Source organism: Rhinolophus sinicus, linkage group LG10 (genome assembly GCF_036562045.2).
Source record: "Rhinolophus sinicus isolate RSC01 linkage group LG10, ASM3656204v1, whole genome shotgun sequence".
Lineage (NCBI taxonomy): Eukaryota > Metazoa > Chordata > Mammalia > Chiroptera > Rhinolophidae > Rhinolophus > Rhinolophus sinicus.
The window spans coordinates 34,048,021-34,624,736 of NC_133759.1; the positions used below are offsets into that span (position 1 = coordinate 34,048,021).

The 576,716-nt window shown below is 44.9% G+C and overlaps 1 protein-coding gene and 1 long non-coding RNA gene across 5 annotated transcripts; one reads left to right on the forward strand and one right to left on the reverse strand.

The window, feature by feature from the left end:
* Positions 1 to 16,364: 16,364 nt before the first annotated feature.
* LOC141567212 (uncharacterized) lies at positions 16,365 to 24,639 on the reverse strand. Its single transcript, XR_012489669.1, has 2 exons — positions 24,504 to 24,639; positions 16,365 to 16,589 (listed from the first exon to the last, which is right to left on the reverse strand). It is a non-coding gene; the product is annotated as an uncharacterized LOC141567212 (long non-coding RNA).
* On the forward strand, positions 24,069 to 444,172 carry EPHB1 (EPH receptor B1). 4 transcript variants are annotated; one of them, XM_019748047.2, is made up of 16 exons: positions 24,069 to 24,494; positions 158,108 to 158,172; positions 180,713 to 181,394; positions 305,474 to 305,629; positions 329,506 to 329,841; positions 352,213 to 352,337; positions 359,849 to 360,011; positions 362,452 to 362,560; positions 363,419 to 363,483; positions 375,878 to 376,000; positions 387,796 to 388,043; positions 395,710 to 395,925; positions 430,495 to 430,644; positions 436,872 to 437,065; positions 438,939 to 439,094; positions 442,716 to 444,172. In XM_019748047.2, exons 1-16 carry the CDS (start codon positions 24,437 to 24,439, stop codon positions 442,822 to 442,824), a joined length of 2,955 nt encoding a protein of 984 aa, XP_019603606.1. In that variant the 5' UTR covers positions 24,069 to 24,436; the 3' UTR covers positions 442,825 to 444,172. The 4 variants fall into 4 exon arrangements, with proteins under 4 accessions (XP_019603606.1, XP_074168978.1, XP_019603617.1 ...); XM_074312877.1 differs by lacking the exon at positions 180,713 to 181,394 and having other exon boundaries at positions 442,716 to 442,936; XM_019748058.2 differs by lacking the exon at positions 375,878 to 376,000 and having other exon boundaries at positions 24,296 to 24,494; positions 442,716 to 442,936.
* Positions 444,173 to 576,716: the final 132,544 nt, after the last annotated feature.

Consider the following 576,716-nt stretch of genomic DNA (forward strand, 5'->3'; position numbering starts at 1 on the left):
TGGCCCAAAGGTAGCTTCAAGAATACATGGGGGCAGATGCTGACAAGGGGAGCCAACATCCTGGCTTTCATTCCTGGGCACTGACACTCTCAGTAGAGTAAGGTTCTCAAGGAAGGGCAACCCAGCCTCCTGCTTCCACTCCATTCATTAACTCTGCCGGCTTCCTGAATCCAGCCAAGAGAATCTTCGCTATCCTTTTCCAGGCTGAGTAGAGGCATACAGACTGAAAGTCTAGCAAAGAGCAATCCATGCCCATCTCCACCCTCAGAACATAGCAGATCCAGGATACTTCATTTCTTCTAGTTGCTGTCCTCTGACCCTGGAGGAATCCAGAATCTTCTTAAAGGATATTCTTAAAGCTACATGCAGTCTGGATCCCTGACTTAGACACTGCAGGAATGAGGGCCTATTTGCAAACGTGCTGGTGAGATCAAGTTGCAGACTTCTTCATGTGGGAAAGTGGATCCAGCCAGCCAGGGTGGGAGGGGTGGAAGCGAGACAGGTATGCTGAGCAAAGGAATCCTCGCCAGGCCCATCTGAACCGTCAGCCTTGGCTGCCCTGTTGCCTTCTCCCCTGGAGGCACTGTGGGCATTGTTCTCTTTCGGTGCCAGGAGACGAAGTGGATGGGAGAAACCTGACCCTTTAATGCCAGACACCTGGTACAGCTGATGCATGGCTGGGTCCTCTTGCCAGACTTGGCTGGCCTCCCTCTCTGTTCGAGGAAGCATTAAGAAGATTGATTTCTGTTAGTCGGCCATAATGGGAGACTGTAATGACTGAGGGAGACACTTGGCTTGTGGACACCTTGTACTTGTGCCAGTTGCTTCAGGGGCGAGCACTTGACAAAGGGCCAGGCAAGGTTTCTCTTAAGCTTCTTTTCTGTTTTCTCTTTTCTCCCCATCTCTCCCCTCCCCTTTCTCTTTTATCCTCCATTTTCTTCTCCCTTTCTATTCCCAATTATCGCCCTTGTGGTGAGGAAATGCTCCGTATGGAAAGGACACAGAGACACTCGACTTCAGATGCAGGGTGTTCTCTCACCCAGACTCTCCTCATGAGTTCCTGCTGAGGGTGCACACAGGGGCTGGGCCTCTGCAGCACCCCCTGGAAGGCTCCCACTGCTTCCCCAGGACCTTCCAAGACGGTCTTCAGTGTCATCAGCAGAGTGCAAATGTTTCCTTGTGGAGTTTGACTGCTCCCAAGGAGGAGCAGAGAGCTTGGTCATATCAGGAGCTGAAGGGTGCTTCCCAGTTCAGCTTGGTGGTGACTCAGTTTGTGCTTCTTGTAGCATTTTGGGATGAGGAGCAGGAAATTTGGCTTCCCGTAGGTGGAGACAACTATCCAGGCTGTTGCTCCCAAAGCCTGTGATCAGAGAACCTTTCTTGGGAAGGGGACATCCAGGTTCCAAAGCATGGGCAGCAGCTGTGGTCTCTTCTTTCACATACTCCAGAGGTGCCCAGAGCCCCTTGGAAGGTGCTTGCAGCCCCAGGCTCCCACCAGTGCTGCCCATGTGCTAATTGAGATAGCAGGGCACAGGGGCTCACAGGCTGGCCAGCTGGAGAACAACTGCAGCGACTTCCTTGCTCTCCTCCTCCATTCTAGGCTGCAAGTTCCTGCTTCTGTTTGCAGGCGTGGAGCCAAAGCCTCAGAAAAGACGAGAGACCCAGTCATGACTTACAGGTGGGCAATCAAGTGGGCTCCTTTCCTGCAGAGCTAGTCTCTCTCAGAGCCCACTCTACATGGCATGGCTGGGAGGGCCTTTTGGAGGCCACTCAAGTCACTCCCTTAGCCCAGACCAAAAGGCACCCACACAGGCCAAGTCTATTTTGATAATTAAGTCTCAGGCACTGCTGTTGTTAGTGGTGGGGGTGGGGGAAACGGCAACTACACCCTACCATGTTACCCCCGGTCCCCACTGCAGCTCTTAGCAAACCGTCTCTATGAACACCGTACTTGAAATTGTAACTCAGAACAAAGTGGCCTCCACATCAATAAGCCCTCTCTGTCTTTCCAAACTCACGTGCTACATTTTCAGCTGTTTACTCCTCACTTATGAGGCTACAGACCTACCATTCCCCCTCTGCCACCTTTTTTTGACATTTCTGTTTACTTCCCCTGATTAAATTTTATGTCCTCACAGGTGCCCTCCCAAACGGCCCGGTGTGAGGTTGGATACCTCATCTCATCAATAGCCACACTCACCGCGCAGTGTTTTACTTTCTATGTGGTTCTTAGTTGGCATCATCGGAGATGCTTACTTATTGTATTTGCTTAGTTTTGGGGGGAGGATGTGCCTCTTCTTTAACACCTGCGAGAACAGAGATTTTCTGTCCTCATCATTATTTCCCCATTGCCCAGACTGGTGCCCAGCGTGCAACAGGTGCTCAGAGAAATCATGCTGAGTAAATAATTGACTAACAGCAGGAACAGAGAGCCTTGCCTTGCCACTGCAGAGGCTCCCTGGGGGGTTGTAAGCACTGTCCTCTGGGTGCCACAGGGAAGGAAACAGTTCCCACTAGCATCCCCTGGGCATCATTTCCTAATTGACACCTCACCCCCCACCCCCATGTGGCCATGTTGGCTCACAAACTGGCCCCTGTACGTGAAGGGCAATAAGAGATCAAACAAAGAGGCAGACCACTCCAGCTTGGTAGGTGGCAGTTTTAACAAGCAAGGGAACTTACCTGCAATGCTTGTCTTGGGCAGCTGCAAAATAAGATCTTAGCACCTGCCCACCAGAATCTTAAAAGTTCATATAGAGGCCTGAACAGAGTTCAGTCACATATACTGTCCAGAAGGTGTCAACCACATATGGCTCACTCAAGACTCTGTCCTAGAAAAGGCACCCACTATGGGAACAGTAGGCAGAATGCACATTCCAAGGACAGAGCAGACCTGAAGAGCCTCTGATTGCCCGGGGCCAGCTCGATGGTCAACCAGTGGTCACGTCCTCTTGATGACCTCTCCCAACAGGCTGATGTCCACCTCCTCACATTTACTTCTTAGTCTCTTCCACAGGATCTCTGGGCGATGCTGGTATCTGCATTCCTACTCCCTCCCTTGTGCTAAGTCACTCAGCCAAGAAATGACACAACGAACAATTTACTCTCCAATTTAGCACACAAACTTAAAACTTAATTCTTAACTGAAAGCAATATAATGGCATGCCACGGTACTAATGTAATAGAGAGGAAAATTGCTTTATTAATCCATAAATACCTTCTAAGGAGAGTGAGTCTTGTAAAATGAAAGACCCTTTTGTTCCACTGATGGACTCTTGTCCACAAGGGTAGCCTAGAGCTGAGGCAGCCAGCAAGGGCTCCTGGGGTGGCTGGAGGACTTGGAAGAAGAGGAATGCATGATGGTATCTCTGAGGCTGTTTGTATGTCTGCAAAGTAACTACCTCCTTCATCGCTGATGAATGCTCAGTGAAGTCTGCCACACACACAAATGCTGTGTGCGCGTGGTGCGTGTGTGTGTGTGAGAATGGAGAGAGGGGGCCACATGTCTTTGGGTCAGTTTGGTGTCATGGAGGTCCATGCATTGAACTCATGAAACAGAAACAAACGTTTGGGGGGAGAATTGAAAACTCTTATGGCTGCCCTGCCTCAGCTCTAGCACTTCAGTCCCAGTGGCCTGACTTCCAACTGCCAGCTTTGGGCCCGAGGACTTTCTCTGAGACCTTGGAGGGCTGTCCATCTTCATGCATCTGGAAATGCTGTGGAGGTGATGCTCCCTATCCCCGCAGCCTGAACCAACGTCTGGTGAGAACTGGTGTATGAATATCCCAGCTTCCTTGCCCCTGGGGTGGGTGACTCGTAGGTGTGTGTTCTACACTGGCTTCCAGAGTTTATTATCCACAGGATTAATCTCCAGTTACCCATAGTGGTACCTGGCTTGATAATACACCGTTAGTGGCTGCTTCTCCTTTGTGGTTTCGCTTCTCACTCATCTGTCCATGTTTCCTTCCCCTCCTGCCTGAGTGAGGTCCCTAGAAGCAGAGCCGGAGACAGGGTCTTGTTCAAGTGACTTATTTGTGATGGTGGTGGGTGCTGTCAGGGAGGAGGAGAAAGGGCGATAGGATGGGCCGGGGCAAGGAACTGAGCAAAGCTGTGGTCTTGGCTGGAGAATGGCTTCAGCCTGATCTCTGGGGGCTCACAGGAGCATAAATAATACCACAGAGCTGGTTCTTCCCTGGAGTCAAGGGGGCTGACCTTTGGAATCTCTATTCCAGTTAGATGTTTTCTGAGGGTTACTCTGAAGGGTAGGGGTGGGCTGGCATATCCTTTTAACTGAGGCAGTGCCCATTCGTTCAAAGGCAATGCTCCAGAAAAGCGCTTCCTGTGAGCTGTAGGCAGCCAGCATTTGAAACTGGAGGATGTGCGCCTGGGCCAGTAAAGGGAGTCCCTGAGGAACCCAGAGTACCCAGTGGACCTCCATGCAGATGGAAACTCTAATCTTTGTCTCAGGGTCTGATTCTGGGGCATGGAATGGGAGACAGATTTACCTAGATCTCTAGGAGATGAAAGACCTTAACTCTCTTGATGGTATATTCAGGTTTCCACTTGTCCCTTTGGTTCTGGAGGTTATTTTGAATAATTGGTGGAGTTATTCAGACAGTGACCCCTTCTCTCTTTATCATTCTTTATGTAAGGGATGGGACCTCTCCTTCTAGAGTGACCAGGCCTCTCTCTTTTGGCCTTCTCATTCTTGCTATCATTCAGGTACCTTTCTGCCCACCCCAATTCCTTTCTTTTCTGCATCAGGTCTGGGCAGTGAACACTAACAGCTGACATGGCACACATGCCAGCTATTACCACCATGGCCAGCTGCTTTCTCAACAAACCCCCTCTGCACTCTGCCTGTGGACAGAGACAGCTGTGGTGCTGTAGAGCTGGGGTTCTGACTCACCGTCTCAGCACGGTAGCCCCTCTGGGCTACCCTGCACCACAGCCCACCTCTGTGGGGCCTTGATGCCCACCTAGTCCTTGTCAACCTCTGGTCCCAGGGAAACAGATTCTGTTTCCCATAGTTCCAGTCAGTAGTTGGTTGGGGCAGAAATATAATGCAAGCTATATGTTTTCTGGTACCCATTATAAAGGTAAAAGAAACAGGGGAGATTCGTTTTAATGTAATTTAACTCAATATATTAAATTATCCCTTCAACATGTAATCAATATAAACATTATCAATGATTTATTTTACATTCTTTTATACTAAATCCTTGACGTCTGGTACACATTTCAGTATATTTTATTCTGAGGTCCATTCCCGGTTGGACTAGCCGCATATCAAGTGCTCAGTCGGCACGTGTGGCTAATGGCTACCATAATGGAGCTCAGTTCTAGAGTCTCTGGTAGCAATCTTGGCTTTGTTGAACTGGCCTGACCATGGGGTCTAGGCTAGACCAGGAGGCAAGTGAAGCCAGGAGTACCTGATGTTCCTGATGATGTGGGGAAACTGACTTGGGGTTGAGGACTGAGGTTCACCATGGAGCTATGGGGGGCCAGGGGAGAGGGATGCTGGATGCCTGGGACATCCCAGTCCAAGAGGGGGATTTCCAGAGTTGGAGATCATGGAAGTGAGGCGGGGTCTGATGCTGGTAGCAGTCAAGAGGGGGTAGAAATAGGGACAACTTGCCTAAGATGCTGTAGGGACTTTCAGATCAATGTTTTTAAGGCCTTGGAAACCATTCAGGATACTAATTGGAAGAGGGGCAGATGGACAAGCCATGACAATGACGCTGAGTGCTGTTTGGGGAATCAGGACCACGTCACCCAGAAGAGGTGCGAGCATCTGAGGTTCATCTACAAATCATTAGAAAAGCCAACTATTCTTAACTCTAATTTTTCAAAAGGAAGATTTCAAAAAGCGAAAGGTGACAGGCACAAATTTAACCAACATGCTTTCTCTGGCATTACAGAGTTCTTGGCGTAGGTGTTTAAAAAGGGACACATTTTGCATTGACCTCCTGGAAAAGGACTCGTGGGTTTTATCATTAATAAGTCCCCTTCGGTTCTCACGTTCCAATTAGTTGTGTGATCATCTAACATATTTTGATCTGGACTGGATTTCTTGTTATAATGATTAGCATTTCATACCTCATACTCTTTATGAAGAGCAAGAGAAATTGCCCTTATATCTTCCCCTTGATTAACCACACATAGCACTTCATAAAGAGAATGGCCAGATTTCACACTTGCAAGGGACTGACTGACTTTTGAGCGGGCTATACGTATGCTCATCTCATTTTTCAAATGGGTAAACGGAGGCTTGGACCAATTACTGTACTTGTCCAATTGACTCACTTAAAAAAATGTAAAACCCAGAGAGTTTGCTTGATGAAAATACATGGAGGTGGTTAGTACTGTGGTTTCTAAGTTTCACTTCTGGTGGAACTTAATCCTTCAAATGATTAGAATTTGTAAAGAAGGAGTTTTTTTTTCTTTTTTTTCTTTTTTTGTAATTCACTGCTATATCCCAGATTCTGACACACTGTGTACACTCAATACATACTTTTGAATGAATGGATGAGTTGCAGCATCTCTTCTTTTAGTTTTATTTAGATGGTCAAGTCTCTTTTATTGGTTTAAAAACATTTTTAAACTAAATATTTTAAAACTATAGTTCCTCACATAGGCTTTTTAAAACAGCAAATTCCTTTTGGAGACAATTCGGAAAAATAACACACACACACACACACACACACACACACACACACGCACAAACCTACCTCTGGGAACTATAATACTGTTTTCTCTCTTGTTCTGCAACTTGCCTTTTCACAGAACACTAGGTCTTGAGGATCAACTCACCTTAAGCACGAATAGTTTCATGTCACTCTTTTTACTCTTGTATAACATTTAGTAGAATGGCTGGATCATAGTTTAGTTGGTCATTTCCTTAATTAATGGCATTTAGGTTATTCTCATTTTTTGCTACTTTAAAGTTTGCTGCACTGAACATCTCTATACATTGTCTCCTATGGGCCTCCATGGTTGCTTCTCTAGGTTAGGGCCGAGCAGTGAAACTGTAGTTCATAGAAATTCCCAATTTAAGGGGTTTTAGCCAATATGCCCTACAGAATTAAATATTGCAATTTATACTTTTACTGTCCATCTGCCCACATCCTTGCCCACATTTAATATTAACAAACATTTGTTTTTACCAGCCTGTTGGCTGAAAAATTATATGTAGTTCATTTTGAGGAGGTAACTTAGTTTTTATAAGTATATGCAAAATAATAAGCAGAACGTACATATATGTGTATATGTATGCATATAACCTACAAGTTAAATATTAATACCTACCACTCAGATGAATATTAGTATAGCCTTAGCAGCATCTTTCCAATTGTGCAGCCACAATTTGTTCATTTTTGCTCTTGTATATAAATATGCCACAAGATTTATTTTTCTGTTCAACAAGGTTGGACATTTGGCCTGTTTCCTGTTTTTATCCTCTTATGAATTGTGTGCCTAAGAGTTTTCTTGTGTGTATCTCCTGGTGCACATATGCAGGAACTATGAAATTGCTGAGTCCTAGAGTGTAGTGGAGATTGCTGGTTGTCCACTCAAATCCATTCTCCCCATCTTCACACATGATGTCTAGCTGGACGTCTTTCCCAGATTCTCTTATAGTTTGATGTGGTTGTGTGACTACGTTCTCAGCAATGGAATCAAAGCAGCTTTCCACTCCTCCCTTTGGGATCAGAGCTTTAAGGCGGTGGATATACCTCCTCCATGCTCTCTTCTCTCTTTCCATGAGCCAGCACCCAAGTGTGGTGGTAACCTAACTTCAACTTTGCAGAAAATGACAGTCCCAGATGATGGCAGGGCAATGATTTGGGAGGAAGAGAGTACTTGAATGACTAGGAAGATCAAAGTTGTCCTATTGATCAGGATAATAAACTTTGAGACTGATGTGAGACAGAAAACAACTTCTTTACATTTAATCCATATCTGTCTTATGGTAGCCTGTATTTAATTAATACATAACGGAGCACATGTTAAGTTTCCTCCTGGAATTGATTATATTTGGTGTGAAAGATAAATCTAATTTTATTTTTTCAAATTGTCTCAGCAACATTTATTGGTTTATCCTTTTCCCAGGACATTGTAATTCTTCCCTTGATATGGATTTTCTCTCTATACATGTTGGTCCTAAATCCCTACACCAGTTCCATATTGTTTTAATTATGGCAACTTTATAATAAGTGTGGATGGCTGGTAAGGCAAGATGCCCCATTCTGCTTGTCTTCAAAATTGTCTTGGTTGTTTTGCCTTTGTGTCCTTGAATTTTGCTCAAATTGTCAAATTCTTCAAAAATATTGTGGATACTTTTCTTGTATTTTTACTAAATTTATAGTTAAAATTGGGGAGAATTGTCATTAGTTTTTCTCACCCATGAATATGGTACCTCTCCCCAGTTATTTAAATATTCTTTAATGAAGTCTCATAATTTTTTCCATATCGGCCTTTTAAAGCATTCTTTGGATTTGTTCCAAGGTACTTTACAGTTTTTGTTGCTATTAAAATGCCATATTCTTAAAAATTACTTATTGCTTTTGTTAATGTTTAGAAATGTAATATATTTTTGTACGTTAAGTTTGTAACCAGCAAACTTGCTCATCTCTCATGTTTGGTCTAATGGTTTGTCTGTATAGTCTCTTGGATTTCTATATAGGTAATCTTACTATTTGTGACTTAATATGATTTTCTTTCTTCTTTCCTCTCTGTATAGCTTGCATTACTTTTTTATCTTTCAGAGAGCTAGCTAGCTAGGACCTTAAGTGAAATGCTGAGTAGAAACAAGGAGAGTAGGCATCCTTTTCTTTTCCTCACTTTAAAGACAATGCTTCTGATGTTTCACCATTAAATGTGCTGCTTGTTCTGGGGTTTTGATAGATACCACGTTTCAAGGTAAATTTCCTTTCTCTTCCTCTTATTAAATACTTTTTAAATTGTGAACAAGTTCTGAATTTTTATCAAATGTCTTATCTGTGTCTGTTGAGATGATTATATACATTTTGTCCTTTAATCAGTAAATGAAGTGATAGATTTCTCTAAAATTAGACCATTCCTTCAATCCTGAAATGAGCCTAAATTAGAGGGGGGTGGTAGATGAGGGTAAAAGGGACCCAGTGTGTGGTGATGGACAGAGAACTGACTCTGGGTAGTGAACACACAATGTGATATACAGATGATGTATTACAGAATTGTACACCTGAAACCTATGTAACTTTACTAACAATTGTCACCCCAATAAACTTTAATAAAAAATTATTTTACATTAATTTTATGTGTATAGCGTAGTGGTTAGACATTTATATAATTTAAGAAGTGATCCCCCTGACTAGTCTAGTACCCACCTGGCACTGCACATAGTTATTACCATATTATTGACTATATTCCCTATGCTTTACTTTACATCCCCATGATTATTTTGTAATTACCAATTTGTACTACTTAACCCCTTCACTTTTTTCACCCTGTCCCCTAAACCCCTCTCATCTATCACTCCAATAAATCTAGTACCCATCTGACACCATACATAGCTATTACAATATTACTGACTATAATCCTTATGCTATACCCTATATCCCCATGACTACTTTGGAACAACCAATTTGTACTTCTTAATCCCTCCCCCTTTTTCATCCACCACCCCAATCCCCCTCCTCTCTGCAACCATCAAAATGTTCTCTGTATCTATGAGTCTATTTCTGTTTTGGTTTTTATTTTGTTCTTTAGATTCCACATATGAGCAAAATCATATTGTGTCTGTCTTTCACTGTTTGACATACTCCACTCAGCACAATACTCTCCAGGCCCATCCATGCCACCGCAGATGGCAAGAACCCATTCCCTTCCTTGACCAAGCAATATTCCACTGTAAATATGTACCACCTCCTCTTTATCCATTCATCTATCGACAGGCACCCAGGCTGCCTCCACACCTTGGCTATTATAAACAATGCTGCAATGAACATATGGATGAACATATTCCCTCAAAGTAGAGTGTTTTGGGTTTCTTCAGATATATACCAGGAAGTGGGATTACTGGGTCCTTCTTTGTCTCTTGTTATAGCCTTTGTTTTAAAATCTATTTTGCCTGGTATAAGTATTACTACTTATTATTTCTTTGTTTCCATTTTCTTTTTTTTTTTGCCCCCCAACGCCCTGGTTTTTAAGCCATTGTTTCTCACTCTAGTTGTAATGTGCAGCTCCCTGGCCCATGCTGGTATTATCAGCCTTGCGCTCCCCCTGGCTGAGGCAGTCGGTCACCGGTCAGCCACTCACAGCAGCTCACGGCAGCTCTCATCGAGTGCCAGCCACTTATAATGGCTGCTGGCCACTCACGGCAGCCCACAGCAGCCCACGGCCACCCACGGCAGCTCTCAGCAGCCCAGCTCCAGGGAGAGCCATTGTTCACAGTCTTAGCTGAAGAGGGCGCAGCTCACTGGCCCACGTGGGAATCGAACCAGCGACCTTCGGCATTAGGTGCATGGCACTCCAAACGTCTGACCCACCGGGCCACCCTTGTTTCCATTTTCATGAAATAACTTTTTCCATCCCTTTAACTTTCAGTCTGTGTGTGTCTTTCAATCTAATCTGAAGTGAGTCTCTTGTAGGCAGCATATGTAAGGATTTTGTTTTTTTAATCCATTTAGCCACCCTGTGTTTTTAATTGGAGCATTTACTCCACTTGCATCGTAAGCAATATATATATATTTGAATAATAAAATGACAATAACTGCTTATCTATCAACAATTGCTTTTCATCATGTTGACTATTTTGTATTAATCCTATCTGGCCTGCAAAGTTTCTGCTGAGAAATCAGCTGACAATTTTATGGGAGCTCCCTTATGATACTAGTTGTCTTTCTCTTGCTGCTTTTAGGATTCTCTCTTTGTCTTTAACTTTGCCATTCTAATTATAATGTGTCTTGGTGTGGGCCTGTTTGGGTTCATCTTTTTTTGGGACTCTCTGCACTTCCTGGGCTTGTATGCCTATTTCCTTTGCCAGGTTAGGAAAGTTTTCAGGCATTATTTTTTCAAAGAGACTCTCAGGCCCTTGCTTTCTCTTTTCTTCTAGTATTCCTATGATGCAAATGTTGTTATACTTGATAACGTTACACTTGATAATGTCCCAGAGGTCTCTTAAACTGTCCTCATTTTTTTTCTTTTTTTGATTCTTTTTTCATTTTGCTGCTCTGATTGGCTGTTTTCTGGTACTTTGTCTTCCAAATTGCTAATTAGGTCCTCTGCTTCATCTAGTCTGCTGGTGTTTCCTTCTAGTGCATTCTTCATTTCAGTTGTGTTTTTCACATCTGACTGGTTCTTTTTTTTATGTTTTCTGTGCCCTTTTTTATGCTTGCTATCTCTTTGTCGAAATTCTCGTTAAGTTCTTTGAGCATCCTTATAACCATTGTTTGGAACTCTGTATCTGGTGGGTTGCTTGCCTCTATTTTGTTTAGTTCTTTTTCTGGAGTTTTCTCCTGTTCTTTCATTTGGGACGTCTTTCTTTGTTTCCTCATTTTGGCTGCCTCTCTGTTTGCTTCTATGCATTAGATAGATCTGCTATGTTTCCCGTCTTGGCCGGGTGGCCTTATGTAGTAGGCACAGTCTCCCTGGTCACCTGTGCTGGGTGTTCCAGGAGTGTTCCTTGTGTAAGTTGTGTGTGCCCTCCTGTTAATGTTGAGCCTCAATTGATGTTGGCATGTTAGTAGGTGGTATTGACCCTCAGGCTGATTGGCTGTGGGGTTTGGCCACGTCCACAGCTCATAGGCTGCTATGCTGTGGGCTTACCCCACGAAGCAGGATTCACCCCAGTGGGCTCTGGTGCCTGTTGCCACCGCCCTTTTTGTATGCCTCTTGTGGGGCTAATTGAGTGGGGCTCTGCTGTGGTCTGAAGCCAACTTCCAAGTATGTTGGCTCTGGAGCCTCTTGGGAGGCGCTCTGGTGCAAGCCTAGGTCAGCCACTAGCTGTGACTGGCCCAGTAATACCTATTATGAGTTACAAAGCGATCCACAGTTGGTCACTGCCTGTGCTGTACCTGGAAGTGCACATGAGAGACCACACTGAGAACTGAGGACGGCTGCCACCAGTACCGGGTTTGGGGTAGCTCTGCAAAAATCCAGAACACTCTAAGGCCTACTCCCACCTGCTGGCTCCCATAAGGTTCAGCCACTGATAAAGCCTGCAGCAAAAATCAAGTTGGGTGAGGCAGGTTCTCAGTGAGTCAGCAGGGTGGAGCAGCAGAGCCCACCAGGTCAATTAGATTCAGATTTGGCCTGTGGGGGCGGGCTCTACTCAGGGAAGATGACTCCCACCTGCCGGCTGTATGGCAGAAGAGCCCCACACAGGGAAAATGAGGACTGTTCCTCCAGTCCTTTCCCTGAAGTTACACAACTCAATCTCTCCTCATGTCTCTGACGACTCCAGAGTCACCATCCCTCTGTCGGAGCTCAAGGTAAGTGCCTGCACGGGCCTTTTAAGAGGATGTTTGGGTTTCCCACAGACTTCCATCCCACCCAGAGGGTCGGGATCCCAACTGTTGTTTACAGTTAGGTGTTGTGGGGGCTCCTCTTCCCGGCACCAGTACTCCAGGCTGGGGAGGCTGGTGTGGGGCTGGGGTCAAGATATACCTGGGGAACCTCTGTGGCCAAGATATACCTCCCAATTATACCTTCCACATGGAGGTTTGGGACTGGCCCATTTTCACGTCTCTGCCCCTCCTACCAATCTCGACATGGCTTCTTCGTTATCTTAGTTATAAAACCTCTGTTCAGCTAAATGTCATTCAGATGGTTCTCCAGGCTGATTGTCCTATAATTTAGTTGTAATTTTGATGTGTTCATGGGATAGGGCAAGCACAGCATTTATGTGCCATGTTGGATCTCCTCTCTTGATGATATTTTATATTTGTGCATTTATTTGGTCCTTTATTTTCCTTTCTTGTACTGTTCCTCTCAGGTTTCAGCATCAAGGTTATATGAGATTCCTAAGATGATTTGGGGAATATGTCCTTGAATGTTTGGAGTAGAACTCAATGGCAAAACCATCTGGACTAAATATTGTTTCTTTTGGGGTGGGTACAGTTTTAATTACTGATTCAAATTATTTCATGGTAATGGTTCTATACAAATATTCTAATTTTTTGTGAAGTAGATATGCTATGCTATATTTCTTTTAAAGAAAAGTTTCTATTTTATTCAAGAGGTTCACAGTATTCTCTAATATTAAACTTTTATTCAATATGTATGTCCCTCTTTCCATCCCTTATGCTTTGTCTCGTTATACACCCCTCGCACACCAGCTCAATTTTGTCAGAAACTTTAAAAATTTTATTAGTTCTTTTTTTTTTTTCAGACAGAGAGCTTTGAGATGTGGAGTTTTATGGATAATTTCTTTATTTTTCCCTTCCTGTATTTGTATTGTATTTTTTCCCCTTGAGTCAGTCTCAGTTTTATTGCCTTTTAAAAAGCTCTTTGAATTAGCTGTTTAACTTAGCAAATTTCTTCTATTCTGGTATACATGCTGATATTCCAATATAAAATACAAATTTTCCTTTAAATGCCTGCATGTGAAAGTTTTGAGAGGTCAAGTTTTAATTATCATTAAATTTGAATTTTTTTCATTTCTCATTATGGTTTCTTATTTAAAGTTTATTAGAGTATATTTAAAATTTCTTTTGTTATTGATTTATAACTGAATTGCTATGAGGTCAGGTAATGTGATTTGTATGATGAATTACTTGGTCTTTGTTGTGACTTAATTTGTGGCCTGGTAAGTAGTTAATTTTTGCAATTGTACCTGTATTTGATTAAAAGGTACAATCACTAGTAATTGGATAGGGCTTTCTATATATCTACTAAATTAAGTTGGGAAGTTGTGTTGTTCCAATCTTCCATTTACTTACCAATTTTAAGCTGCTTGATCTATAAATAACCAAATGGCATATGTTAAAATCTCTCTATATAATGATAGATCTATCAGTTTCTGCTTGAAATTCTGCCTTTTTTTTCTTTACATAATTTGAGGTCACGCCTTAGATACAGAGAAATTCAGAATTCACATATCTTCTTTAAAATTATTCCTTTTAATATTATGTAGTGCTTCTTTCATTACTAACAATGTTTTTTTCCTTAAACTCTTTTTGGTGTTACTCTAGCTATAACAGATTTTTAAAATTAATATTTTCCTGGTACATTTTTTCTTATCCATTTACTTTGCACAGATGTGAGTCCTTACATTTTGAATGTGTTTCTTCTAACAGTATATAACTGGATTTCCCACTTAACCAATCTGATGTTTGTCTTTTTAAGTGATGAGATTATTTCATTTCTATTTACTGTGATTGCTCATACTATATTTGGATTCATTTCCATCATCTTATTTTGTACTTATGCTATGCTTTTCTTTCCTTTTTTTCTCCTTTCCTACTTTCCATTGTATTGATTAAGTTTCTTTATTCCCATTTCCCCACCTTCTTATCTGAAAGTAGCTACCCTCAACATTTTAAATCATGGTTGACTTGACAACATTGAAAATTATTCAAAATCTCTGCCTGCCCCCAGAATGGTTTTAGAAATGTTTTATCTTTTTAACACCCATCTTAGATGCTATTCTTATTCAATATTTTAGTGTTTTCTTTCTTTTATAAACCCCAAAGATCTACCCACATGTTTACCAGTTCCTTTACTCATTATTGCTTCTTTCTTCTTTGCTCTTCCGGGTTTAATTCTCTTATTCCTGAACTATTCCCTTTAGATCTCAGAGTCAGTATCTTGGTGATAAATTCCCTCAGCCTTGTTTGCAAGTGTCTTTATTTTGCTCTCAGTCTTTTTTTTTTTTTTTTTTAAGATTTTATTGGGGAAGGGGAACAGGACTTTATTGGGGAACAGTGTGTACTTCCAGGACTTTTTTTTTCCAAGTCAAGTTGTTGTCTTTTCAATCTTAGTTGTGGAGGGTGCCGTTCAGCCTCAAGTTGTCCTTTCAGTCTTAGTTCTGGAGGGTGAAGCTCAGCTCCAGGTTCAGTTGCCGTTGCTAGTTGCAGGGGGCACAGCCCACCATTCCTTGCAGGAGTCAAACCGGCAACCTTGTGGTTGAGAGGACGCACTCCAACCAACTGAACCATCCAGGAGCTCATTGGCAGCTCAGCTCAAGGTGCTGTGTTCAATCTTAGTTGCAGGGGGCGGAGCCCACCATCCCTTGTGGGACTCAAGGAATTGAACTGGCAGCCTTGTGGTTGAGAGCCTACTGGCCCATGTGTGAATCGAACCGGCAGCCTTTGGAGTTAGGAGCACGGAGCTCCAACCGCCTGAGCCACCGGGCTGGCCCCTGCTCTCAGTCTTTAATAAAAATTTAGCTGGATATAGTGTTTTAGGTTATATAAAATTTTAATTTGATAGTTATTTCCTTTCTGTACTTATTTTGCTACTGAGAAGATGAATTGTCATTTCTTACAAGTAACTTGTCATTTCTCTCTGATTGCTTTTAGGACTTTTTTTTTATTTCTGTTTTTGGTGTCCTGAAGTTTCATTACAATTTTGTTTAGTCATAAATTTTTTTGTTTATTCTCTTCAGGTCACCCTAAATCTGTTCTTCCTGAATTTGAATAATTCATTTCTTTCACCAGTTCTGGAAATTTACCTGCCATTTTCTCTTAATACTGTTTATCTTCCCCATTCCTTCTATTGTTTCTTCTTCAGTATTTAAAAAAATGATAGCCTTCTTATTGCTTCAACCCATATTTCTCAATTTCTTTTAATGTTTTACATCTCTTAACTATAATGCAACACAGAAAAGTAAATTTTCTCAGATTTAACAGGGAGATCAGTAAACCTCTCCAAGTGTATTTAATCTCTTAAGCCTATCTGTTTATTTTTTTAATTTCAATGTCTATTTAAAATTTTTCCTATTCTGTGTGGTTCTCTCTCAAATCCATCAATTTTTTAAAATTTGTCTTGTTATTTTAAATATTGATATTTAAAACTCTTTCTCTGGTAGTTCTACAACAATAGGGATCCAATCCTGTTTGTTTTGTCTGCTGAATTTCACTCATGGCAAATTGATTTGTGTGTTCTGAGATTTTGGATGGTGAGTTCATATTTGGCAGGGTTTATCTGTGGGAATCTTGTGGATGGTGTATCCTTCTCGCATTCCCTTTACCTATTCATTTACAACTAATTTTCTTCAATTGAGTTCTTGGCTTGGGAGATCTGAGATCAAGTAGTATAAATTTGAACTCTAAACCATCACCTGAGGCTCATGCGGATGTCCAAGAGAAGACCCAACCTGGAGCAGTGGTGACCAGGTTCTTGTCTCCACTCAAGAAAATAATTCAAGGGCGAGACAGATGCACAAAACCACAAAGTTTATTAAAGAAGTGTAGGTGAATTTGGAGGTCAAGTCACCCCGAGGAAATCTGGATCACAGGTTTTTATTCCTCCTGGGGGCAGGAGGTGGGGACATCCTATTGTTTTCTCCTCCCATTGGGTGGGACCGTCTGTTTCCAGCTTTCTCTTCCTTATTTGGTTCCTTCAGATCCATCATGGCGTCAGATGCATGCTGGGAGTCACAGTAACTGAAATTCAAATGACATAATGACATTATAATCACCTGGTCACGGATGCTGCCTCTGCCCAGCAAAACTGGTTCCTGTTTTTTTCTAGCTACAGGAGCCGGATACGGTTCCTTGCGAAACTGAAACAAATTAGGGAGGTGCTTCACTTTGTATCCTGGAGGGGGTTGGTTCCCTAGGTTACCTATCCTGCCTCAAAACCTATATAAGTAAAGGCTTAGAATTTTCAGGGAGGGTTATTTTCTCTTATATCCTGAGTCCAGGTAGAGAGGTAAGTGTCCTTGTTCTTCTCTATGACTGTGGGTAAACTTTTTCTTAGTCCATTCTTTCAATGAAGGTGTTGCACTTTGAAGCCTCTGCTTATGCAGTGGTCTCAATTCCACGTTGCTGTCTTGCATTCATTCAAAGCCTAGTTTCCAATTGATGTACATTAAAATTCAAGCCATTACATTTCCCACCCAGTGACTAATTCCTGCCCACACTGAAGTGTAAGCTCCCACATTTACCATTCAGGATTTTATTAGGTTGGTGCAAAGTAATTGCAGTTTTTAACCTTTTAACCCACAATTACTTTTGCACCAACCTAATAGCACTTCTTTTTTTCTAGACTGTTGGGATACTTCTTATAGGCTCTGCAATATATTGAAAAGAAGCCATTTTACATATTATTGAGTTTTTTCTAGGTGCATTGCACAAGAATGTTGTAGGTCGCCCTATAATATTGCCACAAATAAAAGTTATTCTTTTATTATTTAATTATTTTCCCCTTTTAGGTACAATACGTAATGATATTATTTTTCAGCCAAGAATCTTTTAAATCCAGATTCAATTCATTCATATTTGTTATTGGAAATGACTTTTGTCGTTTCTTATAAATTCTTATTGTTTAAACAATAACTTCCTTTCATATTTTTTTTCCATTTTTTTTAAAACATAGGGGTTATATTTTGTTTTTATCTTTTCCAGTATTTTCAAAAGCATATGCACTTCTTTAAAGTATATTTGTGGAAAACTTTAACTATTTAAATTGGTTTTCAAGCCAACTTTAGCTATTTTAAACCAATTTCAGAATTTGTAAGATTCAAACATAAAAAGAAAAACTTCTGAATCTCTCCTATGTGGGCTAGGAATTTAACATAGCTTTGCTCTCCTTCCTTACATTCCTCTTCTCTTTGGTCTTAATATAATTTCAGCGATTAGACTTAGGTTTTTGTAATTAGAATTTTCGCATGTATATTCTTTACCGAGACTACTTTTGACATTTTAATTTAACTTAAAAGCAGTCTGCAAACATTTAGACTTCTATTTTAATTGATTTTTATTGCTTGCCACCAAACCACATCTCTTTGCCAATTGGAATATATTTTCAAATAATATTTTTCTAATCTGTTGCAACTTTTCTGAGATCTGAACATGTAACTGAAAATATCTGCTGCTTTCATCCTGCTGGAAATATATTTTTTGTATCACAAATTTTCCCTCATAAAACTCTATAGCTCTGGTTCCATTTTCTTTTGGAATTTAGTGTTATGAAGTTAATGGTATTTATTCTACTGTAGGTATTTTTCTATGTGTCTGTTCATGTGTGTCCTTGGATAGATATTAAGATTTCTTTAAAATATCTATATGGTTCAAAAACATTACCATGATGTGACTATCAGATCTTTATTCAGCTAAAAAAAGTTTTACTCTTTTATAGTTTTGCCCTTACTTTCATGGCATTTGTGCTGGTATATCTTTTAGGAACGCTAAACTTTTCTAGGAGTGCTTTTGGGGACTCTTTCAGGTCTCCAGCCCCTTGCAAGCAACCAACACAATTTTATATACGTTGGTTCATCTGTCTTCTACATATTTTGTATTCTCTCTCAACGTTTTTCCTTTTCTGCCCATTTTGTATGTATTCTTGGAAATATTCTCCAGTTTGTCTTCCACGTAGTCCATTCGATGTTCAGCAGCAACAAATGTGCTTTTTCTTGCCACACCAATGTGGAGTTTAATTCTGACACTACATTTTTGCTTCCTTAAACCCTTCTCTTTGTCTCTTCCCTTCCCTCATTCTGTTGCCTTTTCTGCTTAACCTGTTTTCTCATAAGTACGTTTCTATTTCATGGAGTTTGTCTTCATGCACACCAAGAAGCTTCCTGAAAATATCTCTCGACTGTGTAGAGCATCATTTTCAAAGGGATGCTCCCCCACTGGATCATGGAGGTGCTGTTCCTGCTCTTTATTCTGCAGGCTTCTAATTGGCCCCTGATCTGTCTTGACACCTCTTTACTCCTCCTTGAGAAGAGAGGGACTCATCAGTTCTTGCTGTTTTTTGCTCGGCAGGATTAGTGAGTTGGCCTTGGACCTCCATGTCTCTGCTCGCTTGATGGTTTAATCACCTTTTTAGACCTACACTGGAGGGCTAGCCAATGTTCAATTGCCAGTTGCCGACAGGCTTCATCTAGCTTATATCTGCTCTACTGAGGTGGCGTCTTTCTGCAACCACCAACCCCTCTCTCTGGTGCTCTGATCTGATGTGTCACGGAAAAACTAGAAACAGCAGGCTGCACAACTCCCACAGTTATTATGGGGCTGCTCCAGCCTCTTGACCATTCATCACCTCCAGAATGCACTGTGTCACAGCAGCCCATCCATCTGTCCAGTTGTCTTTCTCATTTTCCGGCTCTTCCTGGGTATAAGAAGACCTTGGAGAAGAGGGGAGGATGACCAGGGGAAACTGTTCTGTGTTTGGATTAAAGCTAAGCAGGAATGGAGGCGGATATTTACTCCATTCTCTGGTTAGTAGAGATCCTGGCTGTCTGAATTAGGTATCGACAGAGAGGAAACTACAACATATCTTTCCTACCAATTTCTTTAAAACAGGTTCTCTTTATGGAAGAGAACTTGGCATATGTCATACATATGCCTGCTAGGTTTTTCTCCATCCAGCTTCATCTGTCTTATAAGTATTGTCAGTTCCTTCCACATCCTGACAATTAGGTTGTCTGTCAGTGTTCATTCACCTTGTTAGTATGAGTCTTCATATTTGTCTGTATTCTCTGAGGTATTTTCCTGAGAAATAAGGAGAGGCTTGTTGGAAGCTTCTAGCCAGAGGCCATTTTGTACAGAGTGTCCCACAATGCATTGCAATATCTATCTTCCTAGGGAGACCATGAGATCCTTAAAGAGTTGCAGACATCGCTGGGTCCCCAGCACCTTGCAGGCAAATGGCACAGAATTGCTGTCCAATTAGTGATGAAAGAACACAAGAGGGAAAGGAAGCTTTTTGTTATTTGTCTATCATGCGTTGTTAAACTGTTTTTAATGACTCATAAATGGTCCGACTGCCTCTCCAGAAAGAATTGATGAAAATGTGTCTTGCAGCTTATGAATCAAAGTACAGATAGCTTGGGTCATGGAGTATATAACTAAACCTTTCATTTATGGGGTTAAGTAATATTTAAAAATAAAAAGATGGGATAAGGGAGCAACTGAAGATCTTCTCATATACAAGACACCCGTATAATCGTCTTCAGGATGGTTGCTATTTGTCTATGCTCTGTACTACTAAGTAGAATCAAGAGAATAGGCTGCAAAGACAACAAAAAGGATGTAGGTTAGAGGAGAGCAGGAATTCTCAAATAGGATAGCTTCATAATGCACAGAATTAATAAGGGAAGTTGTGCAATTGCTTTCACTAGACAAGCTTTTCAACCTTTTAGACACAAAACCATTTAGAGATGGGGGTAAACAGGTTGGCTGCCCCAAAACCTTCCTGCCAGAAGGGCCTTGGAGCCCTAGCAAAGGGGTCAAGTCTCCCTTGAGTTGCCTGAGAGCCCTCAGTGGCTGGATCGGAGGCAAGCATCTGCAGCTTTGAAAGAATGATTTAGTGACATCAAATAGCTGGGTGATTAATCAAGAAAACAAGTGAGCATTTGACATCAGAGAGAAAAAAAAATAGCCAAGGGGATGCTTTGGGGAAATTGGGCACCCAGGCTTAGAATCCTAAACCAATGGTGCTTTTAGGGATATTTACAAATCATAACCCATTGCAAGAGAAAAATCAATCTGCATAGCTAAATTAATAGTTAACTTGCTCAAGAAAACCCAATCCGCTAGGTTATTAGGGAAATTAACCAGAGCCCTAAACTGATGCTATCCTTACCTGAGCCATCAGCATGTAGAAGCCATCAGTGCTGTCTTCCTCACACCCTTCCCATCCCCACCCCAATCCAACCTTCTCCTCTAATCCCTCTTACTTTCCCCCTACCTTCTCTTCTTGCCACAGAACCTTTCCTTCAAACAAAACCTGATATAGATATCCAGCACAACAAAAAGCTGCCAAACAGAGGGGAGGTCTGCAGCCCTGCCCCCTCACCACGCCCATACTTCTCCAGCTGGGTGTCCCCGGAGAAGGCCTCAGAGCACAGTTTTAAACTCGTAGGCCCAGAACAGTGACCCCCAAATCTCATTGTCCAGCAGAACCAATCACATTTGCAGGCAGGCCCACCTCATCCCTGCTGACTTAAATTCCCCAGGGGTGAGGCTAGGGATCAGAAAGTATTATTAAGCTGGCTATTCTTGTATAATTTGCCTGCACAGGTTAAGAGACCCTGGCCAGGTGTCCTTGGGACCCCTGTACTTTGGTCTCCCAGGAGTGATGTTTTGAAGCTGGATAATGTCAGTTTTGTCTTCAGCCAGGTCTGGAAGAGCCACTCAGTACCCACGCAAAGAGATGTAGCATGAGACTGTGAGAGGGACCCGATGACAGAGACGAAGGCTTCCTGGGGGAGGTGGCGTTTCGGTAGAAGTCAAGGATGGGAAATTCAATTTATTTCATTTCAGATTTGCATGTAAATGTCCAATGCAGTACATGCATGCAGAAGGTGCTTAATAAACAGAAGTCATTCCCCTCATGTCTAACTGCCTACAATCGCCCTTTAGCTGTTTCCTTGCTTTCTTCTCTAGTCCTTCTCACCACCTGACATATTATTGTGCCTTCACTGTCATCCTTGCCCGCTACACTGGAAGTTCCCTCGGAGCAGGCCTGTATCTAGAGTCCCCATGGCCTAGAGTAGCGCCTGCCTGGATCATAGTAGGCACTAAGCAAATATTTGCTGAGTAAGTGGGTGAGTGCATGACTAGCTGGATGCAAGGAAGAGAGGCTGGGTGTGGGTGTGGGGATGGCGAGGGAATCAAGCTGGCTTAGCAGCCCAGGCCCAGAGGGAGGCTGCACAGTCAGGGCTAAGAAGGCAGGTTCCAGGGAGCTTGTGGAGGAATCAGAATGCCACACCAGAGTGGTTGGTCTTTCTTCAGCAGACAGTGAGGAGCCACTAGCTTTCTGTGCTGGGAGGAGATAAGATCCAGCTTGGCTTGAGAAAGATTAGTTTGGCAGGAGTGCAGAAGGATTAGAAAGGGGAGGGGATGGAAGCTGGGTGACCATTCTGAGACTCCCCAGTTGTCCAGGGGAAGGTAGTGTAGGCTGAAACTGGGACAGGATCAAAGGATTGGGACAAGGGCATTTGGAGGAGGATGTAGCAGAGGGGGACTTTGCCCAGCATGCCTCTCAAAGACTGTGCTGTTGTGAAGGAGAGAAGAGTGGGACTCATCTAGCCAGCCATCATCTGCCTGTGAGCGGGTGCTGGAGGCAGAAGAGCAGGTGGAGCTACCAAGGAATTGTCCACGGACCGGGGAGCAGAGGTTTCAAGGATAGAGCTGATGGGAAACCTCTTTTCCGGTTCATGAGGGAACAGAGGGAACAGGAAGAAGTGGAAAAAACAGGGAGGAGAAGAACCAGGACCATGGAAACTGAGGCAAGAGCCCAGAAGACCTGCTGGTCACTTATGTTAGAAGGTGTTGAGGGTCCAGGAGGATAATGAGTAACTGGGAGTAAAGTGGGTCATTTCCAGGGTGATGGCTCCACAGGTGTTGGGACACAGTTGCTGGTGCATGGTGGGGCAGAGGACAGCTGGCAGGGCACTAAGGATGATGATGAGGGAGTGAGGCCAGTGGGATCTTCCCTTCAGGTGCTGAGGGCGGGATGGAGGGAGGGAGAGGGGAGGCAGCCTGAGTCCCAGTGGGGGAAGAAAAGCACTGCCAGGATGGGGGGAGTCTGGCTGTGACTGAGGGAGGGGGGTGGTCCCAGGAAAGGAGAAACTAAACACTCGGGGTGGGAAACTGATTTAGCAAAGCCCAAAATGCAGGATGGGAGCAGGGGACGGGTCATTACATCTGCCCACTGTTAGCTCATTAACAACTCTGGGAAGGGCTTGGTGGGGAAGAGGCAGCTGCCTTTGAAGTTGGTGGTAAGGTCATCTAACGGGTCCTCCCTGACCCTGCAGGACCAGACCATCATCAGGTCTGGAGTTGGGGTGATGGGGTGAAAACAGGTCTCCAGCATAACATTACAGCCTCAAGGCAGGTCCTTGCTCTAGAACACCCTGGCTATCTCCAGAGACAGGAAAAGAAGGTGGAGCTGACCCTGGGAGAATCCCTCCTACACTGAGATGCCCTGTCCCCCTGTTGCTGCCTGTGTAAGTCCTTCCACCCCATGCTCAAGGCCTCACTCGCAGTGTGGTGTGGTCTTCTGTGTGTCTCACCTCTGCTGCTGCCCCTATTGCATTCTTAGCTTTTCTCAGCCGACTGTGTGACCACTGGTCTCTCCCACCACACTGGTCTTCTGGGGTCAGGGCCTTCTGTGGATGCTCACAGAATGCATTCAAAAGTGAAAACGAAACCTCAAGACAGCCAGGGCCTTCTGGAGGATGATTGCAGCATTTGGATCAGAAGCATTTCCAGTGCCCAGCACACACTGGAGCAGCAGTGTCTGAACCCAAAGACTCTCTGAACCTTATTCATTCATTCAACAAATGTATGTATATATATATATATATATATATATATATATATATATATATATATAATCATTTTCTCTATAGGCACTGGGGATTCTGTAGTGAACAAAACACACACGAATTCCAAGAATGGAGACCCCGTTCTAGTAATGGGAGACCCACAACGAACAAAATTGATTAGTAACAACCACACCATTAGAAGTTGGAGTGCTATGGATAGGAGGGACAGGGTATGTCACGGGATTGCACTAAATAGGGTAGTCAAGGTGAGTCTCTCTGAGAAGATGAAAGAAGACAAATTTGATTATTTAAAGCTCACCCAGCCTGGGTGGGCTATAAGGGTAAGGGCCTCAACCTGCTCCTTGCCTAGGCCCCCGACGTCCGGGGCGTGGGGAACGGGGGCAGGCCAGTGCGGTTCTCCTAGAGCACCGCGAGGGGGAGCCCGGACCCCTCCTAGCGCCTTCCGAGCCCTCCCGCACAGCCTAGCAAGCAAAAGTTTTTCTTAAACTAACAATGCCTGTGTGAGGAGGTGCTTGTGCCTGATTGGACGGGAGATTTTTGCAGGTTTGATTCCTTGATTGGACAGGAGGTGTTAGGGGTGGGGAGAGAGCTGATGGTGGGGGATCCCGCTCCCTCCCTCATCAGTCTGGCCGGCTCTGTCCTCTCGTAGGCTTCGCTGTAGCTCGCAATGTGACAGCAGGACGCACACGCACTCGCGCGCTCTCCTCAGCTAGCACTCCTTCGTCTTCTCTCTCACACGCACGCACACACCCACCTCTCCCATAAACACACACACACACATGCACACCCACATCCACGCGCGCCCGCACCGCCCCACGCGCACACACTACCGCCCACGCCCACGCTGCGCTCGGGGGAGTCCGGTCCCAGCTAGAGCGCGAAAGGATACGGAGAAGCCACCGGCGGGGAGCGCAGCGGCGCCCCGGGACGCGGCGCCCTCCCCGCGCTCCTGCCTTGGCTCCGGCTCGGCCTGGGGGCCGCCGGCCGGCAATGGCCCTGGATTGCCTGCTGCTGCTCCTCCTGGCATCCGCAGTGGCCGCGATGGAAGGTAACGTACCCTCCGCCGAGCAACTTGGTTGCTGACGCTTGTATCCGCGGGGCTTTTCCGGCTGCTTCGCATCGCCTGCATCCCGCGACCTGAGGGCAATGTTCCGGAGCCTCGGCAGGGGCCGAGCACTGTACTGGGGCGGCACCCATCAGCGCGCCCCCGGCTTGCTCGCGGAGTTCCTTGGCTCCTGCGCCCGGCGCTCCCTGGCAGCCCTGGTCTCCCGCAACCTCGGCTGGGAGAGCGCGGAGCCCGCTCGCTGCATTGCGGTGCAGGCTTCGTAGTTCCCGGCACAGCTGGGCGTTGGGAAAGGGGACGCCTCGGGCCATTTGGCCTCTGGAGTGCCGGTGCCTGTCCACTCCCTTCCAACCCCGGGCACGGTTGCGCTTAGGTGGCCGCGTGCCACTTCTCCTTTTCCTCAGCTTGGCGTCCACAGGCTCCAGGACTCTGGGCTGGGTAGGCTGGCACTATGCGCGGGGGGCCGGGGAAGCTCTGCCCCGGTACCCCGAAAGTGGCCGCTGAAGGAAAGGGGCTGAGTTCACTGGCCGTACCCTCTGGGACAGCCGGGTGGTCCAGGACCCTGCAGGGCTTCATCCTTCCCGGGTCAGTCATGATGAAGCGGACACCTTTGTCACCTCTTGAGCCAGGAAACAGGGGTGGGGTAGGGGTGGGTCCTGCCAAAATGAGTCCAGCGTCTCCCCACCCTGAGAAGGGTGATTCGGAGGCCGAGAGCTGATGCGCAGCGATACCCCCCAGCCACATCAGCCTCGGCTGTGCCTCGGGCTGTGGAGAAAAGCGCGCTCCGTGGGCACCGCGCCGGGAGCGGCCGGACCACTCGCCCTTGGTGACGGGCTGCGAATCCCTGTGGGAAATCCCTGCTCCGCTCCGCGCCCCCGCCCTTTCCCCCTCCCGTTCTCGCAGTGGAGCTGCCGCAGCAGCCCTCTCCTGGGAACGCGCCTTCGCCTTAGCGCCGAGTTGAGTTGCCGGCATGGAAGCAACTCTTGGAGGTGAGGCACCACCCCAGCCCCACATACGTCCCCACTTTCCGGTGCCCTACACTGGGTGGAACTCCGCGGGGGCTCACACCACCTTCCAAGCTGGGAGCTCGCTCCACTGGGATATCCCGTTCCTCGTCAAACTGTTACCGGTTGCCCAGTAGGAAAAAAAAGCCAACTGTGGTGCGGCGCCCAGAACCCCTCCGGAAAGCGCTGCCCTTCTCGATGCGAAGCCGGGCATGGGGACCCTGAGGTGGGGCTGAGATCCCCTCGCGTTGTAGTGAAGACCACCGTACCCTGCGTTCCTTCTGGTGGCCGCTCCGGGGGCGGGAGGGGGAGGGGCGGCGATTAATGCCTAGAAAGCCTCTCGCCTGCTTTTCCAAAGGCGGCTTTTTGTCTGCCCTCTGCCTCCCGCTGCCCTTCCGCCTGCTGGTCTGTGCGGAGGGGGTGCCTTTTGGAACGTGCAGGGACTAGAGTGATGTGGGGCGGGGATGCTTGGGTTTGACTTCTTGGGAGCAAGTGTGGGAGCAGTTGAAATATAACAAGCAAGGCGAGGTACACTTCCAAAGCCGGCAGGGCAGCCTGGGTGAGCGAGTATTTGCAGCGGGCGAGGCCACACCGTACTTACTATGAACGTGGGGGCTGCGAGTCCTGCCCACCGCTCTCCCCGCCTCTCAGAGGGTCAGGGGCTGGGCCTCCAAGAGCAGATCGGGGCCCACTTTGAGATCTTGGTCTTGGCATTGAGTCTCCATCGATGAAGGCGGGCACATGCCTGCCAACGAAATTGTTTGGAGAGCAAAGGTGTGGGAACACACCACGCGCCTGGCGGAGCGCAGTTTCCTCCGGAGACTCCGCCAGAGCTCCCTGTCAGCTCGGCTGGCTGGTGCTATGCGAGGCAGGGTGCCCTTGTGCCATGCCCAGCCCTGTACACAGGCCCTGTCACCCAGCTGTCTGAAGCAGCCCACATTGTGTGTGTGTGTGTGTGTGTGTGTGTGTGTGTGTAGGGGTGTATGGGGGGGAGGGGCTGTGGCCCTTTTCTTGGAGCAGCCTCAGAAACTTTGTCAGTAGCCTGGTAGGAAAGAGCCTATCTGGGCTGAAAATCTCTCTAGCAAGGGTTAAAAGAAACACCACATTCAGCAGAATATTAAAGCAGCCCCATGGTCCCTGCTCACTGCACAGGGATAGTACACACCATTCACTCCTTCCTTTCCTCGAATGAACACAGGCAGGTTCATTTTCTACTCTCCTCACACAGAGACGCCTTCCCGCCTGCCTGGCTGGGCTGGGACCAGTGTCATTCTGTTTGTGATGAATGAAGAATAATTATCAGAAAAGTGGATCAATGAGCTGCCTACACAGACAGCAGATCTTTCCCAAACTCTGCTGTGGCCAGTGGGTATCTCTCCTTGCTGGTTCGGCCACTTATATGTCTGTCTGTCTGTTTTCTTTCCTCTAGTAGTCTCTGGTGGAATCTCAGTGTGTTCTTGTCACTCAGGGCAAGCAGCTCTAAGACCAGCCAGGCCCTCAGCCCAGGCCAGGACAGCAACAAAGAGACAGCAGCAGCCATGGGCCAGGTGGAGATAAGTGGCCAGTGGCAGGCAGGACCCTATGAGACCCCACCTCACCACACCTGGGTGGAGGAAGGAGGGCAGGGGCTGGTTGACCTGGGGTGTGGGAAACTCAGAGTGAAGGAGACAGTCCTGTCCTTCCTCTTCTGGCCCCTTCCCCGTTTCCAGCTGGTGGGGTGGCTCTGTCCTGTGGGGAGCGAGGTGGCACTGCAGGAAAAGGCTCTCTGAGGGCTTTGTAACTGTTTTCAGAGGGAGTAGGGCAGGCTGTGGAGGCAGGGATGCTGACATACTCTGGCCACAGAAGCAGGCTTCGGACAAATAACAGCCTCTGAAGCCCTTGTCTTTTCACACTGTGTTCGAAAGCTTGTTGAGAATGGCCTGCCTCTCCCTGGGGAAGGAAGACAACTGCCTGCATTCTCTGACCTGCCCTTTGAGGCAGGGTTGGGAGACCTGGGCTTCTCCCCAGGTGCTTCTGCAGCAGCAGGGATGTATTGGGCTGGCAGCAGACACTCCTCCGTCAGGGGGGGCCTCCCTGGATGAAGCATGTTGGCCCTTCCAGCAGGCAGCAATCCAGCATCACTGACAGGTAATAGCATCCTCCCAGCCCTACCTTCTATGTCTACAAATGATCATATACCTGCAGGTGGCCTCAGTGACTGGACACTGGCTGACCCGAAACTCCGAGGAGATCTGCTCTTTGGTGTGGTCTAGGTGAAGTCCTGGGCTTGGCAGCCTTGAATGTGCACATGTGTTTCATTTGGTGGTAAATTTCCTAGGGCTTGGCAAATAGTAGGTTCTCAGTAGGCATTGAGGACCCAAGAACACACACCTGAGTTCCTGTACCACTTTGTGGCATAGCCCACGTCGAAATGCGAAGACACTCAACCCCATTGTACACCGTTGTCTTCATCACATCATGGTGAAAAACCCTCCACCTTCGCCCACGTGTCTATAATAGGCTACCAGGCTGTTTCTGCATTTTTCTGTTAATATTTGTTTGCTGTGTGTGCATCTGTGTTGGGTGTCCATGAGTGTGCCTGAGCCTGCAAGCAGTAGCAGGCGCCAAAGATTTACAAAACTGTCTGGGAGAGAAAAGGAAATTTGAGAACCTCCTCTCCATTATCTGATTTTATTTTCTGTGCATTGTGAAAAAGTTGCTATTACTCAGTGTTTGTAGAGGGACTCCCTCCAACGAGTGAGAGAATGCTGGTGAGGTAGGGCAATGCAGCTCAAGGCAGTGGCTTGAGACAATCTTGGTGATGTAAATAGCTGCAGAGGTTTGGACCAAGCCCCAGCCTGAAACCTTCTGGATTGGCAGAGCAGAGCTGCCAGAAGCTCCAGATGCCCAGGAGCGCGGGGGAGGACTTGCTGGGCCACACAGGATCCTGCCCCAGTTCCCGTTGCCTTTTTGTTGACCTGTGCAGGCCCAGACAGACCCGGATCTCAGAGGCCTGACCGTAGCCCATCCCAAGGATGGGTCCTAGTTACCAAGATATGCTTTGGGAAAAGCCAATAAGGCAGAGGCATTCTATGGCACCTTTTTATATTCTACCCATTAAGAAGTAAGCTTTCATAAAGCAAATTGGACTAAAGGGGAAGGGTGCTAGGGGATGCACGATAGGATCTAGTGTGTGACCCTCCCCCCATGTACTGGAAACTACTGATTCTGCAGTTGGTTGACTGAATTTCATGAACTCGGGCAGTGAAAGAGTTGCAGCGTCAGGACTGGTGTCTAGCTGTGCGGATGGGGTTGAAATCAACTAGTCTGGAGACAGATCATTGGACCATGAAGCCAGAGTTCTCTACCTGGCTTTTCGTCTCCCACGTCTCTCACTTGCGAAAATCACCAGTGCACCTGGGCCGTGTCTTTCTTTGTGCAGTGGCTCATGATGCTCACCTTTTCCAACCTTAGAAGTTGGACGAGAAACATACATTATGAGGATATACCTGTACTAGTTTAAAAATAAAGATGCAATTGAAGTCAAAGATACATTCATATTATTACATGTAAAACATTTAAAAAATCACAGCTAATTTCTACAAGTTCTTAGTAACACTCAAGTTCAAGAGCATAGTGTTTTTCCAGCATGGACATAAAAAAAAACGGTGGAGGCAATTTTGAAAGGCAGAAGAGGGGTGACTACCATCTCAGAGAGTGGTTCTCAGGCTTCAGGAAACCTATATGTCACCTGGGTAATTTGCTCCCAAGTCCTGGACTCTAATTCCAAAGTTCAGCAGGTCTGAGTGGACCCTGAACATCTGCACCGTGGCCTCCCAGACAAAACTAATGTAGGTGCTTTCTGGAAATGCTGCCCTGGGGGAATAGTTCTAAACTGGGCTGCTGTTAGAAATCCTGGGCAGGTCTCGCCCCTCTTTGCACTTACTGAGTCAGAATGGCCTGGGTACTTGCATTTTAACAAAGGGCCCCAGCGATCCAGATGCAGAAGGCCTGGTACCAGTATAGTTGGGAATGACTAATACTAGCTAACACTTAACACTAGGTGCTGTTCTAGGTGCTTTACATAAATGAATTCCCTTTGTCCTTACCACCTTATCAGGTAGGTATTATTATTATCAACCCTCGTCTCCCAGTGTTCGATGAGGTGACAGAGATGTAATGCAGTTAAGTAGTTTGATAAGGTCACAAAGCTAGTAAGTAGCCTGCATTTGAACCCAGGCAGTCAGGTTCTAGAGTCTGTGTTCTTAACACCGCTACGGTACAGCACTTTTGAGGGCTTTGTACGAAGAAAAGTTCAGATCGGTCAAAATCCACAGACAGGAAGAATTCTGGTGCTGACGCAGCCCCTGGTCGTTGGTACTTCACTGATTACTGGAAACCCCAGCTGTCCATGGTCTTGGGAGAAGAGATGAGCAAAATGTTCAGCTAATTCCAACACTTCAGCTCACACACCAGTTTCCATGTAGCTGCCTTCCTGCCTCTTCCTGCCACCCCCACTCTATACACATGCAGACACACGGATGGAGACCTGCACCGGAGCATGGCTTCTGATAAGACGGACTGGGAATATCCTTGCTCCTCTCCTTGCTCTGGCCAGCTCTCCTAAGGAAGAAATGATCACAGACAAGTGTCCCAGAAAGAGATGGGCCTGAGTGCCCTGTGCATCCCGGAAGCTTTGGAGGGGGTACACAGCACCCTGCCTGTCTCCACTTACCTATCTAGAACACATCCTTGCATCTGGATTCCAGGAGTCAGCTTCCTTGGAAGACCTCCCTTTATGTCTCCTTCTTCTGCACTTGCCACTTAAGCAACCCGAATATTTCTATCCGATTTCTATGTCTCCAAAGGTGATGGAGACACAGAGCATTGATGCCTACCCTTCTGAAGAAATCACTGTAATAATAAACTAATGCCCTGAGAGAGAGTTCATATTTCAAAGCAAAAGTTTGCATAAGAAATTCCTCAGCTCCTTCTGAGACTCCATTTCAATAGTCAGGCCCTCTGGTCAGTGTTTAGTGTTTGGCTGTGCTTAGAGCAGAGCATTGAGTGGCCAGGTCAGGGTCACCTGCTCCATCAAAGAGCCCTGACGCTTGATGTCTGAGCCACCTTGCTGGTTTTGTTGGTCACTCCTCTGGGGGTTAGAGAGATGGGAACACACTTTCCAGGTAGGTCTGGCAGGTGGGGTTGGTTTTATTCAGCTAATGGAAAAGTATTTTTCTCTTCCTCCCTGTACCTCTGTGTTCTCATTGTTGAGTCAGACAGGGGGACGGGTCATTCTGGTGGAGAGGGCAGCAGGGGCTTAGGTGGGGGTACACCTCCAGGGTAGAAGCAGTGAGAGGTTGCCAGTTGTAGATAAAATGCCATCTGGGGCCTGGTGACCTGCTGGTTAGTTGTGGGGGGGGCTGGGGTCTTCATCGGCTGCCAGGGGTTCTGCAGGGCAGCTCAGGTCCTAATTTTCAGGCATCAGAGATGAGTCACAGTGAGCTTGACTGGCGTCAAGAAGGGCTTTAGCCTGGTGCCCTCTAGGAGGAGACCCTGCCCCACGGGCCTTTCCTTGGCCAGCAGCAGGCCCAGGCCATGTAGGGAGTGCAGGCTGCATTGGGGCCACAGTCCCCAGTGGAACCATGTAGAATCACCTGCCAGGTGCCTCTCAGTGCAATTGGCTTGTAAGTTTGCCTCTATCTTTGTGAAAGAAAAAAAAAAAAGCATCTTATTCACCTGCTCACTCATTCCCCAGCCAACATGGAGTATATAACTCAGCTTTGTGGGAAGAATGCCCAGAGCTGAAGATGGGGGGCCTTCACCTCCCTATAATGACCCTGCTGATGACTGGGGCTTCAGGATGATCCATTTGCTAAAGGGGGTACACAGGTGATGCAGAAGGTGGTCCCCTTGTCCCTCTGTCACCAGTAGAAATGTCCCCCCAGGTCAGGTGAAATCCCAGACAACACCATCAGCTACTTAAGGTGGCTACTCTGTTCCCTCATGCAAGGTTTCCCCAGAGTTCTCTGTAGCGGAACTGGGCCCAGGTGAAAAAGTGTAGGAGATTTCCTGAGAATTACGAGGACTCATTTCTGCCTGCAGATTGCACCTGAGGCTCTGCATCCCTCCTCCCTCCCCTCCCGCTTCCTGGCAGCAAGTGACAAAATGACTGATTTGAATTTAACCTCCTTGTCCTGCTTCTCCATCCCCTAGTGGAGGTGATAATGAGCAGAGAAATGGGCAGAGGCAGGTGGCCTGGAGGGGAGGGGGCAGGCAAGGGAGCAGGGGCCCCACGTTGTAGCCTAGCACTGAGGTCTCTGGGACTGATTCTGGGGCTGTTTGAGCTCCGGGGCGCAGACCAGGGGGTAGGTAGGGTTCATTCCCTTGGCTCTCAGATGACCCTCTGCTCCTTGGTCTGGAGCAGAACTGGAGACAAGTTTTAGGGCAGGGAAGAAACTTTCCAGAAATCCTATAGCCTGGCCTCTCTAGAGCCAGGGCTAGACTAAGCTCCCATCTGCCCACTGAGTATTTATCTTGTGTTGATCTCTTTATATGTATTTATCGATCCCCGTATCTTTGATATCCGAGCATTCATTCTCATTCTCCCATTTTACAGGTGAGGAAGCTGAGGCTTTGAGATGTTAAGTTGCTGACACAAGAGCTAAGATTCAAACTGAAGTTTTGACAAGTTAGACAACTCCCCAGGCCTCTCCCTCCCTGTTTAGTGCCTTTTCTATTTAACATTGCTTATCCATGAAACAAGTCAGGGAGCACCTATTAAGCACCAGTTGTTTGTGCACTGTCTTGCTAGGTGCTATCAAAGGTGCCAGACAGTCCTGCTCTGTTCTCCTTGCTGTGGTCCCAGTAGCCAGGCTCTCCCAGGCTCCCTGGAAGTGCCCCACCTGTGCCCAGCTGGAAGAAAACCGTTTTCTGTCTTGGTTTGTATTTTCCTGTATGCACGTGGCCTTTCCCATGTGTCCTGACCAGTCAGTCCCCTACTGTGGTCCTTATTGTTTTCTTTCTGTGCCTGTCCATCTGGCCTTTTGATGAGCTGTGTTTCTTAGATGGTTGCAATTTGGCATTTGTGCCAGGCTCTTAGTGGTGGTGGGGGAGTTTGGGGAACAGGGCTGCTGTGGGTCTCTTAGAGCTCCCTCCATAAGCCCACCTTCCAGAGGAAGGGCCAGCTGTGGGTATTTACCTTTGGGGACCTCCCTGACTTCTGCCCTGTGGACCCTGCCCTGCCTGGGGTCTTGTCGCTTCTTGCGTTCTGTCTGCTTCTGCCCATCTGGCCAGATTACAGACACTGTGAGATCAGAGAAAGACACTGGAGTTTAGCATCAGCTTTGAGCGTGGAAGGACGTGGGAGGAGGGCGAGGAGAAAGACCCCTTAGCATCCTAGTCTCACTGGACAGTGGCCGGTTGGTCCCCCTTGGGGCTGTGACAGTGGAAAGGGCTGAACAGGAGGACAGGGAATCATTGCAGACCGCTTCATCGACAGTGGCGGCAGAGAAAATACCTTATCTGTGAGAGACAGCTGGGTCCTGCAGTTAATTGTTCTGTTGTTTTCCTCTTGCTATTTTTCCAGCACATGAAGGTAGGACCTTTGCCCTTGGCTTTCTCATTGATGCTGAGGCTGGAGCTGGGTGGTAAGCTTGGAGGGGAGCAGAGATAGGGGAGGAGCCTTCCCAGGTAGCGATAGAGGGGTCGCCCATCCAGGGATCCTCTCTGCCACTTTGGCAATGCATCCAAATGATCTGAGTGGTGGGGCATAGGCTGCAAACTTTGGGGAAAGGAAGGAGCATCCAAGTATCATTAGAAAATCCACCAAGTTTTGGGCAGATGCCCAGGGGCCTGTGGCAGGCACGGATCAGACCATACTTTGGGTGTCAGACCACACCTTGGTTTTTGGGTTACCTGGTTACCACATGTGTGAGTCTCTTCCAGCACCTTCAAGACTAGTGCAAGACCTTTCCGAGTCTTGGGAAGGGGCCCTCCTTTCCTCCCCTACTCTTCTCAGGCACAGTTGCACACATACTACACACATACACACACCCTGGGTATCGCTTTCTTTGTCTGATTTTACTATTACCATGTGACTCTGGGTCTGTACCTGCTTGCTCCTCCTGTGTTGAATTTTTCACTGATCTTTTCTTGGTGAACCCTAATTTTTTCCTTAGAATTCGCCACAGTAGTCACCTCCTCCTGGAAGCCTTCCCCCCAATACCAGGCTAGATTAGGTGGCCCACTGGTCCCTGCTACAGCTGCCCCTGCTCCCCTCCATGGAGCATATTCCACACTGCTCTGTAGGTCTGTGTTGATTCTGCTGGGTACCCCACAGTGCTGTGAGTCCCTGAAGGGTGGGCTCTAGCCTAATTTTCATGGTATCCCCAGCATGTTGCACATAGGTGGTGCCAATCATTGTTCATTATTAATCATATAGGTGGTGTCAATCATGTATTCATGAACAAAAAGATCAACAAAATTCTTTAAAAACCTGAAGTCATGTCCCATGTGGTATTTTGAAACATGTCTGCAATTGTTTTGATACTCTTCTTATCAATACATGAAACCCAAGTCCTCTGCCCTTAAATATGGGTTGGTTTTCTACCTCACTCTAATTAATAGAATATTGTTAGACGTGATCCTGCGTAACTTTGGAGGTGAGATCATAGTGGATGCTCAGCTTCTGCTTGGCTCCCTGTCTCCTGGGATGCTTGCCCTTGTGACCCAGCCCCACGTTATGAGGAAGGCCAAGTGACGTGGAGAGGCCACGTGTAGATGTTCTGGCTGTAGCCCCAGCTCAAATCATAGCCCATAGCTAGCACCAAATGCCAGGCATCTGAGCAAGTGAGTCTTCAGTTGATTGTAGCCCCCATCCTTCCAACAATCCTTGCTTACTCTAAGTGGGAGGAGACAGGCTTTCTTCACTGCGCCCTATCCAAATCACAGATTCATGAACAAAATAAATGTTATCTTTGTTTAAAACTGGTCTGTTATGCAACAATTGATAACTGAAATATCCTAGAAGTAGTAGAAGAAAGGACTTCTTCTACTTAGGAGGACTTAGGGGAAGGCTGGAGAAGTGGAGAAGATATGGGATCTCACTCAGTCAACATTTAACAAATATTTGTTCATCTTTTTTGTAAATTAAAGTTTATTGGGGTGACAATTGTTAGTAAAGTTACATAGATGTGCAATTCTGTGTTACATCATCTATAAATCCCATTGTGTGTTCACCACCCAGAGTCAGTTCTTCTTTTATCACCATATATTTGTTCCCCTTTACCCTCATCTACCACCCCTCTGCCCCCTTACCCTCTGGTTGTTAATCTTCTACTATGTGCTAGGCCTTGTGAACAAAACAGGAAATGTTCCAGTGTTGGGGAGTGTCCTAGTGGGGGGCTAGGCCGTCATTAAGAAGACAAATAATGTAGAGTATAATGTCAGGAAAGTGCTATAAAGGAAGTAAACAGAGTGACATGACTGAGAGCGATGGGTGCAGGCTTGGGCAACTTAAAATGGGGAAAGAAGGTGAGGAAGGGACGGCCCCTCTCTGTGAATACTTGAAGGGTGGTCTTGCCAAGCAGCTTAGCTTTATTCTGCATGGGGGATAGACATGGCTTGGTTACTAAATTCTTTCCAGCCAAGATGAACCAAGCTAGAATAGGCTGGGAGGATGATACAACCCCATCTTGGGGTGTCCAAGTGAGGGCTGAGCCATTCCCAGACTTGAGAGACCAAATTATAGAAGAGGCAAATGGAAAGTGGGAGCAGAGAAATAGCATGGACAGCTTTGTTTAGGAGCCATCAGTTCACCAATTAACATACAGAACACATTTATTGAGCATCTACATGAGAAATATTGTCCTTGAAATGGAAAACAGGAAGGTAAAGAAGAAACAGCCTTTCCTTCAAGAAGCTCACCTGTTAACAGACTGGTGGGGGAGACAGAGCCATGCAAACTACAGCTGTAAGAGGACATATGATGGAGCCTGATCGATGTGGTGTAGCAGTTACACGTTAGCTACTGGGAGAAACCAAATGAGAGGGTCACATTCCAAAGGGAAGGATTTGAGGAAGGAGTGTGTGTGTGTGTGTGTGTGTGTGTGTGTGTGTGTGTGTGAGAGAGAGACAGAGACAGAGACAGAGACAGAGACACGCGGTGAAGCTCTATGGAGGATGGGTATGTTTGTCAAATGGAGATGGGAGTGGGTAGGAATGAGAAACGAAGACTGATAGTCATTCTACTTCCTACGTCGTAAAGGTGGACATCTAGAGCTCTCCTTAAGGCCTTGACCTATTCTATTAGCCATTTCTTTGGTTGTAGAGACAGATGTTCAACTCCAGCTGGATTATAGCAAAGGGTAGGGGTTGGTTACTGGCTCTTGTGATTATTGGACAGTTTGGGACCTAGGTTATGATTATATCAGGGGATACCAGTGCTGTCTCAGGACTCAGTCTCCCTTTTTTCATTCTTCAACTCTGTGTCTGTGATAGCCAAGGTGCTGGAGGAAAACAGACGGCACTCTCCAAGTGAGTTAGTTGAGGACAGGTTAATGAGAGACTTTCTACAGAGGTATGAACAGGGTTAAGGGAACTGATAAAAATGGAGATACACTCAGGGACTGGCAAGAGTTGGAGGCCATTACTCCCCACGGCCAGAAGGGGCAAGTGGAGGGGATGGTGCCATCAAGACCAGGAGAGAGCTGTAGCATGGGAGACGGCTCCCTGGCAGGAGCTGTAGACAGACATAGAGGAATGCAGCTGCTGCCCAAACCATGTGGGGGGGGGTCGGGGGGGCATTACATTCCTTGAACTCTTTGTCTTCCACTTTCTAATCTCCTGCCAGCGCCTCCACTGGGTGAACCCAACAAGAAGGCAGAGGGCATGGAAGGCTGGTTCACAGAAGAGGGCAAAGGTGGAGAGAGGGCCTGGAGGGACAATGGAGAATAATCAGCACAGGGTCATTTATGATGGTGTCACCCTCAGGCAGGCTCTCCCATGAGATGGTCATGGGGCCGCTGGCAGCTCCAACGCACATGCTCTTGAAACTACAGCAGAAAGATACATTCTCGCTCCTAGTGGCTCTAGCAAAAACCCTGGAAGTTTTGTCTCCTTGGCCTTTTTTGGGTTCTAAGCCTCCCGCTGAACCAGGATTTGCCACCAAGATGATGGAATGCATTCATTGGCCAGGTTTGGGGCATGTGACTACCCATCCTTGGAGCTGGGGGGAGAGGGTGAACCCAGACCCACCTGGGAAACCTGGCCTGAGATGGGGAAGGAGTGGCTCCCCACAGGAATGTCAGGGTGCTGTTCTCAGAAGATGCAGCAATGGGTGCTGAACAGGCAACTGTCTTCCACACCCATTCGACCTTCCTGCGTAACTGAATCATGGAAGCTAATGGAGAGCTAGTGTGTGCAGTAAAGGTAAGGGAATGTGCTCTCTGGGGAACAGAAGGAAGGGACTGTGGCTGTGATGCTCCCGGATGGAGATAAGGGAAAAGCCAGGGGAACTGAAGATGATAGAAAAGTGAAAACCCAGGAAGGGAGAGCTGGAGATGGCTGGGCAAGCAGCTTCTTTCTTGATAAGAATGTTCCCTATATTTCTGAGCATCACGATCCAACTCAAAACGAGGCAGACGGGGGCTGGCCAAAGGCAAAGTCATTTGAAAACTGGTGTATCTCTGGTCGCCACATGGGAGGGGCCTTGGGGGGTGCTGGGTGAAAAAGGTGAGGGAATTAAGAGTACAAATTGGCAGTTACACAGCAGTCACGGGGATGTAAAGCACAGCATAGGGAATATAGTCAAATATTGTAATAACTGTGTGTGGTGTCAGGTGGGTAATAGACTTATGGGGGGGATCACCTCGTAAGTTATATAAATGTTTAATCACTATGTTGTACATCTGAAACCAATAAAATATTGAATGTCAAATGTAATAGAAAAAACAAAAAAGATCAGTGTATCTCAACTAGACTGAAGCAAGCGGGTTTCTATTTAGGCCAAGGTGAGAAAACGTGAGTGAAGAGCCGTACTTCTCACTGTGATTCTCTGCGTTCCGACACAGATATAAGAACATCTTAACCTAAAGATTGCATTTACATTGGATGCCCAGTAGAGAGCAAGAATGAAAGAAATACAAACTCACAGATACAATGACATAACTCATTTCCCTTCATTTTTCACCATTATCAGTCATGGCTTAGTCTCGCCTGGAATTTCCATTTTGCGCCAGTAGAATATTTATTCACATTTTTCGTCTAGGTTTTGAGACTTGTATAAAGACAGAAGATCTTCAAAGTCCTTTGCAGATGTCTCCTTCACTCCTTAGATGTCTCTCTCACATTTGAGAGAGAAGCATTTAAAATCTGCTTCAAGTTCATCAGAGGAAGAGTCCATTTGTCCTTCCAAGTTTCCTGGCTCTAACTCCCAAGGCTGCAACAAGTTTCCTCTACTCCTAGCTGAGCAGAAAAGAGCAGGCTTCTTTCTTTTCTTTTCTTTTTTTTCTTTTTTTTTTTTTACACAGTAGCACAATGCTCCTGCTTTGCATGAAAACCCATGGTTTTCTTTTTCCAATCAGAAGAAAGTAATTTTCCTTTCACTCACCTGACTACCTTGTTCAGAGCCTCCCCTACCCACCCTTTTCTGATATCTTGCTGCTAAGTATTTGCCAATTCATTTGCATCTCAATGGTTCCTTAGCAACTGTCATGCCCTCGGGATTAGGTACAAAACTGCTCTTTGACACAGACTGCCAGGGCTACATCACCCTTTTTCACAGCACCTGAGTTGCCAAACCGAGCCCTGCTCAGGCACAAAGCACGTTCACTCACAGCACACAGGTTCTGTATTATAATGTAATTCCTTCGCACCTTATCTGAGCATGAAGCCTTCTAAATGACCCTTGCACTGAAATGCCCCCAAATAATCCAATGGTTTCTGAAAACTGGCCTCTGATATACAGGTATGTCTTCAGAAAGAGAATCACAGGTCTCAGCACTGGAGGAGTGTCCTGTCTGCAGGTAGGCAGTGAAATAGGTCCATTTTATGGATTTGGCAGCTGAGGCTCAGAGAGGTGAAATGACTTCCCCAAGGTGGGGTAGGCACCTGGAACATTCCGAGGAGAGACGAGAGCCCAGGGAACGTGCTGCTTTCTAGTGCTTGCTCACTCTTAACATGCGTTCTGAAAAGAGTGACTCCCATTTGCCAACTATTGTGAGCTTTCACAATACATTTCAAGCTTTATTTAAACATATATATGAGACTCTAGTTATTTGAGGTCCTGGGAAATTTCACTTCTCACCTAACCAGGAAGAGTAATTGCCCAAAGGAATATGCCAAATATGTATAGTACCTGGTTCCTCTAGTCTTGGTAGCTGATATTCTTTCCTTTCCTGGGCTTGTAGCGTGAATTGCCCGGGAAGAGCGAGGGAGAGCCCAGCATGTATGTGTCTGTGTGTGCGCTTGTGTGTGTATTTATGCAGCTGATGTAGACAGACAGTGGCACCGGACCATTTAGCAAATTAGAATATTCCTCCCTGAGTCGGTGGTGCTGCTTTGTCACAGCACCGGGCCTCCACCACCAGGGCTCACTGGCATGGAACAGCCAGGCAGAAGGAGGATGCTATTCAGAAAAGCACAATAAGAACAAGGCTCATTCTACAGTTAGGCTGACCTTTGCAACTCCCACTTCACGTTGTTATTAAATATCTGGAAAAAGCTGAAAGAACAATTAGAGTATTGTCATAATGCATAAGCGCACAAAGCAAGCCGCTCCCAGGGGGGCTCTGGCTCTGCTGAGCTTGACAAAGCAGGGACTCCATGACAGTGCTTAATTTCTTCTCACCTGGAAGTGGTCTTCATTTCTTAATAGCAGCAGAAAACCACACATGTGTTGTGTGCACTTCTGCCCCGATGGGGTCCAGGAAGCTAAGATGTCAGGGAGGAAAGGGGTGCAAGTCCTTGGATTTCCATTTGTCTGCCTGTGGACCTCAGTGTGAAGTCCCAGGTGGAGCCATGTTGATAGTCAGGGCTTTGCTGGGTGCTGGCCCTGGGGTCCTGGTGAGAATTTGCTGAGTTGAGTTGGTTTAAAGGCTTTCATAGGATTGAAAGTGAGTGACTGGCTTTCCCCTGAAGGGGTGTCTTATAAAGAAGGATCACAGGGGCTCATGTGGCCACTTCCTTTATGTCCTGAGACCCTCTGAAAGGCCACAAACCATTGTAACATCTAAATAAGATTTTTTACTCCCCCACGTCCCTGAGAATCATGTTGGCCTTGTTCAGAATATATGATCAAAATGAAATAAGTCTGGCAGCAAATAAGCCAGCCCTCAGCTGAGTTAGAGCACGGCTTCGCACCCCCTGTTTTTCCATGTAACTTACCCAGTGTGATGGAACATTGGAAAGGCTGTCTACCTTAGCTGGGCCAGGAGGTCCCTGCTTTAGTTGTTGGGTCCTGGGTGGTCCAGGGGCCCAGTGAAGGCCTAGAGCACGAGGTTAACCAGAAACCTTGGGTCTGGTGATTTACCAGGAGGTGTGGAAGTATTTCAGTGTTTTAACGACTATGATTTTGTCAGCCTGTACTTACTGAATGTCAGCCCTGGCCCTCACTTCAGCCCAGAATGTTGGCCCAGATTTGAAAATAGGTTCTTGAGTCTGGGTCAATTTTTTGAATAAACAAACTTTTTTGAGGTATAATGTATGTAGAAACACCAATTTTAAGTGAATAGTTCCGTGAGACTTGACAAATGAATGTAGTTGTGTATAGCCACCACACACACATGAGACAGAACATTTTATTTGCCCTCAGATCCCTCCCGTAGCACAACCTTCCCTCTACCCCTGGCCTCTGGCCACGACCGATGTGGTTTTTGGCTCAGTAGTTTTGCCTTTGAAGTTTAAGTAAATGGAATCACAGAGTATGTCGTCTACGTTTGTGTGGCTTCTTTCACTTAGCATAATGCATTTGAGATGCATCCCTGTTGTGGCAAGTATCAATGGTTTTTTTCTTTTTATTGCTGAGTAGTATTCCACAGCATAGATATATCACAATTGTGTTAGCCATCCAACGATGGATGGACTTTTTTTGTAGTTTCTGTTTTTTGGTTTTTATGAATAGCGCTACTGTGAACATTGGAGCACACGTCTCTATGTAGATACAAAATGAAAAATAAGTTTTCATTTCTCTTGGGTAACTACCTAAGAGTGCAATTGCTAGATAATATGGTAAGTGTAAGTTTAAATTTATAAGAGACTGCCAATTTGTTTTCCAAAGTGGCTGTCCTACTTTGGATTCCTGCCAGCAGTGTATGAAAGCCCTGGTATCACCAACAGTTGATGTTATCAGTCTTTTTAATTTTAGCCATTATCATGGGTACATAATAGCATTTCATTATGGTTTTCATTTGCATTTCTCTAATGACTAGTGATGTTCTTTTCATGTGCTTCTTAGTCATTCATATGTATTTGATGAAATGGGTGTTCCGATCTTTTGTTCATTTTTTGCTGTTGTTGGGTTGTCTATTTCAGATTCATTTTAAACTTGTATGGTTATTTGGAGGTAAGAGGGGGAGCTTCGCTCCCACTACGGCCTGCCTGAGTTGCTATGTTGTGTTGAGAAGACCATAGGTGGGTACCTGCTGCATCTCATTCCTGGAAGTGGGGTAGGATAGGCCAGCATCTTCTCGACAAGGATGGGTGTCAGGTATCAGGAAGGAAGTGCCTCCCCAGGCGGGCCAGGACCTTGGAAAGTGTTCCTTGCTATGGGCCTGTGTGAGCCTCTGCAGGAGATCTGGGATTGTGTTACCCTGTGCTTATTTCCTGTGTGTCATCCCTAAGTTCCAACCTTGTCTCCACCGTATCCTGGGTATGAAGGAAGGGCCTGTGCCCCCACCCTGCCCAGCATTGCAGGGGGAGCTATGCCTCCGTGGTGGTGGCAGCAGAAATCTCCAAATATCCAGCTTCTCTAGGATGTTCTTATTACAGGTGTCTTGAGGGTTCGAGTTGTATTTTATGGAGAAAGGTGTGATTCTTCTGTACAGGATGTCCTGTGATGGTAGCCTGAACCTGCACGAGGAAGCACACCCAGACTCGCCCGGCCTCTCAAGAGTGGTCTCGTTTGATAGGGTGCTGGGTGCCCCAGGCTGCTCCTCACCTTTCTTCTGGCTACTCCGACTTCCGAGAACTTTCCAGCCCCTGGTGTGTGCTGGCTTTCAAGCTGTGGAGAATGACTTTGGTCATTTCTGAACTTTAGATGACCGACTCAGGATTCCACAGGCTTTTCAGCGCCGGGGATGTTGTAGGTGCTTCTGACACGTTGGCTGTTATTCGCGTGATGATTATCAGTGATCACAGTAATCATGGGGGAGGTGACACATGACGAGGCTATGGAGGCCTTCCAGGGTATCATCAAAAGTCTGTGTGCTCAGCTGGGCCCTGCGTCACTTCTCACGAGTGCCTCTTATACCCACAAGCAAAGATGCAGCTGACACTGAGTCACATCTGGCACTGGGCAGGGCAGGCTGTCTGAGTCCTCAGAATCCAGCCCAGGGCTTGGCACAGAGTAGGTACTTGGTAAATGTGATGGATGGATGGTGGATGGCGTGGGCCTTATCACACTGCACAGGGTCACTCAGGGAGGAGCTACAGGAACATAGGAAACCCGGGTGATCTAGCTGAGGAGACGAGACTGATATGCTTGGTACTGGTTAGAGAGACCTGAAGATGGTTCAAACAAGGAACCGCCACTGAAAGGACCTATTTCTAGGGGAAGCTGACTGGTAAACTGTGACTTGAACAAGTGGAGATGGAGAGTGGCGGGGTGACCATCATGGGAGAAACAGCAGAAGCAGAGGCAAGGCGATGGGAAAGGAAAAGCGAGTACCTGGAATAGCAATGACAGTCAAGTGAGTGCTCAGTGGTCCAGCCAGGTGGCTGGTGCTGTAAGAGGTCAGAGGAGAGATTGGAGTGGGCTAGGGTAACCAGGATGGCTTCCTGAAGGAGGGGGCAGAGGCAAAGTATAGGATTCCCTTCCAGCCAGGCTGAAGGCCAAAATTACCTGGGATGGGGAACTTGCAGAGAAGCCTGTTTCTGTGACATGCGCCCCTCTGACTTGGACCTCCTGACTCCGGAAAGCCTAGGAGGTGTTCCTGTAGGGGAGGGCTCAGCATCATTGCTGTGTCCTGAGTCCCGTGGCTCAGCTAACATTGCCAACAGGGCTTCACTGAGAGGAAAGCAAGGTTCTTCTTGCAGTGGTCTGGACCAGCTTTTCACTTCTGTGATCTCACCACTCAGCCTGTGTTCTGTGAACCAGCACGTGGGCTTCACCTGGGAGCTTAGTGGAAATGCAGACTCTCAGGCCCTGCATCACAGCGACCGAGTCTGGATCTGCCTTGATCAAGAGTCCCAGGCTCTACACTTCTGAATTGGGGAAATGGCCTCTTTAGACAATTTAACACGTTGCGTACGGCGGGGTTTAAATCCCTCATACCCCTCTGTTCCGGCAGGTTTTTAAAAGAAACTACTTTAAAATGCACTCTTCTCTTTAAAGAGTAAATGCTTCTATGTCATTTATTATTTTTCTATGGAATTTTTTAGGATTTACTCACCTATGATGTTAGTAATCCCTCCTGGTGTGATACTGCAGAAAGCAGCTTCCTTTGTTATTAACGAAACACAAATAATTCAATAAAATGTGCAAAGTAAAAAGAGTCAACAGTAAAAAACGAGAATTCTCGTTATCCGTCCTTAACGTCCTTGTGATCCGTACGCAACGTGTTAACACACCTTTTTCTGAGCATTTTCTTAAAGGAACCATTCTGGATTTAAAAAGACTAAAGAGACGTGACAAGTAAATATAACGCCTGATCCTTTACTTGATTCTGTACTGGGAAAAAATTGTTCTAAAGGATTTCTTTGGAAAATTGACAATTGACATAGACTCCCCAAATTAATGTAGAGGTTCTCATTCGATGTTGCTATTATAAAAATGTTAAACTTCCCAAATTTGATAACGATATTGTAGTCAAAGAAGAGAATATTCTTGTTCTCTTGATGTGTGCGCCCTACTCTCAGAGAGTTCAGGGAGTAAAATTAACAAAAAATGTGTGTGTATATTCATAGTAAAGGTATATATAATATAAACTATATACGTACTCTGTTCTATTCTATTCTACTATAAAATATGTGTAGAGAGAATGATAAAGCAAATGTGGCAAAAAATGTTTAAAAAATTGATCAATCAGAATGGAAGGTATATAGGGTTCTCTGTTCAATTTATGCAACTTTCCTGGGCGATTGCTATTATTTTAAAAATAAAAAGTTTAAAAAGTATGTTTTGTTTAAAAGTTGGCTAGATGTTGCAAATTATACTCCCAATAGGCTGAACCAATTTGTATTCTCACCATGCTATGGGAGGGTTGGTGCAGCTGTTTGATGTAGCTATTTTTATTCAGCTATTTTGATGCCAGGGACTTTTTTGATGGGGTCATATATCAGTTTTGACCTGGGGACATTTTGTTTTTTCCCCAATTTATTATGAATATTTCTAAAAGTACAGAAAAGTCATAGTGCAATGAACATTCATAGCCCACCACCCAAATTTGACAGGTGTTAATATTTTACCATATTTATTTGTCAGTGTACATTTTTGGGGAAGGTTGGGAATTGAAACTCAGCAAAATTGAGTAAGTGCCAAAAGTAAGTTATGGAGCCAAACAGCATGTCCTCTGTACCTTGCCCTTCATCTCCCGTCTCCCAGCTTCCCCCAAACTGCTTCCTGAACAGATAGAATTGATATATATATATATATATATATATATATATATATATTTTTTTTTTTTTTCTGAAGCAGTTTAATAGTGTTGGAGTTGGACAGACCTGAATTCGAATTCCATCTCTAATCTTGCGCAAATGACTTAACCTCTCCTTTAACCTCTCCTTGCCTCTGTTTATCCATCTGATAAGTGGGGATGGTGCCACTCACCTCTTAAGATTGTTGCAAAAGAGAAAGGAGAGAAACTGCTTGAAGCGCGCGGTCACTATTATTATTCTCATTTCTTTTGTATCTCTCTTTTCATTTCAAATGGATCAAGAGGCCACCTCCTCCAGGAATATTGATCCCTAAGTCTGTACCCTGCCTGCCAGTACCGTCTCTGGTCCGTATATTGCCAGTGTGTGGCTCTGTCTTGTCTACTCCAGTAGATTTGGAGGGCCAGTGCCCCCCATTTCTGAACATTTGGTCCTGAGGCACGTTTGCTGGGGTGACGGTCAGTAGTCTGACATCACACATCATGACCAGGAACCCCAGGCCTCTGGCAGCCGGGCCTCCTGTGTCACCTCCCCCCAGGTGAGCAGGTCTGGATGACTTCCCAGAAGCTCTGGCATAGCTAGGAAAGGGGCTGTGGCCCACTGCTCCCTTCCACCCCCATCTTCAGGATTTCTCTCACTGGATCAGAATTTAAGTTTGTGGGGAAAGGGAAACAAAAGACTGGGACGAGGGTGAGAGGAGAGATGCACTCACCTTGGGTGTAAAATTTAGGGGCGTACCAAAAAGCTCAGTCACCAAGTAAATGTTTTAATGCACTATTTAAGAAAATCAGATCTTTAAACTCTGGCCTGTGGGCTGGTTGCCTGTTTTTGAAAACAGAACATAAAGTTTTAAAAGAAAGTTGGAAGGTCTCAGTCTGTCCCCCCACCCCATGGCTCCAGGAATAGGGCGCCACTGGAAAGTGTACTCCTGGCACTTGTCTTCAATATAGCAATATCAATAAAGCTGCAACTCTAGAGGATGCACAGTTCTTTCATTCTTTAAAGGGCTAGGCACACTGATGCTCCAAGCACCTCACTCCCCAGGCCAATGGCCAGCACGGCTTGGCCAAGGGAGAACTGAGGCCTCGAGGCGGGAATGTGTGGAAGGTTCAAATAGTGCTGGGTGAGGCTGGTTTCCCTGTCATGGTTGAGGGATGCACGCGGGCCCCACCCCATATCTTAGAACTGAAGATACGCCTCCATGGAGGAGACGTGGTACTGGGAGTCAGGGAACTGGCTCACGTTTACTGCTGGTGATCTTGGAAATTCACCTCATCTCGCTGAGGCTCAGCTTTATCCCCGGTCCAATGAGGGGGATGGAGTCGAAGCTCCTCCCCTCTGGGGACTTCAGTAAGAGGTTGTGGAGTAGGAATTGGAGCCAATGCATGTGAAATACTTTGCCCCAGAACTGGGATGTGCTCTGGAACTGCAAGCTGCTCCTATTGTAACAGTGGATGCAATTGATTCCTGTGGGCAGTGCCATCTTCTCAGACCAAGCCTGGCCGAATGGCCTTCATAGAGGGGGATCAAGTCAAGGCAAGGTGGGGGTGCAACGTGGAGACTGAGCTTCTCCAGATAGAACCCCACAGTACTGCCTTGAAGGAGAAGGGAAAGAAGAGGCACAACGAAGAAGGGAGGAAGCATTTACTGAGTGCCTACTGTATTCCCAGCACTGCACCAGGCACTGGCCTTATGCTACTGCCCTCACTCACTCACTCCCCTACAAGGGGGTGTTATTCATTCCCACTTCACAAAGGAGGAGATGCCTGTCCAAGGCCCACACCTCAAGAGTGGGCCGCCCCACACCCCAGCACAGAGTGGGAAGGTGCAGTGACAGGCAGAGGGTCCCCTCCACGTCTAGCGAGGTTCACAGCACCCCTTGAGGTCCGATGCCTGTGCTCCTACCAGCTACTCCTCAAACAGGTGGCTCCCCAATGCTCCCCTTTCTTGCCCCGCTCCTTGCTCACCTAAGTCTTTTGGGGCTGTCCGTTCCCCTGACTCTCCTAAAAGCCACATGGAAAGAGAAGGCATAACCAAGTACCGGGATATGCCCCCCGGGTGATTAGCTCACAGCCCTGGGTGATTACAGGGTCATGGCCCTAGCTTTCGCTTTCACCTTGCTTTGACCCTTCACCCACAGGAAGGGAAATTTGTGGCCGGCTCGGGAGTTGTGAGATTGGAAGTCCCTGAAGCCTTGTTTAAGAGCCTGACAGGCAGACCGCTGGGTCGGGGCTCCCTTGGTGCAATGCACAACTGACGGTGGTGTGTCCATGCTGCTAGGGACAGTAATATGGTCCCCTGAGAACCTTCCAGCGTCTGGCCGCTCCTCCCACAGGACTGTTTTAGGGTGAACAGGGGGCTGATCTGAGGCTGGGGAGCAGAAAGAAACAGGCAACATGGCTGGGAATGGGGTGGAGGTGGCAGGTGGGGGCAGTCTTAATCTTTAGAGTGCAGTGGGACACTCAGTGACCAGCTCATGAGTAGAGGGGACCGTATGAGCAGGATAGAGACAATCTTAGACATGGGGTGTCAGACAGGAGAGTGCTTTGGTAGGTGGGTTTTTTGCTGTATGCTGAGGTGGATTGCTGACTAAACACAGAGGAATGGGAGTTAGGTAGGTACCAACACCCCTCTGTCTTATTTCCATAATAAATTGAGGTTTTCTGTTTGGTGTGTGTCTCTCCTTCCTTTGCCTTGAAGGCTGGGAGCCACCTATTTTTGAATGGGTGCCTTGAACAGGTTGGCATGATGCACCCTGCTGGTGATTCCCCATTTCCCACAAGGGAGGTAAAATGGTGCTCCTTGGGTGGTCTCAGACACCAGGTGCCCGTCCTCACTTCGCCACTCTTGCGGTGTGGGCCTTGGACGGTCATCTCCTCTGTGAAGTGGGAATGAATTACACCCCCTTATAGGGCAGTGAGTGAGTGAGTGAGGGCAGTAGCATAAGGCCAGTCCCTGTGCAGTGCTGGGTATACAGTAGGCACTCAGTAAATGCTTCCTCCCTTCTTCGCTGTGCCTCTTCTTTCCCTTCTCCTTCAAGGCAGTAGTGTGGGGTTCTGTCTGGAGAGTCTCCACGTTGCACCCCCACCTTGCCTCTTGCAGGCTGCTGAGACACTGCCCTTGCAGTTTCTCCTTGTGGGCAAGGAGGCTGACCAGTAATGAGTGTTCCTGTAGTTCTGCATCTCTCATCTCTGCTCTGCTGGAGGGCTTCCCTGTGACAGACAACCAGGGACACTGCTGTCTCCTGCCCTCACTCGACCTTGGCTCCCCCATCTCCTGCTCTGCATCTTGCTGGGGTGGGCCCAGCTCAGGGGACAGATGCCAATTTCTGATTTGGCCAGTGTCAGCTAATTGCTATAACAACTGACTCCAAATCGGTTATCCAATAAGACAAAAATTTATTTCTTCTTCACATCACAGTCCAGTGAGCCCAGTGGCGGGGCTCTGTTCCAGCCCGCCATTCATGGACCCATGATGACGGAGGAGATGGCACACCCGCTCTTACCTACTTGAGCCAGGAGGTGACACATCACTTCCTCTCCTCTCATGGTCCCACCCAGACATGAGCTGAGAAATGGAGTGAGCTCTTGTCTGGAAAGAGGGCACCAGTTTACAGAGGAGGTGGCAGTGTCCCTGCTGCAACACCCTGCCTCAGCAGCCTAGGGACCGGGGCAAATGCCTCGCTGCCCCTGGGGAAGCTTGTCCACTCTGGAGGGCTCAGAAAATTTCTCCCTCCATCCCCCTTACCCCTGTCTTTTCCTTCCTTTCCTCCTTCTGTCCAGCATTTATGTCCCCTTGCAAACGGGCTGCCTTTCATGAAGAGGAAGAAGAGGTGCTTAGGGGTAATTTTTCAGATTGTGGAGGCTGGCTCTCTAATCACAAGCAAAACGTTATCCAGGCAAGCAGTTGGGATAATTGGGGCCCAAGCACTTCTTCAACAGCAAGTTCTTGGTCATTGTTTGTTATTTATTTATGCTTGTCCGGGCAGCCTGCAGTGCGTCCCCCACACTGTCTGCCTTCTCTATTCCTGGCACCCCCACGCTTCCTCCTGCCTTGGAACATTTGCTCCTGCTGTTCCTGCTGCTGGAAGAAAGGAACAAAAGTCAGGTATGCTTTAAAAGGTAGAACAGGTTTTAACAATTAAGAAGAAGTGTTAATATTCAGAATAGATGGAAATTAAAAAATGATAATAAAATGGTAAAAACCAGGGAACTAGCTCTTCAAAGAATTACTGGAAAGTGAAAAAGGTTCAAGGAAAGATAAAAGCTAGGGATTAAAAATAATGGTGGGAAAAAAAGGCATAAACCCAAATGGACAAGATAAAATGTGAAATCTAGAAACCTGAAATACTCGAGGCCTAAGCTGTAGAATACAAGAAGACAAAACTCAGAAGAAAACAAACATGCCCAAACTCTAAGGAATGAGGGCAGCGGCCTGGCTCTGTGATTATTCCAGGAGGACATCTGTCTCTTTCTCTGGGGATTCTTGGGTGTTAAAAGTTCCAGTACAAACAGAGGCACATTTCTCTTTCGGAGAAAGAGGCTCTGCGTGGAGATGGCAATGCGGGGGACGCTGGGGCACCTTGACTCTCTGTCATGCCCCAGGAGTCTCCCTTCTCTCCCTGTGTTTGGGACAACTGTGAGGGGCAAGGAGGTCAGAATTGGGGGCCACACACTAAGAACAGAGTGGCCTCTCCCAGACAGTGTGTCCAGGAAACACTGGTTAAATGAAGAGTGAAAGTGCTAAAACGGGGCGGGGGGAAGGACGGGTGTCATCAAAGGCTTGTGCTGTCTGGGAACTAGTTTAGGGACTAGGAGATCTCAAGGCTCCACTCTGGCCTTGGGGAATGTATCCTGGGTGTGAAGGAAGACTTCAGTTGGCAGAGATACTCCCATTCCCCTCTACAGCCCCTCCTATCGGGAACCCCGCCTCTAGGCTCTGCAGCTTCTGGTTCCCATGGGCCCCGTCTCCACTCTGGCTCCAGGGCTGTCCCCCAGACACGGGCTAACTGCACAGACTCCTCTATCCAAGGCAGCCTGGGCACTAGCATCTCTCAGCCCCTGATATTTGCCACCTTTCACTCAGACTTGGGCCACAGATGTTATAGGCTGATGGTACGCGTAGGTGGAGGGGGTACTAGTCAACATACGTGTACTCCTTTCTCATCCCCATTGCAAAAGCATATACTTCCTAAAGTCAAGCCCTTGCCCTGGCACTCAGGAATGCCCATGATACTTACGGAAAGTTGTAAGATACTGTTTCTTACCATTTGTGGGCAAGACCTTCTCCCTGCCCTGCTCTAATGAGCCATCCTCTACCAACGCACGATGCTTTTCTATTTTGCCTCATTTTGCAAAGGCAACAGATCTAAGTTACGCCAGGGACCCTTCTGTTTTTAAATAGGGTAGTTTTGCTATTAAATTTTTTTTCCCCAGTCACCTTAGAAGAGATTTGTGTCCTCAGAAGTGCTGAGTGCTGGGATGGTTCGTGGGAACTGGAGTAGCAGATTGTAGCTGTGGCTTGGCATAAACGAACCCAGCAATCAGACTCAGCAAATCTGCACCTTTGCCTCAGATGTGGCCACAAGGGAAGCAGAAGTGTCCCTGATGGTGTGAACTGGGCCACTTTTCACCCCCACCAGGACCATCCAACTTACTAGTTCCCTGTACCCTCTAAGCACCCAGCACTGGGTTGAAAGGCTCCACCAGCTTGCCTCAGGCCTGTGGCCTGTCAGATAATTGCTTTTTCTTAAAAGCCATTACGTCTCTCTGGAGAAGGTGTGAAGTGGTGAAGTGACTCACCTGCCTCCTTAATGGAGGAGGTAAATTCATAGAGAAGCTTCCAGAAAACTAGGGATGGCTGTATAGGCCAGGCTTTCTCTCAGAGGAGGGAAGTGTCTTCTGTGAGCAGTAGGCTTGATGAATGAGGCGGGACTGAGCTTGCACGAGGAAAAGGGAGAGGGTGGAAGGGATCATTCTGGGCTTGAGAATTGGAAAGAGCAATGTCCCCAGGGAAGACAAGGACATTCGTGTGCAGTCTCCTGGGTGGGACTTTGACTCTTCGCTGGAAGGAGGCCCATGTGCAAATCCTCAGACAGAGCTTCCCCATAGCATTCAGAGCTACTGAGGTCTTCTCAGATGGGGCTACCCAGACTGAAAGGTGAGTGACCCTGGGGTGGGTGTGGGGTGGGAAGGATACCTTTCTGGATTAATGGAGGGTCAGGCCTGGATGGTGGAGTGTGGGGAGAAAGGGAGGAAGGGAGGAGAAGTGAGGGAGGGAAGGAGAAAGGAAGAGGAAGAGGTGGGTTGGGGCTGAGTATAACTTTGTCCTGTTTCACTTGGCCCTTTCTGAGCAGAACCACCTGGCAGAACCCCAGAGAAGTGGAGAGTGTGAACATAGAAAGAAGGGAGAAAGAGGGAGGGGACAGTGAGGGGTAGTGGAGTTGATGCCATCACGATCCTTTCAGTAGCTCAGAATTTGCAGCTGTCATCTCCATCCCCTGATGTCTGCCAGGATTCCTGCTAAAGCACTGCACAAGCTCTTTGTCAGAGCTCTGGGGTCTGGAGGGGACGGAGTGTGGAGAAGACTTGTAAGGTTTGCCCCTTGGGTGTCTGTCTTGTCTCAGGCCCTGTAACATGGAGCTCTCACGTACCCCTCACAATAACTCCGGAGGATAGCATTTTCATTTCCATTTTACAGTTAGGGAAACTAAGACCCAGCTTGGCCAAAGTAATGCCAGGGTTCTTTCTACCATTTCCATGAGGCAATCAGTGATAGAACCCAATGGATACTCAGGAAGTGGGGAAGTTTCCTGTGGACCATCATACACTTGAAGATACATGCTGATGTCCTCAGGAAATTGTAAATACAAAGACTTTGTATTGCCTGAAGTCAGAAGTCAGTGATAGCATCAGCTTCCATGGCAACAGGCTATGATGTCACAGATAGATGCCTGCAGAGAGAGGAGCAAGCAGGGAAATGGGGAGCCAGGGCCGAGAGGATGTAGGACGTGATCTATTAGCACAGATGCTGAAGGCCTTTCATCCACGCTTCCCCCAGCATCTACTGCTGCTTCTTAGAAGGGGACAGACTGGCCTTTGGAACCAATACGTGGATTTTATGAACCATTGAATGCTTCAGCTTCCAAACTCACAGAATAACCAAAGATAAATATGATTTTTGTAAAAGTACTTTTTGAATATTTACACAAAGGACAATACATTTTTTTTTGCTTTTTGTAATCCTGAGCTCTTGCAATTGATTAAGTTGTGGTTGGTTCCTTGTGTGCCCAGCTTGGTGAGGTTATTCATTCCCGTTGACAGGGCATGCCAGGGTGGAGATGACGATGAGACAGGGCCAGTCGGGGGCCAAGCCCTGGGAGATAAATGAGTTTCAGGAAGGAGACCGGAAGCAGGAGACCAGAAGCTGAATGTGCTGGGGCAGACAGCCAGTCTGGGCTTAAAGAGTCTAGGTCTGGGCTTCCCAGAGGGTGACACATAGCAGTGCTGTATGCTCTTGCCAACTGGAATCCTCATTACAGTGCTCCATGTTAAAAGCTGTGGCCGACTGTATTGCTCCAAGATGGCTACCGTGATGTCTCCTATCCCACAGGCTCTTTGGCAATGGGACCTTGCCAGCATAGAGTCGAATTCCCCTCTCCTTGAATCTGGACTGGTCTTGGTAATGTGCTCGACCAAGACAATGTGGCAGAAGGGATGGGACTGTCAAAGTTGGTCGTATACAGACTCACAGTTTCCACTTGGCTCTCGGGGAATCTAGCTATTAGAATGCTCACTCTGGGACCCCAGTTGCCGTGTTGTAAGATGCCCAAGCCACATGGAGAAGCCACGTGTAGGGCTCCAGTTGATGGCAACCAGGTGAGCTCCCAACTGTTAGCCAGCATCAACTGCCAGCAATGTGAGTGGGCCATTTGGGCATCGAGCTTAGTAGAGGTTTCTGGTGACTGTAGCCCGTGCCAACATCCGACAGCAACCTCCTGAGCAACCCCAGGTGAGAACTACCCAACTGAGTCCAGCCAATATGAAAACTGTGAGACATAATAAAACATTATTGTCTCAAGCCACTAGTTTCCAGGGTGATTTGTTCCACGATGTAGGTAACAGGAACACAAGCAATCACTTGAAGCTTTCGCCTGAGACAAAAGCCAGACCGGCCCCAGGTCAGTGCCACAGTCATGACATGTGACTGTTCCTCTGGAGGACTCTAGGGTCCCAGGCCTTAGACCTTCAAAACCAGAAGGAGAAGGGCAGTGGCCTGAGTATTGGTGAATCCTGCTCTTAGGAGGGCACGCAGGAGGTTTGGGGATCATCTGTCAGTCAACTCCAGAAGCTTGGCGGTTGGTCTGCAGTTTGGCAACAGAAATGCCCATCAGGCCAGATCTCGTCTCACTCTGATGGGATGGTTTTAAACCTCAGTGTGCAGGACTGTTCATTTCACGTGGTTGGTTTTGGCTGAGCGTCGCAGCAATTGAGATCGGATGAATGTCCCTTGCAGGGTTTCATCCAAGCAGTTGATAAAAATGCCAAGGAGGAGAGAGCCTGTGAAATCTCACAGGACATGCCGCTTCCATTGGGGCCTCTTTGGGTTCAGTTATTCCGCCAGCTGTGAAGCCACCAATTGTACTTGTCTCGGCATGTATACAGTTCTCCCTCTGACCCACCATCTTATGAAGTGCTTTACTGAAATCTAGATACGCTGTGATCTCGTGGTCTAGGGAAACTTTCAAGAAGAAGGGCAGGTAGGTTTGGTGGTTCTTATCCCATGATGCTTCCAGAGGATCTGTGTTTCCTCTGCATATAAATATTCTCCAGTCTCCACCTTCTACCATGGTTTGGCTCATGACATACAGTGTTCACTGTCTTTTTCTCCTTTAAAGAAATGCTACATTTACCCTCTTTTTTCTCACCATTTCTTTCATCCTCTTTTTCCTTGAAGATGCCTTTCTTTAACCATATCTGCAGTGTCTTTCTATGTTGTATCACTATTTCCCCCCAAATAGTATTATACTATAAAAGGTGATGGAAAATATTTTTTAGTTGCTGAGATTAGAACCTATATACTTTTAGGGAGTTCTTCCTGTTATCATCTTAATGCCCAGTTAAATCAGTCCAGATGCACTGCCATCTCTTTCCTTTCCCCCTCATTGTGGAGGGGTTGACATAGACCTCTCCTTAGCCGCACTGCTTTACATATAATTGATCATTTTTGCTGTGTCCTTCATCTGCCTTCTCTGGTTCTGGATAAATAACCCCAGTTCCTTGTGCATTTCTTCCCCACCCCTGTTTTTCAGGGACCTAATCAGTTTTATTTCTTTCTTTACTATAAATGATTTTAAAGCCCATTGGAAATATAAATGTTGTCTAAGTAATAAATCATCATTTTTGGCAAATGATACTGAGCCATTTAAAGAGATAAAATTAATCACCCCCTTATAGCTATATAGCAGCTTTTCCACGGGGAGTACAAAGTAGTTTGTAGAGCTCATAGTTAATTCTCGACCCATTCCTAGAGAAAGAGGGGAGCAATCATTTATCTGTTTTATGGGGGGAAAGGCTTGTAGAGGTACAGGTGACTTTTGCGCACCCCCTAGCCAGCATAGTACATGGTGTGAAAGAGGCCTCAGCTCTCTACTCAGCACCCAGAACTGGCACCTGTGGAGTGTGTTGCCCCTTCCCACCCGGGTTGCATCAGGCAATGGGTTTCCTGGGCGGGCATGATTCCCTTGATCCAACCTGTAAGTGCCCAGGCTAATGAACATAAAATGCATCTTCCTTAGAGCGAATTCTCTGCCCAGAGTGCTGCAGGATCTCCCATGGCACTAAGTATAAAAACCATAGATTCTACCAATATTCAAGAAGCCTGCACTTTCACACACAGCAGCTCATGAATTATCATGCCCATTTGGTAGATGAGGAAACTGAGGCGTGTGGAACTTAAGTGGCTTATTCAAACTCACATAGCTCTCATGTGGTAGTGCTGAGATCTGAGGCCAGGTTTATCTAACACCCTAGTCTAGTACTTTCTCTTCTCTCTAACCAGAGTTTTATGCTGTATCTGTTATTTTGGTTTTGAGTGACAGTAAGCAAAACCAATACATGTGCACACATATGCACACCCCTTATTGGCCCATGTAATTGAAAGTACAGTGTGAGGTTGGTGTCAGGTATGGCTGGACTCAGGATGCTATCAGGACTCAGTTTTTCGGCCCCACTGCCTCTGGGTTAGTTTCATGCTCCCCCTTCATGGTCACCAGGTCCATTGTTCTGACTATAACAGAAACAGGGAGGTTCACTTCTTGGTAGTTCCTGCCAAGAGTCTGAGTTATCCCACTCTAGGTCCCTGAACCAGTCACCATTCCTAGGGGCTGGAATTGATTGGCCCAGATTACTCCTTCCCCTGGGGAACCAGGGGTGGGGTGTGGGGCACTCTAAAGGAGGGGTGGGTTGCAAACAAAGAATATGGGGCAGTTATGAGAAGTAGGACAAATGGTGCTGACTGACAGAAAACAACCCAGCCCTCCTGTGGGGTCAGAGACAGGAGAGCAATTTCCAGGCTCTCGGCCTCACGTGGAGAGGTGCTGGCTCGGGTAGTAGATGGCCATCAGCTGTGACTAGTTGGCCATCAGCTGTAACCAGTTAGCTATTGGTCACTAATATAACTGCGGTGGCTATGCTAGGGGGTTGGTTGGTTGGCAGAGAAGTGGACGGCAGATTGAGGCTCCTGCTTCCTGTGTTTCCAACCCTGGCGCCAGCGAGAATATAGTGGAATGACTCCCCTATCTATGGCTCTGTGGGTGTTCCTTTTTGGCCTCACCGTGTCCTGCGTTCTGGTGCGGGGAGCGGGAGCTGAGACCCCGCATGACATCTTCCTTGGTACCCAATCCTGACTGCTCTGGTTGGGCTGTTCCTCAGGTGGGCATTTTTCTGTCCTACCAGCAACTCTTGGCTGATGCTTTTTTCCCTGTCCCTGTTTTCCACCCTTCCCACCTGAATTCTCCTGCACCTTATGGCTTATTTCATGCTTTATTAGACTGAGGAAGGCTTCCTGACCACCTGGGCCCTGGAAGCTTCCTCCCTTGAGGTCCTGTGATTTGGATTTCCCTTTTCCCTTATTTGATACCCCATTCAGGAAAGACATTTGCTTGGCACCTTGGATAGTTTTCAAGAAAAGAGATTATGTTCAAGTTGGAATAAAGGTGCAAAATTCACATCTCAGTGGTGTTCGAGGCTTTTGGTGAATAGTTGGTGAAAATCACTGCAGCAAAGGATGAAGGCAAAACCAACGGTGTGTGAGTGGGAGCAAAAAAGATCATGACAAATACGACTCTGCATACAGTGCCATAATGAGGAGACTGGAACAGTCCTCCCAGCCCCCAGTGTGGGATTAAAACTAATGGGGCATTTGGGGCTGGGAGGTTGTCCTCCTGCTCTGTTCCTGGTCAGTGAGAACCTTCTTGGAGCCTAGTCCCCAGCTGGGCCACAATACCTGACAGTGTGTTAATTCTCAGCATGACTCAACGTAATCGTTTTACAGATCAGGAATCTGAGATCCTGAGAAGTGGAATTAATTCCCCAGGGTCATGCAATGGGTCAGAGGCACAGCTGCAAGTGGAAATCTTACCTGGTGCCCTCCCCAATCTCTGTAGTTGTGCAGGGCGGCCCAGCAGGGCATTTAAGGCTGGAGAGGGACTGTGTGAGGGAGGCTCGGGGGCTGCAGGCCATCCCCAGCCAGAAGGAGGCTGAGGGCCATGGACAGGGTGTAATGGTGCTTTCTGGAGACTGGTCAGGCCAGTCCTGGGCATGTGTGAACACGGATGCAGTGCCTGGGCACCTGGATTGTCTTGGTGACGCTTCTCAAGAACACAGGTTTCCAGTTAAGAAGATGCCGCTCCAGTATTTTCTATACTGCAGAAAAATTGGGCTGTCAGGGTGGTAGAATGCTGGGGTGGGCCGTGCAGGATGGCCACTGAATCCCATCTCTAGAGATGTTCAGGGAGGTGGTCTGAGAGGCTCAGACATGAGCTGTCTGAGGCTGGCAGGTGGGGCCCTCCATCGCCCAGCTCATGCTCTGGGGAGCACACACTGTCTCCTCGGGCCCCTTCCCCCTCCCAGTCAACAAAGTATCGCTGTAGAAATGTGCTGTTTCTCAGACATGATTTGAATAAAAGGAAAACTCTCATATGGAGTGTGCTATTTTTAAGAGATACTAGTTAAGGAATGAAATTCTGTGAAACATACAATTATTTAGCTGTCTTTGTTTAGCAACATTCTTCTAATTAACCACCACTAACATCTATTGAGATGCTGGGCAAGTATGCCCTGCCACACGCCTGTTTTGAAGGGAAGAAAATTTATGTCTGGATCCTGAGTAAGCCTCCTCTTCAAGGACCTAAGTCTATCACCTTGGGGGAAGGAGGCTCCCGTTGTCCTGAGGATGTGGGTACTTCGGGAAGTCGTCTCCCCAACGTACCTCTCAATAGCTGCCTCCTTAGTGCGCTTTTCGAACCCTGTAGCTCTGAAAGGGCCCACCCTCCCTTTCGTCCTTCTTAGATCTCCTTACCATTTATCTTCTTTAAAAAATAATAATTTTGAAATAATTTCAGACCTATGGAAAAGTTTTAATTAGAGTAGAAATAACTCCATTATACCTTTGTTATGGGTTGCATTGTGTCTCCCCAACAAAGATATGTTGAAGTCCTAACTCCCGGTACCTCAGAGTGTGACCTTATTTGAAAATGGGGAGTTGCCGATGTAATTAGTTAAATTAAGATGAAGTCATACTGGAGTGGGGTGGAACCCTAAGCCAATATGACTGATTTTCTTATTAAAAGGGGGAAGTAGAACAATGCACACACAGAGAGAACGCCTTGTGAACACCAAGGCAGAGATTGGGGTAATGCAAAAATAAGCCAAGGAACACCAAAGATTGGCAGCGAAACACCAGAAGCTAGGAGACAGGCATGGAACAGATCTTTCCCTCACAACCCACAGAAGGAACCAACCCTGCTGCCATCTTGATCTTGGACTTCTAGCCTCCAGGACTGTGAGACAGTACATTGCTGTCGTTACAGTCCCCCAGTTTGTGGCACCTTGTTACAGCAGCCCTAGCAAACTACTGCAACCCTTTACTCAGATTCCTCAGATGTGAACACCTTCCCACGTTGCTCTGTCATCCCTCCCCCTGCTCATATACGCCTCACGTGCACGCGTAGAATTGTGATTTTCTGACATGTTTGGAAGTAAGTTGGATATATAATGTCTGTTTATTCCTAAATATTTTAGTGTTTGTTTCCTAAAGGCAAGGAAATTCTCTCACATAACTATAGCACGATGATCACAATCAGGGAATAAATATCGATACAATACTATTACAGTACTGTATCAAATTTATAGACCTTCACATTTTTCCCATTTTAAAAAATTTATTTTTCAATTATAGTCGACATACAATATTATCTAATTTCAGGTGTTCAATGTAGTGATTAGATTTATATACTTTGGCAAGCGATCACCCCAGTAAATCTAGTACCCACCTGGCATCATACTTAGTTATTACAATATTATTGACTATATTCTCTGTGTTGTACTTTATATCCTCGTCACTGTTTTTATAACTGGCTATTTGTACTTCTTAATCCCTATACCTTTTTGGCCCTCACCCCCAAACCCTTTCCCATCTGACAGTCATTAGTTTGTTCTCTGTATCTAGGAGTCTGTTTCTGTTTTGTTTGTTCATTTATTTGTTTTTTAGATTTCACATCTAAGTGAGATCATATGGCATTTGCCTTTTTCTGTGTGATTCATTCACTTCTAGAGCTTCACATTTTGCAAATTTTCTACTAATGCCTTTCTTGCAAAAGAAAAATATATATTTTGACCTCTTTTATCTTTTAAAAGTATATTTAATTAAAATTTTAGTTTTTCATCAACATAAATGCACGTTTAAAACTAAGATAGCTCTGAAGGGCTTAAAATGAAAAGGAACATACCTGTGCTCTGTCTTTCCCCACTCTCAGTCCTATTTCTCACAAATGACCAGTTTTTATTATATTTGTTTTTCATTCTTCTGGTGATTGTGCTCATGTCTGTATGTAACACATGTACGTATATTAGTATTTCTTGACTTATCAAATGCAATAGACTATTGACTTTCCTGAATAATAGATTGGAGCTTTAACACACCGATCCCTCACCTTCTCCCCACCCCACTCCTCCAAATACCTAAACTTTTATTTCTTGTTTGGCCCACCAGACAGCATCTCCTGATTCTCCGTTTTTTAATATGGTGAGGACATTGGCCCTTCTCTCACTCTCCCTACAACTCATCCCAACTCTTGTCAGCCCACCTTCACTTTTACATGGTCAGGGTTGATATTCATATTCAGTTCTTCAATCAGAGCCGAAGTTGCCACAATTTGACTCTGGGTTGATTCTAAAAGTCAAAACCCTGTACATAGTATTGATGACATCGTAGTTTAAAAATGGCATTCACTGCAAGGCCAAACTCTATGCTGCGACCCCACTTTCTTTTCCAAATTTCTAGTGTCCTTAGTCTTGAGCCATTTATAATGAAAGATTTCTAGCATTCTTTTTTTATGTGCCACTCATTGCTCAAAATGATACCTTCATTTGGTCAGTTTCATATTTGGATGATGCCTTCTTTATCCTTTTTTCCCTCTAGAGTTTGGATTGCTTTTCTTTTTTCTTGTAATTTATGCCAAGCGTATCTTCAGGTTCTACCCCTCTCCCCAATAATGTTTTCCCCGAAGCGTTTCCAAACACTCCATCACAGCATGTATCCTAGCTTGCAGTCCTCACTTTTCCAAACAGGACTTCCCTCCTGAAGTTCTCTGTCCTCCTGCTCCTATCTGGGCTGGTTTTCTCTAGGTCTGTGCACCCGGGGTCCCCAGGACTTCTCATCCCTGATCCCTTGGATTGGATCCACTGTGTCTTTCTCTTTCAGTTTATTGGTTTTTCTTCTTGTTTGACTGCACTTCACTCACTAATAATTTCTAAGAAACGGTGCATAGAAAATAAACTTTACATTAGTTGCCTGTAAATGGGAGCTGAATGCCTGGAGTGATGCTCTACGACTCTTACCTCTTCTTATTTCCTGTTCTGTGTTGGGAGAGTTTCCTTGGTTTCATCCTACAACATTACATATATTTCAAAAATAATTTTCAAAGTTTTGTAAGATCACTTTCCTATTTGCTGTTTTATATTTATTTATTTTTAAAATACTATCCTGTTCTTGCTCTTTGGATGCAATATCTTGTTTCTATCTGAGAGTATTGTTTCGAGAATTTTTAAATGAGGAAGGAGGTGAGGAAAGGCTGAAATAAATGTATTCCCTGAATTGACCATTTATCTTTTGTGTTGCAGGATTCCTTAAAGATCTAGTGATTCACATTTAAGAATCTGACATAAAAACTGGGTCCTTTTCTAGATTGTTTCTTAGCTGCAACTCTCTTAGCTGCAAGTTCTTGCCTGTGGCTTTCCGTTTTGCTCTGAAAGGAGGCACTTGTCCAGCAGCGCTCTTCAAGGAATTGCATGAAGTCTTTACTTCATTCTCTCTGTGGCTCTGGGTTTCTGCCCTCCTTACCTAAAGCAGAGGAGAAGATGCTGTATGTTTAGCCTGCTGTTTTCTTAAGGCTGTGCTTGTAAGTATGGGGACTCACAGCTGTTATTAGTCCTGTTTCTCAGCGTGAACAGATCCCTTTTCAGGGTTAACGCAGAAGATGGGCTGGAAAACACCAGAGAACATGGTGGAGAAGGTGACATCCTCACAGGAGGCGCTTCCCCATCCTGAGGCCTCAGGAATGGAGGTTTGGGGGCTTCCCATTTGCTCCCATCTCATCCATGACGATCCATAAGTAACTCTAGGAATCATGGGTCCTTCCAAAGCTAAAACGATGTCCCTGCGTCTCACTCCCTTGCAAAGGAAATAGGTGTGAGGGGGACTGTTGTGAGGACATTTGGAGCTCCAGTCCTGAGCCAACCCCTGAAGAGTTTAACAGTGTTCACCAGCTTCTCTTTTAAAATCCACCCACCCTTGGGGTTCCTTCACCCATGCAGGGCAGGTGAGCTAACATTTGCACTTGGTTATGATTCTTGGTCAGATTAGGCATACTGAGCTCTGGGAAGGGAAATTGGGGTATCCTGAGGAAAGGGGGGAGTTTTGGAGCAAGAGCAGGCCAGGATTTTAAGGAATTTTGACCTGTTTGGAGTAGGTAGGAGTCCAGACAGAGGAGGGGGTGGAGGAGAGCACAGGTGGAAGAAAGGCTCAGCTCAGAGCTGCTTTTTTGGAAGTCACTAGAATAACGCATGGATTTTTCTGAGCAGAGACTGTTGTTTATGGTTCTTTCCCCTCTTCCTTTGGAAAGAAACATGTGAAGAGAGAGACCTGGAGTCTGTGACAGATTAGTGGGAATAACTGTGTTCAGGGAACCCCCTTTCTGGCCTCGGGCCCCTGACATAACCTGCTCTTTCAGCTGGATACTGTCTGGTGGATCCTAGGGTTCTGGCATGCCTCTGCCCTGGAAAGCATGGGGGTCACTGCTGAGTTCCTGGGTGCCTCCCTTTTCCTACCAAGGACAAGAGTCCTGGCTGGATAGGTGTTATAAACTGGGTGAAGAAAGGAGAGAATGAGGACAACTCCAATTAGAGAAGTCAGCAAGGGCTTCGGGAGGAGAGGGAGGCATTAGATGCCTCATAATTTCCATCAGCTTTGCATTCATTCCTGAAATGGACAATGATGTTTGTGCTCTCATGTAAACAACAATGACATCCCCCATCCAACTAGGGATTGCTCCTAAACCCTTCTAGTAAAGAAATTCTGGAGCAGTCTCTGGGGAAGAGATGGATCATAAGACAGCTTCTCATTGGCACAATAGAGTTCCGGTGTCCTATCCAGGCAAACTGCTTCCAAGAGCTCTGAAAACACTTGCAGGCATGGCTTTCAATCAGTCATGCATCTTGAGAGCGTGGCTGGGAGGCCAGGAGTGGGCCCACAGAGTTCTAGGTTCTCACAAGGGTAGCTATGTTCTAACAAGGGTAACTATGACCTGTTGAGTTGGGCTCTGACCCCACAATTCTAGACCCCACAAATCTGACCACATAGCTGGGCAGATTTAGGATCTGGCAGGTGCTCTGAGACCATGCCTTCCAACCCTTTTCTATCCTTACTTTTTCCAGCTTTCCTTCCCCAGGTTTACAAACTTGCTGAATTCCCTTCAAAACTAGCAATGAAACTTCGCTTCTGGTCTATCCTTTCCCTCTGATGTTTTCTCCATGCCTTCAAGCATCTCCACAAGCTGCCTCCACCTCCTTGAAGACATTTTACCTACGGTTGGATTGACTTTTCACCTCTCACTTTCCTAAACATTGTCTCTACACAATAGACAATGTGTTTTACCTTCTCGGACTTCAGGCCGAGATTGTGGCTTGGCCCAGTGCTTTTCCATTTTATAACGTTTGTTTATTCCCGCCTCCCCACCAATTACAAAGAAAATGAATGCTTCTGAGCTTTCCTAATTTTCCAAAGAGGAGATTATCTATTCTTCCTTGGTTCAACTACATTCAGGGAGAACCTGCCTCCTTGAATGTTTGTATGATACGCTTGAGAGCATTTGAGGGTGTTACTCTGAAAAAGAAGAATATCAACTGACGCTTTCTGAAATTGTTCGAATGTGCCAACATATTGTGAGAGCAGCATTGATCAGAGGCATGGCCGGGTAGGGCTGCTGGATAAAATGCAGGATGCTCAGTTAAATTTGGATTCCAGATAAGCAATGAATCATTTTTAGTATAAGTATGCACAAAATATTATGGGACATGCACTGACATATTGCATGCAACACTGGGGACATACTTATACTAAAAAATGTTGTTGTTTATCTGAAATTCACATTTAGCTGAGCAGCCCATTGTTTGTTGGTTTGCTGAAACTGGCAACCTGGCAGGGACACACAGGACAGAGCTAGGTAACCCAGGGCATCTGTGAGCCTAGCCAAAGGCCTCACAGAATGGAGCCAAGGTCGGGCTGGGAGCAAAGCATCGACAGAATGGAGCTGAAAAGAAATCTGTGACAGGTCGTGAGACAACTGAACTTCCAAACCTTTGAATGAAGTGTCTGATTTATCATACCAAGCCGAGAATTTGCCCTGTTCATCTGGGACCCCTTTCTGTCCCCCATACTCGGCCACTTGAGTGTCACTGCCACAATTCCCCCATTATCACCTTACCACCTGTGCTAGGATAATACCTAATATTTGTCCATAAATCAATTCACTTAAAACCTTGACTAAATGTATTTCAAAAAGGAAACTTGATTCCACCACTCTCAGTGGAAAAGCAGTGTCACTTTCCACAAATTGCAGATGACGGTAAACATAAGGACAATGAAATTGATGTTATTGAACTCGAACTTTTGACTCTGAGTCTGAAACCTGCTCTCCAATTCCTTAAAAAGTGAAATTAGTAAGTGGTAGAGAGGTGCTGATGGCACACGAGTCTTTGAAGCTTTCTTCTCGACATACTCCGAAGGACCAAAGGAGATCGGCAAAGGGTACAACCTTCCACCCCTGCAAGTCAGCGTATTTAATGCTGTGTCTGTGCGTTCATGGTTAATACGACTCTCACTTCTAGGAAGTGGTGGTATCGGGTATGGCTTAGCCATGGCCAGGAAGGCTGTATTTTCCTTTTTCTTGTTAAACTACTTTATACATGAATTTCTTTTCTCTGTGGAGAAGAGGTGTGAACGTTGTAGGTAGGAGTCTGAGTGTCTGCAGTGAATGTTCAAGGGGACCTGATCCCAAATCCTGCGTGCTCAACCTCCGAGATGATGAGCCATGAGCGGACATCTGGCAGAAAACACGTTGGGATCCTTTGGGATTCTCATTCCCCCGTGAGTGAGGCCATGGGGTAAAGCTAACTAGACTCTTGAGCTTTGATCTGCTGGAGGACCCACACTAACCCTGTGACCCCCACGCCCACCCCAAACCTAGACCCTCCGGTTTGATGAGCAGGACAGCACAGGATAGAATGTGCTGGATGGACTGACATTCTTATCATTGGGACTGTGAATGGGTTAGCCATGTTCCTGACAGGACAGGCAGAGCTTGGAACACAATTTTTCCATGGAAACAATGTAGTAAAGGGTGGTTAGGTTTTATAGTATGATTGGTTCAGGATAGTAAACTTTCATTGAGCACCTAATACGTTCCACACACAGTGCTAGGACTACAAAATGTGTAAAGCACTGTTTCAGGCTAAATGGCGTTCAGTCTCAGGGGAGAGATGGGCAGAGAGCAAATGAGTGGGCAGTGGCAACTCCACGAGGTGGATTGAAGAGGCTGAATGTGCAGTGGTGTACAGCAGAGGGGCCAGCTGAGCCCGAGGGCATCTGGAGGAGCTGCCCTGAGCAGAGTCTTGAAGGGCGAGGAGGTGTTTGATGGGTGAAGAGCAGGGCTACAGGGCATGCCAAGCAGAGTGAACTGCCAGCAGTGGAACAGGGGGTTGACCAGCACAGTGTATGCTGAAGTTCTGCTGTCACCCATGTTTCTGGAGTGAGTTAAGCCTGCAGGGATAAGCAGAGGGGGTAATGGAGGCCCCCTAGAACCTGATAAGAAGAATAGAACTGGATAAGAAGTATGAACTTTCAATCTTAGGCAGGGGATTTTGGTCCAGTTTACGTTTAAGGCAGTTGCACTGAGTTGTGTGGGTGATAGGCAGGAGGCTAAGACAGAAGGAAAAGACCATCTAGAGGCTTCTGTGTCATTCTAGGCAGGGAATGGGGAGGCCTGGACCAGAGCGATCGATCGCTAACCTCCTTAGAATGCAAACGCCTTGAGGACGGGGCTGTAATCTGTTTTGTTCAGATATATCCCAAATGCCTAGAATAGAGTCTGATAAACAGTAAATGATGAATATATATGTTGAGTGAGAGGTTCTGACTGACAGGAGATTTAGGGACTCCAGCTGTGTGGAGATGAAATGGGCATTTGGTATTCCAATATGGATTCCTAACTGTCCCTTATATTTGACTTCCAGAGACAAGAACTCTCTCTCTCTCTCTCTCTCTCTCTCTCTGCCACAAAAACCAAACTCCTGACTTATGGATGGTCTTTTGGGATATGAGTGCTGGATGTTTGGGCCTGTCTGTGGTGTGGTCATTCCTGGGGCGCACTGTCAGGAATTTTCTGCTAGACTCACGTTGGCCAGACCAAATCTCTCTTGCTTGGTGCTTTGCCATTTTTTAATGCCCAGAACACGTCACCTTCTAACTTCTTAGGGATGGTCCAACCCATTAAGCCTTTTTACTGTGTAAACATCAAGTGCTCTTTCCAAAGACTCCCCAACTGGAGAATGCCTTATAATCTGTGACTTTAGGACACCCAGAAGGTCTCCTGGCCATGGGGACAGTTTTGGATGTCATCCAGTGGAGGAACATGAGCAGCCATGCCATCAACATCTGTGATTAATAGACATAATCTCCACCAGATCATTAATTTGGGGCATCGTCAAAGCCTGCTGGATTACTTCAGTGTCAGACCTTGACACAGCAGTCAGCCTGGGATTAGCATTTTGATTTAAAGTTCAATGGGTGATATTTATCTTTATTTCTGTCACATTCGAGTGATTGACTGTCTGTCCTAGAAAATAAAAACAAATGCAACTTCCCCAGTCAAGTGCACGGGGTAATTTTGAGGCGCTCTCTCATGGTTGGCTGGACACGTGCGTAATGGGTTGGCAACTTCATTTTCTTGGCCTCCACAAGGTGTCTGGGATTCAGGTTCTGGGTTCTGTCAGAAGCCAGGTGACCGTGCGAGAAGCTTTACTAGCATCTGCATAGATGTGTTACTCCCTATTGTAACTCCTGAGCCAAGCTGTTGCCTGTGGTGAGAGATGCTGGCATGTGGCATTGGCGGTGGTGGGGACTCTGGAGACACCAGGTCCATCGCAGTGGGCCTGGGGTCAGAACACTGGAGACCCCTTCTCTTCCCCAGGCTGGATAGTATTTAATCGTGGTAGATTCCAGATGCCAGCCCCTCTGATTGCTGCTTCTAGCCCTGCAGAGGGTTGGTAATGAGAACACATCGATACATGTGTGAACATGACGTTTGTTGATGCTGACAGTGCGTCCAGGCATTGGTCTGGTGTCTTTACCTGCATTGTCTTGAATGTTGACCACACATCTTTATAGATAAGGCCCAGGAGGCCCAGAAAGGCAAGGTGACATTCTCAAGGTAAGTAGAAATGGCGGAAGCCAAGATTCCAGCCCAGAACAGTCTGGTTCCAAAGCCTCTGTTCTTTCTGTTCCAGCACCTGATTCATCCAGCCAGGTGGGGCAGAGTCTGGGGCTGGGGGTGAGAGGACAGGCTACTGAGCCCCAAGTGTGGCTCTGTGAAGTGAAGAGCTTGACTGGGAAGGAGGAAGGCCAGGGAGGTGGGCAGGAGAGGGGTGTCAGGGTTTCCTGGGCTCCCCAGGGCTCCATCCATTCTGGGCCCTACATCATCATCCTCTTCATAAGAACCTTGGGGCCTCTCTCCCTGTCCTGAAGGCTCCTTTAGTCACAGGTTGGAGGCTGCAATAGAGAGCTGTTTTGGTCCAGCAGTGAAATGACCCGCACTCTGCAAGATTCAGCAAGCTTTTTCCTAAATAAGGTTTTAGTGAAAGGATACGTCACAATCAGCAGTTTGTATCATCTGTGGACATTTCATTTGAAGGCAAAACTTGATGCAACGGGTGTTTGGAGACGGGAAGGAGATGGGTCCCCCGCTAAGGGAGAGCTGTCCACTAGGCACCTGCTTGGCATAGCATCCAGTCCCTTCTGGCGTCATTGGACAGGCTGAGCATCCCCAACTGCACAATTTGTTCTCAAGTTGATTTGACAGCAGTAGTCGATGCAAGGCATGATTGCAACACCTATTAAACTCAGTGTGTTCAATTAAAAAGTAAATCTTAATAATGGTTTTAGATCCTTGTTTTTCATAAATCAGATGTAGTTTTTAAAAAGGAGCATTTAAAGAATTATTTCATGTGTCTGTTTTTAATTTTGCATCTGAAAATGTAGTAATCTTTTCGGAATTTCACTTATTAATACAAATTGAAGCAGATATTTATAAATTAAGATGCAAACCATTTCCAATTTTATATATATATATATATATATATATATATATATATATATATATGGTGAATTAAAAACAAAAACTATATTAGGCAAATGAAGTATAACAAATAACAGGCATTCAAACTACTTTGTTTGGTTAAAACTGTATATTTATATACTATGAATTCAACTGAAGCACATTGTAACAAAAACATGTACAAGCATTGTTAGTATTTTAGTTATAGATATGAAACGTGGGTTTTAAAAAGTAAAAGTAAATATGAATCGGCCTCAGTCTAATCAAGATAAGAAACTTACTGTCTTTTATTATGCAGCCATTTCAACATTTACCTTCTCCTTCCTGTAAATTCATTGACCGGAAAAGAAATAGGAGCTCTCTCGCTTGTCCAATTCCCAAGGGACTAATCTTGAATAAATTTGTCTACAAAGAAAGAAGGCATTGTTTCTCCATTTACAGATAAGGCTATTGTTATTAAACACTTGGTTTATCGTTTTAATATTTTGATGAGTTTAAGTAAATGACTTTAACTAGTTGAAATTACTCATCTGCAAGTATCTATCTCTTAAAGCGCTCACCCTTAGCTTTGACTCATAAAGTTGATATTGGAAAAGATGAGAGCTACTGGTCCACGTGGCTGGGTGCTGTAGTGTCCCTGCAGTTAAAGAGTGACCCAACTTAACTATGGGAATGCTAGCAACCAGCGTGCCAGGAGCATATGGGACCTATTTGTAAAACATTTCTTTTAACTAAAAGATATATTCTCTCTTCCATGATTGTTTTTGAACTTGAGCATATCTTTTTAACTACAAGAAAGCAAATTAATGTTTTTAAAATTGAGGTTAATTTTTTAAAAATAGATGTTTTAAAGCCTGATTTACTCCTAAAGAATCTCTGATTGTTATCCTTCTTGGTTCACATGCAGATGTTGGATGCAGATGTTGTCCATATAAACTCAAGGGTGCCCACCACAGGGTTCTCATGGGCTCAGGTGGCGTTGCAGAAGGCGCCTCGCTGTCCTGGGAGATGGCAGGGCAAGGGGCAATCAATCCTGTCATGCAGACCTTGCTGGCACAGGGAAGGGGTAGGGTTGTTGGGGCAGGATACCCACAGGAGATCCCCCCAGTGGGGAGGAGAGAGGGATTTTTGTCCTGGGGCTTCTTTAGGCCTTGCTTGCTTATAACTATAAAAGCATGGTTTTGACAAAAGAACAAAGTGCCAAAGAAAGTTTTCTGGCCCCTGGAGATCGAGAATTAGCCAATCAATAGGAAGAACCTAGGTGTTTGGGGCTTATTTGGTGGACTTTTAAAGTTTCCATACAAGGAAAATTTTAAAAGAAAGTGGGGGACATGAATAGCCTCATTCATGCCATTTCTCTTGAGGATGCATTCTAGATAATATAAGCGGTCATATTCGCCCCACAGAACAAGCATGGACATTCACAGCCATGTAAAAAGAGGAAAAGGTACCTGGTTGGACCCCAAGCGCAGGCAAGCAGCAGTGGCTAGGAGGATGGATAACACAGAATAGGGGCGTTGTTGGAGCAGGGTTTTGCTTCAGGATTATTTGGGAGGCTTTAAGGACTCCTGGTCCTGACTGTGCTTCCACTTTATTCTTGCCTCCAACACCTTCATGCCCAATGGTCAGGTTTCTTGTAGCATGGGGGGTGCAACTGGCCTCCTGGGAATCTGGTCTGGGCTTTGCCATCAGGTCGGGGGAGTGGTTGTCACCATGGAGGACTGGGGCTAGGATCAGGGTGATGCCACACAAAAGGTGGAAGATTCATGTTGGCTGAGGTCATGGGAGCTGTAAGAGATCATTTACTGTAAGAGATCATTTTACAGATAAGGGAACTGAGGCCCAGAAAAGTTTGCTGATCTGGCCAGAGTGTTGAGGTGTGTTACAGTGTTTCCCCGAAAATAAGACCCAGCCGGATAATCAGCTCTAATGCATCTTTTGGAACAAAAATTAATATAAGACCCACTCTTCTTTTACTGTAATATAAGACCAAGTCTGATACGATATGATATGACATGGTATAATATAATATAATACCGGGTCTTATATTTTTGCCCCAAAAGATGCGTTAGAGCTGATTGTCCGGCTAAGTCTTATTTTCGGGGAAACACGGGTAGAAGCAGAGCCAAAAGGAAACCCTACTTCCTGCCCTAGGGTATTGTTCCCTCACAGCTTTCCTAGACTTATTTTGGCTTTTGGGGACATCTCCTGGATGTCTTCCCCCACAGATTCTCCTAGCAGTTTACGCTAAAATTTTATCATGCTTTTGGTATGATTGTTCTTCTAAGTATAGTAGTCCCCCCTAATCTGTGGGGGATACATTCCAAGACCCCCAGTGGATGCCGGAAACCACAGATAGTACCAAACCCTCTGTGCCTGTTTTATCCTATATATCCATACCTATGATAAAGTTTAATTTATAAATTAGGCACAGTAAGAGATTAACAGCAATAGCTAATACTAAAATAGAACAATTATAACAATACTGTAATAAAAGTTATGTGAATGTGGTCTCTCTCAGCCGACTAGCGTGAATTTCATTTTCCTTCTTCACAATTTCACAGACAGAAAATTCATTCTTACTGTAGATCTTAGCAACCTCAACATACATTTTTTTCTTTCCTTATTAAGTTGAGAATGTTCATCTTTTCACTCAAAGGAAGCACTTTATGGTTTCTGTTTGTCGTATCCAAATTGCCAGCATCAGTATTCTTGTGCTGTAGGGTCATTATTAAGTAAACTAAGGGCTACTTGAACACAAGCCCTGCAATACCGGAGACAGTTGATAACCAAGACAGCTACTAAGTGAATAATGGGCGGGTAGTGGATACTGTGTGGATACACTGGACAGAGGGTGATTCATATCCTGGGTGCGACAGAGTGGGACAGCATGAGATTTCATCACACTACTCAGAAGGGCATATAATTTAAAACTTATGAATTGTTAATTTTTGGAATTTTCCATCTTATATTTTCAGTTTGCAATTGACTGTGGATAACTGAAACCAGGGAAAGAGAAACCGCAGATAAGGGGAGACTACTGTACCTGTCATCTCTTTTGCCCCAAATTAAAACCTTATCCTTTCATGCTGTACTCAAAAGTCATGGGAGAATAATTGCTTAACACTCTCCTCTACAAAAATCCTTCACTTAATAGAACCCTATAATCAATCACATGTAGCCTCTCTTGTTCTTTGAAAATTAATATCTGGAAAATTCACGCTTGTAGCGAATGAAGACAAATCCTGTTGCCTTCCAGCTTGATGATGAGCCCAAAGCAGCCACTGCCACCTGGTGGCAGTGTACCCTAATTACAATAGAAGTGCGTAAAAAGAAGGCAGCTTTCTTGCATGCCGCTTTGAAGCTAGAATATATAGGTGAACATTCTATAGGGTGAATCCAGGGCAAATTCTAATAAAGACAACAAGAATGAGATACTTAGGAACAGTCTGGAACATGTTCAAGTAAATGAATCCTTTTTTACTATATATTCATCCATTAGTTACCAATGAATGTTCAGGTGAAAGAGAAGTAATATTTATGTAGTGCCTACTATATGCCAGGCACTGTATTAAGCACTTTACACATGTTACCTCGTTTGATTCGCAATACACAACCCACAAATATTATTCCTATTTTACAGATGCAGAGTGGTTAACAGGCAAAGCCACATAATCTGGAACTCAGGGTTAGGATGTGACTTGACGGGTCTGGTCCAAGGCCGTACTTGACTTTCCTTCCTCACTGCCTGATGGTTCTGCAGAGTCCTGTGTGCTCGTAGCACCAGCGCTCAACAGGCACAGCCCTGCTCTCACCGTGCTTGTCGCTCTTTCCATGGTATTGATAAAATTACCGATCTGAGTTTTATGAGGACTTCTAGAGTATGTTCCTTTGTTGTTGGTGGTTCTGGTTGAGTTACCCGCCTTTGCCTGCCATGAGTGAGTCCTGGGGAAGATAATGTGACAGGAGTTAATCTGGTATAAAGCAGAACATGTCTTGAAAATGCCTCAGCTGTTGGACACTGACAAGGCTCTGCTGTACAGGGCTTCAGGCGCAAGGTCCTGGGCCGCTGACTGGGTCATGTCCTCGAGCCAGGCTGCCTCTGAGTAAGATGACCAGGGCAGTGGGCAGTCCCTGAGAGAGAGGCTGTTGCTTAGGATAGGATCTGGCATAGGACGGGACAGTGGTGAGGAATGGTGGATAGAACTCAGATCCATTTGGTAAGTGTTTTTCCATGTCTCCACGACTAGACACCCCATCACAGAGGGAGCCCAGTTCCATAGATGGTGAGATCTATTTGTGTGTGGGGTGGAAAAGCTTTGAGGTGATGCTGCCATATGCCTTGGCCACCCTTTGTTGAATAAACGAGTGAAAGGTTGAGTGTGCTTCTGCTTTACTGAGGATTAGCTCAGGACCCGCTAGGACTGATAGCTCATTAGGGACCCTGGGGCATCCTGCCAGGAGGTCCTGGGGCAGGAGTAAGGAGTAGCATTTCTTGATGGGACCACATCGCTCCTCTGTCTCTCTGTAAGAAATCTCTTTATCTCCACATGGTGCCTCCATTTTGTCCTGAATCTCATTCCTCTTTGGACCAGTCCACTTTGTAAGGCAGTCTGTCTGTCTCCCCAGGCAGCATGAGTCACTAGGTCTTATTTAACTGTTTCACCTGGCACAGGGCTTTGCCTGTAGTAGACTATGCTGTTAGTGTTTGTTTGTAGTTCATTTAGAGCAGTGACCCCAAATCTGGATACCTGCTGGGGACTCACAGGTTTCATAACCAGTTGCAGTTGCCTGGTGGGGCCATGTGAACAGATGAGCCAGGCCTCAGCTAACTATATAGGCATTGCCTCATCTTGGATTTTCATGGGCATAGTCCCCAATTTTTAAATGTCGACAAAATACATTTTTTTTTCTTTGTACATTATGTGCAGGCTGAATAAAATCAATCTGGCTCTCAGATACATTAAAACCTCTAAATTAAAGCATCACAAAGAGCCTATATATGCCCTAATCCTTAAAAAATAGCTTTGCAGTGCTTATGCCTAATTAAATAGGCCTTGGCAATTGAACTTCTGTCTTCCAAATGAGTGAATGTGCAAGAGTGGCCACTTCGTATGAAGGAAATTTTTATGAAGTTGTTTGAGTCAGAACCATAACAATACCAATAAAATGTGTTTTATGAAGTTGGTGAGAAAGTTGTAATCTGGATGCTGTTTTACAATGTGCAGAACTGGTACACGTTGTAAATGCCACTTCCCTGACTGCCCCCTTGGCCTCTCCTGTGGTAGATGTGAGCTCCCCCCTCCCTTTAAGAGTCCCTGAGAAGTTTCCAGCGTAGGGGTGGGCCTTAGTGGCTGATGGCTCTACAGCTCACTTCCAGATTGGCTCATTATAGTGGTGACAGTCCCTGGGCCAGTGATCTCAGGTGTAATTAAGAAGGATGGGTTTTAAACTGTGATGTGCTGCCCCATCTCAGGACTCCTTCAGGGGATGGGCTCCCTTCCTGGTCTCCCACCCTCTCCGAGCCTCTTTCTCCTGCTGCACCCCTCCAGGAAAAGCTGTGTGCGCCAAGAAGGGGCAGAACTCACCGGTACTGCGGTGTGGCTGGCGCTCCTGCCCCTCGCGGGGCATTTTTATGGTTTCCAGGAAGAACTCTGATATGACAACAGGCAGTGGCCAGGACATCTCTGGAATGCCATTAGGTACTCTGCTTGTCTGGCCATGTCCAGACCCAGCTGGGGAGCCTTGAAAGAGTGGGGCTACCTGTCCCAGCAGCCTCATTCCACTTGCTACTGTGCTGCTGGTCACCTGGGGCTGCCTTACGGTAGTGGTTGTTTTTCCTGAAAAGGCATATGTCAGTCAGCATGGGGGTGAGTAGGAGGTACTGAAATAACTCACCACGGAGCATGTTGAGTGCAGGTGTTTTGCTTTCTGGGAACCTTGACGGGGATGGGGGCAATGGGATGAGAGATTCCTGAAAGACGGCAGAAGCAACTGTAGCTTAAAGGGTTCTCTACTTACTTCACCCATTTGCTTGACTGAAAAACTGTTTGGAGTGGGCACCTTCTAACCCAAAAGAGATGACTGAAACTGGGAGAAGAGCATGAGTATTCAATCAGGCATGCATGCGTCTGTATCCTGCTTTACCCCATACACACTGGTGTGACCAGTGTGTCCTCAGTCTCCTCCTCTATAAAATGGGTTTGATAAAAGCTCCCTTTCAGCCTTAACTGAGGGAATTTGAGGTGCTTCTCAGCGTGTCTTTCATGTGTGAATTGATTTACATTCTTTTATTCCCTTATTCATTTGGATTGTCTACTCCTTGGGGTCTCCCTCATTGCTTAATACCTTGCTGAGTTTATCTGCAGGGACTTTGAGGGCTGGGGAGAGAATAAACACGAGAGGATGTTAGACATATCACTGCATATCATTCTGGTGGGCTCCTAAGAGACCTCCCTAACGTGAGCCTTGCTCCTCCATGCCCACTCTGTCTAGAGCCCATGCCATCACAGTATTCAGTGCATCTAGGACCTGAGCCATTGCAGTGCTGTAGCCGGAAGACCCTTCCAAAGCCACTGATTAGAAAGGTCAGTTCCCCTAATTAAAACAAAATAAAACAAGGCTTCTAGCTGGGGAAAAAAATGGTCCATTTTTTGATTGGGGAAAAACCAGTCCCATTTCCTTAGCCTGGATTTCCACAAGCCTCTTTACTTACCTGTAGCTGATTCTTTCAACCTCGTGCTCTAGACCCTCCAATCAGACAACTTGCCCTTCCTCAAATACAGCTCTCTCATCTGTACACTTTTGGCTGTTCAGTTCTCTCTGCTTGGAGTACCTTTCCCATTTTCCCCATGTCTTAATATTCCACACATCCTTCATGGCCCAGTTGAACTGGTGCCCTGATCCTCTGCTTTATGCTGTTAATGTTATTAATTATATTTATAGGTATTATAAACTCAGCAATACAGTGTTACAATTATTACATTATGTAGTCTAATGCTTTTTAAAGACATTAAGAAAAGACATGAGGAAAAATATATTTTTAGAGTCTTTTATATTAACCCACATATTTACCATTTCAAGTACTTTTCGTTTTTTCCTATGTGTTCAAATTATCTTCTGGTGTCATTTCCTTCCATCTTGAATGATATCATTTACTATTTTTTTGTAAGGCAGGTTTGCTAGCAGTGAGTTCACTCTAGGAATGTCTTTATTTTGCCTGTTTTTTTTTTCAGGATACTTTTACTGGATATGGAATTCTTGGTTGATAATTTGATAATTTTGTTTTTAGCACTTTGAACATCATTCCACTGCCTTTGCGCCTCCATTGTTTCAGAAAGTAAGTCAGGTATTAATCACATTGATGTTCTTTTGTATGTTCATCATTTTTCTCTTGTTGCATTCAAAATGTTCTCTTTGTTAAAAGTGTGACTATTACGTATCAACATATGAGTCTCTTTGTACTTATCCTACTTTGGGTTCAGTGACCTTCTGAATGTGTGTAGAACAATGTTTTTCATCATATTTGAAAAGTTTTAAGCTATTATTTTTCAAATTTTTTCTGTCCCCTTTTCTCTTCATATCTCATCAAATGTTTAATTGGTGTGCTTAATGTTAGGTTTCTGAGGTTCTGTAGATTTTTACTTTAATCATTTTGTATTTTACAGATATGATAATTTCCATTGATTTATCTTTAAGTTCACTATTTTTTTCCATTTTGAACCATCTATTGAGCTCCTCTGGCTAGTTTTTCATTTCAGTTACTGTACTTTTCAACTTTGAAATTTCCATTTTTTTTCTTGGTTCTTTCTTTATAATTTCTATCTCCTTATGAAAATCTCTGTTGTTTCATTGTTATCACAGTTTCCCTAATTTCTTAAACACGGTTTCCTTTAGTTCTTGAACATATTTATAATAGCTACTTTGAAGACTTTTTCTGCTGAGTCCAACATCTGGGGACTCAGACACAGTTTCTATAGACTGCATTGTTTTCTTGAATACAGGTTACACTACTCTATTTATTTGAATGTGTCATAATTTTCATTGAAAACTGAAAATTTTAGATATATATTGTAGCAACTCTGGGTTCTTATTTTTACCCTTGAAGGCTGTTGTTGTTACTATTTTGTTTATTTAGTAACTGGCTTGGGCCAAATCTGTGAAATCTGACTCCCCTGACCACTGTGGCCACTGATGTGCTGGTTCAGTTTTAATTTTTAATTTTTTTTTACATTTAAGTTTTGCTTCTTTGTCTATGTAGCTTAGCTGTCTGCCACGGATTAGATAGCAGTTGTGCTCAAACAAACACTTCCAGCCAGCAAGTCTTCTATTCTCTCCTGATGGATTTGTGTGTGGGTAACGAAGCATATTCAGAGTTCAGGCCATTTTGAAATCTGCTCTGGCTTTGACTTTCCAGTGAGACATTTTGCTTCTCCTATGAGTAGGCACAGCCTTAGGGCTAGCCAGGAGTATGTGGATATCTCAGGTCCTCTCTGGTCTTCATTGGGTAAGTGTGCAGCCTTAGCCAGGAGTATGCTTGCCCCAGCCATGACTGACAATGTTGCAATATGTGGGCATCACCAACCACTCCAAATCAAGTGAGTCTCCTTTAACCCCACAGCTCTGCTGTTCTCATGTCATTTCCTTCCCTAGTAGAACTTCTATGTCAACAGAGCTTGGGGTGGGTGGAGAGGAGGGAGCAGCCCTAGGCCCGAATGCCACAGATTACCACGGTTTTTACCCAAAATTCAGCCTTTGAAACATACATACTTCTCAGATTGTCTTTTCAGAATTCTGAGGTAGTTGGTTTGTCATGGTTGCCAGCTTTATAGTTTTGTGTTGTTTTTTTTAAGATTTGCCAAATGCCTCCCTCTGCTCTAGCCATGAGTCTCTACCAGGTTGTGTATTATTTTTTGATGTGATTAGCTTTTTCTTGGTTGTGGAGTCACTGGAGAGCTTGGGTTTCATCCCCTACTTACCCAAGAGCACCTTCTGAACCCGCTTTGGATTTGCTTTTGAATCCTCAATGCGTGGCATCATGCCTGGTGCACTGCAGGTGCCCAGCAAATGTTTGTTGCACTTATGATCTGAAAAATGGCTGACAGATGGTGTGATCCATTTGAACACAGGATGTGGCCTCATACAGACCTGGCTTTGGGTGTCAAGTACAGTGTTTCACCTTATAGATCCTTAGTTTCTCAGCTGTGAAATGTCAAAAATATAATTCACTTCTTAGGGTAGTTGTATGAATTTAAAAAGGTATAGAAATCATCTAGAACAATACCCAGCATGTAGTAGTGCTTTGTAACTATTATTTCCTTTCTTCCCATAAAATGTGGGGTTGATGAAGATAATATACCTTGATTAGCCTGGCTTATCCATCCATCCATCTTTCTATAAATTCAGAGAGAAATGAGATAAGATGTGTGATCTTGAGAAACACATCTAGTGGAGAGACAGACATATAGATAATTTACAATCCTGTGGGCAAGAACTGTAGAAGGCATGAATGAAGATCTTCAGGTACAGAAGCCAGAGGCGTAACATTGCAGTGGGGGATCTGGTATATATGGCCCTTCTTTGTGGCTTCGAGAGTCTCTGCTCAGGGGCAGGGGGCCAAGGGTGGATAGAGACAAAAACACCTTCATCCCATAGACTCCCAAGGTCTGGTCCCATCTGGGGAGATAACGCAGCAGACCTCAGACAGTAGCAGCCATATTTGTGCTCACACTGCCTCTCTAAGAGGTTTAGTTTTATTTGTCCTTCCAAGACGTGGATCATTTCTATCCATTGTTTTACTGCAAAGCACTCACATGTTACAGTTTTTCAGTGGTGTCCAGGAGCTCTCATCTCCTAGGTGTCCACCTAGGAAGCTCTCATCTCACTTTTTTTTTTTTCACAGAAGAGTCACCCCTGCTCCTGTTAGGTGACTAGGGCTAGCTCCTCCTCACCCCAGGACAAATACACACACATACACACACACACACACACACACACACACACACACACACACACACACTTAGGTCGTGCAGGCTTTTGTGCCAGGTCAGAGAGAAGAGTACCTCTGGTTCTTTATCTTCACCTCTGCAGAAGGTCTTCTGCAGTGGGCTCATCCTTGGGGGAAGTGAGGTTGCCAACCTGTGCCGGGAGTTGCCTTTTTTTTCTCAGCTTCAGGTGTCGCCTCTTCTCAGGGTCCCAGCGGACAGGAGGGCAAGGAGCGGCACACAGATTTTCCCGGGATCTGTTCACCAGGCACCATGGCTCTTGCCGCAGGTTAAGCCAGCAAACATCTTTCTTTGCAAACACAGACCCGTTTTAGAAGCTGAGTGCTCAGTGTTGTGTCTGTACATAAGCTCATTATAAAGTGGTTCACTGATTGCACGTTTGGACCTGCGAGAGCACGGCTCCGGGCTGCAGTCAGGGGAACGTTAGTGCCGCCTAGTGTAGCCCAAGTTGCCCTAACGTTGCCTTCACGACACCTCGCAAGCCCCATATTGTTCCCTCCATACACATCATTGGGAGCATTGCCTGGGTGCTCCTCGGCCGGCCCTGGGCACTTTATAGCCCATATTTACTATTCATTATTGTTTCCAAAGCCGGTGCAGTGGTAAAATGGCTTTCCCCCCTCCTCTCCATGGAGTTACTTCAAAACCTGCTCCTGGCTGAGGGAGGGGGATGGTCCTCTTTATGAAGGCCTTTGTGGAGAGGATGGAAATGCACAGAAGCCTTGCTCACCTTTGTGGATAGTGTGTTGGGCAGGAAAGGCTGAGGGCAGACAGGACAAGCCGGCCGAGAGCTCTGGTGGGCCGCTCCCCCGTCCGTTTTGGAAGTCGAAACTGAAACCTCTGCGTATTTACACAGCCCAGTCACCTGGATGAGGAATGGGCCCGAGGGTCATGTGATGGGAGTCAAGGCGAACACAAAAGAATCCATTTATTATTCTGGCAGGAAATTTGTTCTTTTGGATTCTGTAGCTGCAGACATAATGATTTCATTTCCTTCAGTGGAGGGAGATTAATGGCCCTTCCCCCTGGGCCTGTGTGGATTGCCGTTTCCTCCATGGCCCTAAGTGTTGTCAACTCCGGTATGCCCTCCTTTCCGCGGGGTCAGAGGGTGTGCGCTGCTTCATGCTATTACCAGAACGTGCTCTTCCCTGTGGAAGGCTCCAGGACAGCCAGAGGTGACCCAGGTTACAACACACATCGTGGAAAAACCCATCCCAGCAGAGGCTGTCCACAGAAGCAGCACAAGCTTTCGTTCCCCTCCTCCCCTGGAGGTAGCCCCTCTTCCTGTGGCCGGAGAAGTGGGCTGGAGTGTTGAGTCCCCAGGAGACATCTGGGAGTAGGACAGCCACCAGTGCTCCCACCAGCCCCTTAGCTGTGTGACTTGGACAAAGGTACCTAACCTCACCAAGTCTCAGTTTCCTCATCTGTAAAGGTGGAGATGACACCTTCTTCACGAGGCCTTGGTGAGCCTTAAATGAGATCTGTGCCAAGTGCCATTAAACCAAAGTCCTACCCAGGAGCGGTGGCCTCTCATGGCCCTTCTGATTTCCTGGTGATGACAGGGAGAACAACTCCTGGTGCAGCATCAACCTTGTTTCACGGACGAGATCAGGTGGGTAGATTGAGTCTGTGGGACCGCCCTAAGATGAGAGGGTCAGGAAGATGCCAGGAGGAGGAAACCAGAAGGCCCTCGGCCAGCGCGCTCCCTCCCCGAGTGTCACCCGGTGATCCGAGCTGGAGCAGGCATCCCGTGTGGGGAGTCCGAGTTTGTGTCCAGAGAAGAATCAGTGTTTTGTTTTTCCTTTTGTTTCAAAAACCCCAAAACAGGCTTACTCGATTTTCCTACTCTGGCCCCACTCGAGACATTGCATTCCTGATGCCCTGCCCGGAGTTAAGCTCTAGACCAGAGGTGTCCAAACTGCGGCCCGCGGGCCAACTGTGGCCCATGATCCATTGTTAATTGGCCCGCAGCAAATTCCAAAAATATATTTAGTTTACTTAAATAAATCAGGTGAGGCAATACGTACTTCACCTCAAGTGAGTGGCCCGGCTGTTTGTGTATTTTACCGCATATGGCCCTTGGTGAAAACCGTTGAAAACAGTTTGGACACCCCTGCGAGTCTAGATGGTGAGGGGCTGTGGCTTCCTCCCACGGAGCCTTGTTGATAGTCAGTGCGTAATGGCTATTTGCTCATTAAGTACTTGTAATGAAAACCTTTGCATTCCAGAGAGATGCAACAGTAATTTATTTGGCGCAATGTTTGCATTTTCCTATGCCTTAGTTTCCCATCTGTGTCTCTACTCGACCCCAGCCACACATTCATACTGGAGAGTGAGGCGTTTCTCATGCTGTGCATAAAGAGATGTCAGATTGGATGAAATGAAATTAAACTGAGTTAAACTGACAGAATTGTTGAACACAGGAACGTGTGACCAGGACGAAGCGTTGTCTGTTTTCTGGGGTCTTGGGAACAGGATGAGGTCCTCAGCCAGAGAGGCTGGTTGCAGGAAAGTCTTCGCAGAGGCAGGGGTATGTTTCAAGAAAGCATTGCTAAAAATAAGTTAAATATGGATAACAGAGCAATTTTAATAAACATTTTTACTTTTAATATGTTTATAGTGTTGTTAATTATCTCTCTAAGTGGAGAAAATAGAAATTGTAGCACATTGAACAAAGACGGCTGATTAGGATAATAAAATGGAAATTTTAATCAAGATGATAACTTTAAGTCGAAAGAGGTTTTCTCCTAGGCTGCTGGCGCTTTCATCTTTATTAAACACCCCATTTATCATCACCACTCCATTCATCACCAGCATTAGATTAATATTGACAATTTAAAATAGAAATAACTTTTTCTTGCCATTATGGTGCGGATGTGATAATGGTGCCAGAGACGTGGAGGGAGCCATCACAAGCTGTCGTGCTTCCTTCCCCTGCCGCACTTGGCTGCCACTCTCAACCCAAAGCTCAAGGCCCCAGCCACTGAGGAGGGAGGGCGTCTCTTGCCAGGAAGCTCCTCCATGACATGCAGCCCACCGAATCTCGTGTGTTCTTCGTTGAGAAAGCAAAAGGTCGTTGGTGGGTTGAGGCTGTCTCTTCATGGTGGAAGCATGCCCAGAAGTCATAGGCCTCTGTTTCCCAATCCAATCCAAGAGCTAGTGTCTGCAGGGTATTATGGAGATCCCAAAAGAGGCAAAGCTAATCCCTGCCCTGCAGAGGTCAGGTCAATGCACAAGGCAGGCCTGAGTCTCAGATGAACAGTTGGGACAGACAGTGTAGAGCAATGGTTCTCAAAGTGTGGTGCCAGGCACACAGCATCAGCATTCACACCCGTGGTGTGCCCTTCACCGGCGGTGCTCGTGCTGTAGCGTCAGAGTCATGGGGAGGGCTGTTGTAACCGATTGCAGCTCCCACACCTGGAGTTTCTGATTAAAGAGTTCTCAGGCAGAATGCAAAAATTGCATTTCAAACAGGTTCCCTGATGATGCTGATGACCACACTTTGAGACCAGTGAGATCGACTAAGGAAAGGCTGCTAAGAACAAGGCCGGGAGGGCTTCATGGAGAAGGGGCCTTCTGCCCTTTGCAGGAGGAGTAGAACCCTACCAAGGAGAGACAAGGAGAAGTGCCCTGGAACGTAACAGGGCCAGAGTCGGAAATGGGAAGTTTGGAGGGCAGTGGGCCCCAGGGAGAAGGTGTTTGGCCTAAGAACCTTTGCTATTGACATGGATGTGGACATTGGAGTTGGAGTTGATCTTCATCTCCAGAGAGGGGCGAGTAGCACGGGCGCTGCTGCCGCCCATCAGATGCAGGAGGTCCCTGAGGGCAGAGTTAGGAGCAGGGGTCAGAAGCCATTCCTGACAGCTGGACAGCTGCCTCCTCAGATACAGCCCCGTTTGGACCCCATCAGGAGGACCTGTGATTCATGCCCCATCACCCCAAACGTACTGTTTGGATTAATTGCTTTTCCCTGTATTGCCACCTGTGCTGGGAGGGGGTGCGATCAGGGGAGGGATGGACCTCTTGGCGTTCTCCACCAACCCCCCTACTGTGGGGAAAGGACTATTCCATGCAAAGAGGACTGCCACCTACCTGTGTCGTCTTCTGGGCCCAGCTTTGGGGGTCACTCAGTAGCAGGCTGGCCTTGGCCTTCTGGGTGCCTCCCTGAGGAGTCCCTCGGTGGTGCTGGGAGGCTGATCCTGATGGGCTGTGATTTGGGGCGCTGGGGAGGGGGTAGCATCTCAGATCTAGCGTAGAGCTGACTCCTCTTCGGAGTCCCTTCATTCTTTCACCTTCCCCAATCCTCTAGGGCTTCTTAAATGTGCTGCTTGTAGTTTCTTAAAAGCCCTCTTTCTTTGCCTTGATCATAAAATTGCCAAGGAACAATGGCTGTCATTTAAAACAGCAGCATTAAAGCTCTTTCCCACCAGTTACTGCTGTTGTCATCGCTACTCTGCATCAAAGCAGTACAGAGCCCCCAGAGAGGAGAGAGGAAGCCTGTCCTCAGTGCTTCCCAGGGCTGTGGGGGAGCCAGCCTGCTGGCTGAGACCTTCTCCACCAAAGAAGGCGTCCTCCACATTGACCCCTTGGGAGACTGCTCCAGTCTGGGGCCAGGAGGCCTACAGGGGTGGGGGACACCTCAGTCTACTTGGGGGTGCTCGGGGCTCACTCACTGACTGCCCTCACCCCTGAGGGAAGTGTGGGGCAGGAAGAGGCCTGTGTCCTAGGCACAGAGGTGAGAGGGCCGTAGCCTGGGTCTGACTTGGGAGTCCTGGAGCCAGCAGCTCACACTGGCCCCAGAGGGCTTTGAGAATTGTGCCTGAGCAAAGAGGAGCAGCCTGCATTCTTGTGTCCACACTGGCTGGGATTCTTGACTCATCTAATGGAAATAGGGGTCATAATCCACCCCACTCCCCGTTCCCTAGGGAGCTCTCATGGCTGCCCTTGTGGATATGAGGGAGGTGCCTCCCTGTGGAGTGGGGTCAGCAGATCCTCTGGCTGGTTGGTACAGAGCCAGGGGGGTGGTTGTCCCCTGCCCCTTGGGGACAGCCCTGCAGAAGCAGCTGGAAGGGAAATTACATCACAATGGAAGGATGGGTCTTGGCCTTCTGGCCTGAATCAGGAACTGCTTTTCTTCCCTCTTTCTGTTTTGGACCATTGTCCTGTTTCCTCCTGGGCTGAAGGTCCAGGTGTGTTTGCGAGGAAAGGTGCTGGTTCTGTGTCCCTCCAGGGTCTGGCTGGGTCCAGCTAAGAGAAAAGGGGGGGAGGGCTGGGGCCCCCAGGGCTGGGCAGCCCTTGTCTGGAGGGAAGATCCAGGGTGAATGGAGACAACCAAGCAAGCGCACACACAGCTCCTTAATGCAATGCCATCTTCCCCCAACAGGTTTCTAGGGGTGGTGAAGGTCTCTGGAGAGACTCCTTTTGAGCGCCTCCTCTGGGGTCTCCACTGTGCAACTCTCACAGCCCCTTCCCTAAGGGAGTTCCTAGTATTCCGCCTTCAGGCTCTTCTCCTCCTGGTGCTAACCCCTACGCTCAGCTGTCTCTCCCCCCTGCCCCTTTCCTTCCCTGTGCTTCCTCTCTCCTCTGCACTGGTTATTTCCTCCTCTTCATCTCTTTTCCCTTCCCCTCTCTCATTCTCCCTCCTCACCCCCTCCACTTTCTCTGATCCCTCCCCTTCCTCCTTCTTCTATAAGTTCCCTTCCTTCTATAGTCCCCTCTTCCTGACCACAGGCCCCGCTCCCTAGTGGATGCACACCTTGAACTCTGTGTATTGGTTTGCATGACAAGGTTTCCTCGGGCCGTCTTGGCTACGGCAGTCTTGTTCCTTGGACTACTGCCAGTTCATCACGGGGGCAAAACCATGCTCATTGTTCTCAGTGCCCTGGCCCATGGGCACTGTGGCCACTCTTCACTGCCTGTCGGGATCTGAGGTTAGTTCACATGTTAAGTCTTATAAGAGAAGGTATAAATATTAAATCGCCTTGGTTACATGTTTAATGAATTATGTTGGCTGAAAAATCATAAAATGGTACAAAATCTTGGCAATCTGAAAAAAAAATTATAGTCTTTTTTCCTTTTTGTATCTACATGCAGGCTCAGAACCGAGCCATGTCTGGGGGCCTGATGTGCTTCTGTGGACCTTAAGATGAGTCTGGATCTCAATGCCTCCTTCTTTGCTCAAACTCTGCTTAAAGGTGGATTTTCAATAGCACAGCAGGGCTACATGGTCTGTCCAAGTTCAGATTATGTTCCCCGCCCCATCCCGTGCAGTTGGCTGTGCACTTAACCCACCTCGGGGGTGTTTACCTATCTGTTTTAAGTGGTCACAACACCACAGTGCCCTGCCATCTGGTGTCATCCGCCTGCCTCTACCTCCCACCACTGTCCTCAACGGTCCCTTTCTTTCAGCTGCCCCACCCCTCTGGCAGTCTGCCTTGACCCTAAATCTGTAGCCACAGCGCACCCCGCCACTCCCACCCTGGCGAGCAGCGTTTTCACAGATGGCTCTGTTAAATCTGGATGGGATCCGAAGGTGTGATTTGATTTCTGCAGCCCTCCTGTGCCAAGACCATATGGGGCTACAGGAGAGAAGGGCAGAGGGTCAGGCACTGACTCCCCCCTTCCTCCCCTCACCCTGTGTCTCCTTCAGGCACCTTCTTCACGGTATTTCAGTAAATCTTCTGTGTGATGAGATGATTTACTGTGATGAGTGATGAGATTTTGAAGAGTTTTGTAGGTGCATCTAATGGCAACAAAATGCATCAGCCTCCCCAGAAGGAGAACTGAAGTCTTGACAAGCCCCAAAAGTAACATTTGGAGCGGGTGAAATCACGCTCTTCTGAGACTTCAGGTGTCTATGTGTATGGTAAATGTGGAGAGAGAGAGAGAGAGAGAGAGAGAGAGAGAGAGAGAGAGAGAGAGAGAGATGCCCAAGGGACCTGATTATTGATTTGTGCTGTATGAAGAATGGCCAGCCTTGTCTTCAGCAGAGGGCCGCAGTCATGGGCTAAGGGTCAGAGACAAGGGAAATCAGTGAAATAGTGAGGTCTGAGTTGGGGGGAATTCTGGGCTGGGCTGGGGATATGCCCAGGGCTAACCCTGCTGCCAAGTGCTGTGGTAATGGAGGTGAGTGGCTTTACACTCTGAGCCTTACGTTCCTCATCTAGAAAGCCGGGAGGGCAAGTGAGGTCACTGTCCACTCTGAGTTTCTATGACTGTCGTATCTGAAGAAGAGGAAGAGAATACAGCTGAGGGCGGGGCAGAGAGAAAGAAGAGAAAAGACATAGATAAGGCCAAGGAGTAGAAGAGAAAGAAACAGACTAGAAGATTAAAACAGGTGAGAGAAGAAAAGGGAGGAGAAAGAACAAGGGAAATGCTTACTAGCAGATGGTGTTGTCAGAGGAAGAGAGGAGGGAAGCACATCGCAGGACTTGGAGAGGTGGTGTGTGTTTCTGCCTCTGTATGACTTCTGGCCCCCACCCTCTGTGGGTCAGCCTGAAGAAAGCCAGAGGAGACCGCGGGTGCCCCTGAGGACTCCCCCAATTCATGTGGTGGTTTTGGGTAACCTCTCACAATAGACCTGGAAATGGAAAGAAATGGCAGACTTGTTTTAGGGATAAAATCAACAGATTTTAGTGATGGGGTGAATCGGGAAGAGGGAGTCCTCAAAGATGGCGTCCAGGTTTCTGGCTTTTACAGTCAGTGGATGGTGGTGCCACTTGTTGAAATGGGAAATAGACAACTCCCATATTTGGGGGACTCAAATGTGCTGACTTGGAGATACCCATGAGACTTCAAGTGAATATTGAGAAGCAGATTGGGTGTGTGGATCTGGGGCTTGGAGGAGAGGTCTGTGGTTGGGTCGATGGAAAGTTGGTAGCCGTGGGTATACAGATGGTGGCTCCCCCATCAGAAGCACGACGGCCCAGCAGTATTCTTGGCCTCTTCTCAGTGAGGTGGAGACAGGAGAAGGTTTGGGGCGGGGGAGAAAAGGCTTTGCCCTACCCCTAGTCCCCCTACCCAGAGCTACAGTAGGAGTGGAAAATATGAGAAATGGGTTCCATAGAGGAGTGACATCACATCTCTGCAAAGCGCATTCTCCTCAACCAGGACCCAGAGTCCATCCATCACGGAGTCTTTCCGATGAGCCACACTCAGCCTCAGAATCCTTTGCTTCAGCCAGCTAATACCCGCTGTTAATCCTATTGGTCTGCAAGCAGGCACACATGTTCCTTTCCTGCCATGGGGATTAACCCTGGGCACCCATGCAGAAAAGTGATGTTTGTCTGGCTGCAAGCCCCAAGACGATGCTGGGTGAGGCTGGCTTGAGGCTCTGGGTGTTATGATGGATCTGGGATTATTGGGAGGAACTGTGTAACAGGAGTGCCCAGTAGGTACTCAGTGAATGTGTGTGGAATGAATAAACGTCCTGATGAGTCAGTGCCTGCAGCCTGTTGGGGGCAGAGGCATTCTGCCTGGTGACCTGGGACACGGAGCTGAGCTGAGCTTGGGAGGAGCCATGCTGAAGGAGGACATTCCCTGAAAGGTGGTCTGTGTCCTTGCTTGATCCTTTAACATCTCCCTCTGGATTAAGTCAGATCCACTCCTCGAAGAATTGCTTTTAGCACGCACTGCACTTTGGCGAGAGGTCGTCATCCTGCACTGAGGGGCTTTAGAAGAACAGCCCTGTGCAACTCCCAGTGGTGTTTATTGCGAGGTGTCGTTGGCAGCAGTCATTGCATGACATGGTGTCCTCTGTGGGGTCCCAGGGGCGGCATTTGCTTCAGTCTTCCATATCAACAACAGCCGGGCTTTTCTGAGCACTCATTGTGTTTATGTCCTATGGACCCCGTGACCCGTGTAACTGATCAGCTTTCCCTCATGCATCCACTGTTAGAAAATCCCACTCCAACTGTGTCGCTTGGCCATAAAAGAGTTGTTTTTGCCTCACTGTGAGCTCCAGTTTATGTCTTTACTCTTGCTTTGGCTTTTCCTTTCTCACCTGTTTTTCTTCAGAGATTTTTTTATTGCTTTTTTTTTTTTTTTTGTATTATAAAACAAATATAGGTGCTCTGCAAACGTTAAGAAAATATAAAAAAAAAAGTGTAAAGAAAACTAAGTCAACTCTAATGCCCACCCCCTCCTTGTGGCAATCTGTTACATTTTGTGATCCGCTTACCTGTCTGTTTCCTACACACGTGTGAGCGGCCAGCACTCAGGTGTGCACGGACATGGACACACCTGTGCACAGTCTTCACACTACATTCTCACCACATTACACACAGTGGACGGTAACTTTAACAATAGCACATATATTTTTTACTTTGTTCCTTCTATATCTTACAGTATTTTACATACTCCTGGTAAGCCATCTTACATCTTCTCAAATAGACTGGGTTGTAAATAAAATAAAGTGTCAGATTTAAGGCAGGGACTTCCAGGGAAGCTTTGGAAGCCAGGGTGAGGCAAGGCCGACAGCACAATCTAGAGAGGGGCCCACAGGGGCTCCCAGAAGCCAGAGGTCCTGGCCTGGGCTGAGAGAGAGTTGCCTCTGGGGTGTACTTGCCCTGGAAAGGTTGCCTCAGGTCCTTGAGGACATTTCGAACACATTGGAGGAAGTTCAGGGTGCCCATTGGATCCCACAGTCATACTGGAAGACGCTTACCTGTTGGAGACAGCACACTGGGACAACTCAGAGTATTTAGAAATGGGGGGAATGTGCACCCTCTGAGCGACCTACCACTCATCTGAGCAAAGAGGTCAGAAGTCACTTGAAAGCAACAAGACGACCCTTGGTTATAGATGGGCTGTCACCTGATTGAGTGTAATGGGGATGATAGTTTAGAAGTAGCTCCTAATACCTTTTTCTGTATCTGTGGGCTGCTTTATTTCCCTGTAGCCCTTCTACCAGTGATAGCGGGGGTGGTGGTGGATATACTGCAGAGCAGTAGTATATCCACTGGAATAGCTCATGCTATTGAGCTCTGACCTGGTACCAGTCTCTCTTCTGAGTGTTTCATGTGTGTTCATCATTCAATTCACAAAGCAACTCTGAGATGGTAGTATTAGGATTATACCCATTTTGCAGATGATGACATAGAGGAAGAGAGGAGTCAAGTGATGTATTCAAGGTCATGTAGCAACGAATGATTGGAGTCAAGATCCAAAGTCGAGTGGCCCGACTATAGACGGCGGCCTTACCCACCAAGACTCCAGGGCCCACTCAGGACTACAAAAAAGAACGCCCTTGGTTCCTAGAGGAAGGCAAAAAGCAAGAGAGGAAGGCAAGGGTGGAACCCACTTTGGTGTGGGGGTAGGTTGTGGGGTGCTATGGGCTTGGAGACCCCTAGACAGGTTTGGGGGAGTGGGTGTGTGGAGAGAACCAGCGGAGTGGCCCTGTCCCTGCACCCAGGGCCCCCACTGTTCCATTAGCACGATGAGTCAGGCAATTCAGCCTCCCCTCAGAGGGCAGGCCGAGTCCTCAGGGTGGGTGGGGACATGCGCAGACAACCACCTTTCATGGCACCACACCCCCATGAGGATAGCTCAGCTTCCCTGCACCCCACTCCCTCTCGGGCTTGGGGGAGGGAGGGTACCTGAGCCAGAGTATATCTGAAAAGAGCTTTTAAGTGGGAGAAACAGAGTTTTCTTTAACTTTGCAATTTATTTTTGTGTGCCATCAACAGCAGTGGGGGCTGATGAGCAAGACAAGACATCAAAGTTTAGACCTGTTTTATCCAGTACGGTAGCTACTAGCCACATGTGGCTACTGAGCAGTTGAAATGGGACTTAGTCCTACCTGAGAGGTGCTGTAAGTATGAAATATACCTTAGATTTTGAAGAATTAATCTGAAAAATCAATAATTGTCATGTTGGTTATATATTTAAATGGTAATATTTTGGACATGTTGAGGGAAGTAAAATCATTTATTAAAATTACTTTTACCCTTCTTCACTTTTAATAAGGTGACTGAAAAGTTTTAAATGACATATGTGACTTGCATTATCTTTCTGTTGGGCCGCACTATTTTAGACAATGAGGAAGGTTGAAAAGCAAAAAGGAGGCAGGTTGTGCTTTTTGCACGTCTCACTGAACCCTGTGAATTGCTGTTGCAAAAATGCATCTAAAGAAGGAATGCATCATTTAAAGAGGAGGTAGCGTTTAGTCAGGTTCTTTTAGTTGTGGGAATTGACACCCTCCCAAATGAAGGACGGGGCATTGTGGTAAGCTCCCGATGCCAAGAGACCAGGGGAAGCTGAATGAGCTAGCCCCGGAGAGGGGGGTGGGGGTGAGGGGGTGGTGCGCTCCACCAGGTGGACTCCTGGGAGAGCAGGGCTGCCCCCCCGCCAGCATATATCTCAGAGTTTCCTAGTGCCTGTCCCCATTCTGTCTGCTCCCGCTGGCATATGTGCTTCCTCTTCTCTCAGTATCTTTTCCCTCCCTCTGAGTTCCTGCTTCCTTCCAGCTTGTCCAGACCTGCCTCACATCTTTCTATACAGCCTCGGCTCCTCCTAGCTGCCTCCTCCTGGCAGGTCTGGCATGATTCTCCTTACAGAGGCATTCTGGTTGGCGAGGTTCACCTTTTCTCACCAGGCCATGTAATGGCCACTGACCAGCTGAGGATGGTGACCCCAGGGTCAAAACTGGTTTCTGAGTCACTCAGTCGCTACCTCTGTTTGCATGCTAGGTTGGCATGTGCCCCCAAGCAGAGGGCAAGGAAGCTGGGCCTGATGGGCATTATGACAATGGGGATGGTCGCAAAAACAAACAGAAAACAGAAACAAAGTCCGTCCCGGCGCTATGCACCTGTCCCACCCCAATCACTTGTCCAGCCGGGATACCTAATGCATCCCCAGGATGGAGATGAAAGCAGAGCCTGCTGGAATTTGATGCAACTGAGTATTAAAATTCTATCATCAATTCCCCTGTACCTGTTGGATAATGTGACTCTCCGTGCTGCCAGTCTATAGGGAAAGGAGCCCACACAGGTATTCTGGCTACTTGGATAGGTACTAATTTCATCCAAAAGCAATGCATCGGCATCCTGGTTTTACATCACTCTTTGTGAATGTGGTTAGCAGGACTCAGCCCTTCTGTTAACACAGTTGTGGGTTTGGCCTGATCTGAGGCGATTTCATGAAAGATAATACCTCTTCAGCAGGCTTTCTGGAAGCCATCCAGGGGCCTTAGCGCATGCCATCCCCCCACCTAACTTTTGCAGGACTGCTTCAGGATGGCAACTTTCTCTTGCTATTGACAGCAAGCAATGTGTTCCCATCAACATCATCACTATCACTGTCATCTCCAGGATGTCACTGTAGGTTGGAGTGCTATGTACTCCTTGCTTGGGTTCCCCAATAGCCTGTCCTCGTATCATCCCAAGTACTCATTTGATTTCCTAACTGGTCAGAATCAAGGGAGATGCCTTGAGTGTGTTTATGTGAGCACTCAGAGAGGCGTGTGGGAGGGCATCTGGGGCTACCATAGCCGACTAATTAAGCAGGCAGAACATATCTGATGTCCAGGTAATTACTGCTGAACATCTGCTAAATATGGAGTTTCATTGATGGCTGGCGTTGTTAGGCACGCAAGTGATGCTGTGTTTGCACTCCACATGGCAAGGGATGATTTAAAGTCTGTTCCCATCAGCAGTCCACGGAACAGTCCCAGCATGAATTAAGGAGCCTGGAGCTTATGTAACCTGACCCCCAAATCACTTCCAGAATGGGACATAGGAAAGCTGTGCTGTCTAAGTGCTGCTAGAAATAACAACATGAAATAATAGACTCTCGATTTAGAAGGAGAGCTTGTCTGACTGCTGAGGAAACTGAGGCAGCAAGGAGAGGAAGTGATCGCAGAGTCAGTGACACAGCTGTTGCCAGGACCAGCCAGCCAGAGTCTCCAGCCAGGACATCTCCCCCAAGGGTCCCCAAAGCCCAGCCTGCCCTCCCTGGCAGGTCCCTTGGAGCCACCTATTGACAACACTGGGCCCCTATAGGATGAGCAGGAATCCTTGGCTGTGTTCCAGCACATTCTGTTTCACAGCCACGTGTGGGCTTAGCTGCTTATACCATGTCTTCCCTATCTTCATGGCCTCAAGAACTGAGACCATCAAGGAAGTGGAGGAGGAATTCAGAGCGGTTTTGAGGGCTTTCTTTTCCCATGTGCTTCTGAGGGGCAGAAAAACAGCCTGCACCTCTCTCGGTTTCTTTCTCATGCCCCTCTTCTCAGCAGTGTCTTTTACTGAAGTGTTTTAGGTTCTGATCCAGGGACACATGGTGTAATAGCTTCTCTCCTCCCTCCCTCTCTAATTGTTCCTCCTTAGGTCTCACTGGGTTTTAATCAAACAATGGTTGGTTGCCAACCAGCAGAGAAAAATCTCAAGCACAGCCTCAGAGTGGTGGTAACCAGGAGGCATAAGAGACACTTGCCTTGGGCAACACTCTCTACCCCAAGCATTCTGCTAAAAGTTAACTTGGGGAGTGGTGGGAGGTTTCCAGCCTGTTCTGGGCCATTCTGATCACGATATGTGGCAGGTCTGCGCCTAATCTGGCTCCACGGGTCCCATACTTGAGATCTCTAGGGGGCCTGTCCCAGGGTGCCGCTCTGTAAAGCCTGATACCCCAACCCCCTGGCTGAGACCACATTGAGCCTTCTGCTGGAGCCTGCAGTGGCCAGTCACAGGTTTCATAGTATCTTCCCTCTGAGCCTTGGGACACTAACTTGTGTTCCCACGGAGCTGCCAGCTGCACCGTTAGGACTTTGAACTTCCCAGCCAGGAGCACCCATTCATTCCATTAACATGCATTATTTGCACACTTTCCCCTTTTTAAAATAATGATTTCTATTGCAAAACCACCAAGTTCCTTTTTTGATGATTCCTCTTCCAGTCTGTGTGCAGATGCATACACATTTACTAGCTTTGCATGATCTCTGTAACTTTAATTTTTTGATGGCTTTGCCATAGTTTATCAAGTAGCTGTATAATATTTAACCGTTCCCCCATTTTGTGAAACTGGGAATAAGTGTATTGTATATTTAGCTTTTTTTCTTCTTTTTCTTTCTTTTGGTAATCTCTGAAGAGTGGATTATTTCTGAACATTTTTTTATAGCTGTTGAAAATGGGCAGTGGGGCTCATGGGCAAAACCACCTGGGCGTCTAGTACTGGGGCTGGTGTCTGGGAGAAGCACCTAGCTCTCTGGGGAAGGAGTAGCTGGGGTAGGTTTGGAGGTGGGGGGCGCAGGGAGAGAGGTAGAAGAGTGTGAGTTGGTCCCAAAGATGTCAGAGGTGTGTAGGAGATAGACTAAGGACATCCATGGGGTACACACCTCTGACATCTTTGGACCAAGGAGTCCTAAAACAACTTACACCCCTCTTAATCTCAGTTCTTCCCCCAGGGATACTGGCTTGTTTGGTTATGGATTTATTTTTCTGGAGAAGCTATTGTTCTTTCTTTTGTTGGGATCTTGTGAGATCAAAAGAAAAAGATACCCAATTAGAATAAAACTTTAATTACATTGAAACACTCATCAAAACATATCATCAATTAAAATAAAGCACTAATTAAAGTGCTCCCAACAAGCATTAGCAAATAAGGCCTGGTGGCCGGGAAGCACCAGCCTTGGTGGCAGGGCGGCTGGGGAACCAGCTGGACATGCTGCTCTGGCTGTGTGGGGTTTGGAGATCAAGAAACCAAAGGCTGGCTTTGGGCCTTGGGAATAGGACATCCTTCTTGCTGAGGCCTTCACCCCCCTGGCACAGTTGGTGACCTTCTTGCTCCTCCTCCTGGATGCAAAGGGGCTCACAGCTGGTGCTCGCTGCAGGTGGAACAGGCAGAAGCTGTCCTGTGGGGCTCAGAGTAGGAAGGGCTGCAGGTCACTCAGGGGGCTTCGCATACACCCCACCTAAGAGTCTCCTTGACTCAAAATCACAGGGGCGTTTGTGAGTGCTGCTTTCCTTCCCATTTGTATGGGACGTGGGCCTGCCCTTGGTGCTGTGTGTGTGGCTTTGCTCCAGGGGTCTCTGCAAAGGCCCTCTGTTCAGACTCTCCAGTCTCCCAGCTAACTAGTAAATTACCGAAAGTAGTAAGATGCGTCTTTAAAGCTGTCCTGGGCCAGCTCCTCCCTTCGGCCCAGTTAGATGCGTCTTCTTGCTGCTCCTCTAACTCTGTCTGTTCGTCTGAATCGGCCTGTTTCACAGCATATTGCAATTACTTATGTCCAGAACCATCTCAGTACCTTCGTAGACATTAGGGCATAGGTTAATAAATAGTATCAAGTTATATTTTTCCTGTGTAGTAGGCGGTGTGTGTTTTAAGGTTAGTAATTGACCTTTACTTATCTCTTTATCATCCACTAATTTTTGTGCTTACTCATCAACTCTTAAACTGTAAGAATTTTGTATTTCACTCTTCTAAGGAAGAGCTCTGTTTTGACAGGAACAAAGTGTCCGTGTATGAAAGAGCCCCTGCAATCTCTGTCCAGCACGCCCTACCTGCAGGGGCTGGGGTCGCCAGGCCACAACCCAGGCCCCCGCCTACTAGATGTGAGCTCACTTCTGGAGCAGGCGAGTTCTTAGGAGAAAATCAATAACCTTATGTGTGCTCGTCTTTTCAACCCGATGCTCTTAAGTGGCAACAAGCTCTACCAGGAACAAAAGGAGGAAGAAATTAGGTAAAAGGAGAATCAATATTGGTGTTGGGTTTTTAAAGACTTAACAGTCTTTTACTAGACTTGCTTCTGGGGAGTAGTAGCGATTATTCCAGGGTTCCTGGAGCCAGCTTGGGAAAGAAACTCCACATTTCCAATTTGCTCTTTCACCTCAGAGCCTGGAAATAGAAGACCAGGTGTGGCCTCCCCTGCCAAGCATCGTTCCTTCTTTCTAATGCTGTTACCTTCTTACTCAGCTTCACATCAAAAGCAGAGACCAGGAAAGACAGGCCTGCCTGGTTGAAGTTCTGAGTGTCCAGCATTCTGCCCCAGACTGTGTCCCTGCGCCCCAGGCCCCTGCCCCCAGGGAGTGACAGCAGATAATAAAAGTGGGCTACATGGTTGCATGATCTCACAGCCACATTAGTTTCATTGAGGGGACGGGTGGTAGGGCAGCGGGACTTGGGGACAGTGTCGTGGTTAAGTCACAGTGTCTCAGCTGGTGTCAGGATGACGGCTGTCTCCCTGGCAAATGCTTTCAGGAGAGTGGTGCATTCTGTCCTCTGTTCTTCTCAAGAGCAGCAGAGATGGTGGCTGTACCCTGTGCTCCAGCACTGGGCCTTTTCATGCTTATTCATTCGCCTACCCCTGCCCTTCTTTTGGACCCCCTGAAGTTCGTTGCTTTGGTGTGAGGTTCAGTTCACCTCCTTTCTTTGAATCCCCTGTTCTGTGGATTCTGAGATGTGCTCAGCAACCCCAGTGTCAGGAGAGGCTTCCAGAGACCTGGGCCCCGGTTCCCAGCTGCTTGGAAAGATTCTTTACTTCAAAAGACTGTTCCTTTCCCTGAGCTCCCCCTGGCTCACCTTTCCTTTGTTTGTTTGGATACCTGTGCACACACAGGCTCCTGTCCTGGCATGTCCCTGCTGCCTTTCTTCCCTTGGCCTTTCCTAAACCTTGGCTCTGGATCAACTGATGGTCCCTCGCATTCTAGTTTGCCCTTTCTCCCTCCCTCCTCTTCCCCACCCCAATCTTTCTCTGTGGATTCTATTTCTCTAGGGAGATACAGGCTCAGAGTAAAAAAAGTAATCAGTGACTCCAAGGAGAGAAATAATTAGTTTATCTCTCTGAAAACTATTCCTGCTTGCTTTTCATAAGAACCAGGCAGCAGGTTGGGGACAGTCTCACAGTGGCTGGGAAAAAGAGGGAGCAGTAGAAGGCACGTGTAGGTAATATGTCAGGAGGAGACATGGTTGGTGCTCTTTCTTTGGCACAGCAGATGTTTATGGAATGCCCACTCCCTGCCAGCCAGGTGGGCCAGAGGGGGAGTGAAGACAACCCTTACACCTCCACTGGCTCACAGCCATTGACCTGGGCAGGCTGCCGACCTGGCGTCCCCGCGTGGGTCTCCGAGAGTCAGAGAGATGAGCTGCGATGTGTGTTGGTGACTCTTCGGGGAAATTTCTACAGTTCTTCTCAGATTCTTGACTAGATTCAAGATATAAGACTTGCTTTCAAAAATTTTTGAGCAAGACCTATAGTAAAAACTACATATCTTCACCTTGTCTCACACATCTGTGAGTGTGTGTTTATGTGTGTTTGGGGTATATCTATATCTATGTTTTTATCTATATATATTTACCTTTGTATATCTCTATCTCTGTATCTATCTGTGATACAAAAGTTCCGCCGACAATACTTACCCTTTCTACATGCAAATCAATGTGATATTTACTGTTTTTTCTTGATTCTATTATAAGCTATCCTATTCTATTCATTAAAAAAAATACTGATTGCAACCAACGAAACTGATTTCATGACCCAATAATGAGTCACAACCTGCACTTTGGAAAACACTGATCTAAAGGAAAATATTAAGAGTCACTGATCCAGAAACTCTCATGCATCACTCGTGGGAGTATAAATTAGCACATTCTTAATGAGGGCCTTTTGGCAATATCTGTCAAACTTACAAGTACATACACCCATTGACCCGACATTCCATTTCTAGGAACTTATCTCACAGATATAATTGTGCAAAATGATGTTCAAGATAATCCTTTGCTCTATTGTTTATACTAGTAAAAGATTGGAACCAACCCCAATATCCATCATTTGGAATTGGTTGCATATCCAGTGGAACATCTACACAATGGAAGGATACTCTGCAGCTGTTTAGAAAAAGGGCGGGAAGCTCTCAATAATCTGAATTGGAAAGATTGCCAAGATACATTAAGTCAAATAAGTAAGATGCAAAACAAAGTATTTAATATGTTACCTTTTGAATAAAGAAGGCAACATGGTGCAACATAATATATGCATAAAGGAAGGGTGAGGTAAGAAGTGAAGTTACGTGGAGAAGGGTGGGAAGTGACTTCTCACTAGGACCTGTTCAAAATAAGGACTCTCTGGGGTGGTTTATGGATCAGGAATGGGGTCATGCTGAGCTAAGGCAGAACCAAGAGCAGCCCCATGCCCTAGAGGAGGGTAAACAGAGGCCGCCTGCCTCTGTCCTCACCTGTGAGTCCCAGACAAGACTAGCCCCAGACAGTGAAAAGGGGCTGGGGCAGTGTGGACCAGCAACTGGAGAATGCCTCTGTCTCCCTCCTTTATCCTTTTATCTGTCTAGGTATGTGTGGATGGTGTCGTGAGAATGGGTTAGAAATGTAACTTTGCAGAGCTTTAAATTTTGAATGTAATTGCATGTGGCCAAAAAAAAAAAAAAGCATCACTCACTAGTGCTGGAGGCTGGACCAAGTGCAAGTGGGCCTTTTTACTTCGCAAGGCAGGGCTGCAGAAGGCCCAGGAAAGCTCCCCACAGGCAGGGACCACCTCTCGCACACCCAGGACTTGTTGTTGCCTGCTGCCCAGCTTGATGGTCAAGTTCTGTGAGGTTCTTAGAATCCTAGGCTCACCTGGGCAGGTGTCTTAATGGGTTGGCTACTGCTGGGGTGGGGGGAGTTGGAGCTAAGGATAGAGGTGTGACCTCGTTTGTTCACTCCAAAGCCCATGCTAATTTGATTTCAGGTTTCTAGTGCCAACCGGGATCCCAGCGCCGCTGGCAGGATATTCAGTTAGGGCGTCACAGGGCAACAGTTGTCTCGGCACTCCATCACCATGGGAGCTTGGAAATTTGTTTTCATCAGCACATGGAGGACAGATCCATCTCTCCAGGGTAGCGTTCTACACTCCAGGTTCCCAGACACACATTTATGGACTCGTCCCCATCTGTTCCTTACCCTGAGGACACAACTGCCAAGGGGAGCAGACCCAGGCTCTCTGGCCGGTATACCTTCTCCCTCGGGCAACTCCGTAAGGGTAGAAAACCAGCATCAGAAAGCCTTTGGCAGGTAGGAATCTGAGCTACACAGGGCATTCCGGGGCTATGGAACACCAGCCCTGATGTATCATTGGCTGCCTGGAGTCTGATCCCTTTCACTGAGAATGGGACACGTATATGTGTATGTATTGGGGTGGGGGTGGGCAATGCTGGGAGGGTCATGGCTTAATTGCCTCTGAGAAGTTTCCTTTTATTCTCTGGGTGTGGCCAGTCCCCCTGTGGGGCACAGTCCTTCATTAGCCTTATGAATACCTTTAATCCAGTTATAGTTGATCCTAGGTGGATGGAGATCTTTTGTCTCCCTCTGAAAACACCATGTGTTGATGTCTTTCCAAGTTGTGTATTTATTTACTTATTTATGTTGGCAGGGGAGGATTTTACTCTCCCTGTCATTTTTCTGCCTATGTTTTAACCAACACCCCACTGCTCCGATACCAGAATCAGTGGTAGACAGTGGTCCGTAAAGAGAATGGTGTGATCTCAGTCAGTGGGGCCCTGCGAAATTGATCAGGAAGTGCTGAGCAGATGGAATGGAATGAGCAGGAGCTGGGCAGGGGCCAGGTAGGAAGCTGCTGGCAGCACAACCCATGAGCAGCCCGAGGGCCTGGGCTGGGAGAAGCAGGCAGGTGAAAGGGAGTAAGAGGTACTAGTGACCTTTGTGAGGAGGAAACAACAGGATTCAGAAGCTGACTCAATATCAGAGGTAAGAAGACATAATGCCAGCTGGTGTTGGGAAGTCTTGGAGAAAAGATGCTCAATTAGTTCAGGATTGGATATTCAAATTAGACATGGTGATGGGGATGGAGAATCCCACTCTCCATGTCCTTTGGCCCCAATTCTCTTGCCCTGGTAGTTAATCTCAAACTTGGAACTCAGTTCAAGATTTTGTTCTAAAAATCGGAGAAGCAAAAGATGGTGGTGACTCACTCACATGAAGGAATGAATGAAATCGTTTAAGAGGGAGTATAGAAAAAGTAGGTGACCCAAGACCAAAGCTATCTTGGGGACTGCTCAATCGGGGAGTTTGGTACCACGTCACTTCCCATTGGATCCTATGCCGAGAGTGATGAGGTAAGGTTGAGTGGAGAGTAGGCTGGTCTGCTAGGGCTTCTGAGGGAAATGTTGTGGGCAGGGCATGTCGGTGTCCCCTTCCCATGGGCAGTGGCACCAACAGTCCCTCCAGCCCATAGTAGACAAGGAGTTGAGGGAATTGGAGGAGGATCGGAAGTAGCAGAGGGTGTAGCCAGAGGACTTCATCTCTAAATGTAAAGTTCAGGGAGATTGGAAGGAGGGTTCCGCTGCAGCCAGGGGAGAAGACTAGGGTTCAATGAGTCACGGACTGACGAGTTAAGGTTTAATGCAAAGATACCAAATTGTGCTTAAGTGCTGATCTTTCTTTGCCTCTTGATCTTAAATTATATATCAGATTTTTAAATGGGGACATGATTGATGGTGCTTAGGCTCTCTGGCTTGACTGTTTTAACAAAGTTATATTATAACTTAAAAAGCATGTCTAAGAGGAGACTTTTTACCGTCGTGCCTCCATTAATCACTCCTGTGTGAAGCTCAGCTGTTTGGACCCTAAGGCTATATGCAAAGGCGCCACTGCCCACTCATGACTGGCAGAGTGCTTTGGAGAAAATCAACTGCCTCCTGGGTGCTGCAGCTGTACTGTGTGGTGAAGGTTACAAGAAATACAGATGTTCTTATGTTTTACCAAGAAGGGAAATGGATGCAGAGAATGAGACGGGGGAGAGGAAGTGCCAGGTTGATGCCAGGGGAAAGGTAGTCTTAACCTCTGGACATCAGAGGGAGAATCCATAGAGAAGCTGGTCTTTGAAGGGAGAAGGTATCTTGGAAGGTTTGAGAAGTGAGATACGGAGTACGGGCCTGAATGGCACAGTTACGTTCAGTAGACATTTATTGAGCACCTACTATGGGTCAGCTTCTTGGGATACAAAACGTCATCAAACACATTCTTGCCTTCAAGTTGTTTGCAAAATAGTGGAAAAAATGGAGTGGGAAACAGTTAGATGTGATATACCTATGGCCTATTCAATAATAGATGTTTGTGTAAGGCACAATGTGGGACCTGGTGGGAAAATAATGAATCCATAGAGCAGGCCTGCTATCATGCTATACCCGCTGCTGTCATGTGCCACTGAGTAGCCACTTGGTACATTTGAGGCCATGGGCCTCCAGGCTTTGATGAGCTCTCACCAGGGGGATGATTAGGTGAGTTCAAATTCTACCTCTGCCTCTCACAAGTTGCATAGCCTTGAGCAAATCACTTAACATCGCCATGCCTCAGTTTCCTCACAGTGGTACTTATTTCACAGCACTCTTGGAAGGATTAGATGTGTTACATAGTATTAGCTTTGATGGTGGAAGAGAAAGAGAAATTGTCTAAAAAATTAGGGCTGGAAGAGAGTTCTTAGAGGAGAAAAAGCTAGGCAGATGATTGAAAACCCATCTTAACGTGGCTTAAGCAAACAGAAAATGTATTGGCTTTCCCAGTGGACCAGGAAGGTCAAACAGTGCTATGGATCTGGTTTCTCTCTCTCCCTCATTGGCCACTCCCTCTGGGTTGACGCCATTCTCACGGACTCTCTGTGATGAGAGCATGACCTCATCAACATGGCTGTGGGCAGTTCCTGGCACTGCAGCCTTTAAAGATGAATTCAGTGGGAGATAATAGCAAGTGTCTTTGTTCCTACACTCCTTGGATGGACCCTGGAAGGGCTGAGCGTGTGCCTGAGCCTGAACCACTCGCTGAGGTTGGCTGAGCACTTGGAGGCCACACCCTCTCGCCATCTGAAACGTATCCTCTACAAAGTCTACCTCTGCTTTCTTTTAATGAAGCACAAACTTTAAAATTCTAAAGTAGTTTGAGTGCAAAATCTGCTAGATTTTTAGTGATATTTTGTTTCTGATATTTTATCTTTGTCTTATCCTGTCAAAAAAGTGAGCAATTTTTTAGCAACTTGCATTTGTTGTGTCTTTTTAAAGCATTCAACTTAGTGTCATAGAAGCAACAGCTCTTTCACTTCACAGTCATGATTCGTTGGTTTATTACTATTTCATTAAATTAAGTATTTATAATAACAAATACAACTGGCAAACAGGTATAGGGACAAACACTGCAGACTCTGGTAAGCATTCTTTTTAACTCATGGGGCAAAAGTGCAAGGGTCTCCCTGAGCTGTCACAGCGTTGTGGGCATTGGGCCTATGCATTTGGCAGAGTGAATGTAAAAAGTAGGTATAGCAGGCAAACCAGATAAGGTCATCAAAGAGCATTTCCACTGCCTACACTTGCTCTCAGATGACCAGCACGTATGGGCAGTTACAGATCTTGAGAGAGTGAACTGGCTCTGTATGGGATGGGTAAGAGAGAAGGGGGGCTCCTGGAATGATGGGCAGAATCTGTGGGCATCTTAGCTGAGCCAGGAAGATACCCAGGCAGAGCTCATGTGTGCAGGGTGGGGATATCAAAAACGTGTAGCTTCCACCTGCCTATTCTCAATCCATGAGGCTGTGTGTGGGAAAGAGAAGAGGATGCCAGCCCCTGGCGCCAGGTGTCAGAGCAAAGCAGGGTTAGCCCTAGCTCACACACAGGAATATTCCCTTCGGGTCACCTGAGCAATGTGTTTAGAAGAGGCTGCCCACCCGGGAAAGCCAGAAGGGCATTGACCCCTTTGGCCAAGGACCCAGGCAGGAGCGGCGACTTTTGAATCCCACTGGATTCAACATCTTGGGCTGAGGCTGGCACCATTTAATGGCCCAGGGACTACTTGACATCAGCTGTGATGTACTAGGAGAGCCCAGCCTCAGAAAACCCCAGCCCTCTGCAGAGCAGATCTCAGGAGCCTCCTTAATCAAATGGGAACAAGGATACCTACCTCACAGACAGCTGTGAAGATGAAAGGAAGAGAATCACCAAGTTCCCAGTACAGAGTACGTACTCAGTAAGTACCAGCTCCTGCTTAGCCACATCTCCCTGGTTTTCAGCCATAGAAACTGATACTCACATACGTTAAGCAATTTATCTTGTTTATTTGGCCTAAGAGTGGCAGAACAGGGTCCTGGAGCTCCGTCTTTTCCTCCTACCCTGAGCTTGGTTCACACACAGGCCGGCTGCTGCCTCTCCACCAGCTCAGGCCCTTCCTGCCCCTGGCATGAGTGGCCTATGACCCTTCACCGTGGGTTACTGCATGGTGAGAAAGTCCTCAGCTTAATAATGAAGCAGAGATTAGAAAAGTGGAGGCCATGGGAATACCTACTTACTAAAACAATATCGGATAACGACATTTTAAACCAGCTGCAGCTCAGGCTATGAGCGGAGCTGCGTGATAACTACAGGTCGGGGCCCAACAAGGAAGCCATCACTTATTGATAACACTGCTGCTTTCTTGCTGTTATACACATGTGCCCCTAGGTCTAGGCAGATAGGGTACCTTGCACAATCTGAGCAACAAATGAGTTCATTTGGTGAATTTTCTGGGCTGGGGGATTGGCTGGGATGAGGGAGCGAGGAATTCAGTACCTGAGGTCCCCAGACACTGGCACTGGGGTGATGGGGGAGGGGCTAACCTCTGGAGTGCTAGAGTCCTTTGTTCAAAGTGGATTCAGTTGCCAGGGCAAATGTGTGGCTGTGGGCCCACCACCTCACCATATTCATTATTTATGTTCATCATTGGTATTGCCTTTATTTTCTGGAGTGTACTGCACTTCATATTCCAGGGCTCCCAGGAAATCTCAGCCAATCGTGGCACTTGAAATATCTGGGCATTGATGACCCCCAGACTTACTTCCAGCCCAGGAAGTAGAGTACTTCCTGCAAACACATAACTTCCGCTTTGTCCCTGGATCTTTCCACTGGGATGTCTGACAGGCTCCTCCTCAGCCATGGCTGCTCAAACGGAGCTGCTCCTTGCTAGTCTTTGCATCACAGTAAATGGCGTTTGATGTACCTGGCTCACCTTTAATCCCTCCCGTTCCCTCGTGACCCTCATCCAGTCTGCCCACAGTCCCTGCTGGCTCTTCTTCCAAAGCGCCTCCTGGATGTGTCTACTTCCCTCCACCTCACCTAGCCCCCCGTCATCTTTTGCCTCCTAATCAATAGACATCGCAGCTTCCGGGTTCCTCATCACCCATTCTAAGTCAGATAATTGCTGTTTCCAACTGGAAACCTCCCTCCCAGTGCCGTCTCATTACACTTAATATAAAACCCCCATGGCCCTCAGGTCCCCACGTGCTCTGAGCTTTGCTCCCCTCTGCAACCTTGCCTTCTCTTCCTCAATGCTCTTCAGGCTGCACCGACCTTCCGGGCCCTTTCACAGAACACACTTATTCCCACCTCAGGGCCTTAGCAGTTGCTGTTCCCTTTTCCTGGCATGGTTTTCCTCAGGGCTTCCCAGAACTGTTTCCTTCTCATCAGTCAGGTTTCACTAAATGTCAGCTTCGAAGAGAGGCCTTCCAGCCCACCTTAGTTAAACAACACCCCCTGCTGCTCCTTACCATATTGTCATGCTTTATCACATGTAGCACTTGTGATTATCTGAAATTCCCTTATTTGATTACATGCACTGGGTGTAGACTTGACCGGAGCAGGAACCATTTGTGTGTAGGTTCTGCTCTGATTGGCCATTCACAGTGTCTGGAACATAGTAGGCTCTCAGTGAATATTTACTGTGTAAATTCATGAACAAATGTTTTTCTGATTTCAATAATAACCTAGCAAAGTAGGTTTCATTTGCTCAATTTTATAGGAAGTTGAAGTTCAAAGGTATTACATATCTTGCCTAAGGTCATCTAAGCTTGTAAGTGGCAGAGATGAAGTTCAAACCCAATACTCTTTTCCAAAATCAGGCTACCTTTCCAAGACAAACCTACTTGCGTACTGCTCCCAAAAAAGAGAGTGTGGGGATCCCCTGGGAAAGTGTTCCTTAGCTCACTCGTGCTCACTCGTATAGAAAGATTACCGTGTCTGGACCCTCAGGTCTTTGCAATGATATTCAGCACCCCAGCCGCTGCAGGTGAGGGAGCAAGTGTGACTGTGTGTGGGAGCGTAGGGGGTGGGGCAAAGGCGGGGTGGGGGAGTGGAATGAGCAGTGGTTGCCCTAAAGCTCTGGGTTATCCTCACAGGGACTATATCAGTGTGGCCCAGGGATGGCCAGCAGCCAGCCTACCTAGGGAAGTTAATGCAGTCAACTGCCCCAAGCAACGAAGGGCCACGTCTGAGGGAAGGGAAGTGCAGAGGCACTAGAACAGACCCATGTGGGTAGTTATTTGATAGCAAGAACTGGGTGCTATGGTTCCATGTGGTCACAGGGGCTGCCAAATTGCCCTTCCATCCACCTGTGATACCTGTATCTTCTCTTGTTCCCCATGTAGAGGGGTCCCCTTATGCTCTAAAATCCTTGACTTTCCGGTTCTGTCCTACCCCTCCCTTTTTCCTTGGGTGCCATGTGTTTGTTCTGAGCCTCACCTGGCACCTGAGAATGAAGGATGACATCTCACAACATATCAACAAAGGATGGCTAGATTCAGGGTGTACTTTGCCTCCCTGGGACCAGTGACCTTACCCACTTAGAGGTCTCTGGGATACCTCATATATAGCCTTGACATGGTTTACCAGGTGCTTGTAAGCACATCTGAAAGATAATTCTCATTCAGGGAGAAGCCTTTTTCTAAGTGTCTTACTTCTCTCTCCCATTGCCTCTTCTATTCCTTATAATTTGGATCTAGTACTATTAATCTGGCTGTAAAGGAGACTGGAACATTAAGTAGAATTTGCTGTTTTCATGCAAAGCTGAAAGACATGGCTATTTCACATGTAGTGATTAGACATTTTTATGACCAACCTCTCACATTACACACCACAGATTTCCAATAAATAAAGCAAAGCTAGAATGGGGGCTGCCAGTTGTATAACAATCCAACTAACAATATTGTGGACAGAACAGTGCTTCCTTGACATCTAATTTACTCAATTACATGAGTGATCATGTCACTCCCTGCTTAAGCCCCTGCAATGTCTTCCCATAAATTAGAATGACAGGTGAATACCTTAGTGCTTCCCTCCATCACGGCACATATGACACTGTACTGAGAGAGAATATTCCCGTGTGTCTGCCTCATTCAACTGGGTGTCATGTGAGGCAGGGGCCACACTGATTTTGTTGGTATCCTTTGACTAGCACAGGGCCTGGAGTCCTGAGAAAACCCAGCAGAGGTTTGCTGAAGGGATGAATGACTGAACGGTCAACTCGAGATACTGTGGACGAGGGTGAGGATGGACTGGTGAACATCTTATGGACCTGACATGGCTCATGTTTGAGCCAAAATTCATGAAGCGACGTTTCTAGATATTTGATACATCACCTGGAATTTTCTCTCTCAGCATAAACCCTTAAACTTGAGCCATTGATATTCTAGCTCAGCATAGACCCTTAAACGTGAGCCATTAAATTGGCCTCTTAAATTAGAATTATGCCAACCTAACTAGCCCTTCTATGACAGAGATTGAGAGAATATGAACAAACTCATACACAAGGGAGAAAAAAGGAGAGAGGGAGAGCAGGATTGAGAGAGAGAGAGAGAGAGAGAGAGAGAGAGAGAGAATGAGCTGTGAGAGCATGCTCCAGAGTGAGTGGGGACAGGCAGAGCTTTCTCCTTTGTTCTGGGTTCCTTGTATTCTTTGTGGCCCAAACAGCTTGCAGCTCTGAATATGATAAAGGATTTGTAATTTACAATGCCCTTAAAACCTAATTTTCTCCATGCTTACCCCAAGTAAGAAAAGACTTTTCTGGAGTGTCCTTGCCATCTGAGCCACCCAGATGGTTTGGTGATTTATACTGAATTGATCTGTATTCTAATAGCCAACCACAATAATTATCTTTTTATCTGTCTGCATCCCAGCAGTAATAGTGTATACATTTATTGAGGAAATACGGCAGTGGGGACTCGTTACATGCTGTTGCTGATTCACAAGGTTCTGCTCGGAGCTGCCTGTCATGCAACCAGGAGATGGCCTCTCCCCTTAATTCAGTTGACTCCCCACTTCTGCCTGCTGCCCTTCTGGAGAAGCTGGACTGCCACAGTGTTTCCCATTACCGGTGGCCCAGTCACACATTCTGGGCCAGCAGGGGATCAGATTGTGTCCTGTGGTAGCTCTGAGAAGGGCTGGTTAGGGTGGGTTTAAGGGTCCTGGAGGGGCCTCCAGTGTGGGTTGAAGAACAAAAATAAACAAGAACAAGGAAGTGATGTCTCTCCACTCAACCTCAGATTCTAGCTCCTGCTAAGGAGTCGCTGGGCAGTGGTTTGTCACTCAGATTGGCCTGAGAAGTTACCAAAAAAGGCTGAGGAGAAGAAAGGGGAATATTCCTCTCTAGGAAAACTGTCATAGAAGCGGAAAGTCAGCTGCTTCCATGGGTTAGTTTTGGGATGGAAACACCTTGGCAGAGCCGGGCAGTGATGCCACCTGGAGCCCTGCTGCTGACCTCCGGTAGCAGTGCACACGGCCAGATCTTCAGATGTTCTTTCACGGAATCCAGAAATTTGGGTTTTTCTGTGGAATCTTCACATTTTAAATATTAGCAACAGATTTTTCAAACATGATACACTGCTCCTTCCACTCTCCCCCAAAAGTCTGTGGGCAGCATTGGAATTGTGGGTCCTTTGGCTCCTGGAGGCAGCAGGCTGGACTGGGTGACCTGGTGAGACTTTCGTGTTGAATACCATGCATACATTTGGACACTCGGTGGTTCTCCATTCCTCAGCCGAGAGCACAGAAATCACTCCTGATGTGGAGACGCCTTCCTCTTACTTCTTGCAGGAGAATTTTCTGCAGGAGCAACCTTCTGAATCATTGCATAGGCCGTGCTTGTTGTAGTAGTTACCTGACAGATTACTGTCATCGCTGAGCCCCTTCTCTGCTTGTTTCTCTAGCAGACTGAGCTTGCGTTGCTGTGCCCTCCTGAAGCTGAGGGTCCCCGATGCTATCTACTTCAGCTACTGTCTCTCTTACTTCGTAACAGAGACAGTCCACTTCCCTCCCATTCCTCCTGTTTTTCTGATTGGGCAGGCCAGCGGGGAAGGCGTTTGCATCCCTTCTGGGGTGCTGCTCAGATTTCGGCTCCTAGCACCCTTAGGAACTCATCTCCCAAAGGTTTGTCCTCCCACAGTGCTTGTTGACAGAGTCTTGGGGCTGGCAAGGCAGGGAAGGAGGGCAGTCGGCTCAGACTCTGGTATGTGGCTCTGCTGCCTCCTGGGGATAAACTCAGTGTTGTCCCGGACCCCTGCCCATTTGAATCAGCCAGGAACAGCTGACCTGCCCGCCTGGTATCTCACCAGGGCTTTGTGTTGGCTGGCAGAGGGGAGCAGAAGGCCAGTTGGGAGGGAGTGTTTGGGCAGATGGAGGCACTGCCGGCAATGGAGACGGACGCATGTGGTCAGTATGGAGAGGAGTCAGGCCCTGGGTTTCCTGCAGAAGGCAGGAGCATGCACGGAACCGCAGGGCCTGAGGGGCTGATGGCCTCCAGAGGACCCCAGTCAGCATGGCACTACAGATCTGTTCTCCGCATTGATACTGCCACTCACAGGAAGTTACTCAGCACCTCTGAGCTTTTGATTCCACATCTGTAACATGTGGATAATAACCACCTCTCAACGTGGTGATGAGCTAATGTTTGTGAACGGGCTTGAAACACCATAGATTGCTGTGGCTAAGTGAGATGATTATTATGTTTACCTATTTTTATTCCATTTCTCAAGTACTTATTTTTCTTCCAGGTCTTTAAAGTAAAAATTTTAAAGGCATCCCAAATGGAACAGGTCAGGAAAGTGGCCACAGGGCCTCTTTTGAGCCTTTGTCCTCTCCTGCTTGAACTGACAGTTGCCTCCGCCCCCTCCCAGCCTCCCAGCACCAGTCTGACCTCCTCTGTACGGTGCATCCCACACACAGCCTCCAGAGGGAGCTTTGGAAAACCGCGCCCCTGGTGTCCTCATCTTCCTGCTTCACAGTCTTCAGTATATAATTCAGCCTTCACGTAAGAGAGGTGCACAAAGCTCTGTGCTAGGCAGGGAGCTGGGAATGAGACGACAGATGAGGCACAGTCCTGTCCCCAGGCGTATTGGCTAGGGCTCCTCAGGCCCTGCAGGGTAAGAATCATGCACCCCCCCCCCCCCCCCCCCCGTCCTCTGGGGCCATCCCCTGCCCACCCCTCCAGCCCATCGTCCTCTACCCACTCCTCACCAACCTCCAGCATAAATTCCCAGCGCTGATGGGTCAGCGTGTTCTCAGACCCTACCTAAGCTGGTACTGGGCTCTCTGTCTTTGCTGGCACTCCTCCAAGATGCCCTTTCTTCTTCCTCCATCCCTTTTCATTTGCCACTTTTCTGCCCAGGCTTCATGACTCAGCCTTCGTAGCATAGCAAGTAATGGAAATCCAACTCAAAGGAACTTAAAGGAAAAGAGAATTTATGGACTCATAAAACTGAGGAGTTGCATGCTTTCTGGATCCAGGTGCTCAGGCAAAACCAGGACTTGGTCTCTTCGATCTCATGGCTCTGCTGTCTTCTCTGCAAGCTTCACCCTTAGGCAGGCCCCCAACGTGGTGGCATAGGTGGTCACCCACAGGTTCAGGCTTCAGATGCAGGTAGTGGCATCTCCACAACAGTGCCAGCAGGTACTCCATAGGCTGGTTTGAGTCACAGGACTGGCCAATCGTATGGCTGGGGGTGATTGGTAGGACAGGGCCGGTGTTTGGGGCAGGATGAGGAGGGTATGGGGAGGGTTGAATCTAGTGGACTGAAAGTGGGATGGAGTATTTTATTAGAACAGAATCTGGTGCTCTTACTAAATAAAGGGACCACAGCTTCTGGGCTGGCAAGCAGAGCAGATTCCAGCACACCTTCCCTGACTACTCCCACTTCTCCCAGGAGGTTATGTGCTTCCCATTTGCCTTGCTGCTCTTATCAGAGTAGAATGAATATTTCTACTACTGTTCTCATGCACCTGTTTCTCCCATTGCACTGTTAGCACCCTGAGGCAGGGGAGTGTGTCCCGTTCAGCTCTGACTCCTCGCCATCTGACCCCAGGCCTGCACCGCGTGGGGCTTGGTCCCTATGAGCCCACTGGATGAGGCCCAGCCTCATGCTTGTACACGAAGGGAGCCATCCTGAGAAGAGTCCAGAGCCAGATGGCAGACTTGGGCCGTAGTCCTGGCAGTAGCTGTGGACCCTGCTGGGCGCACTAGTCCAGATCCTGTGTGTCCAGATCCCATGGGACTAGTGGTCTGGTGAGATCCACCATTTGGGGCCACTCCTTTGTGGGCCAAGAACGTCACTTCATAGGCAGGATACCTGGAGGACCTTAGCTTTGGATGGGAGTGCTGCTCAGCGAGGATAGTGATGAGTGGCACAATGTCATAGGAGCTGGTCCTTTCCTTATTGGATCGTATATAAATCAACCCAGTGGCAATTGCCGTGGTCCTCAAGGAGCAGGGCGAGCCCTGAAGCTGTGTTCCTTCCTTTATGAGCATCTCTCCTTATCCTCTTCTGACCTCAGGCCTCCACATTGAACCAGTCCCCCTTGGCAGCTACCTGAGCACACTTGACATCCACCTTCCCAGAGACAGGGTCACCATCAGCTGAGAGCCAGACCACAAGGAAATCATCACTGATAACCGCGAACCCACGTTTGTGAATAATTTACTACTTTAACCGATTATAGAGGTTCAAGGTTCCCTATAACAACTTCCCCCTCCCATGTACTTTCCTGGGTGGGAGAGAAGAGGGTGTCTGTACTTTAGGGAGCCGAGGACTGTGTGTTACCTGCAGCCTCTCATACCCACAGTGCAGCCCCATTACCTGGGGACTGTGCTAGGCTGGCAGTGTCACCCAACAAGGTCGGGGGTCGGGCAAGTTCTGCTCTAGACCTTCCTCCTTCCCTTTAGCAATAGTCCTCCCTGCCGAGCCCCCAGTGCCACTAGGTGAAGTTGGGGTGAATCACACACAGTCCATGGGTAGGGGAGCTGAGGAAAGGCTGGCCCCTCCTCTGCCTCTGCGTGGAGGTCACCACCGGTCCTCTCGGCGACAGTGGGCACTGAGTAAGTCAGTTCTTCACACCCCAGTAGAGGATGGCCTTGGGTGCCGAGGCTGGGACTCCCCAGAGAAACTATGGATCTTTCTGAGGGATATTTGTATACTATGAATTAAGAATAAGTTTCAGGCTGTTCTTCCAACAAATTCCTTCAGAAATGGCTCAGGTGAAATGAGCTACTCCAAATAATTCATTTTCCTCTTCCAAGCTTAAATTTGCTTATTCCCTTAATGGAGAATCAGCCAGATGTGGGGCAGGAATAGTTGGCAGCTCTTACTAAAATTATTAAAGAACAAAGAGAAGCTGGGAACCCTATGTTTTAAAAACCACTGGGTTGATGGAGAGAGCGCACCTGAGGGGTTGGTGTCGTCAGCCACTAGAGAGGTGAGCTCGTCACCGAGTGCCAGGAGAGACTGAGGGTCCAGAGGGTTGAGCACCTGGGACAGGGCTCTCTCTGCTGTGACTTTCTCTGACTTCCAGAGAGCTGGTTGGCAGGGACAACTTGGCCCATCGTGACAATTGTGATTATAGGGATAGGCAGTATCCCCAGTCCGGAGTCCAGTGCTGAGGTTGGGAGGGGCCTCCAGTGTCACATACCCCACCATTGTCTGGACTGTCGTCCACATACCAATCACTTTGATGAATTTTTACCATATGAGTTTATTATCTGTACTGTTGTTGATTCACTTTTTAAAAATGTAAGTGCATTCATTTGTAAAAGTTTAAATCATTCTAGTATAGAAAATTGGACCTAGGCAATAAATAGAAGACAGCGGTCAAAATGAAAAAAAAATGATATTAAGCTTTAGCTATAATCTAAAGCCTGTTTTCTTCATTTTTAGCATTAAGTGTTCAAGAGGTGTTAAAGAAATACCACACCCACTTAAACTAAGACTTTCTCCCCCAAGGTAATCAGAAGGATTGCCAAGGGGTTGAAAGGCGTGTGCATTTCTCCATAAATCATTCAGTTTGCTTTTGTGTGGCATCTGCACCAAACAATGAACATAGCGCCAAAGGTGACAAGGACGTTGACATGTCCCCACTGCTGAAGCACTGAGTGCAAACCTGAGGGTGTGGTACTGAGATCTGGGCTGCTTTGCTCTGAGTTTTCTGTGCAAGCTTGTTCCTTCAAGATGCCTCGGTGACATTTTAGGATTGGGAACAGCTTCATGGGCCAAAAGGGGGGCTTTGGTGAGGCTGCCTTTACGGCTGGTTTTCCCCTCTGCAGAGGGCACAGTTGGGTGCTGCTCGTGGGAGGCTGGTTCTGTTCTTTCTCCTTTGTCCGTCTCTCTCATCACTGACCTGAAAGGTTCCCAGAGAAGCCCTGCTGGTGGTGGCTGCCTGTTGTCTACCCAACCAACAGTCTCTTCCTAAAGATGGCAGTAGTCCTCCACATGGCCAAGAGATGGTCCCCACCATTTTGGAAGGCATGGCATCAGCAGGGACCACAAGGCCACACAGTTAGGTCCATATCACTGCTCAGCCAAGCTTCATCTCCCTGGGCCACGCTTGGGCCACCCAGCCAGTGCTCAGGCAGGGCCAGGCTGCAGTGTATGAGCAGCTGGGCTGTAGAGTCGAGCTGGAGGGCAAAGGTCTGCAGCCCTACCAGGGGCACCACTCAACACTGCTGAGAATCCCAGGTGTGTCCTCACAGGAAAGTTGAGCAGTTTGGAATTGGGCTTCTGGGTCCTTCTTTTAAGAGGGAAGAGATGTTACTGCTTTATCTGTGAGATGAAAGTGTGATGTGAGAATTACAAGGCCAGGGGTTCCGGGGCTCGGGATGCAGTTAAGAGGAATAGAGTTGTTCCTCTTTGGAACAGTGCCATGTCCACGCACACCTTGGCAGATAAGGGTAGCAGAGAGCCCTGGTCAGAACAGTATGAGCACTCTGTTGTCGTGGGAGATTCTGGGTAGCTGAGCCTTTGCTGCTTGTGGGAGGACCATTGTTTGCAATGGCCCAGAGCTTTTGTACCATCATCCCTAAAGCAAGAAATAGCATCTCTCAGGGAGGCAGAGTCTCCATGGGAAGAGGTGTGTGTGTGTGTATGTGTGTGTTTCCCTTGTGGATGGTGTATCAGGTGTGTGCATGTACGCAGTAGCATATTGTACATAGATGTGTATGTGGTGGGATGGGGCATGTAAGTGTATGCAGACAGATGCGGGCAGGGAATTGTCAGAAAGGAGAACCCACCAAGAAGCAAAATGCAGACCCTATCCTGACTTGAAATAAAGATGCCTTGGTTAATGATGGATGAGACAAACCCCTATTCAAACCCCAGCTTCACCTGGGGCCCCACTTGCCTCAAACTGATGGGGGCCACTGGAGAGACCCGCTGGCAGAGGCTGAATCTAGCCATCTGTGGGGCCAGGTCAGAAGGGTTGCTATTCTGAAGAGACCTGTCTTTATAAACCAGCTAAGACCTATAGGGGAAAGAGGACTGACAAGGGACACTAATTGGTTCTTATGTCCATTAGCAGAGCTACCTCAACAGACATCCACACCAGAATGGTACGTAAATGAATAATTGAAAGGGGGGAAGAGCCTCTTAGACAAATCAGCCCCTCAACACAAGCAGAGATCTTATTTTTAATCCCTGGAATTCTGACTTTTTAAAAAGAGCTCGGCTTGGCAGGCAGTAGAAGAAAACGTGGGAGTGACTGCTGAAACGTCTGACCATAGCTCAGCGCAGCTTCCAATCAAAGATGACTGAGCAAATGAAAATAAGGGTTCACAGCGGGTTAATAAAGCTTTATTGCGAAAACCAAACAAAGACTTCACGGAATGAAATGATAATGGGGAGCTGTCCAACAATATTCTTTGGGATGCATCCAACACTGTAATCAGAGGCAAGCTAATTCAGTACTAATTTCAGGAAAAAAGATGGGAAAAAATGGATAATTAGGGAAAAAAATGGAAACACTAAAGGAATCATATAAACATAAATTAGGTCCCAAAATGCTAACGCAATTAATCACAACCAGGGGTGAATCAAGCGTTATCCTATCAAGAAGAACTGAATATTTCAGCAAGTATACAAAAGAGGGAGGAATGGAGAGGCACATAACCAGCCATAAGTAAAAAAAAACACTTGTCAGAAATTAACAACTGAAATGTATGGGAGAAATAACATCTTCATTAACCAGTGTGGATGAAAAATGGACTCAGAAAATACAACAAATGCTCATATTCCTCAAAGCCCAATCTCCTCCTATTGAAATTACAGCCATAACTTTCAAAAATCTTTTTATTTTTCCTCTCTCAGGAACAGAATGATTCATTGTATATAAAAAAGAAAAGAGAACAGAGGAAATAATTAAAGCTATAAAAAAAAAAATCCCAATTACGAAGCATCAGAGTCCAGATGGCTATAATACAGATTTGCTATGAAGAATCAATGTGTGTGTGTGTGTGTGTGTGTGTGTGTGTGTGTGTGTGTGTGTGTGTGTCTGTATGGGGGGTGTCTACTCTAAAATGGTAGAGTTGGAAATCTGGCGAAGGATGTGCTATAAGAACATTTCTTCTCTCCCACAATTAGGATTTCTTAGGCCTGGAAGGGATATACAATGTCCCCTAATTTGCTCATCCCAATATGTTGGCACTCCCCTCGAAGGAGGAGAAACAAGGTATCATCTGTTCTGAGGAGCAGAAATTGGAAACCTGACCTAAGAAGGACCGTTGAAGAAATGGATGCAGGCAGGAGAGGAAAAATTTAAGAGGCAGACAGACATGAAAGTTGCTGCAAAGAAGAGGGCTCTCTAATGTAGAGCTTACATGTCTGATTGGGGCCCTGGCTGTCTTCAATAGAAATGTCCTGCTATGGGAGTAGTGAGCACTCCATCCCAAGAAGAAGTTGTTCAACCTCCTGGCAGAAATGTTGAGGGGATTCAAGTACTGAATTTGAAAGGTCCTGTTTAATCCTTGCGTTTTATAACTCTGAGATTGCAAGCCAGACCAATTTTAAACCCTCCCAGAAAGATCAAGTGATGCATTTCATATTTCTGGAGGAGGAGCGGGTTCCTCAGCTAGCTTTTAACAACTGGCCGTGAACCCTGAATTAGCCACTAGAAAATGAAGGACATTGTTTCGCTCAGAAAGAGGAATTTGGATGGGGCCCGGACAAAGGGATCACTGCCTGTTGTGAGATTGGACCTGCTTGAGTAACCTCTGGTTACCATAGGGCCACGGTAGCTGTTTTTAGCAGGGTTGAGATGCTCAGAGGGCAGGTGTTGTCTTACCTTGGAGGTGGGGAGGGAGAACGTGGTTAGGGAGATAGCCCTTAGGTGCCTTCCTGGTGCTTGGCACTGTGCTAAATGCATTTCATACATCATCTCATGGCAGCTCTGAGTCAAAAACCATTGCCCTGGTTTAAGAGGTGCGGAAATGTAGCCACCATGAGTTTAAATGACGTGTACAAGGCAACACTACTGGTAGGTGGTGGGAGGCTGGGATTTGAACCCAGGTCCCTCCATTCTAGAGCTGGGTGCACTGCCCCATGCTGCCTTCCATTCTGTGCTCTATGCATCAGGCCTTGTGGCTGTGGCCGGACTGCTGGGGCAGTTATGTTCAAGTGCACGATCAGTGTTCCAGTGTGACTGACCAGTGGCTAAGTCCCATTAGCGGCTGTGGTCCCCCCTTGTGATAGACCAGAGAGCAGGGATAATGTGGAGAATTTGGGATCTGCATATTCTTTGTTGGGAAGTGTACAGCTGGAATAATTCTGAGTTCATGAGTGATCACAATTCTATTACTTCACGAAGCCTCAATATGCTTATTATAAATAAATGAGCGTAAGCTTTCTTTCAACTCTTTGAAAACATGTACTTGAAGCCAAAGTTGCTTAGAAGCCATTCCTTGGAATTCAGAAATTCATTTGATCAGAAGGTAGTCAGTCCTTGCTAGAGACTATAGTGGGTTCTAATTAGTTGGGATTCAAATACTGAGTGAGCATTAGGCATGGTTCTATTAGTTAAACAAATATCAAAAAATGAGCATAAATAAGCAATAGGATGTGAGTTAATAATACCATTTCCTTTCAAAAGACCTGAATGACCCAGACCACGTTTCCTTTGGCTAATTTGAATCTTTGCATTTTAAGAGGCCGAGGTACTGGGGTACTAGAATATTGGCAAGAAAGCCTCTCCGTTTCTTACACTATGTGGGTTGAGCTGTGCTGTACCCACACGTGACACATGTGGACACAAGGAAGGTGCTGGACCAATGAGCAGGAATTGAGCAATCCATCTATTTAGATCTGGTCTTAGGAACTGCAGTCAATCAATCAGGAAGCATTTATTGAACCCTTATATAAATAAAGGCAGCCCTTGGAGGAAACACAAAGAGTAGATGCAATGATTCCCATACTGCAGATCTGAAAGGCTGGCTTTGTTTTGAATTCCCTGAGTAATTGAAATAAAAAGTTTTCAACTATGTATAGTGTTGGGTGGGTAGTAGACTTGTTGCATGATCACTTTTTGAGTTACGTAAATTTCTGTGCACTATGTTGTTCTATATGCCTGAAACTAATAAATAAAAAGTTTTGGATGTTAATGGTGCAGAGAGTTACCTCTGCTTTTTGAGAAGGCAAAGGAATGCATGAGCATGATAAGGAGAGACATAGAAGATATTTTTAAAAAATGTCTAAATCAAACATCTAGAGATGAACATCTGAGATGCAAAATACACTAGATTGAACTGAAGGAAGATAAGGCATTACAGAAAAAGTTAGTGAACTTGAAGACATAGTAATACAAACACTCCAAAATGAAACAGGAAGATAAAAGACTGAAGAATAATAAACAGGGCATTAGTGAACTGCTGGCATTAAAAAACAACAACACAATAGTATGTGTATAAAGTTAGAAAATTCAGATAGCAGACAAAAGTGCAGAATGAAAAGTAACAGCTCCTTTTCCCAATCTGCACCCCATTTCTTTCTCAAGTAATAATCACGAGTAACAGTTTCTTGTGATGCCTTCCAGGAAAACAAATATGCCCATATCCACCTATTTGTGTTTATATATCTGAGAGGCAATCCCAGGCTTGAGGACAGTTAACCAGTGGACAAGAGTCTTCTGCAGTTCTGTATGTCTGGGACTCCCTAACCAAACTTCCTTACATGGCCTCCAAGGAATTTTGTGGAACATAACTAATATTATGAGCAAGAAGTGTTCCGTGGCTGAGAAAGTTTGAGAAACCTTGGAGACAACAAAGTCAAGTGAGTGGGCTTACTTATTGCTAAGTTGGCAGGACTTCCGACTCCTGGTGAAGGAGAGAGAGAGAGAGTAGTAGTTCCCAGTCTTTAGTTAAGGAACTCCTTCAAAGAAGTGTGTCCTTTCACTACTGGGGTGCTTCATTCAGGTGAGTCCTTTGGGAGACGCTGCCCTGCCAACAAATGGCAGATGGTGGCTTGACTGGAAACGGACAGGATCCATAGGGAAGTCATGTGTGAACCTGAAGATGTGTGGTGTGAGAGAGAGCACTTGTATTCAGGGCAGTTGAAGATGGGCTGAGAAAGAAGCAGATTGGGCAGAATTGGAGGCTATACTCATGCACAGAAGTGGTGCCATAGAGAGCTGAGTGTTGGTTGAAAAGTTAATGAATTAAAAAAAAAAAATTTCCTGGGAGAAGTGGATGATTCAGCAGTGAATTTACTTGGGCAGAAAAATAAAATTTGAAGTATGGAGAGGCCACCTCTCCCAGTCGAGTTCAGCAGAAGTAGGAGGTTTGGAGATGGGGGCATTTGCACAAGTGCAATTGTGGCAAGAGCAGAAAGCATGGAGTCAGATGGCTCTTCTGTTTATTACCTGTGTGGCCCTGTTCATATTATTCATGTTTTCTGAACCCCAGCACTGTCGTCTGACCCAGGGGGATTATAACCTGTTGCTTATATGTATTGAATGCTTACTGTGGCCAGCTATTTCCTTCCCTTCATGCTTGACAGGAAATAACTGATTTCCTTCTGACAACAACCCCAGAAGGTAAGTACACTTTTTATCCCTACATTTCACAGGTGACAAAACTGATACACAGAGATGTTAAGTCATTTACCCAAGGTCACAGAGCTTGTCAGTGGCAGAGATGAGAATCAAACTCAGGCACTATTTTTGCCATGCCTCCGTGGCATGTCATTGTAAAGATAAAAAGAAATAAGGATCCGTGGCACAGAGAAAGTGCTCTTTAAAATGTTAGGCCTTGCCTTCCTGCAAATAACAATTTGATGAAACATTCAATAAAGTATTTCTTGAATAAATATTTTACAGTCATAGTCAGAATAGCAGCTAATATTTCTTGAGCACTCTTTACGTGCCGGGAACTGTACAAATCTTTTGCATGTTTTGTCTGACACTCCCAACAATCCTGGGTTGGCTCTGTAATCATCCCTATTTTATAGGTGAGGAAATTGAGGCAGAGAGTGGCTTTAAGTTACTTATCCTGTCACATCGTGATTGGTGGCGTCTGAGAAGACAACATGACTTCTGTCAGAAGCTATTACAAAGTGATTAAAAATTAGTGATGCTCCTTTCCAAACAGTGAATTCACTTGAGAGGAAATTGGGAAATAAGAAAAAGAAAAACATTAGAGATACAGAATCAAGGGGCAGTAGACATAGGGCAACAATTATCCATTGCTACACAGCAAAGCACCCCAAAATGTAATGGATTAAAACACGAACAATTTATTATTTCTCATAATTCTGTAGATAGCCTGGGTTGTTTTCTTTTCTGGTTTCACCCGGGCTCACTTGTGCAGCTGCATTTAGCTGGAGGGTTGGGACCTCTAAAGTGGCCTCATATATCTGGCAGTTGGCACTGGCTGTTGGCTGGGGGCCTTGTTTTCCGTGTGACCTCTCATCTTCTAGTAGGCTCGACTGGGCTTCCTCATTGCATGGTGGGCTCAAGGTCAGAGGACAAGAGTGGAGACTGTCAAGCTGCCTGAGCTCCTGAATTCACTTCCACCCATACAATTAGTTAAAGCAAGCACAAGGACAGCCTGGCTTCAGCGGGGTGGGAAACAGACACCATCTGTTAAGGGAAGGAGTGGCAAAGTCACATTACAGGAGGCATAACCCAAGATGGCAAGATTCAGTGGGGTCTGTTATTATAACCATTTACCACACTGGGTTTGGGACACAGGGTAGTCAGAGAGTGACATTTGCGTGGGAAAGAATAAGAGGTATTTATTTCCATTTATGTCTTTTGATATTAGTGCAAAGGCTACCAGAACAACTCATTACAAATCTGAATAATGCAAAGTTGTTTGGAGAATCATGATAAAGGAAACTCAAGTTTTGTTATTTTAACTCTGCAGGATGATCCATGTTGCATGTTGGTAGAAAGTTGATTAATGAGACCATATCCAGGAAGTATTTAGAGCTCCTATAAGGAGAGAGAACTCTATCAATTTTAGAGGAATCATCAAACAGCTATCAAAATGCCACTTAACAGAAGACAGGTCATATTTTCCACCTGGAAGAATTCGCTTCTGATTTTCAGGGGCCTCCAGCCTGGATGTGTGTTGACTGTCTTCACCCATTCCTCTTGGCAAAGGGTAGAATGAGAACTTGTCCAAAGAAGGGATTTTGTGCCTGGGGGACTTGAGCTCCTCTTGCTAGGAAGCTCCAAGAGGGCGCAGAGTGGCAGGTTTCACCTTTGGTGCATCTCTATCCCTTCCTGAGGACAGCCACCAGGGACAGCTGAGACTTGTTCACAGAGAGAATCCTTTCTGCGGGTGAGGGAGAATATCCCCCTGCCAAGCAGCATCTGGTTTCACACTGGGAGAGCCCGCCGGAACACTGGGGCCTTCCCATGACCAGGCCAGACTGGGTCTGGTGCACAGTTCACTGAGAGAAACTAGGGCAATCTCACTCAGTTCCACTTCAACCTGGAAGGTCTCCTCAGTGAGCGCCATGTCATGAGGGAGGGGAGTTCTTTAGGGCATCTAAGGACCTGCAATGAAAGCATTCTGTGGACTGATGTGGCCTATATCCCTGGTCCTTTCTAGGAAGAGATACTCCTTCCTTTCTGGAAATAAAGTATATCTTCCTGGAGTGTCAGTCTCACCCCACATGTAATTTGCTTATTCATCAAATATTTTGAGTGGCACCGGGCACTGTGCTAGGAATGGAGGCACAGCGATGAATAAGACAGATAAAAATCTCTGCTCTCTTGGAGCTTCGAAGAATGTTCTAGAAAGGGAAGGCAGGTATCACCAAGTTCTGAGGGGGAGGAGTTCGGCAGATTCCAGTAGCAGAGAGAAGGTCAATTGGTGGGGACTGAGTACAGGGCCCAGGGCTCAGAGGTGGACCCAGGTAGACTCTTTAGGAACCATTCATAGGTCCTGGTGAGGAATTTAGATTTTCCGCTGAGTGCAACAGGATGCTGTTTTTAGCAGGAGGGTGAATGGATATGATCTACATGTTTCAAAGATACCTCTAGCTGCTGAATAGGGACACAAAAAAGGAAGCTGGGAGGAGGGGTACCCATGAGGGGGAAGGTGCAGGAGACTGGGCCTGAGGGGATGGTGGCCTGGGCTGGGGGGATTATACATAAGAACACATTTTTGAGTAGATTGCAAGTTCTGCATTCACTGCAATGATAAAACTTGAGTCTTCAAAGAAGTTTTGCCCCCATGGTGGACCACTTTGGGCTGTGGTCCCTTGCTCACCAACACCTTATCATGAGGGATACATGCATGAAAAACTGAGAATCACTACCATACAGAAACTACTGTGTTAGAATAAGTAGGGAGCCCTCTGGAAAAAGAAAGTCAGGGAAATTTCCAGACTTTCTATTTTGTTCCCCTAACTGGCCTCTTCTGATGCCAGTGTCACACTGTTTATACCAGCTATAGCATGATAATATGTTTTAATATCTGGTGGGACTAGTTGCCTCTTGTTGTTCTTTTTTTGAAAGTTTTCCGTGGCATTCTTGCTTATTTATCTTACACTAAATGTTTTAAGATGTTTCAGATGTATAATGACTATAGGGAATAATGCAGCATTTTAAAAAAAGCAGAAGTGTCTTACCTGATCTTACCTGATCTACCTACGACCCAGTTTCTAAAATATCTCCATTTCCTCTACAAATTCGGAGAAAGCTCCATCCATCTCACCTCATTCCCTGCCCATCCTCCCAAGGGGGCAGTCACTGAGTTTGGTGTCCTTTTATTTCCATGTGTTTTATTCACTTTTAATGCCTATGTATGTGGGCCTAAACAAAACAGTACTGTAGATGTTTCTTTTATTTTTCAAGATTATTCTTAAAAATATAGCTAACATACAATATTATATTAGCTTCTGGGGTGCACCATAGTTTATTCAACATTTACGTACCTAAGGAAGTGATCACCATGATAAGTCCAGCAACCATCTGACACTGTACCATGTTATCACAATATTAACTATATTCCCTATGCTGTACGCTACATACCCATGAAATATTTGTTTTATACCTGGAAATTTGGACCTCTTATTTCTCTTCATCTTTCCCCCACTTTAAAAAATTTCTAATTACAGTTGACATTCAATATTATTTTATATTAATTTCAGGTGTACAGCGTAGAGTACATATAATTTAAGATAATTTAAGAAGTGATCTGACTAATCTATTACTCACCTGGCACTATAGTTATTGCCATATTATTGACTATATTCCCTATGTTTTACTTTACATCCCATGACTATTTTGTAACTACCAATTTGTACTTCTTAATCCCTTCACCTTTTCCACCGTGTACCTCACCCCCTCCCATCTATCACCTCAACAAATCTAGACCAATCTGACACTATATACAGTTATTACAATATTACTGACTATATTCCTTATGCTATATTCTACTTTGTAACAACCAATTTGTAATTCTTAATCTCTTCCCCTTTTTTTCACCCACATCCCCAACCCCCCTCCCATTTGGCAACCATCAAAATGTTTTCTGTATCTATGAGTTTGTTTCTGTTTTGTTTGTCTGTTTTTTCTTTAGATTCCATATAGAAGTGAAATCACATTGCATCTATCTTTCTCTGTGTTACACTCCACTCAACATAGTAGCCTCCAACTCCATCCATGCTGCCACAGATGGCAAGAACCCATTCTCTTCCCTAGCCAAGCAATATTCCATTGTATATATGTACCACCTCCTCTTTATCCATTCTTCTGTTGACATAAACCCAGGCTGCCTCCACATCTTGGCCATTGTAAACAATGCTGCAATGAACATATGGATGCACATGTCCCCTCAAAGTAGTGTTTTGGGTTTCTTTAGTTAAATACCCTGAGGTGGGATTACTGGGTCCTTCTTTGTCTTTTGTTATAGCCTTTATTTTAAAGACTGTTTTGTCTGGTAAAAGTATTGTTACCAAAGCATTTTGTTATTGTTGTTTCCATTTTCATGGAATATCTTTTTCCATTCCTTTAGTTTCCATCTGTGTGTGTCTTTCAATCTGAAGTGAGTTACTTATAGGCAGCATATGTAAGGGTTTGGTTTTCTTATCCAGTCAGCCTTCCTATGTCTTTTGATTGGAACATTTCATCCATTTACATTGAAAGTAATTGTTGATAGATATGTAGCTATTGCCATTTTATTATTCATAATTTTGATCTTTTTTTTTTTTCCATCTTAAAGAAGTCCCTCTAACATTCCTTGTAATACTGCCTTGGTGGTGATGAACTCTTTCAGCTTTTTCTTGTCTGGGAAGCTCTTTATCTGTTCTTCAATTTTAAATGCTAGCCTTGCTGCTGGGTAGAGTAGTCTGGATTGTAGGTCCTGGCTTTTCAAAGGATGTTGAATATTTTGTGCGAATCCCTTCTGGCCTGCAAAGTTCTTATTGAGGAATCAACTGATGATCTTATGGGAGCTGGCTCATAAGTTACTCCCTGGCTTTCTTTTGCTGTTTTTAAGATTCTCTCTTTGTCTTTAACCTTTGCCATTCTAATTATAATGTGTCTAGGTGTGGGCCTGTTTTAGTTCCTCTTGTTTGGGACTCTGCACTTCTTGGACTTGTACGTTTATTTACTTTGCCAGATTAGGAAATTTTTCAGTCATTGTTTCTTCAAATAGGTTCTCAATCCCTTGCCTTCTCTCTTCTCCTTTCTGGTTCCCCTATGATGTGCATGTTCATATGCTTGAGGTTGTCCCAGAGGTCTCATAAACTATCCTCATTTTTTTTTTATTCTTTTTTTCTTTTTGCTCTTCTGATTGGCTATTTTCTGCTATGCTCGCTTTCAAATTGCTGATTCAAATTCTCTGCTTCATCTAGTCTGCTAGTGATTGTTTCTAGTGTGTTCTTCATTTCAGTTATTGTATTTTTTACTTCAGGCTGCTTCTTTTTTTATGGTGTCTGTGTCCTTTTTTATACTTGCTATCGCTTTGTTGAAGTTCTCATTAAGTTCCTTGAACATTCTTATAACCATTGTTTTGAACTCTGTATGGGTAGGTTGCTTGCCTCCATTTAGTTTAGTTCTTTTTCTGGAGTTTTCTCCTGTTCTTTCATTGGGATGTATTTCTTTGTTTCCTCCTTTTGGCTGCCTCTCTATGTTTGTTTCTATGTTTCCCCAGTCTTGGCTGGGTGTCCTTATGTAGTAGGTGCCCTGTGGGGCCCTGGCACAGTCTCCCTGATCACTTACGCTGGTGCTCCAGGAGTGTCTATGGTGTGGGTGGTGTGTGCCCTCCTACTGTAGTTGAGCCTTCATTGTTGCTGTTGGCATGTTTGTGGGTAGGCTTAACCCTGAGGCTGATTGGCTGTGGGGTTTGGCCATGTCCACAGCTTATAGGCTGCTGTGTGGGGGTTGGGGAGTGGGGGGTGGGATGGTGCTTACCCCACTGAGTGGGATTTGCCCCAGCAGCATCTGGTGTCTGTTGAGACCGCCCTTTGGTTGTGCTGCTTGTGGTACTCTGCTGTGGTCTGAAGCCAACCTCCAAGTATGTTGGTTCTAGGGCCTCTTGGGTGGGGCTCTGGTGTAGGCGCAGGTCACCTACTGCCTGTGAATGACCAGGGACTACCTGGTAGGAGCTACAAAATGATCTGAGGTTTTTTGCTGCCTGTGCTAAACTTGGAGGCATGTGGGAGAAGCCACACTGTGAACTGAGGATGTCTGCTACCAGTACCAGGTCTGGGGTAGCTCTGCAAAGAGCAGGGCACACCAAGGCCTGCTGCCACCTGCTGGCTCTCTTCAGGTTCAGCCATTGATAAAGCCTTGCGGTATGCAAGTTGCGTGAGTGGTCTCAGAGAGTCATTAGAGTGGGAAGAGCTGTGGTCACCAGGTTAATGTAGATTCTGGTGTGGTGCCAATGCTGAGCCTGGAGCTACCCAGAAAAAGCCTCAGAGTACACCAAAGCCAGTCATCACTCGCCTGGTGCCCATGGATTCTGATAGTTTCCCAAAAAAGAGTGCCATATGGGCAGGGCTGGCTGCTTGCAGAGAAAGTACCTCCTATGTTGAGGGAGTTGTGTGAGTTGAGGTCTCAGGGAGTCAGCTGGGTGCAGCAATGGAACTCATGGGCCAATCAGGTTCAGCTTTAGCCGTGTGGGGGGAGGGCTCAACACATGGCATCTACCTGCTGGCTGCGTGAGAGGAGGCCCCCTCACAGGGAAAACGGCAACCATCCTTCAGCCCTCACTTTGAAGCCACACACTTCAGTTTGCCAGCTGTATGCCTTTGACACCCCCCAAGTCACCTTCCCTGACCTGTAGCCCAGGGTGAGTGTCTGTGAGCGAGTGAGTCTGTGTGTAGGCCCCTTAAGTGGATGTCTGGGTTTCCCACAGCCTTCTATCCCACCCGGATGGTTGGAATCCCCACTGTTTTTAACAGCCAGATGTTGTGGGAGCTCTTCTTCCTGGCTAGTGCTCTGAGATGGGGAGCCTTGAGTGGGGCTGGCATTCCTCACTCCTCTGGTAGAAACCTCCATGGCTGAGATATTTCTCCTGGTTCTCAACCACCACATGGAGGTTTGGGGCCAGACTGTTTCACTTCTTCATCCCTCCTACCAGTCTCGATGTGGCTTCTTTATATCCTTAGTTATAAAACTTCTTTCAGCTAGACTTCAGTTTATTCTCCAAGTTAATTGTTCTGTAATTTAGCTGTAGCTTTAATGTGTTTACAGAAGGAAGCAGGCACTGTTTTTATCTACTCTGCCATCTTGGCTCTCTCCTAGATGTTTCTAAATTTTATGTAAATGGTATTATACTTATGTGTTCTTCTGAATCTTGACCTTTTTCTCCCAACTCAGTATTATGTTTGAAAGATTCATCCATGTTGAGACAATTTGTTCTAGTTCATATTGACACAGCTGTGTGGTGTTTTGTTGTATGAAAGTACCACAATTTATTCTTTTCCTGTTGATGGACATTTAGCTTGTTTGCATACAATTTTCCACCATTATAAGCAATACTTATGCTGACACTCATGTACATTTCTATGAATTTCCCTTGGATCTCTTGGATCTATACCTAGGAATGGAATTGCTTGTTCTCAGAATATACTGTGTTTCCCCAAAAATAAGACCTAGCCAGACAATCAGCTCTAATGCGTCTTTTGGAGCAAAAATTAATATAAGACCCGGTATTATATTATGTTACATTATATTTATTGTATTGTATTGTATTGTATTGTATTGTATTGTATTGTATTGTATTGTATATTATATAAGACCAGGTCTTTTGTATTATATATAATATGTTACATATTATATATTTTATTATATATTATATATAATATATTAGACCGGGTCTTATAGTAAAATAAGACAGGGTCTTATATTAATTTTTGCTCCAAAGGACCCATTAGAGCTGATTGGCCGGCTAGGTCTTATTTTCAGGGAAACACAGTACACTTAATCAGTTCTCCTAGATAAGGTCAAACTGCATTTTGAAGTGATTGTACCTGTTTTTCTGTTTTAAATTTAGAATTATCTTGACTATTTTCAAGTGAACATATAAATAAATAACAGCTTTATAGGATTAAATTTATAAATTAATTTAGAAATAATTAATGTCTTTTTGATGTTTAGAATTCATATCCAAGATTATGGAATTTATATTTTCTTATTGTAAGTATCTCTCCATATATTTTGTCTTTTTGTTGCTATTATAAATGAAGTTTTTCTCTTCCATTGTATCTTGTTGTTTGTAATTATAAAAACCATTGCTTTCTACATATTGCTTTGATAACTTGTCCCTTTACCATTTACAGCAGGTTGTCATTTGATTGTCTTGGGTTTGTCAGGTATACAATCATATTCTCTACCAGTTGGTCATGTTTCTCTCCTCCTTCTAATTTATGCATCTATTTTCCTAGATTAATTGTTTTGCCTATTGCCCCACAATGCTGCTAAACAATAGAGCTATATATGGAAATTTTGTCTTGTTCCTAATTTTTATGGGAAAAATTCTGGTGTTTTTTCATTAAGCATTTTGTGTTGAGGAAGATATATATCGTTATGTCAGAAAATATTCATCTATTTCTATTTTATTATGAGTTCTTTTTAAAAATAAAAACATTGCCTTTTCAATGTCCTTTGAGATGTTTAGATAATGCTTTGGATATATTAATATGGTAAATTATATTACAGATTCTCTAATATTGAACCATGCTCGCCTTATAATAAACCCTACATGCTACTTCGGTGTTTTGCTAGATTCTCTGCTAATAATTTATTTAGGGCTGTTGCATTGATGTTCTTGAACAAGATTGATTTCAAAGGCCTGTCTGGGTGTTTGGGAACTATGTGTGAAGCACCCTGGTTGAATCTGGTGTTAGAGTCCTCCTTTCAACTTCAACATTTACACTGAGAACCAGTCCTATGATTATTTGGATCTCCATATGTTTCATAGACCTTCAGCATTCTAGAGATGATCTTCTCCCTAACCGTGTCACAGAGTCGGATGGCATCTCAGATGGAAGGAGTCTGGTCAGACTCCTTGGGACTGACCATGGACTACGACCTCTTATTGTAGCTCAGGTTATTCTCTACTCAGTCAGCCTTTTTTCTTTATAAGTGGGTTTGGAAACTGTGGTGTAACTCTCCTTGTCTAAGCAGATCCCCCAATCCTGTTCCTGTTCAATAGAAGTACTTCCCAGTGTTCCAAGCAGTTCTTTGTTCAGAGTTGACTATAAAGGAGATATTTGGATTGAGGAGTGTAGTTTTCCAGAGAAAGAATGTTTTAACTGGCACTTGAACTATGTCCTCATCCCGGCCTTCTTGCCCATTTGGTGCTTAATGTCCCTCCTAGGGGTGTGTTATTGCATTCCAACCATGGCTGCTGACCGGTTGTCACATTCTTGGGACAGGAACCTGGGCTGAGTTCCATGCTGGGACTTTCCCCAAAAGCCCATCCTTTCTGATTTTGGCCCATTATCTCCAAAAGGGCAGTTGCTTCTGGAGGATTCTTAGTGTGGGTTGCCTAGTGCATCAGGGGTACCAGGAATAGGTTAACTCTATTTTTAAAAAGAGGTCCCCCTTTCTATTTGCATGAGAAAAGAGAACTCTGCATTTGCACAAGAGAAAGTATCTTCCTGTCAATCACTCCCTAGGTGACTCCTCTGGAGAACAAAGGGCAGTTGATTTTTTTAAGTCAAGGGTTTGTAAGTTATGGGTTACCAGCAAATAGGATTTCCCTTGCTAGGATACTTTTTCTTTTTCTTTCTGACGGACAAATTAGGCTCCATTTTTCTTTCTTTCTGACTCCAGGCATCTCTATAGGTCTCTATTCTCTGACTTTCCCTACCCCCTTCCTTTTTATTCTCACTTTTCCCAATTGGCCATGACTCTGCTCTCCCTTCCCTCCCTCCATCCTATCTTTTGGTGTGTAATTTGTTTGCAGTCAGGTTGTCTCTTTGATTTACTGGGCCTCTTCTCAGCAGAATTATAATAAATGGATTGCTTTGCCGAGCCCCAGCTACTTCAACACCACTTGCTCAGCTTGGGTCAAGCCCCTTGCAAACAGAATGCATACAGCCTGCACAGAGACACACGCTCACACACATGATATCAGCCCTCACTCTGCATCTTTTTCTAGCCCAAATATAATGAAAAATATCAAGGCATTCATCTGAGAATGAATTAAGTTACAAGAACTTAGGAAAAGATGTGCTAAGGATGGTCCAACTCCCCGTAGTGCAGTCCCGGGTGTTGATGGTGTCGGGGGCCTAGAGATTGTCCTGATTACAGACTTAATTAGTTATATAATTAGCAAGTGTAGGCCTATAAAACCTTTGTTGTTTGCATCCAGAATTCACATAAAGAGTGTAAATCTCAACTGTGTTAACTGAAATGAGGAATGAGCAAATTTGTTCATGGGCTGCTCTGCCTCAAACACTTTAGTTGTTTCCATTTGCACTGAGAATAAAGTAGAAAAACAAGCAAACAAACCATAAATCTCAACAAAGTACATCTTAGTGTGGCCTACAAGGCCCAGCCTGCCTGGTCTCCCTGTATTCTTTCTGGTGTAAGAGCACACTCCCACCCTACAGGCATACACACACACACGGACACACACACACACACACACACACACACACACACACACACACACCTTTCACTTACTCAGGAGTGCTGGGCTTTGGACCCACCATTGCCTCTGCCTGATGAGTGTTACCCAGTACCCGTCCCCCTCCTTCATCAGGCCCCGTCTACTCATCCCTCTTGTCTCAGCCTGAAAGCTACTTCTTCCAGGAAACATTCCACCGTCTACATTGAGCTAGGTCCCATTATCAACTCCATCACCCACTGTCATTCTTCTGTGACACTTAGTGCAGTGGTCATAACATGAGTATTTGGGCCACTCCTTGCATGACGTCTGTCTGTCCCTCCAGACCTGATACTTCCTGGGGATTGAGCTCCTGTCTGTTACATTCTGGAATTTATCCAAAGAACCAGTGCTCCCTAAGTACCCATGAGCAGAACTGTGTGAAGGAAGGAATGCAGAAGAGCAACAGGTCTTTCCTCACTCGGTTGTTGGGAGACACTTGCATTGAAATATGAAACTTCCCTTTTATTTATCTGCTTCCTCTGTTTTCTACCCTCACCCCACCTCCTTTATTGCTGTACACCATGGCTGTTCTTTCTGAGCCGAGCCCATTCTGGTTTCTCCCCACTAGAGTGAAGTCTTAGAGAATCAGGGCTCAGCTTCTTCTAGCTTCAGATTCCAACAGCCGGGTGCACACAGGCTTACTTCATATTCAATGACCTCGCTCAGAAGTGTCCCTGCCCTGGATCTCCCCTTGTTACCATGTCTGAGTTCAATGTGGCGTGGCTTGTGGAAGGAGGAGTGAAGTGGTGGCGAGACCCAGCTGTAGGTGGCTCAGCTCCCTGTGCTACCTTGAACTACCACTCCCCGTCTCAGTTAGCTTTCATGGGCCTCAGTTTCCTAATCTGAGACCTCTTTCTAAAAATACGATTTGAACTTTCTGAAATAGAAATGCAAAGAGTCAATCTTCCCAGCCTAGAAGCCTTCTTAGAGGTCATCTAAGCCATCCCTAACCTCCAGAAAAGGTAGCACCTGGTCCACTCATTTCTTCTCTGAAATGCTGTGTTCTCTGTATTGTCCTTCTCCCTGTTTAGCTGTGTTTATGAAGTTCAGGATTGTTGGTCCGGTTCTTTTTTTGGGTTCTGGCAACTGAAATAAGGTTCTGAAAGAAGGATGGGGACTTCTGTGCAGAGCAAGGGCTCTGATGTGGTAGACCAGCCAGCCTCTGTACCTAAACTCTCTGCGTGGGCTTTTCGAAGTTCACTCCTTAGTTCAGCGTTTCATGAATACACTAGTCATAGAAGGAATGTTTGCTCTGCCTCCTTCTGAGCCGCAGAGATATGTTGAAGAACCAAGCACTTTGTTTCGAGGAAACGTCCCCTTCTGATGGTTTTATTCTCCTAACTGGTGTTTTTCTCCCTAGTTTCTCATTTTCTCTTTGTCTCTGGGAATAAAGAAACATGGCTATTGTGCTAGGGCCTCTCCTTTTCTTGTTTGAGTTCAGTACATCTCCAGAATCTGCAAGGAGTGATGGACTCCAGTCTTGGACTTCTGCACAGAAACAGGCTTCCATTCCTTCATGCACAGCCAAATCTTCTGCTGTAATAATCATCCCCCTGTCTTCTAGAGATTTGCAGTTTAAGAGGTGTGACTTCAAAGAAATTAATGCAGAATAGGAGTCTGCATTGGGACAGCCCCAGTGCCCTATGTCTGCCTCGGCTCCGTCCTGTGGCATTGTGGGGCTGCCTTGCTTTTTCTAGCCAAGCTTGGTCCCCAGGAGTTGACACCCACAGAGGTCAAAATCACCTCTATCTTGTGTTCTCACCCTGCATTTGCTGTCTCACTGGATGCCCAGGGAATTAAACATGGTGCCCAGTGACAGAGAATCAGGAGGGTCCAGATGGACACAAGAGTGGTCTTGGTGCCCAGTACAGTAAGGGTGTGTTGAAGAGTCAGTGCCTGTTCTTCTGTCGTCATGCACAGGGAGAGGGTGAGCTGGGGAGAATAATCTGTTACCAATGCATTTTTTTTCCACAAAGAAACTAAGAAAGTCACAGCTTTGAAGTGGAAATTGTCTGGGCTTGGAAGAAGATGAAAAGTAAAATATGGTGCTAGGACCTTTTGTGTACAGGTACATAGTCTGGAAACATGCCTTCCCCCCATTAAACATGCTCAGATATCTTTGTAGTACTCATGTAAACAAAAGTGAATTCATTTATAAACTCTAAGAGGAAAAGCCACCTGAATGTGAAGAAGGGCGGCTTAAGTTTTTATTCAGGTTTACACTGCTAGAGAAGGCGGCTTGATTGATAGAAAAGCATGCCAGGATTTTCTTCTACATTTTGAACCCAGTGGTCAGGGCAGGGGAATTGGGTACAGTTCAAATGCAAAATGAAAGGCCCCTGCATCCCTCCCTAAGGCTGCTCTCCACCTTTCTCTTTTAGTCCCAGTTTCTCCAGCCTTTGCCAAGTACATCCAGAGCAGGCAGCCCAGGCTTGAGGATGAGGGAGGGGCTGGGGAGAAGCAAGGATCTGGAATCTTATCTTTCGTCTGTGTAGCATCTAGCAGAAGGTTGTGGCCTTCCTGGGATCACTGGGGAGATAAGGAAATAGAAGCATTTTAATGGCTCACCACGTTAGGTACGTGGCATGTAGATGCCAAGGGAAGGAGCTCTGAGATGTCGCACAGACCTCCGAGACCTCCAGGCTGCTCACAGGCCCACAAGCTCCTCCTCCGTGCCCTCCCTGCAGAAGCCATCTCAGAGATGCTGAGTCTGTGTTTCCTTTGCATCTGCTTGAGACTGAACTTCTTTTCCAACCTGTTTTCTTCAGCCTTGGCACCCTCCCTCCCATAACCTGGGTGTGAGTTACCTGTCAGTCAACTCATAGGGTCACTGAGGGCTAACAGACCATGCCTGGCACCTCCTAAACACCTGGGAATGTTGATGCTGTTGGGGTGGATATTCCTGTTATTATAATGACAATCATGATTTCCAGCCCACCGGCGTGTCCCTGCTCACCTTTCCTCTTGCCGAATGACGTGACGGTTTCCGCCTGTCAAAGGCCTGCTCCTGCGCAGGCTCCTCTCCAGGCAGAGCTTCGTGGAGTCATCCTCGTTCATCCCAGTCCTCACCCTGACGTATCCTGGGTGTCAGGCACAGAGGGCAGCCCTACTCGGGCAGATGTTCTAGAAAACACCCCAGGTTGGGTGTTGACAAAGGTGACAATCTGAATGCAGAGCTGGCAGCTGCAGGGGTCCTCCGGCTGTCCTGAGGCCCCACAAGAGCCCTCTGCTGGCTCAGCCTTATAATGGGGCAAGAAAGCTCGATTGGGAGCTTCCCATGGCAGACGTCACTCGCTTCCCATGCTATCTGTCTCTTCAGCAGCACAGCTGTGCAAGAGCGGGGGGACATAGGCCAACAGGGTGGGAGGAGGGAGGCTCCGGCCCTGGTGACATGACTGTGCCTCAGAGAGTTTCCCTGCAAAGGTGAGGGCAGAGGTACTCCCTGATTCTTTCTTACAACGAGGTTAAAGGCAGGAGACCCAGGGCATGCCCCAGTCCCCTCACCATGTTTATTCTTAAAGAATCGTTTTCTTCTTGGTCAGCTCATCGTCCTCAGGGGTCTGGAAGATTCCAATCTCTCTTTGGCCCCGGGGAGCTATGAGGAGTCACAGCATCATTAAGGGAGGGATGCCCCAATCCCAGCCACTCCCTAAACCCCTGCAGCTCCAACCAAAGGCGAAGAGGGAGGGCCAGAGAAGCAGCAGCCCTTCAAAGAGAGGGACCACAGCCAGGTGTGCAGACCAGGAAAGCAGGGTAGTGGGGTCACATGCTGGTCCCTGAAGGTGGTCCTCAATCACAGATGTGTCCAAACTTCAGCACCATTGTTTTCCTTTGCCTGGGGTGCCTTCCCCGCTGGTTTCTTCAGCGCCATACTCATCCAGACCTCAGAGGGCCGTTTTCTCTGTGCAGCCTCCCCTGACCACAGGCTCTGAAGTAGCCAGCCCTCATCCTTCCTTTGCACTATTGACGGATGCATGGAATGGATGATGGATGAATCATCACTCCTCACTTGGGGGCCATTATTGCTCACCACAGACCTTCTTTCATCTTGACTTGGAAACCCTGGGGTTGGCCCTGAAAGACTGGAGTGGGCTTGGGGCACCAGCCCAAGTGACCTTGCATCTGCACTCCCTCCATGAGGAGGGGGACATCTTTCTGCTCCGCAGCTGGATCTCTCAGTGCCCTGATGAAGGGGGTGGATTGAGGATCTCTTCTGCACGCAGCATCTCTTCTCCTCTCTTAGAGCCACACTGCACATGGACCATGGTCCAAGGCTGTGACAGTCCCTGCATTTCACCATTAAACATCCCCCTAAGGATTCAGGGCCTCGCTGATTAATCCTGAGAAGGCAAATCGATGTTATCTCCTGTGCCAGCTGGCATTGATCGGAGTGTCTGTGGGGTGGGCTGTGGTGAGGATGGTGACTTGGGGAATAAGTGTGCCTGGGTCTACTGGCAATGTCTGTCCTGATGAGGGGGAGAAGTGTGGCCGCACATGAGCCAAGCATTTTGTCATCCCAGCTGATCAACTTCGTGCCCAACCTCCTATACGTTGTACATTTGCCGTCATCATCTCACAACTCCAAGTCTCATCCCTGTAAAGGGGCTTCATTAACAGCCTGTTTTTAGATGGGAAAATGAGTTGAGCATGGTAGCATGAGGGCGGATGGCAGGACTGGGAGGAGAAGCTAGGTCTGGAAGATTTCCAGCCCCGTCTCCACTGGCTCGTCCTTCCAGCTGACCCCATCATCTAAAAATCAACCCCCACTTAGTGGCACTGATTCAGCTTCTTTCTGTAGTTGGTGGCAGGTCAGCCCTGACTTCTAGGAGACTCCAGGCACATGGCAGCAAAGTCTCCATGCTGGCAGGTGATACAGGCTTCAGCACAATCTGGAGTTTGGAAGCAATGTTGTGTTTTCTAGGCACCCATCTGTGGAGGGGAGCAGTGTCTGTGTGGGCTGTCTGCTTATTGAGGAAACAACTACTGCTCAGGAGTGGGTCTGTCTGCCCTCTTGCATGTGTCATTTTATTTCCATGCTAAGAAGTTTCAGGGCTTCTTAGGAGGTGGGTCTAGCCTTTGGGACCTCTGCCTCCAGGCCCTGGGGACGCCTTGATGTTTTCCTTCCTTGTTGGAAGGCAGTGTGCAGTGCCAACTGTGCCACATATCAGCTGGGTCTCAGGCCCAGCAGTACCCAGAATTCTAATTCTGGCCAGTCCGCTGAGGGATTGGGGGTAGAGGGCACTGTGTGGGGCAGCGTGGTCTGGAGGATGTCATGTGCCCGTTCCTGGTTATCTCCCATCAGATGAGGTAGATGCCCCTATTTAGTCCGATTTTCTTAATTTGCCAGTGTGCTGGTCAGTGGGGTAGAGGATGAGAGGAGGGCTATGGGCTCTTCAAACCATCCAAGGTGCTCACAGAGCACTTCCCAGGGGTTAGGAGTACAAAAAACACCTTGGACCCCTGCCACAGAAAGTTCATCATCATTGTCATCCTCAGCCATGGGGACACACTGGATGTTCTAGGCAAAGAATGAGGCTGCCCCTAACTGAGGCTGGCCTAGGATGTTCATTCCTTCTTGTCAGTGCCTCTGAGATCCTACACTGGGCAGCTTGCTGGCCCCCAAAGCACCCCCACTCTTGCATGCTTCAGTGCCTTTGTCCTTGCTGTATCCTCTGCCTAGAATGCCCTTCCATGCTTCTTTGACTAGCACACTCCTATTCATGAGCTAAGCCCCAGTTTAAGCACCCCTTCCATCAGGCAGAATAAATATCTTTCCAAGGATAGTGTTTATCACATTCTAAAGTTGATGTCTTTTCTGTTTTTAAGCACCCAAAATACATATTAAACTTTGAGCTTATTGAGGGAAGGAGCTTTCTAAGTAGAGGATCAGCAGGGGGGATGGCAGGGGGTCATGACTACACCTGGTGAGTTTGCCAGGTGATGGGGCGACTGATGGCCCCAGAGCTTCATTCTAGACTAGGAATGGCAGGACATAGGCTGAGTGGGTCGTGGAGGTTGTTGGTGTCTAAGCTGATAAAACCATGCTTGGACAATAGACTTTGGGGTTAGTGACACCTTGATTGGAATCAGGCTCTGGGTGCCCATGTTCTGAGGCTTCCTCTTCTTTGAGCCTCCATTTCTCATTCTCTGGGAATGTCATAGTAAAGCGTATCCCATAGCTGCTGTGGGAATCAAGTGGGTGATACAGGTGCCATAGGTCCTCAGACATGGTGGCTGCAATTGAGACCCTCCTGGCTGAGAAGCCAAGGTCTTTGGGAGCAGGGATCTTACCATTTACGTCTTTAGATCTGCCAGTGTGCCTAACACAGCGCATGTGCTTAACCGGCTGCTCATTTTTTGTGTGAATAGTTGAGTCGAGATCATACCCTAAGAAGAATTTTGAGCCAGGAAGATGCAGCATGAAAGAGGTAAAGGAAGAAGACTCTGGCAGTGGTATGTGCATAGGGTCGGTTGTAGGGAGTAGGGTCTGTGGAGGGGAGAAGAAGAACTGTGAGCCTGTGAAGCAGGACGATCCAAGCACACTCTGAAGTGGCCTGGACTGGGGGCCTCTGGATGTCTTGGAGCTTCTTTCTCCTCCTTGGGCTCATGAGGCACAGTGGGACATAGACTCGAGCAGAGAGGTGGGACAAGCATGTGGGCATGTGAGGGCAAGCATGTATGTGGGGCTGTGTTTGTGGGGCGTATAGGTGTTTCCGGGTGTGTGTAGGTGTTGGGGGGATATGTGTGCATATGTATGAGTGTGTGTGTGCACGCACGTGTGTCTGAAGGACCCAGTACTGACCGAAAGATGCACTTCCACTCTCACATAGCTCACAGTTACAAGGGGAAGAATGGTGTTAATGAAATCGTTACTTGAAAGCATGGTGACTTGTCTGGTGGGTAATTCCGGGGATTCATTGAGAGTTCATACAAGTACCTTATTCATACTTGGGAGCTTGGGGAAGGCAGCTTGTTTATAAAACAGCCTTTATCTTTTTATCTTATTTATCATAATTTTAATAGGCATAATTTTAAAAATTTACATAAATATGTCCATATTTTTATTCTTTAACTTAACCACAATACCATTATCACATCTAAAAAATTAACACTCATGTCTTAGTATTATCAGATATCTAGTTAATATTCAAATTTCCCTGTGTGTTTCATAAAAGTGGTTACAGTTGGTTTATTCAAATCAGTATCCAAACTAGATCCACGTTATATTTGGGTGACTTGTCTCTCAAGTTTCTTCTAATCCATAGGTTCCCCTGCCCGTCTTATTTTTTCAGGTAATTTATTTGTTGAATAAACCAGGTATGTGTCCTGTGGAGGGTCTCAGAGTCTGGGTTTTGTTGATCATATCCCCACGGTGTCCGTTAGAATGTCCCTCGGTCCCTGGGACATCCTGTAAACTGAGGGTTAGACCTAGAGGCCGGCAAAGACTGAGTGTGATTTGGTTTCTCCACAGGCTTTTCACAGGCAGCTATTGGTGCTGCAGCCTAGACATTTCATTCATTGCAGCGTGTAAGCTAAAGCCAGCTGGGTGAGAAGAGTCATCCAGGAGAAGGGAAGGGAAGGAGAGGGAAGGAAAGGGGACTGTGAATTAAGCTCGGGCGTGAGAGAGATCATGTCAGAACTGAGAACATTTCTGAGGATCTGGAAGGTCAGTGGCAAGGTTGACACCACGTGAAAGAGGGCTGCAGTGGGGAGCAGAGGCAGAGCAGAGCTGCGGGAACTTGGGACGGTCTCTTAACTTCCTTCGTTCTCAGCTGTAGAGTGGAAACATGCCTGTGATTACCTCTCAAAGGGATTGAGGAGATCAAAAGAGATAGTGGATGCAGAGCATTTAGATGCACCTGGCAAAGAAAGGGGTCAATAGATGTTACTGGTGGTGGTGATGATGATGAGGATGATGATGGTGATGGCATTGTGGTGGGGGAGGGGAAGAAAGCTTGGACTTTTCCTGAGATCCATTGGAAGCTATTGAAAGCTTTTGGGTCAGAGAGAAATGTGATCAGATTTGCATTGTAGGAAGCCTGACCCATCTGTTAGATGGAGAAGGAAGTGCAGGAAAGGGGGTGAGAGCAGTTAGGGGCTGATGCAGTTGTCCAGAGGGAGGGGGCTGGCTTGGGTGGATGATGGCCGTGGAGATGGAGGGAAGTGGACTTAGTGGGAGGTCTTCAGAGAGTAAACACAGAGGGGAGGAGATAGACAAAGTGGGTAAAAGGGGAGCCAGGAGTCCAGGGTTTTGGATTGAGTCTCTGCAGGAGGGGAGTGCCCCCCACTAAAATGGGGTGGGGTTAGGGGTCCCAGAGCCAGCAGGCACCCCAATACTTGTGCATGTATGTATTTAGTGAATGTTTGTGCTGCTGTTCTAATATAGTCTGTGCATTTTAATATATGCAATAAAATAAAATAATTAAAGAATCAGATAAAGATGAAGTCAACCATAGTTTTAAATATCTTTGTGTGATTAACATGGCTTCTTAATCTCATTAGTTGGTTCCGCAAGGCAAAGTGCACCCCTAGAGAGAGGTTCATCATTAACGATCGTAGATGTATATCCATATTTCAAATAGTCTTCTTGATTATTTGATGTTTTTGGCCAACTTCGTGTCAGATCTCATTAGGCTATCATGGCTCTTAGCTCTTCACCTGGCTGATAAATAGCGGTTACTAGGGTTGGGGCAGGTGTCAGCAATGTCAGGCCCATGGGCTTTGTTACACCTGCAGTATTGGGATGGTTCATCTTGTGTGTTCTTTGCAGGAATCTTTAAAAGCCACTCAGTCCATTTTTGTAAGGGTTAGTTTGGTCTAAACCAGATAACATGACCTCTAAATGCTCTTCACCTGGTATCTCTAAACTGCAGTATGTCACACTGGAAATGTGAACACAGAGTTAGGGCACTCTGGTCACCCTTCTGCATGCTGGCCCCCCCATGCTACCCTAGGACACCTCAGAAGCTGTACCGAACACGTGACGTCCAACCATAGCCCAAGTGAGGGCACAGGGGGCTATCTGTATATTTGGTGTAATTAAAGCTTAGCCTTTTCTTTTATCTTTTATATATTAAAAAGAAGCTGAAGTGCCAGCATTCCTCTTAGAGCTCTGAGTTGCCCTGTACCAAGCTGAGGGTGGCAATGTGCCGTGTGGAAGGCGGTTAAGGCTGGTGAGGCTCTGAGCAGCTGGCTCACGGCTTCAGTCTGAGCTCCTATTTTCCAGGTGCACTTGCAGCTCATGAGTCTGGCTGTTGAGGTGAGTCTTGTTTGTGCTGGAAAAGCAAGGGTGAGTGTGTGGAGAAGGGAAGGGGCAGGGAGAAGCTATGCACCCTCTCTGTGGGCATCATATCCACCCTCTCTGGCCTCTTTAGCAGTCTGGCCAGGAGTGATATCCCAGCTTGCCCCAAGGCCTGGGGTGTGTTGGCGTGCACAGTGAACGCTGGCATATTTAGCAGCATCCCTTGTGGTTAAAAATGAATTTGCATAGGATCATCGTTGCCCGTTATAAGAATCACCTTCTCAGAAGGTCCTGAGGGCTGGAGGGCTGGGGTCCTCTCGCTGCTCATGGACCCTCCCCTCCTATGCTGCCTGGGCTGTGTGCAACTATACCAGGTTTATTTCTAGGGAGGAGGGTGCTGAGACCTCTGCAAAGGGAGGTCGCCTGGGGACCCACAAGAGATGGGAATCAGATAATAGATTAACCAGGCAGAGTTGGCAGGAAAGAGATTTGTGGGGTTGTTTAAAATTGTTCGGTGTCCTAAGGCTGGTTATTAGTCTGTTGCTGCTAATCCTGGGCCCTGATGAATCCACAGGAGACTGACGGGCTTGCATATTACTCCTGTGCTAACCTATTCCTCTGCGACCCCATCGCAGCCAAATATGCCCATGAAGGAAGGAGACTGGAGGATTATGGGCCCTAATTGGTTGTTGCTGTAACATTTTTGCTTGAGTGTGCAGAGGCAGTCAAACGGCTGCTCCCGCTCCGGGAGCCAGCACAGTTCTCAGGAGAGGGGCAGTCACCTGGGGCGGTTTTAGGAGGGTGTGTCCACCTGTAATGGTCCCAACTGCAGCCCAAAGGAGCTGAAGAGACCTCTCAGCCCCTTTGGGGCTCCTAGCCTGGAAAGGGATGACTCTGGGTGAAATAAGAGCGAAAGCTAGCGCTCCTGACCAATTAGGAATCCATACTGCGTGGCGCTTTCCTCCCCTGAGTGATTATTTCCTTCTGCGGTTGGATTCTGCCCTCTGATTATCGCAATGCATCGCCTGTTTGGTTTTTTGTCTCCACTTAACTCCCACACTCATTTTGTGCATGAATGAGTACAATGTAACCAGTTTAATTTGCTGTTAATTCTCTGTTCAAAATATTCTCTTCTGTTTAAGGGACGTAGTCCCTTTCATCTTTCTGAGGAGGCAGTTTGTGAAAGGAGGCCGCTGCTGGGTGTGCAGGGGATGGTGAGGGTGGGGGCCCGGGGGCCATGAGCACAGTTCTTTAGGATATAGGTGAGCCCTGTGGGGTCCGGTGAGACATCCCTCAGAGCCTGCTGGGAGGAGGGGCCATGGCGTCAGGCCTTTACACTTGCAGAGCTAGGGATTGGTTTGGACTCTCTTCATGGGGACAAGTTCATGGTTGGTAGAAGTACCTCCCAACAGAGGGGCTGTGGCAGAGAGATTCAAGGCTGCAAACTGAAGAAGCTAGGCTTTGTGGATCCCAAGTGTGGGAGTGGGGAAGTGAATTCTACTCCTGATCACATTGGGAGGTAGTCAGGGAAGACAGTGGATTGTATTTATAAAGCACAAACTTTGAAAACTACTTTAAGGCATCTACATAAAGTGTTTGTATAATTTGCTCAAGCATAGCTGGTCTGAAAGTGATTTATTGTTGACACAAAGTTGTTTGTTTTGGTCAACCATGCCCAGCTCTTCCACCTCTCCACTTTAACCTGGGCCTTTGTGGGGAGAGGGCTTTGCACGTGGTGGCAGATGCCCAAACCTCAGTCACAGGGTTGCACTTTAAGAGAGAAATGATCTCCATAGGAGCAAAATCTGCCCAACAAAAGGAATGAGGCCAGGTCATCAAGGACAGTCCCTCAGGCCATGAGGAGATAGAGATTGCTGGGGGTGGGTGGGTACGTGGGTGAGACCCTTTCATCAGAATGGTCTGCCTCATCCTCCAAATCTGTAGAAAGATGCCGTCCCTCGGGGAAGGTCCTGTTTCGAATGCTCTTCTAAGTTACGGCAGGAGGAGGAGGTTGAGAAGCCAGTGGGGATGAGCTCCTTCAATTTTCCTCTTTGGAGCTCTCAACAGTGCTGGCTGAGAGACCCCCGGGAGCCTCCTGGGGAGCTAAGACATTTCCCTCTGTGAGTTACACAATCTGCTGGCTGACCAGACTGATCCTGTATTCTGCCCACGGCAGCCACTGCCACACCTCTCCTTCCACACAGCCCTCCCCCATCACCCTCCACGCTGTCAAGCATTCCTGCTGTCACCCTGGGAAGTCTTGACTCTCCAGCCATTGCCAGCCTAGGTAGGAGGGCAAAGCGCTGCTTTGGGAAACAGACGTACTTTATCCGTCCCTTCAGCACATCTGTAGAGACTGCCTGCTGAGTAAAGATGCTTATAGATGGCCTGTGGTGGGTCAGTCATATGGCCTTCAGGCATAGCACACTGTGGACCACCTGGGGAACTGCCCTGGCCAGGAGGGGGCAGAGAGGTCCAGAGGCCCAGGATGCTGGGAAGCAGGGATCTTTGGAGTAGATGCTGCTCTGAGGATGGGGGCTGAGCTGGGCTGGGCCCAGGGAGTGGTGAAGAGGCTACCCAGGCATGGGGCTGCTTCCCACCCACTCCACTTCCCACTGCCCCCACTCCACAGTTTGGGGAGCTGGGCAGGGATTCCCAGGAAGGAGTGAGCAGAGAATGAACTAAATCAGGATCGATGGGCTGTTTAGGACACAGGAGTTGTTCCAAAGTGGAGCGCTATCCTGAAGCTCACCTTAAAGGATATGAAATGAAGGTAAACACAGCCTGTGCCCTGTCATCTTGCCGCCTCTTTCCATTAGGAAATTTTCCTCCTCACCAGAGAAGATATAGCATAGCGGTGCTTGTGTTCATGTGGGAGGGTCCTTTGCCCCTCAGTGTCTCACTAGCTACGCATTCACCACAGACCTGGGCCCCTCTCACCTGGCTTCGTGCCCAGCTCCTGAGCCATATGGGTGGAAAGGCTGAGCATGGTGAAGACTGGCCCTGCGTCCTGCCAGCCAATACCAACCTGGCTCTGCTGTGGCCACACTGTCCACTGTCCATTTACTGTCCCTCTCCTTTGCAGCCAGAGTACTTCTCTAGTGACAGCTACTGGGGATTGTCTTTGTTCCTGGTTCCCCCCTTCACCCTCAGTCTGAAGAATCCTGCAGTAAGGAACCTGGTTTAACTAAAGTTCCTGAACTAATCTGACCACCCAACCTATTTTTCCCTTGAAACATGTATTCTCTCCCCAGTTCCACATACCACCCTCTGGGAAACATTGCTTCAAACCTTCCATCCTCTCATTTTTCTTCCTACCCACAATTCTTTGCATAATCTCAGCTCTGCCTGCAGTCTGCCTCTTGCAGGAAGTCTTCCCTGACCACTCCAGGCTCACCTGCTCCTCTCTCCTCCCCAGGATTCTGATAGTTTGTACCAGTTAGCTTCAAGGATTCTTTTGGAGATTGAGGGGATAAGGGGCATTTATCAGGACTGCCACAAACCCCGGGATCATGGCTTTCCAAGAACCCGGCCACTACTCCCAGCTTGCTCTCTGACCTCTGCTGTCACTTGGCACACTTCCTCACTCCACTGCTCTAGTGGCCCTGACCTTGGAACATCCCAAGCCAAGGCAAAGAACTCCACAGCCTTCAGGTTAGAGCCTTCACCAGCTGACCATCCTCCTTTTGTCCCACCCTCAGGCCCAGGGACCACCCATCAGCCAGCTGATGGCCTCAGGCAGCCCTGGCCATCTATGCACCAAGCAGCTGATGAGTATTTGTGTGCCTGGAGATGAGGACCTAGGTGTGGACAAGAGACCAGTTCCCTGGGACCAGGGAGGGGACATGCCATCCCTGTTGGATTAGCTTTCTGGGGCTGCTGTAAATAATCACCACAAGCTGGGGTCTTAAACAGTGAACATTTATTCTCTCGCCATTCTGGAGGCCAGAAGTCTGAAATCAAGGTGTTGGCAGAGTTGGTTCCTTCTGGAAGCTCTGAGGGACAATCCATTCAATGATTGTCTCTTAATTTCCTGTGGTTGCTGACAATCCCTGCTGTTCCTTGGTTGTAGCTGCATTAATTCAATCTCTGCCTCTGTCTTCACATGATCTTCCCCTCTGTGTATCTCTGTGTGTCAAATCTTTCTCTCTTTTCTCTTATAAGAACACCAGTCGTTGGATTTAGGAGTGACCCTGGATCCAGGAGAATCTTATCTTGAGATCCTTAAGCTCATCACGTCAGCAAAGACCCTATTTAAAAATAAAGTCACATTCACAGGTATTGGCGGCTAGGATTTGGATATATCGCTTGGGGGACACAATTCAACCCACTACACTGGTCCTTGCTCCTACTCATTGGAGTTATGATAGGGCCCCTGCTTCCTCACTCAGGAGTCCCAGCTATCACCCCATTATGACCTATGCTCTCAGCCATTCACCGTAATCTAATCCAGGCATGGCACAGACTCACCCTTGGGTCTTACCTTCTCTCTGGCTATTGTCTGATCTTTGTGGACCCACGCGTTCCCTCTTCACTGCGGGCGGAGCTTTGGAGCTAGCCATGGGAAACTGCTGGGCACAATGCTGGTTAGAGCTGTTCCTCATGCCTGAGGCGCTGAGGGGTGCCAGTGTTGATCCCAGCTCCCTCCTGCTTCTGAGGTCTGGACCAGCCTGGACTGACCTTCTGCTTACATTTCTCCTTGGTGGTGACAAGGGCCTTGCTGTGTCCATTTCTCCCCAACTGCCCTCTAGGCTGTGGAAGGCAGGCAGAGCCGTGCCATTTCCCCGAGATTCCTGGATAGGCCTTGGCCTGTTGTGGTTGAGCATCTTGCTATCGGCCTCCCTTCTGAAGCCCCTTTTGCCCCTCTGCTAGCTTCTCTCCTCTACCACCTGGTTTTGTTGTGCCATATTTTCTCGTTCATCATGCCTCTGATCATGGTTCCATCGGAGGGGACTCTTCCTTGAGCCCAGGGCCTACGGCCCTTGGAGTGCTCCCATGGTGACACATGTCCATTGATGGGCCAAGTCTACAGACCCCCAGATGACAAACTTACTAATTATACATGCTCCTCTCCAAGTTCATTAGTCATGGGTGAAACTTATGCTTCCCATGTTTCTCCTGTTTCCCTTTAGATCCTCTAGGAAGGACTCAAATTCCCTCCTGGACCTGGTAGGAATGAGCTAGCCTAAAAGGAAGACATCTCAGATCAGAATCTGGCCAGTTGTCTCACATAGGTACACTTTGCTTAGATTACTTGTGAATATAAACCTTACTGAATTTTGTTTCCGTTAGCTAAATATCCCCAGGGTCCCAGCTGGTGTCCTTCTGGTGTTCTGAAGGTCACCCAGGCTTCTGTGGAAGTTTGTAGGTATGCTGATAGCTGGAAGGGTATTTTATTACTGTATGCTAAAATAATGAGTTAGTTGATTAAAATTACAAGAAAAAATTTAAATATCACAGGACAAATTCTGTCAGCATATTTGTCCTGACCAGAGCCCTTCCCTATCTAGACTAGGGGTAGGTAAATGGTATGGTAGCCCACGGGCCCAATCTAGCCTATAGCCTGTTTCAATGCTGCAGTGACAATGGCAGATTTGAATAGCTGCAAAAGAGACTTTATGGCCCACAAAGCCTAGAATATTTACTCTCTGGCCCTGGACAGAAAGTTTGCCCATTTTCAGTGTAGACCATCATAGCACACATGATAGCAGCCCAGCACTTAAGAGCTAGTGGTAAACTAACCTGGGAAGGTGTGCTCCTGGACAGGCTGTAGGACTTCCTCTGGAGCTATTATGTTCTTTCCCCGCCACGATGCTATATCACCTGTAGAGGCCAAAGGAATGCAAGCCCAGTCCCATTCAAATTGATGGTATTGTGTCCAGTTTGTGTACTGAGATATCAAACAGAGAGCACATACCTATCTCTTAATGGTCTTCTGAGGATGTGATAACGTCTGTGAAAACATTTTATAAACTCTAAGGGATATTTATGAAAAGTATATGTTAGCATCCACCCTCCCCCCCAATGCAATACTTAGGTATAAATCTAACAAAATATATGCAAGATCTATCTGAAGAAAACTACAGAACTCTGATGAATGAAAGTAAAGAAGAACTAAATAAATGGAGAGATATTCTACATTCATGGATGGGAAGATTCAATATTGTCAAGATGTCAGTTCTTCCCAACTCGATTAATAGATTAAACACAATCCCAGTCAAAATCCTAACAGGTTGTTTTATGTAGATAGACAAACTGATTCTAAAGTTTATATAGAAAGCAAAAGACGCAGAATAGTCAACAGAATATTGAAGGAGAAGAACAAAGATGGAGGACGGATACTACTTGGCTACAAAACTTCCTATAAAGCTACAGTAATCATGAAGTGTGGTATTGGCGAAAGAATAGACAAGCAGATCAATGGAACAGAAGAGAGAGCCCAGAAATAAGCCCACATGAATATAGTCATCTGATCTTTGACAAAGGAACAAAGGCAACACAATGAAGCAAAGATAGTTTTTTCAACAAAGGCTGGAACAACTGGACATCAACATGCTGAAAAGTGAATCTGGACCCACACCTATACCTTTCATAAAAAGCATACATCTTAATATTTTGTCCCACTGTTTAGAAATAATAATAGGTAACCCGATGAGTAATTATTATAGGCCAGGTACAGTAATGAACACTATACAAATAGCACTTCCTATGATCTTGATGTTCCCTTGAGATACAAGTATATTGCACTCATGTTACTGGTGAGGAATCCGGGGCTCAGAGAGGTTTGTGGGTTGCCCAGGGCCACACTGCTGGGATTAGAACCCATGTCTTCTGACTTCAACTCCAGGGCTCTTTTAGCTGGACCATACACTAGTCCTAAAAGAGGCAGGTGTGTATCATTTGCACCTTTGTAAAGCTTTGCATCATTTTTCTAATGAAGGGCAGACAGGCCCAAGAGCCTTGGTGAAACAAAGAAAACAGCTCAGTAGTCTCTGGCCATTCCCAGGTTTAACACTGAGTTTTAGCTGTTGTAGAGTACAGCCCTATGTCATTTTGCTGAGACATGAACTTCCAGGAGGGGCACAGTTGCTTTGCTATTTGCCATTTATCATCATTACATTATGTTATATACATTAGAGTAACTTACGAAGTGGGGAAAATGTGACCCTCCTCCCTCCCAAGAAATCCAGCCGATAGTACTGGTGATGGAAATTAAGAGAAAGTGAAGATAGTAGACATCCTAAAGAAAGAGTGTCCACTTGGTTGTATTACTCAACATTAATAGACGTCTTGGAACACGTCCCCATTTAGATATCATCAGCTGGGTGTACTTGAGAAGCGAGGCATTACTGTACACTCGTATGCTTGCCTCATAAGCACTCTCCCCTCCTGCATGCCAGAACTTGGCCTTCCCCTCTCCACGCCTCCAACATGTTGCTGCCCTTACATTCAGAGTCTCGTGGTATAGAGTTGGGGACCAATCCATTCAGATAAGTTTCCTTCCCTGAGATGCTATAGGCCAAAGCTGGTGGCCACACTAGCGTCTCATTCCCTCAGTAATTCAGTCACTGACCTATTCACCCATCCTCACAGCGGACGTGTGTGGGCCTCTGCTATGTGTCTGACCCTCACCTGGGCATAGTTTCTACCCTTAGGGAGCCCAGAGTGGAGTCCACTGAGCAGGAGTCCAGTGAGCTGGACATCTTCCTCTTTGTAAGCCCTCATCTCTCAGATGCTAAACACAAGATGTGGGGCCTTCTGCATATGTATCTGTAGGCTTCAGTGTGTCCGGGGTGGACATGCTCAGATTCCCCATGAATGTGTGGAACGGGGGCCTTGCGGGCCTCTGGGCCCCTGCAGCTCTGTGAGCTCTGACTGCTCTTTCCATCAGCATTCTTGGGCCCAGGACCCAGGGCTCCACCCTCGCTGCACAGGGCCCCGTGCCCACACAATATCCCCTGTGGGCAGTGGGCAGGGAAGGGGATTTGTTCCCTGTGCCTGTCACTCTGCACTGTGTGAAGGGAAATGGGGCTTTTGTGAGTTCTCAAGTGAATCCGCTGGCCCATTGTCTGGGCCCAGCTCTCCGCAGAACTCCACCAGTGCCTTGAGGACAGGGGCGGGCTGGGAAAGGCCGGATGTATTCCCAGCCAGGGCTGAAAACACTATTCATCCCAGAAACACCCTATGAGGCAGTAACAAGAGCACAAAGAGGGAGGAGAGAGGACAGAGTGGGAACAAGGAGGGAGGAGGCGTGAAGGGTGAGGAGGGAGGGGAGAAGAGCAGCCACAGGGTATAAAAAGAGCTGCTTGCCGGAGTCCTTCAGGTCCTGGGGATGGATCCAGAGGCCTAAGGAGCCATGTTTCCCCTCGAGAGACCCAAGCATGCTCGGTGGGAATCATAAAGGGAATCGATAGGGAGATAGAGAGACAAGCAGGATGTTACACCAGGGAGAGGACAGCCCCCTTCCTTCCCCTCTGCTGCTCCGATCCTGTGGCGCATGTGGGCGCAGCAGTGGATGCTGTCCCGTGAGAAGACAGCGCAGACAAAGTGGTGAGGGCTGGAAGAAAAGCTGATGGAACCAGGAGAGTGGGTTCTGGGAAAGAGAAAACTCAGAAGGGCCTGCCCTCCTCATAATCCAAAGGGCTGCCATGGAGAAAGCAGAGCAGTTGGTTCTGTGGGTGCCCTTTCAGGGGTACAGCAAGGGCCAAAAAGGGGAAATCCCAAGAAGCCAGCCTTCTGACAGTTGGGACCTTCTGACAAGAAAATAGCCAGCTTGGGAAGGTAGGAAGTGCCATCTTCATGGTATGCCGCAGACACTGAATGACTAACTGGTGCGGGCGCGATAACAGAGGCCCGAGGTTGGGCTGGAGGAGTATACCAAACCTCTGGAGGCTTCCAAACCTTGAGAGGTTCTGAATTGAGCATGGTGCCTGGATTTGGGGCCCAATCCCCTGCTGCATTTGGATAGGAAGTGATGTGAGTGGGCAGATGAAATCTGGACCAGTCATCATGTCCAAGCTAGAAGACATGGAACACAGCGCCAGATTTTAAAGCACTGAACTTGATCTTTTCTCAGTTCCGAAAGGAAGAGACCTGTAGGTGCTGTTTTTGCTGCAGGTGTCATTTTTCGTGAAGCCTGTTCTTTTGGCCAGAAAACCAAGATAGAGAGCTGAGAGTCTCCAACCTCTCAAGGAAACCTTTGTCCCAACCCAGCAGGGAGAATGCAAGGCCAAGTTGATGAATGACTCTCCCCTTGAGCTACCAGCATTGGAGAGGAGGTGACTTCCGGGGATCCCTGTCTGCCCATTGTTAGGAGACCAGGAGCTACATTTTGGCTTCCACACAGGCAAAAGTTTTGGTCCAGAAGGGTCAAGAGTGATCAGTACAACCCCATCCATTGTCTGCCAGGGAGACTGGCCATAGAGAGGTCCAGGCTCACACCGCTTGCTGATGGCACAGCTCGGCCTATAGTCCAGGTCAGCTGGCTCGTGTCTATTCCCTCTGACAAACCAATGTGTAGAGGGCCTCTCTTCTCCACATCTCACTTTAGCTGTTTATTAGGTGGGAACAATTCCATAAAGTGACCCCTCTGTATCTAAGAGCGCTGTCCTTAGGCCTGGGGCATCCAGGTTGGGATGGAGAATTCCCTAAAGCTACAAAGCCAAAGCCCTGGTAACTGTGGGAGTGTGACAGCTCCTGCTCTGGGAGGTTTTCGGCGCCCATGCCCTTGTCGTGCTGCAGAGGGCAGATCAGGTGCCCACGGCCAGAGCAGGAGGGCAGTGGGATTCTGTGGCCCCCCGTCCTGCTTGTCTCCAGCTGTGGGAACCCAGAAGGACCCCTCTCAGGCCAGCAATGGAACTTTGCCTGGACCTTCAAATCCCTTTGGAGGTTATTTGTACACAAAGGCGTGCCCTGCAAGAGCTTTGCAAGGCTTGGGTGGGGGTTTGTGGCATCAAGACTATTTGAGATCTCAGGAAATGCTGGATGCCAGGAGGTAGTCAATGCTGTTGAGTGGGAAACAGAAATAGAAGTCTTCCCCAGCTCTCTCTATATGTCTTGGTGATGACAGAGAGGCCTTAGGAGGATGAGTGATAAGCAAGGCTTGACAGATGTTCCCTGACGAGGAAAGGAAAGTGTCAGAAGGTCCGTTCCTGAGGACAAGAGGTATCTATAGAGTTAGAGGAGCAGCACTGCAGGGGCCTTGGGCATCACTCCATCAATCCCCTGCAGCCACCCAGCGAGGGGAGGCCAGAGTATGACCACACAGCCGAGAGTGAGCCAGTCCCCTCGCAGGCTCCTATTATGGCATCTGCCTCTGGTGATCCATTGCTCCCATCTCTACCTGCCTTCCTTTGGCCCTCTGTACAGTTACCAGTGGTTGTGTGGTACAACAGGACAGGGTTAGGACCCGGGACAGACAGGCCATTGCAAGCAGTTCAAAAATCAACCCCACAGAGAAGGGGCAGAATGATAAAAAGCAGAGTGATTGAGGCCTGTACCTTGTCGTGACTCTGTACCAACATGAGGGCTTGAGGAATCAGGGAGGCCTCCTGGAGGAAGTCCCTGGGCCTCTGCCTTGCAGCCTGCAGGCTTTGAACTGCCAGACCTGATTCACACAGCAGGGCTGGGCCCATTGCCAGTTCCCCAGCAGTGGCTGTGGGTTACCACATACAAAGTGCCCTGGGCGGTGCCCGTGGAGGAGAGTGACATTCCTGCCACTGCTGTCACAGAGCCTACAGGATACTGACAGGAAACCAGAGAGGGTGACACAAAATGCAGGCCCTACGGAGCTAGGGTGCAGTGCGGATGGGTTACATCTTCAGGGACAGGATGAAAGCAAGGCTGGGTGGTCAGGCAGGCTTCCAGAAGGGGCGAGAGGGACTGCAGCCGGGCCTGAGAGAGCTGGAGGGTTGGGTGGGGGGAAGAGTCAGGGTGTGAGGAGGACAGAGTCTATCTGAGAGACCTGAGTGGTGAGTCTGGAGGGCTGCAGTGAGCTAGCCTGGCTCTCTGGAGAGGGAAGGACGGGTCTGTAAGTGGGAAGTGTGGTGGGCAGTGAGGCAGGGCACGGAGGTTACAGTCACGAAAGCAGTGCCATGGGGTGGTGGTAGCCGCTGTCTGCAGCACTGAGGAAAGAGGCACTTGGAAGAGGATGTCAGCTGAGAACGTTAGCACCTGGTGGGAGGCGCATAGTGGGGCAGCTCTGAGGGGTCCTGCAACTCTGCTGGCCCCTGTGGACTCAGCAGCCCCAGTTTGGGTCAGGATGTGTCCAGGTGAACACCAGAGCCTGACTGGCTAGCCCCCCTTCCTTCTTTTCCTGACTGGTTGTTGCCCCTCACCTGGCACATTCCCCACGTCCCTGCCACAGTTATCTCCCCAGAGGCCCCTGGCTCTCTGGCTGCTGCCAGTGCATGCAGAGGGCCCTAGGGATGCAGCCTGGTGCCAATGACATCTGAGAGCTACTGTGCCACCGATCAATCCAGGATGAGGGTGCAGAAGGGCCTGGAAGGGGAAGCAGACGGCAGCATGTTCCTCTGATTAACGAGTCCCGGCCACCATCCATCGCCAGCCTTCGTTAGGGCTGCAGACAGTCATTTTGCATGGACCCGCGGGCTCTCCTCCATGCTCTTCTCCAGAGTGATTAATGCCCCCTAGGTGCCCACATCTCAGAAAGCAAGAGGTCCTTTTTCCTCGTGCCCACGAGGAGCAGGAGCTTATTATGTATATTTCTTACCAGTGTGCCATTGGCGCCAACTCATGGGTCTGTCAGAGTGGCCAAGGCAAACAGATTTAATCTTCTTTAGAATTCGTGGTCCTGGAAGACTGGAAAATGCCAGGCTCCTCAATTGTAATATGTCTTTGACTCTTCCCACAAAAATGCAAATAGATGAAGTCCTGAGCAGCAGTGGGCTCCTGGCCAGGCTCGCACCATCTTTCCTGGGGTGAATCACTGCATCGTCGTGTGGTTCTCTCTTCACTCACTGCCCCTTGCCTCTCTCTCTCTTTGATGCTGGATTGGGCAGAAAGCTATGCCCATGCTGTTGAAGGAGGGCTCTGGGTCAGGAGGAGGTGAGGACCTGGGAAGGAGTTTGGCTGCAGGTCTCGTTAAAGACCCCCATGGCCTGGGGGTGGGTGGAGCTGCCAGCAGTTCCACCTGGCCCACAGGACAGCCTCAGAGATCTGCTTTGCCCGTGCCCACTAACATGACCTGGCCAGTTTGGCTTCTGCCTACGATATGTGGTGCCGCCGCAGGCTGGAGATCCCTAGCAAGGGGTGTTGAGACGTGATTTTCTTCTTGGTTCTCTGGCTGCGGCGTATTTTCAGACTTAGTGGGGGCATGTGGGTCTGAGAGGGTGTCTAGCCATATTGAAGGATGAGAGATGACAATGGAAAAGGGAACTGAGATAGAAGGAAAAGAAGGCAAAAGAAGGAATCTGGCATAAAAAAGACTGGCCGTTTGGAACTTTTTACCCCACATGGAAAGCTATCAGGCTCCCCTCTTCCTGTTCCTGTGTTTAGACTCTCTGGCTCAGGGTTTCTCCCTGTGGGAGAGCTGCGATCAGCTCTGGTGTCACTAGGCCCCTCCTCCACCCGTGACCCTTAAGGCGATGAGAAGTTGTGCTAAGAGTAGGGAGGCCCAGGTGCGGGAGCCTCAGGCCATCTCCAGTGGTGGGGATCACACAGACATAGTGCAGGCTGTGTGTGATGGGGTGCACGGAGGGCCCTGGGTGCCACCCTCCATGACAGCAGTCACTTGAGGGCAGGGCCAGCAGGAGCTTCCTCCTTCGGTTAAGCAGGAATACTGTTGAAATCCTTTCACTGTAAAGAATGAACCCATCAGGCCCGATACATCAGGAAGAGTAACAGCACGTCATCTGAGAGGGTAACAGGGCAGAGACTGTGGTCACCCTCTCTTTGTTCTGGAGCACTAGCCCTGACCTTGGCCCTTTGGGAAAACTCAAAAGGTAGTGGAGGTGCTTGCTGACCCCCTTCTTAAGGGCTGTGGATGCAAGGAGAGACTCTTGTCTGGAGTTCTTGGTGACCTCCCCAGAGGGAACACTCTCTGGTAGCACAGGAAACAGAGCAGAGCCTGGGACCAGAGCCTTTTCAGCGCCAGCATTGGGGGCTCTGCCTGACACCAGGGCACCGAGAGGAGCGTCAGACGCAGGAAAAGCCCAGCACAGCTTCCTGGGCCTCAGTGTGTGTCTGGGGGTGGGGGAGCCACTTGGCTATGTGGGCTCGTTCTCGTTGGCCTTCCCCATTGCTCCAGACCCAGATGGGGTCACACCGGGTCCGGCTTGTCTTCAGGAGCTGTCCACCCGACAGGCATTTAGTGCTTTTGCTGAGGTTGCAGCCCTGCCCTGAATCCTCCATTCAGCATATGTGGGGAGGAGGAAACTGCATTAAGCGCCCCTGCCTGTGGTTGGGCAGGGGTGGCTGAGAAGAGATTTGAGTGTGGCTGGAGGACGAGGGGGCCCTTCTCTGTCAAATGAGGCTGCCAAGCCCGGTGGAGCCAAAGCCCATCCTTCAAAGTGGGCTTTGGGTTGGAGACTCAGTGGCCAGCCCAGTCTCAGAGCATATAGCTAGGGACCGCAGGCCTATGAGAGCCTCTACCAGGCCCAAACATGGAATATCTCAATGACGACTATGTGAGGACGAGCTGCACCTTGTCAGATGACAGTAAGTGCTTGGTGAATAATATCTCTTTGGCTCTCCACAAATGCCTTGTGAAGTTAGCATTATTATCACCATTTAATGGGTGGCTGAACATGAGCTTTAGGGGTCGAAGTGACTTGCCCGAGGTCGGATAACTGGAGAGCGGTGGAGCTGGCACTCACACCCAGGTCTGTCTGATCCAGTCCAGTGCGATCAGGACGTGGCCACTCGGGCAGGTGGCTGCTGCCTTGTGTGCAGTGCTGCTGGACATGGGGGGACGGGGACGGCAGACAGTGCTGCCTGCTAACCCTGAGTGTCACGAGGCACCTGGCAGAAACACATGGCGCAGTCCAAAGAGGCGACTGAGGGCAGTGTAATGAAGGAACTGCTTACAAAGATTTGCATAAAGAACGGCAACACGGATGACGAAACGCATAGGGACTGGCCACAGTGGGGGGCTTTGACCACCCTTGGCCTTGGACAAGGGGTGGGGCCATGTTTCCAGAAGCACGAAGTAGGAAGGGGTCACCACTGTAGGAAGCTCAGCAGGGAGGAGCCCGGAAGTACCCCAGCCTCTCACTCCCCACACCCTCCAGGCTCCACAGTGAGGGGCCCAGTCAATGTTATCTATAAAGGTCTGCCTCCTGGGACAAAGCAGGGCAGAAAAGTGTGGTGATTGGATCTGGAGGAGCAAATGAGACTGTCCCTGTATGTCCCAAGCTCCCGGCACCGGGCCTGAGTATATGTTGGAGGAAACCCAACAGCCTTACCTCCTGGCACCCTATCCTCCTGTTATGGGTTGAATTGTGTTCCCCCCACCCCAAACGGTACATTGAAGTCCTAACCCCCAGTGCCTTATACCATGATCTTATTTGGAAATGAGGTTATTGTGGGTATAATTAGTTAAGGTGAAGTCATACTAAAGTGGGGTGGGCGTCTAATCCAGCATGACAGGTGTCTTCGTAAGATGGGCCCACGTGGAGACAGAGACACAGGGAAGATGCTCTGCCATGATGGAGGCAGAAATTGGAATGATGTAGATACAAACCAGAGATCGTCAAGGACGGCTGGCAAACCACCAGCAGCTGGAAGAGGCAAGGAAGGTTACAGAGGGAGCATGGCCCTGCCGACACCTTGAATTTAGACTTTTAGCCTCCAGAACTGTGAGATGATACATTTCTGTTGTTTTAAGCCACTTCAGTTATGGTCCTTTGTTATAGCAGCCCTAGGAAACTCATACAACTCCTCGCAATTTCCGTGTTTTATTAGTAAAAAGCATTTGCAGGGTACAAGTGTATAGACTGTGACGTCACTAGAGGAACAAGCCAGACTTCACGATTCAGGAGGTAGAAAGTCTGCCCTGCCAAAGTTTCCCTGGCATGTTTTCTAGAGACCACTGTAAGAACAGGGAGCCAGAGCGACTCCCATAAACCACGTACCAAGCCTGAGGCTGGCTGAGCAGAAAAGGCAGCCGTTCTGAGGCTGACCCCCTGCCCTTTCTAGCTCCCCAGCTGAGCAGACCATGTTCTGTCCCCATGCTCTGGTCAGCTTCCCAAGGAGCCTCACTTGGCAGAGCCCTGGGAGGGAGGGACATCAGAACCGTGCCCCTGGGCCTTCCCGCTTGTTCAGGGGCTGTGCCACAGGCCAGCCAAGACCAGATCTAGAGCCATCCCAACTCCCTAAGGCATATTTTTATGTTATCACCCACCTAAGCTGTGGCTTCTTTCTATTTGATAGTTAATTGCACCTTGGAAAATAAAAGAAACAGAAGGAGAAGGGTGTGGTGGGGAGGATTGCGTTGATCTGTGTGTTCTTTAAAAGAGCAAATTTCACAGTTTGTATTTATAATGTAAGTGCCTATTTCGACTCATTCAATCAGTCAGTCATTCAGCAGATGGGTTGGACTGGCTCATTCAGTGTACTCAGGCTTGTTTCTCTTCCTCACCGGCCACTATTACACATCAATCAATGGAGACATATAATAATAGCTTCTCTTTGCCTAGCATTTTACACTTGGCAAAGACAGTAAATAAATGTTAGTCCAATGAGTGTTTTTAAGAATATATAGAGCGTCTTTCTGGGCATGTTCTCACTGGCTCATGGATGCAACATGAGTACCTCTTCCTGTGAAGATCAGGCTTTGACACTCAGATATGACTTGATTTGTTCATCAGTCGTAGAGCTGGGACTTGAACCCAGGTCTCCAGAGTTGATTGAACATGTATGCTGTATGAGGCATCTGGTCAAGCTCTATGGGACAGAAGTCACAGCTCTGCCCTGTCAAGGTACTTACAATGTACTCGAGGAGGAAAGATTGAAAAACAAAATTTCAGGTAGTGAAGAGGAAGAAGACATTCCAGGCAGGAAGAACTGCTTGCACAGACAAGGGGAGGTGATGGGTTTCCTTTTGGGGGAACTGAAGATTAATTTGGAAAAGGTAGGCTTGGTCAGAAGGTACATGAACGCCATAAATTTGTGGTCTATCTTGGAGTTAGTGGAAAGACTGAGAATCACCACATAGGATGGATGTCTTCTATAACAGCGCAGTAGTAATCAGGGAGCTCATCTGTCACCAGCCCTCTCTCACCCTGCAGCTGATGTCCCTTGTCTTCTAGTCTTTGTGCTTACACTGCCATTTCACTCAGTGGAAGCACTGTTTCCAGAGTTGCATCTGTGGGGCACACACAGTGCCGTTTCCTGCTTTATGATTGATTGCTGGCCTTCTGAATGCTGTGACATTGACTTCACAACACTTCGGGAGCGTGGCCGTGAGTATGTTTGCCTACACTTCTTCTTTGCCCTATGGATAGACAGGCTCTAGTGTTCCCACATTCTAGCTAATGCTGTACTGAACATCTTCATGATGCAGAGCATTTTGTTTTCTTTTCCTCTGGAATTATTTCCTTTGGACAGATTCTTGGGGGTGAAATCCCTGGCTGGTCAGAGGACCTGAGATTCTATAAGGCTTTGCTTAGTGTGACCCTATTGCTTTTGAACCATTTCCATTGGCATCGGAAGATGAACTTCGAAATTATATGGAGAATGGTTCAGGTGGGGGCTTCTGGTGAGATACCAGGCAGGAGGGGGTTGCTGTGTCCTGGTCCCGGTGTGCGTGGGTGCAGCCCTGGACTTGGACAGGTGTTGAGAATGTAAAAGAATATTCATTTGAAGAAGATGCTGCAAAGAAAGAGTCACTGTGGCCTGGTGAATCATCTGATAAGAGACTAAAGGACAACAAGGAATTAAAGCTAAATGCCTCAGGTTCCACACTGAGCTCCAGGAAAGGGCAGTAGGAGAGTTTGGGGGGCAGTGTGACGAAGAGGAGATCTGATGTAGAGACAAGATTTAGGAGGGGTGGACATGTGGCATGGGACATGAAAGGCTCAGTTGGAACACTTTCTCACTTCAACCTTTTGTAGCCGTACTGGGCCCAGGCCCCAGTCATGCCAGAATATGGGCCCCTGAGGCTGGCTGGTGCCCTTAACACTTCATACTCAACCAACACGATCCCCAAACCCAGAGGTGATAAAACCTCTCTCCCCTGGTCCAGGGAGGCAACTGGAGACCAATGCAGAAGGGCAGGGATGCGATCACAGGAAGGCCAGCCCATACTGGCAGTGGGAGGTCTGGGTATGGTGTGAAGTTGGGGTTTAGAAGCCATTGGTTGTGGGACCCTGTCTCTGGGGCTGAGGATGGAGAGGGCGGCAAAACACCTGAGGAGCCATTGGGTATCATTCAGAAGTTCTGTGCTAACAAGGCTGGCTTGCCCAGTGAGCAGGGCATGTGGAGACTCGACATGGCCTTGAGGAAGGTCAGGGTCAAGAGCTCCACAAGGCCTCTGAGGTGAGGCTGGGTTGGAGTACTTGACCCACCACTGTGAGGGACAGAGAAGGGCCAGGGAGTGGGGGGCACTGCAGAAGCCTGATGGTGGCTGCAGGATGTCCGCTCCACGAGGTGCTCCGGGCTGAGTCCAGGTCTGGAGGGCAGCACAGGGATTCCCTGACATGGTGGAGAGCCTCGTGGTCGGGGGCGGCCAGCACAGTCTGGATGGGGGAGTGGGGAGACTGTTTTATACATGTTCTATTCCTGCCGGTGTAGACTCACTCTTGGGTGGTGGTGGTGGTGGTGGTGGTGGAGGTGTGTGAAGGGGGTGATCCTGTGCTTTCATCAGCCGGGGGCTGGGGAAGGAAGGAGGAAGTGCCAGCTGCATGCCAGGCTCCGGACACCTGTCATTTTATTCAGTGTTCACAGCTGTCCCTGGGATCCCACCTTCCTACCACTCACTGAGGCTGTAATTGCAGATGTATCTGCCTGGTTATGTGATTAATTTCTGTTTCCTCACTTGCCTGCAAGCTCCCTGAGGGCTGGGTGTCTGTGTGTTCTCTGCGCTGCCTCTGTGCCTGCATGGTGTCCACACTGTCTGTGGGAGCTGCTCAAACTTTATTGACTGGATACCAGAATCTCTTTATGCCACCATATGTCAGCCCTTTGCCAGCCATCCTGACCCCTTGTGGAGGCTGAGGGAGGGAGTCAGGGCTCCAGTGGGGCGATCCTCAGCTCCTTGCATTTACACAATAAGAGTGTGGTTCTTGAAACCACTCCATTGGTTTGGCGTCTAGGCTCCCTGAGTTCTGTGGCCAGGAGGGCAGCACAGGGCAATGACAATATGGCTGAGTGGTCCTTCCCTGCTTGGAAGGTCCAAGGATCCACCTTGTCACGTACACATGAGTGACTGCTCAGAGAGGCCTGGAAGCTCCTATTCCATCTGTATATGTTGTTGTATATTGTTACCACGATGAAAGGATGTTGTAAATATTTTCAGCTGAATGTCTCTCCAAAAAGAATGGCAGAGCTGTGAGGAGAGGGGTTATTTATCTCTCTGTCACCATGATGGAATTCATCCCAAATGTCAATATATCCCAAGGTGCCAATCCAGACAGAAAACAGAAAGTGCCTGCAGAGCCAGGTGGCAGCTGCCTCTTCCTCCTCTCAGGGGGCTCAGACCTGGCCCCACCTCCTAGACTCCCAGGCGGCGGCCCCCTGTGGTTGGAGAGGGCAACCTGAGGGTTTTTCTATCAAAGCCACTACTGGGAAATTGTTCCCTGGGAAAATGGGGTCTCTGTGCCAGGCTTCTTATGCACCCCACCCTTCTTCAGTTCTTGCCAGTCCAGCCAGCTCTTGCCAGAGGTCCCCTTCTGTCTCTCCTCGCTGCCTCTCTTCCCCTCTTGCTCACTGTCATCCTTACTCTCCCCTATGTTTGGGATGGTTCCCACTTCATTCTTGTTAACTGGTCTCTGTCCCTCCCCTGGTAGCCTCTGTCGTCTCTGTCTCCTCTGTCCCAAGAGCCGGGTGGAGCGCTCCATTCTTCCCTTCCCGCCACTGCCCACTCCTGTCCAGGAGACCACAGGAATCTCCATTTGCCTCTACACAGCATGAGTCCCCTGAGTGACCCTGTTGGTACGGGCCACTTATTCCCCAAGTGCAGAACCCTGTCCGTTCACTTGAGCTTCTCAGTCCCCTTCTCATGGGCTCAGCCAGGATAGGATGCCAAGTGTGACTTTGCTTCTTGTCCCCACGCCCTGGACTTGACTGTGAGTCCCTCTCGGGCGCCCACCACTCTGATTCACTGCTGTGTCCTCAATGTGTGTTACTCCTTGGTGTTTAAAATAAGGCAAGGAAGAAGGCAGAGGAGATATCATTAGATAGCTAACATCATTGATTCTTACAGATATTTTATAGGGATCTTAAAGATACCTATAGATTAGATTATTAGATTATTTTTCATCGTTAGATTATTTTTTTATAGCTAAGAAAACTGAAGCTTGGAGTCATTACGTTATAATGATAATAACATATTTTGGGGTGCTTTGTCTCACATAGTCCCCCCTTCCCCCAGTCCTGTGTCCGAGCTAGCTCTAGCCCCATTCTGCAGACGAGGAGGGAGGGAGGGAAAGGAGAAAGAGAAAGAGAGAGGGAGAGGGAGGGAGAGGGAGGGAGAGAGGAAGAGGGAGATTGTCATGAAGTGGCGGAAGTGGGATCTGGACCCATTCTGCCCCTTTCCACTCCATGTGTGCCCTTTGCAGGCTCTCCTCCTGTGGGCAGCGAGTACATGCTCCCAGAGGGCAGAGGCCAGGCACTGGGCATGGGTCCCAGAGTTATGTCCCCTGTAGGCATCAGATCTGACAGCAGCACATGCACCTCCAGCTGGTTTGGTCCCCATGCCACTGTTTGAGAGCAGAAGTGATGGTAAATATTTAATTGTGCTTTCACCATAACTTTCTGCCAGAACTCTCAATATGCTTTATAAATGCAAATGAGAGCTCTCTTCCTCTCTGGGGAGATGTAAGCCTCCTCAAATCACTTTTATGCAGCCCCCACCAGAGTGTAATGCCATAATCAGGGGCTCTCTGTGCCAGAAAAGAAACTGCCCTTAATCATATCGAGTGGATGGTTTATGGTTTTGTGGTCTCCGTTTCCATGACGGGCAGGATGCAAAATAATGGATTCCTTTTGCAGCAATTTTTGTCCACTAGGGTAGATGGGAAACATTATTTGGAAACAGATTCAATTACAGCCTTTCAGCAGGTGACTATGAATGTAATGAAGTCTTAGATTGTATTAATGGAGGTAACAGAACAAACCAGTTCTTGAAGGTTTAGGAGTGAAGGCTGATTCTTATTTTTGGTTCTGGACTTAAATTTCCCCTCTGCCCATATCCTCTACCTTTTCACTGTTACGTCAACATGATCCTGAGGCTGAGGGGGCTGCATTATTCTGGGGGCTTTAGTGACTTCTTGGTTTTATGAGCAAGGACCCCCCACATCCCCTACCCCAGGGTCACAGCAGAGCCCCTGGAAGCCCAGGTCTGCCTAGTGGGTGGCGCGCTGAGATTTGAGGCTAGAAGCTTCAGTTTGGGATGCTGTGTGACCCTGTAGAAAGTTCTGTACCTTTCTGTGCCCTGCTCCCTAATGCTGCCAAATGGGTTTAGTGGCTCCTGCCTCAGGGCCACCTGGCAGAGGCATTTTAATCATGGAGATGAATTTCTTCAGAGACTCATGGAGTGTCTTTTGAGAAGTGTGTTATGTAAATTTGGTGTGTCATTACGATCATTATTAGTGCTGTGAAGTGGAGATGAGGGGGAGAGGGAGGGTTGCTCTGTGCAGGGATCAGCCTCCCCAGCTGTCAAAAGAATCAGAAGAGAAAACAAACTCGAAAAGTCTGTTCCAGTGCTTGCGTTCCTTCAGATGTGCACAGTGTGTGACTCTCAATCCAAACTCAAACTCAAATGGGCCAGAAAATATAGCTTTCTTTCTTTACTTTACTCCCTCAGTTTGCAGTTTGATTCCCCATTCCACGGGGGTGCCAGAAACATTATCCAGGCCACAGGCAGGCTATATAGTGTCACACTGTGGAGGAGGCTGCCCCAGTGGCCCTGCTGGCTCCTATCCATGTGGATACCCTTTGCGATACCCCGACCCTGGTCTGATCCTTGTTTATAGTCCATGCAGGTCACACTAGGTGGTTCTGGGTCCCCTTCATTAGACCCTGGTCAAGTGCCAAGGCTCTCGCTGCTCCATCTGTCCCACGTCAGCCTTGTGGGGTCACTTGCAACCCCATCACCACACTAGGGTGTCCAAGGCTCTGTCACCTATACAGACTCCCACCATCTATCTCTTCTCTGGGATTGAGCACAAGAGCAAAGGGAACCGCTTTTCTCAACGCCGCCCCTCATTTATCACTTCTGCTTTGACTCCTTCAGTCCTGCCTGTGAGGTGTGTTTCTTCTCAAACCTTTGCTTTATGCCAGAAGTCCTTGCATTTCCTAAGTTTTATAACTCTGCATTCTGCATTCATATTTCTCATGTCCTGCCTGAAGCAGTGAGCACAGAATGGCTGGTCACATGAGATGGAGGGGTGTTTGGGAGAAAAAAGGAAAAAACAAACAAACAACATATCATGCATATTTTCTCCTTCCCTATTTGTTGAGCATTTGTGCAGCTAGGATGTGTTGTGCCTGTTCCTTTGATACATGCCTCGGGCAATCCAGGTGGATAAGGCACCTCCACCAGCCTATGCAACACCACTGTGTGAATTTTAAAAAGGTACCTCTTTCAAACAACTGGATATCCAGGTGAAAAACAAACAAACACTTGTACATTTTATCAATTCCTCCCCCTGTATGTAAAAATTAACTCAAAATAGAGCGTAAACCTAGGTAGGAGAAAAATCTTCGTGACCTTGGGATTTGGCAAAGATATGGCACCAAACCATAAAAGAAAAAAAAAATGAGACATTGTATTTCATCAAAATTTATAACTTCTGTTTGTTGAAATACACTGTTAGAAGAATGAAAAAACAAGCCACAGAGTAGGAGGAAATGTTTGCAAAGCATATATCTGATATAGGACTTGTGTCCAGAACACATAAAGAACTCTCCAAACTCAATAATAAAAACAAAACCAACCCACTTTAAAACGGGGAAAATACTGAACAGACACTTCACTAAAAAAGTATACAGATGGCAAATAAGCATGTGAAAAAATATTTAATATTATTTATCATTAAGAAAATGAAAATTAAATCCACAATGAGATTCTACAGCACACCTATTAAAATGGCCAAATTAAAAATGACTGACCATGCCAAATGCAGTGAGGGTGGGGAAGAAATGGAACTTTCATACACCATCACGTATTAGCCCTAAACTGGAAACACCCAGTAGGTAGACAATGGGTAGACAAACTTTAGTGTGGCCATACAATAGAATATTACTCAGCAATAAGAAGGAATGAACTATTGATATACACAAAACTTTGATGAATCTTAAAGCAATTATTCTGGATGAAGAAAGCCATGTAAAAAATATATATTTAGTATGTGACTCCATTGATATAAAATTCTAGAAAATGCCAATTAATGTATAGTGACAGAAAGCAGATCAGTCACTACCCTGTGACAGTGACAGCATGGGGCAGGGGCAGGAGAGAAGGAGGGATTACAAGGGGACAAGGAAACTTCTGGAAATGACAGATATGTTTATTATCTAGATTGTGGTGATGGTTTCATGGGTTATCAGATCGTATGCCTTAATTCTGTGCAGTTTATTGTATGCAATGTATACCTCAATAAAGTTGTTAAAAACGAAAAAGGCTTTTGGTTTGCTGATCAGGAGCTGATGAGCAACCTTTGGGGAGCTGTTTCTGTTGAGAAGGGGTGCTGATGATGGTCAATAATAGACTGAAGAGAAAAAAAAGAAAGCGGTGGTCTAGTCTCAGGACAGGTTACTGCTACCTGGCGGGAAATTGCTGTAATAAATAACAACTCTGTGATCACTGCATGGTACCTGGTGATCTTGGCGTGTGTCCTGTAGCCACGCTGAGGGCTCCCAGGAGCTCACAGCCGAGTCAAGGTGTCTGCTTTTCCCTTGCTGACCAGAGGGATTGGTCACCACAAAGCAGGGTGCTGGGGTCTGAGGTGTGCGTTTGTGTTCTGGGTGAGGCCTTTGCCAAAGCTTTGTGAGCCCCGAGAAGAATCTTGGGGAAGGGCTTGGGCATGTATCTGGGCCCAAGGGCAAAGGGACCTGCAGAGGGCCGAATCTTGGGAAAATGGTTGGGGCCAGAGGAATTGATGGGAAATCACCTGAGGGTGTTAACACAGATGCCTGAGAGGGAGGCAGAGGAGAGGAGGGTAGGATAGACAGGTGAGGTTGGAGGTGCAGCCCACTGGGAAGGAAGAGGGCAGAAAGAGGTGGCCCAGGAGGCCTGAGGAAGGAATGCGATTTGGCTGTTGGGTCAACGTGGCCGTGGAAGAGCGTCTTTGTAGGGTATTATGGGAAGAAGCCATGTCTTGGGGATAAAGTTATGGGTGGGCAGATGACTTCACCCCACACAGGCAGCTTGGGGTCATTTGGGGAGACAGCAGCAGCCTGAGCATCAGGAGAACTGAGGGCTGCCTCCAACTCTGCCACGAGCTGCGTCATTCTGGCAGACTTCTTCCCTTTCCAGTTTGCAGAGGGGCCCAAGGCCTCTAGCACTGACATTTATGGTCATAAGAAACTTCATGAATGTAAGGGCCACTGTCCAGCAACCCTCTGACTCACCAGATTTTCTCTTTTGTGATCTGCAGAAACTTTAATGGACACCAGGACAGCCACCGCAGAGCTGGGCTGGACAGCCAATCCTGCATCAGGGGTGAGTGTCAGACCCTCCATCCTTCAATCCTGCTGTGCAGTCCTGGGCCTGTAGGGTGGCTAGGGGAGGAGAGTCTTGTTATTTATTATAACAATATAATTTATTGTATACTAATGTAACTTATTATCTTAATAAGTTATCTTTTTTCACGATACACTTTATTATAACAATTGTTATTTATTATAACAATGTGTATTTCTTACAACAATTTTCTGCCAGGTAGCAGCCTAGAGCAGCAGCTTTGGGGCATGGAATGCAGGTGAGAATGGCGGCATCCAATGCCCATCCCCAGAGCGGCAGCACCAGGGCTCTCATGCCTGATGTGCTCCCTCGTGTGGTGATGCAGACCATCTCCTGACAGAGTCCTTCAGGAAGCTGGCCCCTAGGGGACTAGGGTCATGCCTGTGAGGGAACAGGGCAGTGATTGCCGATAGCTGGGCACTGAGGCCAGGGACGCTGGTACAGATCAGAGTTCTGTGATGCCCACGGGACTGCTGAGAGGGCAAAGGCATGAGGAGGGCCTGGGACTCAGAAGGGCCGAGGCTCCCTTCACCCGAGCTTGCCTGACAGAGATGTTCCTGATTCACTTGTTCAGCATCCTTGCACTTGGCCAGATGCTGTACCTTCAAAAATGGAACAGCCTTGAGGAGTTCATGGCCTCCTTTGGAGACCGCCAAGTTCACAAATAAGCTGAAGTACAGCTCTCCTTGGTGGCGGTGGAGAGTTCGACAGGCAGGGGTGGGCACAGAGCTGGGAGTGAGAACGTTTGGAGGAAAACAAGGAGACTACAAGCGGGGTTTGGGAGCGTGAGTGGGAGTCTGATAGCTGGTGAATGGGGAGTTGGCAGCGATATTCCAAGTAGGAGGAATAGTTGCTTCAAGGGATGAGGTCACGAAAAAACATGAGAGAGAAGAGTCTGTGTGTCTGGGACATGGCAGGGTGTGGACAGCGCTGAGACGGGGCTGGGTGTAGATTAGAAAATGGCATGGTGCAGAAGGACTATGACGGCCATTTGGATTTTGTCCTGTGGCTAATGGAGAGACCCCGGGCGGGAGAAGAAAACAGTCACACTTGTTGACAGGACTGTGGAGAACAGCTGAGAGAAAAGCATTGCAGAGGCTCTTTCAGCTGTCTTGGGTGGATCGGAAGAGTGGAATAAACACAGAATACTCAGAGAGCAGTTGGAGCGAAGCTAAGGAGCACACATCGGCTGCATTTGGCAAAGGACAGACTATCAGGGGAGAGGGAGGGGGTGGAGAGGGAGTCCGTGTGCCTGGCATGGGCCGCTAGCTAGCTGCAGGGCTTCACCCCAAGGGAGAGGGCAGGAGCGGTGAATGGACTTTGCATTCCAGGGAGGGGGTGAAGTTGGCTAGGGTGGGGGGTCCAGGCTCCTCATCTGCCCCACACCTCCCCTCTCCTTCCCTGCCTGGGGTAACCTCTGCCCAGGGCCCATGACCCTGCTGCACTTCCAGTCCCAACAGGTCCACTTCTGGCCCAATTCTAACTGGGCCATTCAGATCGTGGTGCAGTCCGATCTCACCTGTGCACGGTTGCTTTTACCCCTCCCAGTAGTTTCTGAAACACAGCCCCAGGAGCAGGCATCCTGCCTCAGGGTGGGAGGGCACATCCTGCTGGGAACACTGGGCAGCTCGGGAGCCCTTCCCACTTTTACTTGGGGACGTGATGCAAAGCTGATGAGATGGCAACTGTTCAGGTTGCCCGGATGCTAAGAAGTTGCCACTCATAAATTATGTTATTGTTTGAAGGCTTGTATGTTTTCACAAAGCATTGGCATGATTTATGGTTAATTTTTCCCTTGATCTCGGTGCACACCACCTGTCTTCTTTAAACCAGTCATCTTCTTTCCCAAGGAAGATTGTCCTTTAGGAAAACATTCAAAGTTAAGGGAAGCCCTTTAAAGACAGCAGCTGGCTGGGCCGCTCTCTGCTTGTTTTCCCGCTGGTTAGCAGCCACTGCTCAGCTGCCCTGCCCTGACATTCTTGCTCTTCTCTTGGGGATATGCAGACCGTTCTGTTGGTGTCCTGAGCAGATTCAGAGGCTTTCTGGTCTGTCGTGAGCAGCAGGAAGGTCAGGTTGGCCCTCCACCTGGGTCGAGCGGGAGGATCAAGGGCTGCTTCCATCCCAAGTCCGCTCTCCCCTTCTCCCTCTTTTCCCTTCCTGGACAGTTGCCTCCAATTCTCTGTACATGCCATTGGCTCCGAAGTTGGTGTCCCTATCCAAGGTTCACATATCCAACTGCCACATCTTTCATGGGACGCTCACAGGCATATTGGCTTCCACATGGCACCCTCCTCTCCTTCCCCGCCCACACACACGGGCTCCGTCTGAGCACGTTGTAAAGACCGGAACACAGAGCGACTCTTGACTTCTCCTTTATCATCTTCAGGCCTCATTTCGCTTGGCCCAGCCTGAGGGACTCCTTCACTGTATCCCAAACAACACTGGGTTCCCCATCACAGGTCCTCTCAGGGCCGGGGAGCTTCTCTCAGTAGCACTTTCACAGTTAGAAATTTACGTCTCTGTGTTAGTATTGGGTTCCTCTCTTTCCTGCCCTGCTTTGGCCATGTTGTAACCTCCAAGGAGGCTGGGACTCTGCCTGTTTGTTCACCATCAGAGCTGGCAGCTAGTTCATTACCGGGCTCAATGTACGCTGTGGGTTTCTGACTTAGGCAAGTGGGTGGCTGATGGTGTCATTCTTGGAGATGGGGACTCAGGAGGCGGGGCTTGCTTGGGTGGGAAGAGGCTGAGGGCTGAGGTCAGTATTAGACCTGTTGAGTTTAAAGTGCCTCTGGGGTACCCATAGGGAGGGGTGCGTCCAGCACTTGACACATGGGCAGTGGAATCAGAAGGTTGCCCTACATCAAAGGGAGGGGGGGCAGGTTGTGGCTTCAGTGTCCCAGCGAGAGTGTCTGGAGGGAGCAAGGTGATAGCTTTGGATGGATAACCTGCATTGCAGTGTCACATAGAGAAAGAAAAGGGGACCGAGAAGGGATGGGCTGGGAGGCAGGAGAAAACCCAGAGGTGGTCCTTTTACAGGAGCCAGAAGAAGAAAGTGTCAAGGAGGAAGAGGGGGCAAAATTGACAAATGCTGCTGGGCATTGAATGTTTTCACTGGTCATAGTTACAAGGACCCTATTGGGGACTAATGTGGAAGGTTTCAGAGGGGACAGAAGTAGGAAGCCAGAAAGCGGAGAGTTGATGTGTCAGTGGGAGGTGAGATGCCGACAGGAGTTTGTGAAGGGAGGGAAGGCAGGGTCACAGGGGAACTGTGAGCATGTTCACCTTTCAGGGCAAGGGACTCTTTTTGTTGAAATGTCAAGTCAGAGATACGGTGCCTACAGAGAGATGTGAGTACTCAGATGTGGTGGCAAAAGCCATATCCTCTCTGAAGTTGGAGACAAGGTTCAGAGAGGGAGGAGCAGGGAGTCTTGTGTAGCAGGTTTTAGGAGCATAGAAAAGGTTTGAAGTAACTGCTACGATTGGACAGGCAGAGAGAAGCTGATATGTTTCAAAGGAATATGGCTGGGAGTAAGGCCTACTGGTGGCTGCAGGCCCCCTTCAGCTGTCTGGCCAGACCTGGAGGAGGCGTGGTGGTGGAGTCATCCTTAGTTGTGTAAGAATGGTGGGCCTACAGCGGTGAGAGGCTGAGGACCCTGGCAAGAAGAGGTTGGCATCTTATATCATGGCATATATCCAACAAGAAGAAGAGTGAACCAGGAGGGACTGGCCATTGTGACAAAGTGCAGGCACCCAGATGGAGCTCTCAGTGAGACTAGAGGAGGACGGACGCTATGGCCTGAGTCTGGGCTTGGATTTAAGACACACAAAGTACTTCTGGGTGTTGAAAAGGTATGGAGAATGAGGCAAGGCCAGGGTCAGGTATTTACAAAGTAAGGGGCCTTAGTGGGTGCTCCACATTTTCCTGGGACCCAGTAGGGAGGAGACGCCCCACCCCCCACTCCAGAAAGGGGTCCAAGGTCTCAGATTGTCATCTGCAGACAGGATCCCATGCATGAATGCTTAAGATAGAGAAGGGTGGGTGGCATTGTTCTGGTAGCCCAGGGACTCCCAGGGCACTAGGGTTTGCTTCATCCAGAAGAGGTACCATAATTCTGCCAGGGAGCCCAGCTGGCATTGTAATGAACTCTACCCACAGGGCAGGGCCTGTGAGGTGGGCCTCCTCAGGGAGAGGCCAAGGGGCTCTTTCTTTTATGGGGTTCACTGGGAGTCTTTACTGCTGCACTTGAGAACTGCCAGATATGAGAAGGGGTTAGACTGCCCCCACACATATAGCCCACAAACTGTTTTCAGTTATATTGCTGGAAAGTGGATTATAATATTACACGTGAAAAACAAAGTATTTAGGCTCAAATGCAAAATGTTGCTTTCTCATCTAATGGCAGCTTTAATTTAAAGCCTTTAAGTGTAAACCTGAATCAGAGGCCACCTGGTAAGCAGAGAGAGAAAGTAACAAATACATTTATAAAACAACAAATGCTGGGGAGGGGCTGAGCTCCCACCAAAAGATGTCCCCGGGACCCTCACTGGTGACCATGGTGACTCCTCCCTCAGGATGGCTTCAGTTACCTCTCCCAAACTTTTGCTTCCAGCCCTGCTCCAAAAGTTCCCTGACCTTCACGTTTCAGGATCTCGGGGCAGTCGGGTAAACACACAGTGCCACGCACAGGCACAGGCAGCCCTCGGTGAGCGGGGCTCTGTATGTTGGCACACGGTGCCCTCTCAACAGTCTGCCCCAGTTTCTAGATGTTGCCTGGCCCTCTCCACTCTTCCTTTTCCCTGACACTCCCTCCTTGCATTGCTTTTTGTCCCTCAGGTGTCAGCTCTGTTCTCATCCCCCGGGTGCCCCTCCCCACTAGGTCTCTGGTAGGTACCTTCCTGCTACAGCCCAGAGGGCTTGCTGCCAACTTCTAACATACTGTCCATCTCTCTGTGAGCTAAACGTGTTGATGTGGGGTCTCCCACTGGCCAGAGAATGAAGCAGCTTCATCTCTGTGTCCCCAGTGCCCAGCATTGGCCCAGCCGGGGAGAAGCGTCAATAAATGTTTCTTGGCCAAATAAGTGAGGAAGGACCAGATCTTTCTTGGTAATTCTCTCCATCTCCAATTCAGTATTCTGAATTTAGGAGATGCTCAATTTAGGTTTATTGTAGCCCAATAAAATGTTTGTCGTAGGCCTCTCAATACCCAGTTAGTTATCAGCATTTTTTAAAGAGCTTAATTATGCAAAAAGAGTCACCTCTCCTGGGATAAGCATGATGAGAGAGACCAAGACACCCACCAGAAGGTCCCTATTACTTTCAGGCATCGGCTGGGATGGATTAGAAAGGCAAGCCTTGGTCCGTCTGATAGTGAGGCTTATTTAACTTGCTTGTTGGAAATTCAAGCCCAGAGTTCTTTCACTTTCTGAGTTTTGCCAGCGCTCACTTGCTTTTGCACCTGGGCTGCTGATGGTCTCTGTGGATGTCAGTTTCTGTGTCTGTGGGACGTGTGGCCTAAGTGTGAACATCTATCAGAGTTATCTTCAAAGGGAGATCCATGGGCTTCCAGACTCCAGAGCCATCTGTGTGCCCTTTGGAACCACCTTCACAGACTGTGACATACTCTGTTCACTAATTTAATACTGGCAGATCTTCTTCATGGGAAGGGGGATTTGACAGAGGAAAGATGGAAAAGGAATCCAGAGCCAAGCCTGATCAGGATGAGCGTGCGGGGCGTGTGCATGCCTCTGACCCCAGTGTGCATGTCTGTGTGTGTGTGGGGGTGTGTGTGTGTGTAGGTGTGTGTGTGTGAGCGTGTGTGAAGTTCAATGAGCTGATTTCACTTTACGGCTCTGTAGGCAGTTCCTGGAGTTCTGGAAATACCTTAAATGATGGGTGGATTATTGGACTCAATGGAGAGCTTCCATTGGAGGCCAATGTAAAGCCAACATGCCCATTTGAATATCTGTGTCTGGTCAGTTCACTCCTGACCATGAGGCATGCCCATGAGAGCAGGCACACTGGGGCCTGCACAGCTGCCACTTGTCCACGTGTGGACCCTCCTGGTCACTTGGCCATCATCCCTGACTGCCTCCTCTCTGCCTGTCTGTCAGATCCTTGAGGCACCCTTGCTGGCTGCCCACATCACGGGAAATAAGGAAAGCACCCTCAGAGAAATCTACTCTAACAACAGCCCATTTGTTTCAAGGCCAAGCAAAATCAATTGGAACTTATCTGGTCTGATGCGTGAGAAGTTTATGGAGGAGCAGTGAAGGCTCCAGGTCTTGTATCAAATAAACGAGCGCTCATTCCAGCCCTGCAGCTCTCTGGCTGTGTGATCTTGGGCCTGCCATGTAGACTCTTTCAGCCCATTTCCTCCTCTGCTCAGTGGGGAAAGGATGGTAACTGTCCCACATACTGTGTTTCCCAGAAAATAAGACCTACTCTGAAAATAAGCCCCTGTTAAGATTGTCAGCCAGACGGACACGTTTAGTATGTTATAATGATGTTCCAAAAGAAGGTGACATGACTGTAGTGGAATAAATGTAGATTGTTGTACATGAAAAAATAAGACATCGCCTGAAAGTACGCCCTAATGCATCTTTTGGAGCAAAAATTGATGTAAGACCCGGTCTTAATTTCGGGGAAACACGGTATGAAACAACGTGGGTAAAAAGTGTCCTAGGTACATAGTCAGGAAGCGTTAGCATTGTACTCACCCTCTGGAGAGCTGGACTTTCTCTTTTCTTTCTTGATGACTCAATCATGCTAATTAAGACAGAAAAGCCTAAGCTAAATTAGGCAAAACCAAGAGAAATTTAGGTCTGGGCAAAGTGATTTTGTGAATGGAGTTTCACAGTATTTGAATTGCAAGCTGGCTGTGCCAGGGGCAGGTGGGCAAAGGTGGCTGGGCTGGTCATTCTCTCTCAGACTGATACCACTGCTTGGGACTTAGTAGACGCCTGTGGCCTGATCACTATTTGCTGGAAGCTATGCTTTTCTATCAGTCAGGGCTTTCTGGTGGCCAGTGGCAGAAAAGCACAACTCAATCTAAAAGGAAGTATCTTCAGGTAACTGAATGGTCCAGGGGCTGATGGCATCCAGATTCTTAGCTCCATCTCTCTTTTCAACACCTCCCCCATCCTTCCATTCTTTTTTTCTGTCTCTGAATGGATCTGACTGCCTGGGATTGAACCCCATGCCTTCCCTGAACCAGTCCCTGCAGCAAGGAAAAATAAAGTACTGGTCAATAATCTCAGATCCTGTGCTGTGCAGAGCCTACCAGAATCCCTGGGGACTGAAGGGTGGGAGGGAGTAATTCCCCAGAAGGAATTGGGATACACGTGCCGGAACGATGAATAAACTCTAGGTAGGGAAAAATGAAATCTAATACTGTGTCACAGGCCCTAAGTACTTCACAGCCTTGTACACAGTAACTGTCACAAGAGCCCCATTTTACAGATGAGGAAACTAAAGCACAGAGTAGCTGTTAAATTATCTACGGCCACATGGGTAGACAGTGCCAGGGCTGATGGTTAACCTCCTGCAGTCTGCTCTCCTGCTGAAAACCATGCTGTACGCACTTCCCCAATGCAATGCTGCTCACCATGCATCTTCAGAGGGGGACTCCAGAAGCAGCTCCCAGGTTAAACTGCTATGGGTTCCTCGAATTCAGGCTCAGTACATAAAAGGTTTGTTCTCACAGTACAAGACGTGGGTGGTATCCTTTTCTTGAGCAGTTCCCCAGGAATTAGTAAGACTTTCTCAATGAGAGGCCCTGCATCCCATCGGGTGGGCTCTGACCTCTCTGTTCCATCTCTCCTCCCCTCCCTTCCCCTGTCCTCTTCAGGTAAAACCACTGAGATAAGTCAGAGCTCCCTAGCCCAGGACTCCCACCCACTCTTTATCTTTTTCTCTCACTACCAAAAGGCCTGTAATTAGGAAACATTAGCAGGCTCAAAACAGCTTTCATACCTGAAACATCCTGTGTAATTGCACTCAGCGGTGCTCTTCCCTGGCTATTAATGTCACTTTTATGAAGCAATGAGGAACAAAACACCCTGAGGCACTTAAAACATTTCTTTATGTAATATACGTCTTTTAGGAATGGAAGTTTAAAATCACTTGTCTAACAGACAGTTGATAGACAAAGGCATGGGGGTCTCAGGATGAGAGCCATGGAGGCGGGGCCCTGGGGACAGGGAAGGTGGTCCATGAGGTTTAGACGCTGCTCTCGAAGAGTGTGATGGCCATGTGGTGGGTTGGCTGAGGCTGGGTGCATCCCCAGAGAGGGTGAGATGAGCCAGGTGAGCAGCAAGGGAACCATGCTGTTTGGCTCCATTGTTTGTAGTGGCTGTCTCATGGAGCTTTTATGTGAGATATTTTTTTTCTTTTTCTTTGTGGGCATGGTTGTGCCTTTAATAGAGGTGAATACAAGGTTACAGATAACAGTGTCATTGAGTAGAACATTAATTATTGCATTGGTTGCAGAAATGTATATGTATATGTGTATGTTTTGGGGGAGGTGTGGGTGGAGGGGAGACAGACTGATGCAGGGAGAGACGCTTCTCTAGCTTGCTGTATTAAAGGAATTGAGGAATTGTGGTGGTTCACCAGAATCTTACCGTCTGACAGATTTATTTTTTTGCTTTTGGAAATGGCTCACAGACTCATTCATCAGTAGAGCAGGAGATATTTCTGTCCATGGAGTCTGTGAGAAAATCCCAGAGGTCACCCTGTCCCCCTTCCCCCTCCTGGTTGCAGGCTTAACCCAGGTTTGCCTGGATAGACAGGCTTCTTTCCTTTTCTCTAAAGCCTTCCCCAGGGAGGCCGTCCCTCTGCCAGGTCCCTTGTCCCGTTCCTGGAAACCTTTTTCCCACGGGTACGTGAGCTTGAGGACCAACTGCCTGATGATAGCTCTTCTTAAGTTGAAGGCAGGAGTGTCGCTCAGGGCCGGAGAAAGAAACAGGACTCTTGATTCAGGCACCAGGCAGAACTTAGGTGGGTCAGCAGGGACTCATTGCGTTGGCGGCCTGAGCTCACAGCTTCCTCACACCGGGTGCCTTGGTGAAGGAAAGAAATATATTCCTGGGCATAAGACAGCATTAGGAGGAAGGTGAGGCAGAGTTAAGAGGCCTAGAGAAGATGGACTGCAGGAAAACAGATGAAGAAGGGAGGGCCAAAGTGGGCAGAAAACACACGGTGCAAAAGACATACGGGGACTCTGAGCCTGGCTCTGGAAGGAGGAGCCTAGCCTCTGTGGGAACTGGGCTGATGCCTTTGGCCTTACCTCCAGTTATGGCCAAAAGTGTGAGAATAATTTGGCCTCGCCCCCACTGTCCTTTGGCAGTAGAAAGGAGCAAGCCCAAGGTTTCAAATCTAATGCCCTGGGTATATTTCCATTTCCCTCTAAGTTCCTTAACTTCTCTGAGCCTATTTTCAGCCTCTATCCCATGAGTAATGTAAGACTGTATTTCCAGAGTGGTTGGCAGGATTAAAGTGTGTTTACCTTCTTTGTAAACTCTAAAGCTCAGCCAACACTGCCTGCCCTGACTAGTAGTAGGGGTCACAGTGACTCTTGTTTGAGGAATTTAACTTGCATGGGACAAGGATGGGACCTGAATGAAATATACAGGGTCAGCATTCCAGCATTTCTGTTAGGTTGTGACTCTTCCGTGAATACCGTCAGAGGGTGCATCCTGCTACTAATAAGTGTTATTATCAATAGTAGTGATAACCACTGCTACTACTAGTTATCGTTAATTAAGTGCCAACTGTGAACCTCGCTTCTATCCCCTCACTGAATTCTCACTAGGATCCTTCCAGCCAGGTGGTGTTTCTCCCATTTTGCGGAGCACATACAGGCTCGGGGTGATTATTCAAAATCATGGAACTGCTCATGAGTTTCACTGAGATTGACCCAGGTCTGTCTATCCACAATGGTCACTCTCGTACCTCTGTCCTGGAGGGAGTGTGAGGAAGGGACTTCAGAGTCTTTTATTGTTCAGAAGCCAGAGACCAGGGGCGAGGAGAGGCAAGCTTTTCAGTTCCTACAAAGAGAAGCGTAGGTTTGAAGCCATGTGCCAGTGAGTAGCACATATGTGAAGCGCCCCATGCATCGTTTTCTAAGCCAGATGTATGGGGAGAGGTGGAGCAAGTGCTTTGTGATGTGTGGGGTTTGGGGGCAGAGAGTGGCAGGTCCAGGAGGAGCCTGGATGGGGAGGCTCCACTCCCAGAGCAGGTGAGACCTAGCCAGCGATTCAGAGGAGGACACAGAGGGTCCCTGGGATGGCGGGCTCCAAACCGTGATGGAGGAGCCTGCGGGTCAGCTCTGATCTCCAAGCCTTGACCAATGCTCAGGAAGTGAGGATTCCTGGGAAAGGAGAGACATGAAGTGGCCTCAGGGAACTGCTTTGTCCCATCCAATAGCCTCAATGTCAGTTCTACTGATCCACCTCATCCTCTATTTAAGGTGCTCCTCTGCTGACAGAAGGGGGTTCTAGGCATGGCACATCCTTATCTCCACGTGCCATGTCCTGTTACCACTCCTGGTGGGTGTCCAACACATTTCCCTACGTCACAAAGGACAGATGACATGAAAGACATTGGAGTCAAGATTCACACTTATCTTGCTGGTTGGGAGCCCTGCCTTCAGACTAGCACGGTCAGTGGTAAGGCTCTGTGTTTGCGTTTAGGTGCAGACACAGTTCATTGTGCAGCAACAAGCCAGAGGTGACTCCGGTGGGTGGTGACTCAGGTGGTGGGGACTTGCACGTGGCTGGTCACATATTCATGGGGACTGACCACAGGATGCAAGTGTAGGAAAGGCTAGACTGAGCTGGTGGTATTCGGAGCAATCCAAGTCGCAGGTGTTGGTGGCCTCATTGTGTGCTCTGCTGGCCGGAGCACATCTGCCACAATGGGCTTATTCTGGGAGCTGAAGTTTTAAAAGGGACATTGGAAAACCTGAAGTGTGCCTAGTGTGTGTGTAGGGGGTGATGACCAGTGATCCTGTCATTCAAAGAGTGTTTGTGGACCTGGGGACCTCAGCCCAGAGACAACCTGCAGCGAGGTCCGGGAGGCTAAGGAGTAAGATCAAGGCTTCCCCAGGCTTCCCAGGACCAAGCTCCCACAGCTGCATTCCAGGGAAAAGTCCCCGGAAGTGGGTCATACACAGTGGCCGCATTCCCACGATTTGGGCAGGAAGAGTAGACAGGATGGAAGTAGGTGTAGGTGTGTCCTCTTCACAGGCCAGATTTGATTGTCTCGCACCTTGAGAATGGGATTCTCCCCAACCCTGAGAATGGAATGAAGCCGAGAGCACCTCTACGAAGGCCAGCCTCTTCCTGCCCCCATGGCTAGCTCTCTTGGCTCCAGGACCTCTCCAGCTGCTCACAGTCAGCCTGGCCTATGCACAACCCAAACTCTGCACTCATGGAATGAGGAGCTCATTTCCCCATCCTGTAACCTGCGGTGGTGGCCCAGCTTCTGGCTGGCCTGGGCTCTGTGTTCTGAGCAGAGATCCTTCCAAGCTGAAGGGAAATGTCAGCAGACTCTCCCAGGGGTAACTCTGCTCCTGAGCAGTGGAGCTGAGGCTTGGGCAGCAGTATCACCAGGCTGCAGAGGCCTGGGGCCAACTCCCACCCCGGCCTTGTTCGACAAGGCCTTGTTGGGCAGCAGTGAGGACCACATTCAATAGACAGCTTAAGATAATCACATGTGTGAGGCACTGGGATAATGACAGCTGAATACCCTGCCACCGTTGCCATAGTGACCAGCCAAGCACTGATTCCCTCCTTTTTTTCTTGTGTTTCTGGGCCTCCTTGTTATAGGGCTGGCTGGTGGGGTGGGGGATGAATTTGGGAAGTGGGAAAGAGGCGGGAAGGGGGAGGGGCGACCCAATAGGGGCAGCCCATTATGCTTTCTTTAAATACCCCAGCTGGAGGTGTTTTAAGTCTCAACAGAGACTGGGGGAAACAGTGTCTTAATCCCCAGCTCCCTGTGAATTATTTAAAGGGATCTTGTCAGAACGATGAATTTGTCACTGTTGCAGTGTCAACAGCAGCAGCAGCTGTCATAAAGGCTGAAGACCCCACTCCAGGCAAACCCTGGTAGAAATGCTGTTGCCTGGTGGGGGTTACAGCGGCCTTGGGCTGTGGGCAAGGAGCTCCCTCCTGAGGCACAAGCCTGCAGTGTTTCTCCTGGCGTGTTGGCAGTGCCTTGGGTGTGAAATGTACCAGGATGCAGAGAGACATGTACCATCTGGACTCTGGGCCTGCCTGGCCTCACCTTCTATTAATGTGATTCACACGGCCCAAAGCCCAGGGATCTCTGAGCAGTGAGGGGTACTCAACCTGGCCAGGAGTGCGCAGAGCTGACCAGTGTTCACACGGAATTTCATGGGTGGACATACCCAAGGGAGGGTACACAGGCCCCACCTTGGCCACAGCCAGCACCCCCAACTACACACACACACACACACATGCGTGCATGCACACATACATGCACACAGGCACACACAGGCATATACACACATGCACACATATACACAATCCACATACCCACATATGCACACAGGCACACACAAGCATGTACACACATGCACGCATATGCACAATACACATACACACATATGCACACAGGCACACACTGGAGATGATGTACAGGTACCCACAGCCAGAGACAGAAGAGAGTCATAGATCATACGTATTGTGGAAGCAGAGCCAAGACTTTCAAGGAGACATAACTGACCTGAGCTCAGGGAGAGGCTAAGCATGTGTCTTTGGAGGGCCGAGAGCATAATAATTGACTCTCAGGGGTCTCTTCCTCAGCTTTATCACATGCAATCCTCACAGCCTCCTCGTGAGGTAGGTACTATTTGTGTCCCTGAGTTAGAAGGGGAAACTGAGGCTCAGAGAGGTTTAAAGACTTGCCCATAGTAATGCAGCTGGGTCTGGCTGACCCCAGAGTCTGTGAACTGGACTCCTGTGCTAAGCCAGGGGTCACTATGACCTCTAGGGTTCAGGGTTAGGCAGAGTAACAGCAGTGCTTCTTAATCCCAACCTTTTTATAACCTTCCCAGCAATCCAAATATATTCCACTTGGGGCCATTTCTGCCATGCCCACCTCCTTATAGTATTTCTTGCATTTTTCCACCATCTAAAGTTTCCAAAAGGATTTTGTGGAGACTCTTAGAGACTGTACTGAGAAACAATGGGTGTATGTTTTCCCTATTCTAATTATTTCCATATTCTAATTGCGTCCGTCACCCCATTCCGTGGAGTGAGTGAGTAGATACTAGTCAGGGAATCACCGAATCATTGCTTTGCGCACTGCAGTACGGTGGCCTTTCAAGGCTCTGGGCTTTCAGAAGCAGTGCCCTAATTCAAGTCAGCCTCGCAGCTCTTTGGCACATTATATGGGGCTGTGGTAATGAATGGGGGGCCATTCGTGTTCTTCCAGCCCAGCACATCTGGGAGGTAAATTAAGCATATTGGGAGGTGAGCTGGTGCTCGTGTCCCTCAGGGAGCCATTGAGTGAATGCTTCCTTGGTTGGTTGGTTGGTGTACTAAGTGGTAGATCCCTCCGGACTTGTAGGAATATATGCCCCACAGACCACATTTCACATTTTAATTAGCCCTCTAGCTTGTCATATATCCGAGTTCTTTCAGGCTTAGTCAATTGTCTACCTAGGAGCTGTGGTTTTGGGGTCCAGGCTGATCAGCGATGGTGGCTGCCAGGAGATTCTTGGGCCATTTGTGGGCTCTGTGAAGTTGTGTGCTGCCGGGGCCTTAGTGGGCTTCTTGTTCAGAGAGGCAGCCATCTCTAACTGGGAGCCTGAACGTGGGTCTTTGGGTTTCCTCTGATTGGGCAATGCCAGGGAGCTTCCATTATGGTTCCACAAGGCAGGGACTGTTTGAAAAATAACAGGTTCCTACAGACAGCAGTTTCTGCCTAAATATAGACTGCTGAGTGGGACTGAAACCTGTGAGCCATGTCCAATTTTGTCTCCCTGTGGTCTGAGCTGGTGGCTGACAGTGGCCGAAGGATGGCCTGCCTGGTTGAGAGAAGAGAACCCATACTGAAGCCCGCCCAGAGGAAGTGCTGGAGTTCCTGGCAGAGCTGGGAGGGGGCTGCGGGCTGGTCCTCTGGGTCTGTAAGGAAACAGAGTTTGGCTCTTTAGTCCCTGTGTTCTGCTGAGCAAAGGGCAGGATTATTTATCCAAGATGAAGGACATGATTTCCACACCCTGGTGAGTCAGCCAGGGGTGTACCCTGAGGTTCACATGACGGTGATGATGCTGAGGCTGATAGCAATAATAATTAGTACTTAGTGAACGGTGGTTACTTGCAGGCACAGCACTAGATGAGTTACTTACACGATCGTTCCGTCCTCACGACACCCAGAAAGGTAAATAGTATTTTGCAGATGAGGGAACGGAAGCTCAGAAAGTTGTTCCTGGTCACAGAACTGTAACTAGCAGAGGTGGGGTTCACCTGTCCCTGGCAAGCTCCCCACCTCCTCTCCACCCACGTTCCCCTTGCTCCGTGCAGTTTGGCAGCCATGCGGGCCTCCTGGCTTTCTTGGTGACGTGTCAGGTGTGCTTTCTCGGGAGAGTTTGTTCCGGTTCTCTGAGCCTGGAATATGCCTCCCTCATGTACCCTCCAGGCTGGTAGCTCCTGCCTGCCATTCAGATCTCTGCTCAGAAGGAGCCTTTCCATGATGGCCCCACTGCTGGTTGTCACTCACACGATCCCCTTACTTGCTCAACAGTGTTTAACACAATCAGACTTTATATTTTTCATTTGTTTGCTTGTTCATCCTCTGGGTCACCCTATTAGAATAGAAAGCCCACGGGGGCAGGGACTTTGAGTTAGTCACTGCTGTGTCACCATCACCTAGAACACTGTTTGGGGGTGCAAGTAGTTGCTTAATTCTTGGTTTAAACAATGGAATAAATAAGCTTCATTTGAAACAACTCAGAATAGCTGGATCTGGTTAAGCTAATGAAGGCCCAAACACCGATGTCAGTGATTTCTATCCTCATCCTAACTAGCAATGTCCAGAGGAAGTGACCCTTTCTGGCCAGGCCCTGTAGAAGTGGCTTACTTGTGGCTGTTTTATGATGTAGCGTCATGGTAGCCATTGGGCATTCTGTGAGGGGCAGAGTTGGCCTGGGTAGGTTGTAGCTGTCTAGGGAGGGGCCAACTATCACATATCTTTTCAGAACCCATGCCTGGAACTATCTTCAGAGGCAGAGAATGGAATCAGCTCACTTTATTTTTGTTTTTGTAGTCGTGAACTTCATTTGATAGTGGCTCTTCATTTTTGACCAAGAAATATTCTTTTGCTAGCTCATCCATCTAACTCATCAGATTTGGCTCCCAATGACCTTTGCCTGTTTCCGAAATCCAAATGTACCCCGGGAGGATAGAGAATGTATAAGAGTCTATGAAGTTTGTTCTAGAAGGCAGTGTAGATGGACCAGTGGCTGGAGTTTATGGCAGTGGTTTTGAAGGGGAACAGCATGTTTTACACACACACACACACACACACACACACACACACACAACCACAGCTACGCATGCTCAAAGACATGTGCGCACACAATCAGCCAGACTGCTAACAGTCAATGTGCACTGTCCAAATGTCAACAGGCACTCTGGGCCACTACTGAGCCTTGGGAGCCCTGATTTCCAACAAGCAAGTCTAACACATCTAGATCTAGAGGAACCTGCAGGTGTCTTTCTCATGTGTCAAAGTCTTGGTCTGAAAGCCTGAACAAGTACTTTCTAATAGGTGTCATTGTTTTCTTTATTATGCTTATCTCAAGGACACGTGGCCGTTTGCATCAGTAACAGTGCCCTTTCAAAGGCTCTTCATATTCTGCTGGTTGTGCAAGGCTGCTTTGTTTCTTCTTCTTCCAGGGACCAGTGAACCTGGTGACACCAGCAGTAACTCCCCGAGGAAAGGATCAGGGTCTGAGGAGGCAAAGAAATTGAGGAACAGACCAGGGCCTTGCTCATCCCCTCAATCTGCCAGTATTTGTAGAGGGCTAGGCATGGGAATATGGAGGGGTCTCCAGCATGGGGTTCTGCTCTCTAGTGTGTGTGTGTGTGTGTGTGTGTGTGTGTGTGTGTGTGTGTGTTTGGTGTGTGGGGTGGGAGAGATGGATTTGTGAGACTGCAGCAGGACAGCTGATAGCAAGGCAGTGAGGTCAGGTGTTTATTGGGAGGCGTCCAGCAGGCAGCTGGATGAATAAGTCTGGGGCATTGGGGAGAGGTCAGTGATGTACCCCATGGTGGTTGCAGCCTTGTATGTGGATGAGATCACTCAGGATATTAAGTGAGTAGAAGGGAGTGAGGATGGTGCCCTGAGAAGCCTGTGGACTTGACTGGCCCCAGACATAACTGAATAAAAATGTCCTTTGTGTAATACCAGGGTTGTAAAGCTAAATGCATGGAATTATTTCGCTTGTTAAAATGAACTAATAATTTAGTCAAAACATAATTCCCTGTCCTCAAGGAGCTCACAGCCTGGTAGCAGAATCTAAAGTCACACACATGAAGCAATTAATGAATAGTTCAAAACAGGGTATTATCGAATGCTAAATTGCATGGAATAAGTTCAGTCATGCTTTAAGCATTCAGAAAAATGGTTGCTGAATAATATAAGCTGGGAAAGCGTCAGGGAGGAAATGAGATTGAGCTCCTTCCGAGGAGGGAGCTGCAAAGAGAGCTTGGTTCTGCCACCCATCAACCGACTTCGGGCTAGTTATTGAATGGCTCTGGGTCTCAGTTGCCCATTTGTCAACAAAAGGTCTTCGTCAACATGATCTATAGTGGCTTCCAGCCAGATTTATTATTCTCTGGTTCTGTGTCTTGGAAGAGTTGAGCTGGGATGAGAGTGGGGTGGAAGAAAAGTATTAGGGCCAGTCACAACATCGCGGACAACATCAAGGGTCAGAAATGGACAATCTTGTTGTCCAGATGTGAGAGGATATGGCCCCGGTTTGAGCTTCTGCCATCTCCTGCCTGGTCTGTTGTCATTAATTGCTGACCAAATAGTGGGCCAGAGCATTAGTCCAGGAAGAAAGTAATGCCAGCCCTAGCACATGGCCGTGAGAATGCAAGAAAGAGGCCAGATAGGGGGAATATTGTTCTGGAAGAAATGGCAAATGATGGTGACAAATTGGGTGTGTTGGATGTATAGGGAGTTTCTGGCCTGATACCTGCCTGATTCCAGGTTGGAAAATCAAGTGGTGTTTTGAGTGGGGTCCTGGGCCCAAGATTCTGATCGCATTTTTGAACCACCCTCCTGATTCTACCCAGGCCCTTGGTGTCCATGATAGGGTTGCTTCCTTTGCCACCTGTGCCTGCTCTAGATGCCACGTTTGCCCCAATTTAAGTATCACTAGTTCATCCACAAACATGATTTAGCACATATTTGTCACTTGGGATACAAGGATAAAGGGATGAGACGGGCATCCCTGGCTCAGAGGGTAGGAGAGCAGGGACACGAAGCTGCCTGTGCAGCCAGACTTTCTGTGGATGATAGAGACCACGGCAGCATTGTTGGGATATTGAGGTGTAGGCTGAACCAGAGAACAGAAAGGTTTTTGTTAAAGCTATGTTGACATATTTGTTACATGTCATAAAATTTACTCATTTAAATGTGCAATTCAATGATTTTTAGTAAGTTCACAGAGTTGTGTAATTATCACTATAATCCCATTTCAGAACATTTCCCTCACTCCCCAGAAAGATTCTTCATGACCATTTGCAGTCACTCCCCTCTCCCACCTCCAGTGTCAGCGAAACACTAATACTTTCCTGTCTAGAGAGTTCCCTTTTCTGGGCATTTCATGTCTCTGGAATCATACATTATGTGGTCTGTTGAGTCTAGCTTCTTTCATTTAGCACAATGTTTTAGAGGTTTAGCTATGTTGTTGCATGTGACCACAGTTCATTCTTTTTCATTTCGGAATAGTATTCCATTGTGTAGCTACGTCCTATTTTGTTTATGCACTTACTAATCAATGGACATGAACAGAAGGTCATAGGAGTCATATTAAAGGCCAGTTGAGATTCCAAAAAGGGAGGACTACGGTCAGATTGGCACGCAGCGTTATCAATCTTACTCCACAGATAAAGATGTTTAAGACATGTCCTGGACCTTATTTTCTTTTAGTCAAATTATTTCAAACTCTGAGCCCCCTATCCCACTGAATGGTGAGAATTTTAATCTCAGTTCACGGTTCTTTCCACGATGACTGTGGAAGCTCCCAGAAACCCCACTCAGAGCACATGCTGCATTGTCCCTAGTCCCCGATCCAATGAGACCCAGCCACCTCCAAGTGCTCTGGGCATACCTAAAGCTCTGGAGACGGTGGCGACTGCAAGTAGCAACTTTGTGCTGCACACTTCTTACCAAGACTTGATATTTTATCTTTTTAATTTTTTGCCAATCTGATAAGCAAATCATGGTGCCTTGTTGTTGTTTTAATGGGAGGAGATAATTACAGGCAAGAAGACAGGAGGCGATATGTCAAATGCCTAGAAGTGGAGGCCGAAAAGCTGCTCCCGAATAGAGACCTTTTGGACACCGGCTTTGGGATGGGCAGTGAGAGCGCTGCAGGGCCTGGAGCCAGCACAGGCCTTGGGTGAAAGACACGGGGTCCGGAGTGAGAAATTGGGCATCTGTGGGGTAGTAGATTAAGAGTGGTAAAACTTCCCTTTGTTAAGGATCTGGGAAGTGGTGCCTGGGGACACAGGGAGCTCAAAGCCTGGTTGGGGAGGCAGGGCTGATGCATGAGAGAGTTAAGGGAACACGTGGCCCAGTGAGTCTGGGCAAACCAGCTTCTCTCTGTGCCCCTCGCTCCGCCCCCTCCCAACACACACGCACTTGGCTCAGTGAGAACCTAGAGAGTCTACCCCAAAATATCTTTCCAGTCTTCACCAGTCTGGTCTACCCACCATCATCTTTTGCCTGGACCACTACCACGACCGCCACTGGTCCTTTTCATGTACTCAAGCTGCCCTCCAGCCCAGCTTGTCCTCTGCATCAGAGAAATCTTTTAAAAACTGAACTCTAATCCCCTGTATTTTCCTCCCTAAAATTCATCCCTGACTTCCAGTTACCATCAAGATGAAATTCAGAGTTCCCAATTTGACCTCCCCTCCCCTTAGTCTTATTCCTGCCACCGGTGGCTTTTTATGCCTCTTTTGTCACACAGGCTTCATTCCTCAAGGGTGCCCGGTCACTTTTCCCTGCCATAGAGCCTTTGCACGTTCTGTTCCCAGGTCTAACTGCTCTGCCCCTCTCTGCTCCCAGAGGATACACACTTCTTCTGGCTAACTTCTATTCATCCATTCCCTCTCAGCTTGGAGGGTCTTCCCTGACATTCCTCTGTGTATCAGGTACACCCCCTCTCTTGGCACCCTGTAATTTTCCCTCACAGCAGTTAGCACAATTGTAATTATTTAGTTATTTTAATAACCATTTGTCTAATTTCTGTTTCTCTCACTAGATTATAAGCTTCATGTTGCTGCATTCCCGTGGCTAATGGAATGCCTGGCATAACATTGGCATTCAGTAAATATTTTTTCCATTGACCTATCAACAAGGTATAACTATAAAGCAATGAGGCTGATTCCAAGTATCATAAACAAATAGTAGTATTTGTCCCTCCCTGCTGGGAATGCCATTCTGCCCTCATCTTGATTTACCAAACTCGATCTCTTCTTTTCCTGATCCTAATTGCCACTTGCTTGGAAGCATTTATACCTCTTCTAGCCCACTCCGATCACTGATTTTTCCAACTCTTTGTAGCATCCACTGGCAGGAGAAGAACAAAATAGGGGGAAAAATGATTGGGAGACCCCGTGATGGCCTTTTTCCAAACAACAGGGAGTCATTTCCTTTCTCTCAATTTCTCTCTACTCTTTCCCTGTGAATATACAGCTATATTCCCCTTAATTTGCTTTGATCTCTCCCTTAGGAGCTGTCAGGGAATCAATTAGATTGGTAGAATTTTATGACTTGAGGTCACCCAGTATGATTCCTCATTTTACAGATGAGAAAACTGAGGCCCAGAAAGGTTAATGTTTGAAACAATTACCTCTGTTGGGTCTTATAATACCAATCAGTGTCATTTTCTAAGATAAATGTTCTCAATATCCCAGCTCCACAAGAGTGAAAATCCTCATTCAGTCTATTTAATGACCTACTGGTGGTGACAGTCTCAACGCTAAGGTGAGCCCTGAAAGGTGGACTTCCTGTCTGGCTCCCACGCAGCAGACAGAGCTGCATTAGTCTTGGATGGGTCAAGGACTCAGGCTGGAATCAGGCCCACAGCCTAAATGGGGGCCACAGGCTTCACCTGTGCATTAACAAAGGGGCCCCACATTTCTGCTGAGACCTTATACAGCACAACTGAAATCATGGATCGTGAGACCTGCTGTGTTTAAACAATTACAGAACAGCAAAATAAACCTGTCCTTCTCTTGAAAGTCATGCAGGGCCAACTGGGAAAACATTATTTCAAAATCGCCATGGAAAGGGAGCGAGGTCTGCAAATTTGAATGGAAACAACTGCCAGCTACTTCTCCCTAACATATTGGCTTTCTGATTCCAAAAAACCAGGCGAGCTGAACATAAGTATAACAAACGCATTTAAGTAGAGTATAATACAATCTTAAAGAAGGAATAAAAATTGGTCCTCGACATCTGGAGAGTCAATAAGAAGTTAGGTAAAGTCCAGGTGAAGTTTGGCAGTGTGCAAGGATCCCAGATGGAGCGCACCAAGGACTCTGGGATGGGGAGGGAACTGGCCCCCTGGGAGTGGTGGGAGGGGCTGGGGAAGAAGGGCCCTGGATAGACTGAAGCTCAGGTGCCTGAGTGGCAGTGGCCCAGGCAGCTGGAGTGGGTAAGCTCACTTTACAGGCCTCGCTCGGTATGCAGGGCCAGCTCTCCATGTGCCCGTTTGTTCCTCCGCACCATGCCAGGTCTTCAGATAATGGTGCATGTTTGAAAGTCAGCCTTGCTTCTGCCTTCCTGCTCCTACAGAGGGTTAATTCCGTGTGAGAAACTACTGTGGTGTATTTCCCTTGCACACATAATAGGCTGTTAGCTCTTTTAATGAAGAATCCTAGATTATATATTTCAACTCCACACTGTGAATAAGAAGCAATGAGCACAATATTTAAAGAAATAGGTAGTGTTTGGTTTCTTTTATCAGTGCTGCTAAATTGTCAAGGATCTTAATCCATTTTCTCTTCACTTTAGGAAGCTGAATTTCTTCTCTCCTTTGTTTACTTCTTAAGCCAACACACTGAAAGTTTCTGGGAATACTCCCAGTTCTTGAGATTAGGGTCCTGAGCCCCTGCCCACCCCCTCACCCCCACCAGTGTGGGCAGCTGCTTCCTCTCCCAGCACAGGAAGAAAGAATGACCCAGCAACTCTTCTTTGGCCCCTCGCCCAAAGTGGATCCGTTAGGGAAGCCATGCCTTCATGGGCCCCACTCCTTTTATTGCCTGTTACTGAAATAGTTATTCAGAGAATTCCTTTGGCCATTCAAAGCACTTCTTTCTATCTCCTCTTCTCCCCATCTTCTCTTATGGTCATGTGACCATGGATGAATTGCATGATATCTTTTTTGTCTGTAAATTGGGGATAATAGTATCTATTTCTATTGGGAAGTGTTGAGAAGATTGAGAGGCATTACTTAAGAAATGCATTGTTCCTCCTGTTCTTCCAATTGAAAGGGCTGATAAAAACGAGAGGACTTTTTTTCAACTTGAAGCCTGATCATCTCTCCCTTATTAAGAAGCTTTCCTTTCTCCCTAAGTAATACCTTCCAACATTCTCTTCCATCACTTCTTTGCTTGAAATTTGTACCAAATGAAGCTTAATTTTCTCCATTAAGGATCTCTTTTAGCAGCTACTCTTACCAGTTTTAGAGTCTAGCTCTTTCAAAGAGTTGATGTTATAAAACAAAAGTTTATGAGAACCTGAGCTGTTGAGAAATTCTGAGAAGCTTCATATTCACATGCTTTTCAGAGATATGAAGGCATTTCACCACAATTAAGAAATTAGGTTGAGTAATTAGTATTCAAGGTGGGGTGTCATGCAGTCGGATTCCTAATCCATGGAGTGGCTGTTGCGAGTAGAGGCTGTGTCATTGAGGAAGAAAGGTCCTGTCATCACGTGGGGCTAAAAGCTGCAGGTTGTCCCCATGGATGGAATGAGCCATAGTCACAGCATGTGAATAGTGGGTTAGATGAAGAAAGGCTTTCTAGAGTGAAGTCTGTGATATTTTAGGATGGGCTGCAGAGAAATATTCTGAAGTCTGTTTATAAGAAAGCTTTAAAAGCAGGTTAGATGTGTTCATTTCTCAGCTAGATTGGTGAGCTCTTAAGGCCCCCTCCAGTGCCAGGCTTCTCCTCTGCTCTGCCTCTCTTTGTCTGCTCACTGTCTATTTTGTGTTTTTGCATGTGTGTGCCTGTGGCCTACTTGGTACAGTGGGAAGAAGTCAGTGGCTATGATGAAAACCTGAATACCATCCGCACCTACCAGGTGTGCAACGTCTTCGAGCCCAACCAGAACAATTGGCTGCTCACCACCTTCATCAACAGGCGGGGGGCCCATCGCATCTACACGGAGATGCGTTTCACTGTGAGAGACTGCAGCAGCCTCCCCAACGTCCCAGGCTCCTGCAAGGAGACCTTCAACTTGTACTACTATGAGACTGACTCCGTCATTGCCACCAAGAAGTCAGCCTTCTGGTCTGAGGCCCCCTACCTCAAAGTAGACACCATTGCTGCAGACGAGAGCTTCTCCCAGGTGGACTTCGGGGGAAGGTTGATGAAGGTCAACACAGAAGTCAGGAGCTTTGGGCCTCTTACTCGGAATGGTTTTTACCTTGCTTTCCAGGATTATGGAGCCTGTATGTCTCTCCTTTCTGTCCGTGTCTTCTTCAAAAAGTGTCCCAGCATTGTGCAAAATTTTGCAGTGTTCCCAGAGACCATGACAGGGGCGGAGAGCACATCTCTGGTGATTGCTCGGGGCACGTGCATCCCCAACGCAGAGGAAGTGGACGTACCCATCAAACTCTACTGCAACGGGGATGGGGAATGGATGGTGCCCATTGGGCGCTGCACCTGCAAGCCTGGCTATGAGGCCGAGGACAGCGTGGCCTGCAAGGGTAAGCTCTGGGGCCTCTTGAGGCCTCTGCTGGGGCAGGGCCAAGTCTGCAAGGTTTCCCCACCTCCAGCCCTGGATCACACAGGAACAGAGCAGCCCAATGGCTCTTATAATATAAAGCTCCGGGGAAGTTCCCTAATACTAGGCCTGATGATTTTCCAATTGTGTCCAATCAGAATGTCTGTATTCATGGCAGGGGGAAGAGACAGGGAGAATTCCAAATGCTGGATAATAACTTAACCCACTCAGTTATATTTAATTTGGGGGCATTTTCACATTCTCTCTCTCTCTCTCTCTCTCTCTCTCTCTCTCTCTCTCTCTCTCTCTCTGTCACACACACACACACACACACACACACACACACACAGCCCTGCATCCTGTCTAGCTCCATACTCTGAGGCATGGAGAATTTGGGTTGTCATGGACAATTCACTCAAGGGTAATTGAGAAGTGACTGAATTTGGAAAATATTTTAGTTGATTTCAGTCCAGCTCCCACAGCACTCAACTTGGTACTGAACCCATGTAGCTCATTAACTCAAAGCCCTCTGGCTTGGCTGTCTTCCTCCAGGGGCTCAATGCCAGGCCCTGGGGCAGGGAGAGAGCTAGCTTTGGTGTATCCTGGAAGGAGATGGAGCTTTTGGAATGGGGGTGGGATGGTGTCATGAATTCTATTACCTTTGCTTCCAAATGATGCAAACTTTGCGGTTTTGGGGGATTAGGGTACTGTGCGCTCACCTCAGCTCTCCTAAGCCCAAAGCAGCACATGTCCTATATGTGGCAATCAATGTGCTGACCTGGCTCGAGCATCAGTCCTCTCTGGGAGTGAATAGAAAGGTCTGGAGGGTGCATACCTCATCTGTTGCCTAAATGCATGGAAGAGGAACATGGGGGAATCCAGAGTTGGGGAAGAGAAGATGCTTTCCTTTATTCAATTTCGTTTGTGGCCTTCAAAGTTTCAGATTCTTTCAAGAATGGGACTTCCCACATGGACCTTGGAAATGACCTCCTTGACCCTAACCCACCACTTGGGTGGCCCCAGTCCTTTGGGACAACTTGGAGGTGGGAGGCTGTATTAGTTCCTCCTTCTTCATTGTGAGCCTCCTGCCTCTCTTGTCACCCCCACCCCGCCTGAGCACCAGACCATCCCTTGCCTGTCTCCTTCTCCCCTCACCTTGCTCCCCAAAACCCTGAAGGCAAAGCACCAGGCTCAGATGGGATTACTAATGCCCATCAGCTCTGTGATCCTTTGAACTCATCTAATTGCCTGGGTAGGGGCACTCACACAGCCTTTCTGCGGCCTGCTGAGAGTGAGAGCTGTGCCATTGTGTCTTTATTGGATTTCTTGGTTATGGTACCCATGATGGATGGTGTGGAAACAGAGGGGAGAGAGTGCCAGATCAAGTGATGAATCAACACAGACAGTTTTAAAACCAGCCCGGACTGGTCCCAGAGCGCTCTTCTTTGTCCCGTTGGTTGGAGGAGGGGCAGGAGGCGCCCTCTTTGGCATTTGTCAGGGTCCAAGTGGGGATCCAGGCTCCAGGCTGAGTTCTTAAAGGGGCAGGTGCAGCAGCTGCCAGGCACACTTGCAACAGTGTGGGTGATTTCTCCAGACTTCAAAGGGCTGCCATACCACACTTGCTGGCTGGAGCCCTCTCGTTTTTCTCATTATTTCCTGAGTGAAACGGCAGGAACCTGGGCAAGCATTGATTGGTCCTGATTTAATTGGGACTCTGGGAACAGGCTCATTTCTTTGGGCTAATTGGAACTTTTCTCTTTTGGGGGGTTCTGCTGTCCATGCTACTTGTCCATCACCTCCGGTGGTTGTCTTGGGAGGGCCTTTGGGGACAAATATTTAAATCTAAGTGGTTTCTTTCCATTCTCCCTCTCTAGCCCCAGGCCCCTCTGGACTTTTGGGGGACATTCCTAATCTAAAGTTATTGTGAACCTGGCTTGATTTTACAAACTGCTTCTTGTAAACTTATTCGAGTGTGGAGGAAATGGGGAACGTAGGACACCATCCCTTTGCCATTGTAGAGGCATAGGCAAGCACATTTTGGTGGCATTTCTGAAAGTGGAGAGTGGCCATGAGGCAGCATCATGGGTCCTGCTGCCCAGCAGCCTGGCTGAGCTCAGTGCCCTAGAATGGCAGAGAATCCCCCATTTCCCCTGTCTCAAGAACTTTAATTTGCGTCTTCCAAATTTTTTTTGCCCTTTTCTTTGCTGGTAACCTGGTCTTGATGGCTGAGTCAGACCTCCCTTCCCAGAGCGCATAGCCAGCTTCCCCCAGGAGGTGAGGGGCCCTTGGGCATAGACCGTGATTCTGATAGAGTTGTACATCCTTTGGTTTGGGGTGGGCCATGCGTGTGGAAAGGTCTGTGATGGGTCCCATGGTCTATCTTCAAAAGAAGTACCCACCTATTTTGGGTGCTTAAGCTGTGCTGTCAGGCGGGCACCATGGCTGTTCACAGCAGTTCTGGGGTGGTATAGCCAAGCCTCATTAGGCCAGGAGCACCGAGCCTGGTGGATGCCAGGCAATTACAAATGAGAAATAGTGAACCTCCATCAGCTGCCCTGGAGAAGGAAGGAGAGGCAAGTTACTGTCTCCCAAGCCTTGAGAACCGATGCGCTGGAGCCAGGCTTGGAAGGCTGGGTGATTTTGTGATTCACACAGGTATGTCGATTTGATAGATTTTCTTTTCTGGACATTTGAATCTGGGCCTTTGCATGGGTTGAATTTACAGGATAGTGGAAAGACTATCCTTTATATTATTTTTGTGGCATGCCAGACTTTTGTGATGGGCAGGAACCTTATTTGCCTGACTTGCACTGTTCATCTGTTAAACCCTCTCCTGTCAAAGTCATGGTGACCAGTTGCTTGGTTGTGCAGAGCACCTGGAGACCAATTAGGCAACCCAGCCAGCAAAGAGTGGTCCTGGCCTACAGCTGTTCCTGTTGTGATGAGGGAGGATGGGAAGACAAGCAGAAGAAGCTGTGGGGAGAGCTTGCCCATTAGAATGTGCAGCAAGCGGTTTACACATTTTCTTGAGGGCCCCGTGGAACAGCGTCTGTTCCTGACTCATCCTTTCTATAAGCGCAGGTTGGACCAATCAGGCAAGAGCACAGCAGCCTGCTGACCCCACCAGTGACTCTGACCCCATCATGTGTTTGTCTCTATGAAATTGTTAATTACTAGGAAAATGGCCCATCTGCCCCCACTTCAAGTTTCATGCTCATGGTACAGTGGATTAATGAGAAATCATGGCTTTATCTTTACCTACCCTCATACCTTCCCTGTTTAGGTTGATGACTAAGGCAAGCCCCTGTGTGGGTCCCATAGCCTAACTGTCCCCGGACCAGGGACGCCAAGAGTTGGTGCTCAGCAAGCTTTTTCTGTGCAGTGGAGTGTAAAATACTGCATTAGCTAAAGTTGGTTTCAGGGGGAGATGGGGACGCTAAGACTGAGTTGTTAGGGGGAACCTGGCATGGGTAGGCCCCTTACCTGTCTGTTAGAGCTTGGGGGCTGCAGTATCGCCTATGGGTGTTCAAGGAGGGGTCCCGTGTGCTGGGATAGCCTCTGGCAGCGAGGTCCTAGCTGGAGCAGTGTACCCATGGGGCTTACACCTGTGTCTGCCCCTATGGCTTTCCCTCCCAGGCACAGTCCCTGGAACTCCAGAAAGAGCTTCCTCATTAGCCTTCCTCTCTAGCCACTGTTAGGACTCAGGAAATGACAATACAATGCTACACATACCCCTTCCTGCCATCCTCCCTTGCTCCTGCCCCTGAGGTATCCAGGCCAGCCTTGGCTCACCACTGCAGAGGGCACACACTGAGCTACGGTGCCTAGGCCCTCATTCTTGGTGCTGTCACTTGCAAAAGGGGAACGGAGTGTGTCCAGGTGGAAGAGGCCTAACCTAGAGACAGGAGTTGGTTTGAGTCCTGGCTCTGCTGTGAACTTCTGGATGGTTTTTAGGCAAGTCCTTTTCCAGTGACAGTCCTATCGTGTATGCCTACTTCTCAGGGTTTGTGAAAATCAAGAGTGACAATGGATATGAGAATGCTCTGGAAGCCATGCAATGCCATCTATTGCTAGGGGTCATTGCCCTCAAGTCCTAAAGCATGCCATCTGACTCTGGTTACGAAGGGAACAAGATTCTGGAATGAAGGTGGCATGTGGTGCTCCCACCCAGAGACACAGGTCAGCAGGAGTCCTGAACGTTCAGTCGTTTACCTACCGGCACCTACCCGGGTCCAGATCCATGACTTTCCACAGTGGCCAGTGAAATCAGCACATGGGTGTGACCCACTGCCACTCAACACGTCAATGGGTCAGTTAACACACGTTTGAAAGGTGTGGCTCATGTGGCCTGCCTTGAGGCTGGGGGTCTGGGCAGGTGGTCTTTGTGAGCTGGATGTCTAAGTAGGGTAAGAAGACTCCCCAAGCCGGATAAAGAATGACGGTCTTACGAAGCAGTAATTGTTGATCCCAGGGTGGGCATGAAAGCTTTTATAAAATGGCATCCCAGGTGCCTCCTTCTGAGACTATATTTAGTAGGTCTGGTTGGGGCCCAGGCCTAGAACCCTGGGTGTAAGCTTCAGACCAGGACCATCTATATAGCTGGAGTCTAGAAGAAACGGGCCCCAGGGGATGTCACCGAAGGTGTCCTTGGGCCTGTGGGATTTGTAGAAGGGGTAGACCTGAGAACTTGAGGGGACATAGAAGGAGTCTGGGATCAGGGACTGCAGGAGCAGGCTGGAGGCTGGGTGGACTGAGCACGCGGCCTGCAGGCTGATAGGGAGGAGACGAGCGTCAGTGCACCTGGAGTAGGTGGTGGGGGCTATGGGACCGCTGTGCAGGGTCCTAATGATGCCAGATGGTGTAGACTGGCACCTCAGCTGCGAGGAAGCCCAAGAAGGGCTCTGGGCAGAGAAGACAGAGACAGGACGCTGAGGGTGGACTGTCTAGGGGTTCCAGCAAAGACCAGCCTTCCCCGTAGCTGTCCGGCACCAGCGGTTCGCTCAGGACTGTCCTCTGAACAGCAGGGGTGCCGCCATTGTGCTCAAGGGTGCATCAAACCCGCAGGATTCCCATGCCCTGCCCTGGGCCTGCCAGTCAGGGCTGGGCTGAGGAGCCAGGTTCTGTAACCAGGGGTCTATGCGACTTTTGGAGGAGGCTCTCGGGTCAGCTAAGACCCATCCAACTCTGGATGTTGGCGGGGCTTTGACAACTGAAGAACAGAACAGTTCTTCGTTCATCTGTCTCCCTGTTCTGTGTCTTTCCCGCTCCCCACATATCTGTCGGAGCCCTGAGTTGGGGCCTAAAACCTCCCGGAGGTCACTGCCTTGTGCAGCTCTCCCACGACACTCGTCAGACCAGATACTTCCCTGCGTTCTCCTCAGAGGGTTCTTCTCTTTCGGAGGCTTCGTCTTCACTCCTCTCCTTTCTCCATCTGGGGACTTTTTTTCCGGGGTAATTTTCCACCTACATGTAAATTCTTTCATGTCTGGAAACCCAAGGGATATTTTGAACCTTTTAACCATTTCGGTGCCTTTGTCAACCTGAGCAGCTGAGATGAGCCAACGTATAAGCCTGGGGGAGTTGAGATGAAAAATCTGCAGGATACGAAAGTGGAGAAAAATGTGTCTAATTTAGTTCCTCTTGGGAAAAGAAGTTTCTGGAGCCTATTTCAATCTCCCTAAGGGTTGCTGGTCTCTGCTCTGGGTCTCCACCTGCCTCCTCATCCTGGATGCTGAAAGAGAAAGTGGCGGCCTGAGGGAGAGCTGTCGTGTGTGTGTGTGTGTGTGTGTGTGTGTGTGTGTGTGTGTGTGTGTGTGTAGGGTGCACTGCAGTGGCAGCTGTGTTCACAGGCACTGAGGAAACCTTTCTGATCTCTCTTGCCCATCAGCATTTGGCTGGTGAGTGAGAGGAAGGCCACAGTTCAGACAGCCTCCTCTCAAGCCCCCGGGAGACCAGCTCTGCGCAGGCCCTGGGAGGCCAAGATCATTAACACCGCAGCCCTGTAAGATGAGCTTCATAATAGGATTTCCCGACAGGCTTCTTCATTTAGAAACCTCTCGGGCCTCCTCTGATCCCCATGATGGCTCTGGCCACTGTTCCCCAAAGAGGAATCTGATGTAATTGACTGCATGTAATGGGCTATGACACCAGCATGAGCAACAGCAAACAGAGCTCGAAGGATGCCCCTCTGCCAGACTGACTCCAGCATACCAGGCATGGCAACTCGGTCCCAGGCTCCGCTGGTGGCAGAGGATGGCAAGGAGGCAGATAGGAGGGGCTGCTCTGGGTTCCAAGTCCCCTTGTGCTCGGCACTGCACCTTCTGCCTTTGAAAGACAGGGATTGATGTACCCCAATCCCAGTGGTGTTGACCAAATAATCATGATGGTCCCAGGTCAGTGTTAGAGTTACTGAGAATGACGGGTAGTGTTTTGTGCAGGAGCCCTGCTCTGGGTGGAAGTTCATGACCTAATAAACATGTGTTACCAAAGATGATAACAAAGACAGCATAGGGTCGTTATGGAGGTAGTGAAAACGTCACTGGGCTAGCAGTGCAGCTGGGCCCCTGGTGCCACTTATTACACCATCATTGGCCATGAAGAACTATAGAGTCTGAAACTGCCCAAGCTGGGGTGGGAGTGCGTGGGATGCTGAGAGACCATCTATTCTGATCGCCTCCTTATCCACAGAGAGAGAGCAGCCAGGGAGCACTTCTGGGCACCAACCTAGGGAGCCCCAGCTAGTTAACGTCACAGCTGGGATCAGAACCCAGGTCTGGAGAGGCCACCATCTGCCTCTGCTTCTGAGTTAGATGTTAAAATTAACCGTCCTTAAAAGCACAAGAGTATTTCCAGGAATATCAAACTTCTGTCAGCTGCTCTCTCATGAATTCTCTCTCGTATCTGTGCTGTCCCTTGTTTTCTTGGGTTCTGGGCACTCCCTGGAGCCATGCAGCACCAAGCACGGACCTCCGTGTTGACTAGATACCACCGTCTTCATGTTAACCTCTCTGGGAGAAGTACTTTCTCTGCAGATGCTCAGACAGGTTGCCCTGCCTGTGAGCCATCCAGAGCGTGCACAGCATTGTGTAGGCCAACCTCAAGCTCCCTGGGAAGGGTGAGGTCTAAGGCTTTGTGCTTACAGAAAAGGACAGAGGGAAGGTAGCAGGGCTGCAGGCTGGGGGCCTGGCTGTGGCTCTTTAATTTACATATCTGCATCAAGGGCAAGTGTGGGCCCCTGGGGCTGAAACCCAGCTCAGACTGTGGTCAGATTTACCCCCTTCGCTTTCAGTCCCCATCTCTCTCTGGAGCTGGACAGTCCCTTTCTGTAGAACTTACTCGCCTGGAGGGAGAACTATCCCTTTTGAGTTTGAAGGATGTAGAGGAAGAATTGTATTGAATCTGAGCCTGCCTGGAGGGAGAGCCTTCAGTTCTGGGCCCTGGAGAGCTCTGAGGGTCTGAGTTCCGTTTCCAGTGCTTGTGGCCATTGACGAGCTGTGTCACCTGTGTCCAGTGCCCCTGGACTTTAGTTCTCTCTCAAGGCAATGGGGTGAAGAAGAGTCTGCCCAGGACTTTTGCAGACGGAGAAGGAATGCATCCCAAACTCGGGCACACTGTCAGGAGCAAGCTTTATTTTGCCAAGAAGGCTTGGACAGGGACATTGAGAGAGGGGCGGTCGTGGTCTTTCCCCATAGGAGGGGTCTCTGCCTGCAGAAGTCCTATCTACACTCTCTTTGCTGGCTCAGTTAAGAGCTTGAGTACCAGTTACCTGAGATGGCAGCTGAGTCCTCCACTTTCATTTCAAAGGCCAGCCAACAAGCAGGACAGGCTAATCCTGGGAGATGTGGCTTAGTACAGAGGAGTGCGTCTGGGTCTGCTCTGGGCCTCAGCATCCATCTGATATGACAGAGACCATCTTATCTCCACCCAGCCTACTGTAAGACAAGTTTGCACCTGCAGGTGTGCTGGACGCATCTCCCAGTGTGCGCGTGTGTGCACGCATGCAGGCTGGAGTTACCTGGTCTCTGGGTATGACCCTGGGGGCCTGCACTGGCCATCTCCTTGCAGGCCTCAGGGTTCTGGCTTCTAATTCCCCAGTCAAGTTGGATTCCACTCGTGAGTTCATGTAGAGTGAGTGGGCCCTGTGCTCATTCTTTCTTTAGGTACTTAACGGGCACCTAGACGAGCCACACCCTTTATACTTATGTACTCAGATTGAACACTTTTACGTCTAAGAATTTGCTACATTCTTAGCATGCTCTTCGAAAATGCTTGCAATGTCAAGAGGACAAGAGGGCCACAAGTAGCTCTGTTGTCCTGGAGAACTCAATGGAAGATGGCTTTTCCCAGCTAGACAAGACTTCTAGTAACCGTGAGTTCAGCCCGCCCGATGACGTTTAACTTTGCTTTCCCACAGTGGTCCCCAGCCGGCTTTTAGACACCCTCAGTGATGGGACACTTACACACCCTGAGGCAGCCTGGTTCACCTCTGAGCCCTGCTTCCTAGTACTGAAATGAGTCAGGGGCCCACTGCTCCAGTCCCTATGGTAGAACTCTTATGCAAATCTCCCTTCTCCCAAGTTACCTTTTGTTGTTATTATTTTTAAAAATGTTTTTAACAGGTAATGCATGGAAAATGTACGTTTCCCTCCCACTCTGGTCCTCACCAGGGTTCCTCATTGTTAGTTTCTGATAATCTCTTGCAGAGAGGGTCCATGTATTTGCATACCCAGATATAGACATTCTTTCTCCCACCTGCAAAGGGCCATACTGCACAGGGTGTTCACCTGGTTCCCCTTACCCCCTTTCTTACTTAACAATGAAGGTTAACAGTAATTTGGTTATGTTACATAGAAATCTGGCTCTTCTTTCCAATGATTGTGTAGTATTCCATTGGATGGATGTACCTTTATTTAATTGGTCCTTCATTTATATACATTTAGGTTGCTTCCTGTTTTTTGTTATTTCTAAACCATGTTTCAACAAATATCCTTGTGTATTCATGTTTGCACTTCCGTGTGAGCATATCTGTGAGACAGACTGAATTAATTTATTCAATGAATATTTATTGAGAACTTTCTATGTGCTAAGCACTTTTCTAAGAGCTAAGAATGGAAAAATTCTTAGAAGTAAACTTGCTGAATCAAGAGTATATAAGTATTTAATTTTGATAGATATTCCCAAATCGTCCTCCAAAAAAAGGCATATTCTACCAGTTTTGCTCCCACCAACAATGTAAGAGAGTTCCTGTTCCCTATACCTTTACAAAGATAGTAAAATATCAATCATTTTTAACTTTGCCAATCTGATAGATGAAAATCAGCATCCCACTCTGGTTTCAGTTTGCATATGTCTTGCTGTGAGAGCCACTGAATGTGGCAAAGTGCCCTGAGTTGTTCTGCTCAGGAGTTGAGACGCAAGCTTTCCTATCTAATGTGTCACCAAATCAAGTGAGTTTGCATGTTGCGGACAGTTTGGAGTTTGCTCACTCCATGGTGTGGTCCACCCTTCGCTTGCCTCTGTTCCATTTCCTCCTGCCTGCATCCCATCCTTGATGTGTTCTTTGCCCATCTGTAGCATCAGGGCATTTTGGTACATGCCATGCACCTATTTCAGCGTTTTCCAGATGATGTTAGGTGAAAGGTCTGCAGATGGGGCAGGACAAGGGCAAGTGCTGCTGTGGAAGGGCCAGGCCATTCTCAGGTCCTCTCAGGAAAGACAGCCCAGCCTGGTTTGTTGGGAAACACACCTCGCTTTTCCATCTTCCTTCCCTGCCTGGGGCCTTTTCTGGCATCCCTGCTGATCCATTGCAGCCCTGTTCTGCAATGAGGTGAATCTCTCACCTCTCGGCGCAGTCCCTTCACCCCCCATCCCGTCCTTTACCAGCTTGCCTCCGGAGCCTTGGGCCTCGGCTCACCCTGATGATTCCGCATCAGCTGCCTCTTCTTGTCACCAGCCTCTAGCCTTCTCTTCATTTCTTCTGTACCAACCCAGCTTCACCAGACTTGCCGCCCCTTCCCCAGAATCCGTAAACCAGTGTCAGCCCCATCTCTGACCAGCTGTCTATGTCGCAGGCCGGAGCACACACCTTCCCACAGCCCTGCTGAAGCCCAGGCCCTGCTTCTACCAGTGAGCGTTGGCTTAGCCCTGGGTCACTGCCCACGGCCTCCACCTCCTTCTGGTTTTTCCAACTCTGCAGCAATTCTTTTTCTCTACCTCTCTTACTTGCCTCATTCCCCCTCTCTTCTCCTCTCCCCTCCCCTCCTTTTCCTTCTTGCCTCCCTCCCTCCCTTCCTTTGTCACTACTTTTCCATTAAAATAAATACTTTCAGGTTAAAATATGAGACAACTTAAAGAAAATAATAAATTAAAAACCTGGCTTGTAGTTATGGCAAAAAAAAAAAAATAAAACAATAAAAAAAAACAATAAAGGTAATATGCAAATAACATGTTTGAAAAGAATGCTGACTTGCCCTGTTTACCTGGGCTGATAAAGTAGCTTATACACTCTTCAAGGAATTCCCATGTTTTGTTGTCAGCTCATGTGATAATTATAATTGCATGGAAACACTACTACAGTGTGGCTGTCATTTATAGAGCACCCATTACATGCCAGATGCGCTGCCAAATTCTTTCCCTGCACTCTCTCAAATCCTCACCATAGCCCGATGAGGGGCACACGATTAACATGCTCATTTTTCAGTTGAAGATACTCAGGCACAGAGAAGCTAAGTAACATTGCCAAGGTCATATAATGTAGGACTCAGGCCCAGCTAATAACTGCCGTTCTCTACCCCTCCCCCAGATGAAGAAGAGCAAGATTCGTTTAGGGGCAGATTTGTGATTTGTGGTGGCAGCTGGGGTTTCAGTGTCCCATTTGGGCTGAGATATAAACTTCACTAGGGTACCCCAAAGAAAAGTCATCAGGGTTTGATCTTCATTTCCCGTTGGCTAGGGATGAACTCACCCTGGAGTTCATGGTGTGACCATTCCCACTGGCAAGAATGAAGGTGCAGTTGAACCCCCCACACCCGCACTTCCATCGTCGGCCCAGCTCTCCCTTTTACTCTTCTCCTTTCTGAGCTCCTCGTTGGCAGGGTCATGCCTGATGCTTCTCTGCATCTCAAATGCCTACTTTGTGCCATCTGTTAAATGAGAACAAAACAAAATGCATTGAAAACAAATTTTGTGGAAGCAGGATGTGAACAGAGGAGGAAGGGAGGCTTTGCATTAGGATGTGTAAGAAAACATCCCAGCAGCACTGAGTCGCATAAGCTCCGAAGAAACGAGTCAGGAAGCAGGCACGAGTCTGCTGACAATGCATGCACTTGCAGAGGTGATGAGAGCAGGGCCAGATGGAGGAAGTCACCAGTGATGGCAGAGGCCTTGTCTGTCTGTTGTCCAATAGAGTGATACGTTGTGCACACACACAGAGAACTAAATCAACAGAATGGTCACAACCTCATACGTCATGAAACACTTTCACCAAAAGTTGGTGATAACGTCTCAGTTTGACAGAGGACATAAGGTCAGTGCAATGTGTGTATTTCAAGTGGAAAATGACAGTCAGCTCTTTGTACAAAATGGATAGAGCTTCTCATTGAAATTGTATGGAATATGCAAGAACTCCACCAAATCATGAACTTGGCAAAATTTTGCCTGTTCTGGGAATTAGGCAATTTGAGGATTTCTGTTTGGTTTCTGAGTCTGTCACACACCTGGCTACAGTCATTCGAATGTGGTGACCCTTGTCACTTGAAGGTTTTCTTTTCTCGCTGGGTCTGTTTGTCTTCCGCTCTGCATCTTTGGCCAAATTTATCTCCCCTGTTTTCTTTTCCTCCACTTATTCTGTTCCCTTGTCTTCTCTCTTGATTTGCTTCGAAAATAGAAAAAAAAAGGGAAAACACATTTCATTGGTAGGATTTTAATGCATGGATGGCTGTTTCTATTCATTGTTTTTATTTTTTTCCCTAGGAAACTGTTTAGATGCAAATTGCAATAAAAAATGAATTCTTCCCTGTAGTAAAATACAGGAAATCAATGTTCATCATTGACATCAATTGCAAATATTACAAGAGTCATTTTTGTCATCAAATTAATATATAATCCCACATGTCGATAATAAGATCATTCATTGAAAAGAACAATAGCTTTTGTCTGTATGTGTGTAGAATGCCCTTCTCCCCTGTGCTCATTCCTTTACTGTTTCTGGAGCATACTCTGCTTATTTCAGCTTCTTCAACCCCATTCTTGATTATTCTTGGCTTCTGAGAATTCTCTCTAGCTTCCCTTTTTTTCTAACATCTTTCAAATCTTGCAATCCAGCTACTAGTTAAGGACCAGTAACCAAAGCTGTTAATTATTGAATTGAACATTTCCAAACAGGGTGACTGATTCAGTCTTTCAGGTCGATAACCCTTTTCCCTCTTGTGGGGATCTTTGCCCATCTACCCTGCCCACTCTCCTGATAACTTCCTGTAATGAAAACTCAATTATTTGGAAGAGTGTTTCCTCTTTGGGGATTGGCCTTTTCATTTGTCTTTTCTCTGAACCCCATGAAAGTGTGCTTACTGCCTGCTCCTGACCCACCTGGAGAGCGAAAAAGTGAACTAACTGTGCCAAAGGAGCAGCAGACGCCCTCACCTCTGAGGACAGTGGATATTTACTACCCAGAGAGCTGATAGCATCAGTACACAGCCAATTGGTCATCCACACACCCACTTCTTCCTGACCCAGGAGGAGGAGGCAGAGGTGGCTGCCCCTGCACATCCCCAGGGGTGGTAGCTTTGCTCCTCTCCCTACCCTGGCTTCCCACAGTGGCCAGGCCTCTTCAGACCGTCTCCCACAGTCTCCTTTCCTGCTTGTAGCTGAATGCTAGCCCTTCCTTCTGGACCACAAAGGGCTCTGTAGACAGACATTGTGTGTTGTTTGCCAACACGGGGGCCCGGGTACACAGAGGGGGTGAGGAAGAAGCCATCTGCTCTCTCCTTTCACGCAGACCTTTGCTTCCTCCCTTTTTCACTCTCTCCGCCCCTCACTCTCTGTCTTTGAACGTGCATACAAAAATTAAAAAAAAGAAAAAAGCAGTTGCTAATTAGAGCAAGAGAATGAGAGTAAGCCTGGAAGAGGGATACAACAGAGAGGCCAGCTCCTGTGCAAATCAGCCAGCTTTTATGAGCCACTGAGGGAAGAACAAGGGGGGCCCTGAAGGGGCTTGGGAGGGATATTTTGACAAAATAAGCAACAAAGCTTCTTCTTCAGAATGGCAAAGAGGGGCTTTGTCCTAACCTCCCGTCATAGAAGAGGAGGAAACAAGAAATGACAGTTTCTTATAAACTCCCATCGCTAGTGTCCACCTGCCCTAGCTCTTCTTATCTTTTTCACACTCTCTCAATAGCTCAGTAAACAACGGTGTCAATTTTGGGGACATTTAAGTGTATCCTTTTCTTGGTAATTTTTGTTCTGGCTGATAGAGAGTGGGACATCATGGGCTTCTGGTCCCAGGCTGGGAGCTTCCCCGTACAGGAGCCGCTGAGTCATCAGGAAGCCCCAGCTTGGAAAATATCCTCTAACAAATCAAAACTTCCTGTCAGGGCTTTTTTTCACTCTGTCCTAGTCTTGGTTCACCAGGGTATTTCTTTTCCCAGCCCTGTGTCATTAAGTTTTCCACGAGTCGTCCTGATGCATGGCGCTGAAGTGTTGGCTGCCTGGGGACACAGCAGCCCATGTTCAGACAGGACCCTGCTCTGACGCTGAGCTCTTCGAACTCACTTCATGCTCACAGAAGGTTCTGGATACCACAGCAGCCAAGGCACCTGCCTGGCGGTTCTGCCATGGCTTAGAGTGGAGCTGCCCTTGCTTCATTCAGCCAGGCTCGCTCTGAAGGCCCAGAGATGCTGTCAGTTATAGGGAGGGAGGGTTTACCTGTTGACTCGGTCTCTCTAGAGATGCAGTTTCTTCAGGCATAAGATGAGTTGACTCATGTTGTAGATGTAAAGATTTTGATCTGTGTATTCAAAAAAATGAGGTATTTTTCTGATTTCTTGTGAATGTAAGCCAATTAAGATGAGCACAGTAGAAGTCTCCTTACGGTGCACGTTGGTACTGACTTGTCAGGGAGAAAGAAAGGAAAAGGAAATAGAACCTGGAAAGAAAGGATTATTGGTTCATTCTCTTCCACGGGTGGCTTGAAGGTGATGGCTACACATGAGAAGAGAGAATGACCCCATTGGAATCTCTTGGGAAAAATCCCTTGATTCTGGACTAAGGTCTCAAAATGAACTTTTCAGGAGTCCATACGCAGTGGACCAGTTTCTAGCACACAGATGTCAGCTCTTGGTATTGTCAGTAGTTTTTATTTTAGCTATTCTAATTGGTGTGTGCTAGTATCTCATGGTGGTTTTAATTTGCATTTCTCTAGTGAATAATGATGTTGAATATCTTTCATGTGCTTATTGGCCATCTGTTTATACTCTTTGGTGAAGTGTTTATTTAACATTTTTGTCCACATTTTTGTTAAGTTGTTTTGTTTCTTACTATTGAGTGTGGAGATTTCTTTATATATTTGGATACAAATGCTGTTTATGAGTATATGATTTGCAAATATTTTCTTCCAGTCTGTAACTTGTCCCTGCTTTCTCTTAACAATGTCTTTTACAAAACAATCTTTAATTTTGATGAAATCCAACTTATCTATTAATTTTTTTTTCTTTTTAAAGACTGTATTTTGTCAGAGCAGTTTTAGGTTCATAGCAAAATTGAGAGGAAGGGACAGAGATTTCCCATATACCCACTGCCCCCACACATGCATAGACTCCCCCGTGAACAGTGTCCCCTAACAGAGTGGGACATTTATTGCAATTGATGCACCTACATTGATATACCATTGTCACCCAAAGTCCATAGTTTACATTAGGGTTTGCTCTTGATGCACATTCTGTGGGTTTGGACAAATGCACAATGACACATATCCATCGTTATGGTATCATACAGAGTATTTTCACTGCCCTAAAAATCCTCGGTGCTCTGCCTAGTCATTCATCCCTACCCAACCCCCACCTCCTGGCAACCACTGATCTTTTTACTGTCTCCATAATTTCACCATTTCCAGAATGTCAAACAGTTGCAATCATGCCGTATGTAGCCTTTTTATACTGGCTTCTTTCACTCAGTAATACGCATTTCAGGTTTTTCCATGACTTTTCATGGCTTGACAGTTTATTTTTAGAGCTGAATAATTTCCATTGTTTGGATAATTTATCCATTTTTTTTTCCAATTTTCCTGGTTATGGATTATACTTTTGATGTCATGTCCAATGATTCTTTTTCCCAATCGCAGGTCACAAAGGTTTTTTCCTAATGTTTTCTTCTCAAAGTTTTATATTTTACTACATTTAGGTCTGTGATCCATTTTGAGTTAGCTTTTATTGAAGGCATGAAGTTCAGGTTGAGGTTCATTTTATTATGACGTTGCCTATGATACCCAGTTGTTCTAGCACCAGAGAGCTATGTGGATGCCTCCACCTCCTCCATGCCTTTACTTGAATATTACCTTCTCGGTGACCCCTACCCTGACCACCCTCCTCTCAGGGTCGACAACCCTCAACAGCCCTTCCTCTTTATTTGCAGCCCTCTATTTTTCTCCATAGCAGTTGCCATCCCTTCCATAGTGCACAAGTTGCTTACCGATTACATGCATTATTTGTCTCTCCTCACTAGAATGCAGGCTCGTGAGGGCAGGAATATTTGAGTACACACTTGTTCACTGATGTTGTCCCGAGTGAATGATAAGCACTGAATGTGCGAAGAGGCTGGGGTCCGCTTGGGCACATGGCTACAGAGGCAGAAGGTGGAGGGGTGGCTGATGGAAGCTCCTAGGCAGGCTGAGCAGATCAGATCAGAAGTGAGCCGTCCTGAGCTGGTAGCACCCCTGCCTCACATTTGCATCAGGCCAAACAGGTTTGCCCAAGTTAACACTGTACCCCAAAGCTGCTCTCTCAATGACCCGCCCACCATATTGTTTGAGGCTCTAAGGACTTAAGTAATTAAACCATTTTCCCTCACAGTCTTAAAGTATTTGTTCCTTGAAACTTAAGCTTTATCCCCTTTTCACCCTTTTGCTCCTTGAAAGACAGAAAATGCTCTAATGTCTTGGGAAAATTATCTTAAATTCTAATCAGGCCTCAATCGTGGGTGTTAGCAGTAACTCAGAGTTGAGGTGGTTGGGAAGGCAGGGGGACATTCTGGGAAAGCTGTTTAGGAGGCAAAGTTCGCTAGAATGGAAGCTTTCAACTGGCTAATAGTGCTTCAGTTCCAGCGATGAGGCTTAACTCATCAAGTGGGAGGCCCTGGGAATCGGAGAAGCAAACAGTGCAAAGATATGGCGAGACCAGAAGAAAAGAGGGCGGATTAAATAAAGTGGGGTGGGGGGATTAGTGGATTCTATCCCCTGCTAGGGAGCCCCTCTTTATTCTGTCCCTACCCCAAGTTCCAACATCACTCTGCTCTAGGCCTCTCGAGTAGCCGGTGCAGTGAGTGTAGGACGCTGTGTCTCCCTGGGGTCTTCTCTGGAATTTCTGCATAGGAGGGGCTTGGGCAACAGTGTGGTTGGTTGGGTGGGGAGAGGCCTGGCTGGACGCTTGAAGGCTGCATTTGCATAGCAAGCACACTGTTCTTAAAATGAATGTTCATTTGGAGTTTGGGGCACTGATGAAAACAGGATGGGAGGGCTGCTGCTGTGTCTGCCAGAACCTGGCTGGTGTGGGCTGGTGGCAGGTCCTTTCCCTTCCTCGTTGCCCAGGCACCAGTCCTCTAGATACCACCCCACCTCCCGTCCCAAGAGGTACCCTGCAGGTCCAGGGGGTCCTGGTGTCCTGCTGTCGGTTCAGCTAGCCCTGCTCTTTGATGATCTTTGAACAGCTAAGGCTCCTGGCCTGTTTGAAATCCGGTCACATACTATGTTTGTTCCCAGAAAAGCAAACCCATGTTGTCTCCTATTTCTGTCTCGTTTCTACCACTGGATGGACCAAGTCGGCTAATTTTCTTTCCCCTTTGATAAATTTGCTTCCGTTCAGTGGGGAGGAGATGCTGATTTTGAGTCCTCGGAACTGTGAGGGGGGAATCCCACTTGCAATATTTTTTAAATTATATTTCAAGGAAGATACCTATTAACACTTGTAATAATTCACAGAAAAGAAGCCCAAGCAGAGCTGGTTGAAATGTCTTCCTTTGTCTCTTTCTTCTTTTTTCTTTTCCCTTTTAATGTTACCAGCTTAAATGGGGGTCTTACTTACAGATGAGAAACAGAAACGAGCAGTGTCTGAGAATCGCTTCTTGCCTTCTGTGTCTTTGGCCACACCTGCCACCCATGGTTTCTCTGGGGAGACCTGCCCCAGGACAGGCCGCCTCTCCTCCCTGGGCCCCTTCCCTTACTCCCCCTTTAGACCATCCTGGCTATAAGCCAATGCTACGTTCAGGGCTGTGTGTACAGGATAATGTTAAAACAGAGTTACAGAAATTGTGGTATGATTTAAATGTTTGCATCAACAAATAAGTGCCTCTAACACAAAATTGCAATACTCCATGTTATGCTATAAAAAGATACTTATAGGATTTATAAAATGTATTCATGTGCAGCTCCCTAGAGGCAGGCTGGTTGGATATAGGGACACAGTTTTAAGTTGTGAAGGACTTCTCACTTCAGTTCTGAGTAGATCTCACTAAGTGTGAATCTGAGGACTTTCCTGAATGCGAGGGGGACTAGATGGCCCTCCTACCCTGCCTGTGACAGCCCTACTCAGCCCAGAGTCCGGGAGGGTGGGCAGCTGGGACCGAGGTGGGTCCTAGTACACATCCCAGGTCGGCCTCAGACACATCCCTTGTCTCTGGGGACCCGGAGTGCTCTTCTGTTTCCTCTAACACCCAGTAGGTACCTGCTCCATGGACAGGGTCATTTGGATTCTGATTCATTGGACAGATAAAGCTGATGACTGACTGAGCACAATCACTTCCCTCCGTGGGTGTGGGGAATGTGTCATCTTGCAGGACCCCAACCTGTGGCTCCCCCTGTGGTCTCAGATGCATGTGGATGTCTGTGTGCCCTCCTACCCAGCTCTGCAGTCCGTTCTCTGGGCAGTCACATACCAAGGGACTGCTTTTTCTGGCTGTCCTGACTGGCTCCCTTGCCTTCCCAAGGGAGCAGGGTAGGGGTATCTGATGGTCAAGAGAAGTGTTGACCAAGATTCAAAGCTCCAGACAAGGCCCCAGCTCAGCCTGATGGAAATGCTCTCTGCTTTTTTATGATGGGGGAGCCAATGGCAGGTCTGGCAACAAGAGCAGACCTGAGCAAAAGTTCTCTTTGTATTCTGGTATTTCAGAAGGAATCCTCTGAGCAGAACTGAAATGCCCAGGAGTGACAAGGGGGAGTTGGGTGCTGATGGTCAAGGAATCTGGGGAGAAAACATTGCTGGAATACTCCTAGAGGAAAATGCTGCAGCTCCAGGCTCTCAGGCCTGAGCAAGACAGTATGCCTTACCTCTTTAGGGAGACTCCGAGAAGTGCTGTCTGATCTGGAAAAAACACAGACAGACACGTCTGCGGGAGGGATGACCCAAAGGCCGGCGGTGAGTTGGTGATTTGGCTGTAGGAATAGTCTTCAGAATATGCTGTGTAGTGATTTCAAGCTGTACCTGAGATGGAGGGCGTGTCCTGTCTCTCTGCCTTTATCTTCCTACTTGGAGACTCTGCCAACTGCAATGGCCTCTAACCAAACTCCGCTCCAGTACTCTGGGTTCAGCCCGTCTCCAGATTCATCTTCCTAAATCCCAGACTGGGTCCGTTGTCGCTATGCTCACCACCTCTCCTGGCGCCTCATTGCTGTAAGAGCACATACTCAGGTAAGCATTCAGGAGTTTACACATGTGCACAAACACCACAGGCCCCAAACCCACCTGGATTCACAGTGTAGATTCTGGGTCCAGACCACCTGGATTTGAACTCTGCTGCACCACCTACTAGCTGGGTGACTTTGGGTAAGTTACTGTACCTCTCTGTGCCTCCATTTCCTCCACTGTAAAATGGGCATATTCATAACCCACTTCTGAGCGTGGTTGTGAGAATTGGATGCATTCATGCTTGCAAAATGCTTAGGATGTTGTTGGCTCTCAGACAGCATTCGTTATGTATGAGCCGTTGTTTTTATTCTCCACCTCACACGGAGCATGCTGGCGCCCCTGCCCCCTCAACTCCAACAGTTCACATTTTAAATCTCATTAGCTCTTCAAGGCCTACGTAAATGTCTGCCTCTTCTACATCGAGGTTTTGATTTCTTGCTCTAATTGGCAACTGGCAATAATAATTGACTTTTCTGCGGGCACCTGTCGCTCATTGCCTATTTGTCCCCCTGTCCTCTCTGCCTCTCTGCCCCCCAAGTGCCTGAGGCTGACTGTAGCCCCCTGAAGGGTCAGCAGTCCCATTCTTCTTCATTGCTCTCTTTCTTGCAGGGGGAGAGGCGTTCAGTACTTCCCTGTTAGTGGGGCTGCTTCTGAGCTTTGCGTCTCACTGCTGCTCTTCCTTCTCCCCTTTCCTGTGCTCTTCTCCCGGCCACCCCCACTCTCCCTCTGTTTCTCTTTTTGTCTCCCCCTCTTTCCATCTCTTCCTTTTTGGTTCTCCTTATTTCTCGAACCTCCCCCACTTCTCTCTTAATGAGAACTTTCACACATCATATTGATTTGGAGTTTTAAAAAGCCAGCATCGATTTTTCTGGGGCACTTTTCATGATCTTATTTTTAAATGTAGGAAGAAAGCTGTTTCCAAAGCTGTTTACTTTGTTCTATTGAGTTTGGAGTCGATGTTAGAAACTTTTTTCCAGAGACCCAGAGAGCTCGGGGACCTCTGATGCCACATCTCAGGAGCTGAGGGTCAGGGCTGCCGTCTCTTTAGAAGGCCCAAGTCTGGTGGCAGAGAGCCTTGAGCAAAGGCAGAGGCCTTGCATAGGGCCTGGATTTATGGACAGGGCTGAAGAGCATGTAGAGAGAGTGAGCAAAGACAAAACAGACATATTGTGGGCTCTATGGGGTGAGGGGCAGGTTGGGGGAGAAGAACAGTGGTAGGAATTCGCTGGGGAGGCCATGGTTCCTGCTGCTCTGGAATCAGGGACAGAGTCTTGGGCCTGTCTTACCTCTTCCCACCTACAGCCCATATGGATCCAACACTTGCAAGGGCTTTGCCTGCGTCATCTCATCAATCCTCCCAGTGACGTCAGGATGCAGGTCGTATGATTGCCATCTTGCTTTATAGGTAAGATGACGTTATAGGACTAGATTAAGGTTAGCGAAGGGCTATGGGTTACAAAAGTTCTAACGATAGCATAATAGAAAGATCTCAGGGGGCAGAATTGAAGGGGGAGACAGGCAAAATTTTGCTGACTGGAGGATGTGTGTTCCCTCATGTAGGCTGCATTAAATCTTTTTGGGAATGATGATGGATATATATATATATATATAAATAAACCAACAGAATCAAATGAATTGATGAGGATATTACGTGAGGGGAAAGTGAAAGCAGGAAATAAGATGATCTGTAGCTGAAGGTCCTGACGCCCAACGTCAGAGGTGGGCCCTCTGGATGGACTGGTTGGGTGTCACCAGGCCTAACCTGCCCCATTTTGGGTTCTGAAGCCATGAATTATGACCACCTCTCCGCTACATGAGTTCAAAGCTCTCTGGAAGCAGCCAGGAGAGCAGCAACCTAGCCTGATCTTACCTACCCCGGGCTCCTGGGCAGCGGCAGGGAGGAGGGGCCCAGGGCATGGCTGGGTCCATGCAACAGCTCCTCTGGGCATTGAAGCCTGCGAGCTCCTCACCTGGTTCAATGAAGGCCACTTTGGGTAAGGCCAGTTCACAGGAAAATTGAAAGGTGATCAAACTATCCTGAGAAAACATGGAACCTTTGGCTTGCTTGCCAGCTTTCTAATAGTGTTTAGATTTTGTTCAGAACAATTTTGCCCTCCTTTTTACCTGGCTAACTTCTTTTTTTGGATTTCAGCTCAAAGGTTGCTTTCCCAGAAGTCCCCAGTCTTCTCCTCTGTGTACCTATAACACTTGCATTAGCCCAGGCATTCCTTCTCTCATGCCAAATGTACTTCCCTAAACAACCTCTTCTGCATAATTGTACTCCACAGCAGGGCTTCTGGGGAAAGGAAGGTTAGGGTTTGTAAATGAACACCTGTGGAACTTTGTAGCCAAAGCCCTAAGAAAAGTAGCAGTCCTAACAAAAGCCGCCGCCCAGATAAGTTTCTTCCAGCCTTTGCACCCAGCCTCTCAGTAGGTGGATGCCCTGTAGCCTTGAATCCTGAGGCCACTGTCTTCTTCTTGGAAATGTAGGTCCTGGAGGGCATTGACTTCTAGTTGAGACCCAGTGTATCTAAATGAAAAGTTTGGAACTTCCATGTGAATGTCTTAACACTGGCAGAAATGTCTTTGGTGCTTCTGCATCTGCATTCCCCCTTCATAGCTTAACAGAGTGGATGTGGGGAGGTGCTTGAAGCTGCTATGAACAGCCACAGCTTACAGAAAGCACTGTGTAGACTTTCAGTTTGTGCTTTCCATGTCACAAGGCACTGTCGCAGTTAGTGACCTAGGATGTGGAGGAGAATGCCTCAGAAAATCCCCAGCTCTGGGCCTGTTTTCTTTCAGCAAAGCTGTGCCCTGGGGAGGGGTGAGATAGGCCAATGGGAAAGTCATCCTGGGCGGAATGGACTCCTGCATCCTGTGTTCCCTTAATAGAACCTCCAGAGCCCACGTTACAGTGACTTCCTCAAAATACCTGTTCCCTCATGTTCAAGCTTTCTTTTCTGGAAAGATAGCAAGGTTCCAAATGTTTCTGGCAGACTCTCCTTCAGTGACTGGGTCACCTTCTTGTCCCTTTCCTTCCCAGGTCTCCCACCCCAGATTCTCACCATAATTCTGACTACATTCAGGTTACAGTGTACCTTGGGGCCCCCAGTTTTCTCCTGGGGTAAAATTCCCAGTTTTGTCTTGTCTGTGGGGGGTACTCCCCACTGGTTTATTTACTGTGACTCTCCCTGGTCGCCCTCCCCTCTGCCTTCTCGTGGCTTCTCCTTCCTACTTCATATGGATAGGGTGAATTTTCTGTTCTCTCCAGATGCATCTGGCATCCATTGGGCTGTCCATAAAAGGTATAAAGGTAGAGGCCCGACCCCAGTGAATGCGGGAAACCACCAGGGCTGGGAACAGAGCTCTCGCCTCCTCAGCTCTGCCTGGTGGGCTGGCTCCACCTATGGAAAAAGGAGACTTATCCAGTGTCTTCCTCCCTGTCCTCCATTTTTCTTCCCACAGTGCCAGGCCTGTATGGAGGGTCCTCAGACAGTGTGATCCATACCCACACATCAGCCTGTGGCTGCATTAGCCCCTCTGAGGAGGCAGAGGACTGCTTGTGGAGGTTCAAAAATTGGAGGTCCAAGCTTTGCCCTCCTTTCCCCACAAGAACCTCTCCTCTCCCCAAGTCATTGAGCTACCAAGTTCTGTTCATTCTACCAGTGAAGATCCCTGGAACCTTCTCTTTCTCTCCACTGCCCTACCCTGTATGGCTGGGTCCTATCTGGTCTCCCTGGTTCCTGTCCCCTCAGTGCATCTTCCATATGGCTGCCCCAGGGGTTTTCCCAGAAAGTAAAGCTGGTCCTGGCCACATATGCAAGATGCTTTAGGTCTCTCCATTACTTCCAGGATAAAGTCTGATGCACTCCCTGCCCCCCTTAGCATCAGGGCATTTAGTAACCTGCCCCCCGGACTGCATCTCCAGACCCATTTCCTGTGGCCCCACTTCAAACTTCTAGCCAAACAGTGTTCAGGGGTTCCCAGAATTGAGTCTGGTTCTCAATGTTACTGACACACTCTTTTTTCTTCCTGGATTTCCCTTCTCTCTGTTGCGTTGGTAGAACTCCAGTCTGCTCCAGTGTTTCCTCCTTCCTAAGCCTTTCCCATCTTCCTCCGCAAAAACATGTTGGCGGCTCTTGCCTCTGTGTCCCCAGTGCTTTGTGAGCCTTGATTCCTGTAGCGTTTATCACACTGTACAGGCAGAATGTTCTCGCTCCTGGTCTTCCCATTAGACTGTGAGCTCCCTGAGGGCAGGATGGTTTCCAGGTCACTTCGGTGGCTCCACACCTGGCCCAGTGCAGGTATTACGAGAACTCATTGCACACATGTTGAATGAATGAATGAATGAGAGAGGGGTATGGGCACTACACAGTAACGTGAGAGGTGGTGGACACTGCTGCCATCTGGCTTCAGATGAGAAACACAGAACCAGCTTCCTGGGTTTCCTCCCCCAACATGCTGTCCCCATGGAGGGTGGGGCCAGGCTCCCTGGTCTTGGCATCTGGAAACTACACAAACACTCAGGATTTCTGGCCCCATGCAGCTTGTCAAAGCCCCCAAAGAAACAAAATCAAGATGTTGGAGGGTTTTTCTTTAGAGAAAGAAATATTCTCATCTTATATTTAGAGTGGTACAGTATCTTCTACCTTATGATTTGACTGACAGGAGACATGTATTTAAGTTATTTTTAATCGTAGGAAGACATCTAATGATTAGATCTTTGGAAGCTATTTTATAATTTTAAAACTTTGGTAACAGAGCATGTTGAAAGAAAGAAAAAAAACCAGATTGACGTGTTTCAGTTTTCTCTGTAACTTTAGACTTTTGTTCCAAAGGAATCCATTGTCTTCAGCAAGGGGCAACCAGGGATTGTGTGCGTGTAACTCACTCCATTCTCCTTAAATGGCTTAAGATTATGTTTTTGCCTCAAAAAAACATTTTAGAAAGGACCTCTTTCACTATTGACAGAAACAACGAGCATTTATACAGGGCTTGGCAGGCTGCACTTTCTCATTTATTTTTTTAATTGACCTTGTGAGGACGTGATTGCTGTGATCACTATTACTCCCGTTTTGTAGAATAAAAAAAAAAAAGGAAATAAGAATGGTCGAGTGACCAGCCTAAGACCATCCTATTAGTGTGGTTATAGATGGTGTTTGAGCCCAGATCATCTCTTCCTAAATCATATGGTTTTTGTTTTTGTGTTTTTTGCTGTTACTTTGATACCTGAATGCGAATACTATTTAGCTTATCCCCACATTGTACTGCTGGGATCTTAACTGGTAAACTTGTGTTTTGGTTACCTATTGCTGCTTAACAAATCACCATTTTATTCCTCCATTGTGATCTGTTTTACTCCTCTGAATGAATTTATTCATCCAACAGCAACCATTTTTCTTATGCTCACAGATTCTCTGGATCAGGAATTTGGACAGGGCACTACAGGGGTGGATTGCTTCTGCTCCATTATAGCAGGGACCTCAGTGGGGAGGTTTGAATGCCTGGGGGACAGAATTGTCTGGAGCCTTCTTCATTCACATGTTTGGCACCTGGGATGGGATAACTAGAAGGAGAAGGCAGAACTCAGCTAAGAATTCTGGAGTCCTTAGAGGTGCACTCTACATGTGTCTTGAGTTTCTTCGTTGAATAGTGGCCTCGGAGCAGTTAGACTTTTTACATGGTGGTTCAAGTTTCCAAGAGAGAATGTTTGAGTGAACAAGGCATAAGGTACATGACTTAGTCTCAGGAATCACACACTGTCACTTCTGCCACTGGTCAAAAAAGTCACGATCCCACCCTGATACAGGAGGAGGAGACATAGACCCCCCCGCCCCCTGCCCCAATGGGAAGGGTGTCAAGAATTTGCAGCCGTGTTTTTAAAACCACAACAGATTATTTCTCTTCTGACTAGATTGATCTAGGTTCCATGCTATCTGGAAGAAAGGAATGAACAAGATAACTTCTAGAGAAACTTGTTAGCAATGGACTCTGGTAATACCCTGTCTATGAGAAGACAGGCTTTCCAAATTGTCCCATTAGTTTTCCCTGGCCATACCAGGTCAGAGAAGAGGTGGACTTTGCCATCCTCTGCTGGGGATACATACTCAGTGCATGTTTATCGGACACCATGAGCTTTTCATGATTTGAGAATCTCATGAGCCATAACACTGCATCACTTTGGAGGGAAGATATTTTATCTGGCAAAATCCTTGGGAGTAAAGGGATTGAGAACCTCTCTGAGAAGGGAGGCTGAAGAGACAGCGTCCTGGGAATTCAAAGCATTTTATCCATGTACTCCAGAGGTTCTCCCCCTACAAGGCTGGGTCAGGTGGATGAGCACAGGACATGGGGTGTTAGACCTTGTGGAGTCACCCTTGCTGTACTAAGCCATCACGGTCACATTAGGATCTCCTGGGACACATGTTGACCAACTTCTTTATTCTTGGTAGTCAAAGGTGGCCCCAAATGAACTTTCTTACCTCATTCCCCACATGGTGGTCCTTTTACCAGCACTCCAGGCACACCAAATTTTTGTCATGAAATTGTGCCTATACCCGTCTGCATAAGCTCGGTTATGTTGCAGTGTAACAAGCTCCCCCAACCTTAGAGGCTTATAACAATGCAGGTTTATTTTTCCCCCAAAGTGCATGTTCAGCATCATCATGGGTTGGCAGGGATTCTGTTCCATGACATTAAAAGTCATCTGTCAGAGGGAATGGGAACTGGTAGGTCTTGCATTGACAATTAAATGCCCTGGTTTGGAAGTGGCATACATCATTTCTATTTACAACTCATTGGCCAGAACTAGACTCATGGCCTCACCCCCACCTCAAAAGGTCCAGAAAGTATAATCCTACCATGTCCCTGAAACACAGACAGCTGGAAAAAAAATTGCACTGAGTGCTACATGGCTACTACAATGCCCCTTAAATCAGTATCTTTGCCCTGTCTTAGGATGCTCTTTTCTTCTTCACATTTTCATTCATGCATGCATGCCTGCATGCAACCGTCCACCTACCAATCTACCTATCCAATGTTTAGTGAGCACCTGTCAGGTATGGCTCTCGATGCTAAGCATATGAGACAAAAAGGTTCCCTGGAGAAGTCCATAATCTTACTGGAGTTGTTCAAAATCTATCCAACTTCCTCAGACTGTAGTTAGACTCTCCATGAAGATATCCAGTATTACGGGATCCTTCCTCAACAATATGTCATTGATGATTAAGCATGATAATGACTATTATTTTGTTATTATTGAGCACTTACAATAATCCAGACACTTTGCTAAGAGTTCTATTTAACCTTCACTATAGTTTTGAGTAGTTGGCTATGTTATGCCCATTTACAAATGAGTAAATTTAGTCCCACAGGGATTAAGTCACTTGTCCAAGGTCATACAGCTACTAAGCGGCAGAGGTAAGGTTTAAATTTGAGCAAGTCCTTAGTCTTCAGTGGCTGCATTACGTATCTTTAATGCTTACGCAATTTTTACTCTGAATCAGAGACCCGGCAACAACAAAGATTATTCTTTGCCGTTGTACTATGAGAACTGAGAAGGCAGGGATCATTTCCAGTGAGTTCTGGTCATTTGATTCCTTTTTGATGAATGAATGAATGAAGTAGGGAGAGAGGGAAAGAAGAAAGGAAGGGAAGAAAGAAGGAGGGAAGAAAGGAACAAAGGAGGAGAGGACGGAGAGGCCTAGATTCTTTTCACATACAATGAGAGATTGACAGCGAGATGGCAGCTGTGTGCGAAGGCAGGCGAGTGAGATCCTGCAGAGAGGGGTTTGGTGAATCAGCCGTGCTGCTCTCACACCCTGATCTTCAGCCCTCTCCCTCCGTCTATCAGTCCTGTGCCTCAGCGCGTCTCATTACCGCTGAAGAGGTCCTTCAGTCTACCACGTCTGCACCAACGACAATTAAATACACAGATGTATTCCTCTTCACTCGGCTGCTGAAGAGGAAATATTTTTTGAAAAATATGACAACTCAGTATCACAGCTCAGAGAAACTGGAGGAAGGAAGAAAGGGCTACAAAGGAGGCCTTAAACAGAATTTTTAAAGGTCACTCCCCGATTTTGTGTTACTTTCCAAAGCAATATTTTGAGATAAAAAAACAAACAAACTGCTAAAATGACAATTATAGCTATGCTGTTAAATAATGGTTTAACAGTGGTGTGTGCGGTCTGAAGGCATCGGCCTTTCTGCAGCCCAGCCCTGTGTACCAGGTCCAATTTGTTTTCCCTGATTACTCAGGCTTTATCAAAAGAACTATCTGCAGCCACGTGCTGTTCTTATCTGGTGCTGGAGCCTTCAGCTGTGTCCTATATATTGATATAAGGCTTGAGTTAACCTAGATTCTTTTAATGCATCTTCTTGACGTTTTAATAAAAAGCCACCCCCCTCCCCCTTAGTGTCTTTCAGCCTCTAAATTGGAGGGTCAAATTGCTTTATTCAGTGTTCACTCCTCCCTCAGGGAGTATGTGTGTGCCCCTATGTATATATGTCTCTATACGTGTGTGCCCCTGCATGTAATATGTATATGTGTCCCTGTGTGTGTGTGTGTGTGTGTGCGTGTGCGTGTGCGTGCGCGTGTGCATGACCATGCATGTACTAGTGGCTACTGTGTTGGCAACTTTTGTCCTAGAGATAATGTATAAGGGCCTAATTGCCTTTGCTATTTAGCAATTAACCACTTGCAGATGCAACTAGTTGTGAGCAGAGTTCTGGATGTGTGACTAATTGCAGGTGTAAAATATTCACCTCTTCAGTTCCTTTCATGGCTCAGTGGGGCTCAATGCTAATTCTCCCTCACCTTCTGGGTTCCGACTCATCCTCTGGCCAGAGCATCTCCTTGGGAGAGGGGCCCATGGGGGAGGTGGGAAGTGTTTCAGAGCAAGAAGGGACATGGAGGTGAATGGGAGCAGGGCAGAGTTTGGGGGAGGCTGCACAGAGTCGGAAGCTTAGCCAGCGAGCGTCTTCCTCACCATGCTACTCATGCAAAGCAGAGCGTTCACTGGGTCCTTGGTCTACAGAACCTCCACATCGCAGGCCTGGCGTCTCCTCGGGTGAAATCCTCTGTAAAGGGCTTTGTTTTCCGGAAGGGCCTGCCGTGTGTGGCTTCCTCTCCTACCACCCTTTGCCCAAGCAGTGACCAAAACTCTCATAGACAGATGTGGTTGATGAAAGTCTGGACAAGTAACCGGGAAGCTTGCATAGCTACCACACTATATGACGGTGGTACCCTTGGCCTCAGCCATTCATCCACAAAGTGAGAGTGACATTCTCCCCCACCTTCCTGGTAGGCCCTCAGCATGTCCTTCTGTTCAGGTGAGAGTGACTTCAGTTGTGGAACTTGGTTGATAAAGAATAAATGCTGTGCCTTGCAAGGGAGTGGGCGACTCTTGGATGGTTATAGGGAATTTCTTACATGCAATATGTTTATGGTAAAAAATCTCCAAAGGGTCAAAGGGATGAAGAAGCAGGAGCGAGGACAAAATTATTGGCCCTGAGCTTTGCTGGTTGTGGCCGAGCCTCTCTCGCATTGCCAGTTGAAAGTGAAGGCCTGGGAACAGCTTGAGATAGCTCTTCAGGGCAAGAACCCACCCTCCCTACAGCCCCCAGCTGTGAGCTCCCCTGCGGCCAGAGTTCTCTTTCCCTCCGCACTGAGGCACACCAACCTTGTGGATAGACAGAGACCCTGATAGCAGCCTTCAGAGAACCCCTCTCCATAGCTCAAGGCCTAGAGGAGATGGGGCTTCAGGAAGGGGAGAAATGGGAGAAGGCAGGGTCCAAAGGAAGAATGAAGGTCAACATCAGATGGTAAGCAGGCAACAGAATGGAATATTAGCTCTCCAAGCTGCCTCTCTGGAGGGTTTAGGGGGACCAACCACTTCCAGGCCCCAGAGAAGGAAGGGTCCATGCCCAGAGTTCCAGAGAGTTTGGATCTCCCAGTCTAAGGGCCTACACTGAGCCACTCTTGCCACATTAGATGTCTCACTACATCTAGTCATGTGTTTCCTGGTGAGCAAGGGAGTTGTGGGGAGAAGACTCAGAAAGCCATAGCTTTGTGTACTGTGGAGTGGGGTGTGCTACAAGAGGCCAAAAGGAGTGTATGTGTGTTGGGTGGGGGGCGGGGGAACATTGAGGCCAAGGGAGAGGTGAGGTAGCAGAGGGAATAGTGGAACATTGAGGCCAAGGGAGAGGTGAGGTAGCAGAGGGAAGACAACCACGTCACGCTCCACCTTGTGGCCATGGTAAGGGAACTTGGTAGCCTTAAGGCACAGCCTTGGAAGGGCGTGGGGCCTGGTGGGACCTCATGGAGTTTGTGATTCCCAGAGTTTACTCCAAGAGGAAACTGGATCAGTGGGGACTACCACTCTGCTGTCACATTTTCATCTGAGTCTTTTTTATTGCACGACTACCCAACGTAGCCTTCCAGTCCTGACCTTGCGTTCTTACTCTGGGCCGCTTTCAGTAGAACACCTACATGACTTAGCTTGACCCCTAGGACCTCGGACTGCCCGAGGTGGGGTTCAAGAAGATGAAAGATAGCTTTCTGTTGGGATTGCCAACAGGCCCTTTATGCCTTATTGCTCCAGAGATTGGAAAGCTCCTTGAAAACAGTAACAAGGATTTTTCTGTATCTACTTCACCACGTGCTACTTGTGCCTCAGATTTTTCCTCTATAAAATGGGATAATAATAGAACCTATTTAATAGGGTTGTAGGGAGAATTAAATGAGATGAGTAAAATGCTCACCATGATAGTGGAACATAGCAAACCCTCACTAAACATTAGCATTCAAGTTCCTGGTGTTATTGTTCTGTTATTTTTACTGAGATTCCTTTCTTCCAAGAACATCCGACCTTACTGAAGATGGCTTAGGATCTGTGTTACCTATTGGCTTTGGATGCCAGGACCCCATAATTCCGAGGTCAGTGTGGTTCGAGCCTGAATCATTGGCTTATTCATGATGCAAATGGCCCTAGGAGTCACATCCAATTGCAGCCAAGCAGAAAACATGTTTGCCCCAGAATATGGCCATTACACACAGATTTGCAAAAACTCGGGAATGAGATACGAATAACAAAGTCTGCATTTCTCCTATTGCTTTAGATGATAAATTCAGGCTTAACACATGAGGTCAGGATTTGATGATTCAAATGCCAACCCCTCAACTTCATCCCATGATCACGAAGAGTGACTGTTTTCTAGATAATTAAAGAATGTGAGTGCCAGGAGAATCCCTCATGATTATTCCGTGAAACTATCTTTTTCATTTGGGGAAAGTGGTGACAGAGTGTTCAGCAAATTTAGCCGGAGTTCAGCCAATTCGGGGTGCTTTATCTCTTAGATACTTCCTTTTAAGTCATTTCTGTCAAATGCAATGCAGCGTAAACGAGGCTTTCTTAATTGCCAGTCCCCACAAATAAGCATATGCATTGATATGTGTCTCTGCATATGGCATTGAACGTCCCAGCCAACATGCAGCTGATTCCAGACTCCAGCCAGAGCACTTGGAAACACCCAAGTGGGGTCATGATCCAACTTACCCATCTGGAAAATGGAAGCCTGGGGCAGAGAACTCTGAATTTTCAGTGTATGTTGGACCACAGTCCAGCCCATGAACTCTAGACTCTTGGACAAAAATAATCTCCAAAATATCGGGTTACTAATATAAGCTTTCCATTAAGAATATCAAACACACACACACACACACACACACACACACACACACCCCAAATAAAAACAAGCGAGCTTTTTTCCATCATCAGGGCAATATTTTTTAAAGGAAGGTCAGTTTAACACCAAAAAACAGACAAAGGGAGGAATTCCTTTGTCTTTAACTTAATGTGTGTTACCATAGTCCTAGAACAGCCTAACCATATATTTTCAAAAATACAAGGTAAAAGGATATAATCTCAGAATTTAAACCTTTAAGAATTTAATCTTGATGAAAATCGTGAAAATCTCATTATACTACATTTATGCCTCTTGTGTTCATATGGCTTTCTTAATTCTGGCAGATCCAATTATGGGAATAGCTGGTCTAACCTGATCTTAAGATGAAGGACATTCCCTTTCTTACCTCATACAACCCTCAAAACCTATTTAACCATGAAATATTGGGAACTCACTATTCTTCCAACATTAGCCTATTATGACTCAGTATTTTGATCACAACAATATCAACAATAATTATGGCTAACATTTATTAAGCATGTAGCATGTCTTGGCACTGTCCTACCTAGGTACATTACATGTATTTGCTAATTTAGTCATTACAGCAACTGTTAGGGACTGAATGTTTCCCCATGTTGAAGCTCCAACCTCCAATGTGACTGTATTTGGAGATAGGGCCTTTAAGAAGGTGATTAAAGTTAAATGACGTCAAAAGGGTGGACCTCTCATCTAATAGGATCACTGTCCTTATAAGAAGAGGACGTGGCACCAGGGCTCTCTCTCCATCACGCACAGAGAAAAGGCTAGCCATGTGAGGACATAGTGAGAAGGCCATCTGCAAGCTGAGAAGAGAGGTCTCACTAGAAACCAGCCCTACTGGCACCTTGCTCTTAGACTTCCAGCCTGTCCCAGTCTGGGATTCCGTTATGGCAGCCCAAGCAGACTAATACAACAGCACTTGGCATTTGTACTTCCGTTAGCTCCATTTTGCCGAGGAGGACTGTGGATCCTGGCATTGTGACTGGCTTGTACAAGGTCGAACAGAACTTGTGGAGCCTGGCTGGGTTCCAGGACTTGAGCTGCTATCCATTAAGGAGACTTCTTTACGCTGAGGTTGGAGGGGGGCCCAAGTCCTTACTCTTCAGTCTGAGCCAGTAGCTCTGTCCCTCTGAGCCACATGATACAAGGCTCTGTGTTGTAAAATGCCTGCCAGCCCAGCGGGCTGTTTGGTAGAAAGAGAATGAATCCATAGTCCTGGGCTCCAAGCTGGGCACAGAGTAGGAAAGAGCTGGAGAAATGCTAACGGGACTTGATTTATCTCTTGGTTGATCGAATTTCATTATGAGGTAATTTCCCCCCTAGAAGCACTCTCCATTACCTGAGCTTCTACATCCATGAGAACATCTGCTTGGGAATGTCACTATAGACGAGGCTGTGGCTACTTTATGCTTCCGTTTAGAAGTGACTTGCTGGCTGAATACTTTGTTTTTGAAATTTAACAACTTTCCAAGGCTATGCCTTTGACTTTGCTGATTATTATTCCTTCCTTTTAAGAATTGTTTTTTTCTATTAGCGCCCTGAATATCTTTTTGGGGGGTGGGGTGGTGGGGTGGGAGGCTGTGGCCTCTAAATGGTATCCTCTTGTCTTCAGCTTAATGCGTGCAAACATAGTTTTAGAACAGCCTAACTATATTTTTTGCAAAGAAGAGCAGTTAGTCTAATTAAATGAGTAAACATAAGCAGAACAAATCACTGTCAGGTTCTATAAATTGTATCTTGAAGTGCTAACTGCCCTAATAAAAGCAACCACAGTAAACGAATGGCCCATTAGACTGAAAACAGGACTATCAATACAAGAAGATGCCCGCCCCCTCGTCCCTCTGACTATTGCTAATAGATACTAGTTGGGGTGGCCATAACAGATACGCAGTACAGTTATTCAGGTATCCATATCCATGTGGTTTTTACTTGGATTACGTACAGGAATTTATGTGTACAGTAATCCCTCCCCAAACACTGATTCTCTTTTTATGAAATTCTGGTATCCTTGGATTTATTTCTGTAACTTGGAGAATTTCTGTTTCAGAATACTCAGGGTTTGAGTCACTGCTGTTGGGGATAATTTAGAAGTAGAGGAACGGGTGGGTGGTGGGAGAAAAGAGGGAGTGGGTAGAAAGCAGAGCAGTAGGAAATGCTTCACTATGTGGTGTGATGGAAGTGTGAAGAATGCAGTGGGAAGGAAAGAAGGAAGGAAAGAAGGAAGGGAAGAAGGAAAGGAGGCAGGGAGGGAGAAAGGGGGGAGGGAGACCTGGGATGCCTTCCTGTGTCCGAGTCTGTTCTGGGAAGGCGACTGAGATGTGTCTGACCTGGGATCAGAGTTCTAGGCCAGGGGCTGAGCAGCTCTGGCTGTCTATTCCACCATGCTTATATGGAGGCTGAGAAGTTAGACACCTACAAAGCTCTTCTACATAAATTAAATAAAGATTTCTGAAAACGTTTCAAACTTCCTGATTACTGTGTGTTTTTGGCACCCCAGTGGAAGCAATGAGACAGGGTCCAAGTAGAGGATGACATAAATCAAAAGGGGGTCTGGATATTTGATTGGAGGGCAACGAGAGGAGAAATGAAAAACTGAATTAGTGTGTGCATTGGCTGCACCAGAGCAGGAAAATTACAAAAGTCCTTTCAAAACTACAGAGGGAGATTCTGAAAATGTTTTAGCAAATCACGGCTAATAAATGGGAATTACTAACATGAAAAATCATAATTATTACTTTAACTTATACAACATGTTATTGATGTTTTTGTGTGTGTGACATTTTTATTTTTAGAAAAGTGACTTTTTGTTTTTAGTGAAATTACACATTTCTATTAGCATTTCAGAGAAAAACAAAAAAAGGTATAATAAGGAAAGTAAAAAATAACTGAAAAAATCCAGAAACTATGATGGTTAAATTTTGGTAAACATCACTTTAGCTATGTCTATAATCTATCTTCACTATAGTTAGAAAGATAGATGGCGAGTCAGAACTAATTTTAGAATAATGTGGTCATGGAAATCTTTAAAACATTAATTTAATTTTATTTAAATATAACCGAAGAAAAAGAGACTGCTATAAAATAGAGGAAATCGCTACATTTGATAAATGTTTCTTCACCACAAAATATATTATTTCCTGAAAGATGTTCTTAAGATTAAGAAAGAATATTATAAAAACAATGCAATTTGAGTCATTATTCTGCACTTCATATTTCAATTTTAAATAGTATCCACTAACCCCTTGCTATGAACGATGAAGAAAATTGTATACTTCTGTTTCTTCTATTCCTTTTCCTTTCCCCATTTCCTAATTTTTGTTAGTTTTTTTAAAAATTATTTTTTCATTTTAAGGTTTACAACAATTTCAGAATGTTTTAGTTTTATTTCTAGGTTTAAAAGACTGCAAAGACTCCCAGTTGCTTCATCACAATTTCTCTAAACTGGTCATTATTTTGATTTATCTCTTGGTTGATCGAATTTCATTATGAAGTAATTTTCCCCCCTAGAAGCACTCTCCATTACCTGAGCTTCTACGTTCATGAGAACATCTGCTTGGGAATGTCACTATAGACAAGGCTGTGGCTAGTTTATGCTTCCCTTTAGAAGTGACTTGCTGGCTAAATACTTTATTTTTGAAATTTAACAACTTTACCAAGCTATGCCTTTGACTTTGCTGATTATTATTCCTTCCTTTTAAGAATTGTTTTTTTCTGTTGGCGCTCTGAATATCTTTTTTTTGGGGGGGTGAGGGGATGCAGGGCTGTGGTCTCTAATTTACGGATACCAGTGGTCCTCTATAGATTATTTTGGGTGTGTTCTTTGCTAATCACTGATTTTTTAAAGTATTTACTCTACGTTAGTGGTTTGATCTTAAATTCTATCAATTCTCTAGCCATTTTTCTTTTTTTAAAATTAGTTTTATAGTGTTGTTATTTTGATCCATAACTTGTTTCTTTAACTCTGCAATCTCTCTTCTAATTTTATTCTATTGTTTCATCATCTGGGTTTGAGCTTTCGTATTATTGAATTTTTCTGAAAAAGAATACTTCTGGATACTTTTCTTCTGTTTCTGGGACTATAATTTCTTCCATACTGACTTCTATTTCTGTTTTTTCTTTTCCTTTCTTTTTTTTTTTTATGCCATTGGTAATGGAATTGCGTGTTTGCCCTGCTGTTCATTTCTTAGTGTTCACACTGAACAACGGCCGCTCTGTGCAGGCATTTGTTTCTCCGATATGGAACGGGGGACTTCTCCTTGACACGGCCCACTTTGGCTGAGGACGACTTGTCTTTGCAGCTGAGCCACAGTTTAAGTGCTGGGTTATTCCTTCTCACCCCCTTTCTGTACCTGGGCGGGGGTGTGTGGAAAGCTCAGCTGGATTTGTGCACATCTTTGATGGATCTGTCTTGGATTTTGTTAATGTTTCAGACTAGGGCTGATCCCCCTCGAGACTGGGGTGGTGGTAGGTAGAAAACTTTGGCCTTTGAATTGTTTCCCTGCTTCTGAGTGGAGACTTGTAGCTTCTCTGTCTGTAAGGGTGTCAGCCCTGAAAAGAAAAAGATTTCAAAAAGTACCCTTTCAGCTTGCTCCTTTCCAACCTTAGGGGTCTAGAAGGAATTTTGAGGACACTGACTCATGAGTTGGGCTGGACTGGCCCCACAGACTTGCGTCTCACCCCTAACCCCAGTGCAAAGCACCTTGCCCCTTGCTGGCCACCCCTGCTGCAGGCCTGCTTTTGGTTCCTTGCTTATTCCACATTCTCTTCCAACTTGAGACCTTTCTAATATTGATGCCTCTGCCTAGATCCCTCCTTTCTTTCTCTCTACCTGATCTCAGCTCAAATGTCGCATCCTCAAGGAGACCTCACAGACCCCTCACACAAGGCCAAGCCTCTATCATTCGCACACACAGCTTTCTGGTCCTGTGGTGAGAATTTCCTCTTCTCCAAATCATGGTGTGCAGTTGAACTTTTTCAGAACTTTCCATTAATGGGTAAGTCTAAAAGCAGACCTGTTTCCAGAGCTGTTTATTGCTTTTATCCCTTTCTTCCCGTGACTCTCTCAGCCTGTGTTTTTTCTAGCTGCCTTTTGGAATCTTTAATCCCAGGTCACCTGTGAGGAAAAACTGCTTTTCCTTTTCAATTTTTGGAAAGGTCACACTGTCAAGGAGCTCAGTGTCGGGACCTAAGATGAGATACTGCAGCTAGAGAAGCTAGGGAGACATGGTGCCAAGACACTAGCCCAGCACCTGAGGGGTGGTTTGGGCAGCCAGTGGGCTGCCCTGGGGAATAGATGAAGGCCTGGAATCTGCTCTCGGGGCCTGGCTCTATAGGAGACTCTCATTTCCAGCTGGAAGCTTGTGGGACGGGGAGATCCCTTTGAGAGAGGCAGCCCCATGTTGCTCTCTGTGAACAAATGGTACCTGCTCCAAACTTCCCTCTGGATGACATTACCCAAACTTCTGGTCAGTGTGGTGAAAGCAAGCTTGTTTGTGTTCTTATTTCCTGAGACAAAGAGGTTCAACCAAGACAAACATCCCACAAGTATTGACTGAGCATCTACTACTGTGATTCCCCAAAAATAAGACCGGGTCTTATATTAATTTTTGCTCCAAAAGACGCATTAGGGCGTATTTTCAGGAGATGTCTTATATTTTCAAGTACAACAATCTACATTTATTCAAATACAGTCATATCATCTTCTTCTGGAGCATCGTCATAACATACTAAATGCGTCCGTCTGGCTGACGATCTTCACTGGTGCTTATTTTTGGGGTAGGTCTTATTTTCGGGGAACCACGGTAGGTATCAGGCGCTGTTGTAATCATTTGAACACCAACACAAGTCATCCTGCCATAGTGGAAGGATCTTTCTAGTGCTTGGACTGCCAAGGTAAACGCCCTTAAATCCCTTGGGCCCATAGCCCTAGCAGAGTTCGAGTCAGATTGGGGCAGGGTGGAGCCTTGTGGCCTTGTCATACCTCCCCACCCCCATGCCGTGAGCTCCCTGAGGGCAAGACCTGTCTCCTTCATCTCTCAGTGAGACAAGCAATGGATGGTAATCTCACAGACCCTCTTCTTCCCTCTATGTCCTGAACACTGGAATCCTTTCCCCCCTGACCTATCCCATTGGCCCTGCTGTTGTGGCCTCTACCTAGTACTGCTTCCAGCTCTGTCTGTGGATTTCCACCCTTTGCTTCTCACCAGGATGTGGGGCTGACCGGTGCTCTCCCCACTGTCCTCTGGCCCTGTCCTCCAGGTCACAGACCTCCGGCCCTTTTCTGAAAGCCTCTCCCCAGATCGCACTTGTTCCCAACAGGCATCTCAAAGCCCAGGATGATACCTGCCTGGCCAGAAGGGGTCCGGTCCCTGTCCCCTGCTGCCAGCTTGCCTGTCTGCCGTTCTTACTCTGTCAGTTTCGAAGCCACAGCAGCACAGGCTGCCGGCTGCTCTTGCTGCCAAAGCACAGCCTGGGAATCCATCCAGTCTCATCCTGATGCCAGGCAAGCCAGACCTGGGGAAACAGATAGATCTAATCCTGGCCTCGGAGGGGACAGCTAAATTGTCAAGCAGCACACTAATGGGGGCTGCTGACTGCACAGGTATCTCTGGGTTATAAATGCCCAGCTCCACAGAGCCTCCTAAGTCACACAGAGGACAACTTTATGATGCAGAAAGTAAAGAACTGGAACAAGATCAGCTTGTGACAGGGAGCAATTGATCGGGGATGGGAGAGAGTTTGAACCAGGAGCTCAGAACTCCATAAACCATCGGAGCTCAGCGCTTCCTGAGAGGGGGGATGTGTGCTGACCGTAGTATTGGGAGCCCAGGAAGCTGTGGGAGAGCTTTGAAAGGAGGTGGTGTTGACCTGGAGCATGGATGGGGGCTGAGGCTGGGGTCCCCTGCACCACCACAGCTTGTTTCCCTGCCTACTCTCAGAGTCATCATCCGATGGTCCAATTCTGATCATTAGCCTCCCCTGTGGAAAAGACTTCAATGGCTCCTCCATGCCCCTAAGAGTCAGTCCAGGTTCCTTAGCGTTGCATTCAGGGTGCTGTGGAACCCTGGGTTGGATGAGCTTTTCAGCCTCGCTCAAGTCTTATCAGGTTTCCAACTCAATGCTCTAGCCACATTTAACATCTTGGCTTTCCCCAGCTGTGACACACATCCTTATCTCGGGCCTTTGTACAAGCCATCAGTTCCTTTTACCTTGAAAGCCATCCTTACCCCCCTTCTGCTCATTTAGATTTCTTTCATTGATGCTTCTGGTTTTAGCCCAGATGCCACCTCTTTTAAGAAGCCCACTAGGGTTGGGAGCCCCTTTCATATTCAGCCTGTGCACACCCAGTCATAACACTTTTCACACAATTATGTGTTTGCATTTTTCTGTTTACTTGTCTGTCTCCCCATCAAGACTGGGGTGAGGCGGGAAACACTGGCCTTTTATTTATCATTTTATCCCTCGGTCATGGTGCAGTGTCTGGCATATAGAGGATATTTGTTGAACAAGTGAGTGAATGAATACATAAGTGAATGACATGGTAAATAAATAAAACAATATGACGTAGTGGGGATAGAATTGGCCCTCCCAGGATATCCCCTCTCCCTGTCTGCTCTGCTTCTAGCCCCTCCCCAGCAGGCTTCTGAGGCCGCAGAGATGCAGTCATCACAGGATCTCAGGCTGCATTCCCATCTCCATGGTTTGTACCATACCTGGGGATGCTCTTGCCTTTCATAACACCTCCAGACTTATCAGTGATAACCTCCTCCGGGAAGACCTCCCTGAATCCCCTGTGGGGCAAAATGCCCACTTATGCCTCCCCAACCTCCAGCGTTGACATTGCTCTACATAATTATGTCTTTGCATGTATCTTCTTGCGTTTTCATTATCTATTTTATATCCCATTTTTTAATGTTTTATTTTGAGATAATTATAATTATCTATAATTATCTCAAAATAAATACAGTTGTAAGACATAATATAGAAAGACCCATATGTCTTTCATCCAGTTCTCCCCAATAGTAACATCTTGCAGAATTATAGTGCAATAGCATGTGAAGAAATTAACATTGATACTGTTTATTGGCCTTATTCCAAGTTCACCAGTTTTACCTGCACCCACTTATGCATGTATATTTAGATCTATTAAATTTTGAAACGTGTAGCATCCTATGACCACCATCACAGTCAAGGTACATAGCAGCTCCATCACAATCATCCCTAGTGATGCTCTTCTATAGCCATAACTGACTTCCTTTCTCCTTCGCTTCCCTCATCCCCAACAACCAATCTGTTCTCCATCGTTATAATTTTGTCTTTTCAAGAATGCTGCACAAATGGAATCACACAGTATGTAACTTTTAGGGGTTGGCTTTGTTCACTCAGCATTAATCCATTGAGATTCATTCAAGTTCTTGTGTGTATCAATAGTATATTCCTTTTTATTTGCTGAGTGTTATTCCATGATATGGATGTACTGTAGTTTGTTTAACCATTTACCTGTTGAGAGACATTTGGGTTGTTTCCAGTTTTTGGCAATTATATATGAATAAAGCTGCTATGCACATTCATGTACAAGGTTTTGTGTGAACATATTTTTTCATTTTTCTACAGTTGGCCAAACAAGCACATGAAAAGATGTTCAACATCATCAGACATTAGGCACACACCAGTTAAAACCACAATGAGATGCCACTACATACCTATCAGAATGGCTAAAGTAAAAAAATGGTGATAACACTAAATGCTGGCAAGGATGTGGAGAAACTGACTAAATACATTGACAGAGGGAATGTAAAATGGTATAGCCACTCTAGAAAAGAGTATCACAGTTTCTTAGAAAAATTAACATGTGTTTATCATATGATCCAGCAATTGCACTCTTGGACCTTTTAATTGTATTTTTAAATATTTTTTAAAAATCGTACATAATACACATTCATAGTAAAAAAAGTAGAAATACAATAAACATATAGGAAAAAAATCTCAGGTAATCTTGGTATATAGATAAAACTACTGTGTGTGTGTGTGTGTGTGTGTGTGTGTGTGTGTATTTCTTTATCAAAAATGGTGCTCTCTATTTTTATGACTTTTTTTTTTTACGATATATTGTTTCTCCCCTCCATTTCAATGGGTGTCCATTTTATCATATTAATCTTGCTTTATATTAAATGTAATGGCTTATTTCACTAAACTTAGACATTTAGGCCATTTCAATTTTTTATCTTGCTATTGTAAATAATATCTAATTAAGTTTCTTGTTCACATATATTTAATAACTTAATGGATGACATTCTCAAGATAAATTCCAGTAAGTACAATTTTTTAATTAAAGTGTCCCCCATTATTAAAGTTTTTGATAAAAATTCCTGATTCCATTCAGAAATGCTGTATTGATGTCCCCTTCATATCCCAGATGCCCATGACAGTGACCATTTGCCCCTACTATTTCCAACAATGGTCATTATAATTCTTTTGATTCTTTGTTAGTCTGATAGCTGGAAAGTGCTAACCCTTAGTTATCTTAATTTAGATTTTTAAATTTTATTACCAGTTGCACAAAACACTTATTTGGATTTCTTCTATTGTGAATTGCCTATTTCTATTCTTTACCTATTTTTCTATTGGTTTGCAGGATACTAATTGTGTCATATATATTTTATTTTTTTCTACTTTTTAAATTTGATTCAGAACTGCATTTTTGCAGCAAACTTTAACATTTTTATGTAGTTTAGGTTATCTGTTTTATTCTTATGTCCTTTTCCCTTTGATTCCTTCTTTGCAAATTCGTCCTTATGCTAAAGTTATATAAATATTCATCTGTGTTTTACCATATTACTTTTATGGCTCAATTTTTTATTTAAATATTTAATCCAGCAGGGATTCATTTTGGGGATTTAGTGTAAAGTAGGGATTTAACTTATTTTCCAGTAGCTAACTGTGTCCCTGCCTTGTTCCCTGAGTAATTCTCAGGTCTGGTCTGTGTCACAGAGATGTCTGAAGCCACCTTATTCAACCTGAGAGCAGCCTGCTTTCTCTTTCCCACATTATCTTTATTATTTTTCATGATGTGTCTAGGGTCTCTTTTCGCTGACTTTGCCTGGTGAGCCCATCTGTCTGTACACCAGGCCTTTATCTTCAGCTCAGTAACATTTTATTACATTATATCTTTCATTTCTCTTCTGCTTCATTTGTTGTGGATCCTATTTTAGGAATCCTCATTATCTACATGTGGTTCTTCATTTCTCTATTTTCCAAATCTTTCTCCTTCTGCCATACTGTTTTAATTTCTTTCACATTTTTTTCTATGTTACTGACTTGATAGTCTGCAAGTGGCTTTGTTTCTGCTGTTGCATTTTTAGTTTCCTTGCCATCCTTCCATTTTGAATGCATCTCCCTTTTCATCTTATCCTGCTGATTTTCCCTTCTTGTGACTTTCTGCTCCTCTGCTTCCTAAGCCACGCTTTCTTGTACGTACCTGGAAAAGTGAATACATTCCTGACTTTTTCTTCTGAATTCTGCAGTATCTCATTTGTAGAGGTGTGCTCCTCTAGAGAACGATGTTCCCATTCTTGTACCATGTGACGTTTTCCCTTTCACCTTAAAGCACAAGGGACTTTGGTAAGACTTGGTGAGGTTCCACGGGCAGGGTGAGTGGCTCATCCTGACATTTTATTTCTGCACACTGGCTTGATTTCATTCCCTTCTTGCTTGTGCACCAGCTGTGGAGATTGATGTGTGTAAGTCCCAGTCCAATTTCTCATATCTAAAAGATTTTCCCGTGATGTAGCTGTGCTTTGTTCAGGTTGAACTGTTCCTTTGACCTGCAGCAGCTGGTTCTGTGGTTCTTCTGGTCTGATGCCATGTGTGAAAAGTACAATTCCCTCAATGCACCACTTTTGGGCATTATTGTTCTTACCCCTTCCCACAAGTGCTGAGACCAACAGTTCTCAAAATGCGTGACACCACTTCCAGCCTTGAATAGTTATGTTCTACCTAGTTGTTTTCTGGGAAGGGCAGAGAGTATAAAGGGTGAACTGGAAAAAACCTTGACTCACAACATAACCCAGTTCTGTACTGGTTATAGCCATAGGTCTCTAAGGCAGGGATAGAAGGTAGCTTTGATCACCACCCTCATTCCCCTCAGCCCCTTTTTACCCCAAGCAGTCCCTGTTTTAAGCAGTAGAGTCAGGAGGAGCATGTCTTAAGCTGGGTGGATTTTCTCAATCGGCCTCTGATGCAGGTGCTCCCCCTCTCCATTCTGACACTGCCAGTATTTGAAGAAAGGTCGTTATAAATGTTCAACATCATAATACTTGTACTGAAAAATTGTAAGCACCTTGGGGCTGCCGTCCCCATTTTGAGCCAGAAAGTCTCCTTCATATCGTGTGTTAAGTCATTTATTTATCGGTTCCCCCTCTCCACGTGTCTGTCAGCTTTTTGAAAGAATTATAATTGCCACGACATCAGCAGTGCCTCACACAGTGTCTTGTGCATAATATTTAGTAGATTTTTTTAAAATTTAAACTGGGATATGATTGCCAAGGAAGAGAATGGAGAAAGAGAAAAACATAAAAGGAGAGAGGACAGAACACCGGGCTTTGAGGGACATGGCAGCAGCAGGAGGAAGAAGTACCAACAAGGGAGACAAAAAAGTCACAGCCTGAGCGGCAGGGAGCGAGCAGAGCAGGGGTGGTGGGAGGAGGCTGGATGAGAAAGACTGGCCAGTGATGGCAGTGTGGGCCACGGGGCTGAGAAGCATGAGGAATGAAGCAGATGCGATGCCTGGCCAGTCACTGGTGACCTTTAGTTACAGAAGCATGAGGAAGACAGTCCCTTCCCCAGTTGAAAAGTTGAGTGGATTGAGGAGGTGGAAGCAGCAGTTCAATACAGAGTTTTAAAGGAAAAGTACAGAAACAAGAGGGCTTGAGGGGAAATCAGCATGCCGGAAGGTTTTTTGTTTTGGTTATTGTTGTTGCTGTTGTTGGAATGGGGAAGACTTGATCAGCTTTATATCCTAAGGGAAGGAGACTGTGACTAGAAAAAGAAATTTGCAAGACAGAGAAGGAATAGTTGAAAAAGCCAACCTGAGTCTGATCTGAAGTGGATAAAATCAGATAGGTGGAGAGCAGGGGTTGGTCTGAGAGCTGCTTGAGGGCGAGAGCTGCCTCTCACGGGACCAGTAAGGTTCCTGGGCAAGGAAGTGCTGGGGATTTGTTGGATGGGAAATGGAAGACCAAGGGCTGTGAAGAGATGCCTTAAGGTGGCCAGGAGAGATGCTGAGGGAGCTCTTCTCTGGCCTGCTTCTAAAGGAGGAGGGGTTGTCTGCAGGGGAGGGGGAGGGGGCAAAGCACAGCTATACAGCCAGGCTTTGTGTGGAAAAAGGTAGAGCTTTAAAGGGTTGGCTGGCAGCGTTCAGGCCCAGCCTAGGGTAGAAGATGCCTGTAGACCTGATGTTGGGTGGAACCACAAAAGAAGTCATCCTGTGAAGGTGGCTGTTGGCCTATTCTAGAAGGTTTGAGGAAGACTTTTAGGAAGTGGCTTTGATTAAGCTGGGGTGGGAAGGTCTTTTCCTCACCTGTCAGATGTCATGGGGTATTGGTTCATACTTGTCTTCAGAGATGCGAAGTACCTCAGCTGTGAACATACAGTAAACCTCTGTGGAGATGGTCTTTGTCCTAAGTCCTGTGATCCCCAGACACCAGGCAATGGCTCTCCTCACTTCCCTCTGCGCCCCTGCTCACCCCCTCTCTGGTAATTTACCTCTTCAGGGACTAACTTGAACCATCAACTAGACTCGTTTAGCACTGTCAGCTGGACAAGAAAGCTGGATGTGAAATACCCAGCCCTGAACTTCAGCTTGTGATAGCCTTCTTGGGTTGAAAAACAAGGTCTCACTTAATTAATTATTTAATCAACTACTCAATCAAATACCTTTGAGACCCTTCTGTATGTCAGGTACTGACACCATAGAGGTGATAGGCCAGCATCTCTGCCTATGAGAGTGCATATATAGCTCACTGAGGGGAAACTCACATAAATAAAAGCTTTAAACTAAGGGCAAAAACTCATTTCAGGGGTAGACAGTCCATTTAAATGAAAGGCAGAGGGATGGATGAAGTGACATCTGGAGTCCTGTCCCAACCAAGTAGTTTCATTATTAAGGCAGGACCTGCTAGCTCGCTTTTCCTTTCAGTATTCTTCATCGCCCTTTCAAACAGATAATTAACCATGCAAAAATAATGCACCATATTCTAGAACTCAATGCCTAACACTACTCTCCAGGGTACTTGAACCATGCCCTGGGGTTGGCATTGTTACAAGAAACTCTTGATGAGAATAATGCCTGATATTGTGCAATTGTGTGCATTTGGCCTTCCTTGCATGGTTCTGTGTATGCACATCAATTACACGCATTTGGTATAATTTGTCTTTTTAAAATCACACCTTCTATTTCACCCCAAGAAGATAAATGGATCCTGCCTCAGTCCCAGTTCCATTGATTTTTTTGTGGTCCTATGGTGAAGCTATTATCAACACTAATCTCAAACCCTGCCAGGAGCTGGGAAGCCCTTAGAATACAGAGCACCAATTTCTGCAACTTCCACCTTATTTTGCTTTTCACAGGCTTTTGTTCTGACTCCCTTCCTCATCTCATTTTCCAATGTGATTTGATTATCATCCCATGAGGTCTGTTCAGCTGGCTCTGAGCAGACACCTTTTCTACATATCTGGTCTGGAGGAGGACGACAGACGCCTCTCCCGATGGAGCGTGACCCTCCTCGGGCAGCGTATCCCTGCAACTTTCAAGTCTCCCTCCATGACTTCCCTGTCCAGGAGATTGAAACGTGAGCAGCCAGGCAGGGTGAGCCCACAGCCTTCATCTTGTAGCTCTCTAAATTACTTTTCTAGGAGAAGGAGAAGAGAAGGAGAAAATAGGGGCATTGGCATGGAGAGGCTTTTGATAGTGAGCTCAGTGTTCGAAGACAGGGGCAGCAGTGGGGATGTTTGTAGGGCTTGAAGGGATAGATGTCAGACTTTTTTGTTTGTTTTGTTTTGCTGTTTTGCTTTGCTTCCATTTCCCAGGGAAGCTTTGCAGCCTCCCTGCTGTCACACATCCCCACCTTCTACTGGGCCCATGACCAAACTCCGGATCTTAAGTGATCACATGCCAATTAAACAACATATTGATTACTTTTCAGAAGGCAACACATTCAGTTCATTAAAATATTTCCAACAGTACAAAGGGCATATAGTGAAGAGTAAGTCTTCTCTCTCTGCTGACCCTGGGCCCAGGGGCCTACCAGCACGGCTCTCACTGGCTCTCATGGAGCCTTCCAGAGACAGTCTGCATCAGGCATGCATTCAGTTCTTCCTGCCTCCTCAGTCGTCTGTGCCGCCGCTGCTGCTGCTGCTGCTGCTGCTGCTGCTGCTGCTGCTGCTGCTGCTGCTGCTTCTCCTCTTCCTTTTCCTCCTCCTCCTCCTCCTCTTTCTTCTTCTTTTTTTTACATAATAATATATCTTATTGGTAATTCCATACCAAGACTCATAAACCTGCCTCACTCCACAGGATTGCATAGTATTCTAATGTGTGGATGTACAATAACTTATTTAAATAATTCCCTATTAATAGTTATTTTGGTTGTTTCTAATCTTTTTGCCATTAAAAAGAATACTACACAAAAGAAAGCAGGGACTCAAACAGATATTCGTGCAAAAATATTTATAGCAGCTTTATTCACAATAGCCAAAAGGCAGAAACAACCCAAATGTTCATAGGAAATGAATAGACAAACAAAATATGGTATGTACATACAGTGGACTATTACTCAGCCATAAAAAGGAATGAAATATTGATGCATGCTACAACATGGATGAATCTTGAAAACATTGCTAATTAAAAGAAGCCTCACGTAGAAGGACAAATATTTATGATTCCACTTATATGAGGTACTGAGAATAGGCAGATTCATAGAGTCAAAAATAGAACAGAGGATACTAAAGGCAAGGGGTACAGAAGAATGAGGAGTTGTTTAATGGCTACAGAGTTTTATGTTGGGAATGATGAAAATATTTTGGGTATAGATAGTGGTGATGGTTAGGCAATATCGTGAATGCATTTAATGTCATTGAATTATATACTTGCAAATATTTAAAATGATAATTATCATGTTATATATATTTTACCACAATGAAAAGAAGTGACAATAGACAGATAACAATATTCTGCTGAAGACTTAAGGAAAAAAGAGAAGAATGCTACAGTGAACATCCTTAAACAATAGGGCAGTCTGTCTGTAAGAATCCAAGTATGTCTGTATGATATATTCCCAGAAATGGGGTTTCAGAGTAGGAGAGTATATGTATTTTGAATTTTTATACATGATGCTAAATTTTCTTTCAAAGGATTGTGCTAGGTAATGCTCCGACCCATGGGACTTAAGCTTGGTTTGACACCAATCCCAGTCTGACCTCAAACATTTTAATGTTTGCTACCTGACAGCTGAAATGTGGTGTCGCTTGCAGATTGAATTTGCATTCGTCTTAGGGGCTTATGCCATGTGTTCGGTGTCAGAAACTCCACAGATCAGAAGTCACCTTGGTCCTAGGTCATGCCAGAAATAGGAGCTGCCTGGAAGCACAAGGGAGGGCTGGCTGGCTGGGGAGTGAAAGACAGATTTCGGATTCAGTTTACCCCTTATGCAGCCTCCCTCTATTTGTTGCCTCAACCTTATCATGTGATTCATAGAACCGTGGAATGGCACCTTGGAAGAACACCTAAGGGGTCCAGCTGCCTCACACAGTAAGAGTCCTTGCTATGCTCCCTTCCCAGTGGTGAGAGCCTCTGTACACAGCTAGTGGCAGGACGCTCACTCCTTCCTGATTGTCAGGAAGATTCTGCTCTGTCAAATGCCCCTCCTGGTTTTCTAACCCCTAATTTTAGACCTTCTGAAGACCCAGAACCAGTGCATACAGTTCTTCCAGTAGCTCCTGCAAAGATAAAGTCTGAAAGAAATGAATGGTGAATGGATTCATGAATAAATGAATTATCTGCAACCCCTAGTCAGTAATGTTTTTATTATTCGATGGCTTCCACAACAGTGCAGGATTCTTTGGAAGGGACTCCTGAATTCAGAGGACAATGGGGCAGCCCTTTCGGGGATGCAGCCCTGCCCTGGATCTGTGCAGGGAGCATGTCGTCACCTGGCACAGCTAGGTTTTCTTCACATAGTGGGCTGCACGGCCCAGGTGCCTTGATTTATAATGTACACTTGTCCCATCTAAAGATCATCTTCTCTTGGCTTCAGTCCAGATTTCCAAACCCCCTTGATCAATCTGAGTGAATCTTAATGCACTACCCAGCATTTTCGCCATTTCTTCCAGCTTTCTGCCACTTCCTGATTTGATATACATTCCGTTAAATATTTTTTCCTCACTTTATGGATTAAAATGTTGATTAGGTCAGGACCAAGGGCAGTGTCAGGTGATGACATCCCATTTCTCAAGGATGACGGGATACAGTTATCTAGCAGAATTATTACTGATGAGATGGCTGAGGTCTTAGGCAACCATCACAACGGTGGCAAAATCATAAGAGGCTCAGACACTCTGCTGAGGTCAGGATGACAGGTCCAGCAGCAGAAGTTTTGTATCAAGGGAGAGCTTTGCCGCCACCTGACACCTTGGTCTTCAGTTGCTTCATTTGTGAAAAGATGAGGCTGATCTAAAAGACAACTTCAGTGTGTTATTTTCTTAAGCAAAAGTTCAGTGTGTCTTGAGATGGGGGAACATAAATGACCTATCTAGGTATCAGCAGGATAAGTGCAGTCAGTGTCCGCAGACCCTTCACGGGACAGGTATGGTCAATGGGGCACGGACCTGCCTGTCTATCACACGCTGGGGCAAAGTGACAGGGTCCTGGGTGGCCTGGGGAAAAGGGGAGCTGCATAAGCCTGCATTCTTCACTAGATCCAGGAGCAGATGTGAGCGCAGTGGTTCTCAGCCCTGGCTGTAGTTAGAGCCTCTTGGGAAGGCTGGAAGTCCGCCAATGCTCCGGCCCACCTCCCCAGCCCACCTGGAGTCTGACTGGGTCCTCACACTTTGGTGGGCATCAGGGTCACCTGGAGAGCCGCTAAAGCACACACGGTCCCCAGGAGCCTCGAAAGACAGACCTTGGCTGGTACATTTTTACCAACTTTCCCTAGGATGATTCTGGTAACTATCAAAATTTGAGAACCAATGCTTTGGGAGGTGCCTCGCAGAGTCATTTCTTCAAGCTCTGGGTGTTTTATTGTGCAGGTAACGTAACAGAATCAGCGCGTTCCCCTGAATCTAGCTATTCAGAGGCAGAAAGCTGCAGAGGACAGAGAAGCAAAGGGGGGACTAGGTGAGGCCAGTCTGGGTGTCAACACTGAGTAGGCGCCACAGCCTAAGCTGCGGGCACCAGCTTGGGAGCCGAGCCCTGGACAGATCCAGAGTTTGCAAATTGTTGGAGAAGCTTCTGAAAAGAAAGCATTGCAAGGATTTTCTAACATCCCTGTAACGGCAAAACAGTGGTTAGTGGATCTAGAGCAATTAAGTATTTAGCTAGCTTGTCTCCCAATCTGACTTCTTTTAACCTCATTTTAATTATTTTTTTCCTTAAGATTTATAAAATCTAAGCACTAATTAGGCGTCGTTTAAATCTGTTACTTAAAACAAAGACCTTTCTGATTATGCTTTTAAAGAACTATTTTGTGAAAATGATACAAGCGTGTTATTTGTTTTTTGTTTTTTTTTAAACAAGTAATTTACACAAGTACCAAGAAAATTTTTAAAAAAATACTCCAAATTCCAACATGGAGAAAAAATTATTGACATTTGGTGAACATCATCACAAGTCTCGCGCTCCGATTGAAAGCTAGCTAATTAGGTAAATTGAAACACTTTTACAAAAATAGAATCTTACTGTACATATCTTCAAATTAAAAGCAATATGTTTAGTTTGATTTGAATTTAGAAAAAAATTAAAATGAAGTTGCAAAAATTACTGAAGTTCAGAAATATTTTTCTTCATTACAAGTTATATTAATTTCTGAAAGAATTTTCTATCAAGTTATTTATTTATTTGGGGAAGATGAGGTTCATTCTCAGTTTTAGAGTTTCACAGTGGCTATTGATGTCCTGCCTCCTTGCCTACTCCCTTCAGCTCTGGATTTCTTGGGCTATTATTTTTACACTGATAAAGTTTGTAGCATTTGCATTCCATCCCTTGCTGTCATGGCCTTACTTCTAGCCACTCACCTGCCATTCACCTGTCCTTCCGCCAGGGCTTTTTTATTCCAGGGCAATGATTCTCGACCTTAAAGTGCATAGGAATCGCTTGGGAATTTGGTCAAAATGCAGATTCGGGTCTGAGGTCCGAGGTGGGGCCGGAGGGTCAGGATTTCTATAATAACAAGCTCTTGGTGCAAGTCAATGGTGCCGCTGGGAGAACCACACTTTGATGGAGAGGTTCTAAGATACTATGTTTACTTCTTGGTTGACCAGAGTATATCCTTGCCCTCAACACCCGCCCCACCAGCCACCCCCATGCTCATGGGTGCTACGTTCCCTGAATTGTGGAATGCTTGAGAATGCTGGGATCTTCTTGCCAATTTGTGTACATGGGGTAGGGAGCGCCTGCCTGGGTTTAAAATAGGCCACGTACATTCCTTTGCTCAGAATCGTAGACATTCTTCTGGCACTGAATATTGTTGCTGTGGTCAGTTGAGGGTGAGCCTGATTTTTACCTTTATAAGGTGATTTGCTTTTCTCCACCTGGATGTCCAGAGGATTCCTTCCTTGTTCTTGAGGCTTAGTGATTCACCAGGATGTTTCTTTATTTGATCTTGCGATGTATTTCGACTTTGTCAAGTGGCAGTTTCAGCCTTCCATTCAGGAAACCTTTCTGCCGTGTGCCTTGGAATGGTTTGTGCTTTACTTCTGGGGTCACCCCCACAGAGCATTAGCAAAGCGTGTGATGGTGGATATGCCTTTGGTGACAAGGGATGTGGGCTGTGAACCACCAAGCTGTTTCCCTGCCTCCTCTGCACGCTCCTGGAAGTTTCTCTCAGCCAGGAGCCCTTATCCTGGGGCCGCTGGAGATGGGGGTGGGAGGAGGCAGAGACAGATGGAGGAAAGAACACCCTCTGAGCTAGTCCCCAGGTTCCCACACCTTCCCCTGCATGCGTGGCTCTCCTATCGCTGGAGGGGCTTTCAGGATGCAACATTCGCTTTTAGAGAAATCCAAATCTTGTCCAAAGTCTGAGGAGATTTGCGTCAGCCTTCAATATTCTTCTGAATTCCACTGCATTTTCTAGTATGTGGCTTGTAGTGCTGGCTGTTTCTTTATTTTAATGAGGCTTGATCTTTCTTCTCTTCCTACAAGAAAAATCCTGTTTCCTTTGTGTATTCAGTTAGAAATACGTGGGAGGAGATAGAAGGTTTTAGAAACAACTTTGCTTGCTCCTACCTTTCTGTGTTGGGTGAGGCCAGGATGTGGTTCAACTTGTTACACGTTTTATTGGCTTATTTCTTCCCCTTTCTCCACTTAACACGGCTAATAGACTGAGAGCTGGGGGGCTGGGGATGGGTGGCACATGACCAACAGGTGCCTGGCACTCTGATCCCACTGCCTTGGCTCCTGCAGCTGTAGCAGGTCAGTCCTGTGAGGATTCCAGAAGCCAACTCCTTCAGAGGGGGAATAAATGGCAGCCCAAGCTTCTCAGTGTTTCTCTGCAAAGGCTATTTTATTGGCATTGGTGATGCAGGCGAAAGTCTAAAACCACTGAACCCACTGCCCGAGCTCCTTGGCTGAAAGCCACATTCACTCATCATGTTATGTGCTATCATTTGCATATTTGTGGCCAGCACTACGAGCTTTATGGAAAACAGGGAATGTTGCCTGGAAGTACTGGAAGGTGACCCAAAACACCCTGCTTTAGTATAGTTTCAAGCCATGACATCATAATAGATGTGGCACTTTACCACTTCAGAAAGAAGACCCGTCAGTCTCCAAAATCATCCCCACCTTTACCCATTTAGGATCATACCAAACAAAAGGAGGGTCATCACCACTTGCGAGAAAGGAAAGTTGAGAGCACAGAAGGGAGTAACAGAAACACCTTGTTTAAACCTAAAAACGTGAAACAGATGATGACCCTGCTGACTCAGGACATTAGCAACAGATACCGGGGATTGGGGAAGGCGCGGAGGTTCACCCCTGATACACATTCACATATTTGCACACTCGTGTGTGGTCTGCCCCTGCAGTGCCCACCCAGCGCTTCTTGCCTCCTCATCGGGACAGCTGTGGAATCAATGCCTGCCTGTCGGGGGTGAGATGAGCAGATTGCAGGCACTGGAGAGCAGCAGCCCTACCCTCTGTGTATCAACACCGCGTGCCACAGAGTCCATATGTCAGAAGACACATCTGGGAGAGCTGGCGGCAGATTAGACAGACACTCTTAGGGGGAGAGAAGAGAGGGGGAAAGGAGGAGATGTCAGCCATTGGACTGGGAACCCTGGTAGGGGCTAAGCACCATGAGGAAAGAAAAGTCATTTTGTCCAGACCCCTGCCTCCAGCCAAGATTGCAACCACCCCTCCCACATACTAAGCCCCAAACTGGAAACAACCTAGCTCTCTAAGGGTGCTTATCTTCTTTCCAAATATCTCCCTGAAGATGGAGTCTTCAGCCTCTCTTGGAAGCTAAAGTTTCAATTGCAGCAGTTTCCTCTTGGCTGTAGATTTAGCACATTGTAAACACAAGATTATAAAACTGACTCAATTACATATCAAGCAAGAGAGCTTGTTCCTGCTTAAACTCAGCTACTTAAAACAAAACAAAACAAAACCTGATGGCATAAAGTCAATCCGAAAGTTGATGATGGGATTCTGTGTTGTAGTGGACACGTGTGGTCATGGTAGGATGGGGGCATTGCCCAGAATCTGAACACTTCTTTCTGCTTGCATTGTTGGGTGGAGTGTCTACCTGGAGAGGGGCAGGAAAACTGAAGGACCACTGCTGTCCTGCTGCCCACCTCCAGGGAGCTAGGGCATAGACAACTGACTGCAGCTCAGCTATCTGGATGCTCCTGACTAAGGCTTTGACTTTTGAGGGAACAACTTGAAGATTCTGGAGAGTTGGAACATTGGGCATGTCAAATCCCACAGATGCACTCTCATTGTGTGTTTGGAGGGTGGGCAGGGCAGAGGTGCCATGGGGAACGTCTAGTCACATCCAGACCCTTCTTGAGGTGTGGCCCGGGCTCTGGGGCCCAGCCTGTCCTGTCTCTTGCCCCATCATTTCCAATGATCCTGAGTACTGCTCCATAGTTTTCCAGAAACATCTTTCCTCCTCTGTTTTCAGTTTTTGTGTTTTCATTTAACCACAGTCCATTGCTGTTGCTTGCAGCCAGGAATCCTCACTGATACAAGAGTGGTGCTGAGTTTTGAGTTAGCCAGGTGTTTCTTAGGGGAAGACTGCTTCTAGCAAGAAGACCGTAACTATTGAGTGGATCGTAACGTGCCCACTCATAATCCAGAAATGGCTATCGAGTGTGTACTGGTGGCAAGCACTGTGCTAACCACCAGGATACATGTGCCCTCATGGAGCTTAGGCACTGGTGGAGGAGACATGGCTGCCCAGCTTCCAGATCACTGCTCCAAATGGCTCCTATTTTGAAGGCTGCCTGCCTGGTAGGGGCATGTGCTTTTCATTCACAGAGCAGGTGCCCAGCAGGCCTTTGTGGAATGTCATGCAAGGCCCTGGCATTCAACAGTAGCAACTCACCTAGAGCCCAGCTTTCATGTTGGCACGAGTCACCCACTCCTTTATGGGTTGTGATAGCTATTTCTTTCAGTTTTTGTGTTCTTCTTATTTAACAGCCCTCAAGAGGGAGAGAACTACTGGTCACAGCAAACCACAGATTTCCCTATTGTCTTTAGGGACGAAAGGACATTTGGGCTATACCAGGTTTTGCAAACAAAGGATTGCAAATGTGTTTGGGGTGTTAGTACCCCCACGCGGCACCCAGGCTCTGGTCCTGACGCATCCCTTGCGTGGTCGTCCCATTTTGGCCCAGAGCCTGACTGAGGGAAGGGCCGTAGTTCCCATCTTTCGGTTTCTGTGCTGTTTCTGCTGCTGTCCAGTGCCTGCTCCCCCACCTGGAAGTCACTGTGCAACTCAGTACCCGTCAGCTGGAACCTCACCCTGACCCGATGGCTTTCAAATGCTCCCAAGAGCAGACCGGGATCTTCCCCAATGAAAAGGTAGCAGACAGCCCCAAAGCACTGACCCAGGCGTTCTTAATCTGGTTGAACTTGAGAAGGTCTGGGGAGCTTTTAACCAAACACGAGTGCCAGTTCCTGCTCTTTCCTTGCCATGCTGACTGATTGGCCCACATAGAGTGTGGACGGTAGCAGTTTAAAATCTCAGGTGATTCCCATGAGCTGCTATGGTTAAGAAGCAATGTTCTGAGGTCCTTTTTTCTTTGGATGACCCCCAAGGGGGAACCAAGAAAAGGTTAGAAGGAGGAAGGGTTAGGTCAGAAGTGGACCATGAGAAAGACATGCTGGGTTTGAATGGTGTTTCTGTAGCTGGTGGGGCTGAGTCGAGAGCCCAGAATTGGGGCTAGACTCTCAGTCTAGGCCCCAAATATAGCCATAATCTTGATCTAGGTCTACAGCAAGACTCCTATAGTTGTTTGTTTGTTTGTTTTAATGGATCTGCCCTTTGGCAATGCCCCTGGAGAGAAAAACAGGTCCTTTTAGTCTCAACCCCACCCTCCCCTACAGCACACTCCGTCTCTGGGGAGTGGGGGGCTCAGCAACAGATCAACAAGGATTTCAGCTTGTGGCAAGGACTGGGAAGAGAGGTAGGAGAGCGAGTGCCTGGGGCTGGGGCTGATTTCGAAGGGTAGTCAGGGAAGGCCTCTCTGAGGAAGTGACACCTGAGCTAAGGGCAGAAAAATGAGGTACCGCTCATGCGTAGGTATGTGGGAAGAGCAGTCTAGGCAGAGGACCCAGCAAGTACAAAGGCTCTGAGGTGGGAAGATCTTGGCAAAGTTGGGGTCCCATCCCAGCACAGGGTAGCTGCGGCACAGAGTAAAGGGGAGAGACGAGCTCTGGAAAATAGGCTCAGGTGGCACAGGACGTGTAAGTTGCTCTCAGTGTCCCTTTTTGACAAATGGCGATGACCCACCTTCCGTTCAGCAGCACCATACCCCATCCTGAATGGGTAAAGGTGGGCACGATTTTGGAGATTGCAGGCCGTCCCTTGGAAGTGATCAGGTGCCACATCTGTTGTGAAAGGGAGGTTTTGGCCATCCTGAAGTACTTCCAGCCAACTGGCCCAGTGCTTTCCAATAAAACAAAGAGACACAAATATAGCACATGGCGTGATGGGTGGATGTGGTTTTCACCCAAGTGGCTAGGCCAGTGGCTTTGCTGGTTTCAGGCTTTCTGCTTGTTTACCATTTGCCAGTAAAACAGAGAAACAAGCTTGGGCTGAAGTATTCCTCTTCTATGTGTGAAGAAAGGCATTGGAGAGTTTGGAGGAGGGGAACAAATGATCTGATTTAAGTGAATAATAGTACTAATAACCAAGACAACCACCATTCTGGCCAGTGTATCAGGAGAGATGGTTGCAGTGGAGTCAGAAGAGGAGTCCGTGAGAGGACTGAGCCTGAGAAGGGCCTCTTGTCCATCCCATTGCCACCCAGCACCTGAGTGACAGGCAAAATCAAGACCCAAATCCTGTCCTGCCCAGGACCTGGCAAACCAGGAGGGGGCGCTGCTTTCCCCTCAGGCCCGTGCCTGAATCTTCAGTAGGAGCATCCTGCCTCCCAGAGCGCTGGCTCCTCCCATTTGCAGGGGAAATCAATAGATTTATTTTTCCTCTTCTTTCAAGATCAGAACAGGAATTTCACTAGATAAGCATGGCTATCATCCCATCCATTGGGTGTCTTTCCCTTAAGAATGTCTGTTACGCTTATGCCTTCGGACTCTGGCCAGGAGTACTTTCTTATTCCAGAAAGTTCCAGCTAGTCCTCCCCACTGGCCTGGGCTTTAGCTAGCAATGACTCCCACCCTTCCTCTCCAAGCCGCGAAGAAGGTCTCGAGCTTGAGAGGGAGGAAGAGGCAGAATTGGCAGTCTTTTTCCTCAGGCAGGCTGGGAAAGATTGTTTAAATTTAGGCCTTCCCCTCTCAGAATGAAAATAAGTTATTTTTATGTGAGTAAGTATTTGTTATTGAATTAAATATAAGTACAGGGCACTTCTAATTTATAGCTCCGGTCTGGAGCTGAGGCGGCCTGCGTCATCCCGGTGCCCGCCTGCGTGGGCCACGCTGGCTTCTCTGCCTTTCCCACCCTCCGTGCTCATCTGTCTTGGTTGTCTCTCCCAACTTTGTCAAATGTAATGTGAAAGAAAGGGAAATTAAAAGAAAACAAAAGAGAGATTTTCCAAGAGGGGAAATCAGATTTATCCTGAGGTAATTAAATGTGTAGGAAACCGAGAACAAAGCATTGCAAATTGTGTGCGTGTGTGTTTGTGTGTGACAGAATAAATCATTTCCCAGCAGCCAGAGCCCGCTGATGAATCTTAAATTCAGGTGCCTATGAGTTAGAATTGGCAGGGGAAGCCAAACGTGGGCCTTGTATGGCTGCAGCTAAATGCTCAGGTGTCCCAGGCACCTGCACAGACCATTGTCAGCCTCCCCTGCTTACCCACAGCACCTGGCTGGGCCTGGGGGGTGGGAACACCGAGGGAGCCTCTCTGCCATGGCTTCCAGCACTACCACCCACCCCGTTTTATGCAGCCTTCCACTCTTACCTCCCTGCTGAGCTGACTATCTCTGTCTGTGCTCAGGGGACTCGGCACTGGGCTTTACTTTTGTCTGTCTCACCTACAAGAGGCAGAAAAAGTTGGGGGTCAAGGGCTGTGTCTCTTACCGTGGCATTCCCAAGTGTCCGCCACAGGGCCTGGCCAACTGTGCTCACTCAGTATATTTTGGTTAAATGAATGAATGAATGGGGACAGGAGGGACCTTCATACATTCAGACACATTATGTCTCACAGCCATCTTTGACAAGTGCATCCACTGCTCCTGGGCTGTGAGGTAAGGTGTCAGGGGAACACTGGGGAGAACCGTGGGGGGCGGGGAGGAGAAGCAGGAAGGTAAGAGGTTGTCATGCGGGGCGGCCTGCCGGGTCTCAGCTCCCGCTCCCCACATAAGAACGCAGGATGTGGCTAGGTCAAAAAGGAACACCCACAGAGCCATAGGCAGGGGAGTCATACCACTATGGTCTCACTGGAGGCTGGGTTAGAGACACAGGAAGCAGGAGCCACATGATCCACAATCCACACTCTGCCGCTTACTAGTTCAGCCACCATCTTCTTGCTAGCCCTCATTTTCTGCTAGCGTAGCCACAGCAGTTATATTAGTGGCCAATGGCTCACTGGTTACAGCTGACGGCCAACTAGCCACAGTTGATCCAATCACAGTTGATGGCCATTTACTGCCTGAGCCAGCACCTTTCCACATGAGGCCGAGAGCCTGGAGACCGCACTCCTGGCTCTGTCCCCACAGAGGTGGTGTGCAAATGGCCTGGGCAGACGACCAGGCTTTGTGAAGCCCCCATCATGAGGGGTCCGCGCAGCAGCAGTTACCCTCATCCTTCTCACACTCTGCCCCACTTAGATCTGTGGAGGCAGAGGTCCTCCATGATAGTGTGATGCGTGCCCAGCAAGGCCTTTCAGCCACTATGAAGGGCGTGCTGAGCGAGGACGGGCCTCCTAGGAGACTCTCTGGAGGGTTTAGTCTACACAGCCCACCTGACACTCCTCCCGCCGAGGAGACCTTGTGATGCTGTGAGTTCTGTCTGTGACGGCCTCCCTTCTCAGTGACCAGCTCAGATGTAGCCTTCCTCCCCTGAGCAGGTTCTGGACTCCTCTGTGTACCCCGTGACTACTGTCCATCCTGTGTCATGTTTACTCCTGATCTGCCTTTTCCTGGGACCCAGTAGTGCATGAGCTTCCCAGGACAGGGAGAGCATCTCATTCCGCCAGCCTAGTGGCTGCTGAATAAATGCAGGGCGTATTGCCTTTACAGACCAATTTCCTAACACTTTTTGAGTGACACTGTGTGACAGGAATTGTACATGGGCTTTAAGGGAAGAGCTCCTTTCCTCTTCACTGCTAAACGGGAGTGAGTCCTGCCAGCTGATGGGGACTGAGGCACAGGAATTCCAGGCTGAGGCTGTGCCTTGGAGAGGCCGAGGCAGAGGGGGTGAGGGGGCCTGAGGCAGCCTGGGTAAGTCAGCCTGAGAATGTATGTGTTCAGAGTGATCTTGCCTTTCTGCCAAGGCTTATCCACTACAGGCCACCCAGCTGAGCTCTGTGTGCAGTGCTGCAAATTACCTGGAGGCCCCAGCCTTTAGCTCCAGCGTGGGAGGGGGCTGCCCCACAACAGTGGGCTTGGGGGCCGAGTGCGGATTCCTCCCTATCCCTTCCAGATGCTTAAAATTTCACCACGAGACATTCTTTTTATTTTTTATTGTGGGGAAATACGCATAACTATCTTAACCATTTCTGAGTGTACGATTCAGTGGTATTAAGTACATTCATATTGTCGTGCAACCATCACTACCCTCCATCTCCAGAACACTTTTCATCTCGCAAAACTGAAACTCTATACCCATTAAATAATAACTCCTCATGAGTCTCTCACCCCAGTTCTTGGCAACTACCATTCTACTTCTGTCTCCCCATTTCCTTCTTGCCCCAGACTCTGGTAAATACCATTCTACTCTCTGTTACTATGAGTTTTATGTAAATTACATTTTCTTTAATCATGAGACATTCTTTTCACTGGATTCTAAAAGTTCTTTGGTCTTTCATGTGTTCCTTGTCAGAATAAATACCACTTTGGATGCAAAGACCTTCAGACTTATCAATGTTGTCAACTTAAGTATTCTTTGAGAGATTCAGCCCACAGAAATGAGAAGCCTAGATGAGCTGGAGCATAGGAGTCGGAGGGGGCCCTTAGTCAGTGCTATCTATGATCTGAATATTTGTGTCCCCCCCCAAATTTGAATGTTGAAATCCTAACCCCTAAGGTGATCGTCTTTGGGAGGTGATTAGGTCATGAGGGTAGAACACTCACAAATGAGATCAGTGCCCTTTGGAAAGGGGCTCCAGAGAGCTCCCGTGCCTCTTGGGCCATGTGAAGACCCAATGAGAAGTCTCTAACCCAGTAGAGGGAGGGCCCTTACCCGACTTTGCTAGTATCCTGAAGTCAGACTTCCAGCGTCTAGAATTGTGAGAAGTAGATTTCTGTTGTTTATAAGCCATGCAGTCTGTGGTGTTTTGTTACCGCAATCTGCACGACTTAAACAGCTAGACAGGTCAAGCAGGGCAAGGCAGGGCAGGGCCGCCTCCAGAAGCCTGGTGGGCCTTTAAAACTGTCTCCAACCTAGGACTCTGGGGCAAGGCAAGGCAAAGGGGATTTGTGTGCAAAGCAGATAACAGCTCTTAAAGGAATTGCATTGCAGTTATTCATCTCTTCTGGCCAAAGGCTGTAGAAGAATATTCCAGAAAAAAATCATTTTTCATTTTTGAATTGCAGAACTAAAATATGCCTATTGTACAAAACACGGAAGATATGGGAAATATAAAGATAAAAATAGAAATCACTCAGAATGCCATGATCTTGAGATTATTTCTGCCAACCTTTGGTGTATTTCATTTTAGTATTGTGTGTGTATGGGATCCTATTGTAAGCAATATTGTATCCTTCATCCATTGACCATTACATTGTGATCATTTTCCCTGTCATTAAATTTATTTGAGAACATCATTTTTTAATGGCTGCATAATATTCAGTCTTGTGGCTGATCCATAATTTATTTAACCATTTCTCCCTTTTTGAGCATTTATATTCATTCTAATTTGTGCATGTTATAAATATCCACAAATGACGATGCTGTGAACATCCTCATACATAAATCCTTGGGCACTTTGTGCTTATTGCTTAGGGACAGATTCCTAGATGTAGAACGAAGGGGTGTGTATTTGGTAATGGGTCTCAAAGCTTATTTCCAAGTTGCTTTCCAGCAAGGTCTCCAGATGAAGGTTCTGTTACAGTAGATGAGACTGTCCTTGTCTGGCACCTTCTTCTGCTTTGCATGTTACTGTTTCTTGAATCTCTGCTAACTCGATAGAATAAACTCTATCGAGTTTCTTTCTATTGTTAGTTTCTTAGTCATTTATTGTGTGTTCATTGATTTTGCCCAATTTTGCGATAGGGTGTCTGTATTTTATTTCTTATTTTAAGTGTTCCTTATGTATTGAGATTATGAATATTTGTCCAAATATGTTACAAATATTTCTCCCAGTTGGTTATTTGCCATTAGAATTTTAATAACAACTATATTGAGATATAATTCATATGCCATACAATTCACCCCATTAACTTGTACAGATTCAGTGTTTTTAGCATATTCAGAGAGTTTTGCAACCATCATGACATTTTAGAACATTTTGTCGTCCTAGAAAGAAACCTGCTTATCAGCAGTCATTCCCCATTTCACCTCAGCTTCCCTCTCCCCAGCACCTGGCAACTACTAATCTACTTTCTGTCTCTATGGATTTGCCTATTACAGACATTTCATATAAATGGAATCATGCAATATATGGTCTTTTGTAACTGGCTTCTGTCACTTAGAAGTATATCTTCAAGGTTGTAGCATGTCTCAGTACCTCAATTTACCATCAAATTTTGCTTATGATTTTTAATAGAAGTTTTGAATTTTTATGTACTGAGTGTTTTGAGCTTTCCTTTTTTGATCTATCCTCTTCCTCCCCAGGACTTTTTTTTTTTTAAGTTTTTGTTATTAAGGTACAGCTAACATATAATATATTAGTTTCAGGTGTACATCATAGGTATTCAACAGAACCCACCTAGCTCTATACAGTGTTCTTACCACATTATTGATTTTATTCCCTATGCTAAAGCAGTGGTCGCTGTGATAAGTCCAGCAACCATCTGACGCTGTACCACGCTAAAACAATATTATTGATCTTTTCTCCCCTTTTTAAAATTTTCAATTAGAGTTGACATTCAATGTTATCTTATATTAGTTTTAAGTGTACAGCATAGTGGTTAGACATTTATATAATTTAGGAAGTGATCCCCCTAACTAGTACCACCTGGCACTATACATAGTTTTTACCATGTTATTAATTATATTCTCTATACTTTATATCCCCATGACTATTTTGTAACTACCAATTTGTATTTATTTCTTAATACCTTTACCTTTTTCACTCTGCCCCTAACTCCATTCCCTTCTATCACCCTGATAGATCTAGTACCTATCTGGCACCATACCTAGTTATTACAATATTATTGACTATATTCCTTATGCTGTACCCTACATCTCCATGGCTATTATGTAACAATCAATTTGTACGTCTTGAACCTTTGAGAGACCCTCGGAAAGTCTGTAGCTTGAGCTAAGGTAGGTGGTTTGTATGAAAAAGCCACTGGAAGTGGCTTGGATGTGCCCAAAAGTTGGGCGGGGCGGGGTCTTGAATCACCAGGGCTGGCAAATGAAGGGCAGACACTCACATATGGTGGCCACCTGTGTCCACACGCTGGAACGGGGAGGGCTCAACAAAGAAACAATAGCCTCCACCAGCTCCTTCGTCTGGGAGAAAGCCACCTCTCCAGCCTGGGTCCCAAGCCAGACAATTCAGTTCCCCACCACATGTCCCTGCCACCTTTCCAGCTGCTGCCCCAGTGCTGGAGCTCAGAGAGAGAGATTCTGCTGGTGGGTAAGTCTGTGTACAGTTCCTTTAAGAGGAGCACTTTGGAGATCAACCTCCCTCAGTCTCACTTTGCTGGTTTCCACAACCAGAAATTATGGGGACTTCTCTCCCTGGCATTGGAACCCTGGGCTGGGGTGGGGCTGGGACCTCTAGCTCCTCTGGACCTCCACAGCTGAAGTAGCCCACCCAATGGTCACACTCGGGTGTGGGACCAGCCCATTCTGCGTCTCTGCCCTTCCTGCCAGTCTTCAGGTGGCTTCTTCTGGACGTCTTTAGTTGTAGAGCTTCAGTTCAGCAAGATTTTAGGTGATTCTCAGTGATGGCTGTTTTGTAGTTTAGTTGTAATTTTGATGTAGTCGTGAGAGAAGGTAAGTATCGCGTTTACCTACTGTGCTGTCTTGTTATTTCCCCATGCCCCCCCCACCCAGGGCTTTTAATGCTTAAAATTCCTTCAGTTCTATTTACAACTATATTTTTCTGATATATATATATTTTAAATTGCTTCATTAAAATATTAAAATAATTACATCTCAACATAATATATAGGTATAGTGCTGTTTCAAATGGCTTTATTTTTATATCAACTCTTCAATCCAACTGGCATATATGTTAGTAAATAGTAACACGGTGAGAGTCTAATTTAATTTTTTTTCAATAACCAATTGTCCCAGTGCATTTCTAACCCATTTACTTACATTGTTTCCTTTGTCATTTATTAATTTCTTAAATGTACTTGGGTTTATTCAAGACTCTCTGTTGCAGTGTCTTATTTATCAATGATTGCATCAGTGCTGTGCCAACAGTTGTAAAATAGGGTACATCTGGTTTACAACAGTTGTAAAATAGAGTACGTCTGGTTTATTCTTTTTATAGACTTTCTTAATTCTTTTTCCATTAATTTTACCAGAATATCTTAGAATATTTTTGGTCAAAATTCCTTCTCTTTAACAATGCCTTTTCCCCACCACCAAACAAGTGCTGGTAATTTCACTGGTCATGTTTTAAACTTACGTATCATTTGGGGAATTGATTGCATTCTGTCTTCCATCTAGGAGCACGTCTCCCCATTTTGTCAAATCTTATTTTGTGTATTTTAGTAATGTTTTTAATATTCTTCATTTTGGTGCCACAGTTTAGGGCTATTCTGCTGTCTTTGCTTTTGATGGTTTTTATTGCTTTTGTGAGCAGATTTTTTTTTTTTTAATTAAATTTATTGGGGTGACAATTGTTAGTAAAATTACATAGATTTCAGGTGTACAATTCTGTATTACATCATCTATAAATCCCATTGTGTGTTCACCACCCAGAGTCAGTTCTCCTTCCATCACCATATATTCGATCCCCCTTACCCTCATCTCCCACCCCCACCCCGCCCCCGTTACCCTCTGGCAACCACTAAACTATTGTCTGTGTCTATGAGTTTCTGTTTCTCATTTGTTTGTCTTGTTCTTTTGTTGTTTTTGGTTTATATACCACATATCAGTGAAATACATGGTTCTCTGCTTTTTCTGTCTGACTTGTTTCGCTCAGCATTACTCTCTCAAGATCCATCCATGTTGTCACAAATGTTCCTATATCATCTTTTCTTACTGCCGAATAGTATTCCATTGTGTATATATACCACAACTTCTTTATCCATTCATCTATCGAAGGACATTTTGGTTGTTTCCATGTCTTGGCCACGTAAACAAAGCTGCAATGAACATTGGAGCACACGTGTCTTTATCTCTAAATGTTTTCAGATTTTTTGGGTAGATACCCAGAAGAGGGATTGCTGGGTCATATGGCAATTCTATTCGTAATTCTTTGAGAAACCTCCACACCGCCTTCCATAACGGCTGCACCAGTCTGCATTCCCACCAACAGTGTATGAGGGTTCCTTTTTCTCCACAGCCTCTCCAACATTTGTTATTGTTTGTCTTGTTGATGATAGCCATTCTGACTGGGGTGAGGTGATATCTCATTGTGGTTTTGATTTGCATTTCTCTGATGATTAGTGATGTTGAGCATTTTTTCATATGTCTATTTGCCATTTGTATGTCCTCTTTGGAGAAATGTCTCTTCAAGTCCCTGCCCATTTTTCAATTGGGTTGTTTGTTTTTTGTTGTTGAGTTGCATGAGTTCCTTGTATATTCTGGATACTAGCCCCTTATCAGAGGCACTGTTTGCAAAAATCTTCTCCCATTCAGTTGGTGGCCTCTTTATTTTGTCAATGGTTTCTTTTGTGAGCAGATTTTTAAAACTAGTTATTTCTGATATTAAAGAAGCCTCTTTGTTTCCCTTTTCTTTTATAATGGTCTACTTTCTTGATCCCTCTTTTCTTGATATTTCCCAGTTGTTTCCTTTGTCATTTATTAATTTCTTAAATGTACTTGGGTTTATTCAAGACTCTCTGTTGCAGTGTCTTATTTATCAATGATTGCATCAGTGCTGTGCCAACAGTTGTAAAATAGGGTACATCTGGTTTACAACAGTTGTAAAATAGAGTACGTCTGGTTTATTCTTTTTATAGACTTTCTTAATTCTTTTTCCATTAATTTTACCAGAATATCTTAGAATATTTTTGGTCAAAATTCCTTCTCTTTAACAATGCCTTTTCCCCACCACCAAACAAGTGCTGGTAATTTCACTGGTCATGTTTTAAACTTACATATCATTTGGGGAATTGATTGCATTCAGTCTTCCATCAAGGAGCATGTCTCCCCATTTTGTCAAATCTTATTTTGTGTATTTTAGTAATGTTTTTAATATTCTTCATTTTGGTGCCACAGTTTAGGGCTATTCTGCTGTCTTTGCTTTTGATGGTTTTTATTGCTTTTGTGAGCAGATTTTTTTTTTTTTAATTAAATTTATTGGGGTGACAATTGTTAGTAAAATTACATAGATTTCAGGTGTACAATTCTGTATTACATCATCTATAAATCCCATTGTGTGTTCACCACCCAGAGTCAGTTCTCCTTCCATCACCATATATTCGATCCCCCTTACCCTCATCTCCCACCCCCCACCCCCCGCCCCCGTTACCCTCTGGCAACCACTAAACTATTGTCTGTGTCTATGAGTTTCTGTTTCTCATTTGTTTGTCTTGTTCTTTTGTTGTTTTTGGTTTATATACCACATATCAGTGAAATCACATGGTTCTCTGCTTTTTCTGTCTGACTTGTTTAGCTCAGCATTACTCTCACAAAATCCATCCATGTTGTCACAAATGTTCCTATATCATCTTTTCTTACTGCCGAATAGTATTCCATTGTGTATATATACCACAACTTCTTTATCCATTCATCTATCGAAGGACATTTTGGTTGTTTCCATGTCTTGGCCACGTAAACAAAGCTGCAATGAACATTGGAGCACACGTGTCTTTATCTCTAAATGTTTTCAGATTTTTTGGGTAGATACCCAGAAGAGGGATTGCTGGGTCATATGGCAATTCTATTCGTAATTCTTTGAGAAACCTCCACACCGCCTTCCATAACGGCTGCACCAGTCTGCATTCCCACCAACAGTGTATGAGGGTTCCTTTTTCTCCACAGCCTCTCCAACATTTGTTATTGTTTGTCTTGTTGATGATAGCCATTCTGACTGGGGTGAGGTGATATCTCATTGTGGTTTTGATTTGCATTTCTCTGATGATTAGTGATGTTGAGCATTTTTTCATATGTCTATTTGCCATTTGTATGTCCTCTTTGGAGAAATGTCTCTTCAAGTCCCCTGCCCATTTTTCAATTGGGTTGTTTGTTTTTTTGTTGTTGAGTTGCATGAGTTCCTTGTATATTCTGGATACTAGCCCCTTATCAGAGGCACTGTTTGCAAAAATCTTCTCCCATTCAGTTGGTGGCCTCTTTATTTTGTCAATGGTTTCTTTTGTGAGCAGATTTTTAAAACTAGTTATTTCTGATATTAAAGAAGCCTCTTTGTTTCCCCTTTTCTTTTATAATGGTCTACTTTCTTGATCCCTCTTTTCTTGATATTTCCCAGTTGTTTCCTTTGCAGCTTCTATGTCTCTAATCATAATGTCTGAAGCAATGATTATTTCTTTCTTCCTTTCTAATTGTTACATCTGTAATTTCTGTTTCATTTCTTATTGCGTTGGCCTGATCTTCCAGAATACTGTAAAGCACTGGTGAGAAGGAATAAGCTCATTTTATTCCTAATTTTAGTGGAAATGACTTTAGTTGTTTCATTATTAAGAAGAGTGTAGGTTTAAAATAAAAAACTAGGAAAAAAAATAATGTATATATACTTGAAAGAATAATGAAGAAGAATATATTCAGTATGTTTTGAGATAAACATATTGTTTTTTATTGCTCACTTGACATGAGGTTTTTATTAATATTAATAAAAATACATAAAGCTATATTTTCAGTTTTTAGAATAAACCTTAGTTGGTCATCGTGAATGCTACGTTTGCTTTATAGTGCTCTTACTCAGATGTCCATACCAGTATTCATAGCTAAGTTTCCCTTTTTGTTTTTTAGTTCTATTGGCACATTTGGTATAAGTTTTGCTACATAAAACGAAGTAGATAGCGTATATTTCCTATATTTTCATGAGATGATTAATATAACATGGAGTTATCTGTTTCTTAAAAGTTTGAAAGGACCCCCGTTTGGTAGTTTTTTTATTCTACCCTCATAATTGACCATTTAAGGTTTTTATTTTTTCCGGTGTCACACTTTGATAATTTACATTTTCCAGGAGAACCGTTCAATTTGTTGAGATTTTTCAATTCCTTAGCACAGTGCTGTACTGAGATTCTTTTTGAACTAGAAGAAAATGCTGTGTCTGTGCTTGTATCCTTCCTTATTACTTACGTTATTTGTTTCCCCTCGTTCTCATTATTTACAATAATAATATAGAGAACTTTACATTTAAATGGGTTTTATCGCTCACCTCCAGCTTTCCCATTCTTGGATTCTTCGTTTTGATTTATCACTCACTTCATTCTAGTAGAGTGTATTTTCAAGTAATATTTTCTTTTTCAAATGATACATGTTATAAGTTTAGAGTTCATTCATATCTTGAAATGTCTTTGTTGCTCCGCATTTAGGCAATGTATTGGTTGAGTATAAAATTTCTGGCCACAACCATTTTCTGCAAAACTCAGTGGATGTTGTTTACTGTCCTCTGTTCTTGCCTTTGTGTTGTTGCAGAGGTGGTCTGAACTTAGTCCTTCATTGGTTCTTGCTTTTGTTTTGCTTTTTCTCCTGCCTGAATATTTTTTTTAAGTCCTTTTAGATAGCAATATTAGGGCCTCCCAACCTGATGTTGTGTGTGTGTGTGTGTGTGTGTGTTACACATTAGTGAGAAAGGCAGATTCAGTATGATGGGGAAATAGGCATTCTCATTGCCCTAAATTTTATCTTCCATATAGTACAGCAGTTTTTCTCATCTTCGATATTATTATGGACCAGATTAATTCTTTGTTTGGGGGGCCAGCCTGTGCATTGTAGGATGTTTAGCAAAATCCCTGGTCTCTACCCACTGGATGCCAGGAACATGCTCTCCCCTCAGGTTGTGACATACTAAAATGTCTCCAGACATTGTGAAATCATCCCCGGTGGAGAATCTCTGCAGCAGAGGGTGGCATATACTTGTGTTTTGAGCTCAGATACAGGAGCATAACATTCTCCCTATCTTATTTCAGTTGGGCCTTAGTTCAAACGTGTGCCTCAGTTTCTGTTTTTCAGTCCCCTCCCATGGCTTTATAGTTGATGCAAGTCCCTCCAGGTTTTAGCACGACATCAAATTGTGGTTAATTAATGGCTTTGGGGGTTTTCCTTGTCTAGTTTTTACTGGTCTATTAGTGGGATTCTGGGAGAAACTGTGTCAGGCAGTGGTGGCCAGCCACTATTTTACACCATTCTCTTTTGTTGTGAATATTCTCATTCTGTGCATTTTTATATTCAAACTCTTTAAAAAATCTTATCTTTTAGGGGAATTGTTTTTCATATCTATGTTGATGTTTCAGGTGAATATATCACTGGTTCAGGCTGCAATTTCGGATGCCCAATGAAGTAGTTTATTCTTGGCCATTCTGAAAAAATGGTCCCTCTGCAACCTTAAGTAGGCGGTCAGCCCTTCCAGAACCCGTCCACGCTTTGTTCAGGTCACACACACTAATGATGGCTGAGCTGAGCTATCAGCTTGTAGTCTCCACCTAGTCAATTCTAACACCAGGCAGTGATGAAAATCCCCTCTAAATGCAGAGACGTGTGAGACTCAGTCGAGGCATGGTGTGAAAACAGTTTGGCTGCGTACCCTTTGCCCAACTTCATCTCAAGAGACTTGGGGAAAACACAGAAACACCTCGTTTCCAGTATTGTTTATTTTCATGTCACAAACTGTGTGATAGCATGAAAATAAGGCCCTAGTGTGGCTATAGTGTGAAAATATGACTTTTACTTTTTCTATTTTAATCCCAGAGAAGGAAAGTTCCAACTACTCTGCTAAAGCCACCTTCTTTGAAACCTTTCAACTGTGTGGTTTAGAAACAAGGATGAATGTCGCCAGAATTTAAGATGTGTATCAATTCCCAGTCAGGGTAGAGCATGTGTTTGGGGGGCTCCAATCTCATTTGGCCTCTCTCCATCCCACACCAGGGGGTGGACTAGCACTTTCTTCTTCCATGTTGTAATGGGCCCACTTGTGGGAATGACAGCTTTGCAGTGTAAAACGAATTTTCATTTTTATCAAAGTAATGGATTAAAAAATTTGATTAGTACCAAAATGAAAAAATATCAGTCAAGTTATATAGATTTCAGGTGTACAATTCTGTAATACATCATCTATGTATCACATTGTGTGTTCTGCACCCAGAGTCAGTTCTCTTTACTAACAATTGTCACCCCAATAAACTTTAATTAAAAAAAAAATCAGTCTCCTGCCCACCTCCCTGAACCCTTCCTGTTCCTTAACACTTGGATCTGTTTCTTATATATACTTCTGTTTTTTGAATTATAAGCTTATAATGTTATTTACAGATATCAATTTAAACATAGTTTTCTGACTTCCCCTTATGGTTGCTGAAGATTTGTTTCTCTTATTTCGTTCCTCTCCACATTCTTTCTCTTTTCTTATTTTGTTACTATCTATTGCTGTATCTCTTATGTATCTGTAATGCTTTGGTTTTTTCACGTATCAATTTGGGATATCTACATGTGTGCAATATCGAATATATATTTATTTATTTTGTTAATCCATATTTATAACTTGTGGGTTAAATCCATATTGTTTACATTATTATAGCCATGCAATTATTTTTTGGTGCCGAGCCAAGTAGAGTTATGTGGTTATTTTCTTTCTTGTATACTTTTTATAAAATTTGGGATTAATGATTTCCTCTCATTTTTTCATTTATTGAATTTTCTATGTGTAATCTGTTTTTTTCCACACACTCAATCAAATATGGACACTAATAGCCAATATAATTTCCAAGTGCTCAGAGGGTTCAGGTGATGTCCCAACTCCTTCCTGAAATCCTCTATTGTCCTCAGATCTTGCTCTCCAGTCCTGCCCCACAGTTAGTATCTTAGGAGTTTCCTTTGCTACTTTCATACACTGTTTCCTTTGCTTCCTGAGCTTTACATCTTCATCTTTATTGGTTTATTCTCTTGTTTAGCTTGAGTGCATCCTTCAGAACTTTTTTAAAAAAGAAATGGTGTTTGGGAGGTAAATGTTTTGTATCCTTGCCATGTCTGAAAAGATTATTCCACTCTTGTACTTGATTGATTGGCTGGTATGAATTCTGGGTTAAAAATCATTGGAAGACACTGATTTGTCTTCTACTTGTCAATGCTGCTGTTGTGATATTCAGTGACATTATGATTTTCCTTATTTGTGTGCTGTTTGGTTTGGTTTCCCTCACTGGACGCTTTGAAGATCTTCTATGTTAACCCTGGGATTCATGTTTATTTTTATTTTTAACGTTCAACAGACAACACTCATTGGCCTGCGCACTACATGGGTATTTCAATCTGGAGTTTGATGTCCTTTGTTCTGATAAAATTTATTCAATTCCTTTTAAATCATTTCTTTCTATTTTTTTGTTATCTCTTTCTAAAACTCTCATTAAGTGGATAGCAGACCTCCTGGATGGACCCCTCCCCTTTTTTTTTTTTTTTTTAATAATCTTTTTCCCATTATCCATCTTCAAATTTTTCTTCTTTGTAGATGATTTCCTCAACTTCATCATACAACCATTGTACTGATTTTTGGAGAGCTTTTGTTTTTATTTTCTAAAACCTCTTTCTTTTCATAGGATCCTGTTCTTTTTTCAGAAGTGTAATATCTTCCCATCTCTCGGAGGATATTTGTTTTAATTTTAGACATTTTCTTTCATTCTCTGCTTTGCTTCTTTTTCTTCTGGATCCACTTTCTGTTTGTAGGTTTTGCTATCTCATGTTGAATGCTTAAAAAACATATCTGAGTATCCAGGCCATCTGTTCATATTGTAGTTTGTGGCACTGAAAGATGATCAGATATTGCATGGGAATGGGTGGGGCTCATTGATGGATGGATGCCACTATCAGGTGGTCACATGGCAAGATGACCAATTCACTGGGGACAGTATCCAGAGATCCTTTCTAAAATGTCCTCTAATTTCTCAAGAGAAGATTTCTCCAATCACCTGATATTTTATTTATCTGTTTGGAGCAGAGGCATCTCTGCCTGCATGCCCCACCACTAATCTCAGCGATGCCTCTGAGGAGTTGCAGTGACCAAGCAGCTCACATGCCCTCTTTGGAAGCAAGGACATTGTGTGGCTATTCCTCAAAGTCAGTGGCCTCCAAAAATGCATGTAGACTTTTGTGTGCTGTGTCTTCTCAATGCTTCTTGTCCGTGAGGAGTTTACACCTCTTCTATTATTGATTGTCATTTAGCGGACCTCCAGGGAGTACAAAGAGAAACATGTGTTTGAGTCAGAGATTTGAATGTAGATGACATTGGTGGCAAAGACTGAAGACAATGACTAGCACAGTGGGTCAGCGAAGAGGTACCTGAGGTTATCACCAAGAGGAAATAAGAGCATCACTGGGTTTCGATGCAGGATTCCATTTGTGTTGGGATAGGGTACTGCAATGGAAGTCCTTTCCTGCAATGTGACCATCAGGATAGATTCTAGGATCATTTACTATGGGTTTGGCTTAAACACAGGGGTATAGACTCAGAAAACTTTTATGGCCAAAGCTCACCTTGAAGACAGGGCAGCATGTGTCCTGAGGGAAAGGTCAGCTCCCCTTGGGACCTTCCATTCTTCACAGCCACTGGAGTCCCCAGAACCGACCCACAACCTAAACTAACTCTGCAGGAAACATGCATGCTAGCTGCTCTCTTGGGTGCGTTGATTCACTAAGCCTCAACCTTCCTGACTATAAAGTGAGGTGATCGTTTGCAGCCTTTTGGAGCATGTGCCTGTGAAACACACAATTGACACAAAGGTTTGGAGGCTCTAGGAAAGAGATCACTGTTGATTAAGAAGTTACCTTGTGCCAGACCCAGCTCTAGTGGTGTCAGACGTGTAAATCCTCCTTCACAATGAATGGGTTGTGCTCTTCTTCTTCTTCTTTTTTTCAACCTGGGGAAGGAAAGAAAAACAAGGTTAGCAACTGTATCCTGTATTTCTGCAGGGAAGAAATGAGCCACTTCAAAGCTGTGTTGATTTACTGGATAAATATATATTTAGGCATTTGGGAACTTTAAGTGTATATGATTTACCAGAGAAATAGGGGGCATCCTTCAGAATCCACTATGCAAAGATATATTGACACAATTTCAACTGTATAGTTATGTCTCTGATAAATCAGCCTGCCTCCTTCAGACCTTCATGGTCTGCTGGAGATAAAATATGCACGTCCCACCTGGGGAGGGCAGGGGGCAGGAGGGCTGGGAAGTACTGTCAGGTCTGCCTGGAAGGATCTCTGCAGCACAGAAGGTTCAATCTGGGAACTGTGTGTGAGGGCTGCAGGCTCCCGATTGAGTGTCCGTAGCTGGGTTCCAAAGGCTATGAGAGGATGTGCTGTCTGCCTGGGGGAGGAATGGAGGCTGAAACCCCAGCAGGAAGCCGGGGAGCTGGACTGTGGTGGAGGGATAGCTTTAATGCCCAGACAAGGCTCGGCCCCAAGTCACAGCCACAGGGACCCTGAGCAGGGGTGCTTCCATGTGGCTTAGCCCAGGGAGGCCCTGCACACAAACTCAGGTGATCCTGTCACGGCAGCTGCTGTGAATCCTGGCAGCAGGTACTTTTAAAGGTCACTAGAGGAGGGCGTGGGGGGCTGGTGAATATGTAAGCAGATGGCGGGGCCCAGCCCTGTAGCTGGCTTGCAAGTGCAATGTCTCACCATCTGGGAACCTTCAAAACTTCTCCTGGAGGGGATCCTAAGGGATGGACCCTGCCTGTGGGACCTGAGTAGGACTTAGGGCCAGAAGGAAGGAGGACAGCTGACAGGGAGGCTGCCTAGTGGAGCTGAAGAAGGACAGAGAGAATCCCTGAACACTGAAGGCCCAGAAAGAGGCCGTGCGCTCATACACTGTTCAAGCTGGAGTGATCACCCCATAAGCACACCCCCTGCCAGCTGCCAGCTCAGAGCCATTTCCATGGCCACGTTCTCAGCTTATTCTTCTAACACCACTGGGGTTTGGAGTCACATGGCCTGAGCCCTAGGGTTCCGCTGCTCACACAGAGTAGGCATGAGTAGTGCCAAACAACCCCTTTTCTCTCTTGCCCTCCTGCTTCTATCTCTCCTTGGGGAGGCTGCAGAGAAACCTGCAGTCACCCTTGTCAGGGGATCTGTGGTTTCTCTTATCCACGAGGCCTTGTCTGCTGCCTTTTTCCACTGAGAGGGACTGGCTTCTTACCCGTGGAGTTGGGATTTTGCTGCCTAATTCTACAGAAGGGAAAGCTACAATTGCACAGGGAAAAAAGAAAATTCTCTTATTCCAAGCTAGTATTTACAATAATTACAAGCAATGGTAAATGGAATTGGGAAAGTGAATTACCTTTAATTAGGAGGTCTTTTAGTCTTAAAGTCCCCCCTAGGGACTTTAGGTAATTAGAGGAGGAGGTTGAAATGCAGCAGGTTCTGTGTTTGGGCATGGTGTCCACCCAGGACCCTCCCGCTCACCAGCACAGACGCTCTCACACCAATTCACATGGGTCTGGCTCCTGTTGCTGGGACAGCTGGGCTGGCTGGAGGCCCAGCGTCCTTTGGCCTCAAGATACTATTTCGGCATCTCCTGCCCCACAGAAATTCTTGCATGATGCATGAGTCTCATCGACTATTCCAAAGCATATGAGCTTGTGACCATGGTCAGATGCTGGCCGACGTGGAGGCCTGTCTGTAACATGCCAGCACTCTGCCATAACACCAAGAAGAGAAAAGTGGTCCCTGGGAAGGTTGGCTCATGGAACTTGTCAAAGTATCTGGTCGGTCCACGTCCACAGGTTTGAGGAAAGGAGGGGCATGGGCGAATAGAAATATCCTTACGAGCTACCATTCATTTAGCTCTCACTCCATCCATCCTCCCTTCCATCCACCTATCTCTCTATCCATTCACTGATGCCACATACATCCACTGAGTATTTTCTAGTGGCTGCCAGGCTCTGGGCTAAATGCTAAGGAGACAAGTAAGAAGCTACTCCTGACCCCCACAGGTGGGTAGTGAAGGCAAACAAAATTGTCAGCATTAATAGCTTGGCGAGGCTGACGGGGTACTTCCTGTAAAGGACTAGTGCCTCTGACCCACATTATAACTACAGGGTGGGTGGGTTATGCCAGGCAGGACTTGGGCCAATCCATCCAAGCTGCTAGGGCTTGCTTGAATTGAACAGGGAGGTAATTAATCAAGGATGTGGTACAACTGGGACATACCTGACCAAACTGGTTGGGATGGAGGGGGCAGGCCTTAGTGGGCTGTGAGGTCAGCAGGCTCCTCACTGGTTTACCTTCCATGCCATCTCTCCCCGTGAGTTCTCTGCAGTGTACAGATTACTGTGCCCTGAGACTGAGAGAGATGTGTGCTCTGCAGGCTCACACCTCTCAGGCTCTGTTTCCTTCACCATTAGTTCTACCCTTCAGACCTGTGGAAGGGCCTTCTAACTCAGCCACCATCATAGTGTAACTTGTGGGTTACAGTGTCCTGGCACTTGTCTTCCCCTGGAGAGCTGTCTGACTTGGGATCAGTGCCTGAACTTCTCTGGTCAGTAGCCTCTTTATACCAATTTAGGAAACTTCTAGAATTGCAGGTTGTGCTGACAACAGGCAGCCAGGTCAGGAAATCCAAATGTGGAAGCCACAGTGAGGATCTGCAGAAGGGTCTAGCAAGGGACTGAAGTGGCTGGGATCCAGGGCTGCAGAGGTTTACAAAAGTGGGCAGCAGGGCTTGACAAGCAGTCATGATTTGGCCATTAGGACAGCCTTCTGCTCCCCTTATTTATTGATTTGGGAAGCGGAATGCCAGGCTATGTGGGCAGGACCAAAGCTCTGGGATGGTAACTGGATTATGGAGAAGACGGATGGGCTGTTATTCTAGAATCAGACATTTTCAAGGCATGGAGAGCATCCTGGGATGCCACCACCCTCACGCCAGGCCCCATAATGAAAGAATTAGCACGTGCCAAGGAGCTAAAATAACAACTCAGGCCTGGAAGCAAAGTAGAGGGATTTCAGTGCAGCAAATCACTCTGAAACTCAATCTCCTTCCTCCTGATGCACATGGAAAATGAGAAGTCTGATCTGCGTTTCTAATCTCCATGAGACGGGAAGAACGGTGGGGTGAAGCTCTGGCCTCTGGGGAGGATTTGATAGAATTCTCCATAGTCTTGGCCTTGAAAACTGGAGAAGGTTCAAACCCTCAGGGTGATGTCCCTTGAAGATAAACGTTTTGTGCAGAAAAGCACTTGTTAGGCATGTAAGGGAATAAATGGTTTTGCGTGAATTTGACTTTTAAAGGTCATTGGTGCTAGTTCGCAACATAAAAATGTTGGAAGAGGCTTAGAAACCATGTAGACCAAGCCCATTTTACATAATAGGAAACTAAGGTGCAGAGAGTCTAGGTGACTTGCATATGGCGAGAGAAGCATCTATTTCTCATCCATTCCCAACGCTCATCGATGCTGCTTTCTGTAGAGTGAGTGTCTTGCACTTGTTTGATGGCGTGAATGAACCAGCTAAAATGTTGCATTGTATCTCAGATCCACTTTGGAAAACAAGTGGAGAGGTTCGAGGTTGAAATGTGGATTTCATATTTCCTGGAGGTTCTTCGATATCTACATGGAGTGGGTTCTAATTAACCTGTGTTACTTGAATGGTAGATTTCATCAGGCCACATTTGTTCTGTGTCGTTAGCTTCTAACTGGTGGTGATTTACGAAGAAAAGCTACAGGAACTCTTTAGTCAATGTTAGAATACTTTTTTGATGTGCCCCTTATCAAGCCCTACCCCTTTTCTTGTCATGAGCATTGTTTATACCTATTAAATCCCCCAGCATAAGAGTCCCAGGAACATGTAGTCCTGTCACAGAACTCTGGTGTGTCCCTTTCCTGCTAGCCTGTTCCTTTCATCACCCTCACCAGAATAAGGCAGGAGGGACAGGTTGGCCATTTGTAGCTCCAGTGGGGTAGCTTGCCTCAGTCCTGGCTTATGTAACATCTGTGTGTTCACTTATCACCTGCAGTAGAATCAAGATGACAGCCAATTCTTTGATATTCATCCCATAGAGCGTGGGGGACTATTTTTCTTCCCATTGAATCTGGACTGGCCTGTGACTACTTTGACCAATAGAGTATGGCAAACATAACACTTGGCCACTTCTGGACCTTGTCTTTAATAGCATGTGTCGCTTCCTCCTCGGTTTCTTGGCTTCCTGAGCTGCCACGTAGGAAGCCCCATTACCCTGCTAGAGAGAATATATGGAGAAACCCTGACACTACAGGGTCCAGCTGAGCCCAGCCTGCCAGCCAGTCCTGTCAAGGTGCCAGGCAGGTGAGTGAGGCCATTTTGGACACTCCAGTCCAAATTCACCATTTTGGACACTCCAGTCCAAATTCACCAGCTGAATACCATTGAGGGACCCTGGCCAGTGTCACATGGAGCAGAATTTGCCCACCAACTTCTGTCTGAATTCCCGACTCACAAAATCTTTGTAAATAATAAAAACACGAGTTTGGTGTCAGAATTCCAGGCTTTGAATCTTAGCTCTGCCACTTTCTGGCTTGTGTGACCTCAGGCATACGCTAATCCTCTCTACACCTTAGTTCCAACATCTATGCAACTGAGGTAACACTACTTTCCTTCCAGAAGAATTGTGATGCATACACCATAGTGTGGTATAAAGAGCCTGGCAGTAAGCGTGCAGTAGGTGTGCAGTAAATCCAAGATATTCTTTGAATATTTTTTTCAGGAAACCAGAATTCCCTCAGGCAGAGGTGTCTTGGGAATAGCTCCCCTACCTGCAGGGTGATGCCTGAGAGCTGCCTAGCTCATTCTCTTTGGCGGACCTGTGGTGTTGATAGGGAAGGGCCACCCATAGACTCTGAGCCATGGGTCGGGGCGGGGGGTGGCATTTGGTGAGCTGGAGGCCCATGTCTTGACTTTCCAGGAGTGCAGGAGAAACACTGGGTTTATGGAGCAGACATATCAGCATCTACAGGCATGCCCACGTGCCCAAGCCCACATGTGCGCATGTGTCAAAGGGAATGAGAAGGGATTGAGGCCGAGGGAATTCAGTCTAGTGACCGTGGCTGTGAAGAATCCTGTAGCAGGAGCTGTTAAGGCTCAGGGAATAATGTTACCGCTGAAACAGGTCACTGCACTGCCCAGCCTCACAGATAAAGCACAGGGAAGCTCTTTCTAAACTGTAAAGCGCTCTATATGTGCACGACATTATTGTTATAGCCTGCCAAAGAGGAGGAGGAGATAGAGGAAGGGGATGGGGAGAAATCCGCCTGAATCCTCCTGATAACAATTTTACATCTATAATTCCTTCCCCTTCTTCGGGCATTGGAATTTTATGGGATTAGTGATCATCCAGCTGCAAAGGCCTGGAGCCCCTTAAGAAAGGCTCAGCCGGGACTTAGTGAATCTCCTCAGAGGGGATTTCTTTTGTGGCGAAATATTCCCTTCTAGTAAGCGGTGTTTCCTACTGCCTGGGACCCCTTCCCTGGGTGTCTGTAAACCAGGAGGGCCCACTGTTCAGTAGGTAGTAAAGGGTGTGTTGGTTGAACTACCTAAAACTCTACAGGTGCAATTCTAATTTCTTCCCTCCTTGTCTCTGTCCCGGAGAGAATAGTTCCTGGCACTGTCATTCCTCATGCCCTCTCCCAGACCACAGTGTGGTACCCCTGGAGTTTACATGTGTGGTCCAGAACCTCTGGATGTTGAGAAGCAAGAAACGCCTGAGGAGCCTTCTTTGGCTATGGAAACACACACTGTGATGCTGGGATCTTTGCCTTCTTATAGAGCCACTGCCTCAAATGGGGTTTCTTAAATGAAAGTATTCCAACAAGTCTTGCATAAGAAACCCTTGGTCGTACCCTTCCTTCATAGCCTTGAGCAGGCCTGCCTCTCTGAAAAGGAAAAGGAAACACTAGGCTGCCAGCTATCATGGGCAAGAAGGTGAAAATTTGAAGCCCAAGATTTGGGACAATGAAGATAGGGTGACCAGATAAAATCTAGACAGCTCAGGTAATCTCAAACGTTAGATAACAGTGAATATTTTTTTAATGTAAGTATGTCCCAAAATGGGCTTCTCACAAAGAATAATTTTTTAGTGTTAGTATGTCCCATGCAATGTTTGGCACATACTTACACACACAAGTTATATATTGTTTGCCTAAAATTCAAATTCAACTGGGCATCTTGTATTGTATTTGCTGAATTCTGCAGCCCTAGCTGAGGGGCACTGCCCTCCTGCAGTGTAGGTAGGGTCTTGCTCACTGAACTGAGGTTGTTGAGTTTGCTGAGTCTGTAAGGCAGCTTCACTGTGTTGATTGTTTCCTTTCAAGGAATTCACTTGCACCAAGGTCTGCGGCCCGAGGTAGGCAAGATGCTGTTTTGTTATCTGCTCTGAGCAGCAAGCACATTCTTCAGCTGATCTGGAGAAGCCTCCTGACTCATCCCCTAATGCCTCTTTAAGCATATACACAGCTCCCCACACCAAAGAGTAAATGCTGGACTATTGAATTGGAGTTAAACAAGTTAACTCCTGGGATTTTATTTCCTTGTTTATATCCTACTCTCAGAGCACAAAGACTATGGAATATCTGAACCTCTAAGTACGGTTGGGTACTTTTCTCTCTAATCTTTTAACAGGTTAGGTTTAATCAGCGCTGAAACGGGGCTCTCTCTCATGCCCAAATATCTATCTCAGAGTGTGAAACCTCCATGAGATGTGTTTATGGGTCCGGACCTCCCTGGGGCCAAAGTCCGCAGTGGATAATCTCCCAGTCAGGTCTTCTTCTTCCTCCCTCTGCCCCTCCACACCATCTCTGGAGGATACATGTATCCCCATGTCTGGTTTGAGACTCTCTGAGGACTCCTTGCCCTCTCCCATGGAAGGTCCTGCTCCATCTCCAAACCAGAAATTCCCAAGATGCATTTCTTTGGAGGAAGCCTTTTATATCCATAGAAATCCAACTGCCTCCTGTATGGATGAAACCTTGAGGCAGGTTAGTCTCTTGTACCTCAGACTGTGCTCCTCAGGTCCTTTCCTCAGTTAGGGCCTGGGGAGGAAAAACAGGAGAGAAGCTGACCTGCATGTTGCCCAAAGCTCCGGATAGGAGGACAGTGACATGGGTATGTTGGTTTCCTAAGGATCCCTCGGCAGCCCTACCCAGGGAGTCTCCCCAGGATTCCACGCTTCTTATGCAGACTGTCAGGGCAGGGCTTTCACTGAGAAAGAGTAGGACAGGTATGGATTGGCAGGGAGATTTTGTGTAATGAAAGTTCCACGCAGTGAATTTATCAGGAAATGGATTTTAATTAAAACTGAATTTGTCTCACTTTCAAACCACTAATTAAAATAAATAAATAAAAGGAGGTCTGCCTATATTTATTGTAGCTCCCCAGGATGTCAGTGGGCAGACATTTCTGTATATGTCACAAGTACAGTAGTGGTGAGGGGCCTCAAGGTTTGTGGGGAGTTTGGTGCTGCCATTGTCGCTGTAACAAGTCCAGGGAATGGGAGTCCTCGGAAAGCAAGACTGCGTCCTTAGGGGTTACAAGTGTGTCAAAAACTTGCTTTCCTGGAGGAGAGCAGCTATGCCTGCATCTGCCCTGAGGGACCAGTCCCCATGGACGCAGGCCAGCATCTAGCCCTTGGCAAGCAGCAGACTAGCATCAGCTTAGCCTGCGTGGTCAGCCGTCCCCAAGCTACTGCAGAGCATAGAGGCTAAGAACGCCAGCTTCCTGGTCAGACAGAACCATTTGTAATCACAATTCTGCTTTCTTATTTACTACTGTTTAATATGTGACACATTGCTTCACCTCTCTGAGTCTTGGTTTCCTGGCCTATAAATGGAGGTAATTATATTTGTTTCATAGGGTTGTAGGAAAGATCAAACAAATTAACACAGGCAAATGTCTCAGCACAATGCTTGTCCCTTAGTAAATGTTTAATAAATGCTACTGATTATTATTAGAAAACATATTAATTAGGTCTGCAATGTCTTAACACATTTGGTTGTTTTTGAAGTATTGCCTTTTAAGCTAAATTAAGCTACCTGCTTAATTCAACTTAGATCATACATTGCAGTATAGACTATATCTTTCCTGAAATGTTTTTCTCCCTACATTTTTCACCTTTTGCATTTTCTTTTCTTGCTGTGTTTAATCTCTTGAGGCATCTCAGAAGCAAGGCTGAGTATGAACACGAAAGGTAGTTTTTCAGGAGATACTTAGAAATGCTGAGGAATTTAATGCAACCATAGGATAGAGATTCTCAAAATGTGTCCCACGGACCCCTAGGGGATCCTTTAGGGGGTTTTCAAAGTCAGAACTACTTTCATAATAAAACTTGCATGTCATTTGCTTAGTTCACTGCGTTGATACCGTTTTTCCCCGGAAATAAGACGTAGCCAGATAATCAGCTCTAATGTGTCTTTTGGAGCAAAAATTAATATAAGACCAGGTATTATATTATATTACATTACATTGTATTTATTATATTTATTATATTGTATATAATATATTGTATATATTATATTATATTATACCCAGTCTTATAGTAAAATAAAACCAGATCTTATATTAATTTTTGCTCCAAAAGATGTATTATAGCTGATTGTCTAGCTAGTTCTTATTTTCAGGGAAACATGGTATTTGCATCAGGAGTGGGTAAAACTTGGATATACCTGACTATGAAGACAGGATTCTTAATTCTTGCCTTAGCAAGAATTTAAGCATTGGCACCCAAATGTGTACTAGTGGTCATTCTGTCTTTTACCAACAGTCACTAAAAACAAAACAAAACAAAATAAAACAAAAAACAATGCCAGTTTTATTTAAGTATAACTTTGATGAAGCAGTAAAAGTTAGCAATTGTTTTTTAACTCTATCCTTGAGTACATGTTCATTTAACCTTTGGTGTGATGAAATGGTAACTTCAAGTAAAACACTGAACTGTTATGGTTGTCTCAGGGAAAAGCACTCATGATTATTTGAGTTGCAAGCTGAACTAGCCACTTTTTTCATAGAACATCAATTTTTACTTAAAAAATTCAACAGACACACAAATCATGACTATTCAGACTTAGGTATTTGGCAGATATTTTCTTGAAAATAAAAAGAGAAAATCAACTGAAAGTATTGGTTGCTATTGATAAAATTTGAGCTTGTAAGTGAAAATTAGAAACTGTCAAGTTTCCTCATACTTGACTATGAATATAGTTTGTTGATACTGTATAATGTAATGTGTCAACATTTGGAAGATCTGCATAACTTAGTGTACTGATATTTGCCACATGACCAATACGTGATGTGACTAAATCAAGCATTGATAAAAGTTTGGTGAATAACTCAAATAGATGAACGTATTTTAATGCAACTTTATTGCAAAATTTTCACTAATTCAGTTTAAGATTCTACTTTGCAACTAAACTTATTGAGTTTTGGTGTAGTATTAAAGAAGAATATCCCCAATTATCTAAAGAGACTACTACAATGTCTTTCCCTTTTCCAACTGCATATCTGTGTGACATGGGTTTTCTTCATGTACTTCAACCAAAATCATATATTACATCACATTGAATGCAGAAGCAAAAGTGTGGATCCAGTTGTCTTCTATTGAGCTGAACATAAAGAGATTTGCAAAACCATAAAGCAACGCCAGTCTTCTCATTTTTGTTAGAAATATAGTTATTTGTGTTCATATGTAATGAGTTTATTATTGGGGTTCTCAATAATTTTTTAAAATGTGAAGGGACTTTAAGACTAAAAAAAAAAAATTGAGAACTGCTGCTCTAGCAAATGTTTTGTACTTTCTGATATGTAGCTCATCCTACACTTTATTGTAATTATTGCTGTGTGTGTCTCTGTCCATTGTTGAACATATGAGCTCGCTGAGGATGGCTTCTTATTTTTGTTGTAACCCCAGCAACTTGCTCATGGAAGGGCAGGTGGTAGATTTTTGGTAAATATTTAATGAATGGGATAATGAATGTTAGATTTTGTCTTCATCTATAAAAATGGGACCTGTTGACCCACAGAGTTGCCTGAAATAATGTTAGACTCTACCATCCAAGAGACTTGGCTCCCGTTGATATTTGCCCTTTTGACATCTATATAATTTAAGTTGATTTCTAGTATAAAGCACTATTCCTCTAATTGAAAAAGTCTGCTGACCTTTAGCCAGAAGTTTCACTGGTCCTACCTTAGTAGGGGACAGCACACAAGAGTCCAGTGAACTACTAAAAAGGTCCTGATAGAGGAAGAGAGAGGAAGAGAAGTGGCAGAGAGAGGTCAAGAAAAGAGAAATGCTGGGCAAATTAGAGCACGTAACCTTTGCAGATGGCAGCTGGGGAAACAGAAGGTGAGAAACTGTCATTCCAAATTGCAACTTGACAAAGAGAATGAATCAGCACCTTGGCAGAGAGGTGCCTGAGCTTCCTGTGTCACACTCTTCAGCCTGGCTTATCAAAAGCCCCATTTCTATGACCCTATTAGACATCCACTGACATTTGCAAGTCTTCTTATTAATTGGAAACACACATCAAACTGCATGGCCAGAAAAGCCCATTGAGGATTCAGGGCCTCAGTAGGGCTGGCTGACCCATTAACTGCTTCCTTGCCTGCAGCCCTCAGCTTTATGTACCCAGAGCTTCCTGGGGGCAGTCTGTTTCCTTTCTAGTGCATTGATTCATTCATTCACTCCATTCATGATTCATTCATTCATTTCTCTGTTCATTTGGTTCTTCTCTTAACAAACATTTATTCACATCTTTGTGGCAGCCTCTTTTTACTCTAGATAGTGGTTCTTAAACAGGAGCAGTATTTTCCCTTTTCCCTCCTGGGAAGCATTTGCCCTTTGCTTGTCAAAGCTGGGTGTGGGACCAAATAGTGGGTAGAGACGATACTGTTAAACATTCTGTAATGCACAGGATTACCCCTCACAACAAAGAATTATTTAGCCCCAAACGTCAATAGTGCCAAGGTCAAGAAGCCTGCTGTAGTTGGAAGCTGGATATTCAAGGGTTACTGAGGGAGTGAATAGGCCATGGAGACAGCAGATATCAACCTACATTGGCAAGGTGAAGAACTAGACAGTGGAATGATTCCTCCAAGAGGCAGCGTTTGAAAACAGAACACTTTAAGGCTTCTTTAAGGGTGAGTGGAAGGCAAGAGCAAGGGTACTGTGGAGGGTGGGCCTGACTACGGATTGAGCTCGCAGGAGAAGCCCCCTTTGGTCTATCCTTTGAGTCTCTTCAGGTCTTAGAAGGGCTCTCCTTTCACCAAGGGCCCATAAACTTAAGTTTGAAGCAGATGTCATGGGACATATGGGGGCAGAGTAGCCACTTTGTTACCACACCCACCACTCTGTGTACATACATGCTGGGATCTAGTCACATTTGGTGGGGAGGGGGTATTGTGTATCTGGGCCCACAGCCTCATACCAGGGCTGAGAGACCCTTGATTATGGGGCCTCCATGGCTTCTCCTTCATCCAGCTATGTGTCTCTTCACACTCATGTCTGTCTCAGGAGATGATGGAATAGCACAACTACACAACCAGCAGTCAGTTCACTCATGCTTCCTTCTTCTGTGAGTTTGGTTGCTTAAGCACACTTTGCTGTAGAGCTGGAGTGCTAGCCCTTATAGATGCTTCCTTATAGGGTCAGAAGTGGGCTATCTTCTGTGACCCTGGAGAAGGTCCCTCTGGCCATCACGATTCACTGGCTTTTTGGGGATCTAAATGGAGCAGCCTGGTCTACAAGCGCTGTCTCCTCCTCACCACTGGGCTGCATTCAGCTTTAAGCAGCTGAGTTAGAGAAGGCCCTCCTAATTGTGATTTTTGTCTTCCTTGGAAAGCATCTCCTTGCTTGAATCTTTGACTCAGCTTTCCTCTTTAAGCCACATCTGTTGTGTAACAAATGTGCTGGCTAAATACAACCACAATCGTTTCATTACTATTTCTCACACTTCTAGGAGTTTGATGGGCTCAGCTGGGCATGTCTTGCTCACCTGGTCTTGTGCAGTTGCAATCAGATGATGCTGGGCTGAGATCATTGAAAAGGCTTATGTGCTTACAGGTCTGGCAGTTGATGGTAGCTGTCATCTGAGAACTCAGCTGGGGCTGGTGTCCAGAAAATACCTTTCCCCCCCCTGAGCCTGGGGCTTCCTCACAGCATGATGGCTGCGTTCCATGAAGAAACATCCCAAGAGACAGGAGTTGAAAGCCGCCAGCAGTTTCTTAAGGTCTCAGCCTGGAAACTGGCATAGCAGGGCTTACATCATATTCCACTCATCAAATAGCCAGAGCCTAGATTTAAGGGAGGAGACATAGACCCTACCTCTTGATGGGAGAAGTGTCAGGCACTTTGGGTACCATGTTTCAAAACCCCTCACAACATGTGATCATAGAAGAGTGAACATTTTGCCATTCATTCATTCATTCATTCATTCATTCATTGATCAAATAGTCCTGAGCGTCAATTTTGTGCCAGGTTCGATGTGGGGACAGGGGCAAGACATGCCTTCTGCCTGGGATGAATTCAGGGCTCAAGGACTAATTTCTGGACCTTTGAACTCTGTGCTCTGAGTGCCCTTCCTGGTTGGAAACCTGAGATGGGTCAAAAGCTGGTTGGTCCCTGAGTCTACAATGTCATTCTGTTGTGAGCTTTCACCCCAGCACAAGCACCCCAAGGAGCCTCACCTTGGGAGTGAAACCTAATTCCCTCTTCCCTTTTAACCTTCACAACCATTGCATTCCCTTCAAAGTTTAAGCAGTGGGTTATCTGTTCCTTGCATTTTAGCTGATATAAAGCATTAACTAAGAGTTAGAGGAAATGCTATAAGGATGCATGCAAGCCATCATATGAATGGTTAATGGAGATATTTTCAAGGATTAGACTATAAGGCTTTTGCCTTATGTACTGAATTTATAGCCTAACCTTTTAGTTAGATGTGACTCCCCTATGAGGCCACTGAAAATATTATAACCATATAGTCACTATTAATTCTATAAAAGAGAAGACACCTTAACCCCATCCCCCAAAGTGGTAAGGAAATAATAATAAAGACACGTTTTTTTTTTCAATTGAAATGAACGTATCTTTATTAAAACATTGCATTTTTAATTTTTTTTTGGTCATCATACCACAGACTAATAATCAATGCTGTGGTCACTGTCTCCTGGGGCCCATCCTTTCTACGTGGGAGGATGTGTGGCCTTTGATCGCTAGGGCATCGTGTTTGCTTCTTGCAGCTTTGGGCTTCATCTCACTCACGAGTATTTGCCTCAGTGCCTCTGGTCCCCTCATACTCACTGACGGAAGGACTCAGATGCCCAACCACCACTCATCTGTGGGGTCTTTCTCTTTGATTTTCTGGGATTCTGTTCTTAATGTTGAGAATGGCCAAAAGGAAGGGAAATAAGAAATCCAACAAGCAAGATTCTAGAGTCATTTTATTCTAGCCCACCCTTACTCTGGGCCTGGGTCCTAACCACCTTCACTTATTATATCTCCAATGTTTATTTATTTTTTTCTTTGAAAACCTGAAGCAAGAGAACTGCGCCAAGGTAGTTACTCCCTAATAATAAACACCGGCTCCCAACCTCCTTTCTATTATTATACTAATGATTTAGTCCCTTGCAGGTTTCCTCTTGGAATTTAGGAATGGTTTAAGCAAGCTGTCATCTTTCTAAATCGTTTCTTATCATAGTTGCAAGATTGATTAGCACCTGCTCTCCGATTTCTCCCCACCTGCAGGCATCTTTGAGAGCAACACGCTGAAAAGATGACAACGGTAGGGACCTACGTAATTCATAAGTGACTCTGACTGCATGGGTTTTGATGAAGCAATATGGAAAATGATTGCATTCAGCATTGCTATTTATTTACTTGACTTTGTGCAGGACAATCAATTTGTTCACATTCCATGCCTCCTGTCAGGAAGTTAAATGGCAAAGAAGGCAGGCTGGATGCATTACCTCATTGCTCTAAGAGATGCTGTCACTTCTCAAATCGCTTTAGATTGTTTTTAATAACAGCATCCTTCATTCCCGTCCACTGAGGGAGTGGAAAGTCTCTCTCCACAGACAACAGGCACCGAGGAAGGTGAGGTCTGACCAGGAAAACATGAGCTCATGTTTCCTCCAACTATATGAAAATGCTGTTTCTGAAGGTCAGCAATTTCATATGGATCCACCTAATAGTTTAATCCATGCCTTTGCCACGATAGAGTTAATCTGTCTGGAACAAGCATGGATTGGTCCTATTTGAGTATTTAGGAAACAATTCCAGGTCCTTGCAGAGAGAGCTGGTCAATATTCAGCCCTGGTTACAGCAGACATCAGACTGTGGTTGTGTAAAAAGATGGCAGGTTGGAGGCTGAACTGGAGCCATGGAATGGGCCTAACGGGACAGTATGTGCATCTCTGGTGTGTTGATTAAATATTTTTGGATATTCTGGAAAACTGATCAGAATGATAGATAACTCCTTCAGGATGGTCTCTGAGTTTGAATAAGCTCTGGAAATCAGACTTCTGCGTTCAAGGAAAAGGCTGATTAGAGAAAAGGAAAAAGAAAAAAAAATGTTTGCTCTTCATTGAAGAGGTGAAGAGTTGGAAGAGGGACGTTGCTTAGATACAGGGTTGAATTTGAGTTTAGGTTCTTTCAGCTCTGTAACCAAGTCATGGTGTCTCCAAGGAGTTGTGTTTTCTTCCCCATCTATAAAAGTAAAAGGTTAGTGTGATAGTTAATGTATTATGTCAACTTGGCTAGGCCATGGAATCCAGATATTTGGTCAAACATTATTGTAGATGTTTTTATGAAGGTATTTTAAAGATGAGATTAACATTTAAATCAGTAGACTTTGAGTAAACAGATTACATAATGTGGGTGGGCCTCATCCAATCAGTTGAAGACCTATATTTAAAAAAAAAAAAAAAAGAGTGACATCCCTGAGGAAGAGGGAATTCTGTCAGCAGACTGCCTTTAAACTTGAATTGTAACTCTTTCTGGGTGTTCAGATAATGACTTATCCTGCAGATTTTGGACTTGCCAGCCTTCACAATTCTGTAAGCCAAGAGCCAATTCTTTAAAATCTCTTTCTCTCTCTACCTAAATACACACACACACACACACACACAGCTTATTGGTCTCTTTTTCTGAAGAACTCTGACCAATAATACAGTGGATAAAATCATTTTTAAGTTATCCCACTCATTCATTCAAGGCATGAAGCACATACTCTGCGTCTGACCTGGCACAAAGTAACTTGACATTAATTTAAGCTCTTTGAGACCATGCTTGTATCATTCACTCCTAAGGCCCCAACTCCCTGTACAGCCCCCAGCATTCAATTTGTTCCTATTAAATGATCATTTCTTTTCCTTGTTGAGCCTTTCATCTTTGGGCCCTTTCCAGAAGAGTGAGGCTTGGCTTGGAACTGGAGCAGAACAAAACATGGGGTGTGATGTCTTTGGAGACCTGGAGACCCAGGTGCAGAGAGGAAAATTCAGAGAGCTCTGGGTGGATGCGAGGACCTGTCAGGACGGACATGTTGTATGCTGAGCATCTTGTTTCTCTCTGCCCTGGTGGACATCAGATGGCATCATCACACACAGGTGAAGGAGGGTGGCTGCCTCTGAGCACCGCCAACTAAATCTGTCAGTGTTGCATCAAAAACCCTGATCATCCGTGGCAGGGGCCTCAGACTTGTCCCAGTTCTCGCTAGCACTGACGTTAGCTCATTAGATCTTCACCGATTTATTATAAAATATTTATATTGTATACATATTTATGTTCTTTTTTCCAGACGCAACACCATTTCCACAAACACTGCCTATTTATTCCTTAGAAACTCAAATTTATCATAGATTCAATTTTCATTCTCTCTGCATGGGTTTCATCCTTTCCTTTCTGGGTATTTCCCTGATTTTGGAGGGGCTTCTTCCAAAGGCAGCCATTTGTCCTTATGCATCCTGTTCCCTTCTACCTCCGTATGCCTCACATCCTACATAGTATTTCTCTGGCTCTCTATTTTATTTTTGTTCTAGTAAATAAAATATTTTATTATATAATTAACAGATACCTACTGTCACAAATTTGAAAAGTTAACCATAATAAAGAAGTAGGCAAACACTACCTATAATTTTGTTAATATTTTGGTATGTTCTCTTGAACTGCAGCCTCATTATCTAGTTTATTATCATTGTGTACCCCACAATCTAGTCTAAGCATTTTGATATAAAACATTATGAACCTTCTTTATAATGGCTGTCCATTTGGCTTTCTACCTTTGGGTATAATATCACATACAGAACAATTGCTGTAATGTTGGACATTTGGTTTGTATCTGCTTTTCATAAAATGATGATGCAAAACCCTGCAAAGAACATATTGTCCTAACTCTCTGTCTGCCTTTGGGGTACATTTTTAGGCAAGACCCAATCATAATGCTGGCTCATGGCTATCGAGCACTCCCGTGGGCAGACCCTGTGCTAAGTGCTGCCTGATTGTTTCTGAAGCAGCCTTATAGAATTGGTACCATGCCTCCCATTTTCTTAAAGATACGAACAGCAAGGTACATGGCGATTAGGTGACTGGGACTTGTTCATGATGGCCACTCAGCTGGCGAGTGACATAGCCCACCTTGGAGGACAAATGAGGTCGTACAGACAAGGTCTGGCACTTGGTAGGTTCCCACAAGGGCTGGCAAACATCATTTCTGTGATGAGGCCTCCACAGCCCAGGTCTCAGAATGGACCTTATTCTTCCCAACCTGCAGGGAGTCTCCCACTCTCTCCATTTGGGCACCTTCTTCTCCTGTGGCCCTTAGGACAGGGACGCAAGAAACACAGTGTTTCCATAAGGCTCTTCCACCTGGGGGTCTCCCTCATACCAGCCCCTGGCCTGGCCCCCAGCTCTTCCCTTTCTCCTCTGTCTTAGCACCAATAGCCCACCCATCAGATGCTTACTGCCCAGAGAAGGAGTGGTGCTCACTTCTGAGTCCAGGCCACCTGTGCCTGGTGACATTGTATCAGGAAGCCTGCACATCACTCTGGAGCAACAGGCTGCTCACACAGCAGAGCTGGAGCCCACTGCCCCCTCAGCTCCCATAGGACAGGCACCCATGGGCTGGTTCCCTATGTGGGACTGCTCGTCCCCTTGGGCCACCTCTGCCTTCCAGGTGAAGAGGCTCTGCAGACACCCCATCCCTCCTCCTCTTTAGATGGAGCAGCCCTGCTGGGCACTTCCCACAATGCTCCCTCCTTGGCAGGTATTTGAACTCTCTAGAGCCTCTGGAAGGGCCTATTGTAGGCAGAGCTGGTGTGATGCTCTTTGCTTTACCCCAGAAGCAGCGAATTTCCCCCAGAAGGTCCAGAGCTGGTGTGGAGGCTAAGTCAGGCATGCTGACTGTGCCCTGGGGCATTTCTGAGCAAAGGCAGATCCACTAAGCAGACATGAGATGGCAGCATCAAATCCAGAACTGGGAGAAAGAAGTTAAATTCCATCTATTTTACTCTGGTCTCATTAGATTTTCAACAGATTTCATGCTTCTAAATGCATTTGCTACACAGAGCTGCTTGGGGCTTCTTGGAGCCCTCCTAGACAGACAGGTGGGACATGGAGTAGCTGTGTGGGTGGAGGCTGGATTCTGGGAGCAGGAAAACTTGCAAGCGAGGAGCCTGAGGAATAGGGCAGACAAAGAGGATGTGAGCTCAAGGGCTGTCATACTAGAAGATTCCTACCAAAGTGCCTATTCTCAGGGTACCCTGCCCCACCCCAGCTCTGCTCAGTTCCCACCCACATAGGCCGAGAGAAGGACATCCCCTAATGAAGAGTGGCAGGATTGGGAGACCCTCTGGGCCTGTTCAGTGAACCTCCCACCCCATAAGGCGGTTACTGGGTACCTTAAAGAAGCCACCAGACCCCATGCATGTCATCACTATGTCCTTCCTGCTGCCTCTGACCCCAGGAGCAGGTGAGGTAGGGTCTGGGGAAGGAGCCAATCAGTGCAGCCTCAAAGGCTTCCTGATTTCACAGGTGCCACATGCAGCCTAACATATCTTTGGAGTGTCATTCCCAGCAGGAGTCCCTGGGTGAGGAAGTTTTATAGGAGAGGGGGCCAAAGGGATTACCAGCCAGAGTGACTTTGGGCCAGATGAAAGACCCGGTGGGCAGGCTCTGTGGGAGGAGCCCGTGGCCTCTCAGCGTCCAGTGCTGAGGCAGCTGGCTCATTCCGCTCCGTGCTCCTGCGACAGCACCACTGGTCTCCCTGAGCTCCTTCCTCTGTTCCCTCTTTCTTTCCTTTCTGTTATTCTCTTCTCCTTGGGGGAGGTTCTGGTATGCCCTACCGATGGGGTTATCAAGTCCCCCAGGCCCTGAATCACAAATCCCCAGTCCCATGCATGCCTTAAACCACCTTCCTGCATCCATGGAGGACGCTGGTCTGTGTCATTCCATCTGTGACGCTTTCTGGTGCCCTCCTGCCTCTTTCTCTCCACAGGACTGGGCAGTCTGAGCCTGACCCACTTGTCCAGATCTTCAGAGGGGTTCTGTCCCGCCACCCCCAACGCATGGGTGACTCTTTCTTCCTTGCAGGTTCTCTGAGTGTGGTGACCACATTTCCCAATCTCAAAACCAGATTTCTTGACATATGTGCACACATGTCATATGCATGCATATGTCTATACATACACATACACTGTATATACAGGTAGGTATGCATATGTCTGTAGGGGTACACAAAATCATGTGCTTGCTGCCTTTACTGAAAGCCCCAGACACTCTAGGCGGCAGGGCTGAGCCCCCACCTGCTCTGCCATTGTCCTCAGGCTTTGTCTTTTAGCTTAGCTTTGTTTTAACTCCCTTCTTTTAGTGAGTTTATTTTCTCTCTCAACTGGAAAATCACATTTGATCAGCTGTAGAGAGCAATCAGATACCGAAACATTGGGATTTCGCCCAGGAGGCAGCCCCTCCAAAGCTGGTCTGGGTTCTCTGGTGCAAGACGGGACTCCTGTGGGGCCACATCGAAGCCCCTGGGAGCGGTGAGTCAGGCAGACAGTGGACACGCACAGATGGGGAGAGAAAGGAATGAACCAGCCACATTAGAGGCTGTCAAAAATCGCCATACTGCACTGAGCGCTGGAGCCCCGCACTCTGGGTTTGCACGGGTGCGTTCTGTCTGCTCTGCTCATTGTCTCCCTCATTCTCTGCTCTTAATCTCATTTGGTGAACGTGGCAAAAGGTGAATGAAGTGCCCTCATTGCAGCACTGATGTCCAGATCCTGTGCTGCTGGGCGTGCTAGGAATAGGAATGGGGGCCCGCCTGGCAGGCCAGTGGGCTCTGCCCTTCTCTTCCTCACTCCCTTCCCCGCTGCTAGTGGGCCAGTCCATGCCCTGGAGAAGAGGAAGGCCCATCCCCAATAGGGGTGTCCTTGTGACTTTGTCTTTAGCACCATTCTGGATCGCCTAAACTCATTTGACCACAGGAAGCTTTTCTCCTCAGAACTCATAATGACATCTCACAGAATACAGCCTGGGAGAAGCAATTTATTGTTAAACTAGACACCTCACTCAAATTCATGGAAACGACCCTTATGAATATTATCAAACAAATCATATCAGCAAATATTTTGTGTGCACCTTCTGTGTCGGTCCCCACGGCAGCAGATTCTTCTCTTCAAATTCCTTTCAGTGATAAAACCGGGAACTTACATCCAGCTTCTCTACAAGGTTTACTTCGGAGGTAGGAAAAATTTTATTACAGAAGGAGTCCTCTCGGAGTGAACACAATCATTTACTGCTTACTAAGCTGACATTTAGAATTCACATGTCACCCAAGAGTGCCTGAAGTACCCTGTTATCTGGAATGTTATGACATGGGTCACTTTTCTCCTGTAGAGCTGATCCCTCGCAGCTCACCCCATTAAAAGGAGGTCTCCCAATTTGCAATTACATGAGGACTCAACTGGCACCTGTTTGAAACAGCTCAAAAAGGGGGGAGGAGGGGAATGGAAAGGGGAGGAAAGGAAGAGGGAAATGGGGGAGAAGAAAGTGCAGCACACACCTGCCTTGACCCCTGTGGGGGTTTGGGGGAGAAACAGTTGCCACGCCTCCCAGCTTCACGGTCAGTGTCTGTCGCAAGGACTGCTTTAGGTATGATGGACATCTGCTTCCTGATGGGAGTGGATGAGGGTGGTGATAATGTGGATGTAAAAAACAAACAAACAAACAACAAAGTGTGTATTTTACTCCAAATAGCATCCTAAGGCCTTAAATTCCTAGGGAAACTGAATAGACTTTTAGGGGCTCTGAGGTGTGGAGATATCGGTGCTGGTTCCAGCTCTCCTACTGCTAATGTGTGATCTTGGACAAGTCCCTGTGGCTCGTTTGGACCTCCGTGTGCCCATGCATATGAGGCGAAGCAGTCTGGGCCACAATTCTCAGATGCAGTGTCTATGAGGGCCGAGCCAGGGGAAAGTGATGGGGAAGGATGGGCGAGCCAGTGTGCATTCTCTCTCTCTCTCTCTCTCTTTCTCTCTCTCTCTCAATTAATATTGAGATATAGTTCACATACCATAAAATTCACCCTTTAAAGTTGATTTTAGTACGTCCACAAAGTTGTGCAACCATCACCCCTATCTTATTCCCCCTCCAAAGAAATCCGTGCCCATTAGCAGTCACTACTCTTTGCTCCACCCTGCCTCTGACAGCTGCTAATTTACTTTCTGTCTCTATGAATTTGCCTACTCTGGACATTTCATATGAACGGAATGATACTATATGTGGTCTTTTGTACCTGTCTTTTTTCACTTAGTATAATGTTTTCAAGGTTATCCATGTTGTAGCGTGTACCAGTACTTCATTCCTTTTTACGACTGAATAATGTTCCATTATATAGATATGCCGCATTTCATCTGTTAATCAGTCAATGGACATTGGGTTGTTTCCACTTTTTAGCTATTATAAACAATAATAAGTATTTGTGTAAGTTTCTGCTTAGACATATATTTTTAATTGTTAGGTTTGGAATCGGAATTTCAAACCTAACTTTATATTTAACTTTTTTGAACTTTACGTTTAACTTTTTTAAAAGCTGCAAAACTGTTTTGCAAAGTGGCTACACCAAAGTGGCTACGTAAAATTCCCGCCACCAATGTATGCAGGTTCCAGTTTTCCCATATCCTCACCAATACTTGTTATTGTCCTTTTTTTTTTTTTCATTATGGCCATCCTCTTGGGTGTGAAGTGATGTCTCATTGTAATTTTAATTTGCGTTTCCCTAATGACTAGTGTTGATCATCTTTTCATTTACCTATTGGGGCTATTGGTACATTTGCAGAGAAATGTCTATTTAACTCCTTTGCCCACTTTTAAATTGGGTCATTTGTCTTTTTATTGTTGAGTTATAAGAATTCTTTATAGATTCTGAATACTAGTTCCTTTTCAGATCTATGGTTTGCAAATATTTTCTCCCATTCTGTGGGTTGTCTTTTAACTTTCTCGATTGCATCCTTTGAAGCACAAGTTTTTAATTTTGACGAACTCCATTTTACCTGTTATTTTTTTCGTTAGTTGTACTTTTTGTGTCATATCTAAGAAACCATTACCTAAATCCAAGATCATAAAGATTTGTATCCACATTTTCTTCTAAGAATTATCGTGTTTTCCTGAAAATAAAACCTAGCCAGACAATCAGCTCTAATGCATCTTTTGGAGCAAAAATTAATATAAGTCCCAGTCTTATTTTACTATAATATAAGACCGGGTCTTATCTAACATAATATTATGTAAGACTGTGTCTTATATTAATTTTTGCTCCAAAAGACACATTATTGCTGATTGTTCGTCTAGGTCTTATTTTCAGGGAAATGGGATATATATATATATATATAATATATATATATATATATATAATATATATATATATATATATATTATATATATATATATAGTGTTAGCTCTTTCATTTAGGTCTTTCATCTATTTGAGTTAATTTTTGTAGCACACTCAGTTAAAACAATCACAATTCAAAACAGAGCAAAACCTCTGAGTTGGGCCAAACCAAAGCCTCTTGTGGGTCAGTAGTTTTGCATGTTCTGAGCAGGGGTTCTCTAAGGGCTCTCTGCTCCTACTTCTCTGTCACCAAAAGGTGGTCTGCTTTTTGTGAGTCAATGGAGAATAACCTATACCCCACGGGAAGACAGTGTGGAGCAGGATTTCTAGCAGCAGCAGGGACCACTGGAGGCTGGCCTGGGGCAGAGAACGTGCTGGGTCTTCTGACGAGGAAGGCCCGATGGGCACGGATGTGCTGTGAGCAGGCTTCTGAGCTGGGTGCGGCCTTGCTGGCTTAGACTGCGGCTGACCCCAGGTTCTGTGGGCGCAGGCCTTGTGTGCTTACTAACATGTGTCTTCCTAAAGCCTGCGTGCTGGCACGGGGTCCGGAGATCTGGGTCCCCATGCTAGTTCTACTCCGTGTGATCCTCAGCCACTCCCCGAACCACTTTGAGCCTCCAGTTCTTGCTCTGAAACATGACGTTTGTGACCTTGGGTTGATGATCCTGGTGGTTGCTTGAGTCTCACTGAAACGTGATGTTTCCGAGAAAGTTAGAGCGGTTTGATCATGGAGATGTTGAGTAGCGTTTCCTCAAGTGCACGTCACAGAAATGTGGGACATAATGGTTGTGTGATCAAATGACTGAAAAACACTAAAGCAGACATAAATGGTTCTCTTTAATACAGGACTTTCCAGAGCCTTTCCGGGAGCACATAGTGTGAATCTGTAGGACAGGATATCCTGAGCAGCATTCCCCAAATTAAACTATGAAAGCTATTATAGAAAGTGAATGCTGCCTGTTTCTAACAATGTGAATGAGATGACAGTCATGGAGCTGGACTTCTGACTGTGTGTGCGGCCGTGTGGGTCAGGTGCTTCGTTACCCAACCTGGTACATAGAGTTATGCCTTCCAGAGTAAGCTCTGTACTCCAGTGTGCCTGAAAAAGCCGATCAGTCTGGCTGAGGTAATGCAAAGTAACTCTGATCCGCCTGTAAGGTTTTCTGATCTCCTCTCCTGGCTAGTCTAACATTCAAACCTGCCTTTCATTCCTCTGTTGGGCAGTAGTGAAAGGCCACTATGCCAAGGAACCCCAGAAACCACCTGACCTGTTCCGTACCAGTGGGGCTTTGACCTTTGGTTATGTCAGAGGTGGAAAGCTAAGTGTATCTGGGCTCCCGCACTAGCATTACTGGCAGTAGAACTGGCCAGGACACGAGAAGCCTGAGCCCTAGGATTTGAGAAAGAGTCCTTGGCCTGGGGAGGTCAGGAAGAGCCTGGCAAGAGCATTGTGCCAGGTAATCCTGCTCTTTTCATCAGCCCAGGTCATTTGCTCGTTACTATGAGGAGTTTGGGAATGGGGTGGGTGGAGATAGTAATGAAGGAAAAAATTTATACATAATAAATCAACTGATAATTTATTCAATAATGATTTCATAATATATCCTTTTTGCATTCTATTTAACTCACTGTTTTTTTTTTCAGTTTTAGAAAAATGTTGGCATTATTTTGCATTCCTAAAGTATGAATTGAGAATTGTACAAGGTAGGGTTGAAGATGGATATGGAGACTTGTATTAATGATTCTAATTATTGCTTGAGTCCCACTGAAACGTGGTGTTTCCAAAAAAGTTAGAATAGAATTCTATACCTGAGACAGGTAGATGAAAAGCGACAGCAGACAGTAAGCTCTGATTCTGCACATAATCAAAAACGATGCACATGGCCACGTGGCCATGGTACTACAGCCATTGTACAGCAAAGACCAGGTTTATCTGCTCTATGTCTTCTTTCCTTCCACACACCTTGGTGGTGAGCAAGGTCACCTCCTTGCACAGGATCCTCCTCAAAGGCTAGGGAGACCTGCCCCAGTCCATTTCCTTTGCTGACCTGATATGGCTCTGTCTTGGCACAAGGCTTGTAAATCTTCTTCAACAACAGAGTATGCTTCCCTGGAAAAACCGCTAAGGAGGTCCAGATCCCAAACGTTTATTCTCTTCGCGCTGGGATACAAAGGTGAGGCCAACACAGTCTCTGCTCCTGGGGACATCACAGGCTCGCTGAGGGTGACAGTGCCAGGTAACCACAGTACTAGGCTGAAAGCAGTAAGATCTCAGAGAAAGGCAAGTACAGACTAATGGAAGCTCAGATGAAGGGAAGATCATTTCCAGTTAGTCAGAGGGATAGGAAGCCTTCATGAGAATAAAATGATTTTTTTTAAAAAAGAGTCCTTAAAGAGGGTAGGACTTGAATGCTGAGTTGGGGGAAGGATTTATGTGGTTTCTTCCCAGAGTTCATGGAGGCGAGCTGCATTTATGTGAAGAGATAATGTACTAGACCACGATGCCAGAATCTTAGCCACTGGGCTCTGGGGGTTGAAAATTTAAAGCAGTTGGACACCTCTTTCTGTTCTAACACCATTTCATTTGAGGTTCCATTACCAGGAATGTCTTCAGAAGGTCAAGGAGGCGGGGGTGGGTTTTATTTTGGTAATGAGTGAAAAAGCTGATAGCGTGAAACACCATGTATGCTAACGATTTCCAAATTTCCTTCTCCAGCCAAGACCGGAGCTCAAGAGTCATATATACAGCTGATGACTTGCCCTCTCCCCCTGAATGGCTAATAGGCATTTCAGACTCAATGCAACTCACATAGAACTCATAATTTTCTCCTTCACATTGATTGCTCCCTGCTTTTCACCATCTCAGTAATGGTACCTACACAGATCCAGTTGTTGAATCCAGAAAGTTCGGTCATTCTCGATTCCTCTCCTCAACATCTTCCATCCTGCTTCCAACCCCCCAGCAGATTCTATCAGCTCTATCTCAAGAATATGTTTCGGTGTCTGCTTTGCTTCATCTCCACTGGAGAACATAGCCCAGTCCGCCATCCTTTCTCTCCTTTCTAATAAAACCAAATTCCCTTACCAGCCCTCCATGGCCTGACCCCTCTCTGATCTCTGATGTGTCTCTTTCTGCTCTGTGCAGGCTCACGGAGCTGCAGCCACACCAGCCGCCCTCCCTGACGTTCATGGTCCTTCCTGCCTGAGGCCTATGGCTCTTGCCGTTCCGCCTGCCTAGAAAGCTATTTCCCCTCATCTTTTGCATGGTTGGCTCTGACCTTCTCTGACCTTAAAGTCTAAAGCACCTTCCACTCCCCATCCTTATCACTCTCATTGTCCCTCTTCTATTGTCTTTAAAGCATTTATCGACATGACATTTTCTTTTATTTATTATGCATTTGTCTGTTCCTTCCTCCCCCTCTCCCTTCACTAGAATGGGGGCCCCATGAATCCCAGGAGAGTAGTTTTATTCCCTGTCTGGTTCAGTTCCCTACTTTGTACGTGTTACCGAGCTCAAAATAAAAATATTTTAAACATATTTATGATGGCAAATTTCAAACACGCAGAAAAGTAGAGAAGAGTATAATGAACACACTTCTACTCATCACTCAGCTTCAACAGTTTTCAGCCCAAGGCAAATCTGTTTTCATCTACTCTCCTATGTTGGAACAAATGCAAGATATCATATCATTTCCTCTGTGAATATTTCAGTGTGTATCTCTGAAAGATAAGGGTTCTTTAGAAAAAAATAGCCACAATACCATTAACACATCTACACAAATTTACAATAATCTCTTAATATCATAAAATATCCAATGAGTTTTCAAAGTTCCCTGAATGTCTCACTTTTTTTTCAGTTTGTTTGAATCAGGCTCCAAAGAAGGTCCTTAAATTGCAATTGTTTATAAGTCTTTTTAGTCTCTTTTAATCTATAGTTCTCCTGACTCTCTTGTTTTATTCTTGAAACCCATTTGTTGAAGAAACCAGGTATTTTGCCCTATAGTGTCCCATAGTTTAGGTTTGCTAAGTGCATTCCAATAGTGTTGTTGAACTTGTTTCTCTGTCCTCTGCGTTTCTTGTACATTGGACGTAAGGGGCTTGATAATGATTCAGGTTTGTTTCTTTGGAAAAAACACTTCCATCTTATATTCTTTATCAGGAGGCACATCATGTCTGGTGGTCGCTGCGATGTTACAGGTATTGATTATCATTGCCCAGACCCAGTGTTTCATTAGAGCTTACAAAATGTTAACATTCTAATTCTATTATTCCTTCTGCACGTATTAATTGGAATACTTGAATAGGGAGAAACTTACCCACTTTAGTTACCCTGAGCTATAGTTTATACAGGAAAGGCAGATAAATGCTTGATTCTTTCTCTTTATCAGTTTGCAGACAATGAGTTGGTCTTTACAGTGTCCAAAATTGACCAATGAGGATTTTTATTTTAAGTGTCATCATGAGTTCATAGATTTAAACATACATGATGCATTTATTTTATTTTTTATGAATATTCCAGAATTTATTTATTTTCTTGTTACAAACATTAAGATTGTCTACAGTTTATCACTATCACAAAAAATGCTGCCGTGTAAATCCTTGTACATATCTATATATGCACACCAGCAAATATCACGTCATACTGGGTTCCTCTGTGTAGGCTAGCCGAGTTTTAGGTATACGTATTCTTTTTTTTTGTTTTGTTTTTACCTTTTTTTATTAGTTTCAGGTGCACAGAACAATGTAATAGTTAGACATTTATCATTTATAACCTCTCACATGATGCATTTTAATCAATAGATATCTGTTGAATGCATGAATGAATAACTGAACAAATGCAAGTTTAGAACCTTCTATAGACTTTTAGTTTTTCCTTTCCAGATTTTATATGCAAAACCATTGGATGATTTTCTATCAGGGTCAATTCTATTTCTTAAATATTTACTTTGTACTCTAGAGTTTAATTGAATAGTACAAAGAGACCCTGCTTTTAGGAATACTCTTACCCATCTGCTACTGCACAAAACACTTTCCATTAGCTTTGAATCACTGCATTATCAAAACTCACTGTTCTGAAAATGTGTTTCCCACCTGGGAAGGTGCTGGTCACTGGTCCAGAGGCAGTGGCACTGAGCTAGGCCTAGTCCAGGCTCAGATGCTGTGGGCTTGGGCCAATTACCTCCCCTCTGGGCAGCAGGTTCCCCGTATTAACATGTAAGCATGACATTACCAAGTCCTTACGAAGGTTCTTTCCAATCCTTACATTTTGGGCCATTCTCCCTCCTCCCTATTGCATGTGACCTCTTGATAAAGGCCATGTGAACAACATCAGCGAGAGCAAGCAAGGCAGCAGTGGAGATGGGTGGGGAGGAAGGAGTGGGACCCACAGTCCGGGAGGAAGAGCCCTCTGCACAGAATTCATCCAGCTGCCCCGAAGAAGCCAGGGCTGGAATACACTTGCCATTCTGTGTACTGTGTTCTTTCAACGCTTTCTCCAGTTGGGTGGGAGAAGCAGGTGTAAGCAGTGGATGCCTACCAAGTTAGGAAAGATCTCTGGGAGTGTTTGGTAGTCTCTGAGGGAAGGCAGACTAGGTGCTGGGTGCAGGAAGCTGTCTTCCAAGTATGGTTCCTGGAGCATGGCTATCTGACTCCTGGGCCATCCCTCCACGGACCATGCAGTTCCTGTCAGGGCTGCTCCCACACCTTCAGTTTACCTCCCACCTGTCCCTGTAGCCCTCCCTAGAGGCAGAGGGAACCTTGCCAGCCACCCTGGCAGCATTGCCCGTCTGGGAATTCAGACATTTAGAGTGCCAGGGAGTCTGCTGGCATTTTCCTTTTGTCTGCCGCAGGGTTAGATTGCATGGGAATCGATAGCCAGCTTTCTGTGAGCGTTCTGATGAGCAGGCCTGCTGCTGAGCTGTTGTCTGTGTCCCCGCTCTCCATCCACAGGGCCTACCTTTCCCCATCTCTGTCAGCATGTGACCCAACCCCCAGAGAGAAAATCAGTTTACCTGACGCTTACATGGACCTGATGAGGTATCTAGAAATGATGGAATATCTCTTTCTTTGGCTTCTAATACTAACTGCCAATAGCTAGGGGCTGGTGGGGCTTTTTATTAGCCAAAGACAAGTGCTGGCTAATAATGGAGGATGGTGGCTTATATGGTATCATCCATAGCTCCCCTCATCCCTTTGTGGTAGGAAGGGAGAGGCAGCTGTCATCAGGAGGCTACTATTCTGCCTCCATCCCCGTTACCCTCACAGCTCTCCGCCGTCATTGCTATCTTCCCTAGTGTAAGCAGTGGGCACGTCACTCTAAGAGGGAGGAGGTACGCTTGGTACCCTGAAAGGGGCTTACCTGAACATTGGGACCTTTCTCCTTAGCCCCTTGTATTCATTGTTAAACTTTTCTCCCACTTTAGGCTTCTGGGGGTGAATGGATGGTCTGAGTCACATTGGTGGCTATAAACCATCCCAAGAGGTGGATGCCTGGTGTCCATTTAGAAAGAAGGGACAGTGGTGGGACAGTTGAATATCCATATGCAGGAAAAACAAAATTAGACCCTTACCTCACACCGTACACAAATAGTCACTCAAAAATAAATCATAGACCTAAATGGAAAAACTAAAACTTCTAGGAAAAAGTTTTGTGATCGTAGGGAAATAATTTCTTAAATATGACTCCAAAAGCACAATCTATAAGAGAGAAAATTGATAAGTTGGATTTCATTAAAATTAAGAGTTTTGCTCTTCAGAAATACCATTAAAAACCATAGGCATGGCACAGACTGGAAGAAAATATTTGCATATCATATATCTGATAAGGGACTTACATTCAGAATATATAGAACTCTTAAAACCCAATAATAAGAAGGCAAATAACTCAATTAAAAAATGAGCGAAAGATTTGAACAGACATTTCAGCAAAGAAGATATACAAATGACTAATATGCAAATGAAAAGATACTCAACATCATTAGTCAGCAGGGAAATGCAAATCAAAAGCACAGTGAGATTCCACTTCACACCCACTAGCATGGCTATAATTCTAAATTTTAATTTTAAAGACTGGAACCCTTGTATATTATAGGTGGGAATGTAAAATTGCACAGCCACTTTAGAAAACAATTTGGCAGTTTCTTAAGTTAAGCATAAATTTACCATATGACCCAGCAAATCCACTCATAGGTTTCTACCCAAGTGAATGAAAACATATGTCCACACAATGACTTGCATGCAAATGTTCACAGAGGCATTATTCATAACAGCCCAAAAGTGGAAATTATGGAAATGTCTATCAACCGGTGACTGAATAAATAAAATGTAGTATGTCCGCACAATGGAACATTATTTATCAATAAAAAGGAATAAGGTTCTGATATATGCTACAGTATGGATGAACCTCAAAAACATTATGATAAATGAACGAAGCCAAATGCAAAGGACATATAGAATGAGTCCATGAAAGATCCAGAAAAGGCAAATGTATAGAAACAGAAAGTAGATCAGTGGTCGCCTGCAGCTGGGGGTGGGAGCAGTTGTTGGTTGCAAATGGGCCTGAGGGAACGTTGGGGCGTGATGGAAATGTTCTAAAATTGGACTGTGGGGATGGTCACACAACTGCATGAATTCACTAAAAATCACTGAGCTGTACTCTTGCAATGAATTTTATAGTATGTTAATTATACCTCCATAAAACTGTTGAAGAAAGAAAAAAGAAAGGAGGGAGAGAGGTCGATTTTGGAATGTGCTTTGCCAAAGGAGAGGGAGAGAAGAAGAGAGTGGGCGAAGAAGCTCTTGGGGCAAGTCTCAGCCTCCAGAGAGGATGCAGACACCACCCGGTTCAGCTCGTTGAGAGCAGTCCTGTGGACCTTCTACTTCCCCTGTAGGACTAGCAGCCCTAGGCAGCTCTGCAGTTCCACCCAGAGGCCTCAGCTCACGGCAGCCTTCTCCCGAGCGTCATCTCTACCCTGTGCTCTCTGCACGCCCTCAGCCACTGTGCCTCTAACTTGCCATCACAGCCCTGTCCCTCTCCCAACTCTGGTGTCAGCTCTTCCTCCCACCTCTACATTGTCCCAGAACCCATTTCCTCTGACAGGTATGCCGTGCTTTCTAGTTTGCATCACTGGGCCATGAGATGGCTGGGCATTGACTTGTTGGGAAATGGCCTTAAACCTAGGGAAGGGGAAATGGTAGCAGGACTGACTGGATGGAGAGGGGGTGGGGTAAGGGAAGCTAGAGGAACTGTGTGGGATGTGGGAGGTGGGACATGGGGAAACCTAAAGACCCTCAGATGCACAGCACTTTTCTGGCACAGGAGGGCCTGGAATAGCCCGTGAAGGCCCTTCTTGGGCCGACAGCCCAGCACCTGGAAGTAGGATACTTAGGAGCAGCTAAGGCTTTCTGGGGTTGACTTTGAGGAACTTCAAGAATTGAGACCTGCCGGAAGGTCGACCCTTGCCATTGGTTTAGTCATTTACTTCTGAGTATGAACCAGTCCCTCAGAACTTTGAGCCCGATTTTGGAGCCCTTATTATGTGGTAGACTATAGAAAGTATGTAATAGGCATCGCTTTATTACATCTTCATAAAACTCTTTGAAGTAGGTGCCATTATTATCACTCCATTTTACAGATGACAGAACCAAGGACCAGAGGATAAAGCAAGTTATCTAAGGTCTGAAAAGCAATCAGCAGCTAAGTCTGGATTGGAGTCTAAATAGTTGGTCTTTACTTCCTGCATCCCACAGCTCCCTGCTAACCGTGGGTTTGATGGGATAAGAAGCCAGACTCTTAAGGGCCCAGCATGAGAAACCTGGAGACCTTCAAGACAAGCCCATCCACTGGATCTGGCAAAGGAAGGAGGAAGGAAAGCAGTAGGAGAAGCAGCTGATATACTCTGGGACAGAAAAGAGGTGCAGGTCCTTTCAGGGAGGTGCCCTGGGAGCCCAAGGGGCCTGAGGCTGGCTGTGTCCTGGAGGGAAAGGAGCTGATCAGCCAAGGCACCCCAAGGCCAGTTCCCTGGCCCCCAGGTGGCAGGAGAGACCACCTCACACTGCGCTCCTACATCTGTAGTGTGCACACAGGTAGAAGCCTGTACCAGCAGCGCTGTCCACCCTCTTGCACCCTGTGGTTTGGGCACTGAAGGCCAGCACTTTCTTTGGGCAGAGCCAGCTTGTGGGATCTTCTGAAAAAGTAGTCTGTAAGGCCAGTGAGCTGATGGACAAACAGACAGAGAAGGTACCACCTAAATAAGAGCGAGGCAGAGGGAAGCAGATGGAGGTTGGGAATTTGGATGTGCTATGCCCAGAGGAATCTGATCATGCATCTTTCTTAGGGAGGACAGGGGCTCACAGCAGTCAAGGGGCTGAGCCTAGAAGAATCCAGTGGTAGAAGAGTCTAGAAATTCAGGAGAATTTTTACCTTCTCCTAATGTAGCTTCAGATCCAACCTGCACTTTTCGAGCACTTATTATAGGCTTGGCTTCCAGAACAGAGTCCTTCTCATTGATCTGGGCAGGCTCACTCCCTTCTCTGAGTCCCCTTTCCTTTTCTCTGATCTCTAAAGTCACAGCATCCTCCAGAGAAAGTCCTTGGGGTAAGAGTAATTGAGAACAGGCACCACAGATCTCTGGCATCCAGCATCCAACACCACAGTGCTGAGCCCAAGATGCTTCCTGTCTCCTGGACACCAGCCTGTGTTAGGAGCAGGCAGGGCGTTGTGGACATAACTTTAAAAACAAACCAGCCATCTGCTAAAGTGTTACCCACCGTAACATCTTCTTAGAGAAGTGATGCTTCTCAGGCTTGATCGGTGATGGCCCAGAAGGCTCAGATGAGGTGATCACAGAGCTCTCAGCCTGCAGAGCCATGGTAACCTGCCAGTGGGCCCCTGTCTCCACACAAATGGGTCCCATGCCTCCACGCAAATGGGTCCCATGCATCCCTCCAATTGATGCCATGTGAGAAGACTTCTGCCTGTGGCTGCTGCCACAAATTCCCTGACCCAATGAGAGCAAGTACTGTGAAAGGCCCTGCTCCCAAACCCCATGTGAGAGGAGGCCTCAGTCTGCTTCCTGTCTCCTGGAAACCAGCCATTTATTTAGATAGTGATGGAGAGCTGGGCAGGGAGGCCCTTGACAAAGCAGTCCTCAGGGCTGTTCTCCTTCCCTTTCCTTTCAGCTTGATTGTTATTCCAAAGGCCTCGTTATGGAAATTACAAAATAATGGCTCTGCAATTTGTGCATGTGTGGCTATGTATGTGTACCCTAATTACCAGTCCCCGTGTACCCTCTCTCAGAGGCAATGCAGTGGGATCTGAGACGTGACTCACTCTACTGATGCTTTGCCTCCCTCTCCTTCTATCACCCGTCACCCCAGCTACCTCCTTGCTCCAAGGTGTGGGCATGACATGGAATATCTGAGTAGAAATGGCCACCCCAAGCCCACCTACATATGTCTTTTGGGCACAAAAGAAGCTTAGAGGTGTCCCCTGGCTGGAGGAGGAGGTATAGACCTATATCTATGAATCATGTTCACTGCTTTATAACAGAAGTCCTGTTTATTTGGCGTGGTTTAGGGGGGCTGTTGGGATTAATGAGGCACACTGCTTCCTAGTACAGTCACTGGCCACACTGACTCCCTGGCTGGCACTGTTCTCCTGAGTTGGGGAGTTACTTGAAAAATTGGGAAAGGGAGGTGTGGGGGGAGAAGAGGCTCGTGGGGGGTGGGGTATTACTGCAAATCCTGTTCAGGCATGATGCCCTGAGCAGGACAAAACCGTGGGCTCACAGGAAGGCTTCACAGACGAGGGGGGGTGGCCCTGAGCCAGATTCCAGAAGGGGAAGCTGGGGCCAAGAGAGAAAACAGAGAGGCCAGGAGAAGAGATAAGCAGCACCATCCTGCCCAAAAGCCCAAATTTGCTGCTACATGCAAGTTTCATCAGATTCTTTCTAAAGGAAATTGTTTCTGAGGAAAGCCAAGCTTTCTTTACAAAATAGGGGTAAACTGCTTTCATCAAATTATCCCTGGGCATACTTTGTGGGCAAAAAGCAGAAGCTGCAGAGGTCCATGTTTGGACAGACCGAGGAGAGTGTGGTCCTGGGGAAGGCGAAAGGGCAGCAGGTGTGAGAAGGATTCAGAGGGTGGGGGGTGCTGGCAGTGGGGCAACTTGGCATTTTTAGGAGTGAGTGCCAGTGAAAATCGCTGTAGGTCAGGGACCGAAGCTTCAAATCTCACCTTCTGTAAACTTCAATCAGGCTCAGGAGTAACACAGACCTGCGCTGAATTTTGATTCTTTCACTTACAGCCGTAGGACCTGGAGGGAGCTAATTAACCTCTCTGTATCTTGGTTTCCCCATCTATGAAGAGGTGTAATGACAGCACCTGTTTTATAGGCTGGTAGAAAAATTGAACACGATGTCGTAGCTAAGTCCTTACTTAGCATAATACTCACCCAGAGCGAATCCTCGCCCACGATGGCTGTTTGCTGTTATTATTGTGTACGGTTATTGTGTGGTTTTGAGAATGAAGTAATGTAATTATGTAATTTCTGTACAGCATCTAGCACAGCTCTTGGCACGTAACCACCCTGGGGACTCATATTACCCTCTTCTCTATCATCAGCAAAGCGCGTTAAGTCTTTGAGGAATTTTATATTCCTGGTATCTTTGAATGTGTTCCTTACAAGTTCTTAAAATGCGTGGCGTGAAAGGAGGTCTTTGGGAAGAAGTATTTAACCTATTTTAGAAAAAAGCTGTGTGAGGGGAGGAGGAAGGAAGTTGACATAGAAATATCCCAGGTTATTTCAAGTAGAATCAGATTTGACGTAGGAATTTAGATGCATGCAAAACTCATGAAATGGGTGAGGAGACAGCGGTCAGGCTAGGCCATGGAGCACTCTCAGGTTGGCCACCAACTTCAGGGAGTCAGTAGCCAGAAGACCCTGCTGGCAGTGGTCCCAGCTGCCCCTAGCAGTGAGAGAGGTGCATAGAAAACAGCTGGGAGTCACTGCGAAACTTCCCATCTGCCCAGTCGCTTGGGCTGCTCACCACCCCTGCTGAAGGGCCTTAGCAAAGCTTCTTCCTCTCCCCACCTTCCATATCTGGTGGCCGAGCCTCTCCTTGGTGGGCTCTAACCCAGACCCCCACAGGCTAGCATTCTGGGAAAGGTAGTACCCATTCTTTCAGCCCCTATGAGCCTGAGGATGCATTGAGGTGGGATCTGACCACTTAGAGACCCGAAAGGGAGCGATCATGAATGCAGAAGCAGGAAACATCATGACAGCCCAGAAGTCCCCGCTGTTTTGCTGTGGGGAGGGAGCTCAGAGCTGCACAGCTCCTGGGGGAGTAAAGGAAATGAGAATAGGAGGCCTCGGTGTCTCCCTGTGAGGCAGATGGAAGAACAGCAAGAGTGGAGAGATCCAAGCAGAAGGCCTAGCCTGGGAGGCATTAAACGCAGGCCCTCCCCAGCATGGGTGATTGGCAGGGTAGGCAGAACTCAGAGTTGCAGGAAATCCTGTATTGCCCAAAGGACCCCTAAACCGGGCCAGGAATAAGAGAGGAGCCTGGGGAAATCAGGGGTTCGGTGGTAGGACTGCAGGATCACCATGAACAGACATGAGAGCCAAAGAGCTGAAGGCCTTGTAACGAATTCAATTCAACAAGGACCTGAAGCCACCACCTGGTTGGGCAGGACCTTGGCCAGATACAGCCTGTGTTCTCAGAAACACACCGGTTTAGTGGAGAGAGACCAAATGATGATGATGACGTGCTGTTTTGACGGCTTGTTATGCAAATCATTTACATGGGTTACCATGGTTAATCTCAGTACAAGTAGGTGCTGCTGTTATTGTGATACCATTATTATTGTGACGGGTGGGAACTATTATTATTCCTAGTTTACAGATGGGGAGGCTGAGGCTTGGAGAGCTTAGTGCCCACTGGTAGGAGATGGAGCCAGGATCTGTCTCTGGGCCCCTCTACTCCATAGCCTGCACTGTAATCTGAGACAGTGTTGGGGGAGATGACAGGATGCAAATGCACGTGCAGTGCTAAAGGGACAGTCTGGGAGGAGACGTGGAGGCCCACTGGGAAATGAGGGACTGTCATGCGTCACGTGGCATGTGAGCTAAGCTGTGAGGAATGGGCACATTTCAGGTTCGGACATGAGTGAGAAGAGCACCAGCTAGTGGAATCCATGTTAGCAACATCTTGGAACATTCTAACAGCCATATAGTGGGGAAAAGTTAAAAATAAAAAGTCTGAGCTTTTAAAAGTTTCTTGCCTGTACCTACTTTTTCTGCCCATTTAACACGAGTGTGCGAGTGCTGTTTAGGTATTGGCAGGCACAGATACCCAGGGTACTGGGGGGAACTTGGTGGGGGAGGCAGGCAGGTAAACAGCCAGTCATACCCAATGTGGGAAGCTTGGCATATAGGCACATTGGAGTCTAGAACTGTGGCAGAAGAGGCAGTGCTGCCAAGAGGAGGGGCCCTGAGTTGTTCTGACACATGTGTGGGTGGGGGCAGGGAGAGGCTGGAAGGGTGAGAGCGACATTGATCCCAGGCGGTGGGGGGAAAGCCATGTCTGGCCACAAGGCCTCACTGCCATGGCACGGGAGCACTTGGGAGGTTTTAGGCAGGAAGGGGGCACTGTGAGCTCTGTGTTATGGGAAGTCCTCTCTGGCAGGTGTGCAGAAGAGACAAGCCGCTGTCAGGGAAATCAAGGAGCTGGTGACAAGACAAGGTGGGGACAGAAGTCGGGAGCTTTGACAAAATAGCTCAGAATGCTGAGATGATAGGATGTGGTGACAGTGGGATGCGAGGGAGGGGAGACACGGGAGGGAGGGTTAGGGAAGCCACAGACTGTGGGACATTGGCCTGTGGACCATCCACAGGAGACAGACTATAGATGGAGGTTGAAGATACAGAAGAGAGGATGAAACCATTAGGTCAACGCTCTGATCCCAGCAGAAATGGCCTGAAATGGGGCCGAGAGGGAGAGCGAGTGGGGTCAGGTAGAGTTCATTTCTATCATGAGGAGAAACCTCTCAAGCTTGGTGGAGGGGGGTGGGCAGGTGGGAGGTTGTGAGGCTCCCACCTGCTCTTCTGCTATTTCTTTAACTGGAGGTTTCAGTTGTGTGTGGAGTAGGCAGAACTTAGTAGTACGTGGGCCAAGCTAATTAAATCCTACACAGTAAAAACAACAATGAGAATAAAGGCCAAATTTGGCCATCGCATGTCTGTCCCTCTTGCTCCGTCCCCTAGCCTCCCAAGAAGCCCGGGGCAGTCCTTGAGGCCCTGGTCTGCATGGGTCTCCAGTCCCATCCTGGGCCCCCTCAGTGCCCAGGAGCAGGTGACGATGGCAGCTCAACAGGCACTCACAACGGGTGTGTTTGTGGTGGCAGAAAAGCAAAATAGTTACCAAAGCAGTGGGTAGAATCTTTGCTGGATGGGTCCTCCCTCTCCCTTTGCCAGAATAGATTTTTTTTTTTCTTTCAGCTCAGCGATATGCCAAGAAAATGAAGTTAAAGTAAAGGAGAGAGAGAGAGAGAGAGAGAGAGAGAGACCAAAGTGTCTTTAATTTGAATAGCTTTTTCACATGGGAAAAAGGGACAGTTTGTTGCGAAATATGTATCTTCATTACGGTTGGTATCAGCATTGATGGAGAAGCTCTGCAAACTCTTGGGAGGCCCGACTCCAGAGGAGCTGCGTCTCCACCTTGGCTTCCACATAGTGGGGGAGCACAGCCTTTCATTTTGGGGTGCCTCAGCTGACCCATCGGTACAGCCCGGAAAGGACAGTGCTCAGGGTTGCATGTGCCTCCCAGAGCTGGGAGAGGTGTTCCAGATGAGGGCATGCACTTCCTGTGGTATGGACCACTTCTGGCTTGTCTCTGTACTATGCAGGGCCCTTGCTTAATGAAGGTGTGTGCGGAGTGGCCGAATGATGGATGAATGACCGTGAGAGTGAGCGTGTGTTAAAGATCCGGATAGGCAGATCAATGAATCCAGTTTAACCATTCATTTCACCCAAGGCATCAGCGTGGTCCAGAGAGAGGGGGACTCACAGCCAGGAGCTGCAGAACTGGCCTGACGGTCAGCTCCGTCCTGCCCAGGGGCCCCTCTCTCCCTGTTGCTTTGGCTGAGAGAGGTAAAGCATAGATAGCATGTGCTCGAGCCGTTATTTTTGCTATTCAGACTAGAAGGAGCTTACAAAAATCAAAGTCTCATTTATCATGATGGATGTTCGGGAGGTTCAGGTTAGCAGCTGTAGAAGCTGTAATTCACATTCAGATCAAGCCTTGAATGTGTTCTCCAATCAACAACAAAGGTGAGACGCTGTTCTTACTCTTCACGCCCCTCACAGGTGAGTCCACGGCAGCTCCCAGAGGCTACAAGGGGACTAGCCCATAACCTCACAGGTAGCAGGGGTTTAAAAACTGGTTCTGGAACCCAGGTGTTTGGAGTCAACACTCAGGGTGAATTTTGCTGTCCCATTGCTGTTTCCTGTGACATCCTGGGGCCACATATTGAATGTGCAGCCCTGAGCAGTCGGATCCAGGCCTTAGCTGTGGTTACTTCTGGCCAAGTTAGTCCTGAGAACAGCCCTGACTTTGAGGAGTCCCCCCAGGGGAGCCGGGTGTGTCTCCCCAAGCTCATTATCTGTTCTCAGAACTTTATAGCCACAACTCATAAATTGGTACAGTGTGACTTTGGCTGTTGGCTTGGAAGAGACATCAGGGGTGATTTAGAGCTCCTGCAGGTGGGTTTCCGGTTTGTGTCAAGGCATGGCAAGCGTATAGAGGACGGAGGCCTTTGTGAGTGGTTTTCCTCCTTCACACTCAGACACTTCAGGGCCAGGTTTACTGCTCTGAGATTGTAAAGATGCCAAGGAAGGGAGACTGGGCTGGCTGTTCCTGTGCCGGCCTCAGATGGCATCTGCTTGTGTGGACAAAGATAGCATCACAAATGTCTCATGCGGGGGGTTCATCTTGTCCCGAGGGTGTCGCCCAATGCTCCCAGGACACACTCACCCCTGACGGCAGCAGCAGCAAGGTGGCCTAGCCCTCCCTACCTCTGTCTCCTCCCTGGTGACAGGCATCCCCGGCCACGCGTCCATCTCAGCGTATTACCGACACCTCCTTCTGTCTCAAACTGCTTCCCTTCCCCCAGAGAGTACTGTGGGTTTGAAATGATGGTCTTTAATCATTTCTTAAGTGACCAGCCCAGAAATCATTTCTTCGTGCCATACACACAAATTAAATCATAAATCCACACTGGACCCTGAGTGGGAAGGCCTGAAGTACAGCCCTGCATCGAAGCAGAGAGGGGGCCCCCCCAGGAGAAGGGAATCAGCATACGCCTGGAAGAAAGGCCAGGGCCTTGGAGAGAAGGAAGATGCATCCCTATTTCCTGAGCTTGGGCTGCTTTAACAAAATACCATGAACTGAGGGGTTTCAACAACAGACATTTATTTCTCCCAGTTCTGGAGGCTGCTGGGAAGTCTAAGATCAAGATGCCAACAGATTCAGTGTCTGGTGAGGGCCTGTGTCCTGGTTTGTGAGGCGTCTTCTCGTTATGTCCTCACATGCCCTTTGTTTGGTGCTTGCACTCAGAGAGAGAAAGAGAGCAATCTCGTGTCTCTTTCTCTTTTGTAAGGGTGTTAATCTCCTCAGAGGGGCCCTACTCTCATGACCTAGTCTAACCCTAATTACCTCCCAAAGGCGCCACCTCCAAATACCTTCACACTGAGGATTAGGGCTTTCACATATGAATTTGGGGAGCACAAACATTCATTCCATGGCACCTACTAACTCCCCTTCCTCAGAGGGGCCCTTTTGTAATTCTGTTGTTTTGCTCTGGACAAAAGAGTTCCCAGAGACTGCAGATACTACTGTGTTTCCCCGGAAATAAGACCTAGCTGGACAATCATCTCTAATGCGTCTTTTGGAGCAAAAATTAATATAAGACCCAGTCTTATTTCAATATAATACAAGACTAGGTATAATATAATATAATGTAATGTAATGTAATATAATATAATATAATGTAATATAATATAATACCGGGTCTTATATTAATTTTTGCTCCAAAAGATGCATTAGAGCTGATGGTCTGGCTCAGTCTTATTTTGGGGGAAACAGGGCAGGTGGGTTCAGGTCATTAGGAAGGTGCTCATCTTAGGGTTAGGGAGTCTGGGCAGCCCCATCCAGGGCTGAGCCATCCATACCCCACTATCCAGAATCAGCCAGGACAGAGGTTCTTTGATGACCTCTGAGAGGCCAGAAGGAGGAGGGCAGGAAGGAATGAATGAACCCCTGGCATAGTGAGGAACTGGCAGCACTCATTAAGAGAGACTTGGTATTGGGGGTTGCAGGTGGTGATACTGAAACATACCCATGGTTCCTATTTATTTCAAGACTCAATTAACATTGTGCCCCCCTCCAGTGTATTTGGAGCACCCTATATCTGTCCCCACGAAGCAAAGTCTTCTGCTTCATTAGGTTGGTGATGGGCACCAGCCTAGCTTCTAAGCATCCTTGACTCTTTCCCACTGCCATTTCCTTTGCCTGGAATGCCCTCTTTTATCTACCTAGTAAACTCCTATTTATGCTTCAAAACCCTAATCAGTTGCCCTCTCCTCCAAGGAACCTCCCCCTCTCCCAACTAATATAGAGAAGGACTACCTCTTTTTTCCCCATTCCCATACATACTGCTCTTTACACATTAATCATGGTATTTTGTAATTATTGTTAGCATTTGTGTTCCTTGAGTATGAGGGCTCTAGCTTACTCTACTCTGTATCTCCAGCACCCAGGCCAGGGCCTAGATCCAAGGAGGGATGTTTCTGAAGCTTATAGTCAAGTGATTGGAGCCCGAGGGTGAAAGAGCTGCTGTCTATCTTTCCTCTGCCTCGAACATGCTTTGTTCATGTAAGTCACACACCTTCTGAGCTGAGAATCTGAATTTCTTCCTCTGCAAAATGGGAAAAATAAAACCAGTGCCATCACTATTTCAGAAGCCCACAAAGAAGATGAATCTGTGAATGCATTGGTAGGGGAATGTGTCAAAACCTTTTAGCCTCCTTGAAAAATTCCATTAGAAAGTCGAGGTGTTGGTAGTGCAATTATTATTTGATTCCCAAATGGTGAGGGCGCTTCCAGAAATGTGCTTTGCTTGATGAGCCAATACATTTTCAGCCCCCACTGATGAATTTGGGAATCGAATACCTGTCATCTCGAAATAATTGACACATCTTGGTGATGCGCTTACATTCCTCTGATGAAATTCTGGATTCTTATTGCGAGCGAGGAGAAAGACGTGTTGCATGGGAGCAATATTGTTTTATGGACCTTTATCTTGGTTATTAACAAATGAGCGTTACGTGTAGAAATGGTAAAGAGGGAATTCCGTAATGAAGTTTCATAGGATTATAATGATTATTAGCCTGAGGATGAAATCCAGACTTCAATGCTCGCGGTCTCCTTGGCACTCACTGTTCTGTGCCCACTAATGCCGGTGGGCAGCAGGCTGGCTACTTCTGGCCCTAGACGCCACCCTGAAGTTATCCGGGAAGTGGGCATCAAGGTGATGGGCCCCGTTAGCACATTTGGCCTCGGGTATCAGTAAACAATAATTGTAGGTGCCCACATGCCATGTAAATAGCAAACTTCTCATATTCTAGGAAGCTGGCACCCACTAGAGGTAGGAACAGTTATTGTCAGTGAGCATGCCTCCTGGCCCCCACCCCCACCCTGCTGAGCAGCCCAAGCACCCTCTGGTCCTCTGGAAAATGGAGCCAGTCCCACTATTTACACTCTCTTCATTTCCCTCTGCTCATTGGAAGCTACTGGAAAGATGAATTTGCCTTTCCGAGAAGGCCTCTGCAGAATACCTAGCGGCCACATCCATACAATCACCTTTTTACATCTGGTCAGGCATTCAGGCAGGCAGGGACTCAGAGGGCTCAGAGCCAGCATATGACATAGACCATAATTGTTGGTTTTTTCCCCTCCCTTTGGAAGCAGAGAAAGTAGGGCAAGATGTCTTCAGTGAGCTGAAAAGAAGCACATCTTGTCTGTTTCCCAAGCCTCTAACCTGACCTCGTGTGCTTGAACATGTGCGTTCTTGAGCCTGAGTGCACATACACATACATACAGAATATCCCGATCCCCGTGAATAACCTACATTAGTAAGTAACTGGAAAGGGCATCAGCTTTGAAGTCAGGCAGACCTGGTTTCAAATTCTGCCTCTGCCACAGACGAGCTGTGAAATATCCGGCAAGTTGTTTTACCTCTCCGAGCCTCAATGTCATTGCCAGTGAAATGGGAATGATGCTATCTTCCTTACATAGTTTCGTTGAAAAGGAACGGTCAGATGAATGATTATGTTTGTCCGTGAGAAATAGAAAAATAAGATAATTTGGTTTTTAAATTACAGAGTTTGTTTTTTTCTCTGTCGTGTAAAATAAATCCAGGCTGATAAGGTACTCCATGGTATAGTGTTGGAGACCCAGGTATATTCTCACTTGTTGCTCTGACAGCACACAATTTCCACCTCACAGTCCAAGATGACTGCTTGAGTTCCAGCCATCATGTCCACTTTCCAGCCAGGAGGAATGAAGAATGAGGGATGAAGTGCTAGCTTTCTTTCTTGATGCTGACGTCTCAGGAGCTATATACTCATATACTTCTGCTTATATTTCTAGATCTCAGCGACTCAAGCCAATGCCCATGCATTGTCAAGCCTTAAAGGGAGTGTTCCATGTGATGGGACAAATGTCCTTTAAAAACATAACACAGTAGCCAGGTGATGGATGACACATTACCTATACTGGACACATTATGATTTTATAATAGAAAAATATAACCGCTACTTGTAATTGAGTAGTTATTACACGCCAGGTACTGCACCAAACATTCTGTATTCATTATCTTATTCAATCATCAGAACAGTTTATGACATAGGGACTATTGTTGTTCTGTTTTTACAGATGAGAAAACTGAGACACAAAAAGATTATAAAACTCGCTTCCTATGGCTATAAATGGTGGAGTCTATAACTCAGAAATTTTTACTTCTTTCCCCAAGAAGTCATGTTGGCATAGTTTATATTTAGCAAGATACACACTAATTGTATTGGTGTCAAGGAAATGTACTTGATTTTAAAACGCTCCAATCAGTGATCTATCAAGTCTTTGGATTCAGGCAGTCCGTGTTCAATTTCTGACTTTGCCACTGGCTTTAGGACTTTGGACAAGCAGCTGACCTTATTTGAACCTCAGTTTCCTAATGTGCAAAATGGGAATAATTGTAGCACATGACTTAGCACTGTTACGAGCATGAAATGATGTCATGCTGAACACCCAGGTACCTGGCCTATGATAAATGATTATTTAAATACTGGCCATTGTTATAATTAATACAATTATTGTTGTTAATATTGACACAACTTTATGACCAATTCTAGCAGGTGGGAGTCACCTTGGCAACCCACAGACCTTGCCTTAGAAGGGTGCCGAGGGTGGGAGGGGGCTGGCCCAACATCCTACCCTATCCTGTGCTCTGGAGAACATGCTCGCCTCTCATTTAATTCCAGGCCTTTACTGGCCTGCCCCAAAGGCCTGGGGGGAGAGAGCGGGCCAGGAAGAGCAGGCCCCTTCCACTTCATCAGAGGGACCAGAGCAGTGGCCTCCTGTCCAGCTGGACTCCTGTCATCCCTTCAGCCCTGAACTTGTTTCCTTTGCCAAGCTGCTCAGCAGGGCCTGCTCCCACTTCCCGCCACCCTCCCTCCTGGCTCTCCCTAGGGTCCCCACCCGCTGTTCCTTCCCTAGGCCTTCCCTGGTGCGCTGTCTTCAGTTGAATGGCTTCTCCTAAGTGCACACTGAGATTGAAGTGCTAAGTGCCCCCTTAACACCTCTGATCCTTGCTGCAAGCTTCTCCCTTAATCATGTTTCACTGACAAACCTGGAGGCAGTTGGTGATGCTAATGTTTATCCAGAAACTGCAAATAGGGAGGACACAGAGCACTCTGCAAATTACCTCTCAGCACCTGGGGACTCAATACGCACTGGAGAGAACACACTATCCACCCTTTTTCTGCCTCTCCCAGAAGCAGAGCCCTCTCCCAGCTGCTCTGCTTTGTGGTCCCCACTAGCCTACTCACATGGCCTCCAGGGGTCGAGTGCCTAGGGTTGGCCCTGCCCAGATGCTCAGGGGGGCATCTTCCCTATTCCAGAACCCGTGAGCCTCATTTCTCTGTTCAGAGGCTACTTCAGATTTGGTGAGGTTCCTGGGCAAAAGTCATGGGTCAGACCCAATGGATTCTGCCAACTTTGTCTGCCTTTAGCCTTTTGGATAAATGTCATGCAAAGGTTCTGCCTTTTCACGTTTACTCCTACTAGGAGAATTTTGGGGATGAGTGTAACCTTATTATTTCAATATTGATTATTGCTTATGGTTATTTCACTTTTTCAGAGTTGACTCTGAGACTTGGAAAGTGCTACATCCACTGTCACTGCAATTCAGGAGCTGAGACCAGGCCCAACACACTTTCCTGGCAAAGGTGTGGCAGAGCCAGACCTGACTTTGACTCCTGTGTGACCTTGGACAGACCTCTTTTCTCTGACATTCCGGGGAACTTGGGGGGCATGCCACACTCTTTGGGCCCACAGGCTAGGCCAGTGCAGAGTGGGGGAAGGATTCCTGTCCATCATCTGTCAAGACATCTCTGGTAATACAGCTTGAGACTTGCAGCCTCAAAGCTTTTCTCCATTATTACTGAAAAATACAAATCATTTATTTTGCTCACTTGTCCCACTTGAATGGTGTGTAATATTGTTATAGATTTATGTGTTTATGACTTTGTGACCTGGGGAGAAGCTGGAAATTCCACTGTGCCCATTTCTACTCCTGGGTTTCTATAAAGGTCACAGCAAAATTATTTTATCAAGTACACCACAGAAGGGAAAAATCTTAATCTTATATTATACATATGCAGCACTTGACCTTCTCTTGAGATGCGGCACCTCTTAGCTACACTTACTTAAACATAATGCAGCTCTTTCCTGGATGCACACTGAGAGAATAATTAGGTGCCCTGGCCTCCCAGCCAGAGAGGAGGCTGTGCTGCGGGGCTGACCCCAAAGATGAGAAGGAGAATGAGTTGAGGCAGGCGACGCCAGGGCAAGGGTGAGTCTGAAGAGCTGCAGGAGGCTCATCCTGATGATGGGGATACAGGGGTGGGCGCAGCAGGCCCTGTGGCTTGTGCTGGTTCCCCTGCTGACTATGCGCCTCTGCCAAGTCACTCATTGCCTTCCCCAGGCCTCAGTTTCCCCATTATAGCTCTTGGATGTGCCAGTTTGGTCCATGGGTCGCAGCTGCCTGGGGCATTGTGTTAAAGATTCGGAGCGCTGGTCTGGGTTGAGTGGGAAGGGGTGCTGTGATTAATTAGTGATGTCTGTCTGGCTGGCATAAGGGGTGGTGATGGTAGCTGTGCTGGGTACTGGCCAACCCTGTGCTAGGGCATTTCTAAGGTCCTTTCCCACCCTGGCTACCTATGATCTGTGGACTCGCCAAAGCCTTGGGGCGAGGAAGCTTGGCAAGGGAGAAATAATAATACCTTCCCTAAGAGAAGAGTACTATTTGCCTTGTCAGGTTTTAGAGGGAAAATGAAATTTGTGATTGGTGTTTTGTTTCTGGGTGTGTTTTTTTTGGTTTGGTTTTGGTTCTTTTGTTTGTTTGTTTTGTTTTTTGTTTGTTTTTCATATGGGCTCTGTGGAAAGCAGAGAAAGCAGGGGAAAGCAGTGCCAGTTCTGGATGTGATGACCCATGACACTCAGCATCTGTGTATGAGGTGGCCAGCTCATGTCCCCTGGCTCACCGGAAAGAGCATCGGCCGCCTGAGAACTGCAGTGAGAAGTCACCTTCGTTTGTCTTAAGAACTTGCTTATAAATTATTTTGTAAAGAAATTCATCAAGGTCTGTGTCAGGGGAAGTACTTCAAAACAAGGTTTTTCTCAAAGGGTAAACACTTCAGTTTGAAAATATGGGAAGCAGTCTGACTGCTAGCATATGTCCCCCTTGCCCGCTGCCCAGAGTTACCAGATTGATGGTGTTTTTAGAATGTTGGCAGCCAGGCTCTGATTTGGGTGGAGAGAGGGCCTGGAGAGGGAACATCTGGGGAGTCCCTACGCGCTTCACACCTGGGCATAGCAATGGGAGTCTAGGCCTGGCAGCTGGTGGCCCAATGCATCCAATCGGGATAAAGGACTTAGGGCCCCTAGGAGTGGCAAAAGTGATCTGTCCCTTACCTTCCTCTGCCCTGAGAAGCATTTCCCTGGGGGTGGAAAAGGAAATGGGGAGGGCATGCTCCCTTATAGGGCTCTGCCCTGGCTGCTGGCAGGGTACTTCTGCCCTCTTCTAAAGGACAGATCCTCTGTCCCCGCCCCCAGCAAGGCTCACCCACCTCTTTCACCACCTGGTTGTGACATTGGCTCTTCTCCAGGAGGCCTTGCCCTGTCCCTGAAGCCCAACACGTTGAGGATTTCATGCCCATCTGGCCATTTGCTGCCCCTGGATTGGGGGCTCCTCTGGGTCCCACTTGCACTTCTGAGTCCCTGCATGCCTACCTTCCCTCCTCGACAACAGCACCTTCTTTCCCAATGGGAAGAAAGTGACTCTCTTATATGTACCTCAGGACACATAGAAAGTGCTCCCCAAATGCGTGTTGAATGAAGGAGACATGCGTATAAAAGGGAAGGGCCCTTCCCTGCTCTGGGCCCTTTCCTAATGTCACCCACCAAACCCTCAAAGTCATAGGGACTAGCTGCCAGAGTGCTGCAGTTTTAAGTGAGAACCCCAGGAACAAGACAATGCCGAACCCAGATGGATGAAACCTGAAGGATGCGCAGGGACACGAACCAGACAGTGAGTCCTTGCCTTTGGTTCCCAGCGCCCGGCCCGGTGCCTGGTGCCTGGCACCTAGTAGGGGCTCAGTGCATATCTGTTAAACAAACGACTGATTCTTAACCAATCACCACGTTCTCCTTTACTAAATGACTCTCGAACCCATCTCCATCGCTCCCTTCCCAGTCCCCCTTTACTCATTATCATTCTTTTTGTCCTACTATATCTCTGCTAATTGTCCCCACTCCTCCAATCCACTCTTTTCCCAGCAGCCAGTTTGATCTTTCAGAAATAAAAATCCAATTGTGTTTCTTCTTAACTTTAATCCCATCAATGACTTCTTCCATGGACCTCAGGCTGTAAAGTCCAGGGGCTTGATGCCATGTGCCCAGGTTACCTCTCTAGACTCAGCCTCCTCACAGGATTGAAATCCCTTCTGTGAGGCTCTGATGCCCAGCCCAGCCTCCCATGCCTGGACCTGGCCTTGGCTGTGCTGTGCCTAACTGCTCCCTGAGGACAGGCTGCCGTTGGTGACAAGAACCTAAGTGCCCACCCCCCCGGGACACTGCTCTTCTATTTGTTGCCCTTCTGTCATGACCACTGATCTCCCCAATTCCACCACGGCAAAGCATCCCCATTTTGACCCCATCTCTTTAACAACTTCCATGCTGATTGATGCATTCTGGGCTCACTGTTGCTGCTGCTGTCTGAGCAGCTTAATAGCACTGGAAGTTATAGTCTCCTCTGTGTCATGGTGCCTACAGCATTCATCAATTTCAGCAAGTGTCACCAAGAGTGATACGAATGTGTGACACAGCTAAGTATCCCCTCTGCACAGGCCATTACAGCGGGCACTGGGTCCAGGGAGACAGGAACTGGAGATCCATTTGACTTCATGTGTGCCGGTCCACACAGAATTGAAAAAATGCCATGGCCCCCATAAATGATTCATATTCTTGGCAACCTCTATAGCTACCCAAAGTTTCTCCAGGCAAGCCAGGGACCTGCTCTCTCTGAGTCTTGGGGCGCTCTTTTCCTGTTGCCCCACCCTCATTTCTGTATCAACTTTTAGCTGTGCATGTACCACCTTCTCCATGCAGCCTTCCCAGCTCTCCTTTACTCTTCCCTTCCTCCAAAGACATCTCCACCTCTGGGACAGAGGTTGTCTCTGTAAACAGCCCAGTGTAACCTGTCCTGCTCAGCTCAGCTCAGCTCCTTGGGGATTGGAGGGTGCCATCCATACTTTTGTGTCCTCCCCAAAGTTTAAACATGTAACAGATTTTCTTTGATTACTCAAGTTCTGTACATACAATGCAAAACATTGGGAAATAACAGAAAAGCACAAAATAATCATCATTAGTAATGCTACCAATCCTAATTTTCATTTTAGTGAGTATGACTTATATAGATGCGTGCATATATATGTATATGTGTATATTTGTGTCTGTAATGAAGTTTATACTACATATTTAGTTTTAAACTTACTTTTAAAATATTTTCCTATGGCATAATTTTAATGACTGTGTAGTATTCTATTATATGGATGTTCCATAATTTATTTACTCAGTACCCCATCATCTGACATTTCAGTTCTTTCTTTTTTTCCTCCTTCCTTTCTTTTTTCCTTCCTTCCTTCCTTTCTTTCTTCCATGTTTTGAATGACACTGGGATAAACAACCATTAACATAAACCTTTTTCCTCATCTGCTTACTTTTCTTTAAAATGAGTCTTTAGAAGTACGATTGTTGAATCAGTGCGCTGAAAGTCTTAATACAGAAAAGCTTTTAGGAATCCACACTTTGTATGGGAGTTGCCCATCATCTCATTGCGCTCTGCTATTAAGAGCATATTATTATTCTTGTAGTTGTTGTTTTTATCACAGCTTTTATCTTTGGGTCTTATCCCAACAGGCCTTTGGTGCATAGTCAATCCGAAGAGCCACAGACTGCGTATGCCCAGGTGTAAGCTCACGCTGAGCACCGGGGAGAGGGAAGTGTAAAGATAACAAGACCCAGCATCAGCCTTCAGAGAACTTTCAGACTAGTGCAGTAGTCGGATGGGTGGAAGCACGCATGCCTGGGAACGACTTCTCTGCTATCCATCTGCCCAACATGTTAGCTTGAATATAAGGGGAAATGGGAGTATCACAAAACTGGGGTCACAATGGGATGTCCTGGAGGTGCTCAGGGGGACTTATTTGTGGGAAGGGCAAAGACTGTTAGTGAAAGCAGACAAGGGAATTCCAGCACAGCGGCCCCAATGCCACCTCTTTCCAGGGAGCTTCATGCCTGGCGTTCCAGAGTCAAGTACCCATGGTGTCAACTATCAATAATGTGTAGGTGATGGAGACATTCGGCCCCAGGACTGAGTCTAAATATCGAGCCCAATGTGAGGCCACAAGACCTAAGGGAAGAGCTGTGCAGGGCTGTGTGTATGTCCCACAGAGACCTCTTGCTCCTCACCGCAGAGTTCTCCGCAGCTGCCCAGAGAAGCTCTTCTGCTGGAGCAAAGTGTGGAGAGGAAGGGGAGGTGTTGGGAAGAAGGAGCTCAGGGCTGTGAACCTCTTTCTTCCTGGCCAGAACCAGGTGCCCTGCCCCTGTCACGGCTGCCCCACGAGGCACGCAGACCTCTGAGCCAGCTGCGGAGCTGCACCTGCCTTGAGAAAAAGGTACCCGGTTTTTAAGCAGGAGATGAATATTCATTGGCATAAACCTTTCCAAACTCATTTGGGGGAGAAAAATTAGATCAGGAGAAGTAATCAGATTATTAAAAAGAAAGAGCAAGGACAGGAGGCAGCAATGGAGGGAAGAATCACATTAAAAATGCAAGGAGAGATTTCTTTCCTGCAGAGTAGCTGTGACCCTCTGGACCATATGCTGGGAATAGTTAAGCTCTCCCACATTTCTGCTGCATAAAAATGTTGTTTTCTGAGCCTTCAATTGAGGGGGGAGGGGCAGAAGCTATGTGCACCCTCCACATATGAAAATTATACAATCATGTTTTGAGGTTTTCATTTTATCTTCCTTCGATATCAAGAAAAATTGTGAGAGCTAAAGAGGCTCTGGCGAGTGCTGAGTGACAGGTTAAAGGGCTCCAATAAAGATTAGATGGTCCACTATCTCCTGAGGAAATTGCATAAAAGTGGTTATTCCCTCTTGCTTCTATTAATTTCCTCTTCCTGGCTGCTTGGAAATGCCTTATAACCTGATGCTGCAGATGGGCACGAGAGGCGCTTTCCATTATCTCAATCACTGCACTGTTTATGAGACACTTAATCTGTTTCTTTATAAAGTAATAGTACTGTAGGTGATGGATTTAGTGTCACTGGAAGACTGCGTTCAGGAACGGGAGGGGCGTCGTTTCTCAAGAGCATTGTAAGCACAAGGTAATTTGTTACCTCATTGAGGCGCTGAGAAGTTGAATGGGCGTTTCAAGGTGACCTTCTGGATATCAGTTAGAGGTCACATGTATAGTCCCTTGTCACTTGAAGGAGACAAATCTGTATGTTTTGCCTGGGGAATGGAAAATACACACATGCTTAGGGATGGGGTACTCAGGTCTGGTCTCTTCCTCTCTGCCAAAGTCAGGGGTAGGGAAAGAAGTGTATGTGTGTGAAGGTGCCCTCCCCACCCCAAAACTCCATTTATCACCTGTCTGAACTGCAATGGAGGAAAGTTAGCCCCCTTTTCTTAAGAAAACAAAGCAATGGTGGGCGGCACTGGTATCAGAAACATACAGCCCTCCAAGTTACAGGTGGCCTGCTTACTACGGTCTGTGTGAACAGGAATATGAATACAGGGCAAAGCACCTGAGCGTCTTCTCTTTCCACCCACCCACTGGAATAAGAATGAAACCATCTCCGCTGAGATTCTGGGCTGGGCACTCTCTGACCTGATTTCCCTTCCTACCTCTCCTATTCTTCTACCTCTTCCCTTCTCGCTTTATCTTTGCTTCTCCTTCTGAATCTCACCTCCTAGTCACCACAAGAACATGTTTCTTAGGGTCCTCATCTCATAACAATGGGCTCCAAAGTGACGCACATCCTCCCTGACCAGTGTCCCATTTGCACGCAAGCGTAGCAGAGCTCCCACTATCTCGGAGGAATCAGCGTCCCGTCGTCGGCTTCCCTCCCCAGGAAGGGTGCTTCCTAAAGGCTGCCCCCACCTGCACTCTGCTCTATTTTGCTAGCATGTGCCTGGCTCAGGGTAGATCTTCAATGAACATTTGTTGAAGGAGGGGCTTGTAATGCTAGGGACAGTGCTGCGTGTAATTCAGTCTCAAGACAAAGGCAACCCCTGAGTTTTGAAATGATCCTGAAGCAAAGAACTGTGTTATCAACCTCGAAATTGCTTTTAAGTATGAGTACGTGTTTGGTTAGGCGATCACAGTTTATAATCACTAATTTCTGAAACCGTAGAGCCTTTCAGCAGATCTGCGGTCTCCAGGATGCCAGAGTCCCCACCATGCTCTCCCGTGTTACTCCCAGCTCCTTTACATACTCACGTGACTTACCTGGGCCATTTGCTTTGGCTTTCCTTGGACTATATACATTCTTTGTCAGAATCTACCCACGTATTACCTCTAATTCAAGTTGCTTTTTCTCAAGGGACGGAATATTTTTATTTATTTTTCTATGTTAAATTTTTAGTAAAATCACACTGTTGTTAACTTCTTTTTTTTTTTTATTGGGGTGACAACTTCTATTTCTGATTAGTGGTGTCTGATACAAGATGAGTTAAAAAGGCTTTTTGGACTAGCCTGGCATTTTAACCCTTACTTAAAGCATTGATTCTGTGAGAAAATAGAGCGTAAGTTTGCTTATAAGTTACAATCTAAAAGTTTAATAAATGGACTTAGGAATGCTGCTTTTTTATAAATTATGGAATGCCTAGACACTGATTTTATTAAAATATTAACTTATGAAATCTGAATATTAAGACGATTCATCCATTGGGTAATTTTAGGTAAAATATTTTTTATAGGCATAATGATTCAACTAATATATAAGACAATCTGTGCAGAAATATATTTTTCCATTTGGTTTCAGGATTTATTTGTCTGCTTTGGGATTCAAAACTTATATTCTAACCCGGAATTCAAAAAGTCCCTGCAAAGAAAATTTGTTTTCCAAAAGGGCGTGGGTAAGTGGGGGTGAGGAAGAATTAGCATTATTTAGCCCTATTAATGGTAGGCACATTTTCATATTTAAGTTTGTTAAATTCTATGGACCTGTGGGAGTTGTTGTGACAAGCGTAAATTTATTTTTTGTAGACCCTTTTTACAGATGAGCAAGTTGAGGTGCTGAGGGATTACATAACTTGCCAATGATCATCCAGCAACCAGCAGAGACAGGCATCAGACCCTGGAGTGTCTGACCACTGCCTGGTGCTTCCTGCCTTGGGAGGATGGAATCACACCCTCTCCCAGGACCTCTCTCCCCAGTCTTTTGTGAGCGTCTCTCCTTAAAGTCCAGCTTGGACCTGCTATTCTCCATTTCCTCCCCTGTGGCCACCTTAGAGTCCAGAGACTTCGGAATCCTCAGTTCTGTCTTTCTTCATCAGAAATCCCAGCAAGGCGCTTTCTAAATTCTTTCGTCACTTGTGGATATCAAGATGATTATTTATGCTGTTAACTTATTAAATGTAAAGCAAAGAGGCTTTTAAGTGCTGGAAAGAAAGTGAAAACACCTTGTTCCTCTTGGACTGATACATTAAGAAAATTACAGTGTGGAAGGGACCAGATGAATGTATGAGAGGCAACCTTTCCCCTCCCCTACTTTCCAGGGGAAGAGCTTCTGCTGTGTTTGGACAGCACAGGCTTGGGATTTCTCTGTGTACTTCAGCACAAGAATGGAACGGGGGCCGACAATGCTGGGTGATTTACAGTGGAAAGGACCAAGAGATTCCTACAGGAAACAACAAAGAGATATGGAAAGGAGAAAGAAAGAGTGGAGGAAAGAAACAGAGGGAGACACGATCCTGAGTGGGTTTAGAAAAATAGATCACTACGCCAAATTCTAGGATACTTTGGGCATGTCATTCATGGTTTTTCCTTTGTTGTTTTATTTGTTGAGTCTTTAGTAAAGATTTAATTCTTTTTTCTTTCTACAGAGAAGTTTCTTTTGAATGTGCTAAGATGGGTCAACAAGTGGTGCATTTTTACATGTGTTAAAACACAAATCTTGAAGAACCTTATTGGATCATCTAGACAACATTTATCCCAGTGTTTTCAATGGGAGTTGAATCCCAGAGAATACTCTATAAAGTAGGGCTCTTCAGTGAGAAAACATAGCATTCTATATCCCATTTCTGGAAGTTCTGAGAAATTCTGTAATAAAAAATGAGATTAATTTTTTAAATTCACATTTTTAAAATATCTGGTCTTAGAACCCTTTTGTAAGTAACAGGTGTTAACGATGCAGAGAAGGTAGATGCCGTGGGTCACTCTGGGGTGATGCCGTTCCAGCACATTCCATTTCAGAGATAATTGCCTCCTATCCAACATGAGCTGCCACCCCAAGGCACTTCCGGAGTAACTGAAATACCTCACTGTAAGTGAGCAAAGAAGTGAGAAAACTTTCCCAGCACAGGAAAGAGTCCTTTCTTCTTGTCTTAATAGATAAGCTGTGGATATTTTCCAGATAGTTTGTGTGTATATCATGACTATCATTTCTCCCACAGTGTGATCCTGGGCAACTTTTTGAGCCTCTTCATGTCCCAATATCCTCATTAGCAAAGTGGAGGTAATAATAGCTACCCCACAGAGTAATGCAGGTAAAGCACTTAACAAGAATGTTAACAGATGGTGGCTACTAATATTATTAAAGAATGCTCTGCACTTTCCAGGAGGGAACTATATATTTGGGAAGATGAGCTTTGTCTACGTAGCAGCCATCGCAATGGTACTTCTGTTACCGCAGTGATCACGTTGCGTTATGATTGTATGAGGACACTGGATCAAGAGCTCCTTGAAGGCAGGCTGTGTTCTCTATGTGCCCTGGATCAGGTCCTCAGAAGAGTCACAGTATATGTTTGTTGAATGAATTAGTGATGAATGGAAGAAAGCCAAATGAATTGACCATACAGGCGGTTTTACCTAGTCTCAAAGCAGGATGAGCTAGTACAGGTTTCCTGGGGACAGGAAGAATCAGGAGCTGAGATGGTGAGGAAGGGCCTCGGGGAAGTAGAGCAAGCAGGAGCAATATTTTGAGGAATCAGCAAGGAAGAGGCTGATGTCTGAAGTAGTAGAGGGTCTCTGTAGATGAGGCATGGTGAAAGCCCAAAGGATGGGCTGGAATCGGACTTTTTGGGACATGGGTCTTCACAGTCTGACCATATAGGGAATTAAGAGGAAGCGCCTTTTATCTGAGAGTACCTCTAGTGGCATCAGGCTGTGCCAGACTTTCCCAACCTTCTCCACAGTCATGTACATGACAGATAACATCAAGTGCATGACACATTCTCTGGTTCACTGCCTGCAAAGCTATCTTTTTTTGCCCCACCCTCTACAGCATTTCAAAATGCAATTAAGGAAGAATAATGTTGTTCACACAGTAACCTTGAAATCACTTTAATTTCTTTTTAAAGAATCACTCATGAATTTCAGTCCTTTCCCATCACTCATAACAAGTGCTTGTTAACACAGCCCACAGTGTCCCTTGTGTGTTGCAACATGACATTTAAGAACCATGGGTCTGGTTCATTGTCAACCAGGACCCCTTTCCATCCAAGGACATTAGGCAAGGTTCCGTTAGTGGATGGCTCAGGGTAAGGCCCTGGCTGTTAACCAGGTAGAAAAGGGAGGGAATAACCATTTATACAGCACTTAGATCCCAGACACTGAGCTACACATAGTATTCATTTTCTCAAATCTCTCAACACACCTGAAAAGGAAGGATATTCATATTGTTCAAGTGAGAGAGACCATTGGTACCAGGAAGGTATTTTTCACTAAGAATGTTTGAAGAATTAGAAGTGTTAAATGGGGGTTTTCTCAATCTTAAACGCTCGCTTTGTGTAAGGGGCTATCTCAATGTCCATTTTCGGGGGGCAGAATCTTTCATTTTCCAGTGCAAGGGAAGGACCTCTGACTGCCATTCTTCCATTAATTCTCAGATGGTCTCTTTGTGTTCCAGCCTGCCCTGCAGGGATGTTCAAGGCCAGCCAGGAAGCTGAGGGCTGCTCCCACTGCCCCTCCAACAGCCGATCCCCTTCAGAGGCATCTCCCATCTGCACCTGCCGGACCGGCTATTATCGAGCAGATTTTGACCCCCCGGAAGTGGCATGCACTAGTAAGTGTATAGTAAAGGCTCTGGGCTGGGGAGTTCGGTTTGCTGACAGTGCGAGTGATGGGCCTGGGGCAGAGGAGACCAAGACAACATTTTCCAATTGCTGCACTAAACAGAAATGCTAGCTCTGGTGCTGAAACGGACAGTTCCTGCGTGGGGCAGGCAGGAGGGCCTCTCTCTCTCTGCTTATTATTACACAAGGTCAAGATTGTTCTTTCTTACCTTCTCCTCCCAGATGAGAGAATCTTCTTCCCACCAAAGCAAGACAACTCCTGCCAACCTGATGAGTTCTTTGAGTGCAAAATCAAGATCCACTAGGATATTACAATTCCTAGCAAATCTTCCAGTCACCTCCTCCAAGAAGCTTTCTTGGTCCCGTCAGCTGAGAATATCCTCTTTTCACCTGGCTTCCTGTATCTCTGTGACCAGGCTCTCCTCAGAAATCTCATAATTTTATTAATTGCTCAATTATTTTGTACTTGTCTTCTCAGTTGCCAAATGTGTTCCAGGACCATATATCCATTTCCCTGTGTCCCTTGTAGTGCCTAGTATGGTGCAGTGTCTGTGCCCCCCCCAAATGACAAGATCGGAGTCCTAGCCACAGTGGGTATCTCTGAGGCATATATTCTAGGAGGTGGGGCTAATGCAACAGTTCCACCATTATCCCATCCTCTGCTTTAGAAGGAAGAGCAGTCATCCTAACAAAAGTGGGGCAGGAGTGACTCCACTTCCTGGGTAGGGATTGGGGAAGCAAAAATTTTTTCCCAGTCTTTCCCCCCATAATTGTGGGGAGGCAGGAAGCACTACTCTCCCTAAACAGCACTTTAGAGAATGTGCTCCTACCTCCCTAAGTATTGCATCCCTAAAGCATGGGCGATTTTTCTTTTCAGTATTTCCACTGTATGCCAAAGTCAATGCTCCAGGTTAGACTCTAATTATGTTAGAACTTTATTCTGCATTGGATGCTGTTGCTTGGCTCCCTGTGAAGAGGGACCTTCCCTTCACCTCCTGGACCCAAGTCCCTTCCATGCACCCCCGGAATAGAAGGGTACAGAGGGAATGTTTCATACATACTTGCAGTTTGATGGACAAAAAAGTGACTTAGCTTTGAGTAGAATTTCTTAATTCTGGCCTTGCAGTGTATGTAACCTTTGCTGGGTAAAGAAGAGGAATGAAAGTGTCTTCCAGATCAAGGTCCTGAGGTCGATCAATGTTTATGGATTTGAACTGAGGAAAAGCTCATCCTCTTGTAAACTGATTTTCCCACCTCTCTGGTGGGTTGATATGAACAAAAGTGATTCCATTTCTGCTGACTAGAGTCCCTGTCTTTCTGTTGCAATATCTTCTCTACTGATTTCAGAGGTTCCCCTTTGGGTCTCTATGAGCCCGAGAAACATTGTTTAATGTACTTTAGAAGTCACTTAAGGATGCTGTATCACCACTGCCTGAATGTCCTAAGGACTGGTCTCCATGATTGCCAAAGCATATACCAAGGGTCTCACAGTCTCCCCCCCAAAACATTCCCTTCCATTTCTGCTTGTGAACCCTCTCTTACCAACTAAGCTCTCTGTGCAAATCAACTAAACACACATAATAGGAGCCTGTGCCTCTGAGCTTCCCACTTCAGCAGATATACCCTATAAACCTGGCCAGCCCCTGGATAAGATCACCTAGAGGGAAGGTACGCCAATGACCAAATGTTCAGAGTGCTGAGGTGGGGCTGTCCTCCTTGCCATATAGCATTCCTCCTATGTTCCTCTAAAGGTTTATCTTCAGCCATCTAACCTGATGTGCTTGGACCAGCAGGAATGATTCCTGGAATAAATAGGAATGTCCCAAAGCCTCCAATCTGACCCTCAGTCCACCCTGCCTACCCATATCCTGAGTCCACCTCATTAAAATCAGGTCTCACGGGCTTTTCTCTCCTGTCTCTGGCCCAGCTAACTCTGAGGTTAGGCACACCTTCCTCACTCCCTGTGGTCCTACCATCATTTCCCTGTCCTGCTCAGAGTATGGGTGAGAGCGAGACAGGCCTGTATGCATCACCACACCCTTTGCATAGACCTGTGCTCTTACCTCCCCAGATATAGAGTGCTAGGGTCAGACTAGAAATCGTTAAATCAAAGGCACACTTGTCTGTGGTGGTCAGGCTCCATCAGTGAGACAGCAGCTCATTGATGCATTGTCCAGCCTCGGCCTGCAGGGGCAAGCACTTTGTGAGGGTCCCAGAGGCTAGACTGGGCTGCAGCACAATGCTAGGCAAAACAAGTGTAAATAAACCTACTATTTTATTGAGCCTCATTATATATTTGATTTATTGTGTACCAAGGAAGTACTGTATGAAAAAGTCAATTTGTTGGCTTTTTATAATCTCATTAGGGTTTCCTTTTAAAGCATTCTAATTGGAGGTACCATCTGTTCTCTTAAAAAGACATTGCACATCACCACAGTAAATAATTTTTCAGATACCAGGAGCATATCTGGAGCTGTTGAGGCCAGGCACAGCCCTACACCATGGCTTTGGGGGCCCTGGCTGGGTCCACAACTGGAGCAGGGCAGCTGGACACAAGTCCAGCCCAGCCTGAGAGAGGCTGGATGAGGTGGGGATGGCCCAGGTGCTTTTCACTTTGCAAGTGCCGTCCTCCATCCATCCAATCAGGAACCAATTATGGTCCAGTGTGGCAGTGGGAAGACCTAGGTAAAGGGAGCTTTGTCTTTCTAAAATGTGCAGGACAGTGGGCACCTAGAGTGTCCAGGTCATGTGGACATGGGGAAAGGGGACAGTGTCAGGAGTGTCTAAAATCCCTGGCCTTCAAGTCTATAAAGGCTTAAGGTTTGGCCTATTACCATCATCTTTAAATGAGACTATATCAACGGTCATACTCTTGCATGGACAGCACTGAACATTTTATAAAGAATCTTACAGTTCAAAATGTGCTCTTTAACAAGGCTAAAATACTAAACAGTGCACTGAAAACTAACATTTTTAATGAATTCCATTAATCTCTTGGGACCAGCACATAGATATTCATTGTGTTTCTATAGTGTTAAAAATGTTCACTTATTCTAAATTAAGCATTTGCGATGCATGATAACTTTTGTAGCCTTGTGTAAACATTTCTTCATTTTCGTTTATTCTCTTCTGGGAGAGCCTGGGATCCCCTTGACCTCTGAGATGTCCTGGAAGCCCTCTGTGTGCAGCCTTGTCCTTGACAAAGTTTGTGACTCAGCAGGTATTTGTGTGCCCCCCAAGGCAGTGTCAAAAGCGCTGGTTGGGGCTCCAAGTGTAACTGGAGGAGGGGGCGTATTGAGCTTGGTATCTGAGTGTGACGATGTCATTGCTGCTGCTTTGTAGACACCCAGCCCCCTTCTTCCTTCTTCTTTGGCACCTCTGCCTGGAGTTCTGGATCTGCTGCATGAATGCCTGGCTGACCACCTCCTTGCCCAGCCATGGCCAATACTTGTTCATATTCAAGAGGAGGCCTTGTCCCCCGATGGCTCTGGAAAGAGAGACGATTGAGAAGGCTGCTGTAAGCATTTAGGGTACACACTGAAGCAGGTCAGGGAGGCCCTCAAAGAAAGAGTGACAGCCTAAGCCATGGACAGGATGAGGTGGGAGCTTGGGAGACAGCTAGAGGCAGGTCACAGTTGACCCCCACCCCTCCCTGCTAACAGAACTCTCTGAATGAAGCCAGGCTACGTGAAGAGTGGGGTTCGCCTTTCGTGAGGAGTTACCCAAGGGCCATGTGCAGCAGGAGACAGGAAGAGAGATCAAGGGGAAGGTGCGTCCCACTAGCCAGGGGGGTCTGTGACGGGTGGGGGCTGAGGAGCTGGCTCTGAACTTCGGTCTTACTGAGCTTCCGCTGAGGGACTTGTCACCTTCTTCCTCCTACTGTCTCCCTGGGCTACTGCACAGAGACCCGGAAGCTCCCTAGGGAGTCCTGGCGTCCCCAAACTGCCCCAATCTTGATGGGTTCTGGGAGAGCTTATTGAATCTGCGATTGATTGTAGTGCTTGTAAGATGAGCGTTGGCACTTCCCAGACAAAAGTTTTAATCTTGACTCTGTCTCTTACTTTTTCTGTGACCTTGGGTGAATTCCATAACTTTCTTGCATTCTGTCATTTTATTCTCACGACCTCATGATAATGTATGCCTTTCTGGGTTGTGATGAAGATTAAGCAAAATAGTATTATAGAATCTTTGGCACCATGCCTGGTTCATAGCAAACTCTCAATTGGTGTTAGAACTTGCTTTTGGTTATATCTCTGGAAAGTGTGAAGACTGCAGCAGATATGGAAGTTTCCATCACGATAGGATGTTGGAGATCTAAAAATAAAAGTGATACCCTCAGGGAGAGTCCAGGTTGATCTGGTCCGTGTCCATCACAGCAGAATCCATTGTGTGGCCCCGGACTCCACATTCACCTTGACCTGAATGTCCTTGTGAAAACAACGTGAAGGTCATGGCCACTGTGACCAGATGTGGTGTGGGAGGAGGGGGGAGGTGCAGACCGAGCATCTGAGGACTCCAGCTGCTCTGGAGCCTTCCCCTCCGGGACTGAGAGGACTGAGAAGCTGGACAGCAGCAGTGACAGACACGACTGGCTTTAAGTTCTCAGGGAGCAGGGACATAGTGACACCTCAGGGTCAGACACGCTTCTTTCCACAGGCAGGTCTTATGTCATGGGCAGTGTGACAGGGTCGGGCGGAGAGAGGGAGCCAGGGACACATGAGGAAGTGCACAGCATTGTGAAACCAAGTACTGAAATGCATGTCTTCAGTTTTAAATAGTTTCTAGTTTACGGGGAGACGAAATGGGAAGGAGGAATTTATGAAGCAGGTGAAAATAGATAATTATGCCTTATAAAATTGCTGTCTGTGAAAAACTATGCAGAAGGACTGGTGTAAAAATAATTACCTTGTTACATTTCTGACCACAAAAACCCTTTTTCTGTCACCCACCTGGGAAAGACTTTGATGGATCACAGAGACAAGCCAGCGCTTGGCTTATTTCTTTACATCTTTTTTAAACATGCAATGAGTTTCCCTCTGCAGTTTTGATTATAGAAAGGGGATGAAGTAGGGGCTCCAGAGGTCATGGTCTTGTCCTCTGGGCTCTCCTGCTGTCCCCTTACATGAGGGGGCACGATGCCAGCCAGCCCACTGGCATCCCCCAGGGACCACTCCTGACCTCCCTCCTGACTCACACAGAAAGGCATAGAAGCTGAGTGGCAAGGCAGGGGCTTGGGTGTGACCTGGGCATGTTACAGCTTCTGCGAACAAGACTTCTCATCAGCAGAACTGGGCGTGGAGGAACCGATTAGGTGATTGTGAGAATTCAATAGTGAAATGCCAGAGAAGCCTCGAGGTGAGAACTCAGGCTTGTCTACCTCCAATGCTTTGACCTCACACATCCTGGGAGCTAAACTTGGTAGCTCTTAGAGGATGGTGCAGATGGTCATGACTGTGATGCTGATTTGCTGTTACACTCACTCTTGAATCTGCCTCCTACAAAGCAGGATGAGAACCTATTCTTCCCTCTCCCACCGCTGCGTATGCCAGTTTATCTGGTTGAAGCTTATGTTTCATCCTTTTAGGGGCTGACAGCTGGCCTCCTGTTTCATCCCGACTGCCCCAGGGTAGTGGGGTTGTCTCTGTGGAGCAGGGTCATGCTCCTTGGATGGTCTGCCCAGGGTCATGGTTGCTTTACCCAGAATGTAGAAGAGGGCACCAAGGCCCAGAGCATGGAAAGGGCCTTGGGATGACAGGAGAAGAAGGAAGTCCTTTGTGGCCAAGACTGATGGCCTTTGGGACAGTGTGAAAAGCCTGTAGGGACATCAGCTCATAGACCTTTTCCAGCTGGTCTTGGTTCCTCGTGGGTCATGCTCATCAAGATTGCCAGTGATGCTTTGTAATTTTTCTTTACAGCAATGATTTTTAAATGCAGGCCCCAGACAAGCAGCCTCAGCATCACTAGGAACGTGGAAATACCAGTTCTCAGCCCCCTCCCTAGACGTACTAAATGAGAAGCTCTGGTGATGGTGGGTGGGAGATAGCAGTCTGAATTTCAACAAGACCTCCAGGTGATTCTGAAGCAAGCTCAAGTTTTAGAACATTGCTTTAGAATTAGGTCATGTTTCTCTGTCCTCTGCTTTCTGACTCCTGGGGAGAGAGGCCATTGAGTGAATTCCTCCAGACTGGAACCACAGGGCCTGCCCCGCCCCGTCAATGTCCTGTGTGCCAGGTTTGGCTGGGGAGGATGGAGGGGTAGAAGAGAGACAGACAGACAGAGACAGAGGGAGGGGGACAGGGGGAGATTAGAGGAGGGGTGGGATGTGATATGAGATGTGGTCCATGTTGCACATGTGTTTGTTTGAGTGTTACAAGGGAAGGTCTCACTAGTTCTCAGAACGACTCCCACCAGCTCCGGCTTGGTTTCCAGTTTATTCTCACTTTTGGGTGGTTGGGACAATGTGGAGACCTCCATCAGCTGGGGCTGGGAGCAGTGACGGGGGAGAGAGAGTAGAGATCAGGGAGCATGACCTGGCTGGAGTCGGTGGACTCAGGGAGGGCTGAGGGAGAAACTGAGGCAGAAGGAAAGTGACTGGTGAGGACCCTTCACCTGAACTCAGATGGAGGATCAGGTGGGAAGGGATTATAAATGGGTGATGGGCCTCCCTCCTCAGACGGTCTTCTACCCTTCTAGCAGGAAATAGGCCAAGCGGGAGCCTCTGGGGCTGCCACTGCAGGGAGGGGCCCTTCAGGGCACTAGGACAGGAAGGCCCCTCAGGGTGGCGAACGCTCCACCCAGCACAAGACTCAGGGGATGAGTTTTACAACTTTTCAAAGGCAGACTTCTTCAAAAGCACGTGCCTCTATTGATCTAGGAGGTGCAACCTATTGAAAAAGGGCAGCTTTACCTGAAGTAGGCTTTACCCACTGAGGACTAGGGCTTTAGTAAAAGATATACTGTTGTGTCTTGTTCTGTAGATAACAGAGCTGTTTGACTTTACCCTGAGACGTGGTCCATGTTGCACATAAAAATATGTCATTTGTGCTTCTGAGAGGTAGAGGATCAGTGTTTTCCTTGAGGTGAAATTTAGACAAGGGTCACAGATGAACAAGCGTCGAAGGGCAAGCTGTTTCTCAGAGTGCCTGGATTTGGATGGTTTCTACACCTGGATGCAGAATTGAGGGAGTGTGACTGCAAGCTGAAAGCTATTTGTAACTGTCACTACTGTTTCAAGAAAGGTTAGTGTTGCCTATGTACACAGGCTTTCACACTTCTATAATCTACAATTTCTTTTCACAGTTGTTTGACCCAAGTGGGTAGAACCCTTAGGAGGCGTCCTATTGCTCTAAGTTTTAAGCTAATAGCTGGGCACTTGCTCAGGCGTTTCCATTTCAGCATTTCATCATAAGAGCATTGGGAGTCACACTTGTTAACATTCAGAGCAGCCGTCTAGGTCCTACCACCCAAACTTCCCCAATGTCTGCTTTTTCTCTACAACAACTCTAAGAGGCGGTCAGTCATTCCACATCTATTTTTCTGAAAGTCTGTGATGACAGACAGCTGATATATTTTGCAGGGCAGCTCTATTCCATTGCTAGGCAGCCAGCATCCATCAGTGTAAGTGAGATCTTCTGGACCTTGGATTAGACACTGCCTTCCTCCCCTACTTGCTTTTGGTCCATCATTGAGGACAAGTGTTCTGCAGGACGGCTGTTTTAATGTTTAAGGGCAATTTTCTCATCTCTCCTTAATCACCTTCTTTAGGCAAATCATCTGTTGTGTTATCTGTTCCCCAAAGTACATGGTTTCCTGAGCCCCACTGTCCTGACTCGTCTTTTCTGAATCCCTCACGTTTATCAATACAACTCTCAAAACATGGCAGCCAGAATGAAATGGGTAACTCTCTTCCTGGAGCAGGGTTCAGTGGAAACGTGATGGATTTTCTCCCATAACTGGGATACATTTGATTGTTTACTTTGGTTGCAGCCCTCACACCATGGGCTCCTACCAGAATTTTTGGGCCACTAAACAACCAGCATTTTTGTTTGTCCCTTTAGGAAATGCCGCATTTGGGCCGCTCCTTTTTTGCACTTATAAATATGACTTCAGAAATTTTGCCTTGTGGGTTAGGCACAGTGTTCTTTCAAGTATAGATCACTTTGAATACCAATTTTTATCATCTTTCAAGTGAGAAGTATTAACATAATTGTTAGGAGTATGGGCTCTGGAGCCTCTGCCTGGGTTCAAGTCCTGCCCTGCCATTTGCCAGTTGTGTGACATGGGGCAACTGACATGGCTTTTCTGAGTCTCCATTTTCTCATCCATAAAATGGGTAGAGTGTGTGTGTCAGTCTCACTGTGTTGTCAAGGGTATTCAATGTAATAATTCTATTTAGAACAGCGTGCGGCATACAGGAAGTAGTCAACGTAAGTAAGCTGTGTTATTTGATTACTATTATTGGAGTTGTTTACCAGGTTGCCTACTTTAATGTTATTTTCAAAGTTGCTAAAATCCAAGCACTGGCATTATCATTTAAGCTAATATTTCTTCCTTTGGTGTACATGTATCTGTGTAGTTTTCCAGTTACCATTGTTGAAATCTTGGTATGCTATTCTTGTTCTTGTTCTCCGCAAGCTCATAAACTTTTAGAAAAAGAAACGACGTCATTTGGCTTGACTTGCCATTATAGACAGGCTGGTTCTTGTCACTCTTTCCTTGAGGCTCACAAAGCACTGATTTCACTGTGAAGTTTCAGAAGTAGGAGGGAATTCAGGTAAAATGTATTCATTTAATCTACTCTCTGTTTCAAACATCAGAACAAAGTTCTCCACCCCTTGGTTTTAGGACCTTCTATTGTCATAAATGCTCCTTGGTCGTCTTCAGGCAATGGTGCTAATGGGAAATTTGCAGGCTCTGGTCCTAGGAAGGGTTAGTCTGGGAGGGATGCTGGAACTTGATGGCATCTGTAGCTCAGGGTTTTTAAATCTTCCCTGCTCCAATTCTCCTCCTCAAAGGAAAAGACAAGTGGGAGTGTCTCTGGGTCCTCTGTCCTCTGCCAGAATCTCACCTCATCCCCAGGAAGGAAGAGGCCTTGCTTGCACTGTGAACGCTCTACATGGGTTAGTTATCCAGGTATAGGGCTCTCTGTCCACTAGACTGGAAGCTCTTGACATGCTGATCTGATATTCTTTTTACTGCCTCCATGATCTTAAACAATAGGTGCCCAACACAGGTAAGAGTCAGTGGTAAGAGACCCGTAGTTGGGGTCACGTAGACAAGGGTTGACTCTTGGCGCTACCCCTCCCTTGCAGTGTGGCCTTGGGTAGTTTTATTAACCTCTCTAAACTTCTGTTTCTTTGCCATAAAATCAAGATACTATTTATTATTGTGCCACTTGTGATGATGTATGAAAATAGCTCACTCAGTGTCAGACATATGATAAGTGCTCAATAAATTGTTGTCTTTGTTTTGATTGTTGTGAATAATGTTCAAGAGGTAAGTCTTAAGTCCTATATAAATTGTGTAGTACAAGATAAGAACAGAATATATGCATGGGGGAAATGAGTAATTTAGAGCAAATGCTTCTGGAGAGCCATCCTAGGTTATCTGAATTCTGACACCGTCACTGCCCTGTCTCTACCCCACTACAATGTGATCACAAATCTACGTATCATGTATACAGACCATCTTGATGCCCCACCCAGCTCCTCACAGGTGGTCCTTAGATGTGACTAGGGTCCCAGTTCCTCCAGTCACTCCATTTTTATTTCTGTAACTCAGCATCAGATCCTGATCCAATTCTGACACAAGAGGCCAAACCCAAGCCCATAGTGGGGTCTGGGATGTAACTCACCTCTAAACCTCTGGCCAGGCTCCTTTCTGCAGTCACCTTTCAAGGTCACCACTGCCAGTTATTCCTGGAACCCATATCTGCCCACTGTACCCCCCTGTTACTGATCATTGACCCTCTCCAGATTCAGAATCTGCAGTCAACTCCATTACAGTGGGTGGGATTCCAGGCTCCACCCTCTCCTTCCTTTGCTGATCTTTCAGCTGCCGTATTGGAAACCTGGTACCAACCAACGTTTTCCAAACCAGGACTAGGAGCTTCCTGATCCCCTGGTTTAGTAACAGATGTGGATGCAACAATGTGGATGCAGTGACACATATCCCTGATAGTTTCAATTGGGTGTGACAAAGACCAAGGGCCCCAGGGGTCTTTGACTGTCATCAGAGATTTAGAAGGAAGCTACTTTCAACTTAGTGTAAGTGTAGATTCTGAACACTGTTCTAGAGATCAAAAGCTGCCTGAGGAATTAGTGATCTCCCTCTAATTGGAAGTATGCAAAGAGGTGCTGGGGATGCCTGCCAAGAGGGCTTCTGAATTGTGTGGGAAGTTGGGTGAAGCGGACAGAAATGAGTATTATAGTTTGGGCATGTCCATGCTGTCTGAATTATGTGTGGCATAGGACCAGGATGCCAGCATTTTGTAGTGATTTATTTTGAAAGCTGTGTGTCTGGTCAACTGAGAAACTTTCCACACAATTGGCTGTAAAGCGCCCAGTTGGAGCCAGACACCTGAGAAGTGTTATGATATGGGGTTGGACTCCCCAGTGGATAAATGATCATGGATGACTTTGCAGAGAAAGAGCAGGCTGTAGTCTGAAGTCAGCCTGTGGAACGGCCAGGATTCCTTCCGGCCTGTGCCAGAGACCATCTCTGTCTCACTTAATCAAGAATGCTCTGACTCTGAAGCCACATCAAGAAGAGTGGTTTGTCTCATGGCAGCTGAGAGGTAGAGGGCCACAGGGCCACTTGAATACGAAGGTCCCTCTGTCCTCTGTCCCTATTCTGTAGAGAGAATAGAGAGGTTAGGGCGATGATAGTAATGGTGGGCTGCCCCCCACCCCTGCCCTGTGGCTATGGGCTTACACTTGCTTGAGATGCCCAAGATGGCCTTTTGTGCGACTCCTCTGGGTAACCTCTGAGCTCTGCTCACTTTGAAAATGGCAATAAGTGATGCTCAGCGGTGTGGAGTGGAGTGAGGCTGACATGCTGCTGTATAGGGAGATGAAGCATGGTGCAGCCTGGCTTTGCTCAGCCAGACATGTACAGGTGGGAAGCCATGGTCACCCCCAAGCCCTGCCACTGCTCAGTGAGCAGAGATAGAAGGCCTCTCAGTCCCCCCAAAGAGGATGCTGTCTGCTGGCCATCAAAGGGGAACTTGCCTGTGAGGTGGGAATTTGCTCTCCCTGTGAGTGAAGGGCAGCCTTTGTGCCCATGACCAGTGAAACGGCCTGCGAGTGGCTCCCATGAAATTAGCCATGCCCGTGCCCTTGCCTGCGTGGGTTTGGGATGGTTGAGGATCTGAGTCTGTAGCAATTACAATGATATACCAGAGCAAGGCGTTGCCTGAGCAGGGTCAATTCTTCTGTTGTGCCAAAGATTGAAGTGTGTCCTAGGATCAGTGACTTCAAGAAAACTCTTATTGGCTTAGACTGTTCACTCTGGTGAAAGCAAACACCTTCGAGCTTACTCTGGGAGGGCATGGGCCTAGTGTATGGATATTTCAGTTGGAAGACTTATGGAGATCCTTTCTCTGAGAGATTACCTGGGCCAGACATGCCATGAACAGGACCTGGGAATGTACAACCTGCTCAGTCTAGGGTAGGAGTCCTATATACGGCCGTCGGAGATCCTACAGAGGAGGTCTGCTGAGGTCTTGGGGGCCGTAGGTAGAAAGATGTTCTTCCTGCTTCTGAGGGCCTTCAGGTCAAGTGTTCTGGACAATGCCTAGTATTCATTGTACAGGTGTGCACCTGGCCATTCTTTCTTTTCTAGAAGCTGAAGAGATGGACAGGGGTACCTGGGTTTCTGTACCAGACAGTCCTTTATGCATGTAGAGTGTACTATATGTAGAGTGTAATATAATATATTATGCCATTTGATTTCCTCATGATTGTGGAGAGAGCAGTGTCCTCCCAAGGCCCTGTCTCGGCCCAGGGGCTGCATCTCCACCAGCCTTCTTAGACAGTGGTTTGCATATCTGTTGTACAGGCACACACTTCCTGTGCACACTTTGAGCTCCCCAGGGTAGACGTCTGTGAACGTTTTGTACCATAACCTCACATATAGGGCATAGCACACAGTAGGGTTTCAGTAAACACATATGGATTGATTGGTCAAGAGTTAGTGTGTGATTGGGTTCAGAGAGTATAAGGGATCTGCCTAAGGTCAAACTAAAGCAAAGGTGGCATTCAGCCCCTGTTTGCTCTTTGGGGGTCCAGTGCATCCTTCACCACCATGGAAGGCTTCTCAGGCCTCATCTCAGGACTAAGCAAGAGGTCTTGAAGGCCATGTCTTTAAGACGACATGACCTATAGCTCTCCTTGACTTGGAGTGTTCCTAAGGGATCTGTAGAGAGGAATCCTGTCAAAGCTTTCCTCTCTCCCCTCATCTTGGGCCACAAATAGAAAAAATAGAAGATTCAACCTTCTATCCCTCTGCCCAACACACACACACACACACACACACACACACACACAAGCAGTGATGCAAGACTGGCTTTAAATACATTCCTACTGAGAGATGCTGCCTCTCAGTGTCGGATTCTCAGCCATCCTCCAAAGGCTCCTGCAGCCCAGTGGAAACCTAGACCCTCAGGCTTCAGCTCAGGCCCGATAGAGGGGCTGGCTCTTTTTCCAGAAAGTGAAATCTACCCCTTTTCTCCCAGACAGTTAACTCCATTGAAGCAGGAGAAACAAGAAATACTTTCTACAAACAGTGGTGTTTGGTAAAATATGTAACACTGGGTTCTTTGATGTTTCCCACATCCCTCTCTGCAGGGCCCCTCCTTGTTTTGACTAGTCACTTCTTCTTCTTACTAACTGTTATGATTAGGAGAATTGCCTGAGTACAGGCCCAATAGTTCCAAGACCATAATGAGCAACATGTGCAGACGTGCTCAGCACGATCCTGGAAACATGGTTGCTGTTTCTACAGGGCAGTTCCTGAAATGATTCAGGAATAAGAGCTTCTCAGCTCCATGAGAAACCTACCCTCCAGCACCTAGCACCCAGCTGCATTTGCATCCACCTGCACCTTACACACTTAGTGCCTCCACCCCGGGTGGAAGAGTTGTTGAAGATGAGCTGTGGAAAGAGCTAGGCCTGCTCTCAAGTCTTGATTCTACCACTTACCAGCCATGTGACTTGGGCAAGTTATTTAATATCTTTGAGCTAATTCTCCTCAGATGTTACCTGGGGATAATAGTTCTTACCTCATAGGATGTTGGAAAAATTAGATTTTATTTAGTAATGTACCAAAACACCTAAGATAGTACTTTGCGTATAGGGCATATTATTAAAACAAAATTCAAGACTTCATACAGAACGCGATAGAAATGGAAACCAAAACCATCCCTGTAATTTCAGATGTTCCTTATAGAAATCTACTCCAGGCAAATGACCAACATTAATCATTCACTCAGTGGCATGAAATGAACAAGTCCCAATAAATCAGAGCCTTGTCCGTCTGATGTCTATGCAGATGGCACAGGGGTCTGTCTGCAGGAAACCCACATCCCTGGGGCTCATTTTAAATTGATTCCAAAGGTGGCATAGAATTGGAATGTTGGGATCCCAAAGCTGTTAGGCAAAGTAAAGCAACATGATTTCCCCAGGTTTTAACACCTTCTCTTCTTTGCCCAAAGCGGAGGAACCAGGGTGCCTGAACTTGCAATGAAACAGGCACCACTCAGCCTTCCGCCCCTGCTGCTGCAGGTCCCCCAGCACCACTCCCTCTTTGGACACAATCGCCTTCACATTGAGAAAAATGGTGTTCCAAATGTCTGGTGCTCATCACTCAAAAATTATAGACAGTTCTCGGTCTGTTTCTTCCTCAAACCCCAAGCCTAAGTTTCTGCTATTGAGAGGAGGAGGATACCTCAACAATCTGTCCATTTTGATGTCACTACTTTCCACCAGATACCTTGTAACTTAGTCTTGGTTTCCTGATATGGCCACAAACAGAAACCCCCACCCCATCCAACAATGACAAGACATGTCAACCCTTGCTGTCACAGAACCTTGCAATTGTGTTGTTACTGGTGCCTGCCATAGAATCTTTAGGAGCTCCTCTGCTGCCGTCCAGGGAATTTCAGTGAAAGGATTGGGGAACAAGCAGACTGCTGCCCTTCTCCAAGGTCCTGAACCAGCTCTGTACACGGCATCATAACCAGTTCCTTTAGGACAGTTGTCGTTCTGGTCCAAGCTCTCCCAGGAATGAGTGAGGGAATAATGGAAGAAGAATTTGCGCCTCAGGAGGGAAAGAGACAGAGCTGAACATAGGCCGGGGAATGTCATAGCTACACAAAGCAGCTAGAAAGAATAAAAAAGTTGTTTCTTTGTTTGTTTTGACATGGTTTTCAAATAACCAGGTACGAAAGAACAAACCACAGCTAAACATGAAGCTGACTTCATGTTTATTTTATAACTCTATTATCTTTCTGACAATTGCAAACTTTCCCTCTTTTGGCTTATGTTAGCCTCCAACCCATTCTGCTTTCAGCTCTGTATGCTGTATTGTGGGCAAAGGCATAACAATTACCCAGACTTGGTTTCCTGCATATTTTGCCTTCATAGAAGACCTCTTCAGACCTCTGCAGCTCCGTTTCCTGTCTGCCTTTGCTCCTTGACTCCTATTTTCCCATAAAATCTTAAAGATCTTCCTTCTTCAGTCACTCAGACATGGTTTCTTGAAGTAGCTATTTTGCAGCAAGCAATGGGTAAAGAGATGGAACTATAATTTTTGATGCCTAATCCTGGACCACCACCTTGCAAGTCTTTCTGGCCTCTTGTACCACACTTTTTTTCACCTGATATCATTTTCTGGCTTACTTCCCCTGAGGTCATTTTCTGGTCTCCTTCTCTATGCCTTCTTAACTCAATTCACATTGAAGTATGCAGTCATTTTTCCCCCAAACTACAATCTTGACTATTCTCAGCCGTGAGAACATTATCTCTTTGCATTCTTGACTCACAGTATTCATGAGGCTTGAATATAAAATTTCTTTCCTGGCTCATTCCCAGACCCTACCTCACATCTTTCTTCTAAAGAGATAGTGAGAGAACACAATTTATTGTAGGAGTAAAGAAGAGGATTTCTTGCCCATAAGTGGAGAAAGAACAAGCAAGGCAAAATATCACGTCAAAGCCAGAGCATCTCCTGGCAGGCCAGGAAGCATATGTATAGGCATGCCTTGTTTTATTGTGCTTTGCTTTATTTCACTTCACAGATATTACATTTTTTACAAATGGAAGGTTTTTGGCAATGCTGCATCAGCAAATCTATTGGCACCATTTTTTTTCCAACAGCATTTGATCACTTTGTGTCTCTGTGTCACTATTTGGGTAATTCTCACAATATTTCAAACATTTTTATTATTATATTTGTATGGTGATCTGTGATCAGTGATCTTTGATGTTACTGTTGTACTTGTTTTGGGGCACCACGAACCATGCCGTGTAAGCGTGTGAACTTAATCGGTAAATGTTTGTGTTCTTACTGTTCTACCAACCACTGTTCCTCCATCTCTTCCCCTCTCTCAGGCCACTCTATTCCCTGAGACACAACAATATTGAAATTAGGCCAATTAATAACCGTACAATGGCCTCTAAGTGTTGAAGTGAATGGAAGAGTTGCACATCTCTCACTTTAAATCAAAAGCTAGAAATGATTATGTGTAGGGAGGAAGGCGTGTCACAAGTAAGATAGGAGTTACCCCATTTGTGCATGCAAAGGACAAGTTCTTGAAGGAAATTTAAAGTGCGACTCCAGTGAACATATGAGTGATAAGAAAGCAAAGCAACCTTTTTGCTGATATGGAAAAAGTTATAGTGGTCTAAATGGAAGATCAAACCAGCCACAACATTCTCTTAAGCCAAAGCCTAATCCAGAGAAAGACCCTAGCTCTCTTCAATTCTACGTAGACTGAGAGAGGTGAGGAAGGTGCAGAAGAAAAGTTAGAAGCTAGCAAGTTTGGTTTGTGAGGTTTAAGGAAAGAAGCCATCCTCATAACATAAAAGTACAAGGTGAAGCAGCCAGTGCTGATGTAGAAGCTGCAGGAAGTTATCTAGAAGATCCAACTAAGGTAATTATTAGGTTGGTGCAAAAGTAATTGCGGTTTAAAATGTTAAAAATAATTGCAAAAACCACAGTTACTTTTGTATCAACCTAGTAATAAAGGTAGCTACCCTAAACAACAGATTTCCAATGTGGTTGATGCAACCTAAGACTTTCATAGCTAGGGAGGAGAAGTCAATGCCTGACTTGAAAGCTTTAAAGGACAGGCTGATTCTCTTGTTAGGGGCTAATGCAGCTAGTGACTTTAAGTTGAAGCCCGTGGTCATTTACCATTCTGAAAATCCTAGGGCCCTTCAGAATTTTGCTAAATCTACTCTGCCTGTGTTCTATACATGGAACAACAAAGCCCAGAGTCAGAATATCTATTGACAACATGGTTTACCGAATATTTGAAGCCCACTATTGAGAACTGCACAGAATGGAAAGATTCTCTTCAAGATATTACTGCTCATTGACAATGCGTCAGTCACCCAAGAGCTCTGATGGAGATATACAATGAGATTAATGTTGTTTTCAGGCCCTAAAACACAGCATCCAATATGTAGCCTGTAGATCAAGGAGTAATTTTGACTTTCAAATCTTATTATTTAAGAAATACATTTCATAAGGCTATAGCTGCCATAAAGATGATTCCTCTGATGAATCTGGGCAAAGTAAATTTAAAACCTTCTGGAAAGGATTCACCATTCTAGATGTCTTTAAGAACATTCATGATTTGTGGAAAGAGGTCAAAATATCAGCATTAACAGGAGTTTGGAGGAAGTTGATTCCAACATTCTTGGATGACTTTGAGGGGTTCAAGACTTCAGGGGAGGAAGTAACTGCAGATGTGGTGGAAATAGCAAGAGAACTAGAATTAGAAGTGGAGACTAAAGATGTGACAAGATTGCTGTAATCTTATGATAAAACTTTAAAAATGAGGAGTTACTTCTTATGGATGAGCAAAGAAAGTGTTTTCTTGAGGTGAAATTTACTCCGAGTGAAGACGCAGTGAAGATTGTCAAAATGACAACAAAGGATTTAGAATATTGTATAAACTTAGTTGTTAAAACAGCAGCAGAGTTTGAGAGGATTGAATCCAATTTTGAAAGAAGTTCTACTGTGGGTAAAATGCTATCAAACAGCATAGTATGTTACAGAGCTATGAATTGTTCATGAAAGGAAGAGTTAATCAGTGCAGCAAACTTCACTGTTGTTTTCTTTTAAGAAATTGCCACAGCCACCCCAACCTTTATCAAAAACCATCCTGATCAGTCAGCAGCCATCAACATCAAGTCAAGAACTTTCACCAGCAAAAAAAAATTAAGACTCAGATTATGATTAGCATTTTTTAGCAATAAGCTATATATTAATTAAGATTTGTGCATTGTTTTTTAGAAATAATACTATTGCACACTTAATACACTACAGTATAGAGCAAACATAACTTTTATATGCACTGGGAAACCAAAAAATTAGTGTGGCTTGATTTATTGCAATATTCTCTTTATTGTGGTTGTCTGGAACTGAACATGTAATATCTCTGAGGTATGCCAGTAAAGGTGCACACAGAGGTCATGAGCCCAAAAAAGCTGGACTCCATGCCTAAGTCTAAGATTCTACCTCTTCCTGAGTGTGCTTGCAGGGTTAGGTGGCCTAAAGGATATAGACTGGGGCAGACAGCCTCCAAGGTTCTTCTCCCCAAATATAACTCCAACTTTGTGGATAAGACCCCCAGACACCATCCCTGAACATTTTGTTCTGCATTGATCTTACCTTTTATGTAACATCTGTAACTCTTTGTGTCTCTATCACTTACTTTGATCCTTAACTGTATGTGTTTACAATTCCCAGTACTCCGTGCGTATGGGGTCTTGCCTCACTAAGCATCTGGGTTCCCCAACCTCATAGTCTGTAAACTCTGTATCTTCATGGCTTTCACAGTGCTCAGCCCAGTCCTGGGTATGGGGCCTCTGCTTAAGGAATGAGTGGCTGAATTAGATCCGTCTTAATTAGACGAGTGGTCAGCATTCCAGATAATAATAATAATAATAATAATAATAATAATAATAATAATGGCAGCTGACATTTACTGAGTTCCTCTGTGTATCAGCTCCCCAGCTAAACTCCTTGGGCATGTTATTTCATTAAATCGTAAAACAAACAAACAAAAAACACTTTTCAGACGAGAAAATTAAGACTTAGAAGTTCACCTTCTCAAGGTTTGCCAACGAGAGAATATTTTTAAACATGGTTGCTATGAACATTTAGGGGGTTCATTGGTAGAGAGACCCCTCAGAGCCTCTGAAAAATAATGTATATGTTCAAGAACACGTTTATTTTTCTCAGAAAAAGCCTTGTTGCTTTCACCAGATTCTCTAAGGGGTCATACACACAATGATGAGGACCCTATCTATGGCCTAATGCAGAACAGCAGAGCTTCAGTGTGCATGAGGGGTCTCCCGAAAGGACATTTGCCTCACCTTGTTGTCACCCTCACTAGCTTCCCATTGGGAAGGGTCCAAGGACACAGACCTTGGCTGCATCAACGCAGTCCTGGGACTCGCCTGAAATTCACGTCTAAAGTCTGAGACCAGTAGTTTGGCCTCATTAAGATTCCTGATAAAGGAATTGGCTTTCAGGGCTTACCTGTCTTCAGCAGATTTTCCCTTTGCTTACTCAGGAGTGTAGTTATTTCCAGCTAATGCCTACAAATAAACTTACCCACTCTCCTACTCACTCTATCTCTCCATATTTTTTTAAAATCATCTATCCCAAATCACGCTAAGAAGTAGGAGATTCTATTGCAATATGGCAAGAATTGGCTGGCCCAGTGGCTCTAGAAGAATCTTTTCTGTTTAACTTTTTGAGGTCCCAATACCAGCCATGCTCCATGTAGACTGAGTCAACCTCTCAGGAACATCCTGGAAGACATTGAGCCCCATCCCCATAATCCAAGACCCACCATGTTCCCCCCACCCAAATAGAGAATCACAGTTCAGTAGTTTTCCCATCCTTTTAATGGACTGAGTTTTCCTAGCCTTTTTAACATGAAGCTTCCATCAGTAGTAACCATGGCAACAGATCAGAGAGGCTTCAAAAAGCCTATCTCTATGTAATTAAGGAAAACAAGGGTGTGGATCAAGAGTAGGGGGCTTAGACAAGGAGACCTTGGCCCTGAGCCCTGCCACTGCACCTCCTGAGTGTTTTTGCAAAATGAGATGAGAGATTTTCTTCTCCCTCTGGCCTCCCTCTACTCTTCTTTAAACATTTTTTGTTTGGTTGTCTCAACTAGCCTCCTTCCTGAGGATGTTGCTTGGTGTCCTGGTTCTGGACAAATACTTCCTGCAGGGGTAGAGCCCCAAATCCAGGGAGTGCAGTCTGGATGGGTAGGAAGTGGCCTTAGCACATTTCTCTAGAGAGATTTATTCAAAGGCCAAACCTGGTCTGGTCAGACTCTTCATTCAGGCACAGAAGAGGCCAACCAGCTTACTTGTAGGAATGTGTCCTTATCATCAGGACCGTGGAGCAGAGACCTGGCACCATCATCATTGTAGCCACCCAAACACTGGGCCCTGGCATGCTTGGCCTGCAGCAGCCATGGGAAAAGGGACAGGAGCTATAAGCATTGTTGGGAGGCAATCAGAGCCTGAGGGTTGTTTTATTTCTTAGCACTTGTTCTTATCTGAAATCATCTCATTTATCTCTGTGTTTCCTTCTTTCCTGTCACTTTCCTCTCACCACAGTGTTGGCTCCATTGGAGCATAAGCTTGCCTGTCTTGCTTTTTCCTGTCTCCCGGGTGCCTAGAACAGTATAAGGAATATTTGTTAAAGGAGTGAATGAGTGAACAGATGAGTAATGAATGGGGCCCCAGTCATTGTTTGTGGTCCAGACTCAGACCACTTCCACAGATACACACTGTGAGCCGTGGCCTGTGCTGGGCCCTGAGGTGACAAGATACAACCTGCCGAGGAAGAGGTGACTAGGGAAGGACCCAGAGCAGGGCATGTTCATGTTCTCCTAGCTCTCCGAGTCTGTCTCCAGGAGAAGGCCACCCAGGTCTATTCCTGCTCCTTGGAAGGAAACAATTCAGATTTATACAGTCCTAGACTCAGCAACCACAGACTCCATCGGCCCCCATTCGTGCCCCACAGATACCTTCGCTCTGGAATGCATCCATAGATGAGAAGAAGTGGTAGCTTCGTTTGAAGGTGCTTTCTAAATAAACATGAAAATCCTCCCTGAAAACTCATTGCTTTTCTTCCTACGTGGGGAGCAAGTGAACAGACATGGAATAGCACTGATGAGGTGGGTCTCCCAGCTGCCATGGACACCATTACATCAGGGACAGGACAGGCCTCTCCATACCTGCTCCTCACTTGCCACTTTTGTCTCACCAAAGCCTCTCCCACTTAGTGTCACAACAGTGGGTCCTTATTGCTGCCGCTGCCATGTCCTCCATCAGCCCCACAGCAGGGCATCCTGTCTCATGCTGGAGAGGGGTACATACATGTCACCTGAAGCCTTGAACACTGAATAGAGGTCAAAAACCAGGTGGAAGGGGCCTCCCTTAGGTAATAACGTGTTAGACATGGAGATCATGGAGAAAAGTCAGCCACCAGCCCCTGTCCACCAGGAGGCCACAGTGAGGTGTGGATGACACAGGAAGAGACCCTCACAATGCGATGATGGAATCTGGGTTCAGTGTCTGCGAATGAGCTTATGGAAGCCCAGAGCTAGAATGTATGACTGAGCATCAGGGAAACCTGGTGGAATGGGTACTGGATCTTGAAGTGTGAGCAGGAGTTCATCAACCAGATAGAAGGAAAAAAAGCCAGACAGAGGACAGGGCACTGTTCCAAGGCTCAGGAGTCTGGAGAGAGTTTAGTGTACACAAGACTCTTCCTATTGGCCACACTGCAGGATGAAGGTCAAGTGGCCGGAGATGATATCAAGGTCATCTGAAAGATGTGGACAGGAGGGTCAACTTATGGATCATTGGGGTTGAGCAGAGGAACACTGTGACTCCATGCACATTTGGGAACTCACAGGAGAGAATGGATGGGACAGATGCAAAGCGATGCTGGAGAATTCATTAGGATGCTTTTGCAGTAGGGCAGGACAATTGACGAAGCCCTTTGTTATGAGGCGATGGGGCAGTTAGAGGAAGGGAAAGACCTGAAGAAAAGGGAATGGAGCTGTGTGCTATGGGACACAGAAAATGTGACTCTCCGGGTCTGACTGGAGGCAACGCAGGGTGACAAGGAAGGGAAGGACTGAATTATGTTTCCTGGACATGTTAAACAGGAGGCCAAAAGGAGCAGCAGGTGTGATGGAGGAGGGGGCAGTAACAGGCTGCAGTTGGTGGAGCAGGGAGAGAGGAAAGCCAGCAAGTGTGACTCCACTTTGGAAAAGCTTGGCTGGAAAAGCTTGGTAAAGAGAGGACATGCAATGTAGAGAGATGCCAGGTGACGGTGTTTTAATTTTAAAACAGCAATGACTTATGCAAATTTAAGTGGAGAAGCTGGAGAGAGAGCGGGTGAAGTTGAAGGTCAAGGGAATGAGGAGATAAATGAGGAGGGTGGTCTTTATAGGGTGGGAGGGATGGCTGGTCACTATCCAGGACAGTACGTGTGTCTGCCCCTCTGCCCAAGACTGCTATCTGAGTGGTAGCCTTAGGATGGCCCGAGGATGCAATAAGATAACATTGTGAAAGGATTTGCCCCACACCTGGCATAGAGCAAGTACTCAGTGAATGTATTTATTACAAGTATGAGAGACAGTGGCCTGTGGCTGAGGCTGGGCCATCTCCTGTGAAAGTGATACAAGAAGCAATGGCATTGACCACTGGGAGCTTGTGGCCTGAGTCTCATCAGTCTGAGCAAACAGACATGTCCCAGACAGGCACTGGCCAATACAGATGTTAATGAACAATGCAAGGTGAGGCTCTGCCCAGGAAGAGCCCACCTAGGGCGGGACTGACTGCCTGCCCAGTGCTGGCTGTGTGCAGATTCAAAAAGAAATGGATTTGATCCCTGGGCACATGGGTGGGGAATTCTTGAATGCTATTTGCAAGACTTTGGTAAAAATGCTTCATGAATCCTGCCTTGTCACAAGTGTGCATGAAAGTTGTGCTTTAGCTCAGGCCTAATGGGCTTTATATAGTACAGTACTGATTTTCTTTCATGTTTTAATAGAATTCGATTTAATATTTGCTTTCTGCTCTCACTGCTGTTGCTGTTGACTGATTCAACACAGAATCCTTCCCTGGTGCCCCCCGACCTTGTTGTTATTCCCTCATTTTGTGTGTTGGCATTTGATTCCTGTCTCCAGCATGAACCACTTTACACATGTCTTCATTCAGCTGGCGACAGTCACGTCCGTGTATCCTGAATGCATTACTATCTGGAGCGGCTGCTCCAGCAGACCTGGCATTTGGAAGGGGGGTGGGGGGGGCTTCCGGGCAGGATTCATTTCCATCAGTTAGACATTGGGGAGATGCAAAGCTCAGCTTGGGAACCTGAGGCTGTGATCTGTTCTGTCCTTTGGCAGGAGATTCTCCAACTTAATCTGAAAATGCCCCAGACTGGCCATTAATTTAGCAACATTTTACCCTCCTACGAAGAACCAGCCTTCATAGGGTTTTCAACAAGGCCCTTTGCCAGAGTGAGAACAGCAGTCATAGACAGAGCTGTCCAGAGGGAAGAAGCTGCCCTTCTTGAGTCCCAGTGAGCCTGGCTGGTTTGTAGGAGAGAGAGTCTGTTCGACTCTCGGGTGACCCTACCACCAACATTTGCAGGACTGTGTCAGTGCAAGTTTGGGGTTGGACATAGCTTTCCCTTAGTTGGAAAAGAGCCGGTTTCACTAGCAGGCAGCGCAGGGATATAGTTAAAAACATAAGCTTTGGAATCAGGCATCAGGCAGGTACATGTGTTCATACTTGCTTCAGTTCTTGTAGCCCACAAGGTCTATAGCCAGTTCCCATTCTCAGCTTTAGTTTCTCTTTCTATAAAATTGAGTTAATGACTGTATCTTCCCAGTAGGTTTTATGGGGGGTGGGGTGTTAAGTGCATGCAAAGTAGCTAGCAGAGTGTCTGGAACAACCCCCTCTGCCTTTCTGTCATGGAGTCAAACATGGTGGCTGCATGACTCTTTCACCAACCTTGCTTCTTGTCTTTGGGCACTAAAGCTTGTGTAATGTGAGTATTCATCTATCCCGGTGTTCTGGCAGCCGGACCTACAGAGAAACATGCCCACCACCATGCACCCACTACGTAGATCTCAGACTGTGTGAGATTTTGTGCAGGATGTGAGGATATGTTGGGGCTTTTGGTAGTCGACTCAGATCCCTCAACCCTTGAGTTCTACACCTATGAAGAAAAGACAAAGAATCCAATCAGTGTCCAATATACATTCATGTCATTGCCACTAAAGCTGGAAGATGTGGCTTGATCCTAAGAACAGAGACTTGAACCCAGGTTTTCACATCCTCCTTTCCCTTGGCACACGTGACTGAAAGAAGGAGAAGCCCAGTGGGGATGACTGCAAAGGGAATTGGGACAGGCTGTCATTTCTGTCCACCATTTTTTCTCAGAGTAGGTTGAAGCATGGAGCTTTAGGATTGAAGGAGGGGAGGGGATGTATGCGTGTGACAAGGGTGGGAACACACCGACGATAGATGAAGGGATGTTGGACAAGGAAACTTCTTGCACACTCACTGGGCCCTTCTTTGTCTCCTTACAGGTGTTCCATCAGGTCCCAGAAACGTCATCTCCATCGTCAATGAGACATCCATCATTCTGGAGTGGCACCCTCCAAGAGAGACAGGTGGGAGGGATGATGTCACCTACAACATCATCTGTAAAAAGTGCCGGGCAGACCGTCGGAGCTGCTCCCGATGCGACGACAACGTGGAGTTTGTGCCAAAGCAGCTGGGCCTGACTGAGTGCCGTGTCTCCATCAGCAGCTTGTGGGCTCATACCCCCTACACCTTTGACATCCAAGCCATCAATGGAGTCTCCAGCAAGAGCCCCTTCCCCCCACAGCACGTCTCTGTCAACATCACAACAAACCAAGCTGGTAAGTCTGGAGGCGTCTGTGCCCTTCTTTCTGTCTGTGTGGCTGGCTCTTTGTCCATCTCTGTGCAGGAACAAAACTGCAGTCACACCCATCCTGTTAGTATGCCCGCAGGCCTCCTCCTAGGACTGAAGCTGTCAGGTGACGGGCATCTGTGGCCGTGGAGGAAATAGGTGTCAGGTTTCACTTCTGAAAGGGAGCTGGACTCTGAGGGATTTTCTTGTGCCCAGCACAAAAACAAAGATGTATATCCAAGCCAGAGTAGGACCCAGTGCTCTGCATCCAGCTGGGACTCAACAATGCCCTTGGAAAGACGGATGGATAGACAGAAGGATGGATGGACAGATGGATAGATGGGTAGATGGATGAGTAGAAGCCCTGCTTGGTCTTGAAAACACCAGTGCTACTCTATTAGAAAATACAATAAAGACACAGACAATAGTTTAGTGGTTTCCAGAGGGTAAGGGGGTGGGGGGTGGTAGATGAGGGTAAAGGGGTCAAACACATGGTGATGGAAGCAGAACTGACTCTGGGTGGTGAACACACAATGTGATATATAGATGATGTAATACAGAATTATACACCTGAAATCTATGTGATTTTACTAACAATTGTCACCCCAATAAACTTTAATTTAAAAAAAAGAAAATACAATAAAAGAAACTTTCCAGTAATCATGCGATTAAGTCAATATTACCATTACAGATTACATTTCAATTAAACCCGTGTAATTCAAGAGTGCATTCTCCTTTATAGTTAGCTCAGATGAATGCTACAGTGTTATGGAGACCTCACATAGTTGGCAATAGATCATTCCTGATGGCCAGTACCTCCTGGTGGCATGCACAGCTCAAAACATTTTCTTCTCCTCTCTTTATTTCTATATCTCTTGCTCTTCTGAACTTTTCTCTCTATGACTTTTCACACATCTTGCAACAACCCATCTCTTTTTATATCCATTTAACCAGTCAGTTCATGCATGTATTTATTTATTTATTGACTCATTATTAAAAGACAGTTATTAGCATGTTAGCACCTACTGTATGCCAAGCTGTGGATGTGAGGGAGGGATACAAGTGATACTGGGACGTCATTGTTACTCCCATGAACCTCATGAATTGAAGAATTTACAGGACATGGACAGGACATACAAAGCTGCAAGGTGATGTATGCTAAGCAGTATGTGCTAGCCACGTGCATGAAATACCAGGGGAGTTAGAGAGAAATGAACACTCTCTCCCCAGGGCTGATGGTGCAAGGCTGCAGAGGGGAAGTAAACATCACGTCTGTAAACAACGACGGGGGTCGTAGGCAGTGAACTGTGATGTTATTTGGAATTATGGATTTTTCTCAATCAACAAATTCTAAACTGACTGCTTGTTAGTGGAATCGCAGGACCCAAGTATTTCTCTTTGCTCTCTCCCTCCACGTACTTCCTGCTTCTTGACCTCTTCTTTCCTACTCCATCCTCTTCTTCTCCTCACCTCCTCATCGTCAGCTTGTGCTGCGTCTTTTAATACCAGGCATCTTTGATGGCAGATGATGCTTGGGTTTAAGCTGTCAGAACAGAGAAGAAAAGAGGTGTCGCAGGAGACCATGATTGTCCAGATGGCTGCGTTGTTGCTGGAGAGTGTGTGCACGTGTTCATGTGTGCATGTTTGTATGTATGTATATGGTCACGTGTTTACATGCATACATGTGCAGTGAGAAAATAAGACGGGAAGTGTGGGAGCCTCCAGCTGGTCACCACAGCTCGGTACTATGGAGACAAAGGTTGTGACAGTCTGTCTTACCCAAAGAAAAGGGAGTGGTAATTTCGGCATCATGTTGAGCATGTAACATGGGCAGCTTTTGTTAGCAGTATTTCCCTTGCAGAGTTTAAGGCAGAAAACTGGCTGAAATATTTTAGTGTCCCAGCTTCTGGGAATAATAATCCTGCCAGGCTGTCGTGTTCTGCTGGGCTTGGCTGTCTTTTCTCTTTCTAAGCATGTGTGAACAAACCTGCCACTTATATTGGTTTGCTTTGATTTCTGCCCCCCCCCCTTTCCTTTCCCTGCTATTCCCAAACCTGCCCATCTGCTTGTCTTGCCATCTGCACCTTCCCAAGCTGCAGTGGAGCTGAGGGACCAGGGCTTCTGCAAGGGGCCCTGCATGACCAACATTCAAAATACTTACTTTATCCTCACCCATTCTTTTTTTTTGGGGGGGCGGGGAGATTGAAGATGTAATATCTTCCTTTCAGTTTTTTATTTTTCAATTATACTTGATATTCAATATTATTTTAGATTACTTTCAAGTATACAGAAGCACAGTGGTTATACATTTATATAATTTATGAAGTGATCACCCCGATAAGTTGATTATCCACCTGGCTCCATACATAGTTAATCCAATATTATTGATATATTCCCTATGCTGTACTTTACATTCCCATGACTATTTTGTAGCTACCAACTTGTACTTCCTAATTCCTTCTCCTGTTCCACCCAGCCCCCTCAACCCTCTTCCCATCTGGCACCCATCAGTTTGTTCTCTGTATCAATGAGTCTGTTTCTGTTTTGTTTGTCCATTTATTTTGTTCCTTATTCCACATATAAGTGAGATCATATGGTATTTCTCTTCCTCTGTCTAACTTATTTCACTTAGCATAATACCCTCCAGGTCCATCCATGTTATTGTAGATGGTAAGATTGCATTCTTTTTAATGGCCACATGACAGTCCATTGTAGATATGGACCACGTCTTCTTTATCCAATTACCTATTCTACAGTTTACAGACATTACCCAGAGTAATATTTTTACTGATATATCCCCTCAGGCAAAGGAAGTAAGAGAAAAAATAAACATATGGGATTACGTCAAACTAAAAAGTTTTTTCACAGCTAAGGAAACTATCAATAAAACAAAAAGGGAGCCTACTGAATTGGAGAAGATATTTGCCAATGATATATCTGGTAAGGGGTTAATATCCAAAATTTATAAAAAATTCATTCAATTCAACACCAAAAAACCAAACAATCCAATTGAAAAATGGGCAGAGGACGTGAAGAAACATTTTTCTCACCCATTCTTATTCCCTTTGTCCCCCCCACCCTTATTCTTAACCTTCCTGGATTTTGTTGGCCCAGTCCCATTGTCACCTTTCAATCTATGCTTTCTCTTTGGGAATTCTAGAATTTGGGTGTCAGAAAGTTGATAGTCAATAAGCGAAGCATGCAACTGCTTCTTGGTGGCATATGGCTATTATAAAATAAATGTCAAGTTGACCAGTGGTTTCGAATCTGTGGGTGGTGAGGCTCTGAGGACGTGGTGCTATCACACTGCTTTGGTGAATCCACAGGTGAATGCAAACTGTCTTCAATCAGCAGATAATTTATTTAAGTGAGAACCTTCAAAATAAGCCCTTGAGCCTATAAAGCAAGAACAGTTTAGAAACATGAATGGAAGCTACATTTTATAAGAGATGAAAGAGAGACTAAATAACAGGCATCATAAAAAAACCTAATGAGTCACAACCATGAAGGGATGAGGTGGATGGACTCATGTATCACCAATAAGTCATGACATGTCTCACTCCTTTCCAGGGCACCCTGAATTTTTCCACACTGGTGGAGATCCAGGTCAGCTTCCCCACCCCAACCTCATGGTATAGTGTGACCCCTGTCAGTGCCTCTAGCCACCACTCTTCTACTGGTCAGGTCACGAGTCAGTAGATGGCAGGTAAAGAATTTGATCAAGAGAAGTCCTGGGATCAATCATTAAGTCAACTCATAGCGTTTATTGAGTGTCCATTCTGTGTCTGGAACGACCCAAACTGAAATAGTTGGGGACCGCCACTGAGTGGGTCCTGATTGAGGAGTAGGCAACAGTGATTATAGGTCACACCTCATATTTATGTTTCTTTTGACTTGACAAATAATTATGAAATACAGGGACTCATTTGATCCTCATAATTACCCTCTAACTTGGGCATTATTGTTTCCATTTTTCTGATACAGAAGCGGAGGCTAAAATGGGTTTGGAGAATCTAGGATTAGAGGAGAGTCAGCAGGACATCACCTCTATTTTTGCCTTCCTGTTTCCTGTCCTAAAAGGTAGACAGTCCCTCTGGGCTGTCCATACCATATTCTCCAACCATGGAAGGGTTATTCAGAGCCCACCAATGCCATCCTGCTGACAGGAAGGGATCTCACAGCCCCTGTTACCCTTCCATAATTTTCATTGTGACACCGAACCATCAAAGGCTTTTCCTTGCCTCTGGATCGAGATGGGAGATGGGTTTGTGTTGAGGAGTGCAAGTTGTTTGCAAGGTGAATTGGGTCCTGACAATGGACATAAGGGTCCCATGAGAGAAGGGTTTGGGCACGTTGGCTGCCACGTGGTTCTGGACTTGAGCTGAAACCTGATGCTCACGAACATTCGACTCTATTTTGGGTAGTTGCTCGCTGCACTGGGCTGGCCCTCCTCTGTTTAGGAGTTATGGATCTCATCTGTGGCCAGGCATGCAGATCTTACTGTTCACCACACACAGGATTGTCATCTCTTCTTTCTCGGGGCTGCCCAGGCGTGCTGTATTGATGCTGTATGGTGCTGCTCTCGTGAGCCCTGCCAAAAAGAGGCAGGCAGCGTATCTTAGCTGATGTAGGTACCCAACAAAAAGGGTTATGTTTGGTCTCATTCCATCACAGAAAGTCACCAACAGGCTTTTCTTGACCCCAGGGGTTGTGATCTAAGAAGAGACTATAGGAGGTTTTGTAATCATCTTCTGGTCCACTGGACGCACAATAAATATAGTTCTTCTTACACAGGCAAGCACGGAAGGGTCTGCTGAGTCCTGAAATCCAGAGCCTCCCTCTCCTTCCGTGATGAACCCCCGTCATGTATGTAGTCAGACAACTCAAGGATCTTGTATTGCTAGGAGACTAGCAGGAGAGGATCCTCTCCCAGCCCATAGGCAGTGGCAGAGAACTGCCATTTTTTTTTAGCACTTCCATCGTGCCAAGCCCCTCCATGTTCTTCTTTACAAAGATGAGGCGGGTCAGATGAAGAAACTGGAGCCAGAGTGCTTTGGGAATTTGCTCAGCATCTCACAGCCAGCAAATGATGTTTTGGGGTTTCAAACTCAAGTTTGTGGCCATTTTATCCTCTGATTGATAAAAAATTGTATTATGGCAAGCTGTGTACGTTTTAAGGTCTCTCTAAGCGATTGCCACATAGCTAGGCCACTTTAGCTGTCAAAAAATTGTCCATCATCTTTGGTCAGGGTTGGTCATGAATTATGCAAGCTCAGATTTATGTGAGGTCTTCAGGGATGCAGCCTTGCACTGAATACAGCTGCCTTGAGTTTAAAATAGACCAGATCAGGTGGAACTCTCCCTGTTCCTGTGGCCAAGAGATCTGCAGAGAGGTTGTTATCACCACTAACTCCCCCAGTCACTCTCTGGCACCTGGCCCCAGATTCAGACTGATGGCTGGATCATCCAGCTGTCAGAGAGAATTAAAGTGAATGACAAACTTTACTTCTCTTTTCTGCCAACTAGACTCAGAGTGTCAGAGTTGGGGAAGGGGACCTCAGAGGAAATCTTGGAAAAAGTAAATAAGACAAATCAGACCAGCACATCCATAAAATCAAATTGTAGCCAGATTAAGTTAGTGAGTTGGGGACCATCTTAGCCAGAGAGAACCAACTCAAAGATCCATGAGGCCAGGCAGGCAAGGGAGAGGAACAAAGCAGGTTTCAGGCCATATGGAGTGGTGGGGATAACGGGGAACTGAAGGGAACAGGGGCAGCCCCTCCTCAGCTCCAGTACGGGGTACCATAACCAGTGTTGCCATATCTTATAAGCTGAAAACCCAAATGTAAAACGTTGACAACTAATTAAAAAATTTTAGAACATTTGAGACTCGAACAAATCCAGTGCTAGATTTGGCCTTTTGGCTGTGGTTTCCAACCTTTGATTCAGAGGGCTAATTTGATTTACTCAAGCTCAAAAGGTGAACGTGCTGTACTGTTCCAGTCTCATTCCACCATGGGACAGTCACCTCCCTCATCCCTTGGGCTCTCCTGGTGGCAGGGGTGCAGCTGGGGAGTTTTGGGGTTGGTAACCTTTCTCTGCTCCTTATGTGACTCATGCAAGTTTATTGAACTGCCACGATCCTTCTTTTCTCAACTATAAAATGGGACTTAATGACACCTGCTTTCTAGTGGTGTGTGACAATCGAATGAGACCGGGGATAGAGAATCATGTTGTAAACCATGCTATGGAGATGAGCATCATTTCTGAGAATATGTCCTGAGCCAGACAGCAATTTGCTGGATTTTTTTCTTCCTGGGCTCTTTCCTTTCAAAGCCTCTCTGTCTCTTTGTTTGGGATTAATGTCATCTATATCAGATAAATGACAGGTATCAATTTGTCCATTCTATGAGGAAAGAGTGAGCACTAGAAAGGAGAGCAGTGACGTTTGCATCCCAATGAGTTAATACTGAAGGCAGGAGTGGAGCCAGAACCTATGTACCCAGCGCAGGCTGATCCTGCAGCTCAGAGAAGCTCGTCTGTCTTTCCTTGTCGCATGTTTGGGGAAGCGACAATTTTCCCTTTGCTTTTGTGATGCCACCAGCAGATATTTATATTGATATCTGACATTTATATTCCACACAGTTCATAAATGGCCTGCTGTGCCGATTGTATGTGGAATACTAACATATCCAACGTGCCCACAACACAGACACAATCCATTACTTAACTTGATTGAAAAAATACATATACTACTTCTGTTAATAGTCACAAGCCTCTATAGTTTGTCCATTTTTAAGGCATTTTTGAGGTTCCTAGACAATTAAGTTACTGAGACACTACTTTTCCTACAGAAGAATTACCTAGCCCACTGATTTCTCTGAATACATTACCTAATTTGCATTATTCCTTAGTTAAATATAGTATTTGCATGCATAAAGAATAATCTTTGAATATGAAAGAAATTTTATGATATTGCAATATATTGAGGTCTTTGGAGGAAAGATATTATGTAAATCTCAAAATTAAATATTAAAACAATATTACACTGCTGCCTGTAAAAATTTAGAGTGTTAAGATCCATATGCTAAAACTAGTTCATTTTTAAGGGCTTGTCTCCTTGGAAATTAGCAGGCGAAATTTGCTCCAGAGCAGAGAAAAGATTGAGCCAGAACTTTAAAAATCCTGGAATGACTTTAAAGAAAACTTTTATTGCAGTTAATAAAGAAAAGTTTAAAAACCCTAAGTAAATGAAATTTTCACTGTTCTTAATCCAATTTCATAGTTCAATGCTTTCTTCTCCTTGTTAATTCTAAAAAGGATGTTTTTATTGTTTCTTAAGCCCTGGCATTGAGAAGGAACTTCCAAGTAACCTCAGAAAGGTCCTTGCCATTTGCAAAATGGTGGTGTGTTGTCTGCTGAGCTGAGCAAGTTGGCAGGTAGCACTGACCATGACCAAAGTCATGGCTTCCATCCCCGGCAGGCTTGGGGCTATCAACTAGATGGTGAGTTCTGTGGAGAATTCAGACTTTCTCACCTGCCCCAGCTTCATGAGGGAGGGACCACACAGCGCTAGCCCCAGAGACCCTTGATAAATACTTGCCAGTTTCCTTTAGTCCCCACATATGAGTTAGTATATAAATGTTTGGCTGATGTGTGGTGATCTGAATATGTCCTGGTGGTCCACAGGTGGCCAGGTGATGTCTCCGGGTCAGCCAGGTGACTTGGTAGCTTCGTCCTCTGTGGGTCCTGGCAGGAAAATGTAAGGGACTGATTTTAGGATATGCCAGGAGCCCTGCTCCGCTCCAAGGAACACAGTGAGATTCAAGCACACTCACAAGGGTTTGTTTGTTTAAGTACTTTAACTTTGGAAATGTATTATTAATTCATTCAACACGGTCTTTGTGACTACTTTCCACGTTTCTGCTCTGGTTCATTCACTTACTCAGCAAATACGTTCTGAGGCTTTCTGAGTACCATGCACAGCTCCGGGCACGGGAAACACAGTAGCAAACAACACACGGAAACTCGTGCCTTGCGGAGCTCACGTTCTAGTCCATAGCACTCACTGAGACTGGGATCAGAGGCCCAGAAAAGTGACAGATAAGCATGTGACTCTCTGGGAAGGGACTTGGGGTCCCTCAACTGGACTCTTGGTACCACAACCTGCTGTAATGCCTGCTCTCACTTTCCAAAAGTTAAGGTGTAACCACATCAAGTGGCTAGAGAGCATTTCAATCTGTGGTGGTTGTTGCTGTACAGTGACAGTGGTGGGTGGGAGGTTTTATTATTTACTAACTGACCAATTGGAACTTCATGTGGACAGATGTCACCTGCTGGACCATACTGTAGTTGAATGTGGGAATTCTCCCTCTTCCAGGTCCGCGCAGTGGCTAGTGACACTGCTAACATCTCCAAAACAGCTGAGAAAGCCTCGCCCTGCATCCCTGAGAGGATGCCTATGGGTACCTATTTGCTCACTTTACCCCATCTTGGCCCAGGCTGCTGCCAGTGAGATTGGAGTTAAGTACCTTACCCTGTTTGAAGTCCGAATGAGATTGTTAAAACCCTCACTGCAGAGGGCACCTCTAGTTGGATTAGGAGATAGTGCTGTTTGCCTGACGCCTCCAGCAAAGTGGATAGGAGGACGGGGGAGTCTGGTGATGTGTCCACTCTGTGCTCCTCCAGCAAATGTCTGCTCCGTGAGCCGACTGTAATCTCCTAGAGAGCATGTCCTGTATCCATCTTATTAGCTATTGTTCCCCAGTGTCTAGCTAGGTGCTGGAAATAATAGCGTTCAATAAATGTTCATTGAATAGATTAAGAAATTATCAAATAAATGTATGGTGAAAATGCCTCAATCTTCCTTCAACTAACCTCAGGCATCAGCAAATGGCGCAGCTTAAGTTCTCTCTGTGGTCTTTCTGTCCTCAGGCATCTTTGGGCGGGTGCTCTGATTGGAGTTAGGCTCCTATGTTCTCCCAGATGTTGGTGAGACGTAGTACTTCCTGGGTGCATTGTCCTCCCAAAACATGGCCCTGAGAGAGGCACCTGCTATGACCTGGTCTGCCCCTTCCCCCATGGGCAGAGACTCAGCTGCTTGAGCAAGCACAGTTGGGGGCAGTCAGGGCGACATTCCATTGCTGTTGTCTGTCCACCTGCACACCAGCTCTGTGCCTATCATTTTCACAGCACCATCCATGTTAAACAGGCAGGAGCACCAGGGGTTTTTGAATGCAGCAATTAACAAAACAGTAATCAAGCTAAGTGTTTAATTTCAGAAAATTAACATTTTCTCTGAGCGGATGTGAGAGATGGGGAAAAAAGGCACATTAAATGTTCTGGGTAAATAAAGGCAATGCTGGGCCACAAATACTTTCCAGTGCAAGGGAGACTCTTTGCCATCCTCCTCCCCAGACCTCGGGGTCAGTTTCCCTCTGAGAGCCAAGTGTAGAAGGATAGAATCAAGCCATTTAAATGTGTGCCCCTCCCTTCCCCCCTCCCTCCCTCCCTCCCTCCTTCCCTCCCTTCCTTTTTTTTCTCTCTCTCTCTCTCTCTCTCTCTCTCTCTCTCTCTCTCTCTCTCCCTCCCTCTCCTTCCTTTCCTTCTTGGGACAGAGCAAATGCGTTGTCTATCCTGAAGAGCTCAGGAGGACAAGGGCCCGTTCATCCCCTGTGAGCCTATTTGTACCGTAGAAAATCCTGACGTGTGTTGCCCTTCTCTGAGCTGTACTAGTTATAAGGATGCCACAACGAGTTCTTGAATGTGCATTCATTTTACAGGTGCTTATGCCATATTTCTTCTGATAGACTGAGAGCTCCTGAAGACCAGGTCTCCCGCCCCTAGTAATCTCTGCAGCTCACATGGTGTCCTGTTCCAGGATGTCCTGGCCGGCCTTACCTAACGTTCACAGTCTGGTGGCACCTCATAAACCAGTGGGCTGGCATTTGTTTTTAGGACTGGGTTTACATGTGGGGAAGGAAGCTTGTGAGAAGGTGGGAGTGCAGAGGGCTGGCTGCAGACAGGACCTCTTGTGTCAGTTGGTTCATCAGGTGCCCTGGAAGGGAGTGAAGGCCCAGGACGAGGACTGGGAGGGCAAGGAAGGTGGCTTTGCAGGAGGAACAGGGTGAGGTTTGAGCACAGCAGGGAGTCTTGAGGCTAGGTGACAAGGTGCTGCAACTAAGCAGGGGACAGGGCTGTTGGGGTTGGGTTGAGTGGGGTGCTGCCTGAGGGAGTACAGGGGAACCACAGGTCCTCACCTCAGGGAGCGGACTAGAAATCTGGCTTGGTGAAATGCTTTCCTTCAGGGGTCTTGTAGGCAGCTGACATCGAGCACTAAGAAACCAAAGCAGGAGAATGAGAGGATGGTTTGCAAATATGTGGGAGACATGCCAGGGGCTCCCAGAAGTGTTCAGGGATGGTGGCAAGGGGAGGTGGGTTTAGTTCTGTGCATGTGTGATTTGTGGAGATTTGGGGTACCCAAGTTGAGGTACTATTTATGCAGTTGGATATTCAGGCTTCTATTTTCTCTGTGAGGTGGGGGATAAGCTTGGTTGCTGAGAGTGAAGAGAGAGTATTGGTGTGGAAGGTGGAAGGAGAATGCAAAAAGTTTGGCAGTGCCATTGCAGAGAATGGGAGATGGAATTAACCAGAGAAATTCAGCATTTTCAGAAAGTGTTGAGGGTTCATTTGAAGTTGGGGATCATGTATTTACAAAGCTTCCCATATGTCCTGTTATGTGACTTTCTCAGCAGTGCCTGGCTGCTAGAGAGCAGACCCTACAGGAAATTTATTGATTGTGGGCCTCTCGTGGGTCGAGTTTTGCTGGTTGTATCTTATGAAAAGATAAAGGCAACACAGGCCTGGGGGTAAAGGGCGTATCGTCGATTATGTTATTGCAGAGATAGAACCTAAGCTGGTTAATGAGGGATAACAAAAATGGAGAAGGCTGATGCATTGGGTGGAAGTCAAGGCTGGCAGGGCCAGGTGAGGCCAACAGAGGTGCAGTGGGCTCATTAGAGGTTGCCATGAGGAAGCAGAGACTGGAATTTGTGGCTTTAAAAAGGGAGCAACTTCAGCTGTGATAGGTGCTCTGCTGAACACTTGTGCATGACAGCCAGGGAGTGAGGGGCACACAGCCTGCTGTAGGGTTTTCTTTCCTCTCCTGTGGCCACTCCAGCGCTAATGTTTCCACAGAACTGCCTTCTGTGACTAAACATTCAACAAAGCAGAGTTGCCACTGCTGCGGTCCCACAGCAGAAAAGGCTCACAGGCTTGCGGGAGGCGGTGCTGAGGACCAGCCCCACCTGCCACGTGAGTCCTGACGGGTCTCCTGAGCTGCTCTCATAGCCACCCTGGGGTGCCTGCCCAGGACAGGCATCATCTGACAAGAACCCCTCTAACCTACACACCCCTTCACACCTCTTGCCACCATAGGGCCCCACAGCGTTCAGGTTTGCTATCCTTTCCGGGTGTACCTTCTGGTTACCCCCACAGGAAGGAGACGCCAGGCAGGGGGATCTAGGAGGCACAAGGGACCCCAGGACCCCATTAGCCTGGATGCCTCCTCCTCTGGCACAGGGCTCTGCACTCTTCCCCCTTGGAGAGGACCTCTGATCTCCCTGAGGGACCAGGCAGCACCCATCCATGAGTGCCTCCCCACTGCTCAGCATCCTCAAGAGAGTTCTGGGTGTGTGCGTGTAGGGGGAGGGGAGAAAAGGCCCTGATGCTGACAGGAAGCAGGGCTATTTCTGGCTCTGCTGGAAACTGCTGAGGACTTAGGGAAGTTATTTTCACTCTCTTGCCCTCGGTGCTCTAATCCATAAATTGTAAGAGTTGACGGAAAACTGAATGACCTTGAATACCCTTTCAAAGTTTACCATTCTGATTTCTAGATTTCCAGACAAATAGTTCTCAAACTTGAGCGGGCGTCAGAATCCCCTGGGAGGCTTGTTAAAACACAGTGTGGGGGCAGAGCCCCAGAAAGTAGTTTACAGGCTCTCGGCCTCACGTGGAGGGGTGCTGGCTCGGATAGTAGATGGCTATCAGCTGGGGCTGGTTGGCCGTCAGCTGTAGCCATTGAGCCATTAGCCACTAATATAACTGCTGCGGCTACGAAGGAGAGCCGAGGAGAGTGGAGGAGAGTGAAAGAGAGTCGTCAGTGGGTTGCAGACAAAACGGACAGCAGGTCGCACGTCCAGTGAACCCAGCCTCCAGTGAGACCGTAGTGGTATGACTCCCCTGCCTATGGCTCCATGGGTGTTCCTTTTTGGCCTCACCTTATCCTGCGTTCTTATGTGGGGAGCGGGACCAGAGACCCTGCAGGCCTCCCCGCACGACACACAGATTGTTGCGCCCCACCTTCAGAGTTTCTGATTCAGAAAGTCTGTGCTGGTGCTCAAGAGTCTGCATTCCTCCCCAGGTGATGCTGATCTGGGCCCACGTTTTGAGAACTAGCAGGGTCAGGTGGATGGTCCCAATAAAGACACCCCCCCCCCATCAGCCCCTAAACCCAACCCCTAGTTGTCATACATCCCTTGGCTTGGAACCAAACCTGGGAAGGAGGCACTTATCTGGGGGTATGGGGCCAACTCAGCCACCCAGGCCTGAACCCTCACTTTCTCTCGCATCTCTGCTCCTTTGAGCCTATGACGAGACTCAGCCAATATTCTACAACAGCATCAAATTGATGTCACCCACTCAAAGCAGCCTTCTGTCCCCAGGGTGACACCAAGGTGGAGAGGGAGGTTGGAAGGGGGTGTTGGAGTCATCTCAAGGCTCGGCCCAGAGTGAAAGCAAAGAAGTCAGCATCCACAATAGGGAAAAACAATTAGAAAAAGAATTAATTCTGCTTTTGTATTCATACCCAGTCTCAAAACTAATTGCTTATTTATTTAATCTACTTTGACCAGAAGTGTTACTGCACCAAACATATTTAATGAGTCAGGCTTCTTAATGTAAAATCCAAGCATATTTGTGCAATGAAATGAGTTTTCATCAACAGAGGGAGAACCTGTTATCTAAGCAGTACCTTCTCAACAAAGTTATCTCCTAAAATAGAAATGTCGGAAAAAACACAATTCATCTATGCACAATTCATTTGCACAATTTATTTGTGTGTAAACTGTTCTTTTTTGTCATCAGCACTTGTGGGCCTGAAGTCTTTCACTAACATTTAAATATAGTTTTGTTGTTGTTTTGTCCTAAGAATGTGTTTCATGTAAGGAAACCCACCCCAACTCCTCACTCTCAATCTCATCACCCATACCTTTTAGGAATTCACAGAATTTAATCGGAAGCCTCAAGGGGACTTCTGGAGACTGGCCAACATTTTTGGATCTCTCTATGGACCCTTCAGAGTCTGAGTTGGGGAGACAGGAAAAGGATTGTCCCGGAGGCTCAGGGGCTCCCACTTCTGATTCACCCAGAACAGCTCTGAATTGTTCTGTTTTGCACTATGCTACAAGGAACATTTTGTTTGCAGAAAGGATTCCACAGCGCAAAAAGAAGAAAAGTTAAACAACTACTAACATTAGGGTAACATTTCAGCTGAAACAGTGAGATGGAGATGGCCCCAGCCTCCCTGCTTCTGCCTCTACACCACACTTCTGTCCCCACTCCCTTGGGGCCACTATATTTAGACCCGCTCATATTCCTCTGCAGCTGCAGACTGCAAAATCACAGCCCTGCCTCCCCTCCCTACACACCTTTCTCCTTTGAAGGCCAATATTCATGGTAGGTGCAGCTACATAACTTCCTGACCTCTTTTACTTCTGATGTTTTCAGAGAAAAAAACTGCAATTATTCCAGGAAAGGCAAACTTTTACTGACTATCAATTATGTACTAATAAGGTGGAAAGAGGCTAAACACTGATCTTCTTATGTTCTAAAGAGTTTATTGACTTATGTTCTAAAGAGTTTATTCCAGTGATGGAGAGCACCTGGAAAGTTAGATGACAGTGCACTGTGTCCCAAGGTGGTGATTACAGCCAAGTGAGTTATTAAAGTAAGACTTTGAGTTGGGAGGAGGGAAGGGGGCCTCTGGGGGACATGGTCTGGCAGGGCTAACCCGAGGCAGTGTGTGGCCTGATCTGGGTGTCTGAAGGCTGGTGGAGTTATGAAGAGAGGTGGCCAGAGCAGGTGGTTCCACAGGCAGAGATCTCAACAGCTGAGTTCTGCTGGGATACAGTGAGTGGAGCAGTTAGTTGAGAGCAGTGGGTTCCTGAGAGGGAGCAGTGGGAGGTAGTCTGCATTGGTTGGTGGCTGCTACATTTTAAACCTTAAAGAGAGAGTTGGGACATTTTCCAATGGGGAGCCATTGAAGGATTTTAAGCATCAGAAAATGTGGGTAAATCGAGCTTTGGAAATATTATTCTGGCTGCAGTCACTTTGCAGTGCAGAGACCCAGAGGTGGACAAGTGAGTCGGGACAGGATATTAGGTATAAGGAGATACTGGTGACAAGTCCAGGAGAAAGGCAGGGACAAAGTTATAGAGCATTTGTGACTCTTGGATCATAGCATAGGAAGAGCGGGCCATGACACACCTCTTCTCAGCATTACTGGGTCTCTTTATCCTCAAGGACAAGGCACCCCATTGTTTATTTCCTAGATTACTTCCCAGAAAAACTTCTGGTCATCTTGAGATGGGAACCATCTGTCTTCTGGAACATTTATCACACTACTCTCCGGGGACCCCCCACTGCTAGCGTTCCCTTTCTCCAAATCCATTCATATCCATTGCTTCCACCCTGCCTGGGTTGACATGCTTATTTATTTCCTTAAAGATTTTTATCAAATAAATACCCAAGGCTGTCATTGGACCGTGCTTTTCACATGTACCCTGGGGAACAATGCCCAGGGACTGATTTGCATATGTGAACAGTGGTGGATCCAGAAGGAGACTTTGGGGTGGTCCCCAAGTCCCCTGGCCTGGTGGACTGGATCTAGTTGGAAGGACCAATGGACTACACAGGGCACATCCTCAGAACATATGAAAAATTCATAACATAAGGATTTATATTCGTGTTTTACAGCCTCTGCAGCATCTGCAGAGCCCTGACCATAGCTGTTCTTTATTTCTGCTAATTTCTACTGCCCTGAGCTGGGGTGCTTGGCTCCTTATTACATTCCCTCGCCCACCTTGTTTTCTTCACAGCTTGGATCTATGGTATGGATTACAGGTGGTTAGTTTAAGGATGATTTGGCTGGGACATGCTAGTCTAGAAAGAATAGAAAAGGTTAGCATTACCATATGATCCAGGAATTCCACGAGGCATATACCCAAGGTAAATACAAACATAGATCTGTGCAGAAATTTATACATAAATGTTCTTAGCAGCATCATTGACAACAGCCAAAATGTAGAAACAACCCAAATGCCTATCAACTGATGGACATTTGTCCTAGAAAAAGCGAAGTACAGGATGGTAGAAGTGGCTGCCAATCTTCAGGTGCACTGTTGAGGCTGGAGAAGCAGCATCGCTATGAGGGGTCACTAGTAGGACTTCTCCCCACAAATCATGTGAAAGGGCCCAGGAAAGCTCCCCTACCCTGGCCGGCATGAGTCATTGTGAGGGAGGCAGATAGATTCCCATTTCCATGGGTCTCCTTGGAAGTTCAGATATGAAAATCCCCCTAACTGAACACCATTTATCTTCCGGGAGACTTGATAGTGCTATCACATGAGCCAAGGTAGAGGAGACTCAGCTGTGACCTGCACCTCAGCTTAGCTCCTAGGGCAGGTGACAGGTGGCCTCTGAGCAAGGCTGTCCCCAGCCTGATTTCCACCCACAGAAGCAACACTTTTCCCCTTAGAGGAGATTTGCTGAACTCTGAAATCCAATTTCATATTTGTATAACCTCTTCAAACACTTTACTCCAATAGATCAACTTAATTTTGACTGTAGGTATGTTTTGCTATTATTTTTCTTTAAAACTACTTATACTTTTGATGTCTTAAATAAAACATTTTAACATAATAAACTGTTATATGATTTATTATATCCCAAATGGATTATGGTTAAAACTATTGGAAGAATTATTTTTACACAAAAATCAATTAAGACATTAGGAAATAACATTTTTGTTTTTTATATATGCATAAAATTACATTTTATTCTCTTCTTATTATTTTTTAATTTTTTATGAAATTTATTGGAGTAACCGTGATTAGTAAAATTCAAGTGTAAAAAATAATTTTAATAAAGATAATACATTAGACCTCAGTAATTGTCCTAGGGAAAAAAAGCATCAACTCATTCTCACATTTTGGAATCTGAGATACTTAATTGTTAGGGGGAAATGCTCCTATCAAATAAGGGGGGAAAAATTAGTAAAAAGAAAACTTTGAACATGAGCAAGTCACTAATTAAATTAAAGGGTCAAGGAATGTGATAAATAAAAATATATGGTCCAGGTGAACCTGAGATATGACAGCAAGGCTTCCACACATTAAGACTCCAGGGTCTAGGTTGGGGGTTATTAATAGCTGAGATTGATTCCTGCCTCCATCACCGACACAGAATTAGCCTCACAGGATTGCAAGCCCTGTGATCTCCTTTGGAGCCCTTCTTACACATGGAAGGCTGGCTGGTAGTCGGCCAGGCCAAATCTCTGATGTCACTGGCAGTGACCTGTGGCCAGTTTGGGCTAATACTTCTCCCTTGTCTCCTGTGAGTTCTTTCATAACTTATAGTGGGGGCCATCCTGTCCCTCCAATTTCTACACAGCTCATTAGTTAGTTTAGGTTGTGTGCCCTTTTGCTGCTGGATGTGTGTGATGTACTATCTTGGATCTGTTGGCTTCAGAAGCAATTTGGGAGTAACAGCTTCCCAAAGTTGTCCTGGGCAAAAAAACAGAGACAAGGACTCACTTGGCCTGCCTTTGCGTTATCTCCATCCCAGAGCCCCTTGACCAACGAGGTTTGAAGTTGGAGTCTCTTTCTGCTTTAGACACATTAAAGGGCCTCTTATATTAGCTCTAGATTCTCTTATCAGATATTCCTGGTTTTCATTCTGTTCGAGCCCTTAGTTGATTTTTCATCAGTGACTGACAGGACACTTTGCATTGCTTCCCCCTCTCTTCTTTGAATCCCAGCTTCCTGTTGGGTCAGCCTCCTTATTTGGCTAAGAAAGAATGCAGGGCAATTTTGATTATATTTGTTTATTTTATTTTTTAGCATCTCCTCTTTAGGCCAAATACATCTTTCTTCAGCCTCAGTATCTGCTTTCCAAATAGTCCTTAAACTAATTCTTTACTTTTACTTTTTCTAAAGGTCTACATTTGCTTCTTTCCTAAATATTAATAATTTTATGAACTCTATAGTTTCATTTCCTCTCTCAGTAGCACGTTTAATTTAATCAAAAGTGTTTTGTGTGCTTGTAAAAGAGGGAATCTTTCAAGAGTTCATTGAAACTGCTCCTTCATCTGAGGATGCAGGTTTTGGAGAAAAGACAATTGGCCAGGATTTACTGTTGGAATCAGCATATCTGGGGGTCCTAGGGGCTGCTTCTTTAAGCAATCTTCTCATCTCTCCTTAGTCTGCCTTAGTTTTGCTAGAAGTTGGTGTTTGAGTGGATACCTGCGCTCATTTTTATTTTCTGTTTTGTCTGAAGGCTTCATAGCATGTAAAGCACCAGATTCAGCGGTGGCATTGCACTTGGAGAAGGGAGAAAAAAAATGTATCACTGTAGTTAATCACTATGGCAGAGCACCACATGTAAGCTGCCCCTGATTTTCAGGGTGGAAGGGTAATACTTTCTTACTTTCTCCCATGTTCTAAATCCCATCTCAATTAAAACGTAAGACACTTACAGTGACCTGTGTGAGATTAAACAACCTGCCATGGGATGGATCTGTGAGCATCCTGTCATTGCCATAAATCTGAGAAATGCAGGTGGGGGTGACCTTTACCCTCTGGCAACTTCTCCTGGCTCTGCGGCTGCAGCTTGGCAGCTGGGAGGTGTTTGCCATCTGTGTAACAGGGGCGTTCCTCTCAGTGGGTTTTGGCTACCGAGTGCCTCTGTATCCTGCCCTATGATTTCTTCTTTATCATCTGACCCCATCTAGACTCCAAAGTTCTTCAGGGCAAGGCTGTGATTTTCTTACTTGTCCTTCTGTCCCCAGTAATTAGAGCAGGGGCCTGGCCCAATGTTTGGCAAATATGTTGAATCTTAAATGATGGCTTTCCAGGGATTAGAAGCAAAGAAAAACAAAAGTCCTCATGCCATTAGGATTCCGCTTTTCAATTTTTAATACATGATGCTTCAGCTCTCAGGGCAGAAGGATGCTGAAAACCTGTGTGGCTCTGACAGCATGAGTAACAACATGGAATCGTGTTTTCACATAGGTCTGAAAGGGCAGCCCGTGCTGCACAGTGAGCAGTGGTGGTAATGGGGGAAAGGAGGCTTATCAGAAGCCATTCTCTGCCCATCTTAGTGGGATACCATTGGGACCCCCCACCCCCACCCCACCCCCACCCCGCCAATGACCTGACTGACTCTGGAAAATGCCTCACCTTCCCTGAAGCGCCTTTATCCTCTCCATGGCTCTGCACAATGCACACAAAGTCTTGGAAAAGATGATCATAAGCCATCCACACCATTAACCATCTAGGCTGTTGCTAAATCCATGCTCAGTTCCTAGTTTCATTTTACGTGATTTAGCAGCAGCGTTTGACACATTCTCTCCTCCTGGGAATGCTTGTTGCCCCTGGGTTTCTAGGTGATCATGCCTCTTGTTTCCTTCTACCTCATGGCCTTTTCTTCTCAGGCCCCTTGGCTAGTCCCTCCTCATTTCCTGAATCTTAGAACATCTATTCTATGCTACTCATTCCCTTGGTGCTCTCTGCCAGCTCTGCTGCTTTCAGTATCTTTGAAATACTGACGACTTTAAGTGTCTGTCTCCAGTCTGGACCTCTTATGCATGCATTTGCCTACTCAGTGTCTCCTCTGCAACATCTTGGGCATCTCACACCTGAGAGGAGCACCTGCTCTTTCCTCTCAAACGGCTTCTACTGATGTTTTGCCTGAGATCAGTTCATGGCGGCCCCACCTTCCAGTTGCTCAAGCCAAAAACTGTGGAATCACGTTGACTCTTCTATTTCTTCGTATTCCGCATCCTCCATCCATTGAGATATTCTAAATGTATTCAGAATCTGCCCACTTTGCTCTCCCCACCGCCACTGCTCCCAGCCTGGTCTAAGTAACCGTGCTCTGGCAGCTGGATTATTGTAACAGCATTAGGATCGGTCTTTCAGCTTTTACGTGGCCCCTGCATTCTATTCAACACAGCAGAGAGTGATACCGTTAACATACAAGTCAAATCATGTCACTCCCCTGTTCACGACCCTCCCATAGTTCCCCATCTCACTCAGAGTAAAAAGCCAAAGGCTTCTTAGTGTCCTACTCTGTGTCTCAGGATCCTACTCTGTGGCCTGGCTTCTGTTCCAGCCCCACTGGCTCTTTCCTGTTCCCCTGAAATACCAGGCTGCTCCTACCTCAGGAGCTTTGCCCGGGCCGTTCCCTCTCAAGGGCTCTTCTCCCGGTAGCTGCATGTCTCCCGCCCTCCCCTCCGTCAACCTTGTGCTCCTGCCCCTACTTCTCAGGCAGGCCTTGCTGACCACGTGCTTTAGAGTGGCAGCCTTCTCCCAGCCGCCTCCTACACTTTGGCATTCTGTATCCCTTCTCTTCTCCTCTATTGTTTTTCCTGTTATACTTAATATTTTTAACATACCTTGCGATTGCTTCATTTATTACATCTAGTCTCTGAATCCTTCCACTAGCAAATAAGTTCTGTGAGGAAAAGGAATTTTATTCCATTCACTATGGAATCTCTAGAACCTAGCACAGTGCCTGGCACATAGCCAATGCTCAATAAATATTTGTTTCATCAATTAATTAATGAATTGGGCCAGGATACTAAGTTGGGAGGAAGAGAAGGTGCATGTAATAGTTGAATCAGGATCAGCAAGCATTCTGGTTTACTAGATTAATAGGCCAAATTTAACATCATAAAGGTGAAGAGATACATGTAAATCCCTATAGTCAAATGCCAACTCTACAGACAAAACATGAGGAGCATACCATGGGACAACCTAAAGGTGATTGATATTTGACTGTGATTTCAGAACTGAATAGCAGGGGCGTGTCTTTTATCCAAAGGCTAATAATGGTCACATCAATAGATGTATGGTACACAGATCATGGTAGATATTAATTGAACTCTAATCTTTGCTGCTCAAACAGCAGTGGGAGAATTGGGTTCATCTCTGGGCCTCATGCCTAAAGAGAGATTTAGATAACACAAGCCCCATTTGGAAAAGAGCTAGCTTGGGTGGCAGTGTATCATGGGGGAAATGTTCACAGTATCTGGCCATTCTTTTCAGCAGGAAAGACTCAGGGGAGACCTAACTAGTTTCTTTAGCTATCTGACAAGCCATTCTGTGGAAGAGGGAATATTCTGTTACTTCAGTTGGCAGAACTGAGACCAATGGGAATAAGACAGATTTCAGATAAGAATAAGGAAGACGTGCAGATTGATGAAATTACCCAAATATGGAACCATAGCTCCTAGAGGCAGTGAGCCTCCCATCCCTGGGGACATAGCAGGGCCAGGCACAGAGTAATTGTAGGAGGATTCAGGACTGCATGAATTCAAGTCCTTCATGAAGCACACACCACAGTGGAATTAGATGTGCCAGAGATGGGGGAAATGAGGTACAAGCCAGAGGAGGCTGGGATGAAGGTCTGATCCTTGTGAAGGGGAGAGGGAAGGAAGGACGATTGGGTAGGAAGAGTCTTAGACTGTGGTGCTGTCACAAGGAAGCCTTGGTACGTCCAAGGGGGAGTCTTTGAGTGAAAGTTGCCCATCCGAAGAGTCCGGAATTGTCCTGCGCTGGCATCCAGGCCACTTTCAGTCATTGCCTGGGAGCAGCCCGTGGGAAGCAGGCCTCTCTCTGAATGTGGGGCTGGATTGCAGAGCCCAGCAGCTGGGGCCATTAGTCAGTTATGCTGCCAGCAGTAAGAGTTTTGAGAGTCATATTTTCACAGCCACCAGCAGACCTCTAATGGGAACTGTGCAAAGTCCCAGGTGGACACTGTGATTCGAAGGCGTCATCATAACACTCTCATGATGGCTCCCCAGGCTATGAGCATCTTCAGAATACGTGCTCAGCATCACCACACTCCACCCATCACGTAATAGGTGCTCACTGAGAATCCAGCGAGTGGCAGAGAATATGGTGACCCCCATAACCCGGTGGCCCTGCTCTGTAATTTCAAGTCTTGGAGGGGAATCTGTTCACTTAAATTGAGGATAGTAAATGTCAGTCAGCCATGGTCCCCAGAGAAACCTTGTAAAGTGGAGTTCCTGTGAGGAAACGACCTTCGTCAGCGCAGAAATGCCAGAACACAACGTAACAGCCCCTGAGTGAGCGCAGGCTGAAGCCTCATCCATTACCTGCCTCTTCCCCTAGAAAGACAGCCCTCATCTATTATTTCCAGACTGTTTTCCTTTTACTTACACCGTGTGAAAAGTGTTGAATTGGGAAATAAATAATACTATTTCCAAACAGAGGTTTCAGAATCACTTTACAGATTTTGGAATTATTATCCTGTTTCCAAATGTTTGGTTTGTGTATCATTTCCTCATTTATATTTGTGAGCTCTTTATTGTGAATGTCCCCGTTTGGAAAACTCTGCCAGAAGTCTGAAAGAACTCTGTTGTGGGTCTGTGTTCATGTCTTTTTTAGAGATGCCTCTGCTTTCTTTTGAAGTGCAGCAAAATTTTCCAATCAGGCTCAGAAAGAGATGTTTACTGAGAATGTTCCTTTCCACTGCACAGTAATTCTGACCAGCTCTGCTGTCTCCACTATCACCTCTTGCCTCCAGGTTCTCTTCTCTGCAGTAGCCCAGCTCATTACTGTAAGACTGAGATTCCCTCAACATCTTTTGCTCAAAAACATTCCATTGCTCTTCTTGTCCTACTTATTGTCTGAAGCCTAGACTTCTCCCTAATTGGCTCCAGCTTGCCAGGCCACATTGTTTTTCCATGATTCCTCCAACCTTCTCTTGTTTTGGTCAAGACTTCCTCCTCCTTACCCAGAAGATTTCATGCCCATTCCAGCTCTTGCCCTCATACATGTTCTCCTATCCTGAATTATCACCTTTCACTCCTTTGTTATCCAACTCCATTCATTCTGCAAAACCTGCAGGAAGTTCTGCAGATCCAGCTTAGCTGATGAGAAAGAAAGGACAGGCTTCAAACCTAATGACATTTCTCTCCCTCCTTATCTCTGAAAGATGGCACTTCTCATGTAATTGAAGGTCTGTTTCTATGCCCTGTCTCTTCCTTTCTCCACAGCCCCTTCCACTGTTCCCATCATGCACCAGGTCAGCGCCACCATGCGGAGCATCACCTTGTCATGGCCGCAGCCGGAGCAGCCCAATGGCATCATCCTGGACTATGAGATCCGATACTATGAGAAGGTGAGCCAGCTCTGCCTCAGGCTTGCAAGACCCAGGGCCAGCCACTGTTCCATAGGCAGTGTCCAGCTGATGACACAAGGAGACAAGCTGGCACAGTCCTGAGGGAGGGAGGAGTCTGGTGATGGAGAATAGAGTCTCTCTGGGAGAGTAATAGAGACGTGGTGATAGAGACCAGAGGTCTTCCCTGGCAAAAGCCTTCAAAACCCAGGCATTTACTGTATTAACTCAGGAGAGAACCGTCCAACCCATCACCCTGCTATCTGAACAGCTCACTGGGCTGGTGTGGCAGGACCGGTTCCATTCTCCTAGTCATGTGCTTGCTATACTAATGCAGATGCTACAAAGCTGTCAGGGGTCACCTGAACTTTCTGAAAATTTTGTGGTATTGTAGACTAGTATTCTTCAAAGTTTTGGAGTAAGTGCCTCCAATATGACGTTGTCTATTTATAAATCATATGCATGTACTACTGCACTAATATATTTATGGAGGTTAAAAATATTTAAATGAAAATTTAAAAGGATGAGATAAAAATTAATAGAAATGGAAATTTATACATTATCTTCCTTGACTACATTTTTGCAGCTATGGCTGGGGGCGCACAGCAGGGCATATGCTGCCAAGAATAAGGAAATAGGGCCCTATGGAGTTGATCCCTGGTCTGTCTGTGAGAGAAGCAGGGACTTCCTCCCACCATGGTAAACTCCAGCATTTGCAAAATCCCAGGAAAATACAGTTCTTTCTATACTAACCCAATACGTTATTTGAAAAGCACCACATCCATTCATTTATTTGTTCAGCAAGTATTTATCAAGTGCCTACTGTTTGGCAGGTACTATTTTAGGATATACTGGTGATCAAAAAGAGTTTCCTTCCTCAAGGGGCTTACTTTCCAATAAAAGGAGATGGACAATGAACAATGACATAATAACTAAGGAAATCGTATAGTATGTCAGAAAATTATTATTGTAAAAGGGAAAAGAAAAAGCAGAGTAAGGTAAAATGGGATTGAGAGGATGAGGTTTGGGGGAGGAGTTGCTTGCAGAAATAAATGGAATGGTAAAGGCAGGCCTCTTGGAGATGATAGGTTCCAAGACCTGAAGGAAGTAAGGGTGTTGGGAAGCAGACGTCTGGGGCACAGAGACCTTGTATAACAGCCCTGAGGCCAGATCCTGACTGGTGGTTCAAGGAACAGGGAGGAGAGCAGCATGATTGGAGTGATGCAAGCAATGGGGAAATAGTTGACAGGAAGGGAGGTAATCAGGGGAGGTGATCATGTTGGGCTTTAAGAACTTGAGCTTTCCCACTAATGAAATGGGGATCCATAGGAGAGTTAGAAGCAGAGCAGAGACAAAGTCTAACTTACATTTTAAAATGATCTAACTTACATTTTACAAAATCTAACTTACGTTTCTAAAAAGATCATCTATTGAAAATAGGTCTGCTAGATTATAATCATCTAAGACAAGAATGATGGTGGCTTGAATCGGAGTGAAAGCAGAGGGCTGATGAAACAGTTAATTTCCAAATATATAAACTCAAGATGGAGGCCAAAGGATTTCCCGCAGGTTGGATTTTGGATGTGGGAGGTTTTAGCCTGACCCACTAGAAGGATGTAAACACCATTAATGGAGAAAGGGATTACTGTGGGTGGAGAGTGTTTGGTGAGAGGGAAGGGACAGAAGTTCAGCTCAATGTCTAAAATGCCTCTGAGCTAGTCAAGTGGAAATGTGGCGTAGGCAGCCAGATGTGCACATCTGGAGTTCGGGAGAGAGTTTGGGGTTGGGGATGTCCATTTGGAAGTTGTCAGTATGTGGATAGTGGGAAAGCCCTGCATCTGTGCGAGATCATCCAGTGGGTGAAGGGGAATAAGAAGATCAAGGATGGAGACCTGTAGGCTTCTGACATAGAGGCAGTGTTAGACAGTGGGCCACGACTGTACTGGAAAGCAGGGGCTCTAGTTTCCAGGGCCCTCCAGACCCAACCAGCCATGCAGAGGGGCTCAAATTAGGTAGTCACTCTAGGTCACAGTTTTCGCATTTTTTAAATGGTAGCAATTGATCTCCCTGAAAGTGGAGGGGCAGACAGATCACCAGTCTAGGCTGTGAGGAGGGATGCCCTTCAGCCATTATAGTTGAACTTGCAAGCACGGTGAGGATTAGGCAGTGTTCTGTTCAGTTAGAGGATACTGAGTTATGTAGACAGTTGATTCAGAAAATTTAGTGAATTGGGTGTAATTTAAACCACCTGGATTCACAAGCAACCATTATATCCATTCAGCTTTGAATTTGGGACCCTTATTTGCTGCATATGTTTTTATCAGTTAATAGAATAAATGTTGACTTTCCAAAATGTTTTGGACCAATCTGTTTGGACCAATTGACCAAAGGATCTCATTTCATCACCAGAGTTGACCTAACATTTTAACAGGGTATCATGTGTGGCCAGTATACAGTGTGAAGTCAGAGTCACCAGTGAGGTTCCACCCAGCCCCCCTTCCCACTCACACATGGAATTAAGCCTTGTAACTCATCTCAAAAGAAGAATAATTTCTCCCTAGTGTGTCCCTATTGGGTGCTAGGGGCTTTAAAAACATTATCCCCTTTCCCCCTCACAACTCAGTGTGGTGAATTTTAGTATCATTGATAATGGGTAAAGAAACTGATGTACAAAGAAGTTAAAATAAACAAACAAACCAAATTCCTCCATAGTCACACAGTTAGAAATGAACCTACAGCCTGGGTTCTCTGCCCTGAAGCAAGTGGCGGTGATGGTAAGAGGCTGAATGCATGGGAGACCCCTGTCCTCCTCCTCATCTGCTGTCAAGGGCAGTCACACCTGGGAAAGGGGTGGAGGCCTTAGTGACAGGCTCAGACCCGAAAGGATTGTGCCTGTGCGCCTTGGTTCCTCACTTCCCAGCCCAAGTCCAAGCTCCTTTGTTGCCTTTACCTGTACATACAAACCTCTTCCCTTAAAAAACTGTAAGTAACCTCCACTTCTGTTGTTATGAAGGAAGCTTATTCTCCCATTTCAGGCCATGTACTTACTTCTCAGTAATTTATGCTAATTATTAACAGACACACATGCACAGCAGCTCAATGTCCAAGGCACTTTCCATACCTCCATGAAGCATATTATTGTCCCCACTCCAGAGGGTAGAATGCTTTCCTTGGAAACACAGAAGATCATTTGCCAAAGCATTGGTTACTGTTTGGAATGTTGCTCCAGAACGCTCCTTCCCGTGTAAAGTGCTTGACTATAAAATCTGTTACATTGCCTTGAACATTTCTAATATGATTAAAGAAAAGATATTACCTTGTGAGGGTATTTTGAAATAATAGCCGCAATGATAATAATTCATCTTTATTAAGTGCCTGTTATGTGCTAGATTCTCACAGATGTATTAGTTCTGACCCTTAAAAGAAAGATTCTTGAAAGCGAGGTATAGCCAGCCAATTTATAGATGATGCAACTAAGTCACAGAAAGGTTAAATGACTTACCCATGACCACATATTTTCATAGCTAGGGAGTCACAGCACCAGAACTATAGACATTTTTACTATATTTCAATGTATTTTCTCAGCTCAGTATATGGCTGGATGTAATCATACTGATGCTGACAATCTCAATGTTAGTGTGGACCCTGAAATAAGAGATTGTGTCTTAATTTGAAATCCAATTGCTTGTAACCAGAATGATTTGCCCACCTGCTCCACAAGGCCTTGGAATCCTGGTCTTTAGGAGATGCAAACACAAATGGCACTCAGCCTAGTAGATGTCCTGGTTTCAGTCCAAAGAAACAAAACCCACCACTCCTCCATCTCATGCCACTTCTTCTAAACAAGGAGTCAGCAAATATTTTTTTGTAAAGGACCAGGTAATAAATATTTCAGGCTTGTGGGCCATAAAATCTCTATCCCAACCCCTCAACTCTGCCTTTATAGCAGGAAAGCAGCCATAAACAATATGTCAATAGATGGGCATGGCTGGGTTCCAAGAAAACTTTATTGCAAAAACAGGTCGCTGGCTAGAGGCTGTAGTTTTCCAAGCCTTGAAAGCCCTCCCTGGGTCTCCTGCCCCCCATCACCCTCTTGGTTTGTGCTTGGGACACCTTTCAATTTATCCTCTATGAATAGAATCAATGAGGCTTTCGCCTCTTCCAACAACTCATTAATAGAGAGCTCAGATGCCTGGAGCTGATGACACTCCCAGAGCCTCTCCCATGTTCATCTTCTTCCCCATTTGAATACATTTCCATTCATCATTCTCTCTCGTTTACTGTCTTGTAGCGCTTTTCACTCCTGGTGTCAATGCTTGTAGGCAAACCATGGGAGGAGCATCTACATCTGCTGTCTTAATGATGAAGCATTATTACTTGCTCTTCATAATAACTGTCTAGGCTAGAACGGGCTGGTTTCGGCCTTGGGAATTCCTGCCCTTCAAATTTTAGGATCATTTTCTCACAGAAACTCTTTCAGACCTTGGCAATATCTTGTGCTCAATCAGTTGGTTCAAAGAACTGGTCAGAAGTGTGCTGTTGATTCATTCATTTAGCACTGAGTGGTTGAATACCCAGGCATGGCCAGCCCTGTGCTACACATTGGGGATGGGAAAATAAGGGAGACATGGTCTCTGCCCCCAACGGCCACAGCCTCTATCTCACACGTGCTTATGAAATCAGTCATACGTGACCAAAAAAAGCAACCATGACCTTCGCTCTCACTTGTTTGTCTGAAGTTGGTTAATGGATTTGAAGGGAACAAGGACTGATATTCATTTTAATCACTGACCTTCTTAAATGTATGGACTAGAAAATGATTATGTGTTAATGTTGTATCCTCAAAATCCAAATGCCAATACATCAAAACACATTTGTCAGTAAAAGAGCTGCCCAGTCAATGCTTCACTTATTTCAAGCAGTGCATACTTCCATAGATTCCAGGAAAACCAGAGACCTCAGGCAGTCACCTTCATGTTGTAGCAATGGGATTTTGTCCTAACTTGCAAGGTGATGTGATTTTCATAGTTTCAGATCTCAGCTCTCCACTGTGTCAAGCTAGTAATAACCAAAGATGTAGATGACTTCTTTGCGATATCTTCTATTGTGGACAGTCTTCTTTCTGCTGGATCCCTGATTGGGGATGGTGGAGAGTCCACCTGCTTTGTAAATAGATCAAATTATAAAGGGGTAGTCCTTCCTCAGGGCGTCTCTCCCAGCCTCCATGAGGGTGCACATGGGCCTCTTTGTAACTTTCGACTGTCTATTCAAGCTGGCCTCTGACCTGTGGTCCCTTACACCTGCTTCTGAAGCATTCATCACCACCCCTATGCCACCCACACTCCAGCTATACCCAGTTACTTGTGGGCTCCTGAACTCCTATAGACCTCATTTTTGTATGTTTTATTCTGTTCCCATGGGATATTCTATTCAGCTCTCACTCCCCACATTTCTCCGTGTGGCTAATTTATTTTATCTTTCAGAACTCAACTCATGTCACCCTTTTCTGAGCTCCTCCTACCCTCTTTATCAGTTTGGACCGTGTGACCCTTTGCTGTTCCTCCGCAGCCCCCTGAGCTGCCCTCTGCCAAGGCACTCAGTCAACACGGTTGTCATCATGTGTTTATTTTCTGGTCCACCCCACAAGATGTTGTGTCCCCACAGGAGAGGGACCATGCTTTAGTGCCTGTAGCCCATGTACAATACCCAGTATATGGTAATGTGTCATACATGTGGCTGCCTGGCCAAATGAATGAATGAACACACATCCGGTCATCTTCGCCTTTGCAAAGTAGACTTTTACATATTTTAAGACAACGTTCATGTCTATTCATTTTACTATACTTCTTTTGTCCTGGCTCAACTCCCCAAATTTTATCTGTTGTCGATGGAGGATGCGGCTTATAGAACTCTTGTAATCATCGTTCCCCTCATTTGTCACTGTGCCACTAGGAACCTTTGTGCCTAGAACGGGTTGCAGTACCCCCGATCTGCACGTGGGACTTAAGCGCCTCCATCCCAGTGACCCAAGCTCTTCATTTTTACTGATGTCCCCATTTTGCTCTAAGATTCATGGTGCAGACAGGGACAGGCCCAGACTCTAAACTCATGTTCCTGCATGCTCAGAACTAAGCCCTAATCTCCACGATGCCCCCATGGAAGTGAGTAGAGAGAAGGCTGTTGTGTCTGAAGGTGCTGAGAATGAGGTGTAATGATGAAGGACAAGATGAGAAAGTCTGCGGGCTGGAGTAGTGAGGAAAGCCTTCCAAGAAGAGGAGGCCTTGAGGGGTGTCGGCCTAAGGGAACTGGAGGGTGCAGGGGGGCCTGACATGCCTAGAGAGAGGCACGGCACAGTGGAAACACAGCCTAAGCAAAGGTCTGGTGGCCAGGGCTGTGGTCCTTGGAGGGGAAGCAACGTGGTGATTTAGGGGATGTGAGGGATGAAATGATGAAGGGCCTTTGAATCTAGTTTTAGGAGGTTATTTTGTTTGTTTCTTTGTTTTTTAATCTAATCCTAATTTTAGTGAAGGTCAGAAATCTTTTTTAAAGAAGAAGTTTGGATTAGGCAGGAAGGGAGTGGCAGAAAAGATGGGAGGCTACAAAAATCCAGGCACAAGGCAAATGTTATAATATGTAAGATCAGTAGCAAAGAGAAGCAACCGATTCAGGACACTCACAATAGGCAGAGGAGCCAGAAGGATGAGAAACAGGAGCAACACCTGTGTGATGCTGAGAACACGTGTGTACAGACAACAGGAACTGTGGAGGACAGGGCAGAAGGTGCTAGAGAGAGTGACAGACAGAAGGGCGGGGCCAACCCCTAAATAGGTAGGAGCGGGGAGGACACAGGGCCTGCTCTCCAGGGAGAAGGGACCTGACCTCCCTGGAATATGGGGGAGATGGGACTGGAAGACAGGGACCCAGACAGACCCAGACCAAGGCAGAAGCAGGTATGGGAGGTACGCCAAAATGACACGCACATTCAGCAGAGTGGATGTAAAGCCATTTGCTTAAGGAGTTGAGGGCGCTTATAGAATGATCTAGAACAGCCACTGTAAGGAGTAACCAGGGAGATCTGGAGTGAGGAGAGGAAAGAAAACAGCAGAAGCAAGACAAAGAGAGGCAGGCACTCATGGGGCAGCTCACTCTACCCAGGTAGTTTCTGCTGAGCTCAGAGACTAGATAGGATTTGCAAAGATGGATGTGCTCTGTTATTCTTGCTCTGAACCCTGAGGAGGGGAGGAGTAGAAAATGACCATGAACCCCCCATCCAGGCCCTGAGAGCTCAGCCATTTGCTCCGAGTGTAGCCACTCCATAGTCCAGAGTCAATTCTACACTCCCTCAGGCCAGGCCAGTCTGCCCCCACTCAGAGGGATGGCCTAGGTCTGGTGACAACTTCTAGCAGATCTGCAGGACCAAGAACTGCTGGCGCCTGGGTGCTGCAAGGTAGAGCGGGCCAGGGGTGCAGCACTCAGGAGCGGGCTGCTGACGCCTTCCCTTTGCTCTCATTCAGGAGCACAATGAGTTCAACTCCTCCATGGCCAGGAGCCAGACCAACACGGCGCGGATCGATGGCCTGCGGCCAGGCATGGTGTACGTGGTACAAGTGCGCGCCCGCACTGTGGCTGGCTACGGCAAGTTCAGCGGCAAGATGTGCTTCCAGACTCTGACGGACGGTAAGGGGCAGGCCAGTGACCTAAGCTCAGGCTGGGCAGCTGGGGAGGGAGAAGCCGCACTCACCGCCAAGATGCCAACCTCCAGCTGGATTCCAGTAGAATTCCCTCAGAAGGGTTTGCCTCCCAGTAAGGCGGTGGAATAGGTTTGCCTCCATGCTTGCTTCACCAGATAGCATATCTGTCTGAATTTTGGCGCATGTGTCTCCAATATCTCGGGGATTTGCCTTTGAAGGGCCTCTATACCACATACAGAGAGGTCACTGCGTGTGTCCTGTGCGTGCACAGCAGTGAGACCCACCCACACACCTCCCAGAGTCCGTGTGCTCTACTGTCTCTGAAGCAGGGCCCAGAAGCCTGCTGTTTCACCCTCACTCCCACTGCAGCCCTCTGTTCTCAGGCACTGGGAGCTGAGCTCAAAGCCTCATTGCATGAGCCCACGTCTCCAGGAAGGAAATGGAGAGACAAAATTTGGGGAGTGGCAGCCCCATGCACCCAGCATCTCAGAATATTTGAAGCAGCTTCATATGTAATCTCCAGTTGGTCAGCTCAGGTGTCTCCAGAGAGAATGGCCACTGTTTTCCAAATTGTCCCCAAGGCCAGAAAGTCAGTCACCAACAACACTTCCACCTGTGGGCTTTATTAGTTCCCTATTATATGATCTCCTCCACTCCTCTGAGACCACCCCCCTTAATACTAATGCAAATCCGAGTTCCCTGTAACCTGAGCATTGAGTCGGGTGTTTCTGCCTGATTGGGCTCACTCTTTTCCTTAGCTAGCCATTTACCATAGTGCATGCATTCATTTACCTACATACTATCGACCCAACGATCTATATTTATTTATTCATTTACGATCTATTTCCTGATAGTTTTGCAAATGTCAATCTATTCCTAATCACCCAAATGGAAAGCCTTTAATTTTTCCTTTCTTACTTAAATCATATAGGAAGAAGCCTGCCCTTACATAACATTTTATTTGAAGCCAGCACTCTCTGACTAGGCACTTGACAGAGCTTGAGGTTTTATATTGACACATTACAGTTTTTAACAATTTAAAAAAATCACCAGAAAGATTTAACAATCAGATGATTCCATATGAAAATCGTAATATTCATTTCCTTGGGAGTAGCTGTAAGAGGATCCCGTGCTGGTGGGCATTCCATGGTGAGCCACCGCTGCCCTGTGAGGTGCCCACCACTTCCCAGTGATTTGCTCCTGGATGCTTTAGTGCCAGCTGCCTGGCTCCTGTTGGACTAGAGTTTGCAACCCATTTTGAGTTTATTGTAGGTGAAATTTCTTCAGATTTTGAGGATGTTAAGATGGGGTGGAAAGGTGAGCAGTTTATTCAGATTAGTAATGCTGCTGTATGACAAAAAACGCAGGCTGGCTTCTTTTCCTTCTGTCCCTCTCTTTGCACCTCACTTACCATCTAGATTTATGGGCACTTTGGCATCAAGAGGTACCCAGGATTAAAAGCCCAAAACTCAAAATGATCTGAGCACCGGTCTCTTGGAAATTCTGCTAGACAAATCAAGATGTAACAAATTTCTCCCAAGAAGGCTATTCCTTTTACATTGGCAGTTAAGTTTTGTAAACCCAAGAGGTGCTAGATGTAAGAGAGTTCTGGTAAGTGGCCAAATTCGGGAGTATTAATCTTAACGACTGAGGATCACACACTGGTAGTAATTACACTCGCTGATGTTCATTGAGGCTTTGGGCCCCGATGGCAGCACAGAGGTGAGTCTGCAGGTTGATCAATGATGGGTCATTGAGGCTGGAGGACCTGTGGGAAGGTGACATTGCTTCATGACGTTTTAAATGTATAAAGACATTGTTATGGACTTCTCATGGTGGGTCCTTGCTCTTTTTCTTTTGCCAAACTAATTTTTAGAAAAACATACATGTTACAAAAAGCTCTCAGCAGAGAGAAACTGAAACTTTACCTTCAGTCTTTAAAATTGATGTCTAAAAGTGGGGGGCTACCCCCCCCCCGGGCCTTCAGAAGTCTCTTTCTCACCCACAGGGTTGAAGGCTGATTCCCAAACACTGGGGAGCATAAGAATCACCTGGAGTGTTTGGTAAACATGCAGACACCTGCTCTTTGCCCAGAGGTTCTGATTCAGGGGATCTGAGGAAGGGCCCAGAAATAATCATATTTAACAACTGGGCTCAGGAGATTCTGACGCAGGGCATGGGAACCTCAGTTCAAGAGGTATTGCCAGCAGGGTTGCCAGATAAAGTACAGGACAGCCAGTTAAATTTGAATTTCTCATAAACAATAAATAATGTTTTACTCTTCAGTATATCTCCCATGCAATATTCGGGACACACACACACACACACATACACACATACACAGAATGACTTTGGTATCGTGCGTTGAGTACCAGCTGTATGCAAAGGGTATCTAGGAAGGATTCTAATGCCTCTTTCTCACCTAGATGATTACAAGTCTGAGCTGAGGGAGCAGCTGCCCCTGATTGCTGGCTCGGCGGCGGCTGGCGTTGTGTTTGTCGTGTCCTTGGTGGCTATCTCCATCGTCTGTAGCAGGTAGGCCCTCCACTCCCACCCCAGCCTGCTCTCCTCAGACTAGGAAGCCCCACATTTGGACCCCTTCCTGGTCACACAGACTGGACCAGTCCTGGCCATTCATGGACACACGGCCTGACTCCTGATCATCACTCTGTCTCAATCCACAGGCAGCCAAGAATTCCCCAGATTATTTATTTTCTCTGTGCCTGGGATCAATTCCTCTATAAGAGCTAAGGAAGGCAATGAATAAACAGCACCCATCCTCAAGCCTCATTTTAACCAAGGCGTTAGCCCCCCTCACACATGACAGTGTTTCAGAGTGACAGTGACTAAATTGCATTTGACCCACTGGAGGATCACAGCCTGTGCCACAGCCCATCCTCTGGTTAGAGAGCCAAGATTCTCAGCAGAGGGCACAAGGCAGCTGTGTGTAGGGGAACCAAGGAGGAAAAGAGGAACTCTGAGTTCTGCAGAAGCGCTGGCCCTGAAGGCCTTGTGAATTTTTAATGCTGTTGCTACTGCTTTTGGTGGTTAGCCCAGATTCTGCTGTGCGAAGCCCTGTGCTTGGCCCCTCCCAAGCAGTGCTGCAGTGCAGCCAGAGCCCTAATCGGCATCCTCAAGAGCCTCTAACCCAAGCTCTGAAAGGGGCCCATAGCCCTGCCTGGCCTCTGAAAGACCTTGGCTCGAAAGCAGACCCAGCTGCCCACAGTAGTGGTCAGACTAGAGCACCTGCCACGATAGGAGCTACACCTAAAGTGAGAGTTGCAGTTCCCCATGCCAGGAGATGCCTGGGTAAGCCCCCATCAGGACAGGAGGCCTAGGCAGAGCTCCCTGGAGCAGAAAAGCTGAGACAGCTCCTCTTCCTTGTGTTCATAGGAAACGGGCTTACAGCAAAGAGGCTGTATACAGCGACAAGCTCCAGCATTACAGCACGGGCAGAGGTGAGTAGAAAGCACACACCCATTGCGTGACCCCTGGAGAGCTACTGAGTAGAGCAGGCAAGTGCTTGGAGAGCTCCTTGTAGCCAGACTGGCCAGTCCTGACCTCAGGCCTCCTTTTAGCCCCCAGTGCCCCAGCACCACCTCTCTTTGCAGGTCCCCAGGGAGCCCAGGCTGCCGCCCCATCTGCTGACTGCCCATTGTGGGCACTCATTGGATGCCTGGCAAGTAGATTATCTTCTGCATTGATAAGCCCATATAGGACACAGGAATGCAGGGAAAAGATTGGTTTAGCAAGTCAATGAATCCTGAAATCAGACACAGTGAGAAAAGATGGAGGGTTCCCTATTAACATCTTCTGCCTTATCTTATCCAACCGAGCGGCTGGGGAATGTGTTAACCAAATTCACAGATAAGCCAGAGAACATGAATGTAGGGAATTAAAAAGATAGCAGAGCCCAAGAGGCCAAAGTGTGGGGATATCTCCCAAGTGTTTTCTTTTAAAAAGTACCTTAAAAGTTTTTCTCTCTCATTATCCTACTCCTCTTTCTTTAAAAAATGACATATAATATTTTTATAGCTAAAATTTCCCCTCACCAATGTGCAACGTAAAGTCTTATGTCAGAATTATTCTTTCATCTGTGTAATTACAACATTGCATGGTCTGAAAAGGTCTCTCACTGGGTCACTTGGGCCACCTTCCTGCCTCTAGAAAGCGGTACGCTTAATCCTTGCAGCAGACGTGATCTGTTTCTGAATAACTCCTTTTGAATTCCACGGATGTCCTCAGAAATCTGTCCCAGCACTTTGCGCTGTGCTGTCACAGGCTTCTTCTGTAAGCCTCACCTCAGTTAAATCCCCCTGTTGCAATGTAAGCCCTTTTCTTCCTGTTCACGCAGCAGTGAGCATGGAAAACAGACCTTGTCTACAGACGCACGCTAAGCATGCCTTGAGTGGCCAGTTCTGAGAGTGAAAATGGGCTCAGATGCAAAAGTTCTCATGGCTCAAACTCATCCCTTCTCCACGGTTACATCTCCAAGACATCCACACAGCAGCTTTATCACGAAGGAGCTTATGTTCTAACATGGCCAGTGCTGGCTTGAGCTGTACAAAAGCCACTCTGTAGGTGTGGTCTTGTTCTCTAGGGTCTTTCAATCCAAGGCAAGAACCTGCCGAGGGCTTGTAGAGGACCAAGCCCCTGGCAGCTGGGCTGTTGTCGAAACAGTCATCACTGGGCTGCCTCAGAGGCCCTGAGGCAGCAGAAACTGGGGGTGGGGATTTCGAACAGTGGCCCCTCTCTAAATTCACACACACAGCTTCTAAAACACTCAGAATCCCATTTACCCCACTTTCTGTCCTACTGCAGGCCACTCCAGGCCTCCATTTTAACCAGATGTCACTGGTTTCAGGAGGGAAAACCCTACTACCTTCTTTCTCTGTTCCCACATCCTGCCTCCCTGCCTCACTGGGAAGTCCAATGGTGCTTTCCCTTATGCTAACCTGTGCATTAACCCTTGCAGGCAAGGCCTTAGCTTCCCCAGCTGAACAACAAAGACTTTATTGTATCTATGATTCTCAGGGGAAGGTGCCCCCTCCGGGTGCAGCAGGATTATGAAGGGCTTTCTCCACCTGCCTGCCTCCCGGCCTCTGCCTCAGCATTCTGACATTCCCCCGCTCCCTGCTCTTCACTCTTTGCCACATCGAGGGCCATGGTAAAGTCCACTTCAGATTTGGCTTCCTGAGAACGCTCTGGATGAGACATTTAGAGATGGCCATGTCAGCCTGAAGGCAGAGGACACAAAATTGGGTTCAAAAGGAGGAATACCATTTTGAAGACTAGCCATGGTTAGAATGGGTTGTGCTAGGAGAGAGCTCCCCATTTTAAAGGCATGCAAGCTAAACCTTGTTATTACTCCTTGGGTGGGGTACAGAGGGTTCCCAATCAGTAAGTCAGGTGCAGCTTGGTGACTTGTTGGGGACTTCTACCTGAGATCTGGCCATTCTCCTGCTCTGGAGGGCCCAGCTCTGCTGGGCCACCCTGTGGCACCCACATGCACAGAGGTGCTTCCAAAATGTTCACAGCCCTGTTCTGGGGGACTCTGTCACCTCTAAAGTCAACAGAAACAGGCTTCTCTGGTTCCCAGGTCCACCCAAAACTCAGTCTGCAGTCATAGTAACCTTGCTGCCACTGGTGAGGACAGCTGAGGACAGTGTTGACAGGCTGTGTACTCGCCATCTCTGTGACTCGGACGGACGCAGAGTTCTTTATGGACCAGAGTTCACTCCCTTGGCTGCCTTAGAAGTCTGTCTTCTTTTTAATTCAGTTCACCTTTTATAAACGTCCTTTTCCTCTATTCATAACTGTTCTTTTTTTATCCAGTCCCTGAAACCTGGCTCCAATTTGTACCCAGGTTCTCTAAACTTATAGTCTCACGCATTGAATTGCATTAGTGCATTTTCTCCCGTGGACATCAGTGCCTCTTACTAAAGCTATTACTGTTGGGGAATCACAGCAGGGGGACTGTAGAGCTGGAGGAAGACTCAGCACACACATAATAGAAGAAGAAACAAGGCTCTGATGGGGGACGGGCCTGGTCCCAGATGGGGAAGGGTTAGTAATCATCAATTACAAAACGTCTATTCTGCATCATGCTTTGGGAACTTTATTCTGGTAGCTCCCTTCAACTTTTCTGACCCTGACAACCACTCTCAGAGGTACTCATTAATCTAGAGAGGTTAAATGACTTACCCAGGTCACATGGCTCATAGGTGGCAGAAGTGGACCACATACCACCTAAGTCTGGCTGCAGAGCCCATGCTCTTCCCATATTGCAAAGGCTCAAATTGTCTGGTGGTCAGGAGCAGGTGAGAATGGGCTGAGGACTATTCCCAGGTGTCCTGGTTGGTAGTTTGTTAGTCCCCACCCCACCTCATCCCCCCGGGTCCCACTACAGAAGACAGAAAGTTCAATAAAGCCTAATCTGAAGGTGTGCATGTCATTACACCTGGGGCATCCATGTGCATGCACCTCACTGGGATGTGGATAGCAACCTGGAACTCTGAGGGCTTCCTACTCTGGGAGTGACAGAAAACCTGCAGCAGATGTCACTGGTTTCAGAGGGAAAACCTGCAGCAGTTCTCCAGCCTCACTCATCAGTGCCTCAGCGGACCCTGCCTCGTCCCTGCAGGCAGGACACAGGGCACCAGAGAGACGCTGATGGCCCCTTCCCTCACAGACCTGCCTCCCAAGATGATACAAAAGCTGTAGGAGACATAATGTAAACATTTGCAAGTGGAGAACCTTCTGTAGCCTGCCTGGTGACCAGACGTGGCATATCTGGTCACTTTGAAAGCATTGTGCTCTCTAGGATGCCGGTTTATGTCTGTCTTCTGAGCCTGGAGCACAGTGAACAGACATGTGACATGGAGATTGGGATCTGGGGAGACTAGAGGAAAGGTGGGTTGGGAAGAGAAAGTATGCTGGATGTGGTGTTGGATGCTTGGATGAAGAGCCTGGGAACCTGTGGTTCATGTTCAAGGTGAGTGGGCAGGACTGTGGGTTTCCCATGTCCAGGAAGAGGCAGACAGATGGAGGTTTATGTGGGTCAATTCTCAGAAAGTGCTGGCTGACTGAAAATTGCCTGGACAGGATGACCCAGGTGGGTCAGGTGGGCTTGGGAATCTATCTTAGAAAAGTTCCAGTTGAGTCTGCATTTGGGAAACACTACTAGGTACTGATGGGGCTCAGGGAACTACACACTTGATCGTGGTTGACACCAATCTCATTGATTTCTGAGTTGGATGGAGTGTGTAGGGGTGGGGAGAGAGGAAGACAAAAGTTTGGTAAGGGGTCAGGGGCTTTCAGAAAGCAACCCTAACAAAACCATTTCCATGTTGCAGGCAACCACAGATATAATCACAGAGCTATAATTATTAAGCTTTGAGAAAAGCGAAAATAATGGGGGGTATGTGCCCAAAGACCGTAGACCGGCCAACACACTGATTTTCACACAGGGTAAGAGGGCAGAGCACGGAGGTTGCAGAACAGAGGGGTGAGCTTGGTTCCTGCTAAATATAATACTTGAAGAGACTGAAGCACATGCGTTCTGGGCATTTAAAACTGAATTCAGTGACCATTAGGGACCAACAAAGGATTATTAAGAAAAAATAATGAGGACCTTATCACATTTACTAGGGTTACACATTTAGTAAATTCAAGAGGAATGGCAGAGGCAGTCAATTTCTAATTTCACAAAAATATTTGATTCTCTCCTAAGGAAAAGCGTTGTAAAGTGGGGACAGAGCTTGTCTTCATAGCAGAAAAAAGTGGGTTAGTGACTCTGTCAGCCAGACAGGAAGTTACCAGGTTTATTCTACTCCTTGTCCAATTCAATCTCTTGTTTGTTTGATTGGTGTTTAAATTCATGAGTCAGGTGCAAGCCTAGGATGCTTATCAAGTTTGTAGGTAAGAGTCGGCGAGCATAACTAACACCGTCGAAGACAGAATCAAAATTCAGAACTATCCGTCAGCTTTGAATGCTAATTTGAAATCTGCCAGATGAAATGTAGAGGGATAAATCTAGAATCTAGTGTTTAGGTTAAAACAAAAAGGAAGCAGTACAAAAAAGGAGGAGACCTGACTTGCTATTTGCTTGTGTGGAAAAAAAAAAAAGTAGGTATTTAGTTGACCACATTCTTAATATGAGTGATTTATAGCTGATAAAGAAGCCAAGCACTGTTACTGAGACAGAGTAATACTCCAATTTTGAGCACTGACTGTATTAAGTACTTTACCTGTATTAACTAATTTAATCTTCATAATTATCCCATGAGGTAGGTTTTGCACATGAAGAAACAGAACCTCAAGAGGGGACAAGCCACATGTCCGGAGTCTTAGAATTAGTGATTTGTGAAACCAGTTTTTAAACGCGGGTCTGACTCTGTAGTCCCAATTAAAATTCGAATCAGAGGAAGTGATGCACAGACACACTGTCCTCTGTGCTGGTAAGAACACATCTAAGAGTGGTGTTCTTGGTTCTGGGGACCCCATTTCAGAAAGAACATTGTCAGAAAAGCACCTATCCAGAGGACAGCAGCTGGCCTGTGGAGGGTGTCCAGTCCTAATCTGTTACCTGAGAGACTAGGAAGCACCAGTTTGGTGTTGGAGAAACGCAGGCAGGGACCTAGAGGTCATCATCAAGCATGACACCATTATGGTAAAGGGAAGGAGATGTCGTGCTGCATGAGGTTAAATGGAACCATCAAGGGAAAGATCCAAGGAGGCAGACTTGCTGCAATATAACAACTTCCCCCCCAACCCCAAACTGGAGCTGTCCAACACAGAGGCCGGCTGCTTTGTGCGGAGGTGAGCTCTCTGTTCTTAGAAGCGTTCAAGCAGAGACAGTTGTCAGTTAAAGATGTAGAACAAATTCTGTTTTAGGAGGGAGCTTCAACTAGATTAGACCTAGAAAAAACATCTAGCTCCAAGTTTCTACCCCCAGCTTTCTTGACTCTGGGTGGTATGTGTGTTTTAGAACTATCGAGGCTACAACATCTAGCCCTCTGAAAATCACCTTACGCACGAGAGTAAAGGTCAGGTGTACCCCCTAAGGGAGGGAGACAGACTGGAAATTTTGGCTGCCTCTTCTTGATGTAACGGGAGCATTTGTAACTGAGCATAAGTAAATGAGGGCCTTGGGGGAGAGGAGGAAAGGCCCCCTGGTATAAGAAGGTGGCTGAGTTTTCAGTGGGTGCTTATTAAAAGGCAAATAAATTTAATGAGCTCGATTCACCCATGTGTCTGCTGCTGGCTCTAAGCCAGAGTCTCTAGAAACCACGTTCACTCTTTTAGTCTTGAGCTCATTGGCTGTGGCTGTCAGGTTCCCAGAATGATTTTCATGGCCCAGAACCAGTGGACTTTGCCTGAAAGGACCTGCCTGACCTGGTCATTGATACCTAAGAAGCAGGGAGATGTTAAACCCTTTTCCTGAAATTCCTTCCTCAGTAGCAACTAGACTGTGGTGGTTCGCTTTCCTCCTGGAGACACATATTAGGCAATAACCGTGGGGTAAAGAACTAAGCTTGAGAATGTGGTGAAACCCCCAAACAGAAGGTGGAAGGAAGAGCACCGTCAGATCCTCAGAATGCTTTTCTGTTCAGGCTTGTTGCCCACCCTGGGGCTCTCCTCTTGGATTCTTTCCCAAGTCCTGGCTGGACACCCAGGACCTCTGCTCTTTCTTGGAGAAAGACAACCACCCATTGTCTTGGTCTCAGGCCTCAGAAGCAGGTGGAACAAAATGTTTCTAGTGCCCATCACCCTTTCTGGTATGTTCATTCCAAGACGGCTCCATCTTCAGCCTTTCCCATCAGCAGCTTCAGCAACCACCCATGTACCTCCCAAATCTAGAACTCCACATCCAGTCTTCCAGCTCTGTTTCAATTCTGAGTTTTCTGACTTTGAGTCTTTACCTATTTTATGTGCACCTTCAAAATCTAAAACCACACGTACCAAGTCCCCTGACCATAGGGTTTCTTTTCCAAAGTCCATTACCTGGTTCATAGTACCACTTCATTCTAGAAGTCCTGACATTGCTTTGAATTCTTCTTGTCCCTCCTTATTTCTCTACTTTTAATTACTCACCAAATTCCTTTGAAATTTCTCTTGCTTCATTTTCTGTTCTCACCATGGAATACTGTTATCTTCCACCTTAATTATTGCAACAACCTCATAGTTGTTTGCTCAGCCTCCAGCCCCTTCCCCACAACAGTGCATGTGAATGCTGCAGCCAGCCAGCAAAATGAACTCCCCAGTGCCTTGCTCTCCGTACACCCCTTCCCTGCTGGTGGAACAGTTGTTAGCTGAGTGTCTGATGGAATCAATCCTAACGCCTTTGTTTGGTAATCAGGGCACTCTCATGCTAGTACATCAGCACTGTTCCACTTCACACCCCCTTTCTCTCCACATTCAAGCGGGTCACACTCTCCTCACTCATGAAATGGTGGGCCTCTCCCTGAGCTGCGCCTCATGACAAGCTTCTCCCTCTCCAATGCATGACCATGTGACTTGTCCTTTTAGGATTCTGACCTTGAAGACTGGCATTCATACATCTCTGCCTTCTCTGGTTTCTGTAGCACTTACAGCTTGTTTCCAGGTGTGGGCTCCTGCGTCTAGCCTCTTCAGCATCGTACCCCAGTTATTTCATGTCTTAATTGCCTGAAGAAGTTCATGAACTTTATTTTTCCTGTAGCTCCCACAGTCCCTGGAACAGTGCTATTTGGGTGTCCAGTCAGTGCTGAGAAAAATGAGGAGTGATCAATGTATTGAGGCAGAGGGTAGGATGAAATCCCTTCCAGGGACTGAATTGCATATGCTCCCCTTTCTAAACTGCTTCCCTTTTGTGCTTAGATATCTGGATCAAATTAAAATTTAAATGAGTCACACAGATGACAAAGTCTGCCTTGGGTCCACAGTGGGGACCAAGGAAACACACTTGCCTCTTTTTCATGGCTCCATGAAACCGGCTGGGACACAAGATATCAGTGGCTGAGAACAGCCCAACTGACTCTCTTTTCTGGAACCATCCTGTGGGACTCTAAGAATCTCACCAGCTGGAAGGCATCAGGCTCTTCTTGGCACCCTCGAAGCCTCCTGGACAGTCGTGCTTTCCATGGACCTACTCAGCGCCCATGATGCTGACTTTGTATAATACTTTCTGAATGCACAAGAGGGCTGAAGAAGAGCATTCAGTCGTCTCCCTCAGCTTGTAATCCCTAAATGTCACCTACTGTTTGGAACCGGCCCTTTCCCAGCCCACTTCTGCTCTTACCTGAGAACCCGGCACTTGTAAGCTTGTAAACTGACCTTTTAGATACACTCCACACATCTGCCAACATCCCCAGAATCTGTTGCAGCCTCTTCACTTTTGACAGCCCCCCGATTCTGACAATGGCCCGGAGTTCCTTTTGCCTCAGTGACTGCTCTGTGACATGCTGGAAGGCTCTGAATTGTGGCTAAGTCATTTCTTCCCCAACTTAATATATTTAAAGCCTTGGTTCATGTTTAAGATTTAGCAAATCCTGTAGGACTATGATCCTTTAAAGCTTTAGGCAGTCTAGGCTATGACCCAGCCATAGCATAAATGGGTTTTGAGGTCAAAGAACAAAGATCTATAAATTAGATCTTTAATACAAATTAATAAACTAGAAAATCACAAACTAGAAAAAAATGTTTCTCTCAAGGCACTAGCAATCAGAAGTTTAGATCCATACATACCATTTTTGTGCCAAAGACATGTAACCTATGTTAAAAAGAATTGGAAACTGTTAAATATTATAAACATATAATATTAATAATAATGGGAGGCATTGTGCAGAGCGTTGTGAAATACCTTACATTATTGAGCTATATTGCATTTAATATTATTACTGCCACTAATAATATTTCCCCAACACTCGCAGTCTGAGAACATTTTCTGAGCCCTGTCTCCAAATGTTTGGCTCTGCCCGAGTCGGCAGCTGACTTGAATTCCTTGTTCACTGTCTGGTGATTCATTGCACTAAATACCATTTTCCTGATAATTAAAAACTGCTCACTGGCAAGTGGGAGCAGGAACAGGCTGATGCAGGATTTATGCAGAAACACAAAATGAGCCGAAAGATAAATGGCCTGTTCTGCCTAGCTAAAGGCATTCTTTTTTCTCATCATCTTTTGGGACTTGAGAAAGGCTAGCTGTAATGCGGGAGAGAAGTCTGGAGAGATGTGTCATTCGGAGATGAGGTGATGCAGTGGGAGCCATTGTGTGCACGTGCTCAGCCAAATCACTCTTCTGGTTTAGGGCAGACGGATCACTTCCCCCAGCCAGAGAAGGCAGGCCAGGACCATTTCCTAGGTCAGCCCGATCAGACCCTAGCAGAAGAAAACACCCAGCTTAAGCTATTTACTTGACTTTTTATTTCCATTTTCTTTCCTCAATGTAACAACAGTATCCTCAATTTCAGGGAAAACAAGTGATTCCTACCGTTGCATAGAGGCCAGACATTCTAATTAACATTGCATCACCACTCCGAGGCTCCTTGCAGCCTTTACAGCTTCTTGTGAAAGGCTTCAGTGACAATCAAAATCCCTGGCCCCAGAAGAGCAGCTGTGACATCGCATGGTGTGCATGCATGCACATGTACACACACACACAGACACACACACACACATACACACACACACACAGACACACACTCCATAATTCTACAAGCCAGCAAGGTAGCAAACCTTTCTTCGTGAGTAAACTGCACCTGTCATTACAGTATGAACTTTCTCCCATTTAGGCGCATTTAGTTGCCCATTACTAGCCTAAAAGAATCCTGGCAGTATCATGAGATGAGCCATTCCCTTCTGGGAAGAGCTGCTTCCCCTAACTGATGGGGGCCAATATCTGTAAACCTCATTAACTCAGAATCCTTTCTCATTCATCCTGATATATGTCGTTACTTGCAAACCATTCATTAAAGCACATTCTAGATTGTTTAATTAGTTTCCACGAAAGAGATCCTGTAGGACAATTTAGCATACATCGTTTAAAAGCCCTGGATCTAAAATAACAGTGTAGTTATTTTTAAAGTAACTGATGTAACCCTAAGCGGCTGACATCCCCCACTGCCCACCCCACCTCGCTTCCCCTCCTTACCCCTTCAAACACTTCCTAGAACAATTTACTAACAGTTATCATGAGTATATGAATTTGTGAGCCCTCTCTGTACATCAGGCACTGTACTAGGTATGTCATTCGCAATATGTTCTTTAATATTACCACCAGCCTGGGAGGGAGGTGTTCTTGCCTCCACTGGCAGAGGAGCAAATTGTTAAGAGATGCGTGTGGACTTGCTGCATTGTGCTGGGCTCCTCTGAGGCTTTGAGGTTCTGATTTCACCTCTGGGCTCTCAACCTCCTCTCATCTCAGCACAGACTTTGGGAAAAGTCACAGGTTGTTGACACTGACTGCTGTCTCTTTTGCATTTCAAATGGGTGTGTTGTTGCCTCATCTCTCACCCTCGCCCCTCGAGTGCACACTGGCCAACTTTTACCTGTAGCATCTGCATTTTTTTCTTAATTTATTTAGGTAACATTCGTTAGTAACATCATATAAATTTCAGGTGTCAAGCATTATAATTTCATATCTATATACCCTATGACACGCTCACCATCCCAAATCTAGTTTCCCTCATTACCATATACTTGACCTACCTTTACCCAATTTACATAAATGCTCTCTCTGGCCATGGAGCTTCCTGCCCACCTGTGCAGCAGACTGTGTGGCCCCCACTCAACGACTGGTGGGAATCGTGTGGTAATACACAGCTCCCTCCCTGCTAGGGTGGGCCAACTCTGAAGCTTTTGGTGGCTTACCTTGGCTCTCAGAGCTGCCCCAGGGGGGCTTTAGCCTGCTTCAGTTACCCATGGCGGCAAGTGGCTTGAGAGCACCCTTTCATAGGCTGCCTTCCTTTTCCCATCTTACTTCCCCACTCACCTACAGGGACTTCTTGGGATCACCTCCCAGATAAGCCATTTGCTTTCAAAACCTTGTCTCAAGGTTTGCTTCTGAGGTGGCTGATCTGGCTTTGTTAGACACTTTCAGCCTGTTTTCAATCCTCCTTGCTCTTCACTTGTTCTCCAATGAGAAAGAGACGAAAGCCCCTCTCTATTTTCCCCCTTTATCCACTGTTATTAAAGTAGAATCAATTTCTCTCTCTCTCTCTCTCTCTCTCTCTCTCTCTCTCTCTCTCTCTCTCTCTCTCTCCTCCCACCCTCACCTTCCACCCCCCAGGATTAGAACATTCTATTTGTTGTGTCTACATTTCACTCAGTAGATTCCAAAATCAGTGATATCATCCCCAGCTTTCCAAGGTACATTCTAGGATGGTGTTGCCCACCCTAAAGCAGGCTGTCTAGCATGCTAGGTGTGATTATATTTAATGACTGGGGATAACCCATATTCCAGAAAAGGCAGTTCCTCTGGGCAGGGCACCTGGCTCTCTTTGGCTTTAGAGAAACATCCCTTTCAATTCTTTGCTGTATTTTCTTTCTCCCTTTGGATTGTACTCTGGCACTGTCAGTCCTTGCCTGAATTGGTGACCAAGCCAAAATTAATCTAGGAGAGCTGTAGAGCCACCTGAAGTTTTTTGGATGAAAAATGTCAACACTAGACCATGTGTGCAGGGCTGGGCATCATCCAAGGATAAGCTGGATTGAGGGTGCAGTGCTGAGAGGGCGGAGCTCAGGGAAGCTGAGGTCCAGTCTCAGCCTTTGTCCCCAGCTGCGGGCACACAGCACTTATGTTTCTCCAGACCTGCCTGCCCTGCTAATCTGGTTCTTCCATGAACCAGACAGCAGCAGTGGGCAAGGAAAATGACGCCCCTTCTCAAGGACGGGATGCTAGACTGTGTTGTTTAGCTTTCGACGCCTACCTCCCCACCACACCACCACCATGAAAACAATTTCTATGCTTTGCCTAGTAACACATCTAACATGTTGAAAAATTACATTGTGAATGAATCCATTTGTTTCCTGGGTTCCATTTCCTTTTTGGTCCCCTGTCCTCCACTTTTTGAATCTATTTTTTCTGCAATGACAATTCTCTGTTTTGTCCCCTTGCACACCTATTTATCTTGCTACTGTAAACATCAGTGACAAAGTCTATATTCCTTTATGTATTTCACATTCACCATTTTATTCGTTTTTCATACTTCAGTGTGTCTGAAGTCATGGGGATTCAATTACCATTTTTCTTTCATTCCACCTCATTTTTCTACATAGACTTTGCTCTTTTCTCTGTCAGTATTTTCTGTGTTTTTCTCTTCACATTCTCTCTACTGGTATACTGTCTTGGTATTTCCATCTTGAGGTTTTTCTAATAGCAAATTCTTTTTTTTTTTCCCTTCTAAATCCATCCTCATCCCTCTTCCAGCCCTGGACACAACCGTCAGTAATAACCTTAACAGTGGCCTCTACTCAGGAAAGTTGTCAAGTTGATAAATATTGATATCTACCCTACCATTTTACCACCACTTTTCCGCTAATGCATTTGGTTGGCATCAATCAGCTTCTGTGCCTTCTGTGAGTGCCCAGTGTGGGAACTGGTCCCGATCTGTCACTTATAAGTAATCTGCTCCACATTTCATCAAGAGCTCAAATACAGAAGAGAATATGGAGGAGAAGTAGAGGACAGAGGACCAGGCGAGCATGGCCCAGAGGGAAGGGAGATGGGAGGCCTAGCAAGGCACGGAGAGGCAGCCTGTTGTACAGGAGAGATTCCTCCAGTCAAACCCTTACTGCTGGGGACAGCAACCTATGCTTGATCGCCACCATATCCTCTTTGGGATGTTAACCCTGCTTATCTCCTCCAATAAGGCTCCCCAGGGATGAAGATCTACATTGACCCCTTCACTTATGAGGACCCCAATGAAGCTGTCCGGGAGTTTGCCAAGGAGATTGATGTATCTTTTGTGAAAATCGAAGAGGTCATCGGAGCAGGTATGGCTCTCCCCTCCCCTCATTTCTGTTCTCTTGGTGTCCGAACATCTTCTTCCCACCATTCTAGGTGTTCTCTGCCATCTTTCTCCCTAGAAGATGAGACCAAAACATCTATAATGTGCATCTAGGGATCTTTTGGGGACCTTGATCATGGTGGCCATGTTTGGTGTTGCAGAAAAGTCAGCTGTGGTTTTAAAAGATTCAGAAATAGCTCTGGAAATGGACCACCAAATTCAGATAAGGAAAAAGATATAGGGAACCAGTTGAGAAGACTTTAAAAGAAATATAAATTTTTAGAAGCTTGACTTAGTCTCCCACTCACTGACAATGATATCTCCATGGCTTTGGGCCAAGATTTTCCCCCATACTTTTAGTTACCCTTTTCCTACATACATGTATTTGGAGGCAGATCATGGTGAACTGAAGGAGAACCATTGTTTCCAGAAGAAAACCCACCCATAACCATATTTTCTATAAAAGATCTATGATATGGATAGTAACACAAGACAAATTTCACTCCCAAGAAACATGTGTGCTCTCATCCATCTTACTGCCCAGCAGAGAACTGACTGCCTGACTAACTCTTCTAACTCTAACTTCCTAACTCTCAGGAAATCCTACCGAAAGGCTGATCTAGAATTTTCATTTTTCTCTGATGGATCAGTAGTTGAGTCAATTTGGCAATGGACCCAGGCTTATTAATGTAGATGAGTAAAATACCTCCAAATATTATTACTTTGTAAGTAATCTCTTTACTGCCTTCTCTCTGCATCTTTTGGATCCTCTCAAAAGATGCATTTGTTTCGTGTCCTCTTTTCTACTTTTATATTCTTCTAAAACATTCTTTGTCTTTTCTTCTTCTTTAATTCTTTTAGCCATTGTTTAAGCTCTCTTCACTCATAAGCTGCAGTCTTTGTAGCTCCTGAGTCTAGAAATGTTTTATTCATATATTCGGAGAGTCATGGAGTTGTCTCTTCCAATAATATTTTAACTCAATAAAATATATTTAGTCAAAGTCTTACAGACAGCCACTTCATATATTATCTTTAGGGGGAAAGTCACCATTCTTCCATTCACTCCCTCTCTTAATGCACTGAGGGGTCAAAAAGCCATCTGTGAAATTGGAAGTCACATTTGAAAGCTTGACCCATTAGGCCACCATTTTCATGCTCTGGTTTCCCTCTTAAGGAGCTCAACCTCATGGCATCACTGCGGTGGGTGCTGGGATGCTCGCTGTCAGGACACACCACTCTCCTCCCACCGGCCCCTCAGGAGTTCCAGCCAGCTGGCCGTGATCTGATCCACATGAGTCTCTACATATTTCCCATTGACTTTCATTAAATATGTTACTGAACCACGACTTTTACTTCTGTGCAGATAATTTTTTCTTCCTTAGATGCTGACATATTTAAGGATCTTGCCTTGGAAGGCTGAATACCAGATAGATTGGATTACTCTCAGGGGCTCAGATTTCTCCAGTAAACTTGGGAAGGCGAGCTTTCAGTCCTGCGCCCTGTTTCCCCACATTATTAATTGTTGTTATGTCATGTGGTAATGGTGTTAGTGATTTTAATGTTATTATTTATGTCATGTGCTTAGAGTGATGGGTCCTGGCCTGCATTTCATTCCAGAGAACACACATAAGCGCCCTCCCACCTTTGCAAGGGAAGGAGGAACGAGCCTTCTCACTTATGATCCTGCCAGGCAGTTACAATTGGGGTGAGCTCACCGACTGCTGGGTGCCTATAAAAGGACAGTCAATGGCCCTGTGCCATCCTTCTATTTTTGTGTAGCTTTTGCTGATGTTTGTGCATTCTACTCAGAGAAGCCCAGTCCTCTCTGTGGCTCACATGGTACTGGGAAAGGATGGATGCATTGAGCAATTCATAAGATGCCCAGCAGCTTGAGATAAAGACCTCTGCCTGGTTGCTGCTGACTACCCATCTCCTTGAGATTAAGAACTCCCAGAGCTAATGCCTGTGGATAGTGATTCACTATGTGTAACTCGATGCCCCTTTTACAGAAGAGATTCTTGGCTGGAATCAATCTTTCTCCATTCTCCAGTTCTTGTTCTCCTCTGTCCCCACTCTTCTCCCACACCCTACCTCACTGAGACTGACTTCACTTCATGGTAAAAGAGCTGGTGTGAAGGTCAAGTTAACACAAATAATTTTGTAAGGTAAGATTTATACAGTGTAACTGACGATATTTCTCTTAACCACCTGCCACCTGGCAGATTGAGAGCAGGGAGCAAAAACTGAGCACAATCGTCACAAAACATGGCAAGAAGAATCAGAAGTCCTCTGTGCTTCCTTCACTTGTTTCTTCATCAAGTTTTTCTGAACACTTCCTGTATGCTAGACGTGGCATTCCAGAGATGAACAAACCACTCTTCCACGACCAGGTCTGATAGTCTTAGTGGCAAACAGGCCAATAACGTGTTCCTTATTTTACACCATCCACCACACAGGTGTGTTGGGCCAACATAGAGCGGTGCTCAGCATCTGGGTGGAGAGGAGGGGATGGTCAGGAAGACTTCCCAAGGGAGATAACCTTTGGCCTGAGCTTTCCAGGATGAAAACTAGCAGAAAAAGTAAGTTTTTGTGAAACTCATGAGCTAATAAGACAGAAGAGGAAGATGTAATGATTTAAGGAGAAAGAGTAATATGACCTTCCAGCAGTGGTGCTGCAGCCAGCTTACACTACCTCTCAAGAGCCAATTGTGTGCATTTCTTTCCATCCTATGTTTAGTGACAGCATATTGGTAACTTGACATCAGCTATGGTAGGAGTATTTATACCATGGGAACTGGTAAATGTTACAAGTGTTTCCTTATTTCTTTGTGTTTGGGAGAGCTGGTAATTGAACACTTACCCACACATTTCCAGACTGTGCAAGGTTATGTCAAAGACGTTGCAGAGGAATCGGCCTATGCCTGCTGAGTATAGGGCCAGAGGAGAGGGTCGTGTTTGTTGCAGGAGGGATTAAGTTCAAAGCTCACAATCCTCATTCATTAAACATTGATTCTGTGCCTGCGACTATACTGGATGCTGGAAAATACACTCCATGCCAGCAATCTTGTCCTGCATGGGTTATTGTTTAACATAGACACACAGTGCCACTCCACAAGAGGAAGGTAGGTGATTGAGAGCTAAGATGAGGTGCTTGGACAACACATGCTTGGAGGTGGGAAAAGGAGAGGCTTGGTGTCAGAGGAGGACCCCTGGAAGAGGGACCTGCGAGGCCCCTGAGGATGGAGAGGCTTTGCGTGGGCTGACTCTCTGTGCAGCACATACTGAGAACGAGGAGGAGAGAAGGCTGCTGGGGAGGGATTTTTCTGAGGGTAAGTATCGATTATTAAGGCTGCAGAATCAAGTTGATTTCCAGAGATCCAGAGGCGGAGGGATAGATTTTATCAATAGAAAATGGTGAATCCCTGTAGGTTTCTGAGCAGGGTAGGTGATAGAAATGAAGTGGGAGACAAAACTGATAGATGCTGTGTTTGGAGTGGACTAGGAGGGGTGACTGGGGAAGGGTGGCTATGACTTCTGAAGCATGCAGACCCGTGGTGGGGCTTTACCTAGAAATGTAGAGAGGCTTTGTGGGGGCAGATGCTGGGATCCAAGGTGGTAAGAAAGGCTTCACTGAAGTAACTAAACTGATCGAAACCAGATTGCATCCAAACATGGTGAATGGAACAACTAGTGGGCTTGGTGACTGGAGTTGATGGGGAGACATGGCGTGGAGAAATTCCATGGCCAGAAACGAGGGGCACAAGATTAAACATCTTAAAGGGAGAGGAAAGCTACCCAGGTCCCAGAGTGTGAGTAGCAGTGGTTATGCAGGTGAGCAAAAGCCAATAGAGTAAAAGCTAGAAACTATGAGGCAGATGAATGGCATCAACTGCCTCAGTTTCTTCTACAATTGTGGAAGATGTTGAACAAAGGAATAAAAAAATAACTATGAGCCAAGTGTGATCCCATCAAGAAGTCTGAACTATCATTATTCATTGATAATTCTGTTATTATTTGTTTAATGCCCATGTTTCATCATCAGCTCACAGTTGTACGGGGGAAAGAGGACGTGAGTGTCCTTTTTTGTCCTCTGCCTAGCCTAGTGTGTAGCCCTCAGATGCTCAGTTAAATATTAGTTGCATATAATTGAATGAAAGTAGATCCTTGGGGAAAACATAACAAGAATGAGAACTGGGTTGAGCTTGGGAGAATGGGGAGAGGCGGAGAGAGATCACGAGTGCTCTGAAAGTGACCCAGTGGAGTGAACGGAGGCCAACCCTTCCTCTTCTCTCTGAAGATAGTGAAAATAATTGGAGTATCTTTAGAGAGGGCAGCAGACTATCTGGTGTCTTTGGAGAATATCATCTCTTTGTAACCATGAGTCTGACTAATAACAATCATGGCATAGGTCAATTCCAATGCATTGGATAATTCTGATCTGTTTGATCAGTAGACTTGCCCAGAGCTCAACCAGGGCTGCCATGTATGATTGGGCCCCTATGGCATGAATGGCTCTCCTGGATTATGCAGTGTGTACCCTGTATAACTATGCAGCAGCCCTGAGTGTGATTGTCAAGCGCATGAAAATGTAGGTAGAGGTGTCACGAGAAGCTATCATCTAGGGGAAGACATGCCAATTGTATTTCAGTTAATAAACACAACTTCATCTGACTCCAGCAGCTGCTGATTCAGCATTTCCACAGATGGCTTACTATAAGCAAGAAGGAGGCTTGAAGTGAGAAGGCTGGGTACAGAGAGTTGGGAGAGGGAATTTGTGATGTGTATGAATGGGAATGGGACCAGCCAGGCCCATGCCTTCCCTCTTTGAAGGGGAGGATGGGTTTTTTTGAGGATAATTTGGTAGAAAGGCCACCTGCCAGCCTGACTTTCCAGGACTCATTCCTAGAGTGAGGGTGGGTAGCATGAGGATAGCCTCCTATTGGGTAACAGTGACAGCAGGAAGTTTCTAGAAGAGGAAAGCAAATAGGTGTCTTCAGTACTTATAATTAATATAATTGGCATGCATTGAACACTCATTGGATGTGTGTGTAAACTAGTGAGGAAATCAACGTTTAGAGGATCGCTTGCTGAAGGTCGTGCTGCCAGTTGAGTTAATGATAGCATGAGAATTGAAACCCAGGCATGGCTGATCTGGTTCTGGTGAATGTAACCCCCATACTATCTGCCACTTTGGTTATTGTTCTGGAAAAGAGCAGCTAAGTACACCAGGACATTGCTTCTGGTGATAAATTCTATCCAGTAGTTTGGTGTGCCCAAGCCTCTTCGCTTGGAATAAGGACCCTGTCCTAGAATTTAGTATCTGGTGTGCTTCAAAGGCTGTCTCACGTTCCCTGGGGACAGTATGTTCGTCCTAGAGTCCCCTGGTACCATGAGCTAGTCTTCCTCTTCTACTAATATGATCAGTTATCTGCCTTAAGAAGGACAAAAATGAGGACCCAGGTATTTAGCATTTTTAATTCTATGCGTTTGCTTATGTTAGGAAAATAATAAGTGATATATAGATATGACGTTGCCTAATGACTACTAAAAGCTAGAAGATAAAAAAGAGTTTGCTGTCACCATCTAGGTGTTAGGTATTATGGACAGTGTGGCTGTTCCATCTCATCTGCCAACTCCCGCGGCCTGGTAATGGGGGCCAGGGGGCCCCTGCTGAAAAGGAGGAATGTGGTAGTGATCAGTTAGTAATGTCTGCTCTGGGGGCAGGGTCTGGTTTTACTATCGCTGCTTCAGCCATAACCTACTTACTTGCCTTGCACAGGCTCCTGTGATAAAACTTGCTGGAAATCATACTTTAAAACCTAGTTTCAATTTATTCTTTAAAAGTCCCTTTTCTGGTGGAAGCTTGAATTAGTAACTAGAAGCACTGCTTTCCTTTTTCCCCCCAAGGCAGTTTGTGACTTCAAAATGCTGCTAAAAAAAAAAAAAGAGTGTAAGTGTGTGTAGATTCCTGCTGCACACAGCCAATAGCCACTGCCTGAAATACCTGCTGGCAGGTTGGATGTTTCATTTTCAAAAATTGAAAATTCTTTCCTCCTGACTTTATACTTAATAGTTGAGGCATTTAATGCTGCTGCACCATTTTTTCTCTCTTCCTCATTTTGCTAAGGAAGGTAGGGCAGGGGAACTGGCAAGGAGCTGAAACTTGCAGGCAATCATTTCAGCCGCTGCCTGGGAGGACAATCACAGGAACTGGCTAAATGACCCTCAGCTCATAGCCTTGAGGGCAGTTGTTCTCAGACTTGAGCCAGGCATCAGAATCACCTGGAGGCATGTGACAACCCAAGTCACACAACCTCACCCACTGAGCTTCTGATCCAGGAGGTCTGAGTGGGGCTCGAGAACCTGCATTTTTCTAACAAGGTCCCAGGGGCTGCTGCTGCTGCTGGGCAGAAGCCACAGTTTAAGAACCCCTGCTGAGTGCCACTGGCCATCAAACTGTCCTGCAGCTAGAGCTGGGTCCTAGCCATGGGGAGGTTTTGCTGTAAGAGAGCCTCCAAGGTCAGCTGCAAAGACGCATGCCAATCAAAGTCAAGCTAGACCAAAATTAGGCTAGCTGCAATTCCTGTCAGTAAAGGATCGGCACAGAAAGAATGAAGCACACCCACTACCCCGTCATTCTTATAAACATCTGTTTGAAATATAATGTCAATGCTTGATTGGTTGGAAATATTTTTTAGGTATTATGAATTTTTATTGAAGAAATGAAAAATGTATGTCATGATGGAGAGCTCCTGTAAAAGGAAGCTCTTTACAGTTCACGTGGCAAATCTAAGCACCACAGACCTCAAGTCCTGGCCCTAAATATGGGAAAGGTGTCAATAAAGCAAAATAGTTTCCTGAGAATAGTACAAGAACCTGAGATCAAAGATTATACGTGACGGCAGTTTCTTAGGTTGTAAGCACTAGAAGGTCTTGATTTTCTGTTTGTTACTAAATCACGACAATATCCCTATTGACCCCCACCCACTCCCTATGAGGCTAGGGAGACACGAGAGGGCCAGAGTCCCCAGAGTTTAGCACCATAGGCTTCCCTGGGGACAACCTCCAAGCCCAGATACATGAGCAGGACGTCCCCACTCTCCCTGGCAGAAAGCCCTGCTGTGCCTTAGATCAACTTCCATCAGGTCCCACGAGGCTGCCAAAACCTACTTTCCTCCCTTTTCTCTTTCAGTACCCTCCCCTACTCCCTACCCACGTGTGTCTCCAACAGTTTAGTTTGCAAAAAGTGCTTTCTCACAAACTCCACACCCTGTTAGGAAGGGCCACCAGTCCATCATTGATTTCTTATTGTACAGAGCTGAGAAAGCCGAGACTGGAGAAGTAATGTGCCCAAAGTTGGGTGGTGGGCTTGGCAGAGACGTGAACGTCTTCCTCTACTCCTGGCCAGAGTTTTCCCCAACTGCACTCGGGGGCACTTAATTACAGGGTGGAGCATAGCCTCTGAGTGAAGACTGTGGATTAAGTGACTTCATTTGCGGTTGGTGCTTTGAAAACCTCTGGGCTTGGAGAACATGAAGTTGTTTCTTTGCCAAGCAGGAAAGGAGCTATTTTTACAGACTCACCATCATTTAAGCCACTGCTTTCCAGTGACTGCAGAGCAGATTTCTGAGAGCAGTAACACGGCGCTACTGCCGTGACTGACTACAAAGCCCATCTCTTTCTACCCAAGGAGAGCATCTTTTTAAAGACTTTATTTATTTCTTTTTTAAGAGCAGTTGCAGGTTCCCAGCAAAATTGATGGGAAGATACAGAGATTTCCCGTATACCCAGGCACAACCTCCCCCATTATCAACATCCCTCGCCAGAGGGAACATTTGCTACAGTTGATGAACCTGCACTGATACGTCATAATCACCTGCGTCCATAGTTTACATAAGGGGCTCACTCTTGGTGGTGTACATTCTATGGGTTTGGACAAATGAATAATGGCATGTATCCACCATTACATTGTACAGAGTAGTTTCACTGCCCGAAAATTCCTCTCAGGAGAGCATATTTTTATTTTACAATTTTAAAAAACTGCATGATGATACCCCCACACAGGATGCAATTTAAAGCTAAAGTATTAGACGCACTACACTTGAAGACCAATCAGCCACAACGATTAAACAATGAAATAATATTTGTCAGTTAGGAAAATCATGTGAGCCACACCGTTTTATGTGGATAGAACTTTCCAAAGCCACATTTTTGTTGTTTTCTTCCTTCTTTTCTTCTTTTTCTCCACTCACGTCTATAAAACCCACCCTCTTCATTGGGCTCAGTGCGTTGAGAGGTGGCCCATATGCAAGCACTGCTTTCAAAAGAATTCAAGGGGGTAGAGAAAATTGCAGGGCCTTTGGCAGTTCACTGAGCCCCGTGAAAGATCCTTGAGTGGCTTAGATTCGTGGTTCTCAACCTTGGCTGCACTTAAGAACCACCTGGGCAGCAAGAACTGGCTTGATGGCCTGTGACCAGTACAGTCACATTGGACCCTATGCTCAGAAGAGCCCACACTTGGTTGAATGCTCAGCTGTCACCGTCTTGAAGTTCTTGGTAATTTTTGAACAAGGAATCCTGTTTCTTATTTCGCCCTACAAATTAGGTAGCTGATCCTGTGGGCAGCTTTTAAATATGTCCCTGCCCAGGCTGCACCCAGACTAACTAATTGGAATCACTGGAGGTGGGACCCGGGCCCCTTTCCTTTGGAAAGCTCCCCAGATGGTTGCAGTGGGTAGCCAACTTTGGGAAGCACTGTTGTAGAATGGAAGTCTTCACCTGCGGGTATTTATGTGTGTGTTGTGGGTAACATCAGATTCACCTGGAGCGCTTTTCCAAATTTCTCACACTGATGTACAGAAATTGATAAATACTCTGATTCCTAAATATTCTGATCCTACTGGACTAGCTAGACAGGGACTTTGGATGAATATGACATTTGTCCATGAGATAGCTCTGTTGTGTTTTCTGTTCCCTGGATACTGAGTTGCTGTGATAGTAATTGCATATAAACTGTTAGGACCTGCGCATTTGGGGTACAGTGGTCCCTGGATGGTGACTTCATATCCACACAGGTCTGTTCTCTGTGGCACTGCTTACCCAGCAGACCTACTGAGAGGCAGTATGGCAGGAAAGGGAGTGGGTATGGACAGCAGCCCTGGCTCTGACTCACAGCTCTGGGGTTTGGGGCATGCTTTCTTTGTGCCTCAGTTTCCTTGTTAGTAAAATGGACATAATAATACTCATCTCATGAAGGTATTGTGAGGATTATTGATATAAGATATGCAAAGAGCCTAGCACAATGCTTGGCACATAGTAGGTTGTCAGTAAATATTGGTGTAATGTTTCCTCCAAGAAGAAATATTAGCATACCTTTCCCCTCAACTTTCAACTGTGGTTTTTTTGCTAAAAGAAAAAAGAACTCATTATTATAACAAGGAAGAAATACCAATAGTCTTCAATTAGTATACTTGCCAAATATACAATTTGTATTCATTCAGCTCATAGTTATTGAATACCTACTAGGTCAAGGTGTCAGAGGGATGGAATATATATATATGTATGTATATATGCTGTTCACATACACATTTACATATACATACTCACATATGTGACAGGTCATTGTTGCTCAGTACTTTTCTTTATATTTTATTCATTTGAACTACAAAAGTAATGCTTATTATAACCATTCAAACAACATAAAAGTAACTAAATTAATTTTACTAATCTGTACTTCCCCACTCCTATTCCCACCCTTCTAGTATAACCCATTTTAAAAAATAATCTGAAGTTAAAATAAATTTGATGTGAATTTTTATCATACTTATACTTTTTCTTTACATACATACACCCACCCCACCCCCACGGGCACATACTACATCTCACATTCTATAATTTGCTCTTCTTTTCTCCTTTGCTTAACACTATAATACAGGCATCTTTTGAAGTCAGTACATATCACTCATCTGTTAGTTTTCAAGAGCTCATGGCATTCTGCAGCATGGCCGTGCCATTTCCAACCATTCCCCGGGTTATGGTTGTACCACCGGGTTTGGCTGTAGAAGATACTACAGTAAACAGTCTTTTATAAAAACGTAAATACTGATACTTCTATTTCTTTTGGGTAGAGCATGGATAGAGCCTCCAGCACTTTAGAACCCAAGAATGTGCAAAGCCAAAGCCAAACCAATAATAATAAATATGATACCCCAATTTTTATTGATGTGCCTACCACGTACCAGGCACTACAGTGGGGTGCCCTGACTTCGAGCAATTCACCAAAGCAGCACGTGAATAAATGTCAAGACCAGTGGTACACATGATATATATGTTAGTACTATAAGGTCCATGTTGAAATCTTCCTAATGGTGCTTAAGCCAACCTCTACTCTAGCCCTAGATTCTAGCAAGTTCCACTGACTCTGGAGCATTTTTGCAGGAAAAACCCTTTATGCAGCTTTCTTCGGAATCTTTTTGGTAGCAGAAAACAAAAGGAACTCCCAACTGAATCACAGCGGAGATGTTAACTGGCATTTGTAATGTGGCCAGTAATTTGTCTGATTGCTCACAGTGTGCTCTGTCATTTTCTTCCAGAAGCTGAAAGTAAAAAAAGACAGTTTTCCCAGCAGAGAGCCATGTTTCTCCTGTCAGGCCTTTGACACACATTTCAGTGATGCACTTACAAGTAGATACTAAACTGCTTCACGTGAAACTGCTTCACGTTTTTTAACTGGAAGTTAGAAAACCAAGTTAAATCATAAAATAACTTTGAAAGTACATTTAACAGATTCGACAGCTTTTTTTATATGCAGTTATGAAATAGTGTCACCAGATTGTTTTTACTCCTGGTGATTTTACTACAAAAATGTTTAAATGCTGTGGCACCCATGGAGGTCTTGAGCTTGTGTTTGCTGGGGAAAGCCACGTGCTGTTCAGCTGCCAGGAATTTAGGCAGCTGCCAGCCTCCAGCTGCAGTGCCTTCAGGATCTGCTTTAGCTCTTCCTGACAGTCCAGCCAGTGACTGAACACAGTGGGATGCGAGGACCTGGAACTTTCTGGAGTAGGTGCTCTGTACCCTGGAGCTCCCACTAGATTAGATGAGACTGTCAAGTCTGCATCAGCCAGGTCTGCATTACAATCTGGGGCTCTTCTTGTCCATTCCTAACGTCCTCCTTTCTTTTCCTAACGTCAGGTCTGTGTGGTGATCTGGGACTCTGGCCAATCTTGCTCCATCCCCCTTTTAGCCTGCACAGTGTCTGCTAACTTCCCTTCCTGACTTCTCAGTGTCTGCTTTCTGGGGGACCCAACAGACATAAACATTTTTAGGACAATGTAGGAACATAAACGCTATTCATCTCATTCGGAGGATTAAAAACCTGAACCTATCTCCCAGCCCCTGGACATTCTTACACTAAGCTCTGCTAAAAATGAATTATGACTCTACCAAAGTGAACCTGACCCTTTCATTTCAATTAGTCAACTGGGACACAAATGAAAAGCCAAATGTGGGGAAAAGTAAACTCATATATATTCTGAAATTGCACTTTAGTTACCCAAACTGTTTCTAAGATCCAAGGTACGGAACATATTTTAGCATTCCTTCTTTGTTTTCCATGAACTGATTAGAGCCCAGACATCATAGTTACAATGAGAAAACACTATTTCCATTGCTGCCACTTTAATCACAATTCCATCTTGAGCACCATTGTTCTTGATAAGCTGCCTCCCCTTGTGGTTCCTCAGGCTGAGAAGGAAACAGGTAATAATTGCATTCTTGTTGCAGGAGAGTTTGGAGAGGTATACAAGGGGCGTTTGAAACTTCCGGGCAAGAGGGAAATCTATGTGGCCATCAAGACGCTGAAGGCTGGCTACTCGGAGAAGCAGCGTCGGGACTTTCTGAGTGAAGCGAGCATCATGGGTCAGTTCGATCATCCCAACATCATTCGCCTGGAGGGCGTGGTCACCAAGAGTCGGCCAGTCATGATCATCACAGAGTTCATGGAGAATGGCGCCTTGGATTCCTTCCTAAGGGTAAGAGAAGCTCAGGGGCATGGATGATGTTAACACTGGTGGATGCTGGGAATGGTGGCTGGGGAGAAGTGTCTGCGTGAGGATAACCTGCCATTCAGGAATCACCCGATGAAATGTGGGAGGGTATCGGAGGTGTTCACAAGGTTAACATTTGTTGCTAAAAGAAAAGAATGAGGAGCTTGTGGACCCCTCGATAGGAGGATGTCATGGTGTAGGGCCTTGATAAATGCTTGTTGGATGAGTGAGAATGAATAGAAGGGGACAAAGAATGACCATTGGCATCTGTATGAATCACAGAGATTGAAGAGACTTTCAGTTGCTGTATGATTCATGCAGAATGCCAGTGGCCATCTCTGCCTTTTCCCCAGTACAGCTGCCCTCCCCTCCCAGCCAGCTCTCATCATTTGCAGTTCAGAGATAAAAACAAGTTGTCCTTTTCTGAGCCTGGCCACTTGCCTTCTGAGAAGGTGCTTCTGGGCAGGAAAGGGGAAGACTGGAACACCAGCACCCACAAGTCTTTTCTGGGGTTGATGAAGAATGTGATTCCCACTCAACCTGCAGTACAGGTGGGGGTATCTGAAGGCCTGTAGCTGGGGCATCTGTAAAAGGTCATTGTTAGTGTGCCCAAATGGAGCCAAATTAGAGCCCTTTTCATTTCTATGGGTTATCACAGAGCTACTCAGAGAAGGGGTGAGTGAGAATGGCCATGATGCTGATATCTAGGGAGGGGAAGCTGACCGAGCAGAGGCCGGGGAGCAAGGCCTGCCTTGGACAGAAACCTCAGCCGGGGATTTCAGGGGAGCCTGAGAGCAAAGGGTACAGGGAGCAGCACCAAACAACAGGGCAAGGTCTTCTGAGCATGGACTTCAGGGTAATAGCAAGCAGCAGACTCTGCGTGTCACCAAAGCTATCAAACAGTAGCTGTAGCTGCAGATCAAAGGATCATTTGTACAGTCAGTCGTTGAAACATTCATGGGGTGACTGCTCTGGTTACACCCTGTGCTGGGTGCTGTGCCTATAGAGATAAAACAGACATTGCTCTAATGCTATGTAGCAAATCACACCAAGACTTTAGTGGCTTAGCACAACAGTGAGTTATTTTGCTCATGAATCTGCAATTTGGGCAGGGCTTGGCAACGATAGCTCTGTTTCATGGGGTGTCAGCTGGGGCAGCTCAGAACTGAGGCCTGGAATCATCCAAAGGCTCATCACTCAGTTGTCTTGTGGTGCATCCTCGGTGTCAGCTGGCATCTGTCCACGTGGCCTGCCTGAGCTTCCTCACAGCAAGCTGGGTTCCAAAAATAAGCATCCCGGAGGAGAAGGCAGAAGCTGTGTCTGTTTTGTAACCTGGCCTCAGAAGTCATACAACATCACTTCAATCATAATGATGGGCCCCCATATTTTGGAGAGGAAACAAGGCCCATATTTTAATGAAGGACCACAACCCGATATCTTCTTACACATAAGGGATGGGAGGTCCTATTATATCCATCTCAGAGACTGCAATATTCTACCCAGGGTCCTGCCCCTGAGGACCTTAGCGTCCAAAGCTTCTAGCAAGCATCTGCCTCTATGATACTATCTGTTTCTATGCATGGAGTATAGAGGTATCATAAGCAAAGACTTGACATCTTCCTGGGGAAGCCAGAGAAGGCTTTGTATAGGAGAGAGAATTTATCTGATATTGGAGAAGGAGGGATTTGCCAGACAGGTGGGGGAGTAGGGCAGGTAGGCTGATGAAACAATGGGATAGAGTGTTCAAAGGCCAAAGCTGGCGTGGCCATTTGGTAATCTGTCAGTAGCTGCATGGAGGCGCCAAAGCTCAGTGTAGAGCTCAGTGGCTGCAGTGTGGAAGGGCAGCTGCGGGACTCATCTAGGAGCTGCTTTTGTACAACACTGAAATTAACTTTGTAGGGCAAGCACACTTTTTGCCTCTTCTGGGTCATTAGGCAGTAGTGCTTTTGTGTGTGTGTGTGGGGGGCAACAAACGTGGATTGTGGGCCCCACATACTTCCTGCCACAGCCTCCTTGAGGGTATGGATTATGCCTTGTATTTTGACACCCAAGCACCTAGCACAGTGAGTGCCTGGTAAATGCCAGTTGAATGAAAAACACGAATATAACCAATTCTGGGACAAAATGTTTGAGAGTGGCAGGAGAAATGTGGTCACCCAGAGTAAGCCTGGTCTTTCGGCCTTATAGCCAGACCTCTCATGTCAGAGCAGGGTATGGACTATGCTTTCCTGGGTTCATTCATTCACGATCAGAGCTCTCATGAAGACAGTCAAATAAAAGTGAATAGAAGGCGATGTGAGAAGAAAAAGGGTTTTCTGGAAACAGACCCTTTCAAGAGTCATTTATTTCCAAGCTGCCATCTGCCTGTACTTTGCAGAGAGCCCCAGCATGATATGGTGACTGTGATCAGACTCTCTCCCTGGTCCATGCGGGGAACAGGGAGATTCATTCTCAGGAGCCCACGGGAAATCAAAGCCCCACACCGTTGCTCTGCTTAGGGCTGTTTCCATTTGGGGCCCAGGGCATGGGGGAATGTTGGACAACAGTATTTTTCATGATGATGAGGCCCAGGTGGTGGGCAAAAAACTTGGGGCAACAATGGAACACAGGAAAACAGAGGAGAAAGGATGGCCAGAAAGGAACGGCCAGAACAGGCAGTGCCAGGAGGAGAGGGAAATGAAGCGTTTCTGACTGCTTGCACTGCATGGAGGCAGGTAATCTATAAATCTAATTTCAACCTTACTACCAAACCCTGGAGCATAGCAACATTAATTGATGTATCTGCTGCTTGATAAAATCAAAAATTAGGTCATCAATTTAGTTTTGTAGGGTCCATCTTCTGGGAAGTAGAATAATTTTAGGATCACCATTCAGAGAAGAAAGGAAAAGGGTTAGTCTTCCATTTGTAAAGGTGTTTCCTCCTCTCCAGCCGGTCCTTTCACACTGGATGTGGAGTCTTTGGAGAATGGCCCCAGCTCTAGCTGTGGGTCAGTGTCTGAGAGGTGAGCACATCAGGCATGGCTTCTCCCATTGCAGAACTTAGAATCTCTCATGTTCTGGAAGGATTAGAAACAGCATTATTCTTTAACCACACATTCAGTAAGTTCATTACTATCCATTTTTTTTAATGGCTGTGCCATGGACTACACAGCATGCATATCTATAATTAAATATTTCCTTCTTGGCACTCAAAGCCAGGGGATATAATTTGGTAGCTCTCCCATAATCTTAGGAACAACCCCTGAAGCTCATCAATGTCCTATGCCTTATCCAAGAAGGTCGACATGTTCTGTAAGTCCTTTGTGCCTAAAACGTGGCTTTGTGGTTGCTGCTGGTTCATTTACAGATGGTCACAACTGGAAGACTCTTAGAAGTCACCGAGCAATGTCAAATGGAGACATTTATCATCAGGGAAGCTCATTCATGGGCTGAAGCTAGACAACAGCAACACAGATGTCAGGAAGAGAACACCAGATTGGAAGTCCTGGGACCAAGGTTCTGCTTTGGGCTCTGCTATGAGTCACCCGGTGGCCTTGAACAAATCTGTTAACTCAATTTCCCAATCTATAAACTAAAGGCATTGAGCTGGATGATCTTGAAAGGTTTCTTTCAGTTAAAAAAAAAAATCTATGATTCATTCTCTTCAAACAAATCAAATAAGGGTTTCATTTCCTGAAGTGGATTTGTCAATGAACATTGAAAAACCTAAATCCTTCCTGTCTAATAAAAGGACCAGCAAGTGGCTTCAGTGAATTTTCAGAAAAGCAATTTCAGCAGAAAGCACTTCATAAGGAAGAAAGTTTAAATCACTTCACAAAGGCTGTATTTCTTCTATGTGCTGTGTTTTTACCATTTGCTCAGCATGGCAGATCTTTTCCCAAAGTCACTAAAAAAATCTTTTATTTTTTGTCTTGTTTATCTTTATATGCTGATGTTCATAACACTGGAGATTCTTCCTGGGGAGTTATCTCAATGAACTGAACATAAAACCATTGAACATGTCAGAAAAATCTTAATATGTTTATATCTTTAAGTTTCACCAAGATTATGAACTCAACGGGCATGACCCTGTCTTATCATGATATGTGAGTCCCCTGCATATCGTAAAGAAAATTCATTGGCCATCACAAAGTCAACATATTCCAATGGAAAAGGCACTGGACAGGAATTAAAAGAGTCAGATAAGTGTAGCAGATATGGGCTACGAGTGTCTGTACTTTCTGTGGCCATGGCAGACATCATTAATCAATCATGGCTTCTTTTCCTGTGAAGCTTATACACAGCTTTCTTCTCCACACAGCCTTTGAGATAGCCATTACCAATTGATCAGAGACGGAATGTCAGTAGAGATGCAACTTTCTGTTCTGGACTTAGATTCTTGTTATAAGCCAAAACCACACAGAGTGATTTAAGGCTGATCACTTAAACTTTCTGGACTTCCTTTATCTTCTCTGTAAAAACAACATACTATTGTCTGCCATTCACAGAACGAATATTAAAGATGAACACATATGTATGACTTGCCATTCAAAAGTCAAGTAATGGAAGAAATCAATGTTTGTTGATCAGTCGATCCAAATTTCAGGCCTGCATCATTAGTTTCCGATCTACACTACCGTTGGGGGGAGGGGCTATTACAGCTGCCAACCTGTAAACTATATTCTCCAAGGGCAACAATCCTAGGATGTCTGTCACACACACCCAGGCAGCCATGAGGAACCCACAGTTCTGGCCCCATGTGTGCTCAGTCTCTCACCAGGCAGGCCAGGTACATGGGACAGATGATTTATGAGACATTGTGGCTTTGCTGATAATACCAGCAACCATTGCTACTGTCTTAGTATTTACTGGTCATTGAGCTAAGCCCGTCCACATGTCTCATCTCATTTAACCACTGCAAAGTCCTATGAAGAGTGGACACTATGATCTTATTTAAAGATGTGGAAATCACTGCTCTGGAGGTTAATTAACTTGGCCAAGAACACGCAGCTAGGGAGCGGCAGAGTCTGGATCCAACCCGGGTCTGTCTGGCTCCAAAGCTTGGACTTGAACCACTTTTTGGCTCTTGTGGACCCTAGAAACTCTAAGGATGATTGATCTAAATTTTAAAATAAATCAGACAATAAGGCAGTTCTATGAAGACTTAAATGACTAAAGTAGGGACGTAGACACATTGCTTTACATGCATTCAACATTGCTCTTCTCAACATGCGGTTTACGTGGTTTACAACCACTCCAAGGGCCTCTCCCCTAACATCTATATACAAGTTGGCTCCTTGAGGGAGACATTCGTTTTCAACCACAGAGTGTTGTCTACACTCACAGAGAGGAAGTAACAAAACTGAACTGAAAAAATATGACCCTTGTGACTTTACGCTGAGATACAGTTTCTAATATACTGAAGTTGCATGACAGCTTTCTGGGGAGGCAGATCCCCAGAGAACTACTTAGAGAAAAGGAATGGTGCTAGTGAAAGGCTGGCTAATTCTTGAGGAGGTGCTGCCTGAAGTTCATGAGTAAGGAGAATTTGCCTCACTCGTGGCACACCCAGCTCTCACAAAGGGGTACCATGTGCTGTAAACCCATCAGAGTTTCCAAAAGATAGCTCTGCACTTTCTTTTGGAGTTGGTTAGAAGAAAATATTGTAGAGAAAGCATTCTGGGACAGTTGGGAGATGATTCAAGTTTGAGTTAGAAACAGCCTGGAATTTGGAGGGGTATCAATTCCAGTGTTTTTGGGGGTCATCCTCTGGTAGGGGTCTCTGAAAGGAGTGGAGGGAGTGTCAGTTTGCTCCACACCTTCAACTGATCGGGGGCATAACCCTGGAACACAAACGCAAGCTTGCAGTCTTGCATGAGGAATAGAGCCTTCAGCAATTCATGCTGTCATTGTTAGATATTTCTGTTGTTGGGGTTTTCGCTAATAACCAGTGTAGTTTTATAACAGCTCTTTTATTTTCCATACTTATTTTTGCATAGAAAATGCTTTTGTCAGAGCACGTGTGTCAATGATGTGTCCCACATATATTTAACTGAGGTGATACACGTGAGTGTCTTGTGTACCCTCTTACATACAGTAGGTACTCAACAAATGGGAGTTCCTCATACTGTTTATGCTTTCTGCATTTCACACGAGGACACTAGGGCAGAGGAAGTGACTGCCTTGTCCGGGGCCTGTGCTCAGGTAACTAGACTAGACCCTGGGTTGTCTGCCTTCTCCTACCTCTCCCCCATTCCGAGCATTTCAATGTCTGAGCCATGCTCTACTTACAGAAGACAAGTCAGAGCTCTTCGGGGAGAAGCTGGGACTGGACTAGATGGGAAATGTGTTCTTAGCAGCATGGCCCAGCATCTACTGATTTAACTAGTGTGTGTAGAGCTCAGACCCAGGGGTTTTGGGGAGGCAGGAGGATGGCACATATTCATTCACTGAAGAGTCTGTCATCTAACATTGAGGAGGCATCCACCCAAGAGACTGAGCCCACTGATGACTAGCGAGAGGGCAGCACCACAGGTTGGCATGAGGAGAAGCAGCAATAGCTCCCATTCATTAGGAGGGTCCTCGTGCCAGACACTGTGTGGGCACTTCTCCTGCACCACCGATCCCTATGAGGTTGGTATGGTTACCCCAATAGCCCTTGTAGTACCCAAGGAAGATGCCTTAACATTTAATTCTGGAAACAGGGAGAGATGTACCCGTCATTCATTCAGCCCATGTTTATTGAACTTTTTCTACCTACATTAAAGATTTCGGCACCAAGAATACAATGGTAAGGAATACAGAGGAAGGGTTCTTATCCTCAAAGAGCTTAGAGTCAAGCAGCAGAGATAGACAGACAGGCAGGTGTGTGCACACACGCACACCTAAAACCTGTGATATGTGCTAAGAAGAAAAATAAGAGTATACACTGAAAGATAGTGGTTAAAAAAAAGGAAAGGCTAATTATATTTGGAAGAGGGGACGAGTTACAGAGACATCCTCCCTGAGGAAATGACATTTAAGTGGGGACCTGAAGGGCAAGTATTGACTGTGGGGAAAAACAGAGAGAATAGCACATATAAGGTCCCTCAGGCAGGAAGAGCTTGGTTTGGAAAAGATTGAAAAGTTGCCAGTCACTGTGGCTTTAGACAGGTGTGAGGGAAACACCCATATAAGGTGAGGCATTAGCTAATCCCATGGGGTCTCGTGGGCCATGCTAAGGAATTTGGAAGGTTGTTGTTGTTGTTTTTTTTAATGCAATGGGAGGCTATTAGAAAGCTTTATGCTAGGGAGTGACGTGCCCTGATTTATGTCTTACAAAGATGGCTCTAGCAGCCGTGTAGAGAATGGATTCTCGGGGAGGGGGCAGGTGCAGAGAGGCTGTAATAGGTGATGGATGACGATGACTTGGTTAGAATGGTGGCAGTGGAGAAGGAGAGGAGTGGATGAATTTGAGATGTAATTTGGAGATGAAATTGACAGGACTTGGCAAGGAGAAGAGAGCACAGCGTTCAAGGAGAGGGATGAGGATGGAAGCAGGGGAGGGAGGAGGCAGTGAGCCGCTTGGCCCAGCGCGGACAGAGGCTGACTAGCAGCAAGGCCGTGGCACCTCAGCTTTTGTTTAACCACTGAATCCCATCTTGATTCCGATGCCCCTTGTGTCTTATTACAGCAAAATGATGGACAGTTCACGGTGATCCAGCTGGTGGGGATGCTCAGGGGCATTGCCGCTGGCATGAAGTACCTGGCTGAGATGAACTATGTGCATCGGGACCTGGCTGCTAGGAACATTCTGGTCAACAGTAACCTGGTCTGCAAGGTGTCTGACTTTGGCCTTTCCCGCTATCTCCAGGATGACACCTCAGACCCCACCTACACTAGCTCCTTGGTGAGTCCTTCCTAGCATTCACAGGTAAAAGCATGGCATGAGTAAAAGGTAGCTGCACATGTCTGGGAACCTATGCCAGGCAGGGCCAAACTGCGAGTGACTGGGGCCTGAACTCATCTCTCCACTGGGGGAGCCAGGTTCTGGGAGAACGATCCATCTGGGAGAATTGGCCACAGGCTGTTAGTGTCTACTCTGAAGCCAGAGTGTTTCTTGGCACATGGGAAGAGGACATTTTGAAACAGTTGATTTGGGGGAATCCAAACAACTGGACAGTGACATCAGAGACATCGGTCAGTAGGGAACAGGCTCCTGTTAGGTTGGCACTGTGTCACCAGGTAGACTCTTGGTCCCCCTCTCTCCTCCTTTTCCATTGCTTCCAGATAGCTTTAAGCACCATCTGTATCATGAATACTATTACATTTGTGTTTCCTGCTCTGCCTTCCCCTCCACTTCCCAAGAGACTCTAATCATCTATGTCCAACTGCCTACGTCACACAATTCCATTTAGAACTTTCACAGGTTCAAAATAGAGGACTTGATTTACTCTCCAATTTCCCTTCCCCACTCTCTCCATCTCAGTAATTGCACCACTCAACTGATGACTGAAACCTAGGAATCAGACTTGATTTTTCTCTGTGCTTCACCATCCATGTCCAATCCCTCACTAACTCCTATAGGTTCTTATGAAATCTGTCAATTTCTTTCTCTGCCCCCACCCTATTCCAAGGTACCATTTTCTTTCACCTGGACTGTCCCCCTTGTTTCCTCTTGTCACCTATGCCCATTCCCAACAGCATCCACAGTGATTGATCTATTAGGTTGGTGCAAAAGTAATTACAGTTTAAAAGGTTAAAAATAAATTGAAAAAACCCCAATTACTGTAGCACCAACCTACCTATCTCTTTTCTTTAAACTTGCAAAGGTGATACATGCGTATTATAAAAATGAAAACAATACAAAGAAATAAGAGAAAAAGTATAAGTAAGAAACTACATTCCCCTGAAGGAGGGGTCAGTAAACTAAAAGGCCATGTGGTGAAAATTTTAAGCTTTGCTGGCCAAGAGTCAAAATGAGGGTATAATGTAGAAAATTACACAACCGTTTAAAATGTACCCCTTTAAAAAGGTATAAACACCATTCTTAACTCATGAGCCATAAAAAGCGAGGTGACCGGCCAGATTTAGCACTTAGGCCATGGTTTACCTGGCCCAAAGCATCTATTTCTTTGTATTTTTCTTTACCAGGCATCTAGGTATGTCTTTACATTTTTCTCTTTGTTCAAAATTTGAAAAAAACAAAACTTTTTTATAAAAATGGAATCATATTATGCCTAGTACTACTTTCTGTCTTGTATGTCTCTTGGATGTTCTTTCTGCCAGGTTGCTGTTCTAAAAGTTTGTAAACAGTCACACTCCACCAGGAGTGTATGGCACCTATCTTCCAGCATCCTCACCAGCACTAGAGGTGATCAATCTTTAAAAATTTGCCAATCCAAAGATGAGAAATGATACCTCATTTTGTTTTAATTTGCATTTTCAACTGACTGCTAGGGATATTAATGTCTTTTCACACAATTACTGGGATTCATGTTTCCTTTTCTGTTAATTATCTTTACATGTCGTTATCTATTTTTCTGTCAAGTTATGTTCTGTTTTTTAAGGAATTTGTAGGAAGTCTTGTTATATTAGGGACACTAACCTTTGTCTGCCATATGATACAATTAGTCCCCCTCCCCCATCTGTTCTTCTTTTGATACTGTTTATGATGATATCCTTTGGCTTCCAAAAGTGGTTAATATTCATGTAGTCAAAAATATCTGTTTTCCCTCTGTCTTCTTGAGTTTTCTAATTTGTTTTAAAAGATCTCTTCACTCCAAGGTTATAAAATGCTTTTTAAATTTCCTGTACTATTTGTTGGGATTTTATTCTATATTTAAATATTTAATAGACTGAAATTTATTTATTTTTCGCAAGATTTTATTTTGAAAAATTTCAAGCACACAGGATACTTGATAGAATTTTACAGAGGACAGCCATGTACCCACCACGTAGATTCTAGAATTAATATCTTGCTATGTTTGCTTTACCATATGACTCTCCATCCCTCTCTCCATTTATCCCTCTTTCTTTTTTTGTTGGTGCATTTCCAGATAAGTTGTACACATCAGTACATATTACCCTTAAACATTTGCATTCAACTTGGCTCCTCCTCTCAAATATCTTTTCTTTCAAGTGCAATTTTAAATCACTTTATTCAGTTCTAAAACATGCATACATACGTATCTGTATACACACTCATCTTTGGATTTTGAATCAAATTCTGTTCTACCTTTGGAAGAACTAATATTTGAATGACCCTGAATCCCAAACTCCTATCACAACACAGGACATTCACACTGAGACGTTACCTCTTGTCCTTCCCCTGTCAATTCACAATTCTACCCCACACCCAGAGGCAACCACTCTTCCGATTTTTTTTCTACCATAGGTTTGTTTTGCCTGTCCTAGAACTTCACTTAAGTGGAACCATACACATATGTTGTGTCTGGCTGCTTTTACTTAGCATTCTCTTTGTGAGATTCATTCATATTGTTGTATGTAGCAGTAGTTTGTTTCTATTTATTGTAGTATTTATTGCTTATTTATCCATCTCTTGTCCATAGGCACAAGGACTATTGTCAAATTTGTTTTTGAATATGTATTGGATACATATTCTTACTCTGTTCTCGTGCAGGTGAATAGATCATCATGCCAGCACCACTTATTAAATACATTGTCCATTTTTTATTGAATCACATGTCATCCTTGGCATATATTAAGTTCCTTATATGAACTATGTTTTGATTCTCAATTCTGCTCCATTGATCTGTTTATTGACTCTTGTGCCAAACCATATTGTTCTGATTCTTAACTTTAGTGAAAGTCATATTGTCTGTATTATTCTGATTATAATAATTTTAGCAAGAGTTTTACTATTTGGGTAAAGTAAGTCATCCTTCATTCTCTTTAAAAAAAAAAAAAAAAAAAAAAAAAGCTTTCATGGCTCCTCTCAAATATCTTTTCTTTCAAGTGCAATTTAAAATCACTTATCCAGTTCTAAAATATGCACACATACGTTTGTGTATATACTCACCTTTGAATTTTGAATGAAATTCTATGCCACCTTTGGAAGGACTATCATTTTAATGACCTTGAATCACCCGTATAATGATGTGAGCCAAATATGCAATTCGTATATGCTTTATATTAAAATTTTCTTAGGTAAAGACTCCCACATTATTTTCCTGTACACATTATTTGCATCACTTTTTTGTGAATTTGTATTTCTTCTAAGTGATAAAGCTTATAAACTCTTAGACCTAGGAGCTTTCAGAATTCTTCACAGTCATACGGTCACCTGCCTCCCCATATGTATCATATTATTCGTTCATGGTTTGTTTATAGCCTTTCATTCAAAATAGAGAAAATTACCATATTTGCTGATTAAACACTTTATGTTTCTAAAAATACAAATTATTCACATGAAAAAATATTTATTGAGCATCTACTATGTACCAATACTGGGCCACTGGGCCACAAGCTAGGGGCACACTCATGATCAAAAAGAGACATTGTTGGTATTCTCACACCACTCAAAATTTAATGTGGATAGAGGATATTACTCAGACACATATACAGATAAGTGCATAATTCCCAGTTGAGATAAGAGCCACTGTGTTCTGTGAGAGCATGAATAAAACAATAAATAACAAAATAGTCTCACTATATCTAGGGAAATTAAGGAGGGCTTCCAGAGGAAGAGATAGATGGTGCACCAGCAAAGATTTGAAGAATAAGTCACCCAAGTGCATGTGGCAAGTTAGAGAACTGAGAGATATAAGCAGCACATACAAAGGCCCTGTGGCAAGAGGGAAGATGGAATTTTAGAGGAGATGACAGGTCCCCTGTGCTTGGCATTTGGAGAGAAAGGGGAAAGTGAAAGGTCAGCAGCGATTACATCATGCATGGCCTCCTGGACCCTTGTGATGAAGTTTATAGCCTTAGAGCAATAGGAAGCCATTCAAGGGCTGTGTGTGTGAGTGCGTGCATGTGAGTGCATGTGCAAACACACACACACATACACACACACACACACACACACACACACTGTTTCCCCGAAAATAAGACTAGGTCTTATATTAAGTTGTGCTCCAAAAGACGCATTAGGGCTTATGGTCAGGGGATCTCATCCTGAAAAATCTGCTAGGGCTTATTTTCTGGTTAGGTCTTAGTTTTGGGGAAACATGGTAGATGCACACACATAGCTCAAAGGTGATGGATTTTCATTTTAGAAAAGTAACCTGGCTTTTCTCCTGCCTTTTTCTTCCAATCTCTTCCCCTCTGTCCTTTAAAAGCAAAACAAAAATATACTTTCTCAGCTTTCTTTCTTTTTTCTTTCACCAAAAAGCGATTTAGCAGGCCCAATAAAGGAAGATGTTTGAGCAAGGGAGGCAAGCCCTAGCAGAGATTGAGACCTGTGTGTGAGGGGGGCTGAAAGCCCAGCAAGATTGGAAAAGCAGCTATATACGAGGACATTGAGGACTATATTGGAAATAATGGGAGCTGTTGGAAAAGGATGTACAATGTGGAAGCATTAAAGCCGGCGTGAATTACGTGGTGTTGAATTAAAATGGAAGGCATTGGTATGAACTCATGGTTGTCAACACATAAAAAGATAGAGAAATAAATATAAGCTGAGTTTGCCTCAAAGCAATGACACCTGTGTAGCAAAGAGTACACCTAAAACTCTGAATTTGGATTTTATATACTCTTTTACACTAAAAGCAACCAAGAGTCATTAGATAAATGGCCCCTTCCAGGGCCTGGGCAGAGAAAGTACAAGATGATCCCAACGTATCTTTTTGTGCCAGAAAGTAAGAAAGTAATCCACGAATGATGGGGGCATGTCAAAAGAACACAATATCCAGCTTGAAGGTCCTCTCAATGTCCAAATATGGATAATTTGAGCCTCAAAATATATAATGAAGTAACAGATAATAACCTATTGACTAAAATAGGAACTAAGGAGTCCACACTGATATGAATACAAATGAATAAATAAAGGAAGAGAAGAGAACATTTTTCCAGTAGTGGAAAAAATGATATTATTAGAAAATCACTGTGTGGTGACTATCAGATTAAGTTACGAAATATCAATGGATGCTAAAACTTGGGTGAAAGTGAGGAGAGCAACAGGATTTTACATAGCCTCAATTTTTTCCCCCTAAATATTTATTACAAAGGAGGAGAAAGTAACTTTACAGATAAATTTGATAACACCATCTGAATCAAGTGGCTCAAGTTCACACTGCCTATAACAGGACATTGTGTAGCACGTAACAGGAAGCAAACATCGCATTTGAGATACTCTGTTCAAAATGTATAACCTGGGTCTCATCATGAGGAAATATCATATTAACTAAAATTGAGACACATTCTGTTAAACACCTGGCCTATGGTCATCAGAAATTTCAAGGTCATAAAAGTCAAGGAGACTGAGCAACTGTTCCACATTGAAGGGGATTAGAGACGTCTGATAACAGGGTATTAAAAGGTCAGTAAAAGGCCATCAGAGGGCCTTTCTGGACAATTGTAGAGAGTTAAAATGGGGTATCTGGACGAAGAGTATACAGACATTCTTTGTAGCATTCTTGTAACTTTTCTAGAGAGTTGAACTATCTCAAAAAAAAAATTTTTTTTTTAAATATTTACCCTGGCTGCAGTGTGGAGGATGGGTGGGAGAGGCAACACTAGAAGAAAGAAGAGGTGTCAGGAGGCTGTGGGTTGGTGGGGATGTGAGTGAAACCCAGAGGGATCAAGGGAGTAACATGAAAAGGACTTGATAGTAGATGATGCTTAGGGGTAAGGGTGACAAAGGTCCAAGGATGATACCCAGTATCTGTGGATGGATGATGGTGCCGTTCTCTGGAGGGGGGATGCTGGAAAGGAACTGGTTGGAGTAGTAGAAAGCTTGGGAGTAGATTGTAGGTTTTGTTTAGAATGTGTTTCTCAAATTTGGGTAGGTATCAGATTTACCTGGAGCACAGAGGCATAGACTCATTGAAGCAGAGTAGGGTCTGGGCCTTTGCATTGTTATCAAGATTTCTCATGCAATTCTGATACCTATGAAATTTTGAAAGGTACTTGTTTAGAACATTATGATGTTGATGTGCTGGTAGAATAGCTAAGTAGAGCTGCTTAATAGGTAGCTGATATATGCATTTGGAGCATAGAGGAGAAGCCTAAATGCAGATGTATATTTAGGAGTCATTGACATAAAGACAGGAATCAAAACAGTGGGTGTCCATATACAAGAATAAATTCAAAATGGATTAAAGACTTAAATGTAAGACTCAAAACCATAAAATTCCTAGGAGAAAACATAAGCAGTAAACTCTTTGACATCGCTCTTAGTAATATCTTTTTGGATGTGTCTCCTTGGCAAGGGAAACAAAAGAAAAAATAAACAAATGGGACTATATCAAACTAAAGAATTTTTGTACATGAAGGAAACCATCAACAAAATGAAAAAACAACCTGTAATTGGGAGAAGATATTCACAAATGATACATAGGATAAGGGGATAATATCCAAAACATACAAGAAACTCACACAACTTAACACCAAAAGAAAAAGCAATTCAATTAAAAAATGGGCAGAGGACTTAAATAGATATTTCTCCAAAGAGAACATGCAGATGGCCAACAGACATATGAAAAGATGCTCAACATCACTAATTATCAAGGGAAAGCAAATTAAAACCACAATGAGATATCACCTCACACCTGTCAGAACAACTATCACGATAAATCAACAAACAACAAGTGTTGGTGAGGAGGTGGAGGAAAGGGAATCTTCATGCACTGTTGGTGGGATTTGCAGATTTGTGCAGCCATCATGGAACAGAGTTTAGAGGTTCCTCAAAAAATTAAAATAGAACTACCGTATCAACCAGCAATCCCACTTTTGGATATTTATCCAGAAAAATCCAAAACACTAATTAAAAAAGACATGCCCCGCCCCACCCCATGTTCATTGAAGCACTATTTACAGTAGCAAAGATATGGCAGCAACCTAAGTGTCCATCAATAGAGGAATGGATAAAGAAGATGTGGTACATATATACAGTGAAATATTACTCAGCCATAAAAAAGAATGAAATCTTGCCTTTTGCAACAATATGGATGAACCTAGAGGGTATTATTTTAAGTGAAATAAGTCAGACCGAGAAAGACAAATGCCATATGATTTCACTTATATGTGGACACTAAAAAGCAAAATAAATGAACAAACAAAACAAACAAATCCAAGATACAGAAAACATTTTGATGGTTGTAAGATGGGAAGTTTTCATCCAAAGGGTGAAAAGGGGAAAGGGATTAAGAAGTACCAAATGCAAGTTACAAAAACAGTCATGAGGATGTACAATATAGCATAGGTAATGTAGTCAATAATATTGTAATAACTATGTATGGTGTCAAATGAGTATTAGACTTATTGGGATGATCACTTTGTAAGTTATATAATTGTCTAATCACTATGTTGCACCTGAAACTAATACAAAGGGTGCCAAAAATGTATGCACATAAGAAAGGAAAAAACTATATTACAATTACGCTGACGGTAACCACTTTGAGTACCTCTTGTAATTGCAGAAGTCAAACATGACTTTATTCATCTTTTGTGATCGGTATATACTGAGTATTACAATTTTAATGCAGTTTTTTCCTTTCTTAAAATGTGTATACTTTTTTTGGCACCCTCTGTATAATATTGAATGACAACTGTAATTGAAATTTTTTTAAAAATTAAATAAAAAAAAAAAAGCCAGTGGATGTAAATATACTTAAGTTGGGAGAGGATGGAGTGGGCAATGGCCTCATTCTGAGCGTGGGAGCCCACCATTTACCAATACAGATGAAAGCAAAGTCAGAGTTGTGGATGTCCAATTGTCCCTTTCCTCCAGAGAGGCAAATTACTAAGAATTTGCTGTAAACCCTACTCCTTCACTTTGCAAAGGGATCCGGGGCCCAGAGAAGTCAAACAAGTTACTTGAGGTCACACAGCTTGTCAGTGCACCTTTAGCCCTTCAGTCTAGGTCTCCAGACTCTGAGTCCAGTGTTCAGGACACAGCAGCCCCCATCTGGCTTCACAGTATGCTGGACCCCTGCCCAACTGTGGTCATTTATGATATGCCAGAGAGGTTATATTTCTGTCTTTATTTTTTTCCCCCTCTTCTCCCAAAGTATTGTCTTTGGAGTCCAAGTCAGCTGTCATCTTTGCCCACTGGCTCTGCTGGCCTTTGGGTAATGCACATAGAGGCCGAGCGAAATTGCAGCTCCCCCAATTCCATCTTCAGGCAGAGGGGGGTGGGCTATTAACTTGCCTGTATCTATTGGTTTTTCAGCTCTACTTTTTTACATTTTTTTCATGGTTACTCTAGAATTTATATATATAAATATACAAGGTCTGACAATTAATTTACAAACTTGTTGCAATGATATTGCAAACCTTTTTTGATATCAGAAAGATTATTCATTACGAATTTGTACCAACTGGACAAACAGTTAGCCAAGTTTACTATTTGGAAGCGCTGAAAAGGCTGCGTGAAAAAGTTAGACGACCTGAACTTTTCGCCAATAATTCATGGCTCTTGCATCACGACAATGCATCAGCTCACAGGGCACTGTCTGTGAGGGAGTTTTTAGCCAGTAAACAAATAACTGTATTGGAACACTCTCCCTACTCACCTGATCTGGCCCCCAATGACTTCTTTCTTTACCTGAAGATAAAGGAAATATTGAAAGGAAGGCATTTTGATGACATTCAGGACATCAAATGTAATATGACAACAACTCTGATCGCCATTCCAGAAAGAGTTCCAAAATTGCTTTGAAGGGTGGACTATGCACTGGCATGGGTGCATAGCTTCCCAAGGGGAGTACTTCAAAGGGACAGTAGTGATATTCAACAATGAGGTATGGTGCACTTTTTCTAGAATGAGCTCGTGAACATAATTGTCATACCTCGTATACAGAGGATGCCAAAAAATTTGTATGCATTTTAAGAAAGGAAAACTATATTAAAATTGTAATACTCAATATATACCAATAACAAAAGATGAATACAAGTCACGTTTGACTTCTGCAATTACAAGAGGTGCTCAAAGTGGTTACAGTCAGCTTCCAGACACTTCTGATTACAGTGAACTACTGCATGAGGAATGTTGACCAAAGTGTCCACTTGTATACATTTTTTTGGCACCCTTGGTATTTTTTTTTTTTCATTTCACAGTCTACTTAGGGTTAATATTATACCATGTTACATAAAATGTAGAAACAACAACATAACCAAAACATATAGGTCCATTTACCACCCCCGCTCCTGCTGCCCTTTACGTTATAATTGTCATCTACATATATTAAATGTCCCACAAGAAAATCTTGCAATTTTTCCTTTAAATAGTCATATGTACTTTCAAGATATTAAGAGGAAAATGTTTCATGTTAACTTAAAATTGTTACCATTTCTCCTGTTCTTCCTTCATTCCCGAAGATCCAAGTTTCCCTCTGGTATCATTCCTTCAGTCTGAAGAACTTCCTTTAGCATTTCTTGTAATACAGGCCTTCTGGCAATAAATTCTTTTAATTTTCCCTTATCAGAGAAATGTCTATATTTTGCATTCATTCCTGAAAGATGTTTTTACTGGATAAACAATCCAGGTTTATAGATTTCTTTCTTTCAGCACTTTAAAGATGTTTCATTGTCTTCTGGTTGCCATGGTTTCTGGTGAGAATTCCCACAGTTACTTGAATTATTGTTCTGTTGAATATATACTGTGATTTTCTCTGGCTGCTTTCAAGATTTTCTCATTATCTTTGGTTTTTAGCTCGACTATGATGTGCCTGGACATGATTTTTTTTTTTCCCCAAAATTTATCCTTTTTGAGACTCTCTAAGCTTCTTAAATGTGTAAATTTGTGTCTCACTGTTATTGGGGAAGCTTTTAGCCACAATTCTTCAAATATTATTTCCTGTCCTTTTTTCTCTCCTCCTAAGACTACAATTACTTGTATATAGAACTTGTGAAGTTGTCCCACAGGTTCCTGAGCCTCTATTCATTGTTTTCCCTTTTTTTTTTTTCCCCCTATCTTCTTTGGCTCTATCTTTAAATTCATCGATTATTTCATTTTTCATTGTCATTCTGCTATTTAAAAAAAAAAGTCCCTCTAAGTGATTTTTTTCCTGATACTGTATTTTTGCCATACAATTTCTTATTAATCTTGCTTTCATACTTTCCAAGTCTCAGCTGAGATGTCTTATCTTTTTATTCATGATGAGCATATTTTTCTTTAACTCATTGAGTATAACAGCTGCTTAAAAGTTGGTTCATCCTCAGGTTGACATCTTTTTTATTCCCCATGAAAATGGGTCACATTTCACTCTTTGTGTATGTCTAGTAGTTTTGCATTATGTATATTATGAACGTTATGATGTAGAAACCGTAGATTCTGTTACATTGATACAAAAAGTGTTGATGCTTTCTAGCAGGAAGTTAACTTGGTTAGACTCAACCTGTGGACTCTGTCCTGTCTGCAGTGGGCAATAGCTCAGATTTCAGTTCCTGTGGTTTTCAGCCTGTCTCATACATTCGTGGTTCAAGAATCAGCCAGAGAATTGGGAAAAGTTTACACCCAGAATTTGGGATTCTCTTTCCCTTGTTCTTTTGTTTCCAGGGATTCTCTCCCAACTCTCCAGCCACCCTAATTATTCTGGATTCCTTCCCTTGGTCCCTCCAGCAAGAAAGAGGGTGGGTTTTTCAATTGGAGTTTTAACCAAGGGGCAGACTGTGATGTCTATAAACTGCAAAAGGTAAAACTCTCCTCTTGTTTTTCAGTTTCTGGAATTCTCAGGTAGTTTTTCCTTTCTTTTCTTTCTTCTTCTTTCTTTCTTTCTTTCTTTCTTTTTTTCTTTTCTCTAGTATTTTGTTGTTATTTGCTGGAGAGTCGATTTGTTGGGAGCATACTCCTCCAACCAAAAATGGAACCTTCAGCTTATTACCCTTAATCAATAGCTTCATAAAACAGTCCTTAAGATTGCTCTACTCCATCTCCACACCCCTTTTCATACAGTTCTTTCAATACTTTTTTTTAACATCACCATCTTCTGGTACGTCTTATTTTATAAGTGAAGACATCATTAGTAGCTATTAAAGTTTTCTAGTTTTTCCTAGCAGGCCCTCAACCTTCATTTCTTATTCTGTCTTAATTCTCTACCATACTTTTCCGCAGGTCTTCCTTCTCTGTTTTAAGTTGCTATTTCTAGCTCCAGGAGGATTTCCTTCCCAGCAGTCTCCTGGAATGAAGAACAGACAAAATATGTTCCTTTGTGCTTTCTTACAGTGGGAACAAACCCACTAAACTAGGGAAGAGATCTGAACTGCTCCTAACATACTCACCCTTTAAGAGGGACCAATAAATGAGCTGGGCTGGGCTCTAACACCTATATGATTTACATGACTTTCTTTTTTGGCAGGTATGTTTCTGAATACTGTTATGGATATTCAAATTAATATTCCCATGTATCTTAGTTTACTCGGGCAGCTATAACAAAATACCATAGATTGGGTGGCTTAAACAACAGATATTTAGTTCTCACAGTTCCGGAGGCTGGGAAGTCCAAGATCAAGGTGCTGGTAGATTTAATTCCTAGTGAAAATCCTCTTATTCTCTTGCAAATGGACACCTCTCACTGTGTCTTCACATGAGAGAGAGAGAGAGAGAGAGAGAGAGAGAGAGAGAGAGAGAGAGAGAGAGAGAACTCTTTGGTCTCTGTTCTTCTTCCTATAAGGACACTAAGCCATCATGGGGATTCTACCCTCACGATCTCATCTAAACCTAATTATGTCTTAAAGGCCTCACCCCCAAATACTATCACAGTGGGGGTTAGGGCTTCAGCATATGAATTTTGGGAGGATGTGAGGATTCAGTCCGTTATACCCTACTTGTATTACAGACCAGTTCTCAATGTTTGATTCCACAAGTCACATCTGTTTAGTACCAGGAGGGAAAAAAGGCACGCACATACCAGGAAAAGTGAGACATCTTTAATTAGCTCTTTGCATTTGGGGGCCACATATACATTCACAAACCTGATCTGTACCCTTTATCAGATCACATTGGTGGCCAGAGCCCCAACTGGATCCCATAAATCTTTTCTGGATGGCAGCTTTCTGCTGGTTAAGTCAAAGCTCTACTCCAGCATGGCTTACTTTCTCTTCTGATCAGTAAGAAGAGGCCTCATTCAGTCATTTTGTGAGCAAAACTTTCCCTTCTTGGTATTCAACCAGGTTCCTTCTGCTAAAGTAGTGTCATCTTGCCATCCTTCAGAGCCCCAGGCTGTCTCTGAGAAGTCTCCAGCCTTCCTCCATGCCTTCCCTCAGCCCGACTCCCTGCAGGCCTCCCTGTTTTATCATGAACTGCACTCCATCTTCAAGGCGCCTCTGATCTCCCTCACCCCTGTCCCCTTTGCTCCTCCTGCTGCTCCTTCCTCTCCTCTCATGCCCCTGGCTTCCCCACACCCTGTGTTTTCTGCCACTTCTGAAGCTTCCTTCCTTTCAAGCCCTCCAGTTCCTCCTGCTCCTTGCTTTTTCTCTTCTAATATTTGCTGGCATTATTCTCTGCCTTGCTCTGTCCCCCTCTGTGAACCTCAAACTGAGCTGTTTCTCGGGCATCTGCCCCTCCTCAGGGGAAGCAGAAGCTATCTTCTCAGGCCATTTGCTGGCTGCACCCCGGTCCTTACTTGGTCTTGTTCCCTTCACCAGCTCTTCCTCACATGCTAAGTTGGCTGTTGCAGCCCCTCGTTTCCCACATTGACTGCCTAGAGCCACCCAGGGACAGCTCAGCTGTTTCACTTCCTCTAGAACCTGCTCCATCTGCATCAGGCTCATTTTCTGCATTTCTGTCTGGGGCACTGGGCATGGAGGGTCCATTCTCCCTATGGGACAAGGGGCAGCCTTTCCCCAAAGGTGATCTCTATGAGCAGCTGGCCCCATGGCTCATCCTGAACCTGCTGAGGGAAATCAGGCCTGCCTCTCAAGTGGTTGGCAAAGGCCCTGTCTCCCTGTGATGAATTTTGGTCTCCCCAGGTCACCATGGAGGCAGGACCCTGGTCCCATCCTCCCCCATTATTCCCATGAATTATTGTCTCAACTGCAGCCTCCATCTTCACTCCGTTTCTGGAGGAGAACATCCACTGTAGCCACAATCATCCATGCTGATATCTGTGGGGCCTTTTCTTTCACAATAAAATTTGACCTTTATTCCATGATATTACGCTGTGCATTTGAGGCCTGTCTTTAGCAATGTAGGCTGGGAAAGTGCCAAAAAAACCCTCTCTGGAACTCTGTCCTACTCTGGTGTGGCAAGATGGTTTATTAAACATGGTAGGAAGAGTGAAAGACTTGGATTCAAACTATGCTCTATAAATTTGGCCTTTGGTTTTCTCATCCATAAAATGAAATTTGTAAGACCCCATGTGATAAAGTGGAAACAACCTCCAGTACAAGTCGGCTCTGGTCGCAGCTCATGTGATCATTGTCGATGCTGCCATGAGTGCTTTCCAGGCTCTCAGAATCCATACTCCACAACCAGACACCCTCAGGTGCACATTTTCAAAGCCAACTGACAGATAAGATCCTATAACTTTGCCTATTCCTAGTCACTCCAAAACAGAAAGCAGTAGGACAGAGAGCGTTGAGAAGCCCAGCTAAAGCTGACATTCACAAAGAAAAGTTGAGGGCTCTTATGACAAGATCACCATGGAAGAATTTTGAAGAAAACTTCTCAGGAGAAACCAGAGGGGAAAGGCAACTAAGATTATCGTGTCCATTGAAACTGTGGTTCTCATACTTCTCTGTCCCCAGAATCCTCTGTAGGGCTTGTGAAAGCACAGATTTCTGGACCCCACCCCCAGAATTTCTCATCTATAGGTCTTAGGTGGGGCTCAGAAATGGGCCTTTCACAGAAGCACCCAGATGATGCTGATAACGCTAGTCCTGGACCACCCTTGGAGACCATTGCATTGAACTATTTTAAGGGGCATATACTTCCTTGACAAACTTGCATTGCAAGAAATGTCAATTACTTTATTTTTCAAAAATCAAACTAAATCTGACAGAGCATCCCTATCCTGTCAGGCCAGAAAAGAAAATGTATTTTCTGTCATTCTAGAACCCTTCCTTCCCCAAGCCTAGGGGCATATGAAGGGCATCACTTAGGCACCATGGTCTGGAGCCCCTATGCCTCTGGCCCAGCATCACCTCTGTCTGAGGAGACAGGGAGGGCACAAGACCTGGAGGCAGATGCTGGTTTGGGGCTCTGTGGTGGGGATACCGTCAGTCTTGAGATGCTGCTATGCCATAGTGGCAAGAACATGTGAAGTACCACCTCGGTCATTTGCATTGTCACAGTTATCAATGAGCTGGCTGCCTAGTACACTGGGATGGAACTCAGAGAGGGTTTCTTGCATAGCATTTGTTTAGCTCCCATCTTTTGTAAGTAAATAAGCCTTAAGAAAAGAAGGTTGCCTGAGGGAGTCACCCATGTCTGAGATAGAGAGTTCTTCTTTCTCTAGGGAACATGCCTGAGAATCTTTCAAAGAGGGGCATCCACAGAGAAAAAGAGGAGGTCAGAGCATCAGACTTAGGTGCCCTCCCCTTCTTCTTGCCAGGCTCTGAGCCCAACCTGCATGGGAGACGTGGGTGCCACCAATAGTCTGAGAGCTGCTTCACTTTGGCACACCCTAGAGGAGTGTCAGACCTGCATCACTGTTCCCTAAAACAGCAGGGGACCAAGGGCAGAGCTGGGAGCACAGGTTTCTCCCTGTCCAGGCTGCCCAGACTTTCTGTCCCACCAGGGGCCAGCAATGCTATGCACAGCCCTTGTGGGGACTTCTGTGGACAGGAAGGCTCTGTGCACTTTCCCCTAAGCCTGTGGTGAGTGGCTGCCATCAGCAATACACACATAGCACACACATGTATACAACGCAGTATACACATATAGGTACATAAAACAGAGTCAGAAACACACAGAGAAATCCACACACACCCAGGCTACCCAGAGACAGCCACGTGCAGACTCAAGCCTTCTGAGTCAGTGCAGGGTAATGGCTAGGCTTCTTCCTTTCATTGCCACTGAGAACTGAGTTAACTACTTTTGCACTCACTCTGTTTTAGATTTTTTTGTTGCTGTTATTCTTTATGATGTACTTATACTTAAAAGGTGCAAAGAAAGCAGAAAAGTATCTCAAAGATAATCCTTCCTCCAAACCTTCCAGAAACAACCTCCTCGGTCTGTACTTTATAGTTCTACTTTAAGAAGTTGCTGCTAAATCGGCTGATTCCTCTGCCTGACAGGTTTCAGCTCAGGCGAGGACCGTCATCCTTTAGAATGAGAAAAGTTTGCTGGCTTTCTGTCCAGTGATCCCAGGTCCAGCTTTCCTTCCCACAATTCCTGGTGGTTTTTACATTTAAATCACACTTCTCCTCCCTTTCTGACCTATGACTTCCCTCATGAGGCCATTTTCCAATTATGATTTCTCGCCCTTCTTTCAATCATTGAGCTTGGGTAACAGGCTGTCTCTTGGGTGGATGGGAAAGTAGAGAGGAATAAAGACAAGTAAGGAAAAAACAGGGGACCCCTTTAATTGCAGCCAGAATAAAACCGAATCCTGGTCCCCAGGAAGTTCTTCTGTAGCATTAATTAAGTTGAGGGAGGAATAAGTCAAATGCCACTCTACCCCATGCTCTGCCATTCAAATCATTCCTCAGCAGTTCTGCCTTCCTCTTTCCTCTGCTATGTCTCCCTGGGTCACTTTGTCACCAGATGCTCAGTTAGGGATATCAGGCCCTGACTAAAATGCCCTTTTGAAAAAGACTCAGCATAATTATTATTAGTAAGGCCAGTGTATTATTAGCATGAGTGAGATGAGGATAGGAGTCCAGAATCTGAGCCAGCTCATACCCTGAGGACTGAAGCAAGGTGAGGGTCAGGTTTCTCAGACAGCATATCTGTCTGCTCGGAGCCTAGTGTGTGGGGGTCAGGCAGGTAAAGCCCTCCTCGCAAGTGCCTGTCATCATGCCTGTCATGCCTGTAGGAGGGGCCAGCCACCTGGCGGCAGGCCCATGCAATGGCTCTACTAGCTGTTCTCCCAGCCAACACATTTATTGAGCACTTAGTATGTGCAAAGCACAGCAGTAAACAAAACTGTTGGTTCCTGAGCTCCTTGCGTTTCCTTTCTAGCAAAAAAGACAGACGTTAAACAACTAATTATGCAATTAACTATGTAATTACAATTGTTCGGTGCTGTGGGGAAGCGTATATCAAGCATGTATCATAGGACCCTGAAGAAGGAACATCTGGGCTGAAACCCAGGGATGGAAAGGAGCTAATTAGGGGAAGAGTACAGCCAGTGCGTCATGTGCCAGAGCTGGACACAGACTCAGCTTCCTCAGTGAGGACCAAGGGTGGAGGAGAGGAGGGTGATGGGGAAGCATGTGCTCAAGCACAGATGGGGATGTGGGGAGACATGGAAAGTGGGTAAGTCAGCATCAAGGAGTAGGGACTGTGTGAGCTGCCCAGGTGGGTCCATAGTAGCTTGGCTCCAACGTGAACTCCAGGGCATAGGAGAAGGGGAAGAACGGGAAATAAGAGTCCAGTTGCAAGTCCACAGGGACGGGGTAGGGGTGCTGTGAAGAAAGAGCATAGAATTGTGAGGCCCCTGGTTGGAAGTACTCCTAGCAGAGAGTAGTGAGCCAGATTTCACCTTCTCAACTGCAGTCCCAATGGAAGTTGGTCAAGAAGTCAATGAACCAATCAATCAAGGATCAATGATTTCGGGCAAGAGGCAAGGACCTCTGCTAAAGTAGGAAATTAAACTTTATTTATATGTAATAATGTTGATTAGCAGTAGTATCTGTAAATCATTTACTAAGATATAGGCTTATTTTACTGATTGGATACTTAATAAATCAAAGTTTGGAATCATAAGCTGAAAGTAAAGAGAGATTGCTTTCAGTTGAGGTGAGAGAAAGGGATGGGGTAGATTGCCGGATGAGTTGGGTATGAACTATGATAAAATTAGGCACATAAAGGTACTCAGTAACTGTTTATAGGATGAATGGATGGGCAATGGGTAAATGGATAAGGTAATGAGAGCTCAGAGGCTGAGTGTTTTCCAGAAAGAGGTAATAGTCTGATCAGAATGAAAAAGGCCACCAAATGCTTGGTATGCTCACTAGGTGAACAGGCTGATTTGGCTGGTGTTGAGAAGAAAGTGTGCAGGCCGATCAAGTCATGGTGTGTCAGCCATGGAAGGGCCCTGTTATCCATTGAATTGTGTTCCCCACAAAAGATATTTTGAAATCCTAACCCCCGTACTTGTAAATGTGACCTTATTTGGAAATAGGATCTTTGCAGCTATAATCAAGTTAAGATGCGATCAAACTAGATGAGAGTAAACCCTAAAAGCAATCACTAGTGTCCTTATAAGAAAAGGGAAATTTAGACAGACAAACACGGGAAGAAAATGACCTTGTGATGATGAACGCAGAGATTAGATTGATTCATCTACAAGCCAAGGAACATGAAAGAGTGCCTGCAAACACCAGAAACTAGAAGAGGCAAGGAAGGATTCTCCCTACCAGCTTCAGAGTGAGAATGATCCTGCCAACACCTGGATGGCAGACTTCCAGCCTCCAGAACTGAGACAGTAAATGTTTGTTGTTTTAAGCCACCCAGTTCATAGCCTGAGCAGACGATACAAGTCCATGGGTCCAAGAGACCACCTCCATCCCGTCACTGAACAGATGTGCAATGAGTGGGTAGTCAGACAATAAAGGATTAAGGGTGGGATACAACATGGAGGGTCCTGGATGCATATCTGGAATTTACCACGTATTCAGGAGAACCTGACTGCAAGAGATGTAAGGAAAGTTAAAACACACACACACACACACACACACACACACACACACACAAAGCAAATACCACTTTATAACCCTGATTTGTTGAGTTCACTGGGGTGGCAGTGTATCTTTGCAGGAGCATTGCTTTCAAAGATCTATGAGCACAAGAGGTTAAATAAAGGTACTGCTCGGGTTTCAAAAGGCCTGACAGTCTTGAGATTCTAGGAGTCTTTTCAAATCTCCCTCTAGTTCTGCAGGAGTCCTGTACATTGTTGGAGAAGTTGATACAGGATGTGAGGTGCTCGTTCCATGTTCCCAGCCTAATAGGGCCTCCAGGACCTCGTAGAGGTTGGCGTAGGAGCTCTTCATGGGGTACAGCCTCCTCACAAAAAGAGACCCGTGGGTCTAGAGAATCTCTAGACGGCAAGAAAGGGAAAACAGGCCCTTCCATCCATCCCTCCCAGAGCACACAGAAGCAAGAGTGATTTTCTAAAGACCCCATAAACTCAACCAGCACTATCAAGGCTAAGCATATTATATTTCCTCTGGGAAAATCGAATTTAAAAATCTGAAGGCACCCAAGAAACTCATCCAATACAGTTTACAGGTAAAAGAAAGGGAGTCAGAGTGTAAGAGAGAGAAAAAGAACAGAGTGGAGGAGGAAGGGAAGACCAGGAGGAAAGCTGATCAAATGTCATGCTGCTAACACTCCGCAGATACTCTAGCAGCAGGGAGAATGTGTGGGGAAGATTTTACAGGTGAAGATTTTATTTTAATCTTCCCACAGAAGCATTCAAGTAAACCCTTTTCCTGTGAGAAAGTGAGAGAGTATGAAACAGGAAAAAGAAGATTCTCAGTGAAAAGATCCACGTAGACTTCTGCTAATATTGTTCACTTAGAGAATACATGCCATCTGGGTGTTTGATAAAAAGAGAAAACGGCATAAAGAAAAGTTCAAAGCCATGGATGCAGCTTGTGAGTTGCAAGCTGCTCACCCCTCCTCATGGCTAGCTCTTTCTTTTGTTGGAGAAAGGTATTTTTTTTTCTTGGTCAGCAATGACTATTTTTTCAAGGTGACCTATCAGGTATTCATTCATTCCTTTATTCTCTTGTGGCCAAGGAGCTGAGCAGTGGGGAGAGAAAAGGGGAGGTGACCCAGGTGACAAGAGCAAGACTGACATTTATTCATTAATCATCTGAGAATTTCCTATTAGAATGCAAAGCCACAGCCCAGTAGTGCCCAGGGCTGACCCAGCAGCTTCACATCTTGCTACTCCTTGCCAGATGGGACAGGATACCTGCATTTTCCATACACATTTTCTTACTTACCGCCTATTAGGTGTGTATGTTTGGGGCACAGAGCCCAGGACGCTGGCCCATGACTTAGCCAGGAGTCATCGGACACTCTGACTTTAGGTCCCATCATTTTTAAAAACTTTTTCTTTGCAAAGGAATTTGGCCCACTCCAGGGAGCCTAGAGGATGGCAGAAAATCCAGGAGACTCCATCCCAAATTGCCAAGCAGTGTGAGTTCATGTGCTTTTAAGCCAACATCACAATAAAACGGCATGAAATGGTTTTGTAGTTGGATATTCTACTCTGAGAATTAGAAGGGCAAAGGTTTGGCCAGGAAAGGGGAAGAGGTAGGTAGGAGCGAGGCTGATCCCTTAATATTACGTTAAGATAGCTTATATTCCTCCTAAATTACTTTTTCCTATTGTACTTGCTATGGTTCTATTATCCAAAATAATGATTAGTATTCTACAATAGTTCTCAGTACCAGAAGATTATTTTACTAAATAAATAAGACATCATTTAAAACCCATTATTCAATTTTTTGGGTTGTTTATTGTATGGGCTTTTAATACCCATCATCTTACAAGTAATTATTGTCTTCAATAACAAATACACTAAACTCATTCTTTCCTTCCTTTATTTTTCAGTGTTTTTATCACATTTGAAATCATATAGCATAACTAGGTCCACTAGCTCTAATGACAAATTCAATACACAGGACTTCACCCTAGGTAATTTTGATGGTGGTTTCCTAAGCATTTAAAAGGACAAGGCTGAATTTTGAGCCAGAAAATGTGGTTTGAATCTTGTCTCTGCCAGTTATTAACTTGGGGTAACTTACTTATCTTAGGCTCTGTTCCATTACCTATTGAATGGGGATAACATATTATACTTGCTCTATATCAAATGATTATTGTACAGATCAGAGGAAAAATATTGTTTTGAAAATGCTTTAAAAATGTAAAACAAATAAAAGTTACTATAAAAGCTTAGGAAATAGAATAATTCTGGCTCTTCACAAAACATTTTACCTGATTTTGGGGGGAAAATCTATTGCAGTAATATGTGACATGCTAAATATAATTAGCAATGAGTGAGATTAGTTCCTTTTAGTTAACAATGCAAGTGGTAGGATCCTAATATAAAATCTAAGCAATGTAAAAAACACAAACTTGGATGACAATGAGACCAAAATCTAAGCCCTGGCTCTGCTACTGACACATTATGAAACTGGATGAGGCATTTACTTCAGGAGCCTCTGTTTCTTAATCTGTGAAATGGGGATAAGAACCTATCTCTTAGTATGATTGTGAGAACTGGATGATACTAAATATGTAAGTAGCCAGCAGGGAAGTTGGCGCCCAGTGGACACCTGATAAATGTCCATTTACTGTTGCTTCCCCTAAAGTGCCTTATAAGAATGTGAATGGAGCTGTAGCCTGTTCCGTGACAGTGTCTGTTTCTTCAATGCAAACTCACTCAATACATGACTGGTCAATGGGGAAATGATGCTCTTCTAATGTGGAAGTCCTATGGTTCTCATATGATCTTTCCCCAGGATATTTATGTTTTGAAGCAGTCAGTGTCAAGCTTTCTTACCATTCAAGAGAAAGCCTTAGCATAATGAGACGACCTTAAGAAAAATGGTACATGTACAGAAAGGCCTTTCTTTATTACAAGTAGTGGCTAATTTAGTGGTCTCCAAAACCACTATATTTTCCACCCTGTTATCTGGTGAAGCTGAGAGTAAAGATGAGGAAACTATGAAAACATTTTCCTCTATGTTAAATTTTATTTAATTTTCTTTTTTTACAAGGAAGTCTATACTCTGGATCAGATTTTAAATTGTGATGAAACTGATCTCTATGAGATGTGAATACCCCACAGGACTTTCAGGGTTTAGGCTGAAAAAGATCTGATATACTGGTGCAAACGAAGGTTGTAATTTACCTGTGCTGCTATTTTTATTAGGATTGTTGTGGTTATATTTTGAATGATCTTATCCCATTATAATTTTTCCCATAGCCTCTGTTATTTCATTGTGCAATTTTGCAAAATGAGACTTTTTTGAAATGTGTATATATTATAGCATCAGTGACTATATTAGGAAATTGGAGTCCATACAGTCACCTTCAGGAAGCATCCACTCCATATAGGTATAATAAATAGTTGAACCATTAGTAGGCCTAACCATTTGAGACAGGGAAAACTTTTAGGGTTTTAAATAATAGCAAAATGAAAACAGTCATATTAGAACATATATGTGAATCAAAGGAAAGGCAAAAAATGTGGGTTCACCCCTTGTATATGAGTCTCCAGAATGCCTCTGTATCTATATGGCCAGTACTCTTCTTTCTGTGTCCTAGAGTTAATAAGAATTAGATCGGGGCCCTGCTGAGGTGATGGCGAGAACTATCCAGGCTCCAGACCACCACCGTGCTTCAACCACAGCCTCCCCTCTCTTCTGTGTTTTAGATATTGAGCTTTTTCCAAGGTTTCCTTTCAAACAAGGATTTTGCCACTACAGATACAGTATTTGAAAAGTGGAGGCCATCAGATTTGATGACACTAGGTCATTTTATGTGGTCAATATTTCGGTCCCCAACCATACTTTTTCCAGGCTTAGAAGGGGCTCTACAAACTTTGCCCAATGTTAGTCTTTAAAGAAGAGTCCAGGAAATTTTATTACATTGTAAGAGTTCCAAAGCTAGGGTATTGTCCATGTTACATGTTATTTACTGTCTACATTTGAAGTCATGATAGAAATGTCCTGGGGCTCTTCTCATTGACGCCTCTGTAAGAACAACTCAAAAGGAAATGCCATCATTTGGAGAATTCCTTTCGATACCTAATCAATTGAAGAGCTTTGTAAGAACTCTTTTTTTTTTAATTTGGGTAATTTTTTTTTTAAAAAATGCATATGATTTTTAATTTTGCTGAAACCATTCTCTACTAGAAGTGAATTCCTTCCAGGACCTGCAGTCTAGGATTAGGTATTACATTTAGTTGTCATGTCTCTTTGGGCTCCTTCACTATGGAACATTTGCACTGTCTTTGTCTTTTGTGACATTGACATTTTTTAAGAACACAGTCACTTTTTATTTATTTATTAATAGAACATTCCTCCTTTTGGGGTTTTTCTGGTATTCCTCATAATTATATTCAGATTCTACTTGGCCATAACCCTCTGTAAGTGATGTTGTATCCTTCCTAGGGTATCATATCTCAAGACACATGATGTCATCTTCCCCTTGTTGATGTTATTAATTTTGATCACCTGGTCAAGATTTTGTCCAACTTCCCCAATTTATAGTTTCATACAGTATATATTACATTTTTTTCTCTTATAACTTATAAAGCAATCTGTGGGAAGACAGGCCATGTAATACCCTGCTCTTCATCAAAATTGCTCCCCTTGTTTGAGTATCCACTGCTCATTCTTGTCTGAACTGGTCTGTATTATCTTGGCTGCAAAATGATGTTTTCCAAATCCAGCCACCATGTCAGCACTTGTCATTGACAAAAAAAAAAAATATTTTGGATGGTAGTTCCATAACCCAATCAAATATTTCTGTGCTTTGCTTGGAAACTCAACCTAATAACATTCTGATGATCACATTCTCTTTGATTTTTGCCTGGGCTGTTTTGGAATGACCTTTGGACAAAAACATTAAGATTCTCACCTGTTCCCAGGTTGCTATTTCCTGTTTTAGGCTATGACTCTTCAGATCTCGTCTTGTTCCATCACTATCCACTCTGCCCACTGTTTGATGTAAACAGTCTGTGGTTTACTTGAGGGAAGGGGAGGGCAGGATGAGGGGGAAGCAGACAAGCTCCTCTCAGCCTCACAAATATGCTATTTTCTTAATTTCTGCTTCTCTGTCCTCATGCCTGCTCTGTCCCAGAGCTAGGATGCCCTGCCTTTCACTTGTCCTAATGTCACCCGTCCTATGCCACAGGCAGTAAAATATAACCCTGGAGAACCCAGAAAGGTTAAAATCCTATAGGCCTTGGGAAGTATTAAAACATTCTTATAGGTGGTAGAACCTCCAAGATTAACAAAGCCAGATGGCAAGGCTTCTGCTTTCCATGTGCAGAGGCCAAAGATCTTGATAGCTTCCCACGGCTTCTCTTGACTTGTGGTTGACGATTATTTCCTAAGTCTTCTGGGTTCCTAGAAAACAGTGAATACATGTTCCCAGGTCTGGGGAAGCCATGACTCTGATAGAAATGGGAGTTGTTTTGGAGGGCTTACAGTTCACCAGCCCAAATAAAACGGGTTCTGAACCCTCTGAAAAGAAAGAGTCTTTGGACTTCAGCAGGAGATGTTACCATGACTCTTACAATTCCAGAAAATTCTGAAACAGATGCCCCACAGTTGTAGGCAGAGTTTCAAGGCTGTGGCAAGATTAGGAAGGCCCCAAGTCTAGTGATTAGGACTGGTAATAACAGCCACTAAGAGCCACAGGGAAATAGTCAAGTCCAGGGTTGGAGGAGCAGAAACTGAGGATTTCTTCTTCCTGCTGTAAAAAACCTGGCTGCTTTGGGGACACTCACATGTTAATCTATTCCTAGGCTCCCATATGCCCAAATGAAGCAGGCAGGGAAGCAAAGACCAGGGGTCTAGACCCACCAGTTTGGGGGAAAATTAGGTCTAGGAATGTGGAAGTAACTCTAGGAGTTGGTTTTCTAAGAAATGGGGAAATGTAGTATAAATCCTAAGGTAGATCAGAAAATAGATCATTCAAGGGGAAAGGGCAGGTAAGATGCAAGCAGCATTGGCTAAAGTTTAAACTGTTGTGTCTCCCCGCACACCCCAACCAAGGGTTCTGTAGCACAGGACTAGCAGGCCATCAGAATCCAAGGCCAAAAGAATGAGAGATTTGGGGACAACAACAGGCAGCTCGGCGATGTCCCTGCCTCCACTTGTTCTCAGCACTGCTCTTACCTCCTGCACCAGTGTCACATCAGTGCCCTCCTCAAGACTGCTCGGATTCTCTTCAAAGCCTCTACCACGCTCCTCATGTTCTTACCCAGCTCTGCGATCTTCTCTCTCAGCTGCTGGCTTGGCTTCCTCGTTTATCACAGTATCCCTGAGCTTTTGTGTTCTGCTCAGTCCCTGATGTGGAATGAATGAGAAATCAATGAATGAATGACAAACATGTTCCTGGAGACCTGAGATACCAAGTAAGAGACCAGTTGATGTAGAATGGAGCAGGAGCCCCAGTTCCCAGGGAGCAATATGGCTGTCCCAAGGCAGCTGGCTTCTCCACAGCAGGAGGAAGAGACCCTCAGTGTCTGCTCTCCCAACCCCGGTCGTGACTCTTTTCCTGTGGCTCTTAGTGACTGTTATCACCAGTCCCACTCACCACACTATGGCCATCATATATTCTCTTATAACTGCAGTATAGTCATCAACTTCAGTAACTTAACATGGATAAAATACTTTAATCTTCCGTCTGTATTCTGATTTTGTTAATTGACCCCAAAATGACCTTTTCAGCACATTTTCTTTCTAGTACAGGATCTGGTTTAGGATCAAATATTGCATTCCGTTGTCAAGTCATTTTAGTGTTTTTTAATCTGGAACATTTTCACAGCCTTTCTTTTTTTATTATGATATTGATAATCTTTAAGAATACTGCCCTCCCTTTTAATAGAACCTTTCTCAGTTGGGGGTTGTCTGATCTCCCCTCATGATTAGACCCAGGTTATGCACTGTACATTACACAAATGATGGTGTGTCCTTCTCAGGATATCACATCTGGGGGCACATGATGTGCATCTGCCCCTCGTGGTCATATTAAGAGTTGCATATTTTAAATTTTGGTAGAAGAAATTTATTTTCTAAAACCTTTAGCCAATTTATACTCCTGCCACAGTTTGTGAGGTTTCCCCATGACCTCATTCCCCCTCCACACACACACACACACACACACACACACACACACACACACACGCTACCATCAGTCTTCTTAACTTACTCCCAGTCTGTGCACTCTGCTTATTGATGATTTATTTTAAAAAAACAAGCAATGAATTTTTTTCTCATTTCACTTTGATATTCTTAACAGTCTTATCTTACTACCTTAATATTCTTATTTCACAACAGGTGTTCTTCAAACATCAAAGTGCCGTATACTCACGTGGTCTTTTGTACCCCAAAGCTCACTGGGACTTGTACAATCTGGGGGTGGTGATGGCACAGGAGGGATGGAACCCTTGCCTGAGAGCATTGGGCCCCAGGTTCTGTGAAAATAGAACAGAAGCAACACCTTTTATTTCTTCTTTGGGAGAGAAAAGATGCCACCTGCCCTCCATACACAGGGACACACTTCATTTATGTTTCCTTCTTCTTTCCTGTTATCCACTATGAGGAAAAGGCAGCACAGGATTTGGAATGGAAGGAGCTCAGTTTCAAGTGCCCCCTTTATCTTTTATACGATGTGGACCCACAGCCACTCTCCTCCTTCCCGGCTCCCAGTGTCTGTACAACGAGCCTCAGAATACCTGGTAACTTATGGGGAAGGTACAGGAAGGAGCTGGCCTCCCTTGGGGCTGACTCTGCCTGTCCCTGGCCATCCCTCACTGCCACCAGAAGCAGACAGGTGCCCAGAGAACAGGGCTCATGTCGGGAGGCAGGTGGAGTAGCTTCGCTCTCACATCTCGAGCTCCAGCAGCATTACTAACAGCTCCTCATCCACCCCTCTGAGATAATTAAGCATTATTATCCCTGTTGGCAGGTGGAAACGGTAAGACAGTGTTTAAGTGACTTGGTTATAACTGCTGGAATTGTTTGAGGGAGAAACGGTGCCAAGAAAGGTGTGTAGTTCAGGAGGCCAGTGAGCTTAAGCTATTTAATATGACTGATTATTCTTAAATAGCTGTTGGAGGGTAGGGGCAGGAAGAGAGAATCGTGTGGCTAGTGGGCATTGGTAAGGCACCCAAAATTACACTGTGAGCAAGGAATATACCTACTATATCTATTAAAATGGGTTGCCAACGGCAGTCTGTCAGAGGCTTACATCGTGTGAAGAGGAGGGAAAAAAACAATTGAAGGCCTGAGTCAGCTCAGTGAGGACAATGGAATAAAGCAGCAGAGCAGACACATCCTTGCCCACCGGTCCTTGATGGGTACTGGCTCCCTCCGAAGGTTACCAGCCGTCCAATATCTGGGACGGAAAAGTGCAGAGACTCTAAAGCCCATTGGACCAGTTCATCCAACCACTCTCCCCAGGGACAAACTTTTCAGGAGGACTGATCATGAGGCCCAGGCTTCCAGGATCACAGAAGGAGAGGCCAAGCCTGTGCCCTCACCGAGCTGATTCACTGTGGGATTCCCTGGAGAGTGCCTCCCTCAGGGCAGAAGCGTATTGCTCCTTTCCCTCCACTCACCCTGGTCTGGCACAGAGAGTCACCACCGCCTGCTTGTCAAATGAATGAAGGCAGTCAGTGAATTATGTAGCCCTTGTCTCTCCACCCTTTCTTTTTAATTATAAACTCAAGAAGTGCTGTGCGAAAATAATAATAAAATAATAATAATAATGATACTCACACCTCAGTCATCAGGGGCTGTTTTGGGGGTGAGTAATAAAAGACAGCTGTTGGCCCCAGCAATGTAGTGCAGAGAAACATCTGTTTGGTTGAAGATGATTTTTGTTTTGTTTTTTCCCCAGCTGGGAAACGTCACCAAGTGGCCTTTCTGTTCTTCACACATGAAACACACACTACCATCCGCATATTTTTAGTTAATTTATGTCCAAATAGGCCTTTCTCTAGCTGCTGGAAAATGATGTTTGGGCTGCAATTACCTTTCCCAGCATCTCACAGAAGGGTTTCAGCGCTCACAAAGCTCAGGGGAGAGGCAGCAAGGACCCCACAGACTGTAAATCTCTCCATTTGTAGTTATTCAAATCACATATTTTATTACTAGTACAAAATACATTGTGTCATTCGTTTTGGAGGAGCAGCTAATGCTTCAAGAAAAGCTTTGAAAAACATTCTATTTAGAAACAATTTTGTCTGCAGCCAATGCAGTGCGTCTTTTGGGGTTGTCATCTCTCCCAGCCCTTTTCCCTGTTATGTGTGCCATTTGCATGACAAATAAGACCATCCTCTCCAAAAGCTCACCTGTTCCTGCAGCCTATTTCCCACCTAAAGTTCTAATTCTCTGTATGTTGCATTATAATCCATCGCATGGTAATAAATTACAGTGTCACCGTCAAGATTGTGGCTTCTGGAAAGAAATAAGCAGCAGGGCCAGATGAACTCTCTCAGAAGATGGAGAGACTGTTTTCATGCAAATTCCTGGCATCCTGGGGAACTAGGAACAGCCTCTTTATTATATAGACTCAGTTGTGATTCAGCAGCCAGAAGCCATTTCCACTGGCTGTTAGAAGCTAGTAACATTCAGAGAAAGATAACCTTTTAGGCAGAAACTTCTTTTCCTTCTTGGCTGATATGGGTCTTATCTGGAAAAATCACTTTGCTGATTAGGTTGGGGAAAATGGGTCAGTGTATTTTCAGAATGCTTTTAGATAGAGACATTCATTCTAAAATACCTTCTTAATTTATCACTGAGAGCCACATTAACCTTCTCAGTCCAGGGCAGTGGACCATGACTGAGGAATAGGAGGAGGGTATGTCCCGTGGAAGTACCCTGAGGGCAGGGCCGTCTATGTCTGAACTGTCTACAAAGGGCAGAGCAGAGCCCCTCTCGTAGGCAGATGCCTCACCAAGGCTGGACAATAGCATAGTCAGGATGGTCAGTGCTCCAAGGGGAGAGTCAGAGAGTCCAACAGCTTCCAGAGGGATGTTTGCTACGCAATGTGAACTTCAATTCACCCTCCATTTCCCTTGGGCCACAAATATACTTGACGGAAACTTTTGGTAAAGCCAGGTCACTGCCTTCCTCCTCCCCCTCCCCCCCTCATTTTAAGATCTTTTAAGGTTTAGTGCAATATTCTCAAATACTTACCATATATACCACCATCCCTTCCCTCCCTCTGGGCAGATATTGCTCCTCAGTCATGGCACTCTTCTTTGCTGAGCCCAGGTGAAGCTTCAGAATCCTTCTCAACCCAGACACTAATAATAATCGGAATTTGTATTCAAGATGAGACCTCACTCACTTCGTAACTTTTGCTGGGTTGATCTATGCCAGTGGTTCTCAATGTGTGGGACCCACATGGGGAATTTGTTAGAAATGTCAATTCTCAAACCCTATCGTTGAACTAGTAAGTTCACAAGTCTGGGTTCTAGCACTGTGATGTGTATTTCCACAAGCCTTCTGCGAGGTGCTCATGCACACTCAAACTTGAAAACCACTGCTCCTGGCCAGTGGTCATGACTAATGACAACTCATTACCCGAATTACCTGAAGCAGGTTGAAACCTGCCAATGCCTGAGCACCACTCCCAGAGATTCTGAATAAATTAACTTCCCCAGAGTGATTGCACTGGGCAGCCAAGCTTAAGAACCACCAGGCTAGGCTTTGTGGGTTTGCCCAGGAGTGTGGACACTGCCTCCAGCTATGGAGCCCTGGAGTGGCCGCGGGGGTGGGACACGGATGGTAGGGTGAGGTGAGTTCTCCCTCAGACACGTCGTGCCTCCGCAGTGAGTAGGGTTAGCAGTGGTGGTTCCAGATCACCATCAGTGTTGCTTTGTGACTGTTGTCCTCATTCCCACATGAGTGGCAGTGCCATGGCTGCCTCTCCAGTGCTCACCCCACAGCACTCACACTGCACGGCACAAGGCAGTCCTTTACGGTGCAGACTGGCCCGGGTCTGATCAACAGCGCTAAGGAAGATTACAGACACCTCTGTGGTTTATCTGTTGGGCTCCAACCTAAACGTTAACCCTCACTTCGGAATCCCACTGTCCCCTAATAGTAGTTCATGGTGGGTCTGCCATCTGGGAATTTAACAACAGTATTTTTAAACTAATGCCTGATAAAATTGTATATATTCAATGTATTCATTTCCTGTGGCTGCTATAACAAAGTGCTACAAATTGGGTGGCTTTAAACAACAGGAATTTATTCTCTCACAGTTCTGGGGGCTAGAAATCCAAAATCATGGTGTTGGCTGGGTGATGCTTCCTCCTGAGGCTCTCAGGAAAAATCTGTTCTGTGCCTCACGCCTTGTTACTGGTGGTGGTTGTCAATCCTTGGTGTCCCGTGTCTTATAAATGCATCATTGCAATCTCTGCTTCTGTCTTCATGTTATTCTCCACTATGTGTCTCTGCCTTCACGTGGCCTTCTTATATAGACACCAGCCGTTGGATTTAGGGCCCACCCTAATCCAGTATGATCTCATCTCATTTGGTTATATCTTCAAAGTCCAAATTTTCAAATAAGGTTATATTCACTGGTACAGGAGGTTAGAACATGAACATATCTTTTTGGGGTACATAATCTAATACATAAATTTTTATTTAATAGCAACATTAATATACTGGGTGGTTTACACATATATCCTGTTGGAGCTTCACAAAACCCCAATGTTTTATATATATTATGAACCTATTAGAACTAGGGCATTATGAAATTCAGAGCCATTGCATGATGCTGTCACTTCCAGGGGGTTCTTCATTGCAGCAGGATTTCAATATTTGACGAACACGTCCATGGTCACCTTACTCAATATTGATAGATGTCTGGACTCATGTTATATCCCCGCTGAGACTTTATCTCACGCAAGATGGCAGAGAAGAGTACTATAGCAATGCCTGGAATCACTGAAGTGTTACCCCTATGGACAGCTCTAGGATAAGTAACTAGCAAGGAGAACTAATCCTATGCTGACACTTTGGCCTGGAAAGCTCCATGATTGGATGGGTTCTAGAACCAAAGGTATGAACCATGACTGTGTGATCTCACTGTGGCAAGACAGTGAGCTGGCTTGATGGCATTAGGGACCTGTATTCCTTCTTGAGAGTCTCTTCATGGCCACATGCCCAGCACTGTGCTGGGCAGAGTGGGTGCCAAAAAGATGCTTGCTGCAGGCTGGCTGAGGCTGACGTACTAAACTACCTCTACGTAGAACGTCTACCTGTTGTTATCACACCTGCTGGCAGATGCAGGTGTGGGTTATCAGCAGGAGACCCTGACGACGGCTGCATTACAATTAATGTGCTGCCAGATATATTCTCTTTGTTCATCAAACACACACAATCTTTCTAGATTGTCTTAAGTTAAGGCATGATTATTCTAAAGCAGTGGATGTCAATCTTTTGAAGAATTTCTTGGCAGCACAACCATTCGATGCCAAGCTGTATGTGGAAGGTCAGTGTATGAAGTCATCTGGGGCTCAGAGCCCTCTCCTCTCCCTTTCCCCCTGCTCTATGCCCCAACAGTGACACCCCCCTGCCACAGCTCTGGGGAAACCTGGTCCTGCAGACTGTGTAGTCCCCTCAGCATCGTAGGGAAGCAAGGCATCTAGTGCTTAGGGAAACCTTGTTCAGGGGACAACGCTCAGCTCCTCTTTGCCCACGTAGATGCAGATTCCTTCCCGGTGAGCCCCATCTGTTCCTCAGCCCCCGCCCAAGAATTCTTCCCTCACGTTCCTTCCCATCCAACAGAGCAAACCACCCCTCGATGCCCCTTCCTCATGCCTACACAGGTGAGGGCCACTCTTAGAGCACTTTGAAGTCAAATGAATGTGTTGGCCTTAGGCCTTCTGATCCAGACATCTCTTCCAGCAGGAGGGCCATCCTTGCCAGCAGAAACCCTGCCTGCTGCAACACCATCCCTCTTCCTTTACTTCTAGTCCCTTCCATTGGGCTGGTCACCGTCATCTAAATTAACAGAAATCCTTCCACACAATTGAAGACAAGCTAAATACTCATCACCATAATAACCTCTGAACAACGCTGATCGTATGATGTTTGAAAGCTGGGAGGAAAGTTTAAAATTCCCAGGAAAGAAAGCATCCATCCCTGTGCTCCCCTGACTTTGGCCTTCCTTTTGTTCTGCCTGAGTTCAGCATCCCCTACTCTCTTAGCATGACAAGCTGTCACCTGCCTGTCCAGGGCGGCTCTTCTTGAAGGCTCTGCCACCTGCTGGGATGGGGGGGATGGCAGTGACAGGCCAAACTCCGTGTTCAGTGAGGCCCAGCAGCACAAGGTGGCAGGAGGGCTGAGGAGCCTTGCCAGCAGGCCTGGCATGGCCGCTTTACATGCAAGAGGAAGCAGCTCAACAGCTGTCACTGGCAGCCCCTGGGGTCTGCTCCAGACTTGGCAGAGAGGACACCTTCAGACTCCCAAATCGCCTCTTTGAAATTCAGAAGAACCACACTTTCATCTACCCTCCTCCTCTCTCTGACACAAACATACACACACAAGATAAACCCTAACTCTCTTTTACTCACAGACCTGCAGGGCCAGCCAGGTTTTCTCTGTCTCACTCTCACTCTCTCACTCATCCACATATTGATAAGTTCTCATTCACACAGAGTCTCATTCAATCTCTCTCTCTCTCTCTCTCTCTCTCTCTCTCTCTCTCTCTCTCTGACACACACACACACACACACTCACACGCAGTCACACTAATTAAATTCCTGCCCTCTCCCACCTCACTTAACCCAGGTAGGATGAGAGAGCAGAAACCCGTCTCCTCCTCTCCTTTGGGCCAGACCGTCTCCAGGTGTGGCTACACCCCTCCCCTAATGGTGACGGTCATGCAGGGTCTCAGCTCCCGCTCCCCGCACCAGAACGCAGGACATGGTGAGGCCAAAAAGGAACATCTACGGAGCCATAGATAGGGAGTCACACCACTATATTCTCGCTGGCGGCTGGGTTGGAGACACAGGAAGCAGGAGCCACACAATCTGCGATTCACTGTCCTCTTCTCTGCCAACCAACAAACCAACGAAACAACCAGCGTAGCCACAGCAGGTATATCAGTGGCTAAGGGCTAACTGGTAACAGCTGATCACCAACTAGTCACAGCTGAGCCGGCACCTTTCCACGTGAGGCCGAAAGCCTGGAAACTGCTCTCCTGGCTCTGTCCCCACAGAGACATACAGCATTGTGCTCCTTAGTTAGTGGACCCTGGACTCCAGGTATTTGACAGCTCTTGCTTCACTGGATGTATTTTCCACTGGTTTTCGCCAGCCACGGGTGCCGTGTAGATATCACCAGTATATTCATGCTTGGGGGGGGGGGGGGCGCTGGGAGGTTGGGAACAGAGTGTCCTGTTGCTCAGCAGCTCAAGCCTGCCCTCCAGGCGTTCGTCACTTCCTAGTTGCTGGCGTTTGAGCTGAGGACATGTCCCACCACAAAAGCCTGCCGTCCTCCTCAGGGGAAATCCAAATGTCTTTGCAGAAAGCTGGACTTGTGCCGGGAGGTCTAGGGGATCACCTTTCTACCTCCCCGGCCCTGGTACGAGACCAGATAAAAATATACTTTGCACTTTGCTCCTTTCTCGCTGGTGCTCAGATTAACCACTTATACATGTTTAAGGTATTTTTGCTAAAGTTCAACATGTATCTCTAGTGATTTGAACAGATCGTGAAAATGGTCAGTATAAAAATAGCCTCCTTCAGCCAAGGCACGAGGCTGATGAGAAGAGAGTGAGGCAGCTGCAGGTTTCATGCATTATGGAGGCAGAGTCCAGTCATCACAAAAGGGCCATGAACGTGAGATCCTGGTGTTTGCATGAAAAAATTGAAAATAAGGAGCATATTTGTACTAAAGGATGATGAGTTTTGGAGGGTAGCCTTGGTGAGTGCCCCCACTTTACCCCATAAGGAACATCAGTGTCCTGTACAGTGAACCCTGCCCTCTGCTCACTCCCTTTACTTCCCCTTCAGAATCCGTGCTTCAGCCATCCTGGATTACTGGTAGGTACCATCCTCTCTCTCACCCCCAGCACCTGCACGTGCTTCTCTGCCCGGACTGCCCTCCTCTCGTCACTTTGCCTAATTAACTTCTACTAGTCCTCCAGGACTGAGCATAATGAGGTCATAGTTAGCATGCGGACCATGCTTGCCCTCTACACCAGGCCCTGTCCCAAGAGTTATATGGATAGTAACCCACTTAATCCTCCCAACAACCTGAATATGTAGTTGCGATCATTACCCCCATTTTGTCGAGAAAGCAAGGCACAAAGAGGTTAGGTAAATTGCCCTTGTCACACAGGTGGAAAGGAGCAGTTCTGGTAGCCACACCAAACCAAAGGCTCTAGCTACCCCACTGACTGCTCCTGGCCACCTTTCCTACCCCCATCCTGTGTCAGGGATTCTCCTCTGGTTCCCAGAACACCCCGAATCCCCTGGGCCTCACCCTCATCACTTTCCATCTTGTTAACAATACATTTTCAGTTTCTGTTTTCTCGTCTGCCACCCCACTCCTTGTGCAGCCTGAGGGCAGGACCCCTGGCCAGCTCGTCTCTAGGACGCCAGCTCCTCAGAAAGAAGCTGGCACAAAGCAGAGCTCATTGCCTATTTGTTGACAGGGTGAATGAATGAATGGATGGGTATCATCCCTTAGGGAAATAACACAGGCCAAGATCTGGCAGACAAACTGAGGGCCACGTTGGAAATTTCCAGGGTCGGGTTGCAGAGCAAGAAGAAGAGCAACCCTTAGAAAACTGTATCTCCCGCCTCCAGAGGTCGACCTCCACAGTGGAGAAGGGAGGACAGCCAGTGTCCGCAGAGACCTCAGCCCAGGGTTGTCAGCAGGCTGCAGAGTGGGGAAATCTTCCCAGAGGTGGGGCACAAGGAAAATGGGGCAGGGGGCAGCACTGTGTGATCTTGCGGTAGGGGTTCCCCCAGGAAGCACTGCTCATCACTTTCTTCCTTTTTTTGTTTGTTTTGCTTCCTCCTGACCCAAATGCTGTGACTTTTGCAATGCTGTGGAAAAAAGACAGCCATATGTGCAACACGAAGCTCGTGTAGCCGATCTTACACAGTATGGAATTTTATGTTGTAGTACGTTCATGACAGTTACACTCTCTTCCCACTCAACAGGGATATTAGCATCAGTATGCAGGGGCTTGAGGGGAGGGGCAAATGAAGCTTCCGTAGCTGCCATCACCTCACATGTGGTGTGCCCACGTATGGTGTGAGACCAGCACAGGACACACCGATCCTTCTTCAGCAACTTAGGTGCAGTAATGGAGGCCTGCTCGTGGGGCACGGACTATCCTAGCTGTCCTGATTCACGAGACATGGGAGCAGGAGAGTGGAAAGACGTGTGTGCCAAGTTTCTTTTCACCTGCCTTCAACTAGAAACTTGACAGTTGGGCTGACCAGTCTTTTCCTTCTTCCAGGGAGGGAAGATCCCCGTGAGATGGACGGCTCCAGAGGCCATCGCCTACCGCAAGTTCACATCTGCCAGCGACGTCTGGAGCTATGGGATTGTCATGTGGGAAGTCATGTCATTTGGAGAGAGACCCTACTGGGATATGTCCAACCAAGATGTGAGTGTCAGCAGCACCTGGTTGCCACACACCCCCATCCAAGGGACCCCACAGGCATGGCAGGCTGAGCCCTCCTAACTGTTCTCAGCTCAGGGCCTCATACCCTGAACTTGAGTTGTCCAGGGCAGGGGATCCAGAGACCCCCCTTGGCACCAAGTTTAAATTAATCAAAGAGCCCAGCATAGAGATGTGACAGTCCCAAGGACCCCAAACCCTGTAAAGGTACCCAGGCCAACCCAGAAGTCAGTGGGCTGGTCCTAAATGGCTGTGAACCATAAATAGATCAGGCCCAACATAAAGCAGAACATTCTGCCCTGCTTCAAAGCACCCAGCCTGTGCATTCTCCTTCACCATGCATGATAGAAGGGAAGCAGCACTGGTTAAGGCCTGCTTCCAGGCCTGCTCTGCCTCTGGCACTTGCACCTGTCAGCTTTAAATTGTAAAGGGCCCTTCTTTCTTAAGAATTCACTCTTCTTAGTTAAATTAGTTAAGGAGGAGCTGAGCAAGCTTCCCAAAGCTGGTCAGATTCAGACGGGCCAAGGAGTGGGACCCTGTCCGAGTGAAGGTCATCAACACCCCTCCAGGCTGCCCTCAAGGAACAAGGGTGGGAAAGGAAGGGAAAAGGTCATTTGAGATGCTTGAAGTAGAGGCATTTTGGGGGTGTTCCTGATGGGACTTTTTGCTCCATAATTACTAAAAGGTTGGAAGCCTTTTAAGGATGATTTTCTTTGATAAAGCCCCAATCAAAAGTCCTATCTGGATTTCTACACTGCCTTAGACCCTGGGCTATTACCCAGGACCATGCCTCCTTTGTATTTTGAATGCATACGTATGTTCCCCTTGGAGCTAAGAGGATTACTGTTTGCAAAGCCTGCATAACTCTGTTCTCTGCTTGCTTTTCCCATCACCTTGTGGGGTAGTTACTATCTTTCCTAACTTACAAGCAAGAAGAGGCAGGGCTATCCTCGATCCAGATATCTAGATGGGGCAACCAGCACCTCCATGCTTGGGTGAGCCCTGAGGTCTGGTAACCTTAAGAAGTCTGCCCTCAGCCAGCCCTCTATCCAGCCAGAAGTTTAGAGCCATGCCAGTGGCTCAGAAGATGGAGAGTGATCTAGGAGCCCAGAAAACATTTTCCAATTAGATAAAAGAGGAGCTAGATGCTGCTATGACAATGCTCCCTGCTCCCGTGGGTAGGGTGGCTTTAGCCCAGAGCAGGCAAAATGGCTGCATCCTTAACCAGGTCCCAATGCCAACCATGTTTGGCATCTGGGTCCTCTGTTATCTATGATTATTCATGCCTCGCCTCTGCTCCTGTACCATGTCGAATCAGTAAGCATCAGAATTAATGCTGAGGCTGCTTCATGAAATCAGCTGCATCCCGGTTCCGTCCATACCATCAGCTAGATGAATAATAAATGTTAGCCAGAAAAAAAGCAGACCCATTTTGTCCTGCCCAGAGACTTTAATCTGATTAAGAACAATTCAGCACACATAGAATGGATTATGAAACTGTCTGACAGGCAAGATTTGACATTCAAGATATTCTTAGCAAATGCATTCGCCTATGCTAAAAACAAATGGAATTTCTGATATTAAACTTCTAGAATGTTTAAATCATTTATTCAACAAACACTCATTGTATGATAACTGTGACCAAGTATTGTGCCTGCTGGTTCTATTTTTGGGGGGTTTACACTCCAGTGGCACATACATAGGGCTGTGGGGATATTTAAGTGGGGGAGGTAAGGAAAGTCTTCCCAGATATTTGACACTTGAGCTGTGCCTCAAAGGGAATAGGACCATCTGCAAAGTAGCAGTTTATTCTAATTTTGTTGTATTTCTCCAAATAAAGCCCCTAAGCATTGTCCCAAGTGCAATTCTGCTCTCTGTAAAAGGCGACTTTTGCCCATTCCGAAAGCATCTTACGACATGGTCTGCAAGAGAGCCAGGGGGGGGCTCCCAGCTGCTCAGCTGCAGCCCCACTCATCAAAAACCACTGAGGTGGTGGCAGTAACAGATTTTACAGATGACAATTGAAGGGCTTTAAGAAAGAGAATTGCAGAGGCAAGTTGGAGTGCTGGTAATTGGGCTTCCAGAGCCCAGGAAGGTCTTTGAACATGTACAGAGAGTTTGTCAGCCAGAGAGAGAACTTGGAAGTTCTGCTGCTTGGATCTGATTGACAGAGATAATGAGAGTGGCAGTGTCTGTGGAGAGGAGCTGCTGTTTTATTGAAACATCAGAGCTTAACTTAACCCCCTCTGCCCTGGTTCCTCTGCTGCTCTGAGCATCTCCACTTCACTCTGCAGGTACTGCCTGCTGCCCAAGTCACTAATGGTAAAATGCATGTCTGGAGACATCAGAAGCTCCCCTGCTGATGACTTCAAGGCAAGGGAAAGAGCCCTGCTCATTTCCCAGAGAAGCTCCAGTCACTTTACCATGTGCCCACGGCACTTGGGTCAGACCTCATGCACCTGTCCCCACCCAACCCCCACACCTGCCATCTCTGAGTACAGGTGAACAAGGCAGCCCCTCACCCCACCCCATCCCTGTCTCTTTAGGCCTCAGGGCATTTGCTTCAGGACGGCTCAAAGAGTTGGTGCAGACCATTCAAAGTGTGCCAGCAGCCTGCTCCAGTGATGGTTGCCTATACTAGTTCTCTCATGGCCCACACCCTCACTCTCCCCTTCTCTCTAGAAACTGATCTCTTTCTAACCTCCAATCTTTTCAACATCCATTCATCTCATTCTGTTACGGACCAAAGAAAGGGACTCAGGACTCACTCTGATTTTCAGTGTTGCTCAGCAGGACACCCTATGCCCCCAACCTTGGGCTATACTTTCCACATAATTCAAACATGGTCACTGGTGTGGAGAGCCATCTGATGGCCAGACTGAAGGTGCTTCTCCATGCTTCCTCCCTGTTTTCCATACCTACTAGCAAGGCAGGCATGACAGAGAATGATCCAAAAGCCCCACTAGGGGACCAAGTTTATTTTTTTGAAATAATGACATTTTAATTTGATTATAAGTTACATGTACTCAGAAAAATTGGAAAATACCCAGATTCTTAAAAAGAGAACAAAATTCTCCAAAGGCATAGCACTGCGGTGAAAGATTTGAGTAGATAAATGCTACGTACACATCAATTAATGACCTAGGTATTTTTTCTTTGGGATCGAGAGTAAAGCCTTTTTAAAATGTTTCATTAGTAAAAGAAGTATCAATGCTCCCAGAGTTTTACTCGAGTAATAACAAAATTACCTAGAAGAAATGGCAAATGGGGTTAAGCCCCATTTTGTAGACATGAGCATCGGAAGGGGTTTAAACACTGCCTTCCTGGACCTCCAAATGGCCAGCAGAACAGCTACCCTCTTTGCAGAGATGACATTTACTGGAGTAGACGTGACAGAAACGATAGTCTCCATGGGATACAGGGGTTCTTTCTATTACTCACATGTGCAGTGCTCAATATACATCACCTCACTGTGTTTTTCAATCTTTGTAACAACCCCATCTGTGCAGTTTCACTAAGTTGAGCGTCTCTATCAATTTTCTGGAGCTAATAAGAAATGGAAAAAGGATTTAACCCCAGCCTCCAGCGTCTGGGCTTCTAATGACAGTGCCATCCCCTCACCAGCACAACACACACATCTGCTCTCCTGGTGGGCCTGCAGTGGTTCTCTGGTGTCCTCTTGAAAAGAAAGTCAGCACCAACAGAGGAAATACAAAAACAAATGCCAGGACAGTTTTCCCAAAACTCCGGTGAGGTGGCCTGCAGAGGAGAGAAGGGACAGGTTGCTAAGTTGCATTCAGCCTGAAGCTCACAGGCAGAAGATTCACTGCCTGCATGGGTCCCCCAGTCTCTCAAAGCTCTGCAAGGAGTGCTTGGTCAGCTGGTCACCCCATGGAGCTGAGCCCCCACACAAAGGCCTTCCTCACTCCATGGCTCCTTGTTAAGGGCAATGGGAGAGGAAGCTTGTCAGTGGGGAAAATTAGTATGTTGGGCTCGGACATCAGATAATTTGAACAGAGATGCCAGCAGTTTAGAGGAACATGAGCTGCCCTGCACTGGAAGATCTTGGGGGCTCCTAGCCCTGAGAGAAGCTGAATTTCGATACTAGCCCCTACTGCTGGTTCCACCTCGTTTGTCCTTCGGGAACCCAGAAAGAGTTTGTGGGGTCATTGAGTGGGTAATCCCACTTGTCTCCACAGTGACAGGGACTTGTGTGACAAGCCCCCTCAATCTGGCTGCCTGGAAGGAGCTGGGAAAGGATGCTGGTTATGAGCCAGACTGATGGGAATGCTGCCCAGCTGCTCATCCTCATGAATTATTTGCTCTAGCCCCATCCTCCTATTGCCTGCCATGAGGACATCAAACGGCTCCAAGGACTGTTCTCCAAGCTGAGATTACAATGGCAGCCAGAGAGAGGTGTAGGAAAAGTGGGCTTCAAGGTATTCAGAACTTAAAATCAGACACCCCTGTGATTTATTCCCAGCCCTGTCATTTATTAGCTGTGTGCCCTCAAGCAAGTCACTTCACTGCTTCTGCCTCCATTTCCTCATGGGAAAAAATGGGGCTAAAATGTCCTCCTAAGAGGATAGTAGGTAATTTGATTGACAACAGTTTGGCAGAGAGAAAAATTTGTCAGTGGTGCAACATATCATTCAAAAGTTAATGTTCCCAGTCACTGATTTTTTTATATAGTGATGATATTGGTATGGTTTGAAAGCTTGTTTGTTTTTCTGCCACATTAAATCGAAGGAATCATACACCTTGATTATCTCTAATGACTTCGGGTTACTATATTATCTCATGCCCCATCTCATATTCTATATACTGTGCAGAGAATTTGTAAAACTATAAACTGATTAAAAATATTTGCTTTCTGACTACTTCACAAAGTAAAAGAAAAAAAACACACCACAAGAATAATCAGTTGAAATGAATCTGACATTTTTTAAACTAGAAGCGAAAATACCTAAAACTCTCTGAACTCCAAATTATTTCCTTTGTTAAGGAGCTTTGACTGTTTATTTTAATATAAAATCAATGCCTAATAATTACAGAAAATAAACTAACAAGCAAAGAGAAAAACATAAAGAGCATTTATGTTGCTTCCTCCCCAGAGGCAACCACCTCTAACTCCATTGTATACATCCTACCGAGGTCTGTTCTCTGCATGTGTATAATTACTGTTTTTTGTTTTGATTTTTGTTTTTTACAAAAGCAAGATTATACCATGCCTGCAGTCATGCAGCCTGCTCTTTTGCTTAATGTTACAATGTGAGTATATTTCCATTTCAATAGGTACACTTTTGCCACATCACTTTAAGGCCTGCATTATATTCCAGGCTTTCCATTGTGTCACAGGTGTACCATAATAAATTCGTATGTTTTCACTGGGCCATTTGCAATTATTTTTGCTCTTACAAAAAGCAGAGAGCAGGCATAATTGATTTAAATGCATTGAAAATTAAGAAGTCAAGGGTAAAAAACACAACAATCTGAAAAACAGACAAAAGTACTTGATGATCCTAAAATATTTATAAAACTACCCCCTGAAGTCTGCTAAACATTATCAAAACCTGATTAGAAATATTGATTTTGGATCACCTTGTTATTTTGACCATTTTCATTGTGCTGAACCAATTTATTTAACCAAAGTATCTTCATCCCAATTCCTGTTGCTGCTTCTTGAATAATGCCTAGGAAGCATCAGAGGATCCTAGCATGGAATAGGCTCTCCCTCAAACACTGATTCCTTTCCTTCATTTCTCTCCCCTTAGCAGTGAAAGGATAAGTCCATCACAGGCTTTTGTGGGTGTCCATTATACATAGTGGGTTTACAAGTTTCCCATGTGCCATTGTTTCATCTGCCTGGTGCCAACAGTTGCCAGTAAGGCAGAATCGGGTCAATGTCCTCTTAAAGAAAGGAGATGCTCAAGCTATTCACCAACTCATTCTTCAATAAACAATTACAGAGATCTAGTGTGTGTCATGCCCTGTATCGGGTGCTTGGGACACAAAGGGACAATAAGATGTGTTCCCAGCTTTCTAAGAGCCCACAGTCTAGGAAGAAAATCCAAGTACATGTAAAATCCATTATGGTGGGAGGTATAGAAGCACAGAATGAGGGCACCTGGGTCCATCCTCAGGGGCTAATTTGTGAATGACTAGTTGGGGCCTCTCATCCAATCACACCTATTCCCTGTGTGTCACTGTAGGTCATCAATGCCATTGAGCAGGACTACCGGCTGCCCCCACCCATGGACTGCCCAGCTGCACTACACCAGCTTATGCTGGACTGTTGGCAGAAGGACCGTAACAGCCGGCCTCGCTTTGCGGAGATTGTCAACACCCTGGACAAGATGATCCGGAACCCGGCAAGTCTCAAGACTGTGGCAACCATCACCGCTGTGTGAGTTGATTGGAACAAGGTGGTTCCGAGGTGTGGGTGGTCTCATAGGCAGAGGCAAGGACAATAGCAAGGCTTCTAGCCTTTTGGTCCATTGAGAGCAAGGGCGAGGTAGCTGAGCTTATCCACTAAAGGAAGAAGTTCCAAGACTCTTCTTTTTTCCCTTGGTTCTCTCTAAAATGTCCCCCGCATCTAGCATGGGCTGTAGACAGATGTTAAGAAACCTGTCTGAGTCTCTACCTCCCGTTGGCTTTAGATGGGCTAGACACTAAGCTCGCTAATATTTGAGCATATCTGATCTGACTGCTATGCGCCCCTCCCTTTGGGCAGTCTGTTTTCAGAAGACACCCTTTCTGTTAACCACACCAGTCTGCTAGGCAGGTGGAGCTGCAGACTTGGCACTTTGAACAACGTATTAGCAAGTCAAAGGCCCTGATTGCTGGGAGACAAAGAAATACAAAGAAATTGGACTTGTTATAAGTAAATAAACAGAATAACTCTCAGTAACTGTCAGCTGTACATTAGTCCTCTACATTGCAGAGTGAACTCATTTATTAATTCATCCTTTCAACCAAGGTTATTGGGTGCTTATTTGCTAAGCCCTGTGCCTACTGCTGGGACTGTAAAATGAAGAATATAGACATGGTCATTGCCCTCATGACGTGTAGAATAATTTAGGAGCAGCAAACATTGATCAGATGATCACCCAAAGATATACAAAATTAAGACCATGAGAGCCCCGGTAGCAGGGAGTGTGTGGTGTTTGGAGAGCATATACCTTTGTCTGGTATCAGGGAGTCATCTCTGATGAGTGTTATTTCAGTTGAGAGCTGAAGGGTGAGGATACATTAACTGAATGAAAGAAGATGGGAGTAGACAGACAAGGGTTCCAGGCCAAGGGTGCAGCACGTGCAGAGGCCCGAGAGCGGGAAGGACAGGGTCAGTGTGTTGGAAGTGCAGTTTGTAAGGGGACTGGGTAGGGGCTGAGGCTGGCGAGGTGGGCAAGCAGCAGGTGCTCAAAGCCTTTAGGTCCTGCTAAGAATTCTGGGATTGATTTTCAGAGCAATGTGCACCCATTGAAGGGTTTGACATAGAGTCAGGTTTGGCTGAGGGTTACCGCCATGGTCACATCTGCATTTGTAAAAGAGCATCAGGCTATAGTGTGGGACTCAGGTTGAGGGGAACAAGCATGCATAAGGAAAGACTGATAGAAGAACATGACAGGAATCCTGATAAAGAAGACAGGGTCTTAAGTAAGGCTAATGGTGTGGAAAGAAGTGGATGAGTTCGAGTGATTTCGGAGGTCAAATCTTTATGACTTGGTGAGGGATCGGGCATGGGTGCTGAGGGTGAAGGAGATGTCAAGATAGCACCCTGGTTTCGGAATTGGGTACCTGAGTGTCTGCTTTAAGAAAATGCCAGAGAAGATCAGTAGTGGGCTGCTCTGTTCCATTTATTTTAATTGACTGAGGAAGGAACAAGAAAAAAAAAAATGTTACCAATAGATTTGGTGAGGTTGTAATGAACTGTATATATTTTTAAAAGGACCATATCTTTGGATGATTAAGCTCTTAGGTTTCAGTTTACCAGGGAGTTATGGGCCTTCCCTTTCATTCAGACTGCATGCTGGTCAGTCTGCCTTTCTGGGCTGACTGACATGTGACAGTGCCCAGTGGCAGAGGAACTGGCCACCTGGCCTCGAGAAGCCATGCCAACTGCCAACTCAAGATTCTGTAAGGAAGGGTCAGCTCAGAGCTCTACTGTAATCCTCATCCTGTCAGGGATACAGCCCTCCGTGAAGTCTATTGTCCACCCAGAGTGTCTCCTTCCGTGCACTGTTGCAGCTGTGGGTCACCTGCTCCTCTCTGTCTCATAGGCCTTCCCAGCCTCTGCTAGACCGCTCCATCCCAGACTTCACGGCCTTTACCACCGTGGATGACTGGCTCAGTGCCATCAAAATGGTTCAGTACAGGGACAGCTTCCTCACCGCCGGCTTCACCTCCCTCCAGCTGGTCACCCAGATGACATCAGAGTAAGTGATAAGAATCATCTCTGTCCAGCCCATGGGTGGCGGTCAAGGCTCCTTGCCTGCCAATGCCCATGGTGACAGTCCTGATTTCTGACCTCAGACACAGAGCTCTGCCTCTGTATAGAACCAGGTCTGGTGGGAAAGCACCTTTGAAAGATGGAGGAGAGGCTGGGAGTGGGATGGGGAGGCCAAGATCCTTCTGGGCCTGAAATGAGAGTTGTTCAGTCATAGCCGCATGTCATTTGCCTAATCACTGAGAGTCTCTCCTCCATTTAAGTTTTTGCACTCAACCCATCAAAGGGAGCATCCAGATGGAAAGAACACAGCCAGCCAGCACTTTAAACAACATAGCAGGAAGAGGCATTACACTGACTCAGCAACACTGTCAGATATGGGGGGTGTTTGTATTCGTACTGAGATAGCACTTATAAATAAGTATACATTTCCATCCCCCACAAATTATTTACCAGTCTGCAGCCCCCACAGGATTATAGAGGAATACAAAAACTAAAATTATTCAAATAAAATGAGAGTCAGAAAGGGTCTTAAAGACCCATATAGTCCATCATTTCCCCAAGAATGTTCTGAGTAGCACCAGCTCTGGGAAATGTTAATAGGTTCTCCTCAGAAAAAAAGGTCTCCCAGTCAAATAAATTGGGGAAATACTGCATACTTTATTTCTCTCTTGGAGATTCACTACACATATTAGCATTGTAAAGGCCATGACAAATCCTGAAATAAAGAAACCCATTTAAAATTATTAAATACTGTGGAGCCATATTTTTGATGGGCAAGGTTTTATGAAACTCTAGTTTGGGAAATACAGAAGGTGCCAAAAAAAAGTGTATACATACTTTAAGAAAGGAAAAAGCTATTAAAATTGTAATACTCAACATATACTGATAACAAAAGATGAATATAAGTCACGTCTAACTTCTGCAATTACAAGAGGTGCTCAAAGTGGTTACCATCAGCATCCAGACACTTCTGATTACAGCGGACTACTGCTTGACACCAAAGTGTCCACTTGTATACATTTTTTTGGCACCCCCAGCGTTTATATAGTTCCACCCCTTTCATTTAGTGAACTCAGAAAGTAAGTGAAGTTAGTTTTTATAGGTTCGGGGCTCATGAGTGGCAACGTGGGTGCTAAAGCCTGCTTTCCTGACTGCCAGTTCCATATCCTTCTCCAGTGCACTCCAGGGCCACAGTGATGCCCACACTTTGCCGCACACTGGAATCACCGGGGAAGCTTTAGAAGTACTGATGCCTGGTCCCCCGCTGGATCTTCTGATTTAATTGATATGTGCTGAGACCTGGGCATCATGATTTTAAAAACTCCCCAGGTGATTCTATAGTGCAGCCAAGTGTATGAAACACTAAACTAAAGTTGGTCTAACGTCTAAAGTCCATCAAAATTTGAACACACACACATACACACACATACCAGAGGAGACATGACTGGCTGCCCAGGCTACCATGTGTACTGACAGCACTAGGTTGGTTTCCTAACAGTAGAGCACCAGTCAGTCCACCAGGCAGTTGACAAACACGTATTGATCACCTGTTGTGTTGGGTGCAGTGTTAGGTGCGGGGCTACCCCCTGGGGTGGGCCAGGTGCTGAGTCCCAGGGGAGGCAGTGGATATCCACCCCCGGCAACTGAGCCCCAGACAGATGGCTTGACACTCAGCCTCTGTCCTTGACTCCTGCTTTGCAGGCCCTCTTCCTGGAGTCTACCTCCATCTCTGAGGTTTATTCTTGCCAGAAATGATGGAACCTCTACTTCCTCCAGGGAGATGGCTTGAATGTGCATCTAGCCTTGATTCCATTAAACTTCACAACTTATTTTTTAAAATGTGATTTCTTTTCCTGGTAATACCTAAAAAGGACAGTCCATGACATGAATTATTGGCAGACACCAAAAATAAAAAAAGAAGCACTTACTTAGTGGAAAACCAGCTTCCCCATCTTGTAGAATTAATATGGATGGTCCAGATGATTGAGGGCCTGGCTGCAGGGACAGAAAACAGGGCTACTCCTGCTTCTCCACTGTGGTCTGGCTGAGTATAGGGGCCGTTATCACCTGATCGCCTACAAACAGAAGGAATCAAGTGGAGTAATTCCCTTAGTCCAGGAATAGCCACCTGAAAAAGAACAAAGAAAAGACTAAAAGGAAAATGAAACTGAAAATTAAGGAATTTAGTTCAAAGTAAAAAAATGTCGACACACTATTGAAGCAATTTAGTTTGTTTCTTGAGAGATAAAAGACGGGAAAAGAACACGGGCAACTAAATAAAATAGATTGTGAATCCAAAATTCAACGATGCCTCTCAAAAGTGTTTGCTAAAAGGACATGGGCAATTTAACAAGTGAAAGCAGTTGCAGCCCTGGGGAACTGACCGCCAGCTGAAAGGAGGGGAATCAGGAAAGCCAAGGCATTGCGGAGGCAGGTGCAGCTCAGGGTCCTCCTCAGGGGTCTGGTGCACAGTGTACAAAGTAATCTGTTGTGCTGGGGATCCATGGCTTTGGGGGGAGTACAGTCATGAACCTCGAAGAGTTTGAGAGCAGCCCTTCAGGGTTGCTGAGAGCCAAGTGGTCTTGAATTTGAACCCCAGCTCCACCACTGCTTTCCTACTGTGTGATTCTAAGCATGTTACTTAAGTTCTCTGAGCCCTATTTGCCTTGTCTATAAATGTGCAAATGATAATAATGCCCATCTCATTGCTTTGTGGTGAGAAGTAAATGAAATAGCACATGCAAAGCACTTGGCTGATTGCCTATTGCCCGTTGGATGTACACGAGAAATGATTGTTGTTAAATTACTATCATTGAATTTGAAAGGTTTGTCAATTTTTACAAGATGCTTCCATAGGTATAAATGAGATAGTATATGGCACATGAAAAGCACTCAAGCAATGTCATATATTGTTATTATTGACTAAGGAAAGAAGCATGGTCTCCCCAAAGTGAAATTAAGCCATGAACTTGTTCATATTAAGACTCACAGCTCCAAGATGAATCCAAACCAAACCCCTATCCTAAACATATTCCTTGGATTTCTGCTTGGGCAGATGTTTGAAAGTTACTTTGAGATCACCCTTCTTAAAAATTCATAATATTAAAATTCAAATAGAGGCAGAAAACAGAAACTCAGGGGGAAAACATCAGAAAACCAAGCAAGCCCCACATCTTTTCAATCACAGTGGGTGATCGCTAATTTTAGCAGAAAACTCTACAGAATAACTAAAGCCCCATACAGTATGTGCTTGGAGTGTTTTAAAAAAAACAGCAGAGGAAAGTTCTAGTTCACCTAGGGTCATAGACATGATAAAGGGGCCTGCTCCAGAATTGATAGGGAAAGAACCAGGTATAGCACTTCCAGGATTGTCATAGTTGGAGGATGTTTGTAGACAAGGGCCACTGAGTTGAAAAAGTGAGCTTGAGCAAGAAAATATCTAGGTAGGTGTTTGCCAAAGACTCACAAACTTGGGCCCCTGGGATTTTAAACACTTTTATTTGCCTACCCAACTATTATCAGGAGCTTACCTTCTATGATGAGTTTTGATCTGTGAAAAGCTGCTCTAACACTAAAGTGTCTTCTTTTGTGGCTTTTTCCCTCGTAGAGACCTTCTGAGAATAGGGGTCACCTTGGCAGGTCATCAAAAGAAGATCCTGAACAGCATTCATTCTATGAGGGTCCAGATGAGTCAGTCACCAACAGCAATGGCATGAGAACTCTGATCTTCTGAGGGGAGGAGAGGAAGGAAAAGGACCAGGCTCAAGGGGGAACCAGAGGTTGACCACTGTAGAATGTTCTGGAGAGATTGGCTTCTCCACTGAGAAATGCATTACATCAGTGAAGGATAAACTGGACCTGTCCTTAATAGTCAACCTTCATTTCTCAGTAACAGACGCATGTTTAAGATGCCGTGGGAAACCAACTACATAACGATGAAAATATGAAAAGGTGATGTTCAATGGAAGTGAAGACACAACAATATACATTGTGGGACAAGAGTAAACTCAGCTCCCCCTTCAGTGGGCTGGAGTCATCCATCCACAGGAAGGAAGGGAAGGAGGTGGAGGGAAGAAACAGCAGCGTTCCATTTTCTTCCTCACCAATGACATTCTTTTCTTTTCTCCTTCTGTCCTCCTCCCCAAGAGTCCTCTCCCTTCTCCCATACCCATGTCCCTTTGCTCACAACTCGTGTAGGGAAGTTTCTTCAAACCAACCCCAGCTCCTGAGTCTCCAGATGTCATTCTGTCAGTTGCCAAAGGATTTTGCTGGCCACTGCATGGGGGATCTGACCAATTCAATTAATGTCTTCATATTGAAGAAGAGATGTACCTTCAATTGAAAACCTTGTTTTTCTTTTGTTTGCATTTTCTGCAAAAAGGAAAAAGAAACCACAAATTGGAAAAAAAGAAAAAAAAAAGAAAAAAAAAGAAAAACCTGTTTCCGTGTGTGAGAGCACGCATATGTACGTCTGCGTTATAAAATGACTGTGCTTGTTCGTAACAGATGCAAACAAGAAAGATCTGGGAAGTCATTGCCCTGGGAAATTCAAAGGGGCCTGACTGTGTTACTGATTGGCCCAGTTGGCCTACTGGCTCAGTGGGGAGAGAGGGTAGGGAGAAAAATAAAACAAAATGGGGAAAAACTCTCAAGAGCTTGCAAATTCTGATAGGAAACAGGTGAGTGGTTTGAATTGGATGCAGTGTGGGCCATTCTAGAAGGATACTGACTGATTAATTATTCTTGGTAACATCTGAAGAGAAGGAGAAGGAAAGTGTTTCTGGAGAATGTTCTTCCAAGTCCTGGAATCTGCAATTCAAGAAGTGGCAAGGGAGAATTCTTCTTACCTTATCCGTGGACTGACTTAAGCCGTGTGGCATCCGAGGAATGTTTCTAATGTGTCTGTGTCTCTCTGCATTCCTTCTTGTACCTCATTGTTCAATTCACTTTTGTAAATTCCACCTAACATTTAAATATTTTTAATTTCTCCTTTTACCTTAATCTCCTTGCTAATTTTATCTGTCTAATTAAAATGAGCAGAAGCATGTCTGGGTTTACATAGAATGGTGTCAGAGTGTGTCTTCCTGGACCCCAGTGGGTCTGTCCCCAAGTTACAGGGGAATCCTTAATAACCATCTTTCTTCCCCCTAATGAGATGGAGGGAACACATTGGGACCCTGTGACTCCCAAGAAGCAGAATATATTAAAACCACTCTCACTGATGTGACCCAACGGAAGAACCAAATAACTATGAGGCTCTGAAGTCTCAAATGTGTGGCTTAAGAAGTCACTGGCAAAAAACATAGACAATCACCCATAATACACTCTCGACACTGATTTCGGTTCAGACACTGCATGTAAGAATTTCACATCCACACCAACTTTATAAGATCCACGAAAGACTGTTTTAGATTGCTTTCTTGTGATATGTCTGTGAACATGCAGTTGGAAGGGAGCAGTGTGAGGTAGTAAGGGAAGCTATTATTCCCCCGTAGCTTATTTAATACGTACTTAAGGTGAGATGAGCCTTTTTCCCTAGTCCAAGGTAACTTTGTACTTGGGGAGGGCCTCACCTTCTGAAGAGGCTCATAGGCCTAGGGGTACGGCTCCAAAGCAGGGGAGCCCCGTCTTAAAGCACCACTCTTATGCTTAACCCCTGGGGGACAGGAGGAGATGGTCAGAACTGTCTCAGCAGATTGCAGATGTTGCAAAGGACCCCAATACAGCCACACAGTAGGTAGAAGAGAAAACTTCCCCTTACTAATAGCTTACCAATTCCATGCACAATTTGCTAATTACTCCAAAGACCTCAATCCGTGAAGTGTCGTACATGCCTAGGCAATTCCACTAATCTACTCTCAATTTTCCACAGGAATGAATTTTAATTTGTCACCAAATTCCTCAGGCAGCATCCTTCACCCCACATCCTCACTGTTCCTTCACCAATGCCAGAGCACCTTCTGGCTGCAGGAAAAGCAAGGTCAAGGTGAAGGTCGTACCACACTCTTTGGTTGGGGTTTACCATAGGACCCCACAAAGGAGGAAGGGAGGGAGAGACAGACAGACAGAGAGAAAGAGAGGAGGAGGGTGATGGGGAGGAGAGAGGGAGAGGGAGAGGGAGAGGGAGGGAGAGGGAGGGAGAGGGAGGGAGAGGGAGGGAGAGGGAGGGAGAGGGAGGGAGAGAGGGAGAGAGGGAGAGAGGGAGAGAGAGAGAGAGAGAGAGAGAGAGAGAGAGAGAGAGAGAGAGAGAGAGTCAGCCCGGTGGCTCAGGCTGTTGGAGCTCTGTGCTCCTAATGCCGAAGGCTGCTGGTTCGATTCCCAGTGGGCTCTCAACCACAAGCTTGCTGGTTCGACTCCGCAAGAGATGGTGAACTGCGCCCTCCACAACTAAAATTGAAAGGACAACAACTTGACTTAGAAGAAGTCCTGGAAATATACACTGTTCCCCAATAAAGTCCTGTTCCCCTTCCCCAATAAAATCTTTAAAGAGAGGGAGAGGGAGAGGGAGAGGGAGGGGAGGGGAGGGGAGGGAGGGGAGGGGGAGGGGAGGGAGGGGAGGGGAGGGGAGGGAGGGGAGGGAGAGGGAGGGGCAGAGGCAGGGGCAGAGGCAGAGGCAGAGGCAGAGGCAGAGGCAGAGGCAGAGGGAGCCCAAAGTACACAAGGGGAAAGCATGAGGGGTCAGCAGAGCCAGGGCCTGGAAGCATAATTCTCAGTGGGGAGAGCGTAACCAAGCTCTTGACAGGCTCCCCTCCCTGCAGATGCCCAGCACAGCTTCATATGCCAGGGTTCCCCACCCCACACCCTGAAATGTGGTGTGTTTCTAGTGATTGAGACATCATGCCTTCCCTCTGTAGCACGAGTCTAGTCATTAACCTCTTTGGGCTTCAGTTTGCTTCTCATGTGTATGATCAGGTAGTAATAACTACCTTTCATAAAGACTGACATGCCTGAGCAGGTTCTCTGTGCCAGACACATTCCGAGTACTTTGCATGTATTAACTCTCTTCCTCACAATCATCTTGTGAAGTAGTAGCAGACACTTTATTGTCCCCAGTTTTCAGATGAGGAAACTGAGATACAAAGACCTCTCCTAGATCACACAGTGGTGGAATCAGGATTTCACACAGGCAATCCAAATCCATGCTCTTAACCACTATCCCAGTGGATCTCATGCTTGAGCATGTGTTAGCATCACTTGGAGGGTGTGTTAAAACACAGATCACTGCCCCCTTCCCCCCTCCCCCAGGTTTTCTGATTCAGTAGATCTGAAATGGAAACCAAGAATCTCCACTTCTCACAACTCACCAGATGGTGCTGATGTTACTGCTCCAGGGACCACATTTTTGAACCACTGCAGGGCACTAACCTACCTTCCTGGAATGAATGAATGATAATAGATGTAAAGCCTTGGACTCAGAGAATGAGAATCATTGAGGTTCTTGAGCTACCCAGAAAGAGTGAAATGAACTCTCACACCCTTGGGCATGAAGTGGTGGAAGAGGCTTGTCTCCTGTACAGAGGTATCTGTCCCCACTGGCTTTTAACACCAGGGGACTTTACTCATATTTTCAAAAGAGCTCCTTGGGGAGAATGCTCACTGGCAGCAAGACCCCAATTCTCTGAATTTCAGTTAGACCTGCTACCTCATCACTTGTTGGAGGATTAATTCCAATTCCAATCCTTTCTTGAAAACACACTTCACACAGTGGTCAGTGGCCTGTGGCCCTGTGAGCCGGGCTAAAGTGCTGTGCAGTCCAGGGTATGGCTCACAGAAAGGGGGCCTCTGTCAGACACACCTACAGCCACCAAGTGTCGGGTGGGCAGGAACTGCACAGGAGACGCTGGGAGATGTTTAATTAATTCCTGAGCCAGGGTTATGAGAACGGAGGCGATTTGTCAGGAAGCCTTGGAGATTGTGACCCACATCTCTGTGCCTTCTCCTTACCCCCCTCTAATTCTTAAAGAATGAAATGAAGAATAGAGAGCAGATACATCTACAGAGCATATATTTATTGTATCATCTGGAGATCACTGAGGCTCATATATGTCAAATAGGAACACATACTACTAAAAGCATATGCCTCCTGCACCTACCACCTCCCTCTACCCCCCACCCCCAAAAAATGTTATGTGTAGAGCTCGGTCTTTGGGCTCTCATGGGAGTCCCTTTGAATAATTGAAATCAAGTGAGTACTAGAAATTACCCTTGACCAGCATGTGTGAAGAGAACAGAAGCTATTGAGAATTGAGGGATAGAAGTCCAGGATTATTGAAGGGCAGGAAGAGTGACATGTCAGGCAGGAGGCTGACAATCTACAAAGTAGTAGTTAAAAGTGAAAGATTCTAACAGCTGCCTTTTCTTCTCAAGAAGGTCTTCGGGGGCTAACCTGGGAAGCTTATTATCATTTCAGAAATAATAATAGCTCTGGCACCCATTGACTAAGAGCATGTTTAGGTCCCTGGCAAGTGAAGCAAGGGAGAAGCACAGCTCTGATGGGGTACCAGCAGCAAACAGGCACCATCCACTGTTCTCTGCCACCAGGAAGGCTCAAAGGACACTTAAGATCCATGTCAGAGTGAGCTCAGCATTTATTGAGATGCCTTGCAGTTCATATAGAAGTGACAGGGTCATTTTCAAAAGTAGCCAGAGGTTTTGCATTGTCTAAGATATCAATGGGGCTGGTGGGGATGGTGGTGGTAGAGGGAAATTGCTGAGGTTACAGAAAGGTTGTCAAAAAGGGGAGGGGATGGCTGGATCACACTGGAAGGTCATTCAAGTTTGATTGACATCAAATGGCAACCGTGTTCACCACCAGGATATCTCTTGAGACCAACAATTTCCAAATGAAAAATAGGTACACAGAGGTCTAAGAACAAACTCTCAATCCTTCTCAGAGAATGTAGGCCCTGGTGATGGTGGTGGTGATGTGTATGCCTGGGGGGGTTTTATTCCACAGACCCTGCTTAAGGGTGGATGGGATGGACACCCTTGGGGAGTGGAGGATGGTTGGGAGAAAAAGTTGCCTCTCCTTTCCACGCACCCTGCATGCCTCCCTCCAGGGCTGACCTTGTTATCACAAGCCTTTGATGGGTTCTTGTGTTGCTGGGGAGTCATGACTTGACACACAGCATTCCCAACTAGAACCTTCCAGATCCCTGGAGTGGGAGTGAACACAGACCATCTCCTCTTCACTTCTGTACCCCACACCCAACACCCTGCCTAACACATGGAAGCCACTCAGTACATATTTGGTGATTTAAATAAGTTTGACTTGAGAAAGTTTAACATGTCATTATTTCACCTACAGAAGTCTATGACCTTGAACAGCCTGCTTTTAGAGAAATTAATCCCTAGGTATTTAGTTGGAATCTTTCTCACTTATTCTTTACTGCTATCAATTGTAAATTATTCTAATTTTAGTTTTGTGAAGTTTAACACACTCCTTTTCAACCCCGTCTGCATCCTTATTATGATGTCTGCATCTTCCCCAGAGCACAGCCCAGGGAAAGCAGCATCCCACCAAATGTCAGTCCCCATGCCAAGTCCCCAAGAGGCAGCAATGAATGCCACACTGTCCTGGTACAATAGAGGCAAATGAGAAGGGCAGTGAAGGGCAGTGAGCAGCCCATCCTTCTGAAAGCTGAGCCAGGGCTATTGTTCTGCCAGGTTGACACTGGCTGGCAGAGTAGCCAGGCAGGACTTCCTTGGCAGGGAAGCATCATTTGTGCCTTTTACCAGTCCGTGTACACTGAGACTTCCTTCCAAGAGTTGTTTGACCTTTCTAAAGCCATCCTGACTCCAAGAGTTCCAGCAGCCACCCACTCATCAGAAGAAGACAAAAAAAAGTTGAGGAAAATAAAACAGAATTATGGGTAAATAAGCCACTTGCAAGGTCCTGAGCAACTGTGCCCGCTATTCTGTTCTCCTGAAAGAAAAAGTCTCGTCTCCCCAAGAAGACTTTAATTTCTGTTTCTGGTCTTTAAATTCACACGTACATTAAATTGCATGTACATTAGGAACTGCTGTAGCTCTGGAAATGGCTTTGTGACAGAGAATAAGACTGACAAGTTCCAGCTACCATCTTTATAGCAGAACTCAACTTTCTACATAACTTCAACAGGGAAATAAACAGGGTTATGGGGTCACAGAGAAGGGCACTGTCATTGCCCTAGTGGGTCAAAGAAGTTCATCCCTGAGGGGCGTCTGATAAACTGGAACATGAGGAGTGAAACATCTTATCAAATTGGGAAGGGGGTGATGTTAGTGGTGGAATTAGTGTTCAAGGTAGAGGGAACAGCATGGACAAAAGTTCAAAAGCCATAGAACAAGTGGCATTTTTATGAGATCACAGGCTGTTCAGCAGGGCTGGTGAATAGAGTGGGTGCCAAGGGAGGTAGGTGGGGAATAGCTCATTAAGGGTCTTATATGGCATAAGAAATCTGGGTATTATTTTGAACGCAATTGGTGAAAAGTAGGTTGAAATAAGGGAATTTCGTGTTTCCCCGAAAATAAGACCTAGCCGGACAATCAGTTCTAATGCATCTTTTAGAGCAAAAATTAATATAAGACTCGGTCTTATTTTACTATAAGACCAGGTCTTTAATATAATATAATATAATATAATATAATATAATATAATATAATATAATATAATATAATATAATATAATATAATATGTCATGCATGATTTCTGGTCCTGCTCTCCGCATAAGAACGCAGGATATGGTGAAGCCAAACAGGAACACCCACGGAGCCATAGATAGAGGAGTCACACCACTATATTCTTGCTGGCGGCTGGGTTGGAGACACAGGGAACAGGAGCCGCACGAACCGCAACCTGCCGTCGGCTTCTCTGCCAACCAACCAACCAACCAACCAACCAACCAACCAACCTTGTTAGCTACAATCCGCCATCTGCTTCTCTGCCAACCAACCAACACCCCCCCACACACACACACACACAGCGTAGCCACGGCAGTTATATTAGTGGCTAATGGCTAACCGGAAACAGCTGATGGCCAACTAGCCACAGCTGATGGCCATCTACTACCAGAGCCAGCACCTTTCCACATGAGGCTGAGAGCCTGGAAACTGCTCTCTGGGACTCTGTCCCCACAATAATACATATGATCTAATATAAGACGGGGTCTTATAATAATTTTTGCTCCAAAAGGTGCATTAGAGCTAATTGTCTGGCTAGGTCTTATTTTCGGGGAAACAGGGTTATATTTGATATAAATCAGTCCAGCCACAAAATGCAAAAGGGAGTAAGGTTTACTAGGCTCAATTCTGGGAGACAAGTTAGGAGGCTGGTGTGATAATGGGGTGGTGGCCAGGGGGAGCGTGTGACATGGCAGTGGGGACAGAGAAAAGTGGACTGATGGAAGATGTACGAGAGAGATCAGATCAGCAGAAGCTAGATGTGGATTTGCTGGTTGGGGCAACCAGTGGATTTTGATCCCATTCCCCAAATTACATACAAAAGGAGGAAGACACTGGACTTCGAAGGGGAGAATAAAAATAGGGATGGAGATGATGGAGGCAGCTTTTGGTTGTTGTTATTTTGTTATTTTTTAGTGGGAAAGGCTTGAGCACATTTCAGAGCTAATTAAAAAGAACCCATGGAGGAAAAGGAGAGGACAGGGCGACCCACAACAGAAGGCAGGGGTTACAGCTGGAGAGATGGAATAGCTTAAAATACACCCATTCTACCTGGTTTGGAGGATGAATGAAACGAGGAATGACATGAGTTTCTAGCAGAAGTGCAGCTCACCTTCCAGTTTCCTCACAACTAATCACTTAGTTTCTGCAGCCTCTTAAGCAGACAGTTGAATAGCCATGATTGAAACCATGGGCCTTGTCATCCTAATGCTAGAGCGATAAGGCCAGCACGCCCATTTCTGATGAAAAGGATAAGCGGTTAGTGAGAGGATCTGCTGAGAAACAAATATGAAACATCACAGGCCCATTTCCCGCTGTGGCTACCCACCACCGGTGGGATGAAGTCCAAATTCATGATCATGGAAGGGAGGCCCAGGTCTACCTCTCCAGCAAAACTTCCCACCAGGTAATACCTGCTGCCTGCCCAGACCCTTTCCACCTCTGTTTCTGTACTCATGATTGTCCCTGAGCTAGGATTCCCTCCACTCCCCAGCCATGAGCCCATCAGGCCCCAGCTCAAATGTGTGAGGGTGGCACAGTCTGCAGTCAGTCACCTCTCTATCCCCTAAACAATTGTCCTTACTTCCATCATATTCATCCTTCTAGTCTGTGAGCTCCTTGGATCATATTCATCTGTGTATCTCCAGCATCCAGCACGGCTCACACATAATAATTCTTTATGGAGTTGGGGGAGACATGGGCAGGCCAAGGGAGACTAAACCCAAAAGGAAGCACCATTCTGAGAGATTTGGGGTCCAGAAATAGATAGACTCTAGGGATAGGATAAGAGAGCCTTGGTCACAGAGAATGGAATGTGCCGGGGGGGAGAGGCTGAGCTAGGATGGTAGTGAGAGGCCACAGGTGGTCACCATGGTACTGCAAAGTCCAGGGAAAGTTCATGAGCATCCTAATGAATGGAAGGGCCTGACAATAGGACCAACCAGTCAGGCAGTGGGACTGGGATATCTGTGCTTCCGGATCAGGATCTTAGCCATAGGACAGAGTCCAGCTTCAGGATCCCAGACTCTCAGGAACTAGGATGTGGACTTGGGGAGCAGAGACTGGTAACCGCGAAGCGGGACTCCACTCATTCATTCAACCAACATATGTGGAACTGCCGCTGTGCCAGGAAGACAGGTCAGACAGGTCAGAGAGAACCCTTGGCGTTTCCACTCTAGTTTGGTGTCTGCTTGGGCAGCTCGCCAACCTCCTCAATGCTGCTTCCCCAGCATTCACACAGGATAGAAACAACTAAACTGGGTGGAGAGGCGGGGTTGTTCTTAGAGAAACTTTACTACTATGGGACACAATCCTGATTGTGCACAGCAATCCTTACCTGTTTAGATGTTGTGGCATCTGTTGGATGAGCGGGTGGGTAGCTACATGTCACCTCAGAGCTTTATCTGCCCATGTCAGTGTCATGGGCACGAAATGAGGACCTCAGAACGTGTCCCATGTCTAAGCTGTACAAAGAGAACACACTGCTTCCAAATCTGAGCAGTTAGCCCACCTTTTGGTGGATTGCTGTGGTTCTGTTGACTCTCCAAGTTCCCTCAACCCCACCGCTCCCTGCTGGAGCAATAGGGCTTGATGACAGCCCAGCCCTACTCTCCCAGCATACACTAGGAAAGGTCAGGACCCAGGAGGCAGAACATCCTTGTGCTCGGCTCTCAAGGCCAGTGGGGTTTGGCACACCAACTGGACTTCCCCTTTTAGATCACAGACATCTTGGGGATCTCTGACCATAGCCAAGAGATTTGCAAAGGCAGATAAGCTGATTAGGGCTCCCATGCCAGGTTTCATCTAGAGTGAGAGCTGGGAGTGTTCTACATTTAGAATTTAAAGTGAGTCTTTCTAACAGCTAATTAGAGGAGGTATTCCTGGGGTGGGGGCTGGAAATACGATCACTTGAGAATTTCTCAAAAACAATAATCACAAATTCAATTATAATATATAATTGGTAATAGCAATTGCTGTTGTTTTTTTGTGGTGTTTTTTTTTTGAGTCCTTCTATGAGCCAGGCACACCAAGTACTTATACAATTGGTATTATTGTACCCATCTTGAGTTAACTGGTAACTAGTTAATGTGTTAACTAGTAAGGCTCAGAGAAATTCAAACAGCTTGTTCCCAATCTCACTGAAGAGTTAGCATCTGAACCCAGGTTTTTTGCCTGAAGTGTGTTTTCTGAATCACCAAACATACTGCCAACTGAGCTAAGCATCTTCTGAGGACTTCTACTGGTCATCCCAGTCCTGTCACATAGCACAGGTGACCTATTTACACTCTGAAACTTTGTGTCTGTAAAATGAGCGTAGTATTATTTACTCCACAAGGTTTTTTACGAGGGTGAAATGAGGGGCCACATATAAATTACATGGTCTGGAGCCTGGTTCTTAGGGCGTGCACAATAAATGGTAGCGAGCGTCAGTTAGTTTATTTTACTAGAGGTTTGGGAACATGACCTAAAAATAGAAAGCAAATCAGTGCCTGAGGTTTGTTGTAAAAAGTCTTCATGCCTTCTGATAAAGGTCAATCCTTAACCTCTGTGGATTTGGGGTTTTGTGAACTTCACAATTGCATGTATCTGTCATCTTAATCATTTCTGCCCTTCACCTTTTATGTTTGCAGAGATTGGAATCGAGCTTTGCCTTGCTTCTAGGTGGATTCCCAGGCTGCCTGTCAAATTGGAGCAACGGTTGGATTCTGGAAACTTCTTCAATGTTGCATAGGCATATTACTTGCCTATTTTCACAGGCCAAGGGCCTGTCCTTTCTGGTGCTAAACCAAATCTCTTCTTTGGATTAAAGACCAATTTCTGGGCGTATTAGTCACTGTGAATAGCTTTTTTCAGCTAATAACTGTTCAGAGATTTTTCTTGTGACTGCAAAGCCATCCTCAGGGGTCAACCTGCTGGGTTTCCAAGAGTGCCAAATGCACCATCAGTGAGCCAGAGGGTTTTAGAGTGTATGTATTCAAATTATTTAAATCATAATAGTTATACATTTATTTTAATGAATACTAGAGACAAAAATATATCTAGCACATAAAATACATTATTTCACAGATATCACGAAGTCTCCTTTTAAAATAAATATATTCAAGTAAAACTGTGTCTTATTTTCAAGAAAAATAGTAACTAAATAATGGTAAAATTAATATATGGATATGGCAAAAAAAATCTGAAGGAGAAAATTGAAAAATAGAATTTTGGAAACATATGAATCTGACTCACTTTTCTTTGCATTTCCCAACCCCTGTTCTGGCACATTCCACGGCACTCACTGTCCTGATATCCAAGGCTCTGCCCCTCGTCCTGAAGTTCCAGCTGGAGCAATGCCCTGGAATGCCGCCTCCAACTTACCTGGCTGCTTCCTGGCCATCCTGTGAGCCTGTTTCACTTGAAGACATCTCAGAGTCTTCCCACCTGGTCAGCTGCTTCTCCTCTGAGACCTCCTGGCTCCCTGTGCTTCTCACCATTATGATATTCATTTTCTGTTATAATGGTCTGTTTATGCATCTGTATCCCACCCTCCCAAACTAGGAGTTTTGCCAACCTGGAGAGCTTGTCTTATTCATGGCTGAATCTGCAGGCCTGGGCACAGTCATCACACAGTAAATCTGTTGAATAAGTGAACTAATAATTGAATCCATTTACCTTTGCCATGAGTCACCTTTAACCGAGGAAACCAAAGACCAACAATACTCATTGATTATATTGATTCTTCTTAAAGTCACTTTACCCCAGGCTCCAGGGTGGGCCATGTTTACTACATCTCTTTAGAACCATGTTTAGATCACCCTACTCACGTGGTTTTATGTGTGCTTTTGCTAAAAGGAAATGCAGCAGCTGAGCAGGGCACCTGGTAATGGGTCTTCCTGCAGAACAGAGCAGATGGCTCCAAGCCTTGCATCCACTTTGCCCAGTGGGAGAAGAGCTCCTTTGCCTATTGGTGACCTCCAGCCTTATTCACAGTCTGATATTTTCCAAATGCAAAGTGCTTACTGCAACTTTGAAAGATATTTTCTCTGACATCCAATTTAACAATTAACAATTTTTTATTGTTTTTTCCCACCATGGGGCCCAGCTCCTGCTGAGATGTTTCACAGAGAGGGTAGTTTGCCAAGCATTAACTTGTCTGGCCCAGGGGGCATAACTGTACAGCTGATTTCATTTGAGTGAACATCATTCCTTTGGTCTTATTTGCAAACTGTCATATGGTGCTGAGATTTATTTAACTCTGTGTGTTCTGAGTCCTGCATCTAGCAAGAAAATCTAGCATCTCTTCTAAACTCTAGTGTAGCAGATCTAATCCAGGGGATGCCAAGACTTTTCTGTGAAGGGCCAGATAGTAAATATTTTAGACTTGTGGACCATATGGTTTCTGTTCCAACTATTCAATCCTGCCATTATAGCATGAAAGCAGTCATAGATGATATATAGATGAACAGGTGTGGCTGTATTTCAATAAAACTTTATTTACAAAAGCAGGTGGAGCACTACATATTGTACAAGGACCTTAGTTCTCTGAACCTGGTCTAACCAGTGGTTAAGAGCACCTGCTCTGGAGTTAAGCCAACCTGGACACAGCCTGTCTAAGGTGGACTGGAGATGCAGTGGCTGGAGTCAGGGAGGCTGTGACAAAGGTCAGGAATCCAAAATATTTGTAAAAGCCTCACCAAATCCTGGGCCTGTTTGATCAGCCCTGTCAGGCAGTCCTTGCCAATGGTCTCTTGAAAGCCATTTCAGAGAATCCTATTTTACCACAACTCTGCTTGTTACCACCCATATTACAGAAATGTAGAAACAAAGCAATTCCTCAGAATATTACTGTGAGTAGTGAAAGGTAGATGGCTCATATTCAGTGTTAAAATGACTGTGGTCCTGGATAAAAATACCAGAAAAGGGAACAGTGGACCACCATGGAATCTATTTCCTTGGCTGGTTAGAGCACATGATGAGACTTTCTCCAGGGGACCCACGGGAAGTCAGGGGAAAGTAGAGATATACAAACAGGTGACGGAGACGGTGGTGGCAGTAAAGAATGGAAGACAGTTTCTAAGAGGCCAAAATGTATTTATTCATTCATGCAGCCATTCATTCACAAATCTTTACTGAATCCCTATAAATGTCAAGCACAGTCTACTCTAATGGCTCTCGCAATCTCATAGGGGAGGAAAGAAAAGTGATTTGCATGCTGCCATAGAGGCAGGAGTCCTGAGGGAGGGTGGAGGAGGCCGGTTTTTGAAGGTTTGGTCTCCTGGGTGAGGGATCTGGCAGGAGACAAGGTGGGCATTTCCAGAGAGCCCACTGCCATCCACAACATGCCGGGAGCAGCAGATTTGCTCCAGAGAAAAGTTGGCATTAGAAGCACAGACCCCAGCTGCTGGCACCCTCACTCGCAGCATCTTCTGTCACTGACCTTGATGGAAATGGCTCTGATGACCCAGTTGCTGCCTGTCCCTCACCCTGGCTCTCAGAGCCAGCAGCCCACCTCTGTGGCCTCTGAGCCCCCAGAGTTATCCTGAGGGCTTTAGTAAGATTGATTGCACTCTACATACCACTGGGAGGTTGTCCCTTCTCCAGCCCACACTGAGCAGCAAGCGTAATCGGCTGCCTCACACATGTAATTAGAAGGAATAAGAGCAGTGAGAGAAACTAGTTAAGTAAGCCCAAAATGACTTTTTTAAAAAAAATAATGAAATAATAAATCTCAGGGAAAAGACGCTAAATTAAGCCAGAGTACACCACTGTATATTTCCTTTTGCCACACATCAGGCTTACAGAAGGAATCACAAGGTCATCTGGCCAACACAGGGGTCTGCCTTGCCCAAACCAGAAGGTTGGTGGTCACTGCACTGCAGGGGGTGAGGGTGGCAGGGAATCTGCCGGGTCTCCACGTGTAAGGAGCATTTCCGTAGACCCTGTGCTGCTTGCTTCCCTAGTACTAGGCTGAGCAATGACATCCTTATCTCAGCCCTGCCCTCTGACAGGACCTGCACTCCTAGGCCGGGACCCCATCCCATATAGTCCTTCTGAACATATTTTATGTAACTGCCTATTGATCAGCTGCTCCTCTCACGGTGATTTCGCCCCTCACGCACCTCTCACTTCCTCCTTCTCCTCTGCTCTGTGAAATGCTTTTCAGTTGTCAGTTCCATTTCTATATTTCTATGGCAACCACAACCCCAGCTTCATTGCCGTTCCCCCCTTGCTTTTCTCCCCACCCCTAACCCCTCCCTTCTGCAAGTAGGATTCACAGGGAAGCTGCTGACAGGCTGGTCTTCTAGTAATTTCCCTCATAAACAAACAGCTGAGGAGAGGGAGCTGGGAGGCGGGGCTGTGTGGTGGGGCCAGCTCAGGGAAGCTGGCAGGAGACAGAATCTCAGAGAGTGGTGCTCACACAAAGAAAGAGTCCTGGGGCGCTGTGGTTGACAGCAGTGTGAAGTCAAGTGAGCCTCAGCCTGGGTTGGGGGCGGGAGGGTGAGCGAGGTGTGGAAGGCTCCCTCCAGACATGCAGGGATGTTGGGTCAAGTGCGAACACAACTGTTGCCCATCACAGCGGCCCCAGGAGAGGCCTGCCTGCCTGGCTGCTGGGAGCAAGGACACAAGCTGCAGCCACAGGGGAAATTATCCCAAATATCCTCTTTACCAAGGCAAGTGCCTCTGAACCCATCAGCACTTAACTGCCGGCAGTGCCCTCTCCCTGGAAGACAGGGCCATTTCACCAACTCTAATGGCAATTTACATCCATTCCTGTCAGGCCGCTGTGAGTCACAGGCTCCTTGGGGTGCTGGAGGCCAGCGCCAGACAGGGCAGGTATAAAGAAGCGAAGACCACCAGGCGGGCCCATTGCTGGGAGCCGGGCCCAAGCAGGCAGCTTATGCTGGAGGGAGTAAGCATGCCAGAGCTCGGGGAGGAGAGTAAATATTAATAGCTTTATTACATGCCTTTTTTATAAATAAGGGAAATATGTTTTTGGCTGCTAATGACCTTCAAATTAGCAGCTTTTTCAGAAAGCACTTATGTATTTTTAATTCCAAACATAGCTGAGTGTCAGTTGCAGCAGCAATGAAAGCAGCAGGGCAGCTCGGTAGTTTTAAATAAGAGGAAACCCAGATCATTATTTTTGAAACTGTCAGTTTTTTACGCCTTTTCATGAATTCACTTTCTCTCATCTCTCCCCACCACTTCTGTGGTCTTTGAAGATTCCCAGGCATTCTCCATGGGAGAGAGGAGCAGTCTGCCGTACAGAAGGATCTGGGGCTTTATTTCCTACCTTGGCTCTCAGGGTGTTACAGTCCATGGTAGGGAGGCTTTCGTAGGAGGGCTTCTGACGAGCACTGGAGAGAAGACAAGAGAAGAGAATTCCGGTCTGCGATGCAGCATGCTGGGGAATGGGACTTGGGCTCCCTTCTCCACCCTGCGCCTGAATCTAAGTTACTAAAAGAGAGAAGAGTGACGTCAGAGCAGTGAAAGGGGAGACAGAGTTTCATGAGGACATAAAGGAGAAAAACAATGGGAGAGAGGAGACAGAAAGGCAGAGGTAGACAGAGACACACAGTGTGGAGCCGAGGAGTTGAGAGAAATCAAGCAATAGAGCAGCGCTTCTCGAAGTGTGGACCCTGAACCAGCAGTGGAAGCAACACAAGAGAACTTAGCTAGAAAGGCAAGCTCTCAGGCCTCAGCCCGGAAGCACTGGATCAGAGACTCTGAGGAATAAGCCCCGTGATCTGTGTTTTCATGAGGCTTCCCAGTGACTCTGATGCTCAGTAAAGTGTGAGGACCGCTGATTTAGAGCAGAGAAGCCAAGGCAGAGGAAGGAAGACAGGAGAGCAGTGAAGGGATGAGAAGGAAGAGGGAAAGAGGGTGGCAAAGGAGCAGGAGGCACATAAAAGAAAAATGTGGAAATGAGTCAATGGGACCCCAGACCGCTGTCTCTCCATTCAAACACAACATGTTTTCAAATACAGGTAACTGTTCACCCACCCCACAGGCAGCAGCACCGAAACGCACCATCCGGAGTCTCTCTTGACCAGCAGGTTTCTGAGCGAAGTTGACCGCCAAGTCACCAGCGACCCGCGCTATATCAGGTTTCTCTCAACAGCAGGGGAGGATGCATATGGTCTGAAAAACGGGGATGGTATTCCTCCTTTGTTCATATAGGCTCCTGAGCAGCCTCTTCCAATGGGTACTCCATTTTCATTTCAGTTACCAGAAGGATCAGCTTCCAGGCTGAATTTTAGATCAAAATTGAGCTCTTTTCCAAATGGTCAGGGCAATGGACAATGAGCAAGGATATTTCCCATTTGGTCATGGAGCTCTTGGTGCCTAAGGCATAATTGTCTCTATCTTCAAAGTTAAATGCATGTCATGTCCAAATCCAGCACATAGACCTTTATTAACTGTCTACTCCATGCAGAGGTGACTCAACCTGGCTACTCCCTGCAAGGGCCTCTGGTCTCCTAGGTAGTGACTGAGAATAAGGACTCCTGCTGGGACACCCCAGTCCCATCCAGGTCTCAGCCTGGTGTTTGCCTTCTCCAAAGACTGACTTTCTCAAGCGACCATTCTGGCACATTCTTACTAGTAGGCTCTTGGGACTATTCTGATTTTAGCAATGCTAAGTAAAACTATTCATTTAACAAATGTTTATTTAGTAGGGACTCCAAGCCACGTGGAAACAGTGGCTGGGAGTGCTATTTCCAAGTGCTTAGGATCCGTTAGTAAACAAAGCACAGACCAGGGTCTTAACCAGGATCTAGCAAGGGGAGACAGACAACTAACAATAAACATGAACATAAATAAATTGCCTAATATCTTTGAAGGTGAAAGTGCTGTGTAAAAAAGAAAACTTGAGAATAGAAGAAGAGGAGTTTGTCATTTTAATTAAGGTCATCAGGACAGAATTCACTGAGAAGGTAGGATTTGGGAAATATTTGAAGGTGATAAGCGAGTGAGTCAGCATGGAAGAGACTTGCAAGCAAATTCTACTGGAGTCATAGCCATGTGTGTTCAAAGAACAGCAAGTAAACTTTCCGTGTCCTATCTCATTTAAGCCTCACTATGCCCTCATGCACCAGGTATTGTAGCTAACATTTCACTGATGTAAAACTGAGGCTTAGGAAGGTTACATGGTTTGGTTAAAGCTGTCCAGTTGTGGGTTGCAGAGCTGGCATTCCAATCCTGAGTGGACTGATCCTAAAACACGGCTTATTTTCTAAAACCTACCTTGCCTTCCATTGTCTAAAGGTGGGTGTGGGGATGCTGATCACAAATGGGACACAGAGCACAGCCATGAAGACAAACACCACAGCCAGTAGGCACAGACTGCACAGGAAGGCCACACCCACCAACTACGGCCCCGCCTCCTGACAGGCCACATGCATCTCTGCCAAGGGGAATGGACTCACACTAAAAAACGTAAAACTCATGGCCAAGCGCAGGTGAAATCTTAGACAGTAACAGAAGAGTTAAGAAAAAGGCAGCCATTCCAAGTGATTTCAAATCTCCAGGCTCAGATCACTAGTGTCACAGGACGCTACCAAAAGTTACCTGATGATAAAGAGTTGAGGCAATCTGGGTGCCAGCTGCTGAGGAAGTCAATAGCCAAAATATGGTGAATGCACACCATGGAGTGCTTGTGTTCCAGATAATGAGCCACTAGGTTTTCACATAGTAACCTGCATGGATTTTAAGGGCTGAATGAGCCCTTAAGCAAGAACTCAGATGGGCATATAATATGAAAATACCTATTTTACGAGAACATATATAACCAAAGTATCTACACTGAACATAATAGAATGGTTGCCTGTGGTTAGAAATAATGGGGTTCATCTACCTATTTCCCACTTATTTTACTTGTTGCCTTTAAACTAGAGTCATATATGTATGTATATACATATCTGTTTCTGGACATCTTAGATGCTTCAATAGTCTGCCAACTCTTTTTCCAGGACAGCGCTATCTTAATTATTGCAGCCTCATTGCACATTTTAATGTTGTCTAACATGAGTCATCTATCCATATTCACTTTCATAATTCTCATAAGTATTTTCACCTGTGTATTTTTTCTAGTTGAATTATAAGATAATTTTGTAAAGTTCTAAAATATCAGTATTTTTATTGGTGTAGCTCTAAATAGTAAGTTAACACGGGAGAGTGAAATCACCAGATACACCTTCTGGTCTATAAATCTGGTATTTCCCTCCATTCTATCAAGTAGTTCTTTATAGTCCTCAGCAAAGTTTTGTACTTTTCTTGTGGATGTTATATATGTCTTGCTAAAAATTCCTGTAATGTATGTTTTGCTGTAGTCAGGGAATCTTTTCCACTACCCTTTCTAATTTTTAAAACACATATTTTATAAATACCCAACGTGCTGAGCATTATTGTTCAGTATTTCTTCTATGGAATTAATTCTTTTGTTCTTTTGTTTTTTATTCAGGCACATAATAATATAGTCTTCAATAAAGAAGAGTTTTAGTCCCAAATTGTCAATGTTTTTAGTTAATTAATTAATTAACTAATTTTATTTTTGACTTATTGCATTGTCTGGAACTTCTAGAAAAATAATCAGTAATAGTATTGGCAGATATATTTATTGTTTTTCTTATTTAAGTGGAAATGCTTTTATTGACTCACAATGGAGTGTGATATTGGTTGCTGCTATTATATAGATATTCAAATGAGGGAGTTTCTATCTTTGATTTACTAAGTATTATTATTTAGAATGGATATTTTATTTTTCTGAAATGCATTTAGCATCTATAGAGAAGACAATATATTCAACCAGACTTGAATTCCTGAAATGAACTCTACTTCATCTTGGCATGTTTTGCTTTTAACTTACTTGTTGATCTGATCTGCTACAATTTTACTTGGGATTCTTGCTTCTGTATTAATAAATATGATTAATATGTAATTTATTGTTTGTGTATTTGTGCTAGTCTTTTCAGCATTTTATTATCAATGGCATGATTATTTAATAGTCAGTTTTATTAAAGTATAATTGTGGGGACAGAGCCAGGAGTGCAGTTTCCAGGCTCTCGGCCTCACGTGGAAAGGTGCTGGCTCAGGTAGTAAATGACCATCATCTGTGGTTAGTTGGCCATCAGCTATAACCAGTGAGCCATTGGACACTAATATAACTGCTGTGGCTACGCTAGCAGCAAAATGGGGGTTAGCAAGAAGATGGTGGCTGAGCTAGCAAGCGCGGATTGCAGTTAGCATGGCGGGTTGCAGATTGTGTGGCTCCTTCTTCCTGTGTCTCCGGCTCAGCTGCCAGTGAGAATATAGTGGTATGACTCCCCCATCTATGGCTCCGTGGGTGTGCCTTTTTGGCCTCACTGTGTCCTGCGTTCTTATGTGGGGAGCGGGAGCAGAGACCCCGCAGGCCGCCCGGCACGATACATGGCGCAGCAAGCAGGGTCTCCCGCATGACAATAATACAGAGAAAAAATTGTCCCAATTATAAGTGAACAGCTTGATGAATTTTCATACAGCAAATTCACCCATGTAACTACCACCCAGATCAGGAAATAAAGCCAATAGCATCAAGTTCCCTCCCAGTCACCTTGCACCCAGCTTTGTAAAAGTATACAGCTAACCATTCTCCTGACTTCTAAAACCATATATTCTTTTGCATTCTTTTGGACTTTATATAAATGGAATAATATAGTATTATTCTGTGCCTGATTTGTTCAAATTATATATTCAAAAGTCATTCATGTTCTTATCATTTTAATTCATTCATTTTAATAGCTGCATAATATTCCTTTGCAGGAATATGCCACAATTTGCTTATTTACTCTATTGTTATACAATTGAGCTATTTCCAGCTTTTTAATTGTAATTATACTACGAATATTCTCACATGTGTCATTTGGTGTAATGTCTTTCGATATGCACATGTATGTATTTCTGTTAATATATACCTAGAAGTGAAATTGCTGGGTCATAAGATATCTATATATACTGCTTTAGTAGGTACTTTCAAATAGTTTTCCAAAGTGGTAGGATGGGAGATAAAGTGTCTCCCAAAGAAAGAGCTGCCACTTTTCCCATAAATCCCAGATGCTATCAGGCCAACTCGCTGAGTACTTGACTATACCGTTTCCATTTGACAAGTGAAGCTCATTGAGCACTCCCCAAATTGTCAATCATTGAGCCTGGGTCACAAGGACTTCATGATCAGGCACTCACTTTCCATAAGAGCAAGCTCACAGATGCTTTTCAAAAGGGGTATCCTTGAGTATTGAGAATCCATCCACATAGTCCCAAGAAACTCACAGAGCAGGGTTTGAATTTTGTCAGGGTTTATCAGCCACCTCTGCTGGCTGAGGTGTGATCACATCACAGTCAAAGCCATGGAGACCCAGGCTTCTGACTTGCCAACTAATAGGACATCATTTAAAAAGTAAAGGCTTTGGACATCAGGGAGAAGAGACACTCATGTTAAAACTCATGCTCATCCACTGATAACAATCACAGCGCAGTGTAGGCACCCATGGGGAAATACTAAGTAAGTGTTCATTGAGCAATTCTCTTCTGATCAGAAGACTCTTCTCTGGACTTTATGAGAATTCACAGAACATGCATGTAAAGCACCAAGATCAATTATCCAGCAGTGGAAGCCACAACTACAGTACATTGAATTGGCCAGAAGGGTCCCAACCACAAAGTCGGTTAACTTCCTTGCCCCGCTTTGAACCTTGCTGAAATCCCATTAGCTGAATGCAGGCAATGTGTATCATGGTGAGTTGGGCACCTGTGTCCAACAGCGCCATAAAAATTTGAGTCTCTTGTCCCCTCGAAGTTCCCTAGCACACACAAAGAAGTGTGTATTGCCTTTAATGCTCCTGATAGGAGGAGATTTCAGCCCCATGTTTAATCATCTTTCTCCTTAAAATAACTCAGATAGTGGGGGGATAGATGAATCAAGGGGATGAGAGAGAGTGTCTCCACACCAATAACACGGCACATTTACTTTCCATTTTGAGCAGTGCAGCAGCTTCTCTCAGCCCAACCAAATGTATTAACATGGTTTTTGGCCTACCCAGTACTATACAGAATGGTTTGGTCCTCATGGCTGACACCTTTTATTTCATCCTTCGAACCCCTAGACTCAGCAGCCACAGCCACAGTGATTTCCAGCTGGGGTTATGGGGTGTGCATCCTCTGGCTGGCTTAGGCTTGACTCACACGGCATCAACCTTTGAGGAATCAACGTGAATCTGGGCATCACTTTCCCATTACTAAGATAACACCTCCTACGTTCTTATTCGATTTCCACATAAGGGCTAGGGGAATTTTCCAGGGTGGCAAGGCTGACAGCTAGCATTTATCTAGATTTTTTGGGTCAGTTTCTCTTTCTGCACAGGCCACTTTCATCATCATTGTAAACCCAATTCAGGGCAGTAAGACCCTCAATACTACCAGTCAGTGCCTCATTTATGGCTTCCCAGGGGAGTTTGTCTGTTTTAGGGAAAACTGCATTACCACAGCCAGTACCTACTGCAAAAAAACAAAACACACAAACAAATAAAACTCCGAACCTTTTACTGTCATCTTCAAATGGACCTGCAGTTGGCATAATAAACTGTGGGAGGGGCCGAGCCATAAGATGATCCAGCTGTTCCCATTCTTCCTTAACAAGAATTATGCATCCCACCCCCTTCATTCTCCCAAGTGAATCAGCCAAAGGTCTATAGGTTCTCCTATGTTCTGCAATAGTGGTCACAAACTTTCCTCCTTTAATGCTCAGTGTGTGGGGGTGTTTTTATAATGGTTATTTGATAGAAATAGAACCTTTAACCTCCTGCCCTCAGGAAACAATCTTTATATTACTGTGGGGACAGAGCCAGGAGTGCAGTTTCCAGGCTCTCGGCCTCACATGGAAAGGTGCTGGCTCGGGTAGTGAATGGCCATCAACTGTGATCAGATGGCCATCAGCTGTAACCAGTGAGCCATTGACCACTAATATAACTGCCGTGGCTACACTAGCAGCAGATGGTGGCTGAGCTAACAAGCGGGGATTGCAGTTAGCATGGCAGATTGCAGTTAGCAAGTGAGGTTGGTTGGCAGAGAAGCGGACGGCTGGTTGCGGATCATGTGGCCCCTGCTTCCTGTGTCTCCAACCCAGCCACCAGCGAGACTATAGTGGTATGACTCCCTTATCCATGGCTCCATGGGTGTTCCTGTTTGGCCTCACCATATCCCGCATTCTTGTGTGGGGAGCAGGAGCTGAGACCCTGCATGACAATTACTTATTACAATAGGGTGAACTTGAAGCTGACCACCAAACTAGTGAATAAATCCTCCCACTAGAGGAGATTTGTGACATCCAAGGCCCAGTTCAGACAGCTGTCTTTGAATATATTTTCTAGTATTTGACCTGCAATTCCTCCTCCAATTTCTCCTCAATAACAGGCAACAAAGTAGAGGACCATATATTGCCTGATTGAACATACATTTTGGTCAATATGTTTACTGCAAGTGTCAAAACTATGGAAGATCAGAGATTGTGTTAACTTGCAAGTTAACAGGTCACCCTGCCACTGTTTCCTGGAGGCTGTTCTACCAGACTCCTGGGTCAGAGATGAAGGACAGTTTATTACTCACATAGATAACAGCTACCAGAGTATCACAATTTTTGGACAAGTTCCCTGAACCCCGATTCTCACAGGGTGACATGGCATGGGTCACATGACACTTGCACGTACAGGCTATTACATTGCAGATGAGGAACCCTGAACTTACTCAACAGCAAGTTTGCCTTTTGCTCCAGAGGTAGACATTATCTTTCTTATACTAGACAATAAGTATGCCTGTGCTTTGCTCTGGAGGGTGACCTTATCTCTGTCTACCAAGGCTATTCGCTATGCAAACATTCTTGAAAAGCTAGTCGAGCACAAGGGACCATCATTGCCTTACCCACAGTACATGCAAGAAATCCATGAAGAATTGTCTCTTGACAAGTATAATTTACATAAAGTTCACCCTTTTGAGGTGTACAGTCCTATGAGTTTTGAAAAGCATATTCAGTCATATAATCACTACCACAATCAATATAAAGTATTTATCATCCCAAAAAGTTCCCATGCGCTCCTTTGTCATCAATGCCTTCCCTCCACCCGCAGCTCCTGGCAACCACTGATCAGACTTTGGTCTCTATAGTTTTAACTTTTTCCGGACATTTTCTTCCAGTCTATGGAAGTCGTTTTGTTTTCTTACCATTCAAAGGCTCTAAGTTTTAAATGTTAATTAAATTCAATTTATCTTTTTTGATTTTATGGTTTGTGCTCTTGTGTTCTCTCTTATAAATCTCTGCCTAACTGAAAGTAAAACTATTCTCTTTAATGATTTCTTTGTTATGTTTTATAGTTTTACATTTTGTATTTAGGCTTATACTCTTTTGAGTAGTTTTTGTATATGACACAAGGTACAAGTTGAGGGATTGTTGTTGTTTTTTGTTTTTTTTGCTGTGTGTGTGCGGGCGCGCGCATGTGTGGCTATCCAACTGTTCCATCAATAGCTGCTGAAAAGACTATCTTTTATCCATTAAATTACATTGGGACCTTAGCCGAAAAATCAATTGATCATCCATGTTCAAATCTATTTCTAGTATCTATATATGATCCATTCATTTATCAGCATGTCTAACCTACACAAATAGTGTCCTGTCTTAATTATTGTAGTTTTACAATAAGTGTAAAAATGAGGAAGTAGGAGTCCTCTGCAGACTTTTAAATTTGTTTTAATTATTCTAATTTATTTACTTTTCCATACAGATTTTAGAATCAGCTTTCTGATGTCTACAAAAAAAGCCTGCTGGCATTTCTAATGGGGTTGCATTGAATTTATTGATTTGTAGGTACAACTTTCCATTTATTTAGTCCTACCTTGATAGCTTTCATTAATGTTTTATAGTTTCAGCATACAAATCTTAGAATGTATTTTGTCATATTTTGTGATTATGTTTTTTTATTGTAAGTAGAACTTTTTAAATTTATAGAAATTTTGGCATAAAACTCTGTTATTTTTTGATATTGAACTTGCTAAATTCACATGTTAATTCTAGGAGCTTTTTTGTACATCCTTTGGGATTTTACACAGACATTCATGTTATCTGCAAATAAAGACTGTTTTATTCCTTTCTAATCTGAATGCCTTTTTTTAATTCGCTCTTGTTGCCCTCACTAGACCCTCCAGTAAAGTGTTGAATAGCAGTGATGAGAATAGATATCCTTGCCTTTTTCCTGATTTTAGGGGGAAAGCATTCAGTTTTTCATACTATATATGGTATTAGTTATAGGGTTTTTCAAAATGCTCTTTATTCGACTGAGGGAACTCACTCCTTTTCCTAGTTTGATGAGCATTTTTATCATGAATAGATATTGAATTGTGTCAAATGCTTTTTCTGCATCTATTGAGCTGACCATGTTTTTCTCTTTTTTAGATTGTAATATGGCAAATTATATCAATTGATATTCTAATGTTAAACCAGCCTCACATTTCCAGAATAAATCCAGTTTGGTTGTGATGTATTACCCTTTTATATATTCAGGATGCTAAAGTTTTATTAAGAACTTTCACATCTATATTAATGAGGAATATTAATCTGCTATTTACTTTTCTCGTAATGTCTTTGTTTGGTTTTGGTATTAGTGTAATGCTGGCCACATAGAATTAGTTAGGAAATATTCTTTCCTCTTACATTTTCAAAAAGAGTTTGTGCAGAGTTGGTATTCTTCTTCCTTGTATGTTTGGTGGAATTCCTCATTGATATGACCTAAGCCCAGGGTTCTTTGTGAGAAGGGTTTTAACTACAGGTTTAATTTCCTTAATATCATAGGGCTATTCAGTTTATCTACTTATTGTTTTTAATTTTTTAATCACAGTTGACACACAATATTATATTAGTTTCAGGTGTACAACATAGTTATTAGACATCTATATAATTTATGAAGTGATCACCCCAATAAATCTAGTACCCATCTGACACCAATATTATTGTCTATATTCCATATGCTTTACTTTACATCCTCATGACTGTTTTTATAACTGGCAATTGGTACTTCTTAATCCCTTCCCCTTTTTCACCCCTCCCTTTAGCCCCCTCCCATCTGACAACTATCAGAACGTTCTCTGTATCTATGAGTTTGTTTCTGCAGATTATCTGCTTATTGAAAAAGCATTGCTAGTTGGTGTGTTTCAAGAAAATTAACTACTTCATCTAAATTTAAAAAACTTTATTGACATGAAACTCTACTTATGTTTTCTTTAAAACATTTTTATAGCTATAGAATCTGTATTGCTGCATGTTTCATTTCTATATTAATAATTAGTGTCTTCTCTCTCTTTTCCTTTTTTTAATTTATTTTTTATTAGTTTCAGTTGTACAAAACAATGTAATAGATGTTTATCATTTATATCCCTCACACTGTGATAACCCCCATTCCCTCATCTACTACCCCTCTGACATCGCATATAGCCATTACATTCCCACTGTCTTTTTCATAAGCTGGTTAAAGGTCTATCAAATTTTTTGATCTTCTCAAAAAAAAGTTTTTGTTTTCATTGATTTTTGTTTTCCTGTGTTCTATTTCATTGATTTCCACTTTCATCTTTATTGTTTCGTTTTTTCTACTTACTCAAATTTAATTTCCTCTTGTTTTTCTAGTTTCTAGAAATGGAAGCTGAGATAATTGATTTGGGATTTTTTTTTTCCTTTTCTTTTCTAGATGTTTAGTTGATATAAATTTCCCCCTAATTAGTATTTCATCTGCAATCTCAAAATATGTGCTTTTTTTATTTTTCAGTTCCAAATATTTTCTAATTTCCCTTTGACTTTTTCCTTTGACCCATAGGTTCTTTGGAAGTGTTATTTATTTCTAAATATTTGGGAACTTTTTAGATCTTGTTCTTGCATTGATTTCTAGTATAATTCCATTTTAGTCAAAGAACAAATTTTTTCTCATTTCAATCTTTTAAAATTTATTGGTACTTATTTTATGGCTCATAATTTGATCTGTCTTGGTAAATATTCCATGTGCCCTTGAAAAAAGATGTATTACACTGTTGTTGGGTGAGTATTCTATAAATGTCAAATAGGCCAGGTTTGTTGATACTGTGCATATCTTCCTTATCTTCACTAGTTTTCTGTCTACTTGTTCTGTCCATTATTAAGATAGAAGCATTGAAATTTACGACAGTAATTATTTGATTTATCTATTTCTTTTTGCAGTTTGTCAGCTTTTGCTTGTGTATTTTGAACCTCTGTTATTTGTGACATAAACATTTAGGGTTGTTTTATTCTCTTGATGTACTGATACCTTTATTATCATATAATAACCCTCTCTCTCTGGTAATATTCTTTGCTTTGATTAATGTTAGTGTGCTGTATCATTTTCCATCCTTTCATTTTTAACCTATTTATATCTTTATATTTAAGGTGCATTTCTTATAGGCAAGTAGTTGGGCCTTATTTTTTATCCAATCTGACAATTCCGCTTTATAATTAGGGTGGCTAAACCATTTGCATTTAATATGATTATTGAATAACATTATTATGAAGCTAACCTTAAAATACTATTGAGAGACACAAAATAAGTTTTTAATAATGTACTATTGGATAGAAAAATCAATATTATAAAGATTTCAGTTATTTCTAATTTAGTATCTAAATTTTATTTGAACTCAATAAAAGCAATAAATTGTTTCTGAAGCAGGTAAGTTGAATCATATGTTGATATGGAAAAATAACCATGTAAGAATCTCTAAGGAGACAATGAAAAATAAAAGTAATAAGGGAAAATTAGTCTTACAAATATTAAAATATTTTATAAATATATAGTAATTAAATAGTGTTTTATTGACATGACTGGAAAATCTATGAGTGGAATATGGAATAGAAGAAGGAATGAAAAAATAGACTCAATATTCATTAAAATTTTTGTATGTTGTTAGTGTAGAAAAGATGGATTCTTCAATACATGGTTTTCAGACATCTCAAAAGCCACCAGAAGAAAATAAATTTGAATTTCTTCTTCACACTTAAATTTATGTAAATTACATTTGGATCAAAAATTTAAACATAAAATACTAAGCAAAGACATAAAAATGCTAAGCAACGACATAAAAATACTAAGCAAAGACATGAGAGAATTTAAAACATAATCTTGAAAAGTTAAGGCCCTTATACTCAACACAAAACCAGAAGGTTTAAAAAAATGATTATTCTAAAAACATAAAAAAATATTTAGGATAAAATATAGCTAAACAATCTTTGACAAAGGCACAAAGGCAATTCAATGGAGAATGGATAATCTTTGCAACAAATGGGACTGGAAGAAATAGACTTCCATATACCAAAAAAGCAAAGAAAAAAGAAAAAAGACAGACCTTATACATTTCACAAAAATTAACTCAAAATGGATCATAGACCTAATGTAAAATATAAAATTATAAAACTTCTAAAAGCAAATATATGTTAAAATCCACATGACCTTGAGCTTTGTGATGAGTTTGTAGATATAACATGCAAAGTATGATTGTGAAAAAAAAAAGTGATACATTGGATTTTATGAAAGTTAAAAATGTCTGCTCTGCTATAGGTACTATTAGGAGAATGAAAAAAACAAATCATAAACAGGGAGAAAATATTTGCAAACACATATTTGGTAAAGGGCTAGTGTTTAAAATATACAAAGAACTTTTAAAAGTTAACAATAAGAAAATATTCAGTCCAACTTAAAAATGGGCCAAAGATCTGAACAGACACTTTACCAAAGAAGGCATACAGATGGTAAATAAACAATTGAAAGTATGTTCCCTATCATTTGTCATTAGGGAAGTGCAAATTAAAATAACAATGACAGAGGGTAAGGGGGAAGGGGGGTGTAGATGAGGGTAAAAGGGATCAAATGTATGGTGATGGAAGGAAAACTGACTCTGGGTGATGAACACACAATGTGATTTATAGATCATGTAATACAGAATTGTACACCTGAAATCTATGTAACTTTAACAATTGTCACCCCAATAAACTTTAATTTAAAAAATAAATAAATAAAATAAAATGACAATGAGATGAGATACCACTACATTCCTATTAGAATGACTAAAAATCAAAAAAAGGAAAAAAAGCAGACAATATTAGCTTCTGACAAGAATGTAAAGAAACAAAAATTCTTACTTACTATTGGTGGGAAAATGGTACAGCCATTTTGGAAGCCCATTTGGCAGTTTCTTACAAAGTCAAACATATTCTTATATAATCCAGCAATCATACTCTTAGGTATTTATTTAAGTGATTTAAAAACTTATGTCTATACAAAAACCTACACATGAATATTTATAGCAGTTTTATTTGTAATTACGCAAAATTGGAAGTAATCAAGATGTCCTTTGATGCATGAATGGATAAACAAACTGTGGTACATTCATATAATGGAATATACTATTCAATGATGAAAAAGGATGAGTCATTAAGCCACATATAGAAAAATCTTAAATGCATATTGCTAAGTGAAAGAAGCCAGTTTTTAAAAACCACAGTGTTATTTTATGACATTCTGAAAAGGGCAAAACTATAAAAATGGTAAATAGGTCAGTGACTGCTGGTGGTTCAGGTCAGAGAGAGGGTTGAACAGGAGGGGAAGCACAGGGAATTTTGGGGGTGATAAAACTTCTGTATGATACTGTAATAATTGCTATATGATACTATACATTTGTCAAAACCATAGAACTTTACAACACAAAGAGTAAACATTAACATACACAAATTAAAAAAAAATAATAATTTAGGTGATTTGGAGGAGGAGTCCTAAGATGGAAAGTAGAGTGTGACTAAAGAATCTAACTATATTACAAATGCATGGAAAAACTTCACTGAAGAGGGTGAGAGAAAGGTGTTGATCTAATTACCTTTGGAAATGAGTAGAATCTGTAAGACTAAAAGCAAAAGGACCTGTACTTAAACACTGTTCTCTGGGTGATAAAGTTTTTCCCCAAGAAGGTACAAGTCATCAATTCTGAAAACTCTACATACGTATACTGGGACTGAACAATTAAGTAAATGGATGACATGGTAGGAGCCAGGTGTCTCACTGTTAGCATAGGATTTTAAGGATAAGTAAGGGAGGAAGCTAGAAAGATCCGCGTGGTACTGGATTGCAGTTGAAGACATCAATATGAACTCATGTTTAGCTTAATATAGCTTCAGAGGGTAACATATAGAAATATTTATAGATGTGTGTGTATACATGTGTCAGTATACACATATGTATTTTCTTGCTCTGTCGGCTGAGATGGCCTAGAAGCAGTGACATTTCAATAAAAATGAGCACACCTAGAACCCATACCTTGGTTTTTAACACCAATCTCCAGAAAAAGGAATAGGGTTCCTTAGAGAAATTGCTGATGTTAAGAGTAGGAGAGGAAATATACAAGATGAGCCTGGAGCATCTTGAAAGTAAGTGCTTAGAAACCACATGCACACAACAATGGGTGTTTGTCAAAGGGGTACGGGAGCCAGCTAAAAGAACTCCCGGTGTCCAAAGCAGAACAATTTGAGCAACAAATTAAATAAAGTAGTATTGGATTATTAAACTGGAGTAAAAAATAAAATTCATAAGTCCATACTGGCAAATAAATCATTGAATAAATAAACAAACAACTATGTGTATGCCTACATTAATCATAAATGGGAGAGAATAGATAAATCTGTCATGCAGAATTTCCAATAATTCATGTAGGTACTGTGTTTCCAGAAAGTGAAACGTAAGTCTGAGTCCCCACTCCTTAGACATGGGCTGTGCATACTGACTTCCTTCCAGAGAATAACATATGGAAAGGGGGGAAAAGATAACTTTATAGTGGAGAAGCCTGAATACCTCAGCTGAACGATCAAGTTTAACGTCAATAGTGGTAAGTCGTTTATAGGACGTTCACTTTACATGATGTAATGAGAATGGTACTTTACCTCTGTGGTCTTCCTCCCGGTCTAATCATGAGAAAAACATCACACAAACCCCAGCTGAAGGACATTCTACGAAATACCTGACCAATGTTCTTCAAAACTTGTCAAGATCATCAGAAACAAGTAAAGTCTGAGAAACTGTCACAGCCAAGAGGAGTCGAAGGAGACATAATGACTAAATGTAACGTGACAGGATCCTGAAACAGAAAAAGGACATCAGGTAAAAACTAAGGAAATGTGAATAGTAAGTATGGACTTTAGTTAATATTAATGTGTTAATATTGATTAATTGCTACCATCAAACCTTACTAATCTATGAAGTTAATAACAGGGGAAACTGGGTGGGGTATGTAAGAACTCTGTATTACAATCTTCACTACTTTTTAAAAATATGAAACTATTCTAAATTAGAAAAGTTTATTGAAAACTTAGGATGGCAAAGACTCCACAAATAGTATCTAAATAAATGCTTTTAATTCACAGGATCAAAGAGACTAATTTCTTTAACACATAAAGAATTCCTGTAACACTTTAAAAATATCAATAATGTGGTTCAGGTTTAACTAAATAGTTAACAGAAATGGAATTGCAAAAGACGTTTAAACATATAATAATTGGATCTATATCACTCATAATTGGAAAAATGCAAATTAAACTATACTACAGTACCATTTTGCACTGATGAAATATGTTAAGTCTGATAGCATACTTTGTGGAGGAGAGGGAAAGATAGAAATTTCTTCATTCTGTGGGAATGTAAATAGATATAAACTCAGTGGATGGAGATTTGGCAATGCATATCAAAATCAGCAGTGCATAGACACTTCAATTCAGCACTTTTTACAACTAGGAATGTATTCTACTTGAAATAGTAACCTATATGCACAACGATATACATACAAGAGAATAATTGCAGTTTTGTTTGTATATCAATTCTTATTTTAAAAGCCAGGTATCCATCATTAGGGGACTTGTTTAAAAGTTACATATACGTAAAACAGAAAATGAAATACAATGTAGCTATTAAAAAGATTGAAGTATGAGTGCTGACATACAACAATTACCAAGATAAAATGTCAGGTGCAAAAAAGCAAAGTTCAGAATATTCTGTGCATTAAAAATAATTCTTATTAGTATACGTAACAACAATTTAACAGAAAATTGTATCTCTAGAAGAAAGACTGGAAAATTTAAAAAGTGTAATCAGAAAAGAAAAACTGGTCTTAGTAATCAAATATGATTGCAAAAATGAAAACTAAATTGCATTCTGAATAATAAGAGCACAGATAAAGACGAAGCTGGTCCTCTAGCAGATGAAGTTATATTAACGTCTCAAAACAGAGCAAAATGAAAACTGTAATTGAAGTTCAGGCACTGTTGCAGCTCTCATATTCATACAGAGAAATTTAAAAGAGAAAACTGAAAAAAAAAAAAAAAAGGATAACAGCAAATTATCAAGGAAGTACTAGAAGAAAACGTCCTGGAGCTAAAGAAAGAAGGGATTCTTCCACAACACAGTATTGGGATCTACAATGAATAATATGTAAACATTCATAATATTTAAAATACTATTTATTTAATCTTGGAGTTCATTTATGGACAAGTATAAAGAGAACTAAATTATATTTACAGAATGAAAATAAATGTTACAAACTTTGACCACGTAAAAGGTTGTAGGAGAGAGATGAACTTCAGTTTCTTCTCCGTATGTTGTGGAAAGTAAATAGATAATGTCTAAAGTTGAGAATCAAAACTAGAGGTCTGATTATATTAATAATAACAGTAACAATTTTTAAAACTATAATTAATACTCTCTGAGGTTTGAACCAATAAAAGGTGATAGGCACGTTATTTAGTGAACAGTGATAACCATCAGAAGTGCTAAAGACAGGCGAGGTTTTAAGTGGCTAACCCAGGGGAGAGGGACTGGTGTGTTTGGGGTGTGGGGGAACAACTAGGGTTATCACTTTCCAAAGTGGGCTCTACTGTACAATGTGAAATTGTATAGCTATGTGCATCTTTGCTTCTGTAACAAAAAATAAAGTGAAATTAATAAATCGATGATTAGGAAACAATTAGAAAATAAAGCCATGATCAATCAGATTAATCATAGATTCAAAAAAAATTGTTAATAAGGTCTTACGAAAACTGAAATGGAAAAACTATATTCTAGTCCTGGTTTTGATGAGAACTCACTTTGGCCAAATATTTTCCTCTTTTGGGCCTCAGGCTGCTTATCAGTAAAATGGAGGCTTGAGCTTGACAATCTCTTGGTTCTTTTCAACACAAACTTTCTAATATTCTAATTTGAAATAATATTCATTTATTTCACATTTGATAAAATTACTAGCTTGGCAGATAAAGAGTATCCCACAGATATTTGTACTTTTTTGCTTTTAGGGAATTTGTATGCATGTGGTTGGTCTTTCACGGTTATCCATGTAATAGGATGGCATCCTGGCCCAGAAGGCAGGCCAGCTCCTGGTTGGACAGTCACTGCTAATGGGTAGGGTCATGGGTTTATGGCAGCTTGAAAGGCAGGCAGGGTACTTAGCTCTGTCTCTATTGACAGGGTTATCAATGCCTCCACATGGGCTCTACAGAGAGGTACATTTGATTCATTATGTAGACAGATAGTCACCAGATGCACAATAAAGGAGTTTGCTGGAATAGATCCTAGATACCTGTGTTGAGTTCCCGAATGGGAGGAGTGGGGTCAGAGGTGAGGGTAACCTTGGCACAGCATCCTGTATGGGGGGTAAAACTGATTCTGAAAGGAGGAGGTGAGAGAACATCTCATCTGCTCTCCTGCAGGTCAGCTGGCCCCCGCTGCTGGGGGCAGGGAGAGGTTGTGATAGCAATACCTCCTCGGGCCTGAAAAGAGCAGAGATTTGCCTGTGCTGTGATATTGTGATTTATAATAAGAAATACGTATTTGGTCTTCATTCCCATTCCTGGCACAGAGCTCCTAAAACTCTTGGAATTCCCTGTGATAAGAGATAGAAAGCTGTCTTTTGTTATGTTAATGAGGTCACCTTCGGAAACCACCTAAGGTTAGGAGCTGGTTGCTAGGAGAGAACCAACCATGTAATTTCAGGGGTTAAAACTTTCAGTCCCATCCCTCTGACCTTTGACGTTGAATCAATTACCAATGGCAATGATTTAATCAACCATGCCTATGTAATGAAGCCTCCATAAAAGCCCAAAAAGATGGGGTTGACAGAGCTTCTGGGTTGGTGAACAGGTAGAGATTCTGGGAAAGTGGCTGGCTTGGAAAGAGCATGGACGCTCCATAGCCTTTCCTCAGACCTTGCCCAATTCATCTCTTCCATCTGACTGTTTCTGAACTATATCCTTTTATAATAAACCAATGACCTATAAGTGAAAATGTTTCTCTGAGTACTGTGAGCTGGTCTAGCAAGTTAATCGAACCCAAGGAGGGGGTCATTGGAGCTTCCCATCTACAGCCTGTCAGTCAGAAGTCCACGTGTCAACATGGAGTTATCACTGGCAGGTCTGAAGTTGGGTGGGGGTAGTCCTTCAGAATCTGACACTACTCCAGGTAGATAGTGTCAAAGTTGAAATAAATTGTAGGACAACCAGCTGGTGTCGAAAAATTGCTTGGTGTGGAGCAAAATTCCACACATTGTAACTGGAGGCAGAATCAGAGGTGGTCTCGTGTATTAGTTTCCTGGGGCTGCCACAGGAAGCACCTCAAACTGGGTGGCTTAAAGAACAAAAATTTATCGTCTCACATTTCTGGAGGCTGGCAGTCTGAGATCACGGTGCAGGCAGCGTGGCTGTCTTCTGAGCCTCTGAGGGAGAATCTGCGCCATGCTTCTCTCCTAGCTTCTGGTGGTTTGCTGGCAATGCTTGGCACTCCTTAGCTTTTAGAAGCCACCCCCCCCGATCTCTGGCTTCATGTTCACATGGCCTTCTCTGTGTGTGTGTGTGTGTGTGTGTGTGTGTGTGTGTGTGTGTGTGTCTAGCTCCGTCTCTCATTTTCCCCTTTCTATAAGGACACCAGTCCACCCTGGTCCACTATGACCTCATCTTTAATTACATCTTCAATGACCCTATTTCCAAATAAGGTCACATTCTGAGGTATGTAGGGTTAGGACCTCAACATGTGAATTTTGAAGGGACATAATTCCCCTCATAACAATTCATAATTAAGCGGCAGGCCAGAGTCCTTTCCACTCCACAGTACAGGAGCTTTTGGAGCAAAGAGTGTTAGGACCAGCCAGGAAGCATGGCTTCTACCTTGTTCTACCTGCCATGTAGGTGATGGTAGGAGACAGGGGACATAGGGCAGGAATGGGTGAGCATAGCTGAAGTGGCTGGTGGGAGAGGCACAAAGCAAGGACAGGGCAGCTGCAAAGGGGGAGGAGGTGTGTAATTACTGTCAGGACACACTAGTCAGTTATTACTGCAATTACGCTGTACAGAGAAAAACCTCCCAAATGACATTTATTTTTCTCACTCAGGGTTCAGTGGGTTGATAGGAGAATGGAGATCTCTGCCTCAGGCTATAGACCAGGTTCACATCTGCTCCAAAGGCTCTCAATTCTGGGTCCACCAGCTAACTAGGGCATGCTCTTCTCATGGTAGGTAGACGGCTGCAGAAGCACAAGTGACCAAACCAAACCACACAAACAAGTTGAAGCCTCTGCTCATATCACATCAGCTAACATCATATTGGCCATAGCAAGTCACATGGTCACATCTAATGTTAATGGATCAGGCCTATAGACACTGCTTATTCTATTGGGAGTCACTGCAAAGTCTCCCAGCAAAAAGAATGGATTTATCATCTCTTTCAGGAAGACAGTGAAGAGGTGGAAACACCATCCAATCTATAAAACTCCAGCTTTCATTGCTTTGCTTCTTCTTTTTTTTTTTTTTATTTGCTTCTTCTTTTTTAATGAAATAACTGACCAATGCTGAGTGTTAAACATTTAGAAAATAGAGAAAAGTAGAGAGGGAAAATAAAAGCACAACTATCTGGAGATAACCATTACTAACATTTTGGAGTATTTTTGTTTCACTGTTACTAGTGACCCTCATAAACCACCTCTGCTCTCCCTCCCCTAGCCCTGCAGTTTTTCCCTTGGGCCTGGAAAATCAGGGTATACTTATTAGACTTATGAAGGAGAAAGCTTCTGTGCGTTAGAGTCAGAAGTGAAAAAGATTTAATCTGTTGGAATGCTAGCAACACAACCAGTACATGAAACTCAGTAAGAAGACATGAAATATCCTACATTTAGGTGGGAAAAAAAAGGAAAAAAAACTGTACAAGATGGAGATGAAAACTTAACACTTCATGTGTGAAAGATCTGGGTATTCCAATTTATCGTAAATAAAACAGGAGCCAATCACACGGTTGCTTTGACAGATGCATCCAAGCTAAGAGTTGGTCGTGTATGCATTATATATGTACATGTCTATGTTCCTTATTTTATATGCAGAACACACTTTTTGAATGATATACAAGAAACTGCTAACAGTGGTTCTCACAAAGTGGAGGAAAGCTTTTGGGGAGGGAGTTCTTGCTTTTCATTTTACATCCTTTTTTGTGTATGAAAAGTTTTTACCATGATTGTATGTTATTTTTGTATTGTCAACAGTGTTTGAATTGAAGGAAAATGTAGGAGAGGTGGTCGAAATACTGTTAGGTATGGATAGAGCTGTGCTCAGCTTGGGGTATGCTTTTCTTTTATTATTTTTATTACAACAACACAATGTGACATCACTAGAAATTAATCAATATATATCCTTATAGTTGCAGTCATAGCTCATATACAGTTCTGTAACTCTGGCTGTATCATTTGACTTTAGCAGTGGTTTGGCATACAGGCTCTGGAATTAAACTGTGTAGGCTCTAGCTGTATGATCATTGGCAAGTCACTCACCCACTCTGGGCCTCTTTCACTACTTTTAAAATGGGAATAGCAGTGTTATCTACCTTGTGGGGGTTGTGATAATTCAAGGAGGTAATCACTAATATGGTTTGAACACAGTCTGGGGTGTAATCAGTGCTCTCTTTAAATGTTAGTTATTAGCATTAGCAATTCCTCAGGTTTCTATGTAGTTTCTATAGTTTCTATGCATAATGCATGATACCTCATAGCCTAAATATGTCATAATTTAATGAATAATTCTCCTATTGTTTGAAAGCATAGAGGTTACACATAAACGTGTGTGTATGTGTGTGTGTTGCTATCAAGACACTATAACTGGTACTTCTCAAATTTTAACATATAACACCTAGGGAATATGTTCAAATGCAGATTCAATTCAGGAGTTCTTAGGAGGGGACCTGAGATTCAGCATTTCTAGCAAACTCCCAGGGGATACTAATTCTGTCCATGGACTATACTTTGAGTAGCAAGCTATAAACATCTAGTGAAAATAGGATAGAGAGGGGTTTAGAAACAGGCATTGGAGAAACAAAGGGTAATTCACCTGGATAATATGGGTGTTGGGACTCTCGAATACCTTCAGATCCTTGGAAGACTATCACACAAAGAGAAGCCCGATTTTCTGAAACTTCAGAATTCAGGCTAAGGAGTAGAAATTATAGGGAGGACATTTTTTTGTTTGTTTGTTTCCATATAAAGAACTTTCTTATAGGTCCCATTAATCTCCACAGCTCTAGGGGTCTGTGAACTAATATTATTGGCTCAGCCAGTTACCACAGTGACAACGCTGACGCCCTTCAGCAGAGCAAAGGATGTGAGGAATGAATATCCCCACGTGCAGTGGCAGCTTGCAGGGCATCTTCCAAGAGAGGACATGAGAGGAAGTAAGCCTCCTGAATGTCATCAAGGAGGAGCCCTGAAGTCCCGGCCATCTTCTTCATGCCCTCTGGGCTCTTGCTCAGCCTTCTTCTGCCCTGAGCAGGTGTAGTAAGACCTTGTCTCGTGGCTAGATCATTCTGCCTCTGAGTTCTTCACAGTGCCAGACTCGTCTGCCTCCAGTCGCACTGCTTTCTAACTTGTTTCCTGGCTCTTGGTCTCTCCATGAACTTGCAGCCTATAGACTGCCAAAGCAGCAGACTTCAGTGACAGATTTCTGCTCACCACGTGGCCGGGAAGAATCTGGGCATGTCCTTCAATGGGATGTAGACATCTCGTCCTCCCGCTGGCAGAAGTCAGTGACACCTAAGTTCTCTCCTTTCCATGGCAGGCCTGGCTCTCCGCCCGCTGAGCAGGAACAGCTGTGCATCTGTGGGAAAGGAAGAGCACCAGATTTCCTGTCCCAGTTCTGCTTGGAAGTTGAGTATCCTTAGGGTCCTTAGGCGACTTCTGAAAGGCAAAGGGAAGAGGGGAAGCATGGAGGGAATAAGTAGGGGGACTTCAGGGGCAGCCCAAGCTCTGAGTGGAGTCGTGCCCATAGAGCTGGTAGGCGAGCAGGCGCTCTAGAGTCATGGAGTCTCACTTTGGGGGAGGGGTTTTCATAGGAGAGAACCTCTGTCTCTCAGCAGGACCACTTTTGTCTTGAGAGACAACTCTCTCTTGAATTACAGAATCATCTCTCTCCTTCTGAACTGAGCAAAAAACCTACCAGGCAGAGCCTTTTCCTTCTCTGTTGGTCATTTTTTGCTATGAGACAGGCTGGGTACGAGGCTAGTGAGATGCTACGCAGAATTAAAGCTCAAGACTGATGCTCTTCTGTGTGCAACCTAAGGTGCTAGAATGAGAGGACAGTGTCAGGAAAGTGAAAGACCACACTATTTGTGGTTCACAGACACGGCTGTGACTGACAGAGACAATGGGAAAGCAGGAAGCACATCCACACCATTCTGCCTGGCCCCTGGGTTGGGTTAGGTGGCCTGTCTTTCACATGTTTCTTGTCTGGTGGTGAGTGTCTGAGAGCAGACATTGTCCGATTTGTCTTATATCCATAGTGTGTGGTTTTGTGGCCCCACAGAGCTGGTTCTCAGTAAATCTTGTTGAATGACTATCTGGATCAAAGGGCAGAGCAAAGAAGGGCCATGAGGGGATAGAAGAATAGCAGTATAGAGCTCTACAGCACAAGGTCTGGCACATGGTAAGTACCCACCCCTCATAACAGTAGACTAACTTATTGGGTGGGCCTTCTTTTTCTTTACTATCTGAGAAAGAATGATCATTTCTCTCAAGATTTAAGCATGGGAACACTAAGTAAATCAACTGAAGGTATTTCTTGAACACACATTATACTCTTCCCTATGCTCAATATGGTCAAAATAGATGCAGCCCTCAGTTCAAAGCTAGTCACCTTGGCATAACCAAGAGTCTTGGAACAGAATAGACTCGTGATGAACATTTGTTTAATGAATGAATGACAAGTACAAATAAAGAGGGGACCTAACATCAAAACCTTCCATTCAGTTTATTTCCACAAGGAGGAGAAAGATGTGAGGAGAAAAGAAAAGAGAAAGGAGAGGAAAGTGATCCCTAGGTAATACCTAATTTAGCCTGAAGGAAATCAGAGCTGAGCTTGTGTGTTGAGCTGCTGGCCAGGTGCAACTCTAGTTTGCATCTTGGTGGTGGATACACCCTGATGGGGGGGGGGGAGGGCTTGCCATCACCTCATTGCATGTCCCCACTTAGTATTAGGTTTTGAGTCCCTCCTCTAGCCCTCTATAGACTTGCACTGGTCTCCCTCCCTTTGATTACCTTGCAAACATGCTTATTAGACAATTAAATGCTTAACTTGGATAAAAGAAGAGAGGGTGTGAAAATGATAGTTCACATGCACATCTAATTAGTACTGAGTGGGAAAGATTTCATAAGGCCCAACTTGGATGTATAAAGAGAATAAAGCTGGAGCTGTAAGATCAAATTCTGTTGAAGTGGCAAAGGAGAGAGGTGTCAGCCTGATCTTCCCACTATTTGCCAGGGCCTTCATTTTATTGTCTCCTTACCCCTATCATACACACAGTCACTTTATATTATTTTTTTCTTTAACTGGGAGTTCACACCGCCCTTTAGTTCACATGACTGCTATGAGAGAGTTCAACTGCATTACCAAGACAGAGAACATACAAGGAAAGGTCTTGTACATTCTATGTGCGTGGTTTGGTCTGTGGCATCTTCCAGAGCTGGGGTCCCGTGGGTGAAAAGAAGGACCAAACAGTGGGTTGGCTAGGACCCAGAGATTGGACCAGTCCTCAGGTACTAGGAAAAGTGCATGTCCAAGCATCAAGCAACAGAATATTGACCAAGCAGGGTAGTAAAAGGAAATTGCCTCCTTCCTGAATAAAAACAAACTCCAATCACCCAACGTTGGAAATAGATTACATTTAATAAGTACCACTTATTGAGAATTTGTTTTGTTCCAGGCACTGTGCTGTTTTGCATACATTATCTCAATTAATTGCTGTAATAATCCTGTGATGTAAGTATTAGAGTTTTCACTTTACAAGCTAGGAAACTAAGGGATAGAGGGATTAGGTAAATTGTCCAAGATCATAAACTTAGAAAGCAATGGAGGTAAGTCTGTAACCCAGGTCCATCAAAGCCCATGCTCATAACCAGCTCTCTCAGATTCTCACCCATAAGGCTCTGCTTCCCTTTGGGGTCTCACTAATAGCCCATACCACCTCCACCAGGTTTGTTTCAGGTGGTCTGACTTCCTCTTTCACATTCCAGCCCAAACGGAAACGCTGAATCCTACCCCATATGGTCGAAATGAGACTTTCTTGCTGCTATTCAGGATACCACCACACCCCTCGCAGTCAGAATGGTCCTACTTGCTTTTAATATAGTAGGCATTCTATAAATGTTATAACATGGTAGTAGGTAATCAATTACAAAATAGAGTCAACTTTCGAGAGCTCATTGCTCCAGCCCTCCCACTGGCTGGTCTGTGTCCTTCTGGTGAAGACTACCAAAGTGCCTCTTACAATCCACAAGCACATGCTTAGCTCCTTTAGTATAAAATATATTCCCTGTTCATACCTCCCCACTGGTGTCCCCTCCCCAGCTGCCCTCTATAAAGCTGTCATTTGGGTGACTGTCCAGTGGTATGTCCTTACCCTTTAAGCCCAACTCATAGACACAGGGCACAGCGCAGGCCCAGTAGATCATGGGCTCTGTTCAGATAGGAGTGGGTAGGAGGAAGTCTTGCCAACATCTCCTGGCAAGCAGGACAGTGGGAGGGAGGAGGCCGGAAGTAGCAGTGAACCACCTACTAGGAGCTGCAAGCCTAGAACATGAGAGCAGCAAGATAAGCACATATCCAGTATGTACAACATTCCAAGATATAGTCCGGAAAGACATTTAACATCAAGATGGACCACAAGATCCAAGTCTGGAGCAATAAGGTACCCCGGCAGGTGTGTAGAGCACTCAGGGGTATCAAAGGCTCAGGGATGGGATGGAACAGGCAGGTGGTAGTCATAGGGGGGGAATGACTGAGAACAAGACAGACTCTGAAAGATATTAGGGTCCCAGAAACAGACTCAGGGACAGAACAAATCTCTGGAAAGCTTGAGATCAACCAGGACCTTCCAGAGGTCCGGAGGACCTAGAAACCAGAGATGGGGTTTCACCAAGGAGGATGAGGCTGGTGTCCACAGGGTCAAAGAAAGAGAAAGAGAGAGGCTGACCCTAGAAAAAGGGTCAATGCCTTGGTTCTATCATCCAGAACTGTGGTACCTGAGATGGTACCACAGCCAGATAGATGGAATCCTGAGCCAAGAAGTCACAGACACTGGGCTGTGTACAAAGCACCTGCCTGAAGCTGGACATAGTCCCTGAGCCTGGGAGGGCTGTGCCTGCCTGTAAGGGTCAAATAATCCAGTTATAGGGGAGGGCTGTGGGAGCCAGGACCCAACAGGCAGCCCATCTTGTCACTCTCTGTCTGTCTGGTGTGATATCAACTGAAGATCAGCCATCGGTGGGAACCCGGTAGACAGATAACATGGACATGTCAAATGAATCAATCTCCAGTTGACCTGGACATGGCATTTCTGTTTCTTGCCTTCAGGGGGTGCCAGTCAGGAGCTGGTTGACAGTACACACAACAATGTCATGACTTTTCTGTTGGCTGTCCCAGGCTTCATGTTCACTGTGCCAGGCTCTTCTCCCTTACCAAGGGAGCCATCAGGCCAGAAACCATGCCATGTCATGCCAGTGCTCTTAACAGGCTCAGAGGACAATCACCTCACTAGTAAGAGCAAGCATCCCAGCACTTGGCCATCAGGGGTTGAGCCACCCATCTAGAAATCTCTGCTTCCTGCTCAAGGGTCTCTAATGGCTCCCCATCTCCTGGGGAGGAAACTGGAAGTCTTGACCCCTAACACTGATCCTGAGACTGCCCTCCGCCACCCTGCCTGGCTCTGGTTGGGACCCAGCTATCTAAGAGACAAAGAAGACCCCTTTCCCCATTGTGGGTTCAGAGCACTGGCTAGTTAGGGAACCTCATTCCCATAAGTCCATTCCACAGGGACTGAGCCCTGTTGTGACAAACCAAAGAGACGATGTGGTTCTGGAAGGTGAGGCCTACCCATAGTCACCTAAGTATAATGAGGGTCTGACACTGGATGGGGCAGCCTACAGACTGAAGGATGAACTAATGAACGAATAAAGAAATGAAAAAACTCATGAATGGGAGTCATTCTTATCCATGAAATGTTTTGCTAAGATGTGTCCAGAAAAAGAGCATTTAGTTTTTGTTTCCAGTACCCAGACCTTGGTAGAACATGGGTGTGCCCTGATGAAAGAAAGGCAAGTATCTATAAGCCACTATTACAAAATCATTAATGAGAGATTTATGTCCCACTCTCTGATCACCCAACAGCAGATGTCTCTCTCAGGGCTCACAGCCTCTTTTCTCCTTCCAGAGGCCAGTGTGAGACAGTGAGACAGATGCTTCTGCACTATCATCTCAGTTCCTTCTGCTCCTCTTCCTCCTTTCTCCCAACTACCTCAATCCAGAGAGAGAGAGAGAGAGAGAGAGAGAGAGAGAGAGAGAGAGAGAGAGAGGCCCACAGCAGCCTCAATTCTACCCACCCCAACATTAAGTGTCTCTCTTCTCTCCTCTGTCATTTCTGTCTTCAGATGCCACTAGAATGAAGCTAGTCATCATTTGAGCCAGGCCCAAAGGTGATCTGTGAGTGGCAGATGAGGTTAATTGTACATCTTGGGACCCACTCATTTTGCTATTTCGTATTTCCTCACTCCTGCAGACCACACATTGGTACAAAAGGCTTTGAGGGTGCTAAAGTGACAGGGCCTCCTTTGGGTAGAGTGTGGGGAGGGTCTGCAGGCCCTAGCAGCTCCAGCTACATGTGTAGTTCAGGGAAATTAGCATCCTTGAGACATTGGTGATCACAGATCCCACAAAGCCAGCTGGGATGGCCAGGGCTCAACATTCTGGGAAGGAGACCAAGCCCTTCAACAAAGCGTAGTGTTTACTTGGTGTGAACCAAATGGGCCTGAGCTCAGCAACCTGCAGACTTACCTTCCTCATCTAAGGCTCAAAGAAAGATAAGGCTCAGCTATGAGTTCTATGCTTGCCCTGCCTTCGGCCATCTCTGGGGCTATGGTCTGTTCCTTTGTCCATTCTTACCCCAGACACATAAATCCCACTCTCACCTTGCTTGCCATAGCCAAAGCCCTTCCAACTTGCCCAGAAGAGGAGAGAATTATGGATGAGCTGCTATGAGAATCCTCATCCCAGGCCAAGGTCAGCACAGGACTATTACTTTGTTTTCTAGTGAAAGCTTCCTTCCTTTGGACAATAAAACACCTAGCAGAACAGAGGAGCAGCATAAGTGAAATTCAGGGTTATGGAACTATTCTATACACCAGGGTGTATGACCAGGGTGGTGGATAAATGACTCCTTGCATTTCTAAAATCCACAGAACGTTACACATCAAAGAGTGAATTTTATAGTATGTAAAAAAAAAAGTTTGTTAACGTAACAGAGCTTTGAATCACAGGGATGAGAAGCAAAGCTAGAGGATTATAAACAGTGTAATCTTTTTTTTTTTTTTTACTGGACCTGTGTATTTCAAATTTAATAGAAATAGTATATGGACCATGTATTTCAGGACAGAACACATTGCAGGGTGTCACCTTCCAACTGGTGTCAAAATGGAGTCTTGTACAAGTCACTCCTGCTCTCTTTCCTGCTTTTGAATTTTGGGCAAAGGACATAATCCAGAGCCTTATGGTGTGTGCTCCTAAGGACGTGGGTATTTTCAACCCATCTGGAGAGTTTATCCATTCCTGTGTCTGCAACCTTCTGGTCTTGCTCCTTCCAAGATTATAACCACCCACCCAATCCAGCATCCACGGTCAGGAATTGTGGAGATCCTGACCTCAGCTCTTCTCTCCTTCCAGGCAGAACTGGTCTGTCAGGAGGACTTCCCTTCCTCAGTGGTGTTTCAGGCCATCTCTGAGTGGAGATGTAACTCCCTAGCCTTCCCTTCTTGGTGATGCTGACAGATACTGTTGGAACCACCTGAAAGTCAAGATCTAATTTTTACCATTGATATTTAAAAGGTCACAGGGAACTTTCCCATGGAGTCATACGTGCTGTGTGATATTCAAGAGGATAGTGTGATAGTCAGGAATTAGTTTTGTTTTCCAAAGATTTTTAGTTCTCCACTTTTAAGTATATAGTAGGCTGTATTTCCTAGCCTCCTGTTGGTTGAGTAGGATTATGGGACTACTTCTACTCAGTGAGGAATCACATGTGTCCCTCCTTTGAAGATGCATATTTAATTGCTGGTATGAGACCCACCAGACCTCCCTCTCCCTCTCGGTGTGATTTGCTTGGGCCCCTACATAACCACGATGACCCCTCCCCTGACTAACACTCAGTGAAAGATGGTGTCAAGTGAGAGAGATTTAGATCTTTATTATCTTAAGTCACTGAGATTATAGGAGTTGTCTATTACTGCAGCATAACCTAACCTGAACTGAGTGACACAGATGCTGAGATGTCACAGTCTCTGGGGGCATATAATTGATTGATCACAGCTAGTTAGCACTGTGTGTAAGACTATTCACTGAGTCCTGACTACCATACTTTAAAAACTGCCTATTATGAGGAGAACCAAACCTGCACTGCTTCTAGCTGTGCCTTGGGCCATGTCACTCTCAGATTCTTCTATCCCCAAGGCTACCAAGAGCCCATTCTTGGCCGAGAGGAGACTATCAGTAGAGCGTTTAAAAAAGATTCTGGCATTTCTCTTACCATCTTGTCCTCAAGGCAAAGAGATAGAAGGGTCTTTTGGGCCCTGTCAAGGGATATAGCAAGAAGATGGGTCTTTCAATTCCCTTCTCCACACTACTTCAGAGTTTTCTGGCCTTTTGTTTTCACCCAGCATGGGCCAGTTTTCAGTAGAAATTTTCATTAATGAAAGCATTCAATTGTTGGAATCCAGCTGACTATCCAAGCAGGCACACAGCAGGTAGAGTATCTGATGGGCTCACCTATGACAACAGATTATGCCTCATTTAAAATTATATTTCACCCTCACTAGTTAAACACTTTCCAAATATATGCCTCCCAAGTTACCCTTGATGATGGACCTGCAGTTACTTCCAGGCACAACTTTTTCTTTGGTACCTTGATTATTCATTTTACCTTACAGACTATGTTGAGTCCAAATCTTGCTTATTCAGAGAACAGCAATGAGATGGGGGCAGGGTGTCAGCCATTTTCGTAGACAAGAGAGGGCTCGGAGGAATACTTCAGAGGGGATTTCAGTGGTCGGGTTCTCAAGCTCTCCAGTGCTCACAGACATCCCCATCCCAGTATTATGAGCCCCAACCCCAATGGCCCAGTGGATGAGGTTGAGAAGTCACTAATATTATCATTTAGAAAACTAAAGTCTCAATCCCTGAAAATTTTAAAGGAGTATCAGCCCAATAGCCACAAGTAATGACAGATTATTCACTTTAAAAAGAGATGTTTGATATTTGAGTTTAGGTGAGGACCCTTGCTTAAGCTATCAGATGGTGCCCCAGGGCCCATCATCCCTGTGTCTCATTCCCTTACACCCTCTATGGCCGGGCTGCTGGTCCCCAGTACTGCACGCTCATTGAGCTCATGGTCATCTCAGGTGAACACAACAGGTAACTGTGTAGCTGCTCCTTCTCTGTATATTTATACATTCCATTTGGGCCCATGACCAGTTCCACATAGCCTAAGGGCCTGCTGCCTACAACTAATTTCTGGAACCAGTTTCTACATCAGCCAAGATTCTGCTGCAATAAGAGAAACAAATTCTGACCGCCTTAAGCAAGGAAAAAATAAAAGAAACATGAGGAAAGAGGGGAGTCTGTGTGTATGGTTAATTGGAAAAATCTTGAGGTAGCTCACAGAATTGAGGAATGAAAAGCTGGACATGGAACAGGGACAGGGCTCTTCCTTGCAACTCAGCAGCAGCAGGAACTAGAAGACCTTCACAGATGACATATGCAAACCCTTCATCTTCCTTTGCCCCACAATTCTATTCCTCAGGAGAGGATATGAGATTGGTCCAGTGTGGACCATATATCTAGTCCTGGGAAGAGTCCGTATATATTACCAGCAGAAGGAGAAGAAATGAGAGTCCATGTAGGAAAGCCTCAACCACTTCACCTAGCCCAAGGCCACATACCGTGTTTCCCCAAAAATAAGACCTAGCCAGACAATCAGCTATAGGGTTTCCAGGCAGGAATTCCCACCCCTTCTCAGGAATTTTTTTTGATTTTCTGTTTCTAAATCCCAAGGAAGCTGGTCGGGAAATTGGGAAAACCGGCTCCTTGAACCCAGGTGGTTGGTAGTATCAGCCGTCACTTTGTGGAAACAATTCATCATGGAAAACAGAAAACAGTTTATATCTCTGGATTTGGGAATGGGGAAGTGAAAAAAATTCCTGAGAATGGGCAGGAATTCCTGACTGGAAACGCTAATCAGCTCTAATGCATCTTTTGGAGCAAAAATTAATATAAGACCTCGTATTTTATATTATATTGTATTATATTATATTGTATTGTATTGTATTGTATTGTATTGTATTGTATTGTATTGTATTGTATTGTATTGTATTGTATTATATTATATTATATTATATTATATTATATTATATTATATTATATTATATTATAAAGACTTAGTCTTATAGTAAAATAAGACTGGGTCTTATACTAATTTTTGCTCCAAAAGACACATTAGAGCTGGTTGTTTGGCTAGGTCTTATTTTCAGGGAAACACAGTAGTCCCTTTCTCCTGAGCACTCTTCCCAACAAGCCAGTGATAAAGGGTCGGGGCAACATTGTCTGCAAATAAGAAGGCCCCTTGTCTAGAGGAGAGGTTTGCATCTCTGAGAACCTAGATACGGAGACTGCGGGGCCCCTTGTCCTGGCCATTTCCTGAAGAAATTCCTCTGAGCCTCTCTTCATTAGTCCTTGATTCTTCTGCCTTCATTTATAGAACAGGTTTCTCAAGCAGTGTAGGAGCCTGGAGAAGGGAAACAGACCAGGTGGGATTCTTCCCCTAGAAGCAGGGACAGAGATTTGGGCTCTCTCTTTTCCATCCCTGCCAGGAGATCACAGTCAGAAAAGATACTATTCTCTATTTCCATTGGGTGGAATGAACACACCCCTGGGTGAACCCCCTTAGCACACTTGGCAAGACGATGGGTTTCACTCAAACCTTTTCAACACTTTACCAGCAGCAGCCTCTCTTGAGAAGACTGAACCCCATTGGATTTCACTAATAGTATGAAATTCCCTGCCTGGAAGTGTGAAATCTCACTTCACTTGACAATATGCATCTCCTCAGACACAGCACCGAGAGGACTGGGCTGCGGGGATCACTAGACTTTAGAAGACAAACATTCATAAGACTCCATAGCCCAGCCTAAAAGACTATTGGCGACTGTCCATGGCCACTAGTCCTGTAAGTTTTCAGATGTTCATTTGTGTGCCCAGCAGCTCTACCTCATCATGACTAAATGCCCATCTTATCACATGGCAGGGCCTGCTCCTCACACCCAGCCTGTAACCCAGCCTCTTACAAATGCCACCATTACTTTCCAGGGGTCCAGCTGACAGGAAGCAGGTCAGGACCCTTTCACGGAATAGGCAGCTGGGCAGTTACTTTATGCCATGGGCTAACTCAAGAATATCTGACCTGCAACTTCTCTGCTGAAGCCCCACAACAGCTCCCCCACCTTCATGCATGGTCCCTGTCTACATTCTAACTTCATTCTCCCCTTCACACTTGGCTCTCATGCCATCCATTATTTATCTTTTAAACTCATCCTCTTTAGATCCCTCTTAACCACAGCCCCAGCCCCTCTCCCTAGGAGAACTGGCTACTTCTCTGTGCCCCAGTCTATCCCCTATTTCTGTTAGAGCGCCTTAGTCTTGTTGTGCAAACTTTGCTTAACTCTCTGCCTTCTCCAATACACCACGAGCTCCTCCAGGGCAGACACCATATGCCTCTCTATCATAGTGCTTGGCATGAAAGCCAGTCAAAGCATTTACTGAGCAATGGATGTGTGGGTGGAGAAGTCCATGCCCTGCGTGCTAAGAACAACCTCAACCTGGAGCAGGGACCTGCACAAGTGCTGTCTTCCTTCTTCAGTCTAACTGGATTTCATTGCCAGCTTTATACAGCTTCTTCTCATTTAATCCCCTGATGCCACTTTGTAGATTTTCAAATAGTGTCAAAGCTTTAACTTTCTACCAGCAGTCTACTCACTCACACTGTCTCTGGTCACAGAGAACAGACAGAAGGTCGGGAAAAAAGTTATGCAATGCATCTTCCTCTTTTCAGTAAATTCCAAATTTCTTAAAGCCAGGTATTAGAATAAGTTGGGAAGCAACATCGAATGACAAAGAGACAAGCAGACTGATTTGGGTCTCCGTACATGCTCCACAACTCCCCTTCCTGATCTTGGGTTTTCCCTTCTATAAAAGAAACTAAGCTCCCTCAGAGGCTTAGTATGGAGTAATAAGTTAAGTTTAGCAGAGTAAAATAAGTTAAGCACCTAGCCATGCCCAGTACATGGAAGGTATGTGACTATCCCAAATATAAGCTGCAGTAATGAGGCTGGTTAAATGGGAACTTCCAAGAAAACCTCAAAAAACAATAAAAAATCTAGGAAAATCAGCAATAGGGAACTTAAGAAGAGTGTGAGACAATACTAGGAAGTCATTATGATTTTATCAGGTTTTTTTCCCTCGCAAAAGCCAGAGACCCTACTTGTTCCAGAGGAAGGCCCAGCCCAGACCCCCCAGGGCTAACAGTGGCTGTTGATTCTGGAAAATAAGTGACTTACATCTACTGAAGCTGAACATATGCATCCTTCATGACACAGCAATTTCATCCAACAGAAACGTGTCCATAAAGTCATCAAAAATCCTGTACGAGACTATTCATAGTAACACTGTGCATGATGGCCTAAAACTTGAATCTACCCAAATGACCATTAACAAAAGAACGGATAATGTAATAATGGTGTATTCATACAATGGAATGTTATACATCAATGAGAATGAATGCACTACAACCACGTAAGTTGACATGGATGAATCTCACCATTGTAATATTGAGTGAAAGAAGCCAGGCACAGAGGACTACATGCTCTATGATTCTATTTATGTAAGTTTCCAAAGCAGGTGAAGCACATATATGCTGTTAAAAGTCATGAGAGTATTGATGATGAATGGACAACAATAAAGTGACATATGTAAATACAGTGGAATGTTAGTCACCCACAAAAAAAAAAGGAACTCCTGCGACAACATGGATGGACCTTGAGAGAATTACACTAAGTGAAATAAGTCAGAAAGACAAATACTGTATGAACTCATTTACATATGGAATCTGAAAAAAACGAACTCATAGAAACAGAGGATAATAGATTGGTGGTTGACAGAGATGGTGGAAGAAATGGATGAAGGGGGTCAAAAGGTAAAAACTTCCAGTTATAAAACAAATAAGTCCTAGGGGTGTAATGTACAGCATGGTGACTATAGTTAACAATACTGTATTGTATATTTGAGAGTTGCTAAGAGAGTAAATCTTAAAAATTCTCATCATAAGCAAAAACATTGTAACAGTAAGGTGGTGGATGTTAACTAGACTTATTGTGATGATCATTTCACAATATATACATATGTCAAATCATCATGCTATACACTTTAGACTTACACTGTGTTATGGTATATGTCAACTAAACCTCAATAAAACGAGCAAAAAGCAAGAGAGTGGTCACCCTTGAAAGAGGTAGCATGGGCAGGGAGGGCAAACACAAAGAGGGTGACTTCTGGGGTGCTTGTACTGTTCTGTTTTTTGATCTGGGTACAGGTTATATGCATGTGTCCAGGTAATGAAAATTCACCCAACTAAACATTTATTATTTGTGATTTTTTTCTCTATGTATGTTATACTTCAGTTAAAAAATTATTAAAATGTTGCCACACATGCACACAAAAAAGATAGCATAGGGCAAGGCCTCCAAAAGAGTGATCACATAGGACGTCTGGGTGAAATGTGATTCCTAGATCTGTGGCAATTCGATGCCCACTCCATGCCAAATGGAATACAGAATTCTCCCAGTAATGACAACAACTAATTAACTGCCTGAAGCCAAGGAAGAAGGCTTTTGAGATGAATTCTGGTCCCAACATTCCCTTAAACCTGCCCTGTGTCGTGGACTATGATTCCTATAAAACATTGTGCCCCATAATTGGGCAGGATAATAGCCTTTAAAAAATATTTTTTTAATGTAAAGACGGTAATCCCTGAGTCCCCTAAATGTTAGATACATCATCTCATGAAATGTATCCTCAGAATTGGTACCAGCTTTGCTTTAGATAAGCTATAGGCCTATGTACTTCAATCTGAAATACTCTGTGAGGTCCGTTTCCCCTAATTGGAAATTCAAGTAAAGATAACCTAAGACCTGGAAGCATGTATCGATCTTCTCATCAACAGTTTACACCACAGACAGAAATTAAACTTGGCCCAAGTTGTACAACCTCATTATTGACCCAAGCCTATTTAACTCTCTTTCAAAAATTTGAGTGCAAGAATCAGACAGCAAGGGATGACCTTATTTCTCACAGAATTACCAATGGCATAAGAAAATATCTGTGCCCTACACTCATTCCGATAGTTTTTAGATAGTTTTAATTTATTTCTGCTTTTGGGAACAGAAAAAGATGGCCAGCCTCTTCTCTTTAATGATGGCATAGCATTCCCAAGAAGGGTCTCACAAAGCAGTTTCTGTCACCAAGAACAGTTAACAACTAGTTGTGATTGTGGGCGACACTGCTGGTTGGTGAATCCAGCAGCTATTCCCAAATCCCTTCTCCCTTGCTACTTTTCACTACAAGAATATGAAGAGTTAAATATTTCTCATTCTCTGCCATAGCTAAGGTGGTCACACTACACAGTTATGGCCAAGGAGAATTAAGCAGAAGTTTTCTGGAATGTTGTTTTGTTGATTAATGGGAAAGCCAGCTGGCATTGCCTTTATCATTTCTTCCTGCATTGACTGTGAATGATGTCTGAAAGGGCAGCAGCCATCTTGCCACTGTATGATGTAAATCAACCTGCTAAGGATATGAAGAGGAAAAATAGAAATATCATGGACTGCCTCCTTATCCAAACAAGAAATAGCACTGTGGAATATGAGCCAGAATATTTGGTAGAACAGTAATATAAACTATCTAGACAGTAAAATTGTAGCAGTCTACTTCTTGTGGGAGCCAGCATATTATGTGGAACTATCTGTAACCTAGGCCCTTATTTGTGTATGTGTGTGTGTGTGTGTTGGGGTTGGGGGAGGGGGGCATTGCTCATAAGGAATTTCCCATGATGCAATAGATATGTCTGGGGGAGAGGAAGCAATGCAGTTGTACAATGTGCTGTAGGAGTCTGAATCACCAGTGAATTCAACTTAGGCCTGCAGGACAATCTTGAGCTTTATCATTTGTTTTGTTTATATTTTCACTTGATAATGAATTGCTTCTATGCATGCCTAACCTTGTGACATGAAGGGTCCAATAATACTCAATCCATGATGAGCAGCTCAGATCACTTGGAGTCCCATGGTCGGACATTCAGGTACTACCAGGGCCAAAAAGCAAGCAAGAAGCTATTTCTCAAAGGAATGTTTATTTGTAGAAGAGAGATGAGTTTTTCTCCAAATTTCTGCAATTTTTGCCAGAAGACACATAAAGCTTCAGATACTTTTTGTGATTTTGAATCTGCTAGATCATAGTGACCAAGTGGCAAAATAGCTTGGCCTGAAACCTAAACTTCCTTCAGATCCTTCTCGTTCTCTGAGACCCACTCAGAACTTTCAATGTGCTTGGTAAGTGGGTCTGAACATCGTGCTCGAATGTGGTATACGAGATCAGACAATTAAGTTCATGAACTCATCCTAGAAAAAGTGCTACATACCTCATGGCTGAATATCACTATGGTCACCTTCCAAGTACTCCCCTTGGGAAGCTATGTACTGATGCCAGTGCCTAGTCCACCCTTCAAAGCAATTTGGGAACTCTTTTTCTGGAATGGCCATCAGAGCTGTCCTTGTATTACCCTTGATAGCCTGAATGTCATCAAAATGTCTTCCTTTCAATGTTTCCTTTATCTTTGGGTAAAGAAAGAAGTCATTGAGGGCCAGATCAGGTGAGTAGGGAAGGTGTTTCAATACAGTTATTTGTTTACTTGCTAAAAAGTCTCTCACAGACAGTGCTATGTGAGCTGGTGCATTGTCATGATGCAATAGCCATGAATTTTGGGGGGGAAGTTCAGGTTGTCTAACTTTTTCACGCAGCCTTTTCAGCACTTGCAAATAGTAAACTTGGTTAACCATTTGTCCAGTTGGTACAAATTCATGATGAATAATCCCTCTGATATCAAAAAAAGGTTAGCAACAGCGTTGCAACAAGTTTGCAAACTTAATTGTCAGACCTCATATGTTGCTTTCAAATCCAAAGAATCCCCCCCCCCCAAATATTGTTCCATCTTCTTAGTGGTAGATAGTACAAGGTGCAGGCACTTGTCTTTCACATTGAAGGGTATATCCCATACGATCTATATCATAGGAACTCTAGATATGTCATTAAGTTTGTAGGCCCTTGGAATTTTATGAGACATATCTCAAATCCTCTAGCACTCATGTATCTTACTAAAACTTCTCAGATACTTGATACTTTAATTTTCAGGAACATCAGTGACCAGTGTGAAGTTTTGTAGGTTGTCTAACTGATTACTACCTCTGTATTAGATTATACCAAAGAGGAGGAGACTTGGCATAGACTGAGGAAAACAATGAAGGTGGACTGCAGCCGCTGCCAGGTGAAAGAGCACCACTTCTGTGGCCCTTGTAAACTGAGACAGTCCTAAAAGTGCATTTGTTATACAAATGGCTCTGTAATGTGTTCCAGGGGTTGTATCGATTTGTTCCAGGAGAGATTCCACATCTAGAATGGCAGCTGTAATTGATATTAGCACATGATTAAATTTATAGTATTCCACAGTCATTCTCCAAGATCATTTACCTTCTGCACAAACCAAGCCCAAATTCAATGGGATGTGAGCAGAAGAATTACCACCCTTGCATCTTTCAAGTCTTTAATGATGGCAGTAATCTTTGCAGTTTACCCTGAGACATGGTTTTGTTTTGGGCTGACTCTCCTAGTAAAGAGGGCAAGTTCCAGAGGCTTCTGCTTGGCCTTTTCTACCATAAGAGTCCTAATTGCTTGGGTCAGGTAGCTAATGTGAGCATTCTACTAGTTGCTGAGTAGGTCTATTCTAATCATATGCTAAAGAACTGAGAAAATAAACCCAAGGAGGATCTATATACCACCATATTATTATGAGACAGAGTTGGGCCCAATTTATCACCAAACCTTCATTAATGCCATTCTGCCAATGGACCACTGTGGCATTTTGGATCCTTAAGGATTAGCATTAAATCAGAGCCAGTGTCTAGTTAATTCCTGAAAGGCCTCGATCTTACCCATTAGCCTGTGTACAATCATCCTAGTGGTGTTGTAGGAACCTGTCTCAAAGGAACTCAGTTTTCCCTGCAATCAAGGGGCTCTGTGTCTGTGAACTGACTCAGGCTTTGAAACTGGGTGGGAGACCAGTATTCTCTACTTTGGCATCTCTCTCCAAATTTCTGACCACCAGACTGTGGATTTTTCTGTTTTATACAAGGTCTGACAATCAAGTTTGCAAACTTGTTGCAATCATGTCTCTGACCCTTTTTTTTTTTTATATCAGAGAGATTATTCATTAGGAATTTGTACCAACTGGATAAACAGTTAACCAAGTTTACTATTTAGAAGTGCTGAAAAGCCTGTGTGGAAAAGTTAGACAACCTGAACTTTTCACTAATAACTCATGACTTTTGCATCATGACAATGCACCAGCTCATACAGCACTGTCTGTGAGGGAGTTTTTAACCAGTAACCAAATAACTGTATTGAAACACTCTTCCTACTCACCTGATCTGGCCCCCAATGACTTCTTTCTTTACCTGAAGATAAAGGAAATATCAAAAGGAAGACATTTTCATGACATTCAGGACAAGTGTAATACGACGACAGCTCTGATGGCCATTCCAGAAAAAGAGCTACAAAATTGCTTTGAAGGGTGGACTAGGTGCTGGCATCAGTGCATAGCTTCCCAAGGGGAGTACTTTGAAGGCGACCATAGTGATATTCAGCAATGAGTTATGTAACACTTTTTCTAGGATGAGTTTGCAAACGTAATTGTCCAACCTCATACATTAAGTAACACTTTAATAGGCTGCACATATATTTCATTCCTAGGGACACTGTGATCAACTAGCCATTGCCAAAAATTTTTGCAGGTTAAAACTGTACAAATGATGATTAGCACTGCATCCTTGCTGCTTATTATGGTAATTCTGTCCACCTTGTCTCTGGCAATTTGGTGTTATCACTTGGTTTCTGCTAATTCTGTCAACTTCATTGAAATCAGGAAACCATCTCAGTGGTAGCACATCCCAGCCTACAGAGGACCACAACAGAGCTAGTCAAGATTTCTGATGTTCCCATGCTAATGCTTTTCTCAATACCTTAGTTAAGGAAGTGCAACCTGGACCCTTTCAGTGGATTTAGTGGGGCTGAGTAAGTGTGAAGGCTGCACAAGATAAATCTACCTTGACATTCTTATTTTCTTAAGCATTTTGATTCTTTCCTCTACATTATGCCAGGGCAATTTGAACATCTCAGCATCACTAAGCTTAGATTTCAGTCAACTAAGCAAGGATCATATAGATAAATTCAGCCTGATCTACTGCTATAGATAATCATTTTTGCTCTATCACCTTATAAATCATCCCCAGACTATTTTCCAGGTCTCTGCTTATGTAAATTAGCCAAATCTTGCAGTTATTTTGGCGTATCAGCTCTTTCCCTCTGGGACAGACTTTGCACCTGTCCTCTGGAACATGTAATCTAACGCTAGATATGTGTCCAGAAACAAGAAGGATGAAAAACTAGAGGCAATGACTCAAGCAAAGAAGGTGCTGGAAGGGCCCAAAGAAGCTGGGGTTGGAGCCAACCTTCTGCTGTTATTGGAGGGAAGATGAAGGCAACTGGAAAACCAAAAGAAGTTTCCCTTTTCCCTCTTCTCTTCTCCAGTCTTCTTATAGTGACTCCCATTGGCAGAACTTAATAGGAAGCCAGATGACAAGTGAGCCTGACAAGTACAGTTTGCAGAGTTTTAGGTCCAGAATCACAGAGCAAAGCATGAAAGAGTGGTCTTGCAGGAGAAATATAGTAGATGAATAACTGATCATTTAGCCACACAGCATTCATTCACCTTCTCTAGGAAAAAGCAATACCATTACATGTTTTTGGAAACCATTCTTTTCTCACTCTCAGCCCATGCAAATTAGGTAAAATGACCCACCCCCAGCTTCAGAGTTGAGGTTTACATGGTTTTAAGTCAATCAGAGCATCACATCACACTGGTCACAATAAAGAAAAACTAAGAGGCAATACAACAAAATTCAATCAGAGTGAATGAGATGCACGAAGACTTTCCTAAGATTTCTGGGACCAGGGCAGAAAGAAGCTTAAGGTTGATCCTGAAAATCTGTAGACTGGAGCTACTACCAGTATCTTGCTAGAACTTGAGTCTAAGCAGAAAGTCAACAGGTGAGAGAGAGCAGAGCTGAGGCAGAGACAATCCAGTTCCTAGTGACATTGTATGAACCCCAGTCAAACTTTGCCTAAAACCAGAATTATCCCAGAACATTCCCCCATCAACTGTATACTGCCTTTTTTTCTGGGCCAGCATGCACATTGCTTTTGGTGTCTACACAACACACTACAGCAGAGAACTACCACCGAATAGTGGGATCTGTTACAAGATGGATGGCTATTTCTACAGAAGACCATCCACCATTTCTCCTATGGTTACATTTATGGTTAAGGCTGGATTTTAAGCTTATGGTCGAAGATCAGGACATAGGTCAGTTCTCCACAGAAGGATCAAATCCCGGAGCTAAACCTTAATAATGTGATGCTGATAACCAAATAAATTCACTTAGTAAACCTATTATGGACATAAATCTGCCATCTTCAAAAGCATATTTGGGGTGGTTATAAAATATTAACACATACAAAGTAGAATGAGGCAAAATGAAAACAAATAGAAAACTGAACAAAGGAGCAAAGGCTAGACGCTGGCAGGAGCCTGTGGTTGAGCCCTGAGTGAGCTCTGAGTTTCCTGACAGTAAAGAAAGAAAGAGAAACCAGCTGATTTTATATAGAGCTCACACTGATGAAAATGAAGCCTGCAGGTTTATTTGCAGAAAGAAGGCATCAATATTCATTCAGCGCCTACCATGTGGCAAGCGAATTCCATGTATTATTTCATTTACTACTCTCAGTAACTCAGAAAAGTGAATATTAGTTTCCAAGATTTAGAGATAAGAAAGCAGAGGTTCATAGAAATTAAGTACTTTGTCCATGGTCTCAGCTATAGAAAATGGTGGAGCCAGGATTTGAGCTTAGATCTGTTACCTGGCTCCAAGCTTGTATTCATCTACCACCTCCTAGAATTAACGGTTGTGTGTAAATCATGAGCAGAGGCTTATTTATTACCCAAGAGGATCCAAAGATTCTCACATAGGTAGTCACAGTCCAGAAAGCCCAGAAAGGTAATCATACATCCCCATATTACACATAGGAAAGCTGCATTGACCATTTTTCTTAATGCTGAATAAAACAAAATTCTACTAGGGAGACTCCTCAAATAAAGGATATTGATTACTTGACAGACAATGTCTTTAACTTCAGTTTGACAAAAACACAGAGCATTTCTCCAGATGGATGGTTCTCATATCAATGAAATATCATTAAATTCTGCAATGGCATGTCGATGGAGGAATTACAACAGCCCAGGCCAAGCATTTTAGTTTCTGATGACCTCACTAAATAAGAGTACAGAGCTTAGAGAATCCAGCAAAACTGGGAAATAACCTACTGTTCCTACGGTCTCTTTCAAATTGCCTATGTCTTGGGCAGGCCTGTGGGAAGGGCTGGATCTCTGAGTATCTGCGCTGGATTCTCTAGACAGCAACTAGAATGATCTTTCTAAAATGCAAATCTGAGCATGACATTATTCTGCTTAAAAACTCTTATTAAAGCTGCACATTGCCTTTGGGACAAAGTCCAAGATTCTTAATGTGTTCCTTTATGACTAAGCCCTCACATTCTGGACTCATATATTACTTCTCTCTTCTTCCCCAAACTCTATGCTCTAGACACACTGAGCTACATTCAACCCCCCAATGCACCCTCCCCTCACCTTCTGGCATTTCTCTATGCTGCTTCTTCCCCCTAAGAGCGCCCTCTCTCTCACTGCTCCCTCCCTATACCTGTTCCCGTGCCATCGTGCCATCGTTGCCTGGCTTACATCTACTCACATTTCAGGAGCCAGAGAAGGCCTTTCCTTCCCCAGGAAGCCTTCTGTGACTCCCAGCTGTAAACTGAGATGACCACACCACATGGGCTCAGTCCCATCCTGGCACTCCAAAGCATCGATGTCTCTTTTCACACTGGATTCACTCATTTCTCTGCCAAAGTCTCAGGGGCAGCTACTGTGTATAAGGTGCTTCTTGGATAAACCTGTCAATAAAATAGATAAATGAAGTAAGTGTCTTGAGCATGAAGTGTCTACACTGAAAAAAATATTCCTAAGTATCAGTTACTAGTTACACAGGTAGAAGGGGTGACTGCTTATTGTGGAAGCTTGAATTCTGAGTTAAATTCTACCCTAGACATAGGAATTAAGCTGTCAACAAAATTAATAATGTACTGGAGTGGGTTCAACGTGAGCTAAAGTTGGGTCCCTAACAGGTAACATCACCATGGACGAGATGGACCAGTAGTGGCTTCTGAGCCAGGGCCTTATGAGACAGAGCATCTGATGTCCCTGCTCCCAGGGCTAGGCCGGCGCTGAGTCCAGAGCTGGGAGGAGAAGTAACCACAGCTGCTGGACTTGTCGGAGCATGGGAGCAGCGCACAAGATGCCTAACTTTATTCTGCGCCATTGTAGCCGAGGAAGTCTTAATGTGGGTCGCTCCCCAGCTCAGTCTCCAAAACTGCACAAATAGAGCCACTGAGCACACCCATCTTGTACAATGGACAGAGCCAACATCAAGTACCCCAATTATCTCAGCTTCTCAGTCTCTGGATCTCCAAATGCCAACAGGGCAAGATGGGGTAGTTTGGTAGAAAGGGCCCTGAAGTAGTCATCCAAGGGTTGCTACTGTTCTGGTCTCCAATTTGGGGTATCCTGTCACCTTGGGACAAATCTCCATGTTTCTGAGCCCCCGAGTTCTCATCTGTAAAATGGGGATAAAGATACCGGTGCTGCCTACCTTAGGGGTTGTTGTGAGAATCAAATAAGATAATGGCTGTGAAAGAGCTTTGAAAACTGTAAAGTGCCATGGAAATGCCAGAGTGTGATTAAGAGACAGCGGCTGCCCCCACTCTTATTTCAAAGGGGAAAAACAGGGTGGAGAAGGCTGACATACTCTGCTTTTGAAGTGCAGAAGAGCAGCTCTCAGCAGAGAAAAAACAGCATTGCTGCTTAAAAGGCAACTTTCAAAACAACCATTTTCTCTCTGAAGAGAGAATATAGTTAGGAGTACTTCAAAGGCTGGGGAAAATTTCCAGAGGAAAAAAAAAAGTGACGCTCTCAATCCAACTTTTAGTCAAGTCAGAGTTATTAAAAAACCTTCAGAACTCTTCACTTATTTAAAGAGTTTTAATGCACTTAAAAATTAAAAACCGTTAAGAGGGGCAGACAAAGGCACTATTTCCCATTCCTTAGGACCACACTGCAGAAGGTGGACGCAATGAGTGCCCATCATTCACTGCTTCCTCAGATTAAACATTCTCTCCAAGGTTTTTCTCCCTGTCCTGACAAATGTCATACCAGGAATAAGCCTTTATCTTCCCCTATCCATCTCTGACACCTAGCTATCAAGCACAGTGAGATTATTTGTTTGGTTGTCCTTTCTCTTTCCTTTAAGTATGGCAACCTACAAAAGATCAAATTCAAGGAACTAGAACAGAATTACAGTATCCTACTTAAAAGGAAAAGATATCCCCACCTCCAAGCAAAGAGAGACACCACCATGCCCCCAACCAAATATAAAAATAAATAAAGCTCTGGTCATGATTCTAGCGGGCAGTGAACGGCAATGCAGAAGAAATGCCTGGCCAAGATACCCAGGAAGTCAGTCAACTAAAACTTAGCCAGATCTATCTGAAAATGTGATCCTGCCCTCCTCCCAGCCCCCTGTCCCTTCCCACTCCCACTATTGTGCAGAGGAAGCAGCCTGAGACTGAGGTCCCCACGGTGCCAAGGAACCAAGCTTTCCTCTCGGGTATGCCCTGGAGGGACTCTCTAGGCCCTTTGTGGACATCACAGCAATACGGTTACTGGGGGACATGGTTTTGTTTCCCCCTGGATTGTACCCATGCCTATAGAATATGAGCAAATGAGATACCTCTCAGACAATGTACAACGCTCAAATGGTTGTTCAAATTTCCTACTCTTACTAAACATACACAACCAGACAGAAGCAGGGGGTGAGCCGGAGAAGCTGCAAAAAGAATCACTCTTCCCAGAGGGGCAAACCACAGAGAGGAAACTCTTTCTGACCTCACTCACCACCAGATCTGGCCTCAGTTTATTTTTTGCAAAGGGCTTTGAAGGCAGAAGTTAAAGAAACCTCAGTAGTCTGAAACCAGAGAACGGCAGCAGCCAAGGGAAGATGAGGCCGAAGAAAAGAAGAAAGAAAGCCCACAAGCAGGGTGATGTCATAGAGAAGAGGCTGTCTGCGCCCCAGCTCTTCCACTGCAGTTTTAAGCAACCCCATTTAATTAAAGTTGTGCCTTGCACTGGCATTGAGAGCAATGGAAGTGTCAGTTTGCTTGTCAGGAGCTTCTTCGCCTGGAGCACAGACCAGAGCGCCCGTGGCTGAGTGCCAGGCTTCATCTCCAGCGCAGATGGGAAGGCCAGGGGTAATTACCCGCCCTGGCCAGTCGCCTTCCCGGGCAAAATTACACAAAAGTAGGAGACAGCGGCTCCATCTGATTCCTATTGAGCATCATTTCCAGAGAAGGAATGAAGACAATCAAGCATGACGTTCCGATTTGGGCAGGAGGCTGCCCCAGCCCTTTCCACTCCATGGACTGCTTTGTAGGAAAGTAAGTCAGAGATGTTTCTGGGAAGCGGCCCCATAGTAGTCCACCCTGGTGCTCAGCTCCACAAATGTAACTGGTTAATTGAACTGTCTGAACTCTTCAGGGCACACAGGAAGAGGTTTACCTCCAATCTTTGCCTTCAGTTGTACTTTGTCAAATCTCCCCTCCCCATCTTTCTAGTCCATCTAGGGCCATTCTGAGCTTTCTGGTCATGGGCAGCATAGATTGCAACTTTAGATTTCTCCTTCTTCACTATAGGCAGGCTTTGGCCAGGCGAACTTGAAGTAGGGAGGAGAGGGACCAGTCTGTCCTCCCACTCATCCCCATATTTCTCATCTGCATTGAAGAGGGTGTGACCTGCCTCTGGGGTACCTCTGGGGTACCTCTGGGCAGCGTGCCCAACAACCTTCCTGAGAGTGTTACCCTCTCCCTCGCTGCCCACCTATGCAGCTACAGAGCTGGTGATTCTTACTCATTCTCGCTGTGTTCCAAAAAAACTATTGAGGATCACTATTGTGTCCTCTGGGGATCACTGAAAAATGGAGTGTGCCCCATCTTCTTTTGGGGCTGACTACTTCTCCTTGCAGGTGCTTTTGAAAAGCCCTGTCCTCCAACCTAGAAAAAGGCTCTGTGATGCCACCCTCCTCACATGCCTACCCATTCATTTTGTAAATTAGGGAACTCAGATTTAGTAAGCATAGGATACCTTAGGATCCAAAGAAAATCTACAGGAGAGGGGAATCAGAACGTTTTGCTGAGTGTGCAATTTGTGTGCCATTTGCTCTTTCTCTTCAGGCTCTGTTTGAAGTCACCTCCTGAGAGGACATTCCTGACCTTCTAGCTAAAGTGGGTCCTGGCCCATGTACCTTCAGCTCCATTCTTTATCTTTCCTCTGATATTCTACATCTCAGAGGTAGGAACACAGGGAGGCTGATTCCTCCAGCTGGCATTTTCCACAGTCCCTTGTTCAGGGACTATGTCAGGGCTCAGCCAGTGGGAGGCACTGACAGGATAAGACAGAAGGAGGAAGGGAAAAGCCAGGGGATTTCTCCCCCTTTCTCTTGGCCTCAAGAAGTGTCCCTGGTAGTTTGGATTGCTTTAGAGGCCATTGGAAGCCTTTGAAGGGTGTTAAGCAGAGGGGGTCATCATCAGTTCACTTTTTTTTTTTTTTAAATCACTGATTTTTTCCGTGGAAATGAGTTACATTTGGGAAAAGGATGTGAGAGGCAGTCCCAGTGAGAAATGACCGATGGCTTAGACTAGGGTGGTTGCAATTCAGACAGAGAAGTGGACAGATTAAAGCTGTCTTTGAAGGAAGGAGTACCAGGACTTGGTGACTATTTAGACGTGGTACTTGAGAGAGAGAGATGGTCAGGAATGACTTCCAGTTTCTGGCTCAAGCTACTGAGTAAATAGTTTTGTGCACTGGGGGGAATATTCATATACATTTCTGTCATCTATTTTTTCCCTACCCTGTAATACCTTTTATCAATATATGTATCTATTATCTCTCAGCTATGCATTTATTATTCATCTATCACCTATCTATATCATGTCTTGAAATTTGGGTTATATTGTATGTATGCTGTAATCCCATTTTCTTATTTTTTGCTGCTATTATATAGATATTAAATTGCGTTCTGTGTTGATTTTATATTTTGTACTTTCTCAATTTCGTAAATTAGATTCTCTAGTGTTTTTTGGTGTGTGGATTCCTTAAGGTTTTCTACATAAGCAATTCCATTGTCTGTAAATTTTACTTCTTTGTTCACAATTTTCTAACTTTATTTCTACCTCTTGCCTTATTACAATGGCTAGAACCTTTAATGCTATGTTGAACAGAAGTAATGAGAGAGACTCTCTTTACCTTGACACCAATCTTAGGTGGGAAGTGTTGAGTACTTTATCGTCAAGGGCAATGTTTAGCTGTAGAATTTTTATTGTGGATGTTCTTCCTCAGATTGAAGCCATTTCCTTCTATTCCTGGTTTCTGCGAATTTTTGTCACAAATAGTTATGAAATTTTGTCAAATATTTTTCTATATCTGTTGGAATAATTGCATTTCCTTTTATTTTGTTAATGTGGTAAATTACATTATTTTTCAATGTTAAGGCAACTTGCATTCCTGGGATAAATCTCACTTAGCTAAAGTGTACTTTACTTCCATTCAGATTTTGTCCTGCAGCATCAGCTCCTTGCCAGGCATTACAGGTCCTTGCTCTGTGTGTAAATAGCCATCCCTCCAAGCCATTTCAGCAGCTTCCAACTCAGATTCCCACCTCTTCTGTTCAGTGAGATAACATTCCATTTGGCTCCACCTCTACACCACAGTAGGGAAAGAGTCCCCAGACAGAAAGCCAGGTGAACTTAAGACCATCTCATGTTGAGTTTCCCTGCTCTCAAGAATTACAGTTCTACTCTGCCTATTGTTCAATGCTATAATTAATCACATGTGTTTGCTCACTTTTATGGATGATGGTGGTGGTGATGGTGGTGGTGGTGGTGGTGGTGGTGGTGGTGATTTTGATGAGATGATGATGATGTAGTTCCATTTTTTGTTGGGCACTCAATTGGTCTTTTTAGTCTGGAAGACATGCCCTCAATTCAGAGAAGTTTCCTTAATGTCTTTGTTGATTAATGCCTCCCCTTCCATTTTCTCTGTTCGCTCTTTTAGGAATTCCTATTATTTTGATTTTGGATCTACAATACATTCTTGAAAGGTTCTACAATGTCTCCTCAACTACATCACTTTTTTTTTCCTTTTTGTTTCTACTTTCTGGGAGATGACTTTAATTTTATCTTCCAATCCTTCTATTGAGTTTTTCATTTTTGCCATCATAGTTTTCATTTTCAAGATTATATTTTTGTTCCCTGAATGTTAATGTTTATAACCTCCTCTTCTTTGTTTCATGGAGATAATACTTTCTACAAGCTATCAGATGATATTAATGATAGGGCATTTTTTCTTTAAGTTTTCTTATTCTTGCATTTCCTCAAAGTTGTTTTTTAATTCCATTTCTTTTGATCTCTATGTTTAAAGTTAGAGGACGTCTTCAGTTTTCTCAGGATCCTTGATTGTCCGTTTATGATGAAGATTAGGAAACTAGAGATCTGCTTGCTCTGTGCAAGTGGCTAGGCCTTCCGTATTGTGCACATCGCACTGCGGGGTGCTGGCGGAACTTTTCTTTGGAAAACCTCAATTTCATTATTTTTAGGTCTGTCCTCCTAGGCTGGTCGTATTCCTCAGAGAAGATTCTTGTGATCTTCTTCCTGAACCATCATGTCTGCCTGCCAGGGTCTGGGTTCTGAGAGTGAAAGCAGGCTGGTGGACTCAACATCCCGTATATATATATAAGCCTGCATGTGACCCCTCTCTCCCTAATGGTGATCTTGCCCTCACATGGGCCTGATATTGCCCAGGCAGAGACCCTTTCTTCTGCTCCTCTCTCCAGAAAATAAACCTCCAGCGTTCTGGAAGGGTGGAGAAGGGGCAGTTTTTCATTTTCTTGGAGTCAGAGTGTCCGGAGAACCACATTCATCCTGAATTTAGGTCCATTTTCATTCCCATTCCCAGGGGTACCAGGACTGTGAGACCTGAACCTTTTGAGATTTCAGAGTTGGAAACAGGTTTGCTTTTCAACTGTCCCCACTGTGACCTTGAGATTTAGCTTTCTTTATGCTAAGTCAAATGTGACTTTGTACAATGGCAATCCAGCTTTCAAAAATGTTGCTGCTCCTCTCACAGTCTTCTTGTCCTTGAAGGTTTATGCCTTTTTAAATATCATTTTAGTAGGGTTTGGGAAGATCCCTTTATTTTTTCAATGGACAGATAAATAATGGCTTCATTGATGCCTAAGGCTAGAAACCGGTAGCCACAGTTAGGAATGGGAAATAAACATGCAGACTTGCCAGGTTTTACAAAAATATGCAGTGCTAGGATGAATATAACTTTCCGCCTAAACTCGAGAGCAGTAGACTCAGAGAGCAGGCATAAAAAGAAAAACTTCTATCCACTGTAGATTATGAACTGAAAAACACTCATCGTTACAAGGCTTGGTAAAGGCTATTGATTTAAATACAATTGTTTTCCCAAATGTTCAGAGAAAACCTTGGGAAGCAGAGCCATGTGGATCACATAAGGGAGTAGGTATTTGGGTCCCATCCAAGAGACCATCTTTCTCCTCTACAACCCTTGGCTCCTGTACCCTCACATTCCAGGCTTGTTACCCCAAAAGCCCGTCTCAGATTCTTCGCCACAGCTATCTCAACTCAGACCCAGCAGGAAGTTGTTTTTCCATCATTGTGGCTGGTTGATGGAAGAAGTGTCCCAATGTGTAGGTAAACTTATTCAGGACTCTGTGATTAGCTATACTCTCAGCTACAGCCCTCACCTTCTGCTCATTTGAGAAAAAACTACATCAGCCATCAGCTATTTCCAGAAGGCTTGAGGAGAGCATATTTCTCTAAGCCCTTCTTTGCTAAGAAAGTGAACACCTTTCCCAAGCTCTGCAACCCTGGAAGATGGAATGGGCTAATTGTCTGTGCCTACTAATTTGGGAGGTTGGTCTCCCCCTGGTGCTGGGCCCTGGGCACTACAACCTACTTCACCCTCCCGGGTGCTTTGTGCACCCAGCCTTCCTGGGACCACTCTCTCAGGGATACAGGCCTTAAAATCCACACTCTGTCTGAAGCAGCTGCCAACCTCCAGAAATTCTTGGACATGGACAGATCATCTTCTCAGTCTTGCCCCTTCCCATTCACCATCAGGGGACACCAGTAAAAATAGAAAGGGCTGGAGAGAGGGCATTATCAGGTAGAAATTTCTTCTGCAGGTTGAGAGATGTCATTTTGATCCTGTCTTCAGCACTGTGTTATGATACAGCAATGTCATGATCACTTCACAGGCATGGAAGGAATTATTTTCACTGGCATCTTTCATTTCTGATCTCCTCATCCTCATGTGTCTGCCTGCTGACAAACCAGAGCTGTCAGAGCCACCTGTCACTGCAGGGGGGAAAATACCTTTTTGACAACTGTATCTTCCTCTAGCATACTCTTTGTACCTGATGTCTGCTTCCCAACCCATGTTTGTGACAGTTCTGCTATTTCAAAGGGCCTCATGAAATTCTCCAAAAAGGAATCTCAAACCTAATTAATTTCAATTCATTTTCATGTTGAATGCACTACATGACATATTTAGGATGGAGTTTGTGCATCATAAAGTTAAGCAATAGGAAGGCCTTGTTGTGAAGAAACAGCTTCTCTCATTAAAAGCAGACATGGGAGCCTCCAAGGAACTAAGCATGGAGGGGCACCAGAAGATGACTTATTGCAGCCGGTTAGGGGATGCTTGGTTCTAATTCTGATGCCAGCCCCATACCAATGGAGAGATATTTTTAGATGGGAAGAAATAATGCTTCCTACTTTTCCCTTAAATAACACCACCCCAAAATAATAACAACCTACCCTTTCCTCCATCACTCTCACCTTCTCTTGGACAGCATGCCAACGCCATGTGTGAACCCCAGGAAATCTCTATCGCATTACAAAATCTAAACTTGCACACTATATCCCCTAATTCCTGAGTCGGGCTGCTTTTGTTTGTTTTGACTTTTGTTTTAATAAATACCAACAGAATATACAAAGAACATATTGTTTACAGAGGAGACATTCAGTAGGGAATTTCTTGTCCTTTAAATTCAATAGCAACCTTATGGCGTTAGATTTAGGATGGTGGCCCATGCATATGCATTGCCCCCTCCCCCTGCAGGATCCCACAGAAGTGTCAGTGACATTTGGCAAAAAAGAATAAATCCTTGGCAGCATTTAAATATAAGGAAGATTATCACTGATAGAACAGAAATGATAAAAAGTGTCTGGACAATAGAATGCAGACGTGACTGGATTGTTGCAAGGGAGAAGGCTCTAGCAGCAGTAAGGGTGCTGCTTCCCAGGGAGCCACAGAGGCTCTCCAGCTTGAGCATGACTGTGGAGTGATGACGGGCATCATTAATTGGAGGACTATCTACAGCAGTGATGTCCTCACTGTTTTTAGTCACACACTCATCATTTTTTTAAAATATCAAGTACATAGCCACAATTTATATAAATTTATTTTGTTTTATAAACTACACTCATTAGCAAATATCTCAACACAATTTACATTTAAGTGAGATTAATCACTAATAATCATGAATGAAAATTCATCTTCCCAATAGTCTTCATGAGAGTTTTGAACTTCAGGGTCCAAATTCTCATTAGATCTCATGAAATCATCATGTTCATCCCATACTGTGGTGAAGGAAAGTTAGAAGTATCAGCTTTGCTATTCTCCAGTTATTGACTAACTTTGGCATTTGTGAATTATCTTTGTCACGTTTTCTGTGCCAGAATTTTTAATCACTTAACCATTTTGCAAGGATTAGGTTTTTTTTTAAGTGAAATATATTATCCATAAATCTCTTTAACCAAGATGATACAAATGCAATTCATCACAAGATAATCAAGTAAGCAAACAAGTGGATCATGGAATTCCTATTCTTACTTCAGGAATGACAAGCCGTACATTAAAATGAGTAAGTCTCATTGTCTTTCACATTTTTGATAAAATTCATATAGGAAAACTCAAGATTTTCTTTGCACACCCAATAGATCAACTTTCACAACCCTCATGGAAAGCACCCCCACTAGGATCCACTGGGGTGTTACCCTCTGTGCTAGTCAACCTTGCATCTTCCTGAGTTACCAAGAAGCTGGCTGCAGCATCCATACCTGGCTGGGCCCTGAAGTCCACAGTGTGGATGTTTGAGAAAGTAGAGAGGAGAGTCTGGGCATCTCCAAACCTCCTCAGCAGACTAACAAACAGAAATTGACTCCATCAGCCCTACCCCCAAGGCCTGGCACACAGTCTCTTATGTGGCATCCATACCAAGTAGCCCTCTCTTTCATTTATAAATGTGAAAAGTCAGCAAGGGATTACAAGACTTTTAAAGAAAATCAACAACATTAAACAGGAAGGCAAAATGAACCAAAACAACAAATTAAAGACATCAAGGAAAGAAAGCAAGGAAAGACAGCCATTTAAAAATTGTTCTTCATACTTGACTTCTTAGAGTCACTTGAAAAAATATTTAAAAGGTGCAATAGAGAGGAAAAAAACTATTAAAAATTTAAAATCTGAAAATTGAAATAAAAATAAATAGCAGGGCAGAAGGAAAGTAAAATAAAAAAAATTGAAGTGAAAATAGTGACTGGGAAGATGAGAAAATATTCCATAGCAAAAAGACAGAGATGGTAAATAGAAACATAAAGATTTCTTTTTAAGTGAAGGAAGAAAACAGAGTCTAAAATGCATTTAATAGGAATTCCAGCAGGAGAGACCAAAGTCAATGAAGATGAGGAAATTATCAAAGAAAAATAGTGGAGTCACTTCCAGTCCAAACGAGATGGTGTGAGCCTGTTTTTTCCTCCTCCGCCCAGCTAAGCACAGCTATAAACCCTGGAAATGGAGCAAGACAACCAAAGAAGAACTCTGAGAGATGGCAAGAGAAAGGTAAACTAACTGGTTTGGGACTTTAAGATGAGCAAAAACCACTGACAGAACATTTTGCATCCCTCCACCCAACACAGAAAAGCTACCGAGACCTAGCATTTCTCAGCCCCCATTCTAACAGTAGGTGGCAACCCAGGTAGGTTCATCCCCCCCCCCCCAGATCCAATAGGAGTCCCTCTGATAACCTCAAGTGAGCCCAACATCACTGACAAGAGGAATGGATCATGAGCCCCACCAGAACAGGCATTCTCTTTCCTCTCCAGGCCTGAGTTTTCCCTTTCCCAGAAAAAGATATAAGGGGATGTGGGGGGTAGGCAGAGCCAGCAGGAGAGACACAGTGACAGTAGGTGGCCTGATTTGGGACGCTTCTTTGTCCTCCTAAGCTTGACTCTCCTCCCCCACCAGAAACACCTAGAGATTGGGGGAGGGAGGTGAGGAAGTGAAGGATGAGAACACACTTGCAGGAGGATCCCACTGCACCTCTCCCCACTTGGAGATACCTAGTGGAACTGCCTGGGGAAGCCCCTTCTGCCCCCCTAAGGCAGCACGAGCAAACACCAATGGGAACCACAGTGGTACCAGATACACTGCACAGACCAAAATAACACCCTACAGGCTTTGAAAATTAATCTGCTTTTGGAACCATAACTTCCGAAAGTAGGCCAAGACCTGCATGCTAAATCTGAACAGGGCGACTACCATCCAAGATGTAGAGAAGAAAGAGGGTGGGGCTAAAAGAGTCTGAAGAAATAATGGCTGGGAACTTTCCAAATTTGGTAAAAGACACAAACAGATCTAACACACTAAGTAAACCTCAAAAATGATAAACACAAAGAAATCCATGTCAAGATATATCATAATTAAACTTTTAAACAGTAAAAATAAAGAAAAAAACCTTGAAAACAGCTAGAAAGACTGAATTATCTGTAGCAGAACACCCATCTGAGTGACAGTGGATTTCTCATCTGAAACCATGGAGGTCAGAAAGCAGTGGCACAATATTTTTCAAGTACTGAAGGAAAAGAATTGTAAACTGAAAATTCAATATCTGGTGAAACTATCCTTCAGGAACAATGAGGAAATAAAAATATTCTCAGACAAAGAAAAAATTTAAAATTTTGTTATTAGCAAACATATTCTTAAAGATTGACTAAAGAAATTTCCTCAAACAAAAAGGAAATTTAAAAAAAGACAAAATCTTGGAGTTTGAGGATAGAAGAACAGTGGAAAGAGCAGCACTATAGGTACATACAATAGACTTTTCCTCATGAGTTTTAGAAATTGTAATGGATACTTGAAACAAACATTATGATAGCATCTCATGCCCGAGACAATGCATTTAAAAGTGGAGACAGTAAAGGGATATAAATGCAAGTGAGGTTTCTACACTTCAATGAAAGTGGTAAAACCGTGCCAGTTGTTGTAGACTAAATAATAACCTGTGAATTTGTCACATTACATGGTAAAAGGGACTCTGTAGATGTGATTAAGTTAAGGATATTGAGATGGGGAGATTATCTTGTATTATCCTGGTGGACCCATGTAATCACAAGGGTCCCCATTATAAGGAGGGGGGATTATCAGAGTCAAAAAGAGAAGATATAAGGATAGAAGCAGAGCTCATAGAGGAGAGAAGATGCTGTACTGCTGGCTTTGAATGTGGAGGAAGGTGCCAGACCAAAGAATGTAAGTAGACTTCAGGGGTAAATTCACAACCTTGGGTTTGGCAATGGATTATTAGACATTACATCAAGAGAACAAGCAACGAAAGAAAAAAATAGATAAATTGGACTTCGTCAAAATTTTAAAAATCTTGTGCTTCAAAAAACATTATCAAGGAAATGAAAAAGACAACCTACAGAATGGGAGAACATATTTGCAAACCACATATGTGATAAATGTCTAGTATCAAAAATATGTAAAGCACTCAATAACAAAAAAACACACGACTCATTTAAGAAATGGGCAACGGACTTAAAAAGACATCTCTTCAAAGAAGACATACAAATGGCCAGCAAGCATATGAAAAGATACTCAACATCATTACTCATCAGGGAAATGCAAATCAAAATCATAATGACATACCACTTCACAGCCACAAAAATGACTATAATCAAAAGCCAGAAAATCAAGTGTTGGTGAAAATGTAGAGAATTTGGAATGCTTGTATCTTGCTGGTAGGTACAGCAATTGTGGAAAACAATATGACAGTTTCTCAAAAAGTTAAAGATAGAATTGCCATATGACCCAGCAACTTCATTCCTAGATATATACACAACAGTACTGAAAACAAATATTCAAACAAAAACTCATTCATGAATGTTCATAGCAGCACTATACACAATAGCCAAAAGGTGGAAATAACCCAGGTGCCCATCAACTGATAAATGGAGAAACAAAAATGTAGTCTAGCCATAGAGTTGAAATAGTGTGCAGCTATAAAAAGAAATGAAGCACTGACACATGCTTCAACACGGATGAACCTCAAAAACATTTTGCTACGTGAAAGAAGTCTGATACAAAAGGTCGTATGTTGTATGATGCCATTTATGTAAAATATCCAAATGGTTAAATCCAGAGACATAAAACAGATGAGGGGTTGCCAGGAGCTCTGGGCAAGGGAGAATGGGGAGTGACTGCTTAATAGGTGCAGGTTTCTTTTTGGAGTAATAAAAATATTTTGGATCTAGGAGAGGTAATGGTTGAACATTGTAAGTGTACTAAATACCACTGGATTGTGCACTTTGAAATGGTTAATTTTATATTATGTGAATGTTACTTTTTAAAGAAGTCAATCCCATGCTGTACAATTACATACTGTATGACTTCATTTCCATATTTTTGAAATCACAAAATTTTAAAGATGGAGGATAGATTATGGGTTGCAGAGGGAGGGGTGGAGGAAGGGACAGGTATGATTATTAAAGGGCTACAGAAGGAATCCTTATGGCCTTGGAACTGTTTAGTAACACACACACACACACACACACACACACACACACACACGTAAAATACCAGGAAAATTTGAATAAAATTGGTGGTTTGTGTCAATGTCAATATTTTGGGTGTGATATCATACTAAGTTCTGCAAAATGTTGGGGGAAACTGGGCAAAGTATACAAAAGATCTCACTTTATTAATTAAAACTGCTTATGAATCTATGAAAACCTCACTTGTAGGTATCGAGATACATACATGCTAGTGGTGAGGGGATATGGACAATAAACAATGAACAAATAAACACAAAAAATTTGTAAAAGCAAGATATGGGGACCATAGAGTGCCTGGGAATACGATTTCATACTTAGAGAAGGCCTGTCCAATAATATCATTTAATCAAATTTTAAACAAAAGAAAGGTAATGTAGCAACATACATTTCACTCAAGATATCATGTATGGCAAAATAATTACTATGAGTAAAGAATGATTCCACAAAATGATACGTAAAAGGAACAGTCTAGAAACAAGGTACAACAATCATGAACTATTAATAGAGATCCCATTACGGAACTTGAGTGATTAAGAACATGAAATTCCTTAATGGTTAAATAAAGGCAGGTCTGTCCTTTACTAATATAAAAACAAAAAAAATTCTAGGCAAAATAGTGGCCAGTTTTAGAAATCTTTCTTTAGCAACTCTAGCAGCTCTCTGTAATATAGTAAATATCAAACAAACCATGTTTGCAGAGTGGAGTTGGGGCAATAAGCCAGCAGATGAAGGGGCCCAACTGGCCGGCAGTGTTTTGTAAAGATTAAATTAGGTCATATTATCCATTCATGTGTCTAATTTACTATGTAACACATAGTAGACATATGTGTTTGTCAGGATAGCATAGTCATGTGCTGCTTAACGATGAGGATATGTTCTGAGAACTACGTCATTAGGTGATTTCATCATTGGGAGAACATCACAGAATGCACTTACACAGACCTGAGTGTAGCCCAGTACTGTAAATGTATGTGCTATGCTTTTATATGACTGGTAGCTCAGCAGGTTTGTTTACACCAGCATCACCACAAACATCTGAGCGATGCATTGCACTAGGATATTATGATGGCTATAACGTCACTAGGTGACAGAATTTTTCAGCTCCATCATAATCTTATGGGCCCTTGGTTGACCAAAATGGTATTATGTGGCACATGACTACATAAGCAATGCTGCAGGAACAAATAAACTCCCAAGTCTCAGGGTCTTCATGAAAAGGTTTGTTTATTATTCACATAATTTATAATGCAGGTAGCCCTCCTCCATCTTGTAGCTAGAACACATGGAATATATGATCTCAAAGTCAATGCAGCTAGGAAAGAAAGGTTTGGAGGATTTTATACAACGTTTGTACGTGTGAGCCAGGAAGCAGCTCATAACATCACTTCTACCGTGTTTCCCTGAAAATAAGACCTAGCCAGACAATCAACTCGAATGCATCTTTTGGAGCAAAAATTAATATAAGACCTGGTCTTATTTTACTATAATATAAGACCAGGTATAATATAATATAATATAATATAATATAATATAATATAATATAATATAATATAATATCGTATCGTATCGTATCGTATCGTAATATATATAATAAATATAATATGATATGATATAATATAATACAATATAATACCAGGTCTTATATTAGTTTTTGCTCCAAAAGACGCATTAGAGCTGATTGTCCGGCTAGGTCTTATTTTCGGGGAAACACGGTACGTGCATCCCACTGGTCACAATTGTGTCACATGGCTCTAACCCAACTGCAAAGGCAGCAAGGTCATGTGGTCTTCTGTGTGTCCACAAGCAGTATGAACACCACAAATCACTGTAGTACCACCGCATTGAATAAGGAGAAACTGCCCTCCTGCTACCGCTGCTCCTTCCACTGCTGCTACCTCTAATGCCGTAACTGTAAAGATAACAACACCTACCACTGGCTATCTGGCACTGGCCACTCTTCATTATTTTAGTATGCAGAATAACACTACCAAATAAATTTATAATTTACTCTTATAAATCAAGACTCAGAGAGGTTGAAATTGCCTGAAGTCACAAGTTATTAAATATTTGTCTTATTACCAGCATTTCCCCTTTTAAAGAGAGAAAGTGTTTCCTCCAAGGGGCTGGGCAGCCTCAGCACAGAAGCTGACAGACACCGGCCTTTCCCAGTTCTATGCTACCTGTCTGGTACATAACCATTGGAACATCAGTAAAAAGCTTCCCTCCACGGTAATTTTTTCCTTGATTTACTGCTTGTGTTCAAATTGTTGTTCTATAAGCGGTCAAGTCTGGGGGATGTTGCACGTAAAGAGAAAATTGCCCTAAATAAAAACGAATGATACTAAAATCCTTCCTCTCCCAATGAAATTATTCTCCTGTATTTTGTGCTCCTCGTGAGCACACCAAAAAAAAAAGCTCCTTTGGTCTATTATTTCCCAATTACCTCCTCTAGTGTTAGCTGCGCGAAGAGAAGGAAGATGGGATCAAGAGGCTCATAACATTTGATCTTTTCCAGGCTCCAGCAAACCTGTGAATCACTTTCACAAGCTAAATCAATATCAGGTGTCACCTGGTGACAGGTGAGGGCAATTCAATGGCTTTTCTAATACCTTGCAGGCATTGATTTTCCCACATATCAGGAGAAAAGAGGTGGGAAAAGAAATGGAGGAGCATGCAAAGGCACAGGGACCAGGCAGGTCAGTGCAGGAGACCGCAGGGCTCACATCGGCCCTGCCTTCACCCTGATTTCCCAGTCTCTCCTCGCCTCTCCCAGCCATGCCCACTTCCCTCACAGCATTTCCAGGTTCAGAATTCAGGAGAACACCCTTAGCACACATGTGCAACACCCATGTGAACAGATCCTGCATTCACCAACAGACATATGACAGTTCCTCAGCTTTCTCTGTTTTAAAGGGATGAGTGACCCGGAAGGCATGACTGAAAACTGCTCCCAGAGAATGTGAGGTGGAAAACATGGTTCTCAAAGTTTGCTCCCCTTCCGGCAGCATCTGCATCACCTAGGAACTTGTTAGAAATGCAAATTCTCAGGCCCCCACTCCACCTACTGAATCAGAAACTCTGGAGTGGGGCCCAGCCCTGTATGGTTTAATAAGCCCAAGATGATTCAAATGCATGCTATAGTTTGAGAACCACTGTATTAAAAGAACCTTGTGGGAGCATTAGGCTGAGTTCCTCATTTCCCTGAAATGAAAACAAGGCCCAAGGACAGGGAGACTTGTGGCATATCAGGATGGGAACCCAGTTTCTTGAACTCTAGGCTGGTACCTTCAGCATTATTCTTTGCTGCTTTCTCTGTGAAGCTTCCTCCAGGCAGACTGGAGGTGGGCAGTGTGATCCTCCAGATGGCAGAGTGGCAGCTGTAACTCAGAGCTGAAGCACAGCAGCCCATTGCTGGTGACCCTATTGCAGGACAGTGGGGAGAGACATAGGGACTGGCAGCTGGGAGCCCCTTCTCAGCTGAAGGCAAGCCACTGCTCAGAGAGTGGCTGAGCTGAGGGCAGTCCCACAGATGCAATTGTTAGGGGGAAGCACGTCCGGCCTAGACACTAGCAACCTTGCTACTCATGCATGCCTCTTCCCTGAGAAAGGGCAAACGCGCTAGGATGTTCTCATCCTTCATCCTGGATCCCCAGATTCTGTTCCTGCTACCTTGCTCCCCTCAGGCCTGACCATCTCTCACCTGGTCGAGCTGCCTGTAGAATTACCTCCTCCAGTATCGCTACCCTCCCGCTGTTCTACCTCCAAAGCTGGAGAGAGATATCTCTTCCTGACCCTGCCTCTCCTCTGTTTAATATCTTGTCCCAGTTCCCACTACTTCAGGATGAAATCTATACTCCCTCACTGGCATGTTCAGCCTCTGTACCTGACCCCTGGCCCTCTCCAGCATCCCCTCCTGCCACTTCCCTTCCAGGGCCCCACCTATCAGGGGAAAGCAGGGATGCTGCCCTCTCATACCCTTGTCACTTAATTTCTGTTTCTATCAAGATCTAGATTGAGGCCCATTCATCCGAAGAGTCTGCACCCATGCCCCATCAGCACTCTTACAGCAGCTGTATGTGACTGTCGCACAACCCTGAGCACAGTTTTGAGATGTATTTGTCTGTTTCCCCCACCAGATAGTGAGCTCCCAATGGCAGAGACCAAGTACAAAATAAACTTACTGGAGATGATGTTCTGAAACCACTAGTGTTTAGCTGTGTCCATAAATGCTCATATACAAATATTTTTAATCACTTGGGTGTTGCCCCAATTTATCTTCTTTGAGTGCCGCCTCAGACAGGAAACGCGTGGAAGTTTAAATTCCTATCTTTTCCTGTTTTTTACCCTAATTATGCATTATTCATTCAGGCTGGACGATCCCTAGAGAGGTCATCTCATCCAGCCTCCTGCCTCAGAGCAGGACTAAAAGAGGCTTCTGGGCTCCTTTTTTACAACAATTTGTCAGTACACCTAAGTCAGTGTGGAGAAGATACAGATCAGACACGGGTGGGTAGCACCCACACTGCTGAAGACCCATTCTTCCAGCTTCCCATTGTTGGTGGGCAGAACAAGAAGATCTCTGGGCTGGGTGAGACTCAGCCTAGAATGTTTACCCAGAGAGACCATTTTAACTAACATTATGTGCCACTTAAAAGTTACCATGTCTCCTTGCTTTTATCTAAATTTAACCCTATTACTTTTACTATCTTGGTAATAAAGCAAATTGAAGTCTGTAGTGGAAAAGGTTTGAAATAAGAAGCTTCCTTTCTTATTTTCTTTCATTTTTGTTTATATCCTGCTTTGGTTAAAAAAAAAGTTTGAGGCACTCTGGAATATTATAAATCCTCACAAGGGTCCCCATCTTATAGATGGAGAGATGTTCAAAACACTGTCTTCTTGTTCAATTCATTGTTTGAGACCCAGATCACTTTTCCTGTAAGTGGAAGCTTCATTAATTGTGGTTCCCAGAGCAACATCAGGGAATGCGAGACAGGAGTGAGAAAGTTTAACCTTGCGCTTGCCTTAAGCCCTAGGAGTCATCAGAGGATGACCAGAAAAGCAAGTGAATCTACATATTGGTAGACTATTCACCAAGAAACCCTGGAACTACACAACCAAGAGGGAAGGAAAACAAGCTAGGACATCTCTACCAGATGGGGATATCTGGGGGCATCTTCCAGATGTCCTACGCAGCACCTCAACACAGCCTGGCCTGAGTGCTGGGCCAAAGTACAAAGGATAGTCACCAGGGAGGACGAGGCTGTGAAGTGTGCCTGAAAACTTTGGGTTCTCCTGAGGTAGCCTCAATCAGTTTCATTCAGCCTGTTCCTCAGCTTGGCATGAGTCATCCTATCTGTGCCTTCCAGCTCCAGATTCTAGCTGTTCTTTCATGCCTAAAATAGCCTCATGGTTGGCTATTCCTCTGTATCAGATGGGAGAGCAATATTGCTAAAACGAGTGTCAGTAGGTCTTCTCTTGCTTGTTTCAGTATTGCCATTTCCCAGATTGCTCCTCCAGGAACCCCTCTTTTCCTCAGCTCGGAGCGACCCCATTGGAACTCCCTAGAGAGCAAACATGGGCTAGTTCTAGTCAATATTATATTAATCAGGATAGACCAGGTTTTTCTACACCAACAAACAATTTCAAAATCTGAGGGGTGTAACACAACAAAAGTGTCGTAGGTCCATCTGAGCTTAGACACTCAAGGACCCAGGGTGACAGAGGCTTCTTCTTGACATGTGCTTCCATGACCACCACAGCAATGAGAAGGAAGTCTGGCTCTTGAAGTCTTCCTCTTGGAAGGGACATAGTCCATGCCCGCTCATATTTTATTGACCAAATTAAATTACACAGCCCCATAAAGAAGGACACAGAGCCCCACATAGAAGCCTCATATAGAAACCCTCAAAGAAAGACAGAAGCTTCGTCCTACTATGTGCTCAGAAGGTGGAGGGTGAGTGAGAACTAGTTAGTAAACAGCCACAACCAGCATCTCATGGACCCAGACAACACACCTTCCCAAGCATGACAAGCCTACAGGTCCTTCTCACATTGTATGCCAAGAACTACGCATAACCCTGCCGATACCTCCAGATACCAACCCCATCTCTTCAGAGACCACTCTCTCCCACCCCTCCTAGAGGAGCTTTGATTATAGCAAACAGCCCTGTCATGTCTGCTACAGAATCCCAGGATATTGGGGAGAGTGAGCGGAATCTCTGTGTCACACAGTCTGCTCCACAGCCTTCTTGAAGAAGTAGACCCATTCTTTTTAAGGAAATTATTTTTTAAAAAGGAAAATCCTAGAGCCTCCACTCCTCACCCATTCTAGTGCCAAATAATGATGTCCTTCCCATTCCTCCTTTCCTGACTATAGAAAGCACTTGGAAATTAAAGTAGTAAAAAAACAACAACAAAAAATCAGCAACAGTTAATGAATATTAAATATTGAAAGGAGATATCGTAGTGTGTGTCTGTGTGGGAGGGGAGAGTGAATAAAATAGATCACCCCCAACCCACATACTTTCCCTCAGAAAGACTGTCTAAGAGCTATGCCCAGTTGGCCTGCAGGCTATGATATAATTGGAACAATATTGCCCAACTGCAAAGACATGTGCCTGTTTGCATAAAATGGAAGCATCTGCTGAAATAATTTGAGGTGTCCCATCACTAATTAAAGGAGTTTTCATTTATAGAGGATGCGCCATATGGATGCTGTTCATTCTTAGGTTGCCGGATATGAATGAGTACGGAGGGAGTTGTTGGAGGCAGGTGTATGGTGAGAAATATCCAGGAAAATATGATTTAGCCTTCCAAAAATTCTCCTTACAAGGAGGTCTGGGGCACTGGAGGTGCTGCTGGAAGTTGCTCTAGCAAGTCAGGGAAATGTGACACACCTTCCCAAACTGAACCCGGCTGTGTCTGCTACTGTTTATGCCCCTGGAGTCTCACTGTGCCCCTTTGTTTTCCCTACCAAGTCGATACCTTGTGTTCAAAGGACTTTCCAGGTAAACAGAACCAGCTACAGAATTTATAGGGCCCTATACAAAATATAAATATGGGCCTCTTGCTAAAAATTATTAAGAATTGCAAGACAGTGACAGCAGAGCATTAAACCAAGTGCAGACTGTTCTGAGTGTGGGGCCACTGCACAGGTCACATATTCAGGAAGCCAGCCTTGCGGGTAAGAAAAAAAGCAGAATTTGCTGTAGAAATAGGGGTCAAGAGGTAGGAGCTTAAAGCAGAGAGCCATGCCAGACAATAGTCATCCCAGCCCATTATAGCCAGTAAGAGCCTCTCACATCCACACTCTGTGCTGAAGGCCACACAGCTCACGCTCCTGGTAAGACAGGCAGGGAGAGAAGAAGAGCAGTTGTTCTCACATCTCCTCAGTGTGCAGAACTAATAAAACCCGGATGCTGACTTCTGACCCCACATGCTTTCCCTTGCTTTGTACCTGATCTACTCAGAAAGTTATGCCCCTTATGGACTCCACTCTGCATCATGCTCTGGCAGCACCTACCTACTCTAGGAGTCCATGTACATCCCATTTAGCAGAGTGAAGTAATCCATATAGGGACCAGAAAAACAAAGTCAGCCCCAGAGGAGTTAGATATATACGAATTGAGAGGACAGTAGTAAAGCGGATTCTCACAATTATCTGTAGTTAGAATGGAGGGAACAGATTATTCAAGATGTGATTTCCAACCAACTAGGGCTCAGAGGGCCAATAACTGGAGCATACTTACAACAATTACAAAATTGATTCTCTCAAAAAAGATATTTGGGGCAAGGCCTGTGATAAAGGCTGGTGTTCTTTTTGTTTCGTGTTTTTTTTTTGTGTTTTTTTTTTGTTTTGTTTTTTTGGTTTCTTTAAGTTCAAGGGAATTGTCCTATCCCAAAGTTACTTTAGGGTGCAGCAATATCCTTGTTTCACAGATCAGTTTTAAAAAGCATCTTAAGGAGACAGGAGATCCATAACATCCAACAAATACAATGATATTTTTAAAAACAACAGAAATATAACACATCAAAATTTGCCATATGTAGGTAAAGCTGTACTTGGAAAGAAAGGCTTAAAAATCAATTACCTAGAGTATCAACTTAAGAAACTAAAAAAGAAGAGCAAAGTAAATAGCAGGCAGGGCACAAAGGCTAAGAAATTAATGAAATAAAATACAGTCAGAAAGTAAGGAAAATCAACATTGCAAAAAGGTGATTCTTTCGTAAGTTCAACAAAATTGAAAAACTCTAACTAAATAGATCAAGCAAAAAAGAAAAAGAGCACGTATCACCAATTTGATAATGAAAAAGGCTGATCACCACAGATCTTACATACATGGAAAGGATAAGAGAATACTAAGAACAACTTAAGTCAATAAATCTGACAACTTAGGTGAAATGAAGGATTTAAAAAAAAAAAAATACAACTTACCAAAATTGACAAAAGAATAAACAAAAAATTGAATAGTGCTATATCCATCAAAGAAACTGAAAAAAAAGAAAGAAATCCATCCTCAAAGAAAACTCCAAGCTGAGGCGGGACAATAGGTAGAATAATGGTGTGGGGACAGAGCCCCAGAGAGCAGTTTCCAGGCTCTTGGCCTCACGTGGAGGGGTGCTGGCTCAGGTAGTAAATGGCCATCAACTGTGATTGGATGGCCATCAGCTATGGCTAGTTGGCCATCAGCTGTAACCATTGAGCCATTGACCACTAATATAACTGCCGCAGCTATGTTGGGGAGTGGAGAAGAGTCGAGGGAAGTCAGAGAGTCGGTCGGTTGGCAGAAAAGCAGACAGCAGGTCGCACGTCGTGTGAATCCAGCCTATAGTGAGACTATAGTGGTATGACTCCCCTACCTATGGCTCCGTGGGTGTTCCTTTTTGGCCTAGCCATATCCTGTGTTCTTGTGTGGGGAGCGGGGGCTGAGACCCTGCAGGCCGCCCCCGCACAACAAATGGCTTTCCAGAGATATCTATATCCTAATCCCTAGAATTTGTGAATGTTATAGCAAGAGGGAATTAAGGTAGCAGATGGAGTTAATGTTTCTAATCCTCTGACCTTCAGGTAGAGAGAATATCCTGGATTAGCCTGGTGGTCCCAAAGTAACCACAAACTTTCTTAAATGTGAAAGAGAGAGACAGAAAGATCAGTATCAGAGAGATGCAATCTGAGAAAGACTCAACTGGCCACTGCAGACTGAAAGTGGAAGGAGCTATGAGCCAAAGAACGCAGGCAGACTCTAGAAACTGGACAAGGTAAGAAAATAGATTCTCCCCTAGAATCTTCCTCCAGTAAGGAATATGGCTCTGTCCATGCCTTGAATTTAACTCAGACTCATTTCAGGCTTCTGGCCTCTAGAACCATAAGATAATACATTTGTGTTGTTTTAAGCCACTAGGTTTGTGGTCATCTATTATAGTAGCAATAAGAAACTAATACAGTTTCCCTGATGAATTCTATGCAACAATGAAAAGTAACACTAATATTATACAAGTTTTTCAAAAATTAGAAAAAGAAGGATCAATGCCTAACTCATTTTCTAAGGTCAATATAAATTTAATACCAAAACCTAACAAAGATATAGCAAAGAAAATTGCAGACCAATATCTCCCATGAATACAGATGCAAAACCTCTTAACAAAATAGTAGCAAGTCGAACCAACAATGTATAAAAAAGGAGACTACATCATAACCAAATAGGGCTTATCCCAAGAATGCAAGGTTGGTTTAACATGTGCAAATCAATCAGTATAATTTACCGTGTTGACAAAATTAAGGGGAAAAAATACATGATTAATTTATTAGATGCAAAAATGAATTTGACAAAATTAAACATCCAACAGATATATGAAAGAAAGCTCAACTTCACTAGCTATTAGGGAAATGCAAATCAAAACCACAATGAGAGACCACTTCACACCGGTTAGAGTGGCTATCAGCAATAAGATGAGTAATAACACGTGTTGAAGAGGTTGTAGAGAAAAAGGAACACTCATACACTGCTGGTAGGAATGTAAATTGGTACAGCCACTATGAAAAACAGTATGGAGTTTCCTCAAAAAATTAAGAATAGAATTATCATATGACCCAGCAATTCCTTTCTGGGTATCTACCCAAAAAATCTGAAAACATTTATCTGTAAAGGTATATTTTCCCTGTGTTCATTGTAGCACTATTATGGTGGCCTAGACATGGCAACAACCAAAGTGTCCTTTGATGGATTATTGGATAAAGAAGATGATTGGATAAAGAATATATACAATGGAATATTACCTGGCTATAAGAAAAGATAAAATACTGCCATTCGTGAAAACACGGATGGATCTTGAGATTATAAAGCGAAGCAAAATAAGTCAGACAGAAAAAGTCAAGAACTCATATGTGGAATATAAAACCGAAAGCAACAAACAAGACAAACAAACAGTTTAGTGGTTACCAGAAGATAAGGAGGAAGGGGTTGTGGTGGAAGAGGGTAAAGGGGTTCAAATATATGGTGATGGAAGGAGAACTGATTCTGGGTGGTGAACACACAACGCAATAGATAGATGATGTATTATAGATATGTACACTTGAAATCTATATAATTCCAATGTCACCCCAATAAATTTAATACAATTTAAAAAAAATACCCATTCATGATTTTTTTAAATCTCATAAAACTAGGAATAGAACATTTTCAACTTGGGCATCTATATCTAAAACTAAAGTAAAATCAAACAAGAAACAGCTAATATCATACTTAATGGTAAGAGACTGTTTTACCTTTTAAGATCAGGAACAATGCAAGAATGCCCAAGTTCACCACATCTATTCACATTTTTCTGTAGGTTCTAGCTATTGTATTAAGGCAAGAAAATAAAATCAACACAGACTGGAAAGGAAGGAAGGGAGGGAGGGAGGCAGGAAGGAAGGAAGGAAGATGCAAAGGTTTTTTAGAGCACAAAAATCATGACCTATAAAAGAAAAAATGATAAATTGGACTTCATCAAAATCAAAACCTTCTATTCTTTGAAGGACATCATTAAAGGAAAAAAAAGGCAAGCCATTTACTGGAAGAAAATATAACTCATACATCAAAGAACTTGAATCCATATTAGATAAAGAACTCTTATACCTCAATAATAAGACAAGCAACCCAATAAGAAAACAGGAAGAAAATGTGAACAGTCATTTCACCAAAAAAGGTATCCAGATCGCCAATAAGCGTGAGAAGATGCTCAACATCATTAGTCACCAGGGAAATACAAATTAAAACTATAATGAAATACTAGTAGAGACCATTAGAAGTGCTAAAATTGGAAGACTGACCATACCAGTGTTGGACAGGATGTGGAGGAACTGGAACTCTCATGCACTGTTACTGGAAATAAGATAGGTTGGCAATTGCTTAAAAAGTTAAACATACACCTACCATATGACCCAGCCACTCTGCTTCTAGTCTTTACCCAAGAGAAATGAAAACAAAAGACATATATAAATGTTCATAGTATTTAAAAACACACACACACACACACACACAAAAACAGAAAACACCTGAAAATAATCCAAATTTCTATTCAGAGATAAATTGTTAAACAAATGTATATCCACACAATGGAATACTGTTCAGCAATAAAAGCTAATAAATTGTCAATATGTATATTAATAACAATATGGATGAATCTCAAAATAATTATGCTGAATGAAAGAAGTCAGTTCTCTTTAAGGCTGCATAATGTATGATTCCATTTATATAAAATCCTAGGAAATGCAAAATAACCTAAAGTGACATAAAACAGATCAGTGGTTGCCTGGGAGTGACTGTAGAGGGAGGGATCTGTTACAAAGAGGCAGAAGGTAACTTTCTGGGGTAATGCAAAGTTTGTTATTTTAATTGTGATGATGGTTTAACAGGTGAGGGCAACTGGATCTCATAGGACTGCAACTGCCAGGCAAGGGTGCCCAGGGCTCCAAAGGCAGGGCTGTCTCCCAACTCCCAGTCTACAGCCCTTTTCTTGCACTACCACACCTCTAGCAAGAGGACTTCTGCGGAAACCCACATGCGTGGTAATCCCTAAGACACAAACACATTGAAACAGCCCTTTCTGAGGCTTGTTAAACAGAGATTTGAGTGGTTTCACAAGAGTAACAGGAAAACCAGTTTCTAGATACTAACAGATTGCGTCCCAGTTACCTTCTGCAAAGGGACCTTCCAGCAATGATTTCTATCTTTTGGGTTCTCTGTCCTCACCACCATTTTTTGATTGCTTACTATGAAGTAAAGGAATATCTAAAAACATTGCCAACTTAACTCAGAAAGATCGATGGCAGAATTGGGATTTAAATGCAGGCATCCTGACCTCAGGACTTGAGTGCTTCCCTGGGATGCTACCCCGCCTCCCTTAATCTGCCCTGGGCAGCCTATCCCCTGGAGCACCCAGTAATGTCTCCTTGGCACCTGCTCAGTTCACCGATGTTGGCTTTCCAAGGTGATAGATGTCTGGAGGCACACCCTCAGTCATCATTTACACAAAGACAGTAACAACATAATTGCAGCAAAGCAGATAATCATCTTGTTTGTTGGCCATGGTGGTTAAACACACAGAAGCAACCTCTTTGGACTGAGTTTCCTTCAACAGGGACCATGTTTTCCCATCAGTGTAAATGTCTATGAACAAACTGTCGTGGAGAACCTGTAGGCCACATCTTTGACTACCTTAGTGCGACAGAGTTTCTAAGACCTCAAGGAGTTCGTAAGTGGGCTGGGATAACATGATTGACATACAGGGAAAAATGAGACCCATATGGGAAGAGTAGCTGAAAAATGTGTGTAGAGGCTCAGGCAGAATGCAGGTGATGGGATCTAGGTTGGGGAGGTGTCTGAGGCCATAAGAAGTAAATGATAAGAGTCAGAAAACTTTAGTCTTGACAAATAAAAAGACAAACTCGTGATGCATCCTCATCTTTCTGGATCTTCTGTTTATCTGGGAGATGGTTTCTGATCATCTTTTTGGTGGCTCCTCGAAGGATTTGTCGGAAAACTTTACCTTGGACTTCCTCAAACTGCTTGGCCCTGCAGTCCTGGACAGAAAAGAAGTAGTACCATTTATGTGCCTTGAGTTTAAAAAGGAAGCAAATGAAGCAGCTGGGAGATCCAGATTTTGCTCAATAACCATCCACAGAGAAGAAAACAAAGAATCCTATAATCTGTTAAACACGGGACAGGAAAATGAATGTTTTAACCAATGTAATTTTACATATTTTTGAATTGAAATAATTATGTTTCTAAATCAATCAAAATGTCCAGTATAATCAACCTCCTTGATAAAATTACCCAGACTTATTTAAAGATAAAAAGGAACACTTCCCTCTTTCAATTTAAAAGTATCAGGGATCAATTCCCTGTTTGTCCTCAAGGAAGCTTTCCCAGTTTGCCCAAGCCATTTTCTAGTGCATCGACACTTCCTTAGAGCCACCCTTCTCATCAGCCGATGTGTTGACTTAGAACTAAGCAGCATCTGCACTCCCTCCCTATGAGCTCCCCACACTCTCTGCTGCCAGAGGGAGGTTAGAAGATAAAACTGGCAGATGCTAAGAGGGCATTCAGCCACAGGGGATGTGCTAACTGATCAAGAGCTTTGTAGGAGACCAGTCAGGGAGATGAGTTGGGGAGATAAAAGAACAAACAAGAGAAATTGATGAGAAAGAATTCATGGGGCAAATCACCTATTTGTACAGGGAAAGCAAAAAGCAGATGCAGGTCCAAAGTGACCGCCAGTATCTTCCTAAAGGATGGGAGAGGTGAGTCTCCTTGGTCATCACAGTGGCAAAGCTGGGATCAGGAAAGGACAGTGGAGCAGCTCTGTTGTCTTGTTTTGGTGGGGGACCTCCATGTGGGCCTCAGTGGCAGGGTGATCCGGCCCAGAGAGCCCACAGGAAAATCTTTGGGAAAGAACCAATGCCTGTCTCTGTGTCTGGTTAGGGCAAATTTCCTTGAAGCAGGATGCATTGCCCTGCTGTGCCTTTGCAGGACAAAGGGAATTTTCAGGGACAGCAGACAGCCAGTGGGTTTCTGTAGTCTCCAGAATAAAGCACAACAATCTCCCCAACCTGGCCCTTGAGGTCCCCTGTGTGCTGATAGTCATAGTTCTGTTGCAGGCTGGCCCTGGAGGCCCCCTGAAGTGTTGGGCATTACTGTTTAGTTCTGGGTTTGGGGACTTCTGTGTATGGTGGTGGGGCAAGGGGAGTTGTCCCAGGTTGATGACAGTATGAGGGCAGATTTCAGCACCTTCACAAGTAGCATGACCCTACTGCATGCACCAGCTGACTCTCTGACCAGCTGACAATGCTGTCTACAGCAGCCTCTTCAGGTGAACCCTCTGTTTTCAACCAGACTGATCTCGCAACCACCGCTCCAACTTACCACACTAGGCCAAGCCTCTCTGATTTTGCCCCTAATGTCCACTTACCTGGACTGCCCTCACGGCCTCCTGGACTGTTGCTTAGAACAGAGTGTATGTCTAGCCCCTGCTCTCTCCTTGCCTGAGCTGGTGTAATACCCAGTGTCTAAAACCAGATCAGTACACACTGCATGAAAGTGTCTTCCTTTCAGATGGAGAGCCCCTGAGGTAGAAATGATGCCTGCTACTTCTTGCTCTTCCTTGTGGGCCCCCTGCAGAATTCTGCACACTGCTAGGCCCACAGGTGGCCCTCAGTGAATGCTTTCTGCAAGGAACTGAACTAACAAAAAGTGACGTTATTAGAATGATGAGAGACATGGAGACGAAGAAGCGAGAATTCCCATCCTCTCCTTTCCCACTCTTCCACTGTGAAGCTACGTTTAGGCTTACTGCACTTGATCCAGGTATTATCAACAATATCTGATGAGTGTTCAGCCTGTATTAGCTTCTAAATACCTTATATGCGTATGTATTTCATCTTTACAAGAAACTTGTGAATTATGGATTATAATTATCCCCATTTTGTGAATTATGGGTTATAATTATCCCAATTTCATGAATGAACTATCTGAGACAGAACAAAGAAGAGGATGTGCCCAGGTGCCTCAAGAACCCAATCACTTAACCTATCAACTCTCTCAGATGAGTGAGGCTCTCTCCGGCACAGCTTGCTTCTTAGGTTTCCTTTACAGCTGTTTTAGGATTGATCCTTCTACATTTCCTCCGCTCCAAGATGATGCTGATGTCTTCCTGCCACATCGTAATGGGAGACAAGCCAGTACTCACATGAGATCAATTCCTGAACCAATAGAATTTATCTAAATTTGTTCTGGATCAATAGGAGTTCTGTTTTGCAAGCCCGTGAGTAAGACAGAATATAGATCACACCCTCTTGCTGAAAATTCCAGACCATTGACCACACACTTTTTGGCTGTGCTGGTAGGGCCATACTAATTGTGTTGATGACCCATTGGAAGAAGCAAGTTGCCGACTGCAGTGCTTTCGCAGAGCTTTGATATGAACACTAACAGACATTTTTTTGGACACTTACTATGGATGAAGCATTGCCCTAGGAGATACATACACATTCTCTCTTTTAATCCTCCCAAGAATCTGAGGAGGTAGGTGTCATTATTATTTCCATTTTAAATTTGAAGAAACTAAGTGAAGTCTACTAAGTTGTACAAGCATTCATGGGTAGTTAGTAATAGACCCAAGATTCAAACCTTGGCATACTTATTCCATGCTCGAGTACCTAATCGGGACATATGTCTGTTTTCTGCTTATTGTTTAAAACTTTTCATTGGAACTGAATGTGATGTGGTGTGCTGGAAAGCATGCTCAACTGAGAATCAGAACCATCCAGAAGCCTGAGCCACATAGTGTTTCAGGGGTCCCCTAGTTCCACATCTGTATCATCTTACGATTCTCTACCTCGGTTAATAACACAGTACTTGGTTTTGTCATAACAACTAGGATTCACAATGTTCTTTGAGGATAAGTATTAAAAGATAAAGATAAATATACATATGGACACAGATATTAATATCGATATAGACACTGAGAATTATTAAGTTCTTAATTCTGTGCCAGGCTCCATACCAGACACTTTGGGTGCAGTATTGCATATTAAACCTCACAACAAACATTAGCAAGAGATATTACCTCCTCATTTTATAAATAGGAAAACCGAGATTCAGCAAGGTTGAGTAACTTGTCCACTGTTACACAGCAAGGAGGTAGCAGAACTCTTTCCCTGGACTTTCTTGAGCTGGAACTCAGTTAAGAATCAGGCACCCCTCAGCTGCATGGTCAGTGATCGATCACTTGTCGATGGATTTTGTCACAGGCAAATGCCATGGGGAATCATTAAACAGGGATGGCACCCATTATTTGAGATAACTTGAGGATGTTCTTCTGCAAGTAGTAGGACTATCTCATGGCCTATGTTTGCCTCCTGGCATATGCTACAGTTCTGTCCCTGTAAAATATTCTTCCCGACATTTCTTGCCAAGCCCAGGCCCATTCATTCTTAAATAGTTGGTCAAATGCCTTTGCCTTGGGGGAAATCCAGCTGGCTGAGCCTTTCCCCATCTTCCCCGGATAAAGTGAGCTCTCCTCCTGGGCAACTCCATAGCACTGGGCATTCACCTTTATGGGGTTCTCCTTGGTGTTGTGGCCATGACTTGGGTGCCATACAGCAAATGTCCATGATTCAGACCCCACTGAAAGCAGTGTTAACAACTTTAATAAATGGAGAATGCTTAGGTTTGATTTCCAGCTCTTGCACTTGCTAGCTAGAGAACCTTGGGCAGGTTGTAAAACCTCTTTTTGCCTCAGTTTTTAAAATCTGTAAAATGGGGTTTTCTTGTGAGGACTGAATTAAGATAGTCACGCCAAGTGCTTTGTGCATGGCCTGTGACATAGTGAGTTCTCCATAAATGGGAACAAATGTTATATTGCCCTTTCGCTGTTTTCACAGCTGCCTTTTCCTCTGCCCATGAACCCCTCAAGAATAAGACCCTTTCTTATTCATCGCTGTGTCGTCAGAGCCCATCAAGGTGCCTCCAGCCAGTCGAGGCCTGATAGATGTCTGTGGAATAGCAAAACTGTATGCCTCTCATCCTCTGGTATCTCTTGGACTGCCTGTCTTCCACTGCTCAGCTCTGGAGCTGAGGGACTGCCCACCCCCACCCCCCAGGGCAGTCCTTGCCCCCTACCCAGGCTTGGCTGTGTTTCTTTGTCTGGCTCCAGCCTATAAAGCACCTACTCGCAAGCTATCGCCTTCCCTCTGATTCATCACTCCCGGAGCTCCGTGTCCAACATAGCTGTAAGTAGCACACAAGTGGCAGTTCAGTGGTGTGTGCAAGCTTTGCTTTCATTTTGAATCAATGGAAGTTTTAAAAAATCTTACCTTATTCCTCAAAGGCCCATAAAGCCCTTCATGGGGCTCAAGAGACTTGTTCACTGTAAGATTTTTAAATTGCTTCCAAGTTACTTATCATTCATTCAAGCTCACGCGATTCTTTAAAATTCTTATTGATTTTGGAAACAGCCCTTTAATTGATATCAACATGCAATTATATTCTCCAGGCTGTAAATCTGCTTTACTCCCAATATTAAATTCATCATCTCTGTAAATAATTTTCTCTTATTATGCATAGGTATTAACCAAACTATAAATAGCAGCGTCGGCATACCCATGGTTGCCTTAACAATCAGTGACCCTTGAATTTGATATAGAAAAATTGATTTCTGCTGAAATTTTCCCTTAAATGAAATTGCCATTCCTGCTGAATGTCTGGGCAAAGGAAGGCATTAGAGAGTCGTTACCTTCCATTTCCTCCTGGACTTCAATATAACAGTTTTAGGCGGCAATTTCCATAAATTCACCTGTTGATGAACAGCCCTTAAAAATCACTGCTTTAACTGCATGCATATTGGTTCTTCATTGATACTCAAGTTTCAGTGTTTAAGAAAAGAGACTTTTCCGCATCACACTTCCTTCTAAACACACAGAGGGATATGGAGCCCTTGTCTTGAAGTCTGATGTTGAGATGCTAAGCGGTGGGAAGGCTGTGGGGAGGTGAAGTGGAAGGGGGAGGAGCAGAAAAGGCTTGGGGTTCCTACCAGAACATTCAACAGCCATTGAGCATGGCTACATCGAGGCCCACATGACAACCTGGGGAAATGTCTATGATGTGATACTAGGAGAAGAGTGCAGAATCCAGGGTGCTACCCAGGCCATGATCAAAGCCACAGAAAATATGTAGGCATGTGGATAAAGACTCAAAGGAGACTTGGGAAAATTAAAACAGCTGATTTAGGGTGATTGAATCACACATACCTTCCTTTTTTTCCCCTTTCTCTTTTTCTTTCTTTTCTTTATTCTTATACTCTTATTTTCTAATAGATATAAAACTGGGGGAAATGAGAAGAAAAAAGGAGGAAAGAAATATGTGAGTTAGAAAAAACTTACTCTCAGCCTTGGTTAGAATCATTTACCAACTCTATGTCTCTAAGGAACTATCGAGTGATGGGAAGTTGTGGATTTTGTGTTGGACCCAAGAGGGACCTTCACCAGGTGAGCCAGCTGGTGAAGCTTCATTTCCCTCAGGTCTTGTGATAACTCGATGAGATAGTATTTCTAAGGCGCCCAACCTGTGGGAGGTACTCTGGGCCCCAGCATCCACATCTGTAAAATAGCGATATTTATGTTTATGCCCTTAGCTTATTTAAACCATAGGGGAAGCTATGTTTTAAACTATAAAATTATGTACAAATGCTATGTTTATTAACCTAATTGAGACTAGATTTCAAAGGAGGAAAAAGAGACGGCTGTCCAACAGGACAGGATCTGTAACCTCCCCTGCGCGATGGCTCTTTCATGGGTCGGGGTATCTGAAAGTCCGCCAGTGTACCTGCACCTCTCAGGGTCAGGATGTCTTTGAGGCATAAGGACTTGTTATTGCAATGCAGTTTCTCTGTGGGATAGGGAGAAGAATGGATGGTCATATTTTGAGTCTTTACCCCTGAAATAAATTTTGAGAGGTAGCTTTTTGTTGACCTGGAAATAAGACACTTCAGCCCAGGGATGGAGACATGAAGATATGTGCGCTCCCCAAAGACACAGAAAGAATTGGGTGAAAAGTCACCAAGACTGTTTATCCTGAAATAGGCTCCCTTAGACCTCCTCCACCCTAACGCGTATAATTGTGGTTTCAGGAGCAGAGAAAGAAAATTGAACAGAAGCAAGTATTTCCGGGCATAATGACTGAGAGTTTTCAACTGGCAACAAACATCAAACTTCGGATGCAAGAAGTGCTATGAACCAAAAGTGGAATTAACCACAAAGAAAACCAAACTTGGGCATATCATAATAAAATAGCAAATGTACACACAAATCAATAAACTTTGACATGTAGCAATAAATAAAATTTGACATATATACATCCATGTAGCCAAGACCGATAACAAAATAAAGAACATTTCCATTACTCCTCAAAGTTTCTTCATGCCTCTTTCCAGTCAACCTGCCCACCCAGAGGCAACCACTCGTCAATTTCTATTACCATAGATTAGTTTTGCCTATTCTTAAACTACATAAAAATGAGATCGTACACTAGACACTCGTGGGTCTGTCTTCCTTTCCTCAATATATATTTTTTTAACTTCATCCATGTTTTTGTATGTATTAGTAGTTTTTTTTATGGTTGAGAGTATTCTATTGGGCGACTATGCCACAGTTTTATTCATTTTTTTATTCATAACAAAGATGCTCAGCAAACTCCTAAACAAAGGGAACTTCTCCAATCTGATAAAGCACATTCCTGGAAAATCTGTCACTAACACGGGCTTCCTCATCTTGCCCTTAGGCTATTTCGTAGTTTGTTTAGGCTGCTATAACCAAAGGCCGTACACTGGGTAGCTTCAACAGCAGTTCTGGAGGCCAGAAATCCCCACAGTCTGGGTGCTGGCCCATTCAGTTCCTGAGGGGGTCGCTCTTCCTTGCCTTCTTCTTGCTGTGCCCTCGCATGGTAGTGAAAGGCAGAACTAGCTCTCTGACCTTCCTTTATAAGAACACAAACACCATCTCGAGGACCCCACCTCATGGCCCCATCTGAACTTAATTGACCACCAGAGCCCTCATTCCCTAACATCACCAGTTTGGGGGGAGGGCTGAAACATATGGATTTGCGGGGGGATGTAAACATTCAGTCCATAACATTCCATTCCTGCCCCACCCCCAACCCCCAAGTTCATGTCTTTTCTGCGTGCAAAACTAGCAGCATCTCGAAAGGGATGCTATCCAGAGACAGTCCAGAGTCTGGTCTAGGCAATGTGAACATTTTGGCTCTAATCCTCACAAGACCTCTGAAAAGAACGTATTATTGTTTCACTTTCCTCACTGATGAAATGAGGCTCAGCAAAGTTAACTAACTCACACGGGGTCCCACCGCTAGTAAGTGGCAGAGCCAGGATTAGAATTCCAGGACTGTTTGCCTCTCCTGCTGCTCCACTGCCCAGTATGTTAGCATAAGGGTTGCTTCTAGGGTGAAAATGAAATGAAGAGACTAAAGTGCTCCAGATATGCTAGTTGTTACTATCAGTACGGAAAGAGATACAAGGCAGCTAGAGAAGGGAACTTCTTGTCTGCACCACTCAGGATAACGCTCATGCATCTCTGATGGCCTCCGCGGGGACATAAGGTTAGGTTCCTACATCTGCCTTGTGCTGCAGACTGTGAGCCTTTAGGTCAGGGCCTGTTCATCTCCATGTCCTCAAAGAAGAGCCCAATCCTCAGGTAGCACTCCATATGTGCTCTTGAAATGGGGATATTAAGGGATGGGATAAAAGCTTGTTCAGGGACGACATGCTCAGTGATGATGGAATCCACTGAAGGGATCACTGCCACACAAGGGTGAGGCTGATTACGGAATACTGAGCCCTCCAACTCACAATCTCTCTTCGTGCTCTGAAGTGGGCCAGCTCAGGCCGCCTGCTGTGGATCCCAGCCATGGGGCTCCTCCTTATCCTGGGGGACTGTGTCCCTGAAACAGAGGGAAGGAGAACTCATGCGATAACATTTTTCTTCCTGTCACTGAAATCTTTGCAATGCCCTGACCCCCCTTAATTACACTCAGTTTCTCCATGGGGTCCTGACTGCTAGCTCCCTTTCTCCTGCCTGTGATGTCTCACCTTGCAGGTGTCCTTCTTGAAGAGGAGAAGCATGAGTGCATTTGCCCATGCCACACTGAGTGATAGGAAGGCAAGTAGTCAAGAAGGCCACTGAGATTTATGGCTGCCTCTCCCTGCTTGCATTTCTATTGCATGGTCCCTGAAGGCAAGGGATTTTCCTTTGAAACACAGGCCCTTCTGGGGCAGAAGATGGAGGAGAGGAAGGGTCTGCAAGAAACATGGAGACAGAGACAGCTGCAAAAGGGCCCGGATGGAATGAAAGCCACTCAGACTAAAAAATAAACACCAGACAATGAAGAGCTTGAGTCAACTGCTGGAGTTGAAGCCTGTGAGTTCTGTAACCATGGGCAGTATAATAACACCCCTCCGCTAAACTGTATTATGTATTGACAGCTATTCACTCCCTCTCCACCCAGGTCATGGTTTCCTGTAGGCAGAGTATGTAATTCCCCAAGGTTTGGCCAAGAGACTTGCTTTGACTAATGAAATGAGAATGTGGGCATGGTGTAGGTTGTCTGAGCAGAAGTTCTCAATATACTTGGGGGATTTGGCTCTGCCCTTTTTGTTCCTACCCTCCGTCATGAGAACAGCCTGCCCCAGAGACTGCATCCCTTCAGTCTGCATGCGGGACCCAGCCTAGTCCAGCCCAGCAGACCCAGCAAAACCACGCCAACCTGCAGCCCTCATGGAAAGTCAGCAAGAAATAAGTGTCAGGGGGTTGTAGGCCTCTGACAAATCAGGACTGTTTGTTACAGAACCAAAGCTAACTAATACAACCCCTTATGTGCACCTTCCTTAGTTAATGCGTGTGTGCGCGTGCATGCACGCGCGCATGTTTGGAGGCAGAGGGGCTATCCCAGGTTTCATTTTCCTCACGATCAAGTGAAGAGACTGAGACTGAGAGTGATCAGAGGGAGAATCTAGTGTCATACAGAATTCGGAGGTAGGCCTCAGCATTAGAAACACCATATCTTTCCCATATCTCATAGCTCCCTTACCATATCAAGCCTGTCCCATTCTCTGGATCCCATCATCTGGGATCCCCAAACCTGAGATACTCATATGTCAGAATGCCCTGGGTATCCAGCTAACAAAATTGAATCCCATCCTCCATCCTGAGACTCTGAGCCCTTTCACCACTGGGGTGAATCTCAGACATCCATATTCTTACGAGTTGATAAAAAGCTCCAGGAGGGGCCCTGGTCTGTCAATCAGAGAAAAACCCTTGTGCAGCCTCACCTCTGCGCCTCATTAGCTGTGACCGCAAGGCAAGTCACTTAACCTTTTATCAAAAATTGCAACAAGAATATTTGAACTCCCTTCCTTTTAGAGCTCTGGTAAGAACCAAATGAAGTAATTAATAGATGTGAACGTGCATTGCCTGTGGCAAAGTGCTGCGAAAAGGGGAGGGACTGTGTCCATCCTGGGCCTTTCCAGATGCCACTGAGAAGCAATCACTGATCTCCCTTTAACGTCAGTGTCCTAAGGTGAGTCATTTTTCTGGAGTTTGCAGCCAGAGTGGCAGCCTCATCATCTCCAAACAGCCCTCAGTGTGGACCTGGCCTCCAGTGCCACCCCCAGCTGGCCAGGAAAGTGGGAGGGATGGGCGCCATGTCAAGGGGAATTATTTGGAAGTCTGGAAAGGAACAACAAAAAGCCACCCTCGATAACAGGTCTGAAGGTGGCAGACCAGCTCAGCAGGTTACAAAATTCTTAACTGTGAAGACTGAACTGGTTTCATCTCTGTTCCCTCATTAATCACTTCAGCATCTTTGGGTTCCGAGACGCCCTCAGTGCAGGAATGGCAGGAGCATACCTTGAGGAAAGGAGATTCTCTTCCTGCTTGCTCTGGGAATGGAAATGACTTAAGCATTACATGGTCCATATCCCTAGTTGTTCAGGTGAAGAAACTGAGGCCCCAGCAGAGTGAAGGGTGTGCCCAAGGTTACATAGCCAATCAAATCTTCTCATTCCCAGTCAAGGGTTCTCTCCACTACATTCTGCCGAAGAACAATGCCCTGCCTTCTAGATCACAGTCAGAGAAGGTGTATATGTGTATATATACTACTGTGTGTGTGTGTGTGTGTGTGTGTGTGTGTGTGTGTGTGTGTGTCTAAGGGGAGGTTAAGCAGGGTAGGGATGCATCACACTTTCCAGCGGTGTACGTTTTCATCTGCAGGCAGCACTAATGGAGCCCTGCCTGACTCCTCTCTCAATACCCTCTATCAGCCATCAAAGCTTCTTTCACGCACTATAACTTAAGTAACATCTGATTTTAGCCCATGGATTTTCATAATCTTCCCATCATCCATTCTCTCTGACTCAAGGACTTTACTAAAATACTGCACACTGCTGAGTTTACCCCATACACCCTCTACCCTCCAGTGAATGGACAAAGGGCAGCAATCTATGGGGAGAAAAGAGAAATAGCCAAGGAACTACACAGTCCATCCCTAGACGGTCGGCACCCAGGGCCTGTATGGAAAATTTAAAGTTTTAATATATTTTCAAATTATTCTTTCTAATCTTACAAACCTAAAATGGAAATGCTGGCAGGTCCCAGAAAATTAGTAACTTGGATAGATGAAAACTACTATGTAGCTCTGCTTAACACATGCTCTGGCATATTTAAGCTGTATTTTAAATTTTGGAAAGGCCGAAAGACTTTGGCTTCTCTAAGAAAAGGGCTGTCAGAAAAAGGCTGTACAATCCTGCACACTGCAGGCTCCAGGCTGAGTCTTTTGTGTGTCTGAGGGGTCTATTCATCAGAAAAGGTAGGGCAGGCAGGTGGAAGGAGCTGGGCAGGGGGCAGAGAGCAGAGACTTCCCGTGTCAATGACTCAGTTATCAGGTAACCACGACTTGATTGGAAGGGAACCAGACTGTGAACCCCAGGAGATATTCATTCTCTTTGTGCCCTGTGACCACAAAAGGAAAAGGAACAAAAAGTCAATTGTCTCTGAAAGGGTCTTGGACAGAGACAAAGAAGCAAAGACCCCAAGCAAAATCCATGCCAGAAGGAACGTGGGTCAGAGAGAGGCTCATGGACAGGCAGGAACTGGAAAGAGTGTTAAAAGGCTTTCAGGAGGATGAGAGGAAATCTTAGGGCAAGCAGCAATTAATGACAGTTCCCTTTCAAAGGCACCATTTTTTTCTAGACCTACTGAAACCCTGAACTTATCCACCTCCTATAGAGTCAAGTTAATTAATGCAGATCGATTTCTTTAAAAAGCTTTTCTTTTTATAGAAGAATCGTGACTGACTGGATCATAAGCACTATCCCTGAGATATCAACTATTTACACCTGGAGAAGAGGCATCACAGTACCCCCTCATCCCCACCTGAACCTCTTCTGTGTGATCCGTGATAATTAGCTGTGCAATAGTCATGGTTCTCATGGTAGGAAAGATGTGACAGAAATAAGATAGGTGGCAGGCCATGCAGAATTTCCTTCCAGAGCAGTAAATCCACCCCTTTCTATGCCTCTGGGAAAAAAATTCAAATATGAATGACTGAGAGTTGTATTGTTATATAAAATACTTTGAAACTATTGTTGAGGGCGGTGCATGAATTATTTTGTTATTATAGATGTGGCCACACATCTTTGTGCTATGACATCAAGCTGAAAACCATGGTTTTAACATAAAGAAAAGATAAAGTGGAGCAGGTGGGAAAGCTTCCAGGCCTCCAGGCCCTGTTGAAATCTCAGATGCCATGTCCCAAAGATAGAGTAGAGGGGCATCTCTGGGGTTCCTTCCCTACCAGCCTCAAGGACACTTGGACAAGTTCCCAAGCAGGAGGACAATCACAGTTATACAATTTTGCTTGAATTCTCTTTGTTGTATAGGTTCTCTAACTCACAAAATACTCCTGCTATTAATTTAGAATATTCATCTCAAGATTCCAACAAAACAACATTACAACATAACAACATCAGGACAATTGTTCAGATGCTAGGACCTTCTGAAACCTTCTTTATTTTTAACAATTTTGGGAAGGCACATATGCCTTACTACCTACCCAAACAGGCGTTGACTATTTTAGGACATTTGTGACTCATGTTTCAGTTTGCCCATATCCTGATTTAGAACAAAAAATGACATACAAAGTTAGTTACTTTTTAGGCAATATTCCCCAGCTATTTGGTATAATTCGCTATTATGGAATTTATCAAATAGTATTTTAATTATTTGTCAAACTTATCTTTCTCTCCCTTGCCCGGATGATGATCTCTTTGTAGAATAGGATCATGTCTTATTCCTATCTTTGCACACTCCTCACCAAAAGGCCTTGGTTTTGGGTGGATGGATGGATGAATGGATAGATAGACGGACGGATGGATGGATGGACATTACAAACATGATATGATCTGCTTCCCAAAATATATCCATATGTTTAGCTTCCCATTTTAAGAGGTGACTTATAATTTAATAACCAACTCTGTACCCCCCTACCTTTCCAATTAGAAAGTTGATAGCTATGGGGTCAGCAGATGGCAGCCTAGAAATGGTCTTTTGGGGGCAAATTGTGGTCCCTCTGAGTTGTCCAGAAACTCTGCTCAGATCTCACTCATACTAGTCCAACCAAGGAGTTAGAAAGCCTCGAACCAAGTTTCATGGTGCTCTCACAAGAGCTGTAGTGAGCCAATGGAACTCCACATGCCTGGTTACCACTTTCCTAGTATACTGAGCCAATTGCCCTGTGTTGGTTCCTAAGATTGACTGTGATGACATTTTCTAGGCTTAACCATTTCCTCTTACTCCATATGCCTTTTTAGTTCCCCTGGCCAAAAATTTTCTCTATAAACTACTGAGAAACTCCTTTATACCAAAAAGTAAATGATTCACAAATCTTGGCCTATTATTCCTTCTCGGAATTTTTGCAACCCAAAGGGGGCGACATCTTAAGTCAAAAAAGGAATCTCAAATTGTGCTGCTTCAGGCATAAGCACACCATCAATTCTTTCCAGCTAGGCATACAGTCCCTGCTCAGGGCGATTGGCTGTACTGCTTTCTTCCCCTCCTCAGTCTTCCATCTTCCTGCCATTCTAATTTACAGATGACTTGGCCTGTGAATCATGAGACTTCAGGGTTCACATGGATGACCACCCAACACTCTGGTCTCTTAGTCCCTAGACCTCCTCATCCCTGGTGACCTTCTTCTGTGTTACACATTGGTCACTTACTCCAAAAACCACCTAAGTCTTGTCATCACGATTTATTTTGTACATAGGTCTCAACTTCCTCTCCAGTCAGCTCAGTCAACTTTTCCCGAATGGTTTTTGCACTTCATTGGAACCTCCAGTCAATTAACTCCCTTCGCCCTCTGCCAATCCATCAGCTAGGTTCTTTCTTCCTTCTCCTCCTTAACAAACTTAGATCTTACAACCCATCACTCCATAACACTTTCTTCAGAACTCTAAACTCCTCTGTCACTCTGTCTTTTGATCATATCTATCTTACAAAAAGCCAAGTCTGAATGGACCCAACTCCCTTTGTGCTCTGAGGCAGCGCACAGGCTGCTGAGTTTTATTGAGAAAGTACTGCAGTGGGCAGATCAATTTTACCATGTATTCATAATAACTGTTCTCAGACGGACTCTCAACACTGCCCAGAAAGCATATTACATTTCTTTTACCAACTCTGCAACACGCTTCTGGCCTAATCGGCCCTTCTCAAACCTCTGACTCCTGCACTTCTATATTCACTCTTGGCTTACAACCCTGCCTCTTATTTCTCAGAGAACACTGAGTCTGTTACATGGAACTCTCTCACCCACCCACCACCAAGAACACAAGCCCACCCCCTCCCTCCTGTTCCTTGGCCTTTTCTCCCACCCACCAACCAAGGCTGGCTCGTCCACATGGCTTAAGACCCATCTTCTCCTGCCTTGTCAGGAAATGTGCATTATCCACAAGCCCTGCTTTCTCTAGTTCCCTCTCAAATGGATTTCTCCCAATGACATTTAAATACCCATACATCTTTTCCATTTAAAACTGCCTTCTCTCAACCTTGCATACCCCTTGAGCTATTGCCTCATCTCTCTTTACCCTTTAAGCCAAACTTCCTGAAAAATTTTTTTCATTTTTCCTATTTACAGTTCCTGACTCTTCTCACTCCTCAACCCACTCCCGGCTGGCTTTAGTTCCCATCATTCCACTGGAACAGCTTTTGCTTGGGTCACCAGACACCTCCATGTCCTAAATCCAGTGGGCATGTTTCAGAACTCATCTCACTGCACCTGCCACGTTGGACACTGCCCACTTCTTGATACCCACTATTTTCCCTTTGCTCTAGCGACACACTACTGCCCCACTCCTAGATATCTTGACAATACTTATTTCCAGTTCCTTTGAAAGTTTCTCCTCCTTTTATTAACTACTTCATATTGGAATTCTTCCTGATCGCAGGCCCCTTCTTCCTCACACTCTAAACTCTCTCCCTTGGCAAGCTCACCAGCCTCATGACTCCAGATTTCACCTATACACAGATGAACTTTGAAATCCACTTTTGACCATGGCCTCCAGTTCTTTCACTTCTTCACATTCTTTATTCCGACAGACTATCTGCCAGGTCTCTCTCTGAACAACCTGGCAGGGGCCCCACCTCCATCACACTCATGTCTTCATCTGGGTATCTTGAGATCAGAATGTCAGGGAATTCTTAAACCCGTTCACCTAGTATCCAGCAATCCCATCGACCCCAAGCTGCTGGAGAATATCCTGTGACTCAGCTCGATAACTTCAACCTCAGGGCCTGTACTGCTGTGTTTCCCTAGTACAGTCAAGCATTAAGGCTGGCTTTAATGTCCAGTAGACTGGGTAAAACTTTAGCTTCACAATGTTCTAGTTGAATTACCACAGGGTTATATTATTTAGTAAAATTGTGTTATTCAACTTTTCTAAGCTTCAATTTCCTCATTAACAAAGTAGGGATAACAATAGTAATAGTGTCTAAAATTATACACATTATATGAATTATTACCGTGTTTCCCCAAAAATAAGACCTAGACGGACAATCAGCTTTAATGCATCTTTTGCAGTAAAAATTCGCGTAAGACCTGGTCTTATTTTACTATATGACCGAGTCTTTAACATGATAATATAATATAATATAATACCAGGTCTTATATTAATTTTTGCTCCAAAAGATGCATTAGAGCTGATTGTCCAGCTAGGTCTTATTTTCAGGGAAACACGGTATATAGTAGGCATGGAATAGTGCCTGTCATATAGTATGCAATCATAAGGGTAACTTTACTGTAATTGTACTTATAGTCAACCTTAGTGATTCCTTATTGTGTTCTTCTCTGTATAGACCCTAAAACATGTCTATTATTCCAAGTCCTTGAGAGGCAGACACTGATCTGTATACTTGCTTTGTTATAAAGATCAAAGCCATGTACCATGTGCTCCCTCAGTACCCTCTCTATACTTCAAAGGTCCCTCCATAGGTAGCCATGCAGTCCCAGAGGGGTGTCCCCTGTCTCCTTACAGGGCCAGCCTCCTTTTCCTCAGTGTATCCCGTCTACCATAAGCTCAGGCACCTCCCTCCACCAGTTGTTCACTCTATCTTTCTTCTTTTTATTTATTTATTTTTTTAATTTTCAATTACAGTTGACATTCTATATTGTGTTAGTTTCAGGTACATAGCATAGTGCTTAGACATTCATATAACTTACAAAGTGATCCCCCTGATAAGTCTAGTGCCCATACATAGTTATTACAATATTATTGACTATATTCCCTATGCTGTCCTTTACATCCTTTGACTATCTTGCAATTGCCACTTTGTTCTTCTTAATCCCTTCATCTTTTTTATTCAGACTCTGCTACTTCTCCCTCCATGTCAAGACTGAAATAGACTCAAGTCTCTCCTAGCCCTAAGCAAAACAAACAAACAAAAAATGGAAATCTGTTTTCTCTTCCCTTCTCTTCACTAACAAGCTTCTTGAATGGAGCCTACGCAAGTTCCACTCCCCATTCTCTTCTCAGGCCCTTGCCAGATGGCCTCTCTGCTCTCAAAGGCTTCCCATCCCACAGGTGCATCTCCAATCCCCTCTGGGGCTTCCCCCTCAGGCCTTTCTGCCACATATCACACAGGGGACCACTCTCTCCCTTTGAGCGGCCTCTTCCTGGGGAGAAGGTGGCTCCTGTTCTCCTCCTCCTCTGTCTCCATCATAGTCTCCTCTCACTCAGTAGACTTATATTGGGTATCAATTTCTATCCATAAAGCCAAGTGTTTAAGAAGTACAAGTATTTCATTTCTTTATTTTTTTTTTTTTGTTAATTAACTGGATTTCACCTCTGAGCTTTCATCCTGCTGTGTTGGTGAGAAATTCAGCCTCAGTCATTCTCAGGTTTTCTCTCTTCCCATTAAGGGTTTGTGCCCTGGTTCTAAGGCAGGACACAGGGTTACAGCATAAAGGAGGCCTCTCTGGTAATAGGACATTGGTCCCCTTTGGATTACCACTAAGAATTCCACTGCCTCAGGCCCTGAGGCCCTGTGTGTCCTTGCTTCTTCCCCACCAAGCTTGCATAGGGGAAGCTTTGGAAGGGCTGGCAGCCCAGGTACGCTGAGGGCCTAACAGTGCTCTGAGTACTGCCAGGGGAAGGGGAAAGGGCCCTGTTGCTCTGCTCCAGGTCCACAGAACTTGCCAGGGAACTCTTCCATTACTGAGAAATCCTCCTTGTTTCTGCCATTTCCATCTTCAGACAGCCTTGACCTCATAAACTCGCGAGCCCTGCCTCCCGAGGGACATAAGCACAGACTCTGTGATCTGCCTGGATCAGAGAAGGCAAAAGACAGAGAGAAAGATGAATCTGTATCTCAAATAAGTATCCTGCCACCAAACTCATGAGTGTGTTTGCCAAGAGTTGGGGTTGTAATATTTTATTTCTTTTTCTTTTTTCCAAATCCTACCAAATATATTCATGATGATGAGAATATAAGATTATGCTATATTTTTCTCTGCTTGCTATTGCATTTTTAATGTCTCAAAATGAATAACAAAATTTAAAATCACCAATAAAAATTTATCTTCCAAATAGGCATTTCCCAATTTATATCCTACACAATCTTCCTTGATGATCTCACCTATTCTCATGGTTTCCCTTTTCCCCACAGTACAGGTTGATTCTGAAATCAATCTCACGGCCTCTAAACCATCTCCTACATATCAGAGTGTCATATCTAAGTGATCTCTGGACATCTGTATTTGCATATCCGACAGGCAGCTCAAGCTCAACCTGCTATCACTGACATAGAGTCCCCTGCCCCCGCCATCCTAATCCATCATCAAGCCCAGTCAACTTGACCTCAACACCTCTCAAATCAATCTCCTTTTCCTCATCTCCTCTGCCACCCCCAAACCAAGCTGCCCTCACCTCACATCAGGAAAACTGCAAGCTGTCTTGGATATCTCCTGCTTACTCCCCGAACTGTGCTCCACACAGCAACCTAAATGAGATTTTAAGCCCCTACGTCAGACAGCATCACTCCATCCTACAGCCCTCCAATGGCTTTAGGGCAGTGTCCAGACTCTACAGTGTGACCTACAAACCCTGATATGGTCTGAATTCTCTCATCACTCTGCTTGTTCTTTCCGTCATTCTCTACACTTCAGCTACACTCACTTCTTTCAGCTCCTCCAACAGAACAAGCTATTACCCACTTCCAGGACTTTCCACATACCACCCCTCTGCCTAAACACTGCCATGCCCCCACACCCAACTGCCCTCCCCACCCTCCCACACTGCCTGTCTAAAATCTTCATACAACCCTGTTTTGAACTGCTCGGTCGAGCATGGCAGGCCTTCACATTTTCAAACACTTCCCATTTGTCTCAGGTTAAAGTTCAAACAGCTGGATATGGCCTCGGAGATGGTGCAGAATCTAGCACGTGCCAGGCCTCCCCTTGCTCCCTGTGCCTCAGCCGCCCAGGCCTTCTTTTGGCACCTCACATGTGCCAAGTTCTTTCTCACTTCAAGACATTTGCTCATGCTGCTCCTCAGTGCAGACTGACTTCCCCTTTATTTGTCACCCAGGTAACTTCTGCTCATCCAGGTTTTAGCTGAAATGTGATGGCCCTAGAGAACTCTCTCCTGACTTCCTACCTAAATCTGGGGCCCTTCATCCTCCCAGGGCTCTGGTGACAACTTACAATACTGTTTTCACTTTTGTAATCTTTTGCTGATATCTGCCTTCCACTTAATGAGGGTAGACATTGCGATACTCCCTACCCGTACCCTGTTTTTCTAGAAGGCCAGTTCAATGTCAGGCATATAACAGTACTCAGTACATGTTAACTGAATGAACAAGTGGTTTGACATCATCTTATTTTCCCTTTCTCTCCCCCACCGGACCCAGCCTCCTATTGTGTTTCCTCCCTCTATCATTAGTATTTGAAATCAATGCACCCCTCAGACTCAAAATCCTAATATTGTCTTTGACTCCTTCTCCCCATCACTCCTTCTATGCAATATGTAGTCAAAATATACCATGTTTACTTCTAAATAGGTGTAACCCACACCCCCTCTTTCTCATTCCCTGTACTGGCCCAAGTTACCTGTCATTTAGATAATTGAAGTTGATTCCTAACTGCCAATCCCTCCAATGACTCAGGTCTGTTCTCCCCAGAATCTGCAGAATTGTTTTCCTGAAGTTCAGATAGATCTCTTCCTCAAAATAGCTTATTCTTTCACACAAATAAAATCTGAATGGAGCATCATGTAGAAAATTAGAAGCAACAGATTAGATTTAAACACAGCAATACAGTGAATCTTAAAAACACAGTACTTAGGGAGGAGAGAAATGAAATGAGATTATATAACACAATACCACTGACAGGCATTAAAAACACATGCAGCAAAATAGTAAACATTTTATAAAAATATATGTAAGCAAAAAAGATAGACATCAAATGCAAAATGCAATTGCCTTTGGGGAAAAGGGGGATGGGAAAGTGGTATGGGGAATAAAAGGGAAAATAAATGAAAGAAGAGAAGGGCTTGGTATGCACTAATAACAATGAGTGGGCCATGAACTCAGAAGGAAAACTCCATGTACAAGGAACAAACAATAACAATAAAACAACTCGTATCCCAGACAAGGAGGATTCGATTCGTTTGTGTATCTCTTTCATAGTTTTTAGGACATTTCCTTGAGTATCATTTGAAATCAATCAATGTGCAAAGCGTGCATTTATTTTTATCAGGTAAGCTCCATGACATGCCTCAGCACTGAGAAAATACACCACCCATGTCCTCATCTTACCCTACAGGAAACAAACTCCCAGGTACTGGCTTCTCTACCTGTCACTTCTTGCTAATGATCACTTCACTCAAGCACAGTAATTCTCTTAATGACTTGAGCTCCCAGCAGTACTTAAAAAAAAAAATCTGATAAACAACTCCGAGCCTTTATCTTAGATGTTAAGTACATTAAAGACAGTATCCTAATTTTTATCAGGTATAGTCACCTATAATGTTCAGCCACATATTTCAAAGGAATTAGAAATTATATTTTTATCTTTCTTGACACCCCATTCTTAAGCTCCAGAAATTACAGAATCCTAAACGAAAGTGCAATCTCAGGAGGCATGAGGTCACTTAGAGATCAGCTGTGTGGGCGGAATCCAGGTTTCAAGGAGAAGTAATAAATATTGTGGACAAACTGGTCTGGTAATCTCCATTTGTCTCCTTCCAGCCAACACAGAATTGAAAAGGATAAATAGTTGATCATGGATTTCTATTTCCATCAGGGTCTGTGAGCCACTGAGAACACCTTCTTGCCTTGGGATGAGCATGCAGTACTTTCATAAACTTTTATTTAAAATCTACAGATAAAATAGATCTTAGTAGGGAAGTCAAGCCTCTCATGGCCCTTGAATCTGGCTAATGAAAGTGTTAATGGTTTCAGGAGACATTATAAAATAAATACTCATAAAAGTTTGCACAACACACCGTTATATGGCCCCATAAAATCCACAAGGCAATTACGGAGTTATGAGCTCTCTGGCTACCTCCTCGAGCACCAAGGTTAGCACAAGTGGAAGTGATGGAGGAACCTGACAAAAGACAGGGGGAATATTAGAGCAGAGGCCAGCATGGACCTGGGGAGGCCAGAGCTCTCCCCTAGCCCTTGTCTGTGAAATGGACATTTGATCACCAGTCCAAGCTCCCTCTGCTTGTCCCTATTTCTCTGTGCTTCCCATAAAGGAGAATGCTGGTATGTCAAATATAAGTGTGGGCTCTATCCCTGCTGCCTTTCTCAAGGCTAAGTGATCTCAAGCACAGCGTCTAATCCAATGCCCCTCTAGTCACACTCATAGCCAACATTTATGTGTTCATGGTGGGCCGAGCACGGTACCAAACACCTTACACTTATATCCCATTTACTCCTCATATCATGCCTATGAACTATGCATTATCATTATCCCCCTTTTATGGAAGAAACTTGTTCAAGAGCTGAGCATTTAACCACATACTGGCTCATAATAGGGACAATGCAACCTACCATGCAGGTACAGTCCTGGGCACACAGCACTCAGAAAGTGTTCACCGCTTGCCCATGCCTTTGTCGTGACTCACTCTCACTGCTTTAAAGGGGAAGGAATAAATACACCATAATTTTGTAGCAATAGAGCACAGGTACGTGTGGAAAACTGAGACACAAAAGCATCAGCTGGGACTGGATGTTGAACACTGTATTAAACACCCCGTCCCCCAACATTTCTCATCTGCCTCTGCTCCCTCTCAATCCACCTGCTGTTCCCAGAGGTGCTTTGCAATGTGATAGTCAGTCCCTGGAATAGTGTCCCATTATGCATTTTCCTCACCAGCATGGACCTCATCAGAGCAAAAACTGCAAGAAGGATCTTACATTGGTTTGGTGCTATGCAGGTCATAAAACACTTGGATAGAACATTGCCTTAAAAATGAATAACAATTACTAATATGATGTTAGGGGAAAAGATGCCAGTTATTTTATAGAACAAACCTTGTCTGGATTTCTTCTGATGTTTCTTCAAGGGTAAGTTCAGAATGCACATTGTCACAGGAATACCATAGGAGGGATGGTGTGTCCACCTCAGCTAACCACTAACTGAATGAACAGTTAACATCCTATCGAGACAAACATGGTATCCATTCGTCCCTTGCTCGTGATGTTAAGTTTGGTCACTGGGTTAAGGTGGTGTCTGCAGAGTTTCTTTCCTGGGAAGTTACTCTTTCCTCTATGTATTTAAGGTGATATATTTTGAGACTATGTACATATCTTATTTCTAATCATTCTTTCAGTAATTAATTTAGCATCCATCAATAAATCTTATCTGAAATAATTATTACTATAGTAGGACAGATAGATGATCGATTGATTGATCGATAGATATAGATGACAGATAGATAAAGAGATAAGAAGGAATTAAAGAGAGCATGTGTTCAAAAGTATGGTAAAATGTTAGTATTTTGGGAATCTGGGTGAAGGGCTTACGGGTTTATTATTTTTGCAGTATTTTATAAGTGTGAAATTGTTTCAAGATAATTTTTTATAAAGGATATTGGGTCACTCAGAGAACTGGCAGAAAGGCTAAAAAGCCAGACTTACAACTGCCCAGCTAAGAACAATGTTCAAAATGTGCTCAAAATTGCACTGCCAAACAGACGACTGAGGTTCCACAGTTATCAGCAAGCCACCCCCGCCATAGCTGGACAAGACCACGAGTCCTGCGGACACCGAAGCAGCTTCTTCCAGGTCCCTCCTTCCCTACTACCTGTGTGTATCCAAGCTGGGTGGATGTGAGTGAGCAGGGGAGCCTGTGTCACAGGCCCCACCTGACTGCAGAGGAGGCTGGTAAAGTGACAACCTGCTATTTTCAACTTCTCCCACCTGGGCTCATAAGATGGGAAACTCTTCAACTTAAGAGACTTTGGTTTACAGAGAAGCCAAAAAGAATGAAAAAGTCCATTATGTGCCAGGAAACATTTGTGCAATCTAACCTCACCTGAGCCCTCCCTGTTGCTTGGCAATCAATTTTTTTATTCTCCTATCACATTCAACTCCATGGTTATGTCTGACTTTTTTTTCAACTTTCTGCAAACCACTCTCCATCTCACCACTGACCCCTCATTCTTGGTCATGTCCTCACTTCCTTCTTTACAGAGACAAAAGTCTTGAGTTTATGACTTACTGACCTGGGCACTGGGAAGTTACTTTCTCTAAGCCTCAGCTTCCTTGCCTGTAAAATGAGACTAGTGATACCGACCTTGCAGGGTGTCGTCTGGAAGTAAAGTAACGTGTGAAGTGCAGGTGCAGAGGAGGTACCCTGGTAGCACTCTATTCCTTCCCTGTCCTTAACCTCTTCTAATGGAAACTGACTGCTGTGTTGCCCAAACTGGGATGAAGGATGTCATTCCCTCTGCTGATAGACAAGTTGGGCAGCCTGCCCTCGCTGGGAATTCTCCTTGAGGGGAAGCCTGTTGCTTTTCGCAGTCACACCTCTTCCTGGGGCAGCCTGCACCCAGTGACTGGCCGATGCAAAGCTATAAAAGCCCAGCATCCTTGTCTCAACTCAGGACAATTCTGAAGGGCCATTCCAGCTCCAGAGCACCCCCGTGAGGTTGGCTGAGGCCCTTGTAGTGACTGCTTCACAGTCCAACTCCTCCCTCTGCCCCCTCTGGATCCTGTCCCTTGTCCTTATCTGTCCTGATCCTGAGAGCAGGCCCTCATGAACACCCTGTACGCCCATCTCTGTCTGACAGCTTCCTGAACAACCCAACCTGGGACAGCCCTTTTCTTTGTCTTGCTTCTAGTCTAGTCTTTCAACCAGGTCCTCATGGGACCTGGTGCCATCTCCTACCCTCTCAAAACGATTCCTCCCTCATCTTAGATGTGGCTTTCAGTTGCAGATGGGTGTTAACTGTGCCTTTCCATCTCCCACCCCTAGCGTTATTGATGAGATCCTCTCTCTCCTTCGAGGCCCATTCAGATGCTGCCTCTTCTAGAGAGCCTTCTTTGATTTCCCTATGGAACTATACCCTCCCCTCTCTAAGCTCTCTCACTATTTTGTCTTTCCCCCTCATCTGGCACTGTGCCTGAGTTGGTGTGCCAGTCAATTTGCCAGTTCACCTTCACATCCATCCTTGATCCCAACCCCAAATGTTCTTTGCCTCAGAAGCCTGACACTGCAAATTAAGTTTCCCAAGTGCACGTGCCCACTGGTTTCTGAATAGAGTATGTCAGTGGGAGGCATGGACAAAAGCTTGAAAGGGAAGGGAAGGGAAGCGAAGCATCCAGGGAAATTCTTCCTCCTCTCTGTGCTTTAGGGAAGGGCATCACTGCAAGAGCTGTGCCCACCTGGCCACAGCTCCCACCAGGCAGCCCCAGCTGCTATGCTCCAGTCATTCCGTCTCTTCCCTTTGCCTCACCAGCCTGGGGCTGGCAATGGCTTCTCTTGTTAATCTCCTGTTAATCACTAGGTAGCCTAACTATCCTGTTTTCACCTCTTCCAAACGCACTGTAATTATTCTCCCAAAGCAAACTTCGTCGTTTGAACTCTGCTCAGGGTTTTGTTTTCCTGGATGATACAGATGGTTATTTCTGGATTGCCTTACCTTCTCTCACAAGTCTGGGAAGACCTCCTGAGCAGAGACTGAGTCAAGGCCCTGTGGTCAGCAAAGCCTGAAGTGACTCTTCTCCTTGTTGGTAGCAAGGCAATTGGCAAACACAAGGGTCAGATGTGTGATTCTCTAAAACAAAGAATCCCACCATTAACCAATGTTGCCTCGCCTTCTCACTCTCCAATATCATTTAGAAGAATTGAGAAATTCTTTGCCATTTTGTACAGAATCAGCCTTCACCTGTTTAGCTAACCTTCTCAACAACTGGGAAAACCCACCTTCTGCAGCATCTCCTCACATGAAGGCTAAGAAACTTTTCATGTTGAAATAAAATGTGTTTTACCCAGCTGATGTCTCAAAGAATTATGTCCAGATCTTGCTCATGGTTTTGAAGATAAATACTACATGTAAATTTGTTTGTAAATATTTTGAACAGATGCTTTAATTATTTTTTGCATTAAAAATCGACAACGATCGATATTCCGCACTGATGAGCTACAAACATTGTGTGTGTGTGTGCGCGCGCGTGGGTATATATTCTTTTTAATAGCAGTTATTGCTCCGTGATGACTGGGGAAATTGCTCTGAGGTTTAAAAGCGTATTTGCAGCTATCCCCAGGGGATTACGGCTAGCAATGCCTACTGTATCATCCACCTTATTTAAAATTTGCAATAGGAAACACAATTCAATCTAGAGCATTTCTAAAGGCCAATGGGAAATAGATTGGGCAGCAGAGTCAGGAAATGCAAATTCAATGCTAAACTCTATCCCAAATCCATCTGCCTGGGTTTTATTTCCTTTTTTTCTTCCCCAAGGCCAGTGATGCTGACTCAGTAGTGCATTAAACACAAATGTGTGGGTTCGGCCCTGACCAGCCATTAATCACCGTGCAGCCATGAAGGCAACACCCATGGATTAGCAATCTACTGCAAGGTGCCAGGCGCATGCAGGGAGAAATTAAAGCAGGCTTTCAGCAGTAGACGGGGGCACAGGCCACTACCTATGCTGCAAGGTTCCAGTTGATTGAAAAGAAATGTAAATGCTAAACAGAGTTATAAATACGTATGCGGTATATTTTAGAGGCTTAACAAATTGACTCCTTTAACTGTGTCGAAAAGAAAAACCCACAATGAGCGTGCACTTAGCCTCATTTGGAAATAACATCAAACGTCTGTATTTGAGACCTTTTGTTCACGTGAGGCCTGAAAGAGGGACCTCCTGCCCCTGCTCCCTCACCCTACAGTCCCTGGGGCAGACAGCTCAGGTTCAAGATTCCAGGCAGCCCTTGCCCTGCTTACACAAGGGACTGTGCTGAGGGGGGAAATGCACACGGAGGGGGCTGGCCTTGAGCTCTTCATCCTGATGTCTTGTCTTTGATTGAGGGAACTAGTGCTGTTCAATTCGGAAGACAGGTGCTTTTCCCCTCAAAAGCTGTCTGTGTCCTTGGACAAGGGCAGCCTCCTGCTGTCAGAATGGAACTCCTTCTGGGGCCCTTGAGGATGCAGGATGCATGCTCAGTTCTCAGAAAGAACGCTGAGCAGGGCGGAAGGGAAGGCTCAGAGATTATTTCTCCCCGGGAGTCTCTCAAGGCAGAACTGCCCTCTTTATTCTCTCCCTGCCTCTTTAATCTTGCTTGCAGGAAACACCACGTGATCTGCACCTCCAGCCCCACCTGGGGAGGTGGGCAATGTGCCCCTGCATGCATTCTCTCTCTCTCTCTCTCTCTCTCTCTCTCTCTCTCTCTCTCTCTCTCTCTCTCTCTCTTCCCCTCCCCCCCCCCCAATACGAGAGGCCCCAGAGCCTTGCTTCCATTAAAGGGAACCAGAAGCCTTACTCTGCCAGTCCCCTGCCCCTAATATCACAAGGGAGAGGCGGAGCACCTCGAGCATGGAAGTCAGAGGAACCTAGAGCAACAGTAACCTAGCAACAGTGTCTCAGGATTTGAATGTAATTATACCCCGAGCGTGATAAATACTTGGAAGGGCTCCTTATGCGCAGATCATACTAAACAAGTCTTTGAAATTACCCTCATCAAATATTGATAGGAGGAAAGTTTTTTAAAAAAAGAATAAAGCCTAAAGAGCATGGACAACCTTTCCACCGAGTGCTGTGGGCAGTAGGAGAACACCAGAAAGTCTTAAAACCCTTCCTCGGAAGTTATGTGACAGGGCTGGAAGAGATGTTGGAGCTGGGGACAGCAGTTTTCTTGCAAAGGAAGAGGACCGTCTTGGTGCTGAGGGCTGTCGTCTGGTCTTGAGGTCAGGAGCACTCAGGCTGGAATCCTGGCTCTGCCCTCAAAATGGAGGGTTTGGGCTTCAGTTGTCTTACTTAGCGTAAGTGTGCTGACCAAAAGGATCTCTCAGCTGTCTTCTGGGTGAGGGGACCTGAAAGAGTGCAAGTCAGACTATGAAGGGGTGGAGCCAGGAGGAGAAGTCAGGGCAGGGGGAATGACGTGGATTCAGGTCCCCAGGTATTTGCATCTTCTGCTCCACGTGGACTTTGACCCAAGAGGTTGCATCCACGGTGTGTGGGCCACAGCTGAAGACCTGAGCTGTCCTGAGAATGAAGGGCCTCGTAAGCCTCGCTGAGGAGCCTGGGCTTTATCCTGAGTGGAAACAGAAGTCAGTGCGGGTGTGGAGTGTGAAGGATTTGTGTGGGGGACGGTAACCCTGCAGCCAGCTTCAGAGGCAGTCTGTAGTAATCACTGTCACCTGGGAGAAGAAGGGGGCTTCAGAGCAGTGGTTGGGAGTGGCGCCATGACATGAAGCTGACCTTGAAGTGTGTTCCTTCAGGTGCTCTGGACAAAGCCCAGAGCAGCCACCCTCCACCCAATGTGCTCCAGCACATTGGGGCATCAAGGGACCCCAGATAGAGCAGCAGGACACTGGTATCAGAGCACGACTGACAAAAAGCAAGACTGGATTGAAAGAGGGAGCAGATGCTCTGGAGAGAGGACAAGAGCAGGGGATTTCCCAGTGGGACGGAAGGTGCCAGGTACCTCTCCTAACAGGGTTATCAGTGCTGAGAGCTGGATACACTTCTCAGCTCTGTGCAGCTGGAGACTAAAATCCTACATAGAAAAATCCTACATAGGAACTCGGCCTTGGTCTTTATTATTTAGGAGGCCTTACCCAGCGTGACCACTAACCTACTGTGTGACCCATGCCCATCCCTTTCCCTCTGGGGCCAAGTACACAGTGAGGGCCCCATGCTGGCTTTGCCTTTCTGGGACTCTGAGATTCTGTGGCCAGGCTGTCAGCCTGGGCCTGGTGACGTGGAGCCACAGCGCTTCCAGGCCTGCTCCCCCTCCCTTGCTTCATCCCCAAATGCCCTCTTCACAGGGGACAGCCCCCTCTCTGATGTTTCTTTCTGGGCCTTTCGTGCATCTGTCTTCTGCCTGTTAGAGAAAATCCTCCTCTGTAAGATGCAAGATCTTTAAAGGGCCTCAGATCTCATCTGTGAGCTCTCTTCTCTGGGCTGGGCTCCTTTGAAAGCACTGCTGGTGTCTCCAGAGCAAGTGCGGGTGAAGAGGCGGGGCTGCAGGACGATGAAAGCCCCCCCCCCTTCCTGCTGTGGGATTCCAGGCTGGATCAGGGCCCAATTAAACTGCCTCATTCATCCAGTTCAGTGTTCTTCCCAATGAGGCCTCTGACAGCTCTGCTCTGCGTAATAATGGCCGGGTGGACCCTGCTTTAAGAAAACTCCATTTACAAAAATCCCTGTGAACAAACTAGCTAAAGAAAGACAAGACTGTTGGATTTTCATAGGACTCTGCCCAGAGATCCCTGGAAACCTTGGCCCAGAACCTCACCCATGAGTTCATTTGGAGAGTACTGCATTGTGGGCTGAAAGAGAGAAGGGTAGAAAAATCGAAATACTAAGTTTTTAAGGGACACTTCCTTTTAAAATTAGTGAAAATGGAAGCATGGTTGATATTAGACAAAGAATAGAATAGTGAGGAGAGACATCAGCATCAGGATAAAACTTTCCAAGGGTCCCCAGTCAGCAGGAAGAGGATTGGAGAAAGGATCTGAGCCACTACTTAGATTGCATTTCTTGAATTGGAAAACACCTCTGTCTCCTATATATTTGTTTTCTTATGCAAGAAAGGAATTCCTATATCTATATCTATATGTTTTGTTGTTACTAGATATTGCCAAATTGTTCTCACCATAACTTATCATAGTTCCCACTTCTTCACATCTTCATAACATTGGTGGGTTGAATGGTGGTCACCAAAAAATATATGTTCACATCCTAATTCCCGGAATCTATGAATGTTACCATATTTAGAAAATGGTGTAATTAAGGATTTCGAGATGAGCTCATCTTGGATAATCCTGGTGAACCCTAACCCTCTTGTAAGAGTGAGCAGAGAGAAATTATAAGAGGAGCAGACACAGACACACAGAGGAGGCGATGTGAAGGCAGAGGCAGGGATTGGAGTGATGTGGTTACAAGCCAAGGAACTGCCAGGGTTGCTGGCAGCCACCAGGAGCTTGGAGACAGGCTTGGAGTGGATTCTCCCACAGAGCCCCAGAAGGAGCCGGGTCCTGCTGACACTTTGAGTTTGGACTTTTGGCCTCCAAAGTTGTGAGAGAATAAGTTTCTTTTCTTTTAAGCCCCAAAGTTTCTGGTAATTTGTTATGGCAACCACAAGAAACTACGACAGTGGATAAATATGAAAGGTTTTTCTTTCTTATTTTACAAATTCTAACAGATCATTGATTGTTTGAAGCAAATTAGTAATAATGAAGTGTAAGGTTTACATAGCTTGCTCGTTTGTGTGTTCCCCACTGCTTGCCTCATTCCATGCCTGCCTTCTTGGCTCACTTTCCTTCTTTATTTAAAGAGTCTCTCTTAAGATTTTGGATGATTCACCTGTTTTTTCACTAGTAAGGAAATGTGATTGGCAAACGGCTTTCATTTTTTGATGTCTCAAAGTGCCTTCGTTTTGCCCTTAAGTGAAAGTTTGCCTAGACATACAAAAAAAGATTGGCACTTCAGCACCATAAACATATTATTTTATTCTAGCATCTAATTTTGCTGAGGAGAAATCTGCTGTTGATCAGATTGTTGTTTACCTCCTGCTCTATCTTTTCCCTCTGGTAGCTTCTACCCTTTATGCCCAAAGCTTCATGTTCTCAGTGTGAACTCAAATTTAATTATTTCTAAGCACTTCAAAGATAGGTTAGATCTTAAGACTCATGTCTTCTTCTTCTTCTTCTTCTTCTTCTTCTTCTTCTTCTTCTTCTTCTTCTTCTTCTTCTTCTTCTTCTTCTTCTTCCTCTTCCTCTTCCTCTTCCTCTTCTTCTTCTTCTTCTTCTCCTTCTTTTTGATTCTGAAAAAGTCTTAGCTCTTTTCTCTTCAATGATTGTTTCTCTGCTATGACTTCTATTTTCTCTTGAAATCCCCATGAAATGCTTGTTGATAGTTTTAAACTATCCTCTATGTCTTTTAACTATAGTTTTCTTAATATTACATCTTTGCTTCCCTCTGTCCTGGATTCTAAATACATTCCTCAGCTCCATTTCCAATTCATTCCACTTGTCTTCAGTTTAGAATTTATCTCATCCACTGAGTTTTTATTCCAGGAACTGTAGTTTTTATTTCTAATATTTACACTTGATTTTTATTGCATCCTCTGTTCTTATTTCATTTTACTGGTTTTGTGTCGTAATTTCTTGTTACTAGTGGAAATTATTTTTTAAATTATCTCAGATTTTTAAACCTACTTTTTAAATCACTTTTAAAAACTCTTAAAGGCAGTGCCCCTGGAGTAAATTTCTCTTCTGACAAATATTGTTGGCAATCTTCATCAGCTTTAGATTTCACGGAGAAGTCTTGGTCTTACATTGGCAGCTCCGAGTCCCTGCCTCAGAAGGATATTGGGGATTGAGAAGATCCAGTCACAGGGGAGATGGGTAACCTGGTCCATTTCTGGCCACAAGGCTGAGTCTGCATTTAAACCTTCACCTTCATGTACGCAGGCTGCTGAGGTCACCACTCCAGGCAGTGGATCCTGGCTAGTTTTTGATTCAGGATATTTTGTAAGCTAGGATGCCCTTCCCTAGGCCCTAGCATCAAGCAGGTAGAATTTTTCTGGCCTCTCATGTTGCATGGGGTCCCTTAGTCCCATAATCTAATAGATTACTTACTTCTGGATACAAGTGATGATGGCTCTGCTTTCTGACAGACCCAGAGATGGGCAGGCACATGCCTTCCACCGTGCTCATTTCACTGCCTTTCTGTTTCTTTCAAGGTTCACAGAGGTGTTTATCTTGTGTTTTACCTTTTTTTTTCCTTTTTATACTTTATCTATTATAGCTATGCATGTGCAGCTTTGGGGATATTACACCAAAAGTGTGAACATAGTGATAGTTGTTAATTGGAATTAACTAGAAAAAAAGAATTCTAGTTAATTGGAATTCTAGTTCATTGGACTTGACTAGAATTAACCTAGAAAAAAGAGTTGTTGTTTTTTCACAATTGGGAGAAGGGGAACTACTCGATTAAAGAAAATTAAACTTTCAATATTTTTTGTGTTTACTTTAGGAATTATTAAACACTTAATACTGTCATGTGCTATGTGATTCCTCAAGATGCAGATCAGATGTTTCATTTTTCTAGACACATTTGATCATGGAAACTTCTTTTTCAGAGCATTGTTAGGAGCTTCTTAGAACCCTCTGTGGAAATGCCAACAAAATCCAACAAAAGGCATCTGATGTTGAATGATATTAAGGAGAACGATATTTTATGGTATTTTTCAGAGAGTAAAATTGCTCTGCAATTTTAAGAACCAATCGTTATTTTTAAAAATTCATCTGGTGGCAGTATAGAGTGTAGACTGCAGCTGAGGTGACTGGCGGGGGCGCCAGGAAGGTGGGCACTCCATAGGAAAACTACGTGGTCTGAATTATGAAAGACAGATGGACTTGAGAAGGGAGCACGGATTCAGGGCAGAACTAGGAGACCTTTTGTCTCATTGGATGTGATGTAAAGGGGCACCAAGAATTTGATCATTTATACATTCAACTAATATTTATTGAGCACCCATCATGTGCCAAGCAGTGTTGCTCTAGGTACTGTGGATACAGCAGTGAACAAGGGATAAAATCCCTGACCTCTTGAAACTGATATCTTTCCCAAGCTTTAAGGTGACAGGGTGGGGTGCCATGCCTGAGGAGAGGGAACATCTGAGGAGAAGCAGCCTTGATGGGCAGAGCAGGGAAACTCCACACTAGAGAGTGTCAGAGCACCGATGTCTATCCAGGTGGAGATGCTGGTGAGAAAGCATGAAATGCAATCTGAAGCTCAGGAGAGAGGTGGGTGGGATGCAGAATTCACACATAGATGTGGAAATTGAAGCCATGAGAACATTTACAGGTGAAGAGCTGAAGAGCCCTTGTTTTGAACTCGAGGAGTGGAGAAGGGGTCAGGGACCGCAAAGAAGTTGTTCAATAAATATTCAATGAATGTAGGTAAATGAGACTCAGCCTGAGAGACAATGAACCAGAAGAGTGTAGTGCTAGGAAGATAACAAAAGTAAAGAGTTTCAAAAAGGAAGGTGAGGTCAGGAAGCTGCATTAAAGTAGCCTAAGGGCCATGGCAAAAAATCAAATAGGGCTTGTCTTTCTCTTCCTGCTTTAACTACTGACTTCCCTTCAAGTCTTTTTGGAGGTCTCTCTGGAACCCTCAGTTTATTATAAACAAGTTTTCCCATAGCCTCAATCTCTTCACAGTCACTCTATCCATTTCCTGCCTTGACTAAAATCTGGGTCTCTGCCTTCACCTCCAGCTTCTTACAAGAATACAGCTGCTGGGAAGTTTTCTCAAGGGGAGGCAGCTCATTCTCCCATGTCCTAACTAACCCTCTTAGGGGCCAGAGCCAGTCTTGGGGATTTCTTTCCTCTTCTTACTCTACAACAACTCTCCACTTTGGAAAGTGGAACAGCTGGACACCTCTGCCAGTTACTCCTTTCCCATCTTGCAAAACCCCTCCTCCACCTCTCTTATCACTGCTGTCTACTGATCCAAAGGTCATTAAAATATCGGCTCTTGACTTCTATTTTGTATTTCCATTTCAAGTTCACCATCATCGTAGTGATTTTAGTTTCTGTTAATGAAACATCTAGCATCAGCCTCAAATTCCTTTCTGTTCGATTATAACATCTTTCATACTCCACTCTTGCAGCCTATTTTGTGGCCCACCCTGGATTTTGGGATTACTGAGAACTCTCCCGTTTATGATCTCCTAAACGCTAAGCCCTGGATTCATAGCTTCTTCTCCCTCAGTCCCTTGACTCTCTCAAGGAAGTTTCCTGAGATCAGGGCTGTGAGCCCCAGCTCCAAGGTCCCACATACTCGGCTTGGACTCTGGGCCCTTGCTCATTTCCCTGGCTTTGTCTCCCCACCCTATGACTCATATTTCACACTGTTCCCATCTTAAGCCTTCTAAAGCATTCATTTGACTGTGGCACTGCTCTATTAAAATTCGCTCAATGGTTCCCCATTCCTTATGAAGCAAAATGCAAACCTCACAGTAGGACAAGCTCTTGCAGCAGGACTGGGGCTTCCTTCATGGACTGGCTTTCCCCTGCTCATTTGGCCTCATGCCTTTAATGCCCCTCCTTCCCTCCATGTCCCAGACATACCTGTACTATACACCAGCCACACACCTGCTGCCGGAAAAGCCCCCTCCGCTATCAATCAGCATCATCCATCATACTTTCTAACTCAGCCTCAAAACCCAGTTCCAGTTTCACCATCTCCATGCCTGGACCAATAGCTACAATTCATTAACTCAGTCTCCACACTCCCAGTGTATCCACTGTCTCCAGACAGGCCTTGATCACAGCTCTTGTGTTACTCTGCATATGGGTGTCTATTTCTCTGTCTCTCTCTAGACAACAACATTTCTAAAAACACGTCTGTGTTTTCTTCATCGCTTTATTCCCCAGAACCTGGCCAGGATAGTAGTAGTCAATAAATGTTTGATGAATAAATGAAGATTTAGAAAAAGAAGAGGCAAGGAAAAAAAAGTTGATGTTCAAGAATTCTGATAAGCTATGTTAGCTAATAAATTTGGAATCAAAAGGCTCAGGTTCAAATCCCATTTCTACCACTCATTGTTATGTGACCTGGGACAAGTCACTAGTAACAACGGTATCATTCATTGTCACACGTCAGGCACCGTCTCATTCAAAACCGGTAATAAATCATCATTATCCCCCTTAAAGAGGAGGAAATAGTGGCCCTATGTAGTTAAGAACTTGCCCCAAATCACAGCTATAAAGAGGCAGAGCTGAGACTAAAACCTAAGCTAATGTCCAGAAGCCTTTGGTGTTACCACACTGTCCTCATGTGCATGTTCTGACTCCAGCAATTCCTTCCAAACTGCTTTAGTGGGTTGTTGTGAGAAAGAAAACTGGTTAATATGTATCATAGAAAAGTGCATTTCAAATGTGAAATCTTATTATATGTTAAGTCATTAATTCACCAGCCCTTCCTCCAAAAAACTAATCGTTTGAACATCTTCAGTAGCTTACAAGTATCTGTTAAATAGAATCTGAATTTAACACAGGATTGGAGCCAATTATAGTTTCTGGTAAAGTTAATCTGTCCTAATTCATTATTATGATTATGATTATGATTATGATTATTATGCAACAAAATCCAAAAATTATTTCTGGCTCAGAGATGGAGCAAACTATTTCTTGAGTCCAAGACACAAAGACCATCTCTCCCCAGGGCTCAGAGGTGGCATAATAAAAAGCTTCTGGAGTAATTTTTGCTGAGTTTCATTGTTAATACTCTCCTGAGGGACACCTACGGCTATAATTGCTCCAATCTGACTCAGCCTGTCGAGCTACCTGAATTAATTGGTTGAATTGGAATTTTCAGTGGAACCATCTGGGATATCACCTTTAACCCTCCCCAGTGCTGAGCCCAGCCCACTGTTCATTACAGTGGAGACCCCCATCACCTCCACCCACCTCTTCTTATGAGTATGCACAGGTCTCTTTCTCCTGCTGGAACCTGGTAGAGCATTTAGTGACTAGGGTAGGGGAGTGGGGCAGCAGACTGTGCTCTCTGCACCTGAGCACCAGGACCTCAAAACCCAGCTTTTAACATCACAACCTGCTCAGGGGAGTGGACCAAGCTTTGAATTAACCATCACTGGGCTCAAGGTTGAAGTCCAGAATTTAATCACCCTTCTGCCACTTACTCCTTCTGTGGAATTTAGAAAATCATGAACACTCTTGGGTGAGTGTACATAAGACATGGGGGTAGGGCATATTGTGAGCACGCAGAGAGGAGAGCTGCCTCATGCAGAGAAGGAGGAGGTTAGGAGAGGATTCCTAGAAGGCTGATGCCAGACTTAGTTTTTTGAAAAAATAGACCAGAATTTGGGAGAGGAGCAAGAGACTGTCCATGAAACGAGGGTGGGTGGCAAGAGAACCTGAGAAGTGGGGCACCGTATAACAGTTGTGTGGAGAAGCTGAGTTGGAATGCCACGCGTAGGGGAAGGCAAGTCACTGGACAATTGAAGTAGGGATGTTCTGTGGAGAACTCTGTACTTTAGAAAAGTCACCCTTGAGACTGTAGCTACTTGGAGGTAAGTGGCGAGTCAATAAGCATCCAAATTAATAGAGGCAAGAATTGAGGAAGGAAGTAATAGCAAGAATGGAGGAAGTAACTTTCTTTTAAATAAGTAAAATAAAAATAAGTAGCCCAAATAAAACTATTAACAAAAGGAAAACAATAGGAGGGGCGGAACCAGCTGAGCAGTACAGATTGGTCTTTAGCATCTTAAAACTGGTGCCCTTCTAGTCCTTTCTGCAAGTGTCTACTTATGGTCTCCTGGCCAACAGTGGGTAACTCGTGGGAAACATAACATAACAACATAATATAACATAACATAGCACACACACACACAAGACACACACACACACACACCTGCACACACATTTGTACACAAACATACACACATGGATGTATGTCTATGCATGTGAGCACATGTGAATATGTGAACATGTACACATAAGCAAGCACACACATACTGCATAATACATGCATGAATACACACGTGCATGTGCACATACACATGCACACACAGAAAACATGTACACATGCACATATCAGTCCATTGGAGAAAAGACTCTTATTATCTCCACTTTGCAAATAAGAGAACAGAGACTCAGAAGTTAGTTAATACTCCACAGCTGCACAACAACTGAGTGATGTAACCAGGATTTTACCGAGGTATCTTACTCCAAACTCTGCTTCTACCTTTCATGTAAAATCACCTCTAGAGACAAAAGCACAGGTCACTTACAAAAGAAAAAAATCATTCTAGTCTCAGATATCTTCTTTGCAACACTAAAGTCTAAAGCTCAATTAGTAATAGCTAGAGTTTTGATGAAAAGAAACCTCTAACCCAATAATGTTATGCATAGTCAATTTGTTTTTCCAAGTATAAAAGCAAAAGAAGATGGAAGGAGAACTGACTCTGGGTGGTGAACACACAACGGGATTTATAGATGATGTAACACAGAATTATACACCTGAAACCTATGTAATCTTACTAACAATTGTCACCCCCCAAATTTAAAAAATATATATATATCCTTAGCTGTGTAAGTACCAATCCTAAAAGATTTTCTCAAAGCTATACATTTACCAACTAAGGAAAAAAACAGATTAAGAATTCAAGAATAAAAGCAAGGTAAAGTGGACTGGTGATTAGTATTGACGTGAGTTAAAATAGAGAAATCTAAATAATTGTTCTGAAAGTACACAAAATTGAATACCAATGTCAAAAATTATTCTTGAAAAAAATACTACTTCTAACATGTCAAATAATAATTAAAATTTCATTATATTTAAAACCCCAGATTATATTTACCAGAGACAAAGTAGTGCTTTTTCGATTAGAGGAAGCAGAAGAGAAGGGCACCATCATTTTAAAGAAAAAAATACCACTTTATCCTTAAAAACAGATTGGAGAGGAAAACAGATTGAAGACTATAGCTAACCAAGAAGCATAGCTAACTAAGATATTAAAAAGGATGACATAAATAAGAATTAATGCATCTGTTATAAGAATAAATGTAAATAGACTAAATTTCTTCTTATTAGAAAAGAACATTAGTATTCAATTAAAAAAATAAACCAACAAAACACTATGGTTTTGAGTGTCATCCTTAAAACAAGTGATACAGAAAGCCAAAAAGCAGAAACATGGGCAAAGACACATAAGCAGCTGCATATCTTTAAAAAGTGTTATGATATTAATATTTGACAAACTAGAGATCAATATTGGGCAAACTAGGCCAGATAAAGGCATTAAAAGATATAAATTTAACATTAATGACAAGAATTTAATTTTGAATGATCTAAAGAAAGATATGAATTTAATATTAATAAACAGAAACTTTACAGTGAAAAGATAATAGTCATCAATCTTTGTACTGAAAAATAATTTCATCAAAATATATAAAGCACACACTATTGGAAATAAAGTTTGTAGAAGAATAAATTTACAAAAGCACGAAGGAGTTGGGAGATTTCAACATATCTGTACTAATAGGTATTCGCCAGAGAAACAAACCAACACTATGTAAATATATATATAGAGAGAGAGATTTATTTTTAGGAATTGGGTCACGCAATTGTACACGTTGGCAAGTCCAAAATCTGTATAATAGGTCAGCAGGCTGTAGCTTCAGGGAAGTGTTGCTGTTCAAGTCCAAAAGCAGTTTGCTGACAGAATTCCCTTCTCCTTGGGGAATGTCAGTCTTTTCCAATTAAGATCTTCAATTGATTAGATGAGGCCCACCCACATTATGTAGGCCAATCTGTTTTGCTCAGGGCCTTCAATTTAAATGTTAGTATCATCTACAAAATACTTTCACATAAACATCTAGAATAATACTTGGCCCAATATCTGCATACCATGGCCTAACCAAGTAATTTAACACATCTAGTTAACCATCACAATATGTTTGTAAATACTAGATACATCAAATAAGCAGTGAAGCAAGGATATTGGTGTTCTGAATAATATATGACAAGGGAACTTTAATTGCAGATATTTATTTATGCATATATATTTATGTATATATGTGCATGTCTCTTTAGCTGAACTCTGTACCCTAAGAGCACAGATTACACAATTATTTCCCATGGCCCATTCCACACTATAAAAATACTGATTATATATCATATATAAGCCCCTAAAAAACAACTGAACAAAAATTGTACAAGCTATAGTGAATATGCTAAAATTTAATTTCACAGTATATATTGAAATGCTTTAATCATGTTGAAATGATTTTAAAATCCACTCTCCTAAATAATTTTTAGATCAAAGAAGAAATAAAATTTTCATTTAAATTTAGAAAAAACAATAAGAACACTCAGTACTGGATGAGACCAAAACTAATCTCAAAGAAAAACTAATGAATCTCAAATGCTTTCAGCATTAAACACGAATGAATGAAAACAAATACCCCCCACCTTTTAACTGAAGAATTAAAGAGGTAAATCCTAAATAAATCAAAACTGACTCAAGAATGAAGAAAGTCTAAACAGATACATAACCGAGAAAAACAAAGCTGGAAATGCTTTCCAAGAATTGAATGCCTTCAGTAAGAATATCAGGCCCAGAGAGTTTCACAGGCAAATGTATTTCGAACTTTTAAGAGACAAAACACTTCCATGTTACATAAAATGTAGCATTTTATGATTTCTGATTCATTTAAGAAATAGAATAAGCCTGATTTTGAAAAACATCCTGACAAAGTTAACCTCCAAATTAAACCATAAACCAATCTCTCTTTTTAATACCCTGGTTCCCCCAAAATAAGACCTAGCTGGACTATCAGCTCTAATGTGTCTTTTGGAGCAAAAATTAATATAAGACCCAGTATTATATTATATTATATTATATTATATTATATTATATTATATTATATTATATTATACCTGGTCTTATAGTAAAATAAGACCCGGACTTTTATTTTATATTATATAAGACCTGGTCTTATTTTGCTATAGTATTTTACTGTACTAAAATAAGACTGGATCTTATATTAACTTTTGCTCCAAAAGACACATTAGAGCTGATAGTCTGGCTAGGTCTTATTTTCCAGAAAACATGGTAGGTGTAAAAATTTTAAGTACAATTAAAATGACTACTTTAATAATCTAATTGAATTTATTTCAAGATTAGAGTCTATAACATTAATTAAAGAATAAAATTCCCATGTGATGAAGGATAAGAAAACATTTGATAAAATTCAACCAAGCATAGGAAAGAGTTATCTTAACATAAAAACAAGTGTATCTCTTAGAGCAATGTAACATGGATTAGAATAACTTGCTTGCCAAAAATGCAGAATTCTGACCCTCATCTTAGACCTCTAGACTCTAGAAATAAATTTTCAGATTCAGCATTTTTAACAAAAACAAAAATAATTCTTATGCATGTCAAAGTTTGAGAACCACTAATCTAAATCAAACTAGCTAATGGCATAGTTAAAACTGAAATAATAGAGGCCTTGCCCTTTAAAGACAGGAAAAATATAGAGATGTCTACTTTCAGCCCAATTAGTTATCTCAACCCTGAAAAGTGTGGTTATTGAAATAAGAAACACAAAACAAGATATAACAGATGTAAATATTTAAAAATAAGATCTAACACTATTGTTATTAGAATGATTCTCATCTGGTAAACTCCAATGAACTAAAACAGTTCATTAAGGCACATAAAAGTATATTTGAATAAACAAAGTGAAATAACATTTCCTTAGAAAGACTTAATATCATAAAGTACCAACTAACCCACAAATGATTTAGAATTCAGCCGTCAAAATTTTAAAACTCAAACACCATTGTCTAAAGAATCTAGAAAAATAAACACATAAGACTAGCCATAAAAATTATTGTACAGAAAAATGAACACAAAAGACTCGCTAAGAAAATTATGAAAACTAATGACAGGAACTTACTCTACCTAATATTAAAGTCTATCATAATAGTCCGGGAATTAAAATGATTTATTATTGGTGCAGAAATAATTGGAAAAGTCAGACAATAAAGACAATTTACATAAGAGAATGAAGACTACCAGGCACACCCCTTTCTTTTCAGCATCCCCTTTATGTCTATAATCTCCAGGAGCTGGCGTGCTATAGGCCTCCATCTTGAAACTCTCCTCTCTTACACTCATTCCTGTTGTCAAATACCTTCTTTGTGCTTTTGTACCATAAATTTTTATTTCTAGCACCTCTCTCTCCTAAAACTCCAGATTCCCATGTCCACTGGCCTTCTCGACATTGCCCTTGGATGCCTTGAAAACATCACAAACGTCGCTCATCCAAAACCAAGTAATTGTCCCACCAACACTGCCCCTTGTCTCTAGTTTTCCCAATCTTAGAAAGAGGCACCTCCAAACTTTTGGTTGCTCACATCAAAGGCTCTAGAGGGACATTTTTTGATCCCTCTCTTCTCCCAAACCCCTTATGTAATCCATTAGGAAACCCTGTGGATATACTTTCAAATCTATCTTGAACAGAACCATTTCTCCTCACCTCCTCTGCCACCAGCCCACCCTAATCTAAGCCCTGCGATCGTGCACCTGGATCACCACAAAAGCCTCCCCGGTGGTCTCTGTGGGCCCTCTTACCTTCTTCAGTCAAATTCCTGTATGGCAGCCAGAATGATTCTCGTAAACCCAATATCTGGCCACATCATTTCTCTGCTCAGAACCCACTAACAGCTTCCAATCACATTTAGAATTAATATCCCAAATCCTTACCTTGATCCACAAAGACCCCGTATGTTGTGGCCCTGATTCCAGTGATGTGCTGGTAAGTATCCAACAACACTCTTTCTAAAAATAAAAAATAAAATATATAAATTTAAAAATCATATATATATATATATATATATATATATATATATATATAAATCATATATGAGAGAGAGAGAGAGAGAGAGAGAGAGAGAGAGAGAGGTATATACAGAGGGTGCCAAAAAAATGTATACACACTATAAGAAAGGAAAACTGTATTATAATTGTAATACTCAATATATACTGATAACAAAAGATGGATATAAGTCATGTTTGACTACTATAATTACAAGAGGTGCTCAGAATGGTTACCATCAACGTAATTGTAATACAGTTTTTTCCTTTCTTAAAATGTGTGTACATTTTTTTGTCACTCATATATATATACGGAGTGTGCCCCAAAAATGTATACACATTTTAAGAAAGGAAAAACTATTAAAATTGTAATACTCAATATACACCAATAACAAAAGATGGTTACAAGTTATATGTATACATTTTTTGGCACCCCCAGTGTGTGTGTGTGTGTATATATATATATATATATATATATATATACACACACACACACACATATTTGTTATAAATTTCACCAATCAATATAAAGGCTGTGTAGCACACAGTTTGCAAATAGTAAAAAAACATATAATATTCTTCATTGTAAATTTCATGTATCAAATTGATTCTCCCAGAATTCCTTCACTGTCTTTTGTTTTGTTTTTGCAAATTCTTGTATCCTTAGCAAACCTATGGCTGCAACTGGCAAATGAGTATAGTTCTAAAATGAAAGTTGGTTGATCTATTTCCTTACATTAATGAGTAAGAAGAAAGTGAAACAATAAAAACATAAAGTGAATCTCCACTTGTTCACCAGTGATGCAAACAACACTTTTGCTGATTATAATTTTTCAGTGCTAGAGGAATATTTCCTTAATTTGTTGTGATATCCATAATGTAACAGCCATAGACATAACACAGTTTTAAGTTTAATCTACATTATTAACATTTTCTCCATCACTTTAAGTCTAGGCATCAACAAAACGGTAAGTGAAGCCCTGATTTGTAGAATTTACTGATTTCCATGGTGTAAATGTTTTTACCATAGCTGACTTCAAGCTACCAACATGATGTCACTGAACGCAGAATTGTGAAGAGATGGCCAGTAATACACCATGACATGGTGTTTCCACCATATAGATACAATAGACAACCTCTGGAGCAGAGAAAATATTCAAATGTAGAAAAACAATTAGGAAGTTATAAAATACGTGTATCTATTACCTTCATCTTTAATACAACATACTTAATTATGTCGATATCCTTTAATTGTTAGTAATGGCCATGTTTAACAACTAGCTCACAAAATGCCTAGACATTTGACCGCTGGCTCTAGTGAATGGGTGAGAGCAGCCTCCAGCACACCACTGCATTCTCATCCATCACTCCGTTCTCATCACTCCTGTCCCTACCTCACTCTGCTCCAGCCACACTGGGCTCCTTGCCCTCTTCAACATGCCCAGCAGCCTTCCATCTCAAGGCTTCAGCACTTGCGGTTCCCTCTGCCTGAAACATTTCTCCACATGGCCCCACCGCTCACTCAAGTCTCTGCTCAGAAGGCGCCATCCATCCCTGGCCACCCCAGCTACAATAGGCTACTCAAGGGACTCTCTACTCCTTCACACAGCTTCGCTGTCCTCAGCATTCATAATTATCTGACAGTTTGCATATTGTACTTCTTTATTGTGTGACTCCTCCACCGCCCAGTACAAATTCAACCCAGGAGGGAGGTCATGGTCATAGTTGTCACTGCTGTGTTCCTATTGCCTAGAACAGTGCCTGACCGTAGAGTAGGATCTAAAACTTGTCTGTTAAATGAAGTTAGGAGTGAACTTAATGTTTTCAAAATTAAAATTTGGCAGGTCAAAAGAATCTATAAAGAACATCACAGAAACAGACAAAGGAGCAAACATCATGAATATGATGCAGACATTAAAAATAGAGAAATATTTAATAAGGTGACAAAATACCCAGGGCATATTGTTAAGTGAAAACCATAGGATACAAAATAGTTTGTAGAGTAATAGTACATAGGAAAAAAATAAATATAAACATAGAAAAGCAAATAGAAGAAAATAAGATTGAAATATTCACAATACATATCTTTGAATAGTAGGCTTAAGGTGATTTTTCCTACTTTTTTGTTTATATTTTCTAATTCTCTGCAACAAACATTTGTTGCATTTGTAATTAGAAAAATTAAGGATTGTGTTTTTTTAACACTTAAGGAGGGAATGAAATCATCTTCTGGAAATTCCCAGGATGCTGGAGACTGTTCAAGATGGCCACACATACAACACCCAGGAGAGACAAGTGAGAAAAAGACAGGTGGAAGGCGTATGGGGATCTTTTTAGTTCTCCTCCCTTATTTGAGCAAAAACACAAAGCCAGGGAGCAAAGACACCTAAATTGTTTACACTTGGGTATCACCAGCAAAAAGCTCTCAATTTGAATGACCTGGGCCTTTCCTACACTCTTTCTTTAATCCCAAAGGAGCATTCAGCAGAGAACTACACAGACTTGACAGCCTGGAGGTGTTCTACTAAATAAACTTGTCCACAAAGAAGGGAGATAGTGGCATGGCTCCTTGGGGGTCAAGTGCACATCACAGGACTCCTCTTGGAGAGCTGCACAGTTCAGATTCATGTGACCTGAGGCACAGGTGACTGCTGGTTGCCCACGACGTCATGCCTGAATCTCCTACTGGTCCTCCTTTGCCTCATAGCCAGGACAGCCCTACAGCATCCCTTATCCTGCCTGGTCCCAGCAGATGAACCCATGCAGATTTCATTTTTAATCAAGACACTAATAAAACATACTAATGATAAGAAGGGAGTGCAATATGTATATATATTTTTAATGTCAGAGAATGTGAAAGAACAAGTAGAAGGATGTCAGAATGTGAGAATCAGGCACAGCCACTAGACAGGGACAGTGACAATGGCTCAAAGGCATAATTGGGAAGTCTGCTGTGATTCTCTGCATGAGGCTGCAGGTCAGGTGGTCCAAGCAGGGCTGAGCGAGGAGTCTGATTAGGCTGACGCTGCCTCTTGAGGCAGGCCCAGGATGCAAAGGCAGACCCTGACCCAGAGAAGACTCAGTCCCCCAAGGCAGAAGGAGGCCTGGGAACAGATGACCTGGGGCTCTCCTGCGCAACAGAAGCTGAGGCCCAAGCATCATTCCTACAGCCAGGCCCTCTTGCTCAATGAGCAATTTTACCCCATGGGGATTGTCTGAGCTCTGAGAGTATCTGAGGTTGGTGGCCTGTCAAAGATGTCCCTGAATTTGACAAGAAAAAGAAGTGAATTTAAAGGAAGTATATTCAAAAGAAGACTCCCAGCAATTTCAGGTATGAGAACCCAGACCAACCGTGGAGTTCTGAATGAAGAGAGGGTTCCAGAGTTTCGTTAGGAAACTCTGTGGGCATACTTTCCAAATCTATCTTGTACACAACCATTTCTCTTCACCTCCTCTGCCAACACCCTTATCTAAGCCCTGCGATCATGCACCTGGATCACCACAAATGGAAACTCTTAGATCCACAGATCAATTGCCAGGCTGGGGACCCCTACTATAAGAAGGCAGCCATATTTTACTTTAGACAGCATCTATCGCTGCAGATTTTCTGCTGAAGGTTGAAAACAAGTCTGGTGCCCAGAGTCAAATGGCAAACACTACATACCCCTCAAAAATGGGAGACCAAGATATGGATAGGATGAGCTTGTCACTGAGAGCAACTCCGGAATGTGCTCAGGGAACGTCTTCTCAGAATGCCCACATGATGGCCCCTGGAATTCATGACTGTAGAGCTGTCCTAGGCCTCAGGGCCAGGCCCTAGTTCCAGGAGAGTGGCCTGGTGAGCACATCACTCCCGCTGGCCACAAGAGTCTTCCTATTGAGGTGTGCCGTGAAATTGAACCATCAGAATAGTAATGACACAGTGATTTGGGGTGACTGTCACTCATGTTAGATACACAATGAGTTCAGACCTCTGGGCTACCACTGACCCTTGGGCTATATGTAGGGGGCTGTGCATTGTTCCAATAGCATGCTGCCTCCACCTATAGCAGCAGAGGGTGCTGGGGTGGAGGCAGGCAGCCTTTACCCTGTGTGCCCTCCACCAGAGTGCTCATGCCACCACCTCAGCAGGCTCTGCACCACCTGTCTGGCAGTCCTCTGGGGGTGGCCAGGCCGAGCTCTACTGAGGACGTCCGAGACCATTGTTCTATAATGCCAAGGGGCCCTTCCAATCCATGTCCTCTCTTGCCTAATAAAATTGGTGGCATCATTCTCTTTTGGATCAGTCTTAAACTGTGCTAGATGAGAGACAGACATTTCTTGGGGGAATGGAACCATTCTTCTTGCTTTGCTCCCAGACCCTTCAACTATCCTCTCTGCTTGCTGCAGGGGTGCTGTCAACATTGAAACAGATCATATTCTAGGAAAGCAATAATCACAGCTTACAGAGTTCCAGGGAAGACCCGGTTGGAAGATGTGTTGTTCTACATTTACACTACAAAATCTCTAAGTATGAAGTTAACATGACCAAAAAAATGAATTATCATTCATATTTTCCTTCATACTTGGAGGAATATTTTCATTTGTGGGCAACTAAAAGCACGATGACAGCCTTTGAGAGTCCTTGGAAACCAGCATGCACAGGCAGCATCACAAGTAACAATACAACCAGCATTAGACAGAGGTATGAAGGGAACTTTGGAGTCAGTAAGATCTACATTGTTTCCATACAAACAGGTTCAGAAGAGGCATGGCTGTCGTGTATAATAACAATCACTAGCACTTTCTCCTGGTAAGACATAGCAAATTAGTCAGGCATTGTGTTTTTGACAATAAATAGAGCACTAATAACAAACAGGACAAGAGGATTCCTGGACCTAAACAGGGGACATGGTACCTGGATGCTACAGTCGTCACATACGAGTACACTGATTGGACGATAAACAAAGACATAAGTACCTCTTCCTTGTCCATTGTTCTAAATCTTCATTGACTATTCACTATGCCTCACCTGGGACCATGGATTTATAATGCAAATTGTCATCAAATTGTTATACTGGTATAGATAATATTTGCCCAGGACTCTTCAAACCCTAGAGATAACCTTAATGGTGTAAGGCTGAGGTGGGGATTTGCATGCAAGTGGTTTATTGGAAAGTGCTCTTGGGCACAACACACAGTAGTAAGTAAATAAATCCAGTGAAATTTAGAAAAGACGTCTAAACAAATACAATGTAATTATAACATTTAATGCAAATTTAAAAGATAATTCTTAAAAGAGAAAATACATAATATGTAAAAATATACTAAAAATTATTCATCTAAAAGCCCAAATTATTCCATGAAAATTTAGTGTATGATGGTAGTCAGAGAAGTATAGGTAAATAAAGCACATCTCTTGTCTTACAGAGGAAGAAAGCAAATATATTTGGAGAAGCATGTTTTTTCTTTTAATTAAATACCAGTAGAATAAAAGTGTGAAATAAAACATGATCCTAAAAAGACCAAGGCAGGCCACAGCAATATTAAAAAGGCAGCCAAAGAAAAATAAGGAAGCATAAAAATAACAGAAGTATAAAATAACAGAAGTAGAATATAATATATCAGATATACATTGCATGGGTTAAGGCTAAGCTCGTATATTAAGGCATCTCAAACTTTTCTTTTTTTAAAAGATTTTATTGGGGAAGGGGAACAGGACTTTATTGGGGAATAGTGTGTACTTCCAGGACTTGTTTCCAAGTCAAGTTGTTGTCCTTTCAATCTTAGTTGTGGAGGGCGCAGCTCAGCTCCATTCCCTTCCTAGTTGCTGGGGGCATAGCCCACCATCCCTTGCAGGAGTCGAGGAATTGAACTGGCAACCTGGTGGTTAAGAGCCCACTGGCCCATGTGGGAATCAAACCAGCAGCCTTCGGAGTTAGGAGCATGGAGCTCTAACCGCCTGAACCACCGGGCGGCCCCTCAAACTTTTTTAATAAATGCAAATAATTACTATCTAACAGGAGACATACTTGAAACAAAATAACATAAGAAATTAAAGATAAAGAGAGGTTGGACTTCTGTTTCCGGCAATAGTTAAGACTAGATATTTAGATAAAATCTACTAATACAAAATAAATAAAATGTACGATACTATATTATTTTAGAAAAATGTTTACATGCATGGCTGAGGAACATTTATTTACAGCCAAAACACATACAGCACAAGAAGAAGAATGCTTCCATGAGCAAAAATCTGCAGGAAAAATAAACTGCATAATGCCTGCAACGATAACAAATATTAGAATTATCAGAGACAGAATAGAAAATATGTTCTTTTATTGTTTTGAGGAAAAAATAAGATACTGAAAGTATAATGAATGAACAAAAGACTATTAAAATAATCTAGTTTGAAATAATACCAAATAGAACTCTAGAAATAAAAAATAGAAGTGAAAATAGAACTACATGATGCTAAATTGAAAATTAGATAACAGCTGAAGAGATAATTGTGAACTAGGTGATACTCCAGAGATATCCTCCAAATATTGCACAAAGACATGAAAAAGAAGTTAAGGGATGTGAGATATAAAGTGAAAAGTTCAAACATACAGTTGTAGTTTAAGATAGAGCTTATAAAGATAATATAGGAAAAGCTTTATTCAAGAATGCAGGACTTTCTCCAAATTAATGAAAGACAGCAATTCTTGGATTTAGGAAGTCCAACAACTTCCAATAGGATGAACAAAATGACATCTAGAAAACTTTAATATAACTTCAGAACAAGGACATGGAGCAGACATTAAAACCAACCAGACAGGAAAGCTAGATTACCTGCAGGAGAATGATTGTTGATTTCTTAAAGGGGGAAAAACAACAACCCAGAATACTGTAAAATAATATTTTCAATGTGCTGGGAGAAAATAAGTGTCAAATGGGGACCATTATACTCAGTAGAATTATCTCTCAAGTACAAAAGTGAAATTAAGGCATTTTAAGACAAATACTGAAAAAAAAAAGTTTACTACTAACAGACACTCATTAGAGAGAAAGGTGTACTTCAAGAAGGAAGAAAGGGCGAGTGGACAAAGAAATGGTAAAATGAAGCTAAATATAATCAAATATTGTTTTTTGAAATAATAATAATAATGTCTAAAATATAGAATTAGAAAAACTAAAATGCTAAAGAACAATAGATATACATGATGGTTATCATCAAGTATTCAAATCGCTTCATATTGCTCAAGATATACATAAGGATATGATTAAAGATTTAGTTTAACTATTGTTAACATAAATATACATATTAAAATTTCTGAAGTTGCTTCTAAAAGAATAGAAATCAAGTATAAGACATCAAATTAGTGAAAGAAAAAAACATGGAAAAAAGGTGGGGAAAAAATAAATCTAAAAGAGTACAGGAAAAGAAAACAGAAAGAATCAGAAAAACTAGGACAAGTAGTCCAAAATAAGATAGTAAAAATATTACACACACACACACACCACAATCAATAATATTGAATGAACACTTCCAATTAATAAAAAGTTTTCAGGACTGGATTTACAAGTTAGCTAAGCATATTTTTTAAAAGACACATATACATGAATTATAAGTACAATACAAAGGCTAAAAATAAAACATAAAAAAAGATGCATCAGGAAATTCGAACCAAAAGAACACTATATTAATAGTGTTAACATGTATTGATATCAGACAAAATTAAGTTTTAAAAAAGCATTTCAAGACATAATGAGCCATTTCATTTCTTAGAGGTTATCGTTTATTTTTAACTTTTTTTAAAGTGTGTTTTTCCAGGACCCATCAGCTCCAAGTCAAGTAGTTGTTTCAGTCCAATTGTGGAGGGCGCGGCAAACAGTGACCCGTGTGGGGATCAAACCGGCAACCTTGTTAAGAGCACCGTGCTTTAACCAACTGAGCTAACCAGCCGCTCCCAGGGGTTATATTTTTAACAGATTTATTAAGATATGATTCACATACCATACAGTTCACACATTTAAAGCTTAAAATTCAATGGTTTTTAGTATATTCACAGATAATTGCAACTATCACCACAATTTTAGAATGTTTCATCACCTTGAAAGAAAACCTCATACCATTTAGCTATCACCACCTAACTCTCCCTCAGGTCTAAGCAACCAAAATCTACTTCCTGTCTCATCATATTTCCTTCCCCATTTTAGACTTTTGTATGAATGGAATCATTTAATATGTGGAATTTTGTGATTGGCTTTTTTTGCTTAGCATGTTTTTAAGATTCATCCAAGTTGTAACATGCATTGATACTACATTCCTTTCCTTTTTATGGCCAAATAGTGTTGTTTCATTGTATTAATATATTATATTTAGTTTATTCATTCATATATTGATGGACAGTTGAGTTGTTTCCATATTTTGGCTCCGAATAATAGTGCTATAAGCATTATGTACAAGTTTTTGTGTGGACATATGTTTTCATTTTTCTTGGGTACATAGCTAGGAGTAATTGTTAAAACATCTGAAAAGTCTATGTGTAATCATTTGAGGAACTGCCAAACTGTTTTTCAAAGTGTCTGCACCATTTTACATTGCCACTTGCGTTGTATGAGGGTTTTAATTTCTCTGTATCCTCATCACTATTTGTTATTATCCAACTTTTTGATTCTAGCCATCTTAATGGGTATGAAGTGGTATCTGATTGTGGTTTTCATTTACATTTCCTTGATGACTAACGATGTTGTGCAACTTTTCATGTGCTTATTGGCCATTTTAATATCTTCTTTGGAGAAATGTCCATTCAAGTCTTTTGCCCATTTTTTAATTGTGTTGTTTGTTTTTATTGCTGAGTTGTAGGAGTTCCTTATATATTTGGATACAAGTCCCTTATCAGACGTACAATTCTCAAATATTTTCTCCATTCTGTGGGTTGTCTTTTCACTTTCTTGATGGTGTTCTTTTAAGCACAAAAGTTTATAATTTTGAAGAGTCTAATTAACTTAATTTTTCTTCTGTTTCTCATGTTTTTTGATGTCATATCTATGAATCCTTTGCCAAATCAAAGATCATGAAAATTTACCTCTATGTTTTCTTCTAAGAGATTTATTGTTTTAGCTCTTACATTTAGGTTTGGGATTCATTCTGAATTAATTTTTGTATATGATTTGAAGTAAGGGCCCAAATTCATTCTTTTCCATATAGATATACAGTTATGTCAGCAACATTTGCTGAAAAGATTATCCTTTCCCTATTGAATGGTCTTGACATCTTTGTCAAAAATCAATTTTCCATGCATGTATGGTTTTATTTCTGGACTCTCAATTCTATGCCGTCAATCTATATGTCCACAATTGTGCCAGTGCCACACTGTTTGATTACCACTGCTTTGCAGGAAGTTTTGAAATCAGGAAGTGAGAATCCTCTTACTTTGTTCTTCATTTTCAAGATTGTCTTGGCTATTCTGGGTCCCTTTCAATTCAATATGAATTTTAGAATCAGCTTGTTCATTTCTACAAAAAAAGTCAGCTGGGGTTCTGATAGGGATTGTGTTGAATCTGTAGAGCAGGTTGGGAGTATTGCCATGTTAAAAATGTTAAGTCTTCTGATCCATGAATATGAAATGTCCTCCCATTTATTTAGATCTTCTTAAATTTCTTTTAACATGTTTTGTTTTTTGTTTGTCTTTAGTTTTAAAATATAAATTTGTATTTTTCTTAAATTTATTTTTAGATAATGTCTTCTTTTTGATGCTCTTAGGAATGAAATGGTTTTCTTGGTTTCATTTTTGGATTATACTTTAACCATAGTAAATTTATTAGCTTCGATAGTTTTTAATATATTTCTTATGATTTTTCTATAGTTCTGAATATAGTTTTACGTCTTCCGTTCTAATATAAACCCTTTTAACATTTTTTTTGTCTAGTTACCCTAAACGGAATGTACAATACAATGTTGAATAGAAGTGGTAAGAGTTCATGTCCTTTTCTTGTTCCTGATCTTATGGGGAAAGCATCCAGTCTTTCTTCATTAAATATGATGCTAGCTGTGGGTTTCTCATAGATGCCCTTTGTCAGGTTGAGGAAATTCACTTCTTCTATTCCTAGTTTGTTGAGTGTTTGCATCATGAAATGGAATTGAATTTTGTCAAGTGCTTTTTCTGCATCTAATGAGATGATCATATGATTTAAAAAAAAAACTATATTGATATGCTGTATTACATTAATTGATTTTCAGATGTTGAACCAGTCTATTCAACTGCAATCCTGGGATAAATCCCACTTGGTCATTTATGATTCTTTCCATATATTGCTGGATTTAGTTGCTAGTATTTTGTTGAGGATTTTTGTAGCCATATTCATAAGAGATATTGATCTGTAGTTTTCTTGTCATGTATTTGTCTGATTTGGGTATAAGGGTAGTGCTGGTTTCATACAATGAGTGGAGAAGTGTTCCCTCCTCTTCTAATTTTTTGGAAGAGTTTGTAAAGAATTAGTAATTCTTTAAATGCTTGGTACAATTCAACGGTAAAGTTGCCTGGGAAGTCATTAAATGTTGACAAAAGTTTTGCTTCATAAAGAAGATAAAAGTATTTAAGTGCATAATAATAGAGCTTCAAAATATACAAAGCGAAAAGAACAGAATCATGGGAAAATTTAATAAAAACACTAAAATCATGGTACATTTAAAAATAACTCAGTTACTATCGAATCAGTACCAAAAATATTGCACATTAAAACTTTGGGGTTGATGCCAAGGCAGTGCTGACAGGAAAAACTCTTAAAAACAGATATTAGAAAAGAAGAGAAAAGTAAAATAAATGAGCTCAACATCCAATTTGATATACCACAGAAAGAACTTCAGGATAAACAAACAAACAAAAAGCAGTAGGAAGGAAATTATAAATACATGAACAGAAATCCATGAAATAAAAAGAGAGATGCAATAAATAATTTCAATAAATTCACTGGTTCTCTGAAGAGAGTAATAAATTGACAAACCTCTAGCAAGCTTAATAAAAAAAATATATACAACTTT

Coding starts and splice junctions, on each gene's coding strand:
- EPHB1 (XM_019748047.2), top strand. CDS start 24,437: ATGGCCCTGGATTGCCTGCTGCTGCTCCTCCTGGCATCCGCAGTGGCC. Junction 181,395..305,473: donor GGACAGCGTGGCCTGCAAGG/GTAAGCTCTGGG, acceptor TTTGTGTTCCAG/CCTGCCCTGCAGGGATGTTC. Junction 305,630..329,505: donor CCCGGAAGTGGCATGCACTA/GTAAGTGTATAG, acceptor GTCTCCTTACAG/GTGTTCCATCAGGTCCCAGA.